This window comes from Rhineura floridana, chromosome 10 (assembly GCF_030035675.1).
Source record: "Rhineura floridana isolate rRhiFlo1 chromosome 10, rRhiFlo1.hap2, whole genome shotgun sequence".
In the NCBI taxonomy this organism is placed as follows: Eukaryota; Metazoa; Chordata; class Lepidosauria; order Squamata; family Rhineuridae; genus Rhineura; species Rhineura floridana.
The window spans coordinates 54,469,236-55,045,951 of NC_084489.1; the positions used below are offsets into that span (position 1 = coordinate 54,469,236).

A 576,716-nucleotide genomic window follows, 5' to 3' on the forward strand; every position below is an offset into this window, starting at 1 on the left:
CTGAAGTTAGCGAAGGATGCTAAAAGCAACAAAAAGTTTTTTTCAGGTACATCCATCATAAAAGACAGAGAAAAGAAATGGTGGTTCAGCTGGCAAAATGATAACACATGACTAAAGGCAGAAGTGCTCAATTCCTACTTTGGCTCAGTCTTCTCCCAAAAGAGGGCCTATGACCTTCCTGGCAAATGTGAAGTGCAGGTTGATGGGGTAGACTGCAGCTTGAGATTCATAGTCAAATAGCCAAGGAATACCTAATTACTTTGAACAAGTTCAGATCTCCAGGGCCTGATGAACTGCAATCTGAGAGTAATGAAGGACCTGGCTGAAGAACTCTTGGAACCGCTGTCTATTCTCTTTGCAAAAAACATAGAGGATGGGTGAAATACTAAATGACTGCAGGAGGGCTAATGTTGTCCCTGTCTTCAAAAAGGGCGAAAGGAGGAACCTGGGAACTGCAGACCAGCCAGTCTGACATCAATCCCTGGGAAAATTCTGGAGCAGATTATAAAGCAGTTAGTCTGTGAGCACTGTGAAAACAAGGCAGGGATTACTAGAAGCTGGCATGGATTTGTCAAGAACAAATCTTGCCAGACTTATTTTTTGACCAGGAAACCTCCCTGGTAGACTGGGAATTACGGACATAATATATCTTGACTTCAGTAAAGCTTTTGACAAAAGTGTTCCATTATATTCCGATTAGCAAAGTAGTTAAAGTGGTCTGGATGGAACAACTATCAAATGGATCTACAGTTGGCTACAGAATTGTACTAAAAGTGTGTTTATCAGTCGTTGCTTCTCAAAGTAGGGGAAGGTAATCATAGAATCATAGAGTTGGAAGGGGCTGTGGCGTCCTTCCCTGGCTCTCCCTGTCAGGTTCCTACCTGCTCGTGGCTACTGCCTTTCACTAGGCACCACCAGGGACTCCACCAGTCCGGACTGTCCTTTTTTATGGTTTCTCTCTCCACTCTAGCACAGATCTCAATAGATCCCCCTGCTAGGCAGCACCACCAGTCACGTTCTACAACCAATGTTCCCAGAGACCTTGCCTGAGTCTCTCTATCCGGTTACATTCATGACTGCGTGCCTATGCTGTTCCCAACCCCCTTGTATCAATGCAGATAACTCATAACTCGGGGTTGCTCTGGATACTTACAATGTTATCTTCTCCTCTTCACCGCTGCCACCATTTGTTACTGTTTCCCTTCAGCCTTGGATATTACCTTACCCTCCCTTCTGGTCTGTGAAACCCCAGCCAAGGATCAGGCCTTCGGTAAACCAAAATAGTATTTATTAAATAACATTAATAACAAGATAACTTTGATAATGATCTACAAGCTTATGGTTTCATCTATTACTGTGATATTTGACTTATTACTAATCCGAACTCCACCTCCCTCTTTCTCCACACTCTCCTGACATACATCAACTCACACCCACCTCCAAACTCCACCAAAACAACCCACTAACGTCCACCAAACGCCTCTCAAACCCACTCACGTCCACCCAGATTCAACTGTCATCCTTCCATTTATACTCTCAGCCATCCAAACACTCAGCCAATCATCCAGCATTCTACTGCTCATTTACTCCCCCCTCCTCTTTCATTCCACTTACCACATCTTCTATACAAACAGCACTTACCATATTTACATTAATACAGGAACATCACATTTCCCCCCCCCCTTAAAAATAACAGCAGAGTATTATTCCTGCTCTAGGATTCATATGCCGCGTTAACAATAAAACCAAGTCTTTATGGGGAAAATGTCTTTTTTGTTCCTACGTCTGCGTCACGTCACTGCAGTCCCGGCCACTTGCCTTGAAAGTCCATCGGCCAATACATTGTCCTTGCCTTTGATGAACTTGAAGTCCACCTGATAGTCTTGTAGAGCTCAGGACCACCTCTGCAGCATAGTGTTATGGTTTTTCATAGTCTGTAACCATAACAAGGCTCGATGATCCATCGTCACCGTAAATCTTCGTCCCCACACGTATGGGCGCAACTTGCTCAGTCCCCACACGACCGCTAGGCACTCCTTTTGGACCAACGAATAATTCTTCTCCCTCAATGTTAGCTTGTGACTAAGATACGCCACCGGATGTCTGGTGCCTCCTCTCTCCTGCAGCAAGACGACTCCCAGCGCGAGGTCCGACGCATCCGTAGCCACGATGAATGGTTGCTCATAGTCTGGTGCTATTAATATAGGTCCTTGGCACAAGGCTTGCTTCAAAAGATCAAAAGCCTTTTGACTTTCTTCCGTCCATACCACACATTCAGCACACTTTTTCTTTGTCAGCTCATGCAAGGGGGTCGCTATTTCCCCAAAATTTTTCACAAACTTTCGGTAGAATCCAGCCACACCTAAAAATGCCCTAACTTGTTTCTTTGTTAAGGGGATAGGCCATGATTGTATTGCCTCAACTTTGCTCCATAAGGGGGTTATTTTCCCACTCTCCACCTTATGTCCTAAATAGATGACCTCATTCAATCCAAACTGGCATTTCTTAGCTTTTATTGTTAGCCCTGCTTTTCTTAATGCCTCTAATACTGTGGTAATTACATACGTCACTGTGTCAAGCTTTTCTCTTATGGTATATGGTCCCTCCCAGTTAGCCTGTAATTTATCATGTTTCCTGGGTCTGAATGCCATAACCATATCTCCCACATCATACACACGTTCCCTGGCTGTTCTGTCATACCAGTAACTTTGCTTCTCCTGAGCTTGACTCAAATTCTTTTGTACAGCTTCCATCATCGATGTTAATTTGCTGCAGAAGTCTAATACAAAATCAACTACAGATGTTTTGTACTCTCCCAGGGTTCCTTCCCATGAATTTTTTAACAGTTCCAAGGGTCCCCTCACTTTTCTAGTGAACATCAGTTTAAAGGGTAAGAAGCCTGTTGACTCCTGAGGGACTTCTCTGTATGCGAATAAGAAGCACCCCAAACGTTCATCCCAGTCTTGTGGGTGATCTTGAACATAACTTCTTATAATGCCCTTCAGAACCCCATTAAATCTCTCAGTCAATCCGTTAGTGGCTGGATGGTAAGTGGTGGTCTTTAGATGTTTTAGACCACAACACTTCCACATACATTGCATCACTTCTCCCATGAATACACTGCCTTGATCCGTCAGCACTTCATGAGGGAAACCCAGCCTCATAAAGATTTTTAATAAAGCCTCTGCCGCTACAGGGGCTTCTACGGATCTTAATGCTTCCGCGTCTGGGTACCTGGTGGCAAAATCCACCACCACCAATAGATATTTCTTGCCATGCCTTGTGGGTTTGGAAAAAGGGCCCACCAAAGCTACTCCCACTCTATAAAAGTGTTGTCCAATTATAGGAAGGGGCTTTAAGGGTGCCTTAGTCTTTACTCCACTTTTTCCCACCTTTTGGCATATACCACAAGATAGACAATGTTGTTTTACATCTTTGGAGATATTTGACCAATAATAGTGTGCAGCCAATCTCCTCTTGGTCTTTTTTATTCCCAGATGTCCTGCACATGGGACATCGTGGGCTACCTCTAGCAATCTGGTTCTGTATTTGCTAGGTACTATCAGTTGCTTCACTGGTTCACATTCATCCTTTCTCTCAGCAGACATCCACAGTCTATATAAAATCCCATTCTCACACACAATTTGATTCCTCAGCTTGTCAGTAAAGGGAATCTTTTGTGTCAGGGCTTGCTCCTTTATTTGCTTCAAACTTGTATCCCTATTCAGTTCTTCCCTGAACTGCTCTGCCTCTTCACTAGAGACCATTTGATACAAGTTGTTTCTTTCAGCAGGCCTTCCAGGGGTTGCTATGGTGACTGTAGGCTCGAAAACAGGTTCCACCCTGTTTCCTTCAGCCCCTTTTAACATGGCTTCTGTCTCTCTGCCAAGCTGTCGTCTGGTCACCACATATATTTTTCCTTGTGCCCCCATTACATCTCTTCCCAGTATCACTGGTTCTTGTTGCTGGGCATTAATACATACTTTATAATTTCCCTCTTTGCCTCTCCACTGCATGTTTACTAGGCCATGGGTAAGCTTTCTGGTTCACCCCTCACTCCTTGGATGGTCACCGTTTCCTGAGGTAATATTTCCTCAGATTTTATTAAATCTGGCCTCAGTAACGTCTGAGCGGCACCAGTATCAAGCAGTGCCCAATAATTTGCCCCCTGAACACACACTTCCTCTCTTAGACTCATATCAAAGTCTTTTACTTCGGTCCAGTTTATCTGGCAGAACTGAACTTTTTTTGTTTCCAGCTCTTTTGGTTCTGTTTTTACTGCCCTTCCCTGAGCAGGATTACTAATGGGGTTGGCAACCCCACATTGAAAACGTAGGTGCCCCGGTCTACCACATTTATAGCATAATTTCTCCTCCATTTTAGGGTACACAGATCCACTCTGGGGTGTCCTGTGCCCTTCAGATTTTACTGGAGGACTCACTCGCTGTGGTACCACATCTTTTCTGCCACCATTATATGGTCTGGGTTTAAACTCTCTTGATGCTTTCCCCACCCAGCCAGTTCTATTGGAGGCAAAGTGATCTGCCATCTCTGCGGCCTCCTGTACTGATGTAGGGGAACAGTCTTTGACCAGGAGCCTTATTTCTGGTGGTAACTGATGGAATAGTTGATCCAGTATCATGAGGCTTTTCACCTCTTCCACTGACTGAGCTTTGGCACTACTCATCCACTTTCCAAATATATCCATCAACTTTGCTCCCGGTTCAACAAAAGACCTCCCTGCTTGGATCTGACAGTTTCAGAATAACTTCCTAAAGTAGTCAGGTCCCAGTCTGAATCTTTTGTATACTGCCTCTTTAAACTCGGCATATGTGACGGGCCTGTCTGAGGAGAAATATTGGTATACCTCTGCCAATTCCCCTTTGATCAGGTTTGATAAATATTGCATATATTTATCCTCCGGTAGCCCCCACATTTGAGCCGCTTTTTCAAAAGTGCTGAGGTAAATTTGTGGATCTTGTCCCAGCTCAAACACTGCAAAATCTTTCAGTGTCACCTTTATTTTAGTTTCATTTCTGTCCTTTCTTGTTTCATCAGAATGAAACTTCTCTCTTTCAAATTTTAACTTTTCCACCTGTATCTCCGCATCCAATGTTCGTTGCTTCTCCCTCTCCTCAAACCCCATTCTCATTCTCTCAATTTCCAACTCCCGCTGTTTTTCCTTCTCTGCACCTTCCATCCTCAATATCTCAGTTTCCAACTCATGCTCCCATCTTAACTTCTCTCTCAAGTACTCTATATAAGCGGGATTGCTTGAATACCCTTCTGGGGTCTCTTCCCTGACAGGTTGTTTTTGCTGGACAGTTGTAAAAGCTATTAGTGCTACCCTCAATTCATCTACCCCTTTACCCTCGTGTGGTAAATTGAATGTTATGCACTTCTCCACCAGCTCCTCTCTTTTCATTTTTATATATTCAGCCATGGTGTTGGAGTTCACTCACTCTTTGCCACACACTCTTTGCCAGACACTCTCACAAGTAATCTTTATTTGTTATTTCTGTTTGCCACACCACTGTTAGGGACTCTCTTTTGTCCGTATCCCACCGCTACAGCCACCACCTGTGACGTCCTTCCCTGGCTCTCCCTGTCAGGTTCCTACCTGCTCGTGGCTACTGCCTTTCACTAGGCACCACCAGGGACTCCACCAGTCCGGACTGTCCTTTTTTATGGTTTCTCTCTCCACTCTAGCACAGATCTCAATAGATCCCCCTGCTAGGCAGCACCACCAGTCACGTTCTACAACCAATGTTCCCAGAGACCTTGCCTGAGTCTCTCTATCCGGTTACATTCGTGACTGCGTGCCTATGCTGTTCCCAACCCCCTTGTATCAATGCAGATAACTCATAACTCGGGGTTGCTCTGGATACTTATAATGTTATCTTCTCCTCTTCACTGCTGCCACCATTTGTTACTGTTTCCCTTCAGCCTTGGATATTACCTTACCCTCCCTTCTGGTCTGTGAAACCCCAGCCAAGGATCAGGCCTTCGGTAAACCAAAATAGTATTTATTAAATAACATTAATAACAAGATAACTTTGATAATGATCTACAAGCTTATGGTTTCATCTATTACTGTGATATTTGACTTATTACTAATCCGAACTCCACCTCCCTCTTTCTCCACACTCTCCTGACACACACCAACTCACACCCACCTCCAAACTCCACCAAAACAACCCACTCACGTCCACCCAGATTCAACTGTCATCCTTCCATTTATACTCTCAGCCATCCAAACACTCAGCCAATCATCCAGCATTCTACTGCTCATTTACTCCCCCCTCCTCTTTCATTCCACTTACCACATCTTCTATACAAACAGCACTTACCATATTTACATTAATACAGGAACATCACAGGGGCCTTGTAGGCCATTGAGTCCAACCCCCTGCTCACAGCAGGAAATCCACAGCTAGAGCATCTCCCGCAGATAGCTGTCCAGCCTCTGCTTGAAGACATCCAGTGAAGGGGATCCCACCACCTCCCTAGGCAGTCGGTTCCATTGCCGAACCGCCCTTACTGTCAAGAAGTTCCTTCTAATGTCCAATCTGAATCGACGCTCCTGCAACTTAAAACCATTAGACCTAGTCCTACCCTCTGGGGCAGCAGAGAACAAATCTGTACCCTCCTCTATGTGACAGCCCTTCAGGTACTTAAAGAGTGCAATCATGTCACCCCTCAGCCTTCTCTTCACCAGACTGAACATGCCAAGTTCCTTCAACCTTTCCTCATAAGACTTGTTCTCCATACCGGCTATCATCCTTGTCGCCCTCTTCTGGACCCGCTCTAACTTGTCTATATCTTTCTTAAAATGAGGCGCCCAGAACTGAACGCAGTATTCCAGATGAGGGCGCAGTGCTCTTCAACATTTTTATTAATGACTTGGATAAAGAGGTGCAAGGGATGCTTATAAAATCTGCAGATGATTCAAAATTGTCAGGAATAGCTAATACCCTGGAAGACAGAACACTGAAGGCATTCAAGAAGCAGCTGGGCAGCCACCTGTCGGGTATGGTTTAGGTTGGATTCCTGCATGGAGCAGGGGGCTGGACTCAATGGCCTTATAGACCTCATCCAACTCTATGGTTCTATGATTTCAACAGGAAGTTACTGACTGGTGCGGGACCACATTACCTTGCGGAACGCCTCTTCCGATATGAAGCCGCCCGTACACTATGTTCAGCCGCGAAGGCCCTCCTCCGGGTTCCAACCCATAGGGATGCCCGGAGGGTGATGACAAGATCTAGGGCCTTCTCGGTGGTGGCCCCCGACCTGTGGAACGGTCTCCCCGAGGAAGTGCGCCTGGCGCCAACGCTGCTTTCCTTTCGGCGCCAGGTTAAAACCTTTTTATTCTCCGAAGCATTTTAATCTAAATTGATTTAAATTTAAAATGTTACTGCATTGATTTAGATTGTGTTATTTTGTATCATATTGTGTTATTTATTGTATTTTTTATGCTTTGTATTTCTATGTTCACCGCCCAGAGAGCTATTGCTAGTCGGGCGGTATATAAATTTAATAAATAAATAAATATAAATAAAATGTTTGCAGGCACAAACAATATTGAAAGCAGGATGGAATATGTCCTAATAAGATCATGAGTACATCATACTGCCTTGGGCTGCTTTGGGAGGAAGGGAGGGATATACGTTTAAATAAATAAATAAATAAATAGGATCAGGAATGTACAATAACCACGACATCTGGAGGGGCCCTAACAATAGCTCTAAAAAGCAGCAGGAGAAATTATACTGAATTTGTGACCTCGGGTACTAGGGAGTTCCAAATGAATCCTGGACATGTTTACTCAGAAATGGCCTACCTTATTCAGTGGGACTTTCCCCGCAAGGAAATGTGTGCATGGATAACAATGCTGACACCATGCTGCCTACAAAGTGATACCACTCCACAGTCCAGCTGGATTTGGCCATTTTGTTTCCATGTTACAGTTGAAAATTTCTTTGGAAAAATTGTATATATCACAAATACCACCTGGAGGTACAAAATGGAAATTGACTGCCTTCAAGTCGATTCCTACTTATGGTGACCCTATGACTAGGGTTTTCATGGTAAGTGGTATTCAGAGGTGGTTTACCATTGCCTTCCACTGAGAGGCAGTGACTGGCTCAAGGTCACCCAGTGTGCTTCATGGCTGTGTGGGGATTCGAACGCTGGTCTCCCAGGTTGTAGTCCACCACTCTAACCACTACACCACACTGATTTTCCTGCTGTGTGTAAAACAGAACATTGCTAAAATCACTAAAACCAACAGCAACAAGATAATACATTCACTCTGAATCAGGTCTAAGGTCTTCCTGCCATACCATCACAAGAGACCAAAGAAAGGGTGAAAATCTTAAGCAACCTACAAAACTGAAATAGGGAAAATGCCTGCTGTACCTTCAGAGGCAAGGAGTTCCACAGAGAGGGTGCCACAACTGATAAGACCAGACATGCACTCACATGGCATATATCTATCATGAGTCCCATGGAATGGCCTTGGAGCAATGAGGAAGAAGAGAAGATGGCATGGGACTTGAGGGAGGGCCCTAGTGACTTGCAGTCAGAGGATGCTGAGACTAAAGGCTTCAAAGCTGTTGACAGTGACAGCTCTGCCCCTGTAGCTCCAGTTACAACTGACGAGATTGCTGCCTGGTCGGGAGGCTGTCCTTTCACCTTCCCTTCACCCCCTTCTTTGCTCACACCACCACCACCACCACACACCCCTCCTCTCGAGGAGGAGGACCTCACAGAAGTGTCTCCGCCACCCTTGCCTTGGGCACATGGGCAAATGCACCAGCAGGCTCAAAGGGTCATTGTCCCACTAAGAAGGGGTGTATGTGTGTGCGTGCTCTCCCATTCTGTGACATCTTCGTCATGCAAGTAGAATGAGCCCACCCACACTTAAGGTTTATAAGGGGGCGTGTCTTATTGTTGCAACAATGTCTTTGTGTAGGTGTGCCTAATTATGCATTGCAGAGATGCTGAATCCTGTATGATCTGTAAGCTAATTCATGAAGTGCTCTGAACTGAAATTTTCCATTAAACCTATTAAAGAAAAGCACACTTTTGCGTCTCCATCTGACTTCAATGTCCTGCTTGGGCAGGACAATATTTGCTTTAGGAACAGTACTGAAAACTGTGGCACTTGAAAAGAGTACCTATTGCATAGCTAAGTATAGGAATTCAGAATCCAAGGCTGTCAATCCAATATTTTTCATAAACTGTAAATTCACCCACAAAAAGAGTATAAATAAAAGTAATAAAGTACATGGAATGAAAATGAAACAGAAAAGGGTACTTAAAATGAAGCAAATCATGAGGGAATGCCCTAATTTAGAACATAGAATTGATGTCCCTTTCTTAGAAGACTTAGGCTGACATACATGAAGAGGAGCCTATGGCCCTCCAGATGTGCTTAGATTTCATCAGCTGCAGCCAGCATGGCCAATGGTCAGGGATAAAGGGAGCTGTACTTCAGTAACATCTGGAGAGATGGAAAGATCTGTCAATTTTAGTTGTCTCGGTTTCTCATTTTTCTAATCCTAAATTCATTTCTGTGCATTTCTCCCCATTTCTGCAACAATTTGTGATTTTTTAAAAGAAAAAATCCTCTTGAAAACTCCAGCATCTTAGTGTGAATTTCTCTTAATAAACACATTTTATAGGCAGTTTTGACCAACGTACACATTTGTGTAAGCAATGTCTAATCATATAATGCATTTTGAATGTTCTTTTCACTCATATTCATTTTTATGCACACTCCCTAACATATGCATTTTTGTAAACATTGCTTGGTTGGCAAACTGCATTGCAAAACTTGAATAAGTGTGAATTTCTAAAGATGGTTGTGTTTTCAGTTCTCTTATTGTTTTGGAAAGTGTGAATTTGATCAATTTGGCTTGAAATGCAAACTAAATCAAATTTCTCCCCCATCCTTAAACATCTGGAAGGCCACAGATTCCCTGTCGTTGGTCTCCATTATGTGAACATCATCACCAAGATGGAGAGATCAGGGATTAACAGTGAGCATCCTAATTAATTGTGCTCAAATGTATTAGGATGGCTTTTGTGGATTGCCAACTTAGTCCCGCTAAGTGTAAAGTGTATTGCTACCTCTCATTTGCTAATTTGTTATGAATCTTGAAGTTTTATTGTTTTGTTGTATTTGTATCTTGTACAAATGGTTTTCTTTCATTCCTGTTGTCCACTGCCATGAAACCTCTTTGGATGAAGGGCTGTTTAGAAATACTTTAAATAAAATAAAAATGAATTAACATGGAGTTACAGGGTTATGGGCATGGCATTTCCCCACCATCACCATTTCCTCCCCCCCACCACCATTTCTTCTTGTGGCCCCATTAAGCTTTATTACCAACTGCCACTTTTAGAATTCTGCTGCTTGAAGCTTCTGGTTGCCATGTTGCTATAGTGTCCTTACTGAGTCAACACAGAGTAATAATTTAACTTTGGTAAGTGATCCTGTCCTGACTTTTAACATTGGCAATCCATTATAGTTCATTATATTGTCTGGGTGAAATTGGCTTGTGGTTTTCTCATAAGCCTTTCTTACTTTGACCACTGTAACTTGGCTGAGTTGTTCCATGTGGTCCGGAGGTTGGTCATTCCTGACCAGGGGGATGGACCTCTTGCACACACGTTGTCCAGCTGCAACTGTCTGGCTAAACACTTTGAGGACAAAGTTGCTCGGCTCTACAGTAATTTAGATGCTACTATTGTGGTAGTGCCAACTGAGGTGTCCAATGCAAAGTCAAACCCAGTGTTGTGGGATCAATTCCAGTTAATGCAGCCTGATGATGTAGACAAGATGCTTGCAGTGATGCGCCTGGCCACCTGCTCATTAGATCCTTGTCCATCCTGGCTTGTTAAAGCTAGCCAGAGTGGGGTGACTGAATGAGTCACAGGTGTAGCAAACTCATCTTTGTATGATGGTGTAATGCCCACTGCCCTTAAAGAAGCAGTGGTGCATACATTTCTTTAAAAGCCTGCACTGGACCCAATGGAGTGTAACAACTATAGACCAGTCGCCAACAACTCTTTCTTGGCAAAGGTAGTGAAGCAGGTGGTTGTAGATCAATTACAGGTATTCCTGGATGAGAATGATTATCTAGAGCCATCACAATCTGGATTCAGAACTGGTTTCAGAACAGAATCAGCCTTGGTCACCCTCATCGATGACCTTTATCATGAGAGAGGCAGGGGGAGTAACATTGGGTGAATGTTCCTCATCCCCCTGGCACTTGTACTATGGGGTTCTGCAGGGTACTATTCTCTTCCCAGTGCTTCTCAGCATATATATGAAGCTGTTGGGAGAGGTCAGTAGGACTTTTGGAGCAAGGTGTCAGCAATATGCTGATGACACACAGCTCTATTTCTCCATAACATCTAAATCAGGAGAGGCTGTAAATGCCCTGGATCAGTGTATGAATGCTGTAGTGGACTCAATGAGGACCAATAAACTGTGCTTGAATCCTGGGAAGATGGAGGCTCTTTGGGTAGGTGGTTCCCATGTCTGAGAGATAGGCAGGTTACCTGTTCTGGATGGGTCATGTTTCCTCTGAAGGACCAAGTCTGTAGACTTGGGGTACTTCTGGATTCATCTTTGTCACTAGAGGTCCAAGTATTCTCTGTGGCTAGGAGTGCTTTTAACCAGCTTTGACTGGTTCATCAGCTATGGCCGTTCCTGGACAGGGATAGCCTGATCTCTGTAGTCCATGCATTGGTAACCTCCAGGCTGCACTCTATTGCAGGGCTGTCCTTGGCCCTGGTTTGGAAGCTCCAGCTGGTGCAAAATGCGGCAGCCAGATTGCTGGTGGGAGCATATGGCCAACAACATGTGACACCACTTTTAAAACACCTGCACTGGCTGCCCATCCACTACCGAGCCAGGTTCAAGGTCCTTGTATTAATTTACAAAGCCCTAAACAACTTAGGTCCAGGGTATCTTAGGGACTACCTGAACCATTATATCCCAGCTCGATCACTGAGATCTTCTACAGCAGCAGATCTGGTTGCCCCCCAAGTTGGCGAGGCTCATTTAACATTGACATGAAATTGAGCCTTCAGCATCATCAGCCCAGTTCTCTGGAATGCTCTGCCAACAGAGATTCAGCAGGCAACTTCTGTTTTAACATTTAAGCGCCTGCTGAAAACCTTTCTATTTCGCCAGGCTTATGCAGGCAGTTAAGAACATGCTTTTTTTCCGCAACAATTGACCTTTTTTTTTATTGTATTTTAAATGTTTTTTTTTATTCTATGGTTGTTGCCATTGTTTTAAACATGTTGTAAACCGCTTCGATGTTTTTAACTAAATAGTAGTATACAAATATTTGTATAAATAAACAAACTAATAATAACCTCTTTTCCATCCTTCCAACTTAAAACACTTTTTCTGTTGATGCAAAAATGGCTTTTTCTTGTCATTTGGATCATTGCAAAAAAGTAATCTACCTAACAATTAGGTACACTTACGTCTAATGACAAGTTGCCATGTTTTGTATCAGTCTCTTTTCTAACAATTTGGATTAAGATTTAGATTAATGAAACACAAGAGACAAGATATTCTCTGGAGAGCAGATTTAGATCAGTTTTAGCATAGACGCTCCAATAGGAAGGTGAACCGCACAGGAACATGGGACAGTTCCTCAGTAACCATCCTTCATTGGTGAGGTGGGCAGCCACAGTGGTGATGGCAGTTGCAGAGCAGGATGGTTGCTGAGGAATTGCCCTAGCCTGTAATGACTTCCACTCCTGCTTGCCTGGGCCACCCGTTGCTGCCCTTAGATGCTGCTGCAATAGCCACGCTGCATTTAGAAGGCTGTTGTCGTGCTGTAGTTCACAGTGCCATCTCTCAGTGGATGCCACTGTGAACTACAGCATAATGATAGTCTTAGAAAAATATGCAATAGGAAGGATATATAGTTCTATGGGACTTGGTTGTTTCATTCATGTAAACAGGGAACATATTTTTAGCTTGATAAAAACGTTTATTCTCCTTCATTTACCTGAATCCTTTAGCTTCAGAAGTCTTTTGAAAAAGAAGTGATAACACAGAGAAGGCTAACGTACTTTGGTCCAAGGTGAAAAAATGGGTAAGTCTCCTAACGGCAATGAGAAGGACCACCCGGCAGGAAGGTTTGTAGAATAGGAGGAGATTACTGACAGTCCCTCCCAGCTGGCCGTCCATCTGGGAGACCTTTGCAGATATTATGACTGGTCTCCTTGGTTTTTGCAATGACTGGGAGTTCCCTGTTGTCACAAGAGCATCTGGGCTCAAAATCCTGTGAGTCTTGGATTTCCTGCCCTCGTGAGAGATGACAGTGAGATTTGGGTGAGGTGGAGACCTATAGAAGGCTTCTCCCAAAGTGGCTCAGCTGAATTCTGGCCAGGCAATCAATGAAGCCCACCCTCCCTTGTTTCAGAGTTACCACAGTTTGTATTAGGTCACTCTGTGGAGAGCCAGTAACTGAATGGGGATGAGGCAAGGTGCCTGCCAGTCCAGGGCTAGTGGCACCGCCAACCTGCAGCAGGTGGGCACACACCTGCAGGCTAGTGCTGCATTCCACCAAAGTACCCCCAACCTTGCCACCTCAGTGCCACTGCCATTCTGCCCCCCACATGTGTCACTGCTGACCTATGCCATCAAATTATTGGAAGAGTACTGACTATATTTCTCTCGATCTTTAGGAGGAAATATAAAGCACACAACAGAATTTACATTACCATTGATTTCAATAGGTGTTAAAAGACCAAGGAAGAAAAGTATAGTGGGCAATTTATATTGTGATTTATAGAGGCACTATAGGGTTCAGGTTCTGCAAAAGCCAGTGTGGTGTACTGATAAGCACTGGGCTAGGGCCTGGGAGACCTGGGTTCAAATCCTCATTCAGCTATGAAACTCACTGGGTGACTTTTGGGCTAGTCACCTCCTCAGCCTAAACTACCTCATAGGGCTATTCTGAGGATATATTTGGGAAGGTACAGGACTACATATGCCACATTAAGCTCTTTGCAGAAAAGTTCAGACATAAAGGAAATAAGGCATTAAATAAAATTAAGGCTACAATTTTATGTACATTTACTTGAGAGTAAGCTCCATTGAACAGTGAAAATTACTCTTGAATAAACCTGCTTGGGATTATGTTGTTGATATGTTACCCAAAGTTTCTATTATTGATTGATAACTATCATTTCTGAGCAATATGTTACTAGCCATTAACTTATTCTATTATTGCAGTTGTGACTGCAGCTATTACTCATTACATGTCACAGCGGTTTGGAGAAAGTTTAAAGCAGACTTTTTAGAATCTATTTGTGGCACAATCCTGAAGAGTACCATGGACTGCAAAAAAGACAAATAATTGGGTGTTAGAACAAATTAAACCAGAACTGTCCCTAGAAGCTAAAATGATGAAACTGAGGCTATCATACTTTGGACACATAATGAGAAGACAAGATTCACTAGAAAAGATAGTAATGCTGGGGAAAACAGAAGGGTGTAGAAAAAGAGGAAGGCCAAACAAGAGATGGATTGATTCCATAAAGGAAGCCACAGACCTGAACTTACAAGATCTGAACAGGGTGGCTCATGACAGATGCTCTTGGAGGTCGCTGATTCATAGGGTCGCCATAAGTTGTAATCAACTTGAAGGCACATAACAACAACCTGAAGAGTAGCTATGTTACTCCATTGCAAGCAACAAGAGTCACATGACTACACATTGAGCATTTAACAGACTTATAAATTTTATATTTATTGATAAATCATCTAGTATTTAAAGTAATTGAATTTAGATGTTAATTCTATGTTCATTTTCACTTCAAGAGTAAGCCCCATTAAACTCAGTGGAACTTACTTCTGAATAAACATAGTTAGGACTGCACTGTAATTTCAGATTCCTAAGTCTTTCTCTCCATCCCCTTTACTAGATTATTGATACATCCTTCCACCTTCCCAAGATAGCAATTTTCACTTGTCTGAGCCTACAGGAGCCACACAAGTTCTACTTCAGCATCTTATGGTCGTCCCCCACCCGCCTTTCACCTCTTCATTACCTCTCTGTTGTCCTTTCACCTCTTCCTACATTCCCCTCAAAGTGATGCTGTGATCCTACCCCAACCTCACTTACCTGGAACTTACTTCTGAGTAAACATGGCTAGGACTGTACTATGATCAGACATGTAGACAAACTCCCTTTTCTCTAGTCCCCCAACTGTTTCTTCTATGTGGCTGGAATCCTAATCCTTCTTACCTGGGAGTAAGCCCCACTGAACTGAATGGGATTGACTTTAATGTAGGCATGGTTAGGATTGCACTGTGACTGCAAACCAAACTTTTTTTTTTAAAAAAACAGCTAATAATTTAGACAGCCTGTGCCTAACTCTAGCTTCCCTGACAGGGATCACTCTTTTTTTAGGCAATCCTAACTTCACTTACCTGTGAGTAAGCCCCAATGAAGAAAGTGGGACTTACTTTTGAGTAGACATTTGTAGAATTACAGTATGAGCCCTCAGAAGCTGCCCCCCCTTATCTATCCTCACTAGGTTTCTGCTTTCCTGCCTCATTTTGCCATCTCTCAGGACAGCAACTGTCCTTTGTCTGAGACCACAAGAGGGTTGAACTTCATTTAAGTTTGTAAAACAAGCTTAATTTTTTAGAATTAACAATTTAGACAGTCCATTCCTCGCTCTAGCTCCCTGACAGAATCTCTCACATTTTAGACACTCCTAATTCCACTTACCTGGGAGTAAACCCACTGAACTCAATGGGACTTACTTCTGAGTAGACTTCTTTAAACATTGCAGTGTGAGTCCTCCAAAGGTTCCCCCTGTCAGGCCCCTTCCTGTGGTCACCGCCTTGTCACAGTCCCACCTCAGGGTCCTACTCTCTACACGGTTCTCTCACCGGCTCTAGCAAAGATCTCTCAAGATCCCCCTGCTAGGCAGCACCACCAGACACTCTCTGTAAACAATATTGCCTTGAGACTGTGCCTTCCTCTCCTCCTGGCTTATTGCTACTTTGTGTCTGGGTGCACTTACAGGCCCAACCCCCCTGTATCTTTGTGCCTATAAAGATTACAGCCCTGGGTTGCTCTGGATACCTGATGATGTTACACTATCTCTTCACCGCTGCCACCATTGATATTGTTTCCCAACCTTGGTATATGTCCTGCCCACCCTTCTGGTCTGTAAAAGCCCAGCCAAGGATCAGGTGTTTTGGTAAACCAAGAAATATTTGTTTATATACACAGGGAATAACAAGATTCCTTAAAGGAATAGTCAACAAGCATGTGGTTTCATAAGATGCATTACTCTTTATGTTTCTTAGTCATCAAAAACCTGCCTCACTACCCGCCTAATCCAATCCACCCTATCCAAAACCAACCCACAGAACCAACCAAACGAACCCCCCCTCAACTGTCATCCTCTCATTTATACCTTCAGACACTCAAACGCTCAGCCAGTCATCGTACAACATTATCCAACATTCCAACCCATGTACTCCCCCCTCTCACTCAGTCTACTTACCACATATACTCTAATAAACCCGCACTTACCATATTTACAGTATTATATATACAGGGACATCACACACACCCCTCTGTTTTTTGCCTCCTTCCTTCCCACAAGCTCACTCATTGCCAGCACGTAGAAGCTCTGCTTCAGGCTGGTCTTTTCCCGTTTCTTGCTCTTGCCTCCATTTTAGCCTTATTGCTGTTTCCCGCTCTGTTCCAAGGCTCCAGCAAGTGACATTTGCTTGAGCTCATTTCTGATTGGCAGCAGCTGCTGCTAGAGCAAAGCCTCAGGCTCTCCCCAGGGAGGAAAACTAATTGCTCATGATCAAATCCATGTGGACAGCATGCAGGGAGAGACAGCACATGAATAAAAGACCTTTCTTCAGGGTACTACTACATGCAATTTTTCAAATCGCTACGTGAAGACTCTTGATCAAGAGCAGCTGAATCCATATACAGGGGGCTTCTACCTGGGTACGGAGTAACATGTGAATACCCCCATAGGAGTTCTTGTCTGCTTATTTTTGTCACAACTTACAAGGAGAAAGTATGTGTGGGGAGACTATGGCCCATTGCTAGGGAAGCACCTATAAGCAGGGTCATATGGCTGGGTTCCAGACCACTCCACAGATATTGGGCAGCTGTGCAGCCAGGACCTGACTTGACTGAACCATGAGACCCATTACAGGATTTCACCCTAGGCAGGATGCTCAGGCATGAGCAGACTACTCAAGGGTCATTGTGGCATGGAAAGCAAACCAGTTCCTTGGGTGGCAAACAGCTTTGATAGTAGATCATCTCCCCTCACCCCCAAATTTATTCCACTAATTGAACTGCCAGAGAATTAAAATATGACAGCAAATAATCAAAAGTTGAGGTCTTTCATATTCCAAGACTGTTATCTGTCTCTTTCTTGCTATCTGCAAGGCATTGTGCTGAAAGGAACAGTAGGCTCAGATCTAGTGTTATGGGCAGATGTCAGAGGATACTGACCTGGAATATATCAGATGTCTATCAGGAACTGAAGACAGTGAGCCTTGTGGACCTAAATGCACTCAGAACTTGGAGCCACCTTCAGGCAGCAGGGAGAGGTGTTTATTGTTGACCTTTTTGATATGCAGGCATATTCAAATGGCTACTGAAGAAGTAAATACCAAGACCCTGCCCCTTTCTCCTTGCGTGATCAGCAAGGATGTACTTCTAGCTGCTGTTCTCTTCGTTTGTTATCCATTCAACAAAGTCCTCTGGGTGGTTCACAAACGTACAATATAAAAGTACACTCAAATAACGAAGAGCATTATCTAGTTAGTTCACAATACAACAGTATTTTTCTTGTTGTTTCTTTTATGGTGGTCCTTTCTCAGTGGGGCTGATGTTTTAGCAACAATGTAAAGGAAAGTTGCCTCCCCACCCCCAATTGTCATCACTTAATTCTAAAGCAGGGGTAGGGAATCTGTGGTCCTTCAGATGTTGTAGGACTCCAACTCCCATCACTCCTAGCCAGAACGGCCAATGTCCAACATCATGTGGAGGGCTGCAAATTTCCCAGACCTTTTCTAAAACGTTCTTCTATTTTTAAGGCTACTATCCTTACATTTATTAGAGAGCAAATCCTGTTGAATTCAGAGGGACTTACTTCCAAGTAAAAAAGCTTGGGATTGTGCTTCACTTGTAATAGTTACTGACTGATAGGTTTCTTGATATTAATCTGAAGGTGTGACTGGAATATATTTATCCAAGATGGAGAATAATCTACCAGTAAGCTTTTGTGGAGACATACTATACAACAAATACCAACATCCTGGTGGAGATTCCCCAGAAGTCACAAACTCAATAAAACCACTTGCAGAGGAAGAAATTTCCCCTTGTCAGGAAAGTACTGTTGAAGAGCCTCCCCCAGTTCTCAAAGAGCTTCCAACAATGGTAAGAGCAGCAAGATCTTCTCCATCACATGGCAGACGTCCAAGAGGTGCACGATCATCACATAAAAGATGCCGGCACCTGGCACCCCTTGCTGAAGAAGAAGGTCCATTTTCAGAAAAAAATGTTCGCACAGGTATGTTACAGCAATTTCTGTCAACAGACTGATGATGAGAGTGCACAAGAAGTGCACAGTAATTGTTTCCATTGTTGGTTAGACATGGAATATATATCATTCCAAGATTAAATGTCTTTTGCTTTTCTCCCCTTTAGATTAGTATTGGCATTCCAAGGTAACAGATATTTCAAGAATAAATTTTAGTAAACATTACTGAACAATGTAAAAACAGAGGCCATGTACACACTAACCCATTTATAGCACAAAGATGTAGTTTTTTTCTCATTCCAGAATTGTTCATTCTGATCCTCAACATGTTGCTTTCAATCTAAATTGATTCTAGATCCTGCTGTCCACAAGGGTGGGTGTGGTTTCTTGAGGCACTTTTGAAAACCCTTCTCTTGGTTAAGTTATGCAGGCCTTTTCCTCCCTGCACATGCCACAGGTGAATGAAGTGGTGATTGCTATCATGGTATACACCCACCCACAATGTCATTGGGCAAGTGTGAATACACCCCGCATTGCTAAGATTGCCTACATCTGATTTCATCTGTATTCAGATGGACACACTGTGGACTACTGCAGAATCAATCTGCAATTAGATTTTATTTTTGGAATTAAACCAGTTTCTCAAGAAGTTCTTTTTAGGGGCAAAAAATATGCATTAGATATTGATTTTGTATGGGCTACGTAGGAAAAACAAATACTCAGTCTCTATTGATTCTAGAATAAAATGTTAAGTGCACATATGAAGACTTTACATGAAATTGTCGAGGCCAATGACTAGTACAATAAAGTTGTTTTTGATTATTAATCTACGCTACAATAATAGATTTTTTCAGGTTATTGACAGCAATGCCTCTGATCTCCACTGGTGGAGGGAATTAGGATGAGGTAGAGGTCTCCTGCTGGCAGGTGCTGAAAGAGTGACAGGTGGTGTCATCATAAGTCCCCCAAATGAGGGGCATTACAAGGATGGAGCAGAGGTGGCAGCAACTAAACCATTGGATCCAAAGCCAGTCCATTTCCCAGAAAGAGGCCCGATTAGCCCCCCTCTTCTATGCCTTAGACCAGTGTTTCCCAAAGTGTGGTACGCGTACCCCTGGTGATACGCAAAAGGGTTTCAAGGGGTATGCGGCTGAATGGGGTTTTTTTGTACTTTATCATTGGGTTTTAGCAGCAAAAAATGTGTGTGTGTGTTCTTTTAAGAGAAAATGCAATTCTTGTGATTTCTCCAGTTTCTCACACAATCATGTGATGGAAGCTCAATATAATAACAGTGGTTTATTCCGATGTTATTCAACGCGTAGTCTCTTTCGCTCTCAATGCATTCCTTGTCTTTTCGTGCACCCCTCCAGTTTCTCATAAGACTTGGACTCCCTCACAATGACTTTGGCCACCAAAAAATGCTTCTACAAACAGACAGATGGCGCCACAAAGATATTTATGCGTGTGCTTGACTACAAAAAATGTTCACACCGGGAAGCGGGGAAGTGGGTTTTTTTCCTCTATCTTCAGCCCTGCAGCAGCCATCTCGCCAGCCACTTCCCTCTTGGGGAATCTCCTGCTCTTCGGCTGCAGAGCAGTTTTTTCCCCCATCCTGCCTGGCCTGCCCGCTCATCAGCTGTGAATTTCAGGTGGGAGGTTTGAATCCCCTGCCTGCTCTTGGGCTGCGTGCCTGAATGGCTTCCCAGGCAGGATGGGGAAAAAACCGGTTTGCAGCCAAAGAGCAGGAGATTCAAACCTCCAGCCCAGGCAAGCGCTGCCTCTGTAAACCCACTGCATGCTGCATGATTTTCCGCTGGAGTTTCCAGTTTTGGGGGGTCCCCGCCGGGTCTTTATTTCCAGAATGGTTTTTTTGTTTGAATAATAGTTATTTTAATTATTAGTATATGAATTATTTCTATATTGTTGAATATATATTTTTGTTATATAAATATTATTTCTATTATTAAAATGTTTAATACTTACTTTGTATTTATTTTTTTACAAACATTTCATATAAAATTATAGGAATTACAAATGTGTTATAATACCTTACCCCTCTCCCAATTATTTTTGTGAAAGTTGGGTACGCTGGTAAAATCAATGTCTCAAAAGGGGTACACGCATGTTGAAAGTTTGGGAAACACTGCCTTAGACAATAACTGCCCACTTCACCCTGGCTGGCACAAGTGGCAGACTTTGGATGCAACTGTTGATCTGTCACTCTGATCTGCCCTGTTGGTCCTGGCTAGGACTTTGGATTGCTCTCTTTGAATCTGTTATATATTTTGAAAAGTGATCTGTCTATTCACACCTCTTAAGATGTCATAACCAAATTTTGCACGATGGTTCTTGAGATCAAAGAGCAGTTTTTTGTCTATGATTGGATACAGTCGGATGCCATTTTGAATCAAGATGGCAGACTGAATCTTTCAAAACACTGATTTTAACCACTGACTTCAAAATTGCACTGATTTTTTTGGTTTCTTAGAATTCCCGAGTAACACTGGGCGCAAGGCTACTAGTACAATATATTTGTAACAGACAATACAGAGCTACTAGCTAATGGCTTGTCAGTTTTGGTGAGATGAGGATGAGAGGCAGTGGTAGTAGGAAAAGCTTGATCCACACTGTTCAAGAATAGTACCACATGTAAGTGCAAGCCTCTCAGCACCATGGAAAATTGTAGATACACCCTACTTACTCCCTTATGTAGCAAGGGCCTGAGTCTACTGCACATTGATAGTTAATCTGAATTTCACTGATACCTTGTAATTGTTTCCCAGTCAATCAGTAACATACCATTTTGTGCACCATATGTGCTAATTCATAAGTGATCAATACTGTATGTATAATATTAGATGGATACAGGTGTAGTGGTTAAGGTGCTGGACTACAACCTGGGAGACCAGGGTTAGAATCCCCACACAGCCATGAAGCTCACTGGGTGACCTTGGGCCAGTCACTGTCTCTCAGCCTCAATGGTAAACCCCCTCTGAATACCGCTTACCATGGAAACCCCATTCATAGGGTCGCCATAAGTCAGAATCGACTGGAAGGCAGTCCATTTCCATTTTAAAGACTCCTTGCCTTATTTAAATTTACAGTGCTAGCGGGTTTGCTCTCACTGAGGTGGAGTTTTTAATACCTGGGAGTTTTTTTAAAGAAGAAATATTAGTTTTGAACAAATTTGGGAAATCTTTCAGATTTTTATTCAGAAGTATTAGAAAACTTTAAATCTTTAAAAACAGCAGAACAGCCCAATTGGCACTATCTCCCAGAGAGGGGGGGAGGAGGGAGAGGGAGAAGACAAGGCATGCTGAGATTATAGTCCTCATTCTTCCTCACTGCTTGCTTACCTGTAAGAGCAGGTGAACAGGTAGTGATATCGAGGAGGAAGAGCAGGGCCAAGAGGTTCTAGGGGTTGGCAGTGGATCTCTTTCTGGGGCATGGGCCATGGCAGCTGCTGACCCCTAATATCACCCCTGTGTTATGCAAATATGTATGTTGGCTTTGGTAGCACATCGTCCCTACCTTTCCCTTTCTTGCTATGCTGCAAAGACTTGTAATGAAACTTCTTCAATGCACCATGAGACGACAAAGAGCATCATCCATTTGTTTTGGCAAGACAGGGACACATTCCCTATCATGATGCACTGGGCTGTGTTGCAAGGATGGGCAATGAACCTGCCACAGTGCAGGAAGCCAGAAAGTATCACCTGGTTAGCTTGGCAATGAATGGTCATGGTTCCTTCCCTTCGCTTGAGCACAATGGACTTATACTTTCAATCCTGCCCATGTACCCTCATAACTGAAACAGGGGAACACTTTTCATGGGGGCTAATGCTTTTGAAAAGACCCTTTTCCTCAACCATCATTTCAGCTCAGATGTATTCAAAACATTATTCACATTACTCCTGTTGACCAAGTGTCCTAAAGTGCTTACACTTTGAGGATTCCAGCTAACGAGTAGTTTTTTGGGGAGGTGTAAGGAGGGTGTTTTATTTAAAAAGACTATACTTTGAATTCAGCAAGGGCTGAAAGACTGCTCTGATTACTGATTCACTTCCTCATGAAATAATTATGTTTAAACTCCCCCTTCCCCAGAGTGAATAGCAACAGTGGTTTTGGTATAGCATGCCTCTTGTGCATCTCAGTTTCTCACTCCCATTTGCCTTCACCCTGGGTTGCTCACAGGAGTGAGTAGCTGAGGAGCATAGGAGAACAATGGCAGCACCTCCGCTATTCTTCACTGTAAGGATAAATGTTGAATACAAAGTCTCAACACAGGAGAAAGTAGCAAATGTACATAATATTTGAGAGGAGTTGTCCTTGGAGACTGACCTATGCAGTCTCCAATTACCTATCTTTACTTTTGCAAAAATTAATGGATTAGGATAATGCATGGGACCATTAAAATAGCTCCATTGTTGTCTTCTGAGTACCTTCTCAATTCAAAACTGATTTGATTAATCTATTCCCTCCCCCCATAACCTGTACTATTTCCCTAGCTTTCATGAGGAAAATATATCTCATGTTGACACTTCAGCTGGGCTTCACCGTTGGTATAATTTGCATGTTCATCTACTGGTAAGTATAGCGTAATGATAGCAGTTTGGATTAATTTCAGATGCAACATGAGTTTGTTCCATCATGGGAAAATGTACTAGCTTAACAAGTGCTTGAATTAGAGGGAGGGACTGTGTCCCATACCTTTTATGATGGGCTCCCCTTACCTATTGCTACAATGCACTCTATGTGGGGTTGCTGTTGGGCCTGGTTCTCAAGCTCCATCTGATGCAGAATGCAGCAGCCAGACTGCTGATGGGGACACATGGCCAACAATATGTAACACCATTGTAAACACATCTGTGCAGGCTACTCATGCACTACCAAGCCAGGTTCAAGGTATTTGTATTAATTTACAAAGCCCTGAACAACTTAGGTCCAGGATGCCTTAGGGATCACCTGAACCCTTATATCCCAGTTAGATTGCTGAGATCATCTGCCAGAACATCATTGAGCCTTTAGTATCATCAGCCCAGTCCTGTGGAATGCTCTGTCAGTGGAGATTCAGCAGGCACCTTCTATTTTGATTTTTAAATGCCTGCTGAAAACAGCTTTATGTCACTGGGCTTATGCAGACAATTGAGATAGTATCTTTCTACAATAGTTAGTTAATTGATTCCTGATTTTAATTTTTATATGATTTTATTCTGTCTTTATATATGTTGTAAACTGCTTTTTTTAATGAATAGCGGTATACAAATATTTTTATAAATAAATAAATGTAACCCCCCAAAAAACCTTTCCTCCTGTAATTTGTACACTGTGCTTAACCAATAAAGTGTTACTTTTTTATTATTATCGACAGGCATATTTACAGGAGCGCTTGCTTTCAGTGCAGAAAACAGTGTGTCAGGGTTCTAACAAAATATATATTAGTGCTGAATGTCTCTAACCATAACATGCCACAAAAAAACCAGTGTGCATCAGTCAGTCCTGGTTGGTTAAGCTGCGCATCAAAAAAGCCTTTAATTGGAATTAATGCCTATGGAATTGCCAGACCGAAGGGGCAACATCTGTGGACCATAAACTAATTAAGATTCCTTCTAGTCTGATTTATGTTTTTATTCTCTTCTGTTTTAGTTCTTTTATTGTTTTAAATATCGATACGCTCCACCATGAGTGCAGGAGAGTTGTGATAGAATAAATAAAATGAAGTACAAATTCTCTGCATTGGGACCCTTTCCATAACCTCGTTTTTGTTTTTTGGCCAGGAAATTTCTTAAAATATGGGTACGGAGACGTCCATGGTTTTGTTATGCCCTCTTGTAAGTATAATGTATATAGGTGTCAATTAAATCACACATCTTCCATACTATATTTGAAAAATTACAATAGGATATATTTTTTACAAAAATGTATTATAATAGAATCAACAAATATGAACAAGCAACAAAAAGTTGTTTGTAGTGTGGGTTGTATTCAACTAAGTTCTACTCAGAGTAGACTAATTGAAATTAATGAACCTAAATTAGTCAAGTCTATTAATTTCAATGAATCTACTCTGAGCATGACTAACATTGGGTACAACCCTGTTTCTATACCATTAAGAAAAATGATTGTGTATTTGATCTGATAAGACGAACTATACAAAAGTTAATAAAATTTTAAATTATTCCATTTTTGTTTGTCAGCTTAGCTGTTAATGCCAATTCCCATACTTTATCCAACCTGTCTTTTAAAGATGGTACAGTTAGGAGCTTCCAGTGCTTTGCATACAAAATTCTGGCTGTCATATCTAAATAAGACGTTAGCTATCTTTTTCTTGTATATGACTATTACTGGGTAAGTCAGCAAAGTAAGAATGAATCTACTGGAAGAGAATGTCCCTGAATTCTTTTTTACTCCTTCCCCATTTTTATTTTTATTGGCCAATGGACATTTCCACCAAGTATGAAAATAGTCCCTACTTCCAACAAGTTGGATTATTTATCTTATTTATGAATACAGGAGTTTTGTAATCATAACCCATCATTATCTTGAAACAGTTCTCTCATGGTCCTATTTAAAAAAAGATTGTGACTGCTACTCTAGAGGCCGTCTAAAAATCACATTGGTTTGTCTCCATCTTATTCAAGATATAGAACATATTCTAAAGAGTACTGTCAACGTACATCATCATAGTTTCAAGTAAATATGCCTAGACTGCAGTTTTAATTTCCCTTGCAATTTTATTTGAGCTGTGCAGTAGCAATTAGGGCATTTTATAGTGCAAAATTGTAAACTTTGTTTTTGTTTTGTTTTTTTAGACCAGCAATTTTGATTCTAGCTATTGCACTAGCCTGTTGTGATCAAGCTCGCAGAAAATTCCCGCTGAACATCATTTTGTTGTTAGTATTTGTAAGTATTTGTTGAAGGTAAAGTTTAGAGCAATGCTCTTCAACCTTGGATCCCCAGATGTTGTTAGACTACAACTCCCATCGTCCCCTGCCAGCATAGCCAGTGGTCAGGGATTATGGCAGTTGCAGTCTAACAACATCTGGGGACGCAAGCTCGAAGAACACTGCTTTAGGGCACACATTTAATTGGGTTTATTACATCTGCCATTGTACCATTGTTGCCCGAGACAGGCGCTCTTTGCCTGTTAGGTGTTGAACAATCTAGTTTGGCTTCCCAAGAAGGTAGGCACTATGATGCAGGACAGGAAGCACTAGTTTATTATGCATACTTTATATGCAGTTTTGCTTCTTGCGAACAGTCCAGCCTTCTTCAACAGAGATCACCAATATGGTACCAGTGGTTGCCCGGGTGCCCACTAGTATCTCCCATGGCACCCGTGAAAGGTCTCAGTAAATAATCCTTCAAAAATCCACAATGCATGAGATGGCTTTTCCTGTTAAATTCCTGTTTGCATCGCTCAGCCTCTCATGCATCGAACACCACCCTTGAACATGCCAACATTTCATTGAATGCCAGAATTGTGAACACCTGCCCTTCCTTTCATTCTGTACAGGTGCACAGAGCTTCTCTTAGTTTGTGAGCAGGATAGTGACTGATGTACCTTTTCTCCATTGAAAGGGAAGGGCTGATGGGTGGTGCATGTTCTATCCATTTTGTAGGCCTATCTGTTTTTCTGCTCTTTCAGATGTAGCCATTTTGTGTTATGTCACACACCCCACAAGAGCTATTTTGTAACTGGCACCCCTACAGCACTTTCTCAAAATGTCAAATGTGCCCACTGGACCAAAAGGCTAGGGTCATACTAGCTAATCTGTGCACCAGTCCAACAGTTCATTGTATTGGGCTGTAAAACTATGATTCTCTGTTGGGCATTAGGACTCATCCAAGTGGGATTATATCCCTCCCAGCGGTCAAGAAATGCTGTCACTCCAGAGGAAGTTGTTTAGACCCCCTTCACTCAAAGCACACCATCCGAACATTCCTTGTTCCTCTGGCATCTTCCCAGGCATTTTTGGTTTTACTGCTGTGTGTCTGTGGCACTAGTTGTTCTGCTGGTGTTTGTATGATCAACTCTTCAGTGGTTTCCTTCCCTTCTTTCCCTCAGACTTTCATTTTCCCTCAGGCTCCTTTGCTGTGTTATATTGCCATCAGCATTTTTTGTCCTTCAACATGTGTAATTCCCTCAGGGCCTGCCTGTTTAGGCTGCATACACACAACATTTTATTCTAGAATCAATGCAGACCGAGTACTTGTTTTTTCTATTTCGTTTACACACAGTCTAGATCTAATGCATATTTTTGCCTCTGGAAAGCACTTCTTGAAACATATTTCATTTTGAAAATAAAAGCTCAATGCAGATTCATTCTGCATTACTCCTGGGTATCCATCTGAAAACAGATGTCGTTGGTCCAAGCAATAGGGGTGTATCCACACCTGCCCAATGACCTTGAGGGTGGGTATATACAAAGTTCACAATCACCACTTGCATTTTCATTCACCTGGGGCATGTGCAGGGAGGAAAAGGTGTACATAACCTAACCAAGAGGAGGGTTTTCAAATGTATATCAAGTAACCACACCCACTCACATGGATGGCAGGTTCTAGAATCAATCTACATTGAAAGCAGCATGTTGAGGACAAGTATGAACAATTCTGCATTGAGAAAAACTACATTTTTGTGCTACAAACGGGTTTGTATGTGTACGCAGCCTTAGACTGTGTCTTGTACCTGTGTTCTCCAGTTCAGTGTTCTTATTGTTCAGTTTGTTTTTAGTGGGGGGGAAAAAAGGTCCGTTTCTCCCCTTGTCTCCTTTTCTGAAGGCCTTTTCCCCACCCTTGTCCTCTGTCTCCCACTGCCGCCTTTCATGGTGAGCTTAATTAGGCATAGGCCAAATGCCCCAAAGAAAGTAACCACTACCTTTTCTTCTAAGGCCCTATGTTTTCCGCCCCGACTTCCTGCTCTGTAAGTGCGGTACTGCATACCAGTAGGGCTTAATTCTTTGTACGGTTTGGCTAAGGTTTGCACATGATGATAGACACAGATGATATTCTGTTTTTCTGCCTGTGTATTGGTAGTTCAATAATAAATGAAGTGTATACTTTAAATGTACTTTTATTCCTTTCTTTGACAGGTAGTATTTTTGAAGAGTTTTTGAGGATTTAAAAAAAAATAGAATCCAGGACAGAAGATGCTCCTTTTTATGTTCCCTAATTAAGGGAGAAAAGAAGCTTCCCAGCCTTCTGTTAGCCCCTTCAGTCACTTTACACAGCACTTTAAATGTTGGGATTACTGCTGCTATGGAGGTTCTCATGGTATGGTGATATCCTGCCATTGCATGAAAGTTGGACAAATTTTCACCTGGCTGGAAAAGCTTATCTTACAGATAATTGGCTTATCTGAAAGCATTCAGGAGGGTTGTTACCTAAATTCACTGGTGTCAATTAAGTATGTTATTTCTCCTCTGATTGCAGGATACTGAGCAGGTATATCTATTGCAGGAGTCAGATTGTAGGTTCAGGTGCTTTGCCAGAAAATGTGTTAGAGTGTTTGCTTACTTAAACAACAAAGAAAATAAACACATGGGGAATCCTCAAGAAAATAATAGAGGCTCAAGCAAGGAAACTTCGTAGCTTTTGTGGATCCCATGGATGCATATAATCTTTTTCCTCAATGCCAGAGGCTTACAAAAGTTTAACAAAAGTTCCATTCAAGCATTCATCTGCTCTCAGTGTTCTGCCAAAGCTGATTCCTTGTCTATTGACTCACCTGCAACTATTACATTTGCATTAGTTTCTGTTTCCCTAACCATTGTAGCTAGAGTATTCAGGTAAGCCTGCATGGCAGGGCTTCTGGGTTCTCTACAAATAGTAAGATATTTGTCAGGTTCCACACCCCTTTGACAGGGACAAGTAAAGGCTTGCCATTGATCACAAAGGTAGATCTTACACTGTTAATGCAGTGAAAAGTTCATGTGGAATCAACATACCCCTGTCCTCACGGTCAATTTTCACTGACATTGGCTGTAAAATTCACCAGCGTATGCTTTAGGCCAGTGGTTCCCAACCTTTATGAGCACGGGACCCTTTTATAAGCTGAAAAAAAATTGTGACCCCCTCCACCCAGGGAGGCAGGCTGGCTGCCAAGAAGGAAGGGGGAAAGCAGCCTTTCTTTGCAGCCTTGCTTCTTTTTGCTTCACAAAAAGCCCTCTCCTCTCATTCTAAGCAAGGGCGTTGCCAGTAGAGGCAGTGCAAGGAGACGGGAATCAGTGATAGTATTCCCCTCTTCTTCCTGGTAGCTCCACCCTCAGCCTCCTTTGGCATCTGCCATGTATTTTATAGGCAGATGCCTGCCCTTAGTGCGCCTGAAAGACGCTCTGGAGCTTCAGAAAAGGCCTCCCCTCTCATTTGGAGCAAGGGGGAGGTGTCATCTGCAGCGGCAGCGGAAAGCAGACAGTGTAGAGGGAGTGAAGACTTTTTTTTAAAAAAAATTCATTTCTTTACTGTTCACGGCCCCCTCTGGATTACTTTGCGGCACCCCTGGGGGTCCCAGCCCCCAGGTTGGGAACCACTGCTTTAGACAGTTTGCGGGCATGTTTTTTTTTCCTTTAGAGGAGCCTTCATTTGGTCTTAAACCTTAACACTCTGCAAGCAGAGAAGCCTCAGCCCCATCATTGGTTTTATCAAGACACCATTCTAGCCCACTCAGGTTTCATCCGCTCCTTACAAGGTTCCTCATGGAGGAGCAGACCATGGTGGTCCTGATAGACCCATTCTGGCCAAAGTGCCCTTGGTTCTTGGAAATCCTCTACCTGGTGGTATTTCCTCTGTGGCATCTGCCATGCAGGCCAGACTTTTGCTTGCTAAGGACAGAGGAAGTGTCCTAGCCCAGCTTGGTTTCAATTAGCTGCAATGTGAGAGCTTTAGAAAGCAGGTGGAGTGATAAAGTCAGACTTGGTAGGAAGTTGTCTATTCATGCTGCAAATTTCCCAGAAATATCTGACAGCTTTCCTCCACTGGTGCCAGTCCCACAAGTGTCACCCAGAGGTAGCTGGCATCTCAGAGCTTCTGTCTTTACACCAGGATGGCCTGCATATGGGTCTTTGGCCCAACATCCTGAGGAGGCAGACATCTGCATTTTCCTTGGTTCTCTCTGGTGATTCCGAGGTTCGGATCCCATCCAGAAAAGGTTCTTTAGAGGAGCTTCACTGCTGAGTCCACTAGTACAGCATTGTTTTCCTTCATGGAGTTTATACAGTGTGTTTACTGTCCTACAAAACCACATTTTAAGCCACTGCACTGCGTCCTTGAGGATTATGTCTATTAAGTGCTTTTCTTGGTAACTATTACTGTTGCCCAAAAGGTGTCTGAACTCCATGCCCTCTCAGTGGTGAAGTGCTTATGTGTGTTCCATAAGGACAGAGGGATTCACACCAATCCAGCCTTCATTCCAAAAGTGAATGCCTTTCATAGGCAGCAGGTGGTCATTTATCCATCATTCTGTCCTAAGCCTTCCCATCCTAAAGAGCATGCATGGCTCTCCCTGGACATTTGGAGGGCACTTAGATTTTGTTCTGTGTAAATATACTTCTTCAGATCCACTGACATGATGTTTCCTTTAATTCAACCACTTTGGGGATTTTTTTTTTTGTGCAACACTAACTAAATGGATAAAGATGCGTATTTATTTGGCTTACAAGGCATTACACTGGTCTCCTCCTTTAGGCATAATGACTCACCCAACTAGGGCTGTGGCTGCCCCTCCCCCCAATATTCCTCTTTAGGAAGTTTGCTGAGCAGCCAGGTGGGCTAGCCCAAGTACCTTCATGAGACATTATAAAACTAACTTATACACCTCTGTGGTGGCAGTGTTTGAAGGTGGATACTCCAATAAGTCCTTCCAGTGCATTAAGCAACCAGCTTCTCCTAGAGAATTTATTAAGCTTTAGAACATCCCACTTGGATACATTCTAATACCCAATACAGAAAGGACCATTGGCCTTATCTGAAGGGAATTCTTATTGAGTATTAGGAGGCATCCAAGGCCCTTGGAACTTCCTGGAAGGATTGCTCCGCCTGTGGCTGCCTCTGAGATGAGCTCTGTCTCAGAGGAAGCTTTTTTCAGTTTAAAATCAGTCAAAAGGGAACTTTGACTGGTGTAAATGTTCTCCCAGGCAAGGGTGAACCGAAGATTATCCACAGAAACTTCGTTAGGCTGTCGGTGGCTGGAATCGATCAGGAATTCCCTGGGAAAGGAGGGCATACCTGGCAGCCGAGGACGGAGTTAGGACTTCCAGCAAGCTGGGCTGAAAAAAGCGAGACGTTTTTTCTTTTAAACGATCCACAACGGGCGAGCTTCCTTCTGTCTAATCTTATCATTTGGCTTAAATTACTACAGTAAAAGAGATTTGTTTAAGAATCAGAAATCAAGATACCTGGGTGAGTTACACTTCTCTCTTTTATACAAGGAATTAAGGAGGAGGAAAGAAAATTTAAAAAGCTTATCTTATTTTTTATGGCAAAAAGCTGGCCTGAATTTGGAAACTATAAAGATTAAAACGGATGAGGGGCAATTTACCTGAAGAGAAAATCTGATCTAGATGATTATTTGATTGATATATGTCTGGGACTACTTTTTCTTGGACTACTTTCTTTAGACGAATCTGCTGTTTGTGTATGTTACTAATTGTTCGGCGTTGTGAACCAAATTTGTTTTGCATTCTTGGACGTGCGGGAGATAAGAACTGTGCTGGCCAGATGATGTCAACAGGCCTGGAATATTAACCCCCTTATTGCTGGAAAAAGAAGCAAATTATTCTTTGCTTGGGAATTGTGGCTATATTGGAAATTTGAAGGGTTTTTTCTTCGGCTTTAAGAATGACAATCAAAGAAGTGGCAGAGACCCTGGATGTATCGCTGGAAGGGTTTTCCCCTCTGGATATGTTTCAGAATATAATGGATGAGATTAAGATAACGAAACAAGAACTGGGACAGAGTAGACAAGAGATGGCAACTGAATTTGGTAAAGTGAAACAGGAGCTGAAAGAAATAAAGGATTATATGAGAAAAGGAGCAGATGGACAAGCAATAGAAGATGAAAAAGAAATTAAAGGGAAGGAGCAAATTCTGGAGATTGGATCAGATATATTAAATGTGGAACTGGAAAAAGATTTGGACTTTATGGCAAAAATTAAAGGGAGGATGCAAGTCCTGGAGATTGGAACAGATATATCAAGTGTGGAACTGGAAAAATATTTGGAGTTTGTGGATCCTGGAGATAAAGATTACTGTTTGGAATTCGGCGTTGTCCCTAGAGAAATTGATGAAGATATCAGAGATAAAGTTATCAATGCTTCGATGGAATTTCTGGACTGGAATGATTTGATGGAACTTGAAAAAGAGAAAATTTATAGAATTAATTCCAGATATGTGACAATGGAAAAACTCTCAAGAGATGTGCTAGTGCATTTCGTAAAAAAGAGGAACAGAGATATGACTTTACAACAATGTTTCAGCAACACATTCAGAATTGACAGCAAGGAAATATTTGTGATGAGGGAAATTCCCATCAGACTCTTACTATATGACTATGACAGCAAGATTATTATGGGTGCAAGGATGGAAGTTGGAAAATGGAATTAACACTGATAATGGAAAAATGGCTATTGAAATTACTGGACCTAGCAGACTTGATGAGATGGATTAATTAACATGTTTATTTGGAGAAAAATCGATGGATATATTTCTCAAGGAGTGGAAACCTCTCTTTGACTTTTTGCGGAAAGAATAAAGTGATGTTAATGAGATTTGATGATTAATTAAGATAACTACTGGAGGAAAGTGATTTTGTAATATATTAAGAGACAGGTTTGTTATATATCATAGACCTATAACTGATCTGCGACAAATCGGAAGTCAACATTTTATTTTATTATTTAATCTGTTTCTTGTTTTGTTTTGTTTGTGTTTGAAAATTTGAATAAAATTAATGATAAAAAAGAGGCATCCTAGACCCTTAACTGACTGCTGTCGTTGTATAATAGGGTGTGCTTGCCTGGCACTGTGCCTGGTGAGTTTTGTATGTTGTTATATAGGTCTGTTATGCTACATGTGTGTCTGTCTGTATTGGTCTTATATGAGCTTTGTAGTAGACTATTTCTTTGCTTGGCCAGGGATAATCTGAGACTCCAAAGGAGGGGGACTTGACAACTTCCTTTGGAATAGCATTTCCTGCTTCCGAGCTCTAAGAGGAACACAAGCCCACTTCGATGCATCCTAATACCCAATAAGCAACACCTTTCAGATAAGACTAATGGTCCCTCCTAAGGGCATGTACTTGGAAGTAAACTGCATTTAAATCGGTTGGATTTAGTTCAAGGCTTCTGCAGATAGGATTGCCCTTCATAGTGGATATTGCTCATGCACAATGGTACTGTGTGAGGTTAACTCCAAGGATAGGAGAAACTAAAGTATTTTGTGATGGGTATATGGAAGGAAGCAGTTTTGAGGAGCACCACTGCAAAACAAACCTAAGATAGCAACTGTTTTGGAATCAGGTGTAGTAAGAACTGCAGAGTGTTAAGTTTCTTTGTTTTATTCTTCGGTCTGATGTGGCATCATTTTACAAAGCTGCTGCAGTAAATATTACAACACCCCATCTCCAAATCCATGTCCAGTGGATCCCCCATTAAGTATTCAGGGTTTGTTTGTTAGGAAATAGTATGATAGAGGAATTCTATATACTGAAAGTCACCATCAGAAAACCTTCTAGGCTGAAGAATGTAGTTCGTCCTCTCAGGCAGGAATAAGTGGAGAGGGTATTATGCAAAACATAAATTCACAAATAATGGGTTTCCACTTGTATATAATTATTTCTATTTTTTATTTTTAGACAATTTCTGAGGGTATGTTGCTTGGATCGATTGCAGCGTAAGTAGTTGATCACTAATTTGAATTGCTTGTACAGGTGTAGTTATTACACATATCACATAATTATACATATTATATGTTTCACAGAAACATTTATCTGTTTTTGACAATTAGTTTCTTCGAAGCGGACCCAGTGATGTGGGCTGTTGGTGCCACTGCATTTGTGACATTGGGAATTTCTATTTTTGCTCTGCAGACAAAAGTAAGCAGTAACTGTCTTAAACAACTATTTGAGAAACATGACTATATACTTATGTGATATTTTGGCAAAATGAAAGAGGTATTGAGAACATCAGCAACACATACTGACACTTAACAATATATGTCATTGGTGTCAGCATGTATCATTGATCACTGACATTTTTTTAACCTGCAGTCCATTTTGAAATATTTGTGCTGGAACATATACATGTGATACCAGCATAATAGTGTTGCCCTAGTGTACTTGTACACATGCCTCAGTAAAGCTGCTTGTATGTGGTCTAAAATAGTCTTATTATTGCTCTGTTAGTAAGTTTCTAGATCCATTCTTACATTTATTAGTTTTATAGCTGAAGCTTATATCAGCTTTATGAAAAGACAGTAACATAGAAGATAGCCAAATTTCACTTGAAAATCTACTTATAGCCCACCTTTCTATGTGGGTATCTTCCTTGGTTGTGGTTGCGTTTTTTGTATGCTCTGTATTTTTGGACCTCAGAAACTGATGTATCTCATAACATGCTGAGTGGTTAGATGCAGTGTTAAATGTATTTGCTTTTGGAGTAGCTTCCTGATTTACCATCATCGTTATGTGTGGCTGCTTTACAATGTCTAATATTTACTAAACACTGGCATATTAGATAATGATCTTCCTCTATGCTAGAATATAAATTGACTGCTTTCTCACAAGATACCTCCTCCAATATGTGGCAAAGTAAAATTAAACTCTTGAGATAATGACCTTTCCTCTTGGTAAAGCAGCAACGGATTTCTGAAATGGAGGAATTTTTCTACTTCAAGAATGTGCTCCATTGTTCTATCCACTTAGCTTGGAAGTACTCCTTTGTGTACTTGTAGGATAGGAGAAGAAAATGTTTCCACACCTGAAAATGCTTTGGTGAATGTCTATTTTGTGGGATTGGTGTGGGTGGAGGAGCACAGATTGGAAGGAAAGACATGGCAGGAAGTGCTGGCATGACTTGTTTCTCTTTTTAGTGGGACATAACCATCACATCAGGAGTCCTGCTAGTTTTGTTTTTTGTCTTGATTGCTATTGGAGTTCTTTGCGCTATCCTGCAATCACTGGTAAGTAAAGCACTTTAATTTTTGACTGAAGGAAATAATCCTTGTATTTTAGTATCTCCATCCTCTCCAAGCCTGTTTCATTCTTCTCTTTCCTGATACTGATTCGTCTCTTACTTAAGTTTAGGGGGGACATAAGTATCTTCATTCTTTTGTGCCAGGCTTTCTTTTTCCAAATTATATTGCAAGTATTTTTGACTCTGCTGTATCAGTCTTTGATTTTACAAATGGAATTGAGCTCAAATTCAACTCTATTCAGTTATCAGAGGGTGGCGATTATTTATGTAACACCATTTATCATTATTTTTAAATAATAAATAATAAATTATATTTTTTTCTAGAGAGCCAGTGTGGTGTAGTGGTTAAGGTGTTGGACTGCAACCTGGGAGACCAGGGTTCAAATCCCCACACAGCCATGAAGCTCACTGGGTGACCTTGGGCCAGTCACTGCCTCTCAGCCTCAGAGGAAGGCAATGGTAAACCCCCTCTGAATGCTGCTTACCATGAAAACCCTGTTCATAGGGTCACCATAAGTCGGAATCGACTTGAAGGCAGTACATCATCATTTATTATTATTATTATTATACAAAACAGTGAACCCAAAGTGACTTGTAATCAATAAAAAGATTAAAACCAATATAAAAAAATGAAAACAAAGTTAAAAACCACAGAACAAATTTAAAAGGCAATGGGACAGCCCACTCCCTAAAACATCAAAAACCCTCCAAAATTAAGAGCTGAATGCCTGGGAGAAATGTTTTTGTCTGGTGCCTAAAGAGAGATAATGATGGCACCAGGCATGTCTCCCTGGAGAGACCATAAAGCACTTTACAGAGTAAGGAACAGACAAATCCCTGCCATAAGCTCTTAGAATGTAAAATTCAACACAGCAGGAAACAACAGAAAGAAAAGAAAGGTAACTAAGGAAGAGTGTCTTTTCCATCACATGTACTTAGACTCAGTAAGGGGCAGGGACTAAGGGGTTAAATCAAAGGCTTCATAGAAAAAATGCTGGGTTTGGGGAAGGTTTTGAAGGAGGAGAGGTGCCATCATGGAGATGTTCGCAGTGGAACGTCATCTATGAGGGGCAGCAAGTAAAAAGTGTAAGATCGTCACAGGTAGCGTTGCTGAAACAGCAGAGGTCACAAGCAGGGATAAATGGGCAGTGAGTGTGGGAAGAGCATAACCATGAAGGTCTTTGAAGGTAAGGAGGAGTTTCTGTTGAATCCAGAGTAGACAGAAAACGAGTGTAGAGATTTAAGGAAGGCTATTATATGGACTGCACAATGAGAGACATGAATAACTTTGGTGGCAGACTTCTGGATAGAAGTGCAAAACCTGCAGTATGACAACAGTAAGACAGAAAAAAGACTGCAGTAGTCAAACAGGAGATGACCTGAATGTGAGAAACTGGAGAAGATTGGTCTTATTATTGCTGTAACAGAGGGAGAAGTAGTATGACTTCATGGCAGACTGAGTATGGAAACCAAGAGAAGGAAGAATCAATGCTAAAGCCAAGGCCTCGTGGTAACATCAATAGGAAACAAAAACAAACAAGGAGATGAATGCTTGGGAGAAGACACAGGAAATGTAGTTTTCGATATATTAAGTTTGAGAACAATAAAACACCCAAAGTTTAGTATTAGACAGGCAGAAATACAGGGTTGGATAGAGGGGGCCATTTGGGATAGAGAGGTTGAATAGGGTATCATCAGGATATATGTGGTACTGAAAACTGTGGGATCTGATGAGGTCAGCAAAGAATATTGTGTAGAGGATAGCACAGGATTGAGGTCCAATCACTGTAGGACTCTAATCAATGCCACTGAGACCTAGGCCATAAAGGGGATCAAGCAGGAGAAGGGGTTGGCAGTATCAAAGGCATCAGAGGTGGAGGCCAAGTAGAGACTTTTGAATTCAGCAATGAAGTGATTATCTGTGATTTTGCTGATAGTTCAGAGGGTGAGGAACCCTTTTTCTCTAAAGGATTGCATTCCCTCAGGAGTAATCTGTTGGGAGCCATATATCAAGTGGTGAGAGCCTTGGGGGTGGAGCCAAAGCCAGTTGTGGGAGGGGCCAGGATCAAAGTTTGTGGGTCATCCTTTATTCCCTACCACCCCTTTTATCTTTCCTCCTCCACCTTCTTCCACTCTGCAGCAGGGTATCTGGTGAGGGACAGATCACTCCTGCCACAGATTGGACTGATTGCTGGCAGAATGCTGTTGAAATTAGGTCAAGGGCCCCATGAAATGAGACCAAGTCTCCTTCAGCTATGAGAAATCTCTGGTAGGGTTGAATTGTCTTCGGGGGGGGTGGCATCTGAAATTATCTTTGCTGCACATAAACTTGGCAACTAGCATTCATAGAAGGCAAGCTAGGAAAATGAGATGACAAAGTACCTAGGGAGTACCCAAAACACACCATCTCTTGAACCAAGAGGTCAAAAATTATTGAAGGGCTAGACAGAAGCAAAGTTCTGAAGACAGACACTCACTGTCTCAGGGAAAATTGGTACACTGAAGTCATTTGGATTTCCTGGAATTCCTTCTTCAGAGAGAGCCAGCTGAACATTTTTCACAGGGCTGTCCCTGCCATGATTGTGAGGCTTTTGGCTGACCTGTAGTGGTGGAAGAGAGAGACTATGACGGCTAGAGCTTTCACTCGTCAGGTATGTGGGAAGGTTTCTGGAACAATGTGTGGATCTTCCGCTTGGCTTAATTGTTCATCTTGGCTGCTGCTTTATCCATATGGTTATGGAAGAGACATATCTTGCTGAAGAACGAACAGCTTTAGTAACCAGTGATTCTCTCCAGCGTCAGAGGGACCTTCTTGCTGAAATAAGACACCATGGTTCTGACCATATAGTGGAATGTATGCAGGAGATTACTATGATCAGCATTTGACAGGCATTGTGATTCCAGAAAGTCATCTCTGGGCAGTACATAGCTTCTGAATAGCAAAGGAAGACTTTTATCCACATTTCTTGGAACAGTAGGTGGAGAAAGCCCCTTGGGACATGATGAAGGTAGGCACTGGATCATTATGTTCTGTATTACATATCTAGGGACATTAATGCCAAGGGTACTGGAAGAGAACCCCACCTGAGGGAGTAACAGGTGCTTGTTAGTTGGCAAGGTGTTTGGGGCTGAAGCATAATCTAAGCCGGACTGTTCTTTCAGCCTTTGTACTGAGGAGCACAGTGATCTGTTCCTCATTCTGGGACACAGTGTCTGCAACTGGCATGAGAATGCCTTCGTTGGGACTTTTCTTTTCTTGCCTTTTTCCAGACTGGGAGCAGGAATTTGGAAGCTATTTTCTTCATAATCTATCTATAGGCAGATTATGGTGGATTACTAGAACAAACAGTAGTGAAGGCCTGTGCCCTAGGTAGAACATAGGAAGCTGCTTTATCCTGAGTCAAACCATTGGTCTATCTAGCTCAGTATTATCTATGCTGACTGGCAGCAGCTCTCTAGTGTTTCTAGCAGGAGTCTCTCCAGCCCTACCTGGAGATGCCAGGGATTGAATTTGGGACCTTCTGAATGCAAGGAAGATGCTCTACTACTAAGCTATGGTCTTTCGCCAGAGAAGTAAACTTTCCCTAGTTACCTGGCCCAAGTAGATGGGGCACCTGTAGGCATTCGAGTCCACTGTCAACCATAGTGAAGTGGCCTAAATAACCAAAGAACATCTGGAGAAATGTGGACTCACTACAACAAATTAGCTCCTGGGAGCAGAAAAGGGAGTCACTTCCCAGCAACGAACAGCAAAGGATCAATTGTCCAAATAAGTAAAGGTTGCCCTGGTATGATAAAAGGAAGGCCCATCAACATGGCCCATCTTTACACTAGCTGTCTGGGCAAACAGTAGTCTTGAGTGGGGGAGAGAAGAATGGGAGCTGCTACCTAACCTGGGGGGTCTTGCATGCTGAGGCAAAAGGCTCCCAAGTTGAGCACCAAGCTCTGATTGACCCTACCTGCTTCTTCACTAGCACCAAGGGCTAGTTCTGGGGAGAGCTGTACACACAAAAACATTTCTTTTTGTCCTGATCTGCAATCTTTTGGGACATGCTTTTCAGTCTTCTGTGATATGGTCAGCTCAACAAGAATGCAGAAAAAGCTATGTGGAGTATTAAAATTCTAACACATTTTTTTCCTAAACAAAACGGTCACAATTTTATTCCTGCTGTGCTTAAAGTTTTTAAGGCTAACTACTTTATGGGATTCAAATTTGGGCTGATGCTACTTTATACCCTCTGGAAGTTATGGTCTTCATTCCTGTACCAGGGTTGTGTTTTAAATGCTGTTTTGTGATTTGAAACTGGTCTCCTATTCTCACACAGGCCTGGTTGAGATTTAACTATTGGCTCTGGCTGAATTTAGCATCTACTGGTTTGCTTCTTTTAGCTCTGCTTTATTCATGTGAAAGCAGTTGGATGAAAGCCATTAATTTAAGGGGTTTTTTGTTGCCTTTTCACCCCAAATTATTAGGTTTTATCAAAGCAAAAGTCATACAGGCAATGCCTGTTTGATATTGAACAATAAAACAATCTACAATGAGAAAACTGAGTCCCTGGTATGACTGTTTTCCAACTAGCCCTCTTGTTACAGTGGCATGCTATCTACAGGATCTAACGTTCCCAAAATATAGAAGAGCCTTATTGAATGCACAACTGAATGTGCCTCCTTCAGTAGCACTTGAGAGCCATTATAAGCGAATCCCATTACAAAACCGGAATGTTCATGTGGAGTTGGCAGTGCCAAAATGGACCACTGGTCTCACCTGAAGGGTGATTTTCATAGGAGAATGCCATCATGCTGGATTATAGCTCATCCTATCGTCCAAAGGCAAGAATGTTTCTGAAGTCAAGACTAGGGCGTCAGGCCCCTCCCACTCTCCAGTTCATTCGCAGCGAGTCCAAAGAGATATATCTAAACATGCAGGAAAAAAGGCCAACGGGCCTAGCAGCAAGAACATAACATAATAATAGTAACATTCATAATATCTGACTCTAACCTAGCGAAAACAGTAATAGAAGTCTTGACTTCACTAGAGAATTAAAATTTAATATAATATAATATAATATATAATATAATATAATATAATATAATATAATATAATATAATATAATATAATATAATATAATATAATATAATAACGAACTGTAATATATAAGCCATCCCAAAAATTATGTAGTTATCCTCCAACTGGGAGGGTCATGATGGCATTCTCCTATGAAAATCACCCTTCAGGTGAGACCAATGGTCCATTTTCCATAGGAGGAATGCCATCATGCTGGATGTACCAAAGCAGCCCATAACCGGGAGGGACCACCCACATACTAGTCGTCATTAAGAACCTGTTGCAAAACTCGTCTGCCAAATGAGGCATCGGCAGAGGCATAACGATCTATTTTATAATGCCTTATGAACGAGTGTGGAGTAGACCAAACAGCAGCTCTACAAATATCGGCAACAGGAGCGTTAGAAGCAACAGCAGCCGAAGTGGCTGCTGATCTAGTGGAATGAGCTGTTATACTAGGCGGAACTGGAATCTTAAGGGACTCATAGGCTAAGGTAATACATGCACGCAACCAGCGGGATAAGGTGGAATTAGCTACTTTATGCCCCATAGACCTTGGATGAAAGGATACAAACAAAGACTCAGTCTGTCGTATATCCTGGGTCCTGGACAGGTAGGTCTTGAGAGCCCTCCGAACATCCAACGAATGCCAAGCCTTCTCGAGCGGATGAGTAGGATTCGGACAAAATGAAGGTAGAACAATGTCCTGGTTGCAATGGAAAACTGAATTGACCTTGGGACAGAATGAAGGATCAGTTTTCAGCACAACAGAATCCTTGTGAAAGACACAGAGGTGGCGAGCAGAAGACAATGCGCCCAGTTCCGAGACTCTTCTCGCCGATGTAATCGCAATCAGGAACAGGACCTTGAAAGACAACAGACGTAAAGGCACAGTCCTGAGTGGCTCAAACGGAGGACGTTGTAAGGCCTGTAGAACCTTTGACAAACTCCATGATGGAAAACGGTGAGCTACAGCCGGCGAGCGTAGAGCAGTGCCTCTAAGGAAGCGTTTGATAAACGGATGTGAGGCAATAGGGGCATCAGTGGAAGATACTGAAAGAATGGACGACAGGGTGGACGCATGTCGACATAATGTGTTGGGTCTAAGTCCCAACATGAGGCCCCTATGAAGATATTGCAGCACTTGTTGTACTGTAGCCTTGGAAGGATCGATGTGTTGAGACTGACACCACCTGGAGAACGCTACCCAAGTATGCTGATATATACGAGTGGTGGATGGTCTTCTCGAGGCCAAAATAATGTCAATAACAGCGTCTGACAGGCCGGCCGATCTCAAATGTCCCCGTTCAAATGCCACGCTGTTAGGTTGAGCCACTTGGGGTCCTGATGCCATACTGGGCCTTGTGATAAGAGATCTGGCCTGACTGGGAGTGGCCAGGGATCCGTCACCGACAGTGCCAGGAGATCCGAGAACCACGGTCGACGGGGCCAATATGGTGCTATCAGAACCAGCTGTGCCCTCTCGCGACGTACCTTCCGCAAGGTTTTGGCTAATAGTGGTATTGGAGGGAAGGCGTATTATAGTCCCTCCGGCCACGGCAATGACAGAGCATCCACCGCTTCCGCTGTCGTGTCCAGGTATCGAGCGAAGTACCTGGGTAGCTGGCAATTGCGACTGGAAGCAAAGAGGTCGACTGAGAAGGGGCCGAATCGACGCTGGAGAAGATGGAATACAGTCGGATGAAGTTTCCATTCTCCTGGAAAGACTTGTTGTCTGCTGAGCCAGTCTGCTGTGAAATTCCAAATTCCTCTGAGATGTTCTGCTTTGAGGGATTGCAGATGTTGTTCTGCCCAGTCGAATATGATGGAAGCTAGGCTCTGTAGAGGTCTGGACCTGGTGCCTCCCTGTCTGTTTAAATGAGATTTGGCACACGTGTTGTCCGTTCGAATGACGGCATGGTCCAAGTGGAAGAGAGACTGAAAATGAAGCAGAGCTAAGTGGACAGCCTTTAGTTCCAGCCAGTTGATGTTTTGAGTTTGTTCTGCTGTGTTCCAAACTCCCTGAACGAACTGGGAGTTGCAGTGGGCTCCCCAACCCAGGAGACTGGCATCGGTGGTAATGACAGTCCGGTGGGGTTCTCTGAACGGAGTGCCTTGGGTGAGATGTTGTACCCTTGTCCACCAGCGGAAAGACAAGCGCAGTGTGGGACTCAGGGGGATTGCTCGATGGTTTGAGTTGGCAATGTCGTGTTGGAATGGCAACAGGGCCCACTGTAGCTGGCGCGTATGTGCCCGAGCCCATGGCACAATATGGATGGTGGATACCAACATTCCGAGAGCCCTGGCTAGAAGCATGACATCTGCAGAAGATTTGTGCATCAGAGACCTTGCGATGTCTGTGATAGCGGTGATGCGATCTGCGGACAGGAATACAGTCTCTTGCAGTGTGTCTAACATTGCCCCTAGATGCTGCAGGCGTTGGGTTGGTTGTAGATGGCTTTTGTCGAAGTTGACTAGCCAGCCGTGGGCCTGTAAGATATGGAGCGTGAGTGTTAGATGACGATGAGTAAGCTCCCTAGACCTTGCGCGTATTAGGAGATCGTCCAGATAGGGGTAGATATGGACCCCTTGAAGCCTGAGGTAAGCCACTAGGGTAAGTAGCACCTTGGTAAATACTCTCGGGGCAGACGAGAGTCCGAACGGCATTGCTCGATATTGGAAGTGCTGGGAGCCAAAGGCAAAACGAAGGAATTTCCTGTGGGCTGTGCAAATAGGGACATGGAGATACGCTTCCTTTAGGTCGATAGAGACAAGGAAGTCACCTTCTTGCAGGCTGTCTGTAATGGAGTGGAGGGATTCCATTTTGAACCTGCGATACTTTACGAAACGGTTAATGAACTTGAGGTTCAAAACCGCCCTCCATGAGAGATCGCGTTTGGGCACAGCAAATAGGAGGGAGTACAGCCCTTCCGACCTCTCTGCATTGGGGACTGGCTCTATCGCCTCTATGTCCAAAAGGTGCTGTATCGCAGTCTGCATGATGCAGCGCCTGTCTAGTGCCCTGGGACAAGGGGAAGGATGAAAATTGTTTGGAGGTATTGCCCAAAACTCAATTGCATATCCATAACAAAAGAGGTCTCTGATCCATGGGACCTGAGTCAGAGGTAGCCAAAGTTCGGCAAATAGAATCAATCTGCCCCCAACTGGTATTGCCTTAGTATTGTCTGCGTTGGCGAGACCCTCCCCTGTATGAGGACGTTGAGTAGCCTCTGCGGCCCTGGTACTGACCTCTACTGGGGAAACGTCTATTCCAGCCTCCTCTGGTGGAGCGGAAGTCAAATGCTGGGAAGTCGCAGCCTCGTCCCCCGGGCCGGGTTCCCCGAAAGGGCTGAGACGTGCGATATGAAGCGAAACGCCTAAAGGGTCTGCGCTCGACGTTTGTGACGGTGGCCAAGACAGGCTTTCGAGTGTCCTTAGGGTCGACAAGCACTGCCCTTAATGCCTCTTCCCCGAAAAGTAATGAGCCTGCATAAGGTGCTCGTGAAAGATTAACTCTGGCAGTAGAGTCAGCCTGCCAGTGACGAAGCCAGAGGGTCCGTCTGGCAACGATCTGAGCCGCCAGGGCGCGTGCTGCTAGTTGATTCGCGTCCAAGGTGGCGTTGGCCACATAAGCAGCTGTTTTACGCAGTTTTAGTAGCGATCTGCGCAGGGAGGCAGGATCTGGATTGTGGTCCTCGATGAGGTCGTCTAACCACATCATCGCTGCCCTGGTGAAAATAGAGGCAGATGTGGATGCACGCATGGAAAAGGCGATGGCCTCATGGGTCTTGCGTAAAGCAAAGTCCAGTCTCCGTTCAGTGGCATCCTTTAGATGAGAGTCCCCTTCCCTCGGCAAGAGGGACCTGGAAACTAAACTGGAAATAGGCTCGTCGATGTTAGGGACAGCCAGTCTGGTAGAAAAGTCCGGGGCCAAGGATAAAGTCTGTCCGCAATGTTATTAAATCGGCGTGCCTGTAAGGGGTGGGACCATTCGTCCTTGGCCAGTTTAGCGATGGGGTCTGGGACAGGGAGGAAGTTTTCAGCTGGCGTAGGGGATTTCAAGACCCTGGCCCCTTTTAAAGCGGGAGTGGAAGCTGCAGTTGGAGTGGATTGAAGACCAAGGGCGTTCAAGACTCTGCGCGCCAGGGGCTGGTAATCTGAAGAGTCGAAGAGGCGATAGGAGGTTTCTGGCTCTGGTTCCGAATGGTCACTCCACTCGTCCGCTTGGTCTTGCAGCGCGAATGCAGACTCTGCATCAAAAGAGGCGTCATCAACGAACCTGCCCCTGGTAACGTCAAATGGGTCTGGAGAACCTGATGGGTTTGTCTCACTGTGTACACTTTGAACCCCGCAGTGTTGAGGGATAGCGGGAGGTTGTGAAGATGATTGACTCTGAGTAAAAAAGGACAGCATGCCCTGAAGTTGTGAAATGAACTCGTGGGAAAGCTGTAGTCCCGGAGATGTAGATGGTTGCTCTTGGATAGGCGGAACTGTAGACGGCCCCACAGGTAGTGAAGAAGAGCAAGCTCTGGGTTGGCTGGACGTTGGCTGTACAGGAAATCCAGGAAAGTCCTCCTCATCAGAGGAAGCCGCAGGAGAATGAAAGAGAGTAGTTAACTGTGCATGATTTGAGTCCTCTGGCACTGGAACAGAGACATAACGGGGCCGCTTGATTGTGCCGTGGCTAAGATGTTTGGTTTTGGCAACCGCTTTAGAGTGCTTATGTTTGACCACCTTAGGAGGTTTAGGCTTGGCCATCTGGTTTGTCACAGGCTGTTGTATCGGCTTGGTTGCCTGGGTTGTCTCTGGCTGTTCTGCCATCATATAGATAATAAGGGTAGCTGTACACGGCACACGACTGGGGCAGAATGCACAGACCCGGGCAGGCACAGTACACGGCACACGACTGGGGCAGAATGCACTGGCAGATGGCAAAGTACACTGCCACGATGGGGCAGAATGTACGCTATGAACAGTCTTAGAACATGCACAGTACACGGCACATGACTGGGGCAGAATGCACTGGCTGATGGTAGGTACACTGTCACAATGGGGCAGAATGTACACTTGGAGGAAAGGTGATATTGCACAACTTGCACAGTATAGTCCAAATAGCTTTGTATATTTTCAATAGTCTTGCGCACTAACAGGTGGCCTGGTGCACTGTTATGGCAGTATTAGTAAATTTGATGAAAAGTCACATGTGCACAGTAGTTGCAGTGATTGTAGAAAGCCACAGTAACCCAGTGGTTGCCAGGGTCAGCCTCAGAGATGGGGTTGGTAAAGAAACTTATGTAGAGGTAAAAATCCTATCTGCAGCACATAAACAGGGAGCAGATCACACAGAGGGAGCTGACAAGAACCTGGGCTCTGCAAACCCCAACCCGTGAAGGAAAAAATCCCCTTTTGTAATACTAGTGGGTTCTCAAAAGGAACGGGAAAAAACGGCCACTAAAATGGCGCCCGTAAAAAGAGCGGGAAAATTCGAACAAAAATGATGGATACTTTGCCCAGCAACAACCATTGTATGAAGAAATGAGCAAGGTGGGAAAAATTTTTAACTGTAAAAATGGAACCGCCCACGGTAGAAATACAGCCGCGGGACTAAGAAGGTAATCGCAGCTGAAAAAATTAGCCTGGAAAAAGACTTCGTGAAGGAGGCAGGACAGCTAGCGGACTTCCCGAAGCCGAAGAGAATCGGCCAACAGGCATGCCGCAGCCGCGGGCTGAAGGGACTGACTCCGCGAGGAACCAAGCGCCGCGGATGATCGAGAGACAAGGCAGCCCAAACAAGAGAAGCCGCTAAAAAGGGGAACGCAAAGAGCCCCAGACATCGGCTCCTGACGGGCGAATGAAGCGCCGCCCGTAAAAATGAACGACGAAGGGAGCCGCAGCCGCAGGCTCCCGATCGTCAAGGCGCAAGGGAAAATGGCATAAAGGACCAGAGAAAATAAAGTACAAAAGAAGCCGCAGCCGCAGGCTCCTAATCGTCAGGGCACAAAAGGAGGATCGGTAGAACAAAAAAAAAGGGGGGGTGGAGGCTGCCGCCGCAGCTCCTGGCCCCGCTGAGGAAAGAGACCGCAGCCGCGGTCTCTGTAGTTTGGGAGTAAAAAACACACCCCCGGGAAAATGAGAAATTGACAAGGAAATTGACACGCAACACACAAACCGTGGTAAGGGATGAGACAAAGGGAAGGAACGAGACGAAACAACGTACACAAAACTCCACCCTCTATCACACAAAGACAAAAAACTTATCTAGTCACTAGCTCAAGATCTTGCAGGGACGAAAGGCAAGAATGAACTGGAGAGTGGGAGGGGCCTGACGCCCTAGTCTTGACTTCAGAAACATTCTTGCCTTTGGACGATAGGACGAGCTATAATCCAGCATGATGGCATTCCTCCTATGGAAAACTGTGGTGTACTATTATACAGAGTTTTGTGTAAAGAGCTAATCACCCCATTACTATCTCAGCAAGGGTGTTTAGCCAATTGTGTTGTGACTTTTCTCCTTGCGGACCAAGACAAACTGGTGACAGCAAAGACTGCAAGATTCCAAGCAACCACCATTAAAATAAGGGACACAACAATGTCCTTAAATTGTATAAATTTAAAATTCTCATTAAGTTTGGTAATTTTATCTGATTAGTGGTGCTTTTATGTTTATATGGCTGGAGTTGTAATTTGGCTTGTTTAGTTCTGTTTATAAATGTTTATTTTACTCAAATTGCAAAGGCCAGTTGGCTAATGCAAATAAATATACATCTACCCTAATTCTTTTAGCACACCACACTGTTGGTGCTTATTCAATAGTGGCAGTTGTTTCTGAGAGGTTTTGTTTGGATTAAAGATACTCCTTCTGCGTTTGTGAGTCCTCTGCCTAAGAAGAGTTTACTACCATTTTCCTATTGCACAATGACAGTGTCAATACCAACATGCTTTTAGGAGACCTAATTGCTTTTTATTTTTTCATATCACTAACTGTAAACTCTCTCTTTGCAGTGGGTACGAATAATATATGCTGCTGTTGGAACACTACTTTTTAGCATAGTAAGTCTTTATCTTGAACTGGAGGCTGAATCTACTGAAATGCTCTCTATGTGAGAAACAAGATCTTACTTTTATTCATAGCATTAACTATTAGGCAGAGCAACAAAGCTATGATGGTGACTGATTTCCCTCTGAATCACTCAAAATTGAAGACAAGACTGACGACCATGGAGAAACTGGCCCGGTTCAGATGACGAGTCATGGTTTATATTGGGAATAAGCTACGGTGAACCTCTGTCTTGCCTGCTCCTATCCCCTCCTCCTTTGCACATACAAGGAGAGGGAAAACTTACACTTTAGACTCAACTATGGTTCCATATTATGTATGAAAGCAGGGGATTCAAATTTTGTTCTAAACCAAAGTTTTAATCTGAAGGCATGGTTTCATCTTGGTTTGTTTTAACTAGTTTGTAAAAGCCACAGTTCCAGGTTTGTACAAAACAATGAATGGTGATTTGTTTTAAAAATCAAAGCAGACTCTTTCACTCACTTCACCTCTCATGTGCAATGGAGAGGGGATGGGGAATATTCAAGCCCAATGCTTACTGTACTCATTCCCAGTCTAATAAACCACAGAATGTGCATGGTTTTGTATCTGTTTGCTAAATTACTGTTTTCTGAAAATGTTTTAACTGAAGACAGATCTGAAACACTTAATGCCAAAAGAGACTGACTTGAGTTTCTAGAATGCAGAGATATAGCAATATGAGAGATATCAAAATTAAAGCTCAGTGCCCAAAGAATTTCATATTTGAAAATGTATGTTTGTGGGATTTCACTTTTATATTTATGGTGTTGAAAACAGTGCGGTGGATACAGACTAAGTCATACTTGGTTCTCACTGAAATCATTACTAACTTATCCCATTGATTTCAGTGGGACAAGTTCAGCTACTTTAAAGTCTAGAGCCAATCCTATATTTTGAGCGATCACACTGTTTGTAGAGCTACATCTTAATTTCACACAAGTTATTAGAAAGACGAACAATGACTTCTATAACTTCAAGTGGCTTTTGTTTTTATTGGATAAGACATTAACAAGGAGACTCATCTTTCCCCTACAGAAAGATCAGAAACTGGCTAGAGAGATACAGTGGTAAGAAATAGTAGGTTAACTATGTAAATTGTTATGCTAGGTAATTGCGTTTGAAACAAATAACATCCTCAATAAGAATACAATAAAATTGTAGCATACACTGACATTTTCTTTTTGTTTTTTTAAAAAGTATCTGGTGGTGGATACACAACTAATGCTGGGAAAGAAGCACCACTACCGCCTGAATCCTGAGGACTATATTTTTGCAGTACTGAACGTCTACATTGACATTTTTAATATGTTTTTGTTTATACTGCAATTTGTTGGTTTTAGGAAGTGAGAAACATGTTGTAGGCTGAATAAAGGGGATTGTGCAGAAGCAGCCTAAGAGAAAGTCTGAAGAGCACTGCTAGAAAAACATTGTTTTAAAGCATCATGAAATATGCTGAGGAAGCAAGACTACTGGTCAGCTAAGCATAGCTATAAAAGTTTGAGGGAGGGTAGTAAGTTAAACAGTTTTATAAGGTTATAAATGTACTAAATTTCTTGCATGTGCATTTTGAATTGGGATAGCAGCATCCAGTCTGAGGTACATAAGAGAAGGGGAGGTGATTTTTGCCAATTCTCCCTTCAACCCTGCAGCCCTCATCCCCTCCCCAAATCTGCTCCAGAAGGTTGGGGGACCTTCCAGAACAGAATGGAAGATGGTTGCAGAAATCAAGGACACAAACATGAATATCAATTGAATAAATGTTCTTACAACTTGAAAATTTAATACGAAAGTATTCAGTTCAGTTTGAGTCTTCCCATGCTTGTACTTGTGTAGCTAAAACTGAACCACTAATTCACAAGAGAAACATTGGCAGACTTGGGGAAACCTCAAAGGTTGCAGATGCTCAAAATATATTTAGAAAAACAAACAGCCCTATATACAATGGTGTGAGAGAGTGAGTGAGAAGGAAAAAACCTCAAAACTAACCCTGACAATGGGGGCAAAGGGAGATAGCTGAGATTGGATGCATCCCGTTTCATCCCCTGAAACCCTAAATGGAGAAAATCCAAAACAGACCAATGAGGACTGAGTATGCTCAGTGGCCATGTAATGCTGACTGACTGGGCGAGAAAACCTGAAAGCATTATGTGGGAATGAAATGGAGTATTTGAAACTCTGAACAGGACTCCACACTGTAACATTTTATTACAAGGGCACTTACTACTCTTCAATCCAAGGGTTCAAACAAGTAGCCCAATCAGATACTTTAACCAGCTGTTTGGCGAGGAGGGAAGATGAAGGACTAAATCTGCTCTCCTCATCCTTATCCTGAACAGCTGATTGATGATATTTTTGAAATTTTTACAGGCTAGCAGATAAAGTTCAAACTGGTAGAACTGTGCAATGCAGCACAGTTTGTTCTAGTAATTTTCCCAACCTAACTCCTAGCTTGCCCAGGGATAAAGGACTCTAGCTCAATGGTAGTGAATGTGCTTTGCATGGAGACGGTCCTAGGTTCAACCCCCAGCATCTTCAGATAGGGCTCAGGAGATACCCGTTTGAAATCATGGAGAGCTGCTGCCAGTTAGTGTAGACAATACTGAGCTAGATGAACCCAATGGTCTGACACAGTATAAGACAGCTTCCTGCATTCCTGCATCTCATTACTCTGTGACTTGGAGTTCAATATATAAACTGATCAAGCAACAACCATGGGAATTTACCTTGTACTAACAGGACCAAAATAATAAGACTAGTGAGTTGGTTGTGGGGACACACACCACAGATGGCCTGGACTTCTTTTTCTTTAGTCACCCTCTCCTCGTAACTTCTCCTTAGCACTAACTTAAATAATTGAGTTGTTAGAGACAGTTAACCTTAAAACATTAACATTTTCACCATTCAGTTCAGCTATTTACGTAAATATACTGTACTGATGAATTATTAATTACCTTTTTAAATAGATCTGCAAAAACTATTTACTTAATGTTACATGATGCTTTAAATACAGAATAGCAGGTTGGATCCGAAGGTGTCTAACTGAAACTAAATCTAAAGATGCTGTTCTACAAGAATTTGTGCAAACATAAGAACTGCTATCAAACCAACCTATTATAGCACTGTCTTGCACAATAGTGCCAGACGCTGTTTTCTTTCTAGCCTGTGGTTCTTTGGCTCCAACCCAGTATTTGCTAAACTGACTTAAAAGTAATGAGACAGAATGAAATTAGATTAAGTAATAAATGTTTAATCAAAGAATTTTACATATTATTAACAGCATTCATTTGGCCAAACATCTACATGGTTGTAATACCCTACTGTATATAAAGTGGGAATGTATCAAGTATAGACTATGAAAGTGCAAATAGCATTTTCAAGATTATTATTTTTTACATTATAAAATTAACTGGTTTACAAAATAGGCTTGCCAAACTTTCTTTCTGAACTGTAAATTCAATTACTGGGGTGGTCTTAAATTTAAAATAAGCATCAAGAAAATACAAATTTAATATGCTAAATTTCATGCTCAGAATAAAGTCAACACAGGAACAATGGTGTATACTGCACAATCTAAACCAAGTTACAGAAAAACCAGAACCCACAAATTTCACTATTCGTCACAGAAAGCACTCATACATATCTTCTCTTATCTTTGCAAGGCATCTTAATGCAATACACAAAATCTGTGTGAGAATCATCCTATTTGGAAATTATAACTCAAGGAAGCTGTATGCGCATCTCAAATTAATTTAAATTTAAAACCAATTAATGAGGATAGAATCTTCAAGTCCTATTTTAGGTTAAAAGGATTTTATACCAGACAGCTGTTTAAATAGTTTTCCAAGGCTGGAAAGGGGTTCAACATCAATACTTTCAGGATAGGGCAGTTAGAAGCCAAGCTAGAAAATGTAATGGATCTATAGAATACAGTTAACAGAGCAGCAAATTATTCCTTCTAAAGAAACTTCTAGATTTGTTTTTGAATCTTGGCATAAATAACTAATATGCAGTTATTTAGTATTATGAGCCACAGGGACTGCAAGATTCCAACAGTCTTTAAATGAAAAAGCGTTAAAACACTTTTTTCTTGTAACTCACAATAATCAATATACATACAACCTTATTTGCCATCATAATACTTACTATACAGTCAGTAGTGAGAAACCTTTATATCAGACATCTGCAGATCTCTCATATCAAGTCAAACATAAAAATGGAGCATTTCGCTTATTTTGCTTGTGTTATTCTAGGATTTGATTATATGCAAGCAAAACAGTAATTTAAACAATTTCTTCTAGTTAAAATTACAAACTGCATTACTGTAACTTACAATGAGGTTGTGATGCTTTTAAGCCAATCTCAACAAGAATTTTCTTCACAGTAGGACACCACTAGGGAAGGGTTTTTTCTTTCTTTTACATTAAACAGCAACCACACACCAAACAAATATTGTGCAATTGAAAGAATACACAGTAGTGTTTTGTTATTTATATAAAAACTTTGAACACTTAGGGTATGATACTTCCCAAAGTGGGCACAGTGTCTGCATAGAGGGATCTGCATACAGAGGGATTTCTCTAAAGATTGCTGTTTCTCCCCTCCCTTTCACAGAGTGTGCCCCCAGGCAGCACAGCAGCAGTCTGTGCACACTTGCACTATTCCTCTCCCTCCCAATCTGCTCAATCAAGTTGCATAAGTTAGAGCACACAACTGACAACTGTGTTGAGAAGAAGGGCTGGATACCTGAAGCACACACAGACTTCATATAGCCTTTACTGCAGTGGTATGCATGCCAGGAGGGGAAAATAGGGCTCATTTGAACCCTATAGGGATCCTTTTATGTGTAACCACTGCACCTGTACAGGTAAGGATTTACCCTATATAATTTTCTACAGGAAAGAGGCAAGGCCATGAGTGGTTTTTATGGAGGTTTTTGCAATTCATAGCATAGTAACTCCAGAACAGATAACTACTCATTTAACTGTGGCAACTATCTATTTGGGTTAGGCAAAGGCACGGTAACATGTTGCATGTAATATGTATTATTAAACCGTTATTATGGGACAGCCTCTAACTTAAGGAAATGTCAGATTTCTTTATTTTAGAAACTGTAACCATTAAAACTGCACTGTCAGTTCATAAAATGTATTTTTAATTATGAAAATGAACTATGATTGCATTTCCAATTAAAGTGTCTTTTTGAAACAGCATAGTTGCTGCTAAATTAACTGTTTAACTGTTCTTAACAGTACAATTAGGCTTAATTAACTTAAGGTACAAGTTACGTTAATGCAGTCACCATGGCAATAAAGCCAGTTAAATTTGGAAAAGCAATTCTTTCAAGTGTTCTATTCCTAAAGATTACGGGCTAGCTTTAAAACAGCAATACTGTGTACTTTTTGATGTTTGTTTGCTATTCACAGTTTGGCACATCTATACTGTAAATAGACATGAAAAAAATAATTTTATTTAGAAAATATCTACTCCTTGGTTTGTGAAGCAGCACTAAAGAGAAGTATTATGTACCTCAGATCTCGCTACTAAAGATTAGTTGGAGAAAGCCAATGAAAAAGCAAGGTATAAAAAATACTACTAAACGATGTTTTGTTAGAAGACAATTCAAATAAGGGGAAAAGAGGAGAGAATGGTTTCTTAGGATCAGTAATTCAAATGAGTCTCAGTAAGCCTTTAATCCAAATGTTCAAGTTAAGGATCACCAGCCTAAGGCTAAATAGATGCTGCATCGTATTAGGAATGTGGAGTACAAACTATTTATTACCCTCCCTTCAAAGCAAGCAAGACACTGACTGTCAAATGCAATGGAAATTCCCTGAAAGGTTTACATCACCACCATCATCAAGAATGTCAAGGGAATTCCTATGTATTTCATCTCTACACCACTGAAAACAACCAAGCTCTGCTTACATAGGCCAGTCTCCAGAATGCTTACTCCACATAGTGTACCGCTGGCAACTGCCTAGCCATTTCGGCTCCATAGTCAATTTCAAACTTTTTGTTATCACACCAAATGCACATGTTCAGTCCACTCAGTTGAGCTCTGACATGTCTGACTTGAAACTTCTCCTGAAGCATCAACCTGGCTATCTGCCTCCCAAGCCGAGTTACCACTTTGTGTTACTGCTTCTCCTGGAATCATGTCCCCAACAGCAGCACTCTCTTGCGTGTGGGTGCCTTTACCTTCATTTTTGAGTGAATCCTGAAAAAGTGCATGCTCTTCCAGAGGGTCTTGTCTTGCCTCTGTGATGTGCGGTTCCTCCAATGACCCCCTTTCAGTACAGAGTTGCTGTGAATCCTCATCTGTTTCTGTACTTGCTGAAGGAATGAGTACAATACTCTGAGGATTCATGTCATGGAACCAGGCCATAATGTTCCCAAGGAGATTTTCATTTATATTAGGGTCTTGGCTACTTGAATCAGCTTCACTAGATGTCGAATACAGGCCGCTTCTTGCATCACTGAAGGTGTGAGAACTAAGATGGTCAGTTGAAAATGGATCACTGTCTGCACTTAGTTTCATCAGACTATCACCAAGTTCTAGAAGTTCAGAGCTACTTAGAGCAGCTCGTGGATTATCTATATTTATGGGACCAGAGTCTAACCTTGTAGGCAAAGAAGTACCTATTGCTCCTAAAGAAGCTTCATTAGTCAGAAAGTCTCTGGTTTCATCAATAACTAAACCAGATTCTTGCAACGATAACTGAATAGCAAGCAGAATGTTTGGGTCATCTTCATCCAAGGAACTTAAAGCCTAAGAGAGATATTAGAATTAATTTTTAGAATTTAAAAATGCTATCTATCTGTAAAATCACATACACAGAGCACCAATTTTTATCTTAATTGCTTCCAAATTCCAAAAAGACATTTAAGTTTATGCACTCATGAGAATAGAGTGTTATAACGCTTTGTTTTGGCTAATGCCCTTGGCGTTAGACTGAAATCCAAAAGATGCTATCTTGGAAGCAAGTCCCATAGAAATTAATGGGCTTTACTTTCAATTAAACTTGTTTAGGAGTGAGGTGTGAAAACCAACAACAACCAGAGCTAATGGACAAATGCATAAGGCAGAGACACAGAAGGTAAAGATAAAGAAAAGGGAAAAGGCACAAAGGAGTATACCTGCAGAGAATCTTGGTTTTCAGAGTGACTAACAGGAGTATAGTCATGGAGAGAAGAACTGTGAAGAATACTCATTGAAGCTGAACTCACCATGGAATTACCATGTCTTCTGTTACTACCAGGTTCTTGAGTATCTGCTCAAGACAAAACAAAAAAGGTAAAACATTGAGAGTCAGTGAAAAAAGTTTCTCAATTTTACTGGAAAATCCTGTCTCTACCTTTTTATGTCCATAGTTTTTAAGCTTTCTTAATATGAGCCCAAATTCTGCCTTACAGAACAGGGACCTAAAACATTTTTTTGAGGACAGTTGATGTGCTTCTCCTGGTAGCTGAATCACAGGATGTATTTTACGTATTTTTGTAGCATATGTTTATCGTTAACAGAATGCATCTACTTTTTTGTCTGTAGCTTAAGATTCCTGTTTTAAATTTATAGGTTAATTTGATGTTAATTTTTAAATTTATGGATTATTTATACCTACTGACGTGTTTCATACATTTTAAGTCTACAGATTTCCCCATTAAGGTGGCTGCATATGACTTAGGCCTTTTTTGGAAAAGGACATCCTTTTTAATCTGTTTTACAATGACAAAATGTTATCCTATTTGAATACATTTTATTATTTTATAATATTGCTTTTAACTACATACATTACAGCTATGGCACTTGAAAGGACAAAAAAATCTGCAGAGACCATGGTATTTTATTTGAGAACTTGGTGAACAGAGCAGGCCATTAATCAGAGCTAAACAGAATATCAAAAAGGCAACAACCATAGCTCCACTGTAAACACATGTTTGGCATGCAGAAGGTCCTAGGTTCAATCCTTGAAATCTCCAGCCGAGAGAAAGAGAGCGAGCACGCACGCACAGGTAGCAGGTGATGTGAAAGACCTATACTGAGACCCTGGAGAGCTGCTGCCAGTCAGAATAGACAATACTGACGTAGATGGGGAAATATTCTAGTATAAGGCAGAATACCAGATCAGTATGTCAGTATTCCAATATTGTGTGTGCACAACTGAAGTAGAAGGAGATATTATCAAAGACCTGTAAATATACCTCTTCTATAAGAGATGGAAAATAAGAGCATCTGACCTGATCTTCTGCACAGTATGATGCAGGAAACCTCACCAAATGGCTGGATATCTTCTTCTTCCCTCCCTTTCTGGCCACAGCTTTTATATTCTGGGAAAACTTAAGCTTTACAGTTTTGTAAGAGTCTCTGAGGTTCCTGTATTTGTTAGATGCACTCTTGACTATTCTGCTGGTCTTCACAACAATCTTCTGAAAAGCCATAGTTACTCCAGTGTTAAATAGGCCATGTTGTCAAATATTTTATTGCTCCCTCAGAAAAACACTTCAATCAATGGCTATCACTTGTGACCGAGTACAGGCATACCCCGCTTTAACATACGCAATGGGACCGGAGCGTGTATGTAAAGTGAAAATGTACTTAAAGTGAAGCACTACTTTTTTTCCACTTATCGATGCATGTACTGCACTGCAATCGTCATATATGGGCATAACTGATGTAAATAATGCATTTATAACTAAAATAAACAAAATAAAATAAAGTAAGCTTACCTTTAATGTCAGCTGGCAGATGCGAAATGGATGGACGAAAATTTACATGTATTGCAGGAAGGATGAAGGAGAGGGCATATCTTCTACTTCATAAGTCGAGTCATCAAGGGCTAGACGCTTACTTGCTGGCGACTTGGATGGACTATCTGAAGTACGAGTAGGGCTTGGGGCTGATGTCGATGCTAGAGATGGATCAGTGGATGTTGATGGTCTGAGAGATTGACTGGGTGATGCTGCTGGCCTTTTGAGAAAGTAGGTGTCTATGGAGGTTTGAACTGTAGCTCTTTTCCCTGTAGATTTCTTTGTAACAGGCATAAGCCCCCGAAATGTTTGCATTGACTTTGGAACTTCTTTCAAAGTCCCTGTCATGCTTTTCAAAAAGAGCCATGGCACTATCAAGATGATGGAAAGCTTCCAAGAGAACTTTTGAAGTTAGGCCTTCAGGCTGTTCCATGGTCTCATCCTCATCCGGCACATTTTCTTCCTCTCCTCTTCAAGTTCAAGATCTTCATAGCTGAGGGGTTCAGTATGGGATGCCATAAGTTCAGCAACATCTTCTACCTCCACTTCCAGCTCTAAGTGCCTTGCCATCTCTACAATATTTTCAGTAACATCAGCTACAGGATCTTCAAAGGCTTCGACATCATCAAATAACTGTGGGCATAATTTTTTCCAGGCCCCTTTCATTGTTGTTTCCTTGATGTCATTCCAAGCATCTCTCATAGTTTTGATGCAATCCAAGATGTTGTAGCTTTTCCAGAATTTCTTTAGGACTTCTTGCCCTGTCCCCTCTTCATTTTCTATTGCTGCAATACACTTGCTGAAGGTTCTTTTCAAGTGTGGCTATGACACATTGATCTATGGGCTGCAGGAGTGAGGTGGTATTCGGTGGTAGGAATTCCACTCGAATGTTAGGGTTTGGTTCATTTAACGTTCGAGGGTGGCCAGGAGCATTGTCTACAAGGAGCAAATTTTTAAAAGGGATATTGTTGTCCCTGCAATAGGCTTTCACCTCTGGTACAAAGCAGGTGTCAAACCAATGTCCGAAAACAGCTGCAGTCACCCATGCTTTTCTATTAGACCTCCAATGCACTGGAAGTCTAGTTTTAACGTAGTTCTTTAAAGCTCTAGGGTTTCCCCAATGATAAATTAGCATAGGCTTTAGTTTCAAGGTACCAGTGGTATTGCCACCTAACAGAAAGGTTATTCTTTCTTTAAGCTGGCTTGTAGCCTGGCATTGTTTTCTCCTCTCTGGCGATGAAGGTTCTTGCAGGCATCTTTTTCCAGAACAGCCCAGTCTCATTCACATTAAAAATTTGTTCTTTGGAGTAGCCTCCCTCTTCAATAATTTTGGCAAGGTTACATGGATAGCTTTCTGCAGCCTCAGTATTTGCAGCAGCTGCCTCTCCTTGCACTCTGATGTTATGTAGGTTAGACCTCTTCTTAAACCTGTCAAACCATCCATGGCTTGCAACAAATTCGGCATCCTTCGCTGCCTCACCTTTCTTAGCCTTCAGGTCATTGAATAGGCTTAAGGCCTTACTTTGAATCATTGCCTGGCTTACAGGAACCTGGCGTGCAGTCTGATTTTCTATCCAAAGTATTAAGAGTCTCTCCATATCTGCAACAAGGCTATCCCTTTTTCTAATTTTTGTTGTGTTCACTGGCGTAGCACTCTTAACTTCCACAAGAACTTTTTCTTTGCTCCTCATGACTGTGCTAACTGTCGTTCGAGTGAAGCCTAGCCTTCGGCCTATCTCAGCTTGAGAAACACCTTCATCAGACAGTTTAATCATTTTAAGCTTCATATCTAAGGTGACAGATTTACGACTTTTCTTTGTATCTGCCATTATGTACTGTACTGTAATACTGTACAGTACTGAAGGCAAGGGAAAACAATACCAATACACCCCCCCACACACACACACGCTATTGGGAGTCACAAGCCAGCAGTGGCAAAAGCCAGAACTAATGATGGGCAGAGACAGAGAGAAGAAGCAGGAAAGGAAGATGGGACAATGGAGAGGTATAAAAAGGGACAATGGAGAGGTATAAAATGAAATCAGGGTGATCTAAAGAATTTTTTTATCACAAACAATTACAGTAAAGCAGATGGGAGAATGGAGAGGGGAGGTATAAAATGGGACAGTAAAATGAAATCAGGGGGATCTAAAGAGCACGAGGTGCCCCCCCACACACACACTGCTGCCACCGACCTAGGCTGGGGCAGGCAGAGCTCCAATCGCTCTTTACAGTACTGTCTTCTGGGATCTCCTCTCTCATGCAGATCTTTTCAATGAGCGTATTAAGTTGTTGTGTAAGTTCAGGCCCACCTTTAAAGACTTCAGCAGGAATCCCATGAGGTTCACTTGCTTTCTTATTCTTCATTTGTTTGATGGCTTTACTGACTTCATCCAGATTTGCGGATACTGCAAGCTTGTCTCTGGTTTGTTGTTGAAGAATTTGTGAGAAGACTTCATCAGCCACGATAGAGTTACAATTAAGGAGGTTGTGGTAATGCTCTTTCCAACGCAGGGCAATAGACTCTTTATCTTTAAGAAGTTTGGTACCATCCTTTGAGCGTAAGGGATTTGTACCATGATTTGTTGGTCCATAGATGGCCTTTGTGGCATTAAAAAAGCCCAGTATATCATGAGCATCTGCAAAATGCTAGATTTCTTCAGCTTTCTTTGTCCACCAGGCGTTCTTAAGTTCTCTAGTTCTTTGTTGGACCTCAGCCTTTGCACTGGCATAGATTTTCTTCTTAGCAGTACAGTCAATATCATTCTGCCATATCCAGAAGGCCTTCCTTTTCTTGTCAATGATATGTTCAATCTCAGTATCAGTCTCATCAAACCAGTCCTGATGTTTCTTAAGTTGGGTATCCAATAGTTTGTTCACATGCTGCAATAATGGAAGTCTTATGTTTAATCCAATGTTCCTCGATGTTTTCAGGGATTTCCATAGGTAGATGTTTCTTAGGCATTGTTTGAAAACAAGCTTGCTTAATAGGATCTTGAAGGGCATGGGTATTCATTTTACATCTTGGTTTTCTTCCTTGGAGCCTACACTGAGGAACAATATTAATGGCCATAGTGGATCAAATTAATCGATGGTCTGTCCAGCAGTCATTAGCACTTGTCATGGCCCTAGTGAGGAGTACATCACGACGATCTCTAGCATGGACAATTATGTAATCCAGGAGATGCCAGTGTTTCGACCGAGGGCGCTTCCATGATGTTTTAAATTTATTCTTCTGGCGAAAGAGTGTGTTTGTAATAACAAGATTATGCTCTGCACATTTAGTCAGAAGTAGAATTCCATTTAGGTTGCTGTTGCCAGCTCCTTCTTTCCCAATGGTTTCTGGCCATAAATCAAAATCATGCCCAACTCCTGCATTGAAATCGCCTAGGAGGATAATTTTAACCTCCTTAGGTATCTCTGATAAGATGGTGTCCAGCTGGGTATAAAAATTTTCCTTGATGTCTTCATCAGTATCTAATGTTGGCGCATAAGCACTTAGAATAGTTGCCTGCTGGTTTTTGGCGAGTTTTAACTGGAGAGTTGAGAGCCATTCATTAATGCCAATAGGAACTTCCGACAAGAGCTTCACAAGATTATTTTTAATAGCAAAGCCTACTCCATGTATTCGTCGTTCTTGTTCAGACAGTCCTTTCCAGAAGAAGGTATAACCTCCTTTTTTCTTCCTTCAATTGTCCTTCTCCTGCTCTTCGAGTTTCTTGGAGTGCTGCTATGTCAATATTAAAACGTCTCAACTCCCTCACGATGATGGCAGTCCTGCATTCAGGATGTTCGCTATCTGCGTTGTCCAGCAACGTCTGTATGTTCCAAATTTTGGAATTTTGGAAAACACTTAGGGGCCAGTTAATTCTTCAAGTGGCCCAAAGCACACAAGATGTCTCTAAATCACATATGATTTATTTTGGCATTTACACTTTGTTAAACATACATTAAGGAATTATTTTATTGGGGGGGAATCCAATAACCTCTAATTCCACAAATCTTTATTTACAACAAGGAATACTTGTATGTAGCAGAAAAGGAAAGAGACCTTCTATGCAACCCTCACCTAATGTGCTCTCACTGGGGTCATCAGGTTCTGGAGCACTACTAAGCAGGCTGTGCATGTCTCCACGTCGCCGTTGTCTGTGTCTCCTCCGATACTGAAATTCAGCATATTCCTGCATAAACCAAACGTTACAAAATACAGGGGAGCATGCAATAATATTTCCGGGCACAAAAAATAGCACGTTTAAAAAAGGTGACTGTGATTTTATGTGTTATAAAATCACCTGTTTTCATAAAAAGTAAATAGCAGCCTACATAATGCGAGCTTTTTCACACAAAAAAGACATATTACACAAACTACTAAAGCAAGCTAACAAGACTATAAAAAGCTACTGCTGCTGTTCCAACAGCTTGCAAATCTTACCGCAGGAATACCAAGGTCTATTTATCTTATTTAAAAGATTTAATTATGCATTTTATACTTACTGTTTTATTGGTTTTTTCAAAAGTTTATATGTATTATATATAAATCAGATATTATATTAATGAATTTTGCAATTGCCTTACATTATAAAGCATGGCAGTAAAGCAGAAACACTGGGTCCTCATACATCCATTTCAGCATTACGTAAAATGATAAGGATGTACTTAAGGCATTTTTTAAAGTTCAGCATGAATATAAAAAATAGTACAGAAAGGGTTGATCCTGTTTTAATGGGGTACTTATCAATTCTGCTATATAGTAAAAAATACAGTACAAGAAAATACATGTTTACATACTCATGTCCTTTACTGGTTATCACTGCTTTCATGTAACAAGCTGAATAAATGGAGATTTGTTTCTACTTGAAATAGGCAAAAACATCTATAAATCTAAATCGTAACAAGAAAATAGAAAAATAACTCGGTTTCTCAAATATTCCAACAATAAGCACTCAAGTGTATTTTTAAAACCAAGTGCTGCATCTGAATTTTTTTTTTTTTATAAGACTGCAGAACTAGCCTGAATGCAACATTGGGCTTAACAGAAGGTGCAGGCTGCAAGCCTAACCTATTTACAAGGAAGTAAGCTCCATTGAATTCAACATGACTTAATTCTGAGTTGTTCATTTTCTTTGTAAATTGCTTTGCAATATTTTCTAATTTATTTAAATAAATAAATAATGTTATCTGGTAATATGAGGTAAAGTGTTTGTATTTTTTTGTATTCTGCTTAATTCAAAAGCTCTTTTTTCACTTATAGTTTCAGCCCTGATGTAGAGGTTTTATACAACTGCGAAAACATTGCCTTTTTTTTTTAAAAAAAGGCTAGGTCTACCTTGTTTAGCTATGTTTCCCACACAATAATGCAGTCGAGTATGCACTAATTAAACAGTGCAAGGCAAAACTGCCTTACACCAATTCAAATTTTCACTTTTCTCTATCCACACGTGGCTGTCTCATAGCTGCCCAAAGTAGCTGCAAAGCATCTGTGAGCATCACACTCTGCCAAATTATGTCTCATTCCGCTATCAAAGAAAGCAAATTATCAAAAATCATAGCTAAGCATAGGGTTTAATTGATCTAAGCATGTTTCTCTGCCCTGCCCATCCTGTAATATTAACAATGGCTTTGTCTTGTGTGGCTTGCTGGATTAAATTCTTCAGTGTAGAACTAGGAGATTTTTATTAGAACCTGTTGGTTTTGAACAACAGCTGGCTGAGTTTTATTTGTTGTAGGACATGGTTGTTTTGGGTAAAAACAGTGCTACATCTTTTAAATGGGCAACATAATGGCAAATAAGATTCAAAAAGGAAGCATGCTATATATTGGGCCAATTTAAAATGAGATCTAAAACAGCTGTTATTACAAGAGAGAGCGATAGAGAGATGTTATGGTCACTAGAAAGCTCAGTGAAAATGTCAGCTCAGTGTGCTGTTACCGTGGAAAAGGCATTTATCTTAGGATTTATTAGAAAAAACTAAAATAAGAACAGCAAATACTGAATGCTATTAGATAAACTGAAAGTACACCCACATATTTAACACTGGGTAACGTCCTAGCCACTAGAACTCAAATAGGATATCAAAGAATTGGAGAAAGTAAAAGAGCTGCTAAGATGATCAGAGCATGTTTTTATGAATGTATAATTCTATGCTGTTCTTCTTAAAAGTTAAGAATAGAAGAGACCTTTGGTCTTACTGTGAAACAATCTTCTATCAGCAAGTAAAGATGATCTCAGGTGGGACTTGAGCTCCACCTTGTGGTCAAAGGCAGAATAACCAGAACTTGATTTGCAGACTGCTCTAGCCCTCCCTTACTGTCCCTTGCCAAGCCAAAGAGAGAGATAAAACATAACGACAGTAGAACCAACAAACACACACAACCAACTACAGTCTCTGCTATCACTCACATCCTGAAGGATATTGACATAGCTCAGATAGGGAGTGGCCCTGAGATCATCTTTACATGCATGTAGAAGGCTGTTTCACGGTAAGACCAAAGATCTCTTCTCTCATGCATGTAAGATGATCTCCGGTGGGACATACCAGAGCTGACCCATATAGGGTGGGAATAAATACTATAACCTGAGCTGCTACTGTAATGGAAGAATGTGTTGAAGCACTTGCTTCCCAAATGTGGCATTGGCTGATGTGTAAGTATTGATCTTATAATGTTTAATGAAGGTATTTGGTCTGGCCTAGGTAGCTGCCTTACATATCTCCCTTGGGGAGGCACTGAGGGAAAAAGCTGCACTGGTAGCTGACCTGGTGAAGCAAGCCAAAATTTTGGATGGAGATGAGATCTGTAAGGAATGTTAAACCAAGGCTATGCAGGCCTTGATCCACCTTGATCAGGTGGATGGGGAAACCTTCCTTAAGGCTGACAGATGGAGTGACACAAACATGGCATCCAAATGGCAAAAAGGCTTAGTCCTGGTAATATAGACCTTTAATGCCTTTCGCACATCCAAAGAATGCTAGGCCTTCAAATATTCTGCTCCCAGGCATTCCAGATGAGGTCCTGTCCACTCCAGGAGCATGTAGGACTCCCACTGTAGGGCTGCCAATCACATGACCCCTTGATAGTTTGCATGAGCTTTCATAGTCATGTTGTCTGTTCGGACATGGACTGCACAATGATGAATGAAGCGGAGAAAATGTGACAGACTGCTCCCCAGCCTGAAAGACTGGTATCCACAGTGAGGATCACTAGAGGTGGAAAATGCCTGAAATACCACACCTTTGCTCAGGTTTCCCTCTTGCAACCACCAATGCAGGGAATGACAGACAGAACTGGAGACAGCTACTTGCAGGTGATGTCTCGCTGCAATGCTGTGCTGGAAGGGGAGTAGCGCCCATTGTAAGGCACAAGAATAATGCCTTGCCCATGGGGTTATTTGAAAGCAGAGACTATTAGGCCTAGGGCTTTTGCCAGAAACATGAGATCCACCCTGGGGGAAGACAGGATAAAGCAAATTACCTTCTGAATCTTGACTATCCGTTCTGGGGATAGAGCACCGTGTCCCTTGACCGTGTGCAAGACAGCTCCTAGGTGCTGAAGACTCCAAGGAGGATGTAGATGACTTTTTCCCTGATTGATGAGGAAGCCAAAGTCCTTTAGGCAAGCCAGTGTGACAAAGAGATCCTCCCAAGCCTTTGTGAGTGAAGGTGACCAGAGTAGTAGGTTGTCTAGATAAGGGTAAATATGGATCCCCTGCAATCTAAGGTGAGCCACCAGGATAACCATGATTTTCGTGAACACCCTGAGCGCCGAAGACAGGCCAAAAGGCATGGCCCTGTACTGATAATGATGATAGCCAACTACAAATCGTAGGTGACAGCTGTGAGAAGGAAATATGGAGATGTGCAGGTAAGCCTCCTTGAGGTCAATGGAAGAGAAAAATCCCCTTTCTCAGGGTCTCTTTGATGGACAGGAATGTCTCCATCCTGAACCTGTGATACTAGATGAAGTGGTTCAAATGTTTCAAATCCAGTACAGCCTAGAACAATCCATCTTTCTTGGGGACTGTAAAGAAGATTGAGTACACTCCCAACAACCTCTCCTCTAATGGAACTGGCTCTATCGCTGATGTGGAGGAGATGTCATCCTGCAGCCAGGGCTGTGGAGTCGGTACGCCAAATTTTCGACTCCAACTCCACCCAAAATTGCTTCCAACTCCACAGCCCTGGAAAGGGCTGTAAATGTCTTTTAAAATTGGAAGCTCTCATAGGAGCATTTTTATCGCTGTCTGAATATGCGCTGATCTTGGCATCATAGCATTTGTCTTCATCTGGGTCCTGTGTCATACACTGACACACAAAATGTTTTCCATCTTGAGTTATGGTGAAATGCTCAACTATAGCTGACTTCATGGGAAGCTTCTTTGACATTTTGAATTTATATTTTAAAAATTTGTCAATCAAAATTTATTTTGAAGCCAGAGTTGGTACAATTCTACCGACTCCGACTCCACCCAAAATTGCTTCCGACTCCGACTCCACGACTCCGACTCCACAGCCCTGCCTGCAGCCTGACCCTCTTGGCTGGATTGGCAGAAAGAGGGGAAGGGATGAGGGGCTTCTGTGGAAGGGCTGCCAGAAAAACCAAGCACAGACCTAACTTCAGTGTCTGCAGTACCAAGCGGTCTGAGGTGATGCGAGTCCATGCGCCCACAAAGTCCTGTAGTCAACCCCCAACTGTAGGGGGGACAGCATCAGAATTGGTGCTTGTTACCCCTTGCCTGGGTGCCTGAACCCAACTTGTTGGTGAAGTGTTGCTGTCCTCTGCCAAATACACATGGTGTATTCCAGAAGGGGTGAGAGGACCAAAAATCCTAGCCCCTACCCATGGGTCTGGAGCCCCAAAACTATTGATTAGACGAGTAAGGTTGAAAAAAATTCCAAAAAGGCCATTTATCTTTCTTCCTCTTAGAAGAAGGCAACACTTTCTTTTTGTTCTTAGACTCCATTAAAACTTTGTCCAATGCTACATCTCTAAAGAGCTTGCCCCCCACGTAGGACTCTGATGCCAGATTATTGTGTGCAGTGGTATCTTGGATGATCTTTGGTATGGATGTTCTTAGCTTCACTACTTTGGACTTAGGCTAAGGATCCAGGCATACTGCTGCCACCCTCGAGGTAGAAGGAGCTGGCATGTAATTCTTGCATGTTAGGTCCAAAGACTCCACAGTCTTATATAGCAAAATGAGGAAATGAGTCTCTTGGAACAGTCCTGTGGAGACCTTCTCCTCTGATTCTGAAGTCCCACTCCATTCCTCCTCATCCAATATGATGAAGTCAGGGTCAGGCTCTTCTTTGTCAGGCGTGGACTCCTTAGGCAGGTGCTGAATTCTAGTTTCCTTGGCCCGCCCTCTTGGGATGTCATGTGGATTGGGAGAAACATGTCTTACCTGCCCAACAGGATTCACTTGTGGTACCTGCTAAGCCGATGGCACCAGAGTCCGTGAGTCAGCTATTGATTGTACTGAAGTATGTGTGGCATGAGTGGCATGTTGCTGATGTGCTCCCCCCAAGCCCATATCGTATCACATCCTGTGATATAGGCTGATCGGTTGGGTCCCTAGAGAGGGCTGACAAAATGATGTCAAGTGCTGTAGCATGAGATCAAGACAACTGCAGTTGCACTGGTGGAGGTGGGGCTTAATAAAATTGTGCTGGTGTAACAACAGTATGAGCCATAGAAGGTGAACCATACCCAGTTCTCTGAATATGGGGGGCAGAGTGGGCATGATAAGAACAGGAGGGTTATACCCTAGAAGCCTCCTGAAAACCTCTAAAGTCCTCAGGTGAGGATTGAATCGAAAGAATGGTTTTAAGTTCTGAATCAAAGCGTTTTTCCTCTTCATCAAATGCTACTTCTGAAGTCAATATATGCCTCATACTCTGAACCTCCTCTCCCAGTCTGCTTTCATCAGGCAGCATGAACCTCATAGCCCCATGGCTGGGTTCTCTCAAGTGTGCAAGCCCTGAGGATCAACGGACTCTAACATGGGCATGTCCACTCTATCCACCGTGTCAGAAACTGCCAAAGCAACCCCTGCCACAGGGAAGAGGGGTTTGGCGACCTCCTCTCTATGCTGATTTGGATTATCTCTTCAAGAAACCTCTGAAATGCACAGCAGGTGATAAGCACTTGCATTTTTTGTGGGAGCCGCCATTTTGTCCTTAGCTTTCCCCATTGCCCTACGTGCAGGTGGGCTTACAGTGGGCTTGGCAGGGCTCATGAAAACTGGCAGGGCTTATGGGGGCTTCTAGGCAAAGGTGCCCTTTATTTCTTTTCCTCATTTATTTTATTTTAATGTAGGGGTGGAGGTGCAAAGGCGAGAGAGTTGGAGAATCGGCATCTGTGTTGGAAAGGCAGGAGAGTTGGTGGACTCAGAGGTCTGGATTGGAAACTGAGGTGAACGGGTGAATTGGAAAGCTGAGGTGAATGGGAACGCTGAAGACGAAGAAATGAGGTAGGTTGTATTGGGACGCACTGAGAAGCAGGAGCGGGAAAATGGAAAAGCAGCAGCACAGCTTTTTTTTTATAGAAGAAACAGGAATACAAGTAAGAAGAGGTACAGAATAGTACAGGCCTTAACCCTAGCAATCGGAGAGAGCACAGATACGATCATATTGGTGAAAGGCAGAATAAGAATTGTCCTCTCTAAGTAAGGGAGGACTAGAGTAGTCTGCAAATCAATCAAGTTCTGATTATTCTGCCTTTGACCACAAAGTGGGGCTGAAGTCCCACCTGAGATTATCTTACATGCACGGGAGAATTTCCATGTTTAGACAAAGTACGCCTAGTTACCAGATGCTAACACAAACTATATGGGGGGGATAGCTGATGTGATCTTCTAAAAACATAGCTAATGTCAAGAGTGTTGGACTAGATAGCTCTTTCATAGGCTGCTGCTAAACCAATTCTTCTGTTGGTCCACTTTACACATTTTCTCCAACAATCCAGGTTTAGTCACTGACAGTGAATATAACAGTAAAAAAATGTTTTTTGTGTGAGTCAGTAATTTCACTCTTTAGCACTGCATTGATGGGTCACAAAAAAAGAGGCACAACATCAAGTCAAAATATCCCATAGCAATAGTATAGCAGTGCATTGTATCTAAGCACATTACTTATCGCTTTATAATAATAAGTGCAATCCTGACTACTCAGAAGTAAATCCTATGGAATTCAATGGAGCTAGGATTGTACCTATAGTTTTATGAAACACATTCAATTATTGGGAACAAAGCATTATAGGGAGAGCTTCGAAAAAGCAAGCAAGCTGATTTGCCTATAAGAAGCATACTATATTCTTGCAAGCATAGTGATGTTCAGCATCAATAGAAAAGGAAATATGCAGAAATGCATAAGTTTTATAAAACCTCTCAAACATTACACCAACTGTGGAAAATCTCCTATCAGGGGTTTTGGTGCTAGAGGCACAGAGGCTGCAAAAGGAACAAAGTGTAAAGTTAACCTATTCTGATTAATCTGGTGCAGTTTTAACAATACAGGCAGGCCCTGCTTACCGGCGCTTTGCTTCCTGGCGTTCCGCTAATGTGGCGGTGGGAAATTCCCAGTTTTAAAGCCAGTTTTGTGCTTTTGCAGCATTTTGCAGCATTTTGCAGCATTTTTGTGCAACACGCCCCATTATACTCAATGGGTTCCACTTTACGGTGATTTCCGCTTTACGGCAGCAATCTGGAACGGAACCTGCCATATAAGCAGGGCCCGCCTGTGTGGCTACAATGATTTCCCTCCTGCAAGTTATGCAGCTGATGACAAACTATGTATGAAATTAAAACTAGAGGGAAATAAGTCTATGGTAAAATGCCTGTGCAGACAAAGTCTAAAATGCATCACTACAAATACCTGCACTTACTGAAATGTAAGACACTTAAAAACATGTAACTGAGAGGAATTATTACCCACACCAGATCTATACTACGGCTCACAGTTGATTGCTGGCCTTGATCCAAGAGTCAACTCAGGGTGAAAAACAGCAAAGTATTTGGTGCTGTGTTACTAGCATGGATCCTTTTCCCATAACAACCATATACATGCCTTTGTTCCTTGATAATTAGGAGTGTAGGGCCTTCTCTTGGAAGGAATGGAACAAGATGGCTCTCCTTCATTTAACAGGCATAGAATGCTACTTCAGCTGTGATAGTCATCACTATTTGCTCTGACACAACTTAAGCAAAGCTAGAGGACTTGGGTGCCACATTGAAGGCCCTTGGAGAATAGAGATTTATCCTTTATCTACCTACCATAGGATAGAAAATTAAATATATTTCCTTCTATTGTAAAGCAGCAAAATAGTAAGCTCATCCAGACCTGCAAACCTTTGTGCAGTTTGCAACATTAGGAAGCTAATCATGCAAAGTAAAATTCCATTATAATTTCCATAATATGCAAAATTTACATAATTAAATTTGACAAATTACCTCAGGGGATGCAAATCCTAAATATTCCCAATCCCATGTTCCACCAGCAAAGCTATAAATTAAACAGACTGTGTTAACGAATAATAGAATAAACTGTGAACAGCTCCCCCCTCCAGAAACTGAGAACAAAAACAAGCTGGCATTTTAGTGTTAGTGATGAATGTGCTAATTTTACTAGTCTTATGGACATAAAAAACTATAAAATTATCAAAATTAGGAATTGCCAGTCTAATCAATTACTTAAAAGGACCCAATGTGAACTGCTTAACACAGTGTAACAGACAGTATGAGAAACAGATCTAAATTATTAGACAAGTATACTAACTTAACTAGACATAATTCATTGCACTAAACCACAATACATATTTCACCAAGAGACTGATGGAATGCCATAGAAGCAAAACAATGCCTGTTCATAATACAGGCCACAATGTCTCCAAGTTTTCTGCCAGAGCTCTGCTGAAAGATATACACACACAACCCGGTTTTAGTCAGACTTATGTTTTATGACTATGCCATGAATAACCCGACACATTAACATAATTTTTCAATTAAAGAAAACAAACATGCTATCCAGGCTTCTATGCTATGCAGTTTTAAGAGTTATGAAACTCAAAATGCATAGCTGAACTAGGCTTCTTCGAACCAATTCAAAGAGTACCAATTATATCTAATATTTTTTATTTCATTTTTGCTTTGTCCTAAGATGCATCAAACGTCATTAGTTCGCTTCACTGGCTGTCCTGTGTTGCTTCTTTCATCTAGAATTTCATTTCAAGGACAATTACGTGAAATCAATTTTTCATTAACATTTATGTCCTTCCCTCAAAATCTCCTTTTGGTGCAGTGTAATTTGAACATCTAGCATTCAATTCTATCCCAAACTCCACAGGATACTAGTTCCCTATTACTGACAATACTTCTGTATCCATGTAAAAAGATCAGCAGCGAACAAGCAACTTTTTGCCAGCTACTTTCATGACAAAACACATGCAAGCTGAGACACTTAACATTTCATAATTACAGTTCTTCTAGTAGTTTGTCATTTTGAAGGAGCAGCACTGCGCAGACACCACATTCAAGCTGCAACATCTACAAACCTCCATCCTATTTTTTTTGCCACAAGCATAGGAGCAGCCCTATTGCATAAAACTAAGTTGGGAAAGATCATAGATTTAAAAAAATAATAATTCTGCAAAGCAAACCTACCAAGGCTATCTGCTCTATACTCCAAGAACAAGCAAACAGGTTTCTAAGCAGGCTTACCAAGCATGGTGGTCATAAAGTATTTCGGCATACAAACCTTTGTCATGATTAGGTTACCTGCGCCTTGGAGCTTCCGGAGAATCTGCGGGAGCAACTCCCCGAGCCACAGAGGCCAAAAACTCTTGCCTCTTCTGCTGTACAAGGCAGGCTGCACGAATAATTTTATGACGAGGAGTACGAAGGTAAGGCCTGTTCACTTTCTGAGCAAGATCTTCTGTGACCATCTCAAGGTCTGTCTATAACAGAAAATAAATAATCATGTCAATTCTTGACAGGACAAGAAACGTGAACATTGGGCACTTATTGAGAATTTTCCTTCCTGGGAGAGGCGACATACAGGAGTAAATCAGTAAAGACTGAGTTAATACCACCTAGTCTAGGCAGGATGACATGGCACAGTTTTGATTACTCTGGCTCCTGAGGATCTGCCCCAGTTCTGCTCATAGCCAAGCCAGACTCAGAGCATATAATGTTCAGCCACAAAGAAAAAGCCTAAAAAAGCAAAAGCAAACTCTCTTCTAAGGGAGCACAACAGGAAGAAAAGCATGTAAGGACCTGTCAGTTCCAACTGTGAATGAAAGATGTCCCATTCAGCTACTGGGTGGGACTGGTTCACTTAGAATCATAGAAGAGTTGGAAGGGGGCCTATAAGGCCACTGCTCAATGCAGGAATCCAACTTAAAGCATACCCGACAGGTGGGTGCCCAGCTGCCTCTTGAAAGCCTCCAGGTGGTGGAGAGCCCACCACCTCCCTAAGTAATTGGTTCCATTGTCATACATCTCTGACAGGATGTTTTTCCTGATGTTCAGTTGAAATTGGGCCTCCTATAACTTGAACCCATTATTCTGTGTCCTGCAGTCTGAGATGATAAAGAGATCCTCGCCCTCCTCTATGTGACAACCTTTCAAGTACTAGAAGAGTGTTATCGTATGTCCCCACAGTGTTCTCTTCTCAAGGCTAAACATGCCCAGTTCTTCCAGTCTCTCCTTATAGGGCTCTGTTCCAGTCCTCTGATCATCTTTGTTGCCCTCCTCCAAACCTGTTCCAATTTGTCTGCATCCTTCTTAAAGTGTGGTGTCCACAACTGAACGCAGTATTCAAGATGAGGCCTGACCAGTGCTGAATACAGGGAATTAGTACTTCATGTGAGTTGGAAACTATACTTCTGTCAATGCAGCCTAAAATAGCATTTGCCTTTTTTGCACCAACATCACACTGCTGGCTTATATTCAGCTTGTGATCAACAACAATTCCAAGATCCTTCTCACATTTAGTATTGCTGAGCCAGGGATCCCCCATCTCATAACTGTGCATTTGGTTTCTTTTTCCTAGGTGTAGAACTTTGCACTTATCCCTTTTAAATTTCATTCTGTTGTTTTTAAGCCCAATGCTCCAGCCATCAAGATCATTTTGATTTTTTTCTGTCTTCCAGGTTATTAGCTATCCCTCCCAATTTTGAACCATCTACAAATTTGATATTTATTTATTTATTGCATTTGTATACCGCCCCATAGCCAAAGCTCTCTGGGCAGTTTACAACCATTAAAAATATTAAAAACAAATATACAAATTTAACACATTTTAAAAAAGCAATTTAAAAACACATGCTGAGCATTACCTGTATATCCACTTCCAAGTCATTAATAAAAATGTTGAAGAGCATTGGGCCCAGGACTGAGCCCTGCGGTACCCTGCTTGTTACCTCTGCCCAGTTTGAGAAGGAACTATTGATAAGCAGTCTTTAAGTACAATTCTATAACCAACTGTGGATCCACCTGATAGTGCTCCATCCAGCCTACATTTGTAATCAGAATATCATGAGGCACTTTGTCGACTTCCGGGAAGGGTGACTTAGCCTGTGCCTGCTTTTGAGACGGGCTCCTGCCTCAAAAGAAGCTTATTCAGATATATCAGTCAGATTTTTTTTTTTTTTTGACTGATTAAACTTCTCCCGGGTAGGGAGAAACGAAGAGATTAACCTCAAAGCCTATTTTTGTTGGGACGACCAGATCTCATTAATTTGTGGGACGAGGTCCAGCCGACGAAGGTGGGACGGATTTTCAACAACAAGCTCTATCTGATAAAGCGAACGTTCATCTTTTCTTCAAAGAGAGAACGCACTAACAGGCAAGCACCCTTCTTTCTATATTTTTCTTTTACTTGACTTAAATTGTTGCTGTTTAAAAGAGATTTGCCAGATTGATCAGTTTTTGACATCTCACCGGGGAGCCATAACTTCTCTCTGCTATTCACTAATTAATAGCTTATCTCTGTTTTTGTTGCAAAAAGCTGTCCTGGATTTGCACCCTAAAGATATACACGGAAGAGGGATTTCTATTCCTGATTTTTATTCTGAAGAATATTATATTGTCTGAGATTATTTTTTTCCTAGTTCATTTTATTTTGACGAATCTGTTTTCTGACGACGCCATTAATTGTTTCGATCCTGGGAACTGCATTTTGTTTACTTAAGCATGGAGAGATAAGGCTGTCTGTTCTGTTTACGCTGTGATGTCACCAAGTTTGGAGTATTAACCCAATTGTTGCTGAAATAAGAAGTGGTTCTTTTATATTTTTCTTTTAAAATGGCAATTAAGAAAGTGGCTGAGAACCTGGAAGTATCTATGTTTCAGAAAATAATGGATGAAATTGAGATAACGAAACGAACCCTGCGACAGGGTTGTAAGGAGCTGAAAATTGAAATGAGCAAAATGATAGGGGTCCCTGTGAGAGAGGAGACTCTGGAGACTGGAACAAACGTGGAACTGGAAAAAGACCTGCGACAGGGTAGTAAGGAGCTGAAAATTGAATTGAGTAAAATGACACAGGAGCTTAAAGAAATAGGGGTCCCTGTGAGAGAGGAGACCCTGGTGACTGGAATAATTGAATTGAGCAAAATGTCACAGGAGCTTAAAGAAATAGGGGTCCCTGTGAGAGAGGAGACCCTGGAGACTGGAATAATTGAATTGAGCAAAATGTCACAGGAGCTTAAAGAAATAGGGGTCCCTGTGAGAGAGGAGACCCTGGAGACTGGAACAAACGTGGAACAGGAAAAAGATTTGAAGCTTATGGATTTTAGAAATAAAATCTATTGTTTGGAATTTAATGTTATCTCTGAAGAAACTAAGGAAGATTCTAGAGAGAAAGTTATCAATGGCATGGATAATCTTCTGGACTGGAATGATGTGATGGATGGAATTAACTGCAGCCATGTGACAATGGAAAAACTTTCAAGAGATGAGCCAGTGCATTTTGAAAAAAAGAACAGAGATATGATCTTACAGCAGTATTTCAGCAACCTATTCAGAATGGTTGGCAAGATAATATTTGGGATAGAGGTAATTCCCATCAGACTCTTATTGTATGACTATGGTTATGACAGCAAGATTATTATGGAATACTGATAATGGAAGATTGGACACTGAAATTACTGGATTTAACAGGACTATCGGAAGATTGGACACTGAAATTACTGGATTTAACAGGACTATCGAAGATGGAAGATGGAAGATGGAACTAATAGGGACAATAGAATAATGGCTATTGAAATTATTGAACCTAACAGATTCTGATGAGACGGATTGTTTGAAATGTTTATTTTGACTATGGCTATGACAATAAGATTATTATAATTAGTAATGAGATGGATTAATTGATATGCTTATTTGGAAAAAAATTGATAGATATATTTCTTAAAGAACTGAAACCTCTCTTTGACTTTTTGTGGAAAGAACAAAGTAATGTTTATGAGATCTGATGATTAAGTAAGATAACTATTGGAGGAAAGTGATTTTATAATATGATTTAAGAGACAGGATTGTTATATATTATAGACTTATAACTGATTTGATATGTGACAAATGGGAAGTCAATATTTTATTCCTTATTTTTTTTTTCTTTTTGTTCAATTATTTTTGATTTTGTTTTTTGTCTTTGAATGTTTAGTTTTGTATGTTGTATGAAAATTTGAATAAAAATTATTAAAAAAAAAAAAAAAAAGAATATCATGAGGCACTTTGTCAAAAGCTTTGCTGAAGTCATGGTGTATTATGCCCACAGCAATCACACCATCTGCCAGGGAGGTAGATTGAAAAATCTATGTTGGCTTCTAGTAATCACTGCATTGTTTTCAAGGTGCCTACAGAATGGCTGTTTTATAATCCAGAATTTTCCCAGAGAGTGCTGTCAGACTGACTGGTCCGTAGTTCCCAGGTTCCTCCTTTTGCACAGCCCTTGGAAGGAAAATTCATGGTAAGTGCCCAGTGTTCTATTCTCTGGTTGGCATGAAAGTGTAAACCAGGAAACTGTGGGACCTGCCTAAACAGAACCAATTTTGGGAGAGAATTGTATACAGGTTAACCTAAAGAGAGTGACAGAACTTGCAGTAGCATGTGCTGCACAACGGCAGCCTCAATTTTATAGTGTTTTGTAAATGAGAAGGCTGTCACCCAGGTTGTCAGCCTGATAATATACTCAGGTGAGTTGTTTATGGAAAAGCTCACTGAAGTAGCTGCCAATTAAGTGGAGTGAGCCTGAAATTAAGCGAGGAAGGAAGTTTCTGGGCTTTGTAGCAGCTGCTATATATATCCTAAGCTACCTAGCCAGAGGGATCTGTTCAACTTTCTTCCCAAGCTGGTAGGAAAAAACACACAAAAAAGAAGGGAATCAGAATTCTGGAAGGGTTCAGTAAAATTTTAATGCCTGATGGACACCCAGTCTCTGCCATCTCTGCTCAGAAGGATGAGAGGGATCAGGGCAGAACAAAAATAGAATGCATTTCTGAGATCAGTAACAAACAGGTTTTGCTTTAGAAAGGAAGGATCTGACCAAGGCACTACAGTGCCTTTGTTAAATATTCACAAACGGTACTCTAAAAAGTGATCAAATTTTAATATAACAACTTGAACATGAAGAGATCTGTCTCTAATTTCTTCTACTATACATCAAGCATAGATAATAGTATTTTATGACACTAAATCTCTCCAAAATGAGTACTGAATTTCTGGGGGCTGAACTTCTCCCACTGCCCTGCTTATATATGAGAAAAAGGGGGACCAAATTTCCATAAAAGTATCCTCTTTCCCTCCTGACTTCTGGATTTGGTGGGCCAAATGCTCTGATAGCACTGTCTTCCATATACATGAGAACCAGCCCTTCAGAGTGTACTCTCAGTGGAGCACCACCTTCATACAGACTACTGCCAGAAACACAAAGGGTACTTAACGGAAATGTACCATTGGTATCACCTGAAGGGTGATTTTCTCAGGTAGTCCGACAGCTAGATGGCACTATATCCCATGTGATGTCGGACCACCTGAGGCAAAGTGCAGCCATCTCTAACACCCTCCTGGCACAGGTGATGACCACCAAAACCAAAACCTTAAAGAACAGATGTCTAAAGAACCAATCTTAAAGGCTCAAACATAAGCTGTCTTAGAAGTGACAACACCATCTCTAGGGCTTCAAGGGAAAATCCATTTACTTATTAAATTTATATCCCACTCTTCCTCCCAGAAGGAGCCCAGGACGGCAAACCAAAACACTAAAAGCACTCTAAAACATCTTAAAAACAAAAAACTTTAAAACATATTAAAACAAAACATCTTTAAAAACATTAAAACAAAACATTTTTTTAAAAACAGCTCAAAAAACATCTTAAAAAGCAATTCCAACACAGAATAAGGGGACAGGGTTAAAGAGGGTAGCCCCTCCCCCCCAAAAAATATGACTCTAGTGAGCTGTGACTTTTTACAGTCAGTATTGATGACAGAGCAGAAGCATGCCTCTTTAAGCTTATTGGGCTGAAGACTCTGAGCCAAACTTTCCTACAGAAAGGCCAAAACACCATCCATTTTAGCCTTGTCATAGAGCATTGATTTCCCTGTAAACCACCTCATAAAGGCTCTTCGTATTGCTTCACAGATCCAGACTGTAGATGAGTGCCAAGACAACATCAGTGTGGCAATCACCTTCTCTTGAGTAATCCAATCTTCTGTGGGCTTTCTGCTCAAAGGTTACACAGCCAGTGTCAGCCAAGACAGATCTGGGTGGACAAGAAGGATTTGAGTGCCCTCCACTCAGACCTTCCTTAGCATCCTCGGAATCAAGGGGGTTGTACGGCAAGTATATAGAAGCACCCCTGGCCAGAGAAGATAGACAGCCCTGGGAACCCTAAACCTCACAAGAAATAAAGAAGTTTTGCATTTATTGGCTGTGACAAAGAGATCAAGAACTGGCAGGTCAAACTGGCTCTGGATTTATCTGGACACCTGAAGGGAGGGGCTCCAGTTCCCCAAATCAGCCCCCAATCTTCTTCCATATTGGAGGCCTGCTGGATCTGCTGATGAACAGTAGGTTGGCCTCTGCACAGGAGAAAAAAGAATTGGCTTCCCAGTGTAATGACCAGGAGTGTGTGGTTCCCTGATCATTCAGGTGCGTGAACCAACACATGGCAAACACATGGCAAAGGAATAATTGGGAGCTGCAGTGAAATGCTCTGACCTAAGTGAGGCAGAAAAATGGGCAGCGACAGACCCATAGAAGCTGGCTACCATAACTGAAAATGTCTTGTGATCATGCCTGGCCTAAGCAGTGGGAGATATTAGCCTAAACTTTCCTGTGCGCCAACAGCAGAAAGTATAGTTCACAGCACCTGCTCAATATGATCCTCCAAAAAGAAGCTTCTGTCAGAGAATAATGGTGAGGGCAGACAGTCATTACTAACCATCCACTCATTTCTAATGAGTTTTATAATGCTTTGCCCTCGGTGTCTACATTCTTTCAAACCAAACTACATTTTTATCAGACATGTATGTGGTAACTGTGATAAGAAAGTTATTTTAAGACATTCCATCGTTTAAAAATATTTAATCAGCACGTCACATATTTTCTTAGGGCCAGTGCAGATATAACTTTGTGCAAACATGAACTATGATTAAAGGACTGGGAGTCAGCCACAGGATTAGTTGTTCCCAACCCTTTTCCCTTTCCACATATATCTAACATTAACCATGATTAACACAAATCTGGTTATGCTGTTATCTTAACTTGTGGAGATTTCAAGGGCCCATTCCTGATTTTGTAATCTCATATTTTTCATTTTTGGTATGCAGCATTACACCAAGACCAATAAGAACTCTCTCTCTCATTGAAGCCAATGGGATATATATGTGCTTAGCTTTGGCTAGGTTTCACCCTAAGAATGCCAATCTAGAGGAAATTATTTAGAAGTAAGGATCGCCAGAAAAAATCAATTCAATATACACATCTAGTAAATTGCAAAATATTAATTGCAGAAGCTACTAACAGAGGAGCATCTTTTACCTGCATAAGTTCAAATATTTCTTTCTTTGTGCTTTTTGGTTCTAGAAAGAATCCATATGGGTAAGAACACTTCAGGATGCGGCGAGTTTTGAGGAGTTCTTGTACTGCATCTTCAATGAATGTAGTATCTGGACAGCCTCCTTCAGCTACAAAAGAAATCCAGGCATTGCAAATAGTGTTTTCTTTCCCACTTGCTGATGTGATTATTATTTCAGCAACAGTGGGACCTCTGTTAAACTAAGTATAACATTTGTGTAATTTCAGAACTATTTTTCAAATCCTAATCTAGAGTTCAAAAAAGAAAAACCTATTTATAAATAGGTTCATTGTTTGACTGCATTCAGATTTCTGCACATAAAACTGCACAGTCAGATTAGCCCAAATCCAAATTTAGTCACACTAAAAACCCATTCAAATTAATAGGACATAAATAAATTACTGTTGCATAGCATGTGAATGCGTCGCGTTGTCCCAGATAACCAGATAACCACAACGTCCAGACTAGTATAATTGCTCTTTATTGCTTCATAAGACAAGCATACGGAGTACAAGTCAACACCTCCTTTCTCTCTCCAGTAACATATCATTCCCCCACACTGAGCCGTTCCTTGCTCTTGGTTTATATGGCCTTGAGCTGTTAATCACCGGCTGATAGCCAACAGCTGCTGCCTGCTGCACACATTTAACCCCTCACTGTTGTTTAGGAAGAATAGACATAAACCCTGGCCGGCAATTGCCAACAGCCCCCACCTCTTCCTATGAGACTTTTTGTTATCATACATTAAGGTACAGACTATACATAGGCATATCATTTATGGCATATCACGCATAGCGACTATTCGGTTTGGTCATGACATCAGCCAGTCGTATGCGAGTTTGGTTATTACACACATGTGATTCACAACGTTTCCCCTTCATTGTCTTGCACTGTCTCACCCTCTCTCATTTGGGACCGAACAGAAAAAACGTTTGGTGTCCATGTGTTGTCTTTTACCTTCACGTTATTACATACTTTGAATCTTTCAGGAGGTCTGCCCTTGTTTACCCTTTCAGACCTTCTGACTGCTACTTGGGGCTTTTCTTTTTCTGGTTCGTCTATGGGTTGCACACTATGCTCCTCTTCCTCTTGTTTGATTTCTGGGGTCTGTCCTCCTATCCCCTGTATCCCTACACCAGTGTTTGTGTCTACTTCGGGTATTGTTATATTTGCATCGTGTGAGTTTCCCAGTTCCACCTGTACACTGGTCTGCCAATCTTGTTCCTGGGCTTGCACACTCCTGCTTAAACTCACTTTTCTTTGACTTGGTAGCCAGACGCGATAATATGCATGTTGGAACCCGAGCATGACTCCCTTTTGTGCCCTGGGAACCAACTTTCCTGTTCGTTTTCCCTTTGGTACATGCACCCAACACTGAGCACCAAACCTGAGAATGTGCTGTAGCCTGGGCTTCTCACCATGTAATTTTTCATAAGGTGACATTTGTATGGCCCTATGGTATAATCTATTTTGTATGTATGTTGCATACATCATGCATTCGCCCCAAAAAGAGTGTGGCAAGTTTGCATATTTCAGCATAGCCCTGGTACTATCCTGCAATGCTCTGTTTTTTCTCTCTACGAAACCGTTTTGGTGAGGAGAAAATGGGGCCGTTAGCGCGTGTTCTATTCCTTCTGTGCGCAAATACTACTCAAACGACTGGCTAGTGAACTCTCCCCCTTGATCTGAACGCATTTGTCTTATACGTGTACCGTGTTGTCTTTCAACCCTGTTTATGAATTGCTTCAGCTTTCCTTCTGCTTCATTCTTGGCTTTCAGTAAATTCACGGTACAAAAACGAGTATATTCATTCAACATGACCAGGACATAGCGGGCTCCACCCTGGGACCTTTGAAATGGGCCTGCGAGATCCACATGTATTGTTTGATATGGCCTAGTGGTATGGCTCTCCGCTTCCTTACATGCAGGAGCCACAGTGGCCTTGGTTTCTTCACAGATTTCACAGTCTATGTACTTAGCGCATTCTTTAAATATGAGATCTTTACTATTACCGGGTGTTTTCATTAGTGTGCTGAAAACAGCATGCCCTAGTTTCCTGTGCCATAAATGTATACACCCATTATGGGGCTTTTGATTGCCTATCATCTTAGCATGCTTGGTGGGTCCTATTACCACATAATACAAAGAGTTCCTTAACACCCCCTCAATGTATTCCTTGTTCCCTTTGCTTATCACACATTTTCCTTTGTCAAACGTTACAGTGTATCCCATGGCATTCATCCGAGCTACAGATAAAATATTACTTCCCAATTGTGGGACAAATAGTACATTCGTTATAACAGTGTTTAACTCACATATTTCTATCGTTCCCCTTCCCATTACCTTCCTGTGTGTGCCATCAGCTAGCACCACCTCCTCTGTTGTGGAAAGCATTGTTTGGAACAAATGTTTACTGTTCACCATGCAATGCGTTGCACCTGAGTCAACTACAAAAGAAGTGCAATCTGTGTCCATTACACCTTCATCAGCTCGCACCACTTGCACGTGCAACTGTTTACTTCCTTGTCTCTTTCTTACACAGTCCCTTTGTAGGTGTTGTCGCGAACCACAAATATAGCAGGCCTTCAGTCCAAAGACCCTTGTGCTTGTCTCAGTCTTTTCATATCTTCTTTCTCTCCTCCCTACTGTCTCTGTAGCTTGCTCTCTTTCCTCTGCTTCTTTCCGTCTCTCCCACTCCTGTAGCAGTTTTCCCGATACATACTCGACCGTGAGGTTGTCATCCGGCATGGCTTCCAACGAACTGATCACCGGATCCCAGGAAGCATTCAATGAAGACAGAATAATATATACTTGTTGCAACTGCGTGTGAATCACATCCCGTTCTTGCAACTCTGCGAGGTGTTTCTTAATGGTTAGCAAATGTTCTGCCATTGTTACGTCACCAGTCAGCCTCATTTGGTACAGCTTACGTCCTAGATGGATTTTACTGCTGGCTGTCTTTCGTACATGCACTTCATTTAGCGAGGTCCGTATCAGCCTTGCTGTCGGCTTATCCTGTATGTGCAGTAACTGGGCATCATCTACAGCCAGAATGAGAAAAGACCTTGCTCTTTCTTCCAATCGAATCCACGGAGCCAGCAGTGGGTCGGATGGGGGGTTGTTTACCACCACCTGCCATAAATCCTCCTTTATCAGAAAAGTCTGCATTCTCAATCGCCAACTGGAGTAATTTGTGTCTTTCAGGCATTCCAGTGGCATTCCAGCCGAAAGCAAAACCGCCATCCTTAGCCTGTTTTCTCCTCGATTCCACACCACTGCTGTTCTGCTTGCTTCTGCAGTAAGACCATGCTATCTGGGTAGCTCAACAATCTGGGCGCTTTGGGCAATCTGGGCCCATAACCCTTGTTGGATAGCGTGTGAATGCATTGCGTTGTCCCAGATAACCAGATAACCACGTCCAGACTAGTATAATTGCTCTTTATTGCTTCATAAGACAAGCATACGGAGTACAAGTCAACACCTCCTTTCTCTCTCCAGTAACGTATCATACCCCCACACTGAGCCGTTCCTTGCTCTTGGTTTATATGGCCTTGAGCTGTTAATCACCGGCTGCTGCCTGCTGCAAGCTTCACACATTTAACCCCTAACTGTCGTTTAGGAACAACAGACATAAACCCTGGCCGGCAATTGCCAACAATTACAACTAATTTGTCCAATGATTTCAATGAGACTTACTTTCTCTAGATTTAAGAAATGCTCTCAATATCTGAATACATTTCAACAAAGGCAGGAACCAAGAAAAGCTTTATTGACCTCTTCACTGTGGCAGAAACAGACCTGTTAAAAATGTTTATATGGTAGCATGCATAACTGGTGCTATAGAGAACTGAAAAAATAATATGATTTCTGCAGACATTAGTGATCCATGATACATATTACGCTTCATTCTTCTGAAGACTTGTCTGTAAGAAGTCAACCACACACACAGGCATGTTAGTAAACCGAGAACCTCCAATCATGGATGCAGACAGAGGTGCACGTGAAGAGACATTTGGTCTTACCGTGAAATGTCAAAAGATGGTATCAGGTGGGTAGCTAGCTCCACCTAGCGGTTTAAGGCAAAAGAGCACTGTTGAAGTTTTTTTGCAGGTCTTTTGACATGCACAGAGAAGACCAATTTCACGATAAGACCAAATGTCTCTTCTCCTGTGCATGTAAAAGATGCTATCAGGTGGAACATACCAAAGCTGACCCATGTAAGGTGGGAAAATCGCTGGGCTGTGGCTACTATTGGGCTGAGAGGACGTGCTGTAGCACTCTCCTCCCAAAGGCAGCCTCAGCCGACGCATAGGTGTCTATTATGTAATGCTTAATGAAGGTACTGGGCATGGCCCATGTCCCTGCCCTACCAATCTCTATTAGAGGGGCATTGTGAGAAAAGGCCGCTAATGTGGCTGACGCTCTTGTGGAGTGAGCCACTATCCTGGCTGGCCAGGCTAGTCTTAGAGAGGCATATGCCAAAGAAATGCATGCTTTGATCCACCTAGCTAGTGTAGAAGTGGACACCTTATTCCCCAGAGATGCTGGGTGAAAGGAAACAAATTATCAGTTTTCCAAATTGCCTTTGTCTTGGAAATATATACTTTAAGGGCTCTCCTCACATCAAGAGAGTGCCAGGCCTTCTCTGAGGGACGAACAGGATTAGGACAGCAGGATGGCAATACCAGTTCCTGTTGGCAATGGAAGGTAGACAGTACTTTGGGGCGAAAGGGTCTTTATGTAGGACTACTCTACCTTTATGAAACACAAAAAAAATTATGGACAGATAGGGCATTCAGCTCAGACACTCTACGGGCTGAAGTAATGGCCACAAAAAAACAAGACCTTAAAGGATAGCAGATGGAGAGAAACTTGACTCAAAGGTTCAAATGGAGCTCTTTGAAGGATGGTTAACATTTTGTGCAGATCCCATGTCGGGTAGCAATGAACTGTAGGTGGTGCTGATATCATTGCCCCCAAGGAAACATTTGATGAAAGGATGAGATCCGAGTGGAGTGTCCAGAGATCTGGAGAGTATCAATGACAAAGCTGAAACCTGGCACCTTAGGGTGTTAGCTCTGAGGCCCAATGTTAGGCCACTGGGATGTTAAGGCATCTATCCCCACCGCCTCTAGCATTGCATACCTGGAGAAGAATCTCCTTACCAGCTGATTGTGGCTGATGACAAACAGTTCCACCTGAATTCAGCTAAAACGTGTCACTATCTGATGAAAGACCCCAAGGTGAAGCATCCATTCTCCCTGATTCAGTTTCTCTCGACTGAGATAGTCTGCTTGGCTGTTGTCCTCCCCCTAGGTATTCTGCCGCTATAGAGTTCACATTCTTCTCCGCCCACTGGAAGAGGAGAGAGGCCTCCTTCTGGAGGAGGTGGGAGCATGTGCCCCTTTGACAGTTTAAATAAGATTTGGACAACACATTGTCTGTTCTGACGAGCACCACTCCTAACAGTCTGCCCTCTGCAAAGTGTCCAAGGGCCAGACGGATTGCTTGAATTTCAAGAAGATTGATCAGCAGTATGGATTCCTGTGACGACCATGTGCCCTGAATCATCCGACCATCGCAGATGGCTCCCCACCTTGACAGGCTGGCATCTAACGTGATCAGGGTCTGAGGGGGATCCTGGAATGGAACGCCTCTTAACAAGTTGGGTTCGTGAGTCCACCATAACTCCTAGATGTGTGCCCTCCGTGGCACTAAGACTTGAATGTGGATTTTTATCTCTGGAAAGCCAGGCTTGGCTTGCTTCTGTAAATTACTGGATAAAAATTTCTACTGACATTACTTCGGGTTAAATTTCTTTACTATGGAAAGATAACTGGCCATCTCAATGGAATCAAAAAATGGAATTGAAATTACTACAAATTGGTCTTGCAAAAGAATACCTAATATCTCATTCCCCAAAGTTTGCCTTGGCGACAATACGAACACGAATTAAGGATATAGATTTTCAAATGGCAATCTCTCAAACGTCCAAAAGATGTTCACCACTTTATTTGAAACTAAATTTTGCCCCCCAAAAAATTAGCGAATACTTAGACTTACTTTTAATCCCTAAGTTTCGTGTAATGTTCTCCAAAGCGAGATTTAATACTTTACACTCTGCAGTTTTAGAAGGAAGATTTAAGGGGATTCCATATGAGCAACGTGTTTGCCCGTGTGGTACTGATATTGAAACCCCTTCGCACACCCTTCTCTCTTGCTCCCTATATTCTCATATTTGTTCTAAATACCTTAGGGAGATTTTATCAAAAATCTCATATAAGTCTCCTGAAGCTTCTACTGCTCACTTATTATCTGGGTCAGACAAACAAACCACTATCCAAGTAGCTAAATTTATATATGTAGCGCTGCAGAAACTAATTTCGCTTGGGTGCGTATAATTTAACCTAACCAGTGGTATATTAATCATGTTTTCTTATCATATATTGGTCTAAAACAATAATCTCTGTTTAATAGTAATTACACAGCCCAAAACATATGAATTATCCTTATAACCTGATCGATTATTGAAAGCCTATGTTTGATGTATTTTGTAAATCTTGAAGAGTTTCTTTTAATTTGCTGTTATTTTAAATATGTATTCGATTTTTCCTTTTGTAACTATTCTTGTTATATGGGTCTTTGACCGTAAATAAATGAACAGTAACAGAGTCCACCATAACAGCAACTGCCTGTGGCGATAGAGCTACTCTGCGATGGTGTCTGGATGCTATGTCGCTTTGGAAGGGTAGGAATGCCCACTGAAGTGTGTGGCAATGATGACGTGCCCATGGTGTAGTTTGGAATGTGGAAACCATCAATCCCAGAAGCTCTGCTAATTTCATTAGATCTGCTGAGTTGGAAGAGAGGACATCCGACGCTGCTTTGCATATCTTGTTTACTCTTTCTTGGGACAACCTTAAGAGGCCCTTCTGTGAGTCTATAGTCGCTCCCAGATGTATTATGCGCTGAGATGGAAAGAGGTGACTCTTGGATTCGTTGATCAGGAAGCCGTGATCTTTTAGACAGGACAAGATGACATGGAGGTCCTCCCAGGCCTTGTGCAACAATGGGGAGCGAATCAGAAAGTCATCCAAGTAAGGGAAGAGATGAATTCCCTGTGTCCTGAGATGTACCACCAAGGCAACCACAATCTTCGTGAATGCCCTGGTGGCAGATGACAGGCAAAATGGCATAGCCCTGAACTGATAATGGTCTTGCCCTACGGCAAAACGGAGGTATCGCCTGTGAGGTGGGAAGATTGGAACATGGAGGTAGGTCTCCTTCAGGTCGACTGAAGAGAGAAAGCCCACCTTCCTTAGGGCCTCCTTGATTGAAAGCAAGGTGTCCATGCGAAACTTGTGGTATTTTAAGAATCCATTTAGACCCTTGAGGTCCAGTACCGCGCTGAAAGATCAGTCTTTTTTTTTGTGACAGTGAAGAACAGAGAGTAATTTCCCAAAAATCTCTCCCCTGCCAGGACTTTCTCTATAGCTGCAATCTGTATGAGATGGGAAACTGCCTGCAAAACTCTTTCCCTCTTGACTGGAGAAACTGAAAGTGGGGATGGAATGAATCTCACTGGAGGGGTGGAAGTGAACTCCAACCGTAGGCCGTACCAAAGGGTGAGAAGAACCCATTGATCTGATGAAGACATGTCCTTCCACCGGTGAGCTAAGCATTGGAGATGACCCCCCCACTGGCGAGATGGTGGTGTCAGAATTGATGCTTATGTCCCTGTGACTGGGACCCAAATCCTGATCAACTGGGAAAGTGTTGCTGATATTTAGGCTGGTTGCATTGTCTGTTCCAGAAGGGATGGCTGGAGCGGATGTCCTTCGGTCTTCCATACGGCCTGAAGCCTCAAAAGGACTGAGACAACTGATATGGATGGAATGAACGACGAAAGGACTTTCTGTCGTCCCTTTTCCTGGACGGCAGCATTGACTTTTTCTTCTCCTTACTCTCCAAGACGTTAGCTAGGGCGTCATCCCCAAATAACTTGCCTCCCACATAAGGCACTGAGGCGAGATTTGAACGGGCTGTAGGGTCTGCCTCCCAATGACGCAGCCAAAAGGTTCTTTGTGTGAAGACACCTGCAGCCAGTGACCTTGCTGCAAACTGCATGGCATCTATGGATGCGTCTGCCATGAAGGTAACTGCCCGAGAGACCTTCAGCAGAGACTTGCGTACCCGGGCCGTGTCTTGTTGTGGGCCGTCCAGCAGGTCTTCCAACCAGAGGAGGGAGGCTCAAGCACCGAGGAGACTGCCACTGCCCTGATTGAGAGTGCACTAGACTTATGAACCCTCCTAAGCCCCTGATCCATTTTGCGCTCAGTGGCATCCTTAAGGTGCGCATCCCAGTCCTTCGGATTCAAGGATTCAGCAAATTCACAATGGGCATGTCTATGAGTGGGCCTTTCAGCTGGTCCATGATAGGCTGTTCCAGTGTATAATATTTGTTATTATTCTTGAATGGGATGTCAAACTCCAACCTGAGCACTTTTGGGAGAAGAGAAGGGAGCGTCAACACTCTAGATTTGGGTTTTGGATCCGGACACACAGCTGAGACCCTTGATGTAGAGGGAGCAGGAAGATCCTCTGCAGAAGTTAGAGTAAGGGCTTCCATTGCCTTACACAGTAGGGGAAGGAAGTGTGGTTCCTGAAATATTCTAGTGGATGAAATCTCTTCAGATTCCAACTCTCCTCTCCATTCCTCTTCGTCCAAGATCATTAAGTCATTGTCTGGGTCAAGAGGTGTCTGTTCCGGGGGCTGAAGGTGCCTGCCCTGAGCTGCGGCATAGGGATCTGGAGATGCGGGGTTCGGTGGAGGATGCAAAGTTGCAACTCAGCGGCCTCAGGTGGGCCCTGCGATGGCTGCGATCCAGATGGAGCCTGAGAGGGTGAGGGCACTGATACTTCCTGCAGAAGCACTCAAAGAATAGATGGAGAGGACAAATCTCTAGCTAGATCCATTAAGAGGGAATCCCTGAGTTGTTCCTTCAGTTGTTGTATGGAGTGAGCTGAGAGCTGTAACTGAATAGGCTGAGCTTAAGGAGACTGGAGCCTTTGCGCCCCTCCACCGCTTGGATCTGGTGCACAAGGATTGGTTCCTCCAAAAAACCTGTGAAGACTTCAGGAGAGGAGGTGGTGGAAAAATAGCATCCAAAGAAGGATGAGGCTGACTGCCTTCATCATCAGATAGGGATTCCAGGTCCCTCTAGGTCCTTGCCTGTCTCTACCAGTCATCTTGTTGGTAACAGGCTTCCATAGCCGCCCTGCCCACCATAACTTGTGCCTCAGCCACCTCGTGCCTGATAGTAGAGGGACAGGCTACCACTGTTCTTGATTGATCCCCTGAAGTATGTGACTGCCCTGGGACATGGCTGGTAAAGGGCACCAACGCTGCATCTGATGCAGGTGGTGGTGGGGAGTGGCTTCATCCTCTTCGAGGGGTTATCCGTTTTGTGGGTTGCTTTCCCCATGGGAGCAATGCGCTGCGGGGCTTACAGGGGCAAATAAAGGCCTTGGGAAATTGCGGCCGAAGAAGGCATGGGGGGTACCCCCCACTGGTGGTGAAGATCACCACTGCCCTCCGAGAAGACCATTAACATGGCGGCTTAGGGGAGAGGCGAAGTGCAGATCCCACCAGAAGCGGTAGCCGTCCTCCTAACTGGTTTTCTGATGGGGGGGACTGCGGTTGCAGGTTGCTAAAGGCAATGGCGCCCGCTTGTTGCTTTCCTCTACCGCTGAAGCACGGGGCAAAAGCACGGGGCTGACTGCTGGCAAAGGGCCTGAAAAGCCTCAGTGTGGTTGGGGATGCTGCCACCTGCGGAAGGGCAGCTGCAGATGTTAAGGGGGCTGCCGCTGAGGCTTACTCCCAACAGAGAAGGTAGCAATGTTGGCGGGGTGGGCCTGGAGAGGCCAAAGGCTCCTGGTACTGAGGTGGGGGGACACCCCCCGCTGGCAGCTCCTTGCTGTGAAGAAAACTTCCAGGGGAAGGAAGTTACGGTCTTTTTTTTTTTTTTAAACCGGAAGGGAAAGATTACAACAAAAACCAGAACAAACAGTAAAGGAAAAAACACCGATCAATGAAATAACATGAAAACAGCACACAAGAAACAATACATGCCTGAACCAATGGAGGCAGAGAGAGTCCAACCGTGTTCGGTGAAGGCAAAAGAGAACTAAGGCAGGAACTAAGGCAGGAACAGGCACAGACCAGGAATGGACCTGCAAAAAAACTTCAACAGTGCTCTTTTGCCTTTAACTGCTAGGTGGAGCTAGCAACCCACCTGATACCGTCTTTTACATGCACAGGAGAAAGGAGGATCACATTCATTTGAGTTCATGAAGAGAAATTTGGGCAAGTAATATTTGTGATCTATTCAAGAGGAGCTATTTAAATTATTTTTAAGACAGACTTATAACTAGGGAATAGTCATCCACACAAACAAATGTTGGATTGGATCCAGCCTAAGTTAGTTGTGCTTACTTCTCATTGAAAACAGTGGGACTTTAAAAGTTAGACATGACTTTCACATGGATTTTAACGGGATTGAAGTACAACTATCTTAGGGTGCAATCCAACACATGTCTACTCAGAAGTAAGCTCCATGGGTTCAATGTGACTTACTCCCAGGTGTGTATTGAATTGCACCTTAGTCTTGATTATCTGTTTATTAGCAGAAACCAAGCAGACTTCATATTTACCATTTTGGGCAGGCAGCATGTGATCTATGGAGGATGACAACAGAAAGGATGTAAAAGGAAGTCGTTGGGGAAGGTTCCCTACAAACAGAACTTCAGATGATCTGAAGGTCGTCGAGTCAGGAATAACTTGTTTCCACTTTTCCTCACAGGCTTATGACCCTTTTATTTTTCAATCACATTGTCCTTATGCTGTTAGTGTAAGCTGCTGATTAAACTGAACAGCGAGTGTGTGCTATTTGGGAAATAAAAGGAAAAAGAACCAGCCATAGTCTAGATATTTTCTTAATGTTCTTGTTTTGGGATGCCCATCCTCTTGATGGTGCTCTCAGATGACTCTGCATTATATTTGGGGACCAAAGGAAGAGTGCCTGTTCAAGACTGCTCTGATGAAGTAGGTCTAGGGCAAGGACACCAGCTTCCTCTGAAGCAACACTATACTTTCTGTCCGATGGGTCCTTGGCAGGTTTCGTGTCACACTGGATAAAGGTGGCAAACCCAGCCTTATCTGAAAGGTATTTCTCTGCGAGTTATTTCTCCAGCTCCCCCAGTGTTTCAAGGCAGGAACAGTGAATGCTTCAGAGAAGTTCCAGGATTTCATTCACTCTAAAGCCCTCACTTCACTCTTGACAAGCTAAGACAATGCAACCAACAAATGCCAACAAAGAACAGTCAAAAGTGAAGCACTCTCTGAATGAACAGACAAAACGTGTATATCTGGGGGGGCGGGGAACAGAACTCCTAATGAAGCAGCCAACGTATGGCCCAGAGGACATCCTTACATTTGGGAGAACCTGTTGTAACACTCCTCCCAAACACTGCCACAGTTGAGGCATAGAAATTGATTTTATAATGCCTAGTGAATCGGCAACAAACCTCATGAAGAGGACCGTGCAAGAAGGCTGCTGTTGCAGCTGCTGCTCTAGTAGAATGAGACATGATTTCAGAAGGTGAAGTCAAATACAATGAAGAATAAGCTACAGTGAAACAAATTAAATTTATCATGCTAGTGTGGCACTGAAAACCTTACCCAGAGTGGTGGAATGGAAAGAAACAAAAAATGACTGACTGCCTAAAGGGCTTTTGTCCTGGAAGTGTAAACCTTAAGTGCCCTACGCAGATCCAGAGAGGGCCACACCTTTTCCATTGGATGGACAGGAGACAGAAGGAAAATAGGATTAACTCCTGCTGAAAATGAAAGGGAATGTTGACCTTTGGAGCAAAAGATTAATATATTTGAAGGATGACACTAGCTCCATGAAAATAGATTAGTGTTGTCACAGATAAGATGTTTAATTCCGACATTCTTCAAGCTGATGAAACCAGACCAGGTGAGGAGTCAGACAAAGTGAAACCAATTTTAGGAGTACAAACGGAGGCCTCTGCAAAGCGGTCAGAACTTTGTGTGGATCCCATTTGGGGAAATAATGCTGAACAGGAGTAGATAATAATCCTGCTCCTTGGAGAAAATATCTTAGAAGCAGATGGGAACCAAGTGATTTATCCAGATCTGATGACAACAAGGGATAACAATGAAGCCTGGCACAAAAGTGCATCAGGCTTGAGAGCCGTACTCAAGGCATCTTGTAAAACGGTGAGAACCTCTGAGATCCCAGTCTTCCTCAGGTGAACCTGATGCCGAGAACACCAGCGGGAAAATATGACCGTTGTGCTCTTGTAAAGTTAGACTATATATGGGCACTTAGTTCCCACTGAAAACAGAGGGACTTTAAAAGTTACACATGACTAACTTTTCACATGGATTTCAATGGATTGAAGCATCTTCTGATCAGCATCTTGATCAAAGAAACCTAAAGACCCACTCTAATAAATTTGTCCACTACATTTCCAGATATGAGGATTCAGCCAAGTGGGATCAGGGTGACACAACAGTCCTTAAGTCAGTAGATCCTCCTGGACTGGGAGAGGCCACATTACAAAAACCATTTTCTCTAGAGGTCAGTAAGGAGCCACTAGGAGCACTGTTGACTGCTTCTCCTACAGCTTCCTCAGCACTTGTGACAACAGGAACATCAAAGGGAAGGCATACAAAACCCTTTGCGGCAAAAGCAAGTTTAGTGCATCGATGACCTCCATTTTTGGAACTGCAAACCTGGAAAAGAACCTGCTGAGTTAATAGTTATGCAGAGACATGAACAGGTTGATCTAAAGAGGACTAAACTGATGCTGGATCTGCTGAAATACAGATGCTGCCTGCTAAGTAAGTCTGCTCGAGTATTGTCATGTCCTCTGAGGTGTCCACCATCAGAGACTCCAGATGATTCTCTGCCCAGTCCAGGAGAGGCGCTTCTCTCTGAAGAGCCAGGGACCAGGTCCTCCCCCTCCAAAATAAATTATATGAGCTTTCCTGTGGTGTCATCCATGTTCAGCATCACAAAGCACAGGCAAAGCAATGCTGCAAAGTGCTGAAAGGCCAACTATACATTTCACAGATCTAGAAGATTGACTGAGCAGCAGGTCTCCGTCACAGAAATACTCCCTAGCCCATCTGTTACTCACAATGGGTCCTGCAACAGGATAGACTGGAGCCTAAGGTAATTGTGACCAAAGTAGATCCACTAGAAGAACTCCATTCAGCAAGCTGTCTTTCCAGAGCCATCAGGGCAGAAACTGGAACGGGGGAGAATGGTGAGGAGCCCATGGCATAACCTGAATATTTGAGCCAGTTTCGTGATGCCCACAGAAGCTGGTCCCTCAACTGATCTCATCGCCACATGCATCATGCTGACATGATCAGGCACAAGAGTCACAGTTCCTGTGTCACTGCTGATCTGAGCTCCCAGATGCTGAATGCGTCGGGACAGATGCAAATGCCTCTTGGCCGTGTTGATCATTGTTACACGCCAGGGTTACTTGAAGATCTTGAATCACGTGAAGGATGAAGAGTAAGTGAGAAGATCAACCAGATGGGGATAAATGTGAATCCCTTACAGACAGACATGGGCCACCAGAGTTACCACTATCTTTGCAAACACTCTGGGGTCCGACACCAATCTAAAGGGCACTGCTCTGTACTGGTAGTGATGTCCAGCATATGAAAACCTCAGATACCTTCAGCATCTCCTGTGAATAGAAACAGTAAGATATGATGCCTCCATCAGGTCAACTGATGGCAGCTAACCAGAGGCAAGACTATCTTTGATTGAAGCCAGAGGTTCCATACAGAACTTGTGGTATATAACAAACTGGTTCGGATGTTTCATGTCCAGTATTGCCTTGCCTCTCTTTGGCATAATGAAAAATACCGAATATATGCCATAGAAGTTCTTGCTTGCTGGGACAGGTTCAGTGGCCATGATGTCCTGAAGATGTTGAATTGGCTCCTGCATAATCTCAGTCTTCTTTGGCCTTGAAAAGAAGGGGAAAGGTAGAAAATGATGTCACCACAATTCCAGCCTCAAGCCCTGAGGACCCAGTGATCCGAGATAAGGTTTTGCCACCTATCAGAGAACTTGAGCAAACTACCCCCTCACTGGTGGGGCAATGGCATCCAACTTTTTTAAATCTTTGTCTTCAAACTTTACTAGAGCACCCTTCAGCATTTCATCCCCAAACAATTTGCTGCCCACATATGGCTCATAGAGAGATTTACATGGGAGGTGGGATCTGGGTCCCAGAGATGCAGACTGAAGTCCTTTGTGTCACACCGCTTACTACCAATGCTTGGGCTGAGAACTCAAGCATTCATAGTGGCATCTACCACTAAAGTGGCTGCTCTGGAGGCCATTAGATGTGTCTTGCACTTTCTTGTGTCTCCCACAGCACTGCTGCCCTCTTCCAACTGGTGACTACTGCTATGTAGAGGGACCAAAATCTTATTTATTGCTACCATTTGTTTCCCTTGTGGTGCCAGTCCTGCTCCTCCCTGTTGAGAATAGTGCTGAAACTGTAACCACTAACTGGGCTGGTAAATCCACAGAGGGCTCTGGTTATGCTGCAACCAATGGTGGAGCTTGCATTAAGGCAAGCGCCATGAAACAGTGAATGCAGCTTGTGATGAGAAGCAGGCTGTACATCGAGATCTTCCCATCGCTGCTATAGCTGGTGACTCAGAGCAGATGGTACAGAAGATGGAGGGGAGGGAAATGAGGAAGCTGAAGGTTGGAGGGAAAGTGGAGGTCAGACCAAAAACCTAATTTTCCCTTCTTTTTAACATAGGAGACCAAGAAAATTGTGATACAAGGCAAAAAGGCTGAGTGGGAAAAGAAAGATGGTGAGATAAACACAACAGGACAAAAATCCACAAACAACACAAGGTAAAACACTATGTGGAAAAAAAGAGCACAAAGTACCAAACAACAACAACAACAAAAAGCCTGCTCACACACAGAAGACAGAAATCATACTCCAACGCCCGCTTCAAGCAAAGGCAGGAACAAACTGAGGGCTTCAGAGGGGGTGAGATCCAGAAGCTTCTCTGAAGCATTCAGCGTTCCTGCCTTGAAGCACTAGAGGGAGCTGGAGTCCCACCTGAGGTCACCTTAAACTTACAGGAGAAAAGCCCTGTCATATCGAACATCATATACTAAAAACAGAATGTGTGCAAGGGAAGAGGCAGATCTGAGAAGCCAAGGATGGACCAACTGTGTAGGAGCTCATGATTCAGAGGGAGGGTATCCTACAGGAAATTAAGTTCGTTGCTGCTTTTCAGCATCAGCCCAGAGAAACAAAGGAAAGCAAGTAGCAGTTTGACATGAGAGAGGAAGTTTATAACATTTAGAGTGCAGGAAGATATTCACCCTGTTTTAGGCAATAGAAAACAAACTCAATGTCATATAATGCAATATATTGTTTAATCCATGAATGAAAGTAAGTCAAGCCATACAAATGCTCAGCTTGATATGCACAAAAGCAGCAGCCAGAAATAAATTTGACTTTGAAAGGCTTTGGTATACGTATATTATTCTGAATACAAGAATGTATCACAGAAAAAAAATGGCACACTTACGTCCACTTAGAGCTCTGCTCAGCTGTTCCATCTTTTCTTTGGCTGTTTTTAGAAGGCGCTGTTCTAACTAAAAGTAAGAGAAAATTTTTAAGAAGTGATAAATGTAATGTTTTGAACTAATAAAGCTGGAAAATAATGTTATAGGACTATTTAAAACCATACTTGATAACTGAGCTCATGGTTCTTAAACCTTGTGTAATAGTGCATAAATCTGTCAAGTTCTTGAAATTGTTTGTGTTTCTTTTCGGCCTAGAAAATAATTGCAGGAAATAAGAGGGGGGGGGAATTAACAATTTACTAGGTTTATTTGAATGTAACATTTATGAGCATAGGCAAATGTGCAATCAACCATTTAAACTGTGAATAATAGAGCTTTAGTCACAAAAAGAAAGGTGATGAATATTATATGAACAAATCAGCCAGCTGGAAATACACCTTAACACAATTCAAAAATCAAATCGTACATTGGTGTTTTGAAGTCAGACAGGTAGCCAGCTCCTAAGCTTTTTGACCTACTTTGTACCCTTCAGTGGGCAACATTCTACTTAGAGTCATTTTCTGTTGCTTTTCCTTGTGCACCCTCCTATTGCCATTCATTCCAAAGTGACACACTGCCTCACATGAGCAATACACAATTATCAGTGGCTCTAAAATGTGCTTCCATGATCAGAGAATTGTAGTGGCCTTGTATACAGCTCACTACTGAACCACTGGTACATATATTTGCTGACTGTTGAGCCCCAAGTCCTCAGGCTACCAGAGCCCTAAATGAGATGGATACCAGAAACAGTGAACTGGACCTCAACCTAATGAAATCCGCAGGATTCCAAACTTTTGTAACTTATTTATCAATGGGAAGCTGCTTAGGATTTTCCCATCATTTGATAATAAACTATGCCAGCACTAGCAGGTGGAACATGTGGGAGGATGGGAAAAAGGACTTACCATCATTATTACACCCGAACACTTCCCTCCTAGAACCACAGAGTCGGAAGGCACTTTGGAGGGCAACTAGTCCCACTCACTGCTTAATGCAAGATCATGCTGCTGCTAGCTTCCTTTGGAGGAATGATGAGGGAGCCAGTTTGGAACCATCTAGCCTGGTGGGAAGACTCTGCCCCAAGATCTCTGAATTGCACTGAAGGCAATTACTGTGGCTCTTTAGAGTACAGTAAGGCCAGCACTAGTGCTGAGGGTTGAGTTAGCTTTTTAACATTTTTGTTAATTTAGCTTTGCCCTTAAATTATTATCTCCCACCCCCTCAAAAGTGATGCATATTTTGACAATAAAATGATGTTTATCACAAGCCACTTTGGGTGCAATCCATTGTGGAAAAACTTCGTATGTAATATATTAAACCAGAACTATCACTTGAAGCTAAAATGTTGAAACTAAGGTTATCATACTTTGGACACATAATGAGAAGACATGATTCACTAGAAAAGACAATAATGCTGGGAAAAACAGAAGGGAGTAGCAAAGGAGGAAGGCCAAACAAGAGATGGATTGATTCCATAAAGGCAGCCACAGACCTGAACTTACAAGATCCGAGCAAGGTGGTTCATGACAGATGCTCTTGGAGGTCGCTGATTCATAGGGTCGCCATAAGTCGTAATCGACTTGAAGGCACATAACAACAACAACAAGGAAATACTCCCCATTTCGTTCATTAAACAAAAGTATTTTAAAAAAATAAAGGAAGAGACAATAGCATGTGCGTGCCTTAGCTGCAACTATAGATACTGCATGAGGACTACAGCATGGAGGAGGCACTTTCCAGTTCACAAAGATGTTGACCTCTTTCCTTTCCTCTTGTAGTATGCTAGTGTGAATAGCAGCCTTAAAACAGCAACCCATTCCCACATCCCCAATTTTGCTTCTCTGTTGGCCTTCAAATGGCAGAATACCTGAACAAACCCAAAATGTATAAAAAATCTTCCCACATATTGATTTTCTGTGTTCTTAATTCATTCTGGTTAGGGCCAATGAGTGAGCCATGACATTATTATACTCAAACCTTTATTGTGAACTAAACTGAACTTTGTTAGATCCTATTCTAGTTCACATTCAAAAAGATTTTCAAATTAAAATTTACTTCTGCTGGTTTGACCCAGGTTTCACTTCAGGTCTGGTTTTACTCTGACTGTTGGACTGGGTCTGCTAGCCATTATTTATTGCCTCCACAGACCCTGACACTCCCTCAGTACTTGAAGGGAGAGGAGTGGAGGCCAAGATGAACACATTTGGGGACCCTGATAAGTCTTGAAGGAATATGAAAAATCAGATTTCACAGATTCAAGAGCTAAGATAATTACTGTTCTCTATCTCCCCAGTATTGATTAGCTTCTTACCTCGGCTGTCATTTCCTTGGACTGCTCCTCTACATGTTGAATGACTTCATATCGAGTACATCTGTAATAACCTCCAGTGGAAGAACTATGCTTCTTCCATTCTTCAAGGCAAATCCAACAGAAGTCATATTTACACTTGAAAAAGAAAGCTAATTTCTTAATCCAGTTTTGTTAAAGACTTGCAAGCAGAACAACAGTGATTCATCATGTTTTCAGCATACAATTATTCATACTTATTGGTTTCTCCATGACTGCTATTTACATAACAAAAAAGTGCATGTCAGCTGCATTCACACAATTAACATCATATCTAGTTTGGCCCTAACTGGAACATGATTCACAGGATTATCTAAATGCAGCCTCCATGCTTAGAATTCTACGGAGGTTAAGCAGCCTGCACACAGTTAATGCAGAATGCTACTGCAAAAATCTCAGCCAGTGCAAAATGATGGGATCATTTTACTTTATCAGCTGCACTGGCTGCTTGTCTGTTTCCAAGGTCAAATCTAGGTGCTAGTCATTACTTTTAAACAACTTGGGACCAGACTGCTTAAAGGACTACCTCCTCCCACATGAATCTGATAGTTCTTCAAGATCTACTGATAAGAGCCTCTCGTGCTTCCCATTTACAAGCAAGGTTGAAGGTAATTTTTCTGTGGCAGCACCCTACATGTGGAACTTCCTGCTCCACCTCTTTCATCAACATCTGAATATATATCTTTTTCAACAACTTTTGGAGTCTACTGCAGGTTATGTTGTGGTGTGTTTTTTAACAAAAGAATCTGGCTCTTTTAGTTTTGATTTTATGCTGTTGTAATGCTATATATTAAATGTTTGAATTATATTTAGTTCTGCTTTTGTTAGCTGCTTGAAACATTTCAATTTAGAGAGGAAATTGCAGAATAGACTTAATTATAAAGGGTTGTATCCAACTAAACTGTTCAGAGTAGAACCATTGAAATTAACTTCTCAGTCATATCCGTTAATGAGTATGACAGACATGGGACACAACCAAATAAATGAATAAATCAGATAATGTTTCTTGTCACAAAGAACTGGGGGTGCTATGGATGTTACCTGTTAAAAAAGGGAAGGGAGCAAGAAAAGCTACTCTCTCATGTTGTCCAGCAATTAATACACAACATGTTTGTAATAAATCAACAGACTGATCAGAGTAGGTACCATGAACCCTCTTTTAGACATACATGAAGTCAACTTTTTTCTAATATTTATGGAAACTACACCATTATTTTGAATCTTTGCTTACTTTTGCACACTGCATATGGTTGCAACCTTCATTCTTCTGAATTGGAGATTTGCAGTTGGCACATGGTTTTGAGTTTGTGAGTAACCACAAACAGTTGGCAGCATCTTCATAAGCCTCACTAACTCCCACAACTTTGAAAGAAGAAAATAGAAAAGTTAAGAATTTGTACATATAATGTTGTGTTAACAGCAAAAGTCATAAATGCATTCTCTAAATTTTCCAATTGTGAAATTAGGCTATCTTTAAATACATTTAACTTATCCTGAACGCTTCTTATAGCATGAAAAACAATTTCACGTAAGTAAATTCTTCATAAATCTGTACTATGTGGAAGGCACTACAAATATCTACAACAAATTAAATAGCAGGTTAGATGCACACTCATTTTCACTGCCAGTTTTTGCAACATCTCTATAAATTTGCTCAATAATTTTTAGCAAATTGTTATTTCCATAGAACATCCCACCAAATGAAAGAATACAAATCACATTCATTTTCTGCAACTCCCAGCAAGGAACAGTATTCTTTGCAGATTAATAAGTAGATGAAATATTGCTTTCCCCCCTACATTTTATTTTCAAATCCTCATGATTTCTTTAAAATTACTTGTACCCTAAACAATGTAGACCACATCTTGTTTATTTTATAATTATTATTGACTGGTATATTCATTATGCTTCCAGGTGACTATGCATTTTTAATAATTCTCAAACTTTATACCCAAAGCACTCAGTTCTGAAGCTCCGCTGATGCAAAGATGGAAACTTACAACTATATTGCAGGAAATTCTGTCCAACCAACCAAGTTCAGTTCAAATCTCTGCTCTTTATCTATGCATTATTAATACCATTTCATGTGAATAGAGATGTTTAAGAAGCTACAGTTGCTCTATATTGCTTACGTCATCTAACATCATCCACATTCCCAATAGGAGGTCAAGCTGCCTATTTTGTAACTCATGCCTTTAGACTACTACTCCTAACTAGTATAGGACAATACTATATTACATAATTATACAGAGTTTTTACAAATTAACAAAAAATACCATAACGGCCATTCTTACGCTCTTCTGGTTTCATTTCTGTTATCTTCTGCAGCCAATTTTTCCATGTTTCGCAGTCACAAGGTTCATGAGCTTCACCCAGACACTCCCTGAAAAATTGATGCAAGGCTTTAATAAGGTGAAGACTGAACTCCCCCTCTTTTCTTACCATAGTTTAAATAATAAGAGTAATTAGGAAATAATAAAATTCCATAAATATGTTTTGCTAATATGCCTAAGTATTCCAAAGAACTGATGGAGATACAAAATAATGTATCAGAAATGATATCCCAAGGCATACATGGCAATAAACTATGAATGGCAATAACTTGCATTGGAGTTTAGGTTCATAATTGTAATCTGTGCTTCCCCATGCAATTTAAAATGTTGATTGTGGTTATGACTTGATTTAGCAACCCATTAAGTCTTGAGTTGAGTACCTATTTAACTTTAGAGCACTCTGTTCTGTCTGTCACATACTCACTTGCATTCATTTATGAATACAGACCAAACCACTATGAATCAGGAATCTCCAGCCCTGTTCAAGGCACTTATCCCTTCCAATTCATGCACATGTGTAGACTAATAACATTACATATGTTTTCCTTTTCCTAAAATACGTCATAGTAGCATTACAAATGCTTCTAAAAGCACTGGCAGAATGTGAACTTCTCTCCACACTGCACATGCACCATGCTGTCATTTTCAGTTTCTCAGAAGACTGAGAACTCCATGCATAGCAGAAGAAAGAGCAGTCATTCTCCACTTTTCAGACTCCAGCAACCACAGAGCCTGTTCTGGCACAGAAAAAAGTACTCCAAAGTTCACTAATTACACATACATGTCAGGGCAACAAGTCCATCATGGGCACAATTATCCCAGAACAGACCTCACAGGCAAACTCAGTGACTACTGAGGAATTAGGGGAGAAGAGCAGATCTCTGATGGGAGGAGAGACATTGTAATTGCCAGGAGAAGGCACCTTGACTCAATCTCCCTTTATATTAGGTGGAAGGCTTGCTCTAGAATATCACCGTGTGTATTGTATAATGCCAGCTGTCAAGCTAGACAAGTGATGTAGGGTTTTTAAAAGGGCTCACAGGCATTCATATAAGAACATTCAGATCTTTGTATTGCTAATGTCCTGGGTGCTTTATAAAGATAAGAACATTTATTACAACCACCAATAGCTTTTGAAGGAAGGGTCTTCTGTAACTAGGGAGAATTTTACTTGAACATTATTTGCTGATTGATAATATGCAATTGTCAAAAATAAGGCCAGTCACTGAATATCTACTTAACTCTTCCCTTGTTTTTAACTGAATAAGGATCATTCTGCTGAGGACAACCCCATGAATTCTTCATATATTATTGCTAGTTTTAAGAGAAGCAATCAGATTTCTGGAGTAGAAGATAACACTGTTTCCAGATGGTGCCTGGGTGTAGATGTGCCAATATGATTTCCAGATTGGTCACGACTAGCTCTTTTTTACGGGAAATACAGCAAAATAGCTTCAGACATCTGCCACACATCCAACATACAAAAAACCAAAACAACTAAAATTAGCACCATTTCAGAAATACAGCTTTATGGAAGAACCTGCTGTATTATTAAAGAGAATGCAAAGAATTTTCTCTGCATCAAATGAAGAGCTTTCTGAAATGCTGTTTTGTAAATAAAAGAATGGTCACATAATCAGACAAAGGACCAGAACCATAACGGAAAAAAGGAAAATGTATCATTCTGTCACATTATAAATAGTAAAACCCAGCCTTGAATGCTCCTTCTCCACTTTTGAATTTATGCTAGAATAAAGTATCTCTCTCTCTCTCTATATATATATGTAATATGCAGAGCAAGAAAGAAATAACTTATTTTTTTCAGAAAATGCAGGACTGTGTACACCTAAGCTCACAATCAGTAGGTTCCCATGCCATAAAGCTATAAAGACCAGGCACAATCTGTTCATGAGGAACATTAGTTATATGCGTAACTAGCAATTTGCCGTGCTCCTTCATCTCACTGCTGTTCCATCTTCTGAAATTTCTGAAAAGGGAGAAGCACTTTGATTGTGTGCGTCCACGTGTGGGTCTTCTTTGCAAGCAATAATTTCTAGCAACGTATAGTGAAAATGAGGTTAAATTGTACAAAAAAACCCAGAGCCAGATGCCATGTGGATGTTTGTGTGGTCTATTCTAAATTTCAACATCATGTAACAATGAACCTATGGCAAATGTTTTATATAGGTGATTTATTGTACTTTCTATAATTAAATAAGACTATCAAACTTTCCCTGAGAGAACAATTAGCTTATTTTCAATACATGATTTATTAAACTACACTTTTCACCCCAGTCAATGTAATAATTGAATCTAATCTTCAGTTTAAAAAGGCAAAAAAAGAGGTTTGAATAGGTAAATGCTTATTAGTTTAGGAGCAAGAATATGAAAAAAGAATTGAAAAAAATCAGAACTGGATTTCATAGTGTGTGCACAAAGATCAATAGGAAACAAAACATTATTTATGCCGCCCTGGGCTCCTTCTGGGGGGAAGGGCAGGATATAAATTTAATAAATAAAAATTTGTTCCCACAAATGTTAATTATTTTAATGTTTGTACATGGCTGTGTGGCATTGTCTGAATTTTTTCAAAGATCAGCATTCATTTTTTTAAAGTCAAGTACCAGCAAGCATAACTAACCAGCAGAAGAGATGCCCTTTCCCACAATCCACAGCAGGAGCTCTTAGCAACGGAAAACTAAGTGCTTCTGAACCTGTTGTATTTGACCCTTGTCTTGTTAGCCTGACCGCTCTTTCACAGCCTGGTGTAGGACACCATTTAATAGATGGATTATTTTCAACAAAGGCCTGAAAACAAAAGAGAGAGATGGAAATTGGTTGCCATTTTGGATCAGGTCTTTCTAATTGACACAGCTTAATTTGATGATGTAAATCTTTGCAGTTTAAAACAGCTGTAGGACTTAAAATAGCTATAAAAGGTAATGATCTTATATCCAGTTAGACAATTTTAGTTATTTGCTATAAAACATGTAAAACCCAGCCAAAGAAGTATGCAGCACTAAATGTCATGTGAACTATTTGAACATTCATTATTTTTTATGCAAAAAGTTACAAAGCAAAGAGTAAGATAAGGTTCACCTGAGGGAGGCACTGGTGCGCTGTGAGGGCCTAACATCTCCAAGTACAATCAAAACATAGTATGATTGTGGAATTAATATAGTTATGGAGAGCAACTGAACTATTTCTCAATTAGAAATACTGAATACAACGTGGAAAATTATTTTATTAGTTACCTATAGTACTAAGAGACAATGTAACTGAGGCATCAGAAGCAGCGGGGTTGAAAATATGACAAACAGATCAACCATATGAGGTGCTGCAGCTTGAGGGAATCTAAAACTATTATAATTAGTATCATTAATTTATATAGCACCATCAAATGTATCCCCCTTTAGGATGCACACCTTAACGTGGTGAGGGGGTTTGAGAGTGTTGAAGAAGCTGAGGGCAATGCCGTCAGGAGTCTAGACTAAGGGGCACCCATGGCGGAATGGTCAAAGCTGAGACACCAGACTAAGATGCATTCAAACTAAGAGGAAGTCAATGGTAAAGCACCTCTGAATACCTCTTACCACAAAAACCCGATGAACAGAGTAACCAAAATGCAATATGTGATAGTGCTGGAAGATGAGACCCCAAGGTCAGAAGGCACACACCGAGCTACTGGGGAAGAACAAAGGACAAGTATGTAAGTAGTGCTGTGACTAATGACACAGCTTGGTCAAAGCCGAAGGGAAGCCCAGAGGCTGATGCGCACAGATGCGAAAGGAGAGTCTGGAGTTGTACAACACACACAATAGGAACATGGAATGTGAGAAGCATGAACCAGGGAAAGTTAGAAATTGTCAAGCAAGAAATGCAGCGTATCAACATTACAATACTTGGCATGAGTGAATTAAAATGGACTGGAATGAGACATTTTCAATCAGGCAACTACAAAATATTTTATGCAGGAAATGAGAAATCAAGAAGTAACGGGGTTGCTTTAATAGTGAGAAGTGATGTAGCAAAAGCAATTAGGAGCTGCAACGCAAGGTCTGAGCGAGTGATATCAATGAGATTAAACGGGAAACCTATTAACATAACCATCATCCAAGTCTACGCTCCAACATCAAATGCAGAAGAAGAATTGGAGAGATTTTACACAGACGTACAGGAGGAAATTGATTACACACCAAAACAAGATATGATGATAATCATGGGGGACTGGAATGCAAAAGTAGGGAACAGAGAAGAACTAGGAATTGTGGGGAAATGGGGCTTAGGTGACAGAAATGAAGCAAGAGAAAAACTTATTGAATTCTGTGAAGCCAATGATTTGTTTCTTGCCAACACAGTTTTTGAGCAACCAAAACGATGACTGTACACGTGGACATCACCAGATGGTTAATATAGGAATCAAATTGATTATATAATTGGAAACAGATGATGCAGAAGTTCCATACTTTCTGCAAAAACAAGACCAGGAGCAGACTGCGGTACAGATCATGAACTGATTGTATCGAAAATCAGAGTAAAGCTAAAGAAGAACAAAGCACTCATAATGCCAAAATACAATTTAAATAACATCCCAGAAGAATACAAAGATCAAATAAGGAACAGATTTGAGGGCTTAAACTTAGTTGACAGAGAACCAGAAGAACTGTGGGCTGAAGTCAGGGACATTATCAGGGAAGAATGCAAAAAGACAATACCTCTAGTTCAAAAGAGAGAAAGACCTCAATGGATGACTGAAGAAACTCTTAAAATGGTTAAAGAGAGAAGGAAGCAAAAGCAAAAGGAGATAGAAACACAGTCAGAACCCTAAATGCAACTATACAACGACTAGTACATAGGGACAAAGAAAACTATTACAATAGTTACTGTATAGAAATAGAAAAGGACAACAAAATGGGAAGAACAAGAGCCCTATTCCAAAAGATTAGAGAAATGAAAGGGAAATTTAAGCCACAAGTAGGGATGTTGAATAATCAACAGGGAAACATACTGACTGACCGAGATGAAATAAAAGGAAGATGGAAGCAATACACTGAAGAACTATATAAAAGAGATGCCAGGATGACAGATTCATTCACGGAGGAACCATATGATGAAGAACCAGAAATTTTAGAATGTGAGGTGAAAGCTGCTCTTAAAATACTTGGAAGAAACAAATCACCAGGAATAGATGGCATACCAATAGAGTTGCTACAAGCTACTGAGACTGAATCTGTCCACATTTTGACAAAAATCTGTCAAGAAATATGGAAAACTAAACAATGGCCCACAGACTGGAAGCGTTCAATATATATCCCACTTCCAAAGAAAGGGGATCCCAGGGAATGCAGTAATTACTGAGCTATTGCCTTAATATCCCATGCAAGTAAAGTAATGCTCAAGATTCTACAACAAAGGCTCTTACCATATATGGAGCGAGAAATGCCAGATGTCCAAGCTGGATTTAGAAAGGGAAGAGGCACCAGAGATCATATCGCAAACATACGTTGGATAATGGAACAGAGCAAGGAATTTCAGAAGAAAATCACCCTGTGCTTTATAGATTACAGCAAAGCCTTTGACTGTGTAGATCATGAAAAACTATGGAATGCTTTAAAAGAAATGGGGGTGCCACAGCATCTGATTGTCCTGATGCGCAACCTATAATCTGGACAAGAGGCTACTGTAAGGACAGAATACGAAGAAACCGATTGGTTCCCCATCAGAAAGGGTGTGAGACAGGGGTGTATTTTATCACCCTATTTATTTAATCTGTACGCAGAACATATCATACGGAAAGCAGGATTGGACAAAGATGAAGGAGGTGTGAAAATTGGAGGGAGAAACATCAATAATTTAAGATATGCAGACGATACCATACTCTTAAGCAGAAACCAGTAATGATTTGAAATGAATGCTGGTGAAAGTTAAAGAGGAAAGCACGAAAGCAGGACTACAGCTGAACGTCAAAAAGACTAAAGTAATGATAACAGAAGATTTATGCAACTTTAAAGTTGACAATGAGGACATTGAACTTGTCAAGGATTATCAATACCTTGGCACAATCATTAACCAAAATGGAGACAACAGTCAAGAAATCAGAAGAAGGCTAGGACTGGGGAGGGCAGCTGTGAGAACTAGAAAAGGTCCTCAAATGCAAAGATGTATCTCTGAACACTAAAGTCAGGATCATTCAGACCATGGTATTCCCAATCTCTATGTATGGATGTGAAAGTTGGACAGTGAAAAAAGCAGATAAGAGAAAAATCAACTCATTTGAAATGTGGTGCTGGAGGAGAGCTTTGCGCATGCCATAGACTGTGAAAAAGACAAATAATTGGGTGTTAGAACAAATTAAACCAGAACTATCACTAGAAGCTAAAATGATGAAGCTGAGGTTATCATACTTTGGACACATAATGAGAAGACATGATTCATTAGAAAAGATAATAATGCTTGGAAAAACAGCAGGGAGTAGAAAAAGAGGAAGGCCAAACAAGAGATGGATTGATTCCATAAAGGAAGCCACAGACCTGAACTTACAAGATCTGAACAGGGTAGTTCATGACAGATGCTCTTGGAAGTCACTGATTTATAGGGTCGCCATAAGTCGTGGTCGACTTAGAGGCACATAACAACAACAACAATCAAATGTATATAGCACTGTATGTAAAATAAAATAATGAAAACCAATCCCTGCTAAAAAGGTATACTATCTAGATAAAATAAAGACAACAAAGGAAGGGAGGGGAAACAAATAGAGGATAAAACAAGGACTGCAAATACACATACTCTAGTTATGCAAATTCTAAAAATATATAAAAAATAAAAAGACATAAGCTGTCACTTTGTAAAAAAGGAAGGTTTTTAGGTAAGACTTAAAAAACAGTCCGCAAGTGTTCCAGAAGACAATTCCAGGATTACGGAGCAGCAAGGGAAAACAGACCGAGTTGAGAGCAAAGAACCCTGGGATGGGTAAGAAGCACAGAGTTTGAGAAGTGGAGATCTCAAGCAGGACTATAATGAGAACTGAGAGACAAGGAGGAGCCAGATCACGTAAAGCTTTATAAGTGAAGACAAGAAGATTGTACTGAATCCTGAAATAAAAGGTGTGTTGGCTTAGGAAAAAGGCTTGCTCTTCTTCTTTTAACTGGATCAGGATAAAAATGTGACCCACAGCATGAACAACAACACTTCTGGGCATGATTTAAAATTTTATATATACGGCACTATAAAATTCAGATGGTGGCTGAGGGAAAGTACGACTTGTCTCCCAGCACACTGCTACTGTCACTTTGGGCATCAATTGTCAGGAAAAAAATGTTATATTTACTAATTTTTTTAAAAATTGTATGTTTTCTTTAAACAGTCATTCATAATATTTCTTAAAACAGTTATCTGTATGTCTTTCTAAGAGGGTTTTTACTGAAGTTAGGATAATCAGCTCAGACAAATACTTTAACCATATGCTGATAATCTGACAGCTACCTTAATGTCAAATTGTAGGTAACGTTTATCCATCTCCTTGGAAACCACACTTTCTATGATCTCCACTGGAACAAGCTGGAAGCAATCAAATGCTGGGCAAAAAATATTGTGGGCTTCACCCTCTTGAATCTTCATATTCAAAAACCTGTTAAAATGTGTATCAGGTTTGAACAGGAAATATTAATTCTACTGAAATTAGAAAGTAAAAATTAACATATTAATGCATTAACCTTACAAGTAAGCAGATCAGAGAGATTATATTACCTTACAAGCTACGTATTAGGGAAGGCTCCGAGTGAGCATCCCCACAAAGCATTCTATAAACTTGCACAGAACAGAGAAACCTCTGAACATGTGTGCATACAGCAGAGTATCAACGTTTATGGATGATCTAAAATCTACAGAAAGGGTAAATTTTCAGCAGCCTTTAATGGTCTGTTTGGGATGCACAATATGAGTCAAAAAGTATAATGCCATCCTTAAGCATTGGAGCATTTGAGAAAGCTGGCAGAATAACTGTGTGTTTGCAGTTTTTGTCTTGACAAAAACCTAGACTAGAAACTGTAATTTGGTAGTTATAGCTGATTCTCTGACCCTACTAAGATGCGTGGGGTTTCTGCCCAAAAAATCATGGCTTCCCCTTTTGGCAGTAACTCTCCTTATGTGTATGATGGAACTGCACTAGCATATTAATAATACAAGATGATAACGCCTGCTAGCCACCTAACTTGAGTAGCATTATTTTTAGATTTTCTTCTCAGGGTTCTTGTTTCACCTCAGTCAGCCTTTATAAGGTGCAGTCATCTCCTGAGCATCCTCTCTTCAAACAGAACGGTTCCACCAAGGGCTGCAAAATGTCCCAGAAATTGCTGCTTTTGAGACACATTGTCATAGCAGATACTACAACTTCCATATTCCCTGCTTCATGCCCGGTAACTATATTATTCCATAAACTCCAAATCTACTTTAATCTCATATCAGCTTGAAGAGAGGAACACAGAATTTTCATTTTGAAGTTTTTATGTTTCCATTTTGGGATTTCCCCAATTTGTGATGACAATCAGCATTTAAAATGGAAATAATATTCTCTTTGGAATAGAATCCTAGGGACAAGGGTCTCTCCATGAACAAACCAACATTAAGAAAACTATATTATTAGTTTCCTAGGTAGGTTAATTTTTCACAAGTAGAAACAATTTTTGATATAAAAATGCCTAAATATATACTCACGCTTCCCAACATGCTCTACAAAACTCATGTCCACAAGGCATATCCACTGGGTCTTCGAATACAGAAATATTACACATACAAATTTCACACTGTAGATAAAGAAAATAATTAAAAAAAAATTTTTTTTACATGTGATATAACAGGGATGGTTAACCTGCAGCCTGTATCCGCCCTCCAACTCTCCAATTTTTTGTTTTCATTTAAATAGGTTTTATAAAAAAAATTTTTTTTTTAAAATCACTCAATCACTTGAGTGGGCCCCCTGCTGCAATGCCATGATGCCAAATGTTTTCTGTGGTCCCCAATGTCCCCCCCCCCCAATTTTTCAATTTTTTTACAACCAATTTTTTTAAAAAGAATTACTGGCTGCTCTTACAGGTCCTCCACTGTGATACTATAATGCCAAAAGGTTTTTGGGTGCCTTCCCAAGACTACCCATGTGTCAATTTTTAATTTTTTCCTAAATCTAATAATGAATAATAAAAATGATTTAAAATAGCATATAATATCTGATGGGAAAGCTTGGTCCAACATCATCACACTTTTTGTACTGATGGGTCAAAGAGGTTCTCATTATTTCTGATTTAGCTCCCAAATTACAAGAGATGTGTACTAATCATATTAGTTAAGAGAAAAGAAGTTGATTTGGTGATATTCAGCAAACAGAGAAGCAATGACAGTGCGGCAGACTTACTAGCCTGCTCTGCTATGTTCCTAAAGAAGAGAAACAGAACTAGTACAAAGCATATTAGTGCTCCTGTTTGGGTTTCCAGACAGTAATTCCCTCCAAGGGGAGCATTCTGCACTCCCCACTCCCCCCCCCCAATTTTTCCTTTTCCAATTGGCACTCTGTGACATTCTGTGACAACTAAGCACCCTCAGGCCTCAGTGAACTTCTTTGCCCTTTGTTCTTCTGCAAATCTCAGGATTTCTGCAAGCGTGCTGATACTTCATGGTTTCTCAATGCCCTGTTTTGGCTATAATCTAGTTGACACTTGCCATCTGAATCTATTAGAGGAAGTGATAGTGTTTTGAAAAATGGTAGATATAGCAGAACTTTCCACTGGCCAGTCACTTCACTTCATCAGAGATAAAGCTGGTTGAAATCATATAAATAAGGCATATTAATCCAAAGCCACTGAAGGTGGGTTCTTTTTGTTGGAGAATTTTCTCAGAAGTAAACTGTCAAGAAGGCCTGGTTTGAAAGGTTAAAAACTAAAATGGCTCTGAGGCAAGGAATTGTGGGGAGAAACATCTTGCCTGAAATGGGCCATGAGATTGCCGTTCTCACAGCTGAAGCTAGTTGTTGTTGTTATGTGCCTTCAAGTCGATTATGACTTATGGTGACCCTATGAATCAGTGACCTCTAACAGCATCTGTCATGAACTACCCTGTTCAGATCTTGTAAGTTCAGGTCTGTGGCTTTCTTTATGGAATCAATCCATCTCTTGTTTGGCCTTCCTCTTTTTCTACTCCCTGCTGTTTCTCCCAGCATTATTGTCTTTTCTAGTGAATCATTTCTTCTCATGATGCTTCCAAAGTATGATAACCTGTTTCATCATTTTAGCTTCTAGTGACAGTTCTGGTTTAATTTGTTCTAACACCCAATTATTGGTCTTTTTCGCAGTCCATGGTATGCGCAAAGCTGTCCTCCAGTACCACATTTCAAATGAGTTGATTTTTCTCTTATCCGCTTTTTTCACTGTCCAACTTTCACATCCATACATAGAGACTGGGAATACCATGGTCTGAATGATCCTGAATTTGGTGTTCAGTGATACATCATTGCATTTGAGGACCTTTTCTAGCTAGTTAATTAAGCAGAAAGCTAGAACACCTGGTTATCAGTTGAGACTGGTACTTCAAGGCCTGGAAAGTTTGATGTGTGCATGACTGTTAGGCACGAAATCTCCAGAAAGTTTCATCATCAGACAGCCCCGACTGGCTAATTAATTCCTGGCTGTTGCTGGGTATTTCCCCATAAAAATAGGATTCAGACCTTAGCCTTTGTTCCTGAATGTTCTTGATGTTACCTGATATTGAGGTCCCGTGGTCCATCTGCTATGCAGGCTATATATCTCTGGGAAGATGTGGAACCATGAAATGATTTTGCTGTTTACCTCTAATGTAAGTATAGACTAGGCTAGACAGTTTTGTTATTTTTATCTGTGACTGTAACTCTCTATATTTTACCTGGCCCTCAGGGGTGTGGGTTTTAAGGAATTAGTTTGCTGGTATACTTGTGCACTTGTATTCTATTTAATAAAGCTACTTCTTATTTACCAGTGTGTGTTCACTGCAGGGGAGATTTGGTTCTGAGTCTAGAATCAATTAGCCACAGACTACCGTATATCTGGATATTTTGCCTAAGGCTCCAAGACAAGGAGTGCATTCTCCTGAAATTCTTGGCAGGTCTTTTTCTGGCACTTTGGGTTTCCCCTTGGCCTAGAGCAGGTTACCAGGATTAAGGGGTGGTGGCAGTCTACCTACCTTGCAGGGTTGTTGTTGATTTTACTCAGCCCTGGTAAAGGAGGCACGAGTTGTGCCTGGCCGGGATCAATTGCCCTGGGTTTGGGAATTGAGTCCTGGTGAGAACTGGCAGCAGTTCATGACATAAACCTTCAAAATGGTTTTTCACCCTAGGACATTGTCACTTGAACAGCAGGAAACCATGGCCCCAAATTTAACACACTTTTATTTACTTTTGTAATTCTGCGCACAAGAAGTCCCTGGGACAAAACAAAACCCAAGACCACCAAATGTATTTTACATGTGGGGCGCTTTCTTGTCATAGCTAATATATGCGTCAGGATAAAAGTTCTCCAACAAAAACTGATACAGTGATTTAAGTGTAAGTCCCCAGAGTTTTATTTTTGAAAACCAAAGAGAGCTTGGGGAAAAAACTTTCCCAAGAAATAAATTGATTCCTGCCACTGGGTTCCCTTTTGTCCCAGACAATGTTCATGTATTGGAATGGCTTTTTTGTTTATTTACAAAATTACAGAACAAACATCACAGGGTCAGTCAACAACGTAAGTTACTGTCTTATGTTTATGTGATAACAGCATCACAAAAGAAATCACGAACGTCTTATTCATGGATAATGTTAATGTAGATCATCATTCATTTTTCCGAATTTGAGCAAGGTGTACAGGGGCCAATTTCATAAAATCACTTATGTCAGTATTAGCAATAAAACTAGTCAATACTGCAAAAAAGTCACCCTTGTTTTCTTATCATGTTCACCTGGTGGGTGAGTTTCTCTGTTCTGCCGATATCCCACAATTGATCATACCATGGGTCAGGGATGGCGAATTTCAGGCCCAGGGGCTGAATGCGGCCCTTAAGGCTGCTCTATAGGCCTGTAGGACTGTCCCCAGGCCACACCTCCCCACACCCCTTCTCCACACCTGATATCCCTCACCAACCCTATGCACCCTCCTCACGTGTTTTTGCCTGCCTAGAATGTATTCTTGGACAATGATAATGCTTCTTGCTTGCCTGAATAGAGACTAGAGAGAAATGTGTGAATATATTAACGCTTCCTGCTCCACCACTTTAGCTTCTGGCCCGGCCATCACTAGCATGTGGCCCCCAAAGCTGGCCTAGAAGGGAAGGTAGTCCTTGGGCTGAAAAAAGTTTCCCAGCCCTGCCATAGATGTATGGTTTGACCTGTGGCTTTCTCAAACAAACCGATCCAGAGAAGCAAACTTAATTGCTCTTCTTCTGACACCAAACAAATAGCTTCCCCCCCCCAGAGATCTTACCCCAAGATATACTAGAATCTAGCATTAGAAAAATGTCCCCCAAAACATTTGTGTTACATTTTTCAGGGCTCTGAGTACTACTAATGTACCCTATCCAATTTGAATGTATATCAATATTAAATATGCAGATGATGGTGTCTGATTTGTAGAGGTGAGAAATGGCAGCTCTATACATGAACCATTCTTTTACAATTCAGTTCCTGTGAGCAATGCTAAAAGCATCTTTGCATTTATTTTATTTATTAAAACATTTTTTCGAAAAATGTTTTGTGCCATTTTTAAAAAAAGCAAATAGCAATAGCTGAGGGAGCTGATAATTATTGGAAACATTGCAGGTGTGGTAATTTAAGTTCTTCCTTCTCTGCTGCTGTACTGAGGTAAATCCTTTGACAAAGGTGGGGACCCCTCCTTGGCATCAATGGATTATTTCCCCCCAAGGCATACAGTTTCCAGGAGGGGTTTTTCCTCAGGTCCACAGAAGGAAAGAAAAGGACTACACTATCACTCCACTCTTTTATTTGTAAGCCGCCCTGAGTTCCAGTTTTGGAAAAAGGGCGGGGTAAAAATAAAGAGTAATAATAATAATAATTGCTGTATTCCCAGGGATTATCAGCTTTCACTAGCTGTGTGCCTTTTTAAAAACCTGCACATAAAATGTAAGGAGTTTGCCTGTCCATTCAACACGAAGAGTGACATTTGCCAGAAACTTCTGCTAACTTTTCTCCCATTTCAGTAAGTGTGGTGCAGAACTTTTGTGATACGTTAATAGTAGTAAAACAGAATGTGTACGCTATAAAAGGAAACAGAGAATAAACCACCATAAAATCCTTGTGATGCTTCATTTAAATAATTAGGTTAAAATAAGACAAATAATTGTTTAACTATGACAAAAAGTGAATATTGAAACAGAGGCTACTCAATTAAAAAAGAAATTCCTTGTTCATTGAGCACAAATGTTACTGTATAATTTACAGCTGCAGATTATTAAAAAAGGCTGTTTTTCAAAAGTGCTTTTCCAATCATAATAAAAAACCTGTCATATATTGAAGTTGTGCTGGCTTTATAGACTGGTGCAAATAAACCCACATGGCGAGTTTGTTATAATCTATCAGAATATTAGTGGGTTGACCTTTAAAATGTAGATAAAGAAAATGTTGTTTCCTAAATTGGAGGAAATGACAAAAAGCAAGACAGAGAGAATTTAAGTATGATGAAGAATGAGATATAATAGAAGTGAAAACTAAGAAATTTCTACACTACACACTTGATATAATTTTATGCAATCTGAGCTACAGAACACATAACAATTTTAGTAACTTGCATTTCTCACATAAATTGCCAGCTCTCAACCATTTTATACTGGTTTCACCAGAGGTGGAACAAAATCCTTTACACAGTCCTTCACATAGATGTAGACAGCACAGAGAGACAGCTAACCTAATGTTATTCTTAAATCATTAAAGGAAAATCTCCTATGTGGCATTTCTCCCTTTCCCTCTCTTGAAAGTATGGGCTGGGATCCAAGGAACAATAGTACTGGTTCTGCATGCCTAATGGAGATTTGAGGAGTTTACATTTCTCAAAAAACAGCCCAACAAACCACATGTGAAACTAATGGAATTTTGAAAAGCAGTTACTGATATGTCATGGGGGTTCAAAAAAAAGATGTCATGCTTAATTTCTTGGGAGTGCTTAACAGCTCTTTGGATCCCAGCCATACTGTTATTGATGGCGATAACTGAGATCATTTTTAACTGTTATAACCAAATACCTTGTGAAATACACTATTTATAACAAAAGGAGGTCTTCATAGGATAGCTTTGTGCATATATTTAGTCAAGTATTGACAAGCTTTTTTTTGGTACATTATCATTATCTGATGGAAGTCCGTACTTATGGAAAGGAGAAGGCTCTGCCTCCAGCATTAAGAATGCAAGCCATAAAATCACTTGAAAAGGGAATGCCTCCCAGGCTAGTGTAAAGCTAATCTTAAAAACTAGTAAGATAGTGTGCTGTCACCAGAGGAAAACATGGGACACAATGTCAAAAACAAAACAAAAAATACATACCCCTCCAAAACAAGCAGTACAAATGGTGAAGCTGGTGATTGACAGTAACCTTATTCTGCACAAAATAGAACAGACCGTTAGTCTCACCTGAAAGGTGGTTTTCCTGGGTATCATATCATCAGATAGGTACTAGCACTGCCTAGTGTCCAAAGGCAGGAATGCACAGGAGTCAAGACTTCAGCTGCTCCTTCTGGTCTTCACCCCAGTCCATTACGGATGAACTGTACACCGGATCCATACTCAGCTCAAAGGAAGAAGTAGTTATAACAAGGAGCAAAACAGCTAAAATAAGATCTTGATTCCTAACTAAGAGTTAACAGCCTGCAAAGGAAAAGAATAGCCTTAGCAGCAGTTTGAGGAAAAAAGAGTAATTCAAATTGAAAAGGAACAAGGTAGACAGCCCCCCTCCCAAAAGGAAGGGTCTCAATGGCATGATACCCAGGAAAACCTTCTTGCAGGTGAGACCAATGGTCCGTTTCCCCCCAACAGCATCATCAGATGGGACATACCAAAGCAGTCCCAGTAGGGAAGTCCCAGGCTGCCTAAGAGGAAGGCAGTACCTTTTGTAGGGCAAGCTTACTAAAGAAAGCATCCACCAAAGCCTAACGGTTTACCTGATAGTGTCTGATAAAAGAATTTGGTGTAGACTAAATGGCGGCCCTACAGATATCAGCAATAAGAACATTGGTGGCCACCGACCTAGTTGAATGGGCCATAAAGTTTTGGGGCACCGGAATTTGAAGAGATTAACAGGAGAGGGTGATGCAGGCCTGTAGTCAACACAACAGAGTCAAACTGGAGACCTTTCCCAAGCTCCTCAGGTGAAAAGACACAAAAAGGGTTTCCGTCAGACGAATGTCCCTGGTCCTGTCTAGGTAGACCTTAAGAACTCGACAGGCATCTTAAAAGTACCAGGCTTTCTTGACAGAGTGGACTGGATAAAGGCAGAAGAAGGTAATATGATGTCCTGACTATAATAGAAGATAGGAAACCCCTTGGGATGAAACACAGGATCAGTACATATCGCCACAGAGTCCTTGTGGAGAACACAGAGGTAACAAGCAGTGGACAAGGCCCCCAGATCAGAAACTCTGCGGGCTGAGGCGATTGCCACAAGAAACAGGACCTTGAATGAAAGCAGGCATGACTGAAGGGGCTCAAAGGGAGGGCACTGCAGGGCCTGCTGCACTTTCTGAAGACTAAGGGGGAAATCGATGAGCTACCAGTGGGGTAAGAAGAGACTCCCCTTTCAGGAACTGCTCGAACATGGGATGTGTCCTGAGGGAAGGCTGGTTTGGTCGCACTGACAAGATGGAGGAAATGGCTGGACCTGCCTGCCTGCGCAGTATGTTTGGCTTCAATCTCATTGAAAGACCTGCATGGAAGAAGTAAGTGGCTGACTATAGCGCCAGACAGACAGACCCATTTTTTGAAGCACCATTTGGTGAAGGCCAACCATGTGGCTTGATAGGTGCGAATGGTGGAGGGCTATCCGGAAGCTAAAATGGTTGTGATGACATCTTTGGAGAGCCCTGAGCACCTTAAGTGGCACTGCTCAACACCCAAGCTGTCAGACTCAACCACTCGGGATCCGGATGGGAGACTGGGTCCTGAGGCAAAAGGTCCAGCCACAAGGGCAGGTGCCACGGATCCTGAACTGAGAGAGTTAGCAGGTCTGAGAATGATGGCCAGCGCCATCAACAAGGAGCAAAAAGGATCACCTTGGTGTGTTCCTGACAAAGCTTCCAGATGGTCCTTCCCAGTAGAGGGATGGGATGGAAGGCATAAAAGAGCCCTTTTGGCCATGGTGTTGAGAAGGTGTCAACTGCCTTGGTGCCTGGTTGAAGGTACCTTGCGAAGTACCATGGGAGTTGCACATTCTGATTGGAGGTGAAGAGATCTATTTTGAGGGGTCCGAACTGGTGAAGCAATTGGCAAAACACCTTGGGATGCAATTTTCACTCCCAAGGGAGCACCTGCTGTCTGCTGAGCCAGTCTGCTGCGATGTTCAATTCTCTGCTGAGGTAATCCACCCTTATGAGAGTACAGGTGACGCTTAGCCCAACTGAAGATGAGGGTCGACTCCACTTGGAGGGCCCTTGAGCAAGTACCCCCCTGACGGTTCAAATGTGCCTTCACATTGATGATGTCAGTCCAGACTAGAATGTCAGTCAGGTGGGGAAAATGGAGGAATGCTAGTCACACCTCTCGCAAATCCAGTAAATTTATACTTAGCATTCGCTCTGTCACTGTCCAGATCCCTCAAAGAAAGAAGGAATTGCAGTGAGGCCCCCACCCTAGAAGATTGGCTTCTGTCATGATCAGAGTCCTCTTGGGTTCTTGGAAGAAGGTGCCCTTCTGCAAATTCTAGGTCACCATCTACCAGCGGAATGACTCTCACAGGAATAGAGAGAGCTACAGTCTTCTGTTCCTTGAGTTGGCAATGTCCAGTTGAAAGGGCAACAGGGCTCACTGGAGAGGCCAGATATGATGGTAAGCCCAAGGGACAATGTGAATGGAGATTAACAGACCCAGAGTTTTGGCAAGGAACATCACATCTACCACTCTCCAAGATCTCAGATGGTGAGCTGTCTGGATGGTGGCCATTATTTTCTATGGAGACAGAAAGACCATTGCACAAGTAGTGTCCAATATGGTCCCCAGGTGTTGAAGACGTTGGGTCCAAATTGCTCTTTTCCAGATTAACAAGGAAGCTGTGGTCCTTCAGGGCTGCCAGGGTGAGATTGGAAGCCTGTGATCTGGAATGCACCCTTATCAGAACATCTTCCAGGTAAGGGTTGATGTGTATTCTCTGGAGCTGGAGATGTGCCACTAGGGTTACCATCAGCTTCGTAAACACTCTGGGAGCTGAAGAGAGACTGAACGGTAAAGCCTGGTACTGGAAATGGCACTGGCTGTATGCAAACTTCAGGAACTGTCAATGGGCAGGCAAGATCAGTACATGAAGACAGGCCTCCTTTTGATCAATAGAAATGAGGAAGTCCCGTTCCTGGAGAGCCTCCACAATGGACTCCATCTTGAAACACCTGTGTCTGAGAAAGGTATTGAGGAATTTGAGGTCTAAAATTGCTCTCTACAAATGATCTTTTTTGGAGGCATGAGAAACAAAATGGAATAGACACCTGAGTAAAAATCTTCACTGGCTCTATCTCCTCTATGGAAAGTAGGTGGCATATGGCTTACAACATCACTGCCCACCTCTCCAGCAATTTGGGCAGGGGTGAGGGGAGGAACCTGCAAGGAGGAAATTCCTGGAATTCTATGGAGTAGCTGTGAATCAGTCTCTCACCCAGGCATCCATGGTTATATACCTCCAAGAGCTGGCAAAGTGAAGGAGCCTGCCCTCAACTGGGATGGTGTCATTACTCCCACTCCTGTTGACATCCCCCCATCCAGCAGGAGTGGGAGTATGCCTCAGGCATCCGGAGAACTGGTATTGGTATTGCGGGGATGCACTGTTTATTCCAGTAGCCTCTGGAGGAACTAAAGTCACAGCCCCTACCTCCGGGCTGTGGTGCCCAGTAGGGCTGCTAGTAGAGGTATGAAGATGACCTACGGCCAGCTCGATGATCTTCTCTTCTAGTTGTGGCCAAGACAGGTTTGCTCTTATCCTTGGGATCGACCAGAACAGCCTTGAGGGCTTTGTCCCTAAAGAGCATAGAGCCTGTGTAGGGAACTACGGAGATGGTGATATGAGCTGTGTTGTCAGCATCCCAGTGGCACAGCAAGAGGGTTCTGCGAGCCACTACTCTCGTGGACATAGCTGTCAGCAAATCTGTAGCATCAAGTGTTGCATCTGCCACGAATGATGCAGCCTTGTGTAACTTGACCAACTTGTGGAGCCAAGCAGTGTCAGGGTGAGGATCATCCAGCAGCTCATCCAACCACATCACTGAGGCCTTGGTGATCAGGAAAGCAGTGCAAGAGGCCTAGATAGCATAAGTGAATGTATTGTGGGTCTCCATAAGGGCAAAGTCCTGTCTCCATTCAGATGGATCCTTAAATTGAGAGTCCTCTTCTTTTGAGAGGAGAGATTTAGAAACTAGGCTTGAGATGGGCTCATCCACTGCTGTTGAGCCCAGGGGTGTTGAGCCCAGCCTCTCTCCTGAGGATCAAGGAGGGGGAAGGCATGAATTGCAGGCGCCTCAGCCGTCAGCGGGCATGGACGATCCAGCTGTTGTTGAGTCTAGACCAGACCTTGAAAAAGAGAGCGAGCTAGCCGCCCCGCCAGTTCCCACGGATGGCCCTGCCCCTCAATGGGACAGTGCTCAGCCATCGAGCACCCCCACAGAGCCGTTAGGGGAGGATTCCGAAAGAGCAGTAACTCCTCCTGTGCCAAGCAGTATCCGAGAGACGCCCGACGCTTCCCAGCCCTCTGCTTCCCCACCTGCAGATGAGGACCCTGTTCTGTCAGATGAGCCCGTGGAGGCTTGCCCCCCTTCACCGCGCTCACGACGTAGGGAGAAGCGGACAGGGCAGAGGGCGTGTGTGCGAAGGAGTGAGAGGTTTCGCTCCAAGACCTCTCCTATTTAAGACTGCCACGTTGTGAATGGGGCATTGAGTCAACTTTCATCATACGTTGCAGAGCATGTCTAGAGGGTAGTTAGGGACTCGTAGTGAGTTAGCATAGGGTCTTTTCTATGAGGCGCTCAGCCTTTGATGTATCCATTACATTAATAAAGCAAGAGTTCCTTGCACCCTCATCTCCGACTCGTGTTTCCCGCTCTGAACCGGACAACTGCTGGGACTTCAGGAATTCCATGAAGCCCGAATCCAATGAATAAAATTTGTTGGTGCAGGCTGTCACACAATGTAACCACAGTAGATGGCCCCATTCCTCCCATGCCATCCTGTTGAGGGGGTCAGGTACCAGGAAGGAAAGGACTGAAAACTTAGGGGTCTTTAACACCCTAGCACCTTTCACAGTGGCAGGAGCGGCTTGGGTTCAGATCTTTTCAGACCCAAGATGGCTAGAAACTTGAGGAATAGAGTGTGATAATCCAAAGACTGGGAGAGGCGATGTGAGAGATCCTCCTCCTGACTCATCATTCCCCTTGGCCTCATCACCTGCAGGGGTGATGAAAAGGTCCAGCGGATTGGCCTCAGACTCTAGAGTACATTAACCCCTTCTCCAAGCAACATCATAGGGAATAGGGGATGATATCCATTGTTCCTCAATTGGGGTTGGGGTGCAAGTCTGGAGAGCAGGAGCAAGGGAGGCCTCTACGTTCAGCTGAGATTGACCCAAGCACAACATCTCTGAGTTGGGATAAGAAGGCCTGATTCAAAAGGAGACCCTGCAGAGGACATAAGGAAACTGATGGTCAAGGGTTGTCCATGAGTCAAAGGACAGCTGAGACTCAGTGGATGACCCAGCCTGGTCAGGCACAGGTGGGAGCAGAATTGAAAGCTGTGTGGAGGCACATGCAGAAGTCTGGGTATTGGAAGCTCCTTGGCATAGGGGTAGTGCAGAAGCCTTCCCAGAAGGCTGGTCTGGGAACCCTTCAAATTCCTCATCACAGAAGTTAACCAGTGAATGAAAGAGGGCCTCCAGTCTGTTGCCCATGAAGCTGCTCTCCCCCCACTACCTCAAGGAGTCACCCCAAAGAGTAGAGACACTGACATAGCGGGCTCTTCTGGAAGACTTCTGCTTGGCAGAGAGAAACAATACATTTGAGGCTTTGTGCTTACATGGTTTGGATTCTGATACGGGCTGTGAGGTTGATGGCTGGAGATGGTTGCTCCTGCATATCAACGTGCAGTGCCTCTGTGATAATGTCTATAGTCATGGCAGAGGATGGCCCGGCCATGGTAACGTGCACACGGTAGAGGGGAGTGGTACCAGGTGTTAGTTGAGTAGGATCCAGACAATATAATCAATGCACGCACAGGTAGAGGAGTGTGGTGGATTAGCAGAGGCCAGGGATAACCGCACACAGGAGAGGGGAGCAGTTTGACCTAGAATGCGGCCAAGAACAACTTGACCTCTTTTTTTTTTTTTTAACAATAACTTTTTCCTTGTCCAATCTGGGAATAGAAGAAGAAAAGGGAAGGCCAAGGCTAGTAGGAAAGGCTGTCTAAGAATAGAAGAGCAGTAAAACAGAGAAGGAAAAAGGAAGGAAAACAGACCAAAAAAATGGCAGATGGAAGAGGAAAAAAGTGTGGGAAGGCTCAAATGACGGGTGGAGCATGGAGACAAGAAGGGATGTCCAGAGCTGCGGGCGCAGTGGCTGGAAGGAATGACCTGAAGCTGCTAGCTGCATGCTCAAAGGGCAAGGAGGAAGGAGCCGGCAAAACCAGGATGGAGCCTGAGGCAGGATCAAGCTGTGAACTCCGTAGGTTGGATGGTGGTGAGGAAGGGAGCCCCTGTGGAGGGCGAGCAGCCTCTAAAAATTCCAGTGGCAGCCAGAAAGGGAGAGCTGCACTATGCGCTCAAGGGAGTAGGAGAAGAAGCCACAATTGGAGGCTCTGCAAGTGGGCATGAGGAGCCTCCGACCAGCAGGCGCTGGTGGGGCAGAGGCCTGGGACAAGGGGGGACTAAGGAGAACTGCCAAGGGGCCCCCAGGAGGGAGGCTGCAATAGTGAGCCTCAGGGGAGGGAGGACAGCATTGTTAGAAACCAAAGAAAGGAAGGGCTTTAAAAAAAAAAGGTAAAAGGACAAAAAAGAAGAACAAGTGCAGAAGTTGAAAAGGCAACAAGGAACAGAACTAGACAAGCTGAAGAGAGCTAAGCCTGAGAGATCCGACCTCAGACAAAGGCAGGAATGGACGAGTGGAGACCGGAAGGAGCAGCTGAACTTGACTCCTGTGCATTTCTGCCTTTGGACACTAGGCGGCGCTAACATCCATCTGATGGCATGCTACCTGGGGAAAATGGAATCTTCCACCACTCAGTAAAGCATCATCTTGCTTCACTGTGTGGATAGAATGCCCTCCAAACTATCTGAAAACATGAATCAGTGGTAAAATCCTTCTTCTCTTGTAGCCAAGAGTGGCAAAATACCGGGTGGTATTCAACACTAGTTCTACTCTGAGTAATTGAAGTTAATGGACATGACTAACTCATTAATTTCAGTGGGTCTACTCTAAGTAGGAATTAGATGAATACAACCCACTAAATTTAACAAAATGGGTGATGTTATATATTAAGCAAAGTCAGATTCTGTTTCTTTGATATGGAATACTATGTATATGCTGAAAAAGTCATATTGCAAAAATCAAGACATTTTTGCAGCCCAGAAACATAACATGAGGGCAACTTCTTAACTTTCAACCAATTTCTTTATAACTGTTATTTACAAGAAAATATTTGTTCAGAGGCAAGAAGTTATCACTAGAATTAAACACTTTTATTGATGTGTGCATAGATAACACAAATATATATACCACCCTTCTTATAGATCATACCATAGTTGTCTCAATGTCCCCTGGAGACAAGCTGATTTCATCTGGGGAGGTGATAGAAGACCTAGTAGTCCGAGGAGTTCTTGGTGAAGGAAGTGTGTCCCAGGCATTATATCCACTTGGAGGTGGAGTTGGCATCTGAACACCAGAACGTTGGCAGCAATTCTCAGGATTAGACATCCAAGCTTCAAGTAACTTCTCCCTGTCCCAGTCTTAAATAAAACCAGGAAGTATTAAAAAGTGTCATGTAAATGGTTTGCTGCTCGTGTGTCTGGACAGTTTAGCCCTTTGTTCTTTTAGCTCCATTTATAGTTATGCTAGTTTTCTGTAACTTTTCCATATAATACCTTTTCCCTAGAACTTGTTTTTGTCTTAGTAAACGTTTTATCTTGGTTAATTAAACCCTTGTGGAGTCCCTTTATTTATTTATTTATTTGTTTGTTTGTTTCATTTTTAAACCGCCCATAGCGAATAGCTCTCTGGGCGGTGTACCACCCACATTTGAATCCAAATCACTTTGAGGTGTTTTTTTGCCGGGGGGGGGGGGAGGAGACACAAGGAAAGTTTCTAGGCTGACTTGTAGAAAAAAATTCCTTTACATGATGGCAACAAGCTGCCTGTTTTGGATGGATTTGCACTTCCTCTGAAGGAACAAGCACGCAGTCTGGGGGTACTCCTTGATCCATCCCTGTCACTAGAGGACCAAGTGACATCTGTGGCCAGGAGTGCTTACCAGCTCCAGCTGCTACACCAACTGTGACCATTCCTGGACAGTGAAGCCTGACCACAGTGGTCCATGCACTGGAAACCTCAAGACTTGATTACTGTAACAAGCTTTATGTGAGGCTGTCCTTGTATATGGTCCAGAAGCTTCAACTAATGCAGAATGCACAAGACTGCACACAAGAGCAGATGACTGGCAACATGTCACTCTGCTGCTGAGAGAGTTATACTGGTTGCTGATTTATTACTAGGCCAGGTTCAAGATACTTGAACTAATTCACGAAGCCCTAAACAACTTGAATCCAAAGTACCTTAAGAAACATCTGATCCCTTATGCTCTACCTCAGTCACTAAGATCTTCTGAAGGGTTACCCTTGGTGGTTCCCCACACCCCTGAGGTTCTGTGTGCCTTCATCAAGAACTGGGCCTTTAGCGTGGCAGGCCCTGCTCTGTGAAATTCCCCACCAATAGAAGTTTGGCAGGAACCTCTCCCTTCTTTCAGAAATCTTGTGAAAACTATATTGTTCATACAGGCCTTTGCAATTGGATTTTTTCCTTTTTATAAAATGTGTATTTATTGATGTTTTTACTGATTTTATTTTTATATGTTGTAATCTGCCTTGATATATTCTTATGAAAGTGTGGATTATAAATAAGTAAATAAAAATAAACCAAATAAGTAAGTCCTCAAAAAAGAAAAGGGTTGCCTGACCAGAGGGGTATACTCTGTGTTAGCCAGGAATTCCCTTCCCTCAGACAGAACAGGACTAAGGATGGCTGAGATGCTGTCACACAGGGAATGGCAAAATAAGGCTGTCAAACAAGCCTGCCAAATAATGAATATGCTAAAATTGTTGGGGAATTTCAGTAGAATTCCACAGGGTTCTTTAAAAAGTGTGGAGGTGGGATGGGGTGAGGAAGAGACATAATCTTTAAGAAACCTGACAGATGGAACATAGAAAGCTGCCTTATACCAAGTCAGAGCATTGGTCCATTGATCTAGTTTAGTACAGTGTCAGACAGAGGTCTCCAGGGTTTCAGGTGGGAGTCTTTCCTAGCACTTGGAGATGCCAAGAACTGAGCTTTTTGTATGCAAGTATAGATTATATCACTCAGCTATGGCCCTTTACCAATACAGCAGCATTTTTTTTCCTGTGGTAAGCTGTTTGTGTGACAAGGATGCCATATGGTGAAATGGATTTGTGTACAGCAGGTGCTACAAGCTAAACTGGATTTATGGGAGCCTGCATGTTGTTTGGCTCTGTGTATACGGCCTCTGACAAATAACTCTGCATAAACAGAACTGTCAAATGGCTACCATAGCCAGGAGATACTTAACAATGTTTCTCTCACCTGTACTACAGAGTAGTCTCCACACAAAGGAAAAGTGCCTTAATCATGACTATACACATTTTTCTATTGTACTAACTGAATACATACAGTACCTATTTTCTTAGTTCTGAAACTAACATGAATGCACAGATATGTAGTTTCCCAGGGCTTCTGGGTCCATAGTAAGGATTTATGAGTCCTCAGAAGCTATAGTTCCAGCAACATGGCAGAGCATGCTTCTGGGTGCTCTTAAGGATCTGGATTCTCTGGAAAACTACAATATCCCATTATTCTGTCACCCACAGTTCTGCTGCAGGACGTAAAAGGCAGCTACTACAACAGTCCTCCTCATAATTGCTGTGAGGTTCAGAGGAAAAGTGGGTTGAACTAATTATGAGTTGAGTCTGACTTTTGGGCTTAACTTGCAAAGTTCCAGACTGCAGAAGTTCATACTCAAAATTTCCTAATTCTGAATCTCAGGTATATCCCTAACCACAACCCTCTTGTCCATTTAGAAGGACTAAAGCTTGTCTGTTTTCCTTTGATAAATGTACAAAGAGCATAATCCTCAGACTAAATCAGAATAATTTCACTACAGGAGATGACAACAGGAAGCACTGTTAAACCTTCTACCAGCACAAGATTCTATGTGGCCAATATATCATTTTCTAGTTATAATTCCTTCACTGATATTTGTTGATAGAGAGACATTGCTAAATTTTCTAAGGAGTATGCAATGTCCCTTTAAAAATAAAGGGCAAAACTACTGGGAGGAAGGATGGGATATAAATCAAATAAATAAACCTTCTTGCTCATTGGACTCTGTTTTCTTTTGCAGTGTATAGAAAAAGTGATGAAATTTCAGCTAAACTGCATCTCATTCACCAATAAAAAATACAGATGCAAAGATTAGACCACCTAGTTTCAGTTTTGCTTGGTTAAATAACTTTTTTTTAGTGAACAGAAATAGATAAGAAACATCTACTTCTTCATGACTTACAAAATGTGTGCATGCCACCCCCTTGACAGTGGTTAAATGCATTAAGTTAAGCTGAGTAAGCATATCAGTCACAGAATAAGAGGTGAGGTCCTCTTGTGGATCAGTAACTGGTTAAGAAACAGGAAGCGGAGAGTAGGAATATTTGGACAGTTTTCCCAATGGAGGGATGTAGAAAGTGGAGTCCCCCAAGAATCAGTATTGGGACCTGTGCTTTTTAATTTGTTCATAAATGATTTAGAACTAGGGGTAAGCAGTGAGGTAGTCAAATTTGCTCATGATACTAAATTGTTCAGGGCGGTTAAAAAAAGGGACTGAACAGCGCCAAAAAGATGTCTCCACACATTCATACACCTGAATGCCAGTTGCTGGGAATCACAAGCGGGGAGACAGATGTTGTGCGTAGGTCCTGCTTTTGAGTTTCTCACAGACATTTGGTTGGCTACTGTGAGAACAGGATGTTGAAGAAGATGGGCCATTGGCCTGATCCAGCAGGCTTTTCTTATGTTCTTAAGTTACAACTCATTACTAAGAAATAGGCTTCTGCAATTCAGACAAGTTCCTGCACTAGTCTCAATTACTGTTCCCTAGGTGTGAGCATAAATTTCAGGTTTATAGTTTTTCATGGTAACATCCATAGGCTTTTTTTGTCACAATGCCTGATCAGTTTGCCACCCAGAATCTGCAGAACAGGTGAAACAAAGGAGATTAATCAAACCTTTGAATCTGCTTAAGACTCTTTAGCTTAATATAGCATTTTAAAATTTAAATTATTAAGTAAAGTGATTGTAAAAGTCCAAAGATTATCTAGTTCAAGAGGATATCAAATGTGTTGAGTAGCCAGCAGATTTCATTGGTCACTCATAATTTTCCACCAAGCAGAACAAACAAGAACATTTGCTGCTTTTAATGGGACCTGGCCAGTGGTTGGATCCCAGGGCCACTAATCAGACCAAAAACATCCACCATCATTCAGTACCAGTATACTTCTCTTCTTGCTTGCTAAAATCCCTTCAACAGCATTTCCTGCAGATCCCAATTGACTAACATTTCTATGCGCCACTGCTTGCCCTTCTTCTAGGAGGAAGAGTGGGATATAAGTTTAATAAGTGAATAATTATTTCCTCACAACATAATGCCCACCACCTAAATCTCCTTTGTCACTGAACAAATGCCACAGCCACCCCATTCCATAATTTCCAATAGATGCTGGCAAACTGCAAATCCTCTTCCTTCCATGAAATAGTTTAATTACACTACTCAGTATAACTAACTATAGTTTAGTTATACAAATCCTAACTTCACAGAAAAAAATGATTTTCTGGCTAATTTTCAGTGCTCCACCTCTAACAGAATATTCTTATCCTTTCATGCTGTTCATCAGAATAGTAAATACAAACTCACCAGGGACCAGCTTTATACAAAATAATTCCATTCTTTGCAAAACAAGAACTGGCTTAAATAATTGTAAATGCAAGATGAAATCTTACCTTGTATCATTTTGCATTTATAGTACACTATCTTTTTTATTAGGAAAGCACATATTGATATATTTATAACATACAGGAAGTGTTAATATTTTTGTCAAGAATTGTTATTACAATTGGCTGAATACTATACAGTTCCCCGATTACCATGTGCTCGAAGCAAAGCTTCTGCAGTAAACAGTGGGGCCTGAAGCATGTCAGCAGATTCTACTATCAGCATATCTTTGAGCCTTCGCAGGTCCTGAGGTCTTAGTCCTTCATATGGCTGTGAAAGGAAATAGAAAAGACAGATTAAAAATGTAACAGTAGGAAGAAATCTTTAATTTAGAAATTGATGCCATTTCTTTTGACAGCAGCGGGTCCCTGGTTGTACTTGCAATATTTTAGTTTATGTACTGGCTTATTATACTCTCAAGGGCAATTCAAATTGGTGTTTTGACAAAATCCTAAATCACTTTAGCCCTATATACACTGATTAGCAAACACCTTCCTTACATCTTGTCTCAACAGTCAACCAAGAATTGCTTCACAGGATTAGATCGGAACAGGGGGATATTTTTGCCATTGATCTTAACAATTCAGGTGAAAGGGAAAGATGTATTGCATTAGCATCTGCATGAAGTTAACCAGGGTTTACTGACCAGCTATAACCCTGAATTAGATTAGAAACACAACAGAGCCCTGTAAACCCAAGCAGGTGTGTGAACTTTTGTAGATTGCTTAGGATTTTTTTTTACAATCAAGCAATATATAAATTTTGTTAAATAAGTAAATGACAAAAGACATTTTTCCTATGCAATAATATTAAGTCAATTACCTATACTCTATTTGAGAGTTCTTCCTATTCTACAGCTCTGAAATTCTCACATCTACTTTATTTAATACACCTCACATTGGGCATATGCATTTTTAAAATTATTTACACTTTGAATGACATACAGTAGGGCCCCACTCATACAGCGGGTTAGGTTCCAGACCCCCGCTGTAAAGCAAAAACAGCTATAAAGCGGAACCCACTGAATAGAATGGCACGCGATGCCCGAAAACCGCCGTAAAAGTGGAACAAGTGCCGTATGAGTGGGGTTTTAGTCTAATTGCATCTAATTGAGACCGCTGTATTAGTGAATCGCTGTAAAGCAGGGCCTACTGTACAGAAAAAATCTATTTCCCACACACAGTTCTATTGATACTGATATTACTGGCCATTTCAGCTTAACTAATTTGTTTCTTAATGCCAATATCCTTAAACAATCTATGAACATTGGTGGAGGACAATTAAAACAGGTATATATAATTTGTGTGTGTTACCCTTTTATAAACTAAGAACACCATCTGTCTAACTTAGCTACTCAGTGTCAATGGGAGAGAGAGACAAACACATGCATAACTGCTAATGAAATCAGTGGGATTTTACAGTGCTTCTCTTTGGTTAAATCACACCTTAAATTTGCAAACCATACCAAAAAAAAGCATAGGGACTATTCTTAAGTCATCCCCTCTGGATTTTCCTTGGGACAGAATGGAACTGAGTTTTGGGTTCCTGTGCTCTTTTCCCATCATCACATGATGAAGTAAATAACTGAACAGCAGGTCCTACAGTTTTTAGGATGTGGGATCTCCTCCAACTCTGGGAAATCAAACATTCTCTGAACTAGAGATAGTGCAGAATGGACCATTGGTCTCACCTGAAGGGTGATTTTCATAGGAGAATGCCATCATGCTGGATTATAGCTCGTCCTATCGTCCAAAGGCAAGAATGTTTCTGAAGTCAAGACTAGGGCGTCAGGCCCCTCCCACTCTCCAGTTCATTCGCAGCGAGTCCAAAGAGATATATCTAAACATGCAGGAAAAAAGGCCAACGGGCCTAGCAGCAAGAACATAACATAATAAAAGTAACACTCATAATATCTGACTCTAACCTAGCAAAAACAGTAATAGAAGTCTTGACTTCACTAGAGAATTAAAATTTAATGTAATATAATATAATATAATGACGAACTGTAATATATAAACCATCCCAAAAATTATGTAGTTATCCTCCAACTGGGAGGGTCATGATGGCATTCTCCTATGAAAATCACCCTTCAGGTGAGACCAATGGTCCATTTTCCATAGGAGGAATGCCATCATGCTGGATGTACCAAAGCAGCCCATAACCGGGAGGGACCACCCACATACTAGTTGTCATTAAGAACCTGTTGCAAAACTCGTCTGCCAAATGAGGCATCGGCAGAGGCATAACGATCTATTTTATAATGCCTTATGAACGAGTGTGGAGTAGACCAAACAGCAGCTCTACAAATATCGGCAACAGGAGCGTTAGAAGCAACAGCAGCCGAAGTGGCTGCTGATCTAGTGGAATGAGCTGTTATACTAGGCGGAACTGGAATCTTAAGGGACTCATAGGCTAAGGTAATACATGCACGCAACCAGCGGGATAAGGTGGAATTAGCTACTTTATGCCCCATAGACCTTGGATGAAAGGATACAAACAAAGACTCAGTCTGTCGTATATCCTGGGTCCTGGACAGGTAGGTCTTGAGAGCCCTCCGAACATCCAACGAATGCCAAGCCTTCTCGAGCGGATGAGTAGGATTCGGACAAAATGAAGGTAGAACAATGTCCTGGTTGCAATGGAAAACTGAATTGACCTTGGGACGGAATGAAGGATCAGTTTTCAGCACAACAGAATCCTTGTGAAAGACACAGAGGTGGCGAGCAGAAGACAATGCGCCCAGTTCCGAGACTCTTCTCGCCGATGTAATCGCAATCAGGAACAGGACCTTGAAAGACAACAGACGTAAAGGCACAGTCCTGAGTGGCTCAAACGGAGGACGTTGTAAGGCCTGTAGAACCTTTGACAAACTCCATGATGGAAAACGGTGAGCTACAGCTGGCGAGCGTAGAGCAGTGCCTCTAAGGAAGTGTTTGATAAACGGATGTGAGGCAATAGGGGCGTCAGTGGAAGATACTGAAAGAATGGATGACAGGGTGGACGCATGTCGACGTAATGTGTTGGGTCTAAGTCCCAACATGAGGCCCCTATGAAGATATTGCAGCACTTGTTGTACTGTAGCCTTGGAAGGATCGATGTGTTGAGACTGACACCACCTGGAGAACGCTACCCAAGTATGCTGATATATACGAGTGGTGGATGGTCTTCTCGAGGCCAAAATAATGTCAATAACAGCGTCTGACAGGCCGGCCGATCTCAAATGTCCCCGTTCAAATGCCACGCTGTTAGGTTGAGCCACTTGGGGTCCTGATGCCATACCGGGCCTTGTGATAAGAGATCTGGCCTGACTGGGAGTGGCCAGGGATCCGTCACCGACAGTGCCAGGAGATCCCAGAACCACGGTCGACGGGGCCAATATGGTGCTATCAGAACCAGCTGTGCCCTCTCGCGACGTACCTTCCGCAAGGTTTTGGCTAATAGTGGTATTGGAGGGAAGGCGTATTATAGTCCCTCCGGCCACGGCAATGACAGAGCATCCACCGCTTCCGCTGTCGTGTCCAGGTATCGAGCGAAGTACCTGGGTAGCTGGCAATTGCGACTGGAAGCAAAGAGGTCGACTGAGAAGGGGCCGAATCGACGCTGGAGAAGATGGAATACAGTCGGATGAAGTTTCCATTCTCCTGGAAAGACTTGTTGTCTGCTGAGCCAGTCTGCTGTGAAATTCCAAATTCCTCTGAGATGTTCTGCTTTGAGGGATTGCAGATGTTGTTCTGCCCAGTCGAATATGATGGAAGCTAGGCTCTGTAGAGGTCTGGACCTGGTGCCTCCCTGTCTGTTTAAATGAGATTTGGCACACGTGTTGTCCGTTCGAATGACGGCATGGTCCAAGTGGAAGAGAGACTGAAAATGAAGCAGAGCTAAGTGGACAGCCTTTAGTTCCAGCCAGTTGATGTTTTGAGTTTGTTCTGCTGTGTTCCAAACTCCCTGAACGAACTGGGAGTTGCAGTGGGCTCCCCAACCCAGGAGACTGGCATCGGTGGTAATGACAGTCCGGTGGGGTTCTCTGAACGGAGTGCCTTGGGTGAGATGTTGTACCCTTGTCCACCAGCGGAAAGACAAGCGCAGTGTGGGACTCAGGGGGATTGCTCGATGGTTTGAGTTGGCAATGTCGTGTTGGAATGGCAACAGGGCCCACTGTAGCTGGCGCGTATGTGCCCGAGCCCATGGCACAATATGGATGGTGGATACCAACATTCCGAGAGCCCTGGCTAGAAGCATGACATCTGCAGAAGATTTGTGCATCAGAGACCTTGCGATGTCTGTGATAGCGGTGATGCGATCTGCGGACAGGAATACAGTCTCTTGCAGTGTGTCTAACATTGCCCCTAGATGCTGCAGGCGTTGGGTTGGTTGTAGATGGCTTTTGTCGAAGTTGACTAGCCAGCCGTGGGCCTGTAAGATATGGAGCGTGAGTGTTAGATGACGATGAGTAAGCTCCCTAGACCTTGCGCGTATTAGGAGATCGTCCAGATAGGGGTAGATATGGACCCCTTGAAGCCTGAGGTAAGCCACTAGGGTAAGTAGCACCTTGGTAAATACTCTCGGGGCAGACGAGAGTCCGAACGGCATTGCTCGATATTGGAAGTGCTGGGAGCCAAAGGCAAAACGAAGGAATTTCCTGTGGGCTGTGCAAATAGGGACATGGAGATACGCTTCCTTTAGGTCGATAGAGACAAGGAAGTCACCTTCTTGCAGGCTGTCTGTAATGGAGTGGAGGGATTCCATTTTGAACCTGCGATACTTTACGAAACGGTTAATGAACTTGAGGTTCAAAACCGCCCTCCATGAGAGATCGCGTTTGGGCACAGCAAATAGGAGGGAGTACAGCCCTTCCGACCTCTCTGCATTGGGGACTGGCTCTATCGCCTCTATGTCCAAAAGGTGCTGTATCGCAGTCTGCATGATGCAGCGCCTGTCTAGTGCCCTGGGACAAGGGGAAGGATGAAAATTGTTTGGAGGTATTGCCCAAAACTCAATTGCATATCCATAACAAAAGAGGTCTCTGATCCATGGGACCTGAGTCAGAGGTAGCCAAAGTTCGGCAAATAGAATCAATCTGCCCCCAACTGGTATTGCCTTAGTATTGTCTGCGTTGGCGAGACCCTCCCCTGTATGAGGACGTTGAGTAGCCTCTGCGGCCCTGGTACTGACCTCTGGGTTTGTCTCACTGTGTACACTTTGAACCCCGCTGTGTTGAGGGATAGCGGGAGGTTGTGAAGATGATTGACTCTGAGTAAAAAAGGACAGCATGCCCTGAAGTTGTGTAATGAACTCGTGGGAAAGCTGTAGTCCTGGAGATGTAGATGGTTGCTCTTGGATAGGCGGAACTGTAGACGGCCCCACAGGTAGTGAAGAAGAGCAAGCTCTGGGTTGGCTGGACGTTGGCTGTACAGGAAATCCAGGAAAGTCCTCCTCATCAGAGGAAGCCGCAGGAGAATGAAAGAGAGTAGTTAACTGTGCATGATTTGAGTCCTCTGGCACTGGAACAGAGACATAACAGGGCCGCTTGATTGTGCTGTGGCTAAGATGTTTGGTTTTGGCAACCGCTTTAGAGTGCTTATGTTTGACCGCCTTAGGAGGTTAAGGCTTGGTCATCTGGTTTGTCACAGGCTGTTGTATCGGCTTGGTTGCCTGGGTTGTCTCTGGCTGTTCTGCCATCATATAGATAATAAGGGTAGCTGTACACGGCACACGACTGGGGCAGAATGCACAGACCCGGGCAGGCACAGTACACGGCACACGACTGGGGCAGAATGCACTGGCAGATGGCAAAGTACACTGCCACGATGGGGCAGAATGTACGCAGTCTTAGAACATGCACAGTACACGGCACACGACTGGGGCAGAATGCACTGGCTGATGGTAGGTACACTGTCACGATGGGGCAGAATGTACACTTGGAGAAAAGGTGATATTGCACAACTTGCACAGTATAGTCCAAATAGCTTTGTATATTTTCAATAGTCTTGCGCACTAACAGGTGGCCTGGTGCACTGTTATGGCAGTATTAGTAAATTTGATGAAAAGTCACATGTGCACAGTAGTTGCAGTGATTGTAGAAAGCCACAGTAACCCAGTGGTTGCCAGGGTCAGCCTCAGAGATGGGGTTGGTAAAGGAACTTATGTAGAGGTAAAAATCCTATCTGCAGCACATAAACAGGGAGCAGATCACACAGAGGGAGCTGACAAGAACCTGGGCTCTGCAAACCCCAACCCGTGAAGGAAAAAATCCCCTTTTGTAATACTAGTGGGTTCTCAAAAGGAATGGGAAAAAACGGCCACTAAAATGGCACCCGTAAAAAGAGCGGGAAAATTCGAACAAAAATGATGGATACTTTGCCCAGCAACAACCGTTGTATGAAGAAATGAGCAAGGTGGGAAAAATTTTTAACTGTAAAAATGGAACCGCCCACGGTAGAAATACAGCCGCAGGACTAAGAAGGTAATCGCAGCTGAAAAAATTAGCCTGGAAAAAGACTTCGTGAAGGAGGCAGGACAGCTAGCGGACTTCCCGAAGCCGAAGAGAATCGGCCAACAGGCAAGCCGCAGCCGCGGGCTGCAGGGACTGACTCCGCGGGGAACCAAGCGCCGCAGATGATCGAGAGAGACAAGGCAGCCCAAACAAGAGAAGTCGCTAAAAAAGGGGAAGGCAAAGAGCCGCAGACATCGGCTCCTGACGGGCGAATGAAGCGCCGCCCGTAAAAATGAACGACGAAGGGAGCCACAGGCTCCCAATCGTCAAGGCACAAGGGGAAATGGCAAAAAGGACCGGAGAAAATAAAGTACGAAAGAAGCCGCAGCCGCAGGCTCCTAATCGTCAGGGCACAAAAGGAGGATCGGTAGAACAAAAAAGGGGGGGCAGAGGCTGCCGCCGCAGCTCCTGGCCCCGCTGAGGAAAGAGACCGCAGCCGCGGTCTCTGTAGTTTGGGAGTAAAAAACACACCCCCGGGAAAACGAGAAATTGACAAGGAAATTGACACACAACACACAAACCGTGGTAAGGGATGAGACAAAGGGAAGGAACGAGACGAAACAACGTACACAAAACTCCACCCTCTATCACACAAAGAGAAAAAACTTATCTAGTCACTAGCTCAAGATCTTGCAGGGACGAAAGGCAAGAATGAACTGGAGAGTGGGAGGGGCCTGACGCCCTAGTCTTGACTTCAGAAACATTCTTGCCTTTGGACGATAGGACGAGCTATAATCCAGCATGATGGCATTCCTCCTATGGAAAATCCAATGTTTAATCATTCACTTTTTCATCATGAGGAGGGACATGGGGCAAGCGATCAGATCCATCTCCAGGCCAGGCAAAAGCAGAGGGGGGTTAGGTGGCTAAGGCAGTCTAGCTAGGCAAAGAGATAGCTAGAAATAAAAGCAAAAAGGTTTCCTAGTAACTCAAACTAGTCAGCAAGCCTGATCAGAAACCTGTTACACGGTACCACCTGACTTGTTCCAGTCTATTGATATAAAGAGGCTTCTTTGCTGATGTGGCTGATCTGCCTGTAGTTTCCAAAGAACTGTGTTGTAGCACACAGGCTGAAACCCTGCTTCACATTCCTCCAAGTTAGATTACTGCAATGCGCTCTACGTGGGGCTGCCTTTGAAGACGGTTCGGAAACTGCAGCTTGTGCAAAATACAGCAGCTAGATTGGTAACAGGGGCCAGATGGTTTGAACATATAAAACCGATTCTGGCCTGCTTGCATTGACTGCCTGTATGTTTCCGAGCTCGATTCAAGGTGCTGGCTTTAACCTATAAAGCGTTACACAGCTTAGGACCACAATAACTGATGGAACGTCTCTCCCGACACGAACCCACCTGTACACTACGCTCAACATCGAAGCCCCTTCTCTGGGTGCCTACTCCGAGGGAAGCTGGGAGTCTGGCAACAAGGGAGAGGGCCTTCTCAGTGGTGGTCCCCAAATAAAGGAATGATCTTTTTGACGAGGTGCTCCTGGTGCCAACACTTATCTTTTCAGTGCCAGGTCAAGACTTTCCTCTTCTCCCAGGCATTTTAGCATGTATTTTTAAATTGCTTTTTAAAAGATGTGTTTTTAAATTTGTATATTTGTTTTTAATTGCCATCCATCCGTCCATCCATCCATTGGTTATCAGCTCAAGGCAGCAGATTTGTGAAGGTTTAAAAGCCATTAACTTCTGCAAGCCTATTGTTTCCTAATTTATTGTCTCAAATAACATCAACTTTCCAACAGTTTTTAACATCAATGACGTACAGAAATTTCCAATAGTATTTCTTTTTACATATGCATTCTAGAGCTGTTTGAAAACGTTTAAAACATTTTTTGGAGGGGGAAGGGGCCACAGCAGTAGAACAACACATGCTTTGTTCACAGAGGGTCCCAGATTCAATCCCTGCCATTTCTCATTTTTTTAAAAACGGATCAGATAGCAGGTGCTGTAGAATAGGTCTGCTCTGTAAATAAGCCACCGCTAATCAGAGTAGACAATACTAGGCTACATGGACAAATCAAACTGGATGTGGTAAAATGCAGCTTCCTGTATTCTTGGGAATATCTATTCCTAGAAATAGATACAACCCAGTAGCTTCAGGTAAATACTCTGTATTGGTAGGCTGGTTAGTGTATTAGGCTTTTTTCCAAGTATGCGCATCTCCAGTCACGAGTAATCAATTTTACCTCTCTTTTGTCTAAAGCAGCATATTCTGCTTCAATGCTTTCAGCTTCAGGATCTCGTGAGAACACCATCTGGGATTCTAGGTTGAGTGCCAGTTCTTTATGGTGTTGCTTTTCTGCACAATCACAAGGAGTATCTTTATTTTCATTTTCAGCAAACAAGTCTCCACCATGTTTTACCAGAAGCTGCAAGTTAATGCAAATAATCCCTTAATATTCAATATACATGAAACTGTGGAAAAATTTAAGACCCAAATTTAATCCACAACCATAGAAATCCTTTTTTTAGTTCATATGTGTTGCTAACATTTATGTAGCATAAAAGAATGCTGAACAAAATGAACTAAGCCAAACTTGTGAACCCAACTATGTGCTAACTCAGAGAGGACCCACTGAAATTAGTGGACCTAAGTTAGTCATGCCTATGAATTTCAATGGGTCTACTCTGAGTAGAACTAACAGTGGCTACAATTCTATATAAACACAGGTATCCTTCAGAGTAAAGGAGAGTATTCAGCCAGATTGTTATCTTTTCATGAACACTGAAAAGATTAGAAAGATATGAAAAGATCAGTAAGTAATACTAAAAAAATCTACAAAAATATATCAGATCAATGTTTCATCATTAGACGCTCATAGTAATTAGTATATTGAAGCAACAACTGATTGCTGATATACTCACACAAACCTTTGAGGCAACTCTGCACGTGGCATCAGAGTTTAGAATTAGGTCACTGAGCCTACAAGATTTCATCCACACCAATTTTATTTTTCTGTATTTTAATTAATATTTATTCCTTTTCAAAATAAACATAGCCAGCATAGCCATAGCTTATAAAGATTACATTTTGATTCTCAACAGTAAATTATTAACACAACTTTCATTCATACATTAATACTTTTCCCTTTCTTGCAGGATTGTTAAATATCATTCCTATCCTTTCATTTGGTGGACAATTTATAATAGCACCATATCCACATGCATGCCATTGGCAGGGGAATTATCCTGTAAATTTATGGAATTGATAAAATCTTACCATACTGAAAGGAAGTTGATCCCTTTACTTCATCTTCATGCTCTCTTTATCTGTTAGTTTTCCCAGTAGAGCTATATCCCAAACTATTTTATACCAAGAAACTGTTTTTTGTTCCTTTAAAGTCTTTCCAAAATTGTGCAATAATAATTGTTGCTGCTACCAACAAAATCTTTATAATTTTCAGATATGAGGCATCTGTATTTATTTTCCAGTCTTAGGCAAAAATGCCAATCCCCCAAAATATCTTCCTATTGCACATATGAACATTAGTCCCTTTCCTGCTCCCTCAAGCTGTTCATTTTGGGGAGGCAATGACCAAGCATATTCTTTTTCTAGATACAAAGCAACATCACAACAATACCACTTGTCCCTGCTTTAAAAGGACTGATTTGAATACAACAGAAGTAAATTACACATACAAAGATGGCTGAAGGAGACCGTCTCTGGCAACCTGGAGATCACTTAATTCCTGCAAATAAACACTGGCAAGAGAGTAAGAAAGTTTGCACTGGCAAAGGCAACTGTTTGTCACACTAGTTATGTAAATCTAAATAACTGGGCCAGTCAGTCTGCAATATTCCAAATGAGTTGTGGCACCTGGAAGGAATGTGACTGATCAAATATTTACACAGACATACTACAGACAGTTTTGTTGAATATGCCACAGCCAATTTCCTTTCAAAACACATGGGCTATAACCTTTTCAAGCAGTGGAAGACATGGATGAAGCTCAAGGGCTCACGAAGATACCATTTTCACATCAGGAACAGGAGAATAAGGTCATACAGAGAAAAATTAATTGGTTATTCCCTTTAATAAAATATTTGGGAACTACTGCCATGGAAAACCATGCATTTTTGCAGGTTTGTGTAACTTCTTGTTAATAACAGTAAATTAACTGGAAGGTACAACACATTTCCAACATACCGTAGTTTGCTTCAATGGCAGATATCACATTTAACAGTTTGCACTTAAACACAAAATCCAAATGCAACACTTCCCATAGTAAGTAGTAAGACACATAGGAGTATTTTATAGCATAGTCACTGAAGTTGGTACACTTGCTGGATTTGGCCAGTGCATGGATAAAACACCATCTGGGAATCTAATGTGCACTGCTTTGAGTTTTATTATAGAAGAAAGGAAGGATATAAATATATGTGTATTCTCATGTATTGAACAAAAAATACTGTCACTTATTTTTTATTTTTATCTTTTTAGACACAATATTAAATGCCCTTAAAGTAGTAACATTATTAGCTAGTGTAGGTCTTCTTTACTACCTTTCTGATCTTAATTTTTTGAGAGAAGTGTATGCTTTACAGATACTTTGACAAAAATGTTACCTCTACACAGGTCTTCATTCCTGAGGCAGCAGCATAGTGCAAAGGTGTATTTTTTTTGTTATCAACAGCATCAATGGCTGCTCTTTCATATTCTCCTTGATCAAGTTTTGCTCCTTTCCATTTCAGGATCATCTGCAAACAATCTGCTCTTCTGAAATCATCTTCAAAGGGCCGTGTCAATCGAGGCTGAAGAGCTCCATCAGATATCATAATCTGAGGCCCCATACAAAGCAAGTGCATAGATGTCTCGTTGTGCACATTTCGTTTATTTGGGTTGCCATCTCTTACGAAAAGAAAAGTCCTATACAGAGAAAATAAGAAAGAAAAAGAGTAAGAAGCAGGCTTTTATACTGACATCGGAAATAAAGTGAGGGCAGTTTTATTGTAAGTTTGAATATAAAAACAACTTATGATTATACTTGTCTGTCTATGCAACTACAGTTGAAAGATATCTCATAAAAGACTGAAACAACCTCTGCTGCAATTTTTCTGCTAAGACATCTGAACTAAGCATTGGTCCTGTTTTTAACGAGGTCCTCCTAAGATACCTAAAAAATTCCAAGTTGTTAAGACACTTGCTTTATCTCAGGAAAGCAAAATAGGAGCCATTTCAGTATTTCAGTTCCAGGTTCAGATGTTTGATTGCTGGTTGTTAATGTGAAATATTAGAAACAGCATATTCTCATAAACACAGAAGAACCTGGCTGCATGAAATTTCTTACCCATTTTTCTCCTTGCCAAAATTAAAAGTGGTCTCCATAGTGCATGCTGAGATTACTGGCTCCCTAGTCTGAAAAGGATGAAGACTACTGCTCAAAACAAATGGAAGTTGCCCTGCACATATCTGAAGGGATAAAAAGAAAATGTAACTACAGAGAAGCCTCTTATTAGATTTGACTCTCTGAAAACATTCAAACACTCAACAAAAGACTGTGCTTAAAGAAACTACTGATCTGTTGACAGATATGGATATTAAGCTTGGAATAGAGTGAAAGAAAAAAGAATTAGACAGGGTAAGGGCCATTTACATTTCAAGCTGAGATGCAAGAACACAGAGATTAAGTGTTGATTTAAGTAGAGATCTTATTTTTTGAATTTTCTGAAGGAGAAAAGAGGGTCCAGCCAGGCAAAGATAGACTGAGTTATGGAACTAATGCAGCTTCTTAGAGCGAAACATTACAGCAGAGGTGAGGAATTGTTTTCGCTTCGCAGGTCAGATCCTTATCTGGCCCCATCCCTGCAGACCAACCTTGACAGGTGGGTTGCCCCGCTCACCTATTCAAATTCATTCCGCAGTGGTTCCCAAGTGCCTGAACCATTGCAGATGGAGCTTTGTGCAGCAGTTCCCTGTGCAAAGTGCTTTGCAAGCCCTGCACAGCCAATTCAATAGGCTTCAGCTCTTCAGCCAAAGTGTGCTTTTTGTAGACATCAACTACTGGAGCAAGTTTCCCACAGGAAACTCTTGTGCGCAGCTGATCCAGCAGGCTTTGACTCTCCTACCAATCAGCTGATGGGCAATAGACCCAAAGTCTACTTTCCCTTGCCAATGCACTTTAAGGCTTCCACTTGCGCACTGGCTCTCATGTCTCTATCTGCCCCACACCTGACATCACATATGATGTCCAGTGTGGGGCAGGTGGGTATGGTCTGAGAGAAATGGTCTTGTGTGCCCAATTTTAGCCCCTGGGGGCTGGAGATTCCCCACCTTTGGAGGTTCTCCACCCCTACAGACTTATACAGTTGTGGTGGGACACCTCTAGCCTGTGGGCCTAATTAGGTTCACCAGTCCTCTGAATTTGGATTGCAAGACCATCTTGGGCAAATCATGCCAACCTGTCAGTCATCTGTTCTCATATGACATCAGCTGTGGAGATATGTTATCTCCAATGTAAGCATTAAGATAGGAGACATGGAATAGCACCACAACACTAATATTGGAGATGAGCTTCTGTTTGCTCTTTAAGAGGCAGTAGGCTGAAGCTTACACCTGATCTTAATGCTGGGGGATCACAGCACTATGATCAGAGATAAGTGTCTGCTGCTGCCTTTTACTGACAAAGAGCAAGCAGAAAGAACCCTGCCAACCTGTCAACAATGGCTCACAGAGTGTGGGCCAATCCTAGATCAAGCTCTCAGGCTGAAAGGTTCCCCACCACTATTATTACAGGATGATGGATTGGGAGGAAGGTAGAGATTTGTTTCCTTAACTGGGTAAATGTGTTATGGAAAATGTACCATTGGTCTCACCTGAAAGGTGATTTTCATAGGAAGGGGCCATCACTGTGGGAAATAGTTCCACCTATCGTGCGAAGGCAAGAATGTTTTTGAAGTCAAGACTAGGGACGTCATGCCCCTCCCACTCTCCAGTTCATTCGTAGCGAGTCTAAAAGAGATATCTAAAAATACAAGAACAAGGCCAACAGGCCCGCCAGGAAAACAACATAATAGTCACATGCATAACAACATGACTCTAACATAACTTCATAACTTCATAACATAACAGAACTAAAAGTCTTGACTTCACTCTTACATTTAAATATAATATGGAAACAATAACATGTAACCCATTGATAAAATCGCTAGTCATCCTCCAACTGGGAGGGTCGTGATGGCCCCTTCCTATGAAAATCACCTTTCAGGTGAGACCAATGGTACATTTTCCATAGGAAGTGGGCCATCACTGTGGGATGTACCAAAGCAACCCATATAGGGAGGGACCACCCACATGTTAATCCTCATTAAGCACCTGTTGCAACACTCGTCTGCCAAAAGAAGCATCAGCAGAGGCATAACGATCAATTTTATAATGCCTTATAAACGAGTGTGGGGAAGACCAGACTGCGGCCCTACAAATATCGGCAACAGGAGCATTAGTGGCAAAAGCAGCCGAGGTGGCAGCTGACCTGGTAGAATGAGCCGTTATACTAGCTGGAACTGACAGCTTCAGGGACTCATATGCTAAGGTAATGCATGCCCTTAACCAACGGGATAAGGTAGGATTGGATACTTTATGCCCCATAGACCTTGGATGAAAGGATACAAACAGAGACTCCGTTCGTCGAATCTCTTGGGTCCTAGACAGGTAGGTCTTGAGAGCCCTCCGGACATCTAACGAATGCCAAGCCTTTTCAAGAGGATGGGTAGGATCCGGGCAAAAGGAAGGCAACACAATGTCCTGGTTGCAATGAAAAACTGAATCGACCTTGGGACGAAAGGAAGGGTCAGTCTTCAGCACAACAGAGTCCTTATGGAAGACGCAGAGGTGTCTAGCAGAAGACAATGCGCCCAACTCCGAAACGCGTCTGGCAGATGTGATTGCAATCAGAAACAGGACCTTGAAGGACAGTATGCGTAGGGGCACAGTCCTGATGGGTTCAAACGGAGGGCGTTGCAAAGCCTGCAGGACTTTCGGCAAACTCCATGAGGGGAACCGATGGACAACAGCCGGAGAACGTAGGGCGACTCCCCTCAAAAAACGTTTGATGAACGGATGTGAGGAAATATGATCTCCAGGAGAGGACACTGAGAGAATGGATGACAGAGTAGACGCATGTCGACGTAGAGTGTTGGGTCGAAGTCCCATCATAAAGCCACTATGGAGAAATTGGAGCACCTGGTGCACATTGGCCTGGGATGGATCGTGGTGGTGGGACTGACACCACTTGGAGAAAGCCACCCAGGTATGTTGATAAATGCGAGTGGTAGATGGTCTTCTCGAGGCCAAAATAATATCAATCACAGCGTCAGACAGTCCAGCTGACCTCAAGTGTCTCCGTTCAAACGCCACGCTGTTAGATTGAGCCAAGTAGGGTCCTGGTGCAGTACTGGACCCTGGGATAGGAGGTGTGGCGTTACTGGAAGTGTCCAAGGATCCATCATTGACATTGCCAGAAGATCTGAGAACCACGGTCGGCGTGGCCAAAATGGTGCTATCAGAACCAGCTGTGCCCTTTCAGTTCGCGCCTTCCTCAAGGTTTTGGCTAACAATGGTATGGGAGGAAAGGCGTACAATAGACCGTCTGGCCACGGTGTTGTCAGAGCATCCACTGCTTCTGCTGTTGAGTCCAGGTATCGAGCAAAGTACCTTGGAAGCTGGCAATTGTGACTGGAAGCAAACAGGTCGACTGAGAGGGCGCTGAACCGACACTGGAGACGATGGAAAATGGCTGGATGAAGTTTCCATTCTCCCGGGAAGACCTGTTGTCTGCTGAGCCAGTCTGCTGTCACATTCCAAATCCCTCTGAGGTGCTCTGCTTTCAGGGATTGTAGATGTTGTTCTGCCCAGACAAAGATGAGGGAGGCTAAGTCGTGCAGAGGACGAGACCTGGTGCCCCCCTGTCTGTTCAAATGTGATTTTACACACGTGTTGTCTGTTCGAATGAGCACATGATGCAAAGGGAACAGAGACTGAAAATGACATAGAGCCAAGTGGACAGCCTTTAGTTCCAGCCAGTTGATGCTTCGAGCTCGCTCTGCGTTGGGCCAAACCCCCTGAACGTACTGGGAGTTGCAGTGGGCTCCCCAACCTATGAGGCTGGCGTCTGTGGTCACGACGGTTCTGCGGGGTTCTCTGAACGACATGCCCTTGGAGAGGTGTTGAACCTTGGTCCACCAGCAGAAGGAGAGGCGCAGAGCGGGGCTCAAACGAACTTTGCGATGGTTGGAGCTGGCAATGTCTTTTTGAAAAGGCAACAGAGTCCACTGAAGGGGCCGAGTGTGAGCTCGAGCCCAGGGCACAATGTGGATTGTGGAGATAAACATCCCGAGCGCTCTGGCGAGAAGCATGACGTCTACGGATGTTTGTTGCATCAGGGACCTTGCGATGCTTGTGATGGCAGTGATGCGATCTGGAGCCAGGAAGACCATTGCCTGCAGGGTGTCCAACATTGCCCCAAGATGTAGTAGGCGTTGGGTTGGTTGGAGATGGCTTTTGTCGAAGTTGACAAGCCAGCCGTAGGTCTGCAAAACATTGAGGGTGATCATTAAATGATGATGAGCCAGCTCTTCAGACTTGGCCCGTATGAGCAGATCATCCAAATATGGGTAGATATGAACCCCTTGGGTCCGAAGGTAAGCCACTAGGATGAGTAGCACCTTGGAAAATACTCTTGGAGCAGAGGAGAGGCCAAAAGGCATCGCTCTATATTGAAAATGTTGGTGGCCAAAAGCAAACCGAAGAAACTTTCTGTGGGCTATGCAAATGGGTACATGGAGATACGCTTCCTTAAGGTCGATAGAAGCCAGGAAGTCTCCTTCATGCAGACTCTCCGTAATGGAATGGAGAGATTCCATTTTGAACCTGCGGTATGTTACAAAACGGCTGACGAACTTGAGATCCAATACCGCCCTCCAAGATAAATCTCGTTTTGGCACAGCAAATAGGAGGGAGTACACCCCTTCCGATCTCTCAGTTGTGGGAACTGGCTCTATTGCCGCTATGTGCAAGAGGTGATGTATAGCTGTCTGCATGATGTTGTGCCTGGCTGGTGCCCTTGGGCAAGGAGACGGATGGAATCTGTCTGATGGGGTTGCCCAGAACTCTATGGTATAGCCATAAGTGAAGAGGTCCCTGATCCAGGAGACCGTAGTAAGGCGCAGCCATCGATCTCCAAAATTAAGTAATCTGCCACCTATGGGGATGGCGTTAATACTACTTGTGTAGGCGAGGACCTCCCCTATATGAGGACGATGAGTTGTCCCTGCGCCCTTGGTACTGACCTCTGCCCTGGAAGCGTCGGTTCCAGGAAACCCTGAATGCGTTGGAATCATAGGGTCTGAAATCGCGGCCTCGTCCTCCTGGCCGCGTTCCTCGAAAAGGCTGGTTAGAACGAAAGGAGGGAAATCGCCTGAAGGGCCTGTGGTCGATGTTCTTGACTGTGGCTAGAACCGGTTTGTGGGCGTCTTTTGGATCAACCAGAACTGCCTTTAGAGCTTCCTCGCCGAAGAGTAGAGATCCGGAGTAAGGAGCCTTGGACAGGTTCAATCTGGCCGCTGAATCAGCTTGCCAGTGGCAAAGCCAGAGGGTGCGACGAGCGACTATTTGAGTCGTCATGGCTCGTGCCCCTAATTGGGTGGCATCCAAAGTGGCATCGGCCACAAAGGCTGCTGTCTTACGTAATTTCAATAGTGCTCTTTTGAAGGCGACAGGATCAGGGTTATCATCCTCTAGAAGGTCATCCAGCCACATCATAGATGCTCTGGAGAAGATGGAGGCTGAGGCGGAGGCACGCATGGCTAGGGCAGTGGCCTCGTGGTTCTTGCGGAGGGCGAAGTCTATTCAACGCTCAGTAGTATCTTTTAGGTGGGATTCCCCTTCCCTGGGCAAGATAGATCGTGAAACGAGGCGAGCGATCGGTTCATCTATGCCAGGGACATCTAACTTGGTGGTGAAGTCTGGGGCTAGGGCGTAAAGTCTGTCAGCCATGTTCTTGAAGCGTCGAGCTTTGAGTGGGTGGGCCCATTCTTCGGAAGTTAATTTGGCAATTGGGTCCGGCACCGGGATGTAGTGTTCAGTAGGTGCAGGGGATTTGAGGACCTTGGCCCCTTTGAGAGCTGGAGCGGACGAAGTTGAAGGCGCAGTCTGGAGACCAAGGGTGTGAAGTACCCTACGTGCGAGCGGTTGGTAATCTGAGGTATTGAACAAGCGATACGATGTATCCTCCTCATGATCTGAATAGTCGCTCCAGTCGTCTCCTTCAACATGGTCAGTGAAAGTTAACTGCTCCGCATACGAGGCTTAGTCCGTACATCTGCCTCTGGCTACATCAAAGGGATCTGGTGAGCAGGAAGGATGAGCAGCATGGAACGCACGTTGGTCCATGTTGAGTGGGGGTCTGGCAGGAACCTGTGGTAGTGACTGCATTCGTGTGAAATAAGCCAGCATGGCTTGGAGTTGGGAGAGGAAATCAGGAGACAGCTGCAGACCAGATGTGTGAGATGTATGTGCCTGGTGGGCTATTGGAACAGATGTCTGAGGCGGTAAGCCAGAGGTAGGTTCGTTAGGCGAACCGTGAGGGGGAAAGCCAACAAACTCTTCCTCGTCAGAGGCCGTAGCAGGAGAATGGAAAATATCACTTATGTGTGTCTGTGCTGTGGTAGTTGTTGGCACAGAGACATAACGAGGGCGCTTTGGTTTACTATGGCTGGAAAGATGTTTTGTCTTAGCCAGTGCTTTGGCATGTCTGGTCTTAGACGTGTTAGTATGTTGTGGCTTGGCTGATTGTGGCATGTCTGGCTGATCTGGCACCATGTGTGTTGATGGTGACATGCCTGGCTGTTCTGCGATCTTATATGAACCTGGGTGCAGTACACTGCCACGGAGGGGGCAGGATGTAAAGACCCGAACTGGCACAGCGTACTACTAGGATACACTGGCAGATGGCGAATGCACTGCCACAGAGGGGGCAGAATGCACAGAGGTATCAGCGTTAATATAATATAGGCTGTTTAGAGTAGGCACACTCAGATTAGTGCTGTAGGCTGGGTTTTTGGCTTGTTCACGGCCCCATAGGGGGCAGGATATGTAATGTAAATCAGATTTAATACAATTCAGCCACTGATATTAAAGCTCCAGCCTTGATAATGTAATCCAGCCACTAGGATTAAAGCTCCAGCCTAGATAATGTAATCCAGCCACTAGGATTAAAACTCCAGCCTTGATAATGTAATCCAGCCACTAGGATTAAAGCTCCAGCCTTGATAATACAATCCAGCCCACTAGGATTGGAGCTCCAGCCTTGATAATATAATTCAGCCACTATGATTACAGCCACAGTAAAGTGTGTAAATCAGTTGTGTGTAAATTAGTCAGCAGCACATATACACAAACGTACGGATAGGTATCCGATAATAAGGGGAACAAAAAGGGCGGGAAATTCAAATTCTGAAAGAAGAAAAAAATGGCGCCCGGAAAAAAGGAGCGGGAAAAAATGGCAGAGAGGGAAGAAGCAATGGCGGCCGTCGGAGGCGAACTGGAGGAGGGGCTGCCCAGCTGATCTCGCCAAAAACCGCAGTAGCGGCTCCAAAAAATCCCCGGATAAAACAGGTAGGGGAAAAACGGCAGCCACCGCAGGGAGAGCCGCCGTCGCGGTCTGTAAAGCCCTCAGTGGGATTTAAGCCACGTTGCGAGGGCGATCTGAGGCAGAGGGTTAACGGCGGGAGCCGCAGCTGCAAGCTCCCGCTGAGATCGGATAAGCCGCAGCCGCGGCAACCGATCAGGGGGGGAGAGGTTAACAGCGATCAGGATCAGAAGCGATCAAAAGGGGAGAACCGCAGCCGCGGTCCTTGAGGGAGCCCCCTGGCTAAAGAGACAACTGAGCGGGGGGGGGGCTAGAAACTGCCAAAACGAAGAGAGCCGCAGCCGCGGTCTCAGAGGGAGCCCCCAGTCAAGTCAATAAAAAAGATTGAATAGCTCTGAGGGAAGGGTGAGGAAGCCGCAGCCGCGGTCCCTGAGGGAACCCTCAGAGGCTAAACACAAACAGAAAAAGAGAAAGGATTTAAAGACAAATACGAGACTTAGCTAAATGCTATGAAAATTCCAATCTTGTTCGTACGAAGGCAAGAATGAACTGGAGAGTGGGAGGGGCATGACGTCCCTAGTCTTGACTTCAAAAACATTCTTGCCTTCGCACGATAGGTGGAACTATTTCCCACAGTGATGGCCCCTTCCTATGGAAAAGATTCATATTCCATCATTCCCTGTGCCCTTTGTTTAATATTAGATTGTGAAACACTTTAAAAAAGGGCTTCCTGGAACAGTACAAGATAAAATAAGCTAAACAACCACAGAGATTTTGTTGTTTGCTCTTCTTAATAAGAACATTTGAGTTATTCCTAAGGCATGGTAATTGTGATTCTGCCATCACATAATTCCACTTAAAGTATTCTATCGTGGAGACAATATTGATGGGGAAATGGCAAAAAAATGATACTGAATTTTATATGGGGAATGATGCTACCAAGAGTAGTGGCAAACCCTGTATAGGAAATCAGACAAGGGCGAAATGGGGGCTCCAAATATAGCCAGATACTATCAAGCAGTGAAGCTAGCAATAATTAAACAGTGGTTTGCAAAGGACATAATCATTGAGGCAGAAGAGACTATGTTAAAAAGGAAATTTAAGAACACCTTGTGGTATAAAGAAGTTCTATAGGAAGACATTATTGTTATAGTATCTTCTACTCATTCAACATTAAAAACAGTATGAAATTAAAAATCAGATATGTCCAGGTCTATCACCTCTACATTCTATAATGAGTTTCTCAATCCTAGAATGGGCATAATAGGGGATTATAAATTATGGCAAGATGTTTTAGACACTACAAAAAACATACTGATAGAACAAAACACAACAACAACTAACCACAACTTTCTATCCCACCCTTTACCTTCAATAGGGCACTCAGGGTGGCTCACAACAAAATCATACACAATAAAATCACAAAAACATCCAAACAGATAAAAATACATAAAATACAATTAAGAAATATAAGGGAATTATACTAAAAGGGACTAAAGAGCAAAAACTAAAAGGGGTGGGGAATCAGTTGCAGGCTCTACCTTCAGTCCTCCCAAAGGCTCTCTGGAACAAGATGGTTTTCAGAAGTCTCTGGAAAACCATCAGGGAGGGAGCAGAGCGGGCTTCTTGGGGTAGGATATTCCAGAGCTTGGGGGCTATAGCTAAAAAGGCTTTCTCCCATGTGCCTGCCAGTCTGACATCTTTCATTCCATGCATGAAGAGGAGAACCAGAAGCACCTGATCTTAAATCATCAGCAGGTACATATGGGTGTAAGGAATCCCTCAGTACATTGGTCCAATGCTGTTTAGGGCTTTAAAGGTCAGAACCAGCACTTAGAATTGGGCCCAGAAACAAATTGGAGTCGATAAAGCACAGGGGTACATGCTTCCTGCACCATGATCCAGTTAACATTCTGGCTGCCACATTTTGAATGAACTGCAATTTCTGAATTGTTCTCAAAGACAGCCCCATGTAGAGTGCATCACATTAATCAACCCTCGATGTCACCAATGCATGTGTCACTGTGGCCAGGTCAACAGGTTCCAGAAAAGGGTATAGCTGGTAGACTAGTTTGAGTTGGCCAAAAGTACTCCTGGCTACCACAGCCACCTGATATTCAAGCAGCAGGGCAGGATCCAGGAATATTCCCAAAATGCAGCCCTGCTCCTTCAAAGGGAGTGCAACGCCATCCAGAATAGGTTGCAGCCCTATCACTGGCAGTTTTCCCCTTGACCAGCAATACTTCCATCTTGTCTGGATTATGTTTCAGTTTGTAAGCCCATATCCAGCTCTTCATAGCCTCGAGACACCGGTTTAAAATGAGCACTCCCTCCCTGTAATCAAAGTGGCAGGGAGAGATAGAATTGTGTGTCATCACCATACTGATGAGACTGAATTCCAAATTTCTAGATGATATGGTTTCATATAGATGTTAAAGAGCATGGGAGACAGAATGGAACCCTGTGGGACCCCATAGGCCAGCAGCCAGGGTCTCGAGCCGTAGTCTCCCAGAACAACTTTATGGGACCTGTCCGCCATGTAGGACTGCAGCCACCATAGAACAGTGCCTCCCAATCCCATGCCAGCTAGACGGCCCTCAAGGATACCATGGTCAATGGTATCAAAAGCCACTGAGAGGTCCAGCAGCATCAACAGGGATGCACTCCCCCCATCTGATGCCCGGCGTAGGTCATCAAGCACAGTGACCAAGGCAATCTCTATCCCATGACCAGGACTGAAGCCTGATTGAAAAGGGTCTAAATAATCAGATTCATCCAGGAAAACTTGGAACTGAGCAGTCACTACTTTGCCCCAAAGGGGGAGATTAGATTGGGTGGAAGTTAAGATCTGCAGGGTCTAATGAAGACTTCTGTAACAAAGGGCTTATCACAGCCTCCTTCAACTATGTTGGCATAGAACCTTCCCTTAGGAAAGTATTAATTAAATGTGCCAACGAGCCAACCACTCCCCCTCTGGCTGATTTGATTAACAAGGATGGGCAAGGTTCAAGACAGCAAGTAGTGGCCCTCATTTCTCCCAGAATCCTGTTCACATCCTCAGGCTTTACAAGCTGAAAAGTATCCATAGAAAAATGACCGGAGGAAGCCTCAGGGATATCTAGCACAACTGTAGTTAATGAGGACTTGAAGTCAGTTCAAATGAGGGAGATTCTATCTGCAAAGTGTCTCATAAAAATGGCACAGTGAGTGACCCAGGGCTCAGGATCCACTGTAGGGCCAGACCCCAAAAGACCCTGGACCACCTGGAAAAGCATTAGTGGATGACACTGAGCAGACGCAATGGTGGCAGAGAAGTGAGCGTTCTTCGCTGCCATCACCACCACATGATAGGCTCAAAAATGACCAAACAAAGCCTGTGTTTGGTCAGAAGCAGTGTGAGTTTTTCCTTCAGTCATTGCTCTAGCTGTCATTCCTATTGTTCTATCAAGCCCAAGGTTTGAGTCAACCAACATGTATTACAAGCCCTCCCATGTGGGAGGCAGCGTTTCGGAACAATAGTGTCCACCACTCGGGTCACCTCCGTTATTCCAGAGATTAGCCAGGGCTTCAGCAGTATCACCAGCCATGCTGGGAACATCCCCCAGAGCATTCAGGAAACCATCTGGATCCATAAGTCTCTGATGGTGGACCATCTTAATTGGCCCTTCACCTCTGTGAATGTTACCGTGAGGGGGGGGCACAAAGTCTAAACCTTGTCAGGTGGTGATCTCTCCATGACAACGTAGTCAATTAAGACCCCCGCTGGAAAGCAAAAACCGCCAAAAAGCAGATCAGCTGTAGCACGGGGGTCTGGAACCTAACCCGCTGTTCGCACCAGAGGAGGAGAAGATCAGATCTTCCCCTCCTTCAGCGCGATCAGCTCAAGCAGGGGAGTCTGATCGTGCCAGAAGAGAAGATCAGCTGCAGCATGCTACAGCTGATCTTCCCCTCCTCTGGTGCGATCAGGTGGAGTGCAAGAGTTTGACTGCCCCTGCGAAGATCAGCTATAGCACACTACAGCTGATCTTCCCCTCCTCCGGAGTGCGGGGAGCTCCAGTCCCCCCTCCAGCTGATCGCCCCTGCTGGCGCTGTATTAGCAGAATGCCAAGAAGCGGGGCCCTACTGTATAGGTATATGTTATGATACTGTTTTTGTCCAAAACTGTAACTATATTTATGAGGAAATGGGAGAGAGATAAATATGGAAGAATAGGTTTGGTTATGGGTTTATACTCCCTCTAAACTGATCTCAGCTGACTTAAAGGAAATTATAAAATGTTATATCAATGATATTTAATATCATATAAATTAATATAATATACAAAATCAGTCAAGATTATTGCTAGAGATGTGGAAGAAGAAAAGCATTTTTTGCATTGACCTTTCATCTCTCTCTCTCTCTCTTCTAGAAGAGACTTAGTAATGTTATTGAGGAAATGTTAGGTTGTCAAATACCTCAAGATCAAAAATAATTTTGCCTGGATATTTAAAAAACACAGTTCCAGAAACAGATTTAGAGGTAGCACTAAATTTATTTACAGCAGCAACAACAACTATAGGTAACACCTGGAAAAAACCCACTGCACTTTCCTTTATATAATGGACTGAGAAAATATAGTTTATTGTGGTAATGATTAAGCTAACTTCAGGTTAACCAGCCAAACAGATTTATTGAAAAAATGGAAATTTTACTCACCGTGAATTTCTATTTGTAGATAGTGCTGGAGGACATTTCTCAGTAGGGATGACTCCTCCTACCGGTCGTGACAGGCAGGGTCTCTAAGCTTCTTGGTATCCTCTCCTGGGGGAGGAGTCGTCCCTCTCTCCAGACCGAACTGACAGAGCCAGGAACACTCCTCAGGCCCCATATCCACAGCTGTTCAGACGTCCCTAAAGTGGAAGCCTATACTAGGAAATAGCTGAAGAAAAGTGACAGACCAACACGGAACCAACGTGCTGGAGGAAAGGTCACACATGAAGGAAGACACACAATACTAAACAACGTCTGCAAATGTAAGGCGCTGGCAGAAGCCCTAACTCCCCCACTCTCCCCCCCCCCCCAGCTCCAGAAGGTTGAAGCAGAGGAATGAGAGGTGGGTGGAATGTCCTCTAGCATTATCTACAAATAGAAATTCACGATGAGTAAAATTTCCATTTTTGCTAGATAGCACTGGAGGACATTCCTCAGTAGGGATATGACTGAGCAGTATACTAGAACTCCAGGTGGGATTCCTCTAGCTAGGGGGCAACACCTTCTGGAGCACCTTCCTGCCAAATGCAGCATCGGCTGATGAGAATGAGTCTATTTTGTAGTGTCTGATGAAAGTGTGTGGAGAAGCCCATGTTGCTGCCCTACAGATATCCATTATGGGGAACCCCCCCTTAAACGCTACTGAAGCTGCTGCCCCCCGAATTGAGTGTGCTGTGGTACCCAATGGAGGTTCCTTACCCAGTGCTTCATATGCATGTGCTATAGCCGCACTGAGCCAGCATGAGATAGAGTAGGTCGTCACCTTACACCCCTTTGATTTCCCAGAGAAGACCACAAAGAGGGCCTCTGACCTCCTGAACTCTAAGGTACGTTCCAGGTAGAAACGGAGAACCCTCCTCACATCAAGGGAGTGCCACCTACATTCGTGGGCACAGGAGGGAGCGGGGCAGAATGAAGGGAGAACCACTTCCTGTGACCTATGGAAAACAGAATTGATTTTAGGTAGGAATGCCGGGTCTGGTCGGAGGACAACCTTGTCCTGGTGGAACACACACAGTTGAGGGTCCGAAGATAATGCCCCCAACTCGGAAACTCTGTGTGCCGATGTAATGGAAACCAGAAAAATTGTTTTGAATGTCAAGAGGTTCAGGGGGTAGGTAGCCATTGGTTCAAATGGCGGTCCTGTTAACGCTGTCAGCACCCAGTTAAGGTTCCAGTTTGGAAACCTGTGAATCATTGGTGGGGAAACCAGCATCACCCCTCATAAAAAACGTTTAAGGAATGGGTTGGAGGAAAGCGCCCCCCCCCCCAGGCATAACAAAATACTAAGAGCTGCTGCTTGTGTCTTGATTGTGGCTGCACTCAGACCCTTATCTAGGCCCAACTGGAGGAACCCTAGAGGACCCTTGACGTCTCGAGACCAAGGTTCCACCGCATTTGCAGAGCACCAGGACAAGAAAACCTTCCACGTGGACGAGTAAACCCTGTTCGTGGACTGTTTACGCGAGGCCAGTAGTGTGTCGATGTTGCGCTGCAGCCAACTCAGAAGGGACAGGAAGGGGGGAGGCATGAGTTTCAGGCGCCTCTGCAGCCAGAAGAAGCAGAGTTGGGGATTGTTGTGTCTGAGCAGGATCGTGCAGGAGGGAGGCAGCCTACTCTCCAGCCAGTTCCCACAAGTAATGCCCTTTCCAAGGAGCCAAGCGCACCGCCCCCAGTTGATGCAGAGGACTTGTGGGGGGAAGCTTCAGAGTCAGTGCCAGCTCCTCCTTTACCAAGCAGTTCCCAGGAGGATTCCAGTGTGGCACCGCCCCCTGACCTCGAGCCCGTTGCTCGGGAGCAGGTGTCTTCAGATGAGCTGTTGGATGCGCGTCCCCTGTCTCCTCGTTCCCGTCGCCGCGAGAAACGGACAGGGCAAAGACAGGAATTACGAAGGAGTCAGAGATTACGTTCAAAAACATTTCCTATATAAGCCTGCCGCTGCCAGTGGGGGGTCGTTGAGTCAACTTCCTTCACACGCTGCAGAGTATAGTTAGGGACTCTAGTGAGTTAGCGTAGGGTTTCCTATGAAGCGCAATGCCTTTGATGTATCCATTACTCTAATAAAACAAGATTTACTTGCACACACACTCCAGCCTCATTCTTTCGGCTCTGGACGGGACAGATTGACTCAACCACCATCCCTACTCGAACCTGTTCCCATGGCGGATGACATGGACCAGAACAGAGCAAGAGAGGGAGTACCTATCACCATGGAAGCTTTGTATGCCGAGATCCAGAACCTCCGAGTGACTACGCAAGCCCTACAAGCCGAGAACCAAAACCTCAGAGCCGCAACGCAAGCCTTGCAAGTGGATAACCAGAATCTCCATGCCTTGGTCGCCCAAGTCCAGGCGGCGCCTCCCGGGGCGGCAGCCCCTGTGAAGTCTCCAGTGGGGCTCCCCGTGCGATACGGGGACCAGAGTGAACAGTTTGCCACGTTTCTAGCCCAATGTGAGTTGTACATTCAAGTGTGCAGAGCTGAGTTCCCAACTGATGACACGAAGGTGGCGTTCATGATCAGTTTATTGGAAGGGGAAGCGGCAAAATGGGCCACCCCGCATTTGATTCGCAACGACCAGATATTGCGCCAGTTTGACGCCTTCAAGAATGTGATGGGGGACATGTTCCGAGACCCCCAGAGGAAGGAGACGGTTGCCCGCCAGTTAGGGACCCTGAGACAGGGAAGGGGGTCTGTAGGGCAATACACGAATGCTTTTCGTGTTTTGTCTCAGGAGACGGAGTACAATGACCCGGCCTTGATGTACTTCTACAGAAATGGACTGAGTCCAGAAGTGTTGGATGAACTGGCGCGCTCCACACACCCCGACTCACTGAGGGGTTTGATTCAACTGAGTTTGCAGATAGACAGCTGCTTAGAAGGAAGGAAGTTGGAGCGAAGAATGGAGCCTTCACGGAGTCAGGTTGCTGCTCTGCTGCCCCGTGCGCGCCCCGTGCCCAATCCTGGCATCCCTACTGTCTCAGGAGAGGAGCCCATGCAAATTGGGGGGGCAGAAGCCGCAATCCCGCTGCGCCTGCCGAGCCTGAGCCATAGAGGATGAGGAACCTGCATGAGTCTGTGAGGAGGATCGCCTTGCTACTCCCCCAACGCGCTATGGCCAGGGGGCTCCTTGTCACCCCTTGGTGCATCCTTGGCCAGCTCACTGTGTAAAAAGGAGGTGAGTGGGGGCGAGTCCCCCACCTCACAACTTGATTGGAAAGGGAAGAGGACCTGGAATGGCTGTCTCTCAAAGGTGAGCTGCCATGCCCGTCCTCCCTGCTGGAGTCCATGGAGGAGGATAAGTGCCTCCGCTTTCCCCTGTGGGAACGCTTCCTCGAATGTCTGCGCTTCTTACGTTTAAGTGTGTGTGAGAGAGAGCCACTGATTTCAGAAGCAATGAGCTCTTTAACCCAGGTCATGAACTTGGGAAACTGAGAGGGGGGGGAACATCCATACCTTCACCTAGGAGATTCATCCCCCCGCTGTCTACGCTCTGGGATGGAGAGAAGACTGGTTGCCTTGACTCCTCTAGGTCCCTTGCCTCCCCCACGTGGCAGGGCTCTTGGCAGGATGGTGGGGAGGAAGCAGGTGAGGCCATAATATGGCAGGCTTGACTCCCTGACACTGAAGGAAAAGCATGGGAAGTCACTTCACAGGCAAGCCCTGTTAGCGGGCGCCGCTCAACCCCCTGCTGAGACGTTCTCCGGCGATGAGGCAAGCCTTTGGTGATGGGGGGGAGCCAGAAGCCGCAATCCCGCTAAACACGAGCGTTGCAGAAACACGGCCCTGTGGAGTAAGGGGAGAGTCTCCCGTCTGGGCGGTTGCTGCTACTGCTGGTAAGCTGCAGCTAGCCGTGCTCCGCCCTTCTTCGGCCTCCGTTCCGACGCCAGGGTTCAGCCTGACCTCGCAAGTCCCAGACCCACGAAGTGAAGGCAGGGAAGCGGAGGGAAACAAGCAGGGAGTAAGTAAAACAAACGTAAGGAGAGGAGAAGATTAGCATAGGAAAAGACACTAAGAGGGAGAAGCAGAAAACAGAAGGAAGAAGCTCTGAGATTAGAGAGGAGAATAACACCTGACCTTCACTGACCGCAGGAAGGGCCGGTCTGGAGAGAGGGACGACTCCTCCCCCAGGAGAGGATACCAAGAAGCTTAGAGACCCTGTCTGTCACAACCAGTAGGAGGAGTCATCCCTACTGAGGAATGTCCTCCAGCACTATCTAGCAAAATGGGCTTAACTTGATGTTTTGCAACAATAAGTATCAAGACAATGTACAGCAACATGTTGCTTTTAAGTAATTATATAGGTGCAGTATATGTATTATTAAAATATATACATTATGAATTTAAAAAATGAAAAATATATTGAACTAGATGGACCAGTGGTCTGACCCAGTATAATGTAGCATTCTATGCTTCTCCCATAATTCCTTGTCTGTCACTTTTGATGTGTATGTACTTCCATTAAATCTGCAATTAACAATTTATGGATTATTATTTATTAATTTTATTAGTCGCCCATCTAGCTGGCAATCCAGCCACTCTGGGCGACGTACAAAATTAAAACATATAGTTACATTAAAATATTAAAATCTTAACCAGTAATAATAAAACCTAACCCACCACAAAAGCCTGTTTGAAGAGCCAGGTCTTTAAGGCCTGGCGAAAGCTCATCATAGAGGGGGCATGACGGAGATCATCTGGGAGGGAATTCCACAGAGTGGGGGCCACAATTGAAAAAGCCCTCTCCCTAGTCCTCACCAGTCTAGCTGTTTTAACTGGTGGGATGGAGAGAAGGTCTTTCGAGGCTGATCTAGTTGAGCGGCATCGCTGATGATGCTGGAGGAGCTCCTTCAGATAGACTGGGCTGAAACCATGCAAGGTTTTAAAGGTCAAAACCAACACCTTGAATTGGGCTCGGAAAACAACTGGTAACCAGTGCAACTCCTTCAGCACTGGAGTGATGTGATCTCGCTGGCGGCTGCCTTTAATCAGGCGAGCCGCTGCATTCTGTACCAGTTGCAGTTTCTGGACAGTTTTCAAGGGTAACCCCACGTAGAGCACATTACAGTAGTCTAGGCAAGAGGAGACCAGGGCATGTACCACCGATGGGAGCAGATGGTTGGGAAGGTAGGGGCACAGCCTCTGTATCAGATGGAGTTGATACAGCGCTGCCCGGCTCACAGCTGAGACCTGAGCCTCCATGGACAGCTGGGAGTCAAGAATGACCCCCAGGCTGTGGACTTGGTCTTTCAGTGGGCGTCTCCCACAAACAGTACCTTGGTTTTGTCAGGGTTCAGTTTCAGCTTATTCCTTCCCATCCAGCCACTCACTGACTCCAGGCACTTGGACAGGGTTTCTACAGCCAACCTCGGTGAAGATTTAAATGAGAGATAGAGCTGTGTGTCATCTGCATACTGGTGACATTGCAGCCCAAATCTCCTAATGATAGCCCCTAGCGGCTTTATATAGATGTTAAACAGCATCGGAGAGAGGATGGAGCCCTGTGGCACCCCACAAGCGAGAGGCCAAGGATCCAAAACCTCATCCCCCAGTGCCACTCTCTGGTATCTCCCAGAGAGGAAGGAGCAGAACCATTGTAATACAGTTCCCCCTACACCTAACCTCTCCAGGCAGTACAGGAGGATACCGTGGTCAATGGTATCAAAAGCCGCTGAGAGGTCCAGGAGGACAAGGAAGGTGCATTCGCCCGTCCAACGCCCTCCTCATATCATCTACCAAGGCTGTTTTAGTCCCATGTCCCGGCCTGAAGCCTGATTGAAATGGATCCAGATAATCCGCTTCCTCCAAATGCACTTGCAACTGGTTCACCATCACCTGCTCAACCGCCTTGCCCATAAATGGTAAATTCGAAAGTGGGCAAAAGTTATTTAAATCTTGGGCATCCAAGGAGGACTTCTTTAGAATTGGTTTTATTACTGCCTCCTTGAGGGCCGGTGGCATTACTCCCTCTTCCAGGAACGTATTTACCACCGCCTTGATCCCCTCGCCCAGTCTATCCTTGCAGCTCATAATGAGCCACGACGGGCAAGGGTTGAGTAAGCAAGTGGTTGGCTTTAAGGCTGAAAGCACTTTGTCCACTTCATCAGAAGGAAGAAGCTGGAACCGATCCCACACCACCAGAGCGCCACTGGCCGACTCTGGCTCAGCATAACAACTGTTTACAATGTAAAGGCATATGCTTCTGGAACAAACAAAACCTAATTAAGCCAGACTGATTATTAAATAGAAATTCTTCAGTGTAAGCCTTACACTACGAACTAGTACAGTAGGGTTCCGCTTTGCGATGGCCCGCTTTGTGGTGTTCTGCTAATAGGGCGGCTTTCAATTAGAGTAAGGCCCCACTCATATGGCGCTTGTTCCGCTTTTAAGGTGTTTTTCAGCCATTGGGCGCCATTTTATTGAATGAGTTCCACTTTTTGGCGGGTTTTGCTTTTCGGCAGGGGTCTGGAACGTAACCAGCCGTATGAGTGGGGCACTACTTATGCCTTTTTATTTTGACATAGTGTGTTACACATGCTGTGTTAGTGGCTACAAGGAAGCTGCTGGCTATTGGTATTATTGGGCATATCTTAAGAAAACAGTTTCCTGTATTTATAAACATCGGTACACATTGTTGTCTAAAAACAAAGATACGCTTCATCCTGTTTCAGTGAATCATAAAGCAATATTAGATTATGCAGTACATTATCAAATAGTCATTACAAGACTGCATTTTTAAAATGGAAATATAAAGCAATCTAGTATCATAAAGCCTAGACAACATGGACTAGGATTTTTGCCAGGCTTCTCAAACAGGATGTACGGAAGCAAGAAATGTTTTCTGGCAACAGAAGAGCCTAGCCATTTAAAAGTTTGTCGTTTGATTTGGTTTATTAGAACTATGATAGATACTTCGTGGTATCTAAAGTAGCATGCTAGGTATTCATGTGTTGCATACTTCTGGAGGTGTGAAAATGAACTTAATGTAAAGATTTTGCTCTGAATTAATTTGAGATTTCAAGCTCATATACAATTTTCCTTAATTTTTGCTATATTTTTTTGCATAATTTTTTTAAATAAAACCTTTGTAGAGCCTCAGCTAAAGGAACACTTAATCTAAAGCAATTTTCCTTCTAGAATCATAAATCATCTGGGCATATTTTTCTTTTGTTCAAATATTTCTGATCTTTTATAGAAAACAAAGTTTGTTTACATAGTTGTGTACTGTGGTATACATTTGAAGTTAAGGCACGCAGAAAATCTCCTTATGAGCGTGTTCCCTTTTATTGTTGATATCTAATAACTTATTTTTCATCATTATAAAACTTTCTAATTATTAAATATTATTGTGATTTTAGATATTTCAATGCTATTATTTTTTATGAAGTAAGTGATACATAATGCAAATTGTGGATTAAAATAAATTTTGGGTTCAGTTGTTCTTGTACTCATAATTGCTAGGATTAATCTCTTTATGAAGTGGATTTAAACTGAAATCATACATTTGATATTTTCCTACAATTTATTTCAAATGGCAACTGTACTGTTCCTCATCATTCAACATGCCCCTCCATGTTCCACTAACAGGAGTCAGTCCTGCTCAGTTGGTAATAGGGCAATGTCTTAAGACTTGCTTTAATGGTGTTCACCCATTAATGGTGTTCATCTTTAGTTGAGTACGTACATGGGAAAACAAAGAACGGATTTTGGTTGCTGACCTGTCAACACCTGCTCTTGTCTCATTTTCACTCCAAGAATCAGTTTTGGCTAGGAACTATGGATCTGGACAAAGGTGGGTTCTTTCCATCATCATGGAAGTCACTAGGCCTATGTCATACAAGGTCAGAATGCAGATGGGCTGGTGAGGCATCACCATGTTAATCAACTGAGAAGGTGTTCCTCCCAGAGTGACCTGACAACAGCAGAACCATCACCTCTAGAGCAACCTGGAGGTGATGTTCCTGCCACACCCCCTGAAAATTAACCAGAGCAACAAAGTGAAGACAGAAATAATTTTTCCTTATCCACAGCACCTGCTGAAATGCAATCAGCTAGTATTTCTATACCTACCATTAAAACACACAGATACCCCTGTGAAAAGGTATTCTCTTTTTGATTAAGACTGTTAGCTAAGAGGAGGGATTTTATGTATGCCAGAGGATATTGTGGTTCAATGTCAGTGCTTTTGGGACATTTCAAGCTCCTGTCTTTTCATGCTGCAATGGGTCTTGGCGATGAGTACAGCCATGTTATGTAGCAATAAAGGAGAGTTGTGTTTTAAAGACCTGCTTGATCCTTGCCTATTTTCTTGTTACCACAACACAACAGACTTCTAATCAGCGTTAGTTCCATACATATTGCTTCATCAACAGATGAAAAGGAATTGAGGGGAAAGAGGTATTCGTCCTGCCCTTGTGTCAGCTTTAAAGCATGGTGGTTCTCTGCTTGAGTTTAGGGGCTAGGACACACACTGAAGTTTCCAAAATGATACTCTCTGCAGGTATAGAACCCCCATGTGTGGCAGCACTGAGACCACAAAGAAATTGCTACTATAGCAATAATCAGGATCCACACAACTACTTCTGGCCAGCTTAAGGCTTGGAATGTTAAAACTTTTTTTCTTTGAATAGCAGATCCACACCCCCATGCCATGTCAGAAACTACCAAGTCCCCTTTGTTTTAGACAAGCGGCATGGGATAATGCCATTTGAGAAATACAATACAAGCCCCCTTGGATACACAAACTAGCTGCATTGTTCTTTGGATCTCTGCCAAAACAAACCTAAATTTAAATACTTGTACATCAAAAGGAGTGCTACACAATATTATGATGTTACTAAGCACATATTATGTTACTTAGCACATCTAAGCACACTATGAATAATGCAACAATACTCACCCTAATATTCGGTTCATACCATGCCTGGCAGCATAATGTAATGGAGTATTATGCTGGTAGGGCTCTCCATAAGAAATATTAGGATCCAGAGATTCTTTTAGTTGAGGGTTGCTCTCATATATTTGGCAGGCCAAGTTTTCATCTCCATTTATAAGTGCTTTACGGAATTTAGTAGTTGTATTTCCCATGTTGTTATTAATGGGGTGGTGCTTCTTCTGTCCCCCTTCAATCACTTGGTGTGTATGTCAGCAACATGTTTTACATTCTGAAAGAAACGAACAGTATTTCAAATTCTGTTTAACAGCCTGTATTAGGAGTTTGTCTAAAATTGACAAAACTGAATCCTTATGGGCAAATTACAATCTAAAGAAGCATTTATATTGTCCTTACTTGAAGATGAAGAAATCCCTCCAACTGTCTAGTTCTACGTACTTTAACTCCTGCTCTGTTAAACTATAACATCTTTACTACATAAACATGGTAAAACATTATTTCCAAATACACACTTTGGACCCTAAGTAGTGGGAAAAGCATAAGATTTCCTTCAACCTCATTGCAATGGAACAAGACAAATCTCGAAATAACACTTTTGATGGTAAGTTAAAAGACACTGGAAGAGGAGAATTGAGACTAGAGGAAAGCCTGGGGATAGGATATTTTTTAAAAGCCCATTATATTTTAAGATAAATCATGTGCCACTTAACTAGAGCAAGGTCTCCTTAATCAATCACTAGGAAAAGAATATTTTCCAGTAACTTCTATTTCATACTTGGTGTGAAATTGCACAGAAATATGCTATGTTGAAGCACTCAATATCAGTCTTAATAATGAATTTTCATGAGCAAATATTTTCAGTGTGAAAACAGTGTTTTCACAGGTCTGGAATGTTGTCCAAAAGATCTTAAAATGCTTACAATTTTTGTGCCATTTTGCTTCTGTTCAATGAAGAACCTGCTTCAGCAGTTTCTCCCTTTTATAACAGGGTTCTTTTTTATGGGCCTTGCAACTGCCGCCCTGGGCTCCTACTGGGGGGGAAGGGCAGGATATAAATCTAATAAATAACAATAATGTAATCCAGCCAATCAAGGATCACAAGGCCAGTGTAATGATAACACAGCACCAGACAGTTAATCATACTTCACTATGTGATGATGTCATGAAGCTAAATCAGACACAACTTATTACAGTAATCAAAACAGACCATGACGACAAGTAATCCAAACAAGATGTTACTTTGATTTGGCCTATCATGGGCTATAGCTCCCAGCACTACCCTCTGAAAATAGCCATTTGGGGAGAACAGAAGCACGGAAGGATAGTAACCCAAAGGTCAATGCCAAAAGCCTCTGAGAACTCCAAGAGAATTCTTAGCATTGAACTTCCCCCAGCCCTTCTCCTGGCTAGGTTATCTTTTTTTTATCATTAATTTTTATTCAAATTTTCAAAGACAAAAAACAAAACAAAACAAAAATAATTAAACAATAAAATAAAATGTTGACTTCCGATTTGTCGCAGATCAGTTATAGGTCTACAATATATAACAATCCTGTCTCTTAAATTATATTATAAAATCACTTTCCTCCAGTAGTTATCTTAATTAATCATCAAATCTCATAAACATTACTTTATTCTTTCCACAAAAAGTCAAAGAGAGGTTTCAATTCCTTGAGAGATATATCTTTCAATTTTTCTCCAAATAAACATGTTGATTAATCCATCTCGTTCAAATCTGTTAGGTCCAATAATTTCAATAGCCATTCTTCCATTATCAATGTTAATTCCATCTTCCATCTTCAATAATCCTGTTAAGTCCAGTAATTTCAGTAGCCATTCTTCCATTATCAATAATCCTGTTAAGTCCAGTAATTTCAGTAGCCATTCTTCCATTATCAGTATCCCATAATAATCTTGTTGTCATAGCCATAGTCCAAATAAACATATAGATTAATCCATCTCATCAAACCTGTTAGATCCAATAATTTCAATGGCCATTCTTCCATTATCAATATTAATTCCATCTTCCATCTTCAATAGTCCTGTTCAGTCCAGTAATTTCAGTATCCATTCTTCCATTATCAGTATCCCATATTAATCTTGCTGTCATAGCCATAGTCATATAATAAGAGTCTGATGGGAATTTCCTCTATCCCAAATATTTCCTTGCCATCAATTCTGAATATGTTGCTGAAATATTGTTGTAAAGTCATATCTCTGTTCTTCTTTTTTACAAAATGCACTGGCTCATCTCTTGAGAATTTTTCCATTGTCACATATCTGTAGTTAATTCCATAGATTTTTTTCTATGTCAAGCTCCATCACATCATTCCAGTCCAGAAAATTATCCAAGACATTGATAACTTTATCTCTAATATCTTCATTAATTTCTTCAGAGACAACATTGAATTCCAAACAGTAAACTTTGTTTCTAATATCCATAAACTCCAGATCTTTTTCCAATTCCACATTTGTTCCAATCTCCAGGGCTTGTATCTTCCCTTTATTTTTTCTTTTCTCATCTCTAATCTCATCAATCTCCTCTCTCACAAAATCCCCTATTTCTTTAAGCTCCTGCGTCATTTTGCCTAATTCAATTTTCATCTCCTGTCTACCCTGTCTCAGGGTTTGTTTCATTATCTCAATCTCATCCATTATTTTCTGAAACATAATTTCTTCCATGGTCTCAGCCACTTTCCTGATTGCCATTCTTAAAACCACGAAAACAAAAATTATTTCAGCCACAATTGGGTTAATATTCCAGGCTTGATGACATCACAGTGTAGACAGTACAGCCTGCCTTATCTCTTATTTGTTCAGGAATACAAAACAAATTTAGTTCCCAGCTTCAAAACAGTTAGTGGCGTTGTGAACAAGCAGATTCGTCAAAATGAAATATACCAAAAAGGAAATAGTCCCGGACATATAATACTCCAAAGTTCATAAATCAAATTTATTTATTTATTTTCCCTCCTCGAAATAGAAATCCCTCTTCCGTTTGTATCTTTAGAATGCACTTCCAGGCCAGCTTTTTGCAATAAAAACAAAGATAAGCTTTTTCAATTTCTTTCCTCCTTAATTTCGTGAATAAAAGAGAAGAGTTATAACTCACCCAGAAATTCTTTATAGCTGATTCATTGACAAATCCCTTTTTGCTGCAACGATTTAAACCAAGTGGAAAAAAAAATAGAAAGAAGGATGCTTGCCTGTTAAAGTCCGTTTTTCTTTGAAGAAAATATAAACGTGTCGCTTAATCAGTTAGAGCTTGTTGGAAGTCCGTCCGGCATTTGCTGGCTGAACCTTCTCTCATAAATTAATGAAATCCAGTCCTCCCAACAAAAACAGGCTTCTGTAGTTAATCTCTACGTTTCTCCCTCCCTGGGAGAAAATATTTACCAGTCAAAAAGAACGTTCTGACTGATTTTAAAACTGAAAAAGCTTCTTCTGAGACGAGAGCTCGTCTCAAAAAGCAGGCACAAGCGAAGTCACCCTTCCCAGAAGTCTCCTGGCTAGGTTATCAATCAGGGCAATCAAAGCTATTTTGATGCTAAAACGAGGCCAGAAATCAGACTGAAATGGATCAAGACTATCAACGTATTGGGCAAATAGGCCATACATTTTATTTTATTTTTATTCTATGTTCTATTACTCTTGCCTTATGTGGTCTGTTTTTCTTCCCAACATAGGCCACATAGAAAATTAGTTATATAGATGGCATTGATGCAGCTGGATAATTCTTATTTTTCGTTATCCTCTTTGTTCAGAACATGCTTGAATTTGATCTGTAAAATGTAAACGTACTGCTTTCAAGTCGATTCCTAAAGACTAGGAAAACGAATGATGGTGGTCATATTTAAAGTGAGAGAACTATCAGAAGACACAATCTAAATAGTTGTTTGAAGAGCTTCTTACATATTCAAAGTTATGCAGATTTAATTCTTAACTCAAACAACTTGGGTTTCTTCAACCAGGTGTTCATCATAAACCAATATTCCCACACCAAACTTTTTCCTGCCTTCAACAATGTTAGATATTTCCTTCTGGACTAATTTCAGTATAAAATTGTCTTTCGCTAATAATCTGAAGTCTTTCAAAGTACATCTCCCATACAGTATTTAGGGGTCTGGTTATAGCAGACAACCAAATATCAGAAGACAGAAAACACTCCAAATATAACAACTGAATCAAGCCGGGGGAAGACACTAGTCAAGCAAACTAAAGGAAACACCTAATGAGGAGTCAATCTGAGAAAGGAGGGAGAATAGTAGGAGGATAGAGAGAGAGAGAGACAGGTTAGTCTGCGATAGAAGCTTAGCAAATACAAACTATTATCCTAGTAAAGGCGTATGCCAGTAATGGAAGCTAACATTTCCATATAGTCACCAGTGACAATCAAAAAGGACATGGGTACTGTTTATCAGACAAGCCTCTGCTAGTGAAAACCAAAACACCTACTAGCTCAGCTGGGTGAATAGCCTGCTGTGGAGACGAAGTTGCCAATTCAGTACCCTACAGTGCTGACATGCTCAGACTGCAAACTGGATCTGATACTTGAATACATTTCCTAATTTATTGGTTCTATCCTAATGTATAAATTATTTAGATCACATTGTGTCACTTACCTATCAATTGTGCTAGTTGTGTTTCTTCAGCTATTCTTACAAACCCCAGCCATTAATACACTACAATAAAATTATCTACTTTATCAGGAATTTTTAATATAGAGGTTGTAGAGGAGATCCAAAATATTTGGTTCAAAAAACTAGTTTAAAAGTAATTTCAAGCATAAGTAAATACGCAGTAAGGAGAAAAAATATCCAGAGAATGGAAAACGGAAACTAGGAGAAAGACCTGGAGAATTAACATGCTAATTAGATAATGAACAATATGGCTAATTAACCTATAATTCATAATAGACTTCACATAGGGAAGCAAAAGGCAGGCACGGGATGAAGGAAAGAAACGTTGAAGAAAAAAAGAATGAAAGATGCTATGTAAAAAAGAGATACTAAGAATGAAGTATCAACATCCTTAATGGCATATTCATATGAACACATGTAAAGTGAGGGACAGGGAACTGGACTGAGACAGTAGGCTAGATCCTGACCTTCCCCAACGCCCCCATAGGTCATTATGACAGATGACCATGACCATCTGTCAAAACACCTGATGTTACCATGATATCAGATGAAGTGCTTTTCTTTGCTCGTGTGGCTGGATTTCAAACAGCACATACAAAGGTGCAGGGGTTTGCAGGCACCAACCAATCACTTGATCAGCAGTACCTGCAAACCCTACTTTCATCAGGGATTGGCTCCATTCAGGAACTCTGACTGGGAGCTCCCAAGTGGAATAAATCACAGAGGGGCTTGAATTCGGCACCAACTTTAAAAGGCACTGAATACAAAGGCACTGAACAAGTGGGAGTGCACTTTACAGCTTGATTGTTCCTTTGTAGCCGCATCTTTAGTTGCCCCACAGGTGATGTCATATACATGCAGTGCAGATAGGAATGGCTTTGGGGAAAATACTGTTGCAAGCCAAATTAAGATCTCTGCCAGACCTAATTAGGCCCATGGGCTGGATATAAGGTGAAACCACTGATTCAGTTCTGCTTAGCTTCAGCAAGGAGGTGGCCTCATGTGTCTTTCCGTAGTACACTGGGATACTATAAACATAGTATCTGAAGTATCCCTAGCGCCTCACTACAAAGCTTCCAAACAGATTAGTACCTTACTTTCAAATCGCAACTTCATTTTAAAAGCCAAACACTCTAGTATTGACATTAAGGGTTTTATTAAAGAACAAAAGGTAGCTGTGTTGTTCCATAAGAAAAACACCAAAAACCAAAGTTGGGAATACCCTTAATAGGATAAACGAAAACACCACAAAATTATGGCAAGTTTTCAAATGTTCCAGAACTCTTCATCAGGCAAATTGTTACACAAAGCAAGGGATGCAGAAATGAAGAAAATAAAGTACAAAAATTAGGCTGGATGCTAATTTTGCATGTGCTTCAGATGTCAGGCTACACACTCCATTTCTGAGAAAGTCTGGCTTGTAACCCAGATCTCTCCCAAACATTAAACAAAACACACAGGTTCCTGGATTATCAGAGGGCAGAAGAGAAAAACAACAGTCTTTAATTTAGCTAAATCAGGGATTATTTTATTTTATTTTATTTTATTATATTTTTACACCGCCCTATAGCAATAAGCTCCCAGGGCGGTGCACAGCATAATAAAACAGGTTAAAATACAAAAACACAATAAAACATAATTAAAAATTTTCAATTTTAAATTCAAATTTTAAAATTTTTAAAATGCCTGGGCGAAGAGATAGGTCTTTACCTGGCGCCGAAAAGATAGCAAAGAAGGCGCCAGGCGTATCTCATCAGGGAGGGCGTTCCATAGTTCGGGGGCCACCACTGAGAAGGCCCTAGCTCTAGTTATCGTTTTCCGTGCCTCCCTATGCGTTGGGACACGGAGAAGGGCCTTCGACGTCGAGCGCAGCGACCGGGTAGGTACATAGCGGGAGAGGCGTTCCGCCAGGTATTGCGGTCCGATGCCGTTAAGGGCTTTATAAGTAAGAACCAACACTTTGAATCTGGCCCGGAAACATATTGGTAGCCAGTGCAGCTGGGCCAGGACAGGTGTTATGATCAAATTTTTTTGTCCCAGTAAGAACTCTGGCCGCAGCATTCTGCACCAGCTGAAGTTTCCGAACCGTCTTCAGAGGTAACCCTACGTAGAGTGCATTACAGTAGTCCAATCTAGAGGTTACCAGAGCATGGATAACTGTGGCAAGGTTCTCCCTATCCAGATAGGGTCGTAGTTGGGCTACCAGCCGAAGCTGGTAGAACGCATTCCATGCCACCGAGGCTACTTGAGCCTCCAGTGACAGGAGCGGATCTAATAAGACCCCCAAACTACGGACCTGCTCCTTTAGGGGGAGTGTAACCCCATCTAGGGCAGGTCGGGCATCAACCATCTGGGCAGAGAGCCCTCCCACCAACAGCATCTCAGTCTTGTCAGGATTGAGTCTCAGTTTATTAGCTCTCATCCAGTCCATTATCGCGGCCAGGCAGTGGTTTAGTACATTAACAGCCTCACCTGAAGAAGATGAAAAGGAGAAGTAGAGCTGCGTATCATCAGCATATTGCTGGAAACGCACTCCAAATCTCCTAATGACCTCGCCCAGCGGCTTCATATAGATATTAAAGAGCATGGGGGACAGAACTGAACCCTGTGGGACCCCATATTGGAGTATCCAGGGACTCGAGTAATGCTCCCCAAGCACCAGCTTCTGGAGACGATTCTTGAGGTAGGAGCACAGCCACCGCCAAGCAGTGCCTCCAACTCCTAAGTCCGCAAGACGTCCCAGAAGGATACCATGGTCGATGGTATCAAAAGCCGCTGAGAGATCAAGCAGAACCAACAGAGTTACACTCCCTCTGTCTTTCTCCCGACAGAGGTCATCATACAGGGCGACCAAGGCTGTTTCTGTACCAAACCCCGGCCGAAAGCCCGATTGACATGGATCCAGATAATCAGTTTCATCCAAGAGAGCCTGGAGCTGGTGAGCGACCACACGCTCTAAAACCTTGCCCAGGAACGGAACATTTGCTACCGGTCTATAGTTGTCAAGATTTTCAGGGTCCAAGGAGGTTTTCTTTAGGAGCGGTCTCACCACTGCCTGTTTCAGGCAGGGTGGTACCACTCCCTCTCGTAAAGAGGCATTGATCACCTCCTTGGCCCATCCGGCTGTTCCGTTCTTGCTAGCTTTTATTAGCCATGAGGGGCAAGGATCCAGAGCAGAAGTGGTCGCCCGCACCTGTCCAAGCACCTTGTCCACGTCCTCGAGCTGAACCAACTGAAATTCATCCAATAAAACAGGACAGGACTGTGCTCCGGACACCTCATTAGGCTCAACTGCTACAATATTGGAGTCAAGGTCCCAGCGGATGTTTGCGATCTTATCTTGGAAGTGTCTCGCAAACTCATTACAGCGGGCTATTGATGGTATTATTGCGTTCTGAGGACCAGAGTGTAAAAGTCCCCGAACAACCTTATAAAGTTCCGCTGGGCGGTTAGAAGATGACTGAATGGAGGCAGCAAAGTACTGCTTCTTCGCTGCCCTCACCGCCTTCACATAGAGCTTGGTAGAGATCTTCACAAGTGCAAGACCACAGCCGTCGGGAGTTCGTCTCCATTTGCACTCAAGCCGTCTCCTTTCTTGCTTCATCACTCTTAGCTCCGGGGTAAACCACGGAGCCAATTGAGCTCTGCAGAGGAGAGGGCGCACCGGGGCGATCGTGTCAACTGCCCGGGTCATTTCCGTATTCCACAGATTGACCAGGGTTTCAACAGGAGCGTCAGTTTTATCAGCCGGAAAACTCCCCAGAGCCTTCTGAAAACCTTCAGGATTCATTAGTCTCCGGGGGCGGACCATCTTAATAGGTCCTCCACCCTTGCAGAGGGGAGAAAACATTGTGAGCCTACACCTCAATAGGCAATGATCTGTCCATGACAGAGGAATAGATGTAAAATCCCTCACTCCCAGATCACCATCCCCTGCTCCAGTAGCAAAAATTAAGTCTAGAGTGTGCCCCGAAATATGCGTAGGGCCAGTAACAAATTGAGACAGCCCCATGGCTGTCATGGAGGCCATGAAGTCCTGAGCTGCCCCAGACAAAGCGGTCTCGGCATGAATGTTGAGATCCCCCAATACCATAAATTTGGGGGATCGCAACACCAAACCCGAGACCACCTCCGTCAGCTCAGTTAGGGAGGCTGTTGGGCAGCAGGGTGGACGGTACACCAACAGTATTCCCAGTCTGTCTCGCTGGCCCAACGTAATATGGAGACACTCCAGACCATTAGCTACCTGGATAGGGTGCCTAATGAGAGGGATGGAACTTCTATAGACCACAGCGATTCCCCCTCCCCGACCCTCGGATCTACCCAGATGCTGAACCGAGTACCCAGGTGGGCACAGCTGGGAGAGATTAATGCCTCCCAGATCGCTCACCCATGTCTCAGTAATAAACGCCAGATCGGCCGCCTCATCCACAATTAAATCATGGATGAGGGAAGCTTTATTATTTACCGATCTGGCATTAAGCAGCAGCAACTGGAGATCCGAGAGTTGGCTGATAGAACTACCAGCAATCCTGTGGATGTGGGGAGGACCGGAACACGGTACAGCCACCAATTGTCTGTGCCGAGTTCCCCTCAACCGGCATATCCTCCTCACAACGCCATACCTCCCATTACCCGTCACTACGCTAACAGGGGCCCCCTCTGGTCCCCCCTCCCAATACCCTATCCTCCCGCCCAGGCACATAATAAAATAAAATAAAAATAAAATAAAAATACACACACACTCACAACATACAGTCATACAAACATCCACTCATTCCATTCAGGTCTACACAACAACCACAGTCCCGTGCTCCATGCGCACCAACGCAGCTCTCAAACCGTTCTTCTTCCCGGGAAAAGCGCCACCTGGGGCCTGGTCCTGCGAGGTGCCCACGTGCAGAGCAGGAGCCCAAGAAGGAGAGAGCAGAGATGTTATCCAGCAGCAGCAGCAGCAAAGCAGGCAGATGGCTCTCCCTCCCTGGGCAGTGATGGTCCTCCTCCCTTGCAGGCACTGGATCTCCCAAGCCCCCTCAGCCAGCCGGCTTATATATCCCCCCCAGAGAAGGGACAGGTGGAACAGTATCAGGCACAGCTGGCTGAGTACCTGGAGCCTGGTCCTGCAAGGTGCCCACGTGCAGAGCAGGAGCCCAAGAAGGAGAGAGCAGAGATGTTATCCAGCAGCAGCAGCAGCAAAGCAGGCAGATGGCTCTCCCTCCCTGGGCAGTGATGGTCCTCCTCCCTTGCAGGCACTGGATCTCCCAAGCCCCCTCAGCCAGCCGGCTTATATATCCCCTCCAGAGAAGGGACAGGTGGAACAGTATCAGGCACAGCTGGCTGAGTACCTGGAGCCTGGTCCTGCAAGGTGCCCACGTGCAGAGCAGGAGCCCAAGAAGGAGAGAGCAGAGATGTTATCCAGCAGCAGCAGCAGCAGCAAAGCAGGCAGATGGCTCTCCCTCCCTGGGCAGTGATGGTCCTCCTCCCTTGCAGGCACTGGATTAATTTTGGATGGTTGTTATTAGGTAGTGAGTGTCAATTCAAGTTGTACTGTACAGTATTACTGATTGGTCATCTAGTCCAGCAACCTGTTTCCTTCAGTGGACAACAGGATGCCTACAAGAAGTTCAGAAGCAAGACATGAGGACAACGGTCTTCCCCCACTTTTGCTCCCTGCAGCTGGTCTTCAGTGGCATGGTCCCCTGATCCTATAAGTAGAATATAACCATTATGCTTAGTAGCCACTGATAGCTTTACTCTCCGATGATTTTGTCTACTCTCCTTTTAAAGCCATTTAAGTTGGTAGTTTGCGGCTCTGTGAAGAAGCACTTTCTTTTATCTTCCCTGTATCTCCCACCATTCAGCTTCAACTAATGATCCCGAGTACTAATATAATGAGAATGGGAGAAAAACTTGAAAGGAAAGATCCGAGAGTACAATAATGCTTGCAGATCTCTGGGATTTGGACATTTGTGCACATCTTAGCCAGTAACACTCCCCTGCCCACTAAAAAGTCCTGGAAAAGGGCAGAAACCCATTTATGTTTTCCATGAAGCAAGCATTAAAAGATATATCTAATTAAAGCATTGATTAAAAAAAGACTGAATGTGTTATACTTTCTGGAAACTGTTATGACAATTCTCCACCAACACTAATAGACAAATTGATCGTATTGCTCTTCTAAAGGCATTCATTTTCCCTTTAACCAATATATAGGTCAATTTTCCTCTAACAATGAAGCAATTTAACCAGTCCATGCCACTCAGACATTTTATTTTGAAAATGAAAAACATTCATAGTTCTTTTAATATTTTGAAAATAAAGAATACCATTTTAAAAGGAAGCATTAATATTGATACAAAATTGAAGTTAACTTAGTAATAATCTGAGGTCATTTAAGAACTTGAGAGGAGTCCAAGAACAGACTCCCTCAAAGATGACTCTTACCTTTCCTTCTTAGGGCTGAAGTGCGTAAGTATTGGATAACATCTCATATTCCTATACAGTCCATATGAAAATCTGAACTCCTAAAACAGCCATTCCCAACTAGTGGGCCACCAGATGTTGTTGGACCACAATCCTTGGAAATATCATTACTTGGTTTTCAATGCTGTTTTAAAAATTCACCTCTTTGTTACATTTAATGTGGAATTTCAGCTTAGAGCATCTGGTAGATCAGCTCACAGATTATACAAGTCTGCATCTCTGTACAACATTAATTTGTGTTGTATTTTGTTTTTGTTGTGCTTTCTGTTGTTTGTTTGTACATGTTTTTGTGATTTTTTACTATGATATATTGTATTTTATCTTGTTTGTTCACCGCCCTGAGAGCTATTCTGCTAAGGGCGGTATATAAATTGAAATAATAATAATAATAATAATAATAATAATAATAATAATAATAATAATAATAATAATAATAATAATTCCCATCTTTCCTGACCATTGGCAATGCTGGCTGAGGCTGATGGGAGTTGTGGTCCAACAACATCTGGTGGCCCACTAGTTGGGAAAGGCTGTCCTTAGAGGTATTTTTCCTTGCAATTTTTTGTAGCATATTAATTTCTGATATTTTTGCATACTGATTATGTTGGACAAATAGCTCCATCTCAGAATGTGGTCCCCACTTTCTATTTGACAACATTATGCCAATCATATCTTGGCTTAACAGGCCATTGTTGTTCATATCTTGGCTTTAAAATATGATTGTACAACCCTTTTGCCCTCACACACAGCACTTTTGCTCCTCCCTTTGCACAAACCATAGCCGATAGTCACAGTTTTCCAGTTCAGACAAACCAGATGCCATGAATTCCTGGAACTACCCAGGCTGGAATTTTACATCTTTCATAGAGTTGGCTGGAACAGCAGACTTCATATCATGATGTGGCCTGTCACATACAAACCAGTATCCACATATTGTCTGGCAAAAAAGCTTAGCCATCTTTTTCTTACTTCCCACCTTCTAGAGCAGCCTTTCCCAACCAGTGTGCCTCCGGATGTTGTTGGACCACAATTCCCATCTTTCCTGACCATTGGCAATGCTGGCTGAGGCTGATGGGAGTTGTAGTCCAACAACATCTGGAGGCACACTGGTTGGGAAAGGCTGTTCTAGAGACTGCCTGAGTGAGTTAGTTGCCCCTTCCTACAGTGTCCCTTGACTATGTGACCCCTCCACCAGCTCATTAGTCAATTGCCCTCTAGTTGTCAATCATGATCATGCTGATCAAACAGCATAAACATGGTATATACTCATATGTGACTCATTCTTCAATAATCTCCAGAGGAAATCAGGAGCAGTGACCAGGGCTGTGGAGTCGGAGTAGTGGAGTCAGGAGCAATTTTGGGTGGAGTCAGAGTCGAAAGAAATGTACAGACTCCGACTCCTTCATAAATGGCAAAGGTATATTAACTAGTAATAACAAATTTACTGTAGTAAAATGGTAGCACAAGGCAATGGTAGCACAAGGCATTGGCCCAGGGATTGGGCTCGTGGGAGTTGTAGTTCAAAAAAGTAACTTTTCCAAGCTCTGGATTAACGTGGTGGTGATGAAATGCCTTGTGCTACCATTTTACTACAGTAAATGTGTTATTACTAGTTAATATACATTTGCCATTTATGAAGGAGTCGGAGTCGGACAGTAGAAAAATAGGAGTCGGAGTTGAAGGTCTGGTGTACCGACTCCACAGCCCTGGCAGTGACGCTAGGTGTGTAAGTCTCGAATATGCTAGTTTGACTAGTATATCACTAGATCTGGGAGGGGGAACCTTTGGCCCTCCAGATGCTGTTGAACTCCAGCTCTCATCAGCCCCAGTCAATGGTCAGGGTTAATATTAGTTGTGGTTCAGCAACATCTGGAGGGCCACAGATTCCACATCCCTGGACTAGATAAACCAATATTCTGGCTTAATGTTTTGTTTTTTCCTTATGCATACTCCATTTCTTCCTGTTTCCCCTTTTGTATACTCCTATTAAATAAACATCACAATTTAATATCCAGGCCACACTGGTCTCTGGACACTCTCAAGGGCTGTTCTCCCTTCCTGATGCTTACACGGCCTAGGCTATGCTACTGGGTTAAAGGACATGGGAAATCAAGAGGGGGCAATGGGCTGAAGTTACAAGACAGGAAACTTAGAAGTTAAGCCGGTAATTCTCCCACACTGGGAATCCTGCAGTTTAATGTCTGAACAGATAAGACTTGGCTATGCCTCCAACAGACCAATATATTAGTGCCAATTATCTTCTCTAGAGAGCCAGTGTGGTGTAGTGGTTAAAGTGTTGGACTACGACCAGGGAGACCAGGGTTTGAGTCCCCACATAGCCATAAAGCTCACTGGGTGACCTTGGGCTAGTCACTGCCTCTCAGCCTCATGAAAACCCTATTCATAGGGTTGCCATAAGTCGGAATCGACTTGAAGACAGTACACACACACACACACACACACACACAAAATTATCTTCTCTAAAGGGGAAATGGTAGAAGCAAATATGTCAGAAGTTACTCTGAGTATATTGTGTATTTATGCTGGATGTTACATAGATCTGTATGTAAAGTAAATCTAGCTATTATCACCAGTGATCTTAGAAGTGTAATCAAGATCAACATACTTTCTTGATATCGAATACTACAATCACATCAACAGGACTACATAAAAATTTCCAATATAAATGTCCACGAGTGAAATAATCTACATTTCATCTGAAATACATGGATATTGCACAGTCCAATGCAAATCACTACTATTAGCATATAAATAAGATAATTAAAGTCAACTGATAATTCGAAAATACTTATCTTCAAAGATGCAAAGATGACTTAGCTATTTTGCTTGTCTCAGGAGGTGGAGAAAAGCATTTTAGAGCCACTAAAGCAACCACAAGATACATTCCCCAGCAAACATTAGATCAAGCTGTATCTCTGTTGAAGTTGCCAAGCAGTGTCATCAGGAAAGTTAAGAACAGTGGTGACACTGAGCAATTGGCTGCAGTATTCCCCCTTCAGGAGTACTGCTCTGAACAATATATCCTAGAGTGTCCTATGGATGAGCAAGCAGTTCAAAGTAACACTAAACAATATTTGTTTTAAATTACTGAGAACAATTCTTGTCCAGATAAAACATTCATAATTGTCCAACTCCATTGAAGCAACAGAGAGCCATGGGATAGTATATTCTCTCACACCCTCTTCCTGATATGCAAATTCCCTTCACTTGTCTTCCCATCAGTTCAACATTACCATAATTATGTTAACAATGGTTAAGTCTAACTACAGGTCCACTTTAGCAAAGTTAAGGCTGGCAGGGTAAGGGAATTTATATTCCAGAAATGGGGGGGGGGAGCAGACAATGTTGTGTCCCTCACTCAACTGCTGAGCCATAGTTGAAAAATGGAAATGGACTGCCTTCAAGTCGATTCCGACTTATGGCTACCCTATGAATAGGATTTTCATGGTAAGCGGTATTCAGAGGCGGTTTACCATTGCCTTCCTTTGAGGCTGAGAGACAGCGACTGGCCCAAGGTTACCCAGTGAGCTTCATAGCTGTGTGGGGATTTGAACCCTGGTCTCCCAGATCGTAGTTGGCAAATTAAAAGTATCACCTCTGCATAGCATTAATACTTCATATGTAAACAGACACATGCAAGACTCTCTGCAGCTTATTTAAATTTGTTCTGATACATGCTACTGCAAATTTCACAGTAAATCAAAGCATTCATAGAACTTTCTTCCCTGAGAAAGGAAGAACCATCTGCGTGCATGCACTGAGTTACATGCAATATATTTCAGTCTTATGGGTACCTGTGTTGTTCTTAGTAAATTAATCTTATGTACATTGTTCACCAAATACAATTTTAGAAAATATTGTTTTCAAGAACATACATACAAGAAAGCCAAATGTCTGCTTTCTAAACACCTTTTCTTTTCTTTTGCCAAAGCTTACCAATTTGGGGCTGGTTTATAGGATTTGTAATTCAAAACAGCAACAATTTAATTCACTGCAACCCTCCCCCCCCCAGAATTCTACTTTTTTTGTCAAAAAAAGTAATCACAATTTAATTATACTTCCACTTCTGTCTACCCTTTTTGTTTCCATATCAATTCCAAAATACAATAGAAGCTCACTATAACACAGCTTGCTGAACTGCAGGTTCGGATATATTATGGGATAACCATGTCCTGAGTAAAATACCATTCACAGAATTCATTATAACATGGAAACCCTATAACGTGAGTGCGTCCTTTGTCCCCCAACCCCCATGCTCTAGCAAGGTCCTACTGTATTACTACTCAACTTACAGTGCAATCTTATGCAAGCTGAGTAGTACAGGATCTACTCCCAGGTTGTGACTGCAGCCTAAGTTCTTTTACCATTTTACTGTAGTCTTCTACCATCTTACAGCTTTCAGCACTTAAGAACCCATAATTTCTTTCTCCATCTCCTGCCTTGATGCCTTTTTGATAGCTGAATGTAATCTTTGCCATCCAGTGCTCGTTTCCTGCCTTCCCCTTTGATGGCTTCCTTGCTCTCTCCCTTTAAAAACTGAAGACCCATCTGTTCTCCTTGACATTCTGTCCCCCACTTTCATATTCCATGTTAATTTAGATTCAGTCCTGTGGATAGAGCCTTTCAATGCATAGCAGTCTTACGTAAATGTATAAATGGGTTGTATTCAGTGCTCGTCCTAATAGGTGCACTTTTGCTGTTTTAGGGAATATAGCTTTGTAGTTTTATTGTTAGACATGAAATATGTGGAGATTGCTTAATTTTATTTTATACTTATAGAGATGTTTTCATTAGTTTATTGCTTATGACTGGTTTGACTATATTTTGTTTTATTTTTGTAACTGTTAGAATGAATCATGTAATTTTTCAACATTGTAAGCCGCCTTGAGCATGGCTCAGCTGTGGAAAGGCGGCCTACAAATAAATGATGATGATATCTAATGAGCTGCTGTTCTTCTACCGCTTTGAATACATATTCAAAATTTTAAAAAGAGGTTAGCTAATATTGAAAGGATTTAAAAGATATCCATAGTACATTTCACAGTACTGTTTAGAAATAAGCATATAAATAATACAATGGTCAGTAACTGCAAGATGACAAATTGGGAACAAATCCTATATCATAGCAAGCATATGCTGCATCTGATCAAAGCAGAATGCTGGTTTGGTCCTGTGCTTGTGTGCTCCCTCATTACCCCTCTCTCCTTTTTCCAATTTTCATCCTATTGCATTAACTGCTACCTAAAATCTGTGTTAGTAATAGAGAATATTAACAAAGTTTATTGCCCATAGTTAAGCGATGAGAGATATCAACTTGGGCTTGTTTACAGATGGGTTTGTGATAGACTATACCTCTTGCATGCCATAGGTCCCACTGTTTACAATGTTTTATCTCATCGCTGCATCTACTAACTGAAGATAACACTTCACTAATGAAGTAGGCTTTATCTATGAAAGCTTTAATGTTTCACATGACATGTTTTTGCTGCAACAGACTAATATACACACACATTCTGGAATTTATAGATGTAATTTTCTGTAAAGTCAGTGTGTTGATTCAGACACAAACAATCTTTGTGCTCACATGGTTCCTCCTCCTCTCTCCTCTGTGCACTCAGGCTTTCACTTCCAATGTAAAGGAAGGCCCTAGTTTACCATTACATCTGAATAGAGCAAACTAATAATTAAACAATTATATTTTGTTGTGAATGGATATTTCTTCTTAAGAAGCTTAGTCACAAAGCAATGTTAGAAAGAATACACTATGACTGCTTGAAAAATACACACAAGTCTTCTATCAGGAGAATGTCCCATTTTCAGACATTCCCAATAAGCCTAAGTAATAGAGAACATGTGGCCCTCCAATATGTTTTTACTCCAACTCTCATGAGCCCCAGCAAGCATGTCCAATGGTCAGGGATAAAAGGAGTTGTAGTCTGGCAACATTATCTAGAGTGCTATGGGTTTCTCACCTTTGGTTTAAGGCAAACTTCCTCACATTGGTGCCCTTCAGATGGTTTGGACTACAACTCACATCAGCTCTAGCTAGCACAAATGTGCTGGCTGAGGATGCCAGGAATTGTAATCCAAACCTTCTGAAGGACATCGGGTTAGGAAAGCCTGATTTACCAATATGAAATTTTAGTCCAAGTTATTTGATGCATTTCTAGCATTCCAGTCTTCTCGTAGAATTTAGCCACATTTGCCCATAACACTAATCCATGGTTGAGCACTACATCTATGTGATGAAAGGAACTCAAACAAAGCCTCGGTTTCACACACACTTCCCCTGTCCTCCAGTATGGGCAGATGGACTTCATCAGCATTTACTTAATAGTTTCTCCTAATCCCCGCTTGTCATTATGCACAAGCTAGGGATATGGTTTGAAGTAGGATTGAAGTTTGAAATATATCCCAACTCCTGGTTCATATACAAGTACAAGCAGAGATTAGGAGAAACTCAAAATAAATGCTGTCAGTCTTTCTCCTAAACATGGAGAGCTGAGGGAGAAGGATGTGAGCCCAAGACTTAGCTCTGCCTCATTCCAGCTTGTGCATGTAGTACTAACCATGTTTTCACATTATGTGTAAAAGAGGTCAATAGATAACGATTGCACTCTTGCAAACTAATTGATGAGACCAGGCTTACACTCAGCTACCTCAGACAGTTTTGTACCAATCTCCTCCAACTGTCACCACAGGGGCTTCTACAGAGCAATCTTGGCCTGAGGTGAGTGAATAGTAATAAAACCTTCTAAACAAATCATCTTCCAATTTATTGTAACATTTTTAAAATTGATGCTTGTTACAATAATCTTATGTAAACTTTGTTAGATTTGCCTGAAAAGCTGTGTATAAATACCTTAAACAGCAAAATGTGAGTTAGATGTAACAGATCTTTTGCTTATTAAAATATCTATAGTGTGAATGCATATAGATATATGCATATAGACAGCCATGCCATGGAATCCGCTCCTCTCAGTGGTGGACTGTTCAGATGGTTTCTCTACAGCCTCTCTAGTGTGACAGTACAAATGAAGGCAAAGTCTGTTCATATAAGATCAGAACATGGACTTGAACATGCTTGATAAACTGCATCTTCAAAAGCTAGCATGTCATTAAATGAATCATTGTGCATTAGGTTCACCCATAATCAGACTGAATGTACTCCAAGCATATCTACCTTACAGTTCTGTGTAGACAAGCCCAGGAATACACAAGGCAGCAGTGTATTAGGTTTTACAGAGAATGTACTGAGCTTCACTGGGACTTAAGGCAGGCCAGAGTTAGGTTATTATAGTTCTAGGATTTACTTTTTGAATTTTTTAACACAGCGAAGAGGGCAGAGAAGCATAACTGTTTCACAAAGCTAACCTTTAGACTGGGGGGGCAGGGGGAGAAGGGGGAGAAATCACTCACAGATTACCTTTATCCCCATTCTTACCAGAAAGTTGTTGTAGGGCAGGACAGCAATCTAAGAAAGGTATTAACTCAACAACTTCTTACATACAAAAGGAACATTTGAGGGCTAGGATCTCTTCTCGATCATCCCAGAGTGCAGGACACGGAATAATGGGCTCAAGTTACAGGAAACCATATTTCAATTGAACATCAGTAAAAACTTCCTAATTGTTATAGAATGGTACGATAATAGGACCAATTACCTAGGGAGGTGGTGGGCTCTCCAACAGAGGAGGCATTCAAGAGCCGGGTGGACAGACACCTGTCAGGAATGTTTTAAATTAGATTCCTGCAGAGGGCTGAACTCAATGGCCTTCCAACTCACCTATTCTACAATTCTATGAATCCATGCCTCAGTCAAAGTAATTTTATTTCTAGAGATTATTTATTGCCTTTTCTTTATATATAAACTTAAAAAACAGATATGCGTTAATCACACATGCCAATGCAAGTACACAATGTTTGATTACACAAGAGTAGTATTTTATTGCCAAGGTCCTGTAAAGGTCCTCATAGAAATCCACTTTCAACATTATACATAAATTTTTTCATTTACAAGTTAGTAAATCGGTAATCTTAACACAAAGTTAAATTTAACACAAAGTTTGGTCCGAACCAAAAAAGACATAGATCTGGGTACTCAGTCTAAACAGTGAGGTAGAGGTTTATTAAAGGAAACAGCAGAACTTCAGATCTCAAAAGTTACTTCAAATGTTTTTGCTTAACAGTCTCTCTAATAAGCAAGATTTCAGTTAAAATGCATTCATGTCATATTTGAATTGCACAGGAATGTCTCTCACATTTTAAAGCTTACGAACAGCAGACTTGCACCAAATAAAAGTATCTAGTAAAAATGTTTTCCCCACTCTCTCTTTCTCTCAAGAAAAAAAGGACAATTGTATATTACATATAAGCTAGCAGACAATTCTCCTCAAAAGACTACAAAATTTTACCCCCATCTTAAATACTACTATTAGCACAGTTTCATCTCACTATAGCAGGGCCCCAAATTGATTGTTACCCAATTGTTAACTAATCTATTTTATGATACCTTTTTATCAAACGATTTCCATTGCAGTTTACAAGAGGCTACAATACAAAGAAATTAGCTTGCCTCTCAGTTAAAGGGCTCTTCTCAACATCATTGTGTTATTGTTGCTCTAAGGGGCCTGAAACAAATCAAGGAGGCGTAGCCCTATTACAGGCTTATATTTTACTGCTTTTATTATGATGGGCACCCAAAGTATTATACACTTTGGTAGTATATACCCATATAAATAACTGATGCTGACATACCATGCATGCCATTACTTTTCCTGAAAGAGAAATGCATGGAAACTACTCGACTCCAGGAGCAGAAGCACTCTACAGCAGTGACAACTGAAAAAAAAGGCTTCTTAGGTACACCTTTGTCTCCTTTATCTTCAGGCAGTGGTATGTAGTGATGGCAACTGCCTCTCCCACCGTATTTAGAATGGGCTCCACTAACAATTCTCTAACCCTCTTTCCCAAAACAGACTAGCTTGTATCATTCAGACTCTACTTCAAGGTGTGCGTTTCCAACAACACTGGGATCATATATTAATACAGCCACCTTCCTACAGCCTCCCACCCCTAATGAGTCCTTTTTCAAACAATCCACAAAACATACCTAGTGGTAGCTGTGGTGTTGACGGAAAGACCTCTGCAAGGACTCCACTGCCTCCCTCCCCCCGAATCAAGAACACTAAGTTATTTGTATCAGTGGAAAAGAGAGCCCCAAGACATCCAATTTCCAAGGCACCCACAACATCCCTACTTAGTAGCCAGGCACCCAGGTGCCTGGATTATTTTGCACAGGAATTCCAGATGCCAGGGAGCAACAGAGGGTTCACAAAGAGGCTTTGTCTGGCCAGCAAGTTTTGGGGAAAGGAAGAGGGCAGTTATGGCAGTGGGAAGTGATGGCACTGGAGTGAACTCATTATGAGCTGGTGGGGAAAAGGCTGAAGTTCCTCTTTGCAAGCCCCTTGATTTCAGACTTTATACATTGGCCATACAACTAACGATGCTATTCAATGCTTTCGCAGCATAGGGAAGATATTGTTGCGATTTGTTTCCTTCCCACAGCAGGAGTCTGACACCCAAGAAAAGAAGATTTAATAGAGTTCAGGGAATGGGGATATTAAAAGCAGGTTCCTAACACATTCTCTCACTCACCTCACTTATTTGCCTCTGGCTGGTCACTAGGCAGGAAATCTCATCAAGTAATGCGAGGTTCCACCTACATCCAAATCTCCCAACTACAGAGCTGCCAAATACACATGAGATGGAATGTTGATATCCCAGTGTGAAGTAAGGAAGAAGTCTGACTAAGTAGACAACTCTAAACAAAATATAGTGGCAGGTAAGCAACTTTGTTTTCTTCCTTGAGTAACTTCACAACCAGCTATTTAAACATAGAAAAGTAATCTGCATAGCAAGCAATGTAGGTAGGAGGCATATGCTTTCTAGCCAGTTACAAATCGTATATTGTTGCAGAGGCCAACCCAGAATAGGAACAAAAATACCAGACACATGGAAAGAGTTAAGAGCCTGAACTGCTATTTCTTTATTACACAAGAGATGCTTCATCTAGGACAACTTAATTCCTCTGTGCCTAGTTACCTAGTAGAGTAAAATCTTCCAAAATTAAGAGGAGTGATTCCGTAACAGAATGCCAAAGGAGATAGGTTAGGATACTGTTCAATTATTTACTACTACCAATGATTCCATATCATCAAGGACTTTTCTTTTTATTGGATCACGTCATCTGATAGCAATGACAAGAAAGGACCCCTTGCTCCCCAGCTCTGAATTTACACTTGCATGCACCCCTGGTATGAGTTGGCATTCCCTGCTCTACAGCTTTCTCCAGGTTTCTATCCTCTTCCCAGTGAAGCCACATAGTCCAGTTTCTTCTATTAACCACATGCTGTTCCAAGTACAGATACCGCTGAACAAGATTACAGTTCAAGAAGAAACATTATGCGAGTATAGATGTGCAGTAATCATAATGTTCCTATAGTGATGAACTAGCCAATTAAATTCCTGAATTTGCCAAAGCCAGTTCCAACCGAACAGTTTCTGCTAGTAGTATGCATGTGATGAGCTACCATAATGTGCACATATATTCCAAGCATCACGTGTAGATGGTGACTTCACTTGTAGTTGTGGTTCACTGTGAAAGCTTTGTGTTATAAACACATACTCACCATACTACTCTATACAGTCTGCCACTTGAGAACCATGGAAGTGGCTGGCACCATTCTGCATTTAGAGAGTCTGTATGTGTTGGCCTCCCAGAATGTGCAAGCAAACCAGAACTTGAACTCCCCCCCCAAAGTGAACTGATTGCTTGTTAACTCACCCAGGGGGACCTCTGAGGCAGCACGGTATTAGTTGGAACCATAAGCAGGTATGCTGAAGGCAAGACACAGAACACAGACATGCTGAAGAACAAGACACAGAAAGGAAAGCTTCTGTATTTGCTCTGTATTTTTTTGGCAGCACTTTGCCCTCAGGTCCTTTTCTTAAAAAAAAAAGGGGGGGTTGTCAACAGGAGGCCTCTGCCCATGTCCCAGATACAAAGATGCTTTAAATAAAACAGCAACACAAGTACCCAAGAAGCAGGGCTACCACTAACTATTCCATTTGCTTTTGGAATGAAGGCCTCCTTGTTATTTGGCCTGGTATTCTGTAAAAACTTCTGCGAACTGGAATCTTCTCTCAGACCAGGTTTCTATCATTAGCACAATTCAAACTGTGTTAAATACCAACTCACAATGAGGAACCCTACAATTCTGAAAGAGGGGAAGTCTACACTACAGACTTAAATCAGTCTAATAGTCACACATATATTTTGCATACATTGGCAAGGTACCAAGTCATTTTTCAACCGAGTGATATTAGGTTGCCCCAGAAACAAAAACAAACCCCAATACACAGAATAGGGATTCTATAAATAATTTTACCTCCAGCATTAATGCAGTCTTAACTTACACTAAACCGGATTGCACTACAGGGAAAGCTTTAAAGACTTAAAAAAAAACAGCTTATGAATTTATTGTACAATCATATCCTATTTAGTACAAATTATTTTATTTATTACATTTATATCCCACCTTTACTTCAAGGTGGTCATGGTGGTCTACAAACATGGTTCTCCCCTCCCGATATTATCCTCACAACAACCCTGTGAGGTAGGTAAGGCTGAAAGACAGTGACTGGTCCAAGGTCACCCAGTGAGCTTCATGGCTGAGTGGGGATTTGAACCCTGGTCTCCAAGGTCCCAGTCCGACACTAACTACTACAGTGGCTCTATATAAATATACAGATAATTTATTAACTATAATATTTCTTAATATAGATCATCCTTCCCCAACCTCATGCCCTCCAGTTGTTTTGGACTACAACTCCCATTAGCCCCAGCCAGCATGGTCAGAGAGTTGTACCAAAACAATATTTGGAGAGCCACAGGTGAACCATCCCTGTCAAAGGAGTGTCAAAAGTTCTTCTTGTCATCTCAGCTATCCTTTTGGAGAGATACTTACTTGACCTAAGGCACATTACAGAAATATTTACTATTATAAAGTGATTTGAGTTATGACTTTGTTACATGCTCTTATCTACATTCATTTTTGTATTGCAATACATGAACTCGCACTTAAGCTTTTAAAAAGTTTATAGATACCTACAGATTTAACAACACTGCTGTTCAGTTGACAGGATGGCTGGAAATCCTAGAGCTGCCTCTTTTAATGATTTATTCAATTGTTTTCCAACTAAACCATATGTCAGCATTCTAGACGTTTTGGAAATACAGTACGTTTTAGATCTCCAATAGCTGAATTAAATTAGGAAGTTATTCTAGAAAAACACTAAGTAATGCATCAGTATGGTTAGCACAAATGTTCAGAGTGCAGTAGTTTAGTTTCCAATTACAGAAAAATAAAGTTATAAGCTTTCTCTATACTAGAATGTTCGCCCAGCTGAGCTAAATACCACAAGTGAGCTATATTTGTCAGAAGTATTGCACTATACTCATGTGCTCCTCTTCTAAACCATGCTCTGTCTGAGAGCATGCTGTGTCATATGACTGACTTCTGCAATAGAGAAGATTTTCCCAAGTGTATGAAATGGGTAATTCAGATCCTTTGCATTCCAATTGGTTTGCTAATTAGCTATCCCAACAGATTCTGAAGGGAAAAGTAACACCTACTACCAGTTTCTCTGAGTGTCTCTTAACACAGATAAAACAGAAATATTGAGCCAGGCAAGACTTTAATGGCTATGGATGAATATGCATCTTTATAAGACTGAGAACTTTTTAAAGTCATATTAATACGTTAGAATCATCCACAATAAACATATATTGTCAATATCCCATTTTCACTCAAGAAAACATTCTAACAGTCTGGCATGTAAAACTCTAACAGGTCAGAAAAAAGAACCATCAAGTCCAGCATTGTGCTTGCCACAGATGTCTCCAAAAAGCTCATAAACTGGAAAGGAACTGTGTTCTCCACCTGTATTTTATGACATTATCTCTGTATGCAAAAGTTCCATAAGACCGTAACTACTTATAGCCAGTGATAGATCTCATCACCCATAAATTTGTCTTATCTTTCTTTAAAGTCATCTTAGCTAGTGACGATCACCACATCCTGTGACAACAAATTTCGTAAGTGGTGAAGCACTCTTATCTGTCCTAAATCCACTGCCAATTTCAATTTCAAGGGATGGCTCCAATTCTTGTATACGAGAAATGGATAAAACTACCTAATTTCTCTACACCATGCATAATTTTATAAACTTTCCACCTTAGTCCTTCCACAAAAAAGGCTGGAATTGGCTTAGCATTTTCTCACAGGAAATATGCTCCAATCTCCTATCATTTTCATTCTCTTGTTGTCTTTAGGTCTTTGATGTGCTTTTGAGAGGGAACTAGACACAATACTGCAAATGCAGCCACATCATACTTTTATGAGGGTATTACAATACTGGAAGTTTTATTTTGAATCCCTTTCCTAGTATCCCTGGCATGAATTTACCTTTCAGAGCTACCATACAGAGTTAATATTTTCAGTTATCAAAAAGTGTTTCCTTGTTAATCACCACCAATTTAGACCCTGTCAGTATGCATCTAAAATCTTTGCCAGAATGTGCCTCATTTTACACTAAATCTAATTTACCATTTTGTTGACCATTCACCAACTTTGGAGATCATGGTTCTCAGTCTGCTTAGGTTTTCCCTATCCAGAATAATTGTTATCTGCAGGCGTGGCCATTTCACCATGATTCTACCTTGTTTATGAACAAGTTAAATAGTACTAGCATTGTAAAAACGATGTGCTCCTCTCCCTTCATGCACCTTCCCCCCATTCAGTTTTGGAGCTAGTGAAATATTCCAGAGCTGAACACTACCAGAGCATGTGAGCCTTGCAGAGATCCTAACCATGATTAGAAGATAGACAGGGTTACATCTGCATACACCATTAACAAAAACCATTCACATTCCGTTCAGCCCAATAGCTTGAAATGGCCATTAATAGCCAAGAATGAGAAAATGACAAGTCTTTTCACTTTAGATACTTTAACACATTTTACAGTTCACACTTAAGCATGAAATAGTTGCTACATTTCACACAGCATCTAAACATTAATTACTCTAATAAAAAAAGAGTAAATTAGAATAAGATTCCAGACTGAAAACAGCAGCATGCAAGCAGTTCTTTCTCCAATGTCAGGGAGACCAGATACATCTGACCTACATCAAATGGAAAGTTTCCACTAACAATTTTAGCTAGAAGTTTCCTTTAAACCAGGGATGGGGAACCTGTGGCCCTCCAGCTGTTGGACTACAACCCCCATTCCTGACTATTGACAGTGCTGGCTCGGGCCAACAGGAGTTGGAGTACAACAATATCTGGAACACCATACGTTTCCCCGGTCGTACTTTAATCAAGATTCGTAGCCTTGAATGTTTAAATTCAATGTACCTTGTTTTCAAGATGAAGAAACTTAACAAGATATATGGAGAAATCACTAGCATTTACAATATGGTTAGCCTACATCAGGGGCTCAACAGTGCTGGGACCAGCGGCTCATACTAAGAAATTGTCATGGGCACCACAAAACACCATTTCACATACGAAGAACTGGTGGTGTACAGTCCTCAGAATAAAGTAGTATACCTAATAAATTATATCCATCTATCTCTCTAACAAGGAAAGGTTCTAGTAAGGAAAAACTAGATTTACCATCCACCTGCTCCCTAAAACCACCAATTATATTACAATGTCCTTTTAATTGTTTCAAAAGCAAGAGCCTAACTACGCATGACACAGATCTGTAATAAAATCCAGGTGTCTGCTCGTTCTAAGGAAAAGCAGCGTTGGTAAAGGGATTTTCAAGGTAAGAGGGATGAAATGTTGGATCCTTCTCATTTACTATATTCCTATTGCCAATCCCCCTCCCAAAGCAATTTCTTACACAGAAATAAGCTCTAAAAGGTTAAGGACAAGCCTCAATTGTCAAGTGATCCCAACTACAATTTGCATTGTGCTCGGCTTGTACCAACTGAATTCAACCAAGATTTTCCCAGACTGTACCACGTCTTGTTGTTGCTGTGTGCCTGTTTGCTTCCTTGTTTGAATACTCCCCACAGCGACACCCTACATGTAGGAGGGGAAACCCATCAAAGGGAAAACTTGACTGTACCCATTTCCCATCAGATTAGTTTTCTAAGAGCAGGGATTTTTTTTTATGGGGCACACTGAAAGAAACAAAGCACATGAAGTGGTACAGGCCAGAAAAAAACTTTAGCCAGTTGATTCTGCTAATATGAAGTGGCCTTCACTGATTGGACAGTAACAAATACATAATATTAAGTCCTAACATGTACATCAAATTTTGTGGGCATCTCACCATGTATACACATGGACACACCATTGTAATTGATCCAGAATCTCTCCCCTACCTGTAATTTCTGGATGCTGAAAGAGGTGGGGGCACCACAAGGCTTAGTAATGAATTTTAATGAAAACTAAAAGCTCCAATTTTACTCACAAACCTACACTAAGAGAGGGCGAGGAAGGAGGAGAGAAAGGAAAACTAATCCACCTACCATTAACAACTCGGGATTTCCGAATATAGAGTGTTATGGTAACTAGCCTGTTGAACAGAGGTCTGATGGTCACCTCTCCAGGCAGAACTAAACTCACATCTCCAGAACCGGATTTAGCGCCGCAACACGGTATCTCGCTCTACTTCCAATGGTCCCACACATACAGGAGAACCACCGCAGCACCACATTTTTGTGAATGCCTACGACCACTCCCAAAGGACGACGAAGTTACAGGTTAAGTGCAACTCCCATTTTGCAACCTCTCCATACCGGGGAAATAAAAGCCTGTTTAAAGCCAGGGGCCTTTCCCCGCTTTTTCTTTTTTTTGCCTGCCGGCTGCTTAAATCCTATGTCGCCCCCCTCCTTTTTTTTCAACACCCAGAAATTAAGAGGCACGAGAGAGACATTCCTGGGAGCTTTTCGCACTCTGGCAACCTGAACCGTGGCAACCGAACTGTTTATCTCTACCCAATGGAGAGGCGGAGGAGACAGAGACGCCCCTGGATTCGGTGTCCCGTGATTCGGGACCACTCACCGGTTCCTCACAGGGTCACTCCCTGCCTCTTCACGGTGCCTTGTCTTCCATCCATCCACCCAGCTGTCGTTCCGAGGTATTTACTGCCTTTTCCACCGTAAAGACACCACTTCGCGTCTCTTCCCCCCCCCCCAGTAGTGGGGTTAGAAGCTGACGTTCCCCTCAGATATATGGAAAGAGGCCAGTCAAACTGAGCCGGACCGCGATATAGAGGCAGGCGCGCAGGGGAGCCCCCACTCGCTCGTCGCTCTGGCCCCCTTTGTTCGGCTTCGACGGCGGAACTCTCCTTAAAGCTTCTTTTTCTGGCTCCTGCACCTTGCGGGCCCCGACAGCGGCTCCCCTCAGAGAAGTCTTTGCTTCCCCTCGCCCCGGTCACTCTCCCTCTCGGCTCACGGTCCCGACTTAAGCCGAGGCATCTCGTTAAGTAGCCACAGCACCGCCGCCACAAGAAACTCGCCGCTCCTCCCGCGGCCAACAACACAACAGCGGCAGCAAGCAATCGGGCCTCCGACCCGGAAACTGATCGACAGCCGGAGCCGCACGGGAAGCGGATCTGCTACCGGCTCGGGAGAGGTGGGGGAAGCTGGGCGGAGCAGTGGCGGAACGAAAAGTAGAGAAAACCCGGGGTGGGGCTGGACGATGTGTTTCTCCCTGGAGGAAGAGTCTTCTCAAGGCTGCGCGGTAAGGAAAAGTGAGGGTTTTTAAATGCGAAGACGCTCCAGAGTTGGGGCGCGTCTCCTTTTCCCGCCTTTCATTAATCCCCTGCCTCGGATTTGTTGCTCCTTCAAGGCTACAATCCTGCAATCACTTGCTTTGGGAGCACGTCCCTTGATAGGCTCTGAGGGCCATTTGATGCCTTCAGTGGTAAAGAAGCGTACCCAGCAGTATAGCGGCAAATTCAGACGTGCAGAGTCCCTTCATGACAGTCACAACCACGCGCCTTCCATCCTTTTGTTTTGTTTTGCTGCTGGGTTGAGAATTAAATTCTTGCTAATGCTTTCTTCCACGACAACAGACATCCCTATGAGCCAATCAGCATTAAATAAGAGAGTGCTAGCTACTGAGAAATGTCTTCTCAGTGGCTGACTCGCATCCTTTCACTCTGATTGGTTCCAATTAGCAGGAAAGGACAATGAAGCACTGTTAGAAGGTTCCTCTCAGTAGCTAATATGCTCCCCTTTCATGATGGTTAGCTTGCAGGATGCTGGAGACATTGGGACCCTGCTGGGGTCCTGCTCCCAAAAAAGTAAAGGGTCTAAGACACACACACCCAATCCCTGGACAACTACACCCCTGACTGTACCACTTCAGGTTGCAGGTGAGGGGATGCCTATTTGGATGATCCCCTATGGGAGAAAACAAAATACTCCTTGCACATAGAAAAGGAGAAAGGAAAAAGCTAGATTAGCCCTTCTTAATAGGTAGTATCTTTGTAGAGAGGTTTGTTTTTTTTAGGTTTAGTTATTTAATTCAAATATGTAATCCCATGCCTGCAGCCTTGAAATGGTACAGTTCAGGAAAATCTGTTCCACTGGGAGTCTAAACATCAGTGATTTTTGTGGTACCTTAACAGACTGAGAGATCTAGTCTGCAATCAGTACATGTCTACTCAGAAGTAAGCTCCATTGGGTTCAATGGGACTTACTCCTAGGTAAGTGTGTATTGAATTGCAGCCTTATTGTGACATAAGCGTTTGTGGACTAGAGCTCTAGGGCACACCCAGGCTATGGTATGAAGGCACATGAGGCCAGCACCCAGGCCTAGTCAGTGCCTGGATGGAAGACTGCCTGGGAACCATATGTAAGCTGCCTTGAGTTTCTCTCATGAAAGGAAAGGTGGGGTATAAATGTAAAATAAATAATAAACCCAACTTGCATTTATACTGGACTGAGGGGAGTTGGATGCAGGGGATCTCCTGATGAACTGACTGGGACCTGGCTGAACCAAGCTATGCTGGCGTAAGTCCTTCAGCCTGGCTCAGCCAAGATCAGCATAAGTGCAGCCAGCATAAGATGGCATAAGGCCCCAAAAGGGGGCATGTCAGTGGAGGGGGCAAGGTGTGAGGACTTAGGCCACATCCAACTCATATTTGGAGCGCTTCTACAGGTCCCAATCCAGGCAAAAGTTACACTGGGGAAAAGGTCAGTCTAATTGCAATAGAGGGCAATGGAGAGGGCTTGCTCCCTGGTAGGGGTATTTGGGAGAGTAGGCTTTTCCTTTCTGGTCCCTGTGTGCAGCTCCTAGCTGAGCCGGCATTCAGCCAACCCGGAGGCTCCTGAATGGCAACTGGATGCAGCGGAACTTTATGACAGCTTCTCTTGCTCCAGTACAACTTCCACCGGCTTTCCCAAAGTTGGATTGCTCTGCCCATCTGCGAAAGTTTATGGCATAGTACATCTTCAGTGTACCATAAGACTCATTGTTTTTGCTGCAGCAGATGAACCAGGGAGGGGTGCAGAATACTGGTCTGGAAATTTTCACCATTGGAATCTGGTGAATGCATAAACGTCCTTTATTTCCAAATAAACATGCATGGGATGATGACACTTACTGAATATGGTTTTTCTTGGTTTACAATGCGTGGCTTCCAGTGGAGTCAGACTTCTGCTTCAGATTATGTAGGATTGGTAGTTATTTCACAGTACAATTCTGGATACCTGACATCTGTTGTACTCGCTATTAAAGTGATAAAAGGATGAGATTTGGTTGCATTTTCAGTGCATGCTTCCCCATGGAGTCACATGGAATCATGGGATGATAATTATCCTGGACTAATTAACATAGAGAACAAGGGAATGGACTTGTGTAGGAATCTGGGTTTGACCTATGCATCAGGTTCTCTGAGGGCCATCCCACTCTTTTAAAGAATGAAATCATGGCTGGTTTTTGCAAACTTGTTCACTTAAATTTAATCTTTGCTTTCTGTTTATTTTTGTCAGTAACAAGGGAATACTAACAAACCATGGGCAACCCGGAAATAACTGAAGCATATGTGGCTGTCATCCGTCCAAAGAATGCCGCTAGCCTTAATTCTCGTGAATATCGTGCTAAGTCATATGAGGTAAGAGCATTATTATTTTTTAGGGTGTGAGCTGGAAATGCGTTCAGTGGAGGAACTTTTTTTAACTGTAGGCAGCTGCGGTATAGCATCAATAAGAGTGACATCCTAGTCCAAGATCATATCCATTAAGGTGCAGAGAGAAACTCAGGAAGTAGTCTGAGATTAATGACTGCTTCATTTATGATGAATATCCTACAGCAATATCTCTTGTGCAAAAGAAAATAATTCTTCATAACCCCATTGCAACATTTCACTGCTGATTATGTGGGTGATTATGTCATCATGTGAGTTGCTATTAAATATTTCTCAACTGTGTTAATAGCCAAAATATACAGATGCTCAGAATATTGTGGAAAATTGATGCATTTACAAAACACCCTAAGCAGGATGTGTGGGTTGTGATATTGCTAGTATTCTATTTTATTGCTATGTGGTTACTGATATTTTAGCCAAGGTTTTATGGTAATAATAATGTAAAGGATTATCATAGAGAAAATATGTGGCATTCACACAGGCCACATTCTCATTATGCTAAACACAATTATAGTTAACCAGAGTTTGTTGCTGTAGTCAAAACAACAAACAACAGTTAACCAAGCAAAAGCTTTCAAAGAACTCTTCTCCAGCCACATAGGAAGGGAGAAGCATGCAAGTCTAATGCTTGCTGCAGCTTGTGCTCCTTAAAGATAACAGAACTAATCTAGAGTAAATTTGCAGAGCAACTTTGCTGTGTCCCAGTTCTTTTTTAACATTAGGCAGGCATGGCGTTATTTTGCAGAATTTGCTGAATAATTTTACTAAATTCCTCATTTTTGGAATTTTCATCTGTTTTCCTTAATGCTTTATATATTAAAAAGCCATTTCATGAAAACAAAGCCATGTTAATTGTGAACATTGTTTTGAACAAAGGGCTTTTAAGATTCAAAAACTAAAACATATGCTTGAATTTGCATCAGAATAAGCACTCCCCACACAACCATGAAGCTCACTTGGGACAGGCATTGCTCTCAGCCTCGGAGGAAGGCAATGGTAAACCCCCTCTGAATACCGCTTACCATGAAAATCCTATTCATAGGGTCGCTATAACTCGGGATAGACTTGAAGGTAGTCCATTTCCATTTAAATAACACAGAAAGACAATGCTATTATTGAAATGCACATAGTAAAAGAATAAAGAAATAATGCTATTTTTCAGAAAAGGTTTGTAGAAGCAGAAAAATCTTGTATATAAACACATTTTAAATACTGTGTTTGAATCTTCCAGATACTTTTTTGTTCAGGGAATTCAATGTATAAGTTAAATTTTGAATAAAATCTTGCATCATGAGCTTAAACATTTTGCTGACAATTATCTGTATCTGATACAAGCATGGCATTGCCTGAAAAATAAAGTGTGTGCATTAATATATCTCATCCTAACTACATGAGTTCAGGCTCAGCATGTGTTCATGTGATTGTTATATAATTCTTTCAAAATAGATGTGGATCTTTGTGTTAACTAACGTTTACTTGATTATTACAAGATTTTGTTGCTTGAAGTTCCCATTGAAGGACATAAGAAAAAAAGGAGAAAAATGTTGTTGGAAACTAAACTTCAAGGAGGTGGTGACATAACCCAAAACATCTTGGATTATATACTGGAAATCACCAAACCAATTTCACCAGGAAATCAGGGTATTAAAGGTAAGGATGACTATTTCTGCTTCTCTGTGGTTTTTCTCTTAAACAGCCTTAAAGCAGGAACTCATTTCTAAAATAAACAACCAGGTCAGTCCCCCAAACCCATTTATATCCTGCAACAACAGGATATAAGCAGCAACACTCAGCATAGCTAAATAAACAATCTTCCTAATACTCCAAATGCTTTCTTGAATGCTAAGATCTTTACTTTTGGGGGGAAGTTGAGGAGGGTCTTATATGGCTAAGGGAGGAAGTTCTGAAAGAAAAGCTCTGCTGCTGAAAAAAGCCTGCTCCTTGTCCCTACTAATTTATTCTCAGAAAGAAGAGAAAGTTGGTGCAAAACTTCATCTGAAGATCTTGCTGTATGGGGAGACTAGTACAGAAAAAGGTGATTGGCTAACTTGACCCTAAATGATTTAAAGGCTAAAATCAGCAATTTGTACAGTGCCTTTAAACTAATTGGATGTCACTGTGGTTGTTATAATACAGGTGTAATGAGCTTCCTCCAGCTTGCTCCTATTAATCAAATAGATGGCTGTATTTGCACTAACTGAAGCTTACAGGTAGTCTTCAAAGGCAGGCTGATACAGATGGTGTATAGTATCCTAGCAGTTAACAAAGGGTTATAGCTAATGTTAGTCATACTCAGAGAAGAACTATTAAAACTAATGAACATAACTAATTTAGGTCTATTAATTTCAATAGGTCTGCTATGAGTAGAACTTAATTGGATACGATCCACTGTATTTATCACAATCACTGTATTTACCAGGCTATTATCAACCAAGAAGCTGGTAAAAGTCACTCTTGGTCATAGTTACTGCTTGAGAATCCAGGACAATTGCCATGGTGGATGGTGCCTCAGAATGTGTAGCTGATCCAGATCAGTGGAGCCATCATGATCCATCCATTTATCAATATATTGTGTGTTATCAAGGTACAATAGACTAGTGAATACCAGATACGTGGAAAACAGCTAGGATTGCAGTTCTTCCCAAATACAATAAAGATAGAGAACAGGTAGAGTCGTTTATGCCTATCTCATTGATCAATGTTGATGCCAAGTTATTTATGAATATTTTAGCAGCGTGCCTTCCAAATTTGGCACCAAAATACATTCAAAGGGACCAAAAAGGTTTTATTAAATCAAAATCAATAACAGATCCTACCTGCAGACTCCTTAATTCAGTATATCACACTAAAAAAAGAAATAGTCAATTGGCCTTGGTCTTTCTGGATGCAACCAAGGCATTTGACAAATTGGAGTGGGATTTCCTTTTTAATGTTCTAAAATTTATGAATATAGATCCAGTGTTTATCCAGGTGCTTCAGAATCTCTACAAGGATGGGCAGGTATGTATTAGAGTTAACAATCAGGCATTTTTTTCAATAATCAGAGGCACCAAACAAGGCTGTCCGCTGTCTCCAATTTTCTTTGCAATGGCTATGGAACCACTTGCAAATGTTTTACACAAGACCCCAGATATAAAAAGCATACAAAGAGATGGAATAAGAATAACCCATTTAGTGAACTCCTTAGCTGACGATATAGCCCTAATGATCTCGAATCATGGTGGGCTCTCCAGCACTTGGAGGCATTCAAGATGCAGCTGGACAGCCACCTGTCAGGGATGTTTCAAGTTGGATTTCTGCACTGAGCAGAGGGTTGGACTCGATGGCTTTATAGGCCCCTTGCAACTACTATTCTATGATCATTAATAAATGATTTTAAGAATTATGGCCAAGTGGCAAGCTTTGAAATATATATATATTAATCTGAAATGCTTTCTTTTAACATTAATGCAATCTAACAACTTGCACGGAAACAATTTACCAATCTGAAAATATGTAAGTCATTTAAATATTTACAAGTTAACATTCCCAAGAACTTAGATCATTTGAATAAATTGAACTTTAAACTGTTGATTAGACATGTATGCCTAAAGCTAAAAGAATAAGAACAATATTCCTTTTTGTGACTGGGCAGAATTGCGGTGATTAAAATGGTAATACTTTTGAAATTTAATTTTTTATTCCAAACATTGCTGATACTTACTCAAAAAGATATACTGATGAAATGGCAAAACATTCTTAATGATTTCATAACAGGGGAGGGAGAAATGAGAATATCAAAAACAATGATATACAGTATAAATCAATAAAGAAGGGGGTCTTGGGCATCTCTAATTAGTTGCATTGTCATGATGTTGCACACATTAAAAGTGTGTTTCCAATTTTACAAGGTAATACAGAACAGATATAAGTTGAAATGAAAAAATCAGGGGCCACTCTTTCATATTTGAGAGGTTTACTGTATATATTCAATGTCCCTCACAAAATAGAAAGTATAAGCAACCCTTTTTTAAAACAAGTTTTAATTGTCTGGAAAACATGGTCTAAAAAATTACTGTCACTCATTTCACCATTCCTATATTGCATTATCCCTCATGTTTTATAGAAGTAATAAATTTGTGATATTTAAAGAGTGGAAAAAGAGACTTATATAATTTGACAGATTTTATGTGGGAATAAACCCCAAACCGGAGAACAGATTAAATGACAGCTGGCAGGGATTCAGCCTAATTTGTTTCAGATTATACGAATTATGCAAATTTGATGATGCCAGGGTTAGTCAGTCAAGCCACTAAACCATTAATGGATCTAAAAATTGATTTCAACAACAGGCCATAATTGTAAAGGTCTTTTCTTGGAAATTTATAAAATTTTGACTGACAGAGTAAGTGGAACATATGATAGCTTAAAAATGATTTGGGGGCAGGACTTTCAGACTCAGATTGATCCTTATAAATGGAATGGCATATGGTGTAAAAGACCCTTTAAATCTGTTTTGGCTTGGATGAAGGAAAACGCAATTAAAATCACTGTTTGTTGATGTGTCACCCCTGTTAAATTGCATAGGATAGACTCTTCTATTTCACCATTCTGCTGGAGAAATTGTGGAGAAAATGACTTTTTACCACATATGGTAGGATTGCGTAGAAACATTGATATTTTGGTCAACAATATTTAATGAAATAAGATTACTGAATAGGCATTACAGCCCAATACGCAGTTAGCATTATTACTGAACTTTGATGACTCTATCATGGTTTCTTTTAAGGAATTGACTATTACGTTGGTGACAGTAGCTAGACTGGTATTTGCCGAGCGTTAGAAAAATTCTCATCTTCATTTAATAGATTTATGGTATCAAGATGTCTGGAAAATTGCATTAATGGAATTGCTTGCCTATAGGGTCAAAGCACTGAGAAAAGGAACAGAGGCAAACACTTTTCATGTTTATGAAAAGTTTATTTACAAGTTTATTGAATATGCATCTTCTAATGGCAATGCATGTAATGCACCTGCTGCCCATGGAAATTTATGGAGAACTGTTCTTGGATAATGGTCAGTTACTGGAATTTACCCTGGACTAGACTGGATTATCTATAACAACATCACTTCTCTTAACACATGAATGCTTGTTTCTCTTTTTGTTATGTTATTGTGGATATTGTTTATGTATGTTTATTAAAAATCTAATATTTTTTTTAAAGGATAGATAAATGAGAAGGTAATTTCAGCCATTTAATTGTTAAAGGATTATTATTATATACAGGAAAGCGAGTTTTGTTAATGAAGACCTTCCCTCTTGATGGCGAGAAAGCAGGCAAGGATGCATCCCTTTTTGTTGTACCAACAGTTGTGAAAGGTAAAATTAAAGATATCAATCCTAATTTTGCACCAACTGATTCCGCTCAGGGCTACATTTGAATATTTTTAGGAATGGAACTTCTATGGCTTTTTCAGATGAAAGGTGAAAATCTTTGTTTATAAAGCAACTGAGCCAGCACCAAATTAAAATTCTACACCTTCATTTATTCTATTGGGTTTTCTTATACTAAAATGAAAATACTGCATGACATAGCCTTTTAAAATTCAAGGGCATAGCCTTTTAAGATTCAAAAGCTCACTGTTCTGTCCATAGTAGCATTTGAAAAACTGGACTGTTGCCTTTAAATGGCCAAGCAATTGAAATAAGTTAGTAAAGGATGAGAGAATGATCACTTTCACTGAAGGTGGCAGAGAGGTTGAGGAGGAAGCAGTAGGAAACAGTATCAAGAGGCATGTGAAAAATTCTAATAAAGACAGAAATGTAACCATTTCACTTGGTGAGGTGGGAGAAGGAGGAAAGGAAGACAAATTTTGGACAGCTTAAATGTTGTCATTGAAAGAGGACACAAGGCCCAAGGTTTGAAAGGAAGGAAGGGAGATAGAAAGCAGGATTTGGTAGAGGATCAAAGGTAGCAAGAAGGTGTTGGGAACCAGTTGATGTCGATCAAGGTGGTGCAATAATGTTGCTTGGCAAGTAGCAAGGAAAGGACCATATGAACTCTAAAACATAAAAAAATTCAGTTAAACTTTTCTATTTCCTCCAGCGGCTTAGCAGCATGAGAAGAAAAAGAGATGATTTGAGAGGTTAATAGAATGAAAATGACAAAGTGATTGTCATAGAGGGAGTTCTACAGCAGAGAGGTCAGAAGCAGTACAGTTAAGAAGAATTTATATTGAAAAATTAATACTATAGTAAAGCTCAGAACAATTCACAAAATGGTGCAGGCATTAATGTCTGCGGGGTAGAGTTGTGTTGCTTATCATTGATGAAATCACAAATTGTACCCAGTCTGTGCCCATCAGTGCAATCCAATGCCTGTTTTCACAGAAATCCCATTTAATTCAATGGGAATTATTGCCAGGTAAGTGGGGGTGGAGTTGCAGCTCATGACATTTGCACAACCGCATTCCATAACCAAAACAGCCTTTGAGAGAAAATGGCATTTTCTCAGATGTAATAATAAGATACCTGTGCAGCCTTTGAAAATTACTTACGGGGCATAGGATATAAAAACAAAATACAGTGTTATTATGCTAAAATTCCATAATGGAATAAAAGAGATTCTTCAGACTTTTAAAAAAAGTTTCTTTTCCTTTGTAGATAATACAAAATATGCATACAGTCCTGGATGTCCAGTTTTCTACTGCTTACAAGACATCATGAGGGTCTGCAGTGAATCCAGTGCTCACTTTGCTACAGTAACAGCTAGAATGTTAATCTACTTGGATAAGTAAGAATTTTTTTAATTAGAACTTGAGTCTAAAAAATAAACTGACATTAAATAAAGTATTCTTAACATATTATGGTAGACTAGGACCTGAGAGACCAGGGTTCAAATCCCCATTCAGACATGAAGCTCACTGGGTGACCTTGGGCTAGTCACCATGTCTCAGCCTAAGCTACCTCACAGGTTTCCTGTGAGCATAAAATAAAGAGAGAGAGAACCAAGTATGCCACCTTGAGCTTCTTGGAGGAAAGGCAGGATATAAATGCAATAAATAAAAATGAATAATAATATTACCTTAATATTTCAAGACAGATCTTGGTTTCCCATTTTTTCCCTTTTTTTAAAAAAATAGGGGTGGGTCCTAAGCGTTTGATTCTAAGCATTCGTACCAGTGTATCTATCTACATGATTACATAATATACTTTTATATTATGCTATGCTAATTATTTGCTAATCTTCAATAAAATGAATAATGCTAATGAGTCTTTCTGTTCTTCAGGTGGTTAGAGGAACGGCATTCACAATCGCATTCTATCCCTGCTTTATTCAGACCATCTCCCTTAGAACGGATTAAAACAAATGTCACAAACCCTGCATATGCTGTTGAACCTGGGCAGACAGAGAGCTCACTTCACATGGGATACACTGCATTAGAAATCAAGAGTAAAATGTTGGCACTTGAGAAGGCAGATGTGTGCATCTACAACCCTTTATTTGGCTCAGATCTTCAGTATACCAATAGGGTAAGAGTACAGAATTGTTAATTCAAGAGGGCTTTGATATCAGTGTTAGATTTTAATATCCATTAGTGTGCACTTTAAGACAATTTTTTTAATTATGTGGTATTTCCAGGTTGACAAAGTGGTTATAAATCCATACTTTGGACTTGGAGCCCCAGACTATTCAAAAATACAGATCCCAAAACGTGAAAAATGGCAGCGCAGCATGAGCAGTGTCATGGAAGACAAGTACTGTGTTACTTTTATTAATTTGCATTTTTTATAACAGCACAATTGTTCTCTGAAGTCCAGACACGATTAATTGATCAATTTAAAAACTATATAGGCATTACTGCTTCCAGAGTGGCTCAGGACAATCCTAAATATGTTTACTCAGAAGTAAGTTTTATTATGTTCAGTCAGAGCTTACTCCTAAGTAAGTCTGCATAGGATTGTTATGTAAAGATCTTGGTTCCCTTGGGGGAGAGAAAGTGGCAGTCACCACAGTCTAAGCTATGAGCAGTCTTTCTAACTTCCACTCAAAGCATGTTGGCTCTTAAAGTGAAATATCCCATCAATGCAGTAAGTCTGTGAGGTCCAACAGGCTTAAAGTGCAGGTTTTTTCAAGTGCGTGAATGGGAGGAAAACGGACTCCTTTATCATCTTGTGCATTTTTTCTAGACCAAAGCCATTTTAGTGACGCAGTTGTATCACGACTGAAATATCACATCATCTTGAATTTTGTTCCTAGGGAGCGTCAGTGGGTTGATGATTTTCCTCTTCATCGCAGTGCTTGTGAAGGAGATTCTGAGTTACTGAGTCAACTTCTAGATGAAAACTTTTCAGTTAACCAGCTGGACAGTGATCATTGGGCTCCCATCCATTATGCTTGCTGGTAAGCAGAGTACTCTTGTAATTGAACTTTAAAAATAGGGGGTTCATAATTAAAATCGTGTGTATATATTTATGTTCCATTTCTATGGCTGCAATTCAATACATGTCTACTCAGAAGTAAGCTCCATAGGATTCAATGGGACTTACTCCCACATAAGCGTGTACTGGATTGCAGCCCAAGTTTCTGTCATAATCTAATATAGCCAAGAAACAGAACCCAGGATGGGGCTGTGTGGATGAAAGGTGTGGCTACACAGCTGAGGGTTCGCTCACTTCTCAGTGCCCCTCCCCTTTGAGCTCTTAGGACAAAGTAAACTGGTTGCAGTCTAGGGCAAACTTTGGAGTGGGCAAAATGTGTGGCTTGCACCAGAAGCTGGGATCATAAGAGACCCACTGACATGAAATTCAGTTTTTTTTACTTTCTTACATATAAGTGAATGACTGGCATCTATTCCATATGGATTAATCATGCTGAACTTGAGGACATTTTAAGGTGGGAACAAAGGTACCCTCATTTCCTATAGTGCAATTGCTAGTTTCCTCTGAAACCCATGGGAAAATACAGTGTGACATATTGGAGCCCATTAGGAGTCCGCCCTCCACACACAGACACTGCATCCTTCATAATGATGGGCATTTTGCTAATTTCTAATAATACTTACACATTAATTGCCCAGCTTACACTTTTTGCCAAGCCAAACCATGGCTTAGTGTGAACAAGTGAAGATCATGGCTTCTGTGCTCCTCCCCCAGGCTTGCCGCTGCTGCACCACCTAAGGCTAAGCTATTATTTGGCTTAGTGTTACCTCGGAACCCAGGGTCTAGGTTTGTCTCCCCCAGGCAAATCACACGAGCAGTAAACCAAGAACAAACCTTGGTTACAACTTGTAGGTTGTTTGGAGTGAGACAAATCATATGCATGGATTCGGATGTAACGTTAATCCAATCCATGGCTCAGCTCCAATATGTACAGCAGCAGGACCAGGGGAGGATTCTGCATCTGGGTACCCACACATTTGCTCATTCACACTAAGCTGTTTGGCTCAGTGTTGTATAAGAACTAGGCCAGTGTGAAAGTAACCCAGAGTTTGTAACAGCGTTGCAAATGCTTTCATAACTGGCCAATCTACCTGGATAGGCCCAGCTATAGTATGTGACTGCTGCTGTTGGAGAGGCATTCCTTCTGCAAAAATGTCCTTGGAACTTGCTATATTTAAAATGTATGTAAAATGGACTGCCTTCAAGTCGATCCCGAATTATGGCTATCCTGTGAATAGGGTTTTCATTGTAAGTGGTATTCAGAGGGGGTTATCATTGCCTCCCTCTGAGGCTAGTCCTCCCCAGCTGCCTACGGCCTGCTCAGCTTGCCACAGCTGCACAAGCCAGCCCCTTTCTTGTCCGCAACTGCCAGCTGGGGGGCAACTGGGCTCCTTGGGACTATGCAGCTTGCCCACAGCTGCACAGGTGGCAGGTGACGTAACCCCTGAGCCACTCACTGTGGGGGTGATCTTTAGCTGGCCCTTTACACCCAGGAGACACAAGTGGGGATGATCTTTAGCTGGCCCTTTACACCCAGGAGACACAAGTGGGGATTTGAACTCACAGATCTGGACTCCCAGGCAAGCTCTCCTCCCCACTGTGCTATACCAGCTGTATGTATGTAAAATATTAGGGGGGGGGACCCTCAGACATTCTTAAAATTCTGTTTCCTGACTCCTAACAGCAGAGCAGAGGGAGCTGTCTGAGCTGGTCCACATGTGAGGAGATAAAAGCAAGTCAGCTTTCAGAGAGCGAGCAAACAGGGAGAGCAAACAGGAGTTTGATAAAGGAGCTCGACAGAGGAGGTCAAGGGGGAGGTCCCTAAAAAAATAAAATTACTAATTCTTCTTGTACAGCACACCGCATACCAGTGAGTCTCTCAAGTTTTTCCTGAAGTAGGGCAGGACAAAGCACAGGCCACTCCAAAACAAGTAGTTAGAAAGAAACAAAAGGTAGAAGAGAGTATGAACAAGAAGGATACTCCAGTGGTTGTGACCTGCAAGGTGTGTGCCATATTTGTTTTCTTGCCTGAGAACAACATGGTGTACATGCACAACAAGTGCAAACTCGTGGCACTGTTGGAAGAAAAAGTGAGAGGCCTGGAACAGCGGTTGGCCACACTGCGGACTATAAGAGAAGATAAAAAGTTCTTAGACAGAACGCTGGAACAGCAACAGCAAAGAGAAATGGAGGTGGAAGAGCAACAGCATGTGGTAGCAGAAGAGGAGACTGCTTTGGAGAGGAACAACAAAGTGGAGGAAACTCTGTGGGAAAGGGTGACAGTTAGGAGCAGAAGAGCTAGAAGGCACCCTTCATCAGTGGAACTATGGAACCGCTTTCAACCACTCAAGGATGAGACTGGAGGGCAACCTGTGGTGGAAGAATTACAGGAGACGCCGTGTGACAACAAGCAAGAGGCTGAAGCTCATTCAAGCAGGGGCGATGGAACCACACCCCGCAACAAGAAAAGAAGAGTACTAGTAGTGGGAGACTCCCTACTGCATGGGATTGAAACCCAAGTATGCCGAGAAGATCCGTGGACTCGCCAGGTATGCTGTCTACCAGGAGGACAGGTTAGAGATGTGACGGAAGGGTTGCCATCACTCATCAAGCCCACTGACAGGTATCCCTTTCTCCTCATCCATGTAGGAACAAATGATACTGCCAATTGGAGCTATGAAGAAATCACATCAGACTTTGAAGCTCTGGGAAGGAAACTCAAGGACTTTGGGGCCCAGATAGTTTTTTCCATCCATCCTTCTAGTACTTAGAAGAGGAGAGCTAGAAAGGGAAAGGGAAAGAAAGATACTCCATGTGAATGAATGGCTACAAAGGTGGTGCCAACATGAGAGATTTGGATTCTGGGACCACGGGCTATGCTTCCTAGAAGATGGACTGCTGGCAAGTGATGGGTTGCATTTCACAAGGAGTGGGAAGAATGTGTTTGGCCACAGCATGGAGAAGTTCATCAGGAGGGCTTTAAATGGAATCCTAAGGGGGAGCGAGACGTTAACTTGGTGATAACAACTGATGAAGGCTTGTGCACAGTAATGGGAACAGAGAGATAGGCTCTAATTCCTCAGAAAACAGTCCTCAGAAAAATGTAGTAAGGAAGCCAAGCCATAAATCACATGGTCTTTGATGTCTGTACACTAATGCGCAGAGCAAGGGAAACAAGCAGGATGAACCTGAACTCTTAATACAGGAGGGTAATTACGACTTGATAGGTATAACTGAAACTTGGTGGGGTGACTCCCATGACTGGAATACAGCAATTGAAGGATATAACTTGTTGAAAAAGAACAGAAGGAATAAAAAGGGATGTTATATGTTAAAAATATATATCCTATATGTTAACATAAAAATATATATCCCTGCACAGAAATACAGGAAGATGAGCTTGGTAGCTCCACTGAGAGTATCTGGATTAAAATTAGTGAGGCAAGTAATAAAAGGAGTGTGGTGCTTGGAGTCTACTACTGACCACCCAATCAAGGAGAAGATGAGAATGTAACTTTTGAAAAGCACATTGCCAATGTTTTGAGGAGGCATGATGTAGTAGTAATGGGGGATTTCAGTTATCCCTATATCTGTTGGGAGACAAATTCTGCCAAACACAGCCCCTCCAAGAAATTTCTGACTTGTGTTGGAGATAACTTTCTCCTACAGAAAGTGGAGGAAGCAACCAGAGGATCAGCTATCCTGGACTTGATTCTAATCAATAGAGATGATTTGGTGGGTGAAGTGGCAGTTACAGGAACTCTGGGAGAAAGTGACCACACCATACTTGAATTCTTGATTTTAACAGAAGCAAAAGCTGAGAGTAGCCATATGCACACCCTGGACTTCAGGAAAGCTGATTTTAATAAACTCAGAACAATTGTAAATAGGGTTCCATGGCAAGCCACCCTAATGAGGAAAGGAGTCTAAGATGGGTGGGAGTTTCTAAAAAAGGAAATTCTAAAAGCGCAATGGCAAGCCATTCCAACAAGGAAAAAAGGGGGAAAACGGCAGAAGAAGCCAATGCAGCTTCATAAAAAGCTTAGAGGATTACCTGAAAACAAAAAAGGACACATGCAGGAAGTGGAAAGAAGGCCAGGCCACAAGAGTACAGGAAGGTATCATGGAATTGCCGGGATGGCGTCAGGAAGGCTAAAGCTGAGAATGAACTGAGGTTAGCGAGGGATGCTAAAAGCAACAAAAAAGCTTTCTTCAGGTATGTCCATAGTAAAAGACAGAGAAAAGAAATGGTGGCACAGCTACTCAATGAGGATGGCAAAATGATAACAGATGACAAAGAAAAGGCAGAAGTGCTCAATTCCTACTTTGGCTCAGTCTTCTCCCAAAAATGGGTCTATGAGTCTCCATGGAAATATGAAGTAGAAGGGGCAGGACTGGAGCTTGGGATTGATAGATAAACGGTCAAGGAATACCTAATCATTTTGAACGAGTTCAACTCAGCAGGGCCCGGTAAACTGCATCCAGTAAACTGCATCCTAGAGTATTGAAGGAACTGGCTGAAGAACTCTCAGAACCGCTGTCTATTATCTTTGCGAAGTCATGGAGGACTGGTGAAGTGCCGCATGACTGGAGGAGAGCTAATGTTGTCCATATCTTCAAAAAGGGCAAAAAGGAGGAACTAGGGAACTACAGACCAGTCAGCCTAAAATCAATCCCTGGAAAAACTCTGGAGCAGATTATAAAGCAGTCAATCTGTAAGCACCTTGAAAACAATGCAGTGATTACTAGGAGCCATCATGGATTTATGAAGAACAAATCCTGCCAAACCAATCTTATCTTGCTTTTTGATTGGGTAACCTTGTGGTGTAGTGGTTAAGGTGTTGGACTATGACCTGGGAGACCAGGGTTCCAATCCCCACACAGCCATGAAGCGCACTGGGTGACCTTAGGCCAGTCACTGCCTCTCAGTCTCATGAAAACCCTATTCATAGGGTCGCCATAAGTCGGAATCAACTTGAAGGCAGTACATTTACATTTAACCTCCCTTGTAGACTGTGGGAATGCTGTAGACATAATATATCTCGACTTCAGCAAAGATTTGACCAAGTGCCCCATGATACTCTTATTAGCAAGCTAGCTAAATGTGGGCTGGATGGAACAACTATCAGGTGGATCCACAGTTGGTTCCAGAATCATACTCAAAGAGTGCTTATCAATGGTTCCTTCTCAAACTGGGCGGAAGTAACAAGTGGGATACCACAGGGCCCAGTGCTCTTCAACATTTTTATTAACGACTTGGATGAGGAGGTACAGAGCATACTTATCAAATTTGCACATGATACAAAATTGGGGGGCACAGCTAATACAGTGGAAAACAGAAACAAAATTCAAAGCGACCTTGATAGGCTGGAGCATTGGGCTGAAAACAGAATGAAATTCAACAGGGGGAAATGCAAAGTTCTACACTTAGGAAAAAGAAACCAAATGCACAGTTATAAGATGCGGGATACTTGGCTCAGCAATACGATCTCTCAGCGGCTTTTGATACTGTCGACCACAGTATCCTTCCACTTCGCCTGGAGGGATTGGGAATTGGAGGCACTGTATTACAGTGGTTCCATTCCTTTCTCTCCGACAGGTACCAACAGGTAGCATTGGGGGAGGAGGTTTCAGACCCTTGGCCTCTCAACTGTGGTGTGCCACAGGGTTCTATCCTCTCTCCCATGCTATTTAACATTTATATGAAGCCACTGGGGACAATCATTAGGAGATTTGGGCTGCAGTGTCACCAATATGCAGATGACACTCAGCTCTATCTCTCGTTTAAATCTTCGCCAGAGTTGGCTGTGGAGACCTTGTCCAAGTGCCTGGAATCCGTGAGTGGATGGATGGGAAGGAACAAGCTGAAGTTAAACCCCGATAAGACCGAGGTGCTGCTCGTGGGGGACAAAAGGAGGTTGGGAGATGTTGACTTGAAGTTCAGTGGGGTGAGTCTACCCCTGAAGGACCAGGTCCGCAGCCTTGGGGTTGTACTTGATTCCAGGCTGTCCATGGAAGCTCAGATTTCGGCAGTGTGCCGGGCAGCCTGGTATCAACTACACCTCATACGAAGGCTGCAACCCTATCTTCCTGTTCATCAGCTCCCACTGGTAGTACACGCCCTGGTCACCTCTTGTTTGGATTACTGTAATGTGCTCTACGTGGGGTTACCCTTGAAAACGGTCCGGAAATTACAACTTATACAAAATGCGGCGGCTCGACTACTTACGAACAGTCGCCGCCAGGATCACATCACACCAGTGTTGTTCGATCTACACTGGCTTCCAGTTGTTTTCCGAGCCCAATTCAAGGTGTTGGTATTAACCTTTAAATCCCTATTTCGGCCCAGTTTATCTTACAGAGCGCCTTCAACGCCACCAATTATGCCGCCCGACAAGATCGGCCACACAGGGCCTTCTCTCAATCCCGCCGACAAAAACAGCTAGATTGGCGGGTACTAGAGAGAGGGCATTCTCAGTGGTGGCCCCCACCCTCTGGAACTCCCTCCCACAAGATCTCCAGCATGCCTCTTCCCTAAATGTATTTCAGAAAGCCTTAAAGACCTGGCTCTTTCAACAGGCCTTCGGGATCTCCGGGGAGGGTTAGTTGCTATGACTGAAATGCCTCCTGCCCTGGTTTAATATTGTTGTTGCAGTTGTATTGCTTTTATACTGTTTTTATATTGTATTACTGTATTTTATCATATTGTGTTTTAACGATTTTGTATGTCGCCTAGAGTGGCCATTGGCCAGATTGGCGACACAGAAATTAAATTTATTATTATTATTATTTATTACGATATGTGAGAAGGATCTTGAAATTATCATTGATCACAAGCTGAATATGAGCCAACAGTGTAATGTGGCTACAAAAAAGGCAAATGCATTAACAGAAGTATAGATTCCAAATTGTGTGAAGTATTGGTTCCCCTCTATTCAGCACTGGTTAGATAGATAGATAGATAGTTTATTCGACCATCTGGTCAGAAACAGAGTAAAACAGCTAACAGTTGTACATTATCAAGAATTCCGTACAATCCGAAATGGGACTTTAAAATACAATTCATTTAAAAAAAAAAAAAAAAAACAGTGTAGAATACATTATGTTTCATAATAATATTCATTCCAATAGAGTCCTATTCTCAGCCAGAAGAACCCTTTAAAATATTGGATCTAAGTTTTTGAGCAGCAACACTAAATTTTGCAACCTGAGTTGTTATCGTGGGAGATGTGTCATCCAAAAGAAATTCCAACCAAAAGTGTTCAGATTTGTGTTGAAAAGTGGATAAAAGAGGAGCAATCAATTGGTGTCTTAAAGAATTGTAAAAAGGACAATAAAAAGTACATGTATATTATTTTCAACTACTTCCTCTCCACAAGGGCAGACTCGATTTTTATATGGAGTTTTGGCAAACCTACCCTCCATAAGAGCCGAAGGTAGAGCATCCAGCCTGATCCGGGAAAAGGCTTTACGATATTCCGGGATTTCCAAGTTTAGTAGATATGGCATTGGGGTGCAAAATTTAGGGTTATGTCTTTGATTTTTAATTAGTAGTAGATGCTATTGGTAGTCAATGTCTTTTAAACGTTGGCGTATATTGGTTATAGCTGTTTGGAACCCCATGGCAAGAATAAGTTGAGGTGAAAAGCCTATCGTTTTAAGTTTATCTACTACAAGATCCGCCCATGGGGATTTGAAATTATCACTTAGAATATCTGGGGCAAAGCCAATAGGATTAAAAATAAGTTTTAGCCAAGTGCTAATTCTTGAAAACCATATTTTGGTTTCAATTAGTTGGACTCCAGCTTCCAATCTAAGGATGATATTTGACACGCATGTTGGGATTGCCAATATGGATCTCAGAAAGGTGGTCTGAACCGTTTCGAACTCTTTAAAATTAAGATTCTTATTTACCTGGGAGCCAAAGGTTAGTTGTGCTATTACTTTAGCATTAAAGATTTTAATGGCCGGTAAAAAGGATTGTCCACCAACAGAGAAGTAGAAAGCCAACAAAGCACTGGTTAGGCCTCATCTTGAATACTGCATCCAGTTCTGGTGTCCGCACTTCCAGAAGGATGCAGACAAACTGGAACAGGTTCAGAGGAGGGCAACAAGGATGATCAGGGGACTGGAAACCAAGCCCTATGAGGAGAAACTGAAAGAACTGGGCATGTTTAGCCTGGAGAAGACTGAGGGAAGATATGATAGCACTCTTCAAGTACATGAAAGGTTGTCACACAGAGGAGGGCCCGGATCTCTCCTCGATTGTCCCAGAGTGAAGGACACAGAATAATGGGCTCAAGTTGCAGGAAGTCAGATTTTGACTGAACATCAGGAAAAACGTCCTAAGTGTTAGAGCCATATGACAATGGAACCAATTACCTAGAGAGGTAGTGGCAGCTGGAGAGCCATCTGTCGGGAATGCTTTGATTTGGATTCCTGCATTGAGCAGGGGGTTGGACTCGATGGCCTTATAGTCCCCTTCCAACTCTACTATTCTATGATTCTATGAAAATATTAAAAAATAGAAATCTAATTCCTTTCTTTAGAATAATAACTACCCACTTCAAACCTTAGTAAGTGGCATACACAATTTCTTCACTAAATTGCAAATACTAATTATTCTTTATGGGGCATGAATTCATTCTAGAAAGATGGTAGAGTTTCAGTTATTTACCCAAACTAAAATAATAAGTGTCTTTTTTTTTTGCATGTGTCCCTGGAATCATTTCATTGACTGTATGAAACCTTACCATTATTTGTATTTGTTTTCTATGCAGGTATGGAAAAGTTGAAGCTACTCGAATGTTGTTAGAGAAAGGAAAATGCAATCCAAACTTGCTAAATGGACAGCTTAGCTCTCCTCTTCATTTTGCTGCTGGGGGAGGGCATGCTGATATTGTTCAGATTCTCCTAAACCACCCAGAAATTGACAGAGTAAGATTTCTTTGGTTTCTCATACAATTTAATTCTGTCTTTGAAAAGTGGCTTATACTTCCAGTTCCAAAATATTTTTAAAAAATAGAGTGACATTAATGTCTTCTGTCTGAAGCACATCACTGATCAACAAGGAAGAACCCCATTGAATGTCTGTGAAGAGAACAAACAAAACGAGTGGGGAAAAACAGCTAACTTGCTGAAAGAGGCCATAAACAAGCAAGTATGCATTAACCTCCAAGACATTGTGATGGTTATATTTTGGAAAAGGTACTCGAAAGCAAAATGGAGCATTGATCCAGGAGTGGTTGATGGGGTGGAGTAGTGCTGTCTTGCCGCACCTCTGCCCTCCTGATAGCAGTGTTGCTGCCACTTACTGGGGCAGTGTTGAGGTCGGGGCTGCATGGGCACAATGCTGGGAGTGCCAGATTGCCAATGAGCCTGTGTAACCCTGACTTCACCATCAACCTGCACAGCACCATCCCACTGCACCTCCATTAAGCTCATGTGTACTTATGGCATTATGGCAAGGCCATAAATATATGACGCCATTGAGTAGAATTTAACCTTTCATTTTTTATCTACTTTTTGAACACTAATGACATTCTCAAAGATTCGTTTTTCTTCTCAGAGTTATTTTAATGGATTTTCTACAATAAATAAATTCTTGTGCAGTAGAACAACTGGAAACAGTGTTAGGTCTCTAAATTCCAGTTCAGCATGCTATTTGAATATGCTTTCCTAGCTCATCTATGTAGCACTGCACCTCAGAAGTAGAAAATGACACAGATGACCTCTGACTCTTCTGCTGCACTTCAGGGGTCCTTAGATGCCAATCTTGCCTCTTTTTCAACTAGAGAGGGGCAGGGTACTGGCACCCACAAAGTTTGGCTTGCTACCAAGACCAGGCAAGGTTTCAATGTGTCTTGTTTTCATGACTTCCTCTAGTATGAAAAAGTGCGGATTTATCGAATGGATGGGTCATACCGCTCTGTGGAGTTGAAACATGGAAACAACACTACTGTGCAACAGATAATGGAAGGAATGCGTCTTTCTCAAGAAACGCAACAGTATTTCACTATTTGGATCTGTTCTGAAAATCTGAGTAAGTTATAAGGCAGTTGTATCTTAAAGACATCAGGTGTGGAGTGGGTGGGGAAAAACAGCCTTGTAGATCAAATTAGCCAAGCCTAATTTGACCCACAGGCTGGAAGTTCTCAATTCTCCGTCCCTAGTAGCCTCCTTCTTCATTTCACTTGGTAAGAGCACTTGGAGCAGGAAATCTAAAGACGTTCTTAGGAAGGCAAGTCTTTAAAGAGACCTGGTCACAGGCCATTAAGACCTTTAATGTTTACGAACAGCACTTTAAATTGGGCCCAGAAACTAACTGGGAACCTGTGCAGCTGACAAAGCACTGGCATAATATGATCAAAATTTCTTCCAGTCCTAATTAATAATCTTGCAGCCTATTTTTGAACCAACTGTAGTTTCCAAACCATTTTTAAAGACAGTCCCATGTATAATGCATTATAACAGTCTAAATATTTAAGATATGCAGATGATACCATACTACTAGCAGAAACCAGTAATGATTTGAAACAAATGCTGATGAAAGTGAAAGAGGAAAGCACAAAAGCAGGACTACAGCTGAATGTCAAAAAGACTAAAGTAATGACAACAGATTTATGTAACTTTACAGTTGACAATGAGGACATTGAACTTGTCAAGGACTATCAATACCTCTGCACAGTCGTTAACCAAAATGAAGACAATAGTCAAGAAATCAGAAGAAGGCTAGGACTGGGGAGGGCAGCTGTGAGAGAACTAGAAAAGGTCCTCAAATGCAAAGATGTCCTCAAATGAACACTAAAGTCAGGATCATTCAGACCATGGTATTCCCCATCTCTATGTATGGATGTGAAAGCTGGACAGTGAAAAAAGCGGATAAGAGAAAAATAAACTCCTTTGAAATGTGGTGTTGGAGGAGAGCTTTGGGGATACCATGGACTGCGAAAAAGACCAATAATTGGGTGTTAGAACAAATTAAACCAGAACTATCACTAGAAGCTAAAATGATGAAACTGAGGTTATCCTACTTTGGACACATCATGAGAAGACATGATTCATTAGAAAAGACAATAATGCTGGGGAAAACAGAAGGGAGTCGAAAAAGAGGAAGGCCAAACAAGAGATGGATTGATTCCATAAAGGAAGCCACAGACCTGAACTTACAAGATCTAAACAGGGTGGTTCAAGACAGATGCTCTTGGAGGTCGCTGATTCATAGGGTCTCCATAAGTTGTAGTCAACTTGGAGGCACATCAGAAGAACAACAACAACAGTCCAAATAGGAGGTTACCTGAGCCTCAGTAACTGACTAAGATTCCAGCTATGGTCACATATCAGCTGAAGATGATAAAAGGATTGTGCTCCTAGTATATATGGTACGGTTCATTTTATTGTATTTGACTAAAAGCTATCACAAACCAAAAAAGAAGATATATGTACAATAACAGAGTGCAATTAGATTCAGTTTAACAAATCCCCAGTACAATCCACTGCAATTGCACTCCAGGTAATTGCGCATATATGTTTTCCTGCCTTGGCAAACAGCTGTTTTGTACGTAACATATGGATCACAATCTGACAGTAACCAGCATACTTTCACAAAGGTAGTCTCACCCCGTAAAGCTGTCAAAATCTGTCCCAGGAATCTCTCCCTAGGGATCTGATATAACTGACAACATAGTAGGTAGTGTTCCTATAAAGCTGATGCCTGCACTTTTAGTTAAAGGCATCCATTTTATTAGGGCACTGGTAATAGTCCTAGACAGCATCACATCTACATGGATGGGAGAGAAGCTTATAATACCATAGAGATTCAGTTAATCGTTGTTGTTGTGATTTTAGTTCTTTCATTTATTAAGATTATCTTGACCCATTCCAATCTGGGTTTTAGGCCGGGTTATGGGATTGAATCAGCCTTGGTTGCCCTGATGGATAACCTTTATTGGGAGAAAGACAGGGGGAGTGCAACCCTGTTATTCTTACTTGATTTCTCAGCAGCTTTGGATACCATTGACCATGGTATCCTTCTGAGCTGACTTGGTGAGATGGGTATTGGTGTCACTGTTTAACAGTGGTTCTGATTCTATCTCCAGGGTCATTTTCAGAGAATAGATTTGGGTGATTGTCTTTCTCACACACACACACACACACACACACACACTGAGCTGACTTGGTGAGATGGGTATTGGTGTCACTGTTTAACAGTGGTTCTGATTCTATCTCCAGGGTCATTTTCAGAGAATAGATTTGGGTGATTGTCTCTCTCTCTCTCTCTCTCTCTCTCTCTCTCTCTCTCTCTCTCTCTCTCTCTCACACACACACACTCACACTCACACTCACACACACACACACACACACACACACACACACTGAGCTGACTTGGTGAGATGGGTATTGGTGTCACTGTTTAACAGTGGTTCTGATTCTATCTCCAGGGTCATTTTCAGAGAATAGATTTGGGTGATTGTCTTTCTCTCTCTCTCTCTCTCTCTCTCTCTCTCTCTCTCTCTCTCACTCACACACACACACACACACACACACACACACACAGCAGCAGCAGCAGCAGCAGCAGCAGTTGTGCTGTGGGATTCCGCAGGGTACCATCTTGTCCCCATTGCTGTTTCATATCTATATGAAGTTCTCAGGAGCAATCACCAGGAGATTTGGGGCGAGGTGTCAGCAGTACGCTGATAGTAACCAGCTCTATTTCTCTGTAACAACTGATTCGGGAGAGGCTGTGTAAGCCCTGGACCAGTGCCTGGAGTCAGTGGTGGGCTGGATGAGAGCCAATAAACTGACTCTGAATACTAGCAAGGATGGGGGTGCTGTGGGTAGGTGGTCCTGAGTTTGGATAATTGGTCAATTACCTGCTTTGGATGGGGTTGTGCTCCCTCTGAAAGAGCAGGCTCGTAGTCTGGGATCCATCTTTGTCACTAGAGGCCCAGATGACCTCTGTGGCTAGGAGTGCCTTTTACCAGCTTTGGCTGGTAAAACAGCTGTGGCCATTTCTGGACTGGGGTAGCCTGACCACTGTTGTCCATGCACTGGTAACGTCCAGGCTGGATTACTGTAATGCGCTGTATGTGGGGCTGCCCTTGAGGTTGGTCTGGAAGCTGCAGCTGTTGCAAAATGCAGTGGCGAGACTGCTCATTGGGGCAGAGTATTGGCAACATGTTACCCCGCTGCTGAAATAATTACACTAGTTACCTGACCAAGTTCAAGGTTCTGGTTTTGGTGTGCAAAGCCCTACACAGCTTGGGACTAGGATACCTGAAAGATTGTCTTACCCTTTATATACTCATTTGATCACTGCGCTGTGCAGGTGAGGGCCATCTAGCAGATGCCATCTTATCAGGAGGCCTGTTCCACACAACATAGGAAGCGGACCTTTAATGTTGTAGCACCAACACTGCAGAATTCCTTGCCATTAAATACTAGATGGGCACCATTTCTGTTATCTTTTCAGGGCCTACTAAAGACCTTCCTCTTTCAACAAGTGTTTTAAACAGAGACTTTATCCCAGTTTGCATCTGTGTTGAAATTGCTTCTGTTTCTAAAGCTGTTTTTTTAAAAAAATAAATAAATTAAAACTGTTTTGTTTTAATGAGTTTTTAAAGATGTTTTGTGTTTTATGTTTTAAAGTCTTTTGTTCTTAATATGTTTTAGAGTGCTTTTAGTGTTTTTGTTTGCCACCCTGGATTCCCTCTGGGAGGAAGCATGGGATATAAATTTAATAAATAAAATAATGGCTTCCCATGAGGCATCCTGAAGCAATTTACATTCAAAACGTATATAGAACAATTGTATATACAAAAATGAATAAAAATAATTATGTATATATAATAACAATGTTTCAACAACATCACACACACACACACACACACACACACACACACACACATATATATATTTAAGTCCAATACAGATACCAACTGGGATAAAAATCTCCACTTAGCTTGTTGAAAAAGAAACATCTTCAACAGGCACTGGAAGACAATAGAGAATATATTACATTCATATTTATCACATTTTACTTTTAGAAGCCTTCCTTTTTTTCAAATTGTCCTCTGTATGGTACAGCATTCACAGACACTTGATATGCACTATGTTGTCTTGCTTGCATTTATTTGTAATAAAGAGCTGTTGTTGTATAGGTCTCCAGCTGAAGCCATATCACAAGCCTCTACAGCATGTTCGTGATTGGCCTGAAATACTCAATGAACTGACAAACTTGGATCCTCAGAGGGAAACCCCACAGCTTTTCCTGAGGAGGGATGTAAGGCTTCCTTTAGAGATTGAAAAAAAGGTTGGCAGAATATCTTCTACTATATCAAATCCAGGTTCAACACCTGAATTTTTAATTGGAGACTAGTGTAATCATTTTATTAGTATATTGTTCTGAATTCTCCAGATACTACCTAGGTCAAGAGTTGCCAATGTGTTGTCCTCCAGATGTTGCTGGGCTACAACTCCGATCATCCCTGACTGTTGGCTACACTGACTGGGGCTGCTGGGAGTTGGAGTCCAGCAACATCTGTAGGGTACCATGTTGACCACCCCTATCCTAGATGATAATCTAAAAAAGGTTGCAACAACCTTTTAAAATAAATCTAATACTTAGCTTGGTTGAACATACTAGAAGGGTCTTCTTTTCAGGCAGGACCCAAGACAAGTCAAAGAAGGCTATCGGAAAAGACAGCCACTTAAATCAGTGTGCTCCTAGGGCTGTCTGCAATTAAAGATTTTTAATTATTTAGCTGACTTTTAACCAATCTATTTACTGTTAAAATAAAGTTATATTTTGCTGGCCTTAATGAAGGTGTCTTTTTGAGGATTTGGAAGCAAGGGGAAAGTTTCTGTTAAATGTGAGAGACCTCACACTTTAATAAAAGCTACTTCTTGTTTAAAAGGAAATTGTCTTAATGTTGGCTGTGGAACATGCCAGAGCCAAAATGTCTCAAAAGACATTTAATTAGTATTGTGAAAAACTGAGATTTAAAAAATATATTATTAGTTAATGAAGTACTGCAAAGCTTCAGTTATCTGTGACTATTACTATTTAAAGGAAGGCCATAGTAATTTCACTCTGAAAAGTTTGTAAAACAAGAAAAGAAAAATCCCTTGTCAAAGGAGGTCTGACTGGTCCTATTTTTGGTGACTGCCGGCAGGCACAAGACATTTTATTTAGACACGCCTTTAGCCCATCAGCTGATTTACACATGGTAATTGGTTTCAACTGTTTCTTTTTATTGATGGCAGTAGTATCTCCCCCAATAGGGTGAGGCGGCATTAGTAGCCTCCCAACAGCAGCATCGCTAACATTTATTGGGAGAGTGAAGGGTGAAGTGGCAGCAAAGTTTGCTCTCTGCAAGCACACCTACGGGAACACCAAATAGTCTTTGCCATTGCTCCACTCTTTCCCAACCCTACCATCTCTTTACCCCTCTCCATCCTGGTATGTGGTGGCGATGCTGCCGCCGCTCTGCCTCATCAGGCAAGCCACTCCTAAATGATGCTTTACTTTGCCTTGTTATGTTTTTTACTTGGTTTTTTCTTTCTTTCTGCTTTTGCTGTTTTCTTATATTTTCCTGGTTCTTTTGTTGTTACTGCTGTTAGCTGCCTTGAATATCATTTGGTGGAAATACAGGGTACAAATGTAACAAATGAATTAATATATTTTTGTGGGTTTTCTCCCATCAGTATTTGGTACATGAAGAACCAAGCAGGTATGTCTGTGCAGTTAGCTGTGCAATTGTGGGACCTTTTAAGGATTCATATTCCAAAGGTCTTTAGTTGTTACTTATTTAGAATGTTGTATAGACCAAAGAGGCTCTCAGAGTGGCTTACAAAATAAATCTATCCCCTTCAGTTAATCTCTCCAATGATAATACAAAACTATCTTCCATTATTCCATTACTGAACAGAAATATAAGCCCTTTGTTATTTATCAGTAAAAAATGTTCATGATTTACCTTGGAAATTTTTTAAAGGTATTTATGGTAAAGTGGGCAGTTAGGTCTAAGCTATTTTTTTTAGTATTTTTCACATTCAAGTCTTTGAAACAAAGATTTTAATTTTGTTTTAAGTGTAAACTGCCCCAAATCTTTGAGATAGAGTGAGCTTGAAATTTAAATAAATAAGTTGTAAAAATAAAAATATTTTATTTACTATGTTGTAGATCGAGGATCCACTGGCTATTCTTATCTTGTTCGATGAAGCCAGATACAATTTGTTGAAGGGTTTTTATACGTCACCTGATGCCAAGCTGATAACACTTGCAAGTCTGCTGCTGCAAATAGTCTATGGAAATTATGAAAGTAAAAAACACAAGCAAGGCTTCCTAAAGTGAGTGGATTTAAAAATATTGATGTGCTTTTTGTTTTAAAATGAAGGTATGTATATAAGACAGTCTAACAGCACAATCCAAACCGAAGATCTGCCAAGATGAAAGAGTTTGGATTTGGCAGATCTTTGGCTTTCTCAGCTAAGCTGGGGCTCAGCTGGGGTTATGCCAGTGTAAGTTCCTCAGACAAGGCTCAATTTACCAGGCATAAGTTCCAAAAAAGGAGTGTTCTGAGATGGAGCACGACAGGGCAAGGAGAGACTTACACGTATTCAAAACTTCTTCCAGCTCAGTCACATGACCTAGCAACCCAGTAGAACTTCACCAATAAAGAGTGGTGTAAGTCAAATTCCTCTTGAACGGATTTTGGAATAGGTGTAACTTGCATTGCCTTTGTGTAGTTAGGATTGCTCTGTAACAGAATATTTCATGTTTGGAGGTGTGGGCTAATTCTTGACACTCTCCCTTTTGCCTAACTGAGCAGTGCAAATCTGACTTCAGCAATCACCTGATCACCAAATTAATCATTATTGTGCTATAATATGCGTGTAAGAGCTGCTGATGAAGGCAAATAAATTTTGTTTTAATATGTTAAATGTTGTAAAAATAGTTAAATGTGTTTGGTTTTTATTTCCAGTGAAGAAAACTTAAAATCTATAGTACCAATCACCAAATTAAAAAGTAAGGCACCTCACTGGACAAATCGAATACTTCATGAATACAAGGTAAGAGGTTTTAATAGAAATGTAATTTCAGAAAACCTAGTCATTTAAAATATCCTTTGTTTCCTGGAAGTGTTAGGTCAACAAAATAGACTAAATGCTAATTATTGAGCCATTGGTATCAGTGGTTTGCTTGTCATATTAAACTATAGATAAAATAAGCTATGGTTTAATGTGGATGTGTTGCTTCTTACCACTCCTACTGCGCTGGTGGAGAAATAAGCTATGGTTTGGCATAGCATTGCATCTGAACCTGGGCGTGTAGTTTGCTTCTCCCCAAAAAACCATGGGTGGTAACTTTGGGGGAAACAAGCCATGAACCTGGGTTTAGATGAAATGCTAAGCAGACCATGGCTTAGGTCCCTGGCAGGAGCAGGGAAGGAGGCAAGTGCCTGTGATTTCACCAGCATGCACTTGCACATTTACATTAAACCACCATTTATTTTCCCTATGGTTTAATGTGACAGTGAACAAAGTCAAAGTACATATGAGGAGAAGGCTTGGCTAGAGAGGCAGTGGAGAAGCCCAGGAGCTGCAGTCTCCTGTGTCTTGTTATGGGATGGCTTGTTGGAGGATAAGCACAGCCAGCTGCTATGGTATCTTTGCAGTGCACCTAGAAGGAGAAAAAGGTAAGCCAGAAGGAGAATGCCAAAGGTTCCATAAGGGCATGCCCTGTGATGTACAACCTGGGCTTAAAGCCTGCATAGTGCCAGGCACAGGGCGCGGGTTGGCTTGGAATGCTACAAACAGTGTGTCAAGAGCAGAGGAAGCAGATGTGAGAGTGCGAGAGAGACTGAGAGCTTGCATCATGAGGAGAGTGAGAGTGTGCAAGAGACTAGGAGCAAACATAGACAAAGGTAGAGGGGAACTTGTGCTGGGGTTGGTGAGAAGCTCTAGTACAAGAGGAACCAGGAAAATCGGACTTAGAAGCCTTTCCCTGAAGAGTGGGAGGAGGGTGGAAGGACAGGAAAGACCAGTAGAGTGATCCTAAGTTTCCCAACCATTCATGGGCTATTTTTAGAGGCCCCATTCAACTGTCAATCACTTGATTTCACTATGCTGCACTAATGATCCTTTTACTCTAATGTAATCTTATTACAGTCTAACTCCTTAACTTAATGATCCTTTTACTCTAACATAATCTTATTACAGTCAATGGCACAATCCTGACTTTCTTATAATTTTATATTTATTCATATAAAATGCATAAAATCAGAATATCCTTAAGCAAAGTATCTTGTCATTGCATCCTGTGCCAAAAAAGTGAATCTTAAGAAAGTTTTAAGAAAGTTAAAATCTTTTGTGGATATGTCAACTTGTATTTACAGAATCTCAGTACTAGTGAAGGTGTGAGTAAAGAGATGCACCACCTGCAGCGCATGTTTTTGCAGAACTGCTGGGAGATTCCTACCTATGGAGCTGCTTTTTTCACAGGACAAGTATTCACAAAGGCAAGCTCAAGCAATCATAAAGTCATCAGAGTCTATGTAGGTGTGAATGTCAAAGGGTTGCATCTTCTCAACATGGAAACAAAGGTATGATCACTGGCTTTATTGCAATTATAAATTCCAACATTATCTGTGCACATAAGGCATGAAACAGAGGTGTGTGCATACTGCATGTGACAGTTATTTTAAGTTATTCCTTCAATAGCATCTCGAACTGCATTGTAATTTGGAATGAAGGCTATTGATACAGAGTGTCTCTGGGACAGAAATCTGTGTGCATCCTCTGGAGGAAGTTCAAGAGATTTCATGCCGTATCCTTAAACTGCTTTTTAAACACTTGTTAAAAATACAGGTACTGGGGAGAAAAAATGAGCAATAACTTCAGAGTATACTGCATATGCAACTTTTGGATTGCACATTTTTAGTTATTGTTCCTTGTTTAGAAATTCGATTAAAATATTCAATTTGTTTGAATCTGACATAGACTGGCTATATATGTGTTCCAGTTGTGACCAAGATGTAACATTTCTAGATACCTGAAATGACTGTGCCCTGGAACAGTTGGTCATGGAACTGACCAGAGGGATGGCGACCCTGGAGTAATCTTAAATGGCACCCAGGAACTGGTGCAAGATAGAAGTGTTGTTGAACCAACTGGGAGCAGTGACCATAGTGCTATTAATTAAACATACATGTAAATAGCCAATTACCAAGATAATCCAACATGGTCACACTTGACTTCAAAAGAGGAAACTTCCAAAAATGAGGAGATTGATAAAAAGAAAGTTGAAAGGCAAAGTCCAGAGGGTCAAATCACTCCAAAATGCTTAGGAGTTGTTTAAAAACACAATATTAGAAGCTCAACTGGAGTGTATACCATGGATCAGGAAACGTACCACCATGGCCAAGAGGATGACAGTGTAGCTAATGAGCAGAGTCAAAGAAGCTATTAGAGGCAAGAAGGCTTCCTTCAAAAAATGAGTCTTGTTTGAATGAGAAGAAAAAAAGGAGGCAATAAGGCATGATAAAGAATTTGAGAAATACATTGTTAAAGACATAAAAACCAACAACAACAAAATCTTTAAATACATTCAAGGTAGGAGACCTTATTGGGAGGCAATTGGACTCTTGGATGACAAGGGAGCCAAAGGTGTGCTAAAGCAGGATAAGGAGATTGCAGAGAAGCTAATTGAATTCTTTGCATATAGGACAGATCCCTGTGCCTGAACTAAGTTTTGCAGGAAGAGAGTCTGAAGAACTGAGGCAAATACTGGTGATGAGAGATGACATTCTAGGCTTAATAGACAAAATAAAAACTGGCAAATTGCCAGGTATGGATGGCATCCACCAGAGAGTTCTCAAAGAACTCAAATGTGATATTGCTGATCTTCTAACAGAATTATGTAACTTGACCCTTGGGTCTGTCTCTATACCTGAGGACTGGAAAGTGGCCAATGTAACACCAATATTTAAAAAGGGATCTAGAGGTGATCCTGGAAATGACAGGCTGGTTATCTCAATATCTGTCCTGGGAAAACTGGTAGAAAGTTTTGTTAAAGATAAAATAACCAAGCATTTAGAAATGCAAGTCTTGTTGAAGCAGAACCAGCCTGGCTTCTGCAAGGGTAAGTCCTGTCTCACTAACCTATTAGAGTTCTTTGAGAGCATCAACAAGTATATAATAGAGCTGATCTAGTTGACATAGTGTACTTGGACTTTCAAAAAGCTGTCGACAAGGTATCTCACCAAGGGCTCCTGAGTAAGCTTAGCAGTCATGGAATAAGAGAAATTGGTTAAGCAACAGGAAGCAGAGGGTAGGAATAAATGGACAGTTCTCCCAATGGAGGACTGTAGAAAGTGGATTTCCCCAAGGGATCAGTATTGGGACCTGTGCTTTTTAACTTTTCATAAATGATCTAGAGTTAAAGGCAAGCGGTAAGGTGGCCAAGTTTGCTTATACTAAATGGTACAGGGTTGTTAAAATAAAAAGGGATTGCAAAGAGCTCCAAAGTGAGTGAATGGGCGGTAAAATGACAAATGCAATTCAGTATGAAACAAGTGCAGAGTTATGCATATTGGAGCAAAAAATCTTAATCTCGCATATACATTCATGGGGTCTGAACTGGCAGTGACTAGGAACAAAACCTTGGCATTGTAGTGGATAGCTCAATGAAGAGGTCGACCCAGTGTGCAGCAGCTGTGAAAAAGGCAAATTCCATGCTAGAGATCATTAGGAAAGGTATTTAAAATAAAACTGCTGATATCATAATGCCATTATATAAATCTATTGTGCAGCCACATTTGGAATATTGTGTACACTTCTGGTCATCTCACCTCAAAAAGGATATTGTAAAGCTGGAAAAGGTTCAGAAAAGGGCAACTAGAAGGGGATGGAGCAACTCCCCTATGAGGAAAGGTTGCAGCATTTGGGGCTTTTTAGTTTAGAGAAAAGGTGAGTCAGAGGTGACATAATAGAAATGTATAAAATTATGCGTGGCATGGAGAAAGTGGATATAGAAAAGTTTTTCTCCCTCTCTCTTAACACCAGAACTTATGGACATCCAATGAAGCTGAATGTTGCAAGATTTAGGATAGACAAAAGAAAGTACTTCTTCACACAGTGCATAATTGATTGAAATTTGCTCCCAGAAGAGACAGTGATGACCATGAACTTGGATGCATTTAAAAGAGGATTAGACAAATTCATGGAGGAATGGCCACTAGCCATGATGGCTACGTTCTTCCTCCACTGTCAGAGGCAGTATACCCCATTTCTGGGAATCACAAGTGGGGAGAGAGATGTTGTGCGCAGGTCCTGCTTTTGAGCTTCTCACAGGCACCTGGTTGACCACTGTGAGAACCGGATGCTGGACTAGATGGGCCATTGGCCTGATCCAGTGGGCTCTTCTTATGTTCTTAATTTACACCAAAATATACATTCACCTTTTAAAAAAAAATCCTTTTATGACCCTTCATATTTAAGACTTCCTGAAGACCATGTTGTCTTACCATGTTGTGTATTTCTTTTAAGAATCCAAATATTTGGGGGGGGGGGGTTGCTTGCTGAATAAATATTTTAATCAGGATTTTAAGGAAATTGTTTTTGTGAAGAGTTTTTTTTAAAGTGGATTTAACATAACCAGTGCAGAATTTATAGAAAGTTTCAAATTGCTCTGAAAGGTTTGAACTTCACTTGTCTTAGTGAGTGATTTTAATGTATATATGTATTTGATAATTAAATTAAGATCCTTATTCTTGTTAGCAATTATATGATTTCCGTTTGTGTAAAAAAAGACAAATATCTCATTTAAAAGTGGAAGCTATCAAGTGATGAATAATGGATATTTCCATTAACTCTTTGGAGGAAATTATTTGTTATAGGATTTAACATCCTCTGTAATTAAATTTTTAACATAAGCAGCAATCTATTTTTTTGTGAGACAGAATACATTATATATCAGACATCTATTTTAGATAGTGGAGACATAACATATTAAGGAAAGCACTTTCGCTTAATGACAATTTATACATAATTTTGGCGTTTCATCTTGTTTCTTTTATATTTATAGGCTTTGCTCATAACTTTAAAATACGGTTGCTTTATGTGGCAGCTGGGAGATGGAGATATCTGTTTTCAAATACATAGTTTGGAAAACAAAATGAGCTTTATAATCCACACCAAGCAGGTAAGCCAGCTACTGATTTCCCCTGATCTCAAAAATATTTTTTACTTATGCTATATATGCATAACAATAAGATTTTAGGGCAGCAGTTGCTGTTAGTCTTGGAGAATAAGAGTAAGACTGTTGATCAGACTAACATTAGGTTAAAGGTACACAGAAGTTCAGCACAAGTTAATAGTTTGATTTAGTCAGATGATCAAATAACACTACTCTCAGGTCTGTGTGTATACGTGTGTTGTTGTTGTTGTTATGTGCCTTCAAGTCAATTGCAACTTATGGCGACCCTATGAATCGGTGACCTCCAATAGCATCTGTCATGATGTCTGTGTGTGTGTATTCAAAGTCTGTCAAAGAGCCCTCAAAAACTGTGCTTAGAATTTTTGTGCAAACAAATTTAACATATGTTAAATTTGAGGAAGAGTCATAGCTTAATGGTAAAGCATCTGCCTTGCAAAAGGTCCCAGGTTCAAGCCCTGGTATCTCCAGGTAGGGCTGGAGAGAATCCTGTCTAAAATCCTGGAGAGCCGCTGGCCATCAGTGTACATAATACTAAGCTAGATGGACCAATGGTCTGATTCCATATGAGGCAGCTTCCTACAGTTTGTTCCTAAGTATGCATGTATTGGTTTACTTTGCATAGCTTATGCTGTGCTGATTATAAAACTGTCTCTGGGCCCTTTCAGGCCAAAGTCAGGAAGTCAATCAATAAAATAAAAATCAATCTGATTAATTATAGGACAGCGACTATGAAAGTTTTCAATTTACCCAATACTCAGTATCCGTCAACAAGCAAAAAATAGCTTGTTACTATAGGGAATAAATCCAGGAGAAAGGCAAGGTGCAAGCAGCATCTGACTGGGTTTAAACATGCCACAACCTTATGCTTCCAAATAGTTCAACACTGCATAGGTAGAAACACTCTGTTTCCAATAGTGGCCTGGCTTGGGTATCAGAGTAAGGCTTACCATGATTGCGCAGACATAGTGGTCTTGGAGAGGAGCTCGCAATCACTTTGTTCCTCCCCAGAGCTTGTTAGCTTAGCACAGTGTAGTAGCTAAGCCAAGGTTTGGTTCCACTCAAACATCATTGAATACACATTACATTTTGGCTGTTTGGAAAATCCTGATTTGTTTTTCTGTTTGTAGGCAGGACTCATCGTAAAACTGCTGATGAAATTAAGCAGCCAGCTGATTCCCAGTGAAAGAAGTAACTGAAATAAGTGGAGAATGGTTATGCAATTAACTGTGCTAAGTACAATTGTTTTTATATATGCCTTGCATATATATTAGTTGTACAAGATGAAAAATGCTGTCTACTGGACTTCATTCAAAAGTGTATTTGTTTATTTGTAAAACATATTTGTAAAATATAATAAAGTAATTATTTTGATAAAAAACTTGGGGGGTTATTTGGGGAGAAAAACCATAAAATGCATATAAAAAGAGTATGTATATACCCTACTGGACCTGTGTCAAACAAATAAAATCAAGGGAACAATCCTAAACACACTAGGAAGTAAGCCCTATTGGACACAGTTGGACTTACTTCCAAGTAAACTTGCCCAGGATTGCATTGTTTAAAATAGATTACAGTATTTAAAAATGCCTGTAGGCTACCCAATAATAAGTTACTGCTTTGCAAGTTTCAGTACATTCCTTTATTTCACATGAGAACTGTAGTACAGCATTAATGGAGGAATGTAGTGCAACCTGTGCAACAATAACTTTTAGTGGTCAGCCTAATAACAAGTCTCCCATCTTGGATATTGTTCAATTTATGTTTTTATATAATCTACCTTGGAAAGGTTTTTTGTCCTGAAAGGTAGCCTCAAAATATGGAAATTTTTTTTAAAAAAAAAACCTTGGGCATCACAAGCGGAACTCTGTAACTGACATTCAACACCATGCAAGTGCAGGGCTTTTCTGACTGACTTCCCACTGTAGCCTCACACAATCCCCCTCAAAAGAAACTCTAATGATCTGGGGACCTCCAGAGCACCCTTCAGTCCATTGCAAATGGCTGTAGCTAGAAGAGAAAATCAGCAACTTCCCTAGCCTGTGTTTTTTTAAGCTGGGCTTGCTTTGTCACCTCTTTGTTTAGAACTTTTTTTTAATTGTATCTATACCTTATTATATATTTGGAACCCTACAGGGAAAGAGTCAGGAGGGTTTATCTATCTGTCATACACAGAGTAGATCCACTGAAATAAATGGACTTGATTAGCTCAAGTCTTAGTGTAGCTTAGTTGAATACAACCCAGGAAGAACAACCATAAGTAAGATGTGAAGTGTAATGTAAATAATATACTGCCTTTTTATACTTATGAAAGAATTTTGTTTTTTAATTTATTCTTATGTTTATTAAGTACAGCTTTTTATAAAATAATCTTTGTATAAAAGTTTCTAAAAACCAGGGTATTTAAAAATATATTGATTTTATTGACTAAGGCATTATTAGTGAATTTAGTAGCCCTCCTCATTTCTATGCTCTAAGATCATCTAAGAATTCCTGACAAAATTAATATTGTGCAACTTCTATCATTTTCATACATGGAGGTGTACATATGTGCAAGTTACACCTGTGAGTAAAATCATTTGCTCTGTTCCAGACAGAGTGGAGAGACCACAATAATGTGGCGGAGCACATGATTTCCATACAGAAGATCTTAGGTTAGTTCCTCACATCTCTAGTTAAAAGGATCAGGTAGCAGGTGAAGTGAACGATATCTGCCTAAGACCTGGAAAGCCACTGCTAGTCAGAGAAGACAGTACATTAATAGATGGACAAATAGTCTGACCTAATATAAGCCATCTTCCTATGTCCCAGTACCCTCTAAAAAAAATGAAACAAAAATCCCATTCAAGACTGCATTGAATTTGGGTTGGCTCATCCATTGAAAATATCATATGGATATTTAAAATATCTGTGTGTATTCTAAAATGCATGTACTCTCAAGCAATTATCCCAGATTTCTTAACTTAAATAAAATGACTGCAAGCTTTTAACTGCAGCTCACAATTATTCAAATGCAACTTGAGCCAAAGACATATAACAAGCAGCTAGATGTGGCTGCATGCACAGAAACAGGCCTTCCTATTTATATTTCCAACTGGATGAACTGTTACTAATTTTTATTATCATGCATTCATTCAAAAATCAGGAAACTGTGTGCGTGTGTTGTGATATATATATGTAATTGTGATGTTTATCTTAAGCTTGATTACAATTTTCTTATTTATTACTACTGTCAAATAAATTAATTGCAATAATGTTCTGGTTGAGTTTTTAAAATTCACCTAATAGCTATTAACCACTTTTCCTTCTTAATTTAATATGTATGTAACTTAAACCTGATGCATGTGATCTGTAAGATATGTGTGCACTCTTTCCATATTTTTAGCATGTTTTGCTCTCGTATATGCAGTCCAATCATGAACCAGGATGATCTGGTATATATTATTAGGCTTGGACTTGCGAAACTTCAGTATCTAATGAGCCATAAACTCACAGTGGCTTTTTATAAGACACTCTGTCCCCATGCAGACATTTTCTTCATCTTGGTTAAGTACTGTATAATTATAGAGTGGCTGCAAACGAAGATATGAAACCATGGTTAACCACAGTTAAGCACTGCATCTGTACTCAGCAAATCCCAGTTAAGGCAGTTTGTCTCTGTGTGCAATTTGACCAACAGAAGCAGAACTTAGCAAGTTAATAAATCATGATATCAGTGTACCTTTGGAATGTTAATCAAAGTTAACAAACTATGGTACTACTAATCATGGTTAAGCACCAGACCTGTCACTTCACATCTTTAACATAGTGGCCTATGTAACTTTAAAGTTGACAATGAGGACATTGAACTTGTCAAGGATTATCAATACCTCGGCACAGTCATTAACCAAAATGGAGACAATAACCAAGAAATCAGAAGGCTAGGGCTGGGGAGGGCCGCTATAAGAGAACTAGACAAGGTCCTCAAATGCAAAGGTGTATCACTGAACACTAAAGTCGGGGTCATTCAGACCATGGTATTCCTGATCTCTATGTATGGATGTGAAAGTTGGACAGTGAAAAAAGCAGATAAGAGAAAAATCAACTCATTTGAAATGTGGTGTTGGAGGAGAGCTTTGCGGATACCATGGACTGCGAAAAAGAAAAATAATTGGGTGTTAGAACAAATTAAACCAGAACTGTCACTAGAAGCCGAAATGATGAAACTGAGGTTATCATACTTTGGACACATCATGAGAAGACATGATTCACTAGAAAAGACAGTAATGCTTGGAAAAACAGAAGGGAGTAGAAAAAGAGGAAGGCCAAACAAGAGATGGATTGATTCCATAAAGAAACCACAGACCTGAACTTACAAGATCTGAACAGGGTGGTTCATGACAGATGTTTTTGGAGGTTGCTGATTCATAGGGTTGCCATAAGTTGTGATCGACTTGAACGCACATAACAAACCTCACAAGGTTGTAAAAATAAAAATGCCAGAAATTATAGAGAATCCTGGAGACAGTTCATAATGCCCTATATTTCTGTTTTACAAATAAGCATCTAGTTCTACTTTCCAACCTAATATCCTCCAAATGTTTTGGACTACAGCTCCCATCATCCCTGACGATTGGCCATGCTGTTGAGGGCTGATGAGAGTTGTAGTTCAAAACATCTGGAGGTTGGGGAATGCTGAGGTAGTCATTCAGAGTACTTGGATAATTACTGTGTGGAGAGTCTGCACTATTTGCCTATTGAGGTAATTATAATGAGCTAGCAAAGCAGTAATATCTGGAATGGGTGGGGAGCCTGTAGCCCGCCAGAGCTCACTGGACTACAGCTTCTACCATTCCTGACCATTGGCCATGCTGTCTGGAGCTAATGGGAGTTGGAGTCCAACAACATCTGGAGGGCCTCTACCCCAGATCTGGAGTAATACATGGCAAAACTAGTAATCCTGCACTCTCAATTATCCTAGAGTGCAGGACACAATAATGGGTTCATGTTACAGGAAGCCATAATTTGGCTGAACATCAGGAAAAACTTCCTTACGGTTAGAGCAGTATGACAATGGAACCAATTACCTAGGGAGGTGGTGGGCTCTCCAACACTGGAGGCATTCAAGAACCACCTGTAGGGGATGCTTGAAGTTGGATTCCTGAATTGAGCAGTGGGTTGGACTTGATGGCCTTATAGGCCCCTTCCGGCTCTGTTATTCTATGATCCTCTCAGTTATGCTCACAAGTAGTGAGGTTGTATTTTAAAGCTCTGCCACACTGAAGCACAACTAAACTTGCTCAGTTACTTGTCAGTATGACGAGAGAAATGAGCCAATCAGGATAATGCTGGAGTGGAACTTCCACTTGAAATGAAGTGGCAGTTGGGAATTCTGTGAGGTGAGATATGGAGGGAATGCTTTACAGCGGTTTTGTAAACATTTTCGCTTATGTGTAACAAATTTCATCAAATCCTATTTGACCTCAATTTCTTAATATTTAAAGTCACTACACCTTTTTCGTGCTGTTGTTTGTTCTTTCTGTTTTGCATCTCATAGAAGCCTTGAATGAGCACATACTTTCCAAAATAATATTTCATTCATGTCTGGTGAAAAGGAGGAGGAACAGTCCTCCGATATAAATCTTGAGGGAGTGAATGAAATCTCTCCAAAGATTTCTGAAAATGACAGAATGCAATTAATTGAAAAGCTTAATGCAATTGAAAATTTCCCAAGTCCATTAGTTGAAGAAAGTAAAAATGCATCTAGTTATAATGAAGAAAATCAAAATGAATCTAGCTCTAATGATACTGGACTTAAAATATTATCCTCAGAAGTGTTTGAGACAGATTCAAAACCAGATATATCACAATCACCATCTGTTTATGACGTTTCATCATCAAGCAGTTTGTACAATGAAAAGACAGGTGAATCCAAGGAGAATCTCATGGAACAACCAACAGAAAGCTCTCCAGAGGTTTCTGAAAGCCATTCAGAAAAAGATACTTTACATTCTACAGCAAAACTAGAAATGCGTAAAAAACTACCAGAAATTCTGATGTCTGATACCAAGAACACTGAACTTCTTGCTTATCTGTATGCTGAAGGATTAAGTGACATCCCATCAGGTTTTTTTGAAGGACGAGCTAGGAGAAGTTTATTATTATCTATAGAGAATACTTCAGTACCTGAAAAGACATCAGTGGAGATGCTGTCTGAAATGATTGATGATGTCACTGTTCAATTAAATGCTAAAGGACTGATTGAAATACCTTTGGGGATTTTTGAGATTAAAATGTTAAAGTATTTGTATTTAAACAATAATGAAATCAAAATCATTCCAAGAGACATAAAATCATTGACAAACCTGGAAATATTATCCATAGAAAAAAATCGGTTAACATCATTACCTCCTGAAATTTCCCTACTTCAAAACCTTAGAACTTTAAACCTTAGTCATAACCAAATATCATTCCTTCCCATTGGAATTTCAAAACTTTCAAGACTTAAGTGTCTTTTAATAAGTCATAACAACATTGAAAAGTTCCCTTCTGCATTAGAAAACCTTGAAACATTGGAAATTTTAGATCTTAGTGGAAATAAACTAACTCCACCAGACACTATAACTACCATGAAACGTTTGAGTGTGCTCTACTTAAATTCCAATAAAATTTCAATATTCCCAAAGGCTCTCTGTTACCTTCCAAATCTAAGTAAACTCAGCTTGTCAGAAAATCAGATCCAGAGTTTACCAAAGGAAATTAAAGAGCTCAAAATGTTAAAAGAACTTTTGCTAAATAACAACAAGCTTACATTTTTGCCTGTACAGCTCTTTCAACTGATACATATAGAAAAATTGAGACTGGATGATAACCAGTTAGAAAGCCTATCGGATAAAGTAGAGAATTTACAAAAGCTTCGAGATCTCAGTCTTGCCAAGAATTTGTTCAAAATCATTACAGACAATATTTGCAGCTGTACCATGCTGGAATGCCTGAACCTAAGTGACAACCAGTTTAAAAGGTTTCCTACCAATCTGTACAAATTAAAATATCTAAGGGAACTTTACATAAGCAGAAATCAGTTAATCTTGTTAGATGAACAAATAGCATACTTTAAAGACCTCTCAATTTTGGAGGTATCAGGGAATGCTTTAATGTACATCCCAGTTGAAATAAAAAGTTGTGCAGAAATTACTAGAGTTGATATGAGTTACAACAGGTTGGCCTTGTTTCCAGTGGGACTGTGTGCATTGACTGCCCTTAATCACCTAAATCTCAGTGGAAATTATATTTCAGAAATAACTATTGAAATTTCATTCATTAAAAACCTACAGTATTTAAATTTTAGTAAGAACAAATTGCCTTCATTTTCCATGCACTTGTGCACTCTTGCCAAACTAAGTTACCTAGACCTAAGTAACAATGAAATAAGTAGTGTTCCAATAAATGTTCAAAAAATGAAATCTCTTCAGGTTCTGCTCTTACACCATAATAAATTCATTCTGTTTCCCAGAGAGTTATGTGCACTAAACCGCCTTAAGGTACTTGATCTTTCAGAAAATAAGATACAACACATTCCCTCAGATATTAATGAACTGCAGGAACTAAAAGACTTAAATCTATCAGACAACCAGTTTGTATCATTTCCAACTGAAATTTGTCGGCTTTCATCACTGCAGAAGTTAACATTGTGCCAAAAAAATGGACTGAAGGTAAGAAGTTACTTAAAATATTAAAGTTTGTGCTATACATGACTTTGCATACCAGCCCTTTGTAAGGAAGTTTATATTTATAAGGGGACACTGCCTCAATATCTTTTCCAGCCTCATCACAGAGGGAATTCTTACACCAGGAGTTCTCAAACTTTTTCTTCCACAAACCACTTGAAAACTGCTGAGGGTTTTTGCAGACCACTTAATGATTTTTCTGCCTGTTGTGGCAATTTTAATGTGTTGTGTCAGTTGCTATATGATTTTTAATTGTATTTTTATTATTTCTTTCTTTCTTTTTGCCCAGGGCGGCAACTGTATTTCTTACAAATTGTGTTTTATTGCATTACAGTTTTAATTCAATAGAATTCAAACTACAATACAATAAAATACAAAAGAAGTAATCAAAGAAGCAATAAAACAATTAAAAATCAATATCTTTAATTTGATTGATGTGCCCTCTTCTGTCTTCAACTGCAAATCTACAGCCATGCCACATGAATAAAGTTCATGGATCACTGGTGGTCCACAGACCCCAGTTTGTGGGAACCTTTGTTCTACATTCATGCTATGTACACTCATCCCACGTATATTTTTATATGGCTTAACCTGTTAATCCTACTTGACAAGAGGCAACAGTGGGACAAAACTAATTCATGTACTCCACTATGAGAAACAATGTCTCTCTCAAGCCATTTTCAACTCTTAAAAACTATCGACTGTTGCTCGCCTAAACAAGAATAATTCAGGAAAACCTCTAAATGTTAGATGTGGCTCCCTGATTAGGTAGGGCAACAAAGTGCTGAGGAGCAAAGCAAAATGGGGGGCAAAAATAAAATCTATAGCAAGGATCAGCAACAGGATTAGTTCCCTTATTGTTCACATCATATGCCTGAAAGCTTTTGTAGGAATAGCCGCCCTGGGCTCCTACTGCGAGAAAGGGCAGGATATAAATCAAATAAATAAATAAATAAAAAGCTGGCTTGGCACTCTGACCTATTGTTTGATCAGCTTATTTCCTGGTCCAGATGTTTATCTTGCAGTTTCATCCTTTGACCATAACTTGGTTTGTATATCTACTTCAATGCTTGGAATGAACTACTTTAACAAAGTTCACTGAACTAGTTAAAAAATATCTGAACTACACCTCAAAGTAGTTCCCATATTTGCACAGTGAACTGAACGTGAATTAAGTTTGTTTGGGGGTAGAACTTTGAACAATTTCTGGTTTATCTTCAAGTTCGTTCTCTTATATGTTTTCATTTTATTTAGGCTTTTTGAGCCTTTAAGCTTAAAGATCATGATAGCTGGGGTTGGGTGGGATAAATTAAACAATGCACATTCCCTTGTGTGTGGGTTTTGATGTTTCCTTAGTCTTGTAAAGCATATTTTCTACAGCAAGTTGTAACATTTTTTATACAGCAAGGTGTAACATTTTGAATGCTTTTTTTTGTAAGGGTCATTTGGTTGAACTTGAATTGAACTGAACTGTGAACTGACTGTAAACCAAATTAGTTTATTTTGTAAAGAGAAGAACACGAACCAGAATTCATTCCTTTTCAGACATGCTGAACTTGAACTACTTCCTTTTGAAAATGAACTTGTTCAGGACCCACTTGTGGGCTTGAGTCATAGGAACATAAGAAGCTTCCTTATACAGAGTCAGACCTTGGGTTCATCTACCTCAGTATTGTCCATGCTGACTAGCAAGAGCTCTCCAGGGTTTCAGAGAGAAGTCCATCCAAGCCCTACCTGGAGATGCTGGGACTGAACCTAGAACCTTCTGCATGCAAAGCATGTGCTCTACCACTGACCTATGCCCTTCCCCAATAACATAAATTGCCTCTTTACATAAATGTGTGTTGCTTAACACTTTTCCCTTTTTATCCTCAGTTAAAATCACTTTCAGAAGAGATATCAAAGCTGCTGGCACTTAAAGAGCTTGATGTATCTCATAATGAATTACAAGAAATGCCAGAAGATGTAGGGGAAATAAAATCTTTGGTTACTTTAATAGCAAATGACAATTGCTTAACAAAGCTTCCCTTGAGTTTTTCATCACTCCACAATTTACAGTGCCTGAATCTCAGAGGTAAGCGTTGAAATGTTCAATGTCATAGGACAATTAAGACATAGAATAATGACAGCAGTACCTGTGCAAAAGTAAGTTTCCACATCCATATTAGTTGTAGCAAGTCCACAAATGTCTTCTGCAGTTGGGACAGAAGGTTATATTCAGCTGCATGTGTTACTCATTCCATTCCCAATGTGTCAGTTTATGAGGGGAAGTTACATGAGTGCAGCAATTGCAAGTACTCTTAGATGAAACAGATTATCTTGACCTGTTCAAGTCTGGGTTCAGACCTGGTTATGGGACTGAATCAGCCTTGGTCGCCTTGATGGATGACCTCTATCGGACACAGGGAGTGCGACCTTGTTATTCTTACTTTATCTCTCTCTGCAGCTTTTTATACCGTTGACCATGGTATACTTCTGGGCCAACTTGGTGAGATGGGTATTGGAGGCATGGTTTAACAGTGGTTCTAATCCTATCTTCAGGGTCATTTTCAGATAATAGCATTGGGTAATTGTCTTTTGCCCCCCTGGCAGTTGTGCTGTGGGGTGCCGCAGGGTACCATCTTGTCCCCCATGCTGCTTAACATCTGTATGAAGCCCTTGGGAGTGGTCATCAGGAGATTTGGGGTGAGGTTTCAGCAGTACGCTGATAATACTCAGCTCTATTTCTATGTAACATCTGAATTGGAAGAGGCCATGCAAGCCCTGGACTGCTGCCTGGACTCGGTAGTGGGCTGGATGAGGGCCAATAAACTGTCTCTGAATCCTAGCAAGACGGAGACGCTGTGGGTTGATGGTTCCTGAGTTTGGATAATTGGTCAGTTGCTTGCTTTGGATGGACTCCCTCTGAAAGAGCAGGTTCGTAGTCTGGGGATGCTCCTGTATCCATCTTTGTTGCTAGAGGCCCAGGTGACCTAAGTGGTAAGGAGTGCCTTTTACCAGCTTTGGCTGGTAAGACAGCTGTGGCCTTTTCTGGACATGGATAGCATGATGACTGTTGTCCATGCACTGGTAACCTCCAGGCTGGATTACTGTAATGCACTGTATGTGGAGTTGCCCTTGAGGTTGGTCTGGAAGCTGCAGCTGGTGCAAAATGCATTGGCGAGACTCCTCACTGGGGCAGGGTATCGCCCACGTCACCCCACTGCTGCAAGAATTGCACTAGCTACCTACCTATTAGCTACCAGGCTAAGTTCAAGGTTCTAGTTTTGGTGTACAAAGTCCTATATAGCTTGGGACTAGGATACCTGAAAGACCGTCTTATCCCTTATATACTGAATTGATCACTGAAGGTGAGGGGCTCCTGCAGATACCATCTCATCAGAAGGTCTGTTCCGCACAACATAGGAAACTGGCCTTTAGTGTAGAGGCACCTACCCATTGGAATTCCCTTCCCTTAAATATTAGACAAGGTGCCATCTCTGTTATCTTTTCGGTGCCTACTGAAGACCTTCCTCTTGCAACAAGCCTTTTTAAGTAGAGACCTTATCCCAGTGTGCTTCTGTGTTCGAATTGCATTTTAATGTGGTTTGAAAGCTTTTTAAAAAAATGTTTTGAAAGCTTTAAAAACATTTTTTTAAAGTTGTTTTGTTTTAATATGTTTTTAAGGATGTTCTGTTTTTAATTTATTTTAAAGTTTGTTTTTATGATGTTTTAAAGTGTTTTTAGCATTTCTGTTTGCCGGCCTGGGCTCCTGCTGGGAGGAAGGGCAAGATATAAATCAAGTAATAAATAAAATAAATAAATAAATAAATGTGGTATCATTCTGCTCTTACAATTTTCTGGGTGAGAGCAGATGAGAACAAAGATCTGCGTGTACACACACCATTAATTAAAGCACATGACTTCCCTCTAATAATCTGAGAACTGTAGTTTGTTAAGGATGCTGGGAGCTGTAGTTCTGTGAGTGATAAACTACAAGTCCCAGGATTCTTTGGGGAAAGTCATATGCTTTAAATATATGATGTGTATGGAGCCTAAGAAATGAAAGTTAGACAACAATGCCATTCTCAAAGAGAAAACATGCACCTTGAAAACATGGTCTATTTTATGGTAGCTATGCTTGAAGGTTACTTATATGCGGTCTTCTGACTGCTTCCTGAAGTGACAATTGTTTCACAGAAGTTGCAATGGTGCTACCTATGTGAGGTTCATATGCCCTAGATTAACATAATGCAAATAGCATCCATTTCTTTTATCAGAAAACAAGATGCTACATTTGCCTAGTGATTTGCACCTTCTTCTGGGACTGAAGGATATAAATTTTGATGGAAATGCTTTGATCAGGCCTCCACTGGAAGTCTGTAAAGGAAAACAACTGCTCCCCATAACACGCTACATGGAAAGTGCTGATCAAAGAGATGGTAAGTTTAGAAAAAGTTTCTCACAACATCACTAGGTAACCTTAGATCAAGGATGAGGAACCGGTGGCCCTTCAGATGGTAGTTGGGCTACAGCTCCCACCAGCACAGCCAGCATGGCCAATGGTCAGGGAAGATGCAAGTTGTAGTTCAGCAGCACTGGAGGGCCAGTTTCCCTACCCCTGCCTTAGATACTCTGACACTCCTAGCATTTTGTTTATATATTCCATGTATATATTCATTCCTCCTGATATCTTAGAATTCCTAGACTTGATAGCCCCTTCTCAGATGACTGTCCTCATTCTGTGGCATTTCTATTCTAGGGTCTAGATCACTTTCTATCCTATTCTCAGAAATGCACAAAGCAGTCAGATTCCCCCTCTACTTTTCAGCAAGTCCCTCCCCAAGGTTCTGATGAATGCTTCTTGTGGTCCAACAGCTCTTCACAACTTGACAGTCTCACCCAATGCTTTTCTGAGTCTTCTGTGGGAAGCATTGCTTGTTGCCTGGCCCTTCTATGAGGTCTCTATCCTTTCTTCAACTCCTCATAATCAATAATAGCAAAAGCACATGTGATGGGGTGGATGCAGAGCATCAACAAAAAGGTGGCCCCAAACAAAGTGTTTCCCAAGGCATCCACCTAAAGTGGCAGACTGCTATAAACCAGGGAAACCTGTTACCCTCCAGGTGATGCTGGACTACAACTCCCATCATCCTTGACTATGCTGGCAGGAGCTAATGGGAGATGGAGTCCAACAACACCTGAAGAGTCACAGGTTTCCCACCTTTGCTAATTGCTAGATATCTTTGCACATTTCTGGGTATACAGAAACCAATATTTTAGCATCTACTGTTCTATCATCCATCAAAGTATATAATGAATGCTACCACCAGTTCAAAACTGGAGCACTTGAGGTACTCTCTCATATGAAACTGCTATTCTGTAACATTCACCATCTTCTTATTCTAGATAAGATCTTGGAGAAAGTATTGAAGACCATTTCCAGCAATATTCCCTTTGAACATTTTGAATTTTTTTGCCAAAAACTGCAGCTCACCAGTGCTGTAATCAAATCGATCGAAACAAACAGGTTAGTGATAAGAACAATGTATTCCCCCCTCCCTGGAATATTTTATGTTATTTTATTCAGATGGAGTTTTTTTCAGTGTTTTGTGGTTTCATTGATATATCTCCTAATAGCTCCAAGAAGCAATCCTAACTCATATCAATGCACCTGGAAGGAATTAGGATTGGGTGGAGAGCTGGCTGCCATGGAAGTCTCCACTGCACCCCCTGAAGGTGCAGACTGTTTAGGTGTTAAGCACAAGGCCCCAAAAGGCCATTTGGATGGGGACAGAGTACGGCTGGCCAAGGATTCCCTGTATCCTAAACTGGCCCACTAATAAAGGAGGGTCCAATTTGGGCCCTTCTGCTGCACCAGTTCAGACTGGTGCAGCACCCCCAGAAAACCCTACCTTCCAACATTAACTGCAGAAGCCAGCAGGGCTGTGGATATGGTCCCAGGTTCAGATTGCTGACTAATTCATCTGGAGTAGATCAAGTCTCTTCTCTGTATATTTTTCTATTAGGGCTCTTTTGTTAGAAGAAAAGGTTACTCAGGCATTGACCCACTGGAAAACTGCAAATCTAAACTTGTCTCCAGCTGCTATGACAGATCAACTGATTAGAGTACTAACTATGACCGGTCTGTATTACCTGACCAACAAAGTGAAAGCTTTAAAACTCTGTTCAAGACTGGTGAAGTTCTGAAGAGCAAATAATATTGGTATTTTCAATACAGTTGTTTGGGCACATAAGCTGAGTAAAGTTAACATCAGGAGTCAGTAATTTGCTGTGTTAAATGAATTGCTATTGTTGCTTTCAATAAAAACTCCTGTGATATCAACTAGGTTTTGAAAATTAATTTGCCTCTGATGTTGGAAATACTGTATACAATACAATATGAAGCTTTATCTGACTAGATTGCACCATCACAATGAGAATCCAATGTGTTTGCATTGCAGGCTTCTTCTGAAGAATATTCTTGCAATTTTGGTTTTGAATTGCTTACAAGTTCCCATTATTTTTTTCTCACAAATTCTAAATTACGCCAGGGGAACAAGCCTATCTCTTTATTGCACAGGTAAGATTTAATTTGGTTTGCAAGAGTTCTACTTTGATGCTGAAAGAATCGTTTGACAGAATCGCACTGCTGCAGTGTTGCATGAGAGCAGATCACAGTCCAGCAACATAGAACCATAGAATAGTAGAATTGGAAGGGGCCTATAAGGCCATCTAGTCCAACCCCCTGCTCAATGCAGGAATCCAAATCAAAGCATTCCCGACAGATGGCTCTCCAGCTGCCTCTTCAGTGCCTCCAGTGTCGGAGAGCCCACTACCTCTCTAGGTAATTGGTTCCATTGTCGTATGGCTCTAACAGTTAGGACGTTTTTCCTGATGTCCAGTCGAAATCTGGCTTCCTGCAACTTGAGCCCAGTATTCCATGTCCTGCACTCTGGGACGATCGAGAAGAGATCCCGGCCCTCCTCTGTGTGACCACCTTTCATGTACTTGAAGAGTGCTATCATATTTCCCCTCAGTCTTCTCCAGCCTAAACATGCCCAGTTCTTTCAGTCTCTTCTCATAGGGCTTTGTTTCCAGTCCCCTGATCATCCTTGTTGCCCTCCTCTGAACCTGTTCCAGTTTGTTTGCATCCTTCTTGAAGTGCAGGGACCAGAATTGGACACAGTATTCAAGATGAAGCCTAACCAGTGCTGAACAGAGGGGAACTAGTACTTCACACGATTTGGAAACTATACTTCTGTTAATGCAGCCTAATATAGCGTTTGCTTTTTTTGCAGCCACATCACACTGTTGGCTCATATTCAGCTTGTGATCAACGACAATTCTAAGACCCTTCTCATATGTTGTATTGCTGAGCCAAATATCCCCCATCTTGTAACTGTGCATTTGGTTTCTTTTTCCTAAGTGTAGAACTTTGCATTTATCCCTGTTTAATTTCATTCTGTTTCATTCTGTTGTTTTCAGCCCAATGCTCCAGCCTATCAAGGTCCCTTTGAATTTTGTTTCTGTCTTCCATGGTATTAGCTATGCCCCCCAATTTTGCATCATCTGCAAATTTGATAAGCATGCTCTGTACCTCCTCATCCAAGTCATTAATAAAAATATTGAAGTGCACTGGGCCCAGGACTGAGCCCTGTGGTACCCCACTTGTTAGTAATCACTCGTTAGTAAACATGGTAGTTCACTAAGTGGTCAGAAGAAGAACAGTCTGGCCTGCTTTTGTCCGTTCAGCATATAAAGAAATCAGCAACAGAAGCCTTGAACAGCATGGAGATAAATGTTTAAAAGCTGCTAATGACTGCAGATCAAATAAGCATCCAGCACCATGATGGGGTGGGAGCTCCACGTGTGCACTTTTGACAGATAGTCTTTTCCACAGGCAATTGTGCAGCACTCCAGTCTCTGGGGTACTGTAAGAAATGAACAAAAATAGAAGGGTAAACGCTTCACTCTGCCAGTCGTGTTTCTGCATGGTTTGGCTTAGCATTACGTCTTAACCTGGGCTCATGGTTTATTTACAAACCCCTTCTCGAAGAAGCCTAATGCTATAACAACATTTGTTAGTGTTTAATATGCCACAAGACTGGTTCCCACCACTCCTCGAAAACGTGTTCTCTCTAGCCGGGTGTAGCAGCTGAACCTGACAGGGATATGTGCAACCCAGTAGCCGCTATTTGCATGCATAACAATTGTACTCTTACTATTCTAATAGACTATCATCATCATTAAACAGAGCAGGAACGGTTAACCGACGGCCCACACCTGCCTCCCCCCCTTTTTTCCTCCTGGGTCCCGAACACCCCCGCAATTTGGTGCCATGGGAAAAAAAATCTGATCCGCGCAAGGATCCACAAACAAAAGGCGCAGTCCGCCGCCCAAAACTTCATCATCTGGTGAGCACAGCAAGGAGTTATGTTCATTCCGATCGTCGTGCTGAAACCTCTCCGTGCACCTCCTCCCCGCCATCGGAATTGAGGTCGCTTATCTGGTGAGCTGCGAGGTCTGGATATCACACATGTTGTGTGCTTGTGACGTGTGTCTGTCTGCTCGTCTGTGTGTTCTTCAGCAAGCGGCCGGGAGAGGTGGGGAAGGTGGCGACGTAACGACACGGCTTGGACCGAAAAGATTAGCTACCTCCATAACGCACCTCTTTGACACCCACACACAAACTTCGGCCACAAATTTCTTTAAGGTGCAACAGAAGACCATATAATATTTTATATTATTTTGGCGTACGTTGTAACAAACGCCTACAACCCTTTGAGAGAGAACTAGGGAGAAATACTATGAGGAACCAGAGAAGGATCGAGGGCGCGAGGAAGCCCTGGCGCCTTTTTCTTCCTCAGAGCACCTCAGATTCTACCTTCTCCAACCCCGGCGCTGCTGTCGCTATCACCCTGTTTGCCGCGCTCGCTGATTGGCCGGCTCGCCGCGTTCGTCAGATGGGCAGAGATCGGCCCAGGGCCTACGAAGGAGGTACATGCCACGCCTCTCCTTGCGGGCTTGTCAGGGAGCTTCTGTTCTGTGTTGTTGCGTATCCTGTCGAGCTGAGAGAGGATGGCGGTGCTGAGTTTGCTGGAGATGGGCTGCTCTTGGCTGGAGAAGGTCGCTGCCGACAGCCCGCTCTCCCTGTTGCTGGCCGCCTCTGCTTTCGTTTTGAGCTTGGGCTACCTGCTGCAGGTCGGCTCCCGGCAGCTGTCCAGCACCGGCCAGGTAGGTACTGGTATTGGGTGGGCAACGCCAGTATTGGTCGTTGCCTCCTGCCTTTTCTTTACGGCGGCGATAGTAATAACAACAAAGGAGGGCACTGGGTATGTTGCACTGTTTTGTCATCTTTTTTCAGATTCCGAATTATTTAACTAATTTATGTTCAACCGTGATCTAAAATCTAAATGGTTACTGCAGTCCCAACCAAGTCTTGTCAAGGATTATCAATACCTTGGCACAGTCATTAACTAAAATTCAGATAATAGTCAAGAGATCAGAAGAAGGCTAGGGCTGGGGAAGGCAGCTGTTAGAGAACTAGAAAAGGCCCTCAAATGCAAAGATGCATAATTGAACACTAAAGTCAGGATCATTCAGACCATGGTATTTCCGATCTCTGTATGGATGTGAAAGTTGGACAGTGAAAAAAGTGGATAAGAGAAAAATCAACTCATTTGAAATGTAGTGTTGGAGGAGAGCTTTGCGGATACCATGGACTGCAAAAAAGACAGATAATTGGGTGGTAGAACAAATTAAACCAGAACTATCACTAGAAGCTAAAATGATGAAACTGAGGTTATCCTACTTTGGACACATAATGAGAAGACATGATTCACTAGAAAAGACAATAATGCTGTGAAAAAGAGAAGGGAGTAGAAAAAGAGGAAGGCCAAACAAGAGATGGATTGATTCCATAAAGAAAGCCACAGACCGGAACTTACAAGATCTGAACAGGGTGGTTCATGACAGGTGCTCATGGAGGTAGCTGATTCATAGGGTCGCCATAAGTTGTAGTCGACTTGGAGGCTCTGGTCCTAGTTTAAGTCTGAGGGGAGGGAACACGCTGCAGTTGCTCATTAATATTGTTGATGAAGACAGTTCTGAGAGGAAGTGAGCCAAAGAGAAGTTAGTCCCAGCACTGCGTGTTAGAAGGGTCTTCACTGTTTTACCTCTCCATCTGATACTGTCATGCAGCTGAGTTTAATATGGACTGCTCTTTGCAAAACTATCTTTAAAAAGACTTTTTCCTTTTTCTGCAGAATTATCCACCTTACATTTCATCAAATATCCCCTTTTTGGGGCATGCAGTTGCATTTGGGAAAAATCCTATCAAATTTTTGGAAAATGCTTATGAAAAAGTGAGTTTAATCCTTTTATGATGTGAATCTGATGGTTCTGAAGTAATTCAGCTGTTCAAAATTCTCGAACTTAAATACTTGTTTTCATTAACTGGAGAAAGTTCCAAGACTGAAGTCTTATGGGCTAATAGTATATTACATGCAAATATGAGAACCTTGATACTGCTTTTTAAAAATGAAAAGCTGCTTCAGTAGTTTAGTGTAGAAGCGGGGTTAGGGTGCTTAACATTTCTCCACTCCTAAATCCTCCCCAGAGTGACTTCTTCATCTTCTCCCTTATGGAGTTTCTGGGGTTCAGCATAGAAATTTGACATCTGGGTTCTTCCAGTTTTTGGTTAGACATTTTAGTGTCTGTTGAACTTAACATTTGGTGGAGAGTGATAATAAAGATGTACCCAAAATTTTAACTGAAATAAGTTCAAGTTAAATTAATATTCTTATTAGTAATAAACGAACTAGCAGGGAAATGGTTAATAGCAATACATTTTTTAGCACCAAAGGCTATGATGGACCATTGGGTGATATCCAAGTAATACATACTCACAGTATAGATATATAAAATAGGATTTAAGTCTATTGATTTTAGTGGGTTCATCAGAGTATGCGTAATGTTGGGTATTACCCATAGAATGCAACTGACAGATACAAATAATCTACATGTAGTTAGCATTAATTCTTTCTACGGAAAGAAGGGTGGGATAGAATGCTAAAAATGATAATTTGAGACTGATGTATTACTGGCCATTGGTGATAGAGCCATTTGTCTACTTGAACCAGTCACACCTGGTATTTAAACGTTACATACAGTTGAATCCTATGTATGTTTACTTGGAAGTATTAATTACATCTGCCTTCCAAGGAGTTCAAGGCAGTATGTAGCGCCCCCCCCACCCTGCCGTTATAGTCTCCCAACAACCCTATACAGCAGGCAAGTGAAGCTTACTTCCAGGAAAGTGCATAGGAGTGCAGCCTAGACATAGATGAATCAGGCGCTTGCTATTTTTTGCATATTTTTTTGGCGACTATTATAAGTATTTTGAAGCAATTACATTTTATGGATTTCAGGAAATTCTTCTGTGAATTGAATTTATTTAATTCGGTCCACGACCAGCAGTATTCTTCTGTGTTTTTTGCTGTATGATACTAAAATAACATTCTTTTACACTTCTGTTTTTTCCACACCCCTCTCCTTCATTCCCTATCTCCTTGGTTGTCTCCACAGTATGGGCCTGTATTTAGCTTCACTATGGTGGGGAAGACGTTTACATATCTTGTGGGTAGTGATACTGCTGCTCTTCTGTTCAATAGTAAAAATGAAGACTTGAATGCAGAAGAAGTATATTCACGGCTAACCACACCTGTCTTTGGCAAGGGAGTAGCTTATGATGTACCCAACCCAGTATGTATATTGTTAAATTAACTGAATTATTGCTTTCTTTGCATGATACAAATGCAGTGCAATAGGTTGCTGCAGTAACAAAACAATAGAATTAGTCCCAGTTCTGCTTAAGTATTGTTACCATATTCAAGCTAATAAAATTAGCCAAACTAATTCTACAACAGTACGACCACAATATCTCACTGATCGTCTCTCCTGACAATAATATACCGAGACTGTAGGAGTGGTATCTGAGCCCCTTCTGAGAGAGGCTTGGAAGGTGGCAACAAAGGAGAGGGCCTTTTTGGTTGTGACCTTCCCTCCTGTGGAATGCTCACCTGGCTGGTAGTGGCACTAACCGCATTTCAGTGCTGGGTTAAGTCTTTCCTCTGCACCCAGACATTTGATCGAATTGAAAAGTTAAGCTTGGTTATAAGTCACTTAGAGACTGCCCTGTCTTAGGTGAGTAATTAATTAGTTAACACTGCCCTTGATTTAGACCTTTAAAAATATGTAGTAGTATTCAAGAATAGTAAAAAATCCAGCTTCTACAGTGCAGTTTAGTTTTCACTGTGTTTAAACTGATAGCGTAGTTGCCTAGAATGTGCTTCTTTGAAAGAAAAGCAGCTAATTACACGTTGATTTCCTACAAAGTATTCTTAACAGTAGATACATGATCCAGCAATCTTCTTTATTAATTCACCTGAACTAATATGCCCTGCATTTGGACTCTTCTGTTGCTTCTAAACAGCAGCTTTCCATGCTACAGGGCTATTTGGGAAAGAAATGCTCATTTGGACCAAAGCTGGTATGTGTGCATATGCAAATGTTTCACAGCCTCTTTTTGTTTTCCAAATGTTGCCATCCTTCTAATTAGTTTTATAATGTACTGTTGGCACAAGCCAGCCAAAAATAATCACTGTTCATTCCACTGATTCCAGTGTGGGTGTAAAGTGGAACGTATGTGCCTAACTTTCTCCCACTAAAATCAGTGGTACATAAATGCTTAAGTTTTGCTAGTTCATGCCTAAAATATACAAGCAGAATTCTGTTTTGTAAATACTGCTTTGTTTACTTTTTCAGGTATTTTTAGAACAGAAGAAGATGCTTAAAACTGGGCTGAATATAAGCCAATTTAAAAGCCATATATCAATAATTGAGAAAGAAACGATAGAATATTTTAAAACTTGGGGAGAGAGTGGAGAAAGAAGTAAGTGTTTAGCTTTCAAAGTGCTTCTAACTGGAGCAAGCATTGGTATGATCAAGTTGCAATATGGCAGCTGTGACTTCTTACGCAGAGTGTATAGAATGCTATACCAGCAATTTTTGGGCAAATAAAGATCACAACTGCTATCTTAAGGACAAAAAATAATAAAATAAAAATGACAGGAAAACTGTGCATTAAACTCTGGACCTATTCTTATATAACGCTCTGACATGGAAAAGAAGTTTGGAAAGGTTTATTCCCTTTTTCCTATGGATGCTGTTTGGGTAAAAATGAAAATGCTGGTGCAATTTACATTTAAAGTGCTTGAGTATGATGGAGTGTGGAGGCAGGCTGGCTCCATTATGGCGTGTGGCTACTGACTGGCTCCATTTTGAGGGGCACCTGCTCTGTTCTTGTTTTCTCCTTGTATTATGGCCTGAGATGAACCTTTGTGTGAGGGGGAGAACCTATTCTAAAGCTAATTTGAGCCATGTATGATGTTTTCTTCCAATCTGAGCAATGTTTTTCTCCTGCAAAGGAGTAACTGAAAATGCACATGTAACAACACCTGCTGAAACTGATGTTTGGTAACACATTTTCAATTCTGATGGCACATTTCACAAAAGCATGTGTTCAGGAATGGATTTTAGTTCATGGGTTAGAAGTTTCTGGGTTGTAGACTCAAGTCAGGTGGCATTTTACTAGCCATTTCTGAACTGGAGTATAACCCTTAGGGATGGATAGATCAATCTAATTCTGGTTTCGGCACTTTCCAGTTTTTAGTCTGTCTCATTTCTTACATATTTTTTTAAAAAGATATCTACAAGAAATTCTGACCCCCTCTTCCCCTGACAAAAGTAAATTACTTTCTGTTTATTATGAAGTGGTCTGAGGGCTGCTTTTTTTTTTAATTGCTGTGTGAAAACGAGCATGTAGAAACTGTAGCTTTTGCCACACATGGTGAAAATGGGGCTACAAGTGGGCCTCAGAGTGATGGGATATGATATTGTCTCATTCCTTCCTGTGTATTTGTACAGAAAAAAGATGGCTGACTACATGCCCCTATGGGGACAGCCATCTCTCCTCCACCACCCGAACACTGTAATAGTACAGGGGGGAAAGCATAGCTGCCCCAATTTATGTGTATTCATCAAATTCATTTAGTTTTCTAGTTCATGAAGTAGATAGTAAGTGTTAATACTTCCTTTGATTTATTGACTCCCCATTAATGTACTCTTTTCCTTTCTACGCAGACTTATTTGAAGCACTTTCAGAACTAATCATTTTGACAGCGAGTCACTGTTTACATGGGAAGGAAATAAGAAGCATTCTTGATGAGAAGGTAGCGCAGCTCTATGCCGATTTGGATGGGGGATTTACTCATGCTGCTTGGCTTTTGCCAGGTTGGCTGCCTTTGCCCAGCTTCAGGTACTAAACAACTTGATACAGCAGAAAATATTGTGAAATGAATGTACATATTATACATTTTATCCTGCCCTCCTCTAAGGAGTTCTGGGCTTTATACATGGTTCTCTCTCCTTTGTTTTGTCCTCACAACAACTCTGTGAAGTAAATGCAGTTGAGAGATAGTGACTAGATCAAGCTCGCCTGATGAGTTTCATGGTGGAGCAAGAATTGTTGGCAATTTCTCAACAATTTGTTAAAGCTATTAACGTGACTCCTATTATAACATTTCACTAGTACCATGAGAACTGTACTTAAGCCACTGTCAGCAATCCGATTCCTGAATCTCATTCTTGTAATTACAGTTACTTTATCACTTGTGTGTATCCCAGGAAAACAGCTACCTTCAAACAGGCACCTGGACAGGTAGCCCATATCACATTAGCAGACTCTGTAGGTCCTGCAATGTATTGTATATCACTGAGTGCAAACAACCAGGATGTCCTGTCCAGGATATAGGTAAAACCCAGAGCTTGGAAGTAATTTGTTACAAGTAACAAATTACTTGTAATTCATTATTTTTTTGAGGAACGAGTGGGTAATTCCTTTACATTTTGATTGTTATAGAACTAGGAGTAATTTTATTACTTTTGTGGAGTAATTGTAATGTTCCCAGCATTACTTTTGGGCATTTCTTGGGGGGGTGGAAGCAGGGGAAGTCTTCTGCTCCTCTGATTTGTGGATGAAAATCATGTGCCTCAAACTGGGCTTCTGTGCAACATTGCTCTTCCCTCATGTTCTGTGGGTGGGTAGGAAGTGACGAAGGTGGAGAGTGAGATGGGATGGAGTGGAGAAAATAATTGTTTAAAAAAAGGGATGGTGGCGAAGAATGGAGCGGAGGGAAAAGGAGCTGGAGGACAAGAACATGAATAAAGGAGGAGAAGGAGGCAGCAGCAGAATGGAGATAAAGAACTGTGGAGGTGAAAGATGATGTGTGTGTGTGTGATTACTGTGTTTGCACTTGGCACACAAAGTGGCCTCTACCACCCTCTTTGGCTACTGTGCTGCATTTGCAGTATTTTAACTTTTTTGCATCTCAGGGGAAAATGTTTGCTTGGGTGAGTGTCCCTTAGTTGGTGGCAGGGCAGGAGGTGGTTAAGTGAGAGAGATTATGCTTGCTGGCGGGGGTGGGGGGGTTGCACTTGGTTTGACATGCAGAGATCTGAGTAGTGGCCTCTGCCTCCCTCCCCACCTCCCTTACCAGCGCAGAGATCACCATTTCTATCTTATGGATAAAAAGCATTATTCTACTACCTCTGTATGTGTGTGTTTATTTTTAATGTTGTTTTAGGCTACTTAGATGTGCAGCAGCCAAGGCCAGCACCTTGTAGGTGTTTTTTAAAAAAAGATAACTGAAATGTAATTGTAGCGATTACTTTTGAGAAAAAGTAATCAGTTACTTTCAGAGCAATTGTCATTGTAATGGTAGTTACTACTTTTTTGGGCCATGTAATTGTAACTGTAATTTATTACTTTTTAAAAGTAATCTTCCAAGCTTTGGTAAAACCAACCTATGCACACGTTTTAGAAACTACAAATCTGCATTTTTGACAAAAAAAAAATCAATTCTGAGAGCTACAGCCTGTCAGCTTTATTGATAATTGCAATAAGAGTTGCCAACTGATCTTACAATGTTAGCTAAGAAAGAGAACTTTCGGATATATACACTGGACACATTAACACCACGTGGCCTCAACCTGGAGGGTAGTACCAACATCACTTAGCTTCAGCAGATGAAGCTGTTCAGAACATTCAGTTCTCAAAACTCTATAGCTGCCACCTTGGCAATAGCATCCTTTCATTTTCACCAGAGCAGCTGATGAAGGCAGAAGCTGAAACATTTTGCAATGGAAATTAAATCTCTCTTCTGTTGATCATAGTATCATATATATTGTTTCAGTGATTAGTTGGATAATGAAAGGATCCAGTGCAAGCTTGTGTGAAGTACTGCTTGATGCCTTTTAAAATGCCAACTCCCTTTTTAGTATTATTACAGCAGATGGGGGTGGGTACCCATGAGAGAGGAGAGAAGACAACACAATACCCTGTAACCAGCTCCCAATTTCTTGGCTGTCCACAAGAGATAGGGGAGATTATAGCTGCAATGACTCTTAAGAATAAAATTGCCACGTGTTATGTTGTGCTATATAACGTAAGATGTTTAACTTCGCTAACGTTTCAGTTCAGTTCCAGTTTGTATTATACTTGTTGAAGTGTTGTTTCCATTCTGAGTATTGCTGGAACAACACTTGCCATTTAGCTTAAATATTTATTTGGTTTCCTAGCTTTGATTTAGGTCTATGCTACCAATACCAGCATTCTCTGTATGAGTCAGTCCTACTTCAGTCTCTGTTTGGTGTGGGAGCTGCTTCAGCACAGCCTTTTGCCATGTCATGAAGGAGCCCACAATTCTACTGTTTTCTAGGCTAGGATTACCCCAGTGTTAAAAAAGGGAAATACTAGCATGAGAAGGAGCAGCAAAAAGGACTCATCCATGCAGGAATGATCCAACTGTAGTGGCTCATGCATTGTGAAAGTCATGTTGGAAGAGGTCCTTGGAGAACAATTTTGAACTTGCAGGTGTTTTACATCCTCGGGTACATCCAAACGAAATACAGAGGTCAGCCCCTAATCTGAAGCTGTGTATTCAGGTATTAAAACCCTCACACAATTAGAATCACATAAGGGGGAGAGCAGGAATTTTGCTTCCTGGCCCGCACTTGTCCGTTGCATCTCCATGGTCCGTTGCATCTCCATGGTCTGGCCCCACTTCACAATCAGGGTTTTAAATGGTGTGGGGAGCCTACACACCTGTGGCAGACTCCCTACTGTAGACCTTTGTCTCCTGCCCCAAACATATGGAGGGTGGCAGGGTTGGTCAACAAGATGCAGTCAAGGAGGTGCGGTCAGCAAGTATGTCTTCCTTTCTGCTCATTGCATGAGTCCTTTAATGCTTAAATACAGCTTGTGTTACTGGGGAATGAGTCGCATATACTCCCATGTTATCCAGGGTTAACTCTAGACCACCACGTAAAAGTGCCTAATACATTAAGGTGGAATGAGGCAATATCTCTTCAAAAACAAAACAAAACAAAACCGCTGTCCATTAGTACTGCTACCAGGATACAAATTAGATTGGAAATGTTGGCTATTTGAAAGCAAATCCCACCTTTCTGGTAGGAGAAACTCATTTTAGGAGTATCACTTTAGCCTCTCAGTAATCCTGTTGTGAGTTTGTTAGACTGACAAAAATCGCCCGATTCTGTGAATTTCATAGCTTGGTAGGAATCTGGGTAGGAGCTGATCTAACCGCTCTAGCACTGTATCACAGAAGCCCTCTTGTGACTTGTCGTAAATTGGTACTCTCTTTTAACTAGCACTGCAAGTAACATAATATGTTGGCAGTTGAAAATTTAAAAATGTAACCTGCAGAACCCTAGTCCTGAAAATTTTTTAAGAAAAGTATTTGCTAATACTTGCATAAATTATTTTCATTTCAGACGCAGAGATAGAGCCCACAATAAGATAAAGTCCATTTTTTATGAAGTCATTCAGAAACGACGAAAGTCTATGGAGAGAAACGATGACATGCTGCAAACACTGTTGGATGTTACCTACAAGTATGTGATGTAGCTAAAGTGTTATTGATAGGGAATAGTTTGGGGCCAGGCTTTGGAAATAGTTCTTAAAACTGATGGTAGGGCAAAAGCAACTCTTGTTTGGGTTCTTTTGTGTGTATTCCAGAAGGAAGATAGAGTTAGGGTCCTCCAGCTGGCTAGGCTTGCCTTACCTTTACCTGTGCTGTTTTCTACCTAACTTCCTTCCGTTGTAAACTGATATGCTCAGGAAAGCTGGTCTGCCCTCCTTCCTTTGTCATCTTCGACTGTCCGAGGAGAAAGACATTTTTGTCTTTGTTCTCTCTTCTGAGCCATGAGGGCAATACAGAGTCTGGGCATTGCGCCTCCAACTTAGTTAGTTAGAACTAGGTATGCCTTTCCTGTCTACTAAAGTAGCCTTTCTTATTTTACTAAGTCTTAAATCTCAGTGATCTTAAGTGTGGGGTAAAAGCCTGCGTCTAAGGTAAATACACACACTGGCACACACACAGCTCAAACTAAACTGCTGAATCACTCAGCATATACATATTTCCATAACAAAAACTAGCTGAAAGCAAGTCTGTATGGAACTGATGTGATGATCTGTTGCAGTCAAAGACCTGGGACAGAATTTAAAACCTGAATTCAGGCTCAGATGTATAGTTCAGGTGCAAGGCATGAAGATAGAATGGAGACACTATTAGCCTCCAATATAAATAAATATTCAATAAGAAGTCTATTGACTTGGTTCCAGAAAGGTCTTTCAGGCGCAGAGTTTCCAACAGATGAAATTCTGAGATAAACTAGCAGCATAGCAACATGTAGCAGCTAGGAGCCTTACTTATGCAAAGTGGAGCGGTCGTTTGCAGCATTCAAGATCAAAACCTGGAACTCTGATCTTGGCTGAACTTCTTGTAGAGCTGCTGTACCTGCATATAGAACTGTAGCTGCATATAGAAAAGTGGCTTGTTTTATGCATTTGTTTACTCAATTTCTAAATGATTGAGAGCCAGTGGGTTGTAGTGGTTAGAGTATTGGACTGGGACCTGGGAGACCAGGGTTCAAATCCCCACTCGGCCATGAAGCTCACTGGGGGACCTTGGGCCAGTCATTGTCTCTCAGTCTAACCTACCTCACAGGATTGTTGCAAGGATAAAATCAGGAGGGGGAGGACCATATTTGAGCTTCTTGGAGGAAAGTTTGGATATAAATGTAATAATAAATAAACCACTTTTCATCATTTAAGACAAATAACAAATATAACAAATGCATGTGAACAATAAAACATTAAAACCATAATTAAAGAATACAAAACCATAACTTATACAGCAGTCAGATTGCCTTGATTATAGCTGCCTTACCACATCAATTTCTTCCAAATGCCTGGGTGATGTGTTTTTAACTGGCACTGATAACCAAATAATGATGGTGCCATATGCACCTCCAAGGAGAGGGAATTCTACAACTGAGGTACCACCACAGAGAAGACTCTATCCCATGTCGCTATACAACAGGCTGCCCTGCAACTCTTAAGGCCCAGATAAGCTGATTATAGGGAGAAATGCTCCTTCAAGTATTTGGGTCCCAGGTTGCTTAGGACTATAAATTAACACCAACACCTTGAATTGGACCCAGAAGCATATAGGTGCCCAGTGCAGATCCCACAGGGTTGGTGTAATATTCCAAGAAGCTGCACCACTTAGAATTATAGTGGACGCATTTTGCACCAGCTGCAGATTTCAGACTGTCTTCAAAGGTAGCTCTAGGTAGACCACATTACAGCAATTTAATCAAGAAGTTATGAGATAACAGGTTACTGTGGCCAGGAACAGCTGTAGGTGACAAACTAGCCATAGCTGGAGATATGCACATACTGCTACTGTCGCCAGCTGGACCTCAAGTGACAACTCTAGATCAAGGAGTACCCCCAAAGCTATGTACCTGCTCTTTCAGGGGGAGAACAACCCCAATTAGAACAGGCCATCTCCCACTTCCCATACACAGGAATTACCCACAAACACAGCCTTCATCTTACTAAGATTCAGTCTGTTTACTGGCCTTCATCTAGCCCATTATTGCCTCCAGAAAGTTTTTTGCTGTTGTAGATTCTACACAGGTCTGTCCGTATCTGGAAGGTCTATCAAGACAGACTAGATGGAAGAAGAAATTAGGTTACAGCTTCATGTAACAAAATTGATCCTGAAAACTTTAATTTAAGGACTGACTTCTGTAATGTCAGCGGCGGCGAGACTGCTCACTGTGGCAGGGTAGCGCCAACTTGTCACCCCGCTGCTGAAAGAATTGGACAGGCTGCCCATTTGCTACCGGGCCAAGTTCAAGGTTCTAGTTTTGGTGTACAAAGCCCTATACAGCTTGGGACCAGGATACCTGAAATACTGTCTTACCTCCTATATACCCAGTTGATCACTGCGCTCTGCAGGTGAGGGGCTCCTGCAGATACCATCTTATTAGGAGGTCTGTTCTGCAAAACATAGGAAACGGACCTATAGTGTGGCGGCACCTACCCTGTGGAATTCCCTCCCCTTAAATATCAGGCAGGCACCATCTCTGTTATCTTTTCGGCGCCTTTTGAAGACTTTCCTCTTTCAACAAGCCTTTTAAGTTGAGACCTATCCCAGTCTGCGTCTATGTTGGAATTGCTTTATATATATATATATATATATATATTTAAACAATATGTTTTTAACCCTTTTTTAAAGATGTTTTTAAAGCTTTGTAAAATGTTTTTAAAGTTGTTTTGTTTTAATGTATTTTAAGGTCTGTTTTATGATGGTTTTGATGTGTTTTTAGTGCTTTTGTTTGCCGTCCTGGGCTCCTGCTGGGAGGAAGGGTGGGATATAAATCTAATAATCATCATAATAAAAAATAATAAATGTGTAAAGTTGGAAAATATGGGCTAAAAAGATGGATAAGCAGTTCAGTTTCCTCTTGATTTGTAGAATGAAGTCAGTTGCCTGTTGGTCTCACATGAATGCCAACTTAAATTGTGTTTAATCTCAGTGGTTTCTGGTTCTATCAGTTGAGAAATCCAGAGCTGATTTTCTTTTCAGCAGGGATCAAAATAACTACTTCACCTTTTCCTTTCTCTTTGCTTTTTGTCACCTGCCCAAGACTTTTCTGGCCTCCAGAGATTTGAACTGGAGAGTTGAAGATTCTTCCGTGGCTTAATCCCTTGTTTTTCAGATTGGCTTTTTATGCTGCACCTGTCTGCTTTTACTGTATTTTAATTAGATGATGTTATTATAACTGTTGTAAACACAAACACACCCTGCAAATGCAGTGGAAAGGTAGAGTATAAAAATTTCTAAAAAATTGTCCTAACGATTCTGAAATGGTTCTTTACATTTTGCTTTTTCCCATTTGGACTTCTTTTAGCAGAAATGAAGGGAAAAAAGAGATTCTGTCCAAGGAATCTGTTTTTTCTTTCTTTCTTGTTTTCCCTAGGTGGCATGCCATCAGATGGGCTGCAGTTCCACCTAGCGTCTGAAGGCAGAAATGTACACGAGTCAAGGATTTGGAACATTAGATTTATATATCTAAGTAAAGGGCACAGATGACCTATACATTTTTTCTTTTGTAATCTAGAGATGGGCGTTGTCTAACAGATGATGAAATTGCTGGGATGCTTATTGGGCTGCTGTTGGCTGGTCAGCATACATCTTCAACCACTAGCACTTGGCTTGGCTTCTTTTTAGCTAGGGACAAATCAATTCAGGAAAGGTGTTACGGGGAACAAAAGGCAGTGTGTGGAGAAGACTTGCCTCCATTAAACTATGACCAGGTTTGTAGATTCTGTCATTCCTGTTAAACTTTTCTGGATAAATACACTGTACGTTCTTTAAATGTTGAGGTGGAGTTAGTTGTGGTTCTCAGAAAACTTTATATAGAGGGGTTTTTTGGTTCTTACTTAATTTATAGTGAAGTTGTAGCCCTTAAATTGGGAGTCTGGAACCTCTGGACCATGGGCCTAATTAGGGCCATAGGTTTCCCCATTTGGCCTGTGAGGCCATTTTGGCCAAGGCACACCCACCTGTCCTACATCTGATGTCATGTACACCTTTCCCAGACTACATCTGTGTTGAAATTGTTTTTAGATGTTTTCATTGTTTTATTGGTTGTGTGTTTGCTGCCATAGGCTCCTTTGGAAGAAAGGGCGGGATATAAGTTTATTTATTTAAATATTTATAATCCACACTTTCAAGACTGTATACAACATACAAATAAAAACAGCAAAATTACTCATTAATTAAAATGTCAGTAAAACATCAGTAGTTACTGGCTGGTTAAAGAAAAATCATATTGTAAATCCCTGTCTAATTAAAATGATTTTCAGACTATGTCTAAAAGAATGTAGGGAGGGTTTCTGTCACACATCAATTGGTATGGAGCGCCACAGGGCAATGCCTACTACACTAAAGGTTCAGTCCCCGGTGGAGGGCCACCAAACCTCACGGGTGTGGGGAACCACCAAAAGCACCCCATCAGAGGATCTCAGCAATGGAGGTGGAGTATAAGGTCCTTAAGGTAGTTTGGGTCCAAGTTGTTTAGGGCGTTGTGAATTAACACAAGAACCTTGAACCTGGCCCAGTAGCAAATTGGCAACCAGTAATAAATAAATAAATGACGGTATGTGTGAGGCAGGTAAGGGCAAGGTGTGGCTGAAAGGATGTTTGCAGGCACAGCTGGTTGGTAGTATCTGCAGAACTTCTTTCGAAGAGCTGTTTTCCACAGCACTTTTCCACAGGGCAGCTGACTCTCAGCTGCAGAAAATAGTGGACAGTAAAGGTTATCGCCCTTCATTATGACAATTGGGAATTGACAGATGGGTAGCTCCAGCCACCTCTCAAACTTGGCCTGTGAGGGTTGCAGGAGATAACAATCTGGGCCACCAGGCTAGAAAGGTTCCCCACCCCTGCTCCAAATAAAGAGAGGTTTGCCTGAAAGGAGAGCTTTTTTGAGGCAGAATTAGGATTCAGCTGCATTATGGATACCAATGTACAAAATTAAATGCAGACGCTTGATCTCAGCAACTTAAATAGAAGAATATTTATTTATTAAATTTATATCACGCCCTTCTGTTGGGGAAATTTGAAATATACAAACAATAAGCAAAATATATTCTTTTATAAAGCTATAAAGGTTTATAAAGGTTTATAACATTTTAATAGTTTAGTTTAACATTTAATAAGTTTAGTAGCCAGCCAGAACCCTTTTTCTTCTTGGAGCTATCTTCCCTGACTCTGCTGGTTTGTTTGGAACAACTTGTACTCTAAACAAGATAACACTGAATAGAAACTGAACTCTCTAAAATGTAGGAAAAATTGCAGTAGCTAAAATGCTTACCTAAATTGTGTAGCTCATTAGCTGGAGTACTCATCTCATGGCGAAAATGTACTTTTACGTGAAGTACTGAACATTGCCAAATTCACCAGAACATGATGAAGAAAGTACAGTACCTGTACAGTGCCTATGCAATACTGTAATGGCTATGTCATACTGTGTCATACTGATGTGTAACCTCCTGATTGGTACATGCTAAAATCTTTTTCCTGAAATGTGTAAAAACCCCAGGCAACCAGTGCCATGTGGCAGTTCTCCACTCACTAAGAGGGAGACTGACCAGGCATATGCTTGTCATCCAATAAAAGCCTACCTTTTTGCTGCAAACCTCTGTTCTTTGATTTTACTCAAGGACCCCCAGTCCAACGAACTACAAAATTCCCCATCACTTCCTTCTAGAAGGGTGGGATATAAATTTAAATATTTTTTAGTTATACTGGAAGATAATGAATGAACTGCTGTTAACTTCATATTTGAAGCACAAATTATGGTTGGATCACTAGAGAAGTTTGCAGTAGTTTATGGATATATGTATAGATACACACAAAACTAACAAGGTTTGTTTTACTCGTTTGTAGCTCAAAGATATGACCTTAGTGGACCTTTGCTTAAAAGAAACATTAAGACTTAGACCACCTATAATGACTATGATGAGGATGGCGAAAACTCCCCAGGTAAGAATCTTCATTTATTTCAATGGTCTATTAAAGCATGAATAATACATGATGAGGCAATATCAGAAGCAGTGATGTGTTGGTGGGGTGAAGCTGCTGTCCTGTCATTGGTGTTTCTGCTGCTTACCTGGACCAGGGCAGAAGTGAGGTGAGGGCCGTATGAGATTGACCAGCAGCACTCCCGCGGGCAAACTGTGTGGCCCTGCCCTCGCCCCATCCAGGGAAGCAGCAACAATGCTCGTGTCAGGAGAGCATCCCTGCCCCACATGCCACTGCTAATCAGACAGGTAGGCTCCAAAAGCCATATGAAATTGCAAACTTTACATTCAGAGTCTTGGTCATAACATTTATTAAAAAATGCAGTGCAAATGGTCAAATAGTTCTGACCTCTTTATTTTTAATCTTGGAAATGATATGCTTAGTTAAAGTCACTGGGCAGAAACAATTATGCATGAGGTGGTTGTAGTACCTGGAACTTAATACATGGGTAAAGTAATCCTAAAGAGATGGGGTCAGGGAGAAGAAAGTTTACAGCAGACGAACTGCTGCTTACTTCCTAAGCCCTGCTGGTTTTGCACTGGCCAGAGCAGGTGGTAGATGTGCACAGTCAGGTTTTTTCTTAATTTCTCTCCCACTGACCACAATTGGGTGATGGTGGAGAGCACTGATGACGCCAGTTCCAGGGCTGGAATAGTTTTTGTGGCTGGGTTAAGGGCATGTTGGGAAAACAGGAGCCAAGTCTCCCAACATGCCCCTTTCCATTCCCTACCATCCTGGGCACACTGACAGCAAAGAAGCAATGGTAGCAGAACTTTCAACTGCCACAATGAGGCTTCTAGTGCTGGATCTCCCTTTTGGACAGCAGAGAAAAAAATCTATGGTATCCTATGGCCCCTCAACTGCTCTCCCTAGAGCTTAGGATTGCTCCTTTAGTCTGGAGTCGTATGTCATGCATTCTTAGTTGTAAGGTCCATTCGGTAGGACTCACTTCTGAGTAGACATGCTTAGGATCGGTTGACTTAATGATTTTTAAAAGTATAGATCAAAACTTGACATTAGTAGTCTCTTAATAATTACTAAAAAGGTATTGCTTAAGAAACAGGACATTTCCTTAAGCTGTTTTCAACAACAGGCTGCCATGTGTTAAGAAATACCTTAATTATTCCAGCATCTATCCTTGTATAAGGTATTCTCTGCCCTGCATTTGGGCCCCAACATGGAGAAATGCCTTAGCTAGGATAAGATAAAACATCCCCTTAAGCTGTTTTCAGCAACAAGCTGATTACTGACACTGTTGTTGTCACAGTAGAAGCTAATTATAACGTGTGGGTTGGGGGACAAAGGATGCACCCATGTAATAGGGGCTCCATGTTATAATGAAAACTGTGGTACTGTATACAGTATTGTACTCAGGGACATTGTCATACTCGCAGTATATCTGAATCTGCGATACAGCAAATTGCATTATAATGAGCTTCCACTGTATTTATTAAATTTATATCCCTCCCTTCCTCCCAAAGGATCCCAGAGTGGTAATACAAGTATTTAAAGAGTATTACTAAATCATTTCTCCAAAATTTGAAGTGAACTGTATATAAACTTGACTTCCTGCTTTTAGACAGTTGCTGGGTATACAATTCCACCTGGTCATCAAGTTTGTGTATCTCCCACTGTCAATCAAAGACTTAAGGAATGTTGGACAGAAAACTTAGACTTCAAACCAGACCGTTATCTCCAAGATAACCCTGCAGCTAGAGAGAAGTTTGCATATGTGCCATTTGGTGCTGGTAAGTTGGTTATAGTAGATGGGCTCTAAATAAGGGATAAAGCCATCTTGGGCATTGCCATCTTCAGTCTTTTATATAAACAAAAGGACTTAGATTTTAAAAATACTTTGCAGCCCTTTGTCTTTACTTTTAGGCTTAGATAATGGAATATATATGTTGCTAGCTAATCTCTAAAAATGCAAGCAATTGGCTAATAAGCAATATAATTTTGAGTACCCTGTGGCTGGCTGCATTGCAATTGGCTTGTATCAGCAAGGGCAGAAAATTGGGGGTAGGAATGGGCTATTCCATTATCTCTCAGAGTTGGGGGCATTTGGATCCAGCAGATTAAATCCAGACCCACACACAACACACTGTTTTGGGTTGCATAGCAGTGGCAGAGCTTGCTACATCAGCATGGGGAGGACTTCTCAGCATTGAATTCTGTGGTATCCTGCTGTTAGTTGTCTTCCCTGGGAGCTTGCTCCCTTATACAGATCCAATTTCTCAGTAGTATAAGAATGTTTGTAAATGTAAAATAAAGGCACTATTTTCATTTTCTTTTAGGTCGTCATCGTTGTATTGGAGAGAACTTTGCTTATGTACAAATTAAGACGATTTGGTCAACTCTTCTCCGTTTATATGAATTTGATTTGGTAGATGGATATTTTCCTACCATAAACTATACAACCATGATCCACACACCTAATAACCCTATAATTAGATATAAAAGAAGATCACACAGCGCAACGTAGCTTCTTGCATCTAAATAGTAGAGAAGCCTTTCTGTACAAGTTATGTGAAGACTGTTAAATGAAGAGGCTGTTCATTGCCTAGTATTGTGAAGAAGTGTTGAATGTTGTGCAGTTGGAGTACTAAGTGAGGGGTTATTTGTTTTTATATATACCTATAATTTCTTACCCTACACTTCTGATTCTGAAATGTGAATATGTATTATATTTGTGACCTTTAAATCTAAACTCTTACAAAATAATCTTGAGTAGGTTTAGAAGTAACCTACCACATTTTTTAAGCAAAAAGATCCATTAGCAACATAATCTGGTGTCCTTCAAAATACTGGGATGGAAAAAATTAAGTTCCAGTATCACTGACTCCTGTAATACAATGGCAATTTCAGTTTATCTAAACTGGCACAGTGTAGTGTGCCAATTAAGCCAAGAATACTAATGACAGCCACGTATCAAAGAATGGGCTAGTGTATTTTCCAGAAATGACATTCTGTCTGTTGCTTCTAAACAAACTTTATAGCCTTAAGTTCAGAATCTTCCATGAAGAGCAATCTTACTGCCAACCTTATGATCTAATAGAATTTGAGATTCCTGGTACTTAATGTGATTGGCCCTTTATAATAAAGAGGTAGATTCAGGTATCACATAATATATTTTCTATAGCACATGCCAGCTCAAAGCCAGGAGGGATAAAGAATAGATATGACACACCTACAAGACTAAATAAATGATCTGCAAAGAGAACCAGCTAGCTTCTCCAACACCTGTTACATGTAGCATGACTTGTTTAAGGAGTAGCAATTAGACATGTAGAATGTTAGTTGTATTTATCAGAATCTATTAATGGAAAACATTTGTGGCTTGACCCACTGGAATTTCAGTAAAGTTTTTAATTAAATATGGTCAAGTGTATATTTTTATACAGCAATCCTAAGTGGGTTCACAGAGGAGTGGAAAGACAGATCCACCATTATATCCCAGGACAGACAATTTTTATTTACTTTTCCAGATGTAGATGAGCAGTCTGATTGGGCCCCCTGGGGATTTGTGGAGTTTCAGATCAAGCGGGTTCAAAGCTGCTGATACCCTGCCCGTAAAATGCCGTTTGGAGGCTTTCCACCTGCTGATGGTAGGAGAACCACTGGTGGTCGTTTTCTGATTGCCTGGGCACATAGTTGGGGTCTCTGGCGCAGCAAAATGTCACACACTGCCAACACACCATCCTAACTCCCTCCAGGCATCAACATGGATGAGGGGAGGGGAGCAGATTAAGAAGTGTTCTTTGACAATTGTGGCAGGTGTAACACGCAAAAGGATAAGAAACTGAAGGCCTAGGTATTTTGGCTGGTGCAAACTCGCAACAGGCTTGAAGACGTGCATGTGAAAGCAGTTTTCTGAATTGAGGTCTTCTTGCTGCATTGGCATCTGCAGAAATCTCTCAGACACAAAATAGAGATACACAGCTATTGCATTATGCAATAGCTCTTTACAAAGCCATCACATTCCAAGTCATTGGGTGCTCAACTATTTTGGAATAGTACCAGTAAGTTTAATATAGCACAAAGAGTTCTGAAATGATGTATATGTGAATGCACTATTTGAAGTTGATCTGTAACATCTGCTGTTTACTCTTAAATCATTAAGAGTATTTTTGCCATTACAGTAATCAGCACCTTTGTGCCAATGATGGGCTTTTTATAAAGCATACGTTATTAATGCAGCCCTGGCCTTATTTATCCAAGGGCTATACAATCTACTGTTAAAAAGATTTTGCTCAGCTTATGGTTCCAGCAGTAAATCAACACCATTTGAAATGGGAAGCGTGCCTGTAAGAGCAACCTTAGTGGCCCAGACTCATGAAGATTTCATCCTTATTTTCAAAATAAATAAAACTTCTAATTCTCAGCAGCAGTGGGCAGCCACCTTGCTTTTTCTCTATTCTACTCCCAGCCCACATTGAGAGCACCCTACTAGGCCCTGCCTTATGGGTGGGTGAGCTGGGAAGTTGCATAGGGCACCAAGCTGAGTTCAGTGGCTGTTTTGAATGTACTGCCTACAGTGAGTGAGGATGCAAAAAAACTAAACTTTCAAGTTTCTACAGGTGGTTTGGGTGCTAACTACAAAAATGACCTGTCAATTCGCTTTAAAATACTTCCCCCCCCCCAATTTTCACTTTGATGTAATTTGCACTAGGTTAAAATCAGTGGAACATAGCTTTACTTTGAGGCAACACTACTGAGCACATAGCAAATGAACACAATAAGCAGCATATAAATAAAGTCGTAAGTTGTAAGAGGTCAGTTGAATACCTTTTTTATAACTTATTTTTAAAGAAAAATTATTTGATATGCTCCTGTGCATGTAAAAGATATCAGGTGGGTAGCTAGCTTCACCTAGCTGTTGAAGGCAAAAGAGCACTGTTGATTTTTTGCAGGTCCTTCCTGGTCTGTTCCTGTTCTTGCCTCAGTTCTCTTTTGCCTTCACCAAGTACGGTTGAGTCCTCTCTGTTTCTTTGGTTCAGGCCTGTATTTTTTTTCTTGTGTCTGTGTTTCCTTATTAATGTTTCTTGTTAACTTTTATTGTTGATTGTTAACTGTTCTTCCCAGTTTTAAAAAAAGTTTTATTTTTCCCCAAGTTCCGTGGCTTGCAGCCCCCCCTTCAATGCCCGCAGTTTTTATAGCCTCTCCTGGCCCAACCTACCCCACCAGCCTCGCAGCCTCTCAAGTCTTCAGAAGCAGTAGCGACAGCCACCTTTTTTATTAGGGCGACCTTCCTGCAGGCGGCAGTGGCACCCTGACCGTGCCGTGGCTTCACAGGCCTCCCTCCTGGGGCCGGCCTTTTCCTGCACTCCTGGCGAGGGGAGATGTGACGAGCAGCTGCCAATGGTCTCAGTGGCTATTAGCCTCGCCCTCCCTGCCAGCAACCAAGCACTAAGGCGGGCAGCCACCAACCGTGGGGACTGCATTTGGCCTCCCTCACCGAGCCAGCACTCTACCGCCCATTTCAGAGGGCCGCAGCGATATTTGCCTACCGTGGGGGTGGTCTCTGCCCTCTTGTGTCTTCACCAGGAGCAACCCATGAGGCCCTTTTGCCCTGTAAGCCCTGCAGCGCATTGCTCCCATGAGGAAAGAAACCAGCAAAAAGGAAAACCCTAGAAAAGGATGAAACCACTCCCACCCACCCCCCATTAGAAGCAGCATTGGAGCCTTTACCATGTCAGGTCCCAGGCCCTTCACATCTTTTGATGGCACAGTCAGGCAGTGATGGGCCTGCCCCTCTACCGTCGGGCACAAGGTGGCTGAGGCACAGGTTATGGCTGTTGAAGGCCGGGCGCTTGTTACCAGCAGAACGACCCGAACAAACAGGCTAGGCTACTATATGTCCCTGTGTGTGTCTTACCACAGGAAGTATCGGCTCCCTCACCCACTCAGGTACCACCTAGAGTGCAGGTGATGCAGGACCCCACTACAGGCCGCTCAGCTACAAACACATGTCCACCAGTGAACCGCGCATCTCCGGATCCTTATGCCACGGCCTAGGGCAGGCACCTTCAACCTCCGGAAGAGGTACCTCTCAACCCAGACAATGATTTAATGATCGTGGATGAAGAATGGAGTGGGGATTCGGAAACTGAAGAGATTGCAGCCACTAGGATATTTCAGGAATCGTACTTCCTCTTCCTCCTGTGCAAGGTGATGGAAGCCCTGACTTGTAACTTCTACAGAGGATCCTCCTGCCTCCTCAACATCTGGGGTTTCAATGGTGTGTCCAGATCTGAAACCCAAGTACAGAGTCCTGAAGCACCCTTCTCTACTTCCCAAAGTAATCAAGTCAGAGTTTGACATCCCATTGCAATTCAAGGTTGGTCTCAATAGCCAACAAATACTATACACTGGAGCAACACATCATGGACCAGCTGAAAGTCCTGCTGATAGACGCTCCCATTGTGAATTTGCTGAATCCATCTTTGAACCCAAAGGACTCGGATGCTCATCTTAAAAGACACCACAGAGTGCAAAATGGATCAGGGTCTCAGAAGGATCCATGAGGCTAGTACACTCTCAATCCAGGCAGCAGCAGCCTCCTCGGTGTTTGCTTGAGCCTCCTTTCTTTGGTTTGAGGATCTGCTGGACAGTCCGCAGCGGGTTGTGGCCCGAGTACACAAGCCTTTACTCGAGGTCTCTCAGGCAGTAACTTTCATGGCAGGTGCATCCATGGATGCTGTGCAGTTTGCAGCAAGATCACTGATGGCAGGCGTATTCACACGAAGGACCCTATGGCTGAGACATTAGAAGGCAGGCACTATGGCCTCAAATCTTGCCTCAGAACCATATGTAGGAGGCAAGTTATGTGGGGATGACGCCCTAGTTAATGTCTTGAAATCTAAGGAGAAGAAAGTCAATGCCATTCTCCAGGAAAAGGGATGACAGAAGGTCCTTTCGACGTTCATTCCACCCTTATCTGACATCACAGTCCTTTTGTGACTCCAGGATATCTGGAACAGCACAGGATGCCCGCTCCAGCTGCCCATTCTGGGGCAGACAGTGCAACCAACCTAAAGCACAACAGCATTTTCCCAACCGCTTGAGATTTGGTTCCCAGTTGCAGGGAAATAAGCATCAGTTCTCAGTCATAGATGCCTTGACATCCCAGTTGCCTCCAGGCAGGCTGTACGCCTTCCTACCACTGCTGATTATTCCCAGGGTAATTCACAAGATCTGAACCGAATGGGCAACAGTTCTAGTAGCTCCCTGGTGGCCAAGGATCCCTCCATAATGGATAATTATCGGCCAGTGTCCAATATCCCATTTTTGGGCAAGGTAATAGAGCGTGTGGTGGCCCTCCCAGCTCGAGGGATTCCTGGATGAAATGGAGTATCTAGATCCATTTCAGTCTGGTTTCAGGCCTGGTTATGGGATGGAGATGGCTTTAGTCGCCTTGGTGGACGACCTACGCAGAGAACTGGACAGGGGAGTGTGTCCCTCTTGGTTCTGCTGGACCTCTCAGCGGCTTTCGATACCATCGACCATGGTATCCTTCTGGGCTGCCTTGCTGGGATAGCACTTGGGGGCACTGTTTTACAGTGGCTCCATTCCTTCCTGGAGGGACGAACCCAGAAAGTGGTGCTGGGAGATTCCTGTTCGACTCCTTGGCTGTTGGCCTGTGGGGTCCCTCAGGGCTCAGTTTTGTCCCCCATGCTATTTAACATCTACATGAAACCGCTGGGAGAGGTTGTCTGGGGGTTTGGGGTTCGGTGCCATCAGTATGCTGATGACACCCAACTCTACTCCTTTCCACCTAACTCCAAGGAAGCTGTCTTGGTTTTAAACCGGTGTCTGTCATCAGTGGTGGACTGGATAAGGGCGAACAAATTGAAGTTTAATCCAGACAAGACAGAGGTGCTCCTGGTCAGTCGAAAGGCAAATCAGGGAATAGGGATTCAGCCTGTTCTGGATGGGGTTACACTCCCCCTGAAGACGCAGGTTCGCAGTTTGGGTGTGCTCCTGGACTCAGCTTTAAATTTGGAGGCCCAGGTTTCAGCAGTGGCTAGGAGTGCTTTTGCACAATTAAGATTAGTGCGCCAACTGCGCCCGTTCCTTGAGCCGTCTGATCTGGCCACGGTGACACATGCCTTAGTTACATCCCGTTTAGATTACTGTAATGCGCTCTACGTGCGGCTGCCTCTGAAGACTGTTCGGAAACTTCAGTTGGTGCAAAGTGCAGCAGCCAGAATGTTAACTGGGGCTGGTTACAGGGACCATACAACTCCCATGTTACAAAAGCTCCACTGGTTGCCGCTCTGTTTCCGGACACAATTCAAAGTGCTGGTGATGACATATAAAGCCCTATATGGCTTAGGTCCAGGCTATCTGTCAGACCGTATCTCCCTATATGAGCCTGCCTGGGCCCTGAGATCCTCAGGAGAGGCCCTTCTCTCAATACCTACGTCCTCACAAGCACGACTAGTGGGGACGCGAGATAGGGCCTTTTTGGTGGCTGCCCCGAGGCTTTGGAACTCCCTTCCTAGGGAAGCAAGAATGGCCACCTCCTTGCAGTCCTTCCGTCAGAAAGCAAAGACTTTTTTATTTCAACAAGCCTTTGGAATTGAAAGCTGTTAAGGACAGGACTTGAAAGGTGCTGCATTGCTATTGTCTAATTGTATTATTTTAAACTGAGTTTGAATTATTTTAACTGTATGTATGAATGGTTTTAATACTGTAAATAGTTTAATTCAATTTTAATCTAGACTTTTGTATGTTTTTAATTATATGTGTGCTTTTATCTGGAAGCTGCCGTGAGTTCCAGTTTTGGGAAAAGGGCAGGGTAAAAATAATGATAATAAATAAATAAGGAAACCTTGGTTCCTGGATATCCTTGACCTATTGGTGGAACCCACATGACAAATTCCTCTAAGGGAGGACCTTTCTCAAGGACAGCTTCATCCAGACCCGGGGTGGTTGGTACTTCATGTTTGGAGTTTGAGCTGAAGTGACTCTTGAAGGGAGGCATCCCCCCCAAGTACTGGAAACCATGATGGCTTCTAGACACCCCTCCACAGTCAATATATGAGGGCACATGGAAGACCACCTGAGCCTAGTCACAGAAGGAATTCTTCCACGAAAAGTGGGTATCAACGAGATACTATCCTACCTTCAGGATGGCTTATCATTGGGCCCCAGACCAAACACCCTGAGGCGCCAGGCTTCGTCATTATTGTCGATACTCTCCAGATTTCCAGACAACCCTCTCTGTTCTCATTCCTTTATAAAACGTTTTCTTAGGGGGCAACAATATCAGCGCCACCTACAGTTTATGGCTACCCGACCTGGGACCTGCACAAAGTGTTAACGGCCCTTCAAAAACCTCTGTTTGAACCTTTCTCTCCTATCCTTTAAGGTCTTATTTAAGGCCCATAGAGTGTCTGAGCTGAATGCCCTGTCTGGACATAAGAGTTTTTGTGTCTTCCATAAGGATAGAGTAGTCCTTCATACAGTCCCTTTTGTCCTAAAGTTCTGTCTACCTTCCATTGCCAACAGGAACTGGTACTGCCATCCTTCTGTCCTAATCCAGTTCACCCCACAGAGAAGGCTTGGCACTCACTTAATGGGAGGAGGGCCCTTAAAGTGTATATTTCTAAGACAGTCAATTCGGAAAATGAACAATTCGTTTGTATCCTTTCACCCAGCATCTCTGGGAAATAAGGTTTCCACTTCTATGCTAGCTAGGTGGATCAAAGCATGCATTTCCTTGGCTGATGCCTCACCAAGACTGGCCCAGCCAGCTGGCATAGTGGCTCACTCCACAAGAGCGGCGGCCACATCAGCGGCATTTTCTCACAATGCCCCTCTGATAGAGTTTTGTAGGGCAGCTACATGGGCCACTCCTAACACTTTCATTAAACATTACAAGATAGACACATACGCATTGGCTGAGGCAGCATTTGGGGGGGGGGAGTGCTATAGCACGTCCTCTCAGATCGCTAGGTTTTTCAGCCTAGCGATATTCCCACCCTACATGGGTTAGCTTTGGTATGTCCCACCTGATAACATCTTTTACATGCACAGGAGAAGAGACATTTGGTCTTCTCTGTGCATGTCAAAAGATATCAGGGCCACTCCCTAGGAGGGCTGGGCTGCCATTAGGATCAGAAATAGGCCTTTAGCAGAGTGAAGAACTAGCCCACATATTAGGGCTGCTCCCCAGCAACTCTGTAATTGGCTACCCTTTACAGCAGGCATTACAGGAGCCTTCAATGCACTGTACAATTACACATAACAGAGCACCAGAAGTGGGGGACCTCTACGTCTGAAAGAGATTGTGGTGCAGCAAGATGCCATTCTGAGGAATAAAAGGCAGTGGGTTATTGAGTGTAGGACCCTTAAAAACACCCAAGAGTTGTGTATGATAAAAGGTTGATTACTAAAAAACCCATCCTTTCGGATTTTAAATGGGTATCTGGTACCACCCATTCTGGCACGTCCTAGTAACTGCACGAAAAGTTTTTTTTAATTAAAAACACGTTGGACAACGTTCATAGCATACTTTCAGCTGTGCCTGATAATATTGTGTGGAATTGCCGGCAACCCTTGTACCAAGAATTACTGTGTAAATACTCTCTTATTAAGTTTGTGGAAGGCTTCCCTGAGAAATTTGATGATGACATTTACTGCTTACTAATAAAACAAATTATTTTATTATTGCTGATTTGATTAATTCTGCATCACAGAATCAAGAAGTGGAAAAAGCTTTTGCACAATATGTACATCAAAAGAAACAGTATTTTTTTTCATCACACAATCTTTTCTGCAAGGGGAAAAGCAACTGCACCATTAGCCTAAATGCAAAATATATGGTTCTCTTTAAGAATCCCAGAGATAAATTACAGGTTGCAACTTTACCTCGGCAGATGTACCCCAGAATTGCTCAGTTCTTCGTGGAGGCTTTTGCAGACTACACAAAAACCTTATGGTTACTTGGTTGTAGATTTAAATGCCTCCACACCTGAATCTTACAGGTTGAGAGTGGGCATTTTCCCTCCAGACTGGCCTGTGGTATACACTGAAAAAGGCCATGCATGGTAATGTTAGGTCCAAACCCAACACGCAAGCTGTCACTGTCTCCTCAGCTCACATACACCCGGGAAGGTGCGGAGTTGAGTGCAATTACCCACTACCAGAGGCTAGGAATAAACACACCACACAATATTTACCTTTGCAAAGGGGACCCAATACCTTCAAGCAAGATGCCTTTCAGAAGTGGGAACCCCATTTATTTGAGAAGACAAAGATTATATAGTTTCTTTCAGATAGCAAAAACGGGATCATACGTCACAAAATAGCATAAAATATTACCGGTCATAGTAACATCTAAGAAACAGAATTGGGGTACTTGAGATAAGAACGAACAGGAACATTCAATCTTTACTAGACACAGTAACACTATAGATATGGAAAGAGGGGTGCTTTAGAATAACAAAGTCAGGCACATTTTGGTTCCTGCAAGAGGGGATCACACAGATATGCAACCTTGAGATAAGTGCTTCCAGACTTTAGCAAAACAAAGGCAGAGAGTGTGGGAGGAGGAACAGTTTCAAGTAAGATCCATTTTACATTTGCAAGAAGATACGTGTCAAGGCCTACAAGCACATAAATTAGATAAAGGAATGTCTTTGTACTATATGATGGCAACTTTATATGGGCCATTCAAACACTATGCATAAAGATATATGGTCAGGAAGCACAATCCAGCTTGAATAGGCTTTTATTCACATAGCCACTGGAAAGTTGAAAGTAGGTCACCAGGAAATAAACCGATATTTAATTTATATCAAACGCATATTATTTCCAGATCTAACAGTAACAAAAGGCAGTGACTTAAATCACTTTGCATTCTGTTGAGCCTGCCACTCCTGCCAAGCAATATGTCCAGCTGCGTAAAGAAACCTCCCCCTCTTAAAGCTTCCTATTAAGGCCCCTCCACAACAGAGGAAAGCTACACTTTAAAAGACCACATACCTCTGTCTCCCCATCAGGTGCATTTATTAAGAAAAAAAACGTAAAAAAGAAAAAAGTCTGAGCAACAAGAGTGTCTCACTAAGAAGGACAAAACATTTGGTGAAACAGTCTGGGGGGGTTTCTTGCACTGTTACTAAGCTTTTTCCATCCCGCTGATAACTGGACTTTTAACTAATCAGATGGAGTATGCTGAAAAGATTTATTTGGGTCCCAGCCATCAACTAGAGCAAGTAAAGGGAGCCCATCCTAAGGGGGAAAACAAGTGCCACAATCTATTCATTTGATAATGAAATGTAGGGGGTACTTCACAGGACTGATTGAACAGAATATGAAAAAGCCAAGTGTTTGTTTATTACATTTGTATACCGCCCCATAGCCGAAGTTCTCTGGGCGGTTTACAAGTGTTACGATGCTCTGCTTCAAAGATATCTAATCCACATAAGGCAGAGGGAAGCAGACAAAAACTCAATCTGTTTCTACCTCACCCATAGCAGACCTCTGCAGAAGCCTCTTAAATTCTGATACAATTGTCCAAGATGTACTGGACAGTCTGCCTAATCAATATAAGAATAACGCAAGGGTGCTGTTAAACAAAATGATGCACAACAAGAGTGTTTCTTCATGGGATGACAAAGGAGCATTTGTGTACAAGGGAAATGCTATAACTGGTTCCAATATGCTGGACTTGGTCAAGGGAATCACAGACTCATGCCATCCTGATCAGTGCCTAGAACTCACTGCAACACCAGAAAATGGTCCAGCACCCTGTTGGAACTGCGGCATCATTAACTGCAATCCTGCCATGCCACCTGGAACAGAAAAGCAAGATTAAATATGGACTTTCAACATTACAGTTTGGAGCAAACCTAATAAGATAGAATATTTATGTAAGAACCAGTCAACTACAGCTAGAATCCAAAGAGGCAAGGCCCAGGTCCCTGAGCCCGAGCTCCTGCAGCCGCCCCCAACATAAACCATCACCAACAACAACAGCAGAAGCCCGGGGAGCAGCAGCTGAGAGAGCCCAAGGACATGGAGAGGAAGACAACATTGAAACAGCAAACAGCTTTGCTGTAACAAATGCCTGTCACCCTTCTGCCTCTTGGGAGCTGCCGCCCCCGCTAACACTACCTCCTCTTTCTTGTGCCAATAATGATAATGTTATTTGTTAATTTTATTTGTTTTTATAATGTTATTTGTTATTTAATTTAATTTTTGTAAATTGCATTGGTTTTATTGCATTTTTATTGTATTTTTATACCTGTTTATTTTTCTTTGTAAGCTGCCTTGAGGGCCTTTGGCTGAAAGGCGGGGTATAAATAAAATTTAATAATAATAATAATCAGCAGCAGCAGCACCCCTAAAACCTGGGATGTTTTTATGACAGCCCTAGCTGAACTAAATATGCCTACATCTGTAGTGGGCAATGCAGCCATCAGAGAAGCTTTAGATAATCCAAAGAACCCCACCAGGGATCACTCACCCACTCTGTTATCTAAGAAACAAAGACAAGCTAACTTGACTCCTGCCTGGCTCAGCTTATGATGTCTCTCCTTTGGATGTGTATATTAATAAATAAAAGGGGCTTAAGCTTATGTGCTGACTCTGTCTCATTGTTTTACAGATAAAGTGAAACAACTATAGATAAAAACACAATTTTAAAGCCCTAGAGGGTGCTTTATTGGGAAACCCATTTATGAAAATCATTGCAGGATACACAACCCTGGGTGGTTTGAAACATGTTTGTGGCAAGCCTGGACATGATCTTGCTTTTTAAATTGTTCAACCATCTGGTCATTTCTCTCTAAATCAAAAGAATACAGTGCTTGAACCTGTTTAAACATTAGACCCTTACAGCGCTGGTGCAAAAACAAACAAACAAACAAACAGTGCTAGCCACACACCACAGAGTCTGTAGCCTGTAGTCTGTTTGGGTTGAAAGGCAATCTCGCAGGCATTTTTTCTTAGAAAATTAATTATGCTTTTTGGGAACCAAAGATGGTCTGGAGGGTGTCCATAGGTATAAAAAACGTCCCACTCTTGTCTTCTGTCAAACAGATGACCAGCCAGTGTTTTCCCGGGAGGTTGGGGGGGTGTATTGATCACCAACCCTAGAGGCCTTTGTAGTAATCTCTCTCTGGGGAGTATGTCACATGGAAATACTCCATAAAACATCTTTTGAGTGTAGGGGTTTGAAGACAGGATGTGGGTTAACTGCACACTATCCAGTCATACAACACATTTCTTCTGTGGTTTATCATATTGGCAGTGGTTGGCAGAGCTCTAGCAAAACGTAGTTCTGCCCTCAGGTTTCCTGTTTTTATCAAAGAATAATTATTAGCACATTCTTGGTCTGGCGACAGGTCAAACGCAAAAACAGTGTAGCCTCTTGCAAACTCCACAGTTGATTAAAAGAGTTCTGTCTTTCATATGTTTGCCAGCTGTCTGTACCAAACTTATATATTCTCCAACAAAGTTTTCTGTTTCAAATTCAGGTTGAAGAGGTTTTGTGGGTATTTGAAAACAATCAACATATAAAGATACAAAATTGATATTGTAGTGTTTAAAGTTAAATGGATTTTTATTTTATGTCCCACTGAAGGCATCATTATCAACCAGTCCTACAACTACCTGCTTGGGTAGTTAGCCTAAAAACAAGTTCTCTTGGTTGCTGACACAGCTTCCTCATTACTGCCATTTTTAAAGCAGCAGGGCTGTCCTGGGGGGCAAAAGTGTAGCTTCACAATCACCTTTCCAAAGTGAAATGGCACATTTTTGTTCTGATCAGTCTTTATCTAGACATTAATAGTGTCAATATGATGCTTACTCACAGCAGTGTAGCGTGGCTTGTCATAAGCAATGTTGACACACTCATTGTTCTGACCACGCACAGGAACACAGTGCAATAAGGGTATGTAGAAGTCCCCCACTATCTGATGCTCTACTATGTCTGTGTAAATGTACAGTGTATTGAAGTCTCCTGTAATGTCTGCTGTAAAGGGCAGCCTATGTACAGAGTTGTTGGGGAGCAGACCTAATATGTGGGCTAGGCTTCACTCACTTGAAATATGTAAGCGTTGTCTGATTTAAGTCTAACCCTTCTAGTCACTTGGTCATAGTGCAGGACCACATCAGAATGCTCCCTGTTCTGGTCTAGTATAATGCTGTTCATGTTTTCCAGCAGTTCAGGAATGCTTAATAGCTACGTCACAGATGGTAGGACCACACTTTTTCTCCATTAGCAATTTCAAATTGTGCATCAGATGTTAGATTGTTCCAGCTGCGTGGGTACTTATCTCAAATGACCCTACTTCACATGATCCTGGCAGATCCAGGGGACTTGCTAAGCAGATAGTAAAGGCTGAACTAGTGTTATATGGAAAAACAGCTATACAGGCATTGTTATGCAGGGTTAAGTAAAACCCACTATCACCCATTCTTTTATGCAGGTTCACAAAGATCAGAAGCAAGTACCCAACTGTTGAACTTACTGGGCCAACCTAACCATTTCACTAAATGATACTTTCTCCTACTCTTGCCTTTTGTAGCTAGCATTTTCTCAATCCTGTACACTTTGTCTCCCCTCTGAGTAACCTCCTGTAATTCTTCAGGATAAAAGGTACCAGCAACTGCCTCCCCTGCATAATCTTTTAACAGGCATACAGGGCTTTGTGCTCTATTTATTGCCTGATCCACTATAAACATCTCTTTTTGTGAAAGTTTGTTCATAGCCCTTAACAAACTTCCCTTTGCTTTTAGAAATTCTCACATGGTCCCCTTTTTTGAAGAGCTGAAGTTTCTCTCTTTTTGTAAGAGTCTCCATAAACTGTTTTCCAAACAGTTTCTCAGGGCATTAGAATGATTAACATTGATATGCCTGGCTTGAATAGTTCTGTGAAAGCTGCGGTTATAACTTTTTAAGAACTGTGGCAGTACATCAGTATAGCTGAAGGTGTTGCTAGCTGTAAAATATCTCCACAATTTTGTTTTTAAAGTTCTATTAAATCGCTCCACAATACCTGCTTTGACTTTATTATTGGTGACAAAGTGATGAACACCATGTTGTTTTAGCATGCTGCTCACATAGTTGTTTAGAAACTCTTTGCCATGGTCTGTTTGGAGCTTTCTGGGCTTTCTTCCACTCTGTCCGATTATAGCATTAAAAGCTGTGGATGCTTCTCTGCCCATCTTGTTTTTTAAAGGCAGGGCCCATGCATACTTAGACAGGATATCTATCACAGTAGAATTAATTTGTAGTTCTTGTTGTACTTAGAAAATTGCTGCATATCTACTAAATCAGCTTGCCACTGGGCACCAACTTGTTTCTTTTAAAATGGATTCTGGTTGGCCTATGTATGTAAGCATCTTGGTCTGAAAGCCATGTAGTAACTTGCTTCCTAGTAAGTGTTTTAACTTTCTTTTGCCTCCTGAAATAGAGGTTTCACTCCCTCAAAACTCCCAACATCCCCAGGTGTGTAATACATATATTTTAGCATTTCTTCATGCTCTGCCATCTTGATGCTCAATACAGGTATGAACACACAGGGGTAAAAAAACCCATCTTTATTGGCAAAAACTCTCAAGATTCAGGCATGGGGCAAATGCAGGAAACACAGGAAGTATTAACAGAATGCAGTCTCTCAATGTGCAGATTCTCAAAATCGCCACTCAACACATCCTCCTGTGAAAAGGTATAAAACAAAGAGACACTTTAGTAATGAGATTGTACCATAATGGGAAAACAGCACATTATTAAAAACACAGATCAGACACAAAACTCTTACCTGTGCACTCTCATGCTCCATGTCTTCATTTAAATCTTCATTTTCTTCACACACCTTTTTCTCCAATGGTTTCAAAAGTACACTTCCATCCATGGCTTCAGCAGGTTCTGTAAGTTCTTCTTCCTTTAGGATCAAGGTCTTCAGATCACGCTCTGTATTGGACCAGGGTTCACTAGAGTTTGCCAGGAATGTGATTTCAGGGTCTGGATCTTGTCTGGCTGTAAACACTGCTACAGGTAAGCTCGGCATTGCATCAATATACATGCATTCTTCCTTTATGGGACTAATTTCCATGCCTGTTTGGGGGTATGATAAACTCCTAGGAATTATCCACCTCTTCCCTACCCTTCTGGAGGGAATGTTGAAAGTTGCTGGGGGATAGGAAAAGCCCATTGGCTTCAATGCTGCTCTTGATGCCTTCATAACTGCTCCTCAGTGCTTGTCTGGGCATGTAGAATAGATCCCCCTATTTATAATCTTCCAGCTCTCCTGATTGGCTGACCCAGTCGGGGGTGGAGGTCTTCTGATTGGCCAGCGGTAGGGTAACATGTCTGTAAAGGGGTCACATGGCCCTGTTGGGCCAATCCAGAGAGAGGGTGGGAATGGACCCCTTCAGGGTCCATTTTCAGCATGCTATTTTGACATATGGACTAAAACTTCTTCCTATTGTACCATGTCATGTTCATAGAGGGGTCACATGCCCTCTTTGGGCCAATGTAAGGATAAGGTGGGAAACAGACCCCTTCAGGGTCCATTTCCAACACCTCATTTTGCTGTAGGGACTAAAACCTCTCATAGAGGGATCACATGATACTCTTCGGCAAATCACGGGAGGGCAGAAATGGTTCCCTAATAGGGTTCATATCTAGTGATGTCATAGCCGGCCATTTGCAATACATGTCCTATCCAGCCATGGGCAAAATACGCCACTTCCAGCCATTGCAATACACATCACTTCTGGTCACATGATCGAGCACATGGCATTTGATTTGACTGCTGGTGATGTCACTGCCAGTCGTGTGTTTGTTTTGATGATGTCATCAAGCACATGGTGGTCACATGACCACATTTTGACAGCAAGTAGGGCTGCCCTACTACTTCTGTCAAAAGGGATTTGGACTTTGGAGGAGGTAACCCAGGATAAGTCCCTATGTCCTTATCACCATGTAAGAAAAAATGACGCACATCATTCTGCATGATGCCAAGGCAAGGAAAAGCTACAGTTGAGAATTCCAATATGTACTTTGTGTATGTAATAATTCTTGTATGTGCCCCCTAGCTTTGTACACATATGCATGGATCCTTGTACGGGCAGCATCAGGGCCTCCACCACACCTGCACCAGGCTCCAAAAACCCTCTGGGTGGCTCTGTGAAGCTGACCATGGGAGAGGCAAGGGCACTCCTCGCCCAGGGTGGTATTTATCCTAGAGCTTGCAGCCCACCTATGAAATTATTCATCTTTCTCCTCAAAATCTGATAGAACCCCAACATTTTATAGATAAGACATTGGTAAAAAATATGTGCTAGTAGCATATTATGGAGATTTAAAACATTAAACTAAACCTGACTGTCTAGCTGAATGTTACATAAAAATGCAATTTTGGCATCTTAACATGCCTGTCTTAAAAGAATGGTATCCAATTCTTTGGAAGCAGAACTCTTCACACAATGGGACTTCTTTTCTTCCCCCATGGCCCCCCAAAATCTGTTCCAGAGAATTCCCCAACCCTCCAGAGCAGATTTTGAAGGTGCAGGAGGAGGGCTGCAGGAGATAAGACTGCAAGTGAAAGTTCCGTTCTGCAAGTGGAAGTCTCTTGAGCTTGAGGAACAGGAACGTTGGATACTGCTCAAAGGGAGAGGATGATGATGCATTCTCCCTCCACCTCATTTCTCAAGTAAATGTACCTCCCCCCCACAAAAAAATCTTGTTGCAACTTAAACACAGATTTATTGTAGCATAAGCTTTCATGGATTTGAATCCACAAGCTTATATTAAATACTAGCTTTATTGTAGCATATAATTTTGTGCACTAGTCAGAAGACTACTTTTTGCTGCAGCAGACTGTTAAAAGTTTTCAAAATTTTGAACACAACAAGTTTAAAAGGATGAAATCATCTTTATTTCATTACTTTGACAAAATACCCATAAAATTCAAAACTTCTACCTTTACAAAAATAGGTCTCTACGAGTGATATTTTTCTCTGCAGTGTCTGTAGCAAATAGCATAAAATCATGAAAAGTCCTTCATTTAGCCTCATCAGGAAGTGTTTTGTACTTGGAGCTACACATTCAGCAATCTCAATACACAAACGTTTCAACCTCTCAACCATTTGATAAATACCCTTTAAATAATTTAATTGTTGAAATTAGCATTCCGCAAATATACATGAAATTTAATCATCTGTTTCAAATGACCACATAAAGTGCCTATATACATGTTCCAGTCTTTGTGGAGGTGCCAGCAAGGTGAACTGCATACAATCATTGAGCTGTGTTCATACTGGTCCCACAATATACACATTATACAAAAGCACAGCAGCAGCACAGAGTTGTGAAAGGCATTTCATTTGATGTCACTACCAGAGGTGAAAATGTCACAAAGATTATCTTCTGACACCAGAATGCAGTTGAGTGTGTGAAGCAGGTGCTGTGGGCCAAAAAGATAAACACGTTAAAAGAAAATTGGCTTTGACAATTACAGACTTAATGGCCAATGAGCAGAGGCAGGACTTCATGATTTATTTATTTATTTAATTAAGCTTATATACCGTCCGACTAGCAACAGCTCTCTGGGCGGTGAACATTAAAAATACAATAAAAATAACACAAAACTGTACACAAAACTGTACAGTCTAAAATCAAAATATAATAATTTACAATTAACAGGAATTAAAATGCCTCAGAGAAGAGAAAGGTTTTAACCTGGCGCCGAAAAGATGATAGTGTCGGTGCCAGGCGCACCTCCTCGGAGAGACCATTCCATAGTTCGGGGGCCACCACTGAGAAGGCCCTAGATCTTGTCACCACTCTCCTGGCTTCCCTATGAGTCGGAACCCGGAGGAGGGCCTTCGTAGTAGACCGTAGTGTACGGGCCGGTTCATATCGGGAGAGGCGTTCCGACAGATATCGTGGTCCCACGCCGTATAAGGCTTTATAGGTAAGTACCAACACTTTGAATCTGGCCCGGAAGCATATTGGAAGCCAGTGCAAACGGGCTAGCACAGGTGTTATATGCTCAGACCGCTTAGTTCTTGTTAGCAGTCTGGCTGCCGCATTTTGCACTAGCTGTAGCTTCCGAATCATCTTCAAAGGTAGCCCTACGTAAAGCGCATTGCAGTAGTCCAGACGCAGATGATAACATAATAGTAAGAATGGTTAGGGGAATACAAACCAGAGTACAATAATTAAAATACAGCAATATGTACCTGACTGTACACTGCCAAGTCGCCTCTGTAGAGCCTCCAGACGATTGATATAATCTGTTAAAGCCCGGTCAGGGTCATAATTCTGAAGCTGAGAACACGCAACAGAAACTGGGCTTAGGTCAGTGTGAATGCCCTGGTACCTTGGAATGGAGAGAAATTAAAGATGTCAGTTGGTGATAAGGGGCCCTTGTAAAGTACCTTTAGGATGCAGCCAGCTACAACTCTAGTACATAAGCAAAGCTCTGTTGAAAATGGAAATGGACTGCCTTCAAGTCAATTCCGACTTATGGCTACCCTACGAATAGGGTTTTCATGGTAAGTGGTATTCAGAGGGGGTTTACCATTGTCTCCCTCTGAGGCTAGTCCTCCCCAGTTGGCTAGGGCCTGCTCAGCTTGCCACAGCTGCACAAGCCAGCCCCTTCCTTGTCCGCAACTGCCAGCTGGGGGGCAACTGGGCTCCTTGGGACTATGCAGTTTGCCCACAGCTGCACAGGTGGCAGGGTACGTAACCCCTGAGCCACTCATTGTGGGGGTGATCTTTAGCTGGTCCTTGACACCCAGGAGACACGAGCGGGGATTTGAACTCACAGACTCTGGACTCCCAGCCAGGCTCTCCTCCCCACTGTGCTATACCAGCTGTCATTAAATATTCCGGAGATAAATAGAAACTTCCTGAAATAGCACAGCAGGTATGCCAGTTTAAAATTCACAGATGTTTACTCTGATCCTTCTGTAAAAGCTGTAAGAATTGGCCTGCCACTTGTTTGTAAAGCACCATATACACACATGATGCTATATAAAACAACTGTATAAGAGAGCAGCTTCCCTTTGCCAGGTGCTTTCAATCTAATATTTGACATGCATCATTAAGAGATCAGACCACAGGTCAAACTAGTCAGGCATCCTCTTTCCAACAGTTGCCATTGACATGTCACCGCAAAGTCAATAAGCAGGGCACCATTGCCTGTATCTGGTATTGAAAATGTATACACTCTATACGGGGTGTGTAGATTCCATTTAGCTATCATCTAATCCCCTTTTCAAGTCATCCAAGTTACTGGCTCTCACCATGGCTTGTGGCACTAAATTCCATAAATCAATTATGGGTGGTAGCGGTGGAGTATCTGTTCATTTGCCTTGATTCGACCAGTACGTTTCGTTGGTTGACCCCGAGTTCTAGTCAGGGGTGTAGTCATTCAGGGTCTCAGAGGGTCTTAGACCCCGTACGTTTTTGGGAACACGGTCCCAGCAGGGTTCCTATGTCTCCAGCATCCTATGAGCCAATCAGACTAAAGGAGATGAGTTAGCTACTGAGAAGATTCTTCTCAGTAGTTAACAGTCTCCCATTTCATGCTTATTGGCTCCTAGAGGCATTTGTTGATATAGGAGAAGGCAGTAACAAGGACCTCATTCTCAATCCAGCAGCAAAAAGTGGGGGGAAGGGGGCATGGCTGTGACCAATATAAAGAGACCCTGTACTTCTGAATTTGCCACTACACTACTGGTTCTAGTGTTATGAGAGACATGTAACTCTTTCCATGTTCATAATTCTGTACTTTCTGCATTTGTCTCATAGCATCCTTGCAAGCCAGTATTCATCTTTCAGTGTAATGAAAAATTTGTTCATGCCTAAGGAATCAATCAAGCCAACATCCAGCATTTAGTTTCCAGCAAAGCTTACAAAACATGGCATAAAGATGCCAGCCTATCTTTGCTTATTTTGTTCCCAGTACCTCTGAAAATATGAACTGAGGTAAAATAAGCTACACACTAATTTATTTAGCAGCCTGTGGAAAAATGCTATCTATCTATGTGTTTGTGTTAAAATGTTATATGACCTCTGCGACTGCCATGAGGCCTTGTTTTGGTACATTGTTGCAAGCCTACTTGGCAGTGGTTGCTTGGTGACAGGTTCTGAGAGGAGAGAGATACCATCACTTATTTATTTATTTATTTATTTATACTGCCCCATAGCCGAAGCTCTCTGGGTGGTTTACAACAAATAAAATCATTACAAACAAATATACAAATTTAAAAACACGTTTTTTTAAAAAACAATTTAAAAACACATGCTAAAATGCCTGGGAGAAGAGGAAAGTCTTGACCTGGCGCTGAAAAGATAACAGTGTTGGCACCAGGCACACCTTGTCAGGGAGATCATTCTTTAAAATTCTAGTAGATGGGGCCTGGAAAAGGTAAATTCTGATTAGCTAGAGGTTCCAGGCAGTTGTGAGTTAACGGTCAGTCAGGGAGTTAGCAGTTAGAAAGGGCAGTTGGTGGTTGATGATAGAGTGAGGAGTTGGTTGGTGAAAATAACTGAGGAAAGGACTGAGGCCTATATATAATTACCCAGGGTGTCATTAATCGTGGGCTGGTGAAGATCAGAAGGGAGTCAGTGACGGAGTGAGTCTGAGGGACTGTCCTAAAGTAAGGTCTTGCCAGAAGGAAGTGACACAAGTGGGGGAATAAACTTCTAAACTTGCTAAACTGTCCCAGAGCCAGGAGAGCAACCAGAGGAGCTTTGGGGGCACAGAGGCAGATTGTCCCCAGTAGCTGGACTGGGCTGTGGAAATAATTGGTTGGGGTGAAGGTTTAGGGAAATTGACCTGAAGGAGAGTCACTTAAAGGCTGATGACAGCAACAGCATCTCTGGAAACTTTAGTACCTCTCAGCAAGCACCTATAAAGTCCCCAAATAAGCAACCCTATTCCCTTTTGTAAATGGTATTTTTTTAATACACCATCATAGTTCAAGATTTATACTGAGTGGTGATGCCATCTCACGCCTAAAGCCTTCATACACTAGGAGGATTTAAAGAAGTATTCTGTGTGAATTGGTGGCAGCAAAAGGCTTACAGCAGCCTGTTTTATGTGAAGTGAGGCTGAGGAACTGGGGAATCCCTGACACAGCCCATGAAGGTGAACAACATAAATTGAAATTTACCTATGTTGATAGCTTAGAGGAGATCTGAGTGATTCCAGCTCTGATCTGGATCGATAAGACAGATGTCTATTTTCTCCATACAGCTCCAGACCGCAAGAGAATGAATCAGGCCGTAGTTCATTACCTATGTAAATAAACAAATTAATCAAATAAAAAGCTTAATTTCTGTATTCTGACAGCATTTAATGAACTATTTCTTGTAGTTTATCGACAGAAGTCATTAACACTGATGCCCTAATTTACAAACCATGCTGTGATCATGAATTCAAGCCTATGCCACAACCATGAGAGCAAGAAGTATTCCTTAAAAAAAAAATCAGCTTTGTTTAATTTACAACCCAGAAGCTGAGCCCTTCCAAACAGGTCAAAGTATAATGTCTGGGCTTTGCTTCCTGGTTCTTAGTCTTCAAACATGATGTTGAAATTTTGTGTCCATTTTTTCCCTCAAATCAACGTAATAGCCTTTTCCCCCTCAAAAACCAGAAATTTGATAGTGTCAGGATTTTATCACAAGTCTCCTTCAAAAGCATTTTGCTCCATCATTACATTTTATTGCGTATTTAAAGTCACAACGTCTGTTTTAATAGCTTGGAAGCAGCGAAGCATAAAGCAGTTACATCTTGTAGAATAGAAGGCAGTCTTCTAATTATCATGAAACAAAAGATGAAAACAAATGCTATCGGTATAATCCCAAAGTTTAAGTCAACAAGTTAATTCAAGCTTGTTGGAGTCTACTGTTGTCCACTAAATTCTGATTACAATTGGCATCTAAGTATGCTGCACTTTGTGGAGCTGACTTGCAAAGCGTTGTGTTATTAATAAAAATGGCCAAAGTAGGAGTTAATTTTGTATTTTGTTTCAGAGATCAACCTTTCTACACTCATATTCCACTTTAAACCCCAACCTACAACACAGATTTTTTAAAAAAAGTTATCGTATATTATTTTTACTGTAGCTGTCTTACTCTGTTTCTTTCCCCAAAGATAGTCATTGTACCACTGGTGAAGCCACTATATCTAAGATCACAATCTAGTTGTAAATTGAGGCCCACCCTATTTCTGCATGCCACACATCATACATACACTTTTCTGAAAAACACATGATCACAGGAGAAATATATTCAGTTAATAAACCGAAAGGAAGAGGCACTCTCTCTAGGAGTGCCTGGATGTAAAAGAGCATCTATCAGTGTTTGTTTACCTGTGTTCTGGCTAAAACCATCTCTGTTGATGCCTATTAAACTATAACCAGTAACTCTGTGCCATCGGCGAACTAGAAACTTCATTCTGCATTTTTAAATGAAGAGAGAAAAAAATGTCTAAACACTTCTGCTTCAAACAACATGCTTAGAATTCTCTACAGACACATGAAACAGTGTACATAGCTTCCGTTCTAATCAGCGAAAGCAACTTGCTGGGCAAACCAATTATGGTGGGAAGGGGAGAATTTGTGGTAGGACATCTGGAGCCCTTGCAATCTCATGCCAGCCAGTATCAAAGGGAGAGGGGGGCTGTATTTTCTTTTTCTTGTCAGGAGCATGTTGGGGGAAATCAGAGAGCTGTGGATCCAAAGCTCTATTGATCTGTTCCCTGGCCAACTGTGAAGAAAGCACAACCACCAAGGTTCCCACATCCACAACACAGAAGCCTCTGGGAAGAGATTTCCTCCTCTGCTTTCGGAGATGGAGGCAGTGGTGGCTGGTGGCTCCATGCCAGTAAGGCAGTGGAATCTGCTCTGGGATTTAGTCAGAACTTTCAAGGAATTGTCCTTGAAAGTTCAGATTAAACCTGGAAAGGATTCCACTGCCCCACTGACAGGGAGCCACCAGCCGCCATTGGATGGAGGTCCACAATATTCTGTAGCTTCTGGGATGCGCTTTCAGGGACCCTAACATTCTACCCCAACATACCTGTTTTAGATATGATTTTAAATTAACATGGAACTGTTTTTTGTGAATATAAAAACTAAATAGAAACTAAACTATGATGTACAACTAGTAACATTTAGAGAATAAAAATAATGTTTACTTGTGTACTGTAAGAAGAACACTGGGCTATTTCTTGCCAAAGTTGAAACATAGCATACTCTCTCTGATTCGTTGTCTGTCCATGATATATCACTTTGCAGCTACATGCAGGCTCCGATGTAAATGAAGCAGATGCCCTATTTTCATCATTTAACTTCTTCACATACACAGGATACATAGCTAACACATTTGGTTTACTTTATACAAACCAACGTCCCGTGTCATACCTTGAAATTGCGATTAATACTCTAACTGCTGAGCGGAACCGTGTAAAACCCTTTGAACGGTGGGTAATAACCTCTAGGTCTGTGTAGGAAGGCTGCCCGCCCATTCTTGCAATGAGCGATAAGGTGGCTTCTTCACACTCCTGAAACCCGCCCAATAAGAGCAGCAAATATTTCTTCTGATATATGAGAGCTTTCCGAAAGCTCTCTGCTCTCAAATATCTGCCATAAATTCTCTAGATAGGAAAGGAAATTAAAAAATGCAGTAAGAAATAACATTTTCTGTCAAGTCTGGTGTTCATATGGAGGTCATTTTTTTCAATTATGCTAGACCAAGAATGTGGATTCTTGCTGGACTACAGCTCCCATCAGCCCCCAGCCAGCATGGTTAATCGTCAGGGATGATAGGAGTGGTAGTGCAGCAGTATCTGGAAGGCCACAGGTTTCTTAGTTCTGTCTTACGGTTCTATCACTCTGCAGTTCCTGAAATTAGCATTGCAGTTTGTGCAGTGCAACTTCAACCTTAACTGACAAGGGGAAAGGGCTTCATCTGCGTTCAGGATCTTCTCTCTCTGAACTTCAACCGGATGCAGGAGGTTGACTTTTCATTTATTCAAAGGGGAAAGGTAAATAAATAATTTTTAAAAAAGACAGGAAAGATGCTAAACAGACTAGGATGTGAGAGAATAGGGCTCAAATCCGCACTCAGCCATGAAGCTCACTAGGTAACCTTGGGCTAGTTGCAGTCTCTCAGTGTAATCTGCCTCACAGGGTTGTTGTGAAAATAAAATGGGGAGGGGGAGAACCCTAAACATTTCATCTCAGATTAATACAAAAAGAAAAACAAGACCAATCCTTAATGATAGAACGAAACGTCCCAGCAGCAGTCAATGAAAGGCCTACTACCTTTAAAGCAGCATTTTCTGAATCCGATCCCAGTTCTCTCAGAAAAGCCTCATTCCTTAATTCTGCCCTCAGTTTGGCCACCTCTGCCTCAGCCTGCTTCAGGGATTGTTGAAGAGTCAATTTCTCTTTGTTCCAGATTTCTCTTTCAGAAGCCATTAGCATATCAACATTTTCTCCATTGTGCAATGATAGTCTAAAAGTCTGTGAAATTCAAGAAGAAACACAGAAATAAGTCCAAGCTAGTTCAGTGGTATTTATTCAAATACTAGTCCTGGGATAGGGATTTTCTTCAGGACTGTAGCAGGGGTGGAAAAGTTTAAATCTCTTGTCCAGAAAAGGGCTGTAGCTCAGTGGAAGACCATCTATTTTGCATGCAGAAGGTTCCAGGTTCAATCCCTGACATCTCCAGATAGGGCTGGGAGAAAACTATGTTTGAAATCCTGGACAGCCGCTGACAGTCAGTGTAGACAATATTGCGCTAGATACACCAATGGTCTAACTCAGTATAAGGCAGCTTCCTATACCTGCTGTGATCCCAATAATTAACCAGCCCCCAGCTCCCATGTAAAGAGTCAGAGATGAATGCAACGGAGCTTCACAGCTGGTCGCTGTCAGGTGGTTCCCATGGAAACACAGACAAGCAGGAAATGGAAGGGGGAGAGATGTCAGCAACTGCAGATGCTTCTCTGATTTACATCTACCTAAAAGGGAGCCCTTGCATGAGACAAGGTAGGATGGCTTCAAAAGCTGTGGAAGCAGAAGGAGGGCAGGGCTGGAGAAGTGATTCACTCCACACCTGAACAACCCACTGAGAGAACAAGGCTGGGTGTTATGGCCCAGAGGCCAGCCAACAAGGGAAGGAAGCAACTTAGAAAAAGAGCCAACAGGAGCCCCTGTGATGAGATGGACCCCTTATTCCACTAGATGTACCCTGCAGTAAGGGTAATTTGGGGGGTGAAGGTTCCCTTTGGGAGGTGGTATGTGATATGTGTTTTTTTAAAGGGCATGTTAAATGTGATGTACTCAGCCTAAGAGATAGGTGACCCCATTTGTCCAGTACCTATGGTGGATTGAAAGACTATTTTACATTCAAATTAAGAAAAAACATACAGAGTCTCCAAAAGGCCTTTTTTGCTGGTATCCTCTAAGTTCCTCCTCCAGTTTCATGACTGTATTCCTCAAATTGTTCTTTTCCTCACTCAGTCTGCTGACAAACCCAGTCAATTCAGCATTCTGTTTTAGTAATCTTTCAGTCAATGAAGCAGAAGATGGCAAGTCTGAATTCATCTAGATAAGAAAAGAAGTAGTGTGTAAGTAGTTCAGTACAGCTCCCGCTCAGCTGCTATCTTACTGAATACTACAGCCTTTAGAGAAGACATTTTAAATAAATTAATGTTTTGAAAATTGGATAGAGTCCCTTACTTAGCTAAATGGAGTGTTAAAAGTCCCATCCAAGTTCAACAGGACTTATGTTCATAGAATTATGTGTAAATTCACAGTTCCATGTAGAAAATATAGGATGTTTGGAATACCCACAAGTTTAATTTAGCAAGCACATATGGTTTTCTGTATCAGAAATATCTCAATTAAGTCATGATTTCTCCCACCATAACCCTTACCTCTGCTTCCAGGTTGGGCAAAACAGATAGCATTTGTAACTGCAAGATAACTTCTTCAATGTAATGCTGTATCCCAACAAAGTCATCGTCACCTGTTTTTTCAAATGGTAATCTGGAACAAAAACAGCTGTTATATATGTAGAGTAACAGTATGTGTGCTGTAATAAATGTAGCACAACATAAGATCTGTCTCTAGTTTTCAATTCTATAGTCTAGCTTTCAGGATTCTTTAACATAAAATTAATAGAAAATAAATGCAAATCTAAGTGTGACTAAATGCTATAGCAACTTCATTTTCTACATAATTGTTCTTTTGTAAAAATCAAAACTTATTCCTGAACAGGGGTTCTTTAACTTATCCAATATATTTGCAGGTTCGATCCCCAGCACCTCCAGTTAAAGCATCTCTAGGAGCAAGGCAGGACAAGATTTCTGCATGAGATCCAGTGAGTCTTACCAGTCATGGTAGACCATCCTGGGCTAGATGGACCAACGGTCTGACTCCAAACAGATAGCTTCAACTCAGGGTGGTTATTTGGGCTGTCATAAAACAGCAGGAAACTGGTATGTTTTAATTTATTATTAATGGAGTTTTACAATGGCAAATGGAGGGAGGTGCCAAAATACTATGCATCCTGAGTTGAGCTGCTCCACCCCAGGCAGCAAAATATCTTGGGGGTAGGTCTTGAGGGTACTCCTCTGATCACACAAGTTTTACTTCCTCATATATAAGTAGGGGATTCATAGCTTTTGGCCTTGCTGGCTAGCCAAAATTTGCATTCAGAATTACCTCACCCCCAAAGAACAGAGCCTTTTGATGTCAATGAGAAAGGCAAGTATCTCCTGCTGAAGCAAGGAGGTGCATCTTTGTCCCAAAGTGAACACAATCAATGAAATTCCACATGCCAAATTGGTATGAAGCTAACATAACTGATCAGAATCACCTTAAAAAATAAAAGTGTAAACTGCACCGTTGGTTTCTGAAAATTCTGAGGAAAGGTGCCAAGATAGTATTTGTTAGTTATTGTTAGTAGCAAGAAGTTACTCTAACCTCTGAGCAGCTTTGTGAGCCAACTGTTTCAATGTGGAAGACACATTTAAAAGCTTCTGTCTGACCATTAGCGGTTCTTCAGATTCCTTGGTAGCATCTCCCATACCAATGAGGGCAGAATAGGACAACTCTTTTGTTTCATCAACTCCTATTTTCTGCTGGAAAACCCACTTTCTTGTTCGCTCGTTAGATGTATCCCAAGTAGTCTGTACATGTAAGGGGGACAAGAGAAACTTGAATGTCCGTAGCTAGTACAAAATTCTATTCTGAATTAAACATTAAAAAGATACCAATCTACACAAAAGATCAAGCAGTAATTTCACTGAATTGTAAGGCTGCATTTAAAAAAACCCAACTGACTTATGGCTTCAATTTACATAATTCATGACAAAAGACCATTGAGAAACTAATTTTCACATAGGTATAACAAGTACAAGAACATTAGCTACATAACAATATTTGAAATAGCACTGACTATTGCAGAACCGTTTGAGAATAAGTTAAGGATCTCACAAACGTTTAGGTGCTAGAACTGTTTTTTAAAAAATGATTTTACTTATTTTTGAGCAATTTTTAATCTGTTGTAATTGTTTCTTGTTTTTAATTGGTCTGCTCTGCCCTTTGTTCTTGGTGACAATTTCCCCCAATTAAAAACAATTTTGATTCATGCACAGTTAAACTATGCTCTACCACATACCAGAAATGCACATAATTAGGAGAGTTTTGCTGGCAGATCCAAAACACAATAGCTTTTGCGTTCAACAGAATATAAATCTATTTTTTAAAAAGTCTGTGCCAAGGTAATCCAAATTCTATATGCGCTAAGGAAATTAGACTTGTATAAATAAGTCAAATTTGCACATAATCATAATTATGTTAAATAATTCAGTTTCACTTCTGTTAGTCATGGGGTGAGGCAAAGAGCTCTGCAGAGGTTCGGCCCCAACCACTGAAAATCCTTCTAATTATCCGCTCTGCCTTCTGGCTATCAGGCAGCCTGGGGAGGGGAGGGTTGCACTGCTTACCTGTTTTCTGACTCCAGGATCGCTGCTGATTACCAACAGAGGGAGTGGTAAGGTAGTGGGGAGGTCAGCAGCAGGAACACTGGATTGGCTTTTCTACTGTGTGTGTATTGTGGCAGCCTCTTTGCCCCTCCCCATCTTGGTAACCGGCAGGGACCCCAGCATCAGAAAGTGAGGTAAGCAGCAATGCCCTATCGATTACTAGTAGTTCTGACACCAACGTTACCTACAATCTTGTAAGCCATCTTCACAGCCTAGAGGCCTTGAAAATTAAAACCAGGATCAAAAGAATCCAGTTTCAAAGTAACATGTGAACAGGCTAATTCTGAGAGTTGGAAGAGTTTATTAATAGAGTGAAATGGGCTCTCAGGCTGATTGGGACAGAAGTATATTTGTGGACAAATACATTATAGGCATATAGCTAATTTATCATTCACCAGGATTGCCACTACATTCCCCTTTCGTTGAAGGCAAAATCCAAACTGTTGTGAATCTGGAAATGAAAGTACTATAAAGTAACACTAAGCAAGGATACCTTTAAAAAATATTCTGGGAAAAAAACGTTTTGCCATGTGCACCTTATTCTGCTATAAAATAAAACTCACTGTAGAACCTTGGGCAGTCATTTTTTTCTCAGCCACAAAGCTGTGAAGCTAAAATGCTGTTCTGGACTATTTGAAGGAAAGGCAGAATACAAATGTAACAAATACAATTTTATTTACTAATATTAACATTTGTGATACTGCATTTTATGAGTTTTATAAACCATACCTCGTTCAGATTCTGACATGTTGCTTTTTCCACTTTTACTCCTTCCTCTTTTCTTTGTTCTTTTTGCTGTAATTCTTTGATTGTTTCTTGCAGTTTCTGTTCTTCACACTGCAGCTGATGAACCTGTTGTCTCTTCTCTCCAAGCTGCCACTGAAGATCTTCTACCTTAGACTCCAGTTCATGTACTTTTTTCTGTGCCAGGATATTAGCATCTTGCTCTGTCTGTAGAGTTTTCCTTTGAATCTGCCTCTCTTTTTCCATCTGTTGTTTCAGTTGCACAGATTCCAATTTATACCTCTCAGTTTCGCTAACCAATGCAACTGTACGGTCGTGCTTTTCATCCAGTTGTTTTTGTAGATCCTGGAGCAATTCTTCAGCTGGAGTAAGAGTTCCATCTTGACTTTTCTGTTCAGACATCTGAAGCTGTGCACACAACTCTTTTTCTCTTTCTAGTGCACTGCTTATCTCAAGAACCCTGAACCTCTCAGATTCTAGGAGTACCTGAAGCTCAGAGTTACGGCTGCGCTCCTGTGACAACTGGGCTGCATTCAGCGTTTCTTGGGACTGGATCTTCTTTTGCAAATCATTTGACAATTCTCTCTCCAGCTCCAAAAGATTACTCAGTTCTATAATTTTTTGTTTTTCATTTTCAAGAGTGTATTTCAAATCCTTTCAAAAGGGGGAAAAATACACACAACTGTTTGCATGAATCTGAAAATACAACTGGAATGTTAACACTACTTAGGCTTAGGGAGACATCTGCCACAAGCTTCACTTCGTTGGTATGATTCTAATGTAAAGTTTAACTTAATACAGAAGTCTCGTCAATAACTGCTTTTTCCCGACTCTAATAATAAGGTGCAAGATGTACTTATGATTTCATAAGTTACAAATAACTTTATTATTCCTCATGCCTATCTATAGGTGATATTACTAATACTGCTTATGAAATGTGAATTTATTTCTGATAACTGATTCAAACTGTCCCACCTACTGGAATATGCAAAAATCTCAGGTATCCTTTGACAAATGAGTGGATTTAAACTTGGCAGAGAGGAGGAATAGTTCAAACATTTGTTAAAAGTATGTGGTCCATCATGGGAGACACTTCAGTGTTGGAGCATATGCTTTGCATGCAGAAGGTCACAGGTTCACTTCCCAGGCATCACCAGTTTAAATGGTTCAGGTATGATAACGGGAGAAATTTGCCTGAGACTTTGAAGAACTGGCGCTAGTCAGCCGACATTCTGGACTAAATGGCCAAATAAGAAGTCTGACTTGGTATAAGGCAGCTTTCTATGTTCCTAAAAGGACTTTGGAAATATGAGTTTGGATATGGCAACAAACATCACCAATCCACAGTTGTTTCAGTGCACAGCTTCTCCTTTCACACATCACTGCTGCATCATGCTTCAGTCAGACAATCTATATGTGTTTCACATTTCAATGAAATGCTTGCAATAAAGGGGACTGATTCTGTGCCAATGATAATGAAAAAAATGGAAATGGACTCCCTTCAAGTCGATTCCGACTTATGGCGACCCTATGTATAGGATTTTCATGGTACGCCGTATTCAGAGGTGGTTTTACCATTGCCTTCCTCTGAGGCTAAGAGGCAGTGACTGGCCAAAGGTCACCCAGTGAGCTTCATGGCTGTGTGGGGATTCGAATCCTGGTCTCCCAGGTCGTAGTCCAGCACCTTAACCACTACACTATATGGGCTTCCCCCAAAGAATCCTGGGAAGTGTAGTTTGTGAAGGGTGCTGAGAGTTGCTAGGAGATGCCCTGTTCCCCTCACAGTGTTTCAATCAGAGCAGCTGACTGTTAAACCACTCTGGCCACTGGAGCTCTGTCAGGAGAATAGGAGTCTCTTCTCAGCACCCTTCACAAACGACACTTCCCAGGATTCTTTGAGGGAAGCCATGACTAAAGTGAAATAAATATGTGGCGTGGGTGTGGCCCCCTGATTAGCTAAGCCAAGCCTGGCTTTTAGAATACTGACAGTTGGTTCTTACTGAGCATGCCCAATGCCCATTACTCCAATGCTAAATTTCTTAAATTAATTAAAAGTCAGCCAGGCACTTTTTTAACTTTTAAACTGCAGAAGATGAAGGTCAGAGTATGGGGCAAGGTCAGTAATAGGATTACAGGTACTCTGTGAACATGACTGATTTTTAATTAATTTCAACAAATTATGAGAACACAGACAGAAAAAAGTCCAAAAGGTGTCTGTTTTCCCCCCTCTCTTTTTACATTTTGAACTCTCTATTCTTTCTGACTGTTGCTTTTATCGCCATGAAATTTAGAAGGTTGTTAAAGCAAGCATTTCTGAGTTCAGGACTCTGTTTGGTAAGGTTTTGTTTTAAAATGAGCTTATGGGAAGCATCAGAATGGCACGGGGGTATTTTCATTTTGACATTGCGGAATGCAAAAAATCCATGCTGGCCATAGTATACAGCCATTCTTGTGGCTGTATAATATAACAAGTTTATTTAGCTTCTATTAAGCCTATAGGAAGAACAGGGAAAGGGTCTTTTATTAATTTAATTGCTATAATGAAAGAATCAATTGAGCCATAGCTTTGGGTGGTAGTCAGTGGTAGCCCTATTCAGAGTAGACCCATTGAATAGACATGACTAAGTTGGGGTCATTCACTTCTATGGGCCTACTCTGAGTAGGACTTATATGACTACAACCCTTTGTCACTAGAGCTCAGGAAAGTTATTACAAGAGGGGTAGCTATTGCAGCAAAAACAAAACAAAGAGCCATAACAAATGTGTTGTCTTTAATATGTCACAAGATTCTTATTGATTTTGCTGCAAGAAATTAACATGGATTCCCCTCTGGAAGTCGTGTGGCACCTTAAAGACTAACAAATGCATGATAGCATATGATTCTGTGTATTAGGCGAAAGGTTATGCCTATAACATGTCATGCATCTGATGAAGTTCATAAAAGCTTCTGCTTTCAGGTGAAGGGTAGAGTATAACTTCTACCAATCATACATTTATTAGCCTTTAAGGTGCCACAAGACTCTTTGATGTATGAGGGAAATTATTGAAAGGATAATTTGGAATATCTGGTTTGGGTACTTAAAACACTAGGAATTCACCACCCTTAGTACAGTGGCTTGTTTTAAACCTGATCCTCTATATCAGACAAGATTGTGAGGAAGTGGTAAATGTTAAAACGTAACAGAAGACGGCAGACTTAATCTAGGGTCCCCACAATGCCTTACATATTACATAATACAAAAGGAGAAATGAAATGCTAAAGATGTAAAATACAGATCTATATAACTACATTCTGCACACTCAAAATGTTTTAAGAGCCAGGAATGCTTACCTCAAGCTCTTCTTTTCCTTTTTCTTCACTGCGTTCTATTTTAGCCTTTTCCTTCTCCAACACCCATTGAAGCTCTCTTGATTTCTTCTGTTCGCTTACCATTGTATCTTTTAGCATATCTAATTCAGCTGCTTTTCCCTTAAGTTCATTTCTGACAAAAGCCAATATAATATTGCCTTTTATAAAAACTTAGTTTGAAAAAATAACTAGAACAGGATAATTTACATGTGTGTGCACATTGAGAGCAAAACTACACTCTGCAAGGAAAACATGAGGTCCTCAACCTCATCTTTGCTTCCTAATGGTAATGTGGGGCTGGGCATCTATATGGGCTGAACCCTTCCCTGTCCACTAATTCTACAATACCCTGTCCCCCATCCATGCTTGCCAAGTTATCATGTTGTTCCTTCTAGAGTATTATTTTTTTCAGTGTCATCAAAATGAGGTAAGCCAGTCTGATTAAAATAAGCAAACACATTAAAATAATCAACCACATACCATGTTAACTATAACAGGATCTCCTTGTTCTTTATCCTCAACAATCTGAGGTTGTGTGTGTGTTTATGTGTCTGTGTGTTCTGGCTATGATTAAAAACAAAAGAAGGCAAAGTGAGTTTGTATGAAAAATTATGGATGTCCATCTTCACTATAATTCTCACACTATAATTTAAAATTGACATTAATCACCACATTTACTGTTGGACCCACTACAAGTCTTTAGAACAGACACTGAGAACCTCACCTGAGGGCTTCCAGATCTCTTAAGTGCTTATGTTGTGCTTTCAGTGTTGTTTCCAGTTCTAATTTCGTTTGCCCAAGTTCATTCTTTAGTTCTGCAACCACCATCCTCTCAGAATTCAACTGCTCTTGAAGTTCAGCTGCTTTGTCCTTTATATTATTGAGCTCCATTTGCATTTCCATGTTGTACCCAAACAATTCTAGAGAACATGGAGTCAAACAATAAGTAGCTGACTGCACACACTAATCCTTTATGTTAAACCAAACCCTGGACAAATGGCTGTAGCAAGTCCAATATACTATCTTAAAACATATTTGACATAAGCAATAATAACAAAAGAAAGAGGGACATGTTCTAGCTTTCAATGCTGATGACATCCTTTCATAAAGAGTAAACTAACCCCATTAGAAGTATTGGCTTGCCTGGAATGATCTTTAGTCCATCTAGGCTAGTAATGTCTACTGTTATTGGCAGCATTCCCCAAACTCTCTGCTACCTCAGATTCTTTAACCTGAGATGTCAGGGATTCAATCTGGAATTTTATACCACTAGAGAATGGCTACTCTCCTGAGGGGGAAGCCCAAAACTTCCAGACTGACCAAACTTCAAAAAATGGCCTAGCATGATAAACTCCAGGCAACAGGATTTCCCCAAACTGAACTGGATTGACAGCTCAGTACTATCTACTCTGACTGGCAGAAACCCTATTTCCAAGCCTTGATGTCTGATCCTTTAACTAAAGTGTCAGGATATAAACATGAAGACTGACACATCCATATTTTATGCTTTGCCACTGAGGAATGGCCTCCTAACTGTACTCTTCATTTTTATATACTACAAATATTATACAAGCGTATTAATGGATCTTGGAGCAAAGAAAGGCATCCCAGCCTGAAGGAATGTGAAGAGACAGCTTCTTCCTGAGGTGCTGGATGTCACCAAGTGGGATTTGACTTCTTCTAAAGCTTGAAATGCTATAACTTCAGCTATAACTTTGAAGAAGATGTTGACTGTCTCCCTTCCTTAAAATCTCAGTTTGTTTCCTGCCTTTGCTCAGAGCAGGCCCTTGACATACCTCTCGTCGTCTTCTGTCTTATTCTTCATCAGACTTTTTGGCATACTGTATTGTATCTGTTTACCTATCTCCTTCCCTTGGTGTATTATCTTCTAGTGTGTTTTTCCGCAGTGTGATTTCCTGATCTCCTTAGTGATTTCCTCAGCATTACTGTTAGCTTTGTTTTGCCATATCAAATAAATAAATAAATAATCCTCCCCTCTGTCTGTCATCCATTTCCCAACTTTCCTTGAGTCTCCCATGCTCTGGCAAGCAACCAGAAAGATGGGAAAGGCTTTGTAACAAGAAAGACCACCACACCCACCTCCAAGGCATGTGCTCTCCAGTCTGTCATCTCACTCATCAAGTGGCCAAACAATTACAGACACACTTGGATGAAGCGGATTATTTAGATCCATTCCAATCGGGCTTCAGGACTGGTCATGGAACTGAAACAGCCTTGGTCGCTCTGGTGGATGATATGAGGAGGGCGTTGGATAGGGGAGAATATACCTTCCTCATCCTCCTGGATCTCTCAGCGGCTTTCGATACCGTCGACCATGGTATCCTTTTAAATCGCCTAGAGGGATTAGGAATAGGGGGCACTGTTTTACAGTGGTTCCGTTCCTATCTCTCAGACAGACATCAACGGGTGGCATTGGGGGATGAGGTTTCAGACCCTTGGCCTCTTAACTGTGGAGTGCCACAGGGTTCTATCCTCTCCCCCATGCTGTTCAACATCTATGTGAAACCGCTGGGGGCCATCATCAGGAGTTTTGGGCTGCGGTGTCACCAATATGCGGATGACACTCAGCTCTATCTCTCATTCAAGTCCTCACCAGAGTTGGCTGTGAATACCATGTCCAAGTGCCTGGAATCCGTAAGTGGATGGATGGGAGAGAATAGGCTGAAACTAAACCCCGACAAGACCGAGGTGCTGCTCGTGGGAGACAAAAGAAGGTTGGGAATTACAGACCTGGTGCTTAATGGGGTGAGTTTACCCCTGAAGGACCAGGTCCACAGCCTCAGGGTCATTCTTGACTCCCAGCTGCCCATGGAGGCTCAGGTTTTGGCAGTGAGCCGGGCAGCTTGGTATCAATTACATCTGATACAGAGTCTGCGACCATACCTTCCTGTTCATCTGCTCCCACAAGTGATACATGCCCTGGTCTCCTCTCGCTTAGACTACTGTAATGCGCTCTACGTGGGGTTACCCTTGAAAACGGTCCGGAAGTTACAGCTGGTACAGAATGCGGCGGCACGATTGATCAAGCATAGCCGTCGCTGTGATCATATCACTCCAGTGTTAATAGATCTTCACTGGCTACCAGTTGTCTACCGGGCCCAATTCAAGTTGTTGGTTTTGACCTTTAAAACTCTATACGGTTTTGGCCCAGTTTATCTGAAGGAGCACCTCCAGAATCACCAAGTATGCCGCCTGACGAGATCAGCCTCACAAGACCTTCTCTCGGTTCCACTGGTTAAAACAGCTAGGCTGGTGCGGACCAGAGAGAGGGCATTTTCGATTGTGGCCCCCACCCTCTGGAATTCCTTTCCTTTTGATCTTCGACATGCTCCCTCCCTGATAGGTTTTCGCCAAGCACTAAAGACCTGGCTACTCAGGCAGGCCTACAGGATTAGTTTTATGCTGTATTAACTGAAGGTTGATTTTAGATTAATTATGTTTTGTTTTGATATGTATATTGTGTTTATATTTTGTGTTTATATTATTGTACATCGCCTAGAGTGTCCGTTGGCCCGGACAGATAGGCGACTCAAAAATAAAATTTTATTATTATTATTATAAGTGCAGCTGAGACCATCACCAGAGTGAGAAGGTGCCGGTGACTCAAGGCTCCTTTTAAAATGGTTCCTGCTCCTACCACTTTGAGGTTTACACAGTCTGTTCCACTGCCTCTTTTTGATGGCAAGGGAGAGGGCTCACTGGACCTTCATGCAGTTCCCAGGGGTCAGGCCAAGTAGTTAATTTGCCACCCTGAGCTCCTACTGGGAGGAAGGGCGGGATATAAATCTAATAAATAAATAAATATCTGGGGGAAGAGACAGCGATTTTTGGTCCGGCCACATGTCCTGCAATCTTCTTCAGAATTTGCTGCTGCCGCCCAGACCAGAGGGAGAAAACAACAACACTTCTAACACCATACATCCACCAGTGGGTGGAAGATTCTTACATTATGCCTCTGTCTGGGAAGCCACAATGTCAGATGTCGGGTGCTAGGTTCTATATACCATGGCTACCTCATAAAATTTCAGTCACAACCTCAGGACCACTTCCTCTTATCTCCAGTGCCATCCAACCAGGAAAAGTGGAACATTGTGCAAGCAGCCATCAAACATCTGTTGGAGATTGCCTCAATAAAACTACTCCCAACAAGACAGTTCTCTGGCATCTATTCTATCTCCCTCATAATGCCAATGAAGCACAGACCTGGAGGGCAGTTTTGGATCTAAAGCATCTGAACAAAGTTATTTACCCAAAGTATGGAAACCCTGTTGTCAGATAAACCCACAAGCCTGACACCAGTCTTGACCTTTTCAATGGGCCCTGTTTCCCTACCAGTCCACCACTGAGAACAAGCATCATCAAATTCCACTGTCCAGACTGGAGAGGGCCTCACTTCAATGGTAGTCATCACTTAGCAACCTGCAGAAAGGAGTGCCTCTCAAGGACCTGCCTCAATTCATCATCACAACAGACACAAGCCTGATGGGCTTGGGTGCTCACTATGATGGCCACAACGTTCAAGGAACCTGGATTCTTGAGGAGGCTCATCACAGCATAAACTGGCTAGGGTTGAGAGCAGCACATCTGGTTCTGTAGCACTTCACAACCATAAGATACCTTCATTCAAGAGAACTGATAACACCACCAGCAAGGCACACATCCACTGTTGGAACTTGTGTTTGTGTGTATGTGTATCAGGTTGATGAGTCTCCTAACTGAGGCAGCAGATCTTCTCAACTGCATGGAGGTGCATCTGGAGTCCAGAGTGGTACAGTACACAACAGTGGTGCAGAATGTATAAGCAGACTGGCTCAGTCAACAGGAGGAGAGTGGAATCTGCATGTTTAAGTGGATTTGCTCACAATGGTGCACCATCATCAGTCCTGCCGCTTCTTCTCCCAATTCTTCACCCAGGTGGCAAAGGGCACAAATGCACTGAATTCTCCTTGGCCACTAAGCCTCCAATATGCTTTCCCTCCAACTTTTTTTGCTAGCTCAACTGCTGAAAAAGATCAGGGAAGAACAAGTGACAGTGATCCTGGTTGCTCCTTTTTGGCCAAGAAGACTCTGGTGCTCAGAAATGTGTGTTTCACAATGACATCTCCTTGGTATCTTCCAGCAAGGCCAGACCTCCTATCTCAGGGTCCTATGTTCCATTTTTACTCTCCATGGCTGAAACTGACCACATGGAGGATGAGCAGAAGCATCTCTTGAAGGCTAGTCTGCCTATCAAAGTCATTAGTACAATACTGGCTTTGAGATGCCCATCTACACTGTGCATATACCAATCCTGGATGTAGTTTTCCGTTGTGCACAGTGTTACAGTGATGCCACCCATGCAAGCCAGGTATTGCAGAGCTCTTTTCCTTCCTTCAGAGCAGACTCAAAATGGGTCTGAAATAGTCTGCATCATCAGGCATCTTCAGTGCTGTCCAGGAATTTGGCTGATCCACTAAGTGCCCATCCCTACTTAAAGCAATTTCTGAGGGGGGACAACCCTCATCAATCCACCAGTTGTACATCATTTTCCTTCATGGGATCTTTGTAAAGTTTTGACAGCGGTATAGAAGCCAACATTTAAGCTGCGACATCTGTGTCCCTGTGCATTATGTCTCTGAAAGTGCTTTCTACATCAATATGACAAATCCTGGAGCTCAGCATCCTGTCTGATTATGCATTTTTCATAAGGATAGAGTCATTCTATAGACAGATTCATCAGGCAACAAGAGCTTGTGTTACTGACCCTCTGTCCTTCCCCTTCATATTCCTCTAAGAGTGCTTGGGACTCTCTGCATGTGTGCAAGGCCTTAAAAGTATACCTTTATAGAATCAAGCCTTTTAGATAATCTGATTGCCTACTTGTCTCATTTCATCCTACAACACTAGGGGGGAAAGTTTCTATCATCACCGTTTCCAGATAGAATAGAGCATGAATTTCAACTCCCTGCATCTTCCTGTTCTGAGAGATATCACAGCTCACTCTACCAGGGCTGCAACCAGCAGCATTCTCTACCAATGCGCTTCTTCAGGAGGTATGTCAAGCAACCACAAGGGCTAGTCCCAATATATTCACAAAACATTATAACATAGATCGGCATGCCTCTGTGGATGCAGCATTTGGAAGGAGAGTGCTCCAGCAGGTCCTTCCATCAGTGTATGCAGTCAGTTAACCACCCAGTACATGGTCAGTTTCAGAACATCCCACTGAAGTTTCAAGGGAGGGAGAGACAACAACTTCCACTAAATTACAGTGTTTTCTGTCTTTGAGCAGTAGGGGGAGCCACTTCCCACTTAGTGACACCCTAACACCCAAGTAAAAACACTTTCAGTAAGACCTATAGTTTCATCTATTTGCAACTGTTGACAAATGCATGAGTATACATGGCAACATAGAGCCACATAAATTACCTTGACGTTTTGCTTCAATTTCCAGTTCCCCCTTTGGATCAGTTCTCTTATTGTTCAGCTGAGCACACAATAAATTGATTTCCATTAACAGACTTTGTCTATCTGCATTCTGAATGCAGTCCATAGCAGTTCTCTGAAATGTACCCTGTTATTATTAATCAGAAATAAAAAAAGATGAACAACAAATGAGCAGGCAACAACCCAATTCTATCTAGAATGAGTCTTCAGTATTCACAAAGATATATTTTAACAAATTCTTGTCATCTCAGGTAACTTATAGATTGCCTTTGTCAATCAACAGCACATAATACAAAATGAGTAGGCTTTCATCAACAGATCAATAATAAATATTTATCATTTCTGTGTAGTAATCTTCAGTGGCAAGTCTTCAGCTATTCTTAAAAGGTGTTTCAATAAAATAGTGAATAACAGAATTGCATTAGTACAATAGCATTAGACTACATCTTTAGCATGTTTTCTAAGAACCACTTTCCAATTTACATTTTAACATACAGAAAATAATCCTGTGACAGTGCAATTCTATACATGCCTACTCAAAAGTAAGTTCCAATGAGTTCAATGCGGTTTACTCCTGCGAAAGGGTGGTACAGGATCACACTCTAAGATGGAAGAGTTTATAAACACAACAAAATTGGAGAAATACTGAAGTTACGTTGAATCACTGGCACCACTTTAGCAACACAGAAGACATTTTCACATGTAATATGTAAATTCTTCCACACATACACTTTTGGACATGGGGGTGACAGGGAGGACTGTAGGAGCGATAAGCAGAACCACTGCCTGGATTGAAAACCACAATGTGAAAAGCAGCCTCTGTGCTTCATGTCAATAATTTAAAGATTTACAAAGAGAGAATCGCCATTTTCAGCATGCATGAGTGCATCTCACCTGCTCCTGAAGCCTCTTTTCAAGCTGATTCACTAGTGCCACTACATCTCTAATGCCTGCTTCAGCCAATTCTGTTTGAAATACAGCTAGAAGAACATCCTTTTCTTTTTGAAAGACTTGTTGGACAGCATACAGAAGTTCAGTTCTCCAGTCCGACATGCCTTCATAAGATTCAGATCCTGCATACAACTACAAAGGTATGAATGCAATTAGGTAGTTATATCAACATTTTTTGTTGTTAATTTGAACTGCTCTGTCTTTTAATTCATGCATGAGATTTAAATATATTATATACTACTGAAATCTCACTATACATGCCTTTGAAAGGCATTTTTTTTCTACGAAGAAAACAGCTTACTATTTTTCAACAAAAGTTGCCACTCATTGTTAGACAGAATTTAGCAATCTGGAACTTAAAGGATTCCCTATTAAACTAAAACACTGAAGCCAAAATGAACTAGTTTAAGGTAATGGTAAGATCCACCACCATCCCACACAAAAGTAATGGCAGTATTTCTTCTGAAGGCAGAGCCTTTCTCCTCAAGGGCATCATTCCAGAGGGTCCCGAATATTCGGTTGGGGGGGATGTTGACAATTGCCCCTGGATGGGGGCTTGAAAAGCCTTTGAGTATCTGTCCTGTCCTGAATCTTCCAATATTCAGTTCATTGCATGTCCATGAGTTCTATTATTTTGAGAGAGAGAAAAAAACTATGCCAGGGGGCACTTTTGGACACTGAGCAAGGGATGCTGTGAAGACCTTTTGATCGAGATCCCTCTTGCCTGATCAGATAAGGCCACATTCTGTTGTTGTCGGTGCACAGAAGTACATGACTGACAGGGAACATATGGACAAAGTGACACAGAGCTAGGTGTGACACCCTCAGCTCTAGCCAATTCACACTGTGATTTAGTTCTTCCTTCCACTGTACTTGACTGTTCCTGCCCTGACAATGTGCTCCCCAGCCTGTCAGACTTGCATCCATAGTGACCACTATTCTCTGTGGCTCAACTATAGGAACTCCCTTCATTAATTCCTCTCCTGATACACAACTGCAGTGCAAGTCGCAAAGGTGGTGTTAATCGCACAAATGTCTCTTAAAGCCTTTTGCCTTCTGGTAAGGAAGAAGCAACCACTATCTACTTTTTCCATGCCATGTATAATTTTATACACTTCTACCATGTAAATTCTATCATGTGGACAACACCATATTAGCATGTTAAGCATGGCATCTGGGGCCTGACACCTTCAACAATATTTGTGTTAGCTCCTATTTTTAATACAATCATAGAATAGTAGAGTTGGAAGGGGCCTATAAGGCCATTGAGTCCAACCCCCTGCTCAATACAGGGATCCAACCTAAAGCATACACAACTAAATTATTTTAGAAATAATTGAGTTGACTACACTCTCAAAATAGTTTTTGTTGGGATCAGTTATGCCTGCAGATCTAGAGAAGCTGAGCAGATGAGCTGTATTGCAACTTTGCATTCGTTTTGAATTATTGTGCTGGGTTCTACATCCAACTACATAATTCTCAACTTTCTGCCCTCTGCTTAATTAATATATATATTTATTTCACTTATCTAAAATTGTAATAAAGAGTATGGCCAAATTCAGAGCTTGATAACCTTTGTACGTCTGGTCACTCTTGACTTTTTGTTATTTTTATATGGCCCTTCTTGCTTTCAAATTCTTCAAAGGCACTTTTGAGACAAAGGTATTTCTGATGTTGCAGATTACTGTTTAAAGCTGAAAAGTCAGAAGCCCTGTTGGGTGTGCACAAGTTCTTGCTTACCCTTAAAGATCTTTCTAGACTGAAGACTTGTAAGACTATAATTCTATACACACCTTTTTGGGAGTAAGTCCCACTGAACTTAATAAGATTTACAGTATTTCTGAGTTCCCAATTTACATTTAGAAAGAATCTGATCTGTACTGTGTGATCTCAACTTACAATGGCTGAATTTTAGAACCACTTGCATATGATTTATCGAGGATCTTAAAGGAGTACACATTGAATGTTTCACAGTGACCTTTTTCTTCACATAAGTTCTCACACAGCCAAGAAAGTGGCTTAGCCAGCATGGATTTTTCACATTCTGCAATGTTAAATTGAAAATAACCCCCATGCCATTCTGATGCTTCCCATAAGCTCATTTCAAAACAAAATCTGACAAAACGTACTCCTGAACTCAGAAACACTTTCTTAACAACCCTCTACGTTTTCATGGTGATACGCATAACACTCAAAGAGAATTCAGAGTTCAAAGTCTAAAACAAGAGAAAAAAATCCAGACCCCTGTTGGACTTTTTTCTCTTTGTGGTCTTATAATTTGTTAAAATTAATTAGAAATCAGCCATGTTCATGGAGTACCTGTAATCATATTACTGACCTTGCCCCATATTCTGACCTTCATCTTCTGCAGTTTAAAAGTTTTTAAAATGCATGGCTGATTTTTAATTAATTTAAGAAAATTATCATTGGAGCCTGTGATAGCGCAGGCATGCTATAAGAACCAGCAGTGTTCTAAAAACCAGGCTAACAGCTGTTTAGCTTGGATAATCGGGGCCACACCCACACCAGACATTTATTCCACTTGAAATAGTCATGGCTTCCCTCAAAGAATCCTGGGAAGTTTGTGTTAGGAAACTCCTATTGCCTTGACAGAGCTTTAGTGGCCAGAATTGTTTAACAGTCAGCCCCTCTCTTTCCAGAGAATTCTGCTGATTGTAGTTCTGTGAGGGGAACAGGTCATCTCCTAACAAGCCTCAGCACCCTTCACAAACTATACTTCTCAGGATTCCTTGGGGGAAGCCATGACTGTTTAAAATACAATAAATGTCTGATGTGGGTGTGGCCAGGGACAGCTTTGGTTTAAATTTGGGTGGGGGGCTACATGCATTTGCTGTAGAAAAAAAAGATGGTGAAACCTCAAAAAATAATGATATTGTTAACAATATTTTCCTTTTGGAAAGGAAAGTGGCTTCCCCTCTGCCCAATGAACCAAATCTGCTCCCTCCCCGCCCCTTCCTCCCCCTCCTTTCCCCCTCTTTTCCCCCTCCCCCTCCGTCCCCCAGGTCAGTTTCACCTATCCTAAGTATGATTGCACAGAAGTAAATCCTACTGAACTCAATAAGCATCAAATTATCAAACCTCCCCTCCCCTCTTCCTCCCTTCTATCCCCTCCCCCCTCCCCTCCCCATCCCTCCATCCCTTCTCCTCCTCCCCCGTGGTCAGTTTCACTAATTGTAAGCATGACTGCATCGTAGTAAATCCTATTAAACTAAATAAGCATGCAAATGAGCAAACCTGCTTTTCCCCTTCCCCCTTCTCCCCCTCCCCCCCCACTTCAGCCCTCCCCCTTTCCCCCCGTAATCAGTTTCACCTATACTAAGCATGATTGCACAGGAGTAAAGCCCACTGATCTCAATAAACATGCAAATGTTCAATTAATTCTCAGCAAACTTGCACAGGATCCCATTTCTTATCTCCCAAACTAAAAAGCAGAGAAATTCACTAATAGGCAAAACCTCTTGCAGTTTAAGAACATTTCTATAGCCAATAGATATTTCCCTCAAACTTTAAAAAGCAGGGAAATTGGGGAGCTATAGTGAATGCACCAAGGGAGCAGAAGACCTGACCTTCTCTCTGAGATATTGTACTGCCCTACACATTTGTAAAAATGCAAATACAATTTGGGTTGTCTTTCACGTTCCAATTCACTTCTTGTGTAGCTTGGAAGAATTTGTTAACATGTGCCTCTGAGCATATGGTGAATGGTGGCAACACCTGCAATCAGGACTGCATCTCCAAAGATGGAGAATTACGTTTTTGGTATGTTTGTTAATGTTCTTACTTCGCTTCTCTACTGTTGTTACTACTGTTTCTACAGAGAATCTAACCTAGAAAATTATATTTCACTCATAATTCATCCTACAAATCCATGTCAAATGTAATTTTATTAATTTCAAAGCCTTTTTATTGGTCAATGTCATATGATGATGAAGACAGACTTTTTTTCAAAATGGAGGTTATATTCTATTTCTATTGCATTAACAGTTGAAACTGAAACTGCAGCCTTGATGTAAAATTAGGCTGATTACAATATGTTGCTACTTAAACAATGACTCTAGCTATTGGAAAAAACAAACTTGGCCTGCCCAAGTTGCATGTTTTCAGCCTGCTATGCTTAAACCACTCCACTTAAAGAAAGGTGGGCATGATCAATTAAAAACATAGAGCACACCTAGACATTTGCAAGAATTTATTTCACCTCCCACTGTTTTATCTTCTGCAAACTGAGACACTCCTCATGTCCATTGGAGACTATTCTGCAGAATAGTCAATGCCATTATTCCACAATTGTTTTTGGAGTTTTTTTTAGTATTGCAAAGTATTGCTGTATTTCAGAAACAGAACCAAGAGAAAATGATTTACTATAGGAAACTTCACTAAAATTGCAAAGTAAATCAAACATATTTAAAGTGACTATCTGAACTATATCAATTGTCTTAATTCTGTTGCTTCCTCCCTGCTAAACAAGATCAGCACAGCACATGTCATTTCTGTTATTTGGGGTGATTTCAGGTGTTGCTACTACTCACCATATGCTCAGAGGCACGTTACCAAATTCTTCCAAGCTGCACAGCAAGTGGATTGGACTGTGAAAGACCAACCCATATGGTGTTTGCATTTTTACACTTTTGTAGGACAGGACAGTATCTCAGAAAGGAGGTCAGGTCTCCTGCTCCCCTGGTGCATTCACTATAGCTGCCCAATTTCCTTGCTTTTAAAGTTTGATAGAAATATCTGTTGGTTATAAGTATGTTCTTACACCGCAAGGGTTTTTGCCTATTAATGAATCTAATGCTGATACAGACTGCCAAGTCTGAGCAGCTTTGCAATTATAATTACCTCAGTTTCCCTGTGAATCTGCATTTTGGTAATCAAATCCTTCAAAGATGAAACAGTGCTCAAGAAAGCCTTACGTTCTTCTAGCCAAGTTTCTGGCCCTTGTTTAAGAGAAAGTACATCATTTTCACTGTAAGGAAATTCTGTGAGCGAGAGCATCAGTGCACCTTCATGATGAATAGCTCTTAGCAATCCCTATAAAAAAAGGCACCAAATGCTGTTATAAAATCATGCTGTTTGTTGTTTACCATTTTAAGCAGATCACGACTTAGCTTCCCAGCACCAATCCTCAATGCAAAGATAAAGTGTCAGTCTAGATGTAATGGGAAACCACTGTCACCTACTATAAGCATAAACCTGAATTGAACCTTGGGCTTGGAACACTTTCCATACCCTCATCTTGCACAGCTGTAGATACTGGAAGCCTTCCCTTTTACTTCTGAAAAATCCACAATTCCTCATTAAGTTTGAGATTCTGGCTTGTTCTGAAACTGTAGATTAAAGAAACCACAGCTCCCTGAATTTGGAAATAAGGGGGAATTGTGGTTTATTTAAAGATGGGAGCAAAAGCTTCTAATCTCCTTCTTGTTATTCTCAAACTGGCCCAAAGCTCTGGCTATAACAAAGGGAAATGTTGGCTCCTGGAACACTATGTATGTATTTGTATCTTTACATCTCCATCTTCCTCCTACCCCCCTTCCCTCCACTCCCCTGTAATTTCTGTAACAGATGCTGCAAGGATCCTAGGCCAGGATTATTTTGTCTTAAAGGTCTCTAATTTACCTTTATTTTCTTTGGAAGAAAATCTGTTGAAGCTTCACTTTCATCTCCTACTCCTTCTGATACAGTATCTGATCCTTGGTTCAGTACAAGATATGCTCCTTGGCTCCAGTCTGAACTAGAGTCTAAAGTAAGTGATAAATAGGCTGAAGTTTGACAACGATGATAATGAATTCAATTTATCTGACTTTACCAGTGATCACAAATCAGTGGGGCAAATCTGGATGATGAAAACCGAAGCAGACTTTGAAGCACTCCAAAAGTATCCCCAAATTTGGTGTATGATCAATGAAATGGCAAATAGAGTTAATGCAAGTGCAAAGTGTTGCCCATTGGACCACTAACACCTAATTTCACATGTACACTAATGGAACTGGAATTTACATTGCCCCCTGTGATGTTCCTGTATTAATGTAAATATGGTAAGTGCTGTTTGTATAGAAGATATGTGGTAAGTGGAATGAAAGAGGAGGGGAGAGTAAATGAGCAGTAGAATGCTGGATGATTGGCTGAGTATTTGGATGGCTGAGAGTATAAATGGAAGGATGACAGTTGAATCTGGGTGGACATTAGTGGGTTGTTTGAGAGATGTTTGGTGGGGTTTTTGAGAGGAGATTGTGTGGAGAGTTGGTGGATGTGGGGAGAGTGTGGAGTTCGGATTAATACTAAGACAAGTATCACAGGAATAGATGAAACCATATGCTTATGTGCCTTTATAAAGTAATCTTGTTATTTCTAATATTTAATAAACACTATTTTGGTTTACCGGAGGCCTGATCCTTGGCTGGGGAATATACAGACCAGAGGGGAGGACAAGGTACTTACCAAGGCTGAAGGGAAACTGTAACAATTGGTGGCAGCGGTGAAGGGAAGAATATAACACCACAAGTATCCAGAGCAAACCAGAATTATATGCATTCTATATAGATCAAAGGGATTGGGACAGCTTAAGCACGCAGTCACAGAGGTAACCTGATTGAGAGAGACTCAGGCAGAGTCTCTGGGAATACTGGTTATAGGACGTGACTGGTGGTGCTGCCTAGCAGGGGGATCTGGTGAGGTCTGTGCTAGAGCGGAGAGAGAAACCATAAAAAAGGACAGTCCGGACTGGTGGAGTCCCTGGTGGTGCCTAGTGACAGGCAGTAGCCACGAGCAGGTAGGAACCTGACAGGGAGAGCCAGGGAAGGGCGTCACACCCCCACTCCCAAAAAAAGAAAACTTGGGGTCATAGTGGATAGTTCACTGAAAACTTCAAATCTGTGTAACATGGCAACTAAGAGTTCAGTTTTGGGAATTGTTAAACAAATTGAAAATTACCAGTATGATAATGGTGCTATATAAAGCTACGCTTGGACAAATGTGTATAGATCTGATTGCTCCATCTCCAAAAAATTATCATAGCACTAGAAAAAGTACCAAAAAGGAAAACAAAATAATCTAGGGTTGGAGCTAAAGGAGCTGGAACTCTTAGTTTAGTAAACCACAATTAAAGAGATATGTGATAGATTTTTATAACATTATGTATTGTGCATGTTTTTTCATCTATCAGATTACAATTTGGAGCACCCAATGAAATCTATCAGCAGTAGGTTTATCATGGACAAAAAGTATTTCTTCATATAAACAGTTTAATTATCAATTCACTGCCACAGGATATGGTGATGGCTGCTACCTTAAGATGGCTTTAAAAGGGGTTTGACAAATTCATGAGGGTTCATCAATGGTTACTAGCCATGAAAGTAATGGATGTTTTAGCTATGAAACATTTACCTATAAAGTTAGCTATGAAAACAAAATTATCTCCATGTCTAGAGGAAATTACCTTGAATAACTGGGGATATAAGGGGGAAGGACAGTGGCCTTCATGCCCTGCTTGAAGTGTTCCAATCTCATCACTACTGGATGCAGAGAGTAGGACTAGATGAACCCCTGCTCTGATGCAGAAGAACTGCTCTTATAATTATACTTTAATATATATATTACTTGGCAAAATTGTTTGTTGTTGTTGTTATGGGCTGTCATGTACCATGTTTCTATCATATGTTGCTCTTTGCTATAATGTGAACCACAATGAAATTCCGTGGAAACACGTGGAAAATGTATTTAAGAATGGGCTGGTTGGTGTTACTGAGAATGTAGGAAGCTGCTTTATAACAAGTCAGATCATTGGTCCATTTACCTCAGTATTGTCTGCAAGCAGATGGGGGGTATTCCCAGCCATTTCTAGAGATGCTGGGAATTTAACCTGGGACCTTCTCCATGCAAAGCAGATGTTCTACCACTGAGCTATAGCCCTTCTTCTTAAGTTATAGCAACCGACAAAATTATTCTCTTCTCACAAGGTAAGCAAGTTATTCTAAAAAAGTTAACTGATAAAATAAAGTTAACTGATAGCACTCCTCTAGAAAAGAAAAGGCAATATTCTCTTACCACTAGAGCATCCGCCTCTAGCATTAGAAGATGCAGATTGGGCTATGCCAGGGATCCCCTAAAATTTGGGAGGAAAAATCTAAAGGTCAAGAATGAGTTTATGGTAATAAATTTATAAACTGCTTTATAAAGAAAACAATAACAAAAGCAACCAGTACAAATGCCATTTAAAAAACATTAAATGCAACCAGACTCCATGATAATCTAAAAAGTTAACACAAAAGCAATGAACCAGCCCAGCTTAAATTCAGTTTGCTATTAACAATAACATCATCTCTGCTGTCCAATTTACAACTGCCACTGAAAGCTACAGAAAAAAAAGTCTTCAAGATGCACTTAAAATGTTAATGATAAATTTACTGTCACAGAATGTGGTGATGGCTACCAACTTAGATAGCTTTAAAAGTAATTTGACTTTAAAATGTTGATTCCATTAAATCCCTGGTCAACAATTAATTTTATAAGAACCCAATCCATGCCACAATATGCTACCATTAAGTTTTACTGTTATAGCTAAGTCACTAGATTTTCGACATACATTTTTCTTTTTCGGAAACTAGAGAACCAATTAGTATTCCTCAACAAGGTCAGATTTTACCCCCCAGGGCCTCCAGATGCTGAACCCTTCGCTGAACCCTTCAAAGCCCTCCCAGATCCACAGACCCCCCTTTTTTACACCCACCCTTGCCCCAATCCTTATTAATTGCTATACATCTGTATAAAATAAGATTCCATTGGACAACTATTTTCAAAAGCATCATTATGTGCTCCCTTCTAATAGCCACAGGTGCCACAAAAAGAACATGACTTGTATCAGCTATGGAGGGTTTTTATTTATTTATTATTTAATTTGTATCCTGCCCTTCCTCCCAGCAGGAGCCCAGGGTGGCAGTTATCAAGGAAAAGATGTGGCATTTATCCCACAGATCACTGGATTTCCCTGGAATGTTAGGGAACCATCTAGAAATTTGTTCTATAGTGATACAACTCTATAGTGCTCTGACTGATACAGTGCCTTAATGGCAAGCCCACTGAGAACTGTAGAAGCCATACACATCCCACCCTTGTTTAATGAAAAATGAAGTGATATGGCATTATATATAGCACACACCTCTTTATCTCTCAGGGCTTCTATGACATCCTTCAAAGTGTTGCATTCTTCAGTTAATTCCTGCACTACAATAAACTGCTCTCTTTTCAGTGCTTCTGATTCAGAGATATGCTGTGTCTCCATGTCCATTATTTCAGCTGCATGTAGCTCTTGCATTTGGTCAATTTTTTCACTGAACTTTCTTATGATTTCTGCAACTTCTTCTGAAGAACATCCATTCTGTAAATCAGTCTGGATTTCCTCATTTTTGACAGGAAGCTGTGAAGTTTGGTTGCAGCTGTTGAGGTGCAAGGCTTTCTCAGTCTGACATGATACATTGGTTCTACTGATACATACATCCTCTGACTTTTTAATGGTCTTTTCCTTTCTCACATAATCTTCAATTTTCTCTTCTGCCTCAGCTAGCTTGATCTTGGTTTGCTTTAGTTCTTCTTCAAGATGAAGCCAATTTATTTCTTTTACCTGCAAATGGATTAGAATTGCAGGTGCTGCAAATACCTTTTTCAAAGTATTAAGATGAAGATATTTGAAGCAGTTAGGGCCTTGTTAAATAGTTGGATTGTTATTGCTTGTAGCCAGTAGACATTACAATGTAACTCAAAAAAATAAGATAATTCAACAGTAAGTTAAATATATACCTTTATTGTGTGAGAGATGGGCAGTGCAACCCTCTCGATGGCTTTTGATACCATGGTATCCTCCTGGACTGACTCAACGGAATGGGTACTGAGGCATCATATTATGTTGGTTCCATTCTCATCTACAGGGCCATGTTCAGAGAGTATCACTGGGTGAGTACTCCTCAGGCCCCTGGCACTTGTGCCATGGGGTTCTGCAGGGTACTATTGTTTTCCCAGTGCTATTTAACATCTATATGAAGCCGATGGGAGTGGTCATTGAGTTTTGGAGCAAGGTATCATCAGCGTGCAGATGACATGTAGCTCTATTTCTCTATAACATTTGAATCAGGAGAGACTGAAAGCTCTGGACTGGTGGTTGTATGCAGTGATGGACTGAATGGAGAGACCAATAAGCTGTGCTTGAATCTTAGGAAGACAGAGAATCTTTGGCTGGGTGATTCCCATGTCCGGGAGATAGGCAAATTACCTGTTCTCATGGAGTTGCACTTCCCCTGAAGGAGCAAGTGCATAGCCTGGGGGAACTCTGTCACTAGAGGCTCAAAAGTATCTTCTATGGCTAGGAATGCCTTATACCAGCTTTGTCTGGTTTTTCAGCTACAGCCATTTCTGGACAGGGACAGCTTGACCACTGTAGTCCATGTGTTGGTAACCTCGAGGCTGGATTATTTCAATGCACTTTATGTGGGGCTGCCCTTGGGCCCAGTCTGGAAGCTCCATGTGGTGCAGAATGCAGCAGCCAGACTGCTGATGGGGACACATGGCCAACAACATGCGACACCATTGTTAAAACATCTGCACTAGCTACCCATCCACTACCAAGACAGATTCAAGGTCCTTCTCCCAAGTTAGCAAGGCTTACCTGACAACAAGAATTCAAGCCATCAGTGTCATTGGCCCAATCCTGTGGAATGCTCTGCCAATAGAGATTTAGCAGATCCCTGCTATTCTGATTTTTACATGCTTGCTGAAAACTTCTCTATGCCACCAGGCTTATACAGGCTATTGAGACAACCTCTTTCAACAATAGTTAATAATTTATTTCTAATTTTAAAATTTTATAAGGTTTTATTTTGTATTTATAGACATTGTAAACTGCTTTGGTTTTTTTTAAATTAATAGTGATATATAAATATTTTTATAAATAAATAAATGTAAGCCACTTTGTGAGTCTACTTGAAAAGCAGTATATAAATGCCTTAAATAAATAACTAATTTTCAGAAACTGCCATTGCTGAGGCCATCACAGGGAGAAGTAGAAGATATGTCTTGATGTGGAAAAATACAACTTGAAATAATTAATAATCATAATAATTAGTAATCATAATACCACCCTTCAACCACACAGCTCCCAGTCATTTATGAAAATACTACAAACAATCATTAGTGCAAAATGAAATAATTATTGTAATATTTATTTCTCACCATTAACTGCTCTTTAAATTTCTCTGCCTTTTCTCTGTAACTATTAAGTTCTTCCTTGGCGGCAGCAGACTCAGCTTTGATTCTCTCTACTTCAGGATCATTAGTCAGTATATTTCTTTCTTTGTTTTCACTCAATTCTCTTCCCATCTGCACAACAATATATATATATAAATTTGTGTGAATATAAGCCCAGTTATGTTGTATTTCTTTGCTGTTATAACCCCAATATCATGATTCCCCACATAAGTGACATAAGCTGTGCAAAAAAGTTTGAAGTAGTTAGCTTAGGTTGCTATCCAATGAAACTGGACCATGCACTTAAGGTAGCAGGATTTGGCAGTTAACTGGTTTCTGCAGCCTAGAATGTACAAATCTACAGCTAGGATTCAAACAGTCCATTTACAGCAAAATGCTTCTTTCTGTGTGCTAGAATCTGCCTTATATCCTGCTAAGGCTCCTTGCACTGAATCAGAAGCTGATCCAGAGACAGAGCCCATTGATTTTCAACAGCAGCCTTTGAGGGGCACAGGTAGTAGCTGTCAACAAGGCAGGGCAGGGCAGGGCAGGGCAGGGCAGGGCACTGTTTACTTGCCTGCACTGCACTGGCCTCCCCCTCTCTATAATTGGCAGCTACCCTGGCAGAAGAAGCCATGTAAGCGGTGCAACTCTGTCCTGCCCTGCCAACCGCTATTGGGCACAGGAGCTGTGGTACAAAAGGAACCACAGAATTCCCAGTGGGCATGTAGAAGTTCCACACATGGCCTTTGGAACCCATTCTAAAAAATAATAATAATGAATTAGATGAATTAGATTAGGAAGGTGTTGTTGCCTTGTTCAGTTATACAGGGAGTATTATTAAAATTATAATATTAAATAATTAAAAATAATTACTAATTAAATAAAATGATTATTAAAATAATTATTAAAATTGCCACCCTGGGCTCCTGCTGGGAGGAAGGGTGGGATATCAATCAAATAATAAATAAATAAGTAAACAAACAAATAAAATCTGTTAGAAATGACTATAGACTCTTTCTTGATAAGCAAAGCAACATACAAGCTTCCTAACAACTAAGAATTCTGTCCCTCATTATGCAGGGAGATGTAGTAAACTGTTGCAGGTACATTTTGGTCCCAGTTCATTTTCCAACATCATCACACCCATATTTTGTGAAAAGTCATCTGCTCCTTGTAGTAAAATTGAATAGCTATTTTCTGGCTACACACACCTGAACAGTATGTATTTTTTCTTGATTAGAACTCCTTGCTTTCTCTCTCTTGTTCTTTTCCTCTACTTCTGCTAGTAGCTGATACAGTTCAGTAAGTCTCTCTTCTTTTTCCTTTGCTTCCTTCTGGGCAATTTCCACCTTTGCTTTTTCTAGCTGCAGGTTACTCTGTGCACTTGCCAATTCGCTCTCCATCTCCAAAAGCTTATCTGATAACACAGACAATCTAGACACTGCGTCTTCTCCAGATGCGTTGTTTATTTTCTCTGTTGGAATAATTTTTATAGCTTCACTGGTGTCTCCTGAAACTGTCTGCATTTCTTGGAGAAGCTTACTTTGCTCCAGAACAACGTTCAGCTGAGCTTGACTCACCAGGGCCGCAGCAACTTTTTGCTCGAGTGTTTTTTCCAGCTCTGTTATTTTCTGTTTCAACACTGCCGACTCAGACTTGGTTTGCTCTTTTAAATCCTTGAGCTGACTGTAACATTGGTTTAGCTCTGAATCCTTTTCCTTAAGAGCCTTTTGAAGCGGCTGCAACTTTGTGTCTATGTTGCTAGAAGAATCTTTGGCATTTTCATCCACATAACCAAGTGGAGTTTCAATTTTTAACATTTTAGTTTTCTTCTGATTTTCAGTTTCTACTTTGATTGATCCTCCTATTCCTGCCATACCACTTTTCATCTGCATATTTTCATGTTTTCCTTCAATTTTTTCCTGTTCTTTCTTCAGTACATCTAGTTCTTTCTGTAACTTGCTCATTTTTAATTTCGTTTCTTCTAGTTCATTTTTTGCGACAGATACCTCTACATCATTATTTTCCACTTGTTTCACCAAAGCTTCTTTTTCTGCCAACACTATATCAAGCTGGTATTTTAAGTTATCTGCATCCTCTTGACTCAACGAAAAGTCCAGAGGTACCTTGTGCTCAATATTCGCCAACTCCTGCTGGAGTTTTTCAATAACTTCATTTAGCTGCTCCATTTCCTGCTCACTGTTTTGTTTCACACGCTCCTGATCGCTCTTTAAGTATTCTATTTGGGCCTCCAGTTCCCTTATGTGCTCATTTTTCCCCTCAATCACCTAAGTTTTCAAAGAAATAAAAATATTTAATAAAAAGAGGTAGACAGTTCTAGAATTTTTGCCAAACTACTTGTTTACATAAATTACTCTTTCTATTATCAATATATAATTGATTGAATAGTGCCAATCACTTCATCTTCACATGTAAGTTGGAAGAGTCAAATGTTTCTGAAAGTTATCTAAGAATTTTTGTTTACTGGAATGATGAGCTTCATAGAGTTTTTCCACTTAAATGTTCTTAAGAGTTCTGAAAATATAAAATTCACTGTATAGAGTTCAAAGCTACTACATGCAGGGCCAGGTCACTCCACACTACTTTAGTTCAATTAGGTCTCCAAATATATAAGCAACTGTGATTAATTTGTGTAACACTAATTCAATTGATATCTTCTCCATCAGAAATATTCCTATATCTCAACATCTGAGTTTCATTCTAAGTACTGAACTCCCATTCAACATTTGCAAAAAGAGCTCTCCAGGGTGTGGGTTGTTTCAACAAAACCACCAAATATATCCCCAACTACCAGAATTAAACATTGGTTTCCAAAGTTCAAACCACAAAAATAGATAAAGTAAGGACCCTGATCAGTTCCCTAAGTTCCAGAATCAGGGGGTAACTTCCACACCTTCTTACACTGATGAAGTTGCTATATTTTCTAATATATGGTTGGGGAAAAAAGCGAAACTTCTACAGTCAACTTCTCATATCTTTTTTTAAGGTGGGGTACACTGAAGGACACAAGAAGAGCCCTGTTGGATTTGGCCAAAAGCCCATCTAGTCCAGCATCTAGTTCTCACAGTGGCCAAACAGATTCGTATGGGAAGCCTGCAAACAAGACATGAGCACAATAGCGCGCTCCCTGCTTGCGATTCCCAGCAACTAACATTCAGAAGCATACTGAAGGAAGAACATGGCCATTGTGGCTAGTAGCCATTTGACTGAGAGAAAGGAAATAACATGGGACTGGTGATATTCAAGAACAGTTAAAATAGGTCTTCACAAAGCAATGGCTACTATATAGGTATGTAAGCTTTTATAGAAATAAAGGACTTTTCAAATTATTACTATTATTTTAAAAGACATTATTTGCCTGGTTTATTATAAAGAAAGCAAAATGATCCAAGGAATAAGTTGCAGCTGCACAATAAACAGTCCAAGATGTTATCTAAGAGAATTCTATATTGAAAGAGGGAAAGGTGCACAGACCAAATAAGAAGATTTAACTTAATCACTCAAGTTATTTAGAGGGAAATAAAAGTAGCTAAAGAGGGAAGACATGCTTTAGAAACATCAGAAAAAGGGTTTTAATAGTAGGACGCAAAGGGAGAAACAGAGAGAGGAATATAAAATAGGATGACTTTAAAAGACAAATGATGAGTAGCTGAAATATTGCCCTTCAAGAGATGACAGTGATCGGATTATAACAACTTCAAGAAGAGAATTCTGGATGGACTTTGGTCTGATCCAGTAAAGCTCTTTTTTTTTTGCTTTCTCAGCAAAAGATACAGAAAACATTTATTGGCAACCAAAACAATCCTAAAAATCACAACAGAGAAAAAAATACCTAGATGAACCAGAAAGGTCAGAAACTCTACATATTTTACATCTTATGGGAAACACTATAAGCCAAGATCTTTCTCTTTCCAAAAAGTATAGCAATTTTTGAAAATACACATAATTAAACCTAGTGACTAATCTCTCTTGCTAATGCAAAGGTAGTTCTACAGAGGACTTGCTTAAGTAATTTAACATGAAGAACAAATATATCTAAATGAGTAGGGGCAGTAGTGATCTTGGGTATGTAGTCATGAAAGGGGAAAAAAGTGGTACGCTAAAATTGAGAGACAGAAAGGGGACAAGAGTAAGACTTTTTTAGAAACCTGAGAATAGTGGGGAACCTGCTTTGAAGCAGGGAAAAATATGATTCACTGTATTTTGCCTTCCAAAACACTTTTATAGTAACTAAAATCAGCACAATGAAAACTATTTAAAACTGGTCTGGCCTTTACTTCACTATAAAAAATAGACACTGATGTTCTATCCTGAGTTTGCAAGAAGAATTCACAGTGACTTTCTAGAATCATGATTCGTTATGAAACATACTTTTGATGCAAACCTTTCTGGTAGGAATTAAGACAAAATCCAGCAGATGGAATTAGCATGCAATCCACTGTATAAATGCCATACTGAAGATAAGAAAACTCAGATTATCTAAATTTAAATTGTTCTAATTTCCTGCAGAGGTATTGTGACTAGAATTGCATAATTATATACAACTCCACAGAAATTACAGGTTACAATAACTGTATCAACAGAAAGCAGTATCTGTGAGAATTGTATTTTGAAAATCAGGACACTATTTCTAAATGTAGTGTGGCCTAAACCCTACTCTAACATTTAAGTGTTTGGATGAAACTGATGTCCTGACTTTACTATCTCATAATGTAAAGAGAGGGTCCCACAAAAGATTCCCAAAACCATGTACTTTGTTATTTGTTGTAATTTCAAGTTGCTGTTGCAGTTTTGAAATTTGTTCATGGAGTTCATTTATCTCCTGTTCCTTTTCCTGTATGATCTGTACAAATTTTCCAGCAACTGGATGATGACCCTTTATAGAAGTATCTTCAGGATTCTGGATAGCTAGTCCCAATTTTTCCATATCCTCCTACAGACAAAAAACAGCGGCAAAGAATGTAACTTTTGTTTCTCTCTCTAATTCTTTTTCATTTGCCATATAATATACAGAGATAAATGAATATGAATTTAAAAAAGAAAGCAGAATGTTATGCATTAAACGTTTAAAACCTCATGAGTTACAGGATATGTTCATTCAAGGGAAGAAGGAAGGAAAATACAGATTTCCTTTCCAGATAATTACCTTGAATAATTTATTCTCTTGCTCAAGTTCTTGTTGTCGTGTAGTTGACTCTTTGTGCTGGATTTCTAATTGCATATGCAACTGTTGTACTTCTTCATTTTTGTTTTCTAGCTCCTCACGAAACTGCTCTAATTGTTCTTCAAGATTTATGATCTATATACCCAAAATAAGTGGCAAAGGGATAATTTCTTTTAAACAAGCCATAAAAAGCACATAAAATTTAGCAGACTTATGATTAAGTTTATTTTAAGAAACAAGCTTCTGTATTTAATTTCTAGTTTAAAATATTTTTTGGTTCCTCAAATTTACAATGAACCTGAAAAAGTAAGGATGTAGGTATGAATCAGTTATTTTATCCTCAGTATACACTATGGGTACACACAGCCTGAAAATAGTGGCTATGTAATGCCTGGTGAGGTGGGTGAGTAGGCATGCTAGCGCTTGCCTTTTGACTAGGTTAAAGGGCTCCCTGAAAATGTTGATAACGTGCCTGCTCCTGGCTGGTGGACCTGAGCGGGAAATATTTGGCTCTGATCCACCAGGTGGGATAAATAACAGGAGGGCCCAGGAAAAGAATCAATCACTTTCTGCTTCAGAGACAGACAGCAGCAGGGGCCTTCGGGGCTGGGATATAGTGTCAGAAACCACTACTTGCCTCCATAGCAATAAGGAGACAGGGCCTCCAGGAAGCAGCTTCAATTTTGAGGCTCTAGTTGTGGACAACTCTTAGAAGGCTAAGCATTAGGAAGCCTCCTGGCTGAACATGCCTCAAGACTGGGAGGCAAAGGCAAATGATCAAGAGCTATAGTAATAGCACCTTTGCATGCGGAAAAGGTGGCATCAATGGTAATTCTTGAGTGGTGGTGCTGGTGGCTCAAGAAGAGTCCAGTTGGCTGTGTTATATGTTAACGTACGGCTGGCTTCTGACTTTTTGTTCAACAGCATTAATGCTTTTGGTTAAATGCTGTATCCTTGCCATAACCCCAGTAGCAAGGCCAGGCTAGTTTTGTCTCAGTCCCATGGTGTCATACATTGCTTGTATCTGCTTGCTCCCCCAGGCTAATGTAGCACCACTGCTCATGTGTGTGTTGTGCTCCTTCATCCTCTGATAAGTTAGGATCCTAGTGATGGATTCCAAAGCCAAGAAGGCATAAGTTGGCATGGCTTGGTGAGCAAATAACTAAAGCAGTACTTTTGGAAATGTACCAAAAGGAAGAGAATGGAAGAAGAGAGGTGAAGCGAGAGTTGAATAAACAAGGGCCAAATTTCTAGATGTTGCTTTGAGTGGGGTGTGTGTGTGTTTTAGCTGAATACTGTGCCTCAGGAAAGTTGCTGATTCAGCAGAATCACTTCTTCAAGTTCCTTTGCATTCCTTAAATTAGTTCCTAAGTACCTGATAACCTGCGGCTACCATTTCCTTGGACCAATGTACAAATTAACGGGCTCACAGACTTTTTGCCAAACCACTCCTGAAAGTACAAGGCCTGACAGAAATTTGTGTGCCCATTTGTCTGTGGCTGAGTTAGTGATGCCTGAATGGGCATCCTGAGTTGTATTGGGAAGATGCATTGCATTTGTTGGACTTGGCTGGAGAACATCAGGGCAGGCTCGACAGCAATACCAAACATTCCTTGGGGCTCCCAAACTATTTGGTTGAAAATACATTTGCAACAAATTGTACCATTGGTATCACCTGAAGGGTGATTTTCTTAGGTTGTCCGACATCACGTGGGGATATAGCGCCATCTAGCGTCCAAAGGCAAGAATGGATCGAAGTCAAGACCTGGGGCATCGAGCCCCTCCCACTCCAGTTCATTCGTGACGAGACCGAAGTGAGAGACATATCTGACAAGACATAAAAGGCCAACGGGCCTAACAGCAAGGAAACAGTGTCCCAAAACATGACCCAAAGATCGCAAGCATATTAAACAGGTCCAAATTGGTCTTGACTTGGTAAAAAAGTTTAAATATTATAACACTGAAGAGTAATAAGTGGTAAGGTAGCAAAAAACCCCAAATCCTCCAAAAAGGGAGGGCCGTGATGTTGGACTACCTAAGGAAATCACCCTTCAGGTGATACCAATGGTCCATTTTCCTTAGGTAGTCCGACATCACGTGGGATGTACCAAAGCAGCCCCTAATAGGGAGGGACCGCCTCTTGGCTACTTAGCAGAAATAACCTGTTGTAAAACACGCCTCCCGAATGAGGCATCAGCAGAAGCATCACAGTCTATCTTATAATGTCTTATGAAATAATTTGGGGTAGAACATACAGCCGCTCTGCAAATCTCTGCTAGAGGAGCATTGGTTGCGAAGGCAGCCGTAGTGGCAGCTGACCTAGTGGAATGTGCCGTTATGTTACGAGGCACTGGCAGCTGAAGGGACTCATAGGCCAATGGAATACAGGCACGCAACCAACAAGATAACGTAGAGCTAGACACCTTCTGCCCCAGAGTACGCGGGTGAAAGGATACAAATAAGGAATCCGTTGACCGTATGTCCTGGGTGCAAGACAGGTATGTCTTGAGGGCCCTCCAGACATCTAGCGAGTGCCAGGCCTTCTCGAGTGGATGAACAGGATCCGGACAGAACGAAGGCAAAACAATGTCTTGGTTACAGTGGAACGCCGAAATGACCTTGGGACGGAAGGAAGGATCTAGACGTAGTACCACTGAGTCATTATGGAAAATACAGAGATGGCGGGCCGAGGACAGTGCCCCCAACTCTGAGATTCTTCTCGCCGAGGTGATCGCCACGAGGAACAGGACTTTGAAGGCCAAAAGACGTAAAGGCACAGATCGAAGGGGCTCAAAAGGAGGGCGCTGCAGGGCTTGCAGGACCTTCGATAAACTCCATGAAGGAAAGCGATGACAAACTGCTGGCGACAGTAGGACGGCCCCCTTCAAAAAAACGTTTGACCAGTGGGTGTGAACCCATAGGAATAGTAGGAGATGTGACGGAGAGAATAGATGAAATGGTGGCGGCGTAAGGTGTTAGATTTCAGTCCCATCTTCAGGCGTCTATGTAAAAATTGCAGTAGATGTTGAACCTTGGCCTGAGATGGTAGAACGTTTTGAGAGTCACACCAACTAGCGAAGGTAGTCCAGGTGCTCTGGTAGACCCGAGAGGTCGACTGCTTTCGAGACGCAAGAATTGTGTCCACAACTTCCTTAGACAGTCCCAAATGAATCAAATGTCTGTGTTCAAATGCCACACTGTCAGATTGAGCCATTTGGGATCCGGATGCCAAATCAGGCCCTGAGATAGAAGATCTGGTCTGAGTGGCAACCTCCAAGACTCCGTCACTGAAAGGGAGAGCAGGTCGGAGAACCATGGCCAACGAGGCCAGTACGGTGCTATCAGGATCAGATCGGCCCTTTCGCGTTGCAGCTTCCTGATGGTCCTGCCCAATAGCGGTATCGGGGGAAAAGCATATAGGAGGCCTGCTGGCCACTGAGTCAACAGTGCATCCATCGATTCCGCGTCGTTGTCCAGATACCTGGAGAAGTAGTGAGGTAGCTGGTAATTGTGACTGGATGCAAACAGATCCACCGAGAGGATGCCGAACCGTCATTGGAGAAGGCTGAACACCATGGGGTGTAGCTTCCATTCTCCCGGGATCACTTGTTGTCTGCTGAGCCAGTCGGCCGCAACGTTTAACACACCTTGGAGATGTTCTGCTCTCAGTGAAAGTAGATGTATTTCGGCCCATTGGAAGAGTTGAGACGCTTCCGTCTGGAGGCACCATGACCTGGTGCCCCCTTGTCTGTTCAGATGTGATTTCACACAAGTATTGTCCGTGCGAATCAATATGTGGTCCAGAAGGAACAAGGGTTGAAAATGCTGAAGAGCCAGATGGACCGCTCTTAGTTTCAGCCAGTTGATATTGTGACTTGCTTCCGTGTTGGACCACACTCCCTGAACATACTGGGAATTGCAATGGGCCCCCCATCCGGACAGACTGGCATCTGTGGTGAGTATGGTCCTGTCTGGTTCTTGGAACGGGTTCCCAGTCTGAGATTTTTGGCCGTAGCCCACCAATGGAAAGAGGTCCGCAGAGATGGGTGCAGGTGGACCGTACGGTGGTTGGACGTGGCAATGTCCTGTTGGAAAGGGAGTAAGACCCACTGTAAGGGTCGAGTGTGGTGCTGAGCCCATGGCACGATGTGAATGGTCGAGACAAACATTCCCAGAGCCCTTGCCAGAAGCATTAAGTCCACCCTCGAACGACATGCGAGGTGTAGAGCCATCTGTGTGATGGCCGTAATTCGATCTGGTGACAAAAAGACCATGGCCTGCGTGGTGTCTAGAATTGCACCCAAATGTTATAATCTCTGAGTTGGTAGTAGTTGACTTTTGTCATAGTTGACCAGCCAACCATGGGCGCGTAGAGCCGTAAGAGCAGAGTGGACATGAAAGAGGGCCAAATCTCTGGAACTCGCTCGAATTAACAGATCGTCCAAGTAAGGATAAATGTGGACTCCCTGGAGGCGGAGATAAGCCACCAGGGTTAGCAGCACTTTGGTGAATACTCGCAGGGCCGACGAGAGACCGAAAAGGAATTGCTCGATATTGGAAGTGATGGGGGCCGAAGGCAAATCGCAGGAAACGTCTGTGGGTTGGACAGATGGGCACATGAAGGTAAGCTTCTTTGAGATCTATGGAAGCCAGAAAGTCCCCTTCGTGTAGCGCCTCTACAATTGATGCCAGGGACTCCATCTTGAACCGTCGGTATTTCACAAAACGGTTGACAAATTTGAGATCTAGTACCACCCTCCATGACTGATATCGCTTGGGAACTGCAAATAGGAGGGAGTAAACCCCTTGTGCTCTCCCCTCTAATGCTAGGAGCCTCCGAACCAAGATGGGAGAACTGGAGTGCTTGGTCTTAGAGGAGAGCATTGATATAGTGAGCATAACGGAGACCTGGTGGAATGGAGAAAACCAGTGGGATACAGTTATATAAACTATATCAGAAGGACAGGGAAGGACGTATTGGTGGTGGAGTCGCTCTATACGTGAAAGAAGGCATTGAATCCAGCAAGCTTGAAACCCCAAAAGAGGCAGACTCCTCTACAGAATCGTTGTGGGTGGTGATACCATGCCCCAGGAGGGACTTAATACTGGGAACGATCTATCGTCCCCCTGATCAAAATGCTCAGGGAGACCTGGAGATGAGATATGAAATTGAGGAAGCATCCAAACTAGGAAATGTGGTAGTAATGGGTGACTTCAACTACCCAGACATAGACTGGCCGCATATGTGTTCCAGTCATGACAAAGAAGCAAAGTTTCTAGATATTCTAAATGACTATTCCCTAGACCAGTTGGTCATAGAACCAACCAGAGGGACGGCAACCCTGGACTTAATCCTCAGTGGGGACCGGGACCTGGTGCGAGATGTAAGTGTTGTCGAACCGATTGGGAGCAGTGACCACAGTGCTATTAAATTAAACATACATGTAAATGGCCAATTGCCAAGAAAATCCAACACGGTCACATTTGACTTCAAAAGAGGAAACTTCACAAAAATGAGGGGATTGGTAAAAAGAAAGCTGAAAAACAAAGTCCAGAGGGTAACATCACTAGAAAATGCTTGGAAGTTGTTTAAAAACACTATATTAGAAGCTCAACTGGAGTGCATACCGCAGATCAGAAAAGGTACCGCCAGGGCCAAGAAGATGCCAGCATGGTTAACGAGCAAAGTCAAGGACGCTCTTAGAGGCAAAAAGTCTTCCTTCAGAAAATGGAAGTCTTGTCTGAATGAAGAAAATAGAAAAGAACACAAACTCTGGCAAAAGAAATGCAAGAAGACAATAAGGGATGCTAAAAAAGAATTTGAGGAGCACATTGTTAAGAACATAAAAACCAACAACAAAAAATTCTATAAATACATTCAAAGCAGGAGACCATCTAGGGAGGCGATTGGACCCTTGGATGATGAGGGAGTCAAAGGTGTACTAAAGAACGATAAGGAGATTGCAGAGAAGCTAAACGAATTCTTTGCATCTGTCTTCACAGTGGAAGATATAGGGCAGATCCCTGAACCTGAACTAACATTTGCAGGAAGGGATTCTGAGGAACTGAGACAAATAGTGGTAACGAGAGAGGAAGTTCTAGGCTTAATGGACAATATAAAAACTGACAAATCATCGGGCCCGGATGGCATCCACCCGAGAGTTCTCAAAGAACTCAAATGTGAAATTGCTGATCTGCTAACTTGTCCCTCGGGTCCTCCTCCGTGCCTGAGGACTGGAAAGTGGCAAATGTAACGCCAATCTTCAAAAAGGGATCCAGAGGGGATCCCGGAAATTACAGGCCAGTTAGCTTAACTTCTGTCCCTGGAAAACTGGTAGAAAGTATTATTAAAGCTAGATTAACTAAGCACATAGAAGAACAAGCCTTGCTGAAGCAGAGCCAGCATGGCTTCTGCAATAATAAATAAATATAATAAACTTTAATTTATAGGCCGCCTATCTAGCCAATGGCCACTCTGCAAGGGAAAGTCCTGTCTCAGTAACCTATTAGAATTCTTTGAGAGTGTCAACAAGCATATAGATAGAGGTGATCCAGTGGACATAGTGTACTTAGACTTTCAAAAAGCGTTTGACAAGGTACCTCACCAAAGACTTCTGAGGAAGCTTAGCAGACATGGAATAAGAGGAGAGGTCTTCTTGTGAATAAGGAATTGGTTAAGAAGCAGAAAGCAGAGAGTAGGAATAAACGGACAGTTCTCCCAATGGAGGGCTGTAGAAAGTGGAGTCCCTCAAGGATCGGTATTGGGACCTGTACTTTTCAACTTGTTCATTAATGACCTAGAATTAGGAGTGAGCAGTGAAGTGGCCAAGTTTGCTGACGACACTAAATTGTTCAGGGTTGTTAAAACAAAAAGGGACTGTGAAGAGCTCCAAAAAGATCTCTCCAAACTGAGTGAATGGGCGGAAAAATGGCAAATGCAATACAATATAAACAAGTGTAAAATTATGCATATTGGAGCAAAAAATCTTAATTTCACATATACGCTCATGGGGTCTGAACTTGCGGTGACTGACCAGGAGAGAGACCTTGGGTTGTAGTGGACAGCACGATGAAAATGTCGACCCAGTGTGCGGCAGCTGTGAAAAAGGCAAATTCCATGCTAGGGATAATTAGGAAAGGTATTGAAAATAAAACAGCCGATATCATAATGCCGTTGTATAAATCTATGGTGCGGCCGCATTTGGAATACTGTGTACAGTTCTGGTCGCCTCATCTCAAAAAGGATATTATAGAGTTGGAAAAGGTTCAGAAGAGGGCAACCAGAATGATCAAGGGGATGGAGCGACTCCCTTACGAGGAAAGGTTGCAGCATTTGGGGCTTTTTAGTTTAGAGAAAAGGCGGGTCAGAGGAGACATGATAGAAGTGTATAAAATTATGCATGGCATTGAGAAAGTGGAGAGAGAAAAGTTCTTCTCCCTCTCTCATAATACTAGAACTCGTGGACATTCAAAGAAGCTGAATGTTGGAAGATTCAGGACAGACAAAAGGAAGTACTTCTTTACTCAGCGCATAGTTAAACTATGGAATTTGCTCCCACAAGATGCAGTAATGGCCACCAGCTTGGACGGCTTTAAAAGAAGATTAGACAAATTCATGGAGGACAGGGCTATCAATGGCTACTAGCCGTGATGGCTGTGCTGTGCCACCCTAGTCAGAGGCAGCATGCTTCTGAAAACCAGTTGCCGGAAGCCTCAGGAGGGGAGAGTGTTCTTGCACTCGGGTCCTGCTTGCGGGCTTCCCCCAGGCACCTGGTTGGCCACTGTGAGAACAGGATGCTGGACTAGATGGGCCACTGGCCTGATCCAGCAGGCTCTTCTTATGTTCTTATGTTCTCCAGTGGTACAGGTTCTATTGCAGCTATGTCGAGAAGATGGGTTATGGCTTCCCGCATGATCCCATACCTGTCTCGAACTCTGGGTAGAGTGGATGGAATGAACCTGTCTGGAGGGGTCAGCCAAAATTCCAGTTCGTAACCATGGAGGAATAGATCTCTGACCCAAGCGACCCGTGTCAGACATAACCAGTGACTTGCAAACATTAGCAATCTGCCCCCCACAGGGAAAGCATCAGTATTGTCTTCGCTGACGAGCTCCCCTACCATAAGTTGAAGTTGAGGCCCCTTGACTTCCCCTGTTCTGTGCTCTGGCTTGGAAATGTTGCCTGTTCCAGGATCCCCTGGAGGAGCGGAAACCAGAAGATCAAAAGTCGTGGCCTCGCCCTGCAGGCCGCGCTCCTCAAACGGGCTGAAAGGAGCGATATGGGGTGAAACGTCTGAAAGCCCTACGATCCTCTCTCTTAGAAGTGGCCAATACTGGCCTTCAGCTGTCTTTAGGGTCTACCAAGACCGCCTTGAGGGCTTCGTCTCCAAAGAGTAAAGACCCAGAAAAGGGTGCTCTAGACAAGTTGCCCTTGGCCGTAGAATCAGCATCCCAGTGCCTGAGCCAAAGGGTACATCGAGCTACCACCTGTGAGGCTAGAGCTCGCGTGCCCAGCTGGGTGGCATCCAGTGTGGCGTCGGCTACGAAGGCTGCTGTCTTGTGTAATTTTACCAGGCCCTTGCGGAGCTTGACAGGGTCTGGTTCGGGATCATCTAAGAGTTCGTCTAGCCACATCATAGCCGCTCTTGAAAATATGGAAGCTGAAGCAGACGCCTGAATAGTAAAGGCAGTAGCCTCGTGGTTTTTACGAAAGGCGTAGTCCATGCAGCATTCAAAGGGGTCCTTTAGTTGTGATTCCCCTTGCTTTGGAAGGAGCGCGCGCGAAACTAAACTGGAGACTGGATCGTCGATGCCTGGAACAAGCAAGCGATTCATAAAGTCCGGGTCCAGTGCATAGAGCCTTTTGGCCATAATGGAAAAGTGGCGTGCCTGCAGAGGATGATCCAGCTTGCCAATGGGGTCCGGCATAGGAAGGTAATGATCCAAAGATTTTGGAGACTTAAGGACTTTAGCCCCTTTCAGGGGGAGAGTGGTAGATTCGGGCTGTGTAGTTTGAAGACCCAATGTGCCCAAAGCTCTGCGAGATAGCGGAAGAAAGTCGGCCGCATCAAATAGGTGATATGAGGTGTCCTCCTCAAAGTCTGCCTCGTCACCCCACTCATCCCCTTCGGCTTGAAGAAAATAATCTGGGTCCTCCAACCCAGGGCTGTCATCTCCAATCCTGCCTCTAGCAACGTCAAATGGGTTGGGCGAGGGGAGCGGTACCACATCAGAACAGCCCTGGGCTGGGGCACAGGAAGGGTGCTGTTCGCTGTGCTGAGTCAATGGAGCTGTCTGGACTCTCAACTGATCTGAGAAGAGGCTTAGTATATCTTTCAACTACATCAGGAATTCAGGAGACAACTGCAGTCCTGGTACAGAGGCAGGTAGTTGCCCTGATAGCGGACCAGCAGGCGGTTGTGCTTGTGGACGAACAGCAACAGTGGGCTCACTGGGCTGGAGCGGCAGGCTAGATTGTGAGCGGCAGACCCCAGGCTGGTCAGGAAAACCCTCGAAGTCATCCTCAGATGACCCAGCTGGAGAGTGAAAGAGTGCTGTCAAGTGCTCTTGGTTAGCAGCTTGAGAATGTGGCACAGAAATGTAACGTGTGTTTTTGGTGGCACTGTGGCGAGACAGGTGTTTAGTTTTAGCCACGGCCTTGGAGTGCAGCCTGGGCAGTTTTTGATTTGCAGACTTATGATGCGAGGACTTGCAGGGTCTCTTAGCCGCTGCTGAATGTGCATCTGAGTGTTGATCCGCCATTCTGAGCACCCAGCAATGCTATACCAACACACGCACAGAGGTGGGGGGTGCGGTGTGGCAAGGGACTTTCACCAACACACGGTATATATAACACCAACACACGCACAGAGATGGTGGGTGCGGTGTGGCGGAGTACTATCACCAACACACGCACAGAGGTGGGGGGTGCGGTGTGGCGTACAGTTCCAATATACAGCTGCGGCGCAGATAATTTCAAGGTGCAGTCCGAATGTGCAGTTGCTGTGCAGAGGCACTTGTTGTAAAAATAAGTCTTACAGGCACTTGGATAGCCTGACTAAATAACTGTACAAACAAGTGAAGGAGAACAGAAAGGGTGGGAAAAATGGGCAGATCAAAATGGCGCCCGCAAAAAAGGGTGGGAATTTCAATCAAAATGGCAGCCGGGAAGAAGGCACAATGGCGGGCAGGCAAGGGTTCCTGGTGCTTTAGAAGGCCTATAACGGCCGCGGCAGTAGTCAGGCAGAATGATATGGGAGGAGGAGCAAGGGTGAGCTCCAAGCGCAGCGTATAAACGATGACGCTCTTTAAATGTGAAAAAGGCTGGGGGTTTTTTCTCCCACGGCCACCTGAAGAGCCTCAAGGCAGAAAGAGGCTAGCAGAGGAGCCGCAAAGGCGAGCTTCAACCGCCCCTTGCCGAGGGAGGCTGCCGCCTATCACTTCAGCCCAATAGCAGCCCCCGCCAAAATAGCAGAAGTTAAAGGAGCCGCAGCCGCAGCTCCCGACAAAACGAGTGAAAGCTCTAGGCAAAAATCAGGCAAAAAAGGCAGCAGCCTGTCGCCGCAGCCCTAAGCAGCCGCCGCCGAAAAAGCAGATATGAAAGGAGCCGCAGCTGCGGCTCCCGGCGAGGTAAAAAGCGAGAAAAGACGGCCACCGCCTGGAGGAGGCAGCGGCAAGGCAGGGAAAGGGCTGACGAGAGAGCCGCAGCCGCAGCTCTCAGGGCTCGTCCCAAAAGAGAGGGGAGCCCAATAAAATTAGACGTCACCTACGGTGGGGAGACGTCGAAAAGGAAAAAAATACTAAAACACTGGCCGAAAAGAGAGCCGCAGCCACGGCTCTCAGCGAAGGCTCGTCTCTTGGAGACGGGAGCCAAAAGGGAAAACAGCAGCCGCCGGATTCCGTCAAAGAGGAAAAAATACTAAAACACTGGCTGAAAAAAGAGCCGCAGCCGCGGCTCTCAAGGAAGGCTCGTCTCTGAGAGATGGGAGCCAAAAGGGAAAACAGCAGTCGCCGGATTCCTCAGCAAAAGGACCAAAAGGGGGAAACAAAGTGAGGTAAAAATAAAAATCCCCCCCCCAAATAAGGTCCCAGACAATAGAAAAAGAGAGTGAGGGAGAGAAGAAACAAGAAGAATTTTGACAGTCCCACACACTCAAACTTAGCTACAGTAGAAGATCCAAACGCCTCGAACGAAGGAAGGCAAGAATGAACTGCAGTGGGAGGGGCTCGATGCCCCAGGTCTTGACTTTGATCCATTCTTGCCTTCGGACGCTAGATGGCACTATATACCCACGTGATGTCGGACTACCTAAGGAAAAGTGCTGCTTTTGTCCACTCCATGTTGGTACACGGCTCTCTTTGCTCCCCTTACCTCCACTCAGGAAGAATAATCTCATCTAGGCCCCATATCTGGCCCGGAGAAGAAAGTTAACTCATATAATTAAGCCACATGATCTCTATGCACTCTGCATCATAGGATGTTGGATTCAAACAATTTATATGAAGTATTAAGTTATCTGGATAATTGAAAGGGATACTCTACCTCTTTTTCTTTCCTGTCTACAGCTTCTTGCTCAGCCTGTAGCTGTGCTTCTAGGGGTAATTCTCCCCTTATTGTTGCAGAGCCAAACTGCTTCCTTTCCTCCACCTTTAAAAAGTAAGTATATTAGCTATCACGCTTTAATTCACAATTCTTCATTAAATAATTGAATGCTGTTGTTGATAATAAAACATAAAACCAAAGAAATGTTCACATAAAAATACCTTTTGCAAACTGTCTGCACTGATCATTAAAGCTTGTTCCAATTCTCTGATTCTGCACTCTAATTTCTCAATTTCTTCATTCCGTTCTTGCACATCTCTCTGAAGTTGCTCCTTAGAGAGCAAAAGTTCACTGCATTTGTCTGTTTTTTCTTTGAGGTGATTTGTTAACTGTTCAACCTGGTGACAATAGGCAGCAATGATATTTCAAACCTCTTGAAGTCTAGATATTAAGGATGAAGAACCTTTTTTGATAAAGGCTCTAGAAGATTATGGTAATGTAGGTCATAGGTTCAAACACAAATTTGCTATAAAGTTAGCTGAGTTAAATTGTGTAGGAGAAAAAGAGACATGAAGCAACAAGAAGAAAGCTTGACTCTCTGAAGTACTTAGGCACAAGGAGCTACTTCATAACCAGAAGCCAAGAGAATAACAGCGAGTTGGAAGAATGAGAGAGAGAGAGAGAGAGCACACTGAGAGGAAAGAGAAAAAAATGGCCACCACCCACATTAAAACGGAATGTTCAGTTTGAGGCAACCAGAAAGACCTCACTGAGAAAGAAGGTAAATGGGGGGGGGGGAAGAGATAGAAACAATGAACACTCCCTTGTGGAACATAATATGGATAGCTACCAGTTCAAACTGCAAGTACAGACAGAGATTACCTGGAGGCTCAAGCCTGCCAAATTAAACAGGATATTATTTCACAAACACAAATTAAACAAAACACAAGAGTGAGTTGTGGAACTCTTAACAGATTTATTTCAGCTTTCACAGATGGCCCTTTCATCAGATGAATGAAGTGTTATCCTCAACTGGCAGATTAGAGACTGACAGACAGAAAGTTATAATGGGGGCGGGAGAAACACTCAAGTCCAAGCCATGACTCCTTCCTGATATATGGTCACTGTGCTCATTTTATATACATTTGAGCTTGCATAGAAACATCACAGAACAGCCTTAGCCAACCTAGTGCCCTCCAGATGTTTTGGACTACAATTTACGCAGGTATACTGCCTGGGGCTAATGGTAGTTGTAGTGCTAAACATCTGGAGGGCATCAGGTTGTACCTGCCATGACCTTTAGGACTCTGTCAGTCTCTGTGTGGCACCAACTGTGATTTTGATGAAGCAGGCTCTAGTTTACAAAAGGGTATGCCTCAACAAAATATAAAAGTCTTTGAAGGAGCCACAAAACTGTTTTCACTGAAACAGGTCAACATGGCTTCACTCTTGGAATTTGTGACAAATTAAAACTACGTCAGCTATGCCATACAGAAAACAATACTGGCCTAATGCAAGAGAAAAAAAAGCAAAACAACCATCAAAGATACACATACTTCTATCTTAATGATAAAACATATTTACAAGATCATAATATTTTACTTGCCCTTGCCTTACCAGTTAAAAACAAATCATCTATATAATTCCCCCCTAATTTTAGTCCATATTTCCAGTGAATCCCATAGAGCCTCTGGCCCATCCCAATTTGCATAAGGCCTTTGAAAATGACTTGATTTTGAAAACTGGCCTGACCCACAGAGACTACCATTAGAAAATTAAATAAATGAAAAATCACACAAGAAAAAATTATATGGTCAAGAAAATGGTTAAAATAACGTATAGTGCAACTGCATGCACTTCTCCGTGGAAGCCAGCCATATTTCATTCAACACACCTCAGTTCCAAATCCAAAGCTTATTTTTCTGGTTCATGAACAGAAATTAAACCAAAGTTTCCTAGTTTGGATGCAACAAAGAACTCTAGCTTAATGTAAGACCAGATCTTTGCGCTAAAGTCAGCATGCAATGGAAGGAAGGAAGGAAGGAAGGAAGGAAGGAAGGAAGGAAGGAAGGAAGGAAGGAAGGAAGGAAGGAAGGAAGGAAGGAAGGAAGGAAGGAAGGAAGGAAGGAAGGAGTGATGTAAGAACATGCAGCCATGATGCTTGTTCATGGTCATAAATAATGTATTATGAAACCTTTTCCAAACAAAACAAATGTAACGTTTTATTTTTGTACATTTTCAATGTTTTAGTTTATGTATTTATGGTAAATAAAACAAACAAACCTGTGCCTTACCTCTCTGTTTTGGTGTTCATTGATTGGGTGAAATCTCTGGGGAATCTTAAGCTGTTGCTCAAGCTTCTGTATCTCCTGCTGGAACACATCTCTCTCATGCTCCCTATCAATTGCCTGTTCCTGAAAATGGAACAATTGTATGTCTTATGACGAAACAAACTTCAAAATTAACGCACAGTACCTTGCTTTAGTTTTACTTAAAACTAAGATAAATTATATTAAATTTCAAAAATGTTTCAAAAAGATACCGTAGCATTTCTGCTATTTATCAATAACATATATATTAAAGATCTGTTACTGATAAATAGCAGGAGCACACCGAAAATCAGCTTTCTAGTTGGTACATAAGCCAGCTGCCTAAGCACGTTTGTCAAAACATCAGCGTTTATCTAATTTGTGACTATCAGAATGTGGTAAGCACTGTGAAAAAGAAACACCTCAGGCACACCTCTTTTTATCTACACATTTGCAGCAGGCCTGATCACAATACATTTTTATATACAGCACAGTGTACTGCAGAGAGCCAATACAGAAAATGAATACTGTAGATGTCTGACAAAGCACAGCCAACTCTTTCTGGGGTTTTGTTTTTACACATTGCACAGTGGTTACAGTGTCTGGTTGTACTATACTACTGTTTGTAGCCTATTCAGGCTACTGTTCAGAGATAAACTCAAATTAGGTATCTTTATAAATACACAAATGCTTTGGGCCAACTCTAGAATAACAATTCTCTATTACTCAACACGTCAGAAAAAAATATCTCTTTACAGTATTACAAATTATTCTCCAACATTGTTTCATAAGATATGAGCGGGGCAACTATACAGTAGGGCCCTGCTTCTCGGTGCCCCGCTTTTCGGCATTCTGTTAATGCAGGGCGATCAACTGGAGTGAGGGCTGGAGCTCCTCGCGCTCCAGCTGATCTCGCCGGAGGAAGGGAAGGTCAGCTGTAGCACGCTACAGCTGATCTTCTCCTCCTCAGGGGCGATCAGACCCCTGCGCTATAGCTGATCCTGCTGAAGGAGGGGAAGATCAGATGTACTCCTCCTCCAGCGTGATCAGTGGGTTAGGTTCCAGACCCCTGTGCTACAGCTGATCTGCTTTTTGGCATCTTTTGCTTTTTGGCAGGGGTCTGGAACCTAACCTGCCGTATGAGTGAGGCCCTACTGTAATAAGGTCAGACATAATTTTTTGTTTATTATCCAGCCTGAATTTATCACATTACTTACATCTAGAAATTTTTTTGTTTTCTCAAGCTGTTTCTCCAGAGCTTGGTTTTGCTGCCTTAAATCCATTAGTTCTGCATTCTTTTCTTGCTCTAGTTCCAAAAACTGGTTGACCTGCTCCTCTATATCAGTTTCCAGTGTTTTCACCTGCTTTTGAAGGTAGTCATATTCTTTTTCTGCTTGCCGCTGCACCTCGATTTTTTCCTTCATTAGCTTTTCTGTTTCTGCCAGCAATTCTGTTTTATAAAGGCATCAGTTGTTTTTAGGTAAGAATAGTTAAGTTAGTCTATCAGAACAAAATCAAACCTAAACTATGTGTTCATGCTATAGTATAATAAACGATGGAAACAGATTTGGGTTTTACCAGAAATTACATGGTATATCTCAAATAAAAAGGGGCAGTACAAAAAGTTATACAAAACTACAGAAGAAATCCCAAGACACGCTAAGTTTTCATTATGACACAGTAATACATGGGTCACCACCACAAATCCTAAGTATATATGTTTTATTTAGCACTGGGGAAAAATGTATGATGACATTAAAGCCCATCTGTCTTCTCATCCAGTAGGATTGTTCCAACTCAACAAAAATGGTCCAAGAAATGGCACATACAACATTTTAACATGAAAATACTGTAGACCTTCACCTGGTGAGTTATAAAGAGATCAGAGAAAGAAATTTCTTACTTGCAACTGGAATTTTCTGTCAGGGGGTTGGGTTCAGAAGCCCCTCTTCCCCCTCCCCATTTTAAAAAAAATGCTTTTCCTGACCTGGGGAAATGCTAACAAATGTAAGGCCCACAGTGTATGGGTGACATTGCAGCAAATCTTTCCATGCTACTCCAGGAACATTAGACATTTGAGATCATACAGGACAATCTGGTGACCCTGCTACTTCCCATGTCTGCACCATTCTTCCTGGGAGCTGGGGCTATACTGATGTGACCAAGAGATGTGTTATAGTCACTTCCCATGCTATCAAAACTGCATGTGGAAAGGACATGCTGAGCCAGTCCCACATGAGTGCTACCAAAAAAGCATATAGAGAGGACAGCCTTAGTCAACTCTCACAGACTTGAGTCCATAATGCACATATTGCCTAACATTTTGTATAGCCAGAAGGAATGCCAAGATAAATGCTTTATAATATGCTTCACCAGTATAATAGATATAGATGCTGCAATCACAAAACCCTTGTTGATTTTAAATGAGGTTTACTGTGGAGTAATGGATTTATGGATAAGGATCTTTTTCATATCAATGAAAGAGAAAAAAGTCACCAGATAATGGCCATTTTTTTACTACACAATACAGAATCTTTGGGCACCATCATCTTAGATCAGGCTTGCTCACTTAAACATCACATGCCAATACAAAAGTCATATTTGGCAAAGGTATTCTCAACCAATATATTTGCGGTTCAAAAACAAACAAAATATTACCACTCACAAATTCATTATGTGACTAAGATGATGGTTATTAAATGAATCTGCTTTACTTTACTAATGTACTACACTTAGAACATGTGAGCAATTGTTATTAAAAAGAAAGTTGTGAGCATGAAATACAGTAACAAAGCTGCAGCCCAGTAAAAGTTAATGTCAGTAAGCTGAAAGCCCAAAGAGAAACCATGATTAATAAGTGTCAGTAGTCGTTAAATCTGCCACCCAATGAAAGATTGGCCATGCAATATACAAACACACCTGCTTGGGAAGCTGCATCGACTGCAGCATCTACTAGGCCTAGGAGAACAGAAAAAACAAGAAGCAAAGTAATTCACATGCCATCTACAGTTTTCTCAAGGTGTAATACTATATAAGAAATATGAAGCTGAAGACAGAATGTGGATTTCAGTGAAAATGCCTGAGGATGTAAGAAATGTGACATTAATCAGTTAAGTACAATAGTTATGCATTTTTGTACTATTTCTATGTAGAATACACATTAATTTTTTATAAAGTCTTGCAAACAGCCAACTTATACCATAGATGTCCCGCTGAAGATTCAAAATAATATACCGCAATTAAATGTACTGATTACTAGATAATTGCAACATAGAAAACCATGCCCTAATCTTAATAGCTTTACATAATATATTTAGTTGAACAAAATGAATTGTTGGCAACTACTTCTTTTAATCATTCTTGCTTCTTTTTTCCAAAAAAACCCTGACACTTCAACATGCTACTTATAGCATAGATATAGAGACCATATTCTTATTTAAACACATTTAGAGCACAGTAATTTAACCTATAAAATAAATTCTTTCAAAAAGATGTTGTTTTCTTATTGAAAAAAGGATTAAAACATGTATTTGCTTTACGAAAGCAAATATTGTTTGAACAAACACATTAAACAAGCTTTGTGTTTTCTTTTTACAAGCTAACCAGCAAAACGGCAGCTTGCAGCATAATACAATATTTGAAAAATTGTGGATTTTGCTTCCCGAGCACAGATTTTTTTGGGAGAAAAAAATATAGTCTCTCTTATAGACTATATATAGACTCATATAGACTATTTTCATACAAAGCCAAGCTTATCATACATAATCTCCCCAGTCATCAAATTCTAGCAAACATCCAATGAACTGCAACACTCTTTTGGTGTCTATGGATTTTCCTGTAAATATGCGTATTTCTCTGATGATACTTAAATCTTATATTTTTCAGCCAATGCATTGTGACTCAAGACCTCTGTGGTGCTATGGTTATGTGTTGGGTTTAGGTAAAGGAAATCCCAGCTCAGCTCAGTAGCTCACTAGGTAGCATTGGGCAAATATCATCACTTAGGCTACATTATTTCACAGGATTTTTATGAGGTAAAATGTTGTTCTGAGCACCATGAAGGAAGAGCCAGATGAAAAAAATAAAATATTTCAGCTGAGAGATTTAAATAAAAAGCAAAAACTGGCAGAGAATCAAATGGGAATACCCTGCATTAAACTGACAGTTGCAATCATCTATAAATCTGTGCCAGCATTAACCCAAATTGCCTCCACTTTGAATGGTTCAGGAGGCATGTAGCTACTGCTTGTTCCTGGCCTTGGTTCCAGATAACTCCAGGTAAGCTTGTTCTGCATACTGACATCTACAAGGGAACTACATCAGCCCCCCGGTCTACTGTTCATATTTCTAGAACAGAGAAGGGCCGGTTTTTGCAGCAAAATTTGGCTACGTATCTTAGTAAGGGCCTGACTCTTTTATGAGAGTTTTCAGCTTAGGATTCAAGTCTTTAGTCACGGTGCTAGAGAGTTTAATTTCATTCTGTGCCTCACTGTTGAAGAGATAGAGAGGATCCTTGTTTTGTAACTTAACCGTTTGCTATGGATTCTTTTGTAACCCATAAACGACTGCCTGTAATGTCAGCTACGATCAAGGATATTGAGCCAGCCTGCACTGACTGCACTCCTGTATTCTTTGTGTTTGTTAGAGGACTTAATTATAAACCTGTGTATTCTCATCTCAGGGGATTCAACTAAGCTTCCCTCTCTGATCGTCAATACTGCCATCATTTTGGCCACATTACTAAGAAAAGACACACAAATCCTTTGGGAAGAGGAGTTGGGTGGTTAAGAGTCTGGATGCCAATAGCGTTTATAACTCATTTACTCAGTAAGACTTCTTAACTGAAGCATCCACTTGCAATTGTAAGAGTTTTGATTGTTTTTTCAATGGATAGTGGTATGTGTGTGTTTAGGTTGGTTTTAATTCCACCAAAACATCCATCTAATTCAGAGGGTCTCTATAAAAAAAAAAGCATAGGGACATCACACATTTTATTCTGCAGTCAAAAAATATGAATGAATAAATTCCAGGAACAATCTAGGCTTAAAGCCTAATCAGGCTTTTAGGGTGTCACCATGAGGTATCTAGGTATGTAAGTGGTCAACTCCTTCACTCAATGCAAAATATGAAAATGAAAGTGAAGTTGAGCAAGTAGCTCCTTGCTTCCACTAAGTGCTGACTGCCATGTCTGGTGTTGGAAGAATTTTCATTATATGGACCATGGGAGTTGTTCTGTCTGTAGGAAGAACCTTGGGAAAATGTCTGCTCTGCTTGACGCAAACCAGTGATTTTTTCATGTTTCTCAAAACTGATCCTCAATAGTGTGGATTTGTTTTGAGAACCATGAAAGATGCTGTCACACAGAGGGCAGCTGACCTAATTGGAGACACCTACCCAACCCTCCCTTTCTATAAAAAATATGAAAATCTACTAAATAATAAGTGAAAAAAAAGATAACATATTTGGAAGACTGAGAGGAATACATACGTTGTTCTACTGGTCCTGCATCAGCTTTCATAGCATCCTTTTGTCTGAAGAGTAACTCCTTTTCTTCTTGAAGCTGCTGTCTCTCAGCCTCTAGTTCCTGTAATTTGTTACCTTTACAAAGTAGCTCTTGCTCAAGATGGTCTATTGCATCTGTTTTTTCCTGGATTTGTTTTTCCAGAAGTGATTTTTCATCTGCATAGCCATCAATAAAATCTATAGGAAAAGGAGAGATACTTAAATCAAGCATGGTGTTTTTCAAGGATGTTTTTCAAACTGCAGAACCAACATTTTAGAAAACCTGTTGGCAGCTCTGACCAGAACATCAACAGCTATGTGAAAAAGGTTGAAAAGCTTTATCCTACATCACTAAACCTGGAATATTTTCCCCTTCATTCTTAAGTTTTACATTCCTAATCAAATCACCATATAGCTTCCCTTAATTAATTTTGTGAGACAGCTTCCTTATGGGATGTCAATAAGATAGAATGTGTGCATGTTGAAGTGAAATACAGTATGTTCACACAGATGTAGGTGTTACCAGCATACTCCTGTGTGTGCACACACACACAAACACCCACACACACACAAACAGGCATAACAATCTCAAATTCAATAAATTTCTAAGAGCCCTACTATATTTTATTAGCATGTAGCTATAACCAAAAAAGTTACTTCAACATATCCATATATTAGTAAAGTGTCTTGGAGTGATGATTTTTTATTGATGTCTTTTTTTCTTCTTGAAAATATATATCAACTTCTTGGGCATACATAAAAACAGACAAGTCTTAAATCAGTATGAATTCTACTAATCTGCTTGTTTACTGCTCAGATTTTTTTTAAAAAAAAGGTTTAATTTTCCAGCTGTTTAACAAAATTATGAAACTACAAAATGACTTTAATTAATGATACCAAAGATTTTTCCAAAAGTGACATATGCATATTGTATATATCAAAATGGGTTGTGTTTTAAATACCTTACAATGATGATTTCAAACCCAATGGCTGCATTCACATATGAATGCACAGATGATCCCACTAGGGGAGAGGTGAAGTGGGAGCAAACAAATCACAATCCCTGGCTTACAAAGGAGATTATGATAAATGCAATGTTCTCAAAAGGGACAATAATTAAAAACATGCTTATACTGAATCATTATTGGGATAGATAATTAACCAGAAATTCGTCACTTGCCACAATTTAATACATCACTATTGTGAATTATGTCAATGTATTTTTTGAACTGACATTTTTCCAGCATAACATTTGTTGATTCATGGACTCCCAGGTTAGATACATCAATAAAAGGGTACTTCAACAAGCTTTCACAAGTTAAATTGATTGTTTCATAGCTGAACAGTTCTGAAGCACGAGTCTAAAATGTCAGTAGTCTCTTAAAATGTTTCACAAAAGCATACGATAACATGAAGATTTATATACATGTAGATTTTGTACCAAATACAGTTCAGATGCAAAGCCCATTTAGTCTGCCATGGATTAAAAAACACATTTGGTAAGCCTACATATTTTAAGAAAACACACACCAAAAGAATTTTATTGCCTGTTCCCCACTCCAAGAGCTAAACATTCAAAGTACTTTGTAGCATTATTTGCTCTTTCCCACACTTCAGTCCCACTGAATTCTCCACTGTCCTAAGGTATTATTATTATTACTATTAATAAAAATAATGGAAAAAATTGACTGCCTTCAAGTTGATTCCAATGTATGGTGACCCTATGAATAGGGTTTTCATGGTAAATGGTATTCAGAGGGGGTTTACCATTGCCTTCCTCTGAGGCTGAGAGGTAGTGACTGGCCCAAGGTAACTCAGTGAGCTTCATGGCTGTGTGGGGATTCGAACCCTGGTCTCCCAGGTCATAGTCCAACACCTTAACCACTACGCCACACAATTAATCAATTAATCAAATTTATATTCCACCTTGCCTCCAGAAGGAGCCCACAGGGGTAAACTAAAAACATCTTTAAAGACAACTTTAAAACAAATATTTAAAATATCTTTTTTGAAAAAAATCTAAAAACAGGTCCAACACAGATGCAGACTGGGATAAGGTCTCTACTTAAAAGGCTTGTTGAAAGAGGAAGGTCTTCAATAGGTGCCAAAACAACAACAGAGATGGCACCAGAGCTTGGAAAAGTTACTTTTTTGAACTACAACTCCCATCAGCATGGTGCTGGCTGGGGCTGATGGGAGTTGTAGTTCAAAAAAGTAACTTTTCTAAGCTCTGGATATTTAAGGGGAGTGAATTCCAAAGGGAAGCTGCCGCACAATAAGTATTTGTGCATATTCCTCTGTAGTGCAGAACAGATCTCCTGATGAGATGGTATCTGCAGGATACCCTCACCTGCAGAGTGCAGTTATCAACTAGGTATATAAGGGGTGAGACAACATTTCAGGTATTCTGGTCCCAAGCTGATTAGAGCTTTATACACCAAATCCTGCACCTTGAACTTAGCCTAGTAGCTAATGGGCAGCTGGTTCTTGTATGCATGAGAGAAATTAGAATTCCTGTACTTGGCTGGAATCCAAACAATTACTTTAGGCATGCCCTAGAAACTAGGCCAATCTGGTGGTATTTTCTCCTTTTACAAAGCTAATCCCCAAGTCAAATAAACATTTGCTTCTAAAGTTTTTCCACAATTGATATGCTTTTTGATAGTAGTGGTGTGGTTGGGATGTTGATGGTAGGTACATGAAATAAGCTGGGCCATTCTTTGAATCCTGATCCTCTTATACCTGAAAGCCTATAAAAGCAATCAGGCATATCACAATTGCAATATAGGAAAAGGTCTTACTGTAAACAGTACTTCTACATGCATGTAAAGATGATGATGATGATGATGATGATGATGATAATAATAATAATAATAATAATTTAATTTTTAGGCCGCCTATCTGGCCGAAGCCACTCTAGGCGGCGTACATATTAAATTCAATAAAATACAAAATACAGTAAATACAATAAATACAATAAAATACAAATAATCATCAGTGACAGAATAGCAGCAATTGTAATACATAGCAGTGGGGATTGAGTATATAATTAGCCCATCCCGATAGTCTCAAAGGCCTGACCAAACAGCCAAGTTTTTAATGCTCGGCGGAAGGTATCCAGGGAAGGGGCATGTCGAAGATCGAACGGGAGGGAATTCCAGAGAGTGGGGGCCGCCACCGAAAAAGCCCTCTCTCTAGTCCCCACCAACCTAACTACTTTTGTTGGTGGGATTGAGAGAATCTTGTCGGGCGGCATAGTTGGTGACGCTGGAGGTGCTCCTTCAGATAAACCGGGCCGAAACCATATAGGGATTTAAAGGTTAACACCAACACCTTGAATTGGGACTTGAGCTCCCCCTAGGGTTTGATGGCAGAAATTGCTATTCATTTTGGATCTCACATGGACCCTAACTCCAGCTTTTTTATGACAAGCCATACAGATAGCAGAGTGACATAAAGGGAATAACAGGAGAAGGTCAAAAAGTAGGCAAGATAAACTCTTGTTGACAGTGAAAAGGTCAGTTGACCTTAAGAAGAAAGCTGAATTTGTTCTCAGGACAACTCTGTCTTTATGGAATGTGCACAAAAGATTAGCCACTGATAAAGCATTCCGTTCTGAGATTCTTGGAGCTGAAGAGAACCTTGAAGAACAGGAGCCAGAGAGAAATAGACTTCAGTGTCTCAAAGAGAGATTTCTGCAATGTGGTGAGTACTTTATGCAAATCCCATGTAGGGAATCTATGTTGAGTTGGAGGGGAAAACAAAGTAGCCCTATGCAGGAATCGTTTGAGAAATGGATGAAAGCCAAGTGTCTTGTCTGGGTTCTTTGACAAAATGGAAGATAAGGCACAGTCCTGTTACTTCAGCATATTTGGTTTGAGGCCCACAAACAGGCCATCTTGAAGGAAGGATAAATCTTCAGGGATATTGACCTTCTTTGGAGCAACTCCATACTTAGAACACCACCGTTCAAATACTTCCATGTATCAGCCAGACAGTGGAAGGGCACCTGGAAGCTATAATTATTACCACACAGAGTAGCAGCCCCATCTTTAGGAAACATTTCTGTTCAATTTCCAAGCACAGAGGTCAGCCATGCTAGATCTGAATGATTGAGTTGACCCTGTGTTAGGTCCTCCCGGAGTGAATGTGGCCATGGAAGAGACACTGCCAGATTGACAGTTTTGGAGAAACAGGGTCTCTGGGGTCAGAATGGAGCCACTAACACCAGCATCACCCAATACTCCCAAACTTTCCACAGTGTTCAGAACAGAAGAGGGATCAGTAGGCATCTCCCTAGCCCCTGGAGTTCAAGGAGAATTGAGAGCATCAACTGCTTCAACTGTAGTGGCTGTGTAAGAGAAGAATCTGTTGACTTGACAACTGAGTGGAGACATGAAGTGGTCTATCTGCTGCAGCTGCTTTCTGCTTAACTAGTCTGCTTGGGCATTGTCATCCCCCTTCAGGTGCTCTACTGTCAAGGATTTTAAATGTTCCTCTGCCCAATGTAGGAGCAAGGAAGCTTCCTTGTGAAGGGCCGGGGATCTGGTCCCCCCTTGACAATTTATATGGGTTTCAGAGGTCCCATTATTTGTTCTTACTAGGGCAGAGCATGGGGTCTCACTCCCACAAAATGATGAATCACTAGTTGGGCAATACACTTCTCCAGGAGGTTGACCGAAAGGTGTGACCCTTGGACCATTAGGCTCTTGCACAGAGCCTTCTATCCTGTCAGACTGTTGTCTGAGATGATCACTGTATGAAAGGGATTTCTGAGAAGAACCCCTTTCTGCAGATTGGTCTTCTGAAGCCACCAGTGGAAGGAAATTTAACAGGGACAAGTGCAAAGTTCTACAACTAGGAAAAGGAAACGAAATGCACAGTTACAAGGTGGGGGGGGACACTTGGCTGAGCAATATGACATGTGAGAAGGATCTTGGAATTGTTGATCACAAGCTGAATATGAGCCAACAGTGCAATGTGGCTACAAAAATGCAAATGCTATTTTAGGCTGCATTAACAGAAGTATATTTTTTTAAATCAAGTACTAGTTCCCCTCTATTTGGCACTGGTTAGACCTCATCTTGAATACTGCATCCAGTTCTGGACACCACACTTTAAGAAGGATGCAGACAAACTGGAACAGGTTTAGAGGAGGACAACAAGGATGATCAGGGAACTGAAAACAGAGCCTTATGTGATGAGACTGAAAGAACTGGGCATGTTTAGTCTTGAGAAGAGAACACTAAGGGGTGATATGACAGAACTGTTCGAGTACTTGAAAGGTTGTCACACAAGGGCCAGGATCTCTTCTCAATCATTCCAGACTGCAAGACACAGAATAATGGGCTCAAGTTACAGGAAGCCAGATTTTGGCTGAACATCAGGAAAAACCTCCTAACTGTTACAGCAGTATGGCAATGAAACCAATTACCTAGGGAAGTGGTGGGCTCTCCAACACTGGAGGCATTCAAGAGGCAATTTGACAGCCACCTGTTGGGTATGCTTTAAGTTGGATTCCTGGATTTAGCAGGGTGCTGGACTTGATGGCTTTATAGGCCCCTTCCAACTCTACTATACTATGATTCTATGAATGGCAGACTAAGTGGTATAGAGGCACTTCAAGGTGATGTCTGGATGCAGTACTGAACTGGTAACAGAGGAGGACCCATTGAAGGGGCTTTGTGTGATGTCTTGCCCATGGGGTGACCTGGATCACTGAGATCATGAGGCTCATAATATTTTCCAATACAACAAGATCCACTGAAGATATTCCTATGATGGACCATATTGCAGATTGAATCCTGGATACCCGGTCCAGGAAGAAAGCTATGCTCTTGACTTCTGTGTCTATGAGGATTCCCAGATGCATAATTAGCTCAGGGTTGAAGGAGATGGCTCTTCTTGATGCTGACCAGGAACCAATGGTCTTTGATGCAGCTAAGGTGATCGGAATGTTCTGCATTGCCTGTGGCAGGAAAGGAGGACAAATGAGAAGGTTGTCTAAATAGAGATAGACGTGGATCCTTTGAAGATGTAGGTGGGACATTAGGTTGATCATAATCTTCATGATGCTCTGGAGGCTTAAGTCAGTCTAAAGGGCATGGGCTTAAATTTCTTTAAACTTAAATTTCTCCTGGTTGAACTGGTTCCACATCTGTTATTTCAGAAGGTACTGGGTCACTTCCTGAACTCTTTTCTGGATTGGATGGAACCAAGGTAGGATGACACATATGAGGAGATAGGGAAGACAATTATAGTTGTAGGCCCTGTCTGTGGATCTCCAGAATCCATTGCTCTGAAGTGGTGGACTGCCATTTGTCAGAAAATACCTGCAAAGGCACAATGGTGTCAGAACTGATTTGTTGGTCTGAGCTTCAGAGGTGAAGCAAACTTGCCTAAAAACAACTGTTGCCCTCTTGAGCCAAAGTACTGTCTACTCCAGGCAGGTTGTGAGGCCCCAAATCTCTTCCCCTCCCTGAATGTCTTAAACAGCAAAAAGACTGGGAGGATTAGTAAGAATGGTTCAGCCTATAAAAGGAACACCTGTTCTCCATTTCCGGATCAAATACATCAACTTTTTCTTGTCCTTGGATTCCGACCCTCCAATGCCAAATCTCCAGTTTGACACCCACAAACAGTTTAATAGCTAGGTTGGAGTATGAAAAAGCATCTGCTTCCCAGTTGTGAAGCCAGAGTGTTCTTCTTGAGAATATGCCTGCTGCCAAGGAGTGATCAGAAAACTGTACTGCATCCATAGTGGCATCAGCTACAAAGGGCACTACACAAGACACCTTCAGAAGAGTTTTGTGTAGCCTCATCAGTTCCTGTTGAGACTCATCCAGCAGAGGGGGGGGGGGCAAAGGCAGAAAGAAAACTGGAGCTCAGGTTCACTTGAGAGTCAAAAGACTTCTGCTAAAATGAACAGCGATTTCTGCCTTCAACCACCAGGGGGAACTCAAGTTCCATCTGAGATCATCTTACATTCCAGGGAAAATATCCCTTACTTTTTATTTAATAATAATATCCTTTAATATTATTTAGGGGCTTTACCCCAAATACTGATCACCACACCACTAGTCCAAATAAGAAAAATATTGACTTTCCAAACAGCATGTTAAGTTACAACATCTGTTAGTAAATTTTATTTTATTATTATTTATTGAATTTATATCTCACCCTTCCTCCTGGAGGAGCCCACATATTGCTAACTTCTTGGTTGGCAACTAATTTTTAAGAGAAGCCCCACACAAACTAAAACAAAGGCAAAAGGCTCCTGTAAAGATACTGCCAAAACCACTACTGCTATTGAAGAAAAGAACTGCTCACTATTTTTATTCATGCACAGCAGAGAGCAGCTAACATACATAGGCAGAATAATAATAATAAATAATAAATTTAATTTTTGTGTCGCCTATCTGGCCGAAGCCACTCTAGGTGACGTACACGTTAAAATACAATAAAATACAATATAAACACAGCACAAAATACAATGCAGTCAACAATAACCATTTTAAATAGCAGCACTATAAAACAATGTAGGGCAATCAATAGACAATTTAAACAATTTTAGCCCATCCTGGAGATCCCAAAGGCCTGTCCAAAGAGCCAAGTTTTTAAGGCTCGGCGAAATATATCCAGGGAAGGGGCATGGCGAAGATCAAACGGGAGGGAGTTCCACAGAGTGGGGGCAGCCACTGAAAATGCCCTCTCTCTAGTCCCCACCAACCTAGCTGTTTTCGTTGGTGGGACTGAGAGGAGGCCCTGCGTGGCTGATCTAGTTGGGCGGCTTAATTGGTGGTACTGGAGGTGCTCCTTCAGGTAAACTGGGCCGAGACCGTATAGGGATTTAAAGGTTAACACCAACACCTTGAATTGGGCCCGGAAAACAACTGGGAGCCAATGTAGATGAAATAATACTGGCGTAATGTGATCACGGCGGCGGCTGTTTGTGAGCAGATGAGCCGCCGCATTCTGCACCAGTTGTAATTTCCGGACCGTTTTCAAGGGTAACCCCACGTAGAGCGCATTGCAGTAGTCTAATCGAGAGGTGACCAGAGCATGTACTACCAGTGGGAGCTGATGAATAGGGAGGTAGGGTTGCAGCCTCCGTATAAGGTGTAGCTGATACCAAGCTGCCCGGCTCACTGCCGAAATCTGAGCCTCCATGGACAGCTTGGAATCAAGAACAACCCCGAGGCTGCGGACCTGATCCTTCAGGGGTAGACTCACCCCATTAAGCTTCAGGTCAACAACACCTAACCTTCCCCTGTCACCCACAAGCAGCACCTCGGTCTTATCAGGATTGAGCTTCAGCCTGTTCCTTCCCATCCACCCACTCACGGATTCCAGGCACTTGGACAAGGTTTCCACAGCCAACTCCGGTGAGGATTTAAAAGAGAGATAGAGCTGCGTGTCATCAGCATATTGGTGACACCGCAGCCCAAAACTCCTGATGATGGCTCCCAGCGGTTTTACATAGATGTTAAATAGCATGGGAGAGAGGATAGAGCCCTGTGGCACTCCACAAATGAGGGACCAAGGGTCTGAGACCTCATCCCCCAATGCTACCTGTTGATGCCTGTCAGAGAGAAAGGATCGGAACCACTGTAAAACAGTGCCTCCTATTCCCAGTCCCTCCAGGCGATCTAACAGGATACCGTGGTCAACGGTATCAAAAGCTGCTGAGAGATCCAGGAGGACAAGAAAGGTGAATTCTCCCCTATCTAATGCCCTCCTCATATCAACCACCAGAGCAACCAAGGCTGTTTCAGTACCATGTCCAGTCCTGAAACCCGATTGGTATGGATCCAAATAATCCAAATAAACTTCTATTGCTATTAATGCAGGGTGCGTAAGTGTGGTTAAGAGTTCTTTGCCTGAGACACAGCTCAGGAGAAAACAGCTAAGATACATAATTAAATAGGCTTATACATGTATGAAGTTCTACAGCAGACATCCTACACAGGGCTGCAGGACTAAACTTGATCTAGTTAGTTGTAAAATGCAGTCTGACCAGTTGCTATTACTTGGCCAACTTGGGCGTACTTTTATAATTCTTCTCCACAATTACACACACATCTCTATATATTGTAAGTGAAAAACAGGACTACAGTCATTGGATTGGATCCAGACTGGTAATGGGTGGAGTTCTGCTTGTGCTAGAGAAATGGGGCGGGGCAGGCAATTTTTACCAGTTTTGCCTTTGGCCCTCCTGAACTTTCTGAAAAGCTATTCCAGAAGGTTATGGGACCATCTCAAACACTGGGAGGTATCACTGGAGACTGCAGGGGGCAGGGAGAATCACGGTCCCTTCTATAAACAGAAGGAGCTCTTCTATTTCCAGAGGGGTAAGTCTGGATCCAACCATTGTCTATTGTAAAGATATTGCAAATGATGGAGAAGGAAAAAGGGCCTCCAACAAACATGTTCAGTAGGCTTGTTTTTTAAATAACAATGGCACCAGGATCTACCTGCAAATGTATCAGGTAGCTAGACTGATACTCCAACATATACCTTATGCATATGGTTATTTGTCCTAGGATTATACCACCACATGAAAAGGACACTGGACAAGTCACAGACATGTAGTTAAATGGGCATTTTCAGTGAAGAAAAAAAACTATTAAATACTAAGAGCAGTAGGAAGAAAAATTCACCACTCTTACTGTGCACATACTTTATAGCTGTAGTCAGTGGCACTGCTTAACATATATGGAAGTTTTTATGACAGGACAGAGGGACATAATTTAGACAATTTTAGTATGAGTGCACATACATAATGTACTGGAACCCTATCAAAGAAGAAAGTTTGCAGTAGCTTAAATCTGCCTTCTCTAAAAATCAAGGTGATTTGCCTTGTTGTTTAGATGAAAACCATACTATAAAGGTGTTGGCTGCTGCAGTGTCAAAGCCTGTAAATACTGCTCCTAAGAAGTAGCCATGAGTCAGATCTTTAAAAATATATATATGCCTTCACTTTCACAAGAACTGTCCAAGGGCACATTAGTAAGACACTTAGCAGTGAGGAGAAAGTATTGTTCATCTCAAGGTAAAATACAATTCCAGACATATCTTTTGACAGATTTCTGTAAAGATCAATGAATGTTCAGTCAGAAGTAGTTATTTTTTGCACAATCCTATCAATGTATACTCAAGAAGCAAGTCCCTTTGAGTTCAACAGGTCTTATTCCCTAGTAAATGTGTACACAGTTGCAGTTTTAATGCACAGTATGTGTTTGTGCTAATGAAAGCATTGTAATTGCTAATATACAACACAAGAAGTTTTTAAAGAATAATTATACAAATTCAAAACTTTTAAGAAGCACAACACAATTCAAATATTAAAATAATTTATTTTGTATTTAGTACAATGTAAGTAACAACTTTTTTATATTAGTCAGAATTTATTAATTAAATAACAATATATAGCTTACTAAAGGATGGGTTCACATGACAATATCTGTGAATGGTTAAGTGCAGTCAAATTGTGGGCCCTTTGATTTCTAAACTAAAAATGCATTGACCCATGACCCAAGCACCTGTTGAATCATTCAAAGACTCATATGCATTTCAAAGAGGAGTTACCTGAAAAGCTGAAGTGTTATAAAATATTGGCCATGGGCATCCACTCAATATAACATCTTTCTTTATATATATATTTTTAAGTAGCTGATCAAAAAATTGTTGAAGTTGAGCCCTACTTTTTGAATCTTGCATTTTATGCCTTGCTCAGTAAACAGAATTTTTCAGAAATATTCTGTGTGTCTTACTCTATGCTAGTGTCTATTGAAAGCACATGTACAATGGTGATAGGTTTCTATGGCAACTGACATCCTGTTACACAGGTTTAACAGAATCTGAATCATATACAAAATATGATATTGTGAGTATAGAGCTCATTACTCCTACTGGTGGCATGAAAATTAAAAATATTCATTGATGAAAGAATTCTCTATAATATATGCCAGAGTTGAACCAACCACTAAAATCCTCATTTTGCTGTTTTCTCATCAAAAAATCCTCAAGAGAATGTTGCTGTCCATCTCAGAACAAAGGACTGATATAGATGGTCTCAGGAAATAACCTTTAACATAGCTTAATTTGAAGTGCAGGTTAAAGAGAAAGAGATTATATACTGCAGGAGGACTCTGAAATTCCTCTCCCTCTTAGCAAGGTTAATATTTTCCCCTAACCTTTTGGACAAGACATTCATTTATATATTTTATTCTTTATTTCTGCTGTCTGTCTCTTTCTCTTTATGGTGGCTTTTCTTTCTGTCGGAGTGATTTGAATTAATTTTCTTTTCTATTTACTTGCAGTTTCCTTTTCCTTATTGCTGAAAAAGGATAATTCATCCATAACTACCTGAAAATTTGATAGGGATTCAAGAGATCACTAAATTGGTTGCTCTATATTTTTGAAATTTCCAGGCAAAGAATTAAAATACTGCAAATGCTGATATAATTAAGAGAATCTATTTCTAATGCTTGAAAGGTTTACTCATTACTCACTCTCTGCTTTGCTGAGCTCCAATGCCAACTGCTCTCTAGCTTTAATCTCTTCATCGAGTCGCTCTTGTAATTCCTCCTGACATCTGAGAAATTCAGTGGCTTCTTGTTCTCGTTTAAAGGACTCTCTCATTAATTCTGTCTGTGTAACTTTAGCATGTTCAAGCTATGGAATAAGAGAATAAAAAAAGTTAAAATATGATGGTTTTTAAAAATATGTTTTCCCAGGTCTTATACCGGAAACGTGAACTTGTTATGGAATGATAAATAAATAAAACAAAATGATGATGCGGCCTTCTCAATAATTTATATAGACTTCTAAATCATAACTTTATTGCCCACACAATATGGTCAGTAAGATAAGTAAATACCTGCATACTGTAGTACAATGAATCACACTGTCACATGACCATATCCGTGTCCAGGTGCCGGAACTTGAGACTTGATCGTTTATGACAACTTATGAGAGGCTCACTTTTATGTTAATTACAAACTTTCCAGTACTTAATAAAATTCTCAGAACACATTACCCATATTATCTTTTATTGCAAATTTTATATCAACATTTCTAATTAGGATGGTTGAAAAGTAATGCGGGACAACTGATTACATGTCACAAATAATAATTCTACCTCATGAGAAATATTTGTGCTTTCTACCATGCTCAAGATAATATTCATGGGCAGCATTAACAAAACTCACTCAGATCACAAATCAGAGGACCACAATGAAGCAGAAACAGCCCTATAGGCAATATTCATTAGGATCTAAAGCTCTTTAATAAGTATGAATTAATATGTGAAGGGCACTGCTGTTACCCATGTTGTATATTTTCCATCCATTGTTTAATTTGTGGAAATTCCACCTACTTAACTGACAGAATTTTAAACACTGAAAAAGGTTTTCCCCAAAAAATCTATTCCTCTCAAAAGCCAATATTTCAGTTCTGTGTCAAAAATTCTGCCTCTCTACCTTGAATGGATCTTTGATCCATGACAAAGAATCACCTGGTATAATTATAAGATCAGGATCACAACACAGAGTTGGAGAAGTAACATTCTTGAAGCCATGTGCTTAAATAAAGTAAGTTAGGGTATGGCATCACTTTACTTAAAATTTATTATCTTTTTTTTCTTATCTCAAACAAGTGAAAAGAGTTCAGCCTAGCTGCTAAGGCCAGGTAAGGCTGCTGACGTTTCACGTGGTACTCAATTTACAAAATGACAGAACACATATTTGTTTAACTGCAGGAAAGAAAAGAACTCACACCCATTCTTTTATAAGTATGGGTAATGGTGGCTATGTACAATACATTCACATATTATGTGTCTTATAATACTATGTTCCTCATAGCACCTGGCTTTATCAAGAAAAGCCCTTCTATTTTTATCAACCATTTTAGCATTAACAACTGGTTAACAATGAGGACATGGCTGCAAACAAAATGCCAAATGCTGCATAGAAACAGGGTTCCCCTACTGCAGTGATGTGTACTTAGGGATAAATCTTTTACATTCAGCAACCTAGCTTGCCTGTGTGGAAGGGCCTTCAAAATCCAGGTATCTGCTAGGAGAGCAGCAGGCTGGATGATGACTGCTGCACTCATGGAGCATTTCTAATGTCCTCCACTATCCCAGGGAAAAGGGAAAAATGTTATCTAGGTGTTCCAGCCCCATCATCGCATCTGAAGGCAGCAAAACTATACCAACATAGTTAGACAGAATTCTACCCCACATAGCACTCTATAGGTTTTCAAGTCACTCAGGTTGCACGTTGTATCATAACACAAAATAAAATTCCAAATGGTTATTTAAATCATATGAAACAGATTTCCCTTCCTTTTGATACATGACAGCTAACAAAAATGCTCAGATGCTTTCTGAGGAATACACTACTACATCTTGGCTTGTTTAAATACTTATTTAAAGTATCTTATTAGAAAGTAACATTAGATTGCCATTACTTTCTCTCATTCTACTATACACTGAAGTTAGGCCCACTTAGAAATTAAACTATTAACTATTAAAACAGCACATCTAACACTTTGCCTAATGTGGGTGTATGACCCTCATTTTGTCACGTGTTTTCTATTGTCTAGTATAACAATTTTGCTCTCAGTTTAGAGTGCAAACAGAAGCATACATTCTGAGTTGAAAACCGTCCTTATACTTAAGGATTCTTTTTTTCACCCTCTGAGGTTATTTTCCTGAAATGAGCGATAAACATCTATCAAATAAAATTAAATCAATGAAAAGGGTAGTTGTGACTATTAAATAATAGTTAAATATGCTCCACAATCCAGTCATACCACTCTTGCACCTCAGGTTTAAGTGGTAAGCACTAAAGTAACATGTTACATCTGGGTCTGTTTATAATGTCCATACTGGCATTATATGTTGCATTCCACTGTATAGTGTCAATAACTTAAGAAAACTTTGGTTAGCTTCTATTACAAAATACAAAATTGTATGAGATACAAAAATAATCTCAAGTATATAGTTTAAAACTCTCCCCCACTGCAATTTCTGCTAGCATGTAAGACACACACACACACACACACACACACACACACACACAGAGCAAGATTAACATTCCTTCGGGTTCTTTCATACTTACTGAATAAGGGGGTGTAGGCAGAGAAATTTTTGAAACAACTCTTAATCGATGCCCATTTTTCCTGTGGCTAAAATGAAAAACTGAAGTATTGACAACTACAGAGTTATTTTCATCCAACTGATCAGTGAAAGGAAACGGATATGGTAAAGGCACACGAGATTCCACTTCATAAGTATCTTCTTCCTGGCCTTTCTCTGACTTCAAGCTACTGAATATATTTGATGCCCAATATGTGCTGTAGGAATCCATTCCAGAATAATCTTGCTGCCCTCTGTCATCAGACAAAAATCTTTACCTTAGCTGTGAAAGGTTTCAATGTTCTGAGAAAAATGGCAAACTAGTTCACCAATTGTCTGACTGCTGCAGGGAGGCAGGAACTATCAGTTCACATCCGGACAAGTAACCCGCAAGTACATAGAAGCCCAAGTAAATATCAACTTGAGAAGAAAAACAAAGGGCCAACATTTGCAGACTTCACTGAACTACGGCTTTTCCCCTCAGAACCAAATGCGGAAAGGTATTTCAAACAAAACGGAATGGTAACATGAAGCAGGAATTCAGCGAAGGAAAGAGATATCTTCATTATTAGACCATATACACTGCAGCAAGCAGTTAATCCATCACAACAAAAATTTGCAGCAGCTGTAAACATAAAAGAAACTCTACCAAAGTAGAGTCAATAATATCGTAAAGTATTATTTATTTATTCGTTCCTTGAAGTTCTCCAAAGAACTGTTCTGAAGTCAGATAAAACTTCATTGTGCAAAGAAAAAGGCTGTCTCTCAATACCTCTGCTAAGGAAGAGGTCAGGACAGTAGGAGTGGCTTAATTTCTTTCCTGCAGGTACACAGGCGATGGAATTTGAATTTACACACCCACAATAAACCTTGCCTGACAAGATTCAAAATCCAAGTCAGAGCACAGAAACAGAGTTCAGAAGGGATTAAAACAATAGCTTCAGGACTAATAGATTATTTTGCACGCTTTTGCAAAGAATATTTCTAAGATACAGTCATATCAAGCAAATGACCCTAAAGATAATTACTGCCTCGTACTTGAAATCCATTTTGAATCATAATTAGGAGCAAGACAACTGCTTCACACCTTTAACATTGACAGCCTGCAAAAACTCCTAGCAAGGTTTCTGTTTCTACTAGGATCAATGTGCAAGTCAATGAGTTACATGATGGGCCAAATTCAGACTGTTCCTAGATTTTTCTGCTACTGTACAAAGATCACATTATTTACACAACTTCACAAGCACATAGTTCCTTTGGAGGTTTATGGGAGATGAGTGAGAGCAGGTGAAAAGGAGAATAATATTTTATATTAAATCCTGTGAAGACACAGTTTGTAAAATGATGCACTTATTGGCCAAGAGAAGTGAAGACTTTGATTTAACTTGCCTGGCAATTTCTGCTTGTTCACTTGCAATGCAATACCTCCCCTTGAGATATTGAGCTTTCAGGATTCAACTTGGTAGGCAGATATGAAATATAACTGCACATTTTAAGTTCAAAGATGGGTCTGATCCAATCACCTGCTTCTAAAAGGGATGGGAGGAAAGAGCTCTCTCTTCTTTGAACATTGAGATTATTTCAAAATTATTTGACAGACTGAGGACAGAGCATAGAATCATGTTTCAGTTTCAAATATGACACCATTTTGAGGCATGGAAGACCTTTAATTTCCTCATTTGAATATTAAAACTATGCATGCTATGATTTATTGCTGTTTCCGAAGATCGTTCTGTGTTTTAGATTAAAAACTGACCTAATCAACTGACCATTTTTGATAGGAGAATGTTCAACATTGAAAAACTGAATTCAAACTTGGCGTGCACATACATGACATTCTAAAACTTCAAGTTTAGGAGGAGGAGGAAGAGGGAGGGAGCAGAAGAGATGAGTAAACACATTAAGTATAATAACTCAAAAAGTGTTCTCTTTGCAGAAAAATATTGAGATGGAGAGATAAAAGGTTCCCAGTCAGATAAGCAGACTGAAACAAATCCAATGAAACAATATTCTGATACAAGACACATTCAGCCCTATGATTCACTAGTTATTAAATGGAGTATTTTCATCCTAAGAAAACCAACACTGAAAAAATGGCATTGCAGATGAAATCCCACTGAAAACTACGTTGGTATACACACACGTTGCTAGAAAATATATTAACTAGTGGCATTGAACAAGGGCGATCCGGTATAAACACTAGCTGAAATTGGTAACTACACTTTCAGCACTTTGATAGCATGGATGGTATGGGACTGAAGGATTTAAAATAATTTCTTAATGTTTAGCTACTATGCAGTGTTTATGTGCGGAACTTCCCCATACCCCAAAAATGTGCCCATCAACAAACTGATACATATGCCAGCCCCTCAAATTTAAAATCCAAACAAGAAATATCTGCACTCCAAAAGAAGGCAAGAACAAAGCCATGGCAACCAAAATACAACAAGCAAATGACAACTGTAGTTTAAAGCAGTTTGATTTAGCTTATCACAACATTGAACAATTTATGTCATTGTCCTAAACGCAATTAGACATGTAACTGAAATAACTTTCCGAAAATAAAATTTAGATCTTTTGTAAGATCTGAAAATCTTAACATAATCCCTGAAAAACCACATGTTAACATAGTCATACAACCACCACAAGGTAAGACAAAGGTGGAAAATCAATGAACCTAATTCAGCTGATGAAAAGGAATCAGGACTATAGCTAGTTTATTAGACACACCAGTGCTCAGTTTTCTAAGGTATTATATCTATATCTACCTATACACCCACACACTGGGGGGGGGAATAGAACCCCCAACTATTCTATCCTACCTGGTTAATTTTTCATTAACATTTTAAGAAAGCTGGCTGAAACATCTACTGAAAAAGCTGCTATGTTATTAACACAACTGGCTACTTTTAAAATATTGCTTGATTTTTTTTTACTTGACACAAAGCTTTCTCATAAAACATACACCTTCATAATAGTTAATAGTTACATCTCTATGTATTCACAATATCAGACATTAACAAAAAATGCACACATAAGAATGTAAGATTTTTACCCGTTATTAAGAGGTGAGGAATAAGTCATGGGCTCACATGCTCCAGCTCCATTACGAATGTTATCTCCTCTCCCTTCCTGGTTTTAACCATAGCTTACCCTTACAGGTTACCACTAAACAGTTTTGCAAACCAGCTTCAAGCCACGGGAATGAAAGGAAGGGGAAATTTGCACCAGCGAAGAAAGAAGCCTGCAGCCCACTCTCTTAACCATGGTTAAGAAATTGGCAATGTTACAGCAATAGACCACAAGAAACTACTCTCAAAACGTCCCCAATAAATCAGAAGAGATTTTCAAAACCTATACAGAAATTGACAGAATCATTCATTGGTATCTCCAATAGTGTTTCCTGCCCCCCTCCTAAATAGTCTACGAAGGATATAATTAAGGAATGCTACCTGATTTGTGGTTTCATTTATTGTTTCCAGAAGTTTTTCAACTGCTGCCTGAAGTCGAGAACTGATATTTAAAACCAGCTCTTTGCTTTTTGAGTCTACTTCCATTCCAGCAAAGCCATGCTCTGTAAGGTACTGTGTGAGTTCAAGGCATTCATCTGTGACTTCTGACCACATGATATTGCCATCACCTTCTAGATCGCTGCCATGATACGAAGACGATGACTTTTCTACACAAAAATAATAATAAAACAATAATAATGGTGTCTTGTGTAGCTTTTTGGTACTATAATGGTAAAACATGTTCATATAAGATGGATTATGATCAAACAAATTGTACAAAAGCATATAATATATATATAGATGGCCATACTTACATCGTAAAAGCAGAACATCACACTGACAACAAAAAATTACATTTTGCACTAAAAGTTACACAAATAAGGTAAAGAGAATGTTAAGTACAAAGCAAGCAGAGACAGGCAATAGAAAAGGAGATACTAACAGAAGAAAAATATTTTTGTAGCATGCCATAGCTTACTATAGCAGAAACATTACTGAAAACTAATCTTATTGGCTATAGCACATTGCCCTCTATTTAGGATGTCCCAGTCTGGTATAAGCTGCTGCATGAAGCAAGCACGCAGAATATAAGCGAACTGCAGTACCATTTTAAGCCATAATAATCAAAGTATGCCTTTAATTAATTACTTCTCAATCATTAAAGCAGGGGACTATTCATTTACAAATCAGGATTTATTTATTTAAAAAGATATACCAAGTGTCTTGATATTCAGGGCTTCAGGTTCCAGGGCTGCAACTCCATGCAGACCTATTTACAAATAAGTACCACTGAACTTTAGGTTGATTGCAAGTCATGGGTTGGAAAGAAATTATTCAGCTCTCAGTTGGCCTGTATGGAGCCAGTTTTTATCTCCCCATAAGTATCATACTGGGAAGTCAACTCTCTTAGATTTCCCAGCAAGCGAAATACACTGACCCCACAGTTAATGTAAAAGTGATTTTTTTAAAAAAAAACAGCCACCCTGCCATTATCTTTACCCAACATTGCATTTTAGGTAGATCTCAGTCTTGATCAATATTTTCTATTTTAAAAGTAAATTCAGTGTCAGCAACTAAGCAAGTCAGCAACTGTTTTGTCAGAGTCTTTACATCTAAAGCAGCAAAAAGGAAGTTCTGTTTTGGACGTATTACCCATCTTAAACCTATAACTATGGTTTCACATCATCAATAATAAGCAAGGACTAAACCAACATTTCCCCATTAGGATGTAATGGGAACTTGAGGTTTAAAGAGGCCACAATCTCAGCACTGAAGGTGGCTGGGAAGGGAGGGGCAAGACTGCAGTTTTACCAATTACATCTGAACCATGTCCATGTGTCTTTACAGGAAAAATTAATAGTGATATCCTGTCTATTTCCTCTTTGGTGAACTAGTCAGTGTGAATTGCATTAGGCACCACCAATGCATCTTAGGTTTTTAAAGCCTTGGTGTACCATCTTTATAACATCACTGAAATATTTTCCTAAATATTAATTACTGTTATATATCTCCTTTTAGCTTTTGGAAGACCAACATAAATTTTGTAAAATTGCAACACTCCATGGAAAAAAATAATTAAACACATATTTTTATATGCATGAAATGAGTAACTGGATGAGTTTAGAATTACATTCACATGGCACCTTTCATCTGCACAGGATGTCAAAGCACTTTACATGCCCTGCAGGATTCAAACTCATAAAGATGCAGTTCTTTTAGGAATCGCTGGCAAATGTTTTCAGCCAACTCACTGCAAATTTAGAATGGATTTGGAAGAAAAGTTCAAGAACTTTCCAAACCCTTCTAAAAAAACTTTCTATAGACTTACCCACTCATTGTCCTTATAACAATATATAAAATATTATTATTCTGTACCCAGGAGGTGAAGGGCCTCCAGGTGTCAAAGTGTATTGCAGGAGCTTTAATATCCTCAGAGTAGAAAGGACCTTTGAGATGCACATCCAGGAAACTGTTTGTCAATGCTATACCAATACATTGGTTATGACTGAGTCAAGGGAAAGCATACCCCCTACTGAGCCACCAACACCACTTACTGACGCAACAGATGCTCTTTGAAGTTCACCCATCTTTAAGTACTGACCAGCTAAGAGACCCTGGTTAGCTTCTGACAAATAAGAACCTGGAGTACAATAAGCAGAGCTACAGAAAAGACACAGTCAATTAAAAGGCTGTATTAGTTACTGTGTATTCTATACTATGTGCAAAGCAAAGTCCAATGGGTATAGATTATTAAAGCCCAATCCACAACTTCACTGCACTGTGTAGCACTGCATAATGTTCCCTTTGACCCAGAAATAGAGCACCTGGAGCTTGTGGCTTTGGCCATGCAGTTTTGGCCTTACTTCTGGCCACAGCAACATCTTCAGAAGGTGCTTCACAGCATGTTCTGTTTGTCTATAGACCCAAAGAATGGCTGTGTGTTACCAGGGCTCAGTGTCCAACAGTACCATGCAGTTCTGCAAAGCTAATCCTGTTGCTAGCCTAATTTTGTCTTTCCTCTATTATGTTTCTCATAATGTACCCTTGTCACTTCAGTGAGAATGTAGGCTTGCTCATTTCTCTAAGCCCCTTAAGAAAATAATTGTGATTTTAAAATTTCTGCTGACTACAAACATTTAAACTAATCCTTGGAAAGAAAAGTAAAAATCTATATAACTCCAATTAATTTACCATACCCTATAATCTCAATCTTTACAGGAAATTTTGCTTAGGTTGCATGTCTGGATGTGTCGTGCTACAGTAAGCTACTTTAGAACACAGGATGCTATTTTCACAAAATTACATAGATGTGCAAGAACATTTGAACTTCTTAATGTTAAGGAGGTTTTCATGTGTCAGATCAGCAAGTTTTGTTGCTGACAGTCTTTGTTTTAAGCAGCTGATGTTTATTCAAGTGTTTATATGTAAAATTATGAAGTAAAATTCCCCTTATGTATTCTAATAGCCAAGGGACAGTGTTAGGAGCTACTACATATTTTGAACAATTGTTTGTCTATACACTTACATATTCAGCACCTCTTAAAGTATCATATTCAAATTTGGCATGATGGTTCCTGAGGTCAAGGAGCAAATTTTTGTCTATTTTTGTACACCACTGCACCTTTTAAAACTGCACTAATTTGGACACTGCTTAAAATATCATAACCAAATTGGGCCCAATGGCTCCTGTGACAGAGGAGCAGGTTTTTGACTATGTTTGGATGCTGCTGGATGCCATTTTGAAATAAGATGGCAAACTGAACCCTTGAGCATTGACTCTGATTGTCAGTGAGGGTTGCTGAAGGTTCCTTATTTATTATTTATTTATTTATTTATTTCATTTATAAACCGCCCATAGCTAGTAGCTCTCTGGGCGGTGTACAAAACAGGATTAAAATACAATATTACAATAAAATCAGTAACAGATAGCAGCAAGTTAAACTAAAAACATTAAACATGAAACATTAAACATTAAAATGCCTGGGAGTATAGCCAGGTCTTAACCTGGCGCCTAAAAGAAAGTACCGTAGGCGCCAGGTGTATCTCCTCAGGTAGGCTGTTAGACAATTCGGGGGCCACCACAGAAAAGGCCCTAGATCTAATAACAATCCTCCGGGCATCTTGATAAGTTGGTACCCGGAGGAGGGCCTTAGATACTGAACGAAGTGAACGGGTATGCTCATAGCGGGAGAGGCGTTCCACAAGGTATTGCGGTCCCACACCGTGTAAGGCTTTATAGGTCAGAACCAGCACCTTGAATCTGGCTCGGAAACAGATAGGTAGCCAGTGCAAGTGGGCCAGGACAGGTGTTATATGAGCGGACCGATGGGTCCTCGTTAACAACCTGGCTGCTGCGTTTTGCACTAGCTGAAGTTTCCAAACAGTCTTCAAGGGCAGCCCTACGTAGAGCGCATTACAGTAATCCAATCTAGAAGTTACCAGAGCGTGAACAACTGAGGCGAGATCGTCACTGTCCAGATAGGGGCGTAGTTGGGCTACTAGGCGAAGATGGTAAAACGCATTCCGTGCCACCGAGGCCACTTGAGCCTCAAGCGACAAAGAAGGGTCAAAAAGGACCCCCAAACTACAAACCTGTTCCTTCAAGGGGAGTGTAACCCCATCTAGAACAGGATGAACATCCACCATCTGGGCAGGTAAAGAGCTCACCAACAGTGTCTCAGTCTTGTCTGGATTGAGTTTCAGTTTATTAGCTCTCATCCAGTCCATTATCGCGGTCAGGCAACGGTTCAGCACATCAACAGCCTCACCTGAAGAAGGTGAAAAGGAGAAGTAGAGCTGCGTGTCATCAGCGTACTGATGGCAATGCACTCCAAAACTCCGGATGACCGCACCCAGAGGCTGCATGTAGATGTTAAAGAGCATGGGGGACAGAACCGACCCCTGAGGGACTCCACAATGGAGAGTCCAGGGTGTCGAGCAATGTTCCCCAAGCACTACCTTCTGGCGATGATCCGCTAAGTAGGAGCAGAGCCACTGCCAAGCAGTGCCCCCAACTCCCAACTCTGCGAGCCTCCCCAGAAGGATACCATGGTCGATGGTATCAAACGCCGCTGAGAGATCAAGGAGAATCAACAGAGTCACACTCCCCCTGTCCCTCTCCCAACAAAGGTCATCATACAGGGCGACCAAGGCTGTTTCAGTGCCAAAACCGGACTGAAACGGATCCAAATAATCGGTTTCATCCCAAAGCGCCTGGAGCCGGCCAGCGACCACCCGCTCCAAGACCTTGCCCAAAAAAGGGACATTCGCCACCGGTCTATAGTTGTTCAAAACATCTGGGTCCAAAGAAGGTTTCTTTAAAAGAGGTCTCACTACTGCCTCCTTGAGACTACCAGGGACTACTCCCTCTCTCAAGGAGGCATTTATCACCTCTTTGGCCCAGCCGGTGGTTACATCCCTGCCGGCCTTCACCAGCCAAGATGGGCAGGGGTCCAGAGCAGACGTGGTCGCCCGCACCATTCCAAGCACCTTGTCCACTTCCTCGAGCTGCACCAACTGAAATTCATCCAACAATAAAGGACAAGACCGCGTTCTGGACACTTCAATGGATTCATCTGTCATAACATCAGAGTCTAAGTCCCGACGGATGCACGCAATCTTGTCCTGGAACTGCTCCGCAAATTCGTTGCAGCGGGCTTCCGATGTTTCCTTAGTATCATGAGGGCCAAAATTTAGAAGCCCTCGTACCACCCTAAAAAGCTCCGCTGGAAGGCAAAGAGATGATCTAATGGTGGCAGCAAAATAAGACCTCTTTGCTGCCCTAACCGCTTTTACATACAACTTAGTGGAAGCACTTACCAAAGAATGATTACATCCGTCAGGAGTTCGCCTCCACCTGCACTCTAGCCTCCTTCTCTCTTGCTTCATCACTCTCAGCTCCGGGGTATACCACGGTGCTGTATGAGTTCGGCACCGAAGGGGGCGCGCGGGAGTGATCATGTCCTTAGAATTCCTGAACAACATCGGGCATTCCTCGCTAGTTATAAATATTTTGAATTTATGTTTCTAAAGCCTTGTTTAGAGTCTAGATATTTATTAACTGACCAGCTCTATAGTTTCTGTGTGGCAATTCATATGGGCAACTCCTGCAATTAGATGAGACCTGTTATGTCGTGTCCTATGGAAAGCTGAGTAAATGTGGCATGTCCATCTCTTAATCAGGCTTGTGAACTTTTCAGGGGTAGGTGCTGAGCTTGTACAATCATGTTTTCTCCCCAAGCTGGTATCACACAGTGGTGCCACTACAGAGGGAAGACTTCTCTCCTTTGGCTCACCACAGGCTATATATATGGGTCTAAAGTGTATACTCTGCCTCAGTCTCTGGCAAGTGGAGGCTGAAGAGCAACAGTGAAGACCTTGGTAGGGGTAAGAACAAAGCAAGTGCCAGTACAACAAAAGACCTAAAATCACTTTTCACTCCCCAGCTCCTTCTTGCTTTGGTTCTGGTTGATTGTTCATGGGAGCTGTGGATCAAGGGTGCCATTTTAGGTGTTTCAATACCAGATGCTAGCCTGTGCTTCCAAGCTGTTCATAACACAGTCTAATCCACTGTACTAACAACAACATTAAACCTAAATAATTTATGGCAGATGGCCATCTATTCTGTTCTTAAACCCTCCAAACTTTCCAATTTATTTATCTGTCAGCGTTCAGAATAGTTTTGCAACATTTACTTCCCATCTTTCCTCTGCTTAAAGATATGCCTTTGCCCTACACCAGTGGTGAAGAGAACCATTTCTTTACTCATATATAGTTGCTGACCAAACGCAAACGCAAGCCTTTGTTTAGGGAACCCAAAAGGAGGACTTCGTTTACAAACTCTCTCAAAGAAGCATCTAAATTAGTTAAATTAAAACAAAACAAACCATTAAGCTAGGCATCATGGTAAATGCAAGATCAAAGTTCAGGATAAAAAGCTTATGCTATAATGCTGCTCCCAATAAGTAGTGTTTTAGGCTTTTTAAAATGTTTGTATTTTATTGGGTTGCTGTTAGTCACCTTTACCACTACTTAGTGAAAAGGGGTGCAGATTTAATAATCACCCAATTTTTAACAAATGCTTAATATTTCTCTCCTCCTGTACAATTACTTTTCTGCTCCTGTTTCCCATCTTAACAGCACTACTCTGTGCCTCCGGAAAGCAGTGTTATGACACAATCACCTGTTTTGTATAAAATGCTAAATTATTGTAGTGTTACACGCATAAGCATCAGGGCTTGTATGCTCTTCCCTCTTCTGCACAGCTGCAAGGAATACATCAGAAGCTTCCACTACCATTTGCAACATACTGCAGTTACTTGTTATGTCTGAACCTGGACAATTTATGATTTGTCTTAATTATGGTTAATTAATTATGGTTAGGGCAACAAACCAACTACAAACCATGGTTTATGGTCCTGTCTTCTTTCCTAAACTATTGTTTACATCAGTGGAGGGAATAATTGGCCCTCCAGATGTTGCTGGACCACAACTCCCATTATCAGTGACCACTGGCCATGCCAGCTGGGGTTGATGGGAGTTGGAGTTCATCGACATCTGGAGGATCAAAGGTTCCCCACCACTGATTTACACTAAGAACAGTTCTCAGTTCAGACAAAATGAATAATTGTAAATAACTGAAAACAGAAGTCCAAGTTTCCAATCTCCTCCTTAAGGTTATATATCACAGGAGAGAGTAGGGGTAAACTCACAAGGCTTATTCCTGTAGAACTAATACAAACACAAATAATACAAATTCTCTTTGGACTTCTTTTTGTGCTCCGACATCCCTATAAAGTGATGCTTCAGATGTGATACCATTTATACATGAAAAACATTTCCAAACACGAACCTGTATGCATTCCATGTGTGAACAGCTTTATACATGCTAAATGATTTTTTGCTACATGAATGGTCACATCTGTCCAGAATGTGTACATCATATGATTTCCAAAACAGTAGAAGGGGGGGGGGAGAGTGGAATTAAACCAGAAAACATAAAAAAGGAGAACTAGTTCCGCAAAGAGCCAACTATTAAGGCTTATTGTGGCTCAACACATTTCAGAACCAAAGTTCCATCTTCAGGAATTCTGGTTTAAGACTGCTCCTGAAGAAAGAACTTTGGTTCCAAAATATATTGAGCTACAATATGTCTTAACAGTTGGCACTTTTGAGAATTAATATTGTGGTTACACAGCAAATGTTTGTGTACACACACGCACAATCACCATTCGTGATAATCTACATATGTTCTTTGCTCATTTTATGTTCTGCATGGAGGCAATTTCTCCATAGGAATTTTTCCTTATCTGAAAAAGTCCTCAGGCCCAGATCAAATAGTATTCTTGCATAAGACTACATCAAGTTCTGTGCAGACACGGTGGTAAATCATTCTTTGCAGGCACAGCTCTGACATTAAACACCAAAATCTACCAGGATTTATTTTTCAGCTAGGATGACATGCTACACTAAGAGACTGAACACATTAGATATAGTCCTTATGTAGAGTTGCTTACTAAGCTCAGGTCAGTTATTCAATGATGTCAGGTGATTTGGTGCTTTGAAGTTCCAACTTCAGGACTTCAAATGCAGCCAAACTGAGCAGGAAAAAACCTTAGTTTTAGCATCCTGCTTAACACTGGATTCAGGTGCACAATAGAGTTTGCTGCAGGGAGCTCTCTTGTGCACCTGAACCCAGCAGGTTTGACCTCTCCTTGTAGCAGCTAATGTGAGGGTAGGTCAATCCTGCTTAGCACTAGGTTCGGGTGCACAAGAGTTCCCTACAAGAAACTCTTGTGCAACCAAACTGATCACAATTGACCTCCCCACATATCAGCTGATGTGTGGGAGTCTAATCCTGCTTTGAGCGACACTTCAGAAGCTGCACAAGGGGGGTTTGTAGGTACTGACAATCAGTATCACCTGCAAAGCCCCCTTTAGCCCAGTCCTCTTTGGCTCACCTTTACCTGCCCCATACTTGATGTCATGTATGACATCAGGTGTAAGGAAGGTGGGCATGGCTTGTTCAAAACAGCCTCACAGGCCAAATAAGGAAGTCAGGAAGGCTACATTTGACTCAAGAGCCACAGGTTTCCCACCCTTGGTTTTGTACAATTAGCACAAGCCACAGCAAGCCCTGTGCACAAACCTTGGACTCTTGCACTCTTCCCTCCTGCATGGCCAGGAGGAGTTGGAAGCTTTTGCTTGCTTTTTGCTTTTCCTTAACCATGGTTTGTCATCTAGTACTAAGAAAATTTTATTTTAAAAATCATTAAATCAGAGTACCTCTATAATACATGCATTGTATAAACTGGAGGTACACCCAAACCAGCATTAAAGAATATATCCATTACTTCACCAGAGCCTTTGTTTAAAAGTCATATTAGCACAATAGCCTTCTTCAAATATAAATGAGGGCTCGGCATTAATAAAATGCATCTATACAAGTCAATGAATGATGCCCAATTTTCTATAAATGTAACCCATTTTAACAGTTTTCCTTGGAACTTTAAAAAAAATATAGTTTATTTGGCCAGAACCACTAGGTCCCACTTCTTGACTATCCACTCTCTTACATTAGCAATTTTAAGTCATATCTAGTATTTAGCAAAAATTAATCTGGCAACTTAATTTCCAACAATCCAATGTCAAGCCATGGTTTCTGAAGCTGGCTTATTAAAATTAACCATAGTAGTTAAGGTTAAGCACAGCTTCCAGTTTGGGTGACATGGGAAGCCATGATTAACTAAAATCAGAAATAAAAGCTTCAGAATTCCTTCTCTTAGCCAAGGAAGAGAGTAGGGCAGGGGAGAAAGTGAAAGCCCAGGTTCAGTCATGTCACACTAAATCATGATTAACTGTGATTTGCAGACTTGGCCATCAAGTGTCCATTGTAGTAAACATTTCACACAATCAATCACCCTTTTCTGGAAATAATAAAACTGTTAAAACACATAATTTGAAGCAAGTGTTCTTGCGTGGTTTCTCATTTTAGAGTAAATTAAATTAGTTAATTGCCTGCTTTCAATGGGGTTGTACTCCTCCTGAAGGAACAAGTTTGTAGTCTGGGTGTGTTCCTGGATCCATCTCTGTTGACAGAGGGCCCAGGTGACCTCAATGGCTAGGAGTGCTTTTTACCAGTTTAGGCTGGTAAGGCAACTACAGCCATTTCGGGAATACAACAACATGACAACTTTAGTCCTCCAGATTAGATTACTGCAATATGCTGTATGTGTTGTCCTTGAGGTTGGCCCAGAAGCGGCAGTTAGTGCAAAATGCAGCAGCTCAATTGCTCACAGGGGCAGATTATCACCACTACATTATTGCATTGCTAAAAGAATTACATGGGCTGCCTATTACTTTTGAGCTAAGTTCAAGGAGCGGGTATTGGTGTACAAAGCTTTTATACCTAAAACACCCTAGTCTCACCCTTTATATACTCAACCGATCACTGTATTCTGCAGGAGAGGGCTTCCTACAGATGACCTCTCTTCAAGAGGTTTGTTCCGTACAATGCAGGTATTGAGCCTTTAGTTTGGTGGCACCTACCTTTTGGAATTCCCCTGTTACATACTGGACAAGTTGTATTTTCCGTGTCTGTTGAGGACCTTCCTCTTTCAATAAGTCTGCATCTGCATTGGTTTTACATATGGAATTGTTTTTAAATGTTTGTATTGTTTTTATATATGGAATTGGTTTTAATTGTTTTAGACATTTTTTGTTTTATGGCTGTAACTTTTTAAAATAATAATTATATATTTTATTGTTGTAACCAGCTCTGGGACCTTACATTAGACAGGTAAGAAATCTAAAAAAAAAAACAATAAATAAATAAATCGGGCTTGTAACTGGAATCAAGGGTTATGGCAGGCCTTCTCTCATGCTGACAGGGAAAGGCCCAGATTTCTTTGTATTTAAGTGTGGTGCACTCCTACTCTTTCTGCTCACAGAAAGAATAATTTGTTTTATAATAAAAATTGGAAGCCTTTGTGCTGAAGCCACTAGTAAAGAAACCCATGTCGTTAAATTCTGTACTCTATAAATCAGCACGACAAGGTTCATCAGTGTTTATTTTTAAATACTGAGACAAGTTAGTACAAGTTAGAAAAGGCAAGTATAGTCTTGTGTTTTACTGCACACATTCCTTATGCTCCAAAGAGCAGAATCACAAAAAATGACTGACTGATGACCAAAATAACCGAGGCATGGGAAGTCCATGACTGGAAGTTGTTAATAGCTTTGGAGGTCCAGGTGTTTGACTTTGATTGGGAAAATGGCAGTGGGGGCAGGGGGATTAATCCCCATCAGCAACATTTCCTCAGTCCAATTGATCTCTATCCTATGGCTGTTTTTAAGTTACAATTTAAAAGACTGGGAGATTCAAACACAGATTTTCTAGATCTTATCCAGTTTGGTCCTGAAATGCTAAGGAGCTTTCGTTTTCACAAAGACAACCAAGGACTGGCAGAGAAAAGGGGGGGGGGACCCTAGTGATTCTCTATTGCAAGGGTAATCAACATGCAGCCCTCCATATCTGTTGTTCTACAACTCCTATCAGCCACAGTCAGCATGGCCAATAGTTTGGGTTGATGGGACTTGTAGTCCAACAATATCTAGACAGTCCCAGGTTGACTACCCCTGCTCTATGGTAAAGTTGAACAATGATCATAAAACAGTTTCAAAACCATTTTACAAAATATCTTGAGTATGCAATACCTCCAAAAGGACAGTACTCCCAAATTTGCCTTTTTATCAAGCACAGACACAGTTTGCTCACCAATTTATTATTGAAAATCCTTATGTTGTTCCTCCCAAAGTACTTTATTCCTGTGTATTCTCAAGCTTGGTCTGTGGTGATTTTTCATTGGAGACAGCATGTATCCTCACCATTACTTTCATTGTCCCAATAAAAGCACTTATAATGTCAAACCAAGAATGATCATAACACCATATTCTGTCAGACTAATGGCAATATATCATAGTATTTGACAATGCTCATATACAAGCACCTCAAGAAAGGGTAACAAAGAATATTCTATGGTTTAATATTAATTCGCAGTCTCCACATGTTTACAGTATTACAGGAAATATAAACTAGGTTCCATGTTCTAATGTCCCAAGACCTACTGATATTCTTATCTTGTAGGAATGTTTGTGTGTGTATCTTTTCTTAACTATTGTTTGATTAGCCATTAGTAAGGTCAGATGCAATTGCAGTGTTGTTAATTATGGTAAGGAGACTGGGAGTGAGCTGCAGGCTGGCACACTCTTCTGCACAAATTCCTTCCATGATTTGGTTAACTAGCATTAGATAGCACTATGTTATAAAATGTAGCATTATGGTTAGCATCAATGCAGCCAGATTTCTTTAACTAGGGTCTGAAAACCCAGTTCAGAACCTAGTTTCAAGCTCTGGTAACCAGGAATGAATAAGAGTCTGATAATCAAAATATATATTCAGGTGGTGGTTGCTGTTGTTTTTGTGCTAATTCAACACTAAGGCATGGGGAATCCCCACTGCTGCAGAACTCTCATTTACAATGGAATGGGACAAGAAATTGTGATAAGACAGATTGCTGTATTAACGGCTGTACAAAATGTATCTATCTAAAACTGAGTAGGCAAATTAGCCTCTCACTGCCAACTTTAAGATGAATGCTAATTATGATAAAGTGATGTTGGACTTGACATTAAGCTTCTACCAAGATGTAGCTGCTGCCTGATGCTAATTAATTATCTACCTGATGTAGAATTAAAAATGATGAGTATCTATCAAAATCTTGTTCAAGCACATCTAATAACTAGCACAACCAGAAAAACAGCATGAATTGTGGACTCAAGTTGATTTTCTTTTCCAGAATCATGAAATATTTGAAAGCTAGAAATATTTGAGAACTAGATTCTATTCACTATTTCCTCCTGCCCTAAGAGAAAATACACACACCCACACAATTTCTGCCAACTGATAATATTCTCATAGCGGTGTAGTGGAATCTGTTTATCCCTCATAGCTCTTTGTCTAGGGCCTGGAGAAGCACAACCTTTTACCTAGATATCCACATTCTGTGCAGCCATCCTATATACTACCACCCCATACCAAGAAAAAGACCCAATTACAAATTTAAGTTTTAATCCATATAAATCCGTACTCAGTTTTAGGTTTCCTACTACTGAATATATTTTAGAGCCAAATTCTAGAGTTCCTCAACACACCTGTTGTTGGCAGTACAGATTCTGAATAGTTGTCACATAAAAGCAACATAGCCTTCATTGCAATTACCTTCTTCGTATGCCACACAGATGCTTGGCTTTGTGGAATCCTCTGTTCTTGTGTCCCATCCTAGACTTTTAAAAGGCAACCCACATTTTGATGACTGATCTAGTAGGCCCATAACATGGTGTCCAATTGTTTCTTCTACAGCTACAGTAGTCTTCACAACCTCCAATAGAATTTTCATCAGTCTGTTATTAGCTTTCTGCAAGGCACATCTGAAAACAGAAAATTAATGGGAATTCAGTCAAAATATTTTGTCCTTGTCACTTCCTGAATTTGAACATTCAGGACTGGACCTTCATTTCAAGAGCTATATAAAGAACCTAATTAGAACAAGAGACTTTAAGAATTCAATGGGTGCTGACACCATTTAAAAGTCACTGGTAAAGAAAGTGCAAAACATTCTTTCAGAACCTTAATAATTGAATGTGCGAAAAGGAGGACTACATGTCTTCTTTTAGTACAGTCACCAGAGTGTTTTCACAGACTAACCCAGCATTGCAACCTTTGCTTTAGTGACAGACAGGACGCCCAGTTGGTATAACTGAGTTCCAGGAGAAGTGGCTCAACCCTGCACTACATCAGGGATATGGCTCTTCAGTCCTCTGAGGGCTCATAAAAACAAAAAAAATTATCTTCATTATTATTATTTAATCAATTTATAACCATGCCCTTAATTAATTTGATCCAGAGTAGGTCACATACACACACAGAAGACATAACAACAAAATTAAATTAAATACAGCTAATTAAATTAAAATTAAATACAGCTAAATCCTAACAAGCAAAACCCACATCTTACACACAGAAATAAAGGTATTGTATTCAGGATATAAAAGAACACATAAAGCTTAAAAAATACAAATAAATAGCAAATGATAGAAAGTTGAGTGACTGGCATATTAACTCAAACTCAACAAAACACCACTGATTTCCACATGAAATACGTTTGTTACTGAAAGCCAAGGACAAGGGAACATCAAAACTAAGTGACTCCCCCATGCAGAACAAGAAGCATAAACTACGATGCGCTCTCTAAAATATATTGAAAAGGCATTTATTGCCTTACTAAATAAATGATTCCCCTAATTGTGAGAGCAGGGTGCTACACTGTGGCCTGATCCAGCAGGGTTCTTCTTACGTTCTCATGAAAGGAGTGGGGGGGGAGGGGGCGCAGACATTTAATTGGGCAAAAAGTATTGTTATCTGTGTTGCCTGATCCTACATATATTTATTGAGAATTAAGTCCCACTACGTTAAACGGAGCCTACTCCTGGGAAAGTGGCACAGAATTCCAGGTTTTTAGCACCAGTCTACACGTTTTTAAAAAAGACTTTTAGGTCACCTTTTGGGGAATGTTGACCCAGAACTAACTCTCATTATTTTCAATGTAACTCACTCCAGATAAGTGTATTTAGGGCTGATGCCTTTTCAGGATAAAAATAATCTCAATGCCAACTCTGTACTTTCATTTTGAGGAAAACTTTCACATAAAAAACAAATTTAAATGCCCACCTGTAGTTATGATATAAAAATAAGCAAGCAACAGTTATATTGCTGCACAGGATCCCCATACCTTTAAAGATAATATATTATAACATCCTATTTATAAGTGAAATAAACTACTTTAGTTTATAAAATGCTGCACATCAGTTCTTACTGTATTTCTTGTGATTTATATTTGTTATCCACCAAGAAGAAGAGAGATTAGATTGACAAAACTGCAGAGGATTAGATGATACAAGAATTGGAGAGCTTGTCTAGGAAATGAATGTTATTAGGACTTAGTAATATTTTTATGGAAATTACTAAAAAGGGAGAAACAAAATGTAGAGAAAACCCTCAGGAACATGTCATAATTCCTTTTGCTGCATGTGTGGGAACCTTTGGCAGTCCAGATGTTGTGTGCCATGTTTGCTGGGGGTAATGGGAATGGTAGTTCAGCAACATTTGGAGAGCCAAACATTCCCCACAACTGTTTTATTGTAATCTCTTAAACTGTATCAGCCAACTGGCAAAATTATTGTTATGGAAAGCCATACTGTGAATATATATATATGAATAAAGGTATGATAATATCATAGATGTAAATTTAGTATAATATGGACAAATCAGTTTAACATATGTACACAGCCATAGATGCAACGTAAGCCACTAATGGTCACTACAAAATCAGGTAGCAATATGGCTACTTGTTTAATTCAGTAATTAAATTATAAACCAACCCCCTAGAGTCTTTAATGTGTAACCATTCAGAGTAAGAAGTGGCAAGGATCCAATACAGGCCCATTTTGGTCAAGAGGTGTCTTGAGATGGAAACAGCTTCAGAGCTGCAGTCACGTTATATAGGTTGACTCCTAACAAAGTGTGAATATATCATCTGCTTTGACCTATCAGACCTGAAGTTATGCAACTTACAAGGCTAAAATATTTCTTTCACTTGTTAGTATAAAGAGTATCACACTTCAGTCTTCTTCATAGCATACCTTTCTTTTGAAAGGACATCTGGAGAAGCTTCTTCATGCCTTCCATCTTCACCTTCTAAGATCTGCTCTTCGGATTCATTTTGACATACATTTTCATTCTGGGTAAGTTTTGGCAATGGAAGAGAAGAAAAGAGAGACAAAAATCCTGTCATGTTGGAATCAGCACACTGTTCTACTCACAGCCATGTTATAAAATGGAAAAAAATCACAAGCTTCATGTGGTAATAATTAACTATCCTGCTATCAGACACCTAAAGCTGCAGATTGAAATAGTTTAGTTACAGCCTATAAGAGTCAGGTTTGTTGTGCTAAGTAAATAGCATATTGGTTCCTTGTTGGAGGTTACTACAGCAACATTAAAATTAGAATTTGCCTTCAATATAATGCCAACTGTCTAAGCTCCACCTTCTTGTTTTATCATACCCCACTTAAGTAAATTCGACACATTAGGAAAACGCCCTGTGCTGAAAAGAGCAACAATAGCAATGCTACTTTGTTTACATTCCACAGCTTCCAAAGACAACCAAGGTCTACACTACCTGAGTCTGAGTACCACTGTTTATTAGCTCACAGGGTAGCTTCTCTCTCCCTGGTATTAACTGCTCCTTTAGTGATTCTAGTTCCTCTAAAAGCATCTGCTCCCTTTCTGTGATGATGTTTTCACTATCCAGTGGGTCACCCTAAAAGGAGAAGAGCACACCACTAACATGTTAGAAATACCACAAAAGGAACCAAACATATATTTGTTATCATAAAGGTAGGTCCTAGATATTACACCAAAAACATTCTGTTCCCTTTAATCATGGAGTCAAAGACAAATGTCAGTCTGAGATTAAAGCACTGAGATAAAAAAATCAGTTTCTCTCTCTCTCTCTCCTATTTTTGTGTGTGTATTGGATCTGGATTTGCTCTTATGTGAATGGAAGGGGTTTTCTGCAACAGCTTTCTTGGTAGCTGTGAGGGCAAAGAAAAATTAGTGAAAATCAGCTCCCCTTCTTTCAAAGCAAATGGAACTCCATGGAGTACAAATCTGAATAGGATCTCTCTCAATCTCTCTCTCTGTGCACACACACACACACACACACTTTTTAACATCTACAGACAACATACTGCTTGATCAACTTTGTAATAAGGCTGAATCAAGCTAACCTCCCATTTAAAACAGACTTCCCTCCTTATTTACATATTTCATGGAATTTAATCACAGCCAAATTTGACACCTTTTCATCCTCATATCAAAGACAGCTATTGAATTTGTATTCCCAATGTCCTTGTCAACATGTACTGCTAAGCCAAACTGTGGCTTAGTGCAAACAAGCTTGTGGGTTCTCTGGAGCTTGGTTTTAGACAACATGCTAAGCCATGGTTTGGCTCAGCACAGCGCAGCAGCAGAAGGGCTAGGGAGGAGCAAAACAGCTGTGATCTCCTCTCCAGGAGCCCACACATTTGCTCATTCACACTAAGATATAGTTTGGCTTCATTGCTTTATAAATGGGAGTATTATTGTTCCTATTTTATCACTGAAGAACTGAAACTTGAAAAGGCGAGGACCACATTTCAGTTTAAAGAAATAATCTTAAGACTCCTTGAGTCATGAAAATTGCCTACATTGTAGTATATTGGTAGCAACAAGAAATTTACTCATTGTATCTATATTAAAAAACAAGTAATAATGGAGATGTCAAGACCAGACCCTTATCAAAGATATACCAAATTCTAAAGAAAAAACTACAGCAAACCCATGCTGTTTTATGCAAAAATGGAATAAAGAACTAAACATGGAGATTCCTCAAGAAGTATAGCAGTTCATATTCCAAAAAGGGTCCAATTGTTCAATTTTGACATTGCATAAACAGAGTTGTACAAAGATGGCAACTCAATGGTATTAAGACTCCTTGGAAAAGTAAAATGATCAGTAAAACTGGAGATGGAAAGTGTTGGGTTTGTCAGGAGCAGAAAGGAGATTTTCTGCATATGTGCTGGGGCTGCAGAAAAGCAAGAGTTATTTGGAAAAGAGTGGGAGAAATAGTTAAATAAATGTTCAACATTCAATTGGTTGTGGATCCTTTGTTATGTCTTCTAAATTATATGCAGGGGCAAGACAGCATTTAAAAACATCAGTCACAGATTCTATATGTAATAATGATTGCAAGGATACTCTTCGCTAAAATGTGGAAACAGGAAAAAGGACCAAGGAAAATAGAACTGATTAGGAAGATTTGGGAACAATTGGAAGGGGGAAATTGAAAAATGGGCTCCAATGATTGTTGTTATGTGCCTTCAAGTCGATCACGATTTATGGCAACCCTATGAATCAGCAACCTCCAAGAGCATCTGTTGTGAACCACCCTGTTCAGATTGTGTAAGTTCAGGTCTGTGGCTTCCTTTATGGAATCAGTCCATCTCTTGTTTGGCCTTCCTCTTTTTCTACTCCCTTCTGTTTTTCCCACCATTATTGTCTTTTCTAGTGAATCATGTCTTCTCATTATATGAGAAAAGAGAGCTGGGTATAAAGGATCTCGGAATAAATTGTCTGCTGCCATAAATTACTATCTATAATTCATGAAATTTTAATATTATTAATAATTGATTATTAATAACTAGCTATTTATGAAATTAGTGAAATATTAGTTATTGCAATATTAGTATAATGAATTTAACTATTATAAGATCTCTGGATTATAAATTGTTTGCTAAGGCAATGATATTTGATCTGTATTTATGGTTGTTTCTTATGTTTATGTGTGTTTTTGATGAATGTAGTGGATGTATTCTAGCTTAATAAATAATTATATTTAATTAAAAAATTGAGATTTCAAGACAAAACACATGAAAAATGTACCCTTCAGACAAAATGTATCGTGGGTTTTTTTGTACATGACGTAGAGATTATAGAAAACCATGGGAGGGGGATGTTTCTATTTTGTCCATAATTCCAGATCTTTCCTGTCTCAAGGCTCACATTACCTCTGCTAACTGTACTTTAAGCCTATCAAGCTCTGCTAGGAGGATCTCTTGATTTTCTTTCTGCCATTCCATCTGCTTCATGTGACTCTGTTTCAATATTTCTGTTGCCTGCTGATGTTCTTCATACTGACGGACAAGCTCTTGACGCATATCTTCCAAACGCTCTTCATACAATGATATCTGATTTGAGGCTACTATGCTGGTTGAAGCTTCATTTGTAACCTGTAATTTTTGTTGACAATGTTAAAAATGGCAGGTCGTCCATGTAGGAAATGTTACCTTATGTTAAACAGGTATAAGTCACAAAGCTGACTGAACGGCAGCCTACATACAGCCTTACTAAATGTAATTTGCACAGTACAGGATTTCTAAAGTCAGAATTCTGTCAGTTCAGTGGCAAGCTGAGGATTCCAAACCTGTGTTTTGCATTGCTATGGAAAGTGTCAGTGTGGGAAGGGTGCAGGCAGGCAAGAGGATGCTGAACCCTTCTCTCTAGCCATTTTCCCCCTCATCCTCTCTTCTCAATTCCTTTTCACCACTGGGAGAAAAGTGAATGGGGGGAGGGCTTGCAAAAGAAAAATAATGTATCAGTGAAGGGGAAAGCAGAGATCCCCTAGCTCAAGGCCACTCTCTTTCACTTTAGCAACAAGCACACAGTTGTGAATCACATGACTGACAGTTTTTAAAATTTAATCAATTTATAGGCTGCTTGCTATAAAAAGAAAATAGTTCCACGATATTTTAATTTCTAGTCTGTCCACCCAGATCTAGCCCAAATAAAAAGGGTCTTTCAGTTCTTTCAGAACATACATGCTCGTATGTTTTTGAGTCTTTAGGCAGAAGGAATTCAAAAATTGGATTTAAATTACTTATCAGTGTGCCTCTCTACATGCAATCTTTGTATTGAGGTGGCACATGGCAAGGATTCAAGATACCACATTTAATCCGCTACTGTAAGTATTTATGTAGCACCTTTGAATAAGTGGCCAATACAAGTGTTTGCAATAGTGAAAACAAGTGAAATAGGTGAAAAAATTATTTTAAGATGTGCCCAGAAATGTCTAGAGTGCTAGTAATGATCTCAGGAATACACAGTGTGTTAAATGGCAGACCGCTACATTTTGCACTACCTATAGCTTCTGAACAAACACTGAAGGCTACAAACCTGAACAGTTACTTGGGAGTAAGGCCACTGAAAATAGTGACTTACTTCAGAGGAAACATACATACTGTTAATACACATTTAGTACACATGAACCTATTAAGTTAGAAATATCAGTTAAAAAATGAAGATGTATAAAACCATACTTCACTAATAAGAACATTTATTTTATATACAGTGCAATCCTATGCACATATACTCACAAGTAAGCACCATCAGGTTCTATTAGGCTTAGTGCCAGATAAATGCATTGCAGCCATAGTGGACTTTTATGTCTTATTTTACATGATATCGTTTGAACCATAAAAGCTGATTAGCAACTTCCACAATTAGAGCCCCCTCCCCGCCAGTTCTCAAGCATGATGATGCACTGCAGAACAGAGTAAGTGATTTGCTAGTTATGGACTGGGAATGAATCTCACCAGGTTAGAATTTTCAAAATAAATTATTTGGAATATATTTGACTATACTTACCAGAGATGTCTTCTGCATAAGCTCTTTGTAATTTGAGGAAGTGTCTGTTGAATCAATGTTGTGCAACCCAAATATTTTAGCAGGCTTCGCATCTGATTGAAATTGTCCTTCAAGAGATGAAGTTTCACCACGTTCTTCGCTGATCTCTCTACTAAGTGATTTGAATTCTTCATATTTAGTGCTTCTCTCTTCATTTTGATGGCTATCTAATTCTTCAGGACATTCTTTTCTACAGACATTATTATCCTGTTGAGCTTGTATTGGTATCATTGAAGACATTTCTTCCTCCACTAGATTAGCAATCCTTGCTAGTTCACTTTTCTGTGCAAACTCTACACTCATTGTTACAACCACCTTAACAACAAATGGAGACACAGAGAGGAGTTACTTTAGATTTCTGTATAAACCAGTGAATGAAACATTTCCTCAGCTAATAGTGTAAAATTACGCTTGCATTACACGTATTAAAACAAGGATTCAACAAAATAATTTTTATTTTTAATCTATTGTGACATTTGGACCGTACAAACTGCAGAATATACATGGTTTAATGGGAATTAGCTACAGGAATGCTGAAGCAGTATAACGAGCAATATACATATGGACTTACTTATATGGCAAGGCATGCACCTCAAAGTATTTAATATAGGACATAGCAGTGACAGGAATATTTCTTGATTTAGTGCATAGTTTGTGCTAGCCATAAATTAGAAGCCAAACTTTTAAACCAGGGATGAGGGACCTTTTTTAGACCATGGGCTGCATTCCCTTATGGGCAACTTTAGGGGGACAGGAGTTCACATGTTAGTGGTGGGAAGGTACAGAGGCAAAATTGGAAACCGCGATGGAGGTGACTCCTGTTTTTGTGCAGTTCAGTACATTTCAGCCACACACAAGTTAGAGGTTTCTACACCCCACCACCCATCAATATTTTTCCAGTCAGGTAAGCAAGAGGCATTATCACAGTTCAAGGACATATTCAGGCCAGGCAAAAGCCCTTGAAGAGAGTGCAGGAAAGGGCTGATGAGAGGTGTAGCCTTGGGAGAATCTCAAGGGCCAAATAGAGGGATGCATCTAACTCCTGCCCCCAGCCTGAGGTTTCCCACTCTGTTCTAAACTGTCACACAAATGATGGTTTATTTTTGGCACCTTTATCTTCTTTCTGATCAACACTCTTGTCTTTAGGGGCAGTGGCTTCTGGAGGCAGGTCATAAATATGGCTTGCCAGTTTAAACCACATGCCAAACTATAGTAAACCCTCCTGAACCATGGTTTGGCATGATATCTGAATTAAGCCCCAATATATCCCCCTAGTAGGACCGTACCTTTGCTATTTCTTGCAGTAATTTTTCTTGGTACTGTTTTTCAAGAAATTCAGGAATGCCAACTTCATTAAGGAGCTATAAAAAAAGAAGAAAAGACATGTGTTCATTTTTTAATAAAATCCATTCTGACTATTTTTAAAGTTTTGCTGTACACATTATAAGCTATGCCTTCAGTGTGACGCAAGATGATGGCTGAGAAGAAAATGTTTCCTATAACCTGAAGAAACTTTAAAAGTTATAAATACATTAATATTATGCCAATACAATGATGATTTCTTGAAGTAATATAATACCAATTCCGCATTCTTTTATTGGTTATTGTTATAACACCACAGGTTTTTGTAGGAAAAAGCCTGGCACTAGCCCATCTTGCATCTAAGAAAGGTTTTGAAAGCTCAGACCACAAACTATTTTTAAGATGCCACAGGGTCCTGGTTTTTCGCTGGAAGAGAGTTAACACAGATTGTTACCCTTTTGAAACGCATACTGAGTGTTCCTCTGAGAAACAAAACAGAAGTTGTTAGAGTGAAGACAGCCTCATGGCTAAGTATGAGATCTAGATCCACTTCAGTAAAGCTAATGGTACTATCTTAGATTTCTTGATCTCATTTTGTGAATCAGTTAATGGCAATGAAATTTGTTTACAATTTTTGTGTTTGTCTGTGGAAGGTTTTATACTGATGAGGATCTCTTATTTGTAGATTATGTACATTATGTCTGAAACACTAAAAACAAGTAAAAATCCAGAGTATACTACAGTACCTCTACTGCCTTTTCCGTACTTTGTTGAAAAGCACTTTCAGCACACTTCCCATTCTGCTTAACTTCATTTACCTGTGTTTCCACAGAAATACTAAAAAGAAAATAAAAAAGGTGAAACATTTGGTGGCTTTTCTTCTGTTAAAAATATATATATTGTTAAAAGCAAAAAAAAATCCAATAAAACGATCCAGAGCAATTGGATATTAACAAACAACAACAGACACTTCCTCTTGAAGTGGCAAGGATAGGAAAGCGCAATCAGATTTCTTACAACTGCCAAGCATTGGTATCAGAGGTTATCAAAACAATTTAGCTTACGGATACCAGAGAGGTCACCTGCATCAAGTTTGGGAGTTTCCAAACCTAAAGCACACTGGGTGGGACCTTATAAACAAGCAGGCTTCACACTCTCCCAAGGCCTCCAATTAACCAAAATGACCTCCCCTCTCTCACTGGGTGAGTCACTAGTACATTCCCCTCTCCCTCCTTCGCACTAAAATGGCAGAGCACCCTCGTCCTTGTCTCATACTGCAGCAGTGATAGATGAGCAAGAATTTGATGGAACACAGTTTTGCCTGGCTCTCTAGCCTGCTGCATGCTATTCTGCTACCCATCAGCAGATGATTGCTCACATGCCCCACTCTCACTCTTTCCAGTTCTTAAGAGAGCAGAGACACAAGAGGGAGGGACTGATGTTGTTGTTGTTGATGTTCAGTCTCATCCCTTGTGCTCTTATGTTCCTGCTGTTTCTATAGATCCTGTGGAAGCTGGAAACTAGGTGTTTTCAATTTCCACAGGGCAAGGACTCATCCTGCAGCAGATGATCTCCCACATGCCCCATTCACTCTCACTTTACATTTGTAAACGTTCAAACAGAAAGTCCAGGAGAAAGGGGGTGATGTTCAATGTTTTCCTCAGTGTTCTTGCTCTTTGTGATCAAGGTGCAACAGTGACAACAATGACACTTGTACTTGTTACAAAAGACATATTCTCATTCCTCCTTGATCCCCTGGCTAGCTATTACAACTGCTGTGGATAGGGAAACAACTGGAGACAGATAAGCAGATAAACCCAAAGGTATGAAAAGTGTCTCTCTCAAGTCTTAAATACATATTATTATTATTATTATTATTAATTATTATTAATTTAAATTCCATAGAATTAAAACTGTAATACAATAAAATGTAAGAAATAAAACAAGCAGTAAAATACCATTACAAATCAGTATGAATAGTTAATGTGATAGGAGTGCTGTCTCCCATCTTCAACCACAAATCCACAGACATGCCATGGACCACCTGAATGTCCACGGACCACAGTTTGGGAACCTCCCTGCTGTACGTTAAATAAGAGCCCTGCTTATTTGGCCCACTAGAATTTGCCCTATGTTGGATCCATTCCCTACTCCCCCTCACTATGCTTTGAAAGATTCAACTGGACACTTAGTTGAAGAGGTGAAGTCACAGAAGTGGGTTCTGTTATAACCTCTCTTCATATATTAAAATCCTATTCCAGTGTAAGAAATATATTTATCACTACAGAAAATAATTTCCACATAAAATGTCATAAAATATTTTAAAAAGTATGTCCTTGTATAATTGATGATATGTACACATTTTTAAATTGGTTTTCTTTCTGCATTATAACCAGGAGCCTGTCAGACACTATCACCCCAAACATCTACCCATGGTAAGATTAGAAGGTTTTAGGCTTGCATGGTCCTTTTGCATCACTTCCCCATATGTAGAAGATAATGACACAAAACAATCCAAGCTTTGTTTGCATATGGGATACAAGACTCACTCCAAGTTTCACCTTATGTAGACATTTAAGAAGGACAAATAGCATTGGTCTGATAATGCTTTTTTGTTAAGTATAGAAACTTTGAAGATGATAAAACTCATTCAGCTGTAAGAACTTGTTTTCTATACTCTCAAAGACCTCAGTCAAGGCAAGCCCATCCCAATAAAAGCAGCTGGTGGGGGTGTGTGGAGGCAGAATCCTTAGGGCCCCAGGCAAACTGGGAAAATCCTCTGCAGGGGAACCACAGGGACACTGGAAGCTGCCTAATACCATTGTTCCATCTAGTGCAGTGTTGACTACGCAGACTGTCTGCAGTTCTCCAGGGTTTCAGAAAGACATCCTTCCGTGGCAATGCCAGGGATTGAACTAGGACCTTTGCATTCAAAGCATATGCTCTACAACCAAACCATGGCACACACCACATCACAGACCATTCAGACAACATGGTCTGAAGTGCTGGGGGCAACTTCCACCCCATTCCCCCAATTGCAACCTCTTTTTATTCATTCTATACAAGTTAACAGATCATTGTGTTTTCCTTCACTTACATGGAACATGGCCACAATTGTGAAAATCCTTGAGGAGGAAGCAAAAATCTTCCCTTCCACAGCTCCATATATTAAAATAGGGATGGGAGCCCAAACTTATTTTTAACCTCCGTGGCGCAGAGTGGTAAGCGGCGGTAACGCAGCCGAAAGCTCTGCTCATGGCCGGAGTTCGATTCCAACGGAAGGAGGAAGTCGAATCTCCGGTAAAATGGGTCGAGGTCTACTCAGCCTTCCATCCATCCGTGGTTGGTAAAATGAGTACCCGGCATATGCTGGGGGGTAAAGAAAGGCCGGGGAAGGAACTGGCAATCCCACCCCATATTTACGGTCTGCCTAGTAAATGTCACAAGACGTTACCCTAAGAGTCGGAAACGACTCGCACTACAAGTGTGGGGACACCTTTACCTTTACCTTACAGCAGCAAAATTACTTGAGCTAACTCTATTATAGTCTTGGTTATTGGAAAAAAAAGGAAAAGCAGAAACTTTAGGTACCTGAAACACTCAGAAGCCTCACTGCCATCTTGGAGTCTGTTTTGCAAGTGGACTATCTCTACAATATATCTTTCCTCAGTTTCTTTCAACTGCTGATGGAAATATGATCGGAGGCGCTCAACTTCTTGAGCATGTTGTTCTTCAAGTTGAAATTTAAAGTTATCGATTTCTTCCCAAGAAGGTGACATGACTTTAAGATCTGTATAATTCATAAACAATCACACTAAATACAGTTCACCTCAACAGTGAAAAAAACAAAGAGCAATAATATCAGAGTAACAATTCTTTCAACAAGGAATACAGTTTGTTATTTTATTGAATGATGCATACCTGTCCCTTCCTGCAGCTGACAAAGAATAACTCTGTAGCTATTAGCAATCACTCCAAAGAGCTTAGGAATTCATGTGTGCTTCTAAGTTGCATTCAACTTTCAGGGTTCTTAGCCCCAGAATGCAAACTAAGTGGAACCCTCATCAAGATGGGTCAGCACTTGTTCAAAAGGTAAAGAGATACTGAATCTGACCCAGATGCAGGTCAGCTCAAGCTATGTACTGAGGTGGGTGTTGGTTTTCAGTTGTGGAGAGAGCTTTGTTTTTTTTCTGCCTTTGCTTCTCAACTAGCATGCATGCAGGATCCAGATCAAAATTGCACATAGGCTGTCAGCTTTATTTTTTATTCTATCCGTCTGCCCCAAAGCACCAGCCGAGTTTATTCACTCTAACATATCTTTAAAACACACCCCTCCAAAAATTAAACTTTAGAATTTGTTCTTATAGGGGAAGAGCCTGTGGCTTTGCGACTGACTAAAGTACCAGCCAATCAGTGATGTGCACGGAGGAGGCTTGAATTGGAAAATAGGACTGGCTTCATTTTTGACACAGGACTGGCTAACCAGGACTGTGTAAATGTGGCTTCTACTCTAACATGGGTTCTTACCTGACCCAGTCAGTGAGTCAGGTATGATATGAGTGGGATTCCATAGTGGGCTGACTACCAAAATGATGAATTTCTGTATACAGCCTCAGCCACCGCTTGCCTCTATAGCTCAGCAATTAGCCAGTGCAGTCAGAACTGACAAGGACCTTCTTGCTTGGCTGGTAGGCATGCAGATGCCTATATCTGAACCAACTTCTTTGAACTGTGAAAGATGCTCAGATTATAAACTTTAGGAAAATAAATAGAAATTTTGGTTGTTTTGTTTTAGGTTTTATAATTTAAATTGCTTGTTACTCAGTGTATTAAGCATTTGTAAATCACCCTTAATGAAGACGGTTTAGATAATAGATAAATAAAATCCAGTTTAAAGGTGTTTGTTTAGTTATATTACACAGATCTGCTGATTACACTTTAAATGCATATCTTTACCAACAAGATCCTGTGATGGAGTAGGTAAACATTCTATATTCTGTTGAAGCTTGCCAATTTCTTTTCCATCATATTCTGCAAATGATGCTTCTTGCTCTTTAACCTGAAGAAATTAAGTAGAACCAAATGGGAGAAAAGAAATACAAATGGCAACTTTTCTAAAACTGCTGCTAATATTTTACTTTCTCGCATTCTGCTGAATTCTGTATAAATATGAATCACAAACATATTTGCATGTAGTGAGGAATGGAAATTTTCCCAATGCTATTATTTTTCTACAAGTTGTCAATTTCTATAATTTATTGTCATAAAATTATTTAGTGACATAATGAATGGATGTATCTGTCAAATTGGGCAGCTTCAAAGCTGTAATAAGACTACATTGACATTGCTATACCTAGAAAACGTCTGTATATCTAATTCACAGCTCTCTGATTGTGCTAATCTCCAGTGCTTTCATTCCTATGCATATACACTCAGAAGTAAGCTCCACTGATTTCCCAGGAACGAGTATATAGGATTCTGTTCTTAAACGACATAAGAGAAGTACATTTTACATAAGAAGAGCCTTGATAAATCAGACCAAAGTCCCATTTAGTCCACCATCATGTTCTCATAGTGCCCAGTCAGATACCTATGGGAAATCTGCAAACAGAACCTGAGTCCAACAGCACTTTCTGATTCCCAAGAACTAGTAAACAGAAACATATTGCTTTCATCAAAGGAGGTAGAACATAGCCATCGTGGGTAGTAGCCATTGATAGCCTTATCCTCCATGAATTTGCCTAATTCTCTTTAAAGCCATTCAAACTGGTGGTATTCATTACCTCTAATGGGAGCAAATTCCATAGTTTTAACTAAGTGCTGTGTGAACAGGTACTCTCTTTTGTCTGTCTTGAATTGTCCAACGTTCAGTTTCCCTGGATGACCCTGAGTTCTAGCATTAAGATAACTTCTCTCTATCCACTTTCTCCACACCATGTATAATCTTATATACCTCTATCATCTCCCCACTTAGGGCGCAATCCAATTCATAGGAGGCTGGCAGCAGTGGAGGCAGTGAACAGGCCACCACATCCAACCTCTGTTCAGGTGCTGCTGGGAGGGGAGGATACAGGCTGCACCAGCAGGGCACAAAAGGAGGAAACAAAGTACATGTTTCCTTCCACCACTTTTCCTGGAGTTGCAGCTGCCAGGACAGAGGGCTGCAAGACTGCGCCAAACGGGCTCAGGATGTGGCGGAAGTTCTCCTCCTCTCAGTTCTGCCCCCAACACACCTCCAGAACACCTCTTTTTTGTGCCTTCCACCGACTCCACTTGCGCTGGTTCCAGCTGTACCCAAGTGGTGGCAGAGTTCTCCAACTGCAGAGCCTGGTAGAGCTGACACCCTTCCTTTTCCACAGCTCTGCTGCATCCTGAAGCCTCTGAGCACAGCATATCTGCTAGGTGCATTGCGCCCCTACTCACCTTCTAAACTAAAAAATAATCAATATAGATTTGGTTATAACCTATAACCAAATGTTATAATCTTCCCTCATAGGGGAGTTGCTGTCCCCTGATCATTTTGGTTAACCTTCTCTGAACCTTTTCCAGCTCTATAATACCCATTTTTGAGGTAAGGCAACCAGAACGTATATAGTATTTTGAGTGTGGTCACAACATAGATTTGTATAATGGCATTATGATATTGGCATTTTTATTGCAATACCTTTCCTAACGATCCCAAACATGGAATCTACCTTTTTCACACCTGTCACACATTGGGTTAACATGCTATTATATTTACAAGTACTCTGATAAAAATGTCCAAATAGTGCTTTCAGTTTAACTTTAATATTTAAACCACTTGAAGTGCACTTCAACGAGTTTTCTCCCTGATCAAAAATTTCAGTTCAAATATTTCTGGGTACTAGAAAATGTGGTTTGTTTCTGCAGCATGTAAAATTAATTTGTGTATTTTTAACGCTACTTACCAATTATAAGGCAATGCTATTTACTGATTATAAGACAGATAAACATGCTAAATCAGATCCCAGTCTATTTAGGACTCTTGAATTTTTTCCAATTTGAAGTTTTCTGGAAAACCCAAATAACTTACAATTTTCAAGAAGTACCAACCTGTACTTAATGGTTCAGGGAAAATGTATACATTTTTTACTGAAAAAAATTCCAGCTATACTATTCTATATTTTGGTTCTCTCTAAGAAAAATATTTGTGCATACGTGTGAGTTTGAAGAAATACAGTAGTTTATCAAAAAGTCTGTTCCAGAATTTTCCACATCAGCTTGACAAAGTTAAACATTGTTACACTTTTACAGCACAATCTTATACATGCCTACTCAGAAGTAACTCCCATTGAGTTCAATCAGGCTTGTTGCAAGTTAGGTACGTATTGCAGTCTCACTCTGATTAAATGATCCGTATCATGTGGTTATAATGGTTGCAATCCTGTATACATTTAAGCTTAAATCAATGATATTTACAGTGCAGCATTATGCATATTTACTCAGAAGTTAAGTCTTGCTCTGTTCAAAGCGGGTTCCTCCCTAATTCTGTCTAGGATACAAATAAAAAGGAACCTACCTTTTTTTGGTCTTTCATAAACTGTGTGTGATATTCCAGTAATCTCTGGTACTCTTCCATTATCTTGCTCAGGAGACTTTGTAGGCTTCCTTGCAAAGCTAAATTGTGGAGAATGAATTAAACAGTAACATTCACAATTACTGCATTATTCTAGTGTGTTCATCTCAGTATGTCCCCACACTGTTTACCTTTCCCACTGGACTTCCATAAGTCCTTGCTGTGGGTGAATGATCTCCCAAGTCCACTATTTTGAGCCTTCAACCAGATTTCTCATACCTCTTTCTATTTATTTATTTATTGCATTTGTATACCGCCCCGTAGCCGAAGCTCTCTGGGTGGTTTACAATAATTAAAACATTAAAAACAAATATACAAATTTAAAAACACATTTTTAAAAAGCAAATTAAAAACACTTCTACTCCCCCTGGTCCACAGCTGTGCTCTCTGAGGCTTTCTGAATCCTGTCTGGCTTGGCTAACATTCTGCCAGACTATTCCATCTCCATCTGGTCCTATGACATCTACCGCCACACTCAAATCACTCTGGTAAAAAGAGTTCTCCAGCTGTTTATGTAGCAAGTTCCCAGCCTTGCTATGTTCCAGCCAGTGCTGGTTCAGCTCTAAACAGTAGTGGTCAGTGGGGCAGCATTGGTCACTTGCCTTGCAAGCACCAACTGTTCCTGCCTCTTCCTGAGAGAGAGAGGCACAGTGTGGGCCCAATGATGGAGCCAATCTGATGCTCCTCCCACTGTGCCTCCCTCGTTCCCCACACCGCGACCTTTCAGGAGCCAGTTGCATGCTTGGAGTTTGGAAGCCAAATGATCAACACTGCCTGCTGACGCCACCTCACTGACCACTTCTGGCTCCAAGTAACAAGCAACACACTATGTATATTTATTATAAAGGCTGCTACCAAGAAGACAGAAGGCAGTGGTATAAATTTAAGATATAGTATGTGTGTCTTGAGTTACCTTGAGCTTCAGCTCTCAACATCAATACTGAGTTTGATTTTTCACTTGCTTCAGCATCAGACTCAACAGCAGGTAGAATGCTGCACAGAGACTGTAAACAAAGAAAAACGTTTAAGATATTCATATTGCATCCGATTATAATCAAGGAAACAGGAAGAGATCTATAAAGTCATTATAGCATCTTGATTTTTCCTCCTGAAATGAACCCAAAAGTAATCTAGCCAGAGGCAGCATCCACCATTCAACAACCCTAAGGATTCACCCATATTGTTCCTATACGAGACTAATCGCTAGACAAGGGCAACAGAATGGAAAATTTTGTTCAATTGAAATATGAACACAAGATTTTCAAGTATCCTGTGGGAAATACTTCTCACCTGAGTGAGCTTAGAACATTCTTCAGCTACTGTCTTGCTAAGCCTTCCTAGATGCACCCATGTTGACTGGCCTTCATCTGTGAAGATAAATCATCACTGAAAATTGATTATTTTGGTATATTTTCCAACTTTTTGAGAAAAGAGGCCAATAGATACAGATATTTATGTCTGTTTTATCTGTAGGCCATACCAAACTTCAGTACACAAAGTAGAGCAATCAGCTGAAAGAATAATTTGTTACAGTCACAGACCAATAAAATTAGATACACAAATAAAACATAGAGCTAGCTAAAGCAGTGAAAAACAAAACAAATATATAAACATATGCATTTTTTGCCCACGAAACTGTCATGGAAATATGCAGTCTGAGCTGCCCATGTGCCAGTGTGTGTATTTACCTTAGAAGCAGGGTTTTACCTTGCATTTAGATCACTGAGACTTAAGACTTAGTAAAATAAGACAGGCTACTTTAGTAGATAGGGAAGGCATACCTAGTTCTAACTAACTAACTAACTTGAAGGTGCAATGCCCAGACTTGGGTATTGCCCTTATGGCTCAGGAGAGGGAGCAAAGACAAAGATGTCTCTCCTCGGACAGTTGAAGAAGACAAAGGAAGGAGGGGCAGGTCAGCTTCCCTGAGCATATCAATTTACAACGGAAGGAAGTTAGGTAGAGAACAGCACAGATAAAGGTAGGCAAGCCTAGCCAGCTGGAGGACCCTAACTCCATCTTCCTTCCTGAATACAAACAAAACAACCCAAACAGGAGTTGCTGTTGCCCCACTTCCAACATAAACTGATCAAAAATTGTTCTGATCTACTTTGAAGTCAGGAAATCAATGGCAACCCTCTTGGTAGTATGGGGGTGGGGGAAAGCTCATTTTCTGGATACCAAATCTTCAGAAGATGTTCCAATAAGAAGACTTCTTAATAAAGGGAGAATCAACCTCTCTCTACATTTATAAAATATTACAATGCAAAGAAGATGAGCAACAGACGTTGTTGCTCTAGCTCCACACAGACACAAACATTTGTTAACTGGGGTCATATTGAAAAGAAAATGCTCTCATATATTTGGAGATTATATTTGGAGACAGTTAACATATACGAGCTCTGACAAGTCCATAATTTGGAGAATTAAAGTGTAATGTAGAACAGGATTTGTCAGCTGCAGTTCACTGATACTGCAGAACTACAGTCTAAGTCTAATCTCTGTTTAAACAACAATGGTCCAAAACTTCAAAACAGAAACACAACCTAAAAATCTTCTTCTCCATTAAATGAGTTGGGCCAAGTACTTAGCTTTATGGGCTTAAACAGCAGAAGGAATAAAGAGACCACCTTGCACAAAGAAAAATCTTGAAATAATTTGTTGTTTAGAATTGTTGAATCAATTTCCTGCTTATCTTGTTCAGATCAGGAGCCAATGTTGTGCATTTGTATATCCAAATATCTTACATGGAAAACATTTCTATAGCAGTGGGTTCCCAATCTCTTTTCCTCATGGACCACTTGAAAATTGCTGAGGGTCTTGGTGGATCTCTTGATAATTTTCTGCCTGCTGTAGTAACTGTAATGCGCTATACTACATGCTGTATGATTTTTAATTGTATTTTTACAAACATGCCATGGACCACCTGAATGAAGCTTGTGGACCACTGGTGGTCCATGGACCACCACTTAGAAATCTGTTAATAGAAATCACGAAACAGCAATAATAAGCCATTCTAAATTTACACAGTCTACATCATGATCATCATAAAAATGTATACAACATTCTACTGCTGCAAAAGTAAAAACCAACTACTAATACAAAAATACTGTCTCAAATTTAAAACAAAAAAACAAACAAAAAAACTTAATTTACCTGAGTTTTGATTTTCACTATTCTGAAGATCCAGTTGATTTTTCTTAAGCTCATACAGTTCTTGTGCATGTTGGAACTGGAGCTCTTCTTTAAGAGCAGAAAGTGCACTCTCCTTTTCACTCTCCATGCATTCACGCACGTGGTCCACATGAGTTGTGTAAACCAAAGACAGACAAATGCGCTGGGCTTCCATCTGCAGTTTTAAATCACTCTAAGGGAAGATGGACATCATGTGAGCAGTTTTAAACACGTTCCCCCCCCTCTTTGGTAAATTGGTGGCTTTATATAAGGCTTTTAGTTTCAGCAAATTAACATCTGAGTTTATTTTACAAGGTTTCAATCGACAATGTAAAATAAGGAAACATGAATGCCAGATTTCTCAGTATACATCACTACATTACTCCATCGTTATTCACTATGTACAATAAGAAATGTAAAGGCCCAGGAAAAAAACAGAAAAATTTGGGGGGGAAACAGGTTTTCTTTGTTTGAGAAGCCTTTGTTTGTTTTTAATTGAAAAGAAATGGGAAAAACTTGGTTTTCCCCCTCCTTTTTTTCCTGAGCACATCTCTATTTATAATAGATGTAAACCATGTTTTCTTTGAGAAAATTAAAATCATACTTACAGTAGGGCCCCACTTACCGGCACTTCACTTCCCGGCGTTCTGCTAATGAGGCGGCATTAATTCCCCTTTTTAAAGCCGATTTTTGCGATTTTGTAGCATATTTGCACAACGCACCCCATTATAATCAATGGGGTTCCGCTTTACGGCGGGGGTCCGGAACAGAACCTGCCGTATAAGCAGGGCCCGCCTGTATCTGCATAGTTAGAATGTTCATTTACAATTTGCCAGAAAAATAGCTGGTCCTTTATTAGTTCTCATAGTAAGTGGACTGAATTAAAAGGATATGTTCTTAATTTAAAAGTACAACCACTCTTTTTTATGGACAAGTAATAGAATCAAAGCAAAGATTAGGGAAAAAATCAGTATGTTCAACATATTTTAAATTATTGCTAGACCTGCATCCATGGAGGTCATCCATAATGCATGAATACATTTAAAACATCATAACCAGTCCCAAGAAGATGAGATTGAAAATAATCTGGTTTATAGTTAACCCTTCATTTTGTTCCCATATTGGTTTAACACTGCAGTGACAAAACACCTCTGGATAAAGATTCATTACCAACACCTGAAATGAAACTGAGAAAGGAAATATCCAATTTCATCAAAATATAGGCCTTGAACTTCAATGATGACGATGACGATACTAAATCCCTCTAACTTTCAATGAAGGCAAAGGGCAAAAGTCTCAAATGACAAGGAAATTAGAGAGACACTGCTTACAAGTGCCTGTACGCAAATACTAAGAGCCTCCAAACCAAGATGGGAGAACTGGAGTGCTTGGTCTTAGAGAAGAGCATTGATATAGTGAGCATAACGGAGACCTGGTGGAATGGAGAAAACCAGTGGGATATGGTTATCCCTGGATATAAACTATATCGGAAGGACAGGGAAGGACGTACTGGTGGCGGAGTTGCTCTATATGTGAAAGAAGGCATTGAATCTAGCAAGCTGGAAACCCCAAAAGAGGCAGACTCCTCCACAGAATCATTGTGGGTGGTGATACCATGCCCCAGGAGGGATTTAATACTGGGAATGATCTATTGTCCCCCTGATCAAAATGCTCAGGGAGACCTGGAGATGAGATATGAAATTGAGGAAGCATCCAAACTAGGAAATGTGGTAGTAATGGGTGACTTCAACTACCCAGACATAGACCGGCCGCATATGTGTTCCAGTCATGACAAAGAAGCAACATTTCTAGATATTCTAAATGACTATTCCCTAGACCAGTTGGTCATGGAACCGACCAGAGGGACGGCAACCCTGGACTTAGTCCTCAGTGGGGACCGGGACCTGGTGCGAGATGTAAGTGTTGTTGAACCAATTGGGAGCAGTGACCATAGTGCTATTAAATTAAACATACATGTAAATGGCCAATTGCCAAGACAATCCAACACGGTCACATTTGACTTCAAAAGAGGAAGCTTCACAAAAATGAGGGGATTGGTAAAAAGAAAGCTGAAAAACAAAGTCCAGAGGGTCACATCACTCGAAAATGCTTGGAAGTTGTTTAAAAACACTATATTAGAAGCTCAACTGGAGTGCATACCGCAGATCAGAAAAGGTACCGCCAGGGCCAAGAAGATGCCAGCATGGTTAACGAGCAAAGTCAAGGAAGCTCTTAGAGGCAAAAAGTCTTCCTTCAGAAAATGGAAGTCTTGTCCGAATGAAGAAAATAAAAAAAACACAAACTCTGGCAAAAGAAATGCAAGAAGACAATAAGGGATGCTAAAAAAGAATTTGAGGAGCACATTGCTAAGAACATAAAAACCAACAACAAAAAAAATCTATAAACACATTCAAAGCAGGAGACCATCTAGGGAGGCGATTGGACCCTTGGATGAGAAGGGAGTCAAAGGCGTACTAAAGAACGATAAGGAGATTACAGAGAAGCTAAATGAATTCTTTGCATCTGTCTTCACAGTGGAAGATATAGGGCAGATCCCTGAACCTGAACTAACATTTGCAGGAAGGGATTCTGAGGAACTGAGACAAATAGTGGTAACGAGAGAGGAAGTTCTAGGCTTAATGGACAATATAAAAACTGACAAATCACCGGGCCCAGATGGCATCCACCCGAGAGTTCTTAAAGAACTCAAATGTGAAATTGCTGATCTGCTAACTAAAATATGTAATTTGTCCCTCAGGTCGTCCTCCGTGACAGAGGACTGGAAAGTGGCAAATGTAACGCCAATATTCAAAAAGGGATCCAGAGGGGATCCCGGAAATTAGAGGCCAGTTAGCTTAATTTCTGTCCCTGGAAAACTGGTAGAAAGTATTATTAAAGCTAGATTAACTAAGCACATAGAAGAACAAGCTTTACTAAAGCAGAGCCAGCATGGCTTCTGCAAGGGAAAGTCCTGTCTCAGTAACCTATTAGAATTCTTTGAGAGTGTCAACAAGCATATAGATAGAGGTGATCCAGTGGACATAGTGCACTTAGACTTTCAAAAAGCGTTTGACAAGGTACCTCACCAAAGACTTCTGAGGAAGCTTAGCAGTCATGGAATAAGAGGAGAGGTCCTCTTGCGGATAAGGAATTGGTTAAGAAGCAGAAAGCAGAGAGTAGGAATAAACGGACAGTTCTCCCAATGGAGGGCTGTAGAAAGTGGAGTCCCTCAAGGATCGGTATTGGGACCTGTACTTTTCAACTTGTTCATTAATGACCTAGAATTAGGAGTGAGCAGTGAAGTGGCCAAGTTTGCTGACGACACTAAATTGTTCAGGGTTGTTAAAACAAAAAGGGATTGCAAAGAGCTCCAAAAAGACCTCTCCAAACTGAGTGAATGGGTGGAAAAATGGCAAATGCAATTCAATATAAACAAGTGTAAAATTATGCATATTGGAGCAAAAAATCTTAATTTCACATATACACTCATGGGGTCTGAACTTGCGGTGACTGACCAGGAGAGAGACCTTGGGGTTGTAGTGGACAGCACGATGAAAATGTCGACCCAGTGTGTGGCAGCTGTGAAAAAGGCAAATTCCAAGCTAGGGATAATTAGGAAAAGTATTGAAAATAAAACAGCCAATATCATAATGCCGTTGTATAAATCTATGGTGCGGCCGCATTTGGAATACTGTGTACAGTTCTGGTCGCCTCATCTCAAAAAGGATATTATAGAGTTGGAAAAGGTTCAGAAGAGGGCAACCAGAATGATCAAGGGGATGGAGCGACTCCCTTACGAGGAAAGGTTGTAGCATTTGGGGCTTTTTAGTTTAGAGAAAAGGCGGGTCAGAGGAGACATGATAGAAGTGTATAAAATTATGCATGGCATTGAGAAAATGGATAGAGAAAAGTTCTTCTCCCTCTCTCATAATACTAGAACTCGTGGACATTCAAAGAAGCTGAATGCTGGAAGATTCAGGACAGACAAAAGGAAGTACTTCTTTACTCAGCGCATAGTTAAACTATGGAATTTGCTCCCACAAGATGCAGTAATGGCCACCAGCTTGGATGGCTTTAAAAGAAGATTAGACAAATTCATGGAGGACAGGGCTATCAATGGCTACTAGCTATGATGGCTGTGCTCTGCCACCCTAGTCAGAGGCAGCATGCTTCTGAAAACCAGTTGCCGGAAGCCTCAGGAGGGGACAGTGTTCTTGCACTCGGGTCCTGCTTGCGGGCTTCCCCCAGGCACCTGGTTGGCCACTGTGAGAACAGGATGCTGGACTAGATGGGCCACTGGCCTGATCCAGCAGGCTCTTCTTATGTTATGTTCTTAGCCTCTCTCTTTAACATACACTGTAGTGGTCATAACACTGAGTTACTAACAAATAAATACAACCTTGCACCTTTTAAAGTAAATTTATTCATTATAGAACATTTTTGCTTAATGACCTTTTTTCCAACACATCACAGACAGCATCGTAGGAAAAAGCCCCTGATCAAGCAGAGAGACAGCAGGGACAGGCCACAGGTTCCAGCAGGCTTTGCATGTACATAGGCACTGCTCTAATCATGTGGCATATGCACTGAAGCATTTGTTTAAGTGGGCAGAAAACAGAGGCCAGGCAGATCAGCGAGCAAGCAGTAGAAAAGTATTAGAGGACATTGATATATGTACCATGAAGCCTGTGCTGTGCCCCCCTAGGCTAGCCAGCTGCCTCAAAAGTGATGGGAGATGCTACACTGTTGTCAATGTGGACATAAGATTCAGCTACCAGTGTGGTAGGATTTGTAGGAACTGTGTGAGGGAGAGAGATATACCTTCTTGTCCCTTGTCTTGGGCCAACCCTTTAAACAGTGTTGTACAAATATTGTCTAGCTTTGATTTTCAAGCCAAAAATACCAGTTTGGGGTATGGTGGTAGGAATATTTCCTGAGAAGCCTTAACTTATGCAGGTATTTGCCTTTTTGAACCCTTTCAACACCATTGTTTCCCCAGCTGCTGCTGCACAATTATTTTCTTGAAGTTACAGATACTTTCTCCTTCTCCAGGATTGGTCATCTGACTCATCAATGAGACATTATGCCATTAATGGAACTCCATTAATGGCATAATATTACTAGGGCTATGGAGCCAATCCGTTTGGCTAAATGATGACCTCACTGACTGCAAAGTTAATTTCAAACAGGAGATGGCAATGTAAACATGCAGGTGAGTATTTTTATAAGCAGCGCTGAAAATAGCCAAAAGGAAGAGATGCATTTTTCCAACGCTGCCCAATTCCTCGCGCCCCCCCCCAAACTGGGAAGCAGTTTCAGCTCAGTCCTTTTTAGAATGGTATACTTCTTACACCGACATTTTGTAAACCAATGTTTTAGGAAATTAAACTAAACACAACAGAATAGAAATAGAAGAGGACAACAAAAAGGGAAGAACAAGAACCCTATCCCAAAAAATTAGAGAAATGAAAGGGAAATTCAAACCAAGAGTAGGGATGTTGAATAATCAACAGGGGAACACACTGACTGATTGAGATGAAATAAAAAGAAGATGGAAGCAATACACTGAAGAACTATATAAAAGAGATGCCAGGATGACAGATTCATTCACAATGGAACCATATGATGAAGAACCAGAAATTTTAGAATGTGAGGTGAAAGCTGCTCTTAAAATACTTGGAAGAAACAAATCACCAGGAACAGATGGCATACCAACAGAGTTGCTACAAGCTACTGAGACTGAATCTGTCCAAATTTTGACAAAAAATTGTCAAGAAATATGGAAAACTAAACAATGGCCCACAGACTGGAAGTGTTCAATATACATCCCAATTCCAAAGAAAGGGGATCCCAGGGAATGCAGTAATTATATCCAACTATTGCCTTAATATCCCATGCAATAATGTAATGCTCAAGATTTTACAACAAAGCTCTTACCATATATGGAGCAAGAAATGCCAGACATCCAAGCTGGATTTAGAAAGGGAAGAGGCACCAGAGATCATATCGCAAACATACATTGGATAATGGAACGGAGCAAGGAATTTCAGAAGAAAATCACCCTGTGCTTTATAGATTCCAGCAAAGCCTTTGACTGTGTAGATCATGAAAAACTATGGAATGCTTTAAAAGAAATGGGGGTGCCACAGCATCTGATTGTCTTAATGTGCAACCTATACTCTGGACAAGAGGCTACTGTAAGGACAGAAGATGGAGAAACTGACTGGTTCCCCATCGGAAAGGGTGTGAGAGAGGGGTGCATTTTATTACTATATTTGTTTAATCTGTACGCAGAACATATCATACAGAAAGCAGGATTGCACAAAGATGAAAATTGGAGGGAGAAATATCAATAATTTAAGATATGCAGATGATACCATACTACTAAGCAAAAACCAGTAATGATTTGAAACGAATGCTAATGAAAGTTAAAGAGAAAGCACAAAAGCAGGACTATGTTGAGCCTCAGCTCTCCCAGAAGGGACAGGAAGGAGGGAGGCATGAGTTTCAGGCGCCTCCGCTGCCAGGAAACACAGGAGACTTGGGAGTTGTTGAGTCTGAGCGAGACCTTGGGGAGGGAAGCAAGCCTGAATTCCAGTCAGTTCCCACAGAAGACGCGATCTCCGAGGAAGAGAGCGCGCAGCCCCCAGTTGCTGCTGAGGACCTGCTGGGGGAAGCTCTAGCAAAAGTGCCAACTCCTCCCTTACCAAGCAGTTCCCAGGTTGCCACCAGCATGACGCAGCCCCCTGACCTCGAATCCATTACTCAGGAGCAGGTGTCTTCCAATGAGCCGTTAGAGACACGCCCCCTGTCATCTCGCTCCCGCCACCACGAGAAACGGACAGGGCAGAGACAGGACTTGCAAAGGAGTCAGAGATTACGATCGAAAACATTCCCTACTTAAGCTTGCCGCTTACAGTGGGGAGCTGCTGTGTCAACTTCCTTCATACGCCGCAGAGTATGTCTAGAGTGTAGTTAGGGATTTTAGTGTTACTGCAGGTTTTTCTATGAAGCGCAATGCCTTTGATGTATCCATTACTTTAATAAAATGAGATTTAATTGCACCCAGCCTCGTAATTCCGGCTCTGGACGGGACAGACTACAGCTGAATGTCAAAAAGATTAAAGTAATGACAACAGAAGATTTATGCAACTTTAAAGTTGACAATGAGGACATTGAACTTGTCAAGGATTATCAATACCTTGGCACAGTCATTAACCAAAATGGAGACAATAGTCAAGAAATCAGAAGAAGGCTAGGACTGGGGAGGGCAGCTATGAGAGAACTAGAAAAGGTCCTCAAATGCAAAAATGTATCACTGAACACTAAAGTCAGGATCATTCAGACCATCGTATTCCTGATCTCTATGTATGGATGTGAAAGTTGGACAGCGAAAAAAGTGGATAAGAGAAAAATCAACTCATTTGAAATGTGGTGCTGGAGGAGAGCTTTGCGCATACCATGGACTGCGAAAAAGACAAATAATTGGGTGTTAGAACAAATTAAACCAGAACTATCACTAGAAGCTAAAATGATGAAACTGAGGTTATCATACTTTGGACACATAATGAGAAGACAAGATTCACTAGAAAAGATAGTAATGCTGGGAAAAACAGAAGGGAATAGAAAAAGAGGAAGACCAAACAAGATATGGATTGATTCCATACAGGAAGCCATAGACCTGAACTTGCAAGATCTGAACAGGGTGGTTCATGACAGATGCTATTGGAGGTCACTGATTCATAGTGTCGCCGTAAGTTGTAATCGACTTGAAGGCACATAACAACAACTCCACCACAATAAACTTACAAGATATGAGATAAAGTAATCATACTAACAAACCAGGGCTTCTTGAAAGTGTTTGCGAAGCCTCAAAATAAGAAATTCAAGTATGGATCAGTTTAAAAATAAACACTGCAGAACACAATATTTTAAAGCTACTTTTCTGCCACAGGAATCACCTTAAACTTTCCTCATTCATTTAGGAATGAAAAAGGTAAGAATAAAAGCTAATTCTTTATTTAGTATAGAAACTAACCGAATACAAACTTAACTAGCACACACACAGACACAGAAGCCACACAACTTTTGCCCTCCCTCTATTAACTGTACTTTCAGGATGATTCAAGTGCCATCAAGTAGTCAACACAAATAAGTAACTTTCAGATTAGGAGATGAAAGTTAAACATCATCTACGTATTTTAATTTTTAAACAACAGGTTAAAGCACATTTGTACATTGTCTCAACAGCTCACACAGACATAGATATTTAAAAGAGCACACTCACACTGATCAATAATCAAATTCCTCCCCTCATAGTTCTATAGTTAACATTTTCAAAATGAATTTGCAACCCCACATACCACACATTTGGGAAGAAAGTTCTACTGAACTCAATGGGACTTACTACTGAGTAAATATGTATAGGAACGCACTGACAGGCTACAATCCTAAATACACTTACATTGAGTTCAGTGGGGTTTCCTTATGGTAAACATGCATACAATTGTTATTAGCTGCTGAGATGCATGCACAACAAAAACGTTAACTGTGTAGGTCACCATAAATACCTGTTCAGATTTTAGGATATCCAGCTGCTCCTGAAGTGCGTTTTCACTATGCAAAACGCTCACGCACGAAGAGTCTCCTGCTAATCCATCACTCATTTGATGAAAGTTATCTAACAGTGATTCTGGCTCTGGATGTAGATTTTGTTGAATTGCCTCTTCCACTGGAACATGATGACCCACACTCCGACTTGACATCAGTTTCTCTACTCTCATTGCTCTCTCATATTCTTTGTATGAATCAGAAATAAAGTCTGCATGTTCACAAACTGTGGGATGGCTTGTCTGTAACCCTCCATTGGGGTACTTTGTCTCAAGTTCACAAGAATTCATATTCCCTTCCAGTCCATGGCTAACTAGGAGTTCTAGTTCTTTACACTTCGCTGAAATGTGTTCTTTATCTTGTTTTAGAGATCTAACTTCCTCATTTAATTGGCATATTTGACTGTGCTTTAATTGTAATTGTTCAGAAAGATCAGAAAGTCTCAGTGAAAGTTCCAGCTTCTCATGCTGTGTGACTTGAAGCTTTTCCATAAGCTCTGTTGAGTCTTTCTCTACAACCTCCTCAATGTCATATGTTTCTGATCTTAAGATGTTCTCTCTCTCTCTCTTACCATGAACAATTGTACTTTGAGTTTTCAATTCAACTGGTATATCTCCTTTTAGATGTTGGATCTCTTCCATCAAAGCTTGGAACTTGGCTTTGTATTCAGCTTCTGGCTTGTCTTTGCTCTCTTCTAAATCCAATTTTACCTTTAGTAGAAAATCATATTTTTTTTGGAGTTCCTGATAATTATGCTCAGCAAATGAAAAGGAATTCTTTAGCCTCTCCATCTCTTCTTTAAGTTCAATATCTTGCTTTATAAGCTTTTCCTTTTCTGCTATCAGATATTTTATTCTTTTCTGCAACTCAAAGTCCTCTGTCTTGGAACTAATGCCATCAGTGAACATCAAACTTTCTTCTGTATCCCTAATAGCATATTTCTTTAACTTCTCTTGCAGAGCATTATTTTTATCTTCAAGAACATTATTTTGTGTTTCAAGCAATGTACATTTTTCTTGAAGACTATCCTCTCGCTCTTTCATTTGCTTTTCCAATAATTCTGTTTTAAGTTGCAACTCCTGAACTTCCTGTTCAAATGCACCCTTTACTTTTTCTTCCTGCCTAAGCACTTCTATCTCTTTCTGGAGGTCATGGAGCTGAAGCATCATTTCCTCAGATTTAGAACTTAGAACAGACTGCTGCAAATCTTTTAGCTTTGATATTTCTAACATGAGTTCATTTTGATTTGTTATTAAGTCTTCATTTTCAAGGTGCATAGCTTCTATCTTCTTGCTCAATTCATTTTGTAAGTCATCTAACTGCTGTTTAGATTTCATAGCCATATTATCTTTAAGGTTTTCAATGTTTATTCTGTGTTCTTGTTGTAAATCATCTCTAAGTTTTGAGAGCTCTTCTTCATGACTGAACAAAAGCTGAGTCCTCAGTCTCTCTAATTCAGCTTCTTGAGATTCAGCCATCCTGTCCAAAACTGCATCCTTTTCTCTTTCTAGCATTTCAAGTTTTATTTTGTAATTTGTAACTTCTGCCTCATGTTTCTGTTCTAATTCTTCCTTGATCTCAGATGCAGAAGCAAGTTGGGCTTTTAGTTCTGCAACAGTGATTTGTAACTGCTCTACTTCATGTAACTTTGATTCTTTCTCATTTATAGTCTGCTTGGCTCTCTGAATTTGCTCTCTTGCAAAACTCAGCTCTTGACAAAGATCTTCAACTTGATTTTGAAGAGCAGATTTTTCTGATGACAATACTTCAAGCTGTTGTGACAAATCTTGCCTTACCTTTTCTCTCTGGTAATTAGCATCCTGAAGCATCAGGTTTAACTCATTAATTGCAATATGCATTGAATGTATCTGGTCTTCATTAGTATTACCAGAGTGTGAATGCAAAGTTTTTTCCAGATCTGCTTTTTGTTGGGCAAGAACCTTTTCAATCTCTGTTGTATGCTCTCTAACCAACTCTTGCTTTATGTGTACAATCTGCTGCCCATGCACTTCTTCTAATTCTGCCCTGAGGTCTGCAAGTCTCCTTTGTGCTTCAAATTCCATTCTTTGTACAGTATCGTTCTCATGTTGGCTATCTTTGTAACAGCGCTTTTGCAGCTCTTCCACAGTTCCCATTAATTGTTTTATTTCATCAGAACATTGTCTTTCTTTTTGTTTAGAACTGGTTAGTTCTACTCTTACATTATGTATCTCTTCATTCTTTTGCAAGATCTCTTCTTTTACTTCTTCTAGTGATTTCTCAGCAGCTAAATTTTTTTTCTGAAGAATAAATACATTTTTTTCCTCTTCTATAATTTTTGCTTCCAATTCTTCGATAACTGTTTCTTTTTCTCGTAATTTCTTCTTAGTAAAATCTTCCTCAGCTTTGCATTTTTCCTGTAATAAAAATTAAGTTGCTTTGGTTTCTCAAATCTCTACTTTTGGCTTATTACTTTATAAAATCAGAAACTGATTTCAAGGGGTATGGCCCATTTTCTGCATGTTCTAAGGACTTTGTAGGGAGTGCTTTTAAAAACATATACATGCTATCGATGCCAATCCTATCTACAATGTGTTTCTTTTTACCAAATTTATCTTAAGGCCATTAACTGTTCATGTGTCTGCCCCATAATGTGGTGGTGGTGGGGAGTCTAATACCTACTTCAAGTAGCGGGGAGTGAGAGAAATGAACAGAATCCATTCCCTGCATGTTCTCACTCACACTGGAAATGAGCTAAGTAGGGGCCTTAAGGTGAAGGGCAGGTAAAAAAACTGAAATAACAACTATGGTGAGAAGGTAAGGCAGAGGAAGTCTCAGCTATCCACAATCCTTTTGATGTACATAGGAAGATTCCCTTCACTCCCCACCCCCATTTTATATGTAATTGGGACAGACACACAATTAAATCAGCACGATTACACCCATCACATCTGGCTTAGAAGGTTCCCCCCCCTCTAAAAAGCAGGTATTATTTTTACAAAAAGACACAAAAACATGGGAATGTAATTCAACTATGGTTTTCTTGTAGTTAATGAAGTTGTTAAAACTTAACACAAGAACTAAATCCTTGACTGTTTATATTGTTTTAACGTATCTTCTGTATATTATGTACTTAAGAGGTTTATATTCATTTCAGTAATGTACTTTGAGGCTTTATATAAAATTATATTCCTAAACAGAAGCACTTTTTCCATGAAATAATTTCATTTTATGCATATAGCATCCCAGTATTTGCATGCTATAATAATTAGGCCAACCTACACAAGCAATACAAAGAGATGATACTTCTTTTAACAATCATCACATACCTCCAGAATACATTACAGTCGGGCCCCGCTTATACAGCGGGTTAGGGACCAGGCCCCCGCCGTAAAGCGGAAATCGCTGTAAAGCAGAACCCATTGACTATAATGGGCTGCGTCGTGCGAAAATGATGCGAAAATGTCACAAAATGCCATAAAATCGCAAAATCAGCTTTAAAACGGGGAATTTCCCTGAATTGAATGCTGCCACATTAGCGGAACGCCGCAAAACAGAACACTGGTAAGCGGGGCCCTACTGTATCTTAATGAGAAACATACCGTTTCAGTGACTCTCTGCTGCAGAAGGAAAACTTGCAGTTCAAAGCCTTCATTTTTCACTTGATAATTCCTCAATAGCTGCTCTTGTTCTTCTAGCTGTTGCTGATATGCAAGAATCTGTTGTTTTGCTTGCAGTAAGTCAGCAGCTGTGCTGCTATGACTAGTGTTCCTTAAAGCTTCACTTGCCTGCAACTTATACACAGAATAGAGTATTAAAGATTAATTGCTTGAATAACAGTCACCAAATTTAGCATTCTTCATTTCTTTCCCATAAAGACAACACATACTTTGTATTCAAGAGCAGTAACCTTGCAACTCTCAAATTCTCTGTAAGCACGGAGTACAATATGTCCCTACTTAGCCAGCTGCCCATTGTATTTTTATGGCTTGATTTTGTGAAGCAAACTATCTTGAACACAATGGGACAAAATTATTTGTCCCAAAGGTTGCATTAATTTGAATATACATTCGGGAATAACAAACACGATGTGGCTACAGTCTTGCTGTAGCAGTTCTCTTGTGGTTATGAGGAAAGCCAACTTATTAGCCACACCTTCAGAACAACCTTGTAACTAAGCCCACAAAAGTTATTAGCCAGTTTATGAAAAGAACAGAATTGCAAATAGTTTACACTGAGGTAAGCCCCACTTTATTCACTGGGACTAATCCTTGCACAGGGGTAGGGGTGGAGAGAGATACCAGTCATCACTAGCTGCATTACCACCGTGGCCAGGCACTAGACAGAAGTGAAGCAATGGGAGAGCCAGGTGGTGGCCCTGGTTCTACTAAGCCCACATCAAGATTTTTCTCACCTACCCACAATTCCTTGTTGCCTATGGCTACCAGACAAGTCCTTAAATACAAGACTGAATTAGAAGCAGTTGTATAGAGGCATCAAGGATGGTTAGGCTATGAGACTCACAGTTCAACAGGAAACCTAATGGTAAACTATTAATATATAGCAATTGCACTAAAGATATAATATAGTGCCTTTTCAGAGCACTTTTTAAATTAATGCAGTTCTGTATGTCAGGAAAACTTTATTATCCCTGAAGCCATACACAACAGTGTTGTAAACTAGTTTTCTTAGAAAATTAGATTTCTAGCATGTCATCCCATTTTCATAAAAGTAGAGGACGAGAAAAGAACTATTTAAATAAGTTTCAAAAGAGGACACAAATATAATCCTTCCAAATTAATTGCTTAGTAAGGCAGTCAACTGACTCACCATCTGACTAAATAATCAATTGAAACTGAACAATTATTTATTTATTTAATAAATTTATACCCCACCTTTCTTTTCATGACAGAAACCCAAGGTGATTTACATATGGTTCCCAGGCGGTCAGGCACTGACCAGACCTGACCCTGCTTAGCTTCAGCATGGTGCTGGCATCATGTGCCTTCAGACCCAATCCTGCAAACAGCTTAGGAGAAAACTCACTGTGACTATGGGTACACACACACACATATATATCTTTTTAAACATCTGAATGAGTGGGGATGACTGATCACCAGAGAAAGACGACAAGAAATTAATCATCAAATCCAACTTTCAAATAACTGTGAGAACACTCAAGATGTTCATAGCATTTCCCCCTCTCTTTTATGCTACTTTACTCTTATCAAGTTTTGGGGCTCTATGGACAGAGAATTGGCTGTTTATGACTGGACCAGATGTATGGGGATATCATGCCTTCATGGTCAGGACTATGAGTTTAGTTTAGTTTATTTACATGCCACTTTTGCACAATGGACTATGCCTAAAGCAGATCACATAAACATCAGCTTATTATCAAAATACGTTTGAAAAAACAATGATACAAAAATTCAAATAGAATAAATATCACAATGAAATAAACTATACTCAATACATGACAAGTACAAAGCAAAAGCAAAATTTCTTTCCCAGTCAAACAGCTTTCATCCTGCAACCAGTCAGACATTGTGTTTAGATGGCACATTTCCAATCCCCCAAATTGTGACCTGGAGGATCGGGAACAAGTCCTGTAGTTGGGTCCTCCTTTCTCTCCTTCCTTTCTGTACTCACCTAGTGAATAATGAGCCCAGACAGATCAAATCACAATTTGACCTTTCATCCAAACCATAAAACCATGGATTGAGTTAACCCTCCAAACCAGCACTGATTATGGCTTGCAGAATTAATTTGGAAGGACCTCATCAAAATACAGTTTGCTGGTTTGGACAGAAAGGTCATTATTCACCAAGTGAAAACTATGGCTTGGAGGACTGGAAACACAATGTCCAAATATGATCAGTGTCAATATATGAAGCTAATGCTTCAGAAGCAGGAGGGAGAGGAGTAGAAAGATTGCCATGCAGGTATTTTGGTACTGTGTTCAAATACTTAAACTAATATTTTTTTAGCTTAAAAAATAAAGTATTTAATCAAGAACTTACGTGTTGAAATTGAATTTGCAGTTTTTGACTCTGTTCAGTCAATTCCAAAAATTCCCTCATTGTTTCATCCTTTTCTTTCCTCGCTTGCTGCAGATTAGCAGTGAGCTGTGTGATAATGTCATCTCTTTTTTTGATAGCAGCCTCAAATTCTTGTAACTAAAAGGGGTTAAGTTAAAATAGTAACACTACTCATAAGGACCTGCACAAGACACACCTAGCGAAATACTAAAGATACATTCTGTTCCTAATGTTTCCAGCACAAAGCTTTTCAAGTACAAATGTTTCCCAAATGAACACTTAAAAATGCTGAAATATATATTAAAGTTTGAGTCTGTACCAATATATGTATGATAGCCCCTTTGAAAGTTCTACTCTTAAAGTGGCTTAAAGTGAACATTTATGTCGGTTGTAAAGCTTTCCCCAGAGGAAGATTTTGTGATTGAAACGTATTGGGAATACCTGTTTAGTAAAAAATGAACATCCATCAGAATCAAAACAGCAGACAATTATATCCAATACAATGTGGCACTACTTAGCTTTAAATACTCTCTTGAAAGGCTCTAATTACAGTAAATATCAAGAAAAACTGACCACACCATTCAAAAATGTTAAACTAGGAATGTATAAAATAAAAGGATAAAGGAAGACAATAATAACGTTCTGTTACTTAAAAAAAAGACTGGAATTTGCAACATATATTTTAGCAGTATTTGGAGCAATGGCTCTTTTCCCCACCCCATCCATCTCAAATGCTGCATAAATACTGCATAAAAAGAAATATGGAATGCTAAATGTACAAACATGAGAATAAAACTTCTGAAAAATTAGACATGATAGAGGAAAGGACAGTGTTAACTATTTAAGGGTTTTTGGAATTTATGGGCCATGTGCCACACGTCTCTAGTGAACATTCTTCTGTGACTACTGGACCAATCTAAAGGATTTAAAACTTGAGTTTTAACATTAAAAAGGGCAGTTGTAAAATTCTAGACAAACAAGAATTTGTTCACTGTAAGCAAAAATCATGCACTAGTTAATGTTCATTTTAAAATTGCTACAAGTAGAATTACAACATTATAGTCAAAATTCAAGCAAGTTGAATTGGTATAAAGTTGTACAGTCTAAGTAGCATTATAAGACAAGTAATTAAAACAGCAATATACTGCATCTGGAAAATCTACAGCTTTCTCCATTCATTATACATTATTCTTAAGAGAAAATTTATCCATCTGCAGATGTTATATTCTTTCAGAGATTTCCTAAAACTCAAGATTGTAGTACAAAACAAAAAGCACCCTTTTTTGTGGTAAAACTGTTATCCATCTAAATCATCTCCACGTAGACTGACAATAAAAAATGCTAAGCACAAATAAATGGTAATGCATAAAATCTAAACAGCACAGTATCAACAAGGCAAACTGACATGAAATACTGATATTTCTACCTAAGGTACTATATTAAACTAAATGAATTTGGTCCAAGAGCAGCTTCAACTAAATGTAAGAAGCAACTGTAGCTGTTCATTTATTCAAATATTTGTAACCCACCTTTAGACTCAAACAGGGCCCTCAAGGCAACACAGAACATTTCCTTGATTTAAGGTATTTTTTAACCAGATGCTTGTGTCTTAATTAAAAAATTCTGACCTATCAGAGCCACCTCCCAAGTATTTGAATGCACTTCCCATTTCCTTGTCCATCTTCTGCTGCTCCTTGCTGTGTAGGTTGTCCCTATACTATCTAGAAAAGTTTTTGGATGGGGTTATGGAGGATACATTGAGAAAGGAGATACAATATAAAGAAGCTCCTCACACAGGAAACAAGTAGTGACTACTGCCTGACAAAGTGTTGTTATACTCTGAATGAATTGGGATTAAAAAAAAATGGAGTGGATTTGCAAACAAGCACATGCAATAATTTTCATCAACACCTTTTGAGCTTCACCTCTGGAATATGTTCGGTTTGCAATGGGTGCTGTCCTTTTTTTGTCAGTTGGCGCACAGAAGCACCAGTCTAAAGGCCAAATCTTCTGCACATCAAATGCCTATGTTTATATATGAACATTGCCTGTCAACATACATGCAAATTATCTAAAAGTGCATGACATGCATGCCAGTTCTCCAACACTGCACCTTCACAGCTTGAGTATGTTTACACTAAACCTCCATGACTGGCAGACTGCCCAGTCATGCTGTTCCCATCTATAATGTGGACAGGAACAGATGAGCAACCAATGTGGATTAAAGGCACGCATACATTAGGGCTATCCGATGTGCATGGAATGCACATCACACACACACACTGAGCCTTCAATAGTGCTGTGCAGACATAATTCTAGCAGACATTCTCATAATGAAAAGTAGGGTCATCATCTCATTCTGTTTGTAGCCCAGCTAGGGTAACAAGTTTCTTCTTGATTAATAAGAGGAACAAGGCTATTTAAAAAAATTGAAAATAGCCTGCATTTATGTCTCTTCAACAGACAATAAGTGTTTCTAATGCGCATGGAACTAAAAAAGATCGAAAGCATTAGAGAGATGGGACTATTTTGTAAAGCAAAATGATAATGAACATGGAACACCACTGAAATTCTTCCCTCACACATTCAGTGTCTTTAAATCATGAAAGGCAATACTGAAGGACTGTGTGTATTGCTACAAAGCATGCAGAAAGCAACATAAGGTAATTATACCTGTTGCCATCCTTCTGTACCATATGCTGCCCTCATTTCTTCTAGCTCTCTGTTTAGCTCTTCAATCTCTTGTTGTTTTCCAGCCAATTCATTCTCCATCATCTCCAGTCGTGTTACAGAATGCTGCACCCCTTCCTCAGAATAATTCTCTCCAAATCCAAATTCTTCTTCCTAAACCAATCCAAGTTCCTTATAGCAGCTCAGCATTTTATAAAATTGTTCAAGGTGAGGATACTTAATAAAACATTTCATTCTCCTCAGATGACATAGCACTTTAGTACATTGCTATGGAAACCTGTTTTGTTAGTATAATTTGCTCCAGAAAAGCAGTAACAATACAGTACTACTGTGAAATTGATTTTAGACTGAATTTTGCCTTCCAAATATTATATAAGAAGCAACAGCATGTATGTATAGACTACATGCAAGGTAGAAAACTTTTATGGCATGCAAATAAATGAATTATTGTTAGCAACACTGATACATTTTCCAATGCAAATTTTAGTCTTCAGTGCCATGATCTAATTATAAATACTATACCCTAATAAAGTCAGCAGGTATCTCTGTTCTTGTCAAACTGCAGTCATTTACCTGTATAAGAAGAATTTCTAGATGCATTATAAGTTTAAAATGTAACTTACAATGCAACCCTGCACTTATTTACTCAGAAGTAAAACCCAGGATTACAACCTCACTTTCTACTTTTTGTCTGATTAGATTTGATTCCCCCCCCCAAATTATGCAAATACTTTGGTTAGTCAGCCAATAGTTTTTTGGGCAGTAAAAAATAACACTGCCATTTTCCAAAGCATGCTTTTCCATACAAAAGGCTGAATCAAGGAAGAAAAGTTCAGATAAACTTTGTATATTTATAGGATTTCAGATCCACTGTGTTTAGGTTTACATACCAATATACCATGTAGCAGCTTTTTATTTTAAAAGTTTATATCAGGACTGGGAAAACCCACTTACCTATGACTGTCAATATATGCTGTCCAAAAAACCCTGCATATCAGCAGAAAATTGCTCAAAGTTTCTATTATATACATATACCAAAATACAGACTTTTAAAGCCAATAGAAGTTAGTTATCAGTGTACATTTGTGTTTCAGTGGGGGGTTAATTCTATGAATTATAGTCTTATAAGAATGAAGGAGCACAAAAAGGCCAAATGCCTAAATTTCAAATGACTTAAGTTTTTAAAAACTCTCTGCAAGGCTATGATTACTAAAGCCAATAAAAGGTATACTGGGCTATCCTGTGAAAAGATCTTAATACCCAATATTTCCAAGAAGCCAGGCTTCTTGCTGAGGAACAGAATGCTATTAAAATATGGGAACCTGCAATCCAACTTCTATATTTGTAGCACTGAACAGCAAAACACAGAAGTCATTAACATTACTGTTCAACGAAAAGAATAAAAGAATCTGTCTGCCACACCATCTTGTCATTATCCAAGAATCCCATTCCAAAAACTGTGGTTATTCTGCAATTTTCTATTGAATGTTTCCATGCAGTATAAATGCACACAAAAAAGCACATTGAATTATTAAGTAAATTGTCAAGTGTTACTGAAAATAAATTGGTGATTTGAATACAGCAGAGTATTAAATCTTTTGCAGGTATGTCCAGATACTAATTCTAAAAAAATAATTCAAGGGGTTCCTATGAATAGGTTCCCTATCAAGCTGGAGGATAGTACACTCCCTAATCCCTCCCCTCTTATATGCAAATTCCATCCTCCAGTATCAGCACAGTTAAGTATTATGGCTGGGATCTAGACCAGCACGAATAGATGCTGCATATGGTTGAAGAAACTTGCCCCTGAAGAGTCCCCTCCCAATATTAAGAAGGTCCTTCAGAGTGGCACACCATGAAAAGCAAAGGGATCCCATTGGAAGGCATTTTCGCGTCTCACTCTGTTAAAGCATAAAACCACTTTCTACCTGTGCATCGGTCAGGTTGAAACTTGCCATATGTGCTAACCGTTGCAAGTGCTCCTGAACTCCAATTTAGATGCTCAGGGTTCCATTGCAATTCCTAAACTATGCTTAACCATGACATTACATGACATTACAGCCCACAATTTTAGTTTTCAGTATACTTCTGCATGCTTTTTATACATACATAATAGAAGTTCAAAAGCTTAAGGTGCATGTACTTGAAACATATTTTCCTTTATATTATCTAGTATGTAAGATGCACAGTAAAGGCTGAAAAGGCATTACAGGCATACCCCGCTTAACATCACTTCACTTAATGTTGCCTCGCTATAACGTACATGCTCCATACGTCCCCATACCCCGCTTAACATTCATGCGCTTCGCAATAACGTACACTTTATCGGCATGACGCCATTGCCATCTAGTGGTGATTGCATGCAATACAAGTGAAGACAACTGCTTCACTTAACGTTTATTTTTGTTTAAAGGATGCCCTCCGGTCCCATTGCAAACGTTAAAGCGGGGTATGCCTGTATTAACAAGTCAGTATATGAACTAGATTAACACCTACTACCACAAGAGGTCAGTATTAGATTTTTATTTTATAAAAAGTTACTGCAAAAAATATGTAATTATCTCCTTAAACTGTGGTAGCATGGCATAGTTTTAAACAGTAACTAGTTCCATGGAGCTTTTACATACACTTAATTTTATAACAGAGACATTGTGTCAGTACAGTAAAAGTCTTACTTGAAAGCTATAACTCCCCGAAAGGTTTTCTCGAAGAAACTCAATATGCTATTCCATTCTCACTGGGGTTATTTGGTCAAAAGCATAGATCCCAAGGACTTTTTTACATTTGTGATGTAAAATTTCAGAACATGAAGGCTTAACATTATTTAAATGTCTGAAGGTTTTACTACAGGTGGAGTTTACAGCAGATACTTCTTTTCCTTTGACCTTGTTGTTTCAACCACTGTACTTCCAGATTCTCTCTTGTGGCAAGGTACCATTTCTACCATATAGAACCAAAAACTAATCAGGTTTGTTACAAATATATATTCACTTTTGAGTTTTTCCTTTGTAAAAACATCCTTATGGCATGCAACTGCCAAACAGCACAATTCTATACATGTCCACTTGTAAATAAATCCCACTGAGTTCAGTGGGACTTACTCCAAGTCGGGTATAGGATACAGTCTAAATAACGTTTTATGGGTAGCCTATATTGGCAATACATCTGAGTTTTTCTTTTTGTCAACTTTGGAACGTCTTGTGCTTCTGGGTGCTTCCTCTCCACGACCGACAATGGAACCTGACTGCTAGCACACTGGTTTAGGGCTAACACCGTTGGAAACTGACAAGATACTATTATCCTATTTTATCCTTCTATAACAGGGATGGGAAACCTGTTGTCCTCTAGGGGTGCCTTTCACACTGCACTTTATTCCTTTATTCTGACGATTTCTTACCTGGTAATTTGCACATTATATTTGATCTTTCATACAACGCACAAGCTAGCTCCAGAATTCTAGTGGAATGTAGTGGAAGTTTAGTGCAAATTTCCACAATAAATGATACCAGAAATAACCTGTTAGCAAGGCTGGGAACCCAGAAGATTGCAGGAGTTTTTCACTAGCTGCAGCAGCTCACATGACAGGCATCCCAGCATACAGTGCGTTCCCGCCCTTTACTTGCGTAATTTTTTTTGCCTGACTAACGTTGTACCGGTATTCCAGCTTCGGTGCAGATAGCAGCAGCGTTTCCCACACGCACCCCTGTGTTGATACAACTAAAACAATTTAAAAAGTCAGATCCTAAAAGGAGAGAGAGCTTGCATGGCGATGGGACGAGACCTTAGACCTCCTACACAGTGGGGAACAGAGCACATGTGTATAATGGGTGAGGGACAAAAACAAGCCGTGTGAAAGACCATTGTGCGAAATGCCGGTACATTGGCTGAAAAAGCTGCTGTTCCTTAATGCCACAGGTATTGCAGTGTGAAAAGGATTTTAGAAATCAGGACAGAAGCGCTACCTTTTTAATCCATTAAACTAACACCATCAGCCCCATGTGTGAAACTTCCATCATCCCTAACCATTTGCTATGCTGGCTGGGACTGATGTGAGTTGTTGTCCAACAACATCTGGAGGGCCACAAGTTTCCCATGCTTACTTTATAGTATAGTAGCATATACTGTAAACCAAGCCTCCATTCAAACATGGGTTTTATTGTGTTAGTTTAACTGATTACAATGGTAGTGTTTCTGTTCTTATTTCTAACCTTCGTTTCACACTGTAGTACCTGTTGCCTTACGGAACGGTAGCGTTTTGACCAATACACCTCTATGTCACCTTAAATTTCATTCACACCAGTGGGTGTGTTGTGACACAACAATGAACATCATTGGACATGTCGCCACTCCCCTACCCTTTCCAAACATGCACATTTCTGTTCCCCCATGAAAACAGCAAGAAATAACTGTATGCTGTGATGCCACCCCAACTTTCGTTACTTTCCTCCTGCAACTGCCTGGATTAATGGGTTGCAAACTGATTTCTTTCTGGAAGCAATTAACACAGAAATGATCACCAAACTTCCACTATTTTCCACTATTTTTTCAGAAGTGGTTTTAGATCACATGAAAGTTCAAATAAAATGCAGAAATTATCAGGTATGGAAACATCAGGGAAATGGAATAAATGGCTGTCTGAATGCGGCCCAATATTAAAAGAAAAGAATTTAGTGCAATTTGAGAGACTGCATGTACAAGCGTGGCTTTTCTTTAATCGGTGCCACTTTCAACAGTATTTAGGTTCTGAGAATTGTAAAAAGAGAAATATACACAACAGTAAAGCTTAGCCTTCCAGCACTCCTTGCATTGGAGGAGCAGGAGGGAGTAGATTTGGGGAGCTGGGCAGCAGTTCTCATTATTGAGATTAGAGACTTGAGTTTACCAGTATCCCCTGTGAATTTTAGTTGTAAAAGTATATCTCTGAACACATTCATGTTTACCATTTAATCGTATTATTTCTGTAATCATTCTAAGTGGTCTGACAGAGTATCTGGAATTTTTACTCCACTTGATTTAGGTATTTGGAAGCAATCTTCCATACTCTGCCTACAGCTTCTTCAAGCAATGGTGTACTGGCACCAAGTGAGGGTACAGAAGCTAGACCATTGCCACAACAGAGCCAAGACAAAGGCTCTTTGACAATAGGGCAGCCACTGCTGGTGCTTGCCACGGGCAGGCACACAGCCTGTGTACATCACACTTAGCATGCACAAGTTTAAATATGTACATGAAACCAGAGAGAACTTATCATTGTTAGGGCTGCCAAATGAGCAATTTTCATCCAACCAAATATATTTAACTTAAATAAATGAGCATACTATCAAAAGCTCATTATACATATACACCTCCTGAATGTTTGACAGAACTAGAAGCATAAATGCAAGTGTAAGGGAGGGAATGTGCAAGCTCACAACCATGGTAAAGAGATTGAAAGCATTACATTTACACCAGGTATACATCTCCCTGCACATGTGCTCTGAACACGGGCAGACCTTTCTATGCACAACTGAACACAAAGTTGTTGACCAAGTTTACAAATAAATATTGGCACATGATATTGTATTGCTCCTGCTGAGTATTTCCTTCACAGACATTTTCTAACCAAAAACTCTTCAGTTATTATTTTCAGCTTACTCACCTTGGCATTTAATCTGCTACAGTAAGGAAATAACTTTTTTTTAAATAATATACATTATGTTAATAAGTATAATGAAATAACAAGGGGCAACAGTAACCAAAAAGTTGCTATATAAACATTTACTTTTCAAATCTCAGCCTGGTTCTAATTTCTTATTTCACATACCTGCCAGTGTAATTTGAAGCAAAAAACAGAGCTTAGAAAGCAAAACCATTACATTTCACTTAGAAAGATTTTACTGTCTCTCATAGTCTGGAACAAATAAGTTATTAATTCACACTGCAAAAATTATAATTTACGACACTTTAAAAACCAAAAAGTTACTAAATAATTTATTGTTGCCTTTAAACTGGAAAAAGTCAAGTATAAAAAGCCACTGCACAAGTTTCCTTATGTATGTGAAGCATCAGTTTTGTTCTTACCTCAGAGCTATAATCATCTGCTGTGGTGGAAATCTCACTTTCCAGCTAAAAGAAAATAAAAATAAAAGGACAAAAATAAACATATCCACTTCAAATAACTAAATTCCTTTATTTATATGATTTCATAAAGTATTTCAAATTGGGTAAAAGACATAGACACCACTGCCTATCAAAAACATTCCCCCAGCCACCAATCCTTCCTTTTCACTCTGCAGTACTCAAAACACTAGAGAGGAAATGGCAACATTCAGTACCTCAAGAGGCAGTAATCAGCATCATCTATTATTGCTAAGAGCACCTAAAATTAATAATGTGCTCTACAAAAATTAAGATCCTTTACAGTATGGATAGCAAATCTGAAGACAACGGGTACACAGACTTTTGTCACTTCCTGTGGAAAATACATTACATAGGCTTTAATTAAGTGATGATTATAGCTATTAAGTGTTGTTTTGTTCCACTGATTTTCTTACCAACACCTCAGTAGCTTAGCTTATTATTCTGAATGCTGAACACCACTGTGCATACCAGCTGGAATTAGCACATTTATATTCAGACTACATTAGGAGTACCAGTCAGGCATGCATGCATGGTGACGTGTGAGGTGGCCCTACCGGGCATATTTAAGTGCTTGCCAGCTACAAACGTGTGGGGATGATGTTGGCGGGGAGAATGGAGCTCTCGCTCCGCAATCTGCACCACTGTCCGGTTGCAGCTCATGACCCAATGCTGATAGGGATCACTGAGCGGGAGCTCCACTCTCCCATACCCTGCCACAGGGGCCCTCCCCTAGCCGCAGGGGCCCTCAGTCAGCCCCAGGGGCCTTCGGCCAGTGTCTGCCCTGACCACTCGCTGGCGCTAGGCCTGGGTGTTTTAAATGCTGTAACAAAGTGTCAGACTTTGAGTTGAGGTGAGGACCTCAAGACTAGTACAGCCATTGATTCCAAGGCCACAGTCAAAACTAAGGTCAGTACACTGGGAAAATATAAAGGCAAGGTTAGAATAGTAGGTAAAAAATAAACTGTTGTCAGGCATTTTAGCATGTGTTTTATATTGTTTTAAATTTTTAAATTGTGTTTTAAATTGTTTTTTAAAAGATGTATCTTAAATTGTATTTGTTTTTAGTTACTGTAAACCGCCCAGAGAGCTTCGGCTATGGGGTGGTATACAAGTATAATAAATAAATAAATAAATAAATAGTCAGAGGCAAATTTGCTGGTATAAAAGTCCTTAGATACATGTTTCTTGGTATTTAATTCCTCAAAGACCTGAAATTACAATGGTTTCAAGGAACCCTTATCCTTGTAATTATCTTTACGGTGTTTAGCACCTGAAATGGAAACATACCTAGGTTTGGTTACTGGGATTAATCAGTGGTGCTTTCTAACACCATAGCTTATCTCTGCTGCCATTTATTTTCATGTTGCATTTTTATTGTTTTATTTTAACATGGGTGGGGGAACCTTTGACCCTTCAGATGTTGCTGAACTACAACTCCCATCAACCCCAGCAAGCATTGCCAATGGCCAGGGATGGTGGGGGTGTAGTTCAGCAACATCTGGAATGCCAAAGGGCACAGAACTCCGATTATGGTGTAGCTTGGAATGGAAATGGACTCCCTTCAAGTCGATTCCGACTTATGGGCGACCCTATGAATAGGGTTTTCATGGTAAGCAGTATTCAGAGGGGGTTTACCATTGAGGCTGAGAGGCAGTGACTGGCCCAAGGTCACCCAGTGAGCTTCATGGCTGTGTGTGGATTCAAACCCTGGTCTCCCAGGTCATAGTCCAACACTCTAACCACTATGCCACACTGGCTCCCTTATGGTGTAGCTTAGAAATGCCATAAATAAAATAAATTACAGCCACAAGCAAAAGCCATAATGAGCCCTAAGTTTCATTTCACTCACCAGGCTATAACAGAAACAACCTCCAGAGTTCATTCCCAGAGCAAGATACTAATTCTGGAAAACAAATTTCCACGAGCCTGCATTGTAAACTTCTGACAGAGAATGTGACAATCTATATCGTGTTTTCTCCTAAGCCTATCAGATAAAAGTCTTTCTACTGAAAGAAATTCAGCAATCTTGGCCCTTTTTGAAGCTGATGCATAGGCAGGTGGAAGGAGGGAAATTATTCTAAGAAAATAGATATACCACACTACCTAGAAAAGTATGAAACATTCCCTGATTAAAAGGAATGATAACAAAATAGACATTTGAAGAACCCCAAAAGAAAACCTTTGGAGTTCTCAGCATTGTCGCTTGTATAACAGTCAGAAGATCCGTGAGCAAAAAGGCACTGACCCCACCTCTTGGAGCACTTATATGCAAATACTCATCTTTTCTACTTGAAAGGACAGACAGGAATGCTAGCTCCCTGAGCAGAACACTAAAACTTTCTGGGGGTAAATTTTATACAGACACAGAATCCAATTGTGAGACTGCATGGAGAACCACATTACTGGTTTAAATTTTCTAAAAAAAAATGAAAGAAGTCAACTTTCAGATACAATGCTTGGCTACAATTGACTGTTTGCTGTGCCAAAATATATAACTGAAAGTTAAAATCCTAGCCAAACAGATCAAATTAAACTTCTTCCATTAAATTAATACACAGATCAAGATCCAAAGAACTGTGTGTCAAAGTCTGTGTGCCCAAAGGAGGTTTGCGCTTTACCATAGAGCTATGCTCCTTCCCTCTTCAATTTGTATTTTCACTAACGCCAGCTCCTGCCCTCCTGGCAAACTGTTTTTGAAACAGAGATTAGTTTCAAAAACAGTCTGAGATATAGTATAGGGATTTTTTTCCAGTGGAAAACCACCTCTTGACAACTTAACTCCTATTAATTTTTTCAAAGCTTTTTACGCAACACAGCAATCTCTGTATTGTGAACACTGATGGTCTGATGCTAATAGGAAAGGCAGAACCTTCTAGAATGGAGGCAAGCAATAATTGTTTATTTTTAAAGGAAAATAATATAATCCTGCCAATAAGCTTGCTTAGAGTTTTACAGAATACTGTGTCAAATGGTGATGAAGGGTCAAAGAACAGATAGACGAGAAAGGCTGTCGTGAAAATCTCCATTTTACAAATTAATCACAACCTGTCTACTACTTTGATTAAAGTAAAGTGAGGGAACTCTTTGCACTATTTTTTCTTTTGAAAAGATTTTTACTCCGTTCTATGCCTGAAGGCTTACAGTAAATAGAACAATTACTCCAAGGTAGGCTATCTATACAAATAACTGTTTTTATAATCTTCCCATACACAACCTTTTCAAAAGCTAACATTTGAAGGACAATGAACTGAAGTTTCAAAACATCAAAGACCTTTCTGTCGAACAGACTGCAACCAATAGAATGTAAAAGTGTATTTGTAAACAATGTCCTCAAGCAGTCGTCCAATACATGGATGGTGGGGTATGTTCTGTGCATGTAAGGATGCCACTCCGCTACATTGCAGGCTAACAAATATTCCTTACTCAAGGAAGTCTAGCTTTCATCCCACTTTTGTTTTACTGTAGCTTAAATAAAATACATACTACAATAACCTAATGATTTCAGTTCTTTTCAGTCCTTCAAGACAGTCCCATTCTCCCATTCTTCTACTCTTCTAGTTCCATCAGGCAACTCAATGTGTTTTCATCATCTATTACATTTAATAAGTTAATTATGAGATTTTTCAGTCCTTTTCAATGGTGGCTCCTCATTTAGGGTAATTTCTCCCCAATGAGGTGTGTCTGTCTCCATCACTATTGACTTTCAGAAGAAAGTTAAAAATATTCCTGTTTAGCCAGGCATTTCACAGCTAAAGGGTGCTGTTGCACTTAGGTCCTGCTTGTGGACTTCCCATGGCTTCTAATTGGCTGGACTAGTTGGGCCTGTGGTCTGATCCATCAGGGATCTTAATGTCTTTATGTTCCAATTCCACTTGCACACACAGAGAACTTTGGGAAGGGAACATGTCAGTGATAAACATGAAGAGGTTTAGCTACTGAGCTAAGCCAAAGTTCATGGCCAAAAGAGCAACAATCAGTCACAACTCCCTGTTGAGTGGTACATATCTGTGAACTTGCATTTACATCTTTAATTGCAGTGCATATTTAAGAACACAGGAAATTACATTTTACCAAGTCAGACTATTGGTCTACTTAGCCCAATATTACCAACACTGATTGGCAGCAGTTCTCCAGAGTTTCAGACAAGAAACTTTCACTGACCCTTCCACTTAAAACATCTTAGATTACACCTCAAAATGTAATGTGTGAAGTATCCCTTAAGAAATACTATTTAGCTCAAACGTATGTTGCCAAAGCATAACTCAAAAATGGAATCAAATAGAGCAAAGCTAGTTACAGTATTGTTACAAATAAGTATGAATTACAACCATTATTGATTTGTTGGGTTTTACTCCTACAGAGTAAAAACACCAAGGGCATGATTGTAGAACAGAGCCCCCAGTCATTGACAATCTACTCAAAAAGTTTCCTTTGGAATTTCTATAGTAACAAAGCTTATTTATTTGTCCAGCTTTTACCTAGTAATAAGGAGAACACAAGTCAGTGATAAATCCAGCATTAATACTGAATCTGGGCTAATTCGTATCGATCAGGATCCAAAGAACACTGCAGCTAGTACCGCACACCTAAGGAGCTTATATTTTTCAAAACTACAACTCTCCACGTGCCGTATAGCAACCCCCATTTGAAAGTGAAGAGACTTTTAAAAGCAGTTCTTGATAAACCATGGGTTCTGTTCCACTGACCATCCCCAAACACTTGGTACAGTAGGTCTTTGAATCCCAATCACTAGGGAATTGTCTGCTTATTTGGTTAGGATGTTACAGTCAGAAAGCAAAGACACTACACTACACTATTCTTTTCTTTAAGAGTTCTAGTTTCTCATCCACTTGCAAATCCAAATCTCATGCCATACCTTCCATTGCATGTCTCTGAATTTCCCAGACTATAAGACATTGAATCAAAAAGATTACACAGAAGAGCTCTTTGAGGTCAACTTATATCTCTCTGATAGATTAAAACACTAATATTACTATCAAACTCTTTCTTGAAGAGGTACTTATTTTCTCTATATATAATATGTCAAAGGATGATAAGTGTATGATTACATTATTTGGCAATGGAGACAAGATCTAAAGTGAGAATCAATAAAAATGAAAGGGTGCAAATTACACTTTATAGAATCAGCACTTCTTGAAGAATTAGCACAAGGATTTTTAGCCTTGTACAGCAGTAATAATTAAGTAATATCCTGTATGCCTCCCATGAATATGTAACTCAATATATATTTGAAATATTCTAAAATCAATGGGATTTAAGTGGCAGCTTGTTCTAAGAAACTCATAGCTAGATTAAGCAAATGGTAAATCAAGATTAGTAAGTGTATGATCTGACTGTCAACTTGAACAGCAGACTATCACACAATTCCTGTGTTTCATGAGAGTTAGAAATTTCATTTCATCTTTAAACTTATATTAATAATTGGTATATCTCAAGGACATCATTCCTAAAGAGTATTACTGAAAAAGCTAAATATGCTAACAACATGATGGAGCATTATCATCTAAAATTCATATTTAGTTATATTCCTAGTGGCTGGCTACTTCCATTACCACATACATAGGCATCTTTCTTTACCCCTTACAGAAGTACATCAGAGGAGGATTTTTTGTAGGAGCTTTGAAGATCTACAGAGGCCTTGTGACAGATATTTTATATAGCAGGGAGACTGACTGCCTATTACATTTAAGAGCCAGTGTGGTATAGTGGTTAGAGTGTGAGACCGGGACCTAGGAGACTGGGGTTCAAATCCTCACTCAGCCATGACCTCAGGTGACCTTGGTCCAGTCACTGTCTCTCAGTCTAACCTACCTCACAGGGTTGTTGTGAGGATAAAATTGAGAGAGGGAGAACCGTGTCTGAATGCCACCTTGAGCTCCTTGGAGGAGAGGTAGGATATAAATGTAATAAAATAAACAAATCTTACAGAGAGACTGCCAATTACCAGCAGCATTTCAAATGAATATCAATATATAACATTGCATACTGAGACCCCCACATACAGAATACCATACACTGATCAAGACTATGATCAATGATTCATTTTGAATTGATCATGGAATAATCTTCAAACAGTTAAGTGTGTTTACTCTCCAATGCTATTTTCCACCTAATAAAATGCAGAGTACCTATTTCCCAACACTGTAATGGTCACTGTATTAATAAACATATTTTTGAATTTATCAACACTTTGTGGGTCACTGAGTTTCCCTTCCTTTCAAATTAGATTTATTTCAAGTAATAATTATAGAAAAATGCAAATGTTATACATTTGTTATTAATTTTTAAAATATGTACAGCAAAGTATATTCAAGAACACATTCAAATTCAGAGTTTCACCGCTGATTATTACTATGGTAGTCTCTTCATTCTGAATTAAAAATGTAATGTAGTAAACATAAACCTATCTGAAGTCAGAAACACTTACTTCTGTGGCACATGCTTGATCCTGCTTGATCATTTCGTCACTGTGCAAAGTCCTCACAATTGCAAAGTCAGATGTAGTAGCTGCTGTCCTTTGACAGCTGTGTGTGGATGCATCTTCTCCTTGAGACGGGTCAATATCCAGACCTCCTCCTACCAATTCTTCATCTTTGGTGTTTGACATCTTTTTCTTTTTTTTCTGCTTCTTGGCTACATGCTGTCCATCAGAGTGTGCTTTCCTTTGTCTAAACTGTGCAAGCTGAACATAAAAGAAAATCCTGTTAGAGGGAACGTTTTCTCCTTTATTACAAATGACACTAATCAGTAGTGTTCTACATACATCTCCAGAATAATTGCAGATGAAAACCTAGCTCCTTGTTAGTGCTCTACATATTAAAAAATCTCTGGATATGAAACAAGAAAATAACATCACAACTGCAACATGTAATATGATATTCTGGGCTCCTTCTGTGAAAAAAGGTGGGATATAAATTTAATAAATAAAATCAGCGCATCAACATGATCAGATGAATATATTTTACCCTATTCAGGAATGTACCTACTTAGAAATAACTAAAAGTCAGTAAACTCACATTTAAAACCCTATATTTAGTTCATAAACCAAGATTTGATGTTCACTTGGTTTGCACTCCTTATCTCCAATCTCATAGCTTTTATTAAGTAACTTATCCTCTGAAGCCATTTCATTAATTTAGCAACTTTTTAAAAGTTCATTATATTAAAATAACAAAAACTCTCTCTTAATTCAAAGCATCAAAGGGAATCCAATAATTGTGTCACCGAAGGTAGTAGGCAAATTACCAGGCACCCTACCTTGTAGCAAAACATGCCTATGAACAAAGTCACAGGTGAGCCAGACAAAGCACAGCTGAAAACCAATTAGTACAAAAGCTATTCAAATACTGTTAGCCAATGCCTTTTGCACAGCATAACACTTTTAATGTGATAGAAATGGATTTTCACAACTAAACCAATACAATACATTTTTCTTAGCTAGACTCAAATATAGGTTCCAGCATGAAAATAGCAAATTTACTACCTTGGATTAAACCCCAAAAATGATTTATCATCTGATTTTATTCCTTAAGAAGTCATTTTGGTGACAAACCATGTTGTTTTGTCTGTACGTAACAAAGTACATACAAAGAGAAGCAAACAGCTATATTAAATATTAACAAATATGAAAGTAACGGGCCTTTTGGAAAAGAGATAGCAAGAGACAATTTTAGCATATCATACAGTACAAGAATATCGCACTCATGATATTCACCAGTCCAGAGAGCCAGGCCTCCATTCAAGTTCTTTGTCACACTCAACTGAATAAAAAAAGATCCCAACTTTTGACAAAAAAAGATCCCAGTTGCTGTATGCTGGAACATGAGCTGTTTCTTCCAAATATGAGCCAACCTCAAGCTAGCAGCAAGTTCCACTAGCAAAAGGAAAACTACTTGCAAATCAGCCACAACATTCTGCACAACTAGCTACTTTTGTCCTTCTTCAAGCACAGATATCTCATTTCCCCAGCAGGAGTTCGTGGTCTCTGGTCCTTGATGAGACTGCTGACAACCCAGCATATGGCTCCTGCTCCACTCACAGAAGGCCCTTCAGATCTGCTGAGCCAAAAATGTTCACCTACGTATTTAGCACTTGCTCACTCCTGCTCTTTGCCCGCTTAATTAGCTTACCCAGTTAACATAGCCTTTTCTACTTTTAAATTAGCGAACTCTTGCAATTTTTTTGAAAGCTTAGGAAAGTCTAAGTAAATATTTCATTAGCATTTTAACAAAACAAAAAAACCAACACGGCAAATGACTAGCTACCCTAATACCCTCTCAGTTATTTGTTGCTGTCCCCATCAAGCTAAGGTAAACGACAGAGAGCACAAGAGTCTTATCTTCTTAGCAGAGGAAAAAGTGGCTTTCAGTTCCCTTTGCCTTTTACATAGCCCATATTGATATCCAACAGTTACTTAAAGCTGCAAATCTGCCCACATACGCAGAAGAATCCTATCGGTTACCATATTTTTTTTGATAGTTCAAGTAGCACATTCAATTACTACAATCAACGAACAGAAACAGTTATTTATCTTTGATTTTCAAAGGGGGGAAAGGGAATTGCTTCTTATTATATTTAAATGACCACATTTTAAAGTTTTGGGTGAGAATTTGTGAAATGCTGAATGTAGAACATTTGTTCCACTTTTGCACATCACACCTGAATAGAAACTAACTAGGAAATTAGTTTTTAATTAAATGCAGTGCAAGTACGGCTATTTGAATGTCAAAACAGAATGGAAAAATAGGTTATCAGAACTGTTGATAAAATGCATGACAACAAAGGACAGCATGTAAAAAAAAAACCTCAAAGATGTTGCTCAAATATTTACAGTGCCTGGGATCCAGTGAACAGCACAACTAGTTCCATGCATACAAATAGGCTGCAGGCTTATGTTTCACAAACAGCAGTTCTTCATGCCACATGATAAACCATTTCTAAAACTGAGGGGAAATTCAAGAGCAGTCTGTGGTGTGATGCAAGGGCCTGTGGTTTAGAGGGTGATGGAGTGAAAAGATCAGACTGGGCATGCCTAAAGTAGCTTTTTAGACCCTGGTCTGGATAAATATCAGTTTAACTAAGCTTTTGACAGTGTATGTGAAAGAACCTAGTTTAGAAGAAATACATTCCATTATGGAATAATATAAAGAGATTTCAGGATCAAAAGGTATTGCACATTAAAGAACAGTATTCAAACACTAAAATGATTGCCAAATCTGATCCTTCATATGATTTGGATTGTATTCTGCTTTCTCATGTCTCACTAGCTCTGATTTAGTCAGAAAAGGACTAAAAATGTATGTTTTAGAATTTGTAAAAGAGATGCTTTTTTGGTACAAAAAACCAACAACAACATGTCTGTCTTATTGAAATCTTTCTACATTAGAGCATTATGCCAGTTTCTTAAAGCTGTATTGAGGAAAGGCTGCAGAACTGCACACACTAGTGCCACCCCTTTCCACCCTAACTTCCCGCACTGAGCAGGAAAATCTGAAGGGAATTGTGTGTTTGGCTGAACAACAGCAATCCTCCCAGCAATCAGCAGCCCTGATCTCAAAGGATTCCTAGTTGTGGGGAGAGTCGTAACTGCATTCACACAAACGCTGCTACAATCCCTCTTCAGAGCTTCCTGCTCAGCACAGTAAAGTCAAGGATGAAGGGGGTGGAGCCAAAGTGTGTGACCCCACTGCCCCTCCACATATACTGTTTAAGATCATCTGAATAGGGCTTTAAAACTAAACATATTCAGTGAAGTTGAACAGCACTCCAAAGAATGATACTACTTCGTCATATGTAGAACCATCATTTTAATTCAGCCTTACTAATCTATGATTAATATGCCTCAGATACACATCATATGCCATAATTCATAAAGAGCAAAGATCACTAATAGATGTTAACATGTTATTGAACTAAATATGAAAGATGTCTACAATGTGCTTGAACCAATATTTTAGCAATACATTAAATATAATGTGATAAATATAAATGTGGCTGTTCACCAATTTACAAGCTAGTGGGAAACATACCAGGTTAATCAGAAATGTCACTAAGCATGCCAGCTTCTTGTCACAAGAAAAATCACTGACAGTCCTAGCACCGCTTGGACAATTATTTCATTTCATGTCTGCTGTAAGGAACAGGTGCAAGTGCAGTTGGCACGACTAGTCAATTACTCATCAGCTGGACATTTAACCACTTTCAGCCTCTGCCTGAGTTGCATTCAGTTTCCAGGAGCATGGGGTTGATAATTTGCTTCCACAGCAACACAAACATATTCCTCATATGCAAACAAATAAGAGAAAATGGTTTACCATGACAGCGTGTCATATTCTTTATGGCAATTACAATAGTACCATTTATTTGCATCTGTGCTCATAACACCAAGTATCAAATGTTTTAATCAAGCACTGGCTAATTGCCCTTGAAATGTCACCGGCAGAACAGGAGGAGGTCCTTCCCTGTCTCTTCCCTCAACTGCACTCTCCCCCACTCACCCCACATTCTCTATATTGTCGTTGCCAACACTCCAGTCAGTAGTACTTCTGGAGACAAAGAAATAAAATGCCATAAGCAGGCTATTTTAAAGTCAAAGTTTTTCAAACAGCATTTAAAAAGTTTGGCCAAATCTAATCAGATTCACACATGCACCATTATGCACCTGCAACTGTACTCCACTGTAGACAGGAAGAGTGATGCCACATTCACATTTAGTGCTATGTTGATGAGCCTGAACAAACCTGAGCAACACATCAGGCTCACACACTCTATCCACCCTTCCTCTCCCACAGTTTGGAGGAAGACTTCAGCAGAGTTTGGTTCCACTTTCACAAAATCCTGGCCTAGAGTTACATTCAAACCAAGGATCTTGATTTAAAACAAACTTTGGTAAGCTTCATAACTTCAAACCATGGATTATGAAGCTAGCTGGCTTGTTAAACTAACCAGTGGTTTTAACTACAATTCTTGGTTCAAATGTATTGCTAAACTGGGATCCTTTTAAAGTAAAACTAAATTCTGTCAAAGTCTTCCTCCTGGCCGTAAAAGTGGAGAGGGAAGTGGTGAGCCACAGTTTAGTGTTACATGTGAACATAACCAAAGAATCAGCAGTAGGAAATGCCGACACACAGAGCAGCACAAGAGTGGGGAGGATGAAAAGAAGGATTGTATTGGGCCCTATGTTTAATGTGCCATTCACTCATATTAGCTATGTGTGAAAATTAGCTGGGTGTGAGAAAATACAAAGATATAATTGATAAGACTTTAAAAATAGAGCTGAAAAATTAAAATAATTTCTACTGCCACTTCAAAATCTGCAATGAAGGACTTGAAAAGAAAACTCCCTGCTGGGAGGAAGGGCGAGATATAAATCAAATAATAAATAAATGAGTTCCACAATGTAGGTACCACAAAAGAAAAGTCTCCATCCCTAGTCATTTCCCAACCAGATGAGTCATAAGAACATAAGAAGAGCCTGATAGATCAGGTCAAAGCCCCATTTAGTCCAGCATCCTGTTCTCGCAGTGGCCAACCAGACACCCATGAGAAGCTTGCGAACAGAACCTGAGTGCAGCAGTACTCTCCCAACCTACAATTCCCAGCAATTGATATTCAGAGGCATAGTGCCACCAATGGTGGAGGCAGAACATAATCATCATAGCTAGAAGCCACTGATAGCTTTATCCTCCATGAATGTCTAATCCTCTTTTAAAGTCATCATAATTGGTGGCCATTACTGCCTCTTTGGGGAATGAATTCCGTAGTTTAACTATTTATTCATTTATTATTAAATTTATTTCCCACCCTTCCTCCCAGGAGGAGCCCAGGGTGGCAAGTGTGCACTGTGTGAAGTACTTTCTTTTGTTTGTCCTAAATCTACATAAAGTAAAGCCTCTTCCAAGATCACAAGAAACTGGGTTTACCTGGGAGAAAATGGTCCTGAACGTATGCTAATTATGAATAGTTCAGTCCTAAACATATGGGTTCTCATGCAAGATGAACACAGAGAGATTGGGCCAGGGAGCAGGGACACTATATCAGATCCTCCATTTTTTCCTTAGAGAGTAAGTCAAGGGGACAGCAGAAAAAGGATTTACTTCAATCCAGTATTGCGTTCATATCTGATCTTTCTATACCTGCCTCTCAGCTTCCTATTCCAGCATAAATATGTATGCTGATGCTAAAGGTGGTAAATCTTCATGGGTGTTGGCCAGTGCTCAAATGGAGAATGTGCTAATCTTGCCCTGAATCAAAATGCAATCTGTTGGAGCAGTCTTTTGGTATAAATAATGGAATAAAATGTTTTAACATGAGTACTTCATCCCCCAAACAACTACAGCCCTTGGTAAGATTTAACAAATTGTGTTAGTGCATGTTAACCTAGCATTCTGAAAAGTTACAAAATCATGATTTAGCAGCTATGAAAGAAATATGCTTCCAGAAACAAGTGTTTTGATTGCTAGATAACACGTTAGTCCCCTTTCCAAGGCAAGTCTTATGATATTTTGGCTTGGTACACCATGCCAAATCTGAAATTTGAACTTATTCTGTGATCTTGAAATGCAAAGGGCTATGCTAAGGTGTGTACAGCATATATTGGATAGAATTTATAAGAGAGCAACTTGGGTTCAAGAGGATCCTCTTAATTCTGCCTTTCAGCATATTAAAACACTATGCCAATCATCACTGCCACAGGTTTTTGGTTGTCTTGTAGCTTAATCCAAATCTATGAACAAATCCATGAACATCCGCAAAATATTCTTTGGTACAAATCCTTTTTTTGTGAGGATAGAATAGAATCCTAAGTGACTTAGCATCTGTCTAATTTATAATATATTTTAGATTAAGGAGAAAGATGTACCACTTCTGCATGCTCCAAACATTTCCATGATTTCTAACTAACTGATTAATTAATCATGATTATTAATGCTGCTTTTGTATGTTCTCAGTTCTCATCACTTGAAGTATGGTCCTGAGTATGCACATTAAAAAAAAAAGACTGATAGGTCAACAAATCAAAGCATCACATACAAAACTATGTTTGGATCCATTTTCATCCACTAGAAACTCCTCCAGATCCAGTCTAGACCCAGGTTGGGGAATATGTGGCATCCAGATGTTGCTGGACTACAATTCTCATCATCTTTGACCATTGGCCATGTTTACTGTGGCTGATAGCAGTTGGTGTCCAACCCACCCGTACACTATGCTCAACATCCAAGGCCCTCCTCCGGGTGCCTACTCCGAGGGAAGCTGGGAGGATGGCAGCAAGGGAGAGGGCTTTCTCAGTGGTGGTCCCCAAATTATGGAATGATCTGCATGACGAGGTGTGCCTGGCACCAACACTGTTATCTTTTCAGCGCCAGGTCAAGACTTTCCTCTTCTTCCAGGCATTTTAGCATGTGTTTTTAAATTGTTTTTTTTAAAATGTTTTTAAATTTGTATATTTGTATATTTGTTTTTAATGTTTTTAATTGCTGTAAAAAACCCAGAGAGCTTCGGCTATGGGGCGGTATACAAATGTTGTTGTTATTATTATTATTATTATTATTATTATTATTATTATTATTATTATTATTATTATTATTATTATTATTATTATTATTATTAATAATAATAATAATAATAATAATAATAATAATAACAACAACAACAACAACAACAACAACAACAACATCTGGATGGTCATATATTCCCCACCCCTATCATGGGTGGATGGTATGGTTAGTATAGTAATACTTTATAAAAATACAACTCACAAACCATAAGATTTATTCATACAAGACCAAAGTAAATGGTGTATAATCATAATTGAAGCTAGCTCATCTTTTTATAAAAAGTTACTGGACCTGGACCTGACTTTAATAATAAAAACCTACACAAGGGCAGACGTTTTTATGAATTGTTGAATATGTATATGATGAGGCCAAAGAACTTCCAAATTAATCAATCATCCTGTATTCTAACTCCAGTTCAACTCTCCAGTTACAACTGAAAGAGAGGTGAGAGGGGGAATGCAATGGAGTGACTGAAAAAGGAAGAGAGGGAAAGTGGCGCAAAGATATAAAGGCGCCCGTCCAGTCACTTGCCAGCCAGCACTCACCCATTTATTCACTCTGGGCAGCTTTCTGACTTTGAAGCCCCCCCCCCTCAACATAACATATCTGAAACATTTTGTTGCAGTGTCCCATGTGTATAAACTAATAGTGAACTCAATTCTCCAAGTGCTGGTCTTTATGTAGGCAAAATAGCTCCATAATGTAGAAAAAGAGGTGTCAGCAGACCTTTGGGAACCTCGAGATTTCAGAAGCACAAGACATATTTTAGAAAAAATGCTAAGAGGGAGACTCCAAAAACAGTTCAGTGACGACTAAGCATGCTCAGCAGACACAGAACACTGACTGTTGTGGGGTGGGGTGGGGTGGGAATGGGAATGGGAAATTAGGAATGAAAATGAAATGTCCTGAACCAGGAGTACTCCATGGTGCCATGTTTTGTTGCAGGTCCCACTTGCTGTGAAACACTTTACTTCTGTTTTGCAAAATTGAACTATTAAACAACCCAGCACTCTGTAGGAAGAATAGAGTGGCAGAAGCTGCTCTGAGCTATTGACATGGATTTAATCTAGGATATATACTTCTGGAAAGAGCTCTCTCCTTGCAGGCCAAAATAGTCAGAACTTAAATGGGTATCACACTTAGGTCCATTGCTGTATTCTCGGGTGGAATGTCTACATGTGGAAGCCTGCCTCTGCCGAGACTGTAAATGTTATTAAAATATGTTTGTGAGCCATCCCAAAGACCTAAATGGTAGAAAGGCAAGATAAAAATTCATTAAGTAAATAACAAAAAAATCTAAACACCTATTACTGAAATAGTGCCAGTCCACATAATGAAATCAAATTTTGAAATTACTAGTTAAACACAATTTGCTTTAACCAAAAACATACAGAAATCCACAGTCTATACCATCTGTGTTTTCCACATAGGAGCCAATTATAAAAATGCAAACACATGCAAGAACAGCAACAGTTACAGCAGTCTCCAAGCAGCGCATGTCAATCAAGCAACATGCCACAGAGACACATCCCTTGCACACTCCATATATACTGAAAAAGTCCAGACTGGATTTAAGAACTTGATTTCATTCAGTGATATGAAGAACAAATACAGTCCTGATCAAATATTAATTACTCTAAGAGACCAACAATCTCACAGGACCAGTTTTAGAAGATAACCAACTGTCACCTCCTTGGAAAAAATGAAGACAATTCAAGGAGACTGAAGGGCAACGTTACCTTGATTTTTTTTTAATGCTTTCAAGATAATTCAAAATACTACTAGGAAAAGGATGCAAAACACCAGGAAAATAGATTGTCATCTGCACAGCTAGTTTTGTCTCTAGCATTCAAGTCTTGCAAATATAATCTGAACTTACGTATACATAAAAAAGACAACTACCTGTATGAATCAAATTTCTGAATACACGTATGTCAAATTAAACTCAAGAATGAAGTTTCAGCAAGGTTTGAAAAGGAAATAAAATCCACCCTCAAGTCACTATCTAAAAGCAAAAGGGAAAGGTAGCTTGGCTGGGGTTCCAAGAGCTTCTTAGACACTTGCAAGCACATCTGCATGCATACTGGAACATAAATTTTCAATCCCAACTGCAGTTCGTTATGCTTCATAGGACTCCAGTATCCCTCAACATGTGTAACACTCTAAGTATGTATGTATGTATGTATGTATGTATGTATGTATGTATGTATGTATGTATGTATGTATGTATGTATGTATGTATGTATGTATGTATGTATGTATGTATGTATGTATGTATGTATAAATAAATAGAATAGAATAGAATAGAATAGAATATAGGTCAGTGCTAAAATGCACTGAATATTGAATAGGCTGTTCAATAAAGTTTAAAGCCATCCAAACCCCTACTCCTTTCTAATAGCTTTCAGTGGAGAAAGTGCCAACTCCAGCTTTGAGGGGGTCTTTGGCAAAATGCCCTATCATGGGTCCCCTACTCTTTGTGCAAGCCCTGGAGGGTGCTGGGTGACTGGAAGCTGCCATTTAAATCTCCCACAATGCCCCTAACATTGTGTAACTACAGGATATTACAGGACATTAAATGGTAGTTTCTAAATTCAACTATCCATTGCTGTATGGATTACTAGACAAAAAATTAAGGGGAGCAAAGGTAGGCATCAGCAGTGGGCCTGCTGGGGCCCTGGCAGCTGCCTATGTGTGCCACATGCTGGCGCTGGATCTGAATGAAGGACATACATTCAATACTTTATTGAGGTTTTAACCATGTCAGCTTGGAATTCAAGTACTACTGCAAGTTATCTAAGTTGCTTTCTACATTTCTAAGGAAATGCTTTTACATTATATTTTACAACTCTCTTAGGAAGACCTTTACAATTCAGAAAAATGTTGCAGAGCAGTAAGGAATCAATCTAGATTGCTTTATGTAGAAAACCAGTATGTTCTTTTGACCTCATCAGGCTCTTCTCTTGGAGAAATTTAGTGAAAATGCCTTTACCATCTTTCAAGCTCAATGATGATGTTGCACTAGATGTATACTGAGACTACAGCACTCAGTGACCAAGGGAGAAGAAACCTTATCAATGGCAGGTGTTGCCGTTCCTCCAGGTCATAGACCCTACCACCAATTATTATCTCAAAGCTTGTCTGTGGTCTATTTCAATGGCTCCTCCACATTTGGTCGCCAACTAAGACCAAAAAACCATAAGAACAAAAGCAGGAGAAATGGGGTTAGATGGAAAAACAAAAACCAGTTACAGATGCTCTTCCAGGGCCCTTTTCACCAACGTTCTACCTTGGTGCTTCAGAAGTCCCCAAGGTTGTTTTTTAAATCACAAACAAGTTATTGCTTGTCAACAGCCTGAAAATGCCTCCTTTTTTAATTCTCAGCATTTCAAGCTACCTCAGGGACACTTTGAAGGCAGACACACAACATGCATGTGTTAAGTTCAGGACACAAGAAAAACTGTTTTCTGCAGATCTGGTGTTAATTAACCAAGTACACGGACAACACTCAATCCAATAACATCCATCCAAGAGTTTGTAAATATATTGAAATTATTGTATTAAAGGATATTATTTTGTTTCAAAAGTAGTTGGTTGTGTCATATAATGGTTATATGGAAACCAAAACAACCTTTTATCTTAAATAAACAACATAAAAAAGAAATAGTGAGGAAACGCAAGTCAGGTTCATTCCAATACCTTAGCCCAAGTATCTCTCTAATACAACTCAGTTAATTCAAGCCGTCTCTATAAGATATGGCACAAAATGGAGCATACTGGGACTTCAACAAGGAAGATGCCCATCATCATCTACTGGAGCACCTGCCAGGTCCAACATTTTGGCAACTGTGTTCAACAGCATATAACAGGCTGCTGAAAGATTTAATAGGATTGAATGGTTTTATAAGCACATATCACAGCCACAAACAAATATGCAGCAAATGCCCTTTTTAGTAAACACACACTCACCAGACCACACTGCTAAAACTGCAGAGCTGTATTAATCAACATACCAATGTATCTATTGTTGCTACTGCATGGCAAGTCATGCAATACTGTCAACTAGCAGCCCTTCCATGCGGTTGCAGCAGGAGAGACGGAACACCAGGACCTACTTCATATGCTCTGCTGAGAAACTAGTTCCATTTGGCTTTTCATCTCCTGCAACTGTTTCCATTCAAGCTAGTCATTATAACAACTTTGTAACTTTTCCCCTCCTCTCACCACATTTCTTTTTGCTTTGGATCATGTCTTTTACATTGTAAGCCTGAGGGCAGGGGCTATCTCATTTGTTGTTGAACTAAAGTAAGCTGCTCTGGAAGTCTTTTCAGGTCAAGACCAGGGTAAAAATACTTTAATTCAATCAATATATAAGGACCTTAGGTTTTGTTTAAAAGTAATACCAACTATCCTATGCAAGTTGACTCAGAAGTAAATGAAGTATTGCAGCCTTAGTCTTGTTACAGGACAATTATTATGCTTCTTCCTTTGGAAGAAAAGGAGAGAGCAAACGGTGGAACATACACAAATGAAACCCACTTATTATATTAAATAATCATAGTAAGTTCTGCAGATGTCTTTATGTAAAAGTCTTCCAAAATTAGGGCAACACCTTTATTAGGCCAACCAAAATATCACAAAATTTTTGTTGATGGCTAATGTTAGAGGTATAGAGTCTGGTCACAGTCTTGAGATGGAATCGGGGAGGAGGCTCTTTAGGTGCTATGCAGGTACCAGGTTGCACCGAAGCCTGCTGGGAACATATGATAAGCCCTACTGGATCAGGCCAGTGGTCCATTTAATCCAGCATCCTGTTCTCACAGCATCCAACCACATGCTTATGATAACCAAACAAGTAAGACCTGAGTGCAAGAGCACTCTCCCCTCAAAGAAGCATAACAATGATTGACTTTCCATCACTGAAAACTTGTGTAATATCTTGGTTGGTATTGGTAAGAAAAGGTATTGTCCTAATATGGATTTTGATCTTTTTTTCTTATGGGCAACATGGCTACCTTTACTTTTCGTCCACTCCCCCCCCTCCTTCCTAACCCAAGAATAGAGTTGTTTATACTAATGCAAAGTGATGCAGATAGAATCTTAAACACTGTTAGCAACATCGTAAGATATATGACAAAATCAAAGGTTCTTTAAATTATGCTACAAAAGCCTTTCTCTACATGCATAATTAGTAGAAAGACTTGTCTTGGAGATAATATCTAAATTAAATTTACACTGCAGTGTTATGTTTTATACCAATGCCAACGTTTTGGAAAAGAGTATACTTTGTTGTTCCTATATATCAGTTTGGTCCAGGACATTTACTATTCCAGAAGACAAGAATTACAAAGAAAAGCCAAAGGTTTTTTGTCCAAACAATAATGTGAAATAAAGTCAGTAAGATAAATATAATTTGAGTGACCTGTGCACACTCATTTATTTAAAGCATTTCTATCCTGTATTAGTATAAAATAATCAAGACAGCAGTATTTGACAACTCCCACTGAAAAAGAAATCTCTGTATCTAAATGTGGGTTCTACTTACAAACCAACTCAGGATTATAGTTTTTTCCAATCTATGAGTGCTAAAAAGAAATTACTGCAGAACTGGATAGCTTAAGCAACTGGAAATAGGATATAGAGGTTTCAACTCTAGTTCACTGGTTTGTGTAAGGCACTGAAGATATGTCTTAAGTCACATTCTTCACTCCTGGGAGTCATCTAATAATGAGACGTGTGTAAGGTACAATTTCCATGATCCAAAATTAAAATTTTGCTTCTGGAATTGCCATGGCAGAAGAAAGAAATAAGAAGTGTATAGAATTCCTGAACCCTAATGTAATCCTATGCACACTTACTTGGAAGAAAGCCCTACAGAAACCATGGGACTTACCTTAGTGTAAACCTGCATAGGTTTGTGCCTTCAGTTACCCAGGCAATACCGACCTTCAAGTATAAAGCATGCCATGGCTGCATTGGGATGAAATGCTAACCTTTTTTTTTTTTAAGTAAAAGCCTAGCCCTCCACCAGGCTGAGGCACTTCTCCTTCCCTTTTCCTCCTCCAGTGGAACCGCAAAGAGATCAGAAGCTTACACTTCCATTTTAAATAGACTGCAATTCAGCATGTCACCCCAGCTCTAAACTGGTTAATATTAACTACAGGCTGTAAGCACACTAGTTGCCTACAGCAAAGGGTTTCCATTGGCCACACTTGGAGGGGCAAATGCTAATCAGTTGCAAAATACATTTGAAGCTGATTTTTTTAAAAAATGCACTCAAGCTGATTCCACCAGGTTTTATAATAAAAAGCAGTGGGTTTGACTAGCATTGTGGCCCGTTTTCAGAAAAGAGAGGTGAGACACACTGGAACCAGCATAACAGAAAGTGTGTCTCTAGCATAGTTAATAAAAACAAGGCAGCTTCATAAACTGTGTTCTGAAGTTGGCTTCTGTCCACTAGTGTAGTGGCAAATTCAGAAGTGCAGGGTTTCTTCATGTGAGTCACAGCCATGCCCCCTCCCCCCATTTTTGTTGCTGGGTTGAGAATGAGATCCTTGTTAGTGCCTCCTCCCACAACAAAAGACATCCCTAGGAGCCAATCAGCATGAAAGAGGGAGTGTTAGCTACTGAGAAGAGTCTTCTCAGTGGCTGACTCACCTCCTTTCACTCTAATTGGCTCTAGTCACCAGGAAAAGACAAGGAAGCATGTTAGAAGACTCTTCTCAGTGGCTAACACACTCCCCTTTCACGCTGATTGCCTCACAGGATGCTGGAGACATAGGGACCTTGCTCTAAGACACCCCCAAGACACCGGATGACTACACACCTGCTTCTGCCTATTAACCATAGTTAAGATTAACATAGTTTGTCCAGATTCAGACAATATGGCAATCTGAAATTAATCAAAAACTGAAGCAAAAACATCTGAACTCATTCTCACAGTCATGTCAGAGGAAGAGGGGGGAGCACACAAGCTAGGGGGGAGACTAGAGTTATTCTCACTAACTATTGTGTAGTGTTATGTCCAAACCAGCGCATAGTACAGTAGAAAAAAATCCGGGTATAGTCACACATATCCCTGTCACTACAGAACTATGCTTTCTAAGCATTTTATGCATTTATAGCAAACAGAAGGTTCACAGCTGAGAAAGTATTTTTTTCAATAGAGCTCCAAACAGTGGAGTAAGGGCTGTGATCTCAACTATTATATTGGCTGTAGTTATTGACTAAAACCATTCAGAGACATGCAAGCACCTTTCTTTGTTCTACAAACAAGATTACTCTTTGCCACCCCCTCCTCCTTGGTTTTGTTTAGAGATGTATACGCCCTACTCGCCATGTGCATAATAAGCCCAAACGCTTAATTAAAGTTGCCTATTCATTTCCTAGAATTTCACTGCTTCTGTAGAAGAGTTGGCAGGGGATGAATAATAATAGAGGTAACTGCTGCTGATGGTTTTTCCATCAGCATCTGGTTGTGTTAGACCTAACACTGTTACAGCAATCAGGGAAAGAGAGACACACCTATGCATGGGAATGAGTACAGGAACAAAGAAAAGCAAGCAGACAGCTTATAGCTGCAGTTTTGTACTTGGCTGTACAGATGGCAAGGAATAGAAAATAGAAAAAATCTTGATTTGAGAAATGAAACCAGCTTAATAAAGAGCAACTACTGAATTCTAAGGTAGTAAACTACTACTGTATGAACATATATTTGGGGGATGATTCTAACCATTTTAGAAGAAAGTGCAGGATATAAATCTAATAAATAAATAAGAGTAGGCACAGAAGAATGGCAATAAGCTATAAAAATTGATGAAGTCTCTTAACAGTGTGTAGAGCTAGGACATACATGAGGCTCTACCACCAAATTCATCCATACAAACATGCTGTGATTCTCTGTAACTAAATGGGAAACCACTATGCAAACACAAGGCTGTAGTGATTCTCACATTCCGCTTGGTTCTGCATACAAAGAAAACAGAGTTGTATAACTTATAATTAAGTTGTTATCCCCAACACAGCTGAACTGGCCCTACATTCCTAATAATGCAGGGCTCTGATCAAGTACATGCTTAGCAATCTGTCAACGCGCAGCAGCAAAACATACTGCTCATGGATTTGTCAGGAAGGAAGGAAGCAGTGTAGAGGAGCTTCACCTATAATCTCTACTGAGATATAACCAAGAGTCCACTTCTCCCCAGAAAGATGAGAGAATATGTGACATCTTGGAGAGGTTCCCAGAATAATCCTGATAGACTGACCTTACAATACTGTCCTTCCTACAGGAAGAATTTGGAAGTCTTCTCTAACCTTTTCCACTTGTGATCCCACATATGCAACACAGCCTTCACTTATTGCAAATATGGTTCAACCAAAGTCCTTAATGCCATAATCTTATAACTACTTACTAAGCCACTGGGACTTGTGAGTAGACATGTATAGGATTGTGCTGTAAGGGAATGTATTTATACACATTTATTATGTAGCGATAATTCCCAAACACAACCTATGCTGACATGATACTTTTATGAGGACATATATATTCATTCAGATTTGCTGCTTCATTCAGCTAGTCAAAAAGAAAATCTGCCAATATTTCTTAATGTGTACAAGTATCTACTGTGAATCCAAGAGAAGTAAGTCTAATGGTTTAGGTGTCTAACATGTTTCACTCCAAACATTTATTTATTTATTTTAACCTTTGAATCCTTTATCAAAAGATTCCAGAGTAGTGTACAAAAGTGTGAATAAAAACGAATTCGCACACAACACAAATATAAAAACCAACAATAAATATTCAAAAAGCAGCAAAAGCATGCAGCATATAAGGAGCTGCATATGCATTCAAAGTCATAAATGAGTGACAAGATGGGCTGAAGCCCAGTGTTATGGGTCAAGTTACAACCCCACTTACAGGAAGTTTTGTGAGAAGGTAGGGAATTCTCACAAGAATGTGCTGGCTGCAAAACTGTAGGTGGCAGGTGTGGGTAGGAGACTGAGAAGAAAGCCCATATCTTTGCTCTACTTTTGGGAGACAACGTGGAGCAGGAGGAACCAGGTGCTTGTTATCTGCCTCTTCCTCCAAGGGAGGAAGAATCTAGGCTGCACAAAGGAAGAGCCAAGACAGAAGCTGTGCCTGGGCTTCCCTGTCACAGCTGGAAAAGCTGTAGGGCAGCCTTCCACAACCTGGTGCTCTCCAAATATTGGACTCCTGTTCCCATTATCCCCAGCCAACATGGCCAATGGTCAGGGATGATGGGAGTTGCAGTCAACAACATCTGGAGGTCACTAGGTTGGAGAAGGCTGCCCTAGAGCCTCAGCTATCCCAGTCTTCTCACTCATGTGACTCTCTTTTCTTCTCCATCCCAGAAAATTGAAAGTATAGCATGCAGGATGCTAAAGTTATATTTCGAAGAGGTTCTCTAACAAGTGTCTCACCCAACTCAGTAAGCCACCAACTCAAAATTTAAAAACTTGCCTGACTTAAAAAAAAATAGTATAAGAATCTAATCTACGACCCTATCTGGACAGGGAGAATCTCGCCTCAGTTATCCATGCTCTGGTAACCTCTAGATTGGACTACTGTAATGCACTCTACGTAGGGCTACCTTTGAAGACGGTTCGGAAACTTCAGCTAGTGCAGAATGCTGCGGCCAGAGTTCTTACTGGGACAAAGAAATTTGACCATATAACACCTATTCTGGCCCAACTGCACTGGCTACCAATATGTTTCCGGGCCAGATTCAAAGTGTTGGTTCTTACCTATAAAGCCTTAAACGGCATCGGACCGCAATACCTGGTGGAACGCCTCTCCCGCTATGTGCCTACCCGTTCGCTTCGCTCGACCTCGAAGGCTCTTCTCCGGGTCCCGACTCATAAGGAGGCCCGGAGAACGACAACTAGATCTAGAGCCTTCTCAGTGGTGGCCCCCGAATTATGGAATGCCCTCCCTGACGAGATACACCTGGCGCCTTCTCTTCTATCTTTTCGGCGCCAGGTAAAAACCTACCTCTTCGCCCAGGCATTTTAAATGCATTTTAAGCTTAAACTTTATAATTGAAATTCTTATTTTAATCTTTTAATCTTGTGCTTAAATATGTTTTATAACTGTATAATGAAATTCACACTTGCTCGTATTTTAAACGTATTTTATTCTGTTGTACACCGCCCTGAGAGCTCAATGCTATAGGGCGGTCTAAAAATGTAATTAAATAAATAAATAAATAAATAAAATAATGTGCGCGCTTAAGACAAGGAAAAGATCCAGGGAAGGGGGGATCCTTATCAAGGCTCTTGTCTAAATACCCAAGGAGGTTTGCATGCTGTTGTCCCTATCCTCTTGTCAGTGGTAGGTGATTTTGGTGGGAGGCGCAGGTCTTTTAGATTGGTTGAGTTTACTGCTGTTTCATCTCCAAATTTAGTGTATTTTATCTATATATGCATCAGTTTGATCATACCTTTTTGTAAGCCACTCTGAGAGATTTGGCTGAAGAGCAGTTAGTTCACTTCTTAGAAACAAACGTGTTATTTACATGCAAAATCTGTAAAATAGAGTTTGGGATTCACCGCTGATAGGATCTCTTGATTATGCACTTTACCTTTCAAAACTACTGCAAATGCCAAACTTATCCAGCTCTCTTTTGCCTCCAAATTCTGTTATTTGTGATAAACTGCTCACACTGACCTTTCAGATTAATGGCTGGCCTGTCACAGATTAAGTGGTAGCCCAGTTTACTGCATTACAGACTAGCTCTGCTGTGCTATATCATTTATAAGCATACTGTGAAGGTATTTGAGTTTGCATATCTGTTTGATGCAGATTAGTTACCCATTAACACCATTTAACTAAATTTCACCTATCATGGTGTTTAAGATACAATAAAAGTGGCATTTACTCCTCTTTTTCATGTTCATCTACAGATATTAAGAAGGGAGTTCAGACTTAAGATTCAAATCGATCAGTTTCAAATACTCACAGCCAAAGAGGTCATCAAATGAACTTGGGCAAATCATTATTTTTCTCACCCTAACATATAAAGAGAGAGCCAGTGTGATGTAGTGGTTAGTGTGTTGGACTACGATCTAGGAGACCAGGTTCGAATCCCCACACAGCCATAAAGCTCACTGGGTGACTTTTGCCCAGTCACTGCCTCTCAGCCTCAGAGGAAGGCAATGATAAACCACCTCTGAATACCACTTACCATGAAAACCCTACTCATAGGGTCGCCAGAAGTTGGGATAGATTTGAAAGCAGTCCATTTAATTTTTTTCAACATATAAAGATGGGGCAAATAACTCTTTCTCAGCCTCCCCTTACCTATGTATATATCTTGATAAACAGTGATGCAGCTACTGCAAGGACAAGGAAGATATGATTTTAAAGCACAATGCAAGCTGAAAATGTTATAAAAATCACTGCCAAGAAAATGGCAAGAACGTTACACATAGGAACATACCTTTTCAGCTATAACTACTAAAACTGCATACACAGAAAACTAAGGGACCATTTCGGGTTGATGATTATTGAACTTATGACACAAGCCACATTCCAACCATCTATTGCAGTTGAAAGCTCAGAGCAATCAGATGTACAAATATAAACCACATCTTTAATGTGAGGAGTGGAGGTGGTGATGGTTCCTGCATGCCTGTGTGTGGGGAACTTGCACGAAGATGAAATTTTAGACTGCTCTTTTTAGATGTTGAATTCTGCTGCTTTTGGTCTACACTGTTTTTAAGTGTGTGCGTGTGTGTTGTTTTTGTTTACTGTACTTCCGATTTAATATCACAAGACATCTCAGGAATCCGTTCCATAAGTGAGATATGAATTCCTACAATAAATTAATTAATATGCCAGTCAACACAGAGAGGTCTCTTTTTCCTCTCCCGGCCAGAATGATCCAGCGCAAGAGCCACAGCCTTATTAGGCACCAGTTGGCACCTGTGGCATTTTCAAGGCATGTGCCGTCTCTGTCCAGCAACAGCTGTCACGAGCCAATCGCATTACTACACATACAAATAGGAAAGGGACTCCTCGATTTGGATCCTACATTTAAAAAGGGGGGTGAGGACGCCACGATGTTACGGTGATCATCGCAGCGTAGCGCATGCAAGCACAAAGAGAAGTGCCAAACAAAGAAAGCGCAGCTCGGTACGGAATGTCAGGGGCGCGCCTCAGCATCGCACAATTGTCGCCGGAGCTTTAATATTCCGTTCAGTCGCCGCTAGTGACAGCGAGGAGAGGGGCGGGCCCGGCAGGCTTCGCCTCCTCTTACCCGTTAAATCCAACCTTGGAAGCTGCCATGCACTTCTCCTACCCCGGACAGCGTCCAGGCCTGCCCCTGTTGCCGCTCCGCAGCTTCCCTCCTGCTTCACCCCCCGACTCTTCTTACCTTTGCTTTGCCGGCCTCCAGCTTCTTCTGCCTCTCCTCGTCCTCCATGGCCCCTGCGCGGAGAGACAACAGCGTTACTAAGCGCCAAGCGAAACGTCTGCGGCTGCTTGCCCCGAGGTGCCAAAACAGACAGCGCCCTCCGATTCCTGTTCCTCACAGGCACTCATACATGCTCGGTGAGTTACGGGACTAGGAGACTTCGTGGCGGACCCACCGGCGCCGCCATCTTCATCTCCACGTAAACATGCGGCCGGGGAAAGTGACGTGTGTGCCGCCTCCTCCTCCTCCTCCTTCTCCGCCTCCTTTTTCCACTAAGCTACCGGTAACTACCACCTCGGGGGAGTTTGCCCGCGTCCAGACTCAGGGCGGCGGCAAAGGAGACGGTGGTTGCCATAGCACAGGCTTCGGCTTCTTATTCCCTTCAGAAGCAGTTAGGGTTTAACTTGGCTTTCTTTTAAGCCCGATCGCAATCCCGCAACTGGCTTGGAAGCGACTGATTGAAAGTCGCATGTTGGCAAGGAAGTCAGATGTAGGGGCCTCTGAGTATGTACAAAGTGCGTTTTCCAATTCCGCAGATCGAGAACTAGGGTACAACGCTTCCAGGCTAAAGGGGGTGACTTACAAGCCAAACAAACTAGGTTGCCCGGAGGCAAACGACAACATGGCTCCTGCACCTTTTAACGTTTGTGTAGTGGAGGGAGATTTGGGAGATGCAGCTTGAATTACACGCGAAATTCCCTCTTCAACACAACTGCTACATTTACTGGAGACTTGTCGTTTTAGACTGGAGCCAGGTCATCTCTCTCAATTTTACAAATCAAGCATTTATGCAGACTTGTGAAGTACTTTTGGCCCCAGGTGCACTTTTCATTGTGTAATTTACACATTAGACCTACAGGGATGACCTTCTAGGACATTGACACAAGTTCTAATCTGTACCATGTCCCCAAATTTTAGCCAGTTACCACTTACCACTTTCCTTCTGGAAACAAAACACCGCTGGAGTCCAAAAATACCCCACAAAAAGCCTTGGGGACAAATTTCTGCCTTTTCTTGAGTTTTTTATGCATGAGTAGACTTACAGGGTTGTCCCTCTAGGTCACTGTCACCCGTACAGCATCCCCAAATTTCAGCCATTTACCACTTACCATTTTCCTTATGGAAAAAAACACACACTGGTGTCCCAAAATACCCCAGTTTACTCAATATGCAAGGAAAAGGAGCCAACATATCCTGCTCAGAAAAATTCTACCTCCTCTGAATAAGTTGTTTTTGGTAATGTCAATTGCACATAGGATAACAAAAACAAACAAAAAACAAGTCTGGGTACAAAATGACCCCATATTCCATTGGAAATCTCATTGGGGTCCAAATAAACCCCCAAGTCAACCATTGTGATTTTTCTGCCGGCTCTGCATCAGGGCTGGAGATGAATAAATATGTCAGTTTTGGTTTCTCTCCATTTCTCATTTTTACAATCTTAAATTCAGTTCTCATTGCTACTCCAGTTTGCAATTTTTTTAAAAAAAAAGTCCTCATGAAAATTCCCTTATCTATGAATTGAGAAAAATAGCAAACCACCTGTTCCTCAGGTTTCTGAATCAGTTCAAAGATTAAAAATTGCTCATCTTGCTTTTATTCTGCAAAGTTATTTTCCTAGTTAACAGCATATCATAATAGCCCCATACATCATATTATGTAACTGCCCTCTTTTTCAGAATGCATGACAGTGTAGTAGATTCCCTAAACTGCTTTATCAAGTGAGTTCCCTTTCAAGGGCTTAAGCCTCCTGCAAACCCTGCTTTTTCTTAAAGGGGGAAGAAAAAACTTCAGCAAGGCAAAATCTGAACACGTAAAAATTCCAAGGCTAACAATGAAGCCGGTAAGCTGGGTCATGCATCGTACTTTTAAAGTGCATCCACTCAGGGTAGTTTGAAACTGGGAAAGAGATACCAACTGAAACTCCCACAGTCTACATGCCTCTGCAATTTCCTCCCAGGCTAGTCTTCCACCTGTTTTTCACATGGTGATAACTGTTGGACTATTTTTGGCCATGCAGTTTGCAATGAATGCTGTAAGCTTCCAAAGTGTACTTTTAAAGGTATCTGCTTCATTAATGCATTCTTTGCTCACAATCAAGAATATGGGATAATGCCAGTTGAATACACCCTCAGATGACATTCAGTCGCACTGTTAAAGGATAATTGTATTTTAAGACTGCTGTATTGTATAACTAATACATGAATTCAAATGTTTGTGGTGGTTCTCCTTTATTTGAAAATGCTCATCTTGCAATGCTCATCATGTTAAGTTTGCTTAATGTACCCTAAGTATGTTCTGTTCTGTTATGTTAATACATACTTAGAGATGCAGCTCATAGTGCTTATTCTAAATACCAAAGGCCTTGTTTGGGAAACTAGAAAATAAATAGACACGCTGTTGTGTGTTCCCTCAAAAGGAAGGCCCATTCAGCTCAATGAGACTTACTTCTGCGTAAAACTGCATAGGACTGGGCTGCACATTTGCTAACAATTAACTTTGTTGAACTCAGCACAAATCACAAATGGATGGATTAATGGTATTTAGTTATGTTTTTCTTGTGGTCAGAATAGCAACAAATACATGCTAACTATTTGAAGCTGAGGGACATGCGCTGTTAATAACACATTTTTCATTAATGTTGTCCAGTCTTCCATTTTGTATTTTTGATTTGGAAAATGGATTAGATATTCATGAACACAAATGCTTTTCAAAACATGTGCTTCTATCCTATATTCTAATTTTGATTCAATTCTCCAAGTGCCATTGCTAATGGTACAGATGATCCATTTGACTTTCAAAAAGTTTCTGATAAAATATCTCACCAAAGGTTCCTGAGTAAACTTAGTAATCATGGAATAGGAGGAGTGATCCTCTTGTGGATAAGTAACTGGTTAAGAAATAAGAGAGTAGAAGTAGACAGTTCTCCCAGTCAGCGGCGTCACTAACGGGAGTACGGGGGGGGGGCGGACCTCCGGTGCGTGCCCTCCTAGGGGCATGGACGGGGTGGCTGGTCTCGCGCGTGTGCGCACACGCTCCAGGCTGACGGTGGAAGGCCTGTCCAGGCTTCACCGCCAGCGAGTGGGTGCCTGCTTTTGGCATGCACCTGACCGGGTGCCGGGGGGCCCTTGGCGAGCCCCCAAATCTTGTGCTGAGCGTGTGCGTGTGCACGAGGCCAGCCACCCCCGTCCATGCCCCTGGGAGGGTGCACACCGGACGGGCACCCAGCCGGAGAAGCAGGCCTGGGAACGCCGGCATGCCTCCCTCGCCCCACCGACGCCGCTCCCAGTCTCGCCTGCCCGCCTGCATGCCTCCGAGGAGGACTCGGAGCGCTTCTCGGCTCCTTTGCCAAGCAACGGCGTGGGGTGGGGCAGCTCTGGGTGTCACCCCCCTCATGGTGTCACCTGGGTGCGATCTGCACCCCCCGCACCCCAGTAGTGATGCCCCTGCTCCCAGTGGAGGAATGTATAAAGTTGAGTCCAAGGACCACTATTGGGGCATGTGCTTTTTAACTTGTGCATAAAGGACCTAGAGTTAAGAGGGATCAGTGAAGAAGCCAGGTTTGCTAATGATACCAAACTGTTCAGGGTGGTTAAAATAAAAAGGCGAGCTCTCCAAACTGGGTGAACTGGCGATAAAATAGCAAATGCAATTCAATGTAAACAAGTGCAAAATGATGCACATTGGAGTAAAAATCTTAATTTCAGATATACACTCATGAGGTCTGAACTCATGGTGACTGATCAGGAATAAGACCTTGGGGCCATGGAGTGGGTAGCTCAATGACTATGTCAACCCAATATGCAACAGCTGTGAAAAAGGTGAATTCCATGCTAGGGATTGTTAGGAAAGAGATTAAAAATCAAACTGCCAATATCATAATGCTATTGTACAAATCAACAGTGTAACTGCACTTTGAATACTATGTAAAGTTCTGTCACCTCACCTCAAAAACGATATTGTAGAGATGGAAAAAGTTCAGAAAAGGTAAACCAAAATGATCAAGGGGTTGGAGCAACTCCCCTTTGAGGAAAGGTACAACATTTGGGGCTTTTTAGTTTAAAGAAAAGTCAAGTAAAGGGAGAATTGAGAGGGGAGGGGTGTATAAAATTGTGCATGGTATGGAGATAATGGGTAGAGAGGAGTTTTTCTCGCTCTCCTATAACACTAGAATTCAGGGCCATTCAGTGAAGCTGAATGTTGGAAGATTTAGAACAGACAAAAGAAAATACTTATCCACAAAGCACATAGTTAAACTATGGAATTTGCTCTCACAAGATGTATTGATGGCCACCAATTTGGATGGATTTAAAAGAGGATTAGACAAATTCATAAGGATATGAATGGATTCTAGCATGATATCAGAAGTGTTGTACAGTTGCTGCAATATAAGTAGGGAGAGCACTGTTGCACTTAGCTTATGTTTGTGGGCTTCCCACGGGCATCAGGTTGGTGAGAACAGAATGCAGGTCTAGATGGGCCTTTGGCAGAGCTTGGAAAAGTTGTTTTTTTGAACTACAACTCCCATCAGCCCAATCCAGTGGCCATGCTGGCTGGGGCTGATGGGAGTTGTAGTTTTAAAAAAGTAACTTTGCCAAGCTCTGGCCAGCAGGGTTCTTCTTATATTCTTATATAATTCTGTTGATATTTTTCTTCTGTACGCTAGCTGAAACCTGTTAGAGATTTGTGTGAACTTCTGCTTTATGCTCTCCTAAAGTATATACCAGTTAATTTGCGTGTTGTTTTTTCAGGGACAATCACAGACTGATTCTATGTACAGTTGGGCATACCTAGCCCCCTTGATATCAATGGGCTTTAGACAACCTATTTCTGCATAAGACTGTCCTGTTAAATTAATATGATTTAATAGCTACCATGAAAACCAGTATTAAGAGATTGTGTAAGAGCACTTTGTGGAATAATAAGTAATTTATAGAAATACATTTCTGCTTTTATTGCTGAACAATATACTGTATTTCTTTTTAACTTGGCTATTTGGCACAGTCCGCTTGCCAGTAATGCAGTATTGCCTTCAAACCAAGACAGAACAATAAAACAGATATGATATAAAAAACAGAGCAATAAAACTTAATATGCACATTAAGGATATAATTTGAATTTTCAAATTCAGTAACTGGCCAAATTCATCTACCCATTTTCAAAGCAGACAAGAATTATATTTGGCATTTACAGCACACAACCGTTGATGATGACAGTATAAAAAATTGGAAAATGTGCCTGAGTGGAAATAGGTTTCAAAAGTGTGAGAAGCTTAATATGTGATTGGTTTTTATATTTGTGTATGCGTGTATTTTTCAGCACATTAATAAAAAAAGATTCTGAGAAGCTAAAAGTCAGGAAGAAGCATTATGGCTGAAGGAAGGTAACCGTATTTAGGTCTGCACTGAAAAGGAGGATCATCAGGGAACAGTAGGCAAAAGGCACCACTGTGAGGAAACAGAGGAAATTGGATAGGAAAGGCACAAATTAGAAACGTAACTTTGGAAAAGTATAGTTTTTACATTAGGATAGAAAAAGGAAAAGTGTCTGGGAAAGAAGCAATAGTGCTGGACAGATACTATAATGTAGCCATTGTGGAGTTTTATCTAAGATTAAAATGTTAGGGCCAAATCAGGTGTGATGCCTAGCATTGAGTGCCCTATTATGCACAAACACATTTACCATGGGACTGACAAATCATGAGTATAGTTAGCATACCAGTGATCAGTGGTGTAGGTAGGTGGGCTTCTGGTATTCTAATTCTGTTTTGCAAATGATGCAATCTAAGCATTTATACATGATGGGGTACCGATACAACCCATGGCTGCCATCACATCTGTTTCAACTATTCTAAAGCAAGTCCTGTTAAACCATCTGATTGCTAATTATATTAACATATTATTGTTTGGCACACTTTTAAGCTTGCTTTTGTGAGTCACAGTGTCATTAGTCCATGAAGGCACATGAGGCCAGCACCCTGCTGAAGCTAAGCAGGGTTAGGTCTGGTCAGTGCCTGGATGGGAGACCGTGTGGGAACCATATGTAAGCTGCCTTGAGTTTCTATCATGAAAAGAAAGGCGGGGTATAAATGTTAATAAATAAAAAATAAAATTAGCAACATACAGTTGAGTTTCCAAAGGAACAATATAAAATATCTTCTCTTGAAATGTGTTTCGTCTCATCTGCTATGATATATTATAAAGGACATGGGCATTTTTAAAAACTGGATTGTTTCACAGGATATTTGCTTAATTATCCTGATTTAGCTATGGATTGATAGCTGTGGAATGAAGTAACAAGAAACACCAGAATCCATTAAGGAATAGCAGATTTCCCTGCCTTCTTCTAATCATCCTGATACAATAGTTTCATTGGCCACCTTTTCTGACATATTAATTCCCATAAATGTTATTTTCCCCCCAGTGTGGAAAATGTTACATCTAGCCTCATCCAGTGCATGAAAGGGGTCTTTCATGTAAATCTTTTCTTGTTGAAATTGCATCACACTGTTTTGCCCATAGAAACATTTTTATTTCATCTTAACTGCATGAATTTGGGAAAGAACAATATATGGTCAGGGTTACACACACAGAGAGAGTTATGTTAGCATATTTATGGCTTCAGAAAGCAATAACATCACACTTTGTTCACATTGCCACTTGATACCATAAATGGCAGAAGTAGACAGACCTATGTAACTGTTTAATTTTTTTGATCAGCAAATTGTTTTAATGCTTTTTTTTGCTGTTTTTAAGGTGTTTATATATTGTATATATTGTTGAACACCGCCATGTTACACTGTATGAATTGATTATATATATTTTTATAAAAATAAAAACAAATTATAAGTAGTAATGTCAAAGTACTGAAAATATGCAAGTACCTTGTAAATAGGTTTGTTCAGTTATAAATGTGTTGGACGGAAAGAAACTAGAGTTTTATCTCCAGGTTCTGCATCCTTACCCCTGTGACCTGCCAATGGGATTAAAGTCTGTCTGACAGGAAGCAAAATTGCAAAGAGTTCCATGAATAAATCTTTGAAGCTATGTGTAAACAAAAGAGACACCTACATTTGAGGAGTGACTGTGCCTGAGGCGTTATTTGATCAGGGTCTACTCCTATTTCCATGAAAGCTAGTAGGCATTTTTCACCTTACTTTGATAAGGATAGGATAGTGATTTCAATGTCCAACTGTCAAATAATATATTAAAGATGAGTATAAAGTGTTGTCATTACCATGGGGAAAAAAGAAAATAGTTTATTCTTATGCCCTCTTATTTACCACAATTTGTTACATGTGTTCTTTTTACTAAACTGCCTTCTGTAAATGTATCCCACAATGGAGCTGGGCATAACTTTACATCAGAGTATGCAGCGGTCGTTTCCGTTGCCATGGGAGCAACAACAAATGGGTTTAGGGGTGCACAATGTGCAAAGAAGATGAGGAAGAATTGTGCTCCAAAATGGGGTTAATAGGGCAACAAGGCTCTGGTAGGGGAGCCTAGCCCAGAGTGTGTCTGGCTTACTGACCTTAAGTATTCCGCTGAAGCACAACAGACAATCTCATCCTTAAGCTATACCAGGTATCGACTCAGCACCACAGAACCTGCTGAATGCATGCAGCCCTTGATCAACTTTTATAAGCCTTTCATCTGGACTTAAATTAAAATCCAGAGACAATGCGTTCTAATTAAACAAACAATTTAATAAACAACTGTGTTCCTGTTAGTCATAGTTATATGGATTATCTTGAAAATGTGTTCTAAATTGTGTTGAGTTCTAAATCAGAAGAAAGAAGAAAGAAGATTAAAACCACCTCCATACCACAAGGCACAACACAGGGGGGGAGTACAAAAGAGGATCAGGCATGACAAGCTACACCTGCTGAAATTGCTTCTTCTGCACAACTATTAAATGGACAGGAGCCCTGTCCTCTTTTGCATTGGACACACATTTCTGATAAGAGATTCTGTTGTGATATCTCTTAAGACATTTCAGAGGGACAAAAAGACTGGTTATAGATTGGGAATGGGAGCTAAATGGCTAGGAGTGGAAATTCAGATTCTAATGAAATGATAGAATTGTTTGCATTTAATCTGAAACAAGGGTGCTATAAAGATATAAAATATCAAATGAAGAAAGTAGGAAAAGTAATCAAGATTTTGGTAGAATAGCTAGTGCTTGTTTTTATCGGCTTACACTTATTTGCAAATGCACTGTCCAGATTAAAAAGAAAAATAAATTACCATTTTGGGGAAGCCAAAACCACTAACATTGATTTTAGTAAATTAATTTACCTCTGTTTATTAGGTAGATCATGTAGATGTTATAAAGGGAACATTGTGCTCTTGCCCTCTGATTATTTAATTGCCATTGAACACTTTGTATTTCTCTGTAAATCAAAACCAGTTTTTACAGGATGCTGTAATATGTATCAAAGACTATTACAAAATCATTGGCAAATTCATACAAATACATGCACTCTTACAAGTGTGTATACTATATGCATTCATAGCCACATAGAAATATGCTCACAAAGTCTTCATGGTCATATATACATGTATGCACAACTCACACCCTCTTGTTTCTTAGCAACCAACATATCATCACATCACTCTCACATTATCTCTCAAGATAATCACTAATAAATAAAGCATGAAGCATAGATCCTTTGTAATATTGCAGTAATACTATACATACCCCCTGAGCAGTCCCTTTGTATCCTGGATCCTGGAGTTATGCAGCTTATAGTTTGACAGATTGTAAGCTCTACATATCTTTTTTTGGACATATTTGATTATCATGCCTTATCTTTTAATTAAGTAATAATGCTGTAGGTTTGCTGTTCAGCTGGTACCAGTGCTTTAGTTTCAAAGAAGATTAAGGCTTCCTACAACTGAGAAAGTTGGTGAGATGAATTATTTATTTTGCAAGTGTAATATATCAAAGAGGATATATTGAAGAAGGGCTGAAGTTGATAATTAATTAACTGACCCTGCTTAACTAGCTGAGCTTTTTGCGATTACATACAGAACATTAATTTGCATTGTCATTAATTTGCTCTCTCCTCAGATATTAAGTAATGCATATGGCTGTGTTATCACAGGTAGTTTGGAATTTATGCCTGGGATTGATAGAGAAGCTTAGTCTCATGCAAGGGGTTTGTGTCAGTTCAGTGATATTTTTTACTTTGACCCCCATGCAATATCACAAACTACTTTTGAAACGAAACCTCAACATTAAAAACTGTTTTATCTTGCAGCATGGGAACAATGAAAAACAAGTGTAAAGGTTCTTTGAATCCAGGATATTGTCAATATATTCAAAAATTATCAAGGTTCTTAAAACCTTATCATGCCAACCAATTATGGAATGCTTTAAAAGAAATGTGGGTGCCACAGCATCTGATTGTCCTGATGCGCAACCTATACTCTGGAGGCTACTATAAGGACAGAATATGGAGAAACCATTTGGCTCCCAATTGGAAAGGATGTAAGACGGGTGTATTTTATCGAACTGCTCTCTGGACCATCCTGAAAATTGGATGCCCTGATAAATTTGTGAATATTTTGTGACTCCTCCATGACAATATGACGGCAACAATTTTGGATAACAATGGCTCTCAAAGTGATCCATTCAAAGTGGGATCAGGCGTCAAACAGGGATGTGTCATTGCTACGACCTTATTTGCTATTTTCATTGCCATGATTCTACACCTTGTTGAGGGGAAACTTCCCACTGGCGTGGAAATCACATATCGAACAGATGGAAAGCTTTTTAATCTCAGTAGACTGAAAGCAAAATGTAAGGTAATTACAACCTCTATCATAGAACTTCAATATGCCGATGATAATGTAGTCTCCACACATTCAGAGGAAGATCTTCAAACTATCCTAAATGTCTTTGCAGAAGCATATAAAAAACTTGGCCTCTTGCTTAACATAAAAAAACAACAAAGTGCTTCATCAGCAAGTGTGAACCAATCCCTCTGCAGCACCATCAATACAGCTTAATGGTGCAACGCTGGAGAATGTCGATCTCTTTTCTTATCTTGGCAGCCATCTCTCTGTAAAAGCTGACATCGATGCTAAAATTCAGCATCGTCTGAGCTCTGCGAGTGCTGCATTCTCCCGAATGAAACGTAGAGTGTTCGAGGATCGGGATATTCACAGGGAGACCAAAATGCTTATTTACAAAATCATTGTACTACCGACCTTACTGTACGCCTGTGAAACATGGACCATCTATAAACACCACTCCCAACTTCTTGAAAGATTCCACCAACGCTGCCTCCGGAAAATTCTGCAAATTACTTGGGAAGATAGGTGGACTAATGTTAGTGTATTGGGAGAAGCAAAGACCACCAGTGTTGGAACAATGATCCTCTAACTTCAACTTCGCTGGACTGGCCATGTTGTTCGAATGCCTGATAACCGTCTTCCAAAGCAGCTACTTTACTCCCAACTTGAGGATGGAAAACGGAATATCGGTGGACAGCAAAAGAGGTTTAAAGATGTTCTCAAAGCTGATCTAAAAAAATGTAACATAAGCATCAAGAACTGGGAAGCCTTAGCCCATGAACGTCCCAATTGGAGGACGGCCATTATCAAAGGTGCTATGGACTTTGAAGAAGCACGAGTACAGGATGAAAGGGACAAACGAACTAAGTGAATGGCACGTCAAGTAAATCCTCATCGTGACCATCTTCCATCTGGAAACCTATGTCCTCACTGTGGGAGGCTGTGTGGATCCAGAATTGGCCTCCACAGTCACTTACGAACCCACCGTTAAAGACCTTATCTTGGAAGACAATCTTACTCAGCCATGAGTGGTCACCAATGAATGAAATGATGAATGATTTTATCACCCTATTTGTTTAATCTATATGCAGAACATATACAAAAAGTGGGATTGGACCAAGATGAAGGAGATGTGAAAATTGGAGGGAGAAATATCAATAATTTAAGATATGTAGACGATACCATACTACTAGCAGAAACCAGTAATGATTTGAAACGAATACTGATTAAAGTTAAAGAGGAAAGCACAAAGTCAGACTACAGCGGAATGTCAAGAAGACTAAGGTAATGATAACAGAAGATTTATGTAACTTTAAAGTTGACAATGAGGATATTGAACTTGTCAAGGATTATCAATACCTTGGCACAATCATTAACCAAAATGGAGACAATAATCAAGAAATCAGAAGAAAGCTAGGACTGGGGAGGGCAGCTATGAGAGAATTAGAAAAGGTCCTCAAATGCAAAAATGTATCACTGAACACTAAAATCAGGATCATTCAGACCATGATATTCCCGATCTGTATGTATGGATGTGAAAGTTGGACAGTGAAAAAAGTGGATAAGAGAAAAATCAATTCATTTGAAATGTGGTGTTGGAGGAGAGCTTTGCAGATACCATGGACCACAAAAAAGACAAATAATTGGGTGTTAGAACAAATTAAACCAGAACTATCACTAGAAGCTAAAATGATGAAACTGAGGTTATCATACTTTGGACACATAATGAGAAGACCTGATTCCCTAGAAAAGACAATAATGCTGGGGAAAACAGAAGGAAGTTGAAAAAGGAAGACCAAACAAGAGATGGATTAATTCCATAAAGGAAGCCACAGGCCTGAACTTACAAGGTCTGAACAGGGTGGCTCATGACAGATGCTATTGGAGGTCGCTGATTCATACGGTCTCCATAAGTTGTAATCGATTTGAAGGCACATAACAAATCATGCCAACCATCTTTCAGTTTAGAATTGGTCTTTCTAGATACTACTCCAGATTTCTATCACATTGCAGCAATGCTTGATTCTAACTATTTTTAATACATCCTAAGCCTATCCATGTTAAATCAGAAGCATTAATCGATTTCTACTGAAATTCCATTGATTCCAGTGGCATTTATCCCACAATAAAAGCACTGTAGCCTTGTTGGGCTTCAGTTCTATATATACCTGGAAGTAAGCCCTGTTGAACACAGTGGGACTTACTTCTGAGTAAACAAAGATAGGTCTCCACTATTATAGCCCGATCCTATGCATGTTTATTCAGTCATAATTTCCATTAACCTCAAAGGAACTTAAGGTATAGGAGTAAAGCCTTAGGTTGCAATCCAATGCACACTTACCTGGGAGTATGTCCCACTGAACCCAACGGAGTTTAATTCTGAGTAGACATATATTGGATTGCAGCCTTAGTCATCCTTGATCAAAATCTTATTCCATGGGATACCGCAGAGTGTGTAAAGCAACCTTCTCCAACATGGTGTCCTCCCGATGTTTTTGAGTACAACTCTCATCAGCCCCAGCCAACATGGCCAATGGTCAGAGATGCTGGGAGTTATAGTCCAAAGCATCTGGGGGGCACCAGGTTCGGAAAGCCTGGTGTAAATTCAAACTCGGAAAATGTTCTGTAATAAATCCTCTGTTCAGGCTAGATTTGTGTTTGGAATGGACTGTCTGAAAGTTTTAACATTTTGATATTTGCTCCCCTGGTGTCGGGAGGATGAGCTGGGCTCCTGGGGGGTTGTCAGAAGAGGATTCAAATGGCTGGCAGAGGGAGGAACTTACCCTCTGTGGAGCGAAGCCGAAACAGAGGACATGCCAGAGATAGGGTCGCCTAGCAACGGGGAGCCTGAGAGCCTTGAAGTTTTAGAATCCCCCCCAGACATTCCCAGTCCCTCCCTTCTCCGCAGCTCAGAGCAAGAGGGAGGGCTGATCACAGCAGAAAGGCGGAGAGATGGTTTACCCTCAGCTTCTCCTTTATCACCCATAGGGGAATCAGACACTTCAGAAGAGGAGGAGGTGATGCCTCCCCCCTCACCACGCACACGCAGAAGGTTGAAAAGACAGGAGAGAAGGGGGGGAAGGCGGGCAGTACCTGAGGGGGAGTTAAGGAGGAGCGAAAGGTTGCGTGCCCGTTTAGCCCCTTCTTAAAGAACAGGCGGGAAGCAGCCCCTTGCTCTGTCAACTTTATCCCAATGTCGCAGGACCTGTATCCCTGTATTGCTTCATGAGAAAGCGCAGTCTTTGTTGGACATTACTCTAATAAAACACGAATTAACTACAACCTCTGGTCTGGTTCCTGAGTCGCATCCTGGGCCTGACACCTGGGCTCCTTTGGGAGAAAGGGTAGGATACATATTTAATGCATAAATCAATAAGAAATAAAACAAATCTTTATTCTAGTGTAAGAATTTCATCGTTAATTAAGCTGGCATCACAGTAACCTGTGTATAGTAATTAAGATAATTGCTATTTCAGAGAGCTGGAGCTGAAATGAAAGAGGCAATTGTGCATGGTTTGTGTGGCTATCCCACTGCAGTTTCTGATACACAAGTACTGCAGAGTTTTTAGTGCTATAGAAACTTGCAAAATCTATTTGACCATAGCAGACAGTGGGACTAAATAAATGAGTGCTTATGCAGGTAATACTTCTGTCATACCAGCTTCAACTCCCCAAGTCTATTATTTGTCTCTTGCCTTCTGGTTAATCCTTATGTTACTCCTCTAGAGCAGGCATGGGAAACCTCTAGGACAGGCATGGAGAACCTCCATCCCATGGGCCAAACTTGACACATCAGGCCTCCCCATTTGGCCCACCAAGCTGTGTGGGGAAAGCCACATCTACTCACCCTACATCAGATGTCATACATTATATCAGGCATGGGACAGGTAAATTGGAAGCTTAAAGTGGGCTCCTGAATGGATCATTCTTTGCTCTAGCAGAGGAACAAAACAAGGAGCACACCTTGCTCAAGGAGAGGAGAATATCAGAGGTGGAAAGGAGAAACGTAGAGAGGTTTGCAAAGCATAGGGCAAGCAATGCCCCTTGTGCTATGGTTCCCAAGCTTGGGAACCCCGTGCAAAGGATTTTGTCATGATGTCATGTGATTGACTGGTGGGTTGCCCACTTACCTGTCAAAGTTGGCCCATGGGGTGCAGGCCCCCACCCATCCAAAAAGTTTCTTTATCCCACTCTAGAGGTCTGAAAAAGTCATCTGAATATCTTCTACAAAGAAAACAGCAACACATGGTCTTTCTGTTTGGGTAAGAATTATTTGCCTAGGGATACCGTGATTATTTAGTGTTGGCTTTGTTTTTGATTGACTAAGATATTAAAAGTTTAATGATTACCTGCTTCTAGATGTTAGCCCTGCTGAGTCTTCAAGAATGGGTAACTGGAGAAAAGGACTCAAATCCAAATGTTAGTCAGAATCATCTTGTTCTTGAATGTGTTCCTTGCAACTCATCAGGAACAGCAACAATAATAAGCCTCCTATAGATTGTCTTGCAGAGACAGCAGCTGCTTCACTACATTCCGTAGTATTTTATGGATGTTTGTTTGATACCTCCTGTGGAATTATCACTTCAAATTTGAATATGCTACTTTGAATATGTACCTGCGACCCTGATTAATAATCCATGCCTAGAAACTGATACGGGACACTGTATGCTATTCCCACTGTTATATCTTTTTTATTTGATTGTGTGGACTATCATACGTTGATGAGTTGACTGCAGTAACTGCAGGGTAACAGCTGGACTGCGTGGTTCTGCTTGTTCCTTTCAGGGATGTTTCAAAGGATGAGTGATTGCTCATCAAGACTTTCTGCTGCTCTCTGTTGGATTCCACAGTATTGTGTCTGTCCCAAACTCTCCAGATAAGTTTCTGAAAAGATCTGGAATGTGTGGATTGTCATGTTGCTGACTATAGAAAGCTCTGTTTTCTCCTCATTTGCTTAATGTCTCTAGTATTGGGCCTAGTTTTTACTGATGTGGTAAACTTGTGACTGAACTGAACCACTTTAGACTACAGGTCAAGACCGAATTGATTGAATGCTGCTCCATACAAAAAAAAAATCCCTCTCCACAGAACACTAAGAACATAAGAAGAGCCCTATTGGATCAGACCAAAGTTATATCCAGTCAAAATTCTTCACAGTGGTCATCCATGGGAAGCCCACAAGCATGGCATGAATGCAAAAGCACTCTCCTGCTGGTATTTACCAGGAATTGGAATTCAGAGTCATGTTGCTTCTGATTTTGGAGGTAGCATATAGCTATTGTGACTAGAAGCCATTCATAACCTTATCTTCCATGAAAGCCATCTAAATTAGTGGCCATCACTACAACTTGTGGTAGAGGATTCCATAGTTTAACTATGTGCTGTGTGAAAAAAGTACTTCATTTTGTCTGTCTGGAATCTCCCATTATTCAGCTTCATTGGATGATCCTAGGCTCTGGCACTGTAAGAGAGGGCCTGTATTCAGGTGTTCAGTTTCCCCATGAGATTACAATTGGGTAAGGGAGAATGGGGTCTCACTGGATGGCTTCACCTGCTCCATCATGTTCCCATGCCTCACTCCTCTGTTCTCCACATGTATCCTGCTGTACCCTGTGTGATTTACAGAATGGAGCTCTAAACTGTGTGGGGAGTTTCTACGAGTACAGCAAGCTCCCTGTTGGAGATCTTCCAAAACATGCAGGGGGACAAGGACACAGTGGAGAGGGCAGAGCTTCTTCTCCTGTGGGGAGAAGAATGCCTGAATAAAGCTAAGAAACAAAATGTGTCTCTACCCACTTTCTCCTATATGATGTATAATTTTATAATATTTTTATCACATCCCTCCTTGCTTACCTTTTGTCCAAACTAAAAATTATAAAATGTCCCAGCCTCTCCTCAGAGGGGAGTTGCTGCAGTCAGCTGATTCTTTTGGTTGCCCCTTTTTCCACCTAGATGTCTGGGAGAAAGCTACACAAGCACGCTTCTCATTAACATATAGCTTTCCATGTGGGTTTTTTAAATTATCTGAAAGTAAAATGATTTTTAAACTAAATTTAAACAGAATTTCTACCTGCAGCAGCAAAGCAACAGTGGCCACCTTACCCTACATTTCCTTTCCTCATAGTGAGGGAGGGAGAAGGAGAGATCCATAGATGTCTCCAAGGATCTGGGCTGGCAATAGCAGTGCCAGTGGGCAGGTGGTGAGACAAGGCAGAGGGGTCCAGGGAGGGTGCCAGTTCACTGTCCCCTCCCCCGTACCTGCCATCTAAAACAATTGTCTCAGTTTGCCTCATCATTTATTTATTATTATTTATTATTTGATTTGTATCCCACCCTTCTTCCCAGCAGGAGCCCAGGGTGGCATCATAGTGCCAATCCCAAAAGAACCTACAATCATGTAACTTGTTTTTTGCTCCAGATGGAGGAAGAGCTGTTATGGAGATGGGGGGATGGATATCACCCCATTGTCACGATCAGACCACTTCCTGGTGAAGTTTAGACTTATGGTTCTGATCCTCCCCTGCAGGAGTGATGGACAAATTAAGATGGTTCGCCCCTGGAGACTAATGGATTCCACTGGATAACTGAATGCCCTGGGCGAGTTCCCAGTAGATAGAGCAGGTGACCCTTGACATGCTGTGGAACAATGAGGTGTGTCGGGCTCTTAACACAGTTGCCCCATAGCGCCTTCTGTGGCATTGTGGAGCGCAGTTTGCACCTTGGTACACCAGTGAACTAAGGGCAATGAAACAGGCTGGACGATGGCTAGAGCGTAAGTGGTGAAAGATGTGTTGTGAGGCTAATTAGGCATGAGTAAAGCATCATAACTATGCCTACTCTGTGGTGGTGATGGCTGTGAAGAAGGCCCACTTCTCTGCCCCCAAAGCATCCTCAAGTAGCCATCCCGTGGAGCTTTTCCATATTCTCAGGGGTCTGTTCACATCAGCTCCAGGAAATGGAGTTTTAGACCCTTCAGAAGCCCACTGTGAATTGTTTGCAAGGCACTTTGAGGGTAAAGTTGCTTACCTCAGGAGCAATCTTGATGCTCCTCCACATCTACTGTAGTCCCCAATGAGGTGTCCAGTGCAACATCTGCGCAACTTCTTGGGATCGGTTTCAACTGATGCAGCTTGATGACATGGACAAGGTGCTTGTGATGATGCGGCCATCAACGTGTCCTCTTGACCCTTGCCCTTCTTGGGTATTAAAGCTTGCCAAGAGGGTGTGACCGAGTGGGTCCAGAGTGTGGTTGATGTGTATTGTGGGAGGGAGAGGTTCCAGCTAACCTGAAAGAAGCAGTCATCCAACCACTCCTGAAAAAGCCCACCCTGGACCCATTGGTTTGTGACAACTATCACCTGGTCGCAAATACCCCCTTTTTAGGGAAGGTGATTGAAATGGTTGTAGTGTAGCAATTGCAAGTCCTCTTGGATGAAGAGATTGTCTTGAGAGCCAGTGTGGAGTAGTGGTTAAGGTGTTGGACTACGACCTGGGAGACCAGGGTTCGAATCCCCACATAGCCATGAAGTTCACTGGGTGACCTTGGGCCAGTTACTGCCTCTCAGCCTCATGAAAACCCTATTCATAGGGTCGCCATAAGTCAGAATCGACTTGAAGGCAGTACTTTTTTTTTTTTACTTATTCCAATCTGGGTTCAGGCCTGGTTATGGGACTAAATCGGCCTTGGTCGCCCTGATGGATGACCTTTATTGGGAGAAGGACGGGGCGAGTGCAACCCTGATATTCTTACTTGATCTCTTGGCAGCTTTTGATATGATTGACCATGGCATCCATCTGGGCTGACTTGGTGAGATGGGTATTGGAGGCACTGTTTTACAGTGGTTCCGATCCTATCTCCAAGATTGCTTTCAGAGAATAACATTGGGAGATATCTTTTGACCCCCTGGCAGTTGTGCTATGGCCTGCTGCAGGGCACCATCTTGCTCCCCATGCTATTTAACATCTATACTAAGTGCTTGGGAGTGGTCATCAAGAGATCTGGGGTGAGGTGTCAGCAGTACCCTGACGATACCCAGCTCTATTTCTCTGTAACATCTGAATTGGAAGAGGCTGTGCAAGCCCTGGACCAGTGCCTGGAGTCAGTGGTGGGCTGGATGAGGGCCAATAAACTAACTCTCAATCCTAGCAAGGTGGAGACACTGTGGGTTGGTGGTTCCTGAGTTCAGAAAATTGGTCAGTTGCCTGCTTTGGATGGGGTTGTGCTCCCTGTGAAAGAGCAGGCTCGTAGTCTAGGGGTGCTCCTGGATCCAACTTTGTCACTAGAGGCCCAAGTGACCTCAGTGGCTAGGAGTACCTTTTACCAGCTTTGGCTGGTGAGGCAGGTGCAGCCATTTCTGGACTGGGGTAGCCCGACTACTGTTGTCTATGCACTGGTAACCTCCAGGCTGGAGGACTGTAATGTGCTCTATGTGGGGCTGCCTTTGAGGTTGGTCCGGAAGTTGCAGCTGGTGCAAAATGCAGTGGCGCGACTGCTCACTGAGGCAGTGTATCGCCAACATGTCACGTTGGTCCTGAAAGAATTGCACTGGCTACCCATTAGGTACCAGGCGAAGTTTAAAGTTCTGGTTTTGGTGTACAAAACCCTATACAGTTTGAGACCAGGATACCTGAAATATCATCTTACCCTTTATATACCCAGTCAATCACTACACTCTGCAGGTGAGGGCTTCCTGCAGATACCATCTTATCAGGAGGTCCATTCTGCACAACATAGGAAGCAGACCTTTAGTGTAGTGGCACCTACCCTTTGGAATTCCCTCCCCTTAAATATTAGACAGGCACCATCTCTGTTATTTTTTCCACCTATTGAAGACCTTTCTCTTTCAACAAGCATTTTAAGTAGAGACCTTATTCCAGTATGCGTCTGTTTTTGAATTGCTTTTTAAGATTTTTAAAATATTTTTTAAAAATATGTTTTAAAGATGTTTTGTTTTAATTATTCAGCCACAACAGTGGCTGCATAATATAGTCAACATGGGTTTTTTTTACATTCCGCAATGTTAAATTGAAAATACCCCCATGCCATTCTGATGCTTCCCATAAGCTCATTTCAAAATAAAACCAAACAAATCATATAGTTCTAAACTCAGAAATGCTTGCTTAACAACCCTCTAAATTTTCATGATGATAGACAAAACAGTCAGAAAGAATTGAGAGTTCAAAGTGTAAAAAGAGAGAGGAAAAAACCAGACCCCGTTTGGAATTTTTTCTGTCAGAGTTCTCATAATTTGTTGAAATTAATTAAAAATCAGCTATGTTCATAGAGTACCTGTAATCCTATTACTGATCAGCTATGTTCATAGAGTTCCTGTAATCCTATTACTGACCTTGCCCCATACTCCAACCTTCATATTCTGCAGTTTAAGTTTAAAAAATGCCTAGCTGATTTGTGGTTAGAATGTTGGACTACGACCTGGGAGCTCATGGTTCGAATCTCCTCACAGCCATGAAGCTCACTGGGTGACCTTGGGCCAGGCCCTGCCTCTCAGCCTCAGAGGCAGGCAATGGTAAACCCTCTCTGGATACCGCTTACCATGAAAACCCTACTCATAGGGTTGCCATAAGTTGGAATTGACTTGAAGGCAGTACATTTACATTTTGATTTTTAATTAATTTAAGAAATGTAGCATTGAAGTCAATGATAAGCCCGGGCTTATGATAAATCCTGTAATATGTAATAAGGGAAGGTTGGGAGATGTTGACCTGGTGTTCGATGGGGTGAAATTGCCCCTGAAGGACCAGGTCTGCAGCCTTGGGGTTGTTCTTGATTCCAAGCTGTCCATGGAGGCTCAGATTTCGGCAGTGAGCCGGGCAGCTTGGTATCAATTGCACCTCATTCGTAGACTGCAGCCCTACCTTTCTGTTCATCAGCTCCCACTGGTGGTACATGCCCTGGTCACCTCTCGGTTGGATTACTGTAATGCGCTCTACGTGGGGTTACCCTTGAAAACGGTCCGGAAATTACAACTTATACAGAATGCTGCGGCTCGACTGCTTACAAACTGTCGCCGCCGGGAACACATCACCCCAGTGTTGTTCGACCTACACTGGCTTCCAGTTATTTTCCGGGCCCAATTCAAGGTGTTGGTATTAACCTTTAAATCCCTATACGGTCTCGGCCCAGTTTATCTGATGGAGCGCCTCCAGCCACATCATCAGCCACATAGGACCTTCTCTCAATCCCGCCAACTAAAACAGCTAGGTTGGCGGGGACAAGAGAGAGGGCATTTTCAGTGGTGGCCCCCACTCTCTGGAACTCCCTCCCGTATGACTTTCGACATGCCCCTTCCCTGAATGTATTCCGCCAAGCTTTGAAGACCTGGCTCTTCAGACAGGCCTTTGGGACTTACGGGGAGGGTTAAATTTTTACGACGAATAGCCTACTACTCTGTACTGGAACTGTTTTATTGTTTTATTGTTATATTGTATTTTATGATGTATTTTATTATGATGTAATGTATTGTTGTTAAATTGTACGTCGCCTAGAGTGGCCATTGGCCAGATAGGCGACCCACAAATTAAATTATTATTATATTATTATTAAGAACCAACTGTCAGTGTTCTAAAAGCCAGACTCACAGCTGCTTGGCTTCGCTAATCAGGGGGCCATACCCACACCAGACCTTTATTTTACTTTAGACCCCCAAAGAATCCTGGGAAGTGTAGTTTGTGAAAGGTGCTGAGTGGAGACTCCTGTTCCCCTAACAGAGCTCCAGTGGCCAGAGTGGTTTAATAGTCAGCCCCTCTTCTGGAGACTGCAGCTCTGTGAGGGGAACAGTCTGCTTCTGTATTGGAATTGCTTTTTAATATGCTTTTAAACTTTTTTAAAAAAACAATATTTTTAAAAACCTTTAAAAATATCTTCAAAGCTTTTTAAAAATGTTTTTAACGTTTTGTTTTAATGTGTTTTAATGTCTGTTTTTATGATGTTTTAAAGTGTTTTTAATGCTTTTGTTTGCCGCCCTGGGCTCCTGCTTGGAGGAAGGGGGGATATAATAGGGTGTCTCCTAGCAACTGTAAGTGGTGAAAGATGTGTTGATTCACTGATGCCAACATGCCTGCCTAGGGTTTCTCCCTATCCTCATACAAAATCTGCTGAGTCTTCCCACAGTTACCTCCCATTTTAAAACAAAGTGCAATGTGGGGGGCTGGGGAGACCAATGTACATGGTGATTTCTGAGAGCTGCCATTTATAACATCCTGTACCCTCCAACTTCCCACAGATGAAAAGGGTAACACCTCTATCCTCACGTACAGGGTAAGAGGCCTCAGTCCGATGACATACTTCTGAAGGCTCTTGTCTGGCTGCTCTGCTGTTTTAACTTACTCTGAAATAGCTTGGTCAGAGATTTTTGAATATGAAGCAATCTATAAATTGATTAAATAAATAAATAAGATATAGCGATGGCCACCACTTTGAAAGCATTAAAGGGGGATTAGACAAATTTATGGAAGGTATGTCTATCCAGGGCTACAAGTCACGATAGCTATATATTACCTCCAGTATCAGAGTCTCTAAATACCAGTTGCTGGGGATCATGAGCCAGCAAGTGCCTATTGAACCCATATCCTATTTGCAGGCTTCCCATAGACAGCTGGTTGGCCACTGTGACAGGGCAGATGCCAGAGGGTGGCTAGGTTGGGCCCTGGCCAAGGGCCCCTGGGGCTCAGAGGGGCCTCTGAAAGGCCCCTTCTTAGGGTGGGAGGGTGGCACTCCTGTTCCATGATCTGCAACAGCATCCGGCCCTGCAAACCAACCCTGCTGCGGACTGCAGACAGAGAGCTCCCAGGCACCCCCCCAATATAGACAGCACGGGCTTCTATAAGCCCGCTCGCCTGCCCAACCTACCTCTCCTATCAGTGTGCATGTAATGTGCTGTGTGCACAAGCTTGCCATCACTCTCACAGCCATTTTGGTTGATGGCAGATATGTGTGCACAACATTCACATGCCACGAGAGGCAGGTGGAGCGAGCATGCGTGTGGGCTTATTAGCCTCACACTGCCTGTATCAGGGGATGGGCTATGGTGCCGTGTGTCTGGGGTAGGCGGGTGCACAAGGGTTCAGTCATGCCTGGTGCTGGCCCTGACTGTGAGAAGAGAATGCAGGGCTTATGGCAGGGCTGTTCTTATGTTCTCATGGTATATAAGTGTTCTAAATGAATGCTGAGTCAGAGCCATTGGTCCACCAAACTCAGTATTGTCTACAGTGCACTGACTGGCAGCAGCTGTCCAAGGGTTTCAAGGAAAAAGTGCTAAGGATTGAATTTGGGAATTTTTCAGTGCAAGGCAAATGTCCTTCCAGTGAGCTAATGACTCAGCTATAGCATGCACGTGAAATAGCAAGCATTACTTGGTACCTAGGAATTAGCAACACCGGAAGCTGCCTTATACTTATTCAGAACATTGCTCTATCTAGCAATGTTCCATCCCCCAAAACTAGGGAATGTCTATGCTAGAGCCGGTTGTACCATATAATATACTTTGATATAGGGGAGGGCTATAGCTCAGTGGCAGAGCATCTGCTTTGCTTGCAAAAAGCCCCAGGTTCAATCCCCAGCATCTCCAGGTAGGACTGAGAGAGACTTTCATCTGAAATGCTGGAGAGCCACTGGCAGTCATGTAGTTCAGGTATGAGGAATCATTGGGCCCTCTAGATTTTGTTGGAGTACAACTTCCATTATCCCCAACCATTGGGCATGCTCGCTGGGGTTGATGGGATCTGGAGTCCCAACAACACCTGAAGGGCCACAGCCTCCCCATTCCATAGACGATGTGGGTGACCTTTGGCTGTCTGGCTACTACTGAACTGCATATCCCATCATCGCTAGCCATTGGCTGTGCCTGCTGGCCCTGGGGTTGATGGGAGTTGTAGGTCAGCAACATCTGGACGGCCAAAGGTTTTCCACACTTGTAGACAACACTCAGCTAGATAGTCTGACTCAGTATAGGGCAGTTTTTTCCGATGTCCCTATGTTCCTTGTTAAAAACGAAACAAAAAACCCAAGCTGGTTTGGCACAAAGTACTGCATCCTCTTATAGCCTGCTCACTCCGTGTTCTGAAGTCTGAAGTTTTCTGACTCTGTCAAATGTCTTTGCATACAACAGAACCGTAGACAGCGTAAATAAAAAGAAGAGCAGAAGTTCCTTTGCCCCAAAGCAACTTCTCAGGACGGAGGCTGATATCCACTCAACAGATCCGCATGAATTTTCGCTGCTGTTTTTGCGGCAACACAAAAACACTGTTAACAACGTGCGATTTGTGTGATTCAACCCCGCCATCTCCTGGTAGTTCGTTTGTTCGGTAAAATGAACGCAAACGGAGGTCTCTCTGCTAGGTGGCAGCACTAAAAAGGAAAAACACCCGTCCGTTTTCTATGGCGTGCTTTCCCCAACCACTCTCTGGTGCTTTTGTCGATTCCGCTTCCAACTTTCCATCCGCCGCCCCCCCCTCGCCCCCGTAAGGAAAGAAGCTCGCAAATGCATGTGGTGAGTGTTCCTCGGGGAGATTCATGCCGTATCCCTGTAATCCAACCATTGCCTGTTGTCCGTGATGCCTTTACATGTTTCGGATAATGAAATGCGAAATGTTAGATTTTGGGATGTTGGATGTTAGCGGTTCAAAGCTACCCAGCTGAGGCTAGGAAAGTAGAGGAAAGGCCAGGGAGTAGGGATACAGTTCCCGCTCTGTTGATGCGTCGTAAATTCAGTTGGCAGCGCCACAAAAAATGCAATAATAATTATTAGAGGTTCACGTAAGGGGCAACGTGTATTTCTATGGTGTGGAGCTGTGCTCCACGTTAGGTTTCTGAAAGACAGTCACTGCCTCTCAGTCTCAGAGGAAGGCAATGGTAAACCACCTCTGAATACCATGAAAACCCTATTCATAGGGTCGCCATAAGTCGAAATCGACTTGAAGGCAGTCCATTTCCATTTATTATGAAATCAACTGGTTGAACTGGATTTAAGTAAAGATTAATTTGTCGCATTGATTTAAATGGGAGACCCAGTGCCTGCGGGAGGAAGGGGAACACCACCATCTCTTCCAGGGAAAGAGATCCGTTTGCTTGCTGTTGCTGTCTGCCTGCCTGCTTGCTGCTGCTGCTCCGCTACCACCACCCTTTCCCGGTTGGACTTCTGCTCTGCGGGGGGTCACACATTGCAGGATCAGGCCCCACGTACTCAGCCATCTGTGGCTGATTTTTTTCCACCTGTCCCTTCTCTGGAGGGGATACATAAGCTGGCTGGCTGAGGTGGCTTGGGAGACCCAGTACCTATAGAAGGAAGGGGAACACCATCATCCCTTCCAGGGAAAGAGAGCCGGTTGCTGCCCCTGCCTGCCTGCCTGCCTGCCTGCCTGCCGCCGCCACTGCTGCTGCTGCCGCCCGGCTACCACCACCACCACCACCCTTTCCCGGTTGGACTTCTGCTCTACGGGGGTCACGCCTTGCAGGACCAGGCCCCAGGTACTCAGCCTGAGCTGTATGCTTCTGAGCTCAATTCAAGGTGCTGGTTTTGACCTATAAAGCCTTACAGCGCTTGGGACCACAATACCTGATGGAACGCCTCTCCCGATACGAGCCCACCCATACACTACGTTCAAGATCAAAGGCCCTCCTCCGGGTGCCTACTCCAAGGGAAGCTGGGAGGGTGGCAAAAAGGGAGAGGGCCTTCTCACTGGTGGCCCCCAAATTATGGAATGATATTTATGATGAGGTGCGCCTGGCGCCAACACTGTTATCTTTTCGGTGCCAGGTCAAAACTTTCCTCTTCTCCTAGGCATTTTAGCATGTGTTTTAAATTGTTTTTATATTGTTTTAAATTTTAAAATTGTGTTTTAAATTGTTTTTAAAATATGTGTTTTAAATTGTATATTTGTTTTAATGTTTTTGATTGCTGTAAATCGCCCAGAGAGCTTCGGCTATAGGGTGGTATACAAGTGCAATCAATCAATCAATCAATCAATCAATAGGAACCAAGTGTAACAAATTTACAATGCAATTCTAACCACAACTACTCAGAAATAATCCCTGTTGAATTATATGGGACTTATTCCCAGGTAAATGGGGTAAGGACTGCAGCCTTAGTCTGGATCCTACATGTTGAGAGTGGAAGGTGAATTGCTGCCTATTTCACTAATAAACCTAATTTTAAACAACCCCCCTCACTAAATTATTAGAAGGCTAGTAATCTTTTTTGTGTGGGTAGCATTTAACTGCAACACAGATGTAATTATTACTTTTATTATTATTATTTCATGTATTTATATACTGCTTAATACCAGAACAGTCTCTAAGTGGTTTACAAAAAGATAAGAAATATGTGTGTGTGTGTGTGTGCGTGCGCGCGCGCGCGCGCACGCACACACACACACACAAAACACAAAACAATGAACGTAAAAAGTACAACACTGGATGAAACAGTAAAATCCTCAAAAAGCAAAAACATAGCAGCACACTTTGAAAACATCTTCAGAGTCAAAGAAATGATTCAGTAGCCTGATCACTAAGTATGTTTAAGATGGATGGAAGTTTGGAAAAAGATTTAGTCTCCAGCGTCTGGACCCAGCTCCACTCCAACCATATACCCACACACACACACTACTTACTCTACTGTTTCCTATCTGTAATCACCAGAAGAGGAGCACCGTCCCTTCCTACTTTACTCCTCTTTTCCCCAAGGCATATCCTGACTCACAATATGTAGCACTCATTACACTAATACATATCCATCACACCCAGTTCTGCTTTACATCAACCAATTTCTCTATTCAAGTCATTCACAGTAAACACAAATTATACAGTTCTTGCTACTTATCCCATTCTACTCCCACAACTTCCAGACATCCATCAATGCACACAGGCATTGTCGACCCAATCCCTTCAATTTCCCCCTCTCAATCACCAAACTATATGACCAATAACTCTGTCCACTGTCGAAATGTACTGCCAGAATAATTGATTAAACTGTACCAAATATCAAAACAAATTGCCATCCCTTGATCCCACAGATGTACTGTTCTAGACAGCAATCTAGCTCTCAACCCAGGTTGCTATCTCCCACCTAGGACTCACCCAAGGAGGACTCACCCAAGGAGGTGGAACAACACCCCCCATACTCCTTTATTTCACCAAGGAGTGCCCTCAGACATTTATAGCCCATATCACAGGCACTCAACAACAACAACAAACTGAAATCCAACTAGAGGAATCATAGAATCTTAGATGGAGGGGGTCTATAAAGTCATCAAGTCTAAATGTTAGGATTGCTAACATTTAATTCAATCTCACGGTGAACATGCTTTTTTTTTTACAAGTGTGTTAAATTATTTTTATAGGTGTTCATAAATTCTTCATTATTGTTTATAATTCTCTCTTCTTGTCTCTTACCTAAAGATCCCGAACTGAATGGCAGTACAAATTGTATTCTGAGCTTTGCAGTGCCTGATTATCATCACAATGAGAGGACTGGTGAACATGAAAAGCACATTACTTTTAAATGTGAATATTCCCTGGTTTATCAAGTTGTCTACAGATATTCTGTTCAGAGGAGTATCTCCTAGGTTTCTCTGTCTTAAGACTGATAGTTCCAATGCTGAATTAAAAAAGGAAAACAACATTTTAGTGAAAAACCTGGCAGATATGGGTGTGGATGTCACAATGGCAAGAAAACGACAGCCTGGTGTTCTCAAGAGGCAGATCACCAATGAAGATGGTCTGAAGAAATTTTTGCTAGACAAAGGGGCTAACAAAGAAACCATTGCGAATATAATCTCGCGTTATCCACGTGCCATCATTCGCTCACACCAGTCTCTCCAGGAACGCTGGGAAATTTGGCGGGGTATTTTGATGACTGACAAGAAAATTGTAACAATCCTGCAACGCTCCCCTGAATCCTTTTTTCGTTCTGGAAATAATGCAAACATGCAGAAAAATATTACATTATTTTGTTCTCTTGGGCTAACTTCTGAGGATCTCGGCAACATGCTTATCAGAGTTCCAAGAGTGTTTTCTAGCACGCTAGAGCTCAATAAACAAATGATAGGTCTCTTGAATGAGATCTATATAGCTCTAGGTGGAGAAAACCCAGACAAATTTATAAAACGAATCATTTCTAAAAATGCCTTCATCCTCTTACGGAGCAGCAAGCAAGTGAAAGCTAATATTCAGTATTTGCAGTCATCCTTTGTTCTGAGTGATCAGGAATTGCTGATACTGTTGCATGGAGAAGGAGCTGATGTTCTGGATCTCTCTCACGAATATCTTAAAAAAACACTTGCAAATGTGAAAGAGAAACTGTTTTTTCATGGATGCACTGAAACAGAGGTGAATGCATTGGTCCTTAAGTACCTTCGTATTCTGTACACTTCTCCCCAGAAACTGAATGATAAAATAGATTTACTCTTGCAAGCAAATATTAACATAAATCAAATAATGAAAACTCCTCGAGTTCTGACGAGCAGAAGCATAGAATCTTTAAGTAGTCGGATTGCTGAGTTGGAAAAACTAGGATATGACTTTGGAATCCATGGGATTAGAATTCTTTTGCTAAGTAAACAATGTTTTGGAGCTAAATTGGAAAAGTTACAATGCACATTATAAATAAATAAAGTTACCTTTTGTGACCAAAACAAGACAAAGCAAGATTTTGGAAAGGAGAACTAAATGGTCTTTAAACATGGTTAAAAATAATTCAGCCTCTCAGTACTTTTTTGAATTAATAATTATATATGGATAGTCCAAATTTTAAAAAGTTCTGAATGAGTTCTCAAATGGTTTTTGGTTTAAGAATGATGTAGTGAATGGATGTGCTTCAAATCTAGGAACATCTTTACACATCCTTCTCACATTTCTACATGAAGTGATTCGAACATGGAGCCTCCTAACCAGCTAGTTGAGATAGTACAGCCAGGAGGAGTATTACCACTTGAGTTTGCTGATTGTATTTTTAACTATTTGCTGTGCTACTATCCTGCTCTGTTTTGAAAAACTCAGAGCAGCTTTTTACAGAGGCTTTCCCTCTGAGCCATTAAGCAGGTCCACACACTCTACTTCTGCAATTGTTTTTCACATGTCTATATATGGAGTTTAAATATTATATACAAGCAGGAATGTAATGAGAGTGATTTGATGAGATTGGCTCCTTCCAGAATTATAGATTGGGAGGGCAACAACAATTGTACCAAATGCACTATCAGTGGCTCCATATTTTAAGCCGGGGGCGGTGGAACCTTCTCCTTACTTATAGCCACTAGCAGATTTCATAACGCATACTATCAGTTGCGAGGAGTGGGGCTACCACTGGTAGACATGAATTCTTGGTCTGATTGGGAGAATCAGTATCCTTTAAGCATTTCTTTTTTAAATCAAGGTAGGAAATACACAAAGTACTGAACTCAGGCTTGTGGGTCTAGATCAGGAATCGGAAACCTTTTTCAGTCTAAGGGCTGCATTCCTAGTGGGTGTGGTAATGTAGTTTTTATTTATTTATTAGATTTATATCCCATCCTTCCTCCCAGTAGGAGCCCACTGGATGTGACTCTTAACTCTGTACAGTCGGCTTCATTCTAGCCACACAATCACAGGCTTTTACACACATACCTCTCTATCTTACACTTGGAAGTTCCCCATTCCTGGGCTAGATGATGACACCATAAGGTTTTTTGCTGCTTGGTCAAATGCCTATTTCATGCCCCTTCTGGATTTAGGTATTTTTTTAAAAAAAGGTGAGGCCTACCCTAGCACAGCACAGGTTTGCCAGATGTTTCATCTCTAGGTGGGTTCTCTCTACAGTCATGCCTCCTAGGTCTGTGTTGCATTTTCATGCCAATATAAAAAGTTATACTTCAGAATAGTGAAAAATAGCTTGAATAGCTCTAATAAAATCAGACTAATAGAATAATAGGTATTCTAGTGTGTTAATCTGCCTATATATTCCTTGGCTCAGATAAAAGATAAAATGAATGTTGCTGTATGTTTTTTTCTTTTTGATTGCTACTTAAGAAACTAAGCTTTTACATTGAAGAAAGAAACATAGGCAGAATAAATGCTTATTTGAAAAGGGACTTAATTTATAAGGGAGCATGATTTAATTAAAGCTTTAAAAACAGTTTTAAATCTACCCATGTACTAACATTTCCATGGGGATTCTATCAGGTGAACCCACAACTTTCCTTTTGACTGTTAATATGGATGTTAATATATAATTATTTTAAATTGAAGGTGATATATGGTGGCAATAGCTGTCAAGTGAAAATAAGAATGGCTAATTGCCAGCTACGAAGGGCAAGCCCTCTTGTGGTTAAAGCGTCCACAAGATGAAAGAATAGAAATCTTTGGGGAATAATTCATTTTACAATTTATTGCTACTAATTACTGGCACCTATGAAGTGTTCACCATGCTGCAGAAACAGTAAGATATGTGTTGGCCTTTAGTGGTAAAAATAATAGGCTTTTTTAAACGACCCTTTTGATTGTAAATTCTAAGCAATTATGTTCCTGTGGATGATTAGAACTCAAGTTGTGTCCTTGAAGAAATAGGAGTTTGTTTGAAATAAGATATATCATAGAGAGCTAATCTTAGACACTCTTCTCCCCAGAATCCTCAGAGAGGTTCCAGTGCTGATTTGTTCTCAGAAGAATGTTTTCTTGCTCCACAGGAGGAAAGTTTGCTTATAAGAAATTTGTCATATGAGGAGTTTTAAAATTTAATCTGTAAAACATAGGTTATATTTAGAGGACTTCAAAGAGATGGGGAGTCAAATTCTTGTGTGACTGCCAGGGACATAGGGATGTTGACCTTGGGACTGTTGTGTGATAATTACAAAGCAATCTATATTGGTAAATGATATATTTTAAATACTTGTTCACAAAGTTTTGTTTTTGAAAAGCAAATATAATTCAGTTTCTTAGAAGATAGCTTACATTTAGAACATCTTTTGTTCCATGCCAGACTGGTAGAAATCTTATTGGCTTGGTTAAGGTGTAACATAAAACCATGGTTTGTGCTAACATAGGTAATGAATACAACTGGCAAACCATGGTTTTGAGTTGCCTGCTTATGTTTGCTCTCTGCTCAACACTTTGCTTCATAAGCTGACTCCCGTCTCCATGATGCAGCAGACCCTTTAGGTGGCACAAAGACCTTAACTGTGGTTTGTCAGTGCTCTGTGAATTCAAGACAAAATGGCAAACCATGTTTAGTAAAAATTATTGTTTGCAAAACAGCTTCATACTGTGATTTCCGTTTTGGCAGTACCAAACAAACCACAGTTTGTGTACTAGCTGAGTTTCAGACATTAAAGCAAAGCATAGTTTAGCTAATCACATGTTTTTGTGTTTCTGAACCCAGCTCTTGCGTTACAGCACAAATCTATTCTTACTTAACTCAAAAGTAAGTGAAGTCCTACTGTGTTCAACAGAGCTTACTCACAGATTATTGCAACCTTAGGTATTTAGCTCAAAGGGAGCATACAACTGCCATTCTCCTGCCCATGGCAGTTAAAGTGCAACCACAAGGCCAGTGTGGACAGTATAGTCACTACTGGAGCTCTGAGCAGGAAAGATGCCACTGCTCTCTCAGAGTGCTCTTCTGGGGCCATTTCAAACATTATGCAGATATAAACCTGAGTGTGTTGTCAGGTGTACATTTAATAGGGAAGTGCAATCAGAGCTGTGCCACATGTTTGCAAACATGTACTTGCATCCACACAATATTTTTAGATGTAGCTTTAAAAGAGGTGTGGAGAACCTTTTTCCCTCCAGATGTTGAACTACAATCCCCATCATCCCTTGCCATTGGCTATGCTTGCTGGGGCTTATAAGAATCATAGTTCAGCAACTTCTGGAAGTCCCATTCTGAGGACTGCTGCAGTCTACTCTTTGATATAATAAAAACCTGTTTTGTAAGAGCAGGAGCTGAGCATCCCAGGTTGCATTGCTGTTGCTTGATGTTAATGCATTTGAATACCATTCCCAGGGTATATTCTGCGGTGAATTATGTCTTTCTTCGGATGCTTGGCTATAAGTCATAACAATGCTAAGATACACACACACACACACACACACAAAATCCAAAATAAACAGTACTTTCATAGGTACATCAAATGTTATTTATGGATTTTTCCCAAGATTCTCTAGTTTGCCTTTATGGATAGCAATATTATTTCAGTATATGCTCCACACTGCTATGAAGAGAATTGAGGAAACTGAATTAGGCCCAATTCAAATGGTTTCTGAGTCTCTACCTGCATGCAGCTGGCCTTATGCATGAGGCATTTAGCAGTCCTTGCCTGAAGTTTGGTCCCAGACCAATCCCCCTAATTCCAGGAAGAATGGTGCATTTGAACATAAGAGCCTGCTGGATCAGGCCAACGGCCCATTTAGTACAGCATCCTGTTCTAACGGGCCAGCCAGATGCCTATGGAAAACCTTAAGCATAAGAGTATTATTATTATTATTATTGATTTATATCCTGCCCTTCCTCCCAGCAGGAGCCTAGTACTTTCCCCTCCTGCAGTTTCCAGCAACTGGTATTTGGAAGCATACTGCTTCCAACTGTTAACTAAACATGGCACTTTTAAAAATGTGCATAACTTCACAAATGTGGAAAAAGATTGAGAAAGAAAACACTAATGCCACGTGAAGAACTGTGGCAGTGCATGTTTCTGCAGGCAATTGAGATTAAATGTTAGTTTCATGTCTGCATGTAGGTAGTATGGAGTCATTTATTTATTAATGCTTTTTCACTGTTCATAAAACAAGGACAGTATAAGTAAAGCTAGAACATCAGCAATAATAACCAACAGTCAAGATGAAGCAACCACAAAAGGACTACAATTGAAAGCTAGCCTAACAAGTTAGGTCTTTGTCGCTCTTGCAAAGAAGTAGTAGTCCAAATGTTCCTGAGCTTTAGACTGGCCAACATGAAAATCCTAATTATTGTTATTTGTACTTGCTGCAAAGACAACATAAACTATAAAGCCTGCTGATGACTTCTTCAGGTAAATGGTAAATTATTTGGGAAGTGCCTGCCCTTAACATAAGGTCTCAGGGTCTCAGGCCATACAAGGATTTAAAGGTTAAGGACCTTGAATTGGGTCCTGAAGCAGATTAGCAACCTGTGTTGAAGCACAGAATGTATTTGATATGAGTGTATCTTCTATGACAAAGCATACCATAGCATTCTGCAGCTGCCAGTAGGGAGCAGCAGAGAACATCTAGTCACAAGCAAACTACGGTACCTGCAAAACCAAATCAGGTTCAAGCTCAGCCCCACACAGAGCATGTTGCAGTAATCAAAAGTGCATGTTTCAGAATCTTAAATTGGAGTGGCAAGGTTTGACTTGATAGAAGAGGGGAAAGCCTCCTGATAATGCTGAAAGAAAGAACTCCTCCAGGAAAAATGAGACGATTGCCCCATGCTACAGATGCAGGGAGCAGTAATGAAGTGTTGGAGGACAGAATTCTATGTCTGTCCTATTGCTCCCTAAAATAGCCTGCTGCCCTTGGATGCAGTGGAGGATGCTGTCCCATCACCAATACTGAAGTAAGATTCAGTTGCCAGTGGAGCTGGCTTCTATGCATGGAATGGCCGGGGGGGGGGGATCTTCATCTCAGGCCACATCCACACCATGCATTTAAAGCACTATTATACCACTTTGACAGTCATGGCTCCCACACACCCAAAACATCCTCAGAAATGTAGTTTGTTAAGAGTATGGAGAATTGGGGACCCCTATTCCACTCACAGAGCTAAAATTCCCAGAGTTCCCTGGAAAAAGAGATTGATTTTTATTATTATTTATTTGACTTATTAGTCGCTTATCTGGCTGAATTGTCAGCCACTCTAAGTGATATACAAAGCAGAACATGTAAACATCAAAACATTAAGAGACTAACAATAAAAACTAACAATAACGTAAAAGCAACAAGTTCCAAAAATAATAGGGCTTCTCTCCTGTATAGTCCGGAGGTGTAACTACCGATGGAGGTTCCTGGTGTAAGCATCGAACCAGTGTGGCAATAGTTCATTTGCAAGATGTAAAGCAACATCCTCCCCGATCTTAACATCCAGCAACTCCAAGAAAGAGAGGGGCGGGACAACAGGCCCCTTGAAATCAAAACCAACAGGGCAGTTCTCAAGGAAGCCAAGGCAGAGGAACCAGGGTGTAAACGCGACTGATAACAGGCAAAACAAACGGGCGCCTCCCACTCCTCAGAAGCCGAAAGATTATCACAGCAATGTTGTCTTCCAAGGTCAGGCCGCAACACAGTCTCCGGCTCCCGCCTGCCTCTGCGTCCAGCCCAGCTTGGCGCTCTCCACCGTGAGAGGCGGTGGCGGCGGCCTGATGTAGGTAAAGTCTCTGGGACATGCCGGTAGCTAGTGTCCAATTCAGGTCAAATAACAAGGGAGGCAGTATAGAAAGTATGGAAAGAAGGGAGGGGGGCTCCCCCATCTTTCCCATGCACTCCCAAACGTTGCAGCTTCCAGTGGGGGGGGGGAGAATTACTCTGTAAAAGCCATCTGTAGAAGAGCTCCGTTGACCATAGCTCCCTCGCCCGTAGCCATCTTCCACCTCCTTAAAATAATACAGATAAGCGGGTACACCTTAGTGTTTTTCTGAGCATTTCCATACAATGGGGGAAATGCGTGTTGCTGTTTCGCACGCTATGGGTGTTACACGAGGTATACATCCTCAACGCGCAGAGGAAACCCAATTAAACGGAGGCGGCTTCTCTTAACGACAGCCAGGCCCCGTAGTTCCGTCCCCATAGAAACTTCTATGAAACTGTTCTGTGGGTTTTAAACTGTTCTGTGAACTGGTCTGTTCCATTCCATCCCCTGAATGGAACAGGGAACTCCTAACAATTATATAGGGGAAGGCATGGCTGTTAGATTTGTAAATGTACGGTGTCAATGTGGCCTAGGTATAAAAATGTCTTGGGCTAGCCCTGCACTCCTGACTTGCTTACTGAGGAGCAGGGCTAGAATCAGAAGTACCCCTAGGATCTTAACTTGCTTCAAAAGGGTTACAGAAACCCCATCAATCTCTGGTAATGTAACCTCTGCCAGATGCTGGCCATTCTCAACCAGCATCACCTCTGTCTTGTATGGATTCAGTTTGAAGCCTTCCTTCTTTTCCCGATCTGACATGAACTTTAATCGTCTGAGATACCTCGTGTCTCAAGTGTTAAATTTCAAAACTTTTGGTGGCTAATGTGAATGAGTCAGAAGCTGCCCAGATTTTTGATTTCATTGGCAAATATTTTTAATTTCTGCAAGCAGCGAAACTGCAGAATCATCTGCTTAAGTTCAGAGAAAATAAGGTAGCACCAAAGCAAAGCAGCCATGGAAGCCAACATGGCAGAACGAATACACTGGGGGATATTGATGCTTGATAAGAAGGCAGGAGAAGAGGTACAGGGCAATCTCCACAGCAGTCCAAAGCCTCTGGAATTCATTGCCTGTTTGGCTTTGCCAAATGACAATCTTTCAGAAAGATCTTAACACTCACCTATTTTCTCTGGCTTTTTCTCGAAGGGCTTAAAAAAAATCAGCTTGGTTTGATTATGTTTTAATAATGTTGGGTGGGCTGCCTTTTTTATTAATTGCTAGTCTCCCAGCATTTTATTAATATTTTATTGTATTTTTGTGTTTTATTGTAAGTCACTTTGAAAGAGTTCATTCTCAAAGGTGGCATATAAATATTTAAAAAACACATAAAAAGGCTTCCCATGATTTTTGGAGAAGTGGTAGAGACTTCTTTGCCTTATGTGCAAAAGGTCCCCAGCATCTTCAGGGAGGGCTGGGACAGATGGCTACCTGAAACCATAAAGAGCTTCTGCCAGTCAGTGTAGACAATTCTGAGCTAGACAGATGCTTACAGGATGAAGGCAGCTTCTTATGTTCCTAAGTAAGAGTAGAGAAACAATAAATGTGAATCTCCCTTTTGCCAGAAAGAAATGAATGGCGAAGGTTCTATAGGGAGCAGTGATATTGGCAGCAGGAAGGAACACACAGAAGGGGATTATATCCAATCGCGAGTGCCTCAGAGGGCTTAACAGTGTAAGAGCTAGAGCTACAAAGCGGAGAGCCAAGAGCAAGAATCCTGGGCATATGGTATCTCTTTAAGTATGCTAATTATTCATGTTTGTATCTGAGGTAATGGAAGGAGACAACACAAAAAACATCTGACTGCCTAAGAAAGGTGTTTGCACAGTGTTGACAAAAAGATTGATAAAACTGTTTTTGGTACTGGTCATAAAACCACTTGAGGCTTTCAACCCTCACTCCCAAAACACACATTTATTTTGTGGTGTGCATCATATGCTACTTAAAAATAATTTGTTTTTAAAATGTTGTTTCACTTGGAAGAATTGTGAGACAGAAGGACATCTGCCACCAGCTGGAATTGCCATAACTATAGCTATATAAAGAGCCCTCCAACTATTACGTTATTGCCATCAAGGAATTTACTGCTGACAAATTTAATAAAGTGTGAATTTCTAGAGCTTTCAGTAAATGAAGAAGGAAAATAATAGTTGGCTAAAAGGTTTTGATGTAAAGGCAGTTTGGACAAGTTCTGAATGAGAAGAGTTGGAAGAGGTGAAAAAGAAAAGATCAAGATGCCTAACACTCAGTAATGAGAGTTTTCCAGGAAAACAATATTTGGAAACTTTTCTGGAAATTTTCCTATGCAAATTAGAGTAAAATCTGAGAACAGAAAATTTTCCACAGAAAAATAAAGTACTAGAAAACTTGCACTCAACATAATTGCTGCTACCATTGTGGATTTCTCTCCCAAAGCAAATACCACCTTCACAAAAGTGATTTTTCTCAGGATCACAGCAGGAGAGAAAAGAAAATTATTTCTTCATACCTCCTTCAATCCCGTTAATTGTCTCATCTGTTAAGCCTCCCCCAGCTGCTGCAATTTGCATTTTTAAAATCCTTGCATATTTAATATGTGTAGTTTGGCCACAAGAGAACAGTTCCCAGACAATTCTGGACACGCAGTCTCCCAAACAAGGAAACTTGTCCAGTTACTGTTGCTGGCTGGTGGGAGTTGTAGGACAAAACATTTGGAGGGTGCTAGGTTGGAAAAAGTTTATTGAAGTTCACGGAGCAATGGATGCAGCAGAACTAAAGGGCTAAACAGAGAAATGGGCAGGGAATAGTTGTTGAGGAACAGATGGTGCCCTCAGGCTAGATTTCACTCTAGAAACAAGGGGTAGAAGTTATGATCTCCAAGGATCAGGAATGGCTTGATGCTGTGAAGCAAAGATGTTAACAGCATTAATGCTAAAGCTTTTATATGGTGTTGTCCTAATATACTACCTGCATAGTATTATAAATTTAAAATCGAGGATAGCCTATGTGGTGCCCTCCAGATGTTGTTAGGTTTCAACGTCTATCAGGCCCAGCTAGCATGGCCAGTTGTCAGGAATGATGCGAGCTGAAATCCAATATCATCCAGGCTTTAAGTGCTCCTTGGCCAGGTGAGTTCCCTCTCCATTGAGGATGCTGCACAGAACGTTTGCTGATATTACTCAACCAGCTATGAAGCTGTTAATACCAGTGGAATCCTTCCAAAAGAGGCAGAAGTAGCTGGGTCCTTGATAGCACTGGAGTCTTAGTGTATATCTCAAAAAGTCTGCTTTTATTTACTTAGTGATGGGCAATCCAACCTTTCATCCTCAGATTGTTCAGTAAGCTACTAGGTCAGTAACAATACTGACCTAGATGAGCCAATGGTCTAACTCAGCGTAAGGCAGCTTTGTACCCTCCTGTGTATATCTTTCTTACGATGCCCACATCCAAAAATATATCTGTCCTTGGTCAATGCTTTTATGTTAAAGACACTGATTTAAAAGAAACAACAACTGCAACATTTACTTTTTTTGTAAAATAATAACAACCTACACCAATGACCAAAATGTTTTTAAATGTGGTTTGTACAGCTAATTCATTTTGTCTGTTCCAATGTGGAATTTCAATGTGCTTTCTTTTTCTTTTCTTTTTTAAGGCTCAGAGAACACTATTATATCATATGTGATTCAAAATAATTTCTCATCATCACTATATATATATATATATTTGAATTACAATGTCTTTTCCGAGGGATATCCATGGAGAGAGAAATTTCACATGCCAGTAGGTCTCCATGATGAAAAAAGATATTCAAAGAAATTTTGTGGAGATTTAGTCTGCAATCCAATACATCTCTACTCAGAAGTAAGCTTCATTGGGTTCAATGGGACATACTCCCAGGTAAAAGTATATTGGATTGCAGCCTTAGTAAAGGAATGGGGATCAGTTGGAAGATCAAAGGATCTGGGAAGTAAACAAATCCCAAACTAAACTTAAGAAAAATGCCCTACTGCTGTCTTTACCAAGAGACATAAAGTTACTGTGGAATCCATGCTGGATGATTGAAGACAAGCCAGTCTTGGGCGATTAAGAACACATCTGCAGCTTTTTTTTGGTCAGGGAGTCAATTTGCCATGGTTTTGATGAAATGAAAGAACATCTGGTATCTCTAGATTAGGCAGTGTGCCTTTTACACAGCCTATGAGTTTTTCTGAATTCTGCATTATCTGTGATCCATGAAAATGAAGTAGTTTTGCATGAATCCATCAGCAGAGACAAAGTGAAGATTTAAAGAAGGCTGACTGTTCTTTGAGTCGATTGCCTGCCTGCTCTTCTGGTTTAGTGAAGCCCCTGATCTTGAAAATGAACTTGAAAATACAGAGATTTGTTTTCAGTAGAATCCCATTGGCATTTGTTTTAGATTATATTATTCATAATTGTTCTGGCTCAGTATAATCTGACTGACTTTCTTGATAATAAATTTCAGTTGCTGTTATTTATTTATAAGATTTGTTACCCACCCTTCACTGTAAGGTCCCAGGGCAGGTTACAGCAATAGAATATACAATTAAAAAAACAAATAAAACAATTACAATTTTAAAACATAAAACACATAAAGCCATTCCAAAAAGAAAAGAACAGTATAAATTCAGAAAAAGAAGTAGGTTGTATTCATCTAGCTTTTACTCAGAATGTTGTTGTGATGTGCCTTCAAGTCGATTACAATTTATGGCAACCCTATGAATCAGCAACCTCCAATAGAATCTGTTATAAACCACCCTGCTCAGATCTTGTAAATGCAGATCTGTGGCTTCCTTTATGGAATCAATCCATCTCTTGTTTGACCTTCCTCTTTTTCTACTCCCTTCTGTTTTCCCCAGCATTATTGGCTTTTCTAGTGAATCATGTCTTCCCATTATGCGTCCAAAGCATGATAACCTGATTCCTCATTTTAGCTTCTAATGATAGCTCTGCTTTAATTTGTTCTAACTCCTAATTATTTGTCTTTTTCGCAGTCCATGGTATCTGTAAAGCTCTCCTTCAATGCCCATTCCAGATTTTTCTCTTAACCATTTTTTTCACTGCCCAACTTTCACATCCATACGTAGTGATTGGGAATACCATGGTCTGAATGATCCTGACTTTAGTTCAGTGATACATCTTTGCATTTGAGGATCTTTTCTAGTTCTCTCATAGCTGCCCTTCCCAGTCCTAGCCTTTCTCTAATTTCTTGATTATTGTCTCCATTTTGGTTAATGACTACGCCATGGTATTGATAATCCTTGACAAGTTCAGTTGTCCTCATTCTCAACTTTAAAGCTACATAAATCTTCTGTTGTCATTACTTTAATCTTTTTGACGTTCAGCTGTAGTCCTACTTTTGTGCTTTCCCCTTTAGCTTTCCACAGCATTCATTTCAAATCATTACTGGTTTTTGCTAGTAGTATGGTATCATCTGCATATCTTAAATTATTGATATTTCTCCCTCCAATTTTCACTCTTCATCTTGGCCCAATCTCGCTTTTCGTACGATATGTTCTGCATATAGATTAAACAAATGGGGTGATAAAATACACCCCTGTCTCACATGCTTTCCGACTGGGAACCAATCGGTTTCTCCATATTCTGTCCTTACAGTAGCCTTTTGTCCAGAGTATAGGTTGTGCATCAGGACGATCAGATGCTGTGGCACCTCTATTTCTTTTAAAGCATTCCATTGTTTTTCATGATCTATGCAATCAAAGGCTTTGCTGTAATCTATAAAGCACAGGGTGATTTTCTTCTGAAATTCCTTGGTCCGTTCCATTATCCAACGTATGTTTGCGATATGATCTCTGATACCTCTTCCTTTTCTAAATCCAACTTGCACATCTGGCATTTCTCGCTCCATAATATGGTAACATACTTTGTTGTAGAATCTTGAGCATTACTTTACTTGCATGGGATATTAAGGCAGTAGTTGGATAATTACTGCATTTCCTGGGATCCCTTTCTTTGGAATTGGGATATATATTGAACGCTTCCAGTCAGTGGGGCATTGTTTGGTTTTCCATATTTGTCGATACCTTTTTGTCAAAATTTGGACAGATTCAGTCTCAGTAACTTGTAGCAACTCTGTTGGTATGCCATCTGTTCCTGGTGATTTGTTTCTTCCAAGTATTTTAAGAGCAGCTTTCACCTCACATTTTAAAATTTCTAGTTCTTCATCATACGGTTCCTCTCACCCTTGCATCTCTTTTATATAGTTCTTCAGTGTATTGCTTCCATCTTCCTTTTATTTCATCTTACTTTCCTCCTACAAAGTGGCCCTGCTTCAGGCAGCTGCCCTACAGGAGGTGGCTGCAGAGGAAAGCTCTGAAGGGGAGCCTCACTACCAGCCTCTGGTTGAAATGGACGAGGAAGAGTGCTACCTTTGAGGGTGGAGGGAAGAGAGCTACCCTCTTTTGCTGCTAGACTGTCATTCATGTTCTTGCAATAATTCTCTTTGTCCCTACGTACTAGTCATTGCATTATTGCATTTAGGGTTCTGACAGTATTTCTATCTCCTTTAGCTTTCCTTCTTTCTTTAACCATTCTATGAGTTTCGTCAGTCATCCATTGAGGTCTTTCTCTCTTTTTAACTAGAGATATTGTCTTTTCCCCCCTGATAATGTCTCTGACTTCAACCCATAGTTCTTCTGGTTCTCTATCAATTAAGTTTAAATCCTCAAATCTGTTCTTTATTTGATCTTTATATTCTTCTGGGATGTTATTTAAATTGTATTTTGGCATTATGATTGCTTTGTTGTTCTTCTTTAGCTTTACTTTGAATTTTGATATTATCAGTTCATGATCTGTACCGCAGTCTGGTCCTGGTCTTGTTTTCACAGAAAGTATGGAACTTCTACCAATTATATAATCAATTTGATTTCTATATTGACCATTTGGTTCTGTCCATGTGTACAGTTGTCTTTTCGGTTGCTCAAAAAATGTGTTTGCAAGAAACAAATTATTGGCTTCACAGAATTCAATAAGTCTTTCTTCTACTTCATTTCTAAAGCCCCATTTCCCCATAATTTCTAGTTCTTCTCTGTCCTCTACTTTTGCATTCCAGTCCCCCATGATTATCAGAACATCTTGTTTTGGTGTGTGATTAATTTCTTCCAGTACTTCTGCGTAAAATCTCTCCAATTCCTCTTCTTGTGTGTTTGCCGTTGGAGCATATACTTGGATGATGGTTATATTTTTATTTATTTATTTATTATTTAATTTGTATCCTGCCTTTCCTCCCAGCAGGAGCCCAGGGCGGCAAACAAAGCGCTAAAGCACTAAAGCACTATATTAATAGGTTTCCTATTTAATCTCATGGATATCACTTGCTCAGACCTTACATTATAGCTTCTAATTGCTTTTGCTACATCACTTCTCACTATTAAAGCAACCCCATTTCTTCTTAATTTCTCATTTCCTCCATAAAATATTTTGTAGTTGCCTGATTGAAAATGTCCGTCCATTTTAATTAATTTATACCAAGTATGGTAATGTTGATGCGTTCCATTTCTTTCTTGACAATTTCTAACTTTCCCTGGTTCATGCTTGTCACATTCCATGCTCCTCACATTCCATGCTCCTAGTATGTACGTTGTACAACTACGGACTCTCCTTTCACATTTGTGCGCATCAGCCTCTGGGCTTCTACTCGGCTTTGACCCAGTAGTGTCATTAGTTACAGCACTACTCGTACTTGTCCGTTGTTCTTCCCCAGAAGCTCGCTGAGTGCCATCTGACCTGGAGGTCTCATCTTCCAGCACTATCTTGTGCTTCATTTTGGATACTCTGTTCATAGGGTTTTCATGGTAAGAGGTATTCAGAGGTGGTTTACAATTGCCTTCCTCTAAGTTTGGATGCATCTTAGTCTGGTGTTTTAGCTTTGACCCTTCCGCCTTGGGTGACCCTGCTAGGAGTCTAGCCTCTTGGTCTAGACTCCTGATGGCATTGCTCTTAGCTTCTTTGGCACTCTCAAACCCCCTCACCACGTTAAGGTGTGCATCCTAGAGGAAGTAGGTACTCAGAACAGACCCAATGAAATTAATTACCATGACTAACTTAGGTTCATTAATTTTAATAGGTCTACTCTGAGTAAGAGTTAGTTGACTAAAACTCAGTGGGTCCCATAGAGTTCTAATCTGTGCCCTTTTGGGGAAGCAGTGAGAGCCATTGTACCAGCCTCACAGTCTTGGAGGAGACCATATCAATGTTGGCAAACAACATTCACTTTTAACTGAGAAAAGAGAGCCTCATTCTTCCTCCAGCCCTCTCAGTGTCTTAAAAAGGTTCTGTATTGGCTATTTTATCAACGCTCCTATCCATATTGGGATATCCTACACTACACAATGATAAGTAGCTTCCTTCACACCTTTTTGTCACAAAAGAATCCACCCAAAAGTTCAAGAAAAATTGTTGTGTTGACAAACATGCAGATTGGAAAAAAATTAAATGCACCTGTATTAACTTAAATGCAGACTGTATGAGGCCCCATCTGCACTATGTGTTAAAAGCAATCTCATACCACTTTAAACAGTCATGGCTTCTCCCGAAGAACCTGGGAACTGTCATTTTTGAGGTTCTGAGAGTGTATTCCCCTCACAGAACTACAATTTCCTTTTTTTTTTTAAATAATTTTTATTCAAATTTTTCCAAAAACAAACAAAACAAAGTAAAAAAAAACATAACAATACAACAACAAAAAATGAAAATAAAATAGTTGACTTCCGATTTGTCGCAGATCAGCTATAAGTATATAATATACATCAAACCTGTCCCTTAATGTATACATACAGAATCCCTTTTCTCCATAGGCTGTCTTAATTAATCGTCAAATCCCAGTATCATCATTTTATTTTGATCTTTCAACAAAAAGTCTAAGAGAGGCTTCCATTCCTTAAGAAATGTATCTGTCGATTTTTCTCTAAGTAAACACGTCAATTTATCCATTTCTACTAAGTCCATTAATTTCAATAGCCATTCTTCCATTGTTGGTGTTGATTCCATTTTCCACTTTTGTGCATATAATAATCTTGCTGCCGTAATCATATATAATATTATTCTTCCATATTTCTTTTCTATTTGTTTATCCATAAAACCCAATAAAAAAAATTCTGGTTTTGACTGAATATTTATCTTTAGAATTTTTTGCATCTTCCTACCTATCTGTGCCCAAAATGATTTTGCCTTTTTACATAACCACCACATATGATAAAATGATCCTTCTTGTTGTTTACATTTCCAACAAACATTAGAAACATTACTATACATTTTTGACAACTTTTCTGGAGTCATGTACCATCTGTACATCATTTTATAAAAATTTTCTTTAAGATTATAGCATAGTGTAAATTTCAAACCTTTTTTCCACATATTTTCCCATTGATCCATTTGTATATTATAACCAAAATTTTTTGCCCACTTTACCATACAGTCTTTTAGTTGTTCTTCCTCCATATCCATTTTCAATAAGAGTTTATACATTTTCGCAATTATATTTTCATCATTTGTACACAATCCTATTTCAAAATCAGATTTACTTATTTCAAACCCATACATTTTCTTGTCCATTTTATATCTTTCTAACAATTGTAAATAGGCAAACCATTGAAAACTATATCCTTCCTTTGTCAGTTGTTCTCTCTCTTTCATTGTATATTCTCCATGTACATTTTCTAACAGTTCTTGATAAGTTAACCATTTCTCTTTTCCAGCCATTTCTCTTCTATAAAACGCTTCTTGACTTGAGACACATAATGGTATTTTCGAATAAAACCTTGGTTTATATCTATTCCATATTTTCAACAGAGGACGTCTTATAAAATGATTGTTAAAGTCTACATTTACTTTTACTTTGTCATACCATAGATATCCATGCCATCCCCACTTCAAATTATGGCCCTCCAAATCCAATAGTCTTTTATTCCTCAATAAGATCCATTCCTTTATCCAGACTAGACAGCAGGCAGCAAAATAAAGTCTCAGATTTGGTAATCCCAGTCCTCCTCTTTCTTTGGCATCTTGTAGTAGTTTAAATTTAACTCTTGGTTTTTTTCCTTGCCATACAAATTTAGAGATATCTTTTTGCCATTGTTTAAAAGGTAAATCAGAGGATATTACAGGTATTGTTTGAAACAAAAACATCATTCTCGGTAATACATTCATTTTTATCACAGATATTCTACCCATTAATGACAGTTGTAGTTTATCCCATCTTAGCAAGTCTTTCTTAATCTCTGTCCATAATTTTTCATAATTATTATGAAACAACTTTGAATTTTTATTTGTCATAATAATACCTAAATATTTCAACTTTTTCTCTATTGTAAAATCTGTCTTGTCCATTAACTCTTTCTGTTCCCTTAAAGTTAAATTTTTCACCAACATCTTTGTTTTTTGATTGTTGATCTTAAATCCTGCTAACGGTCCAAATTCTTTTAATTTGTCCATCAATACATTAATTCCTTCCAAAGGATTTTCTAGTACAATTATCAAATCATCAGCAAATGCTCTCAATTTATATTCTTCTTTTTTTATCTTTAATCCCGAAATTCTTTTATCTTGCCTTATATCTCTAAGCAGCACTTCTAAGACCAGAATAAATAAAAGGGGAGATAAAGGACATCCCTGTCTTGTACCCTTTTGTATTTCACATGAATCCGTTAAATCTCCGTTAACAATTATCTGAGCCTTCTGAGATGTATAAATCGATCTAATCCATTTTATAAAATTGTCTCCAAAATCCATTTGCTCCAAAACCTGAAACATAAATTTCCAATTCAAATTATCAAATGCTTTTTCAGCATCTAAAAAAATCAAAGCTGCTTGTTTATCATTTCGTTGTTCTAAATATTCCAAGACATTCAAGACATTCCTGACGTTGTCACGTAATTGTCTTTTAGGTAAAAACCCTGATTGATCTTCCTGAATAAATTGTTGCAATATTATTTTCAATCTTTCTGCCAAGATCATTGTAAAAATTTTATAGTCATTATTCAATAGAGATATTGGTCGATAATTTTTTGTTTTAGTTAAATCTTGCTCCTCTTTAGGTATTAATGTTATATTAGCATTTTTCCAACTATCCGGTATCTTTCCCTCTTGCAAAATAAGATTCATTGTAGACTGTAAAGGTAGTAAGAGTTCTTCCTCCAAACATTTATAATACATTGCAGATAACCCATCTGGTCCTGGTGCCTTTCCTAATTTAATTTTGTTTATAGCTTCAGATATCTCTCTTGACATAATAGGGCTATTAATAGCTTGTCTCTGAAAGTCTGTAATTTTAGGCAAATTCTGTTTAGATATATACTCTTCTATTTTTTCAGATGGAATTTCCTGACATTTGTACAATGTTGAATAATATTGATGAAAAATCTTTTTAATTTTTACATTATCTGTCAACGTCTCATCTCCTTCTTGTATCTTTAAATTGATATTTTTTTGACGTTCTTTTCTTAATTTATATGCTAACCATTTCCCAGGTTTATTTGCAAATTCAAAAGTCCTTTGTTTAGCAAAATTTAGTTTTCTTTCAATTTCTCTAACTGTCAGCATTGATACTTGCTTCTGTAACATTTTGATTTGATTTACAATAGAAACTTTAGTTGGATTCTTTTTCAATTCTTCCTCTTTTTGTTTTATTTCTTCCAAAATTAATTGCATTTTCTGTTGTTTCTTTTTTTTTAATTCAGAGTTACATTTAATAAGATATCCCCTCATAAATGCCTTACTTGTATCCCAAACGATATTTTCACTTGTTCCTTTATGTAAATTATGTTCAAAAAACTCTTTTAATTTCTTCTTACATTCTTGTACTACTTTGTCATTCTGTAATAAAGATTCATTTAGTCTCCATCTAAATCCAAGATTTTTCTTTTTTAAAGTTAATATCACAGGGTTATGATCCGAAAAAGTTTTTGGTAATATATCCATTTTAAAAGTGTCCTTCGCTAAAATTTTAGACATCCAAATCATATCAATCCTCGAGAATGTTTTGTGTCTTTCTGAAAAATAAGTAAATTCCTTTGCATTATCATTTATATATCTCCAGGTATCCACCAATTCTAAATGTTCCATCAGTTCAAAGCAAATCTTCGGTAATTTACCCTGTGTCTCTTTGATATTTTTTTCAGAAAGCCTATCAATTTTTGGTGAGATTACCCCATTCCAATCACCCATAACGCACCAATGGTCATATGAAAACTCTGACAATTTTTCCATAAGTCCTGTGTAAAACCTTGTTTTATCTTCATTGGGGACATAGATACCCACTATCAAAATGTTTGTACCCTGTAGAGTAATTTCAACCCCCACAAATCTACCACTATCATCCAGTAATACCAATTTAGGAAGCAATTGTGGGTTAATGTAGAGAACAACTCCATTTTTTTTTTTTGGTCCAGCCGAAATAAATTCTTCACCCAAATTTTTACAAATCAAATATTTGGAATCTTTCTTCTTAATATGAGTTTCTTGTAAACAAATTATATCCAATTTTAATTTTTTCAAATAATGAAACACTTTCTTTCTCTTCTGCGCCGTATTGGCTCCATTTATATTCCAAGTTAGATATTTGTAATCCATCTTTAAGCGTGTATTTTAAAATGTGCCTGATGCTCCTTTTAATCCATCATCTTCCTTCCCTTCCTCTGCATATCTTTGTTGACTTTGTTCCCCAGGAATTATATCCATATCTTTGAGTTTATCTTCATCCATATCTTTTGAAGCTTTTCTCAAGAAGTCCCTTGCTTTTTGAACAGTATTCAATCTATATTTCTGTTGTCTGAATGTAAAGATCACTCCTTCTGGAACATCCCATCTAAATTGAATTTTGCGTTGCTTAAGTTTCTCTGTAAGGAAAGCATATTCTTTTCTCTTACGTAAAAGTCTAATAGGAATTTCTTTCATCACCAGTATTTCCTTACCATCAATTTTAAAGGTATTTTTAAAGTGTTGCTGTAATACCATATCTCTGGTCGTCTTCTTTATAAAATGAACAAGCACATCTCTTGGAATTTTATTCATTGTTGCATATCTGGAATTAATTCTATACACTTTGTCTATTTCAAATTCCATCCGATCTTCATTCAAATCCAGAAATTTTACTAGAGCATTAACAATTTTATCTCTGATGTCTTCACCTGTTTCCTCAGGAATTGCACGGAATCTCAAACAATGTTCTTTATTTTTCATTTCAGTCACAGCCATGTAGTCCAAATTTTTTTCTAATTCCAGATTTAATATATCTGTTCTATTCTCCAAGATTTGTACCTTTTCTTTAGTGTTTTTTGCATCCTCCTTTATTTGCCCAATTGTCCCTTTAATCTCATCCACTTGTGTTTTAATATAGTCTTTTATATCTGTCAATTCAGTTTTCATTTCCTGTTTTATATCATTAATCCCTTCCATTATTTTTTGAAATATATCTGGGGGTATAGCCCCTTCCTGTGGATCAGTAGAACCTCTTCGCTCCTGGGCCTTAGTTGCTTTTTTAGTTGTCATTTTCAAGAGAAGCCTTTAATTTCTGATATTAATCACTGTTCCAAAACCTAGAGGCAGTCTATTTCTTTTCTTTTTTTTCCTCCACCAACAAAAGAGTTAATATTCCAGGCCTGTTATTGAAGTCCAGCCAGCACAGCACAGTTCTTATCTACATCCAAGAATGCAAAACAATTCTGGTTCCCAACACCAAACAATTAGTAACATATACGAGCAGCAGATTCATCCAAAAAGAAATAGTCCAAAGAGAAAAATAGTCCGAAATATAATAATTACCTCTCATCCGTTTTTAAACTTTAAAACTCCAAATTCAGGCCAGCTTTTTGTCGTAAAAAAAGTATATAAGTTGTTTAGATTTTCTTTCTTCCTTAATTATATTTAAAAGAGAAAAAGTATGACTCACCCAGGTTTCTCAGTTGCTGATTCGTAAACAAATCCCTTTTATTGTAGTAATTTAAGCCGAATGATAAGATTTAGACAGAAGTAGGCTCGCTGGTTAAGAACGTTTTTTTTTAAGAAGAATTTCCAGAGTTGTTTAACAATTAATCCCTCTTTCCAGGGAACTCTTACTTTAAAAACTGTTAATGGGGCAGCAGCATCCACTGCACCTGAAGGCAGCAGGCTGGCTTAGGTGGTTATGTGGCATGAATTGCACACATTGCCTGTCTCTCAATATCTGCCATTTGAGGCAGCTGCCAGCTCTGAATGCTCCTACTGCTTCTGTGGGGTAGTGGTTGTAGTAGGGTTGCCAGGTCGGAACCATCCAAAAACCTGAGAAAATGGGGGCGGGCCCTAGTGACATCATGGGGCGGGCCCTAGTGACATCATTAAACATGATACATTGTATCAACCACAGTTGCTTGGAGCATACCATTCAAAAAAAAATTATCTGGAGATTAAAATATAAATCTTACCTAAAATAGGGTGTTCCTAGGTCCATCTGAAGTGACAAGGTCATTCGTTCTCACAAGCTTAGGGTGATGCAAAATGGAAATGGACTGCCTTCAAGTTGATCCCAGATAGGGTCTTCATGGTAAGCAGTATTCAGACAGAGGTGGTTTACTATTGCCTTCCTCTGAGTCTGAGAGGCAGTGACTGGCCCAAGGTCACCCAGGGAGCTTCATGGCTGTGTGGGGATTCAAACCCTGGTCTGCCAGGTCACAGTTCAACACCTTTAGGGAACATTTAATCTAGCTTACTTGCTTCTGGCAAGAAGGGTTTACGTGCCCTCAGGCCAGGCCATTATTGGAAGAAAGGAGCTTAGTGTTGCAGAGATGTTAGATGGGAGCACAGATGGATGCCCCTGAAGGCAGCAACTGTAAACATGCTTATTAAGGAACTAAGCCCCATAGAACTCAATAGGACTTACTTCTGAGTAGATATGGTTGCAGCCATGTTAAACAAATTAAACCAGAACTATCACTAGAAGCTAAAATGATGAAACTGAGGTTATCATACTTTGGGCACGTAATGAGAAGACATGATTCACTAGAAAAGACAGTAATGCTGGGAAAAACAGAAGGGAGTAGAAAAAGAGGAAGGCCAAACAAGAGATGGATTGATTCCATAAAGGAAACCACAGACCTGAACTTACAAGATCTGAACAGGGTGGTTCATGACAGATGCTCTTGGAGGTCGCTGATTCATAGGGTCGCCATAAGTCGTAATCGACTTGAAGGCACATAACAAAAACATAGAAGGTAAAATTCATTGCCTCTGGCCAGTGGCCACATTCACTACTGGGACATGGCCCTCAGAAGACTGCCCAGAAAGGAATGTGGCCCTTGGGCTCAGATTGGCTCTACAGTGAGGATGGGGGAACCTGTGTTCCTCCAGATGTTGCTGGACCCCAAACTCCCATCACCCTCAATTATCTGTAGGCCTGATGAGAGTTGTGAGCTGACTGTAGTTATTACAGAACTGATGCACAGCCAAGCACATTTACAACCTGGCAAAGGAGATACAGTGATGAAAGCCGTGTCTGGAGGTGTGGTTTTTTTTTTTGTCTCTGTGTGCAAATTTACATCACGATGCAGCCACGCAACACTCTCGGGAGGTTTAGTAGCTAAGAATGCAAAATAGGCTGCAAAATAGAACATTTTAGCACCTGTCTGCACACTAACAAAAAAAAAAATAAGGCAGTATTCCTCAACATGTTCCTCACAGGCAAATTAAGGACAGTGTTTGTTGTTTAAAATCAGGACAGCAGAGTGCACACAATGCCACATTCACACCACACATTTAATTCACTATTAAACTGCTACATCACACAATAATTTGCATTAATTAACTTATTTTGTAGAACCCAAACTTTCTTGTAGACCTGTAGGAGTTTCATAGGCACTAATGCAGGGGCCTAGTGGGTAATCCAGCCCTGCACACAAGTATGCCACAATGCTGCTGGAGGAGCCCTGTTGGATCAGAGTAAAGGCCCTTCATATGACATGCTATATGGCTCTGTGTACCATTTGCTGGGAATCATAAGTGGGGACAGTGCTGCTGCACTCGGGTCCTGCTTGTGGGCTTCCCACAGGCATCTAGGTGGTCACTGTGCAAACAAGACGCTGGACTAAATGGGCCTTTGGCTGATCCAGCAGGGCTGTCCTTATGTTCTTCAAACCCAGCATCCAACCCTGGCCAGTCAAATGCATCCTGTAAGCTCACAACCAGACAGCAAGGCGATAGACCAGGGATTTGCAAACTCACCACTACTTGAACGTTACTGAGGGTCTTGGCAGACCACTTAATGTCTTTTTTGCCTGCTGAAGCAATTGAATGGTTTTTAATTGCATCAAGATGAAACGTCTTATAAAAGATTATCCAACATAAGAATAATCTTTTATAAAAGATAATGCTTGGGGAAATAGCAGGGAGTAGAAAAAGAGGAAGGCCAAACAAGACATGGATTGATTCCATAAAGGAAGCCATATGATTCCATAAAGGCATGCGTACCAAGATCCTGCTGTGCGTGCTTCTTGGATGTTCTGGACCTCGTCCCGGCTATCTACAGCAAGATAAAGGTGGAGGGACAGGCACATCAGCTCTGAGAATTGTTCAGCCCACAGCCGCCGCCCCCTCTCTCTGAGGTTATGCAGCCCATCGCTCTCTCTGCCCCCTCTCTCTGAGGTTATGCAGCCCATCACTCTCTCTGCCCCCCCTCTAAGGTTATGCAGCCCTCTCCCTGGGGTTCCTCAGCCCATCTTTCATATATAAATATTCAATATATTTAGGTCTGAACTTTCACAGATTTATCTATAAGTCCTATTGATCTCTATAGGGCTGTATAGACATGTATAGGATTGTTCCATGAAAGCCTACATCAAAAACCATACATATTCTAATAACAGGCAGTGAAACATGCAATATTTTAGTAACTATAATTATGATAGTTACAAGTTGGTATTTTCTTTTAAAAAGTTGGTGTTTTGATTTAAAAAACTTAACAATATGCAGGAAAAATGAAGAGTAAAACTACCCCCTTGCTACCAAAACTTCTATTGAATGTAGGCCTTAACAGGAAACAGTTTCAGGAAGTATAACAGACATAGCATGCCTTGCCTTGTTGCCAGTAAAAGGGAATTGCTTCAGTGGCTCATTTAATAAGTGTCATTGAAGCCATTTTCTTTCCCTGGCAGCAATGTGTATGTATGCCATTGTTGGCTTTAAGATATATAAAAAATACACATACAACACATCCAAGCAGCCTGGCCATGAGGGATGATGGAAAACATTCTGAGAAAGCAAACTGAGGAGGAGAGTATGTAGGGTTGCCAGGTCGGAACCATCCAAAAACCTGAGAACATGGGGGCGGGCCCTAGTGATGTCATGGGGCGGGCCCTAGTGATGTCATGGGGCGGGCCCTAGTGACATCACAGGGTGGGCCCTAGTGATGTCATTTAACATGATACATTGTATCAACCACAGTTGCTTGGAGCATACCATTCAAAAAAAATTCTCTGATTGGAGATTAAAATAGAAATCTTTCCTAAAATAGGGTGTTCCTAGGTCCATCTGAAGTGACAAGGTCATTCTTTCTCACAAGCTGAGGGTGATGCAAAATGGAAATGGACTGCCTTCAAGTTGATCCCAGATAGGGTCTTCATGGTAAGCAGTATTCAGATAGAGGTGGTTTACTATTGCCTTCCTCTGAGTCTGGAGCAGTATTGCTGTTGTGATCTAAAATTTCAGACACAGTTCTCAGTGCAGGCTTCCCCAGCTTGATGCCCTCCATATGTTTTAGACTGCAGTTCCATCCGCTCCAGCCAGCATAGCCAATGGTCAGCAATAATGGGAGTTGTACTTGTAGTATCAGCTTGTGGAAGCTGGCTTAATGCAACACACTTAAAGCCTATTGTTTCAAAAAGCAATGTTACATTTCTAACATACACATTAGAAGGCTTACAAAACAAGCAGTAAGTTGCAAATAACAACTATGGCTTATTGCAGCTGAAATCTCCCCAAATGATGCAAGTGTTCTGAGAATCTTTAACACATATCAAACTTGCAAGAACTGCTTTGTGTATTATCAATAGTCATGACAATAAAGTAATAATACTGATGCAATTAGTACAGGTGTGACTAATGTTTGGTCATCCATATAATGCTGTACAGCTCCCATCATGCTGGCTAAGGCTGATGGGAGTTAGAGTCCAACAACATTTGGAGGGCCACATGGGTTTCAGCTATAGCTGTTCCTGGACCTCAGTAACTTGGTCACAGACAGTAACACATGCACTGGTAGCCTCCCAATTGTAATGTGTTGTAGTGGGGCTACCCTTGAAGAAGGTCTGCCAGAGTGAATGTAGCTGCCAGAATGCTGAGCAATATGACTTATTGTAGCCTTATAACACGAGCCCCATTCAAGGTATTGTTGACATGTAAAGCCTTTAACACTCTGCCCACTCCCTGTGACCTGCAGGAAAGGCTCTTCTGGAGGTCCTGCAAGTGACTGGTACATGAGATGGTGACTTAGGGTAGGGCCTTTTCTGTTGTGACACTCCAGCTATGGAACTCCCATCTACTAGAAATACAGCAGTGCCTACATTGTATGGATGTCAATGTCAGCTGAAGATACATGTCTTCACCAAGGGAATGGTTGACTAGTGCCACCTGTTTGTAATTGAGTACTGCCTTCTGCTATAAGTTTGGCCTGGATTTTAGTTTTGGTTTTACTTTGCTGTGCTGTGCTTTATTGTTTCAAGGAAAGGTTTTGTGTATAAACTTCATCATGAATGAATTCAGGACAGTTTATACACAAAACTGTAAATAAATTGAATGAATGAATGAATGAATGAATGAATAAAATAAACACTCTTGATTTTGCTTCCATAATAAACTCCTTGAGTTATCACATTGATAGTAGATGTTAAAATCGGCTTTTTCTTTAACTTTCAAGAAAATTAAGTTCTCTCAGATTCCTTCTCTGTAAAGTCTGAAACTTCTGCACTCTGCTCTGTGTGGGACCCTGAAAATCTTAACCACCACAGATGCAGCCAGTCTTTAAAATAATTTATTTTTTAATTTTTAATTCTTCACTGTATAGCATCCCTCCCTCTCTCTCTCTAGCCTCTCTCTTCCTCTCCCTCCCTCCAGAGTCCAGCCTCTCTTTCTTTCTCTCTCCAGCCAGCCTCTGTCTTTCTCTCCAGCCAGCCTCTCTCTCTTTCTCTCTTTCTCTCCTGCTCAGGGCCAGGCAGCGGTTGCTAGGAGATGGCGTGCGCCTGCCAGCCTCAGGCCGGCCAGGGCTGGCTCCTTCTTAGGCCCGCCGGACCCGGTTCCCCTGCTCCGGAAAGGGCAGCCGGCGTCTTCACCCCTCCTGCTGTGGGTGCCACTGGGCGGCAGCGGCCGCGATGGGGCTCAGGCTGGGGGCCCGATTCGCAGCCGCTGCCGGCCAGCCGCGGCACCCACAGCAGGAGGGGTGAAGATGCCGGCCGCCCTTTCCGGAGCAGGGGAACTGGCTCCGGGGCCGGGCGCCTAAGAAGGAGCCAGCCCAGCCTCGCTGCCACCGCCTCTTCACGGCTCAGGGGCTGCCAGGCCGGCCGGCTCGCCGACTCCTGCGGGGGCTGCTGCTGGGGGCAGTCCCAGGGGTGGCGGCTGGACGGATCCCACGTCGGGACGCTCAGCCAGGCGGCTGCGGGTGGAGGCACCACATCCAGCATCCCCCTCACCTGTAGTTGTGTGTGGGCGCTGGCTGGTGGTGGGCAGTGTGGCTGCTGCTGCAGCTGCGGCTGCCTGTGTACTGCTCACTAGTGGGCAGGGGCTGCTGCTGGGGGGGTCCCTGGGGCGGCGGCTGCTCAAGTCGGAAGTCCTCCTCGTGGAGTCCCTGCGGCGGCGGCCTGCCTATGTGTGACTGACAAAGGGCGGGAATGCCGGGAAGGCGGCCCTCCACAGCCCAATGTATGCGTGCGTCAATCACGCATGCGTGGCTGAGGGGGCCAATGAAAAACCGGAGATCCACCTTTTTAAATAAAGTATTGCCGGAGACCGGAGACGGCCCCCTTTTCCCTGAGACTCCGGCAGAAAACCGGAGACCTGGCAACCCTAAGAGTATGTGATTTTTGAGAGACTTCTGTTAAGAAAATGTTTCTAAGAGCATCAGGCCCCTGTGAAAGTAAATATTTGTAGTGTCTTTAGCTACCTAGTTGTTGCTTCTTATCAAAGCCTCAAATTCCCAACCATCTTTTCCTCCTTCCATGCAGTGCAAAGGATGAGGAGGATTTTAGATGCATGACTTGTCTGTCTCAAGAGATAGCCCTGAGAATCACAATTCAACCTTCCTATTAAGAGCTCTGGATAGCAGTTACTGTTATTCCTTCTAATAGCCAAGTCAGGAGGTGACTACTGACAGCTGAAATGAAGCCACTGAGAAATAAGAGGGAGATATCACTGCTTACCTTTTGCAATAAGTGCCTGAGTGTTGTGTTTGGAATTAAAGAAGGACTAAGGGTTTTCACTGGTTGTCCTCTTCAGGGATAAGTCCCTCGTACAGCAATTGCCTGCTGGAACACAGGGAAGCACCTTTACATAATGCAACATGAGTGAGGCTTGTGGCTCACTTGGGCGGATATTGTTCCTTCTAGACTTTGTATGCCAGACCTCTCTCTCTCTCTCTCTCTCTCTCTCTGCCCCAGCCAGCCTCTAGCCTGCTCCTGCCTCCAGTCCCAACAGCCGTCTCATTCCAAACGACGAGCTCCTCCCTCCCAACGGCCATCTCAGTCCAAACGACGAGGTGCTCTAGCAGCCACAATGCACACCGCAGGCACAGACTGCCTCTGGGTGGGAGGAGCGGCCGCCGTCACGCATGCGTGTGTCAATCACGCATGCGTGCCTCAGGCAGACACTAAAAAGCCGGAGATCAACGTCTTCAAAGCAACTATGGCCGGAGGCCAGAGACGGCCCCCTTTTGCCGGAGACTCTGGCAGAAAACCGGAGACCTAGCAACCCTAGGTTGTAGTGGCTGCAAATATACACTCACTCTGGAAACCAAGTGCTTTCTGTTTTCCCAGGACAGAATTTGCCCTGCAGCAGATAACCTCTTACATGCTCACCCACTTTCTCACATATTCTTGTGCAATTCTTAAAGGCTCTAATAGCAACAGAAATGGGAGGGCGAAGCTGATATTCAGCCTCTGCTCTAGTGCTTTGAATGTTCCTGCTGCTATCAGTGTTTACAACAGAGGCCTCTCTTTCAGGTTTTATACCACTAGAGGGCCCTTATGTATCTGTGCTGGCTCAGATCATCTGCATTTAGGATTTATGCAATTTCTTAAATGAAAATGACTTCTGTGAAGAAAATGCATCTTGCATGTAAAGCAGCCCTGAGGTATCTGTGATTTGAGAATTGAGAGCTGATGCAGATTTTCAGAGAAAGCACATGGTACAGTCATGACATCCTAGCTTTGTTGATGTTGGGGTATTTAAACCAGAGCTTGGAAGATTACTTTTAAAAAGGAATGAATTAAAATTACTGTTACATGGCCCCAAAAAGGAATAAATTACCATTACAATTACAATTGTTCAGAAAGGAATTGATTACTTTATCATTACTCAAAAGTAATCACTGCAATTACACTTAAGTTACTTTAAAAAGAAACTAGAGTGCCTACAAGGTAGCTGCCCTTGGCTGCTGCACACTAAGTTGGCTAAAACAACATTAACAATAAAGACACACACACACAGAGGTAGTAGAATAATTATTTTTATCCATAAGATAGTGGTGGTGCTCTCTCTGTTGGTAAGGGAGGCGGGGAGGGAGGCAGAGGCCACTACTCAGATTTTTGCACATCCAACCAAGTGCAACCCCCCCTCACACACACTGAGCCAGCAAGCATAATCTCTCTCACTTAACCACCTCACAGATCCTGCCCTGCCACCGACTAAGGGACACCCACCCAAGCAAACATTTGCCCCTGAGATGCAAAGAAATGCAGCAAAGTAGCCAGGCGGAGGCCACTTTGTGTGCCAAGTGCAAGCACAGTATTCACACACATACACACACACACACACACAATCATCTTTCACCTCCACAGTTCTTTATCTCCATTCTGCTGATGCCGCCTCCTTCTCCTCCTTTATCCATGTTCTTGCCCTCCAGCTCCTTTCTCCCTCCATTCCATTCTTCACCACCACCATCCATTTTTAAAAACAATTGCTTTCTTCACTCCATGCCATCTCACTCTCCACCTCCTCCCTCATCACCTCCTACCCACCCAGAGAGCATGATGCTGGACAGAAGCCCAATTTGAGGCACATGATTTTTATCCACAAATCAGAGGAGCAGAAGACTTCCCCTGCTCCCCCCCCCCAAGGAATGCCCAAAAGTAATACTGGAAACATTACAATTACTCCTCAAAAGTAATAAAATTACTCCTATTACAATCAAAATGTAAAGGAATTGCCCACTTGTTCCTCAAAAAAGTAATGAATTACAAGTAAGTCTAATTACTTCCAAGCTCTGATTCAAACATACCTGTTACGGTGGTGGTCCTGAGGACTTTGCCATTATACTTTTTCGAAAGATCTGAATAAACTCAAAGCCTATACCAGTGAACCAGAAGCAGAACTGGAGGGAGGGACATAGTTCAGAACTTTGTGATCAACTAACATGAAGAAAAACTGTAGTCTTAAGATACACTTACTGTGGAGTAAGTTCCACTGGACAGAATGGGACATACTTCTGAATAAACAGCATATATTTATTGGTGTTGTGGTATTACTGTGTTATACTAAATCGGGTAGGGAACCTGTGGCTCTCCAGACATTGTTGGGCTCTCACTGCCAATCTCCAGCCAACATGGCCTGGACGATGTGAACTGTAGTCTCTAGCAACATCTGGAGGGTCACAGGTTCCCCAACCCTGTTCTAAATCCTCATTCCTAGACGTTTGTTGAAGGCACTGTGAATATTGCAACTGTGTTGGAACTGGAGAGTAAACATCTTGCCCTGCAATATCACTCCCACTTAAAGGCATTGCCAGTGTTCACAGATGACTAAATAAGGTTTTATGAGGAGATTAAAAAAACACTGTCTGAAATATGGTGTTATTGTTGAAATGTTAAGGACCCTACCAGGAATCATACTCAGAATGAGAAACAAAGAATGGTTTGTAGTTGAACTCAGTGACCTGACCTGAATTCCCCAAGTCCCTTTGCTCATGGTACTTTGACATATAGCATATTTTTTCAAACCTTTTGTTCTTTCAGTCATGACAGATTCGTTTCAGTCTCAGAGCAACAGTTTATTTGCAAAACATCCCAGCTTGTGTCTTCCATTAATAATTTACATGTGCAGATTCCGTGAATTACAGCTTCTCCTAACATCTTGGCTGATATTTGATGGGTGTTATAACTTCAGAGCACTACAGGGCAAACTGAGCTATTCTTTGAAGAGAAAATTGATTATCATTTTTATGTCAAGTAGCATTGAAATAAAACCAAACCACCATCAAGTAGCTGGAGGCAGGATAAAAATTGCTTTCCCAGAGCTCATATGTTTGATGCTAGGTGTAAACTTAAACACTACCTTCTCTTGAAGTTCGATCTAAAGAAATGCATCTGAGACCATGAAAACATGGAAATCATCCTATGCTCCTCCCCTCCTGTGTGCACAAATCTCTACCCCCTGGTTAGGCATTTTGTCCATCACTGACCTTGGAGGAAGGGCTGTAACTCAGTGGTAGACGATCTGCTTTGCATGCAGAAGGTCACTATTTCAATTCCCAGCATCTCTGGATAGAGCTGGGAATGCCTCTCATCTGAAAAAATACTAAGCTAGATGGACCAATGGTCAGAATCGGAATAAAGCAGTTTCCTATGTACCTATCTTGGTTAAGGACATGAGACACCAAGGGTGCATCTGGTTGTCAGAACTGGAATTTGGGAATCCCCTTAACCAGAATTAGTGTCCTTGTTTTCATATGGATTAGTGATTTTCAGACCATTTTAGAAGTCACAGGGGGAATACATACAAAGCAGCTGTTTCAAAATGCAGTGTGTGACTGAGATAGGGATCATATAACCCAAAGAAAAGAACTCCACCTGTTGCCAGTTAGCTTTCAGGTACAATTCAAGGTGTCCTAAATGGCATGGGACCAGTGTGCTTAGATCTTCTGATGAAGCCCTGCTCAGAATAAGCCTAGTAGAAGCTCTGCTCATAAAAATGGACTGCCTTCAAGTCGATCCCGACTCATAGTGACCCTATAGGGCTTTCATGGTAAGCGGTATTCAGAGGGGGTTTACCATTGCCTCCCTCTGAGGCTGAGAGGCAGTGACTGGCCCAAGGTCACCCAGTGAGCTTCATGGCTGTGTGGAGATTTGAACACTGGTCTTCCAGGTCGTAGTCCAACACTGTAACCACTACACCACATACACACTATATGGTTGTACCCCTATGGAAATCTTGTCAGGCTAGTATTTGGTTAAAATGTATGGGTTTTTGAAGAGGTTTGGTTAGCCTGATTATTTGATAGTGGTTCCTTTTATTGATTATGGCTTATTTGAATGCTTGTTGTGATTTTTTAAAAAACAGGTTAGATGTTATTGTCCTTTTGCTTTCTGGTTTTAACGTGTTTTTTTGCTGTTATATTGAAAGTTATTTTGAGAGTTTGATCCAGATATGATTTTTAAAACCCTTAAATCTAGTAATTAAGGCTGCAATCCAATATATGTCTGCTCAGAAGTAAGCTCCATTGGGTTCAATGAGACTTACTTCCAGGTAAGTGTGTATTGGCTTGCAACCCTAGTAACTGAGTAGAAGGATTTACTAAAGTGAGCCAGTTTGATAAAATGGACCTGGGAGATCACGGTTCAGATCCCCATTTAACCATGAAGGTCACTGGGTGACCTTGGGCCAGTCACAGTGTCTCAGCCTAAAATTTTCTCACAGGGTGTTATGAGGATAAACACGGGAAGGAGAAGAACAATGTATACCCCCTTGAGTTTCTTGGAGAAAAGGCAGGATATAAATATAATAAATAAACAACCTCATTAACATCTACCTGATTCGTCCGAAAAGCCAAAGTAGAGGTGTTTTTGGTGATGAAATAGATGTATTGATACCCGCATGACCAAATAGTAAGTTTCCAATTCCAATATGTGCATTTTGCAATACTGTAAGAGCCCAGAAATTCATAAGAGTATATACTTACATATACTTTTACATTACAAGAGGACTGAAGATATGCCGCTCTGCAGGTGGAAGGGGCACCCTGTCCAGTGTATGCTTACTTTCAGAGGGGAGGGGAAGAACACAGGTACCACAAAATACAAAAAAACTGGGTAAGTGACATAATTGGGCTTCTGTTGAATTCTATTACCCCACAGCTTAATAAAGGGATCTCCTTCAAAGAAGATTCCAAATGCTGAGCAAAAGCATTTCCTTCACTTTAAAATGCATGTTGCTTTTTTTTTTTAACAAGTCACATGTTATCAAAAAGGAAAAAGGGAAGGAAGAAAAAGGTTCAACCAAACATGGGAGAAAAAGCAAAAATGTAACAGGAAGAAATTATTGTTTGTATGAAACTAAAATACTGGGAGGTACTGTATACAAATTTTGTGCCAAAACTAAACATCCCACCTTAGGAAGATAAAAAAAACAGTTGAACCGCAAAGCATTTTTCCTGATCATTTCATAGCTAACTCTCTCCAACTTGAGGGTTAGCTTTCCAACATCCAAGCCTTGCACAATCCATTATATCCCACTTAGTCTGCAATCCTATGCACACTGACGGAAGTCAATCTGTAATCCAATACATGCCTAACCTGGGAGTTCTCATTTAACCTGGGACGCAATGGGGCTTACTTCTGAGCAGACATGTATAGGGTTGTGCTCAGTGGGACTTACTTCGAAGAAAACATGCATAGGGTTGGGATGTTAAATATCCAAGAACAAAATCTGGTAGTTTACTTGCCATAATCTTGGCTGTTCTGGCCAAATTCCCCAAACTATTTTAGGAACACAGCAAAATATCTGTTTTATTAGTTGCAAAGTGGTAAATAATACATGTAAAACAATGTAAATCTAAAAGACACTGTATTGTTGTTAGAAAGGAAAATGTATTTCTTGCTACAATAATCAGAGAACACATGGTGTTTAAACATTAAAGGAAGAAAGTATTTCTAAAGCTGCCCCAAAAGCTATATTTCTTCCTAGACTGGTAGATGTTTAGACAAGGCATGCATATGCTTGCGTAATTACAAGTCCTATTCAAGGATTCAGGGTACTGATCAGAGTTCAAGACCACATTTTATACAAAGCTCAGGAGCTCTAGACACTAGGCACCAAGGCAGTTGAAGAGAGATAATTCTTCTAGGGTTTTCTCATGCTTAATATGTGTCATAGTTTGTTCTAAATAAAGTGGTTTGGTCATCACCCTTCATGTAAAGAGCGGATCTCACATGGCGTTGAACACCTGAATAGGGCTAAAGAGTACTAGGATTGGAATTATAGTCTACCATCTGGGCTGGCGCCAGACATGACTGGCTGATTAAAGGCCCTCACTTCATTTTGCAGGCTTTGGCTTCTGCAAGGTACTGCAGGGGACTTCCCTCGGCGTCACAGAATGGTGGCAGAACTGTGTCCCTCAGTTGGGAGAGTTCCAGATAAGGTACCGGAGGTTATCCACCCAAGCAGCCTGAGCCTTGTTTTCATCTGAGGCCTCTGCTGCGTACTACAATCAACAACCCTAAGCTGATTAGAGTTTGGGATGTCAAATAATACTGTTATATGCCCCCCCCAGTTGGAAACAGTGTAGTTGTGACTGTTCTATAGTTTAAAATAGGGAAATGTACAAAAGAGATTTTTTTGGTATTTTTTAATGCCTGTTAATCAACTATTGAGACCCAGTGTGGTATAGTGGTTAAGGTGTTGGACTACAGCCTGGGAGACCAGGGTTTGAATCCCCACATAACCATGAAGCTCACTGGGTGACCTTAGGCCAGTCACTGCCTCTCAGCCTCATGAAAACCCTATTCACAGGGTCGCCATAAGTCGGAATTGACTTGAAGGCAGTACATTTACATTTTTACAATCAACTATCACATTTTCCTTTTCCCTATGATCATATTGACTTTCCTAGAGAAAAGACCACTAATTCTAGTGTGTGACCACTAATTCCAGTTTTCTTTTAATCATTTCATTCTGATATGTTCTTTCCAATGAAAAATGTGTAATGGCTTTTTGGGAGAATATAAAAACATCTTTGTTGATTTTCCTGTTGGAAAAGCAATAAATGAATAGCCTTATTGTGACTGATGTTGTCTGAGTTTCATATTGAAGAACTGGGTGTGGTAACGGGATGAAAAAATAGGCTTTTATTCATTAAAAAGTCAGGATAACTTGTCAAGACTGCTGAAGTATAGTCTGGGAGAACAATCAGCCAGTGGATGGCTCACTGAGTGCTTGCTGTCATAGTATATTACAGAGAATGGTATATTTAGCATGCAGTCCTATACACATTGCATGGGGATGCAGCCCCACTGAGATTAACTGGGTTTACTTCTGAGTAGGCATGCAAAGGATTGCACCATTAATAACAAATCTTGAAAAGTGGCAGAGCCACAATATTTATTTACTTATAAATATTAACACAGGATATTAACATGATACATTTAACACAGGAGAAGCAAAGAGGAAGTATAAACTATAGCCCATCCGAAGTTTAAAAGTTCTAGAAGTAGCCTAATGTATTGGTAACTAATCCCTAGCTTTATCCAGGGTGGACTGGCGGACTCATATGGCTGTTCTCCCCTTTGAGGTATTTTCCTCCTAGTTCTTTCAGACTGAAATTCACATTAAAGTGAATCATGAAAGGCTATGATCAGAAGACAAGTGTAGTTGGACAGGGAAATGCGGTAGAGGCTGTAACACTAGTGGCACATATCTGCACATCTGGTAGAGTTGCTTTTTTGTTATTGACATCTGGAAACAAATTCAGAAAACAGTTGCAGACATAATAAGCTATACAACCCCTCACACTAGAAACATATGTCTTACGCTCACAGCTGCCAAGCTATTAATCATGCAAAATGGAAGGAAAGAACAACTTCAGCTGTAATGGACATTCAAGTGACAGCCATGCAGTGACTGTTTGCGGCCTATTGCCGAAATAAAACACAAACACCATTCATTGGGTTAAATCATGGGCCACTTTATTAAACGGAATCAATTGGAATAATGAACCTGCAGAGGGGAAATCAAGTGCGGGAGCATTCTGATGATCCAGGCAAAGCCTGCTTGCAGCCATAGGGCGATCAAACCTTGCCTGAGCCCGGGGCTGCCCTGTGCCAGACCCCCAGCTCAGGCCACACCCAGAAGATGTGTAGGGGGTCCAACCCGCATCACCGCCCCCCGGAGCCGTGAAACTCCGAGCGGATGAGGCACGTTGGCCCCAAAGGCGGCCCGTGTTCTGCCCCCCGGGCCGTATAGCCCTGAGCTGCAGGCCCCCGGACCGCCAATCGCCCCCAAAGGTGCCTAAAGGTGTCACCTAGCTGCCCTTTCCCTTTAAACCTTTTCCCGCACTTCTTTGCCACAAGTGACCGTTGACATATTGAAGCTAAAAACACACCAATCAGCCTATTAACCCCAAAGGCACCCGTGCTAACCCTTGACCCGTCCCCCCAACCACAGTGTGGAGTAGGCAAAAGAAACCTGCCAGCAAAGCGAGGCAGGCAGGCCAAAAATTCCTAGTCGGCCCCGTAGCGACCAAATGAATCACACTGCAGTAGAGGGAGGGTCGGGCGGGCGCCGCCAAAATTCAAAGGAGGGCGGGAGGCTGGTGGAGTGGCCTTAAATGGCCTTCAGCTGCCCCGCCTCCTTACTGTGCGTCACGACGGCGCGCTGGCGCGCCACGTGCGCACGGACACACCCTTGATGGCGGCCTGGCTTCGGCAGCAGCCGCAAACACGCCCCTTTGCCCGGCAGGTACCGGGCACGGAACGGGATTGCGGCCTATTGCCGAAATAAAACACAAACACCATTCATTGGGTTAAATCATGGGCCACTTTATTAAACGGAATCAATTGGAATAATGAACCTGCAGAGGGGAAATCAAGTGCGGGAGCATTCTGATGATCCAGGCAAAGCCTGCTTGCAGCCATAGGGCGATCAAACCTTGCCTGAGCCCGGGGCTGCCCTGTGCCAGACCCCCAGCTCAGGCCACACCCAGAAGATGTGTAGGGGGTCCAACCCGCATCACCGCCCCCCGGAGCCGTGAAACTCCGAGCGGATGAGGCACGTTGGCCCCAAAGGCGGCCCGTGTTCTGCCCCCCGGGCCGTATAGCCCTGAGCTGCAGGCCCCCGGACCGCCAATCGCCCCCAAAGGTGCCTAAAGGTGTCACCTAGCTGCCCTTTCCCTTTAAACCTTTTCCCGCACTTCTTTGCCACAAAAGGGGGACAAGCCTCTGCTTAGTCTCCCTTTACCCCACACCCGATAAGAATCTCATGCAGACCCCTCTGCAGGTCCCTCAGGAGGATGGCATCGTTGCCTCCCGAACTGCATGTCCAAGCATGTCTGCCACTGAGTGCCTTGCCCTCCATGTCCGACCACAGCAGACAACCCAAGGCTACCGAGGCCTCGACTGCATGTCCTCACATGCCTGCCACTGAGGGCCTTGCCCTCCATGTCTGACCACAGCAGACGACCCAAGGCTACCGTGGCCTCAACTGCATGTCCTCACATGCCTGCCACTGAGGGCCTTGCCCTCCATGTCTGACCACAGCAGACGACCCGAGGCTACCAAGGCCTCAGCTGCATGTCCTCACATGCCTGCCACTGAGGGCCTTGCCCTTCCTGTCTGACCATAGCAGACGACCAGAGGCTATTGTGGCCTCAACTGCATGTTCTCACATGTCTTGCCCTTCAGTAACCTTCTGCCCAGAACCTGCTGGAACGACATGGGTAGGAGACCATTCCAGCGCATACTCTGTCGACCCAGTCACCAAACCATGGCCCACCATCAGAGGCCCAGCTGTGAACCAATGTGCGTTTGCGGCCCCAAGGCCAGCCTATGAGCTCATGCCATGGCTGCAGAGTAGACTGCGCGTCTGCTCCATCCCCGTCCAGCAACCTGCCAAAAACAGAAACAATCGTGAACAGTTGGGTCCCAGACCTTCAGACTCGCCCCTGCGGTGAATGTATTCCATGCGCCCCCTACTTCCACCTCCTAACGGCCTGCACCTGCATATACAAAACCAAATAGACCGTCCCAGGTAGGCAATTCCACTGCCAGGTAGGCAACCCCAATTCCGGAGGGGCATGGCCCTCAAACCCCCATGGGTCCGCTCCCAGGCATCGCGACACTAGACCGAAACTTTATGAGGGAAGATCGCTCCCCCTGAATATCAGGCAACCAGGCCTATAGCTTCCGGCCAAAAACACTATGTCGCCGTCATGGGGAAGTGTCCAGTCCAGGGGAGGGTAAAATAATGTGGAATGACTCTTGTACCCCTGGTCTGCCTGGAAACAAACCTTGGACCCCAGGATGGCTCGAAGGGAAGTCTGACCTGGCCCCAAACACCCCCACCCCCCATCCGGAAGGCTCCAAAATTAAGTGTGAGGGGTGCTACATGTAACCGCTGAGCTTTGAAGCATGATGGTCACAGGGCGCCTCCCTGATCAACAATCCCTGGCGGGTCAGGTGAACATGGAGGGTGAGGATAAGGGGTATGGGGGTGTGCATGGGCCAGCTGGCCAGCACATGACATATCCCAAGACATGTGAATGGTCCTAAAGGCCCCCTGCAAGCCTACCTTGCGACACACTGGCAGACAAGCTTTACTCCTACCATCTGTGATGAATTCCAGGACGTGATTCCTAGGAATAGGCCACGCTTTGCATAGCCCCTGCCATCCCCCAACTCCCAGGAATCCCCTCCTGCCCTGACCATCTCTGACTCCCCTCCTCCATCTCCCAGTATGCGGTATGGGACTAGCAGAGTCGGTCCTTCCTCTAACTGAAACACCATTGACGCACTGCAGGAACGGAGGGGGCCACACCGCAGGTTGGCGCATAAGGCAGCCAAAACCCTGAACCTGTGGTAAGGCTGTGAAATCCCTGTTATGGCACTATAAACCCCACCGCAGAAGGCCCCCAATACCTGAAGGGCAGAAAGCAAACACTTTCCCAGCCCCTGAAAACTTCAGGATCTTGATCTGCAACAATTCAAGCTTTTCCCAGGCAGCCTACAGCCCTGGGTCCAAAAGTCGATTTTAATACCCTGGAAGGTGAACACTGGGGCAGGATCCTCCACTTCCCCAGCTGCCAAAAGAACTCCCCAGTTCATAGCTACGCTATAAACTGTGCCATCAAGCGCTAACATGCACCCAAAGTCTGCCCTACCCGAGAACTGGACATCATGAAAATAGTGCCCCACCGCTTCTGGGGCCTCTCGTCTCCTGGCTGTCCCTTCCAAGAAGGGGCTGAAGTGCTCCATGCAAGAATACAGCAGCCCATAGGTAATGCTCTGCTGCATAGTTGACCTAAAAAGCAAAACTCAGCAGCTCAAAATCCACCATGTGTAACAGCTGGCAACGCAGGCAGATTAGCTGCCACACTTGCCCATAAGGCATCTCTGCCACAGGTGCGCACTATATTGAATGAAGTGTAGTGCACTGTGCATAGACTATCTGGTATGAAGCCATCACTGACTGACCCCACTTGTATGACGGATGGTGAATCAGGTAGACTTTGCCCACTGCCACTTTGGGCACTATACGGGGGGGGGCACTGAGAGAGCAGAGGTAGGGGATGATGGGAAGGGGCCAATAACCCTGCCCAACTGTATGTCTTCCTCAATTGTCCCCTGGACCAGTGCGTCCATAGGATCCGGAAAACCGCATAATAAAGAAAAACCACATCATAAAATGAGTCTCCCCATAACTGGGCAGTCTGCAAGCAAGGCCCATAGCCCTCGAGCGTAGCTGGGAAGGGACACTTTTCTCAAGCAGCCTCTGCTGGGGGCTGCTTCCCACTCCTTTGGGGGGCCCTGGCCCCACATATCCTTCTGGCTTGTTGTTGTGCCTTTAATAGCAGGTTCGTATTCAGCAGTTATTAGATGGCATGGAGTTAAGCAATGTCATCTTCTAATGTCTGCAGATCAAATGACTCTTAAAAGCACAGGACTAGAGGCCTGTAAAAAAGGTGGGCACCTTATCTACAGACCAGTTTGTAAACTAGCTAAAGAGAAGATGCAAGCAAATGTGCAGCCTGCACGTGATTAATTCCATTATGTTTAAATAATTTACTCAGAGAAATATGAATTGGACCAATTCTATGCATACTTACTTATGAGAAAATCCCCGAGTGTATCGTTACTTCTTCCCCCGGAAGGGGGCATGTGATTGCACACATACAGCAGAATCCTATGTGTGTTTACTCAGAATACCACAGATTAAATGGGTCTTAGGACAGAGGTTTATGGGACTTAACTGATGGAAAGGTTCATATATTTTTACCTGGGTTTTGAAGAACGTATTTGGGGGGGGGAGAAGCTTGACAGTGAAAAAAGGGGGGGATGAGTTCCCTTTGCATTTGGAGTTGAAGTAGTTTTGGAGGTGAGGTTGCAGCACTAACTGGGGGTCCCTACTGGCTCCTGCAGCCTCCTTTCTGTCTCCAGCTGCCCCCCACCCTCATCAAAAAGCCTCTGCTCTTTGTAATTACATTGCATTGCTCCAATCCAAATGGCCGCTACGTTATGACAGAGCATCTTTCTAGGTTATTCTGCAAAAGAAGTGGCGGCCACAGGCAGCAGGAGGGTGTGGGAGTGCAGGCAATTTTTGGGGGGGCCCTCTCATCTCAAGTTCTCCCTAATTGACTAACCCCTTCTCTGAACTTTCCTGGTTTGCAAAACAGTGAGGAAGTGGGATGGCCTTCTCAGTACATCCCTTAATAAAAGCATCCCCTCTCCAGCTGCCCCTGGAATGCCCCCAGTGTCAGATAGCCCACTACCTCTCTAGGTAATTGGTAACTGAAAAGTAACATTTAGTTTAAACTAAAAATACACTTCAGTATCAAGAAAAGGAGTCTATTCCTATTTTGCTTTCTGTAATGGGAAGGGGACCCCAATAGAAGTATCTCCTGGCCCTAACTGGAGGTTTGCCACCCATTACAGCATTGTGAGAGACATGTAGTGAGCAAGCGGCAATGTCAATTGCCACATAAAGTGTGGAACTGGACCTAAATACATAGAAGAGTAGAGAGACAGCTCTTCGTCTATGCATCATCCCTTTACCTGCTGCATTACTATGCTTAGAGAAACAGACAGGAGCTCTCCCTGAATACTTGCCTCTATGTTCTGCACAGAAGCCTGCCTGCATAAATATTTTGTTTAGTTTAAATAGAAAATCCTTAAAATAACCTTTTCCCCTACTGTTCTTTTCAAATTATATTTAATCCCTAAAAATGCTGACTGTGATTCACCTTCAGCTAAAGTAAACATTTCTCTCTGCATACTTAAAACACAGACACACATGCCCTGGGTTGCAAGACATATTTGGCCTTTCAATCTCTCTTTTACTATCAGCATAGAATTAAATTTTAAACATTGTCTCTCCCCCTACTCCACATATTCCAGGTTTATGATAGAAAGTCTAGGGTACTATTTAACTAGAAGTAGGTTGTTGTGTTTCCCTTAATCCCAAACATTATTTCTATGATAAATGATGGAATCAGAAGGTGATAGTTTGAAGGAAAGAAACAGGAGAGAGCAGAAGAGCATCAAAGGTGGCCCCATAGCAGTGCAGTTTGTTTAGGCCTGACATGTTCTGAATTAAAGATTCTTCCTCAGGGGTAACTGAAACTGAAACTGTAACTGGAAAGCCACCCGTGCCCCGCTGCGGCTGAAAGTCCTCACGCGTCTCGTCGCAGCCGCAAGGCCGGCCCATCAGAGGCCTCACCGCGGCTGAAAGTCCTCCCGTGCCTCGCCGCCGCTGGAAGTCCCCATGTGCCTCGTCGCAGCCGCGAGGCCGGCCCATCAAAGGCCTCGCCGTGGCCGGAAGGCCTCCCGAGCCTCGCCGCGGCCCGAAGGCCCCTCGCGTCCCGCTGCCGCCGCTGCCCCCGCTAGGCCAGCGCACCAAAGGGCCCGCCGCGGCCGGAAGGCTCCCCGCGGCGCGCAGCAGCCGCCGCCACAAGGCCTCCGCCGCCAAAATTCAAAGGAGGGCGGGAGGCCAAAGGGCCCGCCGCGGCCGGAAGGCTCCCCGCGGCGCGCAGCAGCCGCCGCCACAAGGCCTCCGCCGCCAAAATTCAAAGGAGGGCGGGAGGCTGGTGGAGTGGCCTTAAATGGCCTTCAGCTGCCCCGCCTCCTTACTGTGCGTCACGACGGCGCGCTGGCGCGCCACGTGCGCACGGACACACCCTTGATGGCGGCCTGGCTTCGGCAGCAGCCGCAAACACGCCCCTTTGCCCGGCAGGTACCGGGCACGGAACGGGAATCATGACAAGTGACCATCAGTTTAAAAAATAGTCCCCATAACATCAGAGCTTGATATAACACGATGGATGTTCTTTTCTTCAGATTGTTAAGGCCCATAAATGTACATGAAGAAACAATGATGGTCTACAACATACCTTGTAAAAATAATTTGGTATGGCAGGTCTGGAATAAAGGTAAGAAAAAAATAAAAATATGTCCTTACTTAATGTAGATATGACTGCAACAACATAATAAACGATTCTATGCATAATTGTAAAATATTATAATCTGAAGACTTTCTCCTCTTATATCCATATTTTTGTAGATTCCTGAGGCCTAATGCTTGCATCCCCCCCCATTATACACAGGGCTTGGCCAGCTACATGGAGAAAATTAGGAACAAAACCTTAAACTCCCCATAAACATTCCACTGTTTTACTAGCATTACTAGTCTTGATGTGTTTAGTGTTATACTGATAGATTAAACCACAACATCAGATAATTAAAACCATTCATTCTGGAAAACCAAATGGCCAGGTTTTCTTCAGCTGAGCTAAACTATGATTCTTCAGCATTGAACAGAGAACATCTTGTAACTTCATGATACTTTTGCAAAAGCACTTATAATTTTTTTTCCTTGATGGGATCTACAGCTTGTAATTACGTTGTTTCAAATAAAAAATCCAAATCAGAGGAATCCCCAGCAGTTGTTGTGATACCCCTGTACTTATACTTTCACAATGCAGTTACAATTTCCAGAGAGGGAGCTGCATTAAATCTGTTGCTGCAAAGACAACAAAGAGACTTATGACACCTTGAAGGCTAACAAATTTAAGATGGCAAAAGCTTTTGTGGGCTGTAGTCAATCAGATGCATGAAATGTTATCCTGAGTTGCAGATATATAGTTGGGGGTGGAATTGTCAACAGTGAGGTCAGAAAGAAACCAAATGCAGAAAGTACAGACAATGATAATAATGTTATCAAAGCAGCCATTCAGAAAAAAAGTTGTTGATAACATTTGTAAGCCAATCAATACATGGAGTGTGATAAAAATCCATTGTCCTGATTCATAGTAGTTCTCTTCGTTGCTTTATTTTGCTCTCCAAAATAAATACCTCTTGTTTTAAATCTAGTGTTTCTGCCAGGCAACCTACTCAGTTGGCTCTTGGTCTGTATTCTCCAAGGGAAACTGAACATTCTCCTAATCTAATGCAATGGAGATGACTTAACAGGCAGATAGAACGACTTCTTGATTTGCACTGAGTGGGATTCCACATGGTGGTCACAGGGTGCCTTTGTAGTTTGTTGGTGTTGGCTGCGTCAAATACACGTGTATTGCCCTCCCACAAAAAAACCTCTTCTGCTCCAACACACTTTGAGAACCAAGAGGAAAGTTATATTTTATGTTGTCTGTTTAGAAATCCATGAATCAATTTATAGGAACTATTTTTGTTCAGTCTTTGAAACAGGAAAAAAACATGTTTATGAAGAACAGGTTTTGCTATGTCACATAATTAAAAGATGATAGGAAATTGTAAAAGAGTTTTGCATTTCACTAGCAATAATACAGGTAAAAAAAAGCAAAATATTCTCACAATTATGATCTTTTTGTGCAACTTAACAAATCTGCCAAAATATTATTTTAAATGATGAGCTGCAAAATTTCAAATATTCCTCTGACTCAATCTAGGTTCAAGGCTTAAAATCAGGCAAGGATGCAGTGAGTGATCATTTTCTTTTTCTTCTAATTTCATCCATAAGGTGGCAACATATCATGACTTTTCTTCCATCAAAAGTGAAGAGGATGTATAACAAAATATGAAATCTCTCATACTTAAGTTATTATAGTGACTGTCAGTGCAGTAGCTCCATCCAAATAGTAGGTGCTTTTATATAATCTTTAGAGAGCCAGTGTAGTGTAGTGGTTAGAGTGTTGGACTATGACCTGGGAGACCAGGGTTCGAATCCCCACACAGCCATGAAGCTCACTGGGTGACCTTGGGCCAGTCACTGTCTCGCAGCCTCAGAGGAAGGCAATGGTAAACCACCTCTGAATACTGCTTACCATGAAAACCCTATTCATAGGGTCGCCATAACTTGGGATCGACTTGAAGGCAGTGCATTATATAATCTTTACCAGCTTGTGATGGCAGTTACATAAATACAAATACCAGTCATTATCTCTTGTGGTCAAAATAATGAGAGTATCTTTAGCTGCATTTGGACATCATTTGGACCATCAGCATGGTTAGGGTGCACAATCTTATCATTCCTGCTTTCCTCATCCTTTCTTCCCAGTGGAAAAACAAACTACGGAGGCTTAGTATTACAGCTGCACTACTCATGGTTTGTTTCTCTCAGAAAAACCATGACTGGGAAGTCAAGGTTTGCTCCTTCTTTCTCCCAGTAGGGAAACAAACCCCAAGCTCCGGGTCAGATGTAATGCTGAGTCACCTCTTCCATGGTTTGTTTCCCAGGTAGGAGGAAGGGAAGAACAAAGCAGGAGTGCTTGGGCGTGTATACTAGCACAAAGGTTGTGCAATAGCTAATTTGTGTAACCATAGTTAATGGCCAGCTTTTTGTCTGAACATGATAACTGTCATAAACACATTGTTTTATGCTCATTCTCAGTCCAATTGAGTGGATTTTAGTGAACTGAGTTGTAGCAACGTAAGGCTACATGTTGAGTAATAGGCCACATTCACACATTTCTGAACATGGAATTCAAATGCCAGCTTGGGTGACAGACTGTGCCATGTTAAATTCTGTTTAAAGTATTGTTATAACAATTAGAAAATAAATTATGCATTTGATATACAAAGGAAAAATGCACTAATAAATCTTTTTCTTGGTGTCTAGATGAAAATACAAGAATTCATGCAACAAACAAATAATAAAAGATATTTGAAGATCTATATTGAGCCTGTAACAATGGTTTATTTCATGGATTGACAACTGATAGCCCATAAGCTACATTCATTTCAGTCTGCCTCATACTTATGCCTGACTGGATTTGGAAGAAGCTGAATCTACTTGGCAGGCATATCTTCAAATAGGAAATAAAAGGTAATCTTCCAGATGAGATATAATACCAGGCCAGAACTGAGATTCCCTACACTGTTTTTATTGTAGATGTGGTACAAATGACTCTTAGCATATATCTGTTTGGCAGCTTTCCACTAAACTAGAACCACCATTATCGTCTACATCCCGTTGTTCTATTTGGAGCAGTATGATAAGCCCATGTATGCACCACCACCACTAATTTGGCCCTCAAGGGATAATTATATTGCCATTTAGAGCTTACAAAAGAAAGTACTTCTTCACACACCACATAGTTAAACTATGGACACTTCCACTAGATGTAAAGATGGCCACTAGATGTAAAGATGGCTTTGAAAAAGCATAGAGCATAAGGCTATCAATGGCTAGCTGCCACGATAGCTTAGTTCTGCCTCCACTACTGGAGGCAGTGTGCCTCTGAATATCAGTTGCTGGGGAATCACAAGTGGGGAGAGGGCTGTTGTACTCAGATTCTGCTTGTGGGCTTCCCACTGGCATCTAGTTGGCCATTGTGGGAACAGGATACTGGACTAGATGGGTCTTTGGCCTGATCCAGCAGGGCCCTTCTAATATTCTTTAAACAAGCATATTTTAGATTCTATCAAATGTAGATACATACACAAGTTGGTTAAGAAAATTACTTGTAGTGTGTGTGTATGTGTGCATGCCTATATACACAGGCTTACAACCTGATTTGGAGAGCTCACTCAAACCAGTTTTGATGTAATATGAGGGGAGGGAGTACATGATAACAGACTTATTTCTAGCTGTCTGAACTATGGTTTGGAGCATGGTTTCTGCACCTTGGACAGCTCCTGAAAGTCCAAATTAAAACCTGGAGTGGATTCCACTGCCCAACTGACATGGAGCCACCAGCCACCACTGTTTTGGAGGATCAACCATTTTACATCTGACTGCAGCCATATTTCCTGCATTGCGGACCTTCATGTGTCAATTTCTAATTACAAACTGTAGAAAAGGTCAGCGAACCAGATGAAAAACACTATTGAACCAATACCGAACGATTCCACATCACCCTCAGTTTTTCTCCTGAAGATTGTTTTCATGGCTAGCAATATATGAAGACAGAAGCTAGTTACCAAGAGTGCCAGGTTCTAAACATATTTTGTTTGTATTTTGCTTCACTGAACACAGAGGAAATCTGTGCAATCTTAATTTTTTTTCTAATGGGTCCGCACAAGAAAGCCTCTATCACAAAGAAAAAGCCAATCTGCAAACAGTTCCTTGAAACCTTACCTTTCCTGTCTCGTTACTGAGTGAAATCGATAGGCAGCTGTGGATTTGTTGACCTGGATATGATACTGGAAATGTAATATGAAATTAAAAAAAATGAAAGTCTTCCCTGATAGATTTCCTCCGTTCAGATGCAGCAGGTGGGAATAATGTAAAGACTGGAGGGAGCTACAGATTTCTGTATAATGCTAGAGAATGTCATGTTGAGAAATGGCATATGTTCCCCACATCACCACTCCTTAATCTCACATTTTCTCTCTCTCTCTCTCTCTCTCTCTCTCTCTCTCTCTCTCTCTCTCTCTCTCTCACACACACACACACACACACACACACACACACACACACACACACACACACACTTTCAGAGATCAACTGACTGTACATAAAATAATGCAAATATGGGACAGATTTAAGAAATTGTGTGATGGATATCAAATCCCATAAAAGTGCTTACTTACACTTCTACTTTTCAGTGTGGTCAAAAAGGATGGAATGTTGGATTTTCCTACCTCTGCTGTACATGCATTGTGTGATCTTACAAACGTTATTGTATCTTGGCAAAGTGAATAGTATGTAGAAACCTATGAACATTCACTAACAGCTGTATTCTACATTCAGCTATTCTCACCTTTCTACACAGCACACACAAGGATGCTTTCCCATAACATCACTGTAACATCTGAATCGGGAGAGGCCATGCAAGCCCTGAACTGCTGCCTGGACTCAGTAGTGGGCTGGTTGAGGGCCAATAAACTTAGTCTGAATCCTAGCAAGATAGAGGCACTGTGGGTTGGTGGTTCCTGAGTTTGGATAATTGGTCAATTACCTGCTTTGGATGGAGTTGTACTCCCTCTGACAGAGCAGGTTCATAGTCTGGGGGTGTTCCTGGATCTATCTTTATCACTATTGACCCAGGTGACCTCAGTGGCTAGGAGTGCCTTACACCAGCTTTGGCCGGTAAGACAGCTACAGCCATTTCTGGACTGGGATAGCCTGATCACTGTTGTCCATGCATTGGTAATCTCCAGGCTGGATTACTGTAATGTGCTCTATGTGGGGCTGCCCTTGAGGATAGTCGGGAAACTGTAGCTAGTGCAAACTGTGGCAGCGCAAGTGCTCACTGGGGCAGGGTATTGCCATGTCACCCCCCTGCTGAAAGAAATACACTGGCTGTCCATTACCAGGCTACTGAGCCAAGTTTAAGTTTCTGGTTTTGGTGTACAAAGCCCCATATGGCTTGGGACCAGGATACCTGAAAGATATCTTACCCTTTATATAGTAGTCAATCACTATGCTCTGCAGGTGAGGGCCTCCTGCAGATACCATCTCATCAGGAGGTCCATTCCACATAACATAGGAAGCAGAGCTTTAGTGTACTGGCACCTACCCTTTGGAATTCCCTCCCCTTAAATATTATACAAGTGCCATCTCTGTTATCTTTTTAGCACTTACTGAAAACCTTCCTCTTTCACCAAGCCTTTTTAGACACCTCACCCCAGTCTGTATCTGTGTTGGAATTGCTTTTTAAGGTTTTTGTAAAGCTTTTTTAAAAAGATGTTTTTAAATTTTGTTTTAATTTACTTTAAAGTCTGTTTTTATTATGTTTTGGAGTGTTTTTAGTATTTTTGTTTGCTGCCCTGGGCTCCTACTTGGAGGAAGGACAGGATATATATAAAATAACGATGCAATCACCAGAAAGTGATGCATAATCACTTCTAAGAAATGATACATTTGAAATTCATTACACCCACTTGCTCTTGTCTTCCCCATAGAACACAATATCTCTTATCCCTAGGCCCTTTGTGTTGATAATGTTAAGGGTGACACTGAGCATTTCAAGACATCACAGCAGCTCAGTGGCAGAGATGGAGCTTATTCTGGAGTTCTGGCAATGCTGGCCTCTTCAACGGCTCACCTGACAGCTGGAGAGTGCATGCAAACTGTAACAGTATGCCTGTGCTTATTTCAGGTTTTGTCCTTTAATTTTTTAAAATTCCTTTCCTATGGCTTTTCTTTTTTGGCAAATTAAATTTTGGGGAGGGATAAATTTGGGGTAAAATTCCCAGATCTTGGCTGCTCCTAACCCAGTGTCCTTTTTTCTATGCTTTATAATCGCATATTAGTCTGAATTATGGAGGACTTGAGGTAGGTGACTGAATGTAGATAATTCTAAAAGACTGTGCCCTAAAGGTGGCTCCAGTGAATAACACTGTCTTTTGTTAATGTTTTTGATTATAACACTATCTGATAGAGCTGCAATGCATTTATACATCTGGCGGCTTTTGATACTATCGACTGTGATAATTTGCTCAGCTAGCTCTGTGGAGTGGGGGGCACTGTATTACAGTTGATTCCACTCCTACCTGCAGGATTGGTTTCAGAGAGTGGCATTGGGTGACCATACCTTAGTATCTTTGCTGCTACCCTGTGGGGTGCTGCAGAATTTAATTCTGTCTCTGATACTGTTTAACATATGAAGCCATTAGGAGCTATCATTAAAGGATTTGGAACATGTTGTCATCAATAAGTGCTGTTTGTTTTGTACAACTGAATCAGGTGCAGAGCTTGGAAAAGTTACTTTTTTGAACTACAACTCCCATCAACCCAATCCAGTGGCCATGCTGGCTGGGGCTGATGGGAGTTGTAGTTCAAAAAAGTAACTTTTTCAAGCTCTGAGATTCAGGTGTGGTTATGTAAATCCTGAGTCAGTGCTTGGACACAGTGGTGAGCTGGGTGAGGCCAACAAGTAGGTGGTTCCTGGATGCAGTTGAACTCCCCTTAAGGAAGAGGTGGACAATCTGGGAGTACTAATTGAAGCATTATTGTCACTGGAGGCCCAAGTGGCTGCAGTGGTTAGGGGCACTTTTTTATAGCTTTGGCTAGTCTGCCAGCGATAGCCGTTCCTGGACAAGAATAGTTTGGTCACTGTGATCCATGAATTGGTAACTTCAGTTCTGGAATATTGTATTGCGCTTTATGTGGAGCTGCCCTAATGATTGGTCTGGAAGCTGCAGCGTATGCAAAATGTAGTGGTTCTGCTGGAGCACCCTATCATGGAGTATCCTACCATGATCATATACCACCATTGCTGAAAGGACAGCAGTAGCTACCAATTTGCTAGTGTGCCCAGTTTAAAGTTTTGCCGTTGAGTTATAAAGCCCTAAAAAAGTTGAGACCAGGCTATGTGCAGGAATGCCTTTGCCCAAAAAGACCTGCCCAGCCATTAAGATCTCAGGATGAGGCCCTTTTTATTATGCTGCAGCTGCCAGAGTATTATTACTAGCATTACATTTATATCCTACCTTTCCTCTAAGGATCTCAATGTGGTGTACATGGTTCTCCTTCCCCTACATTTGTATCCTTACAACAACCCTGTGAGGTAGTTTAGACTGAGAGACTGTGACTGGCCCAAGGTCAGCAAGTGAGCTTTATGGCTGAGAGGGATTTGAACTCTGGTCCGCCAGGGTCCTAGTCCAGCACTCTAACCACTGTGTCACACTGGCTTTGCATCTGATGGCAACCTGGCAGTTTTTTCTGTTGCAGCTCTTAGTTTGTGGTACCATCTCCCCCACCAGGCACCAATCCTGTTGAGTTTTGGCACCTCCTGTATCCATTTTGGCAAATTTGTAGGGCAGTACAATATCTCAGAGAGGAGGTCAGGTCTCCTGCTCCCCTGGTGCATTTACTATAACTGCGCAATTTCCCTGCTTTTAAAAGTTTGATAGAAAAATCTATTGGCTATAGGTATGTTCTTAAACCGCAAGGGTTTTTTTTGCGTATTAGTGAATAGAAATACAACAGCAGCTACAGAGAACAGAATTTAGTTAACAGAAGTACAATGTAGCTTGTAATGAAAAATTAATACTGGTATTTTAAACACAACATATGCAGACTTGCAGTAATCCTGTATGCATTATTGTATACCTTTAAATGAAAATATCTGCTTTTTCTCTGCTATTTAATCCGAGAGGTAAGAAATGGGGTCCTGTGCAAGTTTGCTGAGAATGGACTGGTCATTTTCATGCTTATTGACTTCAGTGGGATTTACTCCCTTGCAACGATGCTTAGGATAGGTGAAGCTGACCACAGGAGGATGGGGAGGGGAGGAGGAGGAAGGGCAGGGGTAGAGGAGGAAGGACAGAGAGGAGGAAAGGGATGGGAGCAGGCAGGAGGGGGAGGGTTACAGGCTTGAACATTTGCATGTTTATTGAGGTCAGTGGGATTTACTCCCATGCAATCATGCTGAGGACAGGTAAAACTGACTATGGGGGAGGGGGAAAGGAAGGGATTGGGAGGGGAGGGGAGGCACAAAGAAAGGAGGAGGGAAGGGGCAAAAGGGATGTGATGGGAGGGAGGGGAGGGCAGGTTTGAACATTTGCATTTTTATTGAGTTCAGTGGGATTTACTCCCATGCAATCATGCTTAAGATAGGTAAAACTGACTGTGGGAGGGAGGGAAGGGGGGGAGGAAGGGGAAGGATGGGATTTGAAGGGGAGGGGGAGGAAGGGGATAGGGGAGGGGGGAGGGGCAAGAGGGAGGGTATAGGAGGGAGGAGGAGAGGAGGGAAGGTTTGATCATTTGCATGCTTTTTGAGTTCAGTGGGATTTACTCCTGTGCAATCATGCTTAGGATAAGTGAAACTGACTTGGGGAAGGGGCAGAGAGAGGAGGGGGAGGGAGGGGAGGAGAGGGGAAGAGATTGGGTGGGTGAGCACTGGGCAGAAGGGAAGCCCCTTTACTTTCCACATTGTGAACAGTATCATTTTTCAGCATTTTCCCCAGCTTTTTATTCTACAGCAGGCACATGTACCCAAATTTAAACCAAAGCTGTCACTGGCCACATCCACACCTGACCGTTATTTCATTTTAGACAGTCATGGTTTCTCCCAAAGAATCTGGGAAGTGTAGTTAGTGAAGGGCGCTGAGAGTTGCTAGGAGATACCCTGTTCCCCTCACAGAGTTTCAATCAGAGCGGCTGTTAAACCATTCTGGCCACTGGAGCTCTGTCAGGGGAATAGGAGTCTCCTCTCAGCACCCTTATGAAATGACATTTCCCAGGATTCTATGGGGGAAGCCATGACTGTTTAAAGTGAAATAAAAGTCTGGTGTGGGTGTGGCCCCCTGATTAGCCAAGCTAAGCAACTGTGAGTCTGGCTTTTAGAAAACTGACAGTTGGTTCTTACTGAGCATGCCCGGGCTTATCATTGATTTTAATGCTAAAATTCCTAAATTTATTATTATTATTATTATCTTTATTTATACCCCGCCATTTTTCCAAAACTGGAACTCATGGCGGCTTCCAGATAAAAAATACATATAATTAAAAACATACAAAATCTACATTAAAATAAGATTAAACTATTTCCAATATTAAAAACTAGCCAGTCATTTTTTAAACTTTTAAACTGCAGAAGATGAAGGTCAGAGTATGCGGCAAGATCAGTAATAGGATTACAGGTACTCTGTGAACATGGCTGATTTTTAATTAATTTCAACAAATTATGAGAAGGCAGAAAAAAGTCCAAAAGGGGTCTGGTTTCTTTCTCTCTTTTTACACTTTGAACTCTCGATTCTCCCTGACTGTTTTGTGTATCACCATGTAAATTTAGAGGGTTGTTCAGCAAACATTTCTGAGTTCAGGACTATACGTTTTGTAAGATTTTGTTTTGAAATGAGCTTATGGGAAGCATCAGAATGGCATGAGGGGTATTTTCAATTTAACATTGCGGAATGTGAAAAATCCATGCTGGCTGTAGTATACAGCCACTCTCATGGCTGTATAATAAAGGGTGCAATCTTACACACACTTACTAGAGACTGAGGCTACAATCAAATACATACTTATCTGGGAGTAAATCCTATTGAACCCAATGGAGCTTACTTCTGAGTACTGTATACACGTATTGGATTGCAGCCTGAGTCACACTGACTGCAGTGGGATTATTTCTGAGTAGGGATGAGCAAATCTTTTGCAAATATTTGCAAAACGATTTCCCCTAATATAACACATTTTTGTATGTTATTTTCATGAATATATGCATCTTTGGCACACTTTACCCTAGTATACGAATTTTTGTAGACATGACTTGGCTGGAGAACTCAACTGCAAAATATGAAGGAGTGTAATTTTGAAGGATGGCTGTGTTTCAGTTCATTTATTGTTTTGCAAGTTAGATAGGTTCGCTTTTAAAAGTAAAGTGAATCAAATTTCTCCCCCATCTCTACTTCTGACCAAACATGCAAAGGATTACACTCAAAATCAGCATTAAAAACCATAAAATTCCACAGGCCAGGTCTCTTGACAAATTCTTTTGGGGTACAATGTATGCATGAGATTATAGCATGTCGCAGCTGTTCTTCAGATGATCTAGTAAGGAATAGTGGTGAAAACTGACAACGGTAGCTGCTGTGCCAAGCCAGGACTAGTGTTTTAGTGCTTGTGCAATGGAACAGCCCTTTTGTGCTGGTATTGGATGATACTCCCAAGTTTCTTTGAGCAATTGCTTCAGATCTAGTCTACTCGACAGGATGTAGCCAGGGCATAAATATGGGGGGAAAGCACTCACATTTGAAGATGCCTTTTCCAAATATTGAACAGGCTCTTGCTTGCACTGGATCAAGAACTCCTAGGTAGATGGGCTGTCTTCAGCCATTCCACTCAGCCCTATGACTTACTTAACTGATCCAGTTTGAAAAAGCTTATTTGACAGGTCTTGTTTTAAAACCTGGCATTCAAAAGCCAGGCACTCAAAAAAAGCAGGATTTTAAAAATTGTTACCAGGAATACAGGACATTCCTGAAGCCTCTTTGAAACACATCCACTTCCATCTAGTCTGCAAAGGAAATCTGTTAATAGTCAATGCATGGCTTTAGGAATGGAATACAGCCACGAAATTGCAGCCTTCGGACTGGAATGAAAGTTGGGCTATGTCTGCTCCACTTCCTACTCTCAAATAATTATTGTCTTTATTTCAGCCCTTTACTGAAATGACTGAAAGGGAAATTATCCGGATGGTTCTCGGGATGTCACTTTACATTTGATTGTGCTCTTTGGTTTATTTTTAAGGGTGACTAAAGTTGCTGCAGCTATCTTCTGTGTCTTCTAATGGGTTTGGTGCCTGCCATTAAAAATGATTGACACTTACAGTCAATCTGCACATTGTCTACTTAAAGTAAGTCATACTGAATTCAGTGAGACTTACTCCCAAGTAAGTGTGTAAGGATTGCTATGTAAGTGTGCCATGGTCTAAGAAGCATGATAGCACTGAGAATACAAAATACAGCAAAAGTCTGGGGAAGACCAGATTATTAAGCATCAGGGTCAGTTCACATGGGCATTTGGGCTGTTTTTTTCATCCCTGGGTGCATGATGTGTGATGTATAAACTAGTTATGGGGGAAGGGCTGAAGCTGCAAAAGTCTCAATCTCTCGAATCTCCAGGTTGGGCTGGAAAAACTCTGATCTGGATCCTTGGAGAGATGCTGCAATCAGTGCAGCCAATGTGCATGATGCCCTCCAGAGCATCATCATCATTGTTGATTTGTATGCTGCCTTTCACTTGTAAACCATGATCACAATATAAAAACATTTTACATAATTCACTAACAGTCACAAGACTTTTTAAAAAAAATAATTTTATTTTCAAAATAAACAAAATATAAACATAACCAACAAAATAAACCCAAAATATTACACTATGTAGATCATAATCATATTGCTTGTAAAGATTACATTTTGATTATCCATAGTGAATTAACACAATTTAAATTCATACATTAAAACTATTCCTTTTCTTTTTCTTTCCTGCAGGATGTTTGAATATCATTCCTATCCTTTCATTTATTGGACCGTTTAATAATATTGCCATATCCATGTGTATGCCATTGACAGGGGGATCCTTATATCTTGTAGATTTATATAATTGATACAATCATACCGTACTGAATTGAAATCAGTCCTTTTACTTTGTCTTCTTGCTCTTTAAATTATCTGTTTGCTTTTCAAGTAGCTATATTCCAAACTGATTTATACTAAGAATCTATATTTGCTCCTTTAAGGTCTTTCCAAGATCGTACAATAGTAATCCTTGCTGCTGCTAACAAAAAACTTACCATCTTCTTATTTTTAATATCAAGTTCTTCATTCAGAAATAAATTCAATATTGCTAATTGTGGTGTCAGTGTAATTTTTGTTGGGTTATCTGTTCAATCTCCTTAATCACAGATGCTAAAAATCTGTTAATTTTTTGACAGTCCCACCACATATGTATATATATACTGATTCTTTGATACCCTCTCCAACACATTGAAGATGTTCCTGGATTCATCAATGCTATTTTTCTAGGTGTCAGATACCACTGATATATGATTTTCAAAGACAATTCTCTGTGTTTAGCTGCTATTGTTTGGTATCGTGGCTTATTCCATTGTGTTACCCACTCTTCCCTATCTATTTCAATTCTAAGTTCGCTTTCCCACCACAATTTAAATTCTGATGTATCTCCTCCTATTTTATCAACCACGATTTTATATGTATTGGATGTCAAGCCCTTTGAATCCTCTGAATATGCTAATATTAATTTATCAAATCTGGTAAATCTGGTGTTGCAGCTTCTTTTATTTCTGGATTATTCAATTTTTTAAAATTTGTTCCCATAATAACCGTGGGAATGGGATTTCCTGCAGTTGATTTTTTAACTTATCTTTTCCAGTGGGCATTCCATTCTGATAAAAATCACAGAGATGATATAATCCCTTGGCACACCAGCCCTTAACATCATGCATGTGATTTTTATTGAAAAACGTATAGTGGTATGCCAAGGGAGAGAGGAGATATTATAGGGAGTAAAACTGTGACCTTTTCCTTCCAAGCCTTAAACATTGTTCGTGTGAACCTGTTTTCCATTTCATTCAAAGATTGGAGTTTATTTTTAAGAAAGGGGAAGACATTTATTGGGATCCCCCCCCAAAACAAGACTAAACAAAATTTAAATAGTCATATAAACAATAAACTAATGAAACCATATCATGTTAATAAATATACAATAAAATTAAACAACCCACTGATAACTCATAGTAATGTCTAGCTGTTATGATAACTCACAGTAATGTCAAACTCTTGCAGGACTTGCAAAAATATTCCATCTCCAACTATGTCTGGTGTAGACAATACTGAGCTAGGGGGACCAATGGCAGCAGTAACTCATGAGGTTAGTGGTGGAAGCAGTGGTGTCTTTCCAGTGGTGGCTATGCTGCCCTCATCAGGATGGGGCAGGGCGAGGTGGCAGTGAGGAGAGCAGAGCTCTGGGTTAGCAGTGGTGACCCCACATGTGTGCACACATCTGTGAGAAGACAACCACCAAATCGGAGCACCCTCAACTTTGGTGCCTTGCCCCACCCCATGCCATACGCATCCTGGCATGTAATGTGTCAGCTGAGGCTGATGGGAGTTGTTGTCCAAAACATCTGGAGGGCACCAGGTTGGCAAAGGCAGTTCTATATTTATAAAATTATGTGTGTCCAAAATTATTTTATTGCATGTCACAGCAATATTATTTTTCTGTACGCTTGTAAACTTGATATATGGTATATTATATTCAAGGTGCCATCTTTCTGAAAACCCCAATTGGTTTCTATTGGGAGTACGGCCTATTCAGCTGTGTTTCCAAAGGCACAGACTGCATTCCTGTCAGAGATTTATGTTCATCTTTGTTCTCTTTTTACAGACATATTAAATATCTTTTTATTCCTTCAGGACTTTGGGAATTAGAATCAAATGGATTCCAAATGCTTCTGACATGCTCCCAATTTAGACTTGTCACCAGTGGTGGCTGGTGACTACATGTCAGTGGGGCAGTAGAATCCACTGCAGGTTTTAGTCTGAAATTTCAAAGAGCTATCCAAGGTGCTTTGAATTTGTTTCAAATTATTCTGCTGATTTATTTTGAAAAAATTGTTTTATGTTAATTGTATGTGTTAAGTGTCTTGGGATCACTTTTTCTTCAAAGATAGGATAGACAAACATAGAGAACAAAATAAACAATAGATTGATAATTTGGGGGACACAAAGCCTTTATTACCATGGCTCAGTCCTCAAACACCACAGCTGTCTTTCACTCCTCTTGGTTCTTCATATCCTTCCATTTAAAATACTTCTATTTTCTACCAGTCAGGCCACCTACCTTGGTTAACTTGGCAGCTTTCTTTCAGAGACTTTCTGGCTTCACTAGAGCCAAGGCTGGGTTTTTCTGGCTCCACACAGCATCCGTACTTCATGCTTTCCCTAGGATGAGTAGGCCATAAATCAGACTTGCATGCTGCATTGCTTTCATATGTGTTATGTTTTGAACTACTGCCTCTCTTCCTTTTTGACACAGTCTGCCAGGATTGTAAAAGGCCTTGCAACCCAATGAAATGTTTAAATTCTGATTTGGTTGGTCAGTGTGGTATTTCACTGTCTCTCAGAGAATGAAGTTCAAGTATACTTTATAATATCCCTAAAAGCAACCACTAAAATGTGCAAATAAAATTTTTGGGGCCAGGGTGATTTTTATCAGGAAAATGATGCAGGGAAGGGATTAAACTCTGCTTCCCCCATTCTCTAGCCTTGATTCAAATTAGATCCCTTATGGTCTCTTTTTTAAAAAATTAAAGAAATGCAAATACAATCACAAATTTAATATATTGTCTATGTTAGTGTTTTGTCTTTGGTCAGGCTGCTATGAGCTTGTGACACAGCTGATATAACTGGGGCAGAATATTGCATATGTCCCATCACATATTGCTTGCTACTAGAGATGGGGGAGAAATTCAGTTTAGTTCACATTTAAAGGTGAACCTAACTAATCTGCACTTTCAAAAAAAAGATGTCAACTGAAACACAGCCATCCTTCAAAATTCACACTTCTCTGAATTTTGCAATGCAGTTCTCCATCCATGTAATGTGTACAAAAATGCATATATTAGGGTAACATGTGCCTAAAAATGCACATATGAGTGAAAATAACATATAAAAATTCATTATATTAAGGGAAGTTGTTTTGCAAAATATGCATACAAAAATGTGTATGTTAGGAGAAATCCGCACTAAAATGCTGATGACTTTTCATGAGGACTTTTATTTTTCAAAAAATTGCACACTAATATAGGAACGTTGAGGGCTGAGCTTAAGATTGGAAAAATGAGAAACAGAAAGAAACCAAAACTGACAGATCCAGACATCCCTACTTGCACTGATCAGACTGTCCGCAACATCTCCTGGTCAAGTGCCACAACTCCAGGATTTCCCCTTAGAGAATATGGTTCACCTTCACCTTTTCAGTGCCTTTTCAGGAGCCCTTAGAAAGAGGGAATAGAATGCACATGCATAGGACGGAATGACATCGAGGTGACAGACTCCAGTTCCCCTATATGCTTCACTGAGTAGGCATTATGATCTCTCTGCAAGATTGGGAACTTTAGGGAAGGACTGTAGCTCAGTGGTAGAGCACATGCTTTGCATGCAAAAGGCTCTGGGTTCAATCCCTGGCATCCTCAGGCAGAGCTTGGAAAGATCCCCATCTGAAACTCTAGAGAAAAACTGCCAATCAGTGTAGACGATCCTGAGCTACATGACCAATGGTCTGACTCAATATAAGGCAACTTCTTACGTTCCAATGAACCCTGATCATGTGGAAAGAGAAGATGTGCTGAGGTATTTGCCTAAAACATACAAATGCGGAATCTGTGAACAGGGGTGCACATGCAAGCCTCATCCCAGTGTCCTCATGTGCATCCTTCCTGCCTGGACAGTCTCTGTCCTTTCTGTGTTGCACCAGAAAGGTCTGCATGGGCTTCTACTCATGTTCCTGTGGCATTATTGGTTGATGATTGTGGTTTCATTCAGCATAACAAACATAGCCACCTTTCTTCTATGATGTGAGTTTGTTAGGCTCTCTCTCTCTCTGTCTAATCCAGTCTTCCCCAGCCTGGTGCCCTCCAGATGTGTTGGGCTACAACTCCCCTAAATCCCAATCCTTGCAGCCATACTGGCAGGGTTTGATGGGAGTTGTAGTCCAACACATCTGGAGTGCACCAAGTACAGGAATGGCTAGTCTAATCACACCATGCCCACTCAAGCATTGGCAGGATGTACAATCGGTTGGGATTGTTTTTGAAGAAGGATAAATAATTGCTTCCATCACTTTGGATAAAAATTCAGTCTTGATTACTGCACCTCTCGTAGTTTGGGTGGGACTGGGAATACATGCACAACTCTTAGCCAAGGTCACATAGCGCGTAGTGTATTATCAGTATTTTGAAAGGTGAGTTTTACAAGAATTCTAGAATGAAAAATAATTCCCTATGCAGTATCCACAGTGAGTTAATTTGATGCCATTTCCTGTTTATATAACTGGTATATCACAATTAGTTAATCAAAATACATGGCTAGTTCTGATCAGCAGTGTAGCTAATGAATTATGCAGTATTAGAGGTAGTTAAAAAACAGTTACACAGCTTTTAAAGGCTGTTCCTTTTTGGGCATGCCATCATATCTTACAAGATTTTAAAATGCCTTCTCCCCTTCAATTACACAAATCAGACAAAGAACTATAATTTGAACATGATAATATTATTCACAGCAAATACCAAATATCTTTTCCACCTCCAGTTTTGGCATACAGTTTTGTGGGGCCAGATAGTTTGTGGCCTCTCATTTTTAGATACTCTTAAATGTGTTTTGACTGTCACATCTTGAGGAGAATGAAATACTTGGGGATATGAAGCTTGAAGTGAATCTGCTTGGGTCTAGAACCAGCATGGGTCTCATGGCAAGGTGAAATACAAAGGTCCTTTACTGGGCTGTAGACTTAATAAAGGATGAAAGACTTATTTTGGAATAAGCAGGACACTGAGAGAAGCTTCCAGAGTGTTGCTATTTTGCAAGTGACATTCAAATATTGGCAAATTCAGAATGTGTAATTAAAGTGCATTTGGACTTTTGTATAACAAAAAGTTTCTCAAAAAACCAGACTTTTTGCAGTAAGGAAAGTGATGGGGAAATGCACTGTAAAGGGTCAAATTGCTTGTTGCTACATTGTATAGCCTCCCTGCAAACAAATCAAAATAAATGCTCAACAATATACTGTATAACCTCTCCATACATTTTGTACCAGCAAACCAGGATGAACACTAAATAAACAGGTCATCTAGAAGCGATCATAGTTCCATCAAGTTAAATTGAGTTATGGTTTGGATTAGTCACCAACATCATTTGTTATATAGCACTATATTTAATGCAAGAAAATGCAATATAAAGGAAAAAAAGGTTTTAAAACAACCGAACATTGGAAATTGAATAAAAATTGCCAATAACTGAAATCAGCTCCAAAGTATGAAATAATAGAAAACATCTAAAAGGACTGAAGAACATAATAAAAAATGATGTCACCAGATAAAAATATCAGTATTGTTGATTGCTGAAATCTATACGTTAGATTTATAGCTAAGAACATGATCCAGCCAATGTTAAGCATACTTAAGTTCCACTGAGTTCCATGGAAAACTGAAGCACATGCTGAACTTCCCTTACAAGGAATGAATGGGACTTGGGAATGCTTAACTTTGTTTGGGGTATATAGATATTTTGCTGAGCACTTATTTTATTGAGGGGACTATAGTATTTTAATATAGAAACATAAATTAAATACTCAGGATTCTATATGTAACAATGTTATTTCTTTTATATAGACATCCTAAATGTACTGCCTTCAAGTCAATCCCGACTTATGGCGACCCTATGAATAGGGTTTTCATGAGGCTGAGAGGCAGTGACTGGCCCAAGGTCACCCAGTGAGCTTCATGGCTATGTGGGGATTTGAACTCTGGTCTCCCAGGTCATAGTCCAACACCTTAACCAATGCACCACACTGGCTCCTACATATCATAATCCTACATATCATAATATGTAAATGATCCTTGAAAACCACTACTTATAAAATAGAATGTGAAAGTTCAAATATGCTACACATTAGAATTTTCCCTTTTCTGGGTTTCTATATAGTTTCATAGAATCATAGCATCATAGAACAGTAGAGTTGGAAGGGTTCTATAAGGCCATCAAGTCCAACCCCTTGCTCAGTGCAGACATCCAACTTAAAGAGTACCTGGTGGCTGTCCAGCTGCCTCTTGAATGGCTCCAGTGTTCACCATCTCCCTAGTTATTGGTTCCACTGTTATACAGCTGTAAAAGTTAGGAAGTTTTTCCTGATGTTCGGTTGTAATCTCACTTCCTGTAACTTGAGCACATTATTTGTGTCCAGAACTCTGGGATGACTGAGAAGAGATCCTGGCCCTCCTTTGTGTGACAACCTTTCACATACTTGAAGAGTGTTTGATTCAAAGCTGTAGATTCTTAATACATTTGAAAGTTTTGCATATTCATTATATGATTTTGCTTGTTAACTCAATACATTCAAACTCATATTCAATGAAATTCATTGTCAATAACATTAAACAATTTTTCCATATAAAAACATTGTAACATTTGTTGTTGTTTAGACTAACTCATCACCTGAAATGTCTTCAAGTGACTTTCATTTAAAAACATACATGTAAACACATTATATCATTAAAAATTCATATAACACTAACAGCAGTCCATCAGGAGCCTGGATGAAAAGTTAAATCTTTACCTGCTCAGACGCATGTTACCAAATTCTTCCAAGCTACACAGAAAGTGAATTGGACTGTGAAAGACCAACCCAAATTGTGTTTGCATTTTTACAAATTTGTAGGGCAGTACAATATCTCAGACAGGAGGTCAGGTCTCCTGTTCCCCTGGTGCATTCACGCTGCCTAATTTCCCTGCTTTTAAAAGTTTGATAGAAATATTTGTTGGCTATAGGTACGTTCTTAAACCGTAAGGGTTTTTTGCCTATTAGTTAATATTATATTTCCCAATAAATGTTTGTTCTGTACTAGCATACAATACTTGAGAGCAGAGGAGAACCATGAGGGCGGAGAGTGTATAAAACCTGAATGAACTTTGGGAATCCATCAGTTTTCCACAGCAAGGACTCCAAAGTATTTTAATATACTTTAACACTATCTTAATGTGCTTCATGCATTGGCAAGGAATCATATTTTACAAGGTAGGTTAGATATTATTTAATTATGGAAAACAGAGAGAAAAAGGAGCTGTTGATAACTGTTAATCTACTTATGTTATCTAACAAGTGGTCTTGAGAGAATTCACAAGATGTTGAATTGATTCTCTCGTGCTGCCCTAGCTACTTGTATACATAATCACAACAAACATAATAATGATTCCATTATTTCTGTCTTCCTTCATGCTAAGCATGATAGAAGGGATGATCACCATGTCCCATCATCTATAGAGAAAGTGGTGAGGGCATTGGTATGTCTGGTGGGATTTGATCACATACCTGCAAATTCATATTGCGCAATTAAAGATGATTGGGCACTTTGTGCAACCTCCCCACAAAATTGGAATTCTTGCTATAGGAAGAGTGACAGGAAAATGCAGTGGAAAATGGGGGATAACAATTGCTTGATGCAACATTATCTAACTTCCCCCAAAACAAATAAGAATGACTGTTCCGTAAATAGCTGATGTTGTCTAATCTTCTCACATATTGTGCAAATCAATCAAGATGAATGGTCATTCAGCTGGTCATCTGGGAATAGAGATGGTGGAGAAATTCAATTCAGTTTGCATTGAACTGAATTTTACTGAAATTCAGTTCAGTGAACTTACTGAATCTGCACTTTCCAAAAGAATACATGAATCAAAACATAGACCTCCTTTGAAATCCACACTTTTCTGAATATTGCAGCAATGTTTTCTAGCCAAGTAATGTTTACAAAAACACATATATTAGGGTGAAGTGTTCATGTAAATGTATACATTAGTGAAAATAACACACAAAAACACTTTATATATTTATATACATTAAATTTATATCCTGCCCTTTCTCCCAGTAGGAGCCCAGGGTGGCAATTTATATTAGGGGCAATTGCTTTGGAAAAATGTGTATATTAGGACAAAATTGCAAACAAAAATGTATATATTAGGAGAAATTCACACTAAAATGCTGATGAATTTTCAGGAGGACTCCCTCACCCCCCAATTGCAAACTGTTCTGGAAATGTGGCAAACTGATTTTAAGAATGGGAAAATGTGAAACAGAGAAAGTGAAATTGACAGATTTGCCGATCCCTATCTGGAAGCAACCATGCATACCTTCCTTTTCTCTTTGAAGAGGTTTGGCATGAAAGAGGAGGAGGGTCTAGTTTCTGCCTGAGGTACACTCCCACATGGCTTGATATGGAAGATAGGAAGCATTCTAACCATAACCTCTTTCTTTATATTTAGGTTTCCAGAACAAGCCACCCTCCCCTGCCCGCTTCACAGCCTTTCATTAAGCTCCAAACCTTTATCTCTTTTTAGCTAAACTAGCATGTGTAAAGGGGAGTGGCATCATAGCAGAGGGTTTCTCTCTTAACTTGTGCACATCCATTAAAATGTATGTGGGGAGCTCCATAGTGTACATGCAGCTGTGCATGTGGGCTCTCCACATACTGTGTCTAATGAATGTGTGGAGGTCAAGGGAGGAGCCTGCCACAATGATGCTAGTCTCTCCCCATTCACATTAGTTTAACCCTTCTGTAATGTCTGAAACTGCCCTAATCTATGATGATATCAGGGAGGGACATCATAGAACTCCAGATGTTTAATTTCCTCAAATGTCTCTTGGGAACTTGCCAAACACTTTCTCAAAGCCAGTCTAATAATATCACTTGTCTTCCTTCTTCTCTTCCTTCTTCCCCCCTTCAGTCCAAAGCTAGACTTCCTGTTATAGGTTTGGACCAAAGCAACCAATTGGAGCTGAGACTAGCAATCTGCAAAGCACTTTGACACTGCTTATTTATTGTAGCATCTGTATTTATTAACAGAACAAAACAACAACAATGAAAAATGTTTGAATCTCTGTTTCTTATCATGTGGATAGAAGAAATATGGTTTTCCTTGGAAAAAGAAAACCCAAGGCAAATATGAATTACTTTATTGGAATGCAAAATTGACAGGAAATAAAATCAAAGGTCACAGTAATTGTGGCTGAGCCTAGCAAAGAGATATCTTTACTGTGTGTTAATTTTCTTCCTGCCATTTGTTTGTCTCTCATTTTTGGCAGTCGAGCTCAGAGGCCTGAAATGGGAAAAGATAATGGGTTACGATCAATGCTTATAGACCAGACAGCTAATCTGAACTTCACCAAAAAGTCAATATTTAGCTGTACCTTATCAGTGGAGAAATGTCAAGCACAGAGGTAGACATGAGCAAATTTCCAACTGATTTCTTTCTCTCGTGCTTCTGTATTCAAAGCTGTATGGAAGAGTTTCAGCATCAGATAAGGCAAAACTGCCTTTGAAAGAAAAAGAAACATAATAAATGGCCAACTTGAAACTGCAAGAGACTATAATTTATGAGGCAAAACCAACATCAACAATTTATTCTAATCTCTCTTCACACATTCTAATGGTTACCTCCCAGTCCATGTGATGCTAACAGTTGATAGTTAACATGCTGCAGGCCAGCCTTTAACAGATAAGGAGAAATGTTTTCTTTTTGTGAAGTCATAATTTATTGTGACCCAAAAACAATATGCACCAATAGTTTGAATTCCAAAGCTGGAAAGCAATAACAGCATAGTATGGCTCTTTAGGATAACTTCCCAGTGTAAATGGGCTATTATGATTAAAATGTTGGCCTTTAAATGTATGGCTCATTTCTGAAACTCCAAATAGTTGTTCCACTCCAGGATTGGATTCATCACTGCAAAAAAAGGCTTCAAATGTATAGATGCTTCCACAGTGGTATAATTGTATGAAAGATTTCTAATAGGACAGTTCTGGTTTTCTTTGAGATTCTCAGCAGGACAGAACACAGTGACCTTTTGGTTGTCACAGCAAGGCAGAACCAGTGGTCAAATTCCTCCAGATTCAGGAAAACTTAATAACTTGTATCTTTAGTTTAAAAAAATTCTAAACTGCCCTTTTCTTACAGATTCCGAGATGGTATACAATGAACATGAATAAAAGTATTAATTCACAATATAAATACAATAAAAACCATGACCTTCATAACAAATAAGGTGAGTGGCAAACACTATTAAAGCAGGATTAAAGCAGCCTAACAATTTTAAATACTTGGGCAAAAAAGAATACCTTAGACTGGTATAGAAATGAGTATACTGATGGCACTAGCCGTTCCTATTTGGGGCGGCATTCCAAAGCTGGTATGTTAATAGTGCTATCCAGAGCTTGGAAAAGTTACTTTTTTGAACTACAACTCCCATCAGCCCCAGCCAGCATGGCCACTGGATTGGGCTGGTGGGAGTTGTAGTTAAAAAAAGTAACTTTTCCAAGCTCTGGTGCTATTATCCTAGCTAGGGCAAGAGGCGTAATAATCTCTGAATTGGCTTTGCAGGACAGGAAGAGATGGATACAATGTAGGAAGCTCCATCATATGAGGCCGTTGTGTTGGGCATGAATCACTTCCATGAGGTCTTTTGGCTTAGGCCAGGTCCACACAACCTCCAGATCACATAATACAACAGTTCTGGATTGTACCACTTCATACTTCAGATGGGGTGGGGGTGTCGCATGTTGGAATCTCTCTCCCAAAATTCAAAATTCTCCCTGAATACACAAACACAAAACCTGACATGTTAGAAAGAAGGACATGGTAGGACCATTTTTCCTCATATCTACATTTCTGTTTGCGGGAATTTAAATATAGTAGACACTGAATCATGTAATGCCCAATTGGCAGTGTGAAGTAGTACAGACCCTAGGAAAAAAATTACTATGTGATCAACTCTTTGTCTAGTCATTGAGATGGATCAAAAAGTATCAATCCATGAACAGCTTGTATATATCGTGCAAAATAAATGTGAAATAGCTATTAAAATACTTGGAAGAAACAAATCTCCAGGAACAGATGGCATATCGACAGAGTTGCTACAAGCTACTGAGACTGAATCTGTCCAAATGTTTTCAAAAATTTGTCAACAAATATGGGGGAAAAAACAATGGCCCACAGACTGGAAGTGTTCAATATATAACCCAATTCCACAGAAAGGGGATCCCAGGGAATGCAGTAATTATCAAACTATTGCCTTAATATCCCATGCAAGTAAAGTAATGCTCAAGATTCTACAGCAAAGGTTCTTACCATATATGGAGCGAGAAATGAATGAATGAATGAATGAATGAAACTTTATTTTTACCCCGCCCTTTTTCCAAACTGGAGCTCAGGGCGGCTTACAAATAAAACTACATGTAGTTAAAAACATAGAAAAACATACAATTAAAATACAATTAAAAAATGCACAACCTTAAAACCTTAAAAGGCACTTAAAAATCTAAAAACAATTTAAAATAATACAAATAATAATATAAAACAATAAAACAAGCCTTGTAAAGCCCAATCCTAAACACCTTCTATCCCCAAAGCCTGTCGGAATAAAAAAGTCTTTACTTGCCGACGGAAGGATGGCAAGGAGGGGGCCATTCATGCCTCCCTAGGAAGGGAGTTCCAGAACCTAGGAACAGCCACTGAGAAGGCCCTATCTCGCGTCCCCACCAATCGCACTTGCGAGGGTGTTGCGACTGAGAGAAGGGCCTCTCCTGAAGATCTCAGGGCCCGGGCAGGCTCATACAGAGAGATACGGTCTGACAAATAGCCTGGACCTGGGCCGTATAGGGCTTTAAAGGACAAAACCAGCACTTTGAATTGTGACAGGAAACAAACTGGCAGCCAGTGGAGCTGTTGTAACAAGGGAGTTGTATGGTCCCTGTAACCAGCCCCTGTTAACACTCTGGCTGCAGCTCTTTGTACCAGTTTAAGTTTCCGAACAGTTTTCCAAAGCAGCCCCACGTAGAGCGCGTTACAGTAGTCTAAACAGGATGTAACTAAGGCATGCATCACCATAGTCAAATCAGGCATTTCCAGGAATGGGCACAGCTGGCGCACCAGTCTTAAATGGGCAAAGGCATTCCTGGCCACGGCCGAGACCTGGGCCTCCAAGTTCAGAGCTGAGTCCAGGAGCACACCCAAACTGCGAACCTGTGTCTTTAGGGGGAGTGTAACCCCATCCAGCACAGGTTGAATCCCTATTCCCTGATCTGCCCTTCGACTGACCAGGAGCACCTCTGTCTTGTCTGGATTTAGTTTCAATTTGTTCGCCCTCATCCAGTCCATCACTGATGCCAGGCACTGGTTCAGGACCAGGACAGCTTCCTTGGCTTTAGGTGGAAAGGAGAAATAGAGTTGGGTGTCATCCGCATACTGATGGCACCGAACCCCAAACCCCCGGACAACCTCTCCCAGTGGTTTCATATAGATGTTGAATAACATGAGGGACAAAACTGAACCCTGAGGGACCCCATAGGTCAACGGCCAAGGAGTCAAACAGGAGTCCCCCAGCACCACCTTCTGGGTTCGTCCCTCCAGAAAGGAATGGAGCCATCGTAACACGGTGCCCCCAAGTCCCATCCCAGCAAGGCGGTCCAGAAGGATACCATGGTTGATGGTATCGAAAGCCGCGGAGAGGTCCAGTAGAACTAACAGGGACACACTCCCCCTGTCCAATGCCAGATGTCCAAGCTGGATTTAGAAAGGGAAGTTTCACCAGAGATCATATTGCAAACATACATTGGATAATGGAACGGACCAAGGAATTTCAGAAGGAAATCACCCTGGGCTTTATAGATTACAGCAAAGCCTTTGACTGTGTAGATCATGAAAAACTATGGAATGCTTTAAAAGAAATGGGGGTGCCACAGCATCCAATTGTCCTGATGCGCAACCTATAGTCTGGACAAGAGGCTACTGTAAGGACAGAATATGGAGAAACTGATTGATTCCCAATTGGAAAGGGTGTGAGACAGGGGTGTATTTTATCATGCTATTTGTTTAATCTATACGCAGAACATATCATATGGAAAGCTGGATTGGACCAAGATGAAGGAGGTGTGAAAATTGGAGGGAGAAATATCAATAATTTAAAATATGCAGACAATACCATACTACTAGCAGAAACCAGTAATGATTTGAAACAAATGCTGGTCAAAGTTAAAGAGGAAAGCACAAATTAGGACTACAGCTGAACGTCAAAAAGATTAAAGTAATGACAACAGAAGATTTATGTAACTTTAAAGTTGACAATGAGGACATTGAACTTGTCAAGGATTATCAATATCTCGGCACAGTCATTAACCAAAATGGAGACAGTAGTCAAGAAATCAGAAGAAGGGTAGGACTGGGGAGGGCAGCTATAGGAGAACTAGAAAAAGTCCTCAAATGCAAAGATGTATCACTGAACACTATAGTCAAGATCATTCAGACCATGGTATTCCCGATCTCTATGTATGGATGTGAAAATTGGACAGTGAAAAAAGTGGACAAGAGAAAAATCAACTCATTTGAAATGTGGTGTTAGAGGAGAGCTTTGAGCATACCATGGACTGTGAAAAAGATAAATAATTGGGTGTTAGAACAAATTAAACCAGAACCATGATGAAACTGAGGTAGGGTTGACAGGTCTCCGGTTTTCTGCCAGAGTCTCCGGCAAAAGTGGGCCGTCCCCGGCCTCCGGCCATATTTGGTGTGAAGAGGCTGATCTCCGGCTTTTGGACCTCCCCCTCAGGCACGCATGCGTGATTGACATGCATGGCTGCTGGGTGGGAGGAGCGGCCGCGATGGGCGTTTCTGGCTGCAGTTTGCATCGCGGCCGATAGAGCAGTTTGGAATCTCGTTTGGAAGCAGAAGGCTGCTGGGTGGCAGGAGCAGGTTGGACTGCGGCTGATTGCAGAGAGAGGCCTGAGAGAGAGAGAGGCCTGAGAGGGGGGCCTGAGAGGCCAGAGAGAGAGAGAGAGAGGCCTCAGAGAGAGAGAGAGGCCTGAGAGAGAGAGAGGCCTCAGAGAGAGAGAGGCCTGAGAGGCCAGAGAAAGAGAGAGAGAGAGAGAGGCCTGAGAGGCCAGAGAGAGAGAGGCCAGAGAGAGAGAGAGAGAGAGAGAGAAGCCTGAGAGAGAGAGAGAGAGAGAGAGAGAGAGAGAGGCCTGAGAGACGGGGCTCAGCAGTCTCTGGCCATCACCACACCTTGGGGGAGGAAATCCATCACACACACACACACACTCTCACACCCCGGGCCCCCCCTCTTCCTTTTCTGATTGTGGAAAGCTGGTGGTTCCATGTCTGCCACTGCTCCTTGGATTGTTGAAAACCAAATGTTTAAATAAGCAAAATGTATAGCAGGATGAGGTTGCCATGTGATTTTTCCAGCTGGGTTTGTGTGTGTATGGAACTTCAGCAGGTGAACAGGCCTGTCCCCTCATCTCTGTGACAATGAAAGTTCTACGTCTTGAATTTCTGGCTGCCACCCAAAGAAAGCTGGCAGCCCAGGGAACAGGTGGGTGCAGAGTGGGTCTTAAAATAAAGAAAGAATCTTGCAGATGGAAGGCAGGGAAAACCAGGCCAGGTTCCCCAGGAACAATGTCTGTTTCCTAATCCCTGTCCCTGATAAATCACAGTTTCCATTTTAAGCATCACTTGTGTTGGAATTGTGGAAATGCAACTCGATTTGGGTGTTTCCACGTCTGGAGGGAGACAGAGAGGAGACCTCCAGGTTGCTAGGCTGTGGCTTTCCTTTGGTCATATGCTCATCTTCCTTCCTGAAAACTGATACCTCTTAGGAATGCTGACCACACCTTCCAACTCTCTCCTTCCTGCTTCTTCTCTGTCTCTTGAAGAGAAGATATGTCTTTGCTTTGTCTCTCTCACCTGCAGCATGAGGGCAAAGGCCTTGTCAGGTCCATGAACCTCCAATGCAGGTAGTTTACTAGAACTAGAATCCCTTTCCTATCTATTGTATATTACCTTCAATGAAGCAAGCTGTTCCTTATTTTACTAAGTCTGAATCCTCAGTTATTGCTGCAGCGTAAAAGTCTGCTACTTCACAGGGAAAGTCTCTCTCTCTCTCTCTCTCTCTCTCTCACTCTCTCTCTCTCTCTCACACACACACACACACACACATACACACACACACACATCAGCGCTGGGTCTGCTCTTGATCCCAAACCTAACTCTGCTAACAAGTTTCTAGTCTTTTTTCAGCATTGAGTTGCCTCCACTCAAGACTCTGGAAGTTAAACCTCTCAGTGTGCGCGCAAAGCCCCCCGCAGCAGAGTAGGAAGCCTCTTTTTGTCTGTCAAGAGCCATTGACCACCAGCAGCCAAATCAACCTGAGGCCCCAGCTGGCTTTGTCTGTGGGTCAGTGGCCTGAGGAGAAGATGCCTTGGGTCAGCTGCCAGCCTGCCCAATGTGCACTTTCAAAATTCTCCTCAAGCAGAGACTGCCCAGTGCTGAACACCCTCCTGCCTGAGAAGAGCCTGTGGAGCAGGTGATATTGGGGGACCTGCAGGCCAGAGCCCGTCCCCCCCTTTTAAATCAAGGGAAGATGGCCGTAACTCAGTGGTAGAGAACATGGACAGTCGCTGCCAGTTGCTGTAGACAGTGCTGATGCTGAACCAGATGGACCAATGGCCTAACTCAGTATAAAGCAGCTCCCTATTTAAATCACCCTTCATTCAGAACCATAAGGACTAGAATCTTACTTTATTTTTAGGGAAACTGTTGCGCATGCAGAAGGGCCCAGGTTCAGTCCTCAGCGGCATCTCCAGGTAGGGCTGAGAGACACCCCTGCCTGAAGCCCTGAGAGCCGCTGCCAGTGCAGACAGCACTGGGCTAGAGAGCACCCATGGGTCTGTATCCAACATTCCTGGGTAAATGAAGCGGATCCTCGCATCTGGTCCAATCCTGCCTCAGGCCAGGGCTCGGAGTCTTAGTTTGCCTTGGCCACCCTGCTTCATCTGCCCGTGCTGGGAGCTGCACAGCAGGAGTTGGGCCCATCTGTTCTCCTGGTACCTTTCAGTAGTTGTCAGGTTCCCTTAAGGACATAAGAACATCTAGTTCCTCACCCCAACCGTAATAGGAAGCCTGCAAGCAGGACCCTTCTGGGAGGAAGGGCGGGATATCAGTTTAATAGATAAATAAAATAAATAAGCGCAACTGGCCTTCAGAGGCATATTGCCTCCAAATGTTAATGCAGCTTCAAATAGCATTTGCCTTTTTTGCAGCCACATCACACTGTTGGCTCATATTCAGTTTGTGATCAACAACAATCCCAAGATCCTTCTTGCATGTAGTATTGCTGAGCCAAGTATCCCCCATCTTAATAATTGCATTTGATTTCTTTTTCCTAGGTGTAGAAATTTACACTTATCCCTGTTAAATTTCATTCTGCTGTTTTTAGCCCAATGCTCCAGCCTATTAAGATCCCTTTGAATTTTGTTTCTGTCTTCCAGGGAATTAGGTATTCCTCCCAATTTTGCATCATCTACAAGTTTGATAAGCATTCCCTGCCCCTCCTCATCCAAGTCATTAATAAAAATGTTGAAGAGCACTGGGTCCAAGACCAAGCCCTATAGTAGCCAGCTAGTTACCCCCCCCAGGTTGAGAAGAAACCATTGATTAGCACTCTGAATATGATTGTGTAGCCAACTGTGGATCCACCCAATAGCTGTTCCATCCAGTCCACATTCAGCTAGCTTGCTAATCAGAATATCATGTCGCATTTTGTCAAAAGCTTTGCTAAAGTTGAAATATATTGTGTCCACAGCATTCCCACAGTCTATCAGGGAGGTTTGTTGTTGTTGTTATGTGCCTTCAAGTCGATTATAACTTATAGCGACCATATGAATCAGTGACCTCCAAGAGCATCTGTCATGAACCACCCTGTTCACATCTTGTAAGTTCAGGTCTGTGGCTTCCTTTATGGAATCAATCCATCTCTTGTTTGGCCTTCCTCTTTTTCTATTCCCTTCTGTTTTTCGCAGCATTATTGTCTTTTCTAGTGAATCATGTCTTCTCATGATGTGTCCAAAGTATGATAACCTCAGTTTCATCATTTTAGCTTCTAGTTATAGTTCTGGTTTAATTTGTTCTGACACCCAATTATTTGTCTGTTTTGCCTAGAATGCCCTCCCTTGTCCTTAACATGGCTGCAACCATATCTACTCAGAAGTAAGTCCTATTGAGTTCTATGGGGCTTAGTTCCTTAATAAGCATGTTTACAGTTGCTGCCTTCAGGGGCATCTATCTGTGCTCCCATCTAACGTCTCTGTAACACTAAGCTCCTTTCTTCCAATAATGGCCTGGCCTGAGGGCACGTAAACCCTTCTTGCCAGAAGCAAGTAAGCTAGATTAAATGTTCCCTAAAGGCGTTGAACTGTGACCTGGCAGACCAGGATTCGAATCCCCACACAGCCATGAAGCTCCCTGGGTGACCTTGGGCCAGTCACTGCCTCTCAGACTCAGAGGAAGGCAATAGTAAACCACCTCTGTCTGAGTACTGCTTACCATGAAGACCCTATCTGGGATCAACTTGAAGGCAGTCCATTTCCATTTTGCATCACCCTAAGCTTGTGAGAAAGAATGACCTTGTCACTTCAGATGGACCTAGGAACGCCCTATTTTAGGTAAGATTTCTATTTTAATCTCCAGAGAATTTTTTTTTGAATGGTATGCTCCAAGCAACTGTGGTTGATACAATGTATCATGTTTAATGATATCACTAGGGCCCACCCTGTGATGTCACTAGGGCCCACCCCATGATGTCACTAGGGCCCACCCCCTGACATCACTAGGGCCCACCCCCTGACATCACTAGGGCCCGCCCCCATTTTCTCAGGTTTTTGGATGGTTCCGACCTGGCAACCCTAAACTGAGGTTATCATAATTTGGACACGTCATGAGAAGACATGATTCACTAGAAGAGACAATAATGCTGGGAAAAACAGAAGGGAGTAGAAAAAGAGGAAATGTGAAGCTTACTGTCTACTCTCAAGTATGTTTACTCAAAAGAAGTCTTACCTAGTTCGATGTGACTTTATGTCCTAGTAAGAGTGTTCAGGACTATAGCTTATTTACATGAGAAACATATTAAAAACCAGATAATTCCACACCAACCATTTAGCATTCTGTGATTCCATTAATGGGTAAAGTATGCTGTTCAGCTGCCCTTCCCGATGATGGCAGCCCAGTTTTGGGATGCCCCTCCTCACCTCTGGCACCAACTTTATTTAGTTTTAGGCACCAGTTAAAAATGTACCTCTTTATCTACACCTTTACAGAAGTTATTAAGGGGAACAGTTTAGGGTATGTTGTGAATTTTAATGTTTTGGGTTTATAATAATAATAATAGTTGTTGTTGTTTAGGAGTTATTAAATAATTTTTAACCATCAACGTTTAACCACCCAGGATCACTATGCAAGAAAGGATGAGATATAAATGTAACAAAATATTTAAATAAATAAATTCTATGGGTTACTATAGTAATACCTCAGTTAACAAATCCTTCAGGAAACAAGCTCCTTTTAACAAAGTCTTTTTTGGTGGGGAGCACACACTCTCACATAGTCAGAATATGGTTCCTTGTCTACTGGATTGTGGCTGCTGCAAGCAGCTCTCTCAAGAGTGGCTGGAATGGCATTCCTTTTCAGGTGGCAGAGATGCCTCTGCAGTAAACAGTGCGTTGGGTGCCCTGGAAGCACTGTTTACTGCAGGCATGTTTGCTCAAGTGTAGGGGAGGATGGCATAGAGAGAGAGACCAAGCACAGAGTGGTGGTGGCGGCTGCCCCCTGCCTGCCTGCATGAGTGTACGGAGAGAACTGTGCTCAAAGCTTTAGTTTGCTATGGCAAGATGAGACATTGATAAAAGAAAAAAGGCAAAGCAGGCATCCCTGGGTGCATTTTGGAAGAAGCCTTCAAGTGGTCTGTATGCAAGTCTTATATAACCTGGTTGTTTCATTTCAGACATGCATCTGTAATACTAGTTTTGAATAAAAGGTTTGCTGAAATATGGTGAACTGCTCTTCTTTTTTGTGGTGTAGGAACCTATCCTATTATTTCAATGTTATTCCTACCTCTGGTGCCAAAGTTTTTGTTAAAGAAGTAATGTCCAGGAATGCATGTTAATCGAGGTATTACTGTATACTGTCTGGCTGATGGATTTATGAAAGTAGTGACCGATGCCATACTCACAGTGACTGATACAATGTACTATTTCTTTTTTACATCAGGTGAAGGCCTTAATATTATTCAGAGGACAAAAAGAAAACCTTCCAAAAGATCAGAGAACCTAATGCCAGATGGGAGACACAGCACAATCTACTATATATTTTGGAAAGTTTGTTTGTCTGTTCTCTATGTATTTGGACACCTCATAAGATATCATAGCCAAATTTTGCATGATGGTTCCTGAGATCGAGAAGCAGGTTCTTGTGTATGTTTGGATATGATAGGATGCCATTTTGAATCAAGATGGCAGACAGAACCTTTCGAAATTGCACTTTTTTGTTGTTTCTTAAAATTCCTGAGCAACGCTGAGTACAAGGCTGCTTGTACACAAATAAATTGCAGTTAGCATGTACATTTGGCTAATTTCTGTATCAACATCAGAGCAGGATAAAAGAAAGTGTCCCTAGATGCAAGGAGGTTTTTTCTTTTCTTTTCGGACTCTTCTACATATCCCCTCCGCAATCTAATCAGCTCTATGAGCATTCATGCCAACACCCCTTCCCTGGTACCACAAACATATCAATTGTTATTGTAGAAAAAAGAATGCACAAAGATTCAAGAAATTTAATTCCCTTTCTTTTTTAAAAAAAGAAAAGGTATGTACATTCATGCCAACCTCCCATCCTACAGATTACCAAAGATAAACTAGTGATTAGATTTGTGCACCCAAATGACTGAGGGTATATTTGCATTGGCAAAGAGGTGGGTAAAAGGATATAAGGTTTCCTGTGACAATGTAAACTCGCAGTTGAGAGGAAATGCTGAATGAATGTAAACCATCTGTAAGCTGCCCACTGCAGCTTGGCAATTTAGCACAATCTCACTGCTCTGAGACTGCTAGAGTGCAAAATTCCCAACAGTCTGAGTCAAACACACACTCATTTTAAACTCCAGTTTCTATCTAAACTAGTAGTGTTCATCTCCCAGTCCAGGGATTGTGGAACAACTGCTCCACACCAAGTCTCTCTTGTTATATGGGTAGATGTTTAATAGCTTCTTGCCCTATTGAATTTAATACTAGCATTTGGGGTGAAAAGTTCAAGTAAATTACATGAAAAGCCTTGATCTCTGAAAGTGTGTGTGTGTGTGAGTGTGTGTGTGTGAGTGAGTAAGTGAGTGAGTGAGAGAGAGAGAGAGAGAGAGAGAGAGTACAATGCTGATTTAGATTAGTTAAATGTGAGCCAGTTTTCTGTCTGAATTATTTGCTTGGGTTTTAAATATACTTCTTATCTTGGCCATGAATCACTGTGGTCTATTGCAAGTACTGTGTAATTTCAAAATAACAACCATTTTGTTAATTAATGTGACTTTAATAGGCAGCTTTAAAAATAAACATATAATTTTTTTCTTACTGGTTTTATTACCATCTAATCTGTAAAATAGCATTAAGGAATTCTGAGCCGAAGTACTACTTTATTTTAATGCCTAATCCTTTGCTGGAACTGTTGCCCGGCTCATTTGAAAACAGGCATAACAGACCACATGCCCAGTACTGTGTTGTATAAATATTCACAAGCAGCAGTGGTAACAAATTATAATAGAAAAATGTTCTGTCTTATATCTGACTTCAGGACAATGCTCCTTATGAACACACAGTCTTCAGTAATCAGTGGATGTTCAGGCTGCATTCCTATACACACATATCTGGAAGTAAGTCTCATTGAACTCAGTGTGGTTTACATCTAAGTAAACATTTATAGCAGATGTGGGGAACGTCAGGCCCAGAAACCAAATGTGGCCCTCCATGTCTCTCTGTCTGGCCCTCAGAACTCTCCCCAGGCCACATGCCTCTCCCCATGCCATACTCCCTCACTGGTCCTGTTTTGCATCTCAAGTGTTTATGCCTGGCTGGAATGTGTCGCTGAATTCTGTTTATTACCTCTTCATTGTCTTGGATGGAAGAGAGAGAGGAGTGTGTAAGTGTGTATACAAACTAGCATACCTTGCAAAGATAAAAATTATGTTAGTTTATTTATTTATTATTTGATTTATATCCCACCCTTCCTTCCAACAGGAGCCCAGGGTAGCAGACAAAAGCACTAAAAACACTTTAAAGCATAATAAAAACAGATTTAATGTTTAAAATACATTAAAACAAAACAACTTTATAAACATTTTTTAAAAGCTTTGAAGACATCTTTAAAAAAGGTTAAAAACATATATATATATATATTTAAAAAAAGGTTTAAAAACATATTAAAAAGCAATTCCAACACAGACACAGACTGGGATAAGGTCTCAACTTAAAAGGCTTGTTGAAAGAGGAAGGTCTTCAAAAGGCGCCGAAAAGGTAACAGACATAGCGCCTGTCTAATATTTAAGGGTAGGAAGTTCCACAGGGTAGGTGCCGCCACACTAAAGGTCCGTTTCCTATGTTGTGCAGAATGGAACTCCTGATAAGATGGTATCTGCAGGAGGCCCTCACCTGCAGAGCGCAGTGATCGACTGGGTATATAAGGGATAAGACGATCTTTCAGGTATCCTGGTCCTAAGCTGTATAGGGCTTTCTACACCAAAACTAGAACCTTGAACTTGGCCCAGTAACAAATGGGCAGCCAGTCCAATTCTTTCAGCAGCGGGGTGACATGTTGGCAATACCCTGCCCCAGTGATCAGTCTCGCCGCTGCATTTTGCACCAGTTGCAGCTTCCGGACCAACCTCAATGGCAGCCCCACATAGAGTGCATTACAGTAATCCAGCCTGGAGGTTACCAGTACTATTTTGCCATGGACACTGTCTATGTTGGCAAAAAGCTGGGCTTCCTCCTGTTCCCTTTCCTGTACCAGGACTGGCGGGTGCAATACCAGCAGGACACCCCAGTGGCACCATCATTGATGTCAAAGCATTGATGTAAGAACTGATAGACATCGTCAAAATATTAGGAAAGTGCTTATTGTTATAGAAAGATGTTGCTGCTGCTTTTTAAACAATGTTAATATTTTGTTATTTAATTTTTTGTAAATTATTCTTTTCTGAGATGTATTTTGTATTTGTGTTTATTTTTTTGTGAGCTGTCTTGAGGGCCTTGTTGGCCAAAAGGTGGCATAGAAATAAACCATAACATAACATAACATAACATAACATAACATAACATAACATAACATAACATAACATAACATAACATAACATAACATAACATAACATGGACAACAGTGGTCAGGCGATCCCAGTCTAGAAACGGCCGTAGCTGTCTTACCAGCCGAAGATGGTAAAAAGCACTCCTAGCCACTGAGGTCATCTGGGCCTCTAGCAACAAAGATGGATTCAAGAGCACCCCCAGACTATGGGTCTCCTCTTTAGGAGGGAGTACAACCCCATCCATAGCAGGCAACTGAGCAATTATCTGAACTCAGGAACCACCAACCCACAGAGTCTCCATCTTGCTAGGATTCAGACTCGGTTAGTTGCTCCTCCTACCTGGCATGTGGCCCTTGGAAGTTTGCCCAGAAGGGAATGTGGCCCTGAAAAAGGTTCCCTACCCTTGATGTATAGGATTAGACTGTAGGTTTCCTAGGAAGGCAGACAAAAACTGATTAAAGTATTAGGGTCTCCATTTCCATTTAGACTGTCAGGGTGTGACAAGATTCTTAGCAAGGTTTAAAGGCTTGTTCTTACATACATTCAAGATTAAATTTCAAAAGAAAAAAGAGAAAGCTGGGTGTTTGAAAACACCTTTTATGGTTATTTTTAAGATGTCAAAATAACTATAGCAACATAATCAATACATGTCAAATGATCACCCCCTCTTTAAAGTAAAGGGATGTGTGTCTTTGGCATGCATAGCTACTACAAAGGACTATATAACTGTACAACTGTTTATAAAAAATAATGATTCCATGTAGAACCAGTGACTTGACTGGAAATATAGGAGGAATAATCGAGGTCTGAAATGCAACAGGGCAAAAATGTCTCACCCAGAATTCTAAATTTCATCCCACCTAAAAGATTTTTCCAAAATATAAGTCTTTGTGTAGCAAAAATAACAGGATATTATTTCACCTTAAAGACTACCGAATTTCTCATGGCATAAGCTATAGTCCATCTACTGAATCTTCACAATGTGGCAAGAATAAGGATGGGTAAAATTCACTAGTTCAAGTTGATAATTAATCCATTATTTTTTCTTGTCAATTTGTGGTCTGTCCCTCTTACTTCAGATCCTGGTATGAGCACAGGTGGTTACAAGAGTCTGTTATTCCATGTGTTTTGCTTTGGGAAGTTTTCGTTCTAATATAGCCTTGATACTACTGTTGCACTGGTGTGGGAGCCAACCTCTGTTAATGACAGTTGCAAGCACTTGTGAATGTCAAACATAATAACTATTGCTCTGTTGCATTTGCCTATTAATAAGTATTTACTAATTACATTTTCCTCATCCTTACTCCAAGGAACTCAGGGTAGTGTACATGTTTCCCCAATTTTATCCTCACAACACTCCAATGAGGTAGGTTAGACTCAGAGATAGCAATTGGTCCATACTATGTTTCAGCCTAACCTAACACATAGGGTTGTTGTGACTGAGTGAAGAATTTAACCCATGATTCTCTACTCCAAGTCCAACACTCTACCTACTGGTTCTATGTAAAATTCAGAGAGATTGCCCCTTTGATGATGATGATCAAGTATTGATAATTAAGAGTAGATTAAGCATAAACTGGGCTGAGACACTGTCCAACTCCCCGTGTTTGGGGGATGAGGCTATGGAATCAGAGGAGAGGAATTGCCCTACCTCTGAATCACTAGCACAAGATGAACCTGTTTTGCCAGCACCACTCTGCTCCAAGAAGGTTGCATTGCCTGATTCTGAGGACTCTAGCCGGGAAGTCCCAGAGGACCCAGTGAAGGAGAAAATTGCTGTTAAAGCAGACTAGGTCCCTTCAACTGATGAGGCTACTGTCATTGAAGATGGAATTAGCCACGCAGCTGAAGATGGAGCTCTATTTAAGGCTCAGTTTGGAGTTGTCTGTTGCTGAAGCAACATTTCAGCCTTGCTCCTATGAGACTGCAGCCCAGGTTTCCCATGGAGCTGTCCAGGATGCTGTCTGTGACGGGGAATTTTGTGGTTTGTTGGACTGGGGGTCCTTGAGGGAATTGAAGAAACAGGCTTTCAGCAAAAAGGTAGGCCTTTATTGGATGACAAGCGTACTCTTGGTCAGTCTCCCTCTGAGTGAGTGGAGAACTGCAACATGGTAGTGCTTGCCTGGAGTTTTATACATTTCAGGACAAAGAAATTAGCATTAAAGAATCAGGAGTTTACACATCAGGCATTGCAGTATTACATAGGTATTGCAAAGTCATTGCATAGACATTGCAATAGGCATCGCATAGTCTACATTATGTTGTAGTCAATTTGGCAATGTTTAAAACTTCACATCCCAGTACATTTTCGCCATGAGCTGAGTACTCCAGCTAATGAGCTAAACATTTTAGTTAATGCAATCCTTCCTATGTTTTGGAGAGTACAGAGATGTTCAGAGATGTTCAGTGTCTGTTTAGTGTTATCTAGCTGTTCCATACAAACCAACACAGTCAGGGAAGGCAGCTCCAAGAAGAAAAGGGTTCTGGGTGGCTACTAAACTTAGTAAAATATTATAAACCTTTATAGCTTTATAAAAGAATATATTTTGCTTATTGTTTGAAAATAAAAGTTCCCCATCATCTGCATGTTGAATTCTTGCATTTCCCTAACAAAACCTGTATTTTGCTTCACCTTGTCTTGGTTGACCTTGCTTTGCTTTGCTGAAACTGGGACATAGTTCTGCTCACCTCATCTGACTGTACTTTGTCACAGTTGAATCTTTGGATATCAATTCCCTGCTTGGGTTACAATTCTCACATTGTTATGGCCATTGCTTGGAACAGAACACTAGTTTTATTCAAAGTTTGCTCTATGAAATATCACTATGCCTTTCCTTTCTTTTCCTTCCACATTAAAAACCCTGACATTTATTTTCCTTCTTCTCTCTGCAATGGATTCTTGCCTTCTTCCCACTCTTCAATCCTTGATCTTTCTGCCAAGTGTGGCAGCTGAGTCCAGCCCACCAGGTGCTTGCTGGCACTGTTCAGCTACATTCTGTTCCACCACCTGCTGTTCTTAGTCAGTATTGTGGCGGCATCCACACATCCTGGCCCTCAAGGGTATTGGCTTAAACCACTGCTGCTGGTGATTTTGACAGAGGTAAAGTCAGAGCTTGCTTTTCTGATTTAAAGGAAAATAAGTACCAATGACAGTTTTAAAGGTCATTTATTTAATTAATTAATTCATTCATTAATATTTGGTCTTCTGCAAATCTCTGAAATCATTCCATGATTTAGGATTTCTTTCACTCATTCCTAGTAATTGCACCATAAAGCCATTAATTAATGGGAAACTTCAGACTTGTAGTGTCATGGCTATATATTCTCATACCAAGTAAAAAGCCTCTTGGCACCAATCTGTGGGCCCCAAGGAGGGCCAATCTGCTGTGTCCCAAAGATGGGACCACCCACCCCACCATGGATCCATCCCTGAAATTAGCTTGGGGCACAGCTAGGGATTCTTAAAAATTGAAAATAAGGTCAAGAAGGGGGAAGAAGGAGATGCTACATCTCCTTTACCCCTCCCCCCCAACTGAGAGTAGGCGTGTGCAACTAGCACAGGATGGAATTATTTTGCTTATCAGCTGGTAAACAACATAATTCCATGTGAGCATTATCTGTTGCTGCTGCTTTGCGAGCAGCTTTTCTGCATGCAGGGAAGCTGCCTGTGATCCTGGCACCACACAAGATGAATCCTCCAGCTTCTCAGCTGATAAGCAAGAGGATTCCCTATGGTGGGGGTGCTGCTCCTTTGTGAGAGGATTCTCTATGGTGAGGTGCTGCTCCTTTGCAAGCAGGGAAGCCACTCATGAAGGGGATTTAGTGCACGGGGCTTGGGAAGGCCTGGCAGGAAGGAGGAGAGATTGGGCAGAAAAGGCAGGCACTTAATTTCCCCTGCAAAGAGGTGCCTTTCCCACCCAACCTTCTCCTTTCTGTCCTAAGCTCTGTCCTGATAGTTCTGGGTCACTCTGGGCCACCGTACCCAACTCATAGTGATCTGATCTCGATCCGACTCGGCTGAGGCCCAAATGCCTCTGAAGAGGCTCTATTTGTGTGCGCACGTGCACACACACATTTTTTGGTAAAATAGGAGGTGCCAGTACTAGGGATGGGTGAAAATTTAGATTCAGTTCGCATTTCAAGCAGAATTTATTAAATTTGCACTTTCTGAAACAACATGAGAACCGAAACACAGCCATCCTTCCAAATTCGCATTTATTAGAATTTTGCGATGCAATTCGCCAACTAAGTAACATTTACAAAAATGCATATATTAGGGGAAAGTGTGCATAAAAATGAATAAATAAGTGAAAATAACAGGCATAATGTGATGAGAAATGGCTTGCAAAAATGTGTACATTTGTTGAAACTGCCTACGAAAATGTGTTTATTTGGAGACATTTGCACTAAAAGTGGAGAATTTTCATGAGGATTTTTTTTAAAAAAAATCACAGATTGCTGCAGAAATGTAGAGAACTGAATTTAACATTAGAAAAGTGAGAAACTGAGAGAACCAAAATTGACAGATCCCTAACCAGTACTCGTATCTCGATAAAAGATCTGTGGGTGCCAGCACAAAATGGCTTCCATGGGCAGGAAAAAAGACATGCTGGTACTCCGTACCAGTGAGTACTGTCACAAAAAAAGCACTATATGAAACATATATAGGAAGGAACCTAGGGAGCTACCTTATACTGAGTCAGAACACTGGCCCATCTAGCTCAGTATTGTCTGCACTGACTGGCAGTGACTTCAGAGTTTGAGACAGGGGACATTTCCAGCCCTACCTGGAGATTCTGGGAATTGAACCTGGGACCTTCGGCATGCAAAGCTGACACTCTACTGCTGTTAAATCTGCCACTGACTCAGATAGCATTTGAGGACGTCTGAGACAACTCATCGCCATCTGTCAGGGCATTAGAAGAAGAGATCGAATGTATTGTCAAAGATCTCTGAAGTTTGTCTTCTCATTTTGAATTGACCCTTAATGAAAGCCTAGAATACATGCAGGCTGAAATGGATTGGGTTTTTCTTTTAAAAAAATTCATTGCCAGCATCTTGTGATTTTTCTTTTTCTTTTCTTTTTTTACTTGGGCTTGTTTAGATGCTCATCAGTTTTTTTGTGTTTCATGGGTCAGTGTAGCCATAAGGGGGAGGATAAACAGCAGACTGGTCAAGCTGTAAAGGCAATGGGTAATGACACGTCTAAGAGATGGCCAATAGGAGATGCCTCTGGGGAGAAACATGTTGGTGTGTTTGTACTGCAGAATTAAAATCTATTAGTTGGATATGGCAGTGATTCATAATGTTTGTTTCATTGATTCTGAGCTGGTTCGTACACTTAATTTGCCATCACACCTGGCCATCAAACCTGAAGGATGCAGACAAATTGGAACAGGTTCAGAGGAGGACAACAAGGATGATCAGGGGTCTGGAAACAAAGCCCTATGAGGAGAGACTGAAAGAACTGGGCATGTTTAGCCTGGAGAAGAGAAGACTGAGGGGAGATATGATAGCACTCTTCAAGTACATGAAAGGTTGTCACATAGAGGAGGGCTGGGATATCTTCTCGGTCGTCCCAGAGTGCAGGACACAGAATAATGGGCTCAAGGTGCAGGAAGCCAGATTTTGACTGGACATCAGGAAAAGCTTCCTAACTGTTAGAGCCATATGACAATGGAATCAATTACCTAGGGAGGTAGTGGGCTCTCTGCCACTGGAGGCATTCAAGAGGCAACTGAACAGCCATCTGTCAGGAATGCTTTGATTTGGATTCCTGCATTGCACAGGGGGTTGGACTTGATGGCCTTATAGGCCCCTTCCAACTCTAGTATTCTATGAATAATGGAGAGGTGGCCCAGCATACATAAAATGTTACTCTGTGTGCATAGGCCTGGTTAGCACAATCTTACTTCCCTTTTCCAACCGGAGAACAATCCTGCAAATTGGACCTCTGCACAATACACATTTAGCCCTCATTTCATTTATTGCCTTTGTGTGTGTGATGAAGCAGACAAACCAGACCTGTGTCTATGTAAGTATATGAACTTATACTCAGTCCTTTGTGATTTACTCTAGAGCAGCCTTTGGGTCCCCAGATGTTGATGGACTCTAATTTCCATCATTCCTGACCAGTAGCCAGGCTGGCTGGAGCTGATGGGAGTTATAGTTCAGCAACATCTGGGGACCAAAAGGATGGGAAAGGCTGCTCTAGAGTAGTGAGCTCGGCTTGGGGAAAAAACATTTCAAATAAGGGTATCATTTTGTTGACCTATAGTTTTTAAAAATTGCCTTATATATTTCAGGCTTTTAAAAATCAAGTTTAATTCTACATTGGTCCTGGCAATTCTTCCTGAAACTAGACTTACGTGTTCACCTCAACACACAACTCTGAAAAAGAATTTAGTTATAAGTGCAACTGTTATGAAGTGGTACATTTTTCCATGCAGTGGAGAGACGCAACTCTAAAATGTCAAGGATTAAATTAAATGATATATATGTCTGGTTTATGATACATTCACTATTGAATAAGCCCACCAAATAATATTTTTTTTCTAGTGTGACATTATACATTAAGCCAAATTCATCCTACAGTTTTAATGCTGACCTCCTACTGTGTTTTGCATAGAGGACTGAGCCAAGAAGTTACTCTTGGCTTAGAGCTATGGCATGATACAGCAGATGGAATACTGAGTCTTAGATTATGAATTTGTTGGCATAAGACAGTCAATATTCTGCCTTGAACATGGAGATACTACAGATTGCAATTTCTTAGCTCAAAACTTATTTGTTTTGCTAATCAATGTTGATAATAAATACCTTGCCAAAATGTCATTCAGGTCATTTGATTTTCATCTGTGCCTCATTAAAAGCTATTTTATTAGCACTGAAATTCTCTGCATATATAACCCAACTTTGGCTCTAGGTTGGTCAAAGGGAGTTTAATAAAATTCAGATGGAGTACAAACTATCAGAGGGATATAAAAATTCTTCAGACATGCAATAACAGCTCCTGTTCCTGGCACACTGTAAAATCAGCAAACTCCAGTTCAGCTTTCTATTGACTATAGAAGGTTTGGTTCACAGCTACAATGAAATTACACAGGAAGTCAAAAAATCAAAACCCTAAAAGTTTGGTTCCCCCCTTTTTTGCATTCTGTAGAATGACGGAGTTTTGTAGGAGCAATGCACCTTAAATATTACAAAGGAAGAAAGGGGATTGGTAAAAAGAACTAGTCAAAATCTCATTGGGGGAAAAAGTGTTCCTTGCAGAAAACAACTCTACATGCTTGGATTTCCTATAAATACTATAAACAGCAGTAAATTGAACACAAAATTGAAGAATTATTTCATTTTACTGGAGATAAAACTCTCAAATAATTCAAAATAAATGAATATTTTCCAGATATTTGCTGAATATATGAGATGCAGTGATACTTGATTTCAATATTTGATATTTGATTATTAATATTTGACTGTATTAAATAGTTTTTTATGCTTAGGATTTTATAACCTTTGACAGCTGACATTCAGTTGAATTTAATATTTGAGAGCCTGTTTCAGACCAAAGGTTGGGATATAAATTTAAGCAACCAAGCAAATATCCTTATAAATAAACGTATGCTAACAAACCTACAGCATTCAAAATTCTAAATTCAATATAAGCAACTAAAAAAACTAGTTTATGTTTTTTCCAATTGCATTTTTTTTTTACAAATTCATCAACAATTTGTCTTTACTACTTTTCACAAATAATGGGGTTAAAACACCTTAATGAAAGAATCTTGTATGTATTCAGATACAGAACTGGGGTATGAGTGTCTCCCCGCATGTGGGAATCTGGCAAGTTTTATTATATGAATATGACGGATTGTAAATAAGTCCACTGAAGGGAACACAATAAAACAGTTTTTGCCAGCCTCATGCCCTCCAAATGTTTTGAACTATGCTGGCTGGGGCTGATGGTAGTCCAAAACATCTGGAAGACATCAGGTTGGCAAGATTGGCATAAACACTGGCCAAGTCCCAAAGGACTGCAAGATTGCTTTCAGTTGTGTGCTGGGACTTCATAGCTTTCCCTTTTAACAGTAACCTCATGAACACTATAAAAGACAATAATGCTGGGAAAAACAGAAGGGAGTAGAAAAAGAGGAAGGCCAAAAAGAGATGGATTGATTCCATAAAGGAAGCCACAGACCTGAACTTACAAGATCTGAACAGGGTGGTTCACGACAGATGCTCTTGGAGGTCGCTGATTCAATCATGAAGCCTGTAGGATCCTTAAGTGTAGCATGAAACACAGAGAAAGAATGAAAGTTGAAGTTGGCAAAGTTCCATGTGTTCCTGAAAGTGCTATAAGTGCAAGTTGGCCATTTGGTACAATATTTATAGACCTGGCTGGGGTCAAGGTTCTAAGATACTTAGTGCAACTGTTGGCCTGGCCCAGATAGCAGGCCACTTCTATATGTGCTGCATTTTTGAGGCCTGCCTCCAGTAGATGGGAGAGTCTTTATGAGGAAAATATCCCCTAATCCACTGGAGGGAGGGTATCAGATGATCGAGGCCTTTGAAATGGACTGTACTGTAGTTCTTTGGTAAAGCAAAAACTTTGCACACAAAAAGGCTGCTGGCTCAGTCCCTAACATCTCCATGTAGGATTGAGAAATACTCCTGTGTGAACCCTTGGAGAGCTGCTGTCTGCTGTCAATAAGTGTTGACAATACTTGTTGACAAGTAATTGGTCTGACTCAATATAAGGCAACTCCTATGATGAAGTTTCAATAAGGATGTAGAATGTTCTCTTAGGACACAAACAGTTTTAAGAGTTCAGCTTTAAAAAGTTATCGTGAATTTCAAAATGCGAAGAGAAATGGAAAGCAGACTCTTTATGAGCTGAAATGCCTCCCACTGTAACATGCCTTTCAGCTAGCGCTACAACAGGGAGCAATCTGCAGGATGTTTTAGAACTTCACAGAACAAAGGAAGCACTTGCATCTGATTATAACAGTGGTAGCTGCAGTTCATTATGGATAAAATTAATCAATACTCATAACCATATATACTTAAATTTTTTGTATTGGCTTTTACTTTTCATGTAAATCATCTTGGACATCACCCAGACGGAGGGAGGAAAGGACAGATATAAACCTTTAAAGTAAATAAATAAACTGCTCAGTTTTAGGAAATGCAAGAGAATATATCTTTGAATACTGCCTCTGAATTTTTAAAGTTTTTACACTCTCTGTAGGAGAAAGACCAGTTATTTTATCCTCCCTATGCAAAGTGCTGATTCTTGCTTATACTTGCAGTTTTAGATGTCTGCTTCTTAGTGGAAAAGGGAGGACAACCCATAGGGGTAAAGGCAACACCCCTTCAAACCCAGACATTTAATATATCAAGAAGAAATCCTTGAAATATGTTCTAGTTGTACCTTATTCTTTTTTCTACAGCATAAGTCAACATTTTGGCTTAAATATGTGCCATGTCAACAGAACATTTACAGCCTGGAGACCTGCCAACTTTGCCATCTCTTTCTTATCTTTTATTTTGTTTGCTTGATGTTATTGGCGAGCTTTCCAGAATAGCACCAATTCCTTCAAAGATATTTGAAAACAAACAAGAAGGTATCTTATGCATTCTGTGTGAAATTAAGATAGCAGCAGCCAGAAGGATCAAAGCTCCAACAAAAACAAAAAGGAAGGAAGGAAGGAAGGAAAGCTGGCAAAAATTATGAGTTTCCAGAACTATATTTTTTGGCTCAGCGGTTTAAAAGAATATTCTTTGTTGGTGAGCCTTGGTATGCTGTAACTGAGTTATTAAATGAAAGCCATGCTCATAGGGAATTCACATAACAAAAATAAGAGCATGGTTGATATGACATGGACCTGGCTTGAGCCAATTATGTATTCCCCCAAACACATGACAATCATGGCACTTGGGTGATACATACAGGATGGAAGTTTCCTTCACATAGCTGCAAAGCACATTTCCTTCTAAATGTGGCTTTCACTTAGAATCATAGAATAAGAGAGTTCAAAGGGACCTATCTGGCCATTGAGTCCAACCCCCTGCTCAATGCAGGAATCCAGCTTAAGTAGCATACCTGACAGGTGGCTACTCCAGAGGCAAGACGTTCATAGGATTCAGAGGCAAGAAACACACAAGTAGGGAAAGTTTGAAGCTTTTTATTTTGAAGCAGGCAAAAAGGATACAAGAAGCTATTGTGCAAAGATGAACTTATGTTCTCCTTTCAGTTGTTGGGAGCTCCAAATAGGCAGCAACGGAGAGATCCCAGATGATGGCTAACAGGTACACAACACCACCACAGTCAAGGTCTGTGTTGAAACCCACTTGGGCAACAATCTTGGGAACTTATATAATCAAGAGTCCCAAAGGCTATGTGCTGATTCTCAACAACAATGTCATTAATCACACCTGTAGTGATAGTCATGTTCTTGGTCTTATGATTGCTTCTTAAGCACCTTTTTTGAAGTTTATACAACTTAATCGGGTGCACTTAGCTTGAACCAACTCAATTAGTTGCACCTGGCTTGAAGGTCATGTTCCCAATCCTTATCAATGTTTACAAATATTTTTGCAGATGAGTGGAGAACATCAACTATCCACCCTAAACAGATAAGGACTTATCCCAAACTTCAAAGATGTTGTCCTGAACAGGTGGCTGCTTTTGAGAAAATAGCTAATGAAGCTAACAAGCTTACAACCTCTTTGAGAAAATAGCCAATTAAGCCTCAAAAGCTTGCAATCTCCTAAAGGGCCTGGCTGCTAAATTTTCAGAGTCAGAGAGTTAGAAAGTCAGACATGAAGGAACAATTGTCACAGGTCATTCTGCCTCCTCGCCTGTCTTCTGGGTTAATTTCCCCCACACTCCACCCCTTGACCTGTAAAATGTTCCCTTCATGCCTTTACTTTTATTTTGTTTCAGCCTCACCATGCCAAATAAAAGTCTGTACCTTCACATATAATTGTTTAACTTTGATATGCAAGATACATACTAATAAAAGCAATATGACACGAGCAATTAAGAAAAGAATTATAGGATGCAATGCTAAATTCAAAATATTTTTCATTGTGGGACTGCAGCCAAAAAAGATGTCCCACCAGTGAGGGCTGGTTAGGGCTTCCATGTCCTGGGCAACTTGAACAAGGCTTGCCTGATCATGTTTAATTTTTAATATCATCCCTTTATCATTTTTAGATAATGCTTTTAATTGCATTTGGATTTCATTACTCTCCCAGAGAACCTGGGCTACTGAACTAACATTAAAGCCCATAGGAAGAGTAAAATCCCAATCTTCTGCCTCTCATCCTAAAGTCTTAATATTATATTCCATGGCCATGTAATACCCCATCACTGTACGAATCTGAGTAAGATTGCGCTGACACTCTCTCACTGGAGGTTGGGATAGTAGTCCATTTTCTCAATATACCACATCTAAAGATACTACTACACAAATGCATCCTCTTCCATTATCAATACCCCTGAAGGAATAATCATTTAGTTGATTCTACACACAGGTAGCACTATTAAAATTATATGCACTAGGCTCAGATGGTGTGGTATATGCTGGCAAAGCCATTTATTAAAATCCCATCATTCACACCTGGTAGTCATAATGAATACCTGCTCAGTGGCCAATCTTGAATTGAAGTGGGGTATCCATAAATGTTTATTGACTATATTCGAAAGTGGGAGATATGAATAGGCAGTCAATTCCCTGCCTTTGATAGCAGCAAGCACATTAAATTTTAGCAGGGGATACTGTTTTTTGAATCTAATAACTTTCATCCAATTCCAATCAGCATCTGTATCTTTTTTAATGGTTTTCCATTTAGACACCTCTCCGTTGCACCAGTCTTGAGTATGATGCTCTAATTTCATCAAATTCCTTATTTGTAATAAAGCACATCTAGTCAGTTCCTATTCGTATACCACCTAATATGGTTTTAGTGAGGGAGTGAGTGCCTCCAGTGTTGAAGTGTCCACCACTGTCTCTCCTCATAGGGCTTTGTTTCCAGTCCCCAGATCATCCTTATTGTCCTCCTCTGAACCTGTTCCAGTTTGTCTGCATCCTTCTTAAAGTGTGGTGTCCGGAACTGGACACAATACTCAAGGTGATGCCTAACCAGGGCAACAAGGATGATCAAGGGACTGGAAACAAAGCCCTATGAAGAGAGACTGCAAGAACTGGGCATGTTTAGCCTTTAAAAGAGAAGACTGAGGGGAGATATGATAGAACTATTCAAGTACTTGAAAGGTTGTCATACAGAGAAGGGCTGGGAATCTCTTCCTGATCGTCCTGGAGTGCAGGACACAAAATAATGGGCTCGACTTACAGGAAGCCAGATTTAGGCTGAACATCAGGAAAAACTTCCTAACTGTTAGAGCAGTATGACAATGGAACAAATTACCTTGGGAGGTGATGGGCTCTGCAACACTGAAGGCATTCAAGAGGCAGCTGGACAACCACCTGTTGGATATGCTTTAATTTGGATTCTTGCATTGAGTAGGGGGTTGGACTCAATAGCCTTATAGGCCCCTTCCAACTCTACTATTCTATTATTCTAATCTTTCCTCCATTCCTAACAATTGCTGTTGCCATTTCCAAGTTCCAATCTACATAGCAGCTGACCCAGGGTTTCAGTGACGGTCGTATGTTCAAAAACCAGCAAAAACCAGGGCTTGGAAGGTGGATGCTCAGCATCTCCTACACCTTAAAAACCAATTCCAATACAGACACAGACTGGGATAAGGTCTTTACTCTGCTTGTTGAAAGAGGAAGGTCTTCAGTAGGTGCTGAAAAGATAACGGAGATGGCACCTTTCTAATATTTGAAATGGAAATGGACTGCCTTCAAGTCAATTCTGACTTACGGCGACCCTATGAATAGGGTTTTCATGGTAAGCGGTATTCAGAGGGGGTTTACCATTGCCTTCCTCTGAGGTTGAGACTGACTGGCCCACGGTCACACAGTGAGCTTCATGGCTGTGTGAGGATTCGAACCCTGGTCTCCCAGGTTGTAATCCAACACTCTAACCACTATGCCACACTGGCTCTCTGTCTAATATTTAAGGGGAGGGAATTCCAAAGGACAGGTGCCACAAAACTAAAGGTCTGCTTTCTGTATTGTGCGGAACAGACTTCCTCATAAGATGGTATCTTCAGGAGGCCCTCACCTGCAGAGCGCGGTGATCAACTGGGTATATAAGGAGTAAGACGATCTTTCAGGTATCCTGGTCCCAAGATGCATAGGGCTTTGTGCACCAAAACTAGAACCTTGAAGTTGGTCCAGTAGCTAATGGGCAGCCAGTACAATTCTTTCAGCAACGGGGCAACATGTTGGCGATACCCTGCCTAGGTGAGCAGTCGCACAGCCGATTTTGCACTAGCTGTAGCTTCCAGACCAACCTCAAGGGCATCCCCACATAGAGCGCCTTACATTAATCAAACCTGGAGGTTACCAGTGCATGGACAACAGTGGTCAGGCTATCCCACTCTAGAAACAGCCACAGCTGGTAAAAGGCACTAGCCACTGAGGTCACCTGGGCCTCTAGTGACAGATTGATCCAGGAGCACCCCCGAGCATGAACCTGCTCTTTCAGAGGGAGTACGGCACCATCCAAAGCAGGAAATTGACCAATTATCTGAACTTGGGAACCACCAACCCACAGCGCCTCTGTCTTGCTAGGATTCAGAATCAGTTTATTGGCCCTCATCCAGCCCACCACCAAGTCCAGGGAGCGGTCCAGGGCTTGCACGGCTTCTCCCGATTCAGATGTTATACAAAAATAGAGCTGGGTATCATCAGCATACTGCTGACACCTCACCCCAAATCTCCTGATGACTACTCCCAAAGGCTTCATATAGATGTTAAATATATTTTAAAGTCTGTTTCTAAGTTGTTTTAGAGTGTTTATAGTGTAATAAATAAAATAAATAAACAGCATTGGGGACAAGATGCCAGGGAGCTGAAAGACAATCACCTGATGCTATTCTTTCAAAATGACTCTGGAGGTAGGATCAGAACCACTATAAAACAGTGCCTCCGATACCCATCTCACCAAGTCAGCTCAGAATGATACCATGATCAATGGTATCAAAAGCCACCAAGAGATCAAGTAAAATAATAGGGTTGCATTCCCCCTGTCCTCCCGATAAAGATGATCCATCAGGGCGACCAAGGCAGATTCAGTCCCATAACCAGACCTGAACCCAGATTGGAATGGGTAATGATAATCTGTTTCATCCAAGAGTAATTGCAATTGCTGTGCCACACCCTCTCTATTACCTTCCCTAAGAAGGGGGTATTTGCAACTGGGTGGCCATTGTCCCCATTGTCACAAACTAATGGGTCCAGGATGGACCCATTTTGCTTATCTTTATTACTTTGGTCTTTTGACACATATGCTTCCCACCTCCCAAATTTATTAGAAGGTTCTAATTGTGGCCCATAAATGTAAAAAAAATAATTTTATTGTAAAAGCAGAGAGTTTAAAAATAGGCATGGGAATGGCTCCTCAAAAATATCAATTCGGGGATTATTTAACCAACTGTCCTTCATAAAATCACTCACCTGCTCCTCAACACAGATAAATGGAAGCATTAGAATTTAAGTTGCAACTTTTTCAATGGTACTTAAAATAACACCAGATCAACTGATATATGAAGCTATAATTGCTTTTTTAACAACCTGTGATCTTGGAGAGTACAGCATTGTTACATGTGTACCTTGGTATCTCTGTATATGGCAACCACCCATTTGACCCCTAAAACACCTTTCTCTGAGAGAGGGAATCTTTTGTTGGAGTCAGCCACTCTGCTGTGAGACTGTGCCTAAGACGGCCACTGACAAAAGCCCCCTAGACATACCTCCACCATCGCACCCTGCTTGTTCACCTGCCTGTTGCTTTGGCCCAGAAGGGGATGAAAAAAAAAACAACAGCAGCAAGGAGTAATTGCAGCTGCTGCTACTGCCTGATTATGATAACAGCAGTAAGAATGTACATAAGAAGCTGCCTTATATTGAGTCAGATCATTGGTCCATCTAGCTCAGTACTGTCTGCACTGACTAGCAGCAACTCTTCAGGTTTTAAGACAGGGGACATTCCCAGTCCCACCATGAGATGCCAGGGACTGAACCTGGGGCCATCTGCATATAAGGCAGATGTTCTGATCACTGAGCTATAACCCTTCCCCACTGAAGTAGGGGGCACTGAGTGGGTCTCGCCCAAGGGCTCACCCAAAAGCCTGGGAGCCCATGTTCCAAATAACCCTGAACAATCTGGGACTGGTTCCAGCCTCCCTGAAAGAAGCAGTAATCCAACCCTAAAGCCAACCACCTGCCTACTCGATCCTTGCCCTTCGTGGCTCATTATGAGCTGCAAAGATAGACTGGGTGAGGGGATCAAGCTGGTGGTAAATACATCGCTTGAAGAGGGAGTAATGCCATCACTGCTCAAGGAGGCGATAATAAAACCAATCTTAAAAAAGTCCTCCTTGGATCCTCAAGATCTGAATAACTTTCGCCCAGTCTCAAATGTGCCATTCTTAGGCAAGGCGATTGAGCGGGTGGTGGCTAAACAGTTGCAAGCACACTTGGAAGAAGCGGATTATCTGGATCCATTTCAGTCGGGCTTCAGACCTGGACATGGGACGGAAACAGCCTTGGTCGCCTTGGTAGATGATATGAGGAGGGCGTGGGATAGAGGCGAATGCACCTTCCTTGTCCTCCTTGATCTCTCAGCGGCTTTTGATACCGTTGACCACGCTATCCTCTTGGACCGCCTGCAGAGCTTAGGCATAGGGGGCACTGTATTGCAGTGGTTCCATTCCTTCCTCTCTGGGAGATACCAAAGAGTAGCACTGGAGGAAGAGGTTTCGGATCCTTGGCCTCTCACTTGTGGGGTGCCACAGGGTTCTATCCTCTCTCCAATGCTCTTTAACATCTATATAAAGCCGCTGGGGGCAATCATCAGGAGATTTGGGCTGCAGTGTCATCAGTATGCGGATGACACGCAGCTCTATCTCTCATTTAAATCTTTACTGAGGTTGGCTGTGGAAACCCTATCCAAGTGTCTGGAGTCGGTGAGTGGCTGGATGGGAAGGAATAAGCTGAAGCTGAATCCTGACAAAACCGAAGTGCTGTTTGTGGGAGACAAGGGAAGTTTGGGGGATACAGACCTGGTGCTTAACGGGGTACATTTGCCCCTAAAAGACTAGGTCCGTAGCCTGGGGGTCGTTCTTGACTCCCAGCTGTCCATGGAGGCTCAAGTTTCAGCGGTGAGCCGGGCAGCTCTGTATCAACTTCATCTGATACGGAGGCTATGCCCCTACCTTCCCAACCATCTGCTCCCACTGGTGGTACATGCCCTGGTCACCACTCGCCTAGACTACTGTAATGCGCTCTACGTGGGGTTACCCTTGAAAACGGTTCGGAAATTACAACTGGTATAGAATGCGGCGGCTCGTCTTATTAAAGGCAGCTGCCGGCAAGATCACATCACTCCTGTGTTGAAGGAGTTGCACTGGTTACCGGTTGTTTACCGAGCCCAATTCAAGGTGTTGGTCTTAACCTTTAAAACCCTATACGGTTGTGGCCCAGTTTATCTGAAGGAGCGCCTCCAGCATCGGCAGGGATGCCGCTCAACAAGATCAGCCTCAGAAGACCTTCTCTTGATCCCACCGGTTAAAACAGCTAGACTGGTGAGGACTAGAGAGAGGGCCTTCTCAATAGTGGCCCCCACCCTGTGGAATTCTCTCCCAACTGATCTACGCCATGCCCCGTCTATGATGAGCTTCCGCTGGACCTTGAAGACCTGGCTTTTCAGGCAGGCTTTTGGGGCGGGTTATGTTCTTACTGTTTTTTAATTTTTTAAATTGTTTTATGTACTGTTTTTACCTTGTACGTCGCCCAGAGTGGCTGGACAACCAGTCAGATGGGCGACTAATAAATTTAATAATAAATAAATAAATAAATAAACTGCTCCTGAAAAAGCCCACCCTGGACCCATTGGTGTGTGACAACTACCGCCAGGTCGCAAATAACCCCTTTCTAGGGAAGGTGATTGAGAGGGTTGTGGTGCAGCAATTGCAAGTACTCTCGGATGAAACAGATTATCTTGACCCATTCCAATCTGGGTTCAGGCCTGGTTATGGAACGGAATTGGCCTTAGTCGCCCTGATGGATGACCCTTTATCGGGAAAAGGACAGGGGGAACGCGACCCTGTTATTGATCTCTCAGCAGCTTTTGATGAAAGAAAGAGCAGGTTTATAGTCTGGGGGTGCTCCTGGATCCATCTTTGTCACCAGAGGCCCAGGTGACCTCAGTGGCTAGGAGTGCCTTTTACCAGCTTCGGCTAATAAGACAGCTGCGGCCATTTCTGGACTAGGATAGCTTCACCATTGTTGTCCATGCACTGGTAACCTCCAGGCTGGATTACTGTAATGTGCTCTATGTGGGGCTGCCCTTGAGGTTGGTCTGGAAGCTGCAGCTAGTGCAAAATGCAGCAACGAGACTCCTCACTGGGGCAGGTCATTCCCAACATGTCCCCCCCACCCCCACTGAAAGAATTGCACTGGCTACCTATTAGCTACCGGGCTAAGTTCAAGGTCCTAATTTTGGTATATAAAGCCCTATACAGCTTGTGACCAGGATACCTGAAAGACAGTCTGATCCCTTAAATACCCAGTCGATCACTGTGCTCTGCAGGTGAGGGCCTCTTGCAGATACCTTCTTATCAGGAGGTTTGTTCCGCACAACATAGGAAATGAACCTTTAGTTTTGTGGCACCGATCCTTTGGAATTCCCTCCCCTTAAATATTAGACAGGAGGCATCTGTTATCTTGTTGGTGTTTACTGAAGATCTTTCTCTTTCAACAATCCTTTTAAGTAGAGACTTTATCCCAGTGTGCGTCTGTGTTGGAATTGCTTTTTAATATGTTTTAAAAGGTTTTTTTTAAAAAAAGATGTTTTTGAAGCTTTAAAAAAATGTTTTTAAAGATGTTTTGTTTTAATATGTTTTTAAGGAAGTTTTGTTTTTAATATATTTTAAAGTCTGCTTTTGTTTTTTTAAAGTGTTTTCAGTGCTTTTGTTTGCCACCCTGGGCCCTTAGCGGGAAGAAGGGTGGGATATAAATATAATAAATATATAAATAAAATATCCCCATGGACAACACTTACAAACTAGTTGCATGTACCTTTGGCAGTGAGAAAATGTATTGTGAAAGGTCACTTGGACAAAAGAGCTTGGGAGGCTTGGCAGTGTTAATTGCTATCCTCTTTGATCAGAAATACATACTAGCAAGGTTTGTGGAATGGAATAGAGTACAACTGGCTCCATCTAGTTAACGACTGAAGGGACTTATACTCAGTATAGGATATAGTCCTCATTAAAATGAACCAGAGCATCACACAGATAATCTCTTGGTCAATGAAATGGGAATTTATATTGCAGCCTTTATGCCCTTAATAAACAAACAGCTGTCTACCAGCTCTTTATGTTAAATGATTGGACAGGGTTAAATGAACATGATTGCCATGGAAATTTCTTCAGCCTTAATGTTTTCTACTTAGGTTGCTTTGTTGTATTGAATGCCCTTGTGATAGAGAAGAAAGAACAAACATCAAAAGTACCTTTTAACTCCACAATTCTTTCTAAATTTCTTTAAACGTATAGGCTATACCACAGGCTTTCTATCTTCAAAGTATGTAGGAGGATGAGGGTCAATATATATATAATTTTTTTAGCAGTTTAATAAAATATGCATGTGAATTGCATGACCTGCAGAGGAATTATTCTGTGTTAACGAAACATTGTAATGTTAATTACACACTTTTGATTCCCCCTTCCCACACAGATTTTATGCTGGTAATTTTTAATTGTTTTTAATTTGGAAAGTACACTATGCCATCAAATCTGGCTTCCTGACTCAATTGCTTTGAAAGATAGTATATTTTTAGAAAGAGTAAAGTACCATAACAATGCAACATAACTACTAGAAAACACAGCTGCAGCACCACTAAAGTCTCAGATCTCTGCAGATCTCCTTAAATGCCTAGCAGAACAGGTGAGTTTTAATTAAACTTCTAAAGGTCAACAAAGACAACAAAGGCCTTTCTAGGGAAGGCGTTCCATAATTTTTGTGCCCTTTAAACTGAGCCTTCCTCCTAGTCCCTCCACACAGCACGTTTGTAGGATTAATTTGACCTAGCTGTGTTCCTGGATCAAACAAATCTCAACTGATCAATGGACCCACCTCCACTGAGATCACTGGCTATTTCCTGAAATGATGGGATTAAAACCTTGTCATGTTAACCTTCCAATACTTTTAGTACAGACCTTCTAAATCATTGAAGTTTGCTATGAAAAAGCTGCTGTCTTGAAATTGAATTTGATAAACATTGATGGGGCAAAGGAGGGTTATTTCTTCCTTTTTATTATTTAACACTATTTATATACTGCTTGACTGTAAAAAACAACAACCTTTAAGCCATTAACAAAAGCAGTTATGTAAACTACCCTGAATTGAGTGAATCATGAAGTATGATGCACTCTGTTTTATGATACATTTTTTTATTGCGTATGGGAGACAAGCTGGTAGACATTCACTATTGGTGGTAATTATGGACTGGAACTTTTTATTATTAATGGAACAAAATGGCTTCACATGGATTGTAGTGCCTAATATACTATGAGTACATTGTATTTCATAAATGTAGCAGAACTAAGTGCATGCTTTTGCTCCCATTTTTTCCTGTTATAGCTAATTAACTGAATATTTCCCTGCATTTGTTTTGCTTTCATTTTTTAAAAAACACTTTCATCTATATGTTGAATTCTCCATTAAAAAGTGAAGTCCAGATAATATGCTCAATTTCATAGTGAGAAGTGTGTTTGTTTTGCTTGTTTTTTAAATCTGTTTTTTAAAGCACTAAAAGTATTGTTGGAGATCTTAATATATGAATCAAGGCTGTGGTCCTAATCCTGATTTGTGCTGCTAGAGGAGGTTAGGATTCAGCAGACATCCCCATCTCTGCTGGTGGCAGGGTGTGTCTCATCTGCTAATATGGAGGTCCCCATTTCAGCCACAGAAAATGTGATGGAGGCTGTTGGAGTGAGACAACAACGCTTGCAGTTAGTTACCTAAGCCAGTGGGGGGATGCTAGATGGAAAGAGTAAAGTTTGTGTTCTTCTCACTGCCTACCTTGAAACCTGGTTTGTTTGAGCATCTCTTCCTGCTTCTTCTCCCACCAAACACTGTCCTTTGTTCTTCCCTCTGTGTTGCGAGGATGTGCCTGTCTGAGCTGCTACTAAAGAGATGGATGTTTGTAATGAGTAGAGCTTAGCTTTTATTTCTCACCTTTACCTCTGGTCAACAGACTGTTTTGTTGCAATTGGTGTGAACTCTGCTGACTTCCAAGAGAGGCAATGCTGCTGCTGCTGCTCCTTTCCTGGCAGAGGTGGAGCTGAGCTGGCTATGGGTCCACTGGATTCTAAGCCAGTCCGGCTCCTAAAGAGAAGCCTAATCCAGGCCCCTCTGCAAATAACTGCTCTGGCCGGTGTGGGAGCCAGAATGCCAGATTTGGCAGTGGCTCTGCAGCTCAGTTTTGACCCACTCCTCCCTGGCCAGAGTTAGGATTGCTCTGCCCTCCCAAAAATATTAAAAATATTAAAATCATTAAAACAATAAAATGAAGTAACCTTTATTTTGTTAGCGAAAATCTAACTATCTGTCACATTTTAGAAACGTAAATACTCTTATGCACCTGAGAAGGAACCACCAGCTTCCATTTAATAATAGTCACCGAAGAAGGTGCACAAATACATGTCCTGTGAATTTGCAGATGAAGTCACTTGTTGACTGAGGGCAGAACTGTACATTACATTAACTACATGTAAAGAATGAATGGGCTGGGATTTCTTTTTCTTTTAGCTTAAATAGCTGCCATTGGGGTAGAGGTTGAACAGGACTGGGATGTGGGAACCTGCATGTGGGAGGAGGGCTTGACTCTCTTCCCTCCAATGATTTTAACAAAAATCACAGTCTTCTGGACATGTTCTTGGCTTTAGGAAGGAAGCTCTTGCAAATTCATGGACAACTTCACAGACAATTTCAAGGATAGTAAGGCTATCAATGTCTACTAGCTATGATGGCGATATACTACCTCCACTGTCAAAGCAGTATGCCTCTGAATAGCAGTTGCTGGGAATCACAAGTGCAGGCAGTGTTGTTGCCTACTCAGGGCCTACTTGCAGGCTTCCCACGAGCATCTGGTTGGTCACTGTGAGAACAGGATGCTGGTCTAGTCGGGTCTTTGATCTGATCTACCAGGGTTCTTCATATGTTCTTACTGCATGGATGGAACTTAGGAACAACTTTATGGGCAATTTTCACTGGGACCATGAAATGGTTATGTGTGTGTGAAATTCTGCTTCCCCTGTGCCCCATGCATGAACCTACTTGCACCACCTGTGATGCCTATCTAAGTTAGGAAAACAGGGCATGGCAATTGCTTTCACAGCATTAATGTAATGTGTAGTTTGATCCTGAGTGCAGATTCTGGAGGATCTGGCAACATTAGTTTGAAAAACAAAATTTGATTTATCCAGGAAAATCCCCCAGAAACATGAAAGCGTTCTTGTTGATAGTCCTTTTCTGAGTTAGAAATAGATAATTTAATGTTAAAGCAAAAAAAAATAGCATTTTGTTAGCAGGCTGGATCTTTGGAGCGGGACAGGTTACAACTAACAAGTTTGTCTTGACACAAGATTGTGAAGTTAAGTACAAGGGGTGAAAGAGTTTACATTTTTCTAATTTTTATGTTTCCAGATACCAATGAATCATCAATCTTGGACTGATATATAGTCAGAAGGTAACTGGCAGAGTCAACCACAAAGCTGCCTCAGGCAAGGCATGCTGTAAAACTGAAGGACGGAAGATAGTAGAACCCAATAGTTGATAAAAACAAGCATTTCAGCCTTGAACAATACATGTTTTAAAAATTAAACTAAAATACTAAAATTAATAAGGAACGGACAACCAAAATGAAACATAATGAAAAATGAACACTCAAAACCTTTCAAAAACTAAGACTGGTTACACCTGAACTAAAAAACAAATGCAATGAAGGCATGATCTGAAATCTTCATTAGAAGCAATGGGGGTGGGAAAGGTGCAAGTGCATGTAATAGGACAAGCTATAGCAAGGGAGCTATTCCCACAGTTGATAAAAACAGGCACTTCAGCCTTGAAAAATACATGTTCTAAAAATTAAACTAAAATTTAAAAAGTTAGATAGAAATAACCAAGTAAGTTCAAGGTAATGCCTGTGTCTAGTGTTAGAGCAGTGTAGTGGCAACAATGTGGCATAGAGTAGCCATAGATTATAACTAGGAAGACTCAGGTTCAAATTTCTACTCAGTCATGAAGCTCACTTTGACTGAGTCACTCTTCCCACCCACTCCCCAGCCTAACCTACCTGGCAGGGTTGTTGGGAGCATTAAAGGAGTGTTACCCTGAGCTACTTGGAGTAAGTGGGGGATAAAAATATATTTGCAGATGAATGACTGGCATCTCACATCATGATCAGCGTTCCACTCCATGTGTGGAATTGCATTATGAAATTATGAATTCAACCCTAACAGCTCCTAGTTTCACCCATGCTGGTCCACTGTTGGAACAGTACTGGAAAATTAGTACAATAAGTTGAGGACATGCCAGCTTTCTGCAAAAAGTGTCCCATTTACTCAGGTTCACAGCTGCCATCTTGCTTTCAATGATTTTTTTTTTGGTGTGAAATCATCTGAACTAAGTCTGTGAGGTACAGGACAGCCACAGCAGTTTTACTTCAATACCACCTTTAGAAGTCTTGTAGGGTTGAGGAACAACTTCATCACCTTTTCTCTCTCTCTCTCTCCCTCTCCCCTCTCTCAGTTAGTAGCATGGGGATAGCTGAACCTGGCATGGGGAGAAATCATAACTCAGTGGAAGAACACATTATATGCTTACATAAAGTTCTAAGTTCAATCATTGGCATCTCCAGTTAAAAGAATAGGAGACAGGGACATATGAAGCTATCATGTACCATCAGAATATTGGTCCAACTAGTTCAGTATTGTCTTTGCCAGAGATGAGGAATCCTTGGCCCTCCAGATATTGTTGGACTACAACTCTCAGCTTCCCTGATTATTGGTCAAGCTGGCTGGAGCTTAAAGAAGTTGTGGTCCAATAATGTCTGAGGGGACACTACCAGTGGCCCGAAAGAGTTTCAGGGGAAACAAAACCTTTCCCAGCCCTACCTGGAGATGCCAAGGGTTCTACCTGTGGCCTTCTGCATGCAAAGCAGGTGCTTCATGTGAAAGACCTCTGCTGGACAGGTGAGCAGCCAATAATGGGCAAGACAGACAAATAGTTTGACTTTGTATAAGTCAGCTTTCTGTGTTATGCTACTTCTTAGACCAGCCTTTCCCAACTAGTGGGCCACCAGATGTTGTTGGACCGCAATTCCCATCTTTCCTGACCATTGGCAATGCTGGCTGAGGCTGATGGGAGTTGTGGTCCAACAACATCTGGTGGCCCACTAGTTGGGAAAGGCTGTCTTAGACCTATAGATATTAAACTAACAGCACCAAGGCAGCCAGCAACTCTACTGGTGGCCTCTTATCTAAATTGGAGTAATCAGGCCTTTACTTTTGCATGAGGTCACATCTGCATGTAGGTTTTGAGTGTTAGCATTATATTTAAAGAGGAAAAGGAGGAGAGGTGGCTAATTGCTAGATGTGAGACCACTTGGAAAGAGTGACATCTGCTAGATGTTTACTTTGCTGAGTAAGAGTCTCAGCACTTAAAACATATTTCCTATCAAGTTCTGAAAATGCAACACCTCCATTTTGCCCTCCAAGCCCAGATATTTGTGCTTCCCATTTTAAAAAGAGGCTGCTCAGGGCCCCACTATGATAGAGAATCCTAATCTCTAGGCTAGCAGACTTGCATAAGTGAATCTCATTTTAGCCAAGCTGGTTTTTGACTGCACAGACAACATGCTTCAGCTATATACAAGTCTCATGATAATCTGCTTTAGGACTTAATACTGTGAGATGCTGGACATTTTGGATCGATGCAATCAATGCTTAAATGTTTTTTTAATGAAATGAAGTTACAGTGCTATCTAATCAAATTGCTATTGATGAGTGCAGGTTTGTGAGTTCACTTATCACCCACTTAAACTTTGGAGAGATGGGTAATACTTAAAATGGAATAGTATTTAAGTGGGATCCACACAATCATTTTCTTGTTTTTGGGATCCACACAACAAATGCCATGGACTTAGACTAAAGTCTTTTTCACACAACCAGCAAATTAATGCGGAGGGATCAGAATTGTACCGGTTGTCATCACTCCCAACCGTCACATGTTCATCTGTGACCCAATTAGAGATGGGGGAGAATATCTGCTAAATTGGACTTAGTATCGGATTCCGACTGAATTCAACAATCCACTATCTTTTTGGACTGGCACTGATTTCTTGCTGTTGGCTGCTGCTGTAATGAGCACGGATTATTTGCAGCAGGCCACAGCTGTAATTGGCACAGATTTCCCCCCCTGTTATTTTTCCTGATTTTACATAATTATCTTTGTAATTTCCTCTAAGTTGATGCATTCATAACAGTGTATAGATGTGATAAATAGGAAAAAATAAACCATGTGGAACACTGTAATCATTTACATAGTCATTTATGTTAAAAATTGCACCATTTTTTTGGCAACCCATAACAAACCCCAGTGGATCGAATCAGCAAGTACCAAAGCAAGTGGGAAAAGGGCGGATTGGGATCGAACAACAGACTATCAGAATACAAGCGGATCGCAAGTAGGCAGAGAACCCCATTCCTAGACCCAACATATATAAAATTTGTACATGTGTGGACTGTCTCCACAGTCAGTATCCTGGAACATCTACCTGCATATGTCCTGTTCAAAATATTAGCGTTCATCAGCTGGGATTGGGGACAGTGGGAATGATCCCTCCATGTGTTGTCTGAAAAGAGCTTAAATATTGAACCAACTCTCAGCAAGCTATAGCACATATTGGTCATGTTTTAAATCTTCCTAAACCATAGTTTGGTTCTAGTGAACCTCAGACTCATGTGCTCCCTTCTTCCATTTTCCTCTCCAGTGTGGCTGTGAGGAGATTAGAAGTTGTCCATTAACCAGAGTTCTGTATGTCATCTGAATCCTAAACTGTGATGAATGTTAACTATGGTTTGTTTAAACAAGCCAACTTGCATCATTCAGACAGCATGACAACTTGTTTCTATGCAAAAATGGAAGTAAAACTTCCAAACTCAACTTTGAAGCTGAGCTGGAGGAGGAAGGGGAAATGTGCAAGCCTGAGGCTGGCTGCAACTTGTTTTCCTGATAAACTATGGTTTAGCATGACATTCGAACCAGGTCACTGAGATTACATCACCATAATATACAACCAGGATTCCTGCTGCTTATACAGTAAAGATCCATGTTATATTTATTTATTAAATTTATATCCTGCCCTTCCTCCCAGAAGGAACTCATAGTAAACAGTTTCATACACACCACATGTTCCCCACCACAAGGTACATTTTTGGAGTCACATTTTGGAACTTCTAGTAGATCCTGGTCTTGTAAATAGTTAAACATATGATCCAACTATGAACTTATATAAGTTAGGACTTACAGTTATAACTACTGTGCATGGTGTTAGTTATTTTTTCCAGCCCAGATTATATTATGCACATTGTCAGTGGATCATCTGAGCAGTATGTCACCGTGAGTGCAAAACATGATTTTGTACACTGTTGTTCCATTTACATTAGAAAGCCTTGCAGTGCATAAAAAGTGTTTGTGCTGTGATCACTCATTTGTGTGCTGCACACTCATTTGTCTTGTGCATCAGCCAAATGAAAAAAGCAGATGGCCACATGTAGGGTTGACGTGAACTGCTCAAAAGAACATTAGAAGATCCTGCTGGGTCAGGCCAATGGCCCATCTAGTCCAGCATGGTGGCCAACCAGATGCCCGTGGGAAGCCCAAAAGTAGAACCTGAGTGCAACTGCACTCTCCCCACTTGTCATTCCCAGGATACTGCCTCTGACAGTGGAGGTAGAACATAGCTGTCATGGCTAGTCGTTATATAACATCTCTCAAACAATTGTAGGTTTGCAGCTGGGAATGCAAAAAACATTTCTGTCATCTGTTGTAGGCGTATACCATTATGATATTTAAAAATTCATAGTGACTCAAACCTTTATTCAGTGCAATTCTCCCAAATGATCAATAAAATATTCAGATTACATTGAGGATAGCCTGGGAATATTACTATACAAAATACTGTATCTTGTTTCCAAATGTACAGACAAATAAAGCCTTATACTAGGAATAATTTAAAAAATAGGTATGATAACAGAGCTGAGCCTCAGACCTATATGCGCAGCTTCAAATAGAAAGGGAAATATTATTATTTTACATCTAAATAAATATTCTTTGTGGATGCTTTTCAAGTGTATTCCTTCTAGATAAATTAGAGTTGTTCAGGAAAATAAGGGGTAAAAACTCACCTGGCTTTCTCACAGCTCCTAAATCTTTTGCTAAAAATTAATGCACCATAATTTTTTGCTGCAAAACACTAATTAACTGCTCTGCATGTTGCTACAAGTAAGTGTGTCATGAATCATACAACACACCCAAATATAGGTCCATATGAATTATATGTATGCTATGACACTAATGGGTTTTAATCCAAGGTACGTTCAGAAAACTGTGCTGCTACCTTCTCTGCCTTTCAAGTACAAATGTCATGAAATTTTCAACAGCTCCTGCATAACAATTTCTGAGGCAGAAACGGCAGAGCCTAAATCAAGGAAGGAAAGTTTTTTTAAAAAATGAACAGGATTGGCCTTGAGCACACCTGATATAATAGCTTGCATTTGCTATCAACCCTGTTCTTACTGGTTTGAATGTGAAATGTTTACGGTGCCTTGCATAAAATGATGAGGAATTACGCAAATTAGAATATTGTTCTTATGTATTTGTTATATCTTTGCATCTTGGGCTGCGAAGATATACTATCATGCAATTTTCCATTAGATTTTTAGATAACTGTTGGTAGGCCTGATCCTCTTTTCAAGTTACCAGGGGTAAATCAGCAGAAAATTTATTATAGCCAGAGGCTTCCTAATTTTGGCAGGATGTTTAAAGGAACCAGATCTATATTTCAGCTGATTCATGCAGAACTAAATCTGGGGGATGTGTTTCAACCTTTCCTCTTACAGCAATATGTATCTGAGTAGCTCACTGCTGCAACAAAACTCTGAGTTTCTGTCTTGCAGGCAGATACAGTTGATAGAAAAACACAGTTTCTCATACCAGTGCCACACAATGTGAATTATGTGTTTTGTTCCCAACCACTAATTATGGTAAACACCACTAAAATAATAATCCTTTAAATGTTTCCATTTTATACTTTTTGTTTTGAAACTGTGGTTTGTAAATGGCCTTAGAAGAGGGGGAAAGATCAGTATTTTTAATTTGGAGGAAAAATAAAAGCCAATGAATGAGATTCAAAAGAAGACTTGCACTGTAAAACGCAGACTATGGTTATGTGCTGAGCACCCTGTTGAAATACCAATGGATAGGGCATTGCATGTTGGGTAAATCCTGATGCCAGGTGGTCATTGTAGATGGGAGTCGAGCGTCCTTAAAAGGTGACACGGCTGCCTGACCACCACTAAAATGACACCTGGGACTTGACGCGGACGGTGGTGATAGAGTTGTATTACTTGCACTGCCATGGCGACAAAAGAAGAAAATAATACTGCATGGCTGCAATGGTGGTGGTTTGTGAATGTGTGGGGGACAAATTGGCAAAGGCCCCCTGACACTTTATGCTTCATGTCTTGCTACTGCAGAATATATATGTATATGCTGGTATACAGTGCATAATACAATCTGGGCTGAAAAAAATAACTAACCCCATGCACAGTAGTTATAACTGTAAGTCCTAACTTATATCAGTTCATAGTTAGATCATATATTTAACTATTTACAAGACCAGGATCTACTATAAGTTCCAAAATGTGACTCCAAAAATGTACCTTGTGGTGGGGAACATGTGGTGTGTATGAAACTCTTTCCTATGAGCTCCTTCTGGGAGGAAGGGCAGGATATAAATTTAATAAATGAATATAATATGGATCTTTGCTATATAAGCAGGAGGAATCCTGGCTGTATGTTATGGTGATCTAATCTTAGTGGCCTGGTTCTGATGTTATGCTAAGTAGGCTGGTAAGACAGCTGAGGCCGTTTCGGGACTGGGATAGCCTGACCACTGTTGTCCACACACTGGTAACCTCCAAGATGGATTACTGTAATGTGCTCTATGTGGGGCTGCCCTTGAGGTTGGTGCAGAAGCTGCAGCTGGTTCAAAATGCGGTGGTGAGACTGATCACTGGGGCAGGGGATCGCCAACATGTCACCCTGCTGCTGAAAGAATTGCACTGGCTGTCCATTTGCTACAGGGTTAAGTTCAAGGTTCTAGTTTTGGTGTACAAAGCCCTATACAGCTGGGGACCAGGATACCTGAAAGATCATCTTACCCCTTACATACCCAGTCGATCACTGCACTCTGCAGGTGAGGGCCTCCTGCAGATACCATCTTATGAGGGGGTTCGTTCTGCACAATATAGGAAATGACCTTTAGTGTGGTGGCACCTACCCTGTGGAATTCCCTCCCCTTGAATATTAGGCAGGTGCCATCTCTGCTGTCTTTTGAAGACTTTCCTCTTTCAACAAGCCTTTTAAGTGGAGACCTATCACAGTCTGCGTCTGTGCTGGAATTGCTTGTTAATATGCTTTTTTAAATAATATGTTTTTAACCCTTTTTTAAAAGATGTTTTTAAAGCTTTTAAAACGTTTTTAACGTTGTTTTGTTTTAATGTATTTTAAGGTCTGTTTTTATGATGTCTTAACGTGTTTTTAGCTCTTCTGTTTGCCACCCTGGGCTCCTGCTGGGAGGAAGTGCGGGATATAAATCAAATAAATAAACAAACAAATAAATAAATGCATGCTAAACCATACTTTATCAGGAAAACAAGTTGCAGCAAGCCTCAGCCTTGCACATCTTCCCCTCCTCTGACAATGGCCCAGCTGAATAGGAAGCAATTAGGTTTAGAAACAGCAAGGAGGTAGCTTATAATTAAACTTGAAGAGAATATAAGAAAAGTCCTGCTGGATCAGGCCAAAGGTCTATCTAGTCTAGCATCCTGTTCTCATAGTGGCCAGCCTAAGGGAACAGGATCTGAGCACAACAGCTTTGTATCCAGTTTTGATTCTCAGCAACTGGTATTCAGGGTCATACTGCCTCTGACAGTGGAGGTAGAACATAGTCATCATGGCTTTGCTCACCTTTGCTGAATAGGACTTATTTCTGAAAAAACATTATAGAAAGATCTTGCCATAGGAACTAACATTACTGGATATACTAAGTGCTGGAACTTTTCCATTCTCTTTCCAGCTGATTACGGGAAGCAATGGTTCATCAGTGCTTAAGGACCTTAGTGTGAAACAGTAGTGGCTGGTGGCTCCATGTCAATGGGGCAGACCTATTTCCATGTCAGTGGGGCAGATCTATCTATCTATTCAGAGCTTGGAAAAGTTACTTTTTAAAACTACAACTCCCATCAGCCCCAGCCAGCATGGCCACTGGACTGGGCTGATCTCTCTCTCTCTCTCTCTCTCTCTCTCTCTCTCTCTCTCTCTCTCTCTCTCTGTCTGTCTGTCTATCTATCTATCTATCTGTCTATCTATCTATCTGTCTGTCTGTCTGTCTGTCTGTCTATCTGTCTGTCTATCTGTCTGTCTGTCTTGGCATTTATATACCACCCAATTAAACTTGTCCTCTGAACAATTCAGAAATTAAGTTAAATAAAATATCTCTCAACCCCCCTCCAACAATCAGCTAAGACAATCAATATAGAAGTGTTGGTAGCACACAGTTAGTATATGAAGCAGCATAAGTTCAGTAAAACTGTACTGAAACCCAGCAAGGGGAAACAGAACAGTTCAAAAACACTAAGATGTGTTAAATCTTAATTATTAAAAGAATAGACAGACATTCTAATGCAGTGGTGGACGGCATGGTGGGGCTACTCTGCTCACCTGCCCCCAGTCACTGTTGCATACTGGGATGGAGAAGGGGAGGGATGAAACAGCAGCAAGGTTGGTGTGGTGCAAACATGCTGGCAGAGTCATTCCAGTGCTCCTGCCAGCACATTTGCACCATGCTCACCTCGCCACTCTCCGTCTCTGTTGTAGTATGCAGAAGTGACTCAGCCGTAGGGAGTGGTTCAGTCCCACCATGCCATCTGCTGCTATTGCAATGTAGGTGCCAGGTGGGCCTTTATAGGGAGAGCATTCAATAACCAGGTTGCCACCACTAAAAAGGCTTTTTCCCTAGTAACCACCCCTCCTGTTTCATCAGGTGGGGGAATCTGGAGAACAGCCTCCAAGGAAGATCTTAAGATGAAGGCAGATATATGGGAGGGCACAGTCCTTCAGGCATTCTGGCCCCAAGCTGCTTAGGGCTTTAAAGGTTAAATCAAGCACTTTGAATTGGACCCAGGACAAACTGTATGTTTCATGTCTTGCTAGTGCAGAATATATATGTATATGCTGGTTGGAGATGCTATATTTTGTATTCTTTTGCTGTAAACTGGGATAAGACTGGGGTTTTAAAATAATTTTTCTATGAATTAATTAGTATTTGTACATTACAGCATTTGATCCATGGCTAATCTTTTAAATATACGTATTCAGTGCTATATACATTCAGTTTGGTACATTTTGTTCTGATTACGTTTTTGGTTTTGTTGTTTAAATTGTTTCCTTGACTTTGTTTGCAACATTAAGTTTCCTTAGCTTTCAGCCAGGATCTTCTCCTTTTATATTCAACTTAAAATATATATTCATCCCAAATCAAACACCACCCTAAGGAACAGGGCTTGTGAGAGGAGTGAAGATGTTTTGATGGTTCTTAATAGACATGTCAGAGAATTCCAACAAAAATGGAAACAGGAACAGAAATTGCTGTTTGTCCCATGCCTGGAATAGAAATCCATCTAGCAAATATGATTGACATTCACTGTTGTTGTTGCTTTCACTCTGCAAATAATATGTAACTGATTACATTTTTTCTCATTTGCATTGTGTTTCCTTTACGTTGAAATGAATGGGGTGAAATAATGTAAATGACCATGTAATTAGATGCTTACATAATTATTTATATAAATTACATAATTAATTACACAAGTTACATAAATTCACCACAGTGGACAGTGAAACAAATAATGTAATTTTGTGCAGAAGATGAACTGCAGTGGAACAGAAACAAGTGCCGCATGTGGCAAATACATGGTGGAATAGAATATGATGCCTTCTTACATCCTTAGTTCTTAGGGACCAGTCATATGTTCAAAGTGGAACAATTTTTAAGTGGTCCACAGGGAAACAAGTTTGGAAGGCATTGGTCTACACTGACTGGCAGTGGCTCTCCAGGATTTCCATCTGGAGATCCTGGGATTGAACCTGGGACTTTTACATGCAAAGCAGATGCTCCACCATTGCGCTATGGCCCTTCCCATTATAATACATTAGGACTGCATGAGTCACTGCCATAGAATAGGAACAAAAAGCTCACTTCAAATTTTAAGATCATATGTACTTTTGCTAAGACAACATTTACATTTTGTTTTTTAAAAATACATTTTGTCATAAGCTCTAGTCCTGAACAATTGTGCATGTCAAAAAGTCTTGCTTGTACTCATTCTGAAGTACATGGCAAATGCTTACACCTCAGGGGAATAGGGTTAGGATGCAAAAATCTGTCTGAATATTTAAAGAATGAAACCTTGCTTAGGGAGACAGTTGTGAAAACCCCCCACTGTATTTTTTAATGGAAAAAGCAAGGACTATTTCATAGTAACTGTTCTGACAAAAGACACAGGCTTGAAGGATTCTCAGCAGGTTTATATCAAAGCTGTACAAAATCTACATCTGGGAAGATGTATTGGCATTGTCAAGAGTATTCCTGGAGTGAACATTTATAAACTCATCGTAACAGTCAGAGAAACCACCGAACAAAGATGCTGTGCCTGAAACTAGCCTGAACTGATACATCTAAATTTATGCAGTAATAAGCACAGTATTTCTAGGAGCTAGTTGAACAAACCAAGCCGGGGGGGGGGAGGATGCAGAAAAGTAAAGCAAGTGTCAAGGGTACTTAGCTGAGGACAATTACCATTTTAGATTATACCTGTCATATGCATCTTTTAAACAACTAATATTTTATGAATATATATGGTACTAATCTGGCAGATACTTATGACTAATATAGTACATGTTTTCTAGGAGACTATGATTATGTTGTTGAAGCCTTCAGCAAAAGTACAGAAACCTACAATTCTTTCAATGAATCACTCTAGCACTAGCTTCCATTTAACTCTGAAAAGGATTGGAAGCTGGACTGTAGTCAAGTCAGAGCTTGGAAAATTTACTTTTTTGAACTACAACTCCCATCAGCCCAATCCAGTGGCCATGAGTTGTAGTTTTAAAAAGTAACTTTTCCTGGCTCTGATGTCAAGTAAGATAGCTTTCTCCCAACTGCAGCATGTTGTCTCCCCAGCATTTTAAATAAAAGATTGGCAAAGGGTTTGCCTTGGGTAGCAGGGAATTGATCTAGAGATGCCTGTTGGTCACACTGGAAACATCCTTCAAAATGGAAGCCACAAGATGGCTCAAATCACCAGATGGACTTTCTTCTGTCTGTTGCTTCTCTTTCCCTAACACATCCCCCTGTCATATTTTCCAGTGTCAGCACATTATCTTTCTGGACCTATGTGATCAGGGTTGCCAGGCTCAGGGCCTGAGAATGATTCTGTATCTTTAAGAGAAGAGAAAGTCAGCCAACTGCAGGTGTTCTTGCAACATTGTAAAGGAAAAAACCACAAGGTGGAATTCTCCCTTCCCCCTGCACAACTTTTAAAGATACATAAAGAGGTCTTCTGTATCTTTAAAAGTTGTGCAGGAGGGAGGGAGAATTCCACCTTGTGGTTTTTCCCATTTCAGTGTTGCAAGAACACCTGCACTTGGCTAAATTTTCTCTTCTCTTAAAGATACGGAATCATTCTCAGGCCCTGAGCCTGGCAACCCTATATGTGATGGTTTCCCAAGTGCATTTGTAGGGTGCCAAGCACTGGTGTAGTGGAGGGACAATAATGAAGGGAGGGAAGTGCAGCCTTTTTTAGACCAGGAATGATGATGTCATCTGCAGAACTGCCCAGGTAATTGAGGAGCCCTTCTTGCTCTGGAAAGCAAATGAGGTGATGATAGGTTTGCCAGGTCAGAAGCATCCCAAAACCTGAGATTTGAGGGGCGGGCCCAAGTGATGACCACTGTACGAAGAAAGGAGCCTAGTGTTGTGGAGATGTTAGATGGGAGCATTCGGGAGTAAAGATGGATGCCTCTGAAGGCTGCAATTCTAAACGCACTTACTAAGTGACTAAGTCCCATAGAACTCAGCAGGACTTACTTCTGAGTAGATATGGTTAGGATTGTGCTGTTGGTAAAACTTTACTAGGGATCCTCTGCAAATACATCCATATCCAAGCAGGGTTGGCAACCCCCTGCCTGCAATGCCCTCCCCTTATCTTTTAATGTGGCAGCTCCAAACTTCTTTACAGATTTGACCCTTCACTTCAGAAAGAGGTCTGAGATATGAGTAAGAAGATTCTCTACCCTTTCTGTCTGCATAGATGCCCTCATCCTTCCCCTGTGCCCAGCAGAAGCTCTGTGCCAGGCAGGATGCAGTGGCATCTCATAGAGGACACCCTCCCCTTTCATGGGCTGTATGGTTTGTCCTGGCCCAGAGCAGAGTTTGGGGTGGGCACCCCCAGTTACTTCTTTTCCCTGTATGTCTTTTTCTGCTTTGATATTGTATAGATGCCCTCCTCTGTGCCCTGCGCCCAACAGAAGCTCTGGGCCAGGTGGGACGCAGTGGCATCTTGTAGAGGACACCCTCTCCTTTCATGGGGTGTATGATTTGCCCTGGCCCAGAGCAGATTTTGGGGTGGGTACCCCCAGTTACTTATTTTTTCCTGTATGTTTTGGTCTGCTTTGATTTTCCATAGATGCCCTTCTCCGTGCCCTGCACCCAGCAGAAGCTCTGGGCCAGGAGGGACGCAGTGGCATCTCATAGAGGACACCCTCCCCTTTCCTGGGGTATATGATTTGTCCTGTCCCAGAGCAGAGTTTGGGGTGGGCACGCCCAGTTACTTATTTTTTATGATTTTATGACATCATTATGTATTTATGATAATATCAGAAGCCTGATGATTTTGATTGCATAAATGTATTGTTATTCTTGACAGGGAGAGTCCCTCGATCACAGTGATATATCATACAGGGTACCCCAACATATATTTTGGGGTTTAGAGACATGTTAAGTTTGGTTTGAAGTTGCTGTAGTTGTCAACTCTTCTTCTTTTTTAGTGTTTTGAACTTTCAAGCAAATAAGGAACTGGGAACTAGGAACCAACTTCAGCGTTGTATCAGTTAAATAGATTAAACAGTCGCGGGGGGCGGCTGACATTTTGGTGTGTATCTCAGGAACCAGACCACCTAGAAACTTAATTTTTAAAAAAATTGAAGCTGAGAGTCCGGAGATTAAGGGGTGCTAGCTGGAGAGCCGGAGGGCCCCCCAAAAAACCAGAGACTCCACCCAAAAAACGGAGACCTGGTAACCCTAGGTAATGATGAGGCTTGTGACAGATTAGCACAGAGGATGTTGGGCAGTGAGAAAAATAATCAAGCAGAGGCTGTATACCTCTTTCCTTTTCTTTGATGGGGTTCCTATATCTTGCTAGCTAAATGGTAACACTTCTGTGTACAACTGATTGTATTTATAATTAAAAGCAAATAGTTCCACTTCAGCTGGCTGAAGATCTTTTATTAAAGTTATTGTATTTAACAAGTTGAACCTATGCAGTTACAAGTAAGCACCACTGCGTTCAGTGGAGCTTTTGCCCAGAAAGTTATGCATAGGATTGTAGTCATGCTGATCCTAATAAATTGAGTATTAAGTTGTGTGCTGCTTCTTGTGTGTGTGTATTTATATAATTTTTATGTATACCATGTAGAGATTTTTTATTATATCAAGCAACATATTTAATAAACAAACAAACAAAATGGATTGACACGCCTGCTGGAGTTTTTGAACCCTCCTTGAGTCTGTCATGCAATTCAAAATTTATGATTACACCATTGGTACCAAGCATTTCTGAGCTAGACCCAAGAATCTGCAGGTGTACTATCGTTCCCTTTATGGTAAGATAGCAAGGCTGCAAGCTAGAATGATTGTTGGGTGTGTAGTGTTCCAAAGCTCTGGGGTAACATTTTGTCACCTGGACTTGCTGTTGAGTCTTCCTGACTTGGAGGTGCAATAAAAGCTTCCATGTTAGACTGGGATGTTGCCTGGACAACAGCAGTATTTCCTGGCTTCTGACTCCAGGCTGTTACCCAGTTGCACCTAAGGCCTAGTACTGACAGAGATATTTTGAGTCCCTGAAGAATGTTCTTCTACCATTACCACCTTCTCTGTGTTCCAGAAGGTAGCTGGGAGAAAGAGCAGTAAAGGGGAAAGGCCAGTTGCCATGGCAGTATTGATGCATATGAACAACAGAGATTTGTTTTCATTTCCTCTTCCTTGATCTGGATATGAGCTACACAAACTGCATTTAAATGAGTGAAAATCAAAACTCTCAAAAATTTATCACTTTTAGGGATGGGGGAGAAATTTGATTCAGTTCACATGTAAAGCCAAATTTATCAAATTCACACTTTCCAAAACAATATGAGAACTGTAACACAGCTAGCCTTCAAAATTTGTCTTTATAAGAAAGTTGTGATGCAGTTCTCCAACCAAGTAATGTTTACAAAAATGCATATGTTAAGGGAAAGTGTGCACAAAATGAATATATTGGTGAAAATAACATACACAAATGCATTATATTATGATACATTGCTTGAAAAAATGTTCACATTAGTCAAAACTGCATACAAAAGTGTATGTATTAAAAGAAATTCTCATTAAAATGCTGAAGAATTTTCATAAGGATTTTTCTGTATATATAAAAATGTAAGCACTCATGTTGTCATGGTGTCATGACATCACATGGCATGATGGGGCTGGGTGAATGGGTGGGTTATTGGATGGCGGGGACAGAGGCTCATGGTGGCCATAGAGGCTGTGCAAGCCATACAGGTGGAGGCCAAGTTGGCAGTGGAGGCCTGCTGCACCTGTGCAGGCCATGCAGGCAGAGGCCATGGTGGCTGTGCAGGTAATACAGTCAGAGGCTGTTGTAATGTTCCTCCCCCTGGCACCACCAGTCAGGCTCCCACCCGTGGCTACCACAAGGGAGAAACATAGTTTTTATTTTTCTTTCACTCACCCTAGCACAGATATCACAAGATCCCACTGCTAGGCAGCACCACCAGTCACTCCCTGTAAACAATACTGCTAGAGACTTCGCCTTAGTCTCCCTTCTGGCTTATTGAACTTTGTGTCTGGGTGCACTTGCAGGCCACAACCCCCCTGTATCTTTGTGCCAATAAAGCATACAGCCCTGGGTTGCCCTGGATACTTGATGATACACTATCTCTTCACCGCTGCCACCATTTGATACTGTTTCTCCGCCTTGGTAAATACCCTGCCCACACTTCTGGTCTGTGAAAGCCCCAGCCAAGGATCAGGCTTTTGGTAAACCAATAAAATATTTATTTATAAACACCAGGAATTAACAAGATTATGTAAGGTATGTTTAACAAGCGTATGGTTTCATATAGTGTCACTCTTTATGTTTCTGGTCATATATATATTGCCCAAATATCAGCCAAATACAATCCAAGCCTCCCTCAGAACTCTGCCAACCAACTCCTCCAAAATCCCTCTCATCAACCAACCCACCTCCTCAACCACTCTTCCCCCAACTCACCTATCATCCTCTCATTTATACCTTCAGCCATTCAAACACTCAACCAATCATCATACAGCATTCTCCAGCATTCTAGCCCATGTACTCCCCCCTCTCACTCAGTCACTTACCATATATCGCTTAATAAACCCGCACTTACCATATTTACAGATATTAAAATACAGGGACATCACAGCTGTGCATTGGTGGAGGCCTGCAGCGACCATGCAGGCCTAGCTGGCAGAGGTGGCAGTGGGAGAAATGCAGCCTGGGACTGTGTGGGCAGGAGGCGAGTGGCATCAGTGGCCCAACAGCCAAGGCAGGCGGGTTGGGGTGGGGTGTGCTGGTGCCTGGGGGGGTGACAGTGGTGAGGGTGATAGTGGCGGTGAGGGGGAGGGAGTGGGGGTGGTGAGGGGAAATGTCTTTGTGTGTGTGTGTGTGTGCACATATGCAAGAGAGAGAGAGAGTCCATGTATGTATGTGTGTGTGTGTGTTTGGGGGTGCCTGGTGTGTGTCAGCTGTGGGGGAGTTGGTGACCCATGGGGGGTGGGAGAGTGTTGGTGACTTGTGGGGGGTGTTGGCAACCTGTGGGGGGAAAGGTGTGTTTTTGAGCGAAGCATGCAGCGGTGGAGCCCCTACTTTTAAATATATTAGTAATTCGCTGCAGAAATGTGGAGAACCAAATTTAAGATGAGAAATTGAGAGAACCGAAACTGACAGATCACTACAGCCCTAATCATGTTCAAAGTTGCTCTCCAGACATCTGCTGAATGAATCCTTTGTTTTCAGTTATATAAAAATACTCAAAAAAGAATGTGATTAGGGCAACAGTGAGGACTGTTCCACACACCTCTTGTGTTCCACCAGTAAACATGCTGGGGAGGCAGAGCCACCCCTAGAGCCAGTGCAAGCCTATCTGTGCCTACTCAGGAGTAAGTCCTATTGAATTCAACAGGACTTACTCTCAGGTAAGTGGGGTAAGAATTGCAACCTAATTTTTTAGGTGTACAGCTCAAAGATATAACAAGTCAAGTGGTCCCAAGCCAGCAATCATAGTTTGTTCCTCATGAGAAAACCTGTTGCATTGCACAGAAGGCAGTGGCTGCAAAAAGGTAAAGCAATAGAACTTATTTCTGAATATATATGATTATGGTTGCGCTGTAAAGCAAGAAATCAGCAAACATATTATTTGGGTGTTTTAAAGGAATGTAATGTAGAAATTCAAGGGTTAGTGTTGCAAAGGAAGAACAAAGGTGAACATTTAGTCCCCGAGTTTCTCCACATATGGTTCTCCCCAACAGAAAAACTGATCCAGTTTAGCACTGAAAGCCATGAATAGTCTAATTTGCATTGGAATGCTAATATTTCTATGCTTTTTCTTTAAAAAGTCATTCAAGTGAGGGGGGGTAGGCGGGGAAAGAGAGACTGCTTATTCCCTAGTTTGGCAGAATCTCTTTTGAGATTTTCGTTCCTCTCCTGTCATGCTGCTGCCTGTGTGAGGATAAATGTACCGCAACTGGAAAAGTGAGATAAATAGCATAAAGATAAATCATTATAAAGCACATTGCTTGAATGCTGCAGTCTCCAAAATGCACTAGTCATAAAGCCTGACCAGGCCTGAAAATAAAATAAAAAATTCAAATAGGAATATAGGATCCCCACAGACCATTTTCTTATGCCTCTTCCACAGCTATGGAGCATTAAAAGATTGAGAGCGCTTTGCATTTAATTGCAGGCATGCCAAAAACCATATGACATCCTCCATATGCAGTTAAAATGCAGAATAAAGGAATTTTACTTATTAGAACTAATCCTGGAACACAATTGTTTTCCCTCCCCATGATATGTGAATGTATGGAAATGACCACAAAAGGGGCTGTTGCTGTTGCCCTTGGGATGCACATCTCTGACTCATAAGAAGCAAACTCTATCAAATTCTTGAGTGGAATCAGCTGGAATACAGAGAACAGGACCATTTTTATATGTGCTTGATAGGTTACCAGTATTTTGCAACAAGCATTAAAGTGGGAATATCTTCTGAGCTCTGAGGGTTTCAAAGGACTAGCCAGACACTATCTCCACACAGATAGATACCCTGAAGCTAGACTACTGTAAAATGCAGTTTGTTGCTACCCTAGATGTAGAAATTTCAATTGCTCTGTCTTGTGACTGGTGTGTTTGAGAAGGATGTGTTAAATTTTTTTCTCCAGCATTTACAGTGACTTGCTTCCCATTGTCTTCTAGTCACAATTTAACATGCTACTTTTTGATTTAAAAAAAAGGTGTTTTGACTTGGATGTAAGATCCCCCGTATACTCTATAGACTGGTAAGATCTCTTGAATTTTTATTTTAAAAATTTACTGTCTTTTCCTCTATTAGTGAACTCGGGTGGTTGAGTGCCAACAGGACTGAAGGCAAAGAGGGACCACTGAGAAACAAGGTAAGCTATCAGCATGTTCAGGTGAACTCTGAGGTATACAGAAGTATAAAACGTTTTCAAAAATCGAAGGAGACACTACAATCCCCAAATAACCCAATAAGAACATAGTATGCTCAGTGGCTTCAAGAGCCATGGAATGTTGTTTGTCAATGAGAAAATAAGGGGAAATAATGAACTGGATGGCTTGAGCTCCCTATAAATTAATAACAGGTTTGTAGCTGACACCACTCAGGAATTCTAATAGACCAAAAAGTCAGTGCAGTTTTGGAATCAGTGGATAAAATCAGTGCAGTTTTGAAAGGTTTACTCCATCAGGTTGAGTAAAAATGGTGTCCAATTATATCCAAACATAGGCAAAAACCTCTGCTTGATCATGCAAAGTTTGGTTAACATCAGTGCAGTTTTGAAATGTTCAGAGATGAAAATCTGCTCTTTGATCATCCGGCAAGATTGGGATACAATATCTTAAGAGGTGTCCAAACGTATAGTGAACAGACAAAAAACTTTTCAAAATATATAGTAGATAGTATACCAGAGAAGAAATACTATATTTTGATTAACTGGAACCTGTTTGGGAGCTGAGAATAAAGCACAACATTTGTAGAATTGTGTAACATAGCTAAAAGCATGGGCTAACAACTATTTAATAATAATGGAACCTTGTCCAAGGTCCAGTTTAAACAAGAATAGTTTTGCTTGCTTCCTCTTGCTCAACAGAATCAAGTTCTGAGATGGTGGCTGGTATCTATGAGCCAAATCAGGGCATATTATTTATTTTATTATTTTATTTAGTATATTTGTATGCTGCTTTTCATCACCAAGTGACCTCAGAGAAGCTTCCATTGCAAGAATAATACAATATCATAAAAACTATTCAGAACATCATCATCATTATTACCATCATCATAAAACTTCAACAGTATCAATAACACCACAAAATATCACAAAACAGGCTTAAATCTCAAATCAGTCTAAACATAACCTAGTCTCCAAAAACTAGAGAAAACAATTGTTTTTATCACACAGTAGAGCCCCATCATTGTTATGACCATCATTTCCACTGTCTGCCCTCAGACAATTATGGAACTCCAGAGTGACTCATCCAGTTCTGAGGGGTGATTCACACATTTGTATTTGATACCGGCAAGGCCAGCCCCCTTCTCATGAATGCATAGGGTCAAGGGTTCTTGCTTTCTCCCTTCCTCTGTGTCTACTTAGAGTCCTTATAAGTCAAACGTTAGTTCACCTCAGCTCATGGGTTATCAACAGCAGTCGTCAATGTAGGCAGGAGATAGAGGAGACCCCACTCAAAATTCTTGAGTCTTGGGAGGTACCAGAAATTTTCTGTTTGGGAGTCAGACATCAGACAGCAGAATAATCTTTATGATATAAGCTATTTATTCATACCTTGCACACTACAACTAATAAATTGTATTCTAGGTGGCCTTAGCCAACATTGCAGAAACAGAAAAATAGAAATACATATCAGCAAGAAAGAAGTTGCTAGATATCCATTTAACATCAAAGTATAAGAATTTGAAAACACATCTTAGCTAAAATAGGTTACAATAGATGAAAGCCTGAGTTTAAGTCATATTACAGAGCCAAAGTTACAAAGTACATGGAAATACATGTTATAATACATCACCCATCAGATGTCATGGATGGAATAAATGAATGGTTCTCCTGCATTCTCTTTGACCCTCACTCCAGTCAGAGCAGAGGATAACGAGTACTATAAAACTTGGCCTTTTATACACTTGATATCAAAGAGGGAGCATGTTCCTATGGCCTTATCAGTTGCTGCCCTTTCACTGTGCCTCTTCATGTCACCTTTTTGCCTAGTGTGATTTATATCAACAACTAGTTGGCTTCACTTTACCATATAAGGGACGTCCTTGTTGATACACCCAGAGTATTGGCTGACTGCCTAGACTTCCTTATCACTTTGTCCTTTGCCTCATAATAAAACATTACAAGAAGCCCACTTTTAAAATTATTCTACTCTTTGCAACTTAGCTATAAACTAAGCAATCATAATCAAATATAAGCAAATGGAAGTAAATGGAAGCTATTTCAGCAATAATTTATACACATTTTAAGCCTGTATTTGGGCTGGCCCATTACATATTCATCACTTGGTCATCAAATGGTGATCTGCATGTGTGAATAAACCCTCATAACTGCAAAACAGAATTTTCATATCACCTTATACCTCCTGAAACATAGTGCTTTTCTGTGGAATTGTTACAAACCATCAGCTTCATGTTATCGCTGGAGCAATCAAGCTGATATCCATGCATACATTGAATGCCCAGATACCTCAACCTCTTTTAATCTAATCATTTTGGATTGAATGTTGGAACCTGGACTAAAGCGGCAGAGAATTGGCAGTTTTTGTGTCCATTATTTCATGACGTCCTAATTGAATTTAACAGAGTATATAAATATTTTTACTTTATTATCACTACCATCAGTCTCTGGAATGGACATGAATAGTTCATAATATACCTTTTACCTTTATTACATTTCTATACCGCCCCATAGCCGAAGCTCTCTGGGCGGTTTACAGCAATTAAAAACAATATGCAATTTTAAAACACACACACACAAAAACAATTTAAAAACACAATTTTAATTATTAATTAATTAATTAATTAATAATTATAATAATTAATTAATAATAATAATTAATAATAATAATAATTAATAATAATAATAATAATTGAACACAGATCTCCCATGTCAAATTTGAATAGAAAGATGACTGGAGAATTGTTGAGAATGAACCAAGGGCTGGTGAACATCTGTACAGCTGTTAGAACCTGAAGAAGTATTCAGATGCGGTGGCTCACCATTTGGATAAGGCAATTTTCTATACATACCATCACAGAGCACTTGTTTGAACCTTTTTTAGTAATGTGGAATAAATTGCGTAGACAGATTTGTGGGGGAGGTAGGGGCATGCAGAGGGATGATTTTAAAAAATAATGCTGTGCTGAAAAATTGACTGTCTGGTCACATGATGGTGGAATTAGATGACTACTTTGCTACATGCCCAGCTGTATTTTGAATGTGAACCATGCCCATGGCCAGCTGTGATAAACAGTCTTTTGTTTACATTTGAGGACATCAGAACATATCTAGCTTTAAAGGGAATCCAAGTTTAAAATACCTATAACCTTTGCCCACAGATCCTAGGGTCCCATTTATCAATGGAAGGACACCAACAGTGATCTCATGCCAGCACCCCACATCCACTGCCATTCAGAACCAGTCAATGCTGTTCCATCCTGTGCTGCTGAATTGCCACATCCTTTGTCAAGAATCAGCAGTGTAAAGTTAGGAGTTAGGAGACAGCAGAGTGTCCTCCACCTGTGCTACATACCATGGGTGTTTCTGGATCATATGAACTGGGAACAGGCTTCAGCTCAGTGGTAATGTCAAAGGCCCCAGGTTCAATCTCAAGTACTGTGTATCCATTTAAAAGGATATTGTAACAGGTGATATGAAAATCCTTTGCCTGAGACTTTGGAAAGCCACTGCCATTCAGAATATATAGAATCTTATCTAAACAGACAAATATTCTGATGTGGTATAAAGTATCTTCCTATGAATTACATTTGTGGAGACCAGCATGAATGTTGGCTGGCTAGGAATGAATGTATCAAGTTAGGATGAGTACCTTCTGGCAAGCAGGACACAGCCTAGATTAGGGCCAGAGTGAGGAACTGGTGGCCCTCCAGATGTTGTTTGACTCTAACTACCATCAGCCCCAACCACCATGTTCAGGGATTATGGGAGTTGTAGTCCAACCACAGCTGGAAGGCCACAGGTTCCTCACTCCTGGTCTACATGCTCCAGCCATTCTTACTGGGAATATAATTTTCTATTTCAGTCCCAGAATTAATTAGGGTGCTAAACTAAACACTGATTCATAGAACTGGGCTTTTAGTGTAACCGCCTCTTATGTTGCTCAAGGCAAGGAGTGTTCATATTTAGGGATGTGTCTTAAAATACAGCCATACTCAGAACTGCACTCATCAGCAGGCAACATAGGGGTCAGATGATGCTGAATGTTAAGGCTATGCACAGCTCACCCAGTCCAACCTGTGGCCCCAATCCACCCTCTGAATTAGTCTGCCCCACCCAACGCTGACCCAGGGACCACCCACTCTTCACTGGATTCCACCCCAAATTAGTTCGGGGGCAGGACTAATGTTTAATTAGTTTTTTAAAAATCAAAACCCTTTTTAAACAAATGGCTGGGAGGGGGTGGGGAAAGGAGATGGTGCATTTCCTACCCCTACCCCAGCTAAGAGCTGGGGAGTTCAATTCTGCAAGGTGGTGCTTTGCAAGGGGCTTCATTGCAAGGAAGGCACACTTGTGAAGGAGCACCCTGCAGGATCGATGCCTCTGCCTGACTGAACTTTACCAATGCCCAGATCCCCCCAAACTAGCTCGAATCAAGTCAGGACTCAGGACTCGGCCATATCTGGTGTTTAGCCCTACTGTATATGATTTAAACTAGCAACTGAGTTATATTTTTTAATCTATAGAATATTTTAAGTTTTCCATTGTGGTTCAAGAAAATACCAGCATGTTCAAGTCCAAGTTTCCTATTTATTATGTCAATACAAGCATGCTTTTCACCAAACCGAATCTGTCGTTCTTTCAGATGTGGGAATATAGATATTTTAATGTTATGTGTCATTAACTATTTTGTACAGGAGTACCGTGCTCGAGTTCTTTTTCAAAAGCTTAACATTATCCATTCTGAATGATGACTTTTTGGTTTAACAGTGGGTCAAGCTTTATTGGCATTTAGGCACCTGTGGTTTTACACTGACATCATTAAAACAAGTCACGCTTATGTGAACAATGCAACATGGTGCTAGGTGTAAACAAGACAAACACTGCTGGGTTGTAGGTTTAAGCTCATTGTCGGAGGGATGAAGTCATTGTATCCAACATTTCCAGCTGTGCAAACAGCAGTACCAAGTGAACAGCAGTAAACTTTACTAATACACAGGGATTAGAACAGAGGCTGTGCTACATATAAATGATACCTGCTTAAAATCTGCTTAAAGTAGCTGAATGTTATACAGACGGAAGAAAAGGATATTCTTTGGTGACACATGTCGTTTTTCCAGTGGTCATGCAATGGGATGCAATTCCCTATGCATCCCAAGAGTTAACTCTTTGGCTTGATAGTAGCTTTACTTTTCTGGGACACTGCTATACACTGTGACAAGTTTCACAGTCTGTCAAATTCAGCATAGGATAGTTACAAGAGGGCCCAAACTTTGTCCCAACTGCTTAAACTTCCTCTCCCTGTTCCACAATTATATGGAACTTACCCTTTTCCACATACCCATTTAGCTTTCTTGATAAGTCGACTCATATCTCGGTAGCAGAGCATCTGCTTTGCATGTGGAAGGTCCCAGGCTCAATCTTCAGCATCTCCAGGTGGGGCTGGGAAAGACTCCTGCCTAAAACCCTGGACAGCCACTGCCTGTCAGTGTAGACGATACTGAAGGAGATGGACCAGTGGTCTGATTCAGTATAAGGCAGCTTCCAATATTTCCATGCTCCTGTGCCTTAAATACTAGCTTGTATGGCAACATTTAGCAGGTTTTTCCTGGCATGGAAATAGTGGTGGGAAAAGCTTCTACTTCATTCCTCTACATCTGGGTGCTACTGAAGTCTTAGGAGCAGCAATAAAAAAAAGTGGCCTTGAAGTGACTAAGATCCTTTGCTTTCCGTCTATAAATTGTGCCCATATGATTCTTCCATTCTAGTTTAGCCATATTGATAAAACTGCAGGACAGTTATTAAGCTGCCACCTTCCTTAACATGTCCCTGTCATTCATTCCTCAACCAGTTTAGATTTTCCCTTTCAGAGTACAGATGAAATTTTACTTTGTTACCTTTTGTTTCCTTGAATGCTAGAATATTAAAAACAAACAAACAAACACTTGCAGTTCAAGATCAGGGCTAGTTCCAATATTATTATTTTGCTACTAGCAGTAGATATATTACTAAAGGTATAAACAGTATAGGTTTGTGAGCAGTTTCTTTCTTAACAGCTCAGCTTGTTTTGCCTAAGCAACAACAACAAAAGGATACCTGAATACAAAGTCTAGGGCTACAGTTCAGAGTCCTGGCTATAGTAGCTGGAGCTCTGCCCACATATTTAGCACAGGATGGGTTGGGTTGGAGATGGAATAAGACCATTAAACTTACAGTCCAATTCTATGGATGTTTGCTGAGAAGTAAACTCAATGGAATGCAGTGGGATTAACTGACAAGAAGGGATGGGGGAGCAATTTTATTCCGTTCTCATTTAAAGGCAACTTACCATATTTGCATTTTCTGAAACAATGTGTGAACCAAAACACAGCTAGCCTTCAAAGTTTGCACTTCTTTGAATTTTGCAATGCAGTTATCCGGCCAAGTAATGTGTACAAAAGTGCATATACTATGGTAAAGTGTGCACATAAATGCATACATTAGTGAAAATAACAGACAAAAATGTATTATATTAGGGAAAAGTGGTTTACAAAACTGTGTATATTAGGTAAAATTTCATATAAAATAGTAGGAGAAATTTGCACAAACATGCTAACGAATTTTCATGTGGCCTTTTTTAAAAAAAATGCAAACTGAAGTTAGCGTTGGATTGCGGCTTCAGTGGGATATTCTTCTGAATACACTGCATACGATTGTGATGCTAATCAATGTAAGGGAAAAGATGATGAACAAGGCAAAGCACAGGTTGTAAAAATGGCTGGCACAACTTGAATCAAAAGAGAGAAACCTTATAGTTTTATTGAGCTCATTTGTATTCTGCCTTTTTGCCATCATGAAACTCAACCCAGGCAGGGTTCCATCCTGGCACCGCTTATACATATCAGTTCAGTATGGTTGCAGCTGGGTGATTTATACAGTCCTGAAGAGTGTTTCAGTTTATCATCTTCCATATTAGTGAATAAGAACTTTGGATACAAAATAGTTTTAACAGCTGTGATGGATATTACAGGTAACAAAGAGAAATGCCAGTGTCTTGTATGGATAGTAAGAACATAGGCAAATTTCTCCTGTTCTGCAGAATCAGATAAATGACCCAACTATGACTTTTATTGAACCAATGTGTATAAGTAAGATTTGTGCTTCAAAAGATTCATCCTGTGCCAACATCATCTTGTCCTTGATATTTTCTCTGCCTTGCTGCCTTCCCCTCACACTTCACCACTCTCTTCCCTTCTAGCTGCAGAGGTGGGAGACCATTTCCCTTTGGAGCTTATTTCTCTGCGAGCAGCGGGGAAAATGCTATAAATATGGCTACCCCTGTTCTCTTTACCTTTAGTAGTTGAATGCTTTGCTTCCATTCAAAACAAAATTTCAGCTAATGTCTATGACCTTACCTGGACCCAGATACAGCTCTTGAAACCGGCCACTGATTATTACACCACTTTATTATTATTATTATTATCACTATTATTGTTATTAACTACTACTACTGCTGCTGCTATACAGGAGCTGGAATTGCAATTAATGTTTGTGAACATATTTCATAAACTATTTTGCTTCTTTATTTTAAGTGACTTTGTTCTAAACAACAGGAGAAAAAGTGGGCCAATTCTGTTTCTTGAAAGTAAAGTAATTTTAATTTCTTAAGCAAATATTTGGTTGTTTAAACACACACACACACACACACACACACACACGACCCCTACATTTCTCTCAGCCTATATCTTTTATCACCCTTAAGTATAGAATTAGACCAATATTTCTAAAGTTGGAAGATTTCTATATTTGAAAAAATGTTCCTGGAGAAATTGTTAGCTGACTATATTAAAAACAAGCCATTAGTTTTTGAAGCCATTTATCCAGATGGCAACACATGTAAGCAAAGACTTCCCACATTTACTTTTCCATTGTAGGCCCCAATCTACTCCAAATGAATGGAGAAGCAGACTGAACATTAAATAGTCATGTGAATTATCCTGAATTACATTGATTTCAGTGGAAGCAAATGCAATTTATTTAAAGTCAGGGTATCAGCTAATATTGTATACAGGCATCTACAGTGCTAAAACCATAGCCATGTTTTACTAATTCAGGTCAAGTTAGCAAAAGTACTACAAACTAAATAGGGGCAAAACCACTAAGGATGGTTTTTAAAAACACAATTTTCCTAACATGAGTATATTTAGATGTGGTGAAACATGCCCATCAATATTAGAGGGAGCAAAATGAGAGCTGATGCTTACTTTCACCAGGGCCAGTTCTAAAGGGCGGCCAGGTTGGGCCCTGGCCCGAGGGCCCTGGAGCTACAGGAGCCCCTGAGGGGCCCCTGAGGGGCCCCTGAGGGGCCCTCCACTCCCCTTCCACAATCTGCCCCCCACGCCCCCCACTTACCTGTCAGTCAGCTTTTTAGCATTGCCCTTAATGAAGATGGCGGCTGCAGCTTCCCTAAGGTACTGAAGCCGCTGCTACCATCTTAGTTGATGGCAGAGATGTGCATGCATAGCACACACATGTGCCATCAACAAAGATGGTGGTGGAGGCTTCATTCCCCTTAGGGAAACCGCGGCCGCCATCTTCATTAAGGGCAACGGTAAAGACTAGACAGGTAGGGGGGCCATGTGGGGGGTGCTCGGGGGGCCACACGCATGTGCATATGTGCACGCGTGCACACCCACCTGCCCACCGAGGGGCCAGGGCAAGCTGATGCCCAAGGGCCCGCACATGCCTGGAGCCGGCCCTGACTTTCACACATGGATGCTGCAAGCTGGAAAGTTGAACACATGGATATCAAATGTGCATTTCCCCCCCAAATGTACATTGTAGATTTATTTCTTCACATTCACATATGCTCACGTTTGGAGAAATGGTAATGTCTGAAGTCAGAAATCAATTTGTCACAGAGCACACAGAAAACACACATTGTGTCCTTATTTTTGCAGTACATCTGATGAAGAAAAATATTTTTGGCTAAGAAAATTCATATTAGTTATACCCCACCCTTACTCTTACAGAGCCACCAGCAGCTAACAACAGTAATAAAAATACATAGTTAAAAACAATAGTAAAATAGACCATGAGATAGAACAGGCAGGGATAAAACACAGTAAAGTCATTCTATGTGCCAAAGGCTAACCGAAATAAATGCATTTTAAGTTGTCACATAAACAACAATAATATAGAGATTAACCAAATCTCTACAGGGAGGGACCTCCTCAGCTGAGGTGCTACTACTGAGAAGGCATGGGTCATGCCCCATTGAGGGAAATCTGCTGCACTTTAGATATTTTTTCATCTCATTGCTGCATTGGAGTCTTCTTTATTTTTCCCTTCAATATCTGAAGCCACCCAAATTTTTTTATTCGATCAAAGGAGAGGCATGTGTTGAACAAGGCAAAGCTCCAC

The 576,716-nt window shown here is 41.3% G+C and overlaps 10 protein-coding genes and 2 long non-coding RNA genes across 34 annotated transcripts in view; 7 read left to right on the forward strand and 5 right to left on the reverse strand.

Annotated features, from left to right (window-relative positions):
- Nucleotides 1-13,068: 13,068 nt before the first annotated feature.
- On the forward strand, nucleotides 13,069-48,262 carry LOC133365622 (protein lifeguard 1-like). Its single transcript, XM_061587863.1, has 10 exons — nucleotides 13,069-13,133; nucleotides 18,271-18,612; nucleotides 23,091-23,169; nucleotides 24,360-24,413; nucleotides 25,395-25,485; nucleotides 33,434-33,471; nucleotides 33,586-33,673; nucleotides 34,669-34,758; nucleotides 46,840-46,887; nucleotides 48,113-48,262. Exons 1-10 carry the CDS (start codon nucleotides 13,130-13,132, stop codon nucleotides 48,260-48,262), a joined length of 984 nt encoding a protein of 327 aa, XP_061443847.1. The 5' UTR covers nucleotides 13,069-13,129.
- On the reverse strand, nucleotides 40,965-43,142 carry LOC133365132 (uncharacterized). Its single transcript, XM_061586577.1, has 2 exons — nucleotides 43,087-43,142; nucleotides 40,965-42,327 (listed from the first exon to the last, which is right to left on the reverse strand). Exon 2 carries the CDS (start codon nucleotides 42,253-42,255, stop codon nucleotides 41,377-41,379), a length of 879 nt encoding a protein of 292 aa, XP_061442561.1. The 5' UTR covers nucleotides 42,256-42,327; nucleotides 43,087-43,142; the 3' UTR covers nucleotides 40,965-41,376.
- A 1,884-nt stretch (nucleotides 48,263-50,146) lies between the features above and the next one.
- ANKIB1 (ankyrin repeat and IBR domain containing 1) lies at nucleotides 50,147-184,511 on the reverse strand. 4 transcript variants are annotated; one of them, XM_061587856.1, is made up of 20 exons: nucleotides 183,646-184,511; nucleotides 156,369-156,633; nucleotides 134,705-135,005; nucleotides 132,325-132,507; nucleotides 123,793-123,910; nucleotides 119,110-119,318; nucleotides 105,847-105,935; nucleotides 104,617-104,761; nucleotides 99,773-99,939; nucleotides 97,075-97,181; nucleotides 96,030-96,160; nucleotides 94,763-94,897; nucleotides 92,574-92,660; nucleotides 92,412-92,478; nucleotides 76,696-76,841; nucleotides 69,429-69,607; nucleotides 68,106-68,157; nucleotides 59,730-59,823; nucleotides 54,053-54,186; nucleotides 50,147-53,684 (listed from the first exon to the last, which is right to left on the reverse strand). In XM_061587856.1, exons 2-20 carry the CDS (start codon nucleotides 156,554-156,556, stop codon nucleotides 52,935-52,937), a joined length of 3,282 nt encoding a protein of 1,093 aa, XP_061443840.1. In that variant the 5' UTR covers nucleotides 156,557-156,633; nucleotides 183,646-184,511; the 3' UTR covers nucleotides 50,147-52,934. The 4 variants fall into 4 exon arrangements, with proteins under 4 accessions (XP_061443840.1, XP_061443838.1, XP_061443842.1 ...); XM_061587854.1 differs by having other exon boundaries at nucleotides 59,730-59,841; nucleotides 183,646-184,509; XM_061587858.1 differs by having other exon boundaries at nucleotides 54,143-54,186; nucleotides 59,730-59,841; nucleotides 183,646-184,508.
- On the reverse strand, nucleotides 126,608-129,126 carry LOC133365007 (uncharacterized). The gene is made up of 2 exons (XM_061586179.1): nucleotides 128,813-129,126; nucleotides 126,608-128,053 (listed from the first exon to the last, which is right to left on the reverse strand). Exons 1-2 carry the CDS (start codon nucleotides 128,909-128,911, stop codon nucleotides 127,103-127,105), a joined length of 1,050 nt encoding a protein of 349 aa, XP_061442163.1. The 5' UTR covers nucleotides 128,912-129,126; the 3' UTR covers nucleotides 126,608-127,102.
- LOC133365103 (uncharacterized) lies at nucleotides 135,432-139,489 on the reverse strand. The gene is made up of 2 exons (XM_061586500.1): nucleotides 136,952-139,489; nucleotides 135,432-135,548 (listed from the first exon to the last, which is right to left on the reverse strand). Exon 1 carries the CDS (start codon nucleotides 139,487-139,489, stop codon nucleotides 138,467-138,469), a length of 1,023 nt encoding a protein of 340 aa, XP_061442484.1. The 3' UTR covers nucleotides 135,432-135,548; nucleotides 136,952-138,466.
- KRIT1 (KRIT1 ankyrin repeat containing) lies at nucleotides 183,549-220,559 on the forward strand. 4 transcript variants are annotated; one of them, XM_061587859.1, is made up of 17 exons: nucleotides 183,549-184,326; nucleotides 186,585-186,706; nucleotides 188,230-188,389; nucleotides 191,988-192,098; nucleotides 193,383-193,512; nucleotides 194,009-194,252; nucleotides 194,362-194,477; nucleotides 194,980-195,123; nucleotides 203,942-204,098; nucleotides 204,214-204,321; nucleotides 205,047-205,203; nucleotides 209,321-209,472; nucleotides 211,345-211,511; nucleotides 212,147-212,234; nucleotides 213,560-213,766; nucleotides 217,249-217,365; nucleotides 218,508-220,559. In XM_061587859.1, the coding sequence occupies exons 2-17, from the start codon at nucleotides 186,608-186,610 to the stop codon at nucleotides 218,574-218,576; spliced, it is 2,226 nt and encodes a 741-aa protein (XP_061443843.1). In that variant the 5' UTR covers nucleotides 183,549-184,326; nucleotides 186,585-186,607; the 3' UTR covers nucleotides 218,577-220,559. The 4 variants fall into 4 exon arrangements, with proteins under 4 accessions (XP_061443843.1, XP_061443845.1, XP_061443844.1 ...); XM_061587861.1 differs by having other exon boundaries at nucleotides 183,551-184,326; nucleotides 192,006-192,098; XM_061587860.1 differs by lacking the exon at nucleotides 183,549-184,326 and adding an exon at nucleotides 184,824-184,891.
- Nucleotides 220,560-222,956: 2,397 nt separating this feature from the next.
- On the forward strand, nucleotides 222,957-231,272 carry LRRD1 (leucine rich repeats and death domain containing 1). 2 transcript variants are annotated; one of them, XM_061587447.1, is made up of 6 exons: nucleotides 222,957-223,023; nucleotides 223,183-225,068; nucleotides 226,959-227,157; nucleotides 229,343-229,504; nucleotides 230,472-230,592; nucleotides 231,092-231,272. In XM_061587447.1, exons 1-6 carry the CDS (start codon nucleotides 222,957-222,959, stop codon nucleotides 231,270-231,272), a joined length of 2,616 nt encoding a protein of 871 aa, XP_061443431.1. The 2 variants fall into 2 exon arrangements, with proteins under 2 accessions (XP_061443431.1, XP_061443430.1); XM_061587446.1 differs by having other exon boundaries at nucleotides 222,957-225,068.
- Nucleotides 231,273-234,095: 2,823 nt separating this feature from the next.
- On the forward strand, nucleotides 234,096-252,522 carry LOC133364943 (lanosterol 14-alpha demethylase). Its single transcript, XM_061586036.1, has 10 exons — nucleotides 234,096-234,299; nucleotides 235,331-235,429; nucleotides 236,652-236,828; nucleotides 237,891-238,017; nucleotides 239,268-239,442; nucleotides 242,979-243,098; nucleotides 246,681-246,876; nucleotides 249,014-249,109; nucleotides 250,728-250,896; nucleotides 251,443-252,522. The coding sequence occupies exons 1-10, from the start codon at nucleotides 234,144-234,146 to the stop codon at nucleotides 251,628-251,630; spliced, it is 1,503 nt and encodes a 500-aa protein (XP_061442020.1). The 5' UTR covers nucleotides 234,096-234,143; the 3' UTR covers nucleotides 251,631-252,522.
- Nucleotides 252,523-267,957: 15,435 nt separating this feature from the next.
- AKAP9 (A-kinase anchoring protein 9) lies at nucleotides 267,958-425,771 on the reverse strand. Of its 14 annotated transcripts, none has more exons than XM_061587915.1 (52): nucleotides 425,513-425,769; nucleotides 405,989-406,243; nucleotides 399,481-399,525; nucleotides 393,943-393,993; nucleotides 393,403-393,573; nucleotides 390,712-390,867; nucleotides 388,291-388,482; nucleotides 384,670-387,105; nucleotides 376,082-376,292; nucleotides 374,216-374,292; nucleotides 373,839-373,929; nucleotides 372,869-372,966; nucleotides 370,285-370,387; nucleotides 368,920-369,118; nucleotides 366,075-366,165; nucleotides 365,313-365,387; nucleotides 363,988-364,341; nucleotides 362,352-362,573; nucleotides 359,924-360,064; nucleotides 359,385-359,482; nucleotides 356,905-357,113; nucleotides 344,842-344,895; nucleotides 344,067-344,293; nucleotides 337,985-338,147; nucleotides 326,457-326,669; nucleotides 323,889-323,927; nucleotides 322,187-322,419; nucleotides 320,955-321,074; nucleotides 318,882-319,058; nucleotides 318,661-318,765; nucleotides 307,101-307,253; nucleotides 306,708-306,887; nucleotides 303,145-304,221; nucleotides 301,916-302,062; nucleotides 299,853-300,314; nucleotides 298,742-298,799; nucleotides 296,315-296,436; nucleotides 295,535-295,726; nucleotides 290,618-290,806; nucleotides 289,706-289,850; nucleotides 284,001-284,196; nucleotides 283,259-283,409; nucleotides 279,913-280,581; nucleotides 278,120-278,325; nucleotides 277,069-277,180; nucleotides 276,560-276,736; nucleotides 275,450-275,650; nucleotides 274,547-274,779; nucleotides 273,494-273,579; nucleotides 272,294-272,417; nucleotides 269,351-269,490; nucleotides 267,958-268,572 (listed from the first exon to the last, which is right to left on the reverse strand). In XM_061587915.1, the coding sequence occupies exons 1-52, from the start codon at nucleotides 425,558-425,560 to the stop codon at nucleotides 268,529-268,531; spliced, it is 11,718 nt and encodes a 3,905-aa protein (XP_061443899.1). In that variant the 5' UTR covers nucleotides 425,561-425,769; the 3' UTR covers nucleotides 267,958-268,528. The 14 variants fall into 14 exon arrangements, with proteins under 14 accessions (XP_061443899.1, XP_061443898.1, XP_061443901.1 ...); XM_061587914.1 differs by having other exon boundaries at nucleotides 277,069-277,195; XM_061587917.1 differs by lacking the exon at nucleotides 425,513-425,769 and adding an exon at nucleotides 419,011-419,062 and having other exon boundaries at nucleotides 277,069-277,195.
- On the forward strand, nucleotides 335,661-344,329 carry LOC133365649 (uncharacterized). Its single transcript, XR_009758276.1, has 2 exons — nucleotides 335,661-335,821; nucleotides 343,776-344,329. It is a non-coding gene; the product is annotated as an uncharacterized LOC133365649 (long non-coding RNA).
- Nucleotides 425,772-448,731: 22,960 nt separating the features above from the next.
- On the forward strand, nucleotides 448,732-455,508 carry MTERF1 (mitochondrial transcription termination factor 1). Of its 2 annotated transcripts, none has more exons than XM_061586072.1 (2): nucleotides 448,732-448,859; nucleotides 451,766-455,507. In XM_061586072.1, exon 2 carries the CDS (start codon nucleotides 451,829-451,831, stop codon nucleotides 452,969-452,971), a length of 1,143 nt encoding a protein of 380 aa, XP_061442056.1. In that variant the 5' UTR covers nucleotides 448,732-448,859; nucleotides 451,766-451,828; the 3' UTR covers nucleotides 452,972-455,507. The 2 variants fall into 2 exon arrangements, with proteins under 2 accessions (XP_061442056.1, XP_061442057.1); XM_061586073.1 differs by lacking the exon at nucleotides 448,732-448,859 and adding an exon at nucleotides 449,628-449,836 and having other exon boundaries at nucleotides 451,766-455,508.
- Nucleotides 455,509-565,908: 110,400 nt separating this feature from the next.
- LOC133365221 (uncharacterized) overlaps nucleotides 565,909-576,716 on the forward strand; it is a 16,657-nt gene continuing 5,849 nt past the window's right edge. Inside the window, exons 1-2 of one of the 2 annotated variants that reach the window (XR_009758130.1) lie at nucleotides 565,909-565,952; nucleotides 567,221-567,281. This is a non-coding gene — a long non-coding RNA (uncharacterized LOC133365221). Of the gene's footprint in view, nucleotides 565,953-566,864; nucleotides 566,952-567,220; nucleotides 567,282-576,716 lie in introns of those variants that run through there. The other variant, XR_009758129.1, reaches the window with a different exon arrangement.

What these genes read in the sequence shown, in the direction of transcription:
- LRRD1 (XM_061587446.1), top strand. Translation starts at nt 222,957, where the DNA reads ATGTCTGGTGAAAAGGAGGAGGAACAGTCCTCCGATATAAATCTTGAG. An exon ending in ACAGTGCCTGAATCTCAGAG is followed by an intron (nt 227,158 to 229,342) that starts GTAAGCGTTGAA and finishes TTCTTTTATCAG; the next exon opens with AAAACAAGATGCTACATTTG. An exon ending in AAGTGCTGATCAAAGAGATG is followed by an intron (nt 229,505 to 230,471) that starts GTAAGTTTAGAA and finishes TTCTTATTCTAG; the next exon opens with ATAAGATCTTGGAGAAAGTA.
- LOC133364943 (XM_061586036.1), top strand. Translation starts at nt 234,144, where the DNA reads ATGGCGGTGCTGAGTTTGCTGGAGATGGGCTGCTCTTGGCTGGAGAAG. An exon ending in CTTATGATGTACCCAACCCA is followed by an intron (nt 236,829 to 237,890) that starts GTATGTATATTG and finishes TTACTTTTTCAG; the next exon opens with GTATTTTTAGAACAGAAGAA. An exon ending in GGGAGAGAGTGGAGAAAGAA is followed by an intron (nt 238,018 to 239,267) that starts GTAAGTGTTTAG and finishes CTTTCTACGCAG; the next exon opens with ACTTATTTGAAGCACTTTCA.
- MTERF1 (XM_061586072.1), top strand. Translation starts at nt 451,829, where the DNA reads ATGAGAGGACTGGTGAACATGAAAAGCACATTACTTTTAAATGTGAAT.
- ANKIB1 (XM_061587854.1), bottom strand. Translation starts at nt 156,556, where the DNA reads ATGGGAAATACAACTACTAAATTCCGTAAAGCACTTATAAATGGAGAT. An exon ending in TGTAGAGCATGTTGGGAAGC is followed by an intron (nt 104,762 to 105,846) that starts GTGAGTATATAT and finishes ACATTTTAACAG; the next exon opens with GTTTTTGAATATGAAGATTC. An exon ending in GAGCAGAGCTCTAAGTGGAC is followed by an intron (nt 76,842 to 92,411) that starts GTAAGTGTGCCA and finishes TTTCTTTTGTAG; the next exon opens with CTGAAGGAGGCTGTCCAGAT.
- LOC133365007 (XM_061586179.1), bottom strand. Translation starts at nt 128,911, where the DNA reads ATGCTGTCCTTTTTTACTCAGAGTCAATCATCTTCACAACCTCCCGCT. An exon ending in ACAGTGAGACAAACCCAGAG is followed by an intron (nt 128,054 to 128,812) that starts GTCAGTACCAGG and finishes CATATCTTACAG; the next exon opens with GCCCACGGCTGGCTAGTCAA.
- LOC133365622 (XM_061587863.1), top strand. An exon ending in AGAAAAAAATGTTCGCACAG is followed by an intron (nt 18,613 to 23,090) that starts GTATGTTACAGC and finishes CTATTTCCCTAG; the next exon opens with CTTTCATGAGGAAAATATAT. An exon ending in TTTTTGCTCTGCAGACAAAA is followed by an intron (nt 33,674 to 34,668) that starts GTAAGCAGTAAC and finishes TTCTCTTTTTAG; the next exon opens with TGGGACATAACCATCACATC.
- KRIT1 (XM_061587859.1), top strand. Translation starts at nt 186,608, where the DNA reads ATGGGCAACCCGGAAATAACTGAAGCATATGTGGCTGTCATCCGTCCA. An exon ending in ATCTTCAGTATACCAATAGG is followed by an intron (nt 194,253 to 194,361) that starts GTAAGAGTACAG and finishes TGGTATTTCCAG; the next exon opens with GTTGACAAAGTGGTTATAAA. An exon ending in TTCTCAACATGGAAACAAAG is followed by an intron (nt 213,767 to 217,248) that starts GTATGATCACTG and finishes TTATATTTATAG; the next exon opens with GCTTTGCTCATAACTTTAAA.
- LOC133365132 (XM_061586577.1), bottom strand. Translation starts at nt 42,255, where the DNA reads ATGTTAGACACACTGCAAGAGACTGTATTCCTGTCCGCAGATCGCATC.
- AKAP9 (XM_061587914.1), bottom strand. Translation starts at nt 425,560, where the DNA reads ATGGAGGACGAGGAGAGGCAGAAGAAGCTGGAGGCCGGCAAAGCAAAG. An exon ending in TTAAAGTACAGTTAGCAGAG is followed by an intron (nt 360,065 to 362,351) that starts GTAATGTGAGCC and finishes TTCTCCTTTTAG; the next exon opens with GGTGACCCACTGGATAGTGA. An exon ending in ATGAACACCAAAACAGAGAG is followed by an intron (nt 319,059 to 320,954) that starts GTAAGGCACAGG and finishes TATTGTCACCAG; the next exon opens with GTTGAACAGTTAACAAATCA.
- LOC133365103 (XM_061586500.1), bottom strand. Translation starts at nt 139,489, where the DNA reads ATGCTTCTCGCCAGAGCGCTCGGGATGTTTATCTCCACAATCCACATT.